The sequence below is a fragment of the Euleptes europaea genome, chromosome 1 (genome assembly GCF_029931775.1).
Source record: "Euleptes europaea isolate rEulEur1 chromosome 1, rEulEur1.hap1, whole genome shotgun sequence".
NCBI classification, from domain to species: Eukaryota; Metazoa; Chordata; class Lepidosauria; order Squamata; family Sphaerodactylidae; genus Euleptes; species Euleptes europaea.
Window position 1 is genome coordinate 70286807 of NC_079312.1, and position 576716 is coordinate 70863522.

General features: G+C 42.3%; 12 protein-coding genes and 3 non-coding genes across 24 annotated transcripts; 8 read left to right on the forward strand and 7 right to left on the reverse strand.

The window, feature by feature from the left end:
* The first annotated feature begins 3315 nt into the window (after nt 1-3315).
* LOC130475387 (inter-alpha-trypsin inhibitor heavy chain H4-like) lies at nt 3316-41306 on the forward strand. Its single transcript, XM_056847157.1, has 21 exons — nt 3316-3390; nt 6340-6500; nt 7654-7758; nt 9879-10041; nt 10143-10253; nt 10357-10485; nt 11927-12043; nt 13057-13225; nt 14569-14694; nt 16799-16980; nt 17114-17296; nt 18755-18894; nt 20604-20749; nt 23392-23418; nt 29804-29899; nt 30118-30144; nt 31594-31713; nt 35210-35381; nt 35501-35655; nt 39787-39877; nt 41231-41306. Exons 1-21 carry the CDS (start codon nt 3316-3318, stop codon nt 41304-41306), a joined length of 2571 nt encoding a protein of 856 aa, XP_056703135.1.
* Nucleotides 41307-88873: 47567 nt separating this feature from the next.
* Nucleotides 88874-113652, forward strand: NEK4 (NIMA related kinase 4). The gene is made up of 15 exons (XM_056847168.1): nt 88874-88966; nt 91686-91952; nt 93236-93433; nt 94129-94236; nt 95451-95605; nt 96342-96480; nt 97022-97438; nt 98095-98148; nt 100002-100157; nt 102723-102789; nt 103588-103694; nt 105316-105404; nt 111444-111643; nt 112723-112856; nt 113538-113652. The coding sequence occupies exons 1-15, from the start codon at nt 88874-88876 to the stop codon at nt 113628-113630; spliced, it is 2277 nt and encodes a 758-aa protein (XP_056703146.1). The 3' UTR covers nt 113631-113652.
* Nucleotides 113653-116524: 2872 nt separating this feature from the next.
* SPCS1 (signal peptidase complex subunit 1) lies at nt 116525-121330 on the reverse strand. The gene is made up of 4 exons (XM_056865159.1): nt 121260-121330; nt 117707-117766; nt 117234-117320; nt 116525-116691 (listed from the first exon to the last, which is right to left on the reverse strand). The coding sequence occupies exons 1-4, from the start codon at nt 121293-121295 to the stop codon at nt 116569-116571; spliced, it is 306 nt and encodes a 101-aa protein (XP_056721137.1). The 5' UTR covers nt 121296-121330; the 3' UTR covers nt 116525-116568.
* A 4361-nt stretch (nt 121331-125691) lies between these two features.
* Nucleotides 125692-134067, forward strand: GLT8D1 (glycosyltransferase 8 domain containing 1). The gene is made up of 9 exons (XM_056859950.1): nt 125692-125713; nt 125805-125903; nt 126997-127213; nt 127753-127870; nt 128613-128697; nt 130352-130464; nt 131016-131182; nt 132738-132850; nt 133859-134067. The coding sequence occupies exons 1-9, from the start codon at nt 125698-125700 to the stop codon at nt 134047-134049; spliced, it is 1119 nt and encodes a 372-aa protein (XP_056715928.1). The 5' UTR covers nt 125692-125697; the 3' UTR covers nt 134050-134067.
* A 1762-nt stretch (nt 134068-135829) lies between these two features.
* GNL3 (G protein nucleolar 3) lies at nt 135830-154618 on the reverse strand. Its single transcript, XM_056856663.1, has 15 exons — nt 154560-154618; nt 151240-151298; nt 149591-149728; nt 149231-149341; nt 147913-147996; nt 145247-145382; nt 143889-143992; nt 142679-142820; nt 139840-139927; nt 139028-139205; nt 138328-138470; nt 137744-137880; nt 136790-136962; nt 136031-136112; nt 135830-135938 (listed from the first exon to the last, which is right to left on the reverse strand). Exons 1-15 carry the CDS (start codon nt 154570-154572, stop codon nt 135871-135873), a joined length of 1656 nt encoding a protein of 551 aa, XP_056712641.1. The 5' UTR covers nt 154573-154618; the 3' UTR covers nt 135830-135870.
* On the reverse strand, nt 142013-142086 carry LOC130493655 (small nucleolar RNA SNORD19). The gene has a single exon (XR_008934017.1). It is a non-coding gene; the product is annotated as a small nucleolar RNA SNORD19 (small nucleolar RNA).
* LOC130493654 (small nucleolar RNA SNORD19) lies at nt 144660-144736 on the reverse strand. Its single transcript, XR_008934016.1, has one exon. It is a non-coding gene; the product is annotated as a small nucleolar RNA SNORD19 (small nucleolar RNA).
* A 269-nt stretch (nt 154619-154887) lies between the features above and the next one.
* Nucleotides 154888-217138, forward strand: PBRM1 (polybromo 1). 8 transcript variants are annotated; one of them, XM_056863282.1, is made up of 31 exons: nt 154888-154892; nt 162073-162228; nt 164576-164673; nt 165119-165266; nt 165867-166010; nt 166353-166469; nt 166681-166749; nt 171540-171638; nt 173551-173636; nt 174746-174841; nt 177191-177282; nt 178957-179173; nt 180212-180353; nt 180734-180831; nt 183641-183917; nt 186275-186380; nt 189164-189806; nt 191489-191700; nt 194330-194515; nt 195693-195850; nt 196505-196771; nt 197984-198129; nt 198309-198466; nt 199539-199722; nt 200606-200816; nt 202381-202582; nt 207311-207475; nt 211539-211685; nt 213500-213567; nt 215462-215678; nt 216493-217138. In XM_056863282.1, exons 2-31 carry the CDS (start codon nt 162088-162090, stop codon nt 216663-216665), a joined length of 5067 nt encoding a protein of 1688 aa, XP_056719260.1. In that variant the 5' UTR covers nt 154888-154892; nt 162073-162087; the 3' UTR covers nt 216666-217138. The 8 variants fall into 8 exon arrangements, with proteins under 8 accessions (XP_056719260.1, XP_056719236.1, XP_056719253.1 ...); XM_056863258.1 differs by lacking the exon at nt 154888-154892 and adding an exon at nt 158484-158600; XM_056863275.1 differs by lacking the exon at nt 154888-154892 and adding an exon at nt 158484-158600 and having other exon boundaries at nt 194333-194515.
* Nucleotides 217139-231325: 14187 nt separating this feature from the next.
* LOC130489570 (ubiquinol-cytochrome-c reductase complex assembly factor 5) lies at nt 231326-232926 on the reverse strand. Its single transcript, XM_056863328.1, has 2 exons — nt 232736-232926; nt 231326-231464 (listed from the first exon to the last, which is right to left on the reverse strand). Exons 1-2 carry the CDS (start codon nt 232884-232886, stop codon nt 231406-231408), a joined length of 210 nt encoding a protein of 69 aa, XP_056719306.1. The 5' UTR covers nt 232887-232926; the 3' UTR covers nt 231326-231405.
* A 3494-nt stretch (nt 232927-236420) lies between these two features.
* NT5DC2 (5'-nucleotidase domain containing 2) lies at nt 236421-266743 on the forward strand. 2 transcript variants are annotated; one of them, XM_056863309.1, is made up of 14 exons: nt 236421-236820; nt 241776-241960; nt 243428-243502; nt 246501-246556; nt 248059-248154; nt 250996-251128; nt 253750-253810; nt 253993-254095; nt 256881-256982; nt 259908-259989; nt 262283-262369; nt 264653-264793; nt 265674-265738; nt 266461-266743. In XM_056863309.1, the coding sequence occupies exons 1-14, from the start codon at nt 236421-236423 to the stop codon at nt 266720-266722; spliced, it is 1848 nt and encodes a 615-aa protein (XP_056719287.1). In that variant the 3' UTR covers nt 266723-266743. The 2 variants fall into 2 exon arrangements, with proteins under 2 accessions (XP_056719287.1, XP_056719295.1); XM_056863317.1 differs by having other exon boundaries at nt 236748-236820; nt 248059-248152; nt 251000-251128.
* A 1978-nt stretch (nt 266744-268721) lies between these two features.
* Nucleotides 268722-378594, reverse strand: STAB1 (stabilin 1). Its single transcript, XM_056847179.1, has 67 exons — nt 378406-378594; nt 376257-376326; nt 375102-375197; nt 373673-373789; nt 370385-370581; nt 369316-369437; nt 367878-368008; nt 366231-366325; nt 361942-362064; nt 358567-358707; nt 357803-357865; nt 356356-356469; nt 353887-353940; nt 352142-352222; nt 351644-351802; nt 348933-348995; nt 347186-347287; nt 344628-344714; nt 342329-342440; nt 340283-340466; nt 337988-338081; nt 337487-337645; nt 336681-336776; nt 334975-335070; nt 333167-333214; nt 330760-330890; nt 329863-329974; nt 329041-329118; nt 328650-328751; nt 326804-326911; nt 325492-325623; nt 324286-324414; nt 322390-322446; nt 321944-322036; nt 320004-320199; nt 318995-319090; nt 316700-316745; nt 315107-315186; nt 311172-311297; nt 310331-310404; nt 308799-308873; nt 307302-307418; nt 306528-306578; nt 306095-306178; nt 304122-304265; nt 301223-301363; nt 300261-300320; nt 297139-297315; nt 296064-296153; nt 294016-294156; nt 289689-289748; nt 288921-289131; nt 286185-286334; nt 285163-285267; nt 284069-284176; nt 282135-282328; nt 280604-280748; nt 279871-280004; nt 278850-279015; nt 278359-278465; nt 276436-276555; nt 273695-273841; nt 273374-273493; nt 272099-272245; nt 271346-271459; nt 270294-270353; nt 268722-268775 (listed from the first exon to the last, which is right to left on the reverse strand). Exons 1-67 carry the CDS (start codon nt 378592-378594, stop codon nt 268722-268724), a joined length of 7575 nt encoding a protein of 2524 aa, XP_056703157.1.
* Nucleotides 378595-393765: 15171 nt separating this feature from the next.
* On the reverse strand, nt 393766-433506 carry NISCH (nischarin). Of its 2 annotated transcripts, XM_056851667.1 has the most exons (21): nt 433419-433506; nt 425865-425948; nt 423009-423191; nt 422059-422107; nt 420831-420994; nt 419023-419118; nt 417440-417535; nt 415114-415266; nt 414738-414806; nt 413278-413463; nt 411931-412059; nt 409767-409880; nt 409026-409134; nt 404160-404278; nt 403682-403737; nt 401550-402875; nt 401000-401174; nt 398554-398707; nt 397086-397214; nt 395828-395989; nt 393766-395007 (listed from the first exon to the last, which is right to left on the reverse strand). In XM_056851667.1, the coding sequence occupies exons 1-21, from the start codon at nt 433503-433505 to the stop codon at nt 394379-394381; spliced, it is 4269 nt and encodes a 1422-aa protein (XP_056707645.1). In that variant the 5' UTR covers nt 433506; the 3' UTR covers nt 393766-394378. The 2 variants fall into 2 exon arrangements, with proteins under 2 accessions (XP_056707645.1, XP_056707653.1); XM_056851675.1 differs by lacking the exons at nt 393766-395007; nt 395828-395989; nt 397086-397214; ... (2 more) ...; nt 401550-402875; nt 403682-403737 and having other exon boundaries at nt 404165-404278; nt 409018-409134.
* A 4408-nt stretch (nt 433507-437914) lies between these two features.
* Nucleotides 437915-451172, forward strand: PPAN (peter pan homolog). The gene is made up of 12 exons (XM_056858939.1): nt 437915-437944; nt 439174-439344; nt 440702-440803; nt 442018-442068; nt 442897-443067; nt 444245-444321; nt 445733-445840; nt 446749-446872; nt 447401-447479; nt 449291-449420; nt 449544-449704; nt 450696-451172. Exons 1-12 carry the CDS (start codon nt 437927-437929, stop codon nt 451103-451105), a joined length of 1602 nt encoding a protein of 533 aa, XP_056714917.1. The 5' UTR covers nt 437915-437926; the 3' UTR covers nt 451106-451172.
* On the forward strand, nt 441792-441873 carry LOC130493659 (small nucleolar RNA U105B). Its single transcript, XR_008934021.1, has one exon. It is a non-coding gene; the product is annotated as a small nucleolar RNA U105B (small nucleolar RNA).
* Nucleotides 451173-460767: 9595 nt separating the features above from the next.
* Nucleotides 460768-474863, forward strand: TNNC1 (troponin C1, slow skeletal and cardiac type). The gene is made up of 6 exons (XM_056856035.1): nt 460768-460920; nt 466883-466913; nt 469730-469876; nt 470290-470404; nt 473128-473264; nt 474415-474863. The coding sequence occupies exons 1-6, from the start codon at nt 460897-460899 to the stop codon at nt 474444-474446; spliced, it is 486 nt and encodes a 161-aa protein (XP_056712013.1). The 5' UTR covers nt 460768-460896; the 3' UTR covers nt 474447-474863.
* The last annotated feature ends 101853 nt before the right edge of the window (nt 474864-576716 follow it).

Below are 576716 nucleotides of genomic sequence, written 5' to 3' on the forward strand. Positions count from 1 at the left end.
TGATTTATTTGGACTAGCACTGGAAGGTTGGAGTGTTGGACTACCCCTCCCCATTGATTTGCGTGGGGTCTGGGTGTAATTTTTCCTTAGCTATTTCCTGTCAGTGATTTTCATTGCTAATTTCATGGGAGATTAAATGAATTCAAACTTAAATAAAAGTAAAATTAATTTTATTCATCAAGTTTTTCTTATTTGCTAATTTTTAAAAATACTGATCAATCTCAAATTAAATTAATAATTTATATTCTGTAACCTCACAGAAATGCTTTAACTATCGAGGATTGTTTGATGCGAGATCCATCTGAGAACACTAAAGGCCTTTGAGACATTATAAATTAAGTTACTTGAGATGAACAGCCAATCTATAAATGGTCACAGTCCCATGCTGTTTGTTAATTTCCCTTCATCTAGATTTGTTTTGTTAAGGGTTCCATTGCAAATTAGTACAGACTTGCAGCGTGCACCCGAACAATAGTTTTGCTTTAGTACTAGGAATATTTTCTTGGGATTTAGATATGAACAAGTGTGGACCCACAAAACCCCAACACTTATTTTACAGCAATGGGGGGGGGGCTCCTGCGCTCCGCCACCATGGACGAGCTCTCGTGCTCCCCCGCCACCACAGATGGGCTCTGCTGCTGTCTCCCAGACTCTGCCATGGATCCCTGCAGTGCCCAGCTGTGGCAGCCGAGCTCAGCTTGGATCCCTGTGCCAGCTGCCACGGATCCCAGGCTCCTCTGACACCACAACCATCGCTGGGCTCTAAGGGGGTAAGTGTGTTGCCTGTGTCTGTACAGATGACACTTAATTTAGTTTGGGGGTGATTTAAACCACCCCATTTAGTTTTTAAACCTTTTTGGTTTTTGTGCAGACCTCAAATCTGCAGAAAAACCTTTTTGGGGCAGTGTTCCCCCCTAACTACGGATTTAAGTATCTGCAGGCAGGGGGCACACGTGGGAATTAGATATATAGATTTTATTTAAAAGACCATCATGTATTCAAAGCCTTGGACAAACTTGAGGCGAAAGTTGGGAAAGATTGAGCTGCTGTTTAAGGTCAAGCCCAAACAGTTTGTGAAACACTTCCAGGTCACTTCTTGGCAGATGCTTCTGTCATCAATGGGAAGTCCCTTCTGGCACCATGTGGCAGCTAAAGGATATCCCTCATGTTTTCTATTCTTCACTTCAGATTGACACCCGTATCTTTGAACCCCAAGGCATAAGTTTCCTAGAAACTGACAGCACCTTTCTAACTAATGAACTTGCTTCATTCCTTGCTGTAGTCTAGTGAATATGCTGTCCAGACCAAATTGTGACAGAGTAATGAACAATATTAATATTTTTGTGGCAACTTGTGTAAGTTACTACAGCAGGTGGTGCGGTTGCATATCTTAACGAGTTGTAAAGAATAATGATCTTAAAACGAGAGAGGTTTCAGGTGGGTAGCTATGTTAGCCTGTAGTAGTAGAACAAAACTCAAGTCCAGAGACATTTTCCAGGGTACAAGATTTTGTGAGTCAATTCTCATTTTGTCAGATACTATGGAAATTTTTGTTGGTCTTTAAGGTAATAGTTGATCTGAATTTTGTTCTAAAATGAGAGAAGTGCCCCTGAGAAGCTGCATCCTACAGTTTGGCCTTTGAAGTCATGGATATTCCTAAAAGAGTCGTCATATCTTAGAAGCGGCCAGTATGCTCATACCTAAATGTGCACACAGAAAACTCTTTCAAGGTTGTTTTTCACTGTCTTGGGCAAATCTTATTTGACGTGAAAAGCGCAGCTATTTGGTAACTATTGGTACCAGGATTGATTTCTTGCCAGCATACAAGAATTTCTGCTGAATGAAGATTCAGTTATAAATAGGACATAAGATAGAGACCACATATATTTCCTTTTAAAATATTTTAATGTTTAGTAATAATATTTGTGAGTGATTGCAGTAGGCTTGCCAACCTCCAGGTGGAGCCTGGAGATCTCCCGGAATTGCTACTGATCTCCAGACTACAGAGATCAGTTCCCCCTGGAAAAAAATGGCTGCTTTGGAGGGTGGACTCTGTGGCATTATATCCTGTTGAGGTCCCTCCCCTTTCCAAACCCCAGGCTCCATCCCCTAATCTCCAGGAATTTCCCAATTCAGAGCTGGCAACTTGGAGATATTACTTTAGCAGGTGCACTCAATAGCACTGTATACCAAGGTCCCTCTTCTCCCCAAACCCCACCCTCTCCAGGTTCTAACCCAAATCTCCAGGAATTTCCCAACCCAGCGTGGGCAATCCTAGACTGAAGTCATGCAGGATTTAGTGATGCTAATAATTTGCTATCATTGCAGGTGTATGGGAATTCAAAAGATTGCTTGATAACTTGCAAGGTATTGAAGGAATATTTTATATATGATTAAGAAGAACTTGCCTGATCAAATAGATGTGAGTCCAGTAGCACCTTAGAGACCAAGAAGGTTGGTCAAACCTCTTATTTCACTGAATAGGTTACCAGCTAGTACAAATAAAGGAGCTGTTAAAGAAAGTTATTCTAAACCCAAAGAAACACTCCTATTTTGGGGGTATGAGCTTTCAAGAGTCAAAGCTTCCTTTGTCAGATACTCTCAAAAGTTCATACCCCGAAAATCTTGTTAGTCTCTAAGGTGCTACTGGACTTGAATCTAACTGTCTTGTTAAAGGAAATGACAGGTGCTCTATCCATCCAGTCATCATGGTACTGAGTTCAAATATAACAAATATTTTTCTATAAAATCCAAAAAGCTTTTTGGTGGATCCTTTAAACCTGCTTGATAGCATCACTTTTGAAGAAATGGCAACCTGCAACAAAATGTTGAGGGTCATTTTTAGCTTGCTCTTTGTGTAGCCCTGAATTTCAGCCCTGTCAGGAATGTGCAATATTGGGTGTGAATTATGGATATGGTGGGGGGCAAGCGGTTTTATTTTGTTTTAATCCATGAGAGTTTGTTGTACGTTCCACGACTTAAATTCCTGTTTCTGTCCCAGGTTCCCCACCTTTCAATCATAATCCATTTTCCTTTTTCCACTTGACTTTTACTTGTGATTAGTTCTGAGGTTAACTTTTTAAAAAATGTCTCAGTGGCAACGAGTGTAGCCTTTCAGTGTTTTCAGTCTTTTTTTTGTCTGAATGAACTAAATGCTACCACCAGAAAAGCAGAACCATCTGGGTGGGGTTTGTCCTGTGAATGTCACAGGATTCTATTCTTCCACCTGAGACCAAGCCCGATGAGGAATGGTTATTTATTAACTCTTCCCAGTACATTATTACCACTTCTCTCTGTGACTGTGTCATTTCCAAAATGGAAAGGCAGATTTTTGCTGTGTGGCTGATCTTTTCTTCACAGATAGTACTAGCAGATCCTGTTGGACACCAGGTATTTGTGGCCTTTGCTGGGTGCCTAATTTTTCATGAATATGGGAGCAGTATGTATAGCAATATTTGGATGTTAAATATCTTATTTTGTGAGGTAGGATGGCTAAGAAAGTGATCCCAAGCAGGTCTATTCAGGATAAAATGGCCCTTACTCCTAGGAAAGTATGGTTAGGATGGCACTGTAAGCTATTCCATACTGATTTACAATAGGTTCAAGACATGAAGTATGTGTATTATAGGTGTCAGAATGTGTCATTTTATAAGAACTGAAAAATTTATTGAGGAGCTGCTATGTGACTGAATTCTTGAGCTACAAATCCTAAATTAGTTTTTGTAACAGTTGTGAAAAAATAATGTATGGGCAAAATCAGAGCTGGCATCAGTATCACTCTGAGGTGGGACAGCTGCCAGGGCCCAGGGTTTCTGGAAGGGCTCACCGCTACAGATCCCCCCCCAACCAAATGCTGCCAGGGAAGAACCTGCAGGTGGTATACAATGGTGGCACTTTGGGTGGGCCCAGAGGTGGTGTTCCTGTCTGCACACATCACCAAGCATCATTGGGGAAATGACATACCGTCAGTGAGAAGGGTCATGAACAGGCCAGTGAAGGAAGGACACACGGGCGGTTGGGAATGTGGTGGGTGGGAAGGAAGGCATGAGTGGGGGTCCTGGTCATTCTCTGCCCACCTCTACCTCTGCCCCAACCTGGAATTGGCCCTGGAAAATATTTATTTTCCCCTAAATAGTTTTAGTTGGCAGTGAAGCTAGGCCTGAAGCCCAAAGGTGATATCTGTAGTGGATTTGGGCAACACCAAAAATTATCTTATCTTGTGACAGAAATGAATGCATAGAGTTGCCACTAAAGAAGGGAAATTAATTATTCATTTATATAAAAGGAAACAAAAACAAATAAATGTAATCTGAAATATATTTAGGTGCAATATACTGCTGCCTCTACCTTATGTTGATCATTTTTAAAACATCTCTGTGTCAAGAACGTGTACTGTCTGTTATAATATCCTATTACTATTATTAAAGCTCATAGTTTTAACGAATTAGTTCTGATAAATATCTGTTGAGGTACTAGGAGCCTACCCCACACCCAAAGCAGCCAACACCCCCATTCCCCTAAAAGAGTGAGATTAAGCAATGGATAGTCCAGGGTCACTGTTTAGGCAAGAAGAGGACACCACCCACACAGGATGTTTGCCCTGCTATGTAGCTAGAAACTTTCTTACAACATTTGGGGCATACAAAGGGCATTCTGCATGGAGTTGCTGCTGCAGTTCTGCTTTTTAACTACACCCCCCTTAACCTCACACACTGCATTGGTTACCAGTCATTGCTGTGTTGGTGTCCAGCCAGCTTCCCCCCCCCCATTTTTTTAGGCCTCCTTTGTGTCAATGTTTCTGAAAGGAATGCATCTGAACTGTATTTGGTGGGGGGGAGTCTATACAGCTTGCTACACTTTTAAGGGTCATGCCCACGTGCAACCACTTGCCCACCTCCTTTTCCCCCTGAGCTGCTGCCATTTTCCCTGGCTGTGCCCACCATTTATTATAAAAGCCTTGCCATCATGTTGATATGCTGCTATAGCAGATGACCATAAATTGAGGAAGGGGAGGGTTCATGAGGGAGTGTGTATCTTACAATGGAATGGTATGCCAAGCTATTAAATATCATTTTTTTCTCTTTAATGGGCTGGCTGTGTAACTGTTTAGGAAAGTCACCTATTATCTGACTGCTAGTGGACACTCTAGGTTACAGGGGTATTAGTGAGTTACCAGACAGAGGGGGATGGGTTCCATGCTTGTCTCACTCTTTCACTAACACACCAACAGTTCCCAATTCTCTGGGAGACCAGGGACCCCCAGAATGGCTGGAATCAGGGGAGGAGAGTAAGATAGGATCACTGGTGGTGGCTACTGGGACACTGACTTTCAGCCCAAGGGGCTTGGGGAGAAGGGTTCCCTGTAGCCAGGCTTCAGGAGCTCAGAAGGCAAGAGAGGATGGAGAGTGCATGAGTGGAAGAGAAACATGGAGATGGGTCTGCCTCCCCCATCCTGCTATAATGGGGGTCTCAGTAAGCTTGCACAGATTTGCTTGTTTTTTTTTGGGGGGGGGTGTTTAAAATGCAGCCTCAAATCTAGAAAAGGTAGAAGAACACCACCTTACATTATCCTGCTACTAGGCTGATATATTACATATGCAAAAGGGGGGAGTGTTGCATCACCACCTCACCACTGAAGAAAGGGATCACAGGTTGGCAGGTCTCCAGCTATACTAGGAGACCTGCCACTAGCAACCCCCATCCTTTGTCACTGCTCAGTAGGACGGAGGTGAAAAAATGCAGAAAAAATTGCCATCGTGTTGTCGGTGTGATGTCATTTCTTGGGTGAACCTGGAACTGATATCATGCTATTCTAGGATTCAGCAGAAATTCTATGGTGGAATTGCTGTTGAATCCTAAAATGATGTAACATCACTTCCCGTTTCATCCCAGAAATGACATCCTGCCATTAAGTGACAGTTCCCCCCCATGTCCCCCCCTCCAGTCTCCTGCTGGTGCCAGCCACTGGCTGGCAACCCACAATAACGTTATCCTTTACTGGAGCATGTGCAGTGGAAAATCTAACACACACAATTAAAAAAAGCAGAGGAAAGCAGCCACCAGGAAGCACACTGGTGGGAGTGCTTCAGCTGAAAGCACGTCAGCAACAGAGAAAATGCTGAATTGTGTTTTCATGCAGAAATGCCCAAACATTTAAAAAAGTGAGAAGGAGAGAGATTTTACCATTTCTTCATTTCAGCTTTTAAAAGAAAAATTTGACTTTGTCGTGACACTGGGCTCTTGTATCTCAGGTACATTGTTGAAACTGATGATCAAGCCACTAGATGCACTGTAACATAACCTGAACCATGAACAGAATCTTTACCGCCCTTTCCCTAGAATGCCATTGAAATCTACAGCCTGCACGTGGACAGCAAAGTTACTTCACGATTCGCACACACAGTCATCACCAGCAGAGTTGCCAACAGAGCGAATGTATCCAAGGAGGCCCTTTTCGAAGTGGAGCTACCCAAGACGGCCTTCATTACAAACTTCAGCATGTAAACTCATCTCTTGGGCTTCTTAAAAACCTCTGAGTTTAGGCAGCAGACTTTAAGACCACCTGCTGCTACCACCGTTTCCAGCACCTACTCTGCTCCACAGCTGCCGTATCCAAACAGCAGAGCTGGTCACTGCTTCTTTCTGGCATCTGCAGTTGCTGTAGTTTCTACAGCTCCTCCACATTGCTGGGGGTGCTGATAATCAGTACAACCTCATTGATCTGTGCAGTGCAGCCTTCCGCTCACTCTTAGGGTTGCCAACCTCCAGGTGGAGGCTGGAGATCTCCCACTATTACATCTGATCTCCGGTGACAGAGATCAGTTCCCCTGGAGATAGGGTTGCCAATTGCACGGTGGTGGCAGGTAAACTACTGCCCATCCACCGGGCTGCCCGCCGGCCAGCTGAGGGCTGGCGGGCACTGCAGGCATGCATATGGGTAGTGCGGGCACGGCGAACTCGCTCGTGTGGATGCAAAAGTAAACCCAAAAGTGACGTGGACGCTCTAGCAATCTTGGCCAAAACTCTATGGAAACCATTGATTGCTAGAGCGTCCCCGTCACTTCTGGGTTAAACCGGAAGTGACGTGGGCGCATTGCGCATGGGCGCACCATGACAGGTGCATGCACACATCACACACTAAGGCCACGGCTCCGCAAAGCTCCTGCCGGTGGAGCAGCGGGGCCTGGCAAGCCTACCTGGAGAAAATGGCCACTTTGGAAGGTGGCATTGTACCTCATGGAAGACCCTCTCCTCACCAAACCCTGCCCTCCTCAGGCCCCACCCCCAAAACTCCAGGTATTTTCCAAACCAGAGCTGGCAAGCCTACTCATCCTCCTGTTTGTGCCATGGCAGCAGAAAGCTTGATGAGGAGAATAACTTGGGCCTACATAGTAGCCTAGCATCTGCCATATTAGCTGAGCTGTGTGATGTGCCCTCTCTCAACAGCTTGCTCCTCAGATCTCCTGCCTCCTTCCTCCAGAGGGGCCAGGGGCAGAACATTTTCCCTTCCCAGAGAAACAAGCAGGGAAACCAGCTTCTTTCCCTTTCTGCTAATGTCTTTAAAGCCTGATATGACCATATTTTCCTTGTCTGCCTAAAGGCAACAAGCCCCTCCCCAAGTTGTTTTCACTGTTCATGATATTTGTTTTGAAGGACCATCGATGGAAAAACTTACCCTGGAACAATAAAGGAAAAGAAAGCTGCACAAATCCAGTACAATGCTGCTGTTTCACGAGGGCAAAGTGCTGGATTGGTCCGGTAAGCTGCAAAACCTTTTCTAGCTCTTTTGGTTTACATTTATTTCCCCCATAGGTTCAGCCACACTTAATCCAGTCTTTTCATATTCCATAACTTGTTTAATAAACTGAAGCAATTATAGAATAAAAAGCCAATGAGATCGAATGAATAACACAACTATACCAAAAAGAAGTCAAAAACTTCAAAGTGCAGATCTGGTCCAAGGTTTTTGATGAAATCAGTGTTAGATCTTGACTGCATCCTCTGAACCTAGCGTTGCCAGACCCCTACCAGGGGCGGAGGATCACCCGCTTTGGGCCCCCTCTCCCTGGCACCATTCAGTCAGCCAGTGGGGATATTACCAGGCACAAAATGAGGCCTAGGCATCACTTCTGTAAATGATGTCATCACATCGCTGGCAATGTGGGAGGTGCTCTGGTATTTGGGCAAAACTGCTCAATGGCAAAAACTGCTTCTACCATAGAGTTTTTGCTCAAATACCAGAATGTCTCCCTCATTGTCGGCGACATGATGATGTCACTTCTGGAAATGACATCAACATGCTGATGATGTCAATGCCTAGGCCTCAGTTTGCGCCTGGTAAGACCCCACCCACCCCTCCTCTGCCGGTTGCCAGGGGGTACCTGGCAACTCTACCTGAACCTGGAATGGATGTAATAGCAAGGAATATAAATAAGTAAAATGGAACTATGGTGATTTTGTGTGGCTCCTCTAAAAGTGCCAGAAGTAGATTTGCAGACCCTTGAATATCTAACAGCCCATTCCTGAGCCGAAAGGATGAAAGTCCGTAGGAGGCCAGGAAGGGGCCGCGCTGGCATTTGGGCCATCGGTGCCCATGCCACTTATACTGCCTGGGGGCCCCAGACGCCATCATTAGGGCAGTGCCATGGTGGCACCGCCTAGGGATGCCAGCACAGCCTTGTGCCGGTGTCAGGATGGCACACTTATGTGAGCTGTCCTCCTGGAGGCGTTCCCGCACCAGGCCAGGGGAGGAGCCGCCTTTAGGTGGCCTTCTAAGCTCTTTGGCCAGAGAACGCCCCCTTTGCCCTTACCTGGAGATATGCTACCTTTTGAGGTGGCATATCCCCGTGCAACCCAATGGAGCAGTTGCATGGGTTTTCCAGGTAAGGGCAAGGTTTCAACTTCGGCGGGGGGCAAAACCTCCTTTGGAGGCAGCACGGCTGCACTGCCTCCAGTCACCGGCGCAGCCCTCCCCCTCAGGAATGGGCTGCCTGACAGGTGCTGTCAGAGGAAAAAATGAGGATCTAGAGTACAGGACTTTCCCACCACTGCACATGATTTCCTTCTAATGGCAGATCAAATAACCACACACAGAAACATACACATTATTTTTCATATACATTTTGTGGTACAGACAGAACCCCAAAGAAGTTATGGATTGGCCTGACTTTTTCATATTGTCCCACACTTCTGGTAAGCTGTTTTTAAAAATACAACTTTGTATTTGAAGTGACTGGAAATAGCCTAAAAAGGAGAGTTGAAAATCAGGAGTGAAGTTTTTTATGAAGAAAAAAAGAGAGTTGTGGGCTTAGCCCTTCGACTGGAAAAAATCTGGCAAGCTGCTCACCTAATTTTCTTTACTTTGGGATGCTCAGTTTCTATTCTCCTTGCAAAATTGCCATATGAATGTGAATCACTGTACAACTGCTATGCTTCTGCCTCTTGAGGGGGCATAACAAATCAGTGTGGTACATGAGGAAAAACCATACAATGATTATCTGGGTAACTAACAGGGTTGCCATCTTCAAGGGGGGTGGGCTGGAGTTTCCCAGAAGTACAAGTAACCTTCTGATTACAGAGATGAGTTCCCCTGAATGAAAAGGCAATTTCAGAGGGTAGATAGTAAGGAATCACACCTCCACTGACCACCCTCCTCTCCCAAAACCATGCTCCCTGGGCTCTTCCTTTAAATCTCCAGGAATTTCCCAAGCTGGAGTTGACAACCCTAATTTAGACTACGTCCTCAAAACCTTTAAGCAACCTTTTGGCCCAGAATAATGTACAGACTTGTGAAAATGCAAATGTTGAAGATGCATTTGAAGTTGATCTGCTAAATCATTATATAAATAAGGCCTATATGATATTTTTCTTATTTCCAGATCAACTGGAAGGAAACTAGAACAGTTTCATGTTTCGGTCAATGTTGCAGCAGGTGGGAAAGTTACCTTTGAGTTGATCTATGAGGAGTTACTGAAACGAAAGTTGGGAAAGTATGAGCTGCTGTTTAAGGTCAAGCCCAAGCAGCTTGTGAAACACTTCCAGGTCAGTTCTTGGCAGATGCTTCCGTCACCAATGGGAAGTCCCTTCTGGCACCATGTGGCAACCGAAGGATATCCCTCATGTTGTTTTTTTCTTCACTTCAGATTGACACCCACATCTTTGAACCCCAAGGCATAAGTTCCCTGGAAACTGACAGCACCTTTCTAACTAATGAACTGAGCGATGCCCTCACAAAGGTGCAGGGGGAGACCAAGGTACAAAACATGGACCAAAATTTTTGCAAACTGCCTTGAAACAGAAGTGGTGGTCTTTTGTGTAAGCTTGACTGAGGCTTTTGCTTCTCTGATTAATTTTCAGGCTCACATCTCCTTTAAACCAACATTAGCTCAACAAAGAAAAAGTCCTGAGCTGGAAGAAACTCTGCTAGATGGAGATTTTCTCATTCGTTATGATGTTCAAAGGAGTGTCACTGCAGGAGATATACAGGTAAGAACAATTCCAGAGTGATGACCATCTTTTAGCTAAGCACAGAAAGGGGGCATTTTAGACTCTTTCATGCAGTGACTTCAAATGTTCTGAGAATACTAAAAGGACTAGCCAGCTAGAGAAAACTGGCTTTTGTTTGTTTGGCAAATGATAGAGCTGCATAATTCTCTCACAGAGATTTTTTTAAATTGACAGTTCATTTGCCTAGATCTTCAGTGGGTGGGACATAGGCTGAGGAGGATTAGAATACTGAGTAAGCCCTGCAGTTTACCTGGCATACCTCAGTACCACCCATTTCATCCCATGTACTGGTAGGTCCACACAGGCAACATACACACCAGCACAATGTTAGTGGGACCCCACATAAATCCACATTACACAGGCCATGGCTCAGTGGTAGAGCATCTGCTTGGCATGCAGAAGATCCCAGGGTCAGTCTCCAGCATCTCTATTTAAAGCAGGTATGGGGAACCTCAGGCCCGGGGGGCCGTATGTGGCCCTCGATGACATTTTTTGTGGCCCTCGGGAGCTCTGGGGCCATGCCGCGGAGGCGGGGCGCAGGGCGGCCCTCCCCAAGGGTGTTCCTGGGGCCAAGGCTTATAGCTGCGCTGCGGCGCCCTTTGGACCTCCTCTCGCCGACTGTCAGCTGTTGAGCAGCGAGAGGTAGGGGGAAGAGGCTGGCAGCTCCCGGCGGCAGAGCATGCATGCAGGAGCTGATCGGGCTTCGGGGGGGGGGGGGCTTCCTTTCTCTCCCTCTCTTTCTCCCTCTTTTTCTGTTTCTTTCTTTGTCTCCCTCCTTCCTTTTTTCTTTCCCTTCATCCTTTTCTTTCTTTCTCCCTCTCTCTCCATTTCTGTCTCCCTCCCTCCCTTTTCTTCTTTCTCTGTTTTCCTTCCTCCCTTGCCGATCGACTGTGGGCTGCGCCCCCCTGGCACCTCGTTTGCTCGGGCCCACCGCTGGCTGCCCTCCCGCCTGGGAGGGGGGGAGCAGGGGCACCCTGCAGGCCTTCTCTGTGTGGCCTCCCCTGGGGTTGCCAACCTCCTGGTGGTGGCTGGAGACCTGGCAACCCTAGCCTCTCCCCCCCACCAGGAGATCTACACCTGGTATGGCCCCTGAATGATGTCATAAATGCACAAATGGCCCTTGGCAGGAAAAAGGTTCCCCACCCCTGATTTAAAAGAAGCAGGCAGTAGGTGATCTGAAACATCTCTGCCTGAGACCCTGGAGAGCGATACTGACCTTAATAGATGAACAGTCTAACTCTGTATAAGGCAGCTTCATGGATTCATATCTCAATTATGCCAGCATAGCAGTTTACCAGCAGGCTTTAAGACTGTGCCCTGAATTATATAACATAGATTATTTCATTTTAGTTATTGTATCCACCATTGTGTTGAAATATGTACCTGTGGACCATAAACAATGCCACTTTTTTTGTTTCAGATTGTTAATGGATATTTTGTGCATTATTTTGCACCCAGTGAAATACCCGTATTTCCCAAAAATATTGTTTTTGTCATAGATATTAGTGGATCTATGATTGGCAAGAAAATTCAGCAGGTAATTTTTCTAAATTTTCTGGAATTCATTCATTGTATTCTTGCCATTGCTTAGTTAAAAAGAGTTGAGTGCAGCTTAAATCCACAGAGAGCTACAGTATCTTTTTAGGGTCATTTTAATTACTATTATTGATTAAAAGGCCGTCATGGGTTATAAGGAGGAGGCAAAATCTTTGATATTATAACTCCACCTGCCCAGCCCACTTCCTTGTTTTTTGGGGCATGGCAGGATGGCCATGAAGAACCAGGATTCCATTTATTTATTATTTAAATCATTGATATCCTGCCTTTCCTTGTGGCTCAAGGTTTTCTCCACCCCTGTAACCCTGGTACTGGGAGAACCATCTGAATGCGGACAATAGACACAACAGTACACTGCCTGAATTGCTGCACTATCTCTTTGTTAAATTTGCCTGAGCAGAAATCCTCATGTTTCCACCTCTATGTGTACAGTAAATGTCACATCTTTATTCCGTTAGTCATTTGCTGGAGGTGAGAATATGCTTATCGTAGGATGGGGGTTAACATAATATGTCATTTTTTCATGGACGTCACAATGGACATTTCAAGATGGACAAAAGCTAATTATATCACAATGAAATCTGATAGTACTCAGGGTGGCACAAAAAAAATCAGTATTTTTCAGATTCAAGTATATTAGACCTGAAAATGTTTGAGATTTCCAAAAAAATATCAAATCTCCATACCAGTATGGTGTTTTTTTTGGGGGGGGGTTCTTTTGGGAATCAGCTCCATTATACTCCATGGGGAATCTTTCCGGGGCTGTGGGTCCCTGTTTTTTAAGGCAGAGGCATCAAATTTGCAGCATAGTTGTGGTGACTCTCTTTACAAGAATCCCCAAGTTTGGTAAAGATTGAGTCAGGGTGTCCAATTTTATGGGCCCCCATTTTTTTTCCATTTGGAGGCCAATAAAACTTTCTGATTGTACACCCCTAGAATGTATGCTTGGATATTATGTGCTTGAATATTTTGTAATATTCATTTCTTTTACAGACCAAAGAGGCCCTACAAAAAATTCTGGAAGACCTTAATCCTGATGACCATTTTAATTTAATAATCTTTAGTTCAATGGTCGCTCAATGGAAGCCATCTTTGTTGCCAGCTACAGAAGAGAATGTGGAGCTGGCTAAAGAATATGTTGGTGCCATTAGAGCTCAAGGAGGTAAAACTTAATGATGCTTCAAATTTCACAGCAAACCTGTTCAGCAATTGAGCATTTCCCGTTTCACACTCATGATCAGACTGTGAGTCAATCAAGCATAAGTCAGCTTGCACTGAGCAACTCATACAATTATTGAACAAGTTTGCAGGTGCATGTTGGAAAGAAGCTGAATCTCAGGGGATTAAGTTATCAGCTCTGAGCTGTGTTCTAATCTACTGCCCTCTCAGAAAAATAGCCATACACTGAAGTTGGAGATCCAAAGCAATTAGGAATTAGCTTCTGCTCTCCCATAATGTCTCTTCCTTCTCTCCTAGCTGAGGAGGCAGGGGTACAGAAGCAATGCTTTTGATCTCCCCATTCAAAAACAAAAGAGATGGCTTTGGCTGCACAGAAAAGGAGAAAAACTAACAGCTTGGGATGAGGAGAAAAGAAGCCATCTGATCTCCTCCTTTTCTTGACAGCTCATTCTGACAGCCTGGATGGTGAAAAGAAATGGGAAATCAGCTGGGCTTTTGATCACAGCCATCACCACCCCACTAAATTTGCTGCATGTCAGAAAGTTTCCAGGATGGAAGATCAGAATAACTTGAGTTCCAGGTTTCACCCTTGTGATCAGCTGGGGGTCAGCTCCAGATTCTGCTCCCCCAAACAAACCTTGCTTGGTGCAGAATAACATTTCCCCAACAGGAGATCCCCCAGCTGATCCCTCATCTAATGGGCCTTCTGCTGCTTGAGGGAAGGGGAGAGAGCACTTCAGGAACTTTTCAAATGCTAATCAGGAGGGCAGATAAAAACCGTTGCCGCTTATATTGTCAGAATGTAGTCACAGCACTGTGATGTTGCCCTGACACACACCCTTACACACAAATCTCAATTTTGTTGGTGTGAGCAATGACAGCAAAGCAATTCACTGAAAATGCAGAGGAGGGGGACACCAACAAGATGTACCTTCCCTTCCAGACACATGGAAAACACCATCCCAATAACACCAGGCTGGGAAGGATATTTTTTTTCTGATTTGATAAAAGTGGAGTTCTTAGCAGAAACCAGGCTGTTCACAATTTGTGCAGGAATGGAGGATGACATCATGTGGAAACATTCAAAAAATGTGCATGCCTGGAGTTGCTGAAATGGAGCAAAATGTCCACATGGAATCAGCCCTGGTTTACACTCTCTTTGTTTTGCTTCTATGTATGGCTGGAATGCACTACCTGCTGACAGGTTTTATGTCCACTTTCCCCCATGTATTTGAAGTCTCCTCACTTGAAAGATTCCAAAGGAATGAAACCAGTCCTGTGGTCTGTGATATCAAATTTATCATCCTATCTTTCTTTCTGTTATAGCAACAGATATCAATAGTGCTGTCCTGACTGCAATACACGCACTGGACAAGGACACCATTGCTGAGTTACTACCGCAGCAAAGCATTTCAATGATAATTTTGCTGACAGATGGTCAACCCACTACTGGTAGGTCAGCAACATCAAGGCAACACAGTGTGTGGGGGGGTATTTAAATTTGTTATGCTTTTTATCATAATTACAAGTGGGAACCCTCAAGAACTTGTGGGAGGCATCTCATTTCCCACTCCCACACGATGTCCTCTTTCCTTTTCCTGAAAGTCCCCATAGACTCTCTTCTTTTCCTGTTTCCTTCTTTCCTTAGTTGCCAGCTCCAAGTTGGCAAATTCCAGGAGATTTGGGAGTGGAGCCATGGGAGGGAAGTGTCCTCAGTGGAGTATAATGTCATAGAGTCCACCCTCCAAAGCAGGCATTGTCTCCAGAGGAACTGATCGCTTTCATCTGAAGAGTCATTGTAATTCTGAGTTATCTCCAGCCACCCATGGAGGAAATGTTTGCTTTGGAGGGTGGAGTCTATGGCATTATACCCTTCTGAGTCCATGAGGGTGGAGTCTATGGCATTATACCCTCTTCAGGGACCAGGGATCACCCCCCCTGCACAATTTCCAGATATTTCCTAATCTGGAATTTGCAACCTATCTCCTTCCCACCCAACAGCCTACCTACCTTTATCTGTCCCTTTGTCTTAAGCTCCCCACCCCACAGCAGTCTCTACCTATGAAAACTGTAGCCCTGTTGTGTGGTGCTAGCCATGTGACCAGGTCCACTTGCATAGTAGGGAACCCTCCGGGACTAGTGGGGTGGCACTTCACTTTCCCCTATATCCTGCTCCCCACACTATTTCCTCTTTCCCTCCTGGCAACCCCAATGTACTCTCCCCTTTCCCTGCTTCATTCTCTCCATCTCAGCCATTCACCAACCTATTTTTTTCTGCCTTCCACCTTCAGCTATATTTATTATTTATTTTCTTCATTTATACCCCACCTTTCTCCACAGTAGAGACCAAAGCAGTTTACATTAATCTCTTTTCCTTTTTTTCTGCACAATAACTCTGTCAGGTAGGTTAGGCTGAAAGTATGTGGCTGTTCCAAATTTGCCCAGTGAGCTTCCACAGCAAGATGGAGATTCTAACCTGGGTCCCTCAGAGCCTACTCTGAAGCTCTAACTGCTACATCACAGTGGCTTTCATAGGGTGGCTGCTGTTGAACAGTAGCAAGCAGTCAGGCCTAGTTGAATCATGCAACTCAGGTGGTATCAAATCACCCAAATGTCATTTCCAGGCCTAGTGTTTCCAACCTCTAGGTGGAACTTGGAGATCCCCTGGAATACCACTGAATTTCAGACAGCAGAGATCCGTCCCCCTGGATAAAATGCTTTTTTAAATATCTCAAATAGTTGGAATTTATCCTATCAACAGTTTTATATTTTTGGATATACTGCTAGATGTTTGGAATATATGGTACTAGTACCACTAGTTCTCTCTTCAGCTTGAAGATCATTCACAGCAGAGACACTTGAAGAAAGAAGCATGGGAAAACAAGAGAAAAATCATATTGTACTCGGGTTTATAGGAGCCCCGTGGCGCAGAGTGTTAAGCTGCAGTACTGCAGTCAAAAGCTCTGCTCACATCCTGAGTTCGATCCCGACGAAAGTCGGTTTCAGGTAGCCAGCTCAAGGTCAACTCAGCCTTCCATCCTTCCGAGGTCGGTAAAATGAGTAGCCAGCTTGCTGGGGGTAAAGGGAAGATGACTGTGGAAGGCACTGGCAAACCACCCCACAATCAAAGTCTGCCTAGAAAACGTCGGGATGTGACGTCTCCCCATGGGTCATGAATGACCTGGTGCTTGCACAGGGGACCTTTACCTTTACCTTTTTACTCGGGTTTATGAGCTAATTTGGTTTGAAAGCAATAGCAAATGAACAGCTAAATATCTTGCCACTGTGACAAGCACCATTTTGGAGGCTGAGATCAGTAGCTAGCAGACCAAAGTAATAAGGATCAATTGACCTTTTCTGACATCTAAGGAGCCCCATGGCGTAGAGTGGTAAGCTATATTACTGCAGTCAAAGCTCTGCTCATTTCAAATTTCAGCTGGTATTTGTACTATCATTAATACATGTATTATCTGTAAACTTCTCCATTCAAAAATCCAGCAAATTGAATCCAGTACTTAATGTACTCAACAACATGTCTGCCTTTTTTGTTTGACAGGTGTTACAGATGTTCGTAACATTCAAGAAAACATAAAGCATACTAATAATGAGAAGTACTTCCTCTACTGTCTTGGCTTTGGCTTTGATGTCAGCTACACATTCTTGGAGAAGATGGCCTTAGACAATGGAGGAGTTGCTCGGCGTATATATGAGGATGCAGATGCAGCTCTACAGCTCCAGGTAGGGCCGTATGTCTATCAATTCACATCTCAAGATAAACCCATCTGGGTATATTAAGGTCTGTCTGTAGTTGTCTAGCATGACTGGTAAATCAGGTTTAATGCTGTAGTAACTTCTCTCTGTTTGATTGAAGAACTTTTATCATGAGGTAGCTACTCCCATCCTTAAGGAGATTGAAATGAACTATCTTGACAAAGCAGTACAGGAACTCACTCAGAATAACTTCAAGTTGCTCTTTGATGGCTCCGAGATTGTAGTCGCTGGGAAAATTGACAATGAACTTGATGTTTTCCCTGTAGAAATTAAAGCTCAAACAGTAAGTATTTAAGAAAGTATGGCTTCTTTTGCATGAAGTGCAGCCAATCGTAGAATAATGACTATTAATTCATCTCACTTCTGATTTGGATTAGGCTTTTAAAATAACAATTGTGCTTCTGCTTTGGAAAATTTTTTAAATACTTAGGAGTGTTGAAGACAATATGCAAATATTTACTAATAAAATCTTGTGCGCTAATAAAATTTCACTGGCATGTGAACTTTGTTGCAAAGTATGTTGCAGACATATGAGGTACTGAAAACCAATTCTTCTATTAGATTGAATATTCTGTTGGAAGGAAAATTATTATAATGTGTAGTTTGCCGAAAAATCAGCTGAAGGTCAGTTGTGGTCTAAAATGTTGGAGAAGAGCAATTTCTTTCCTTAAAATTTATTTATTCATGTGTTCTTTTTCAATTTTTTACAGTTATTATTTACATGAAGAACTCATACAGCAATATGCTTTGAACCATGGTCTACTGGCATTCTAAACATTTCCCACACAAGAAATTCAGCATCCTAGCTTGTGGGGCAGATGTTTAGAATGTAAGCTTACAATGCTCGATTGCTTCCATAAATGTTGTAGTTGGGTTGTATGAAGCTTGTTTGTTTACATGTTACTTTCATATGAAAGTTTACAATCGTGGTTAATTTGTCCTAGGAAGTTCCCTCAAAAAAGGCCCAGGTATCATCAGAACAATGCTTACTAAACTCCTGTCAGAACGGCCAAGTTCAAAAAAAGCACAGAAAGGCGATCTAAAGATTTGTTGTTGGACAGAAGGTTTCTGGCCTGGAAGCCAGTGTTCCATATAACAATGGGATGGATAGGGAGAAAAAAATAATTAGACTGCAGAAAAGGATGGTTTCATAAGAAAATTCCTAGAGAAAAATGAAGGAGTCCTGCTAGAGATGAAATTTGGAGGCTCAAGTGAATCAGTGTCCTTATCAGAGGCCACACTGGAAACAGCTTGAAAGGGGCTATCTAGTTAGGACTATAAGAATATTTTAAACTTGAAATCTCATAGTTAAGGACTACTAGTGTGGCTCAAGATAACTGTCTGGGCTGAGTTCTTTACAGGGTTTTTAAAATTGCCTTAATGCTTTATTTGAAAAGGAGTTTTTGTGTTCCTCTGTGTAAAAACCTGTTGTCTCCACTTTCATCATATAGGTGAGGTTTTGTTTATTTGAATCCAGCTCAGTGCTTTGGTTACTTCACCCCTGCACTTACTTCCCCAACATCATGTGAACCATTCATAAGAGAAATAAAGATAGTTTGCTGAACTCCAGTTTTCACTGGAATGTATGATAAGCCTTTTGGTTCTATTATGAATCCAGAAAATAGATGAGTATGGCATACAGCAAATCCCTTTAAGATTTGTTTGTGTATAAAAATACATGAAAGAATATATACTCCTTTTATTCAGATTGCAAATAACTCAAACTTTCCCCTCTTCTTAGCAAACGAGCGACTTGACTCTTGAAGAACGAGTAAATGTAACAGAAAAAGGAAAAGTATTTCAGGATCAGAAATACATTTTTGGAAATTTCATCGAGAGATTATGGGCTTACTTAACTATTCAGCAACTGCTAGAAAAATCGTAAGCTTTGAAGATTTTGCTAAATTGTAACCTAATAATAAAATGCATTGAAGACTTTGTTCAATAAACAAAGAGGGACTTACAGGTGATCCCAAACATGCAAAAGGCACATAGCAAACCTCAGTTATAACAATGTTCTTTCTAAATGCTTCACGTGTCCCCATGTCTTAAGCTCCCTGCATGTGGAATATTTACTCATCTCACTGATGCACTAGCTTTCAAAGTGTAGAAAATCCGCTTTCCTTGTTTCATTATTTTTTTTCTTAATAAACATAGTTGCTGCATTCCTTTAACAACAGAGCAGGGCTGTACAATGTGTTGTGTAGTAGAAGATGGAGACATTAATGTAAAATGCTAATGTTGCGCTGGCCTTCTATGGGCTGGTTCAGAAACCTTTTCCAAGACAAGTTAGAAATTATTACTATACAAAAAAGATTTAAAACAAAGGTCTCTTCAAAATAATTTTGAAGAGGTTACATAGTTTATATATTATCTGACAACATCAGGTCAATCTCTTAGTACGTGGTTGTTCTGTAATGGAAATTAACTGTGTAGATTGACCAATCCCACAGTGTCTGTTGTCTTTGCGGTAGCAGTTATCCGTTATGTTGTTGGCTGCATTGAAAAGTATCTGAAGTATTTGAAGTTCTTTTGGAAACCTTACATAACAACCACTGAGTAATTAATGTCACATTATAATAATTATTATCCCTGCTAATCCCTCCCCCTGGTGATCAGGATTTATAATAATAATGAGTTTCATACAGTTCATTCCTGAGCCTTGTAGTGACCGGGGATAGCATAGCCGAGGCGCCTCGTGGTGCTTCCAAAGAGGTTTCCCGGCTGCTGCAAGGCTTAAAAAAGCTTTTAAAAAAGATTTTAAAAGCAAATGGGGCATTTTTCCTCATAAGAAACAGCGATGCTGTGCCAGCAACGTTATTGTTCAAGGGGGCGTTCCCAGGCTGGAGGGGCTTTGGAAGCTGACTACTGTCAGCTCCGCCCCAGGAACATATGGCATGTGGCAATATAATTCATGAACCCACACACAATATATTGTATCTGAGCGCCTTATACTTTTTAGAGATAAAAATTAACATGTTATGTAGCCCTAAAGCAGACTGAAGTATACTGTATGTGTTGGAAATTAGGCTCATGGACTAAAGACACATTGCTGTTACATCATCCTACTGCATCTGTATAAACAAACAATTTAACCCTTTACTGTCTGACAGAAATGAAACTCGCTATGTATTCCCAACAGTATGCTTCTTTAAAGAATAGTAGTTACCTTTCTTTTTAAACTGCTGTACTGTCTCATTTCATTATGTAGTTTCAGAAGAAGGTGGGCCACAACTGCAAATCTAATCAAATAATGAAACAAAAAAAATCACACAACCCTCCCGTTACTGACTTTCTTAATATGTTCTTTCAAGCCAGTACCACCTTGGTTTTCATTTTGCTTTACAATCTGTTTCATTGGTGGGGAGTAGAAACACCTATCATGTAATCCCAGGGTGTCTGTTGTGGAAGGGAAGGGGATTGTAAGCCGGCTTGAGTCTCCCTTAAGTGGTAGAGAAAGTCGGCATATAAAAACCAACTCTTCTTCTTCTTCTTCTAATCTGGAGATGCGAAGGAAAACATTCAACATGTTTTGTTTCTCTGAGCCCCTGTAGAAATAGACAGTGCTGATTTCCCCCTCCCTGCTTTAGTGTTTCAGCTGAAGGGGAACAGCAGAAAAGCCTGGAAGGCCAAGCTTTGGAACTCTCCTTGAAGTTCAGCTTTGTCACCCCCCTCACCTCCATGGTGGTTACCAAGCCTGATGCTGAAGAAGTGGCAAATAAACCTACAGAAGCAGGTAAATTAGCACACATGTTTCAATGCCAAATGTAAGCAATATATTTATTTATTTTTCATATTTGTAGTCCACCCTTCCCAGCAAGCCTGCTCAAGGCAGATAACATCATTTTTAAAAACTTTACAAACATCATTTTTAAAAACTTTACAAACATATAATAACAATAAAGCCCTGACCTGGATGGCCCAGGCTAGCCTGATCTCGTCAGATCTCAGAAGCTAAGCAGGGTCAGCCCTGGTTAGTATTTGGATGGGAGACCACCAAGGAATACCAGGGTTGCTGTGCAGAGGAAGGCACTGGCAAACCACCTCTGTTAGTCTCTTGCCATGAAAACCCCAAAAAGGGGTCGCCATAAGTCGGCTGCGACTTGACAGTACTTTACACATACACAAACAATAACATTAAAACTGTCAATAAAATCAAACCTTAAAACAATAATCAAAGAGGGTGTATAAATCCCTCTACTGCAAGAGCCCAAACAGGCAGCTGCCCCTCAACCAAACCATTTCAGTACATGAAGGGGGGAGGGTGTATTTTATATATACCCATTTTCTCTATAATTTTGTTCAATTAGTAACACTAGAATAATAGAATTATTGGAAGGCAGGGGATATAATGGTTGAAGAGAAATTGTCATTTCCCTTTGATGACTAATGGTCTGTGATGTGGATCCTCCACAAAATGTAACACTTGCATAACTAGTACACTATCTTATTATTACATGAGGGTGGAACCATGGCTCAATGGCAAGCATCTGCTTTGTCTACAAAAGGTCCCAGGTTCAGTCCCTAGCATCTTGAGTTTAACGGATTAGGCAGTAAGTGATGGGGAGGGGCCGTGGCTCAGTGGTAAAGCATCTGCGTGGCATGCAGAAGGTACCAGGTTCAATCCCCAGCATTGCCTGTTAAAGGGACTAAGCGAGCAGGTGATGTGAAAGACCTCTCTGCCTGAGACTCTGGAGAGCCACTCCCGGTCTGAGTAGACAATACTGACTTCAATGGACCGAGGGTCTGATTCAGTATAAGGCAGCTTCATGTGATGAAAAGTAACTCTCCCTGAGACTTTGGAAAACTACTGTCAGTCAGGGTTGAAGATACTGACCTGAATAGATAAGAAGAGCCCTTCTGGATTAGACCAGTGGTCCATCTTGTCCAACTTCCTGTCTCACACAGTGAGCAGCCAGTTCCTTTGGCGTCCAACAACAGGACATAGAGGCTGAGGCCTTCCCCTGATGTTTCCTCCTGGCACTGGGATTCAAAGGTTTTCTGCTTCTGTAAGTGGAAGCTCCTTTTAGGCCAAAAACGCATGGTCCCTTAATCCACTTTATTCCCCATTTCAGCCAGGATTAAATTTACCCGGTGTTATAGCAGAATTATGGGTCAAGGATTAGAATAAAGGAGACCCAAACCAGATTTCTGTTGAATCAGCTTTTACTGAAAGCAGCTGCTGTCTCATCTTGGGTTTAAAATCATCCAGAACAGCTGAGCACTTATTACAAGTGTGCCAAGAGTTTTATAGGTTCATTATAAATTCAAAAATACATCACACATACATTATACTGTTGATTGGTCATGCAAATCTTTTACAGTTAATTGGTGAATTATAAGACATTACTGATCCTAATTGGTTTTAATCATACAGACATTTGATTGGTACCGGTAAATCATAAAGCAGACATAACATGATTGGTCAAGTCATTTTTGTCTAAGGCCCATTGTTCTGCACCTGCTGTTCTTATCATAATTATACTCCCTTCTATTTCCCAGTGCCGGTTTTAGCTTTAGTAACATTTTCCTGCAGTTTCACCATGGAGAGCTGAATAACAACTTTCTTTACCTCTATTGTTGTCTGTCTTCTGTGTATTATTCTCTTCTGTCTAAATTTGTCCTCCTGGGCCTCTCTCTCTGGAATTTAATAATTATTATTTATTTTTGAGGCCTAGAGGCTGTCTCACCGGGCTGGGGGGGGGAAACTACACATTACCTTGAATGAGCAGGGACGAAACTGTGTGCAAATCGATCCATGTAAACAGAAAATCATGGCTAGTAGTCACTGATAGACCCATCCTTCATGAATCTATCCCCTTTTAAAGCTGTCTGCCTGTGGCCATCACTACATCCTCTAGCAGAGAATTCCACATTTTAATCACTCTATGTGTAAAAAGGGTATTTCCTTTTGTGCTTCTGCCCATCAGCTTCATTGGATGCCCTCAAGTTCTAGTATTTGGGGAATGGGAGAAAAAGTTCTCTTTGTCATCTCTCTACACCCAATGCATAATTTTATAAACCTCCATCATAGATTTCATTATCTCAAATTAACCATAATATAGTAATTGTAACTTTTAATTATTAGGTATTATTTATAATAATAAAAAATGGATTAGATCAATGAATAACCTTTAAACATCCCCATTTGAAATTCATTTTCGCAGTAAGCCCTCCACGCCTCCCATTCACCCATAAATTGTACATTGTCTTTTTGGTTTATCAATGCCGTAAATTTAGCCATTTCCATCAGGTTTAAACAAACATTTTGACCAAGGGTTTCAACAAAGAGAAATTTACATTTTCCCCAGTTAACGTTTGTCTAGACCACTACTTTTATGGACTGTGATGTTCATTCTGTTGTTATTCTTTGTCTAGATAATGAGAATTTCAAGAATGATAGAGGTATGTAATCAACTTGACTAATTTACTGTTACAGTTATTTATTCTTCAGCTGTAAGAAAATTAGTCTAAAAAACAGATTTTCTTACAGGAGGTGTGCTTGTTCCTGCAATTTCAGCATATGTGGATAATGACCCCTTAAGATTTTATACCATCAAAGGAGCGTTTCCTTCCATTCCTGGCATAGGTATTATTTTAATTTCTTTATCTCACAAAGGGATTACAGTATCTTGCATTTGTTTATTAGTTTTTCTTAAAAAAAAAAAGAAAATTGTCATTCAGGCCTATGCAATTTTGGGGGTCTCTGCCCTGCAGGGGGAGGGGGCAGGCCAATGGAGCTTCCTCAGCCTCAGACCAGTCCAAGGGAGAGTCTGAGCTGTCCTCTCCCTCAGATGCAGCCGGGCCTGCTGCCTTCCTTCCTAGCTGTTAGTCCTCTCTGGCCTTATGTCTCCTCCAGGCCAGAGAGGCCCCACCTTTGCTCCATCCCCATTCCTCCCTGTGGAAGTCCATAAAAGGATTGGGAGGCCTGTGCCTCTTGCCGGCACATGGACACTAGCCTGACGGCTTGCACCCGCCCCGCCTGCGCCCTCCCAACAATCAGCTGTTCAGTGGGGCAGGGCTCTTCCTCTGGCATTGTTCGAGCTAGGGCCGGGCCTGAAAGCTTTGCCCATGCCGCAGCTGCGGGAGTGCTGGCTCTTCCTCCCCGCCCCCGGAGGCTCCTGGAGGGGAAGAAGGAGTTTCAGCCGATCGGTCTTCCCCGCCTTCCCTGTCTTCATTCCCGGCTACTCTCCCTTTCTCTGGGCAGGTGAATGGTTTTGGGGCTGGAGGACCTGGGAGGTTGAGGCGAGGGCCTGTCTTGGGACATATTTGCTTTCTGTCCTAATATGTATTCATGAAGGTGAATCATAATGAAAAGCTAAGAATAACACTATCAGTGAAACAGCAATGATAGTAATTCACAGCAGTGATATTTAAAGAGAGCTCTTTAAACTGCACAATTGCACAATAAATTGTAAAATTTAAAAAATCCTAAAAAAGTAAAACACATAGGTCCTAGATGAGGGGAAGGTCAAGCACCCAAGGTTCAAATAACCAGGATGGACTTTCCCTGGTGCCTAAAAGATGACAAGAATGATGTCAAGAGAATATTTTTCAGGAAGGAGTTCGATAAACAGATCACAGCTACAGTAAAGACCCTCTCGGTGGCCTTTTGCATCTTGCCTCTCAAACAATAGTTTTGGCTCACACACACACACAACATTGTGCAATTGTATACTTTCTACTACAAGGGTTTTCCTCTGCATCACAATGCTTTTACTCAGAACTGCTTTGGTAAATCTGTAATGACCATACTCAAAATCCACATCTGAGCTGTTTTCCTTCCCTATCCCCTCATGGCTGTGATTGCCCTGCCCTACCACAGATGAGATTTTTGCAACTTTTTATAACTGGTTGCTACATCAGTATAGTGTTGAAACACTACATTGATATCAGCTACTATCTATTTTTTTAAAGGGGTAGTGGAACACAGAGGTAGTGGAACAAAATTGCAAGGGTAGTAGAACCCAGAGACCCCTGCCTTGTAGATGCTCCGTTGCCCTGAGAATGCCTCCACCCATGAGGAAGCAGTTCTAATAGATACACATCTAACTTTTCAATGCATCATTAATGATTTTCTCATCTGAGAAATAGTTTCAGAGGGTAGTCATATTGGTCTGCCATAGAACAGCTAGATTCAAGTCCAGTAGCACCTTAGAGACCAACATGATTTCAGGGTATAAGCTTTCAGGAGTCTGACAAAGGGAGCTTTGACTCTTGAAACTCATGCCCCTCCCCCAAATCTTGTTGACCTCTAAAGTACTACTGGACTTGAGTCTAGCTGTTCATCTAGGAAATTTTATTCCTTCCATACCCTTCTTCTGTTCTTTGGGAAATCTTCAGTTTGTGCTTGCATTTGTTAATAAATACCGGTTTGAATTTGAGAACTATTTTAGCTGAAAAGCAATTTATAAATAAATAAACAAGCTACATACAAAAACAGACGCTACAAGAGGTGGACCCTCAAGGAATTGTGTGTGTGTGTGGGTCTCATTTAACCCTCCCTCACTATTTCTTCTTTCCCTCTTCCTAGCAACCCGCTTTCTCTGCTCTCCTTCCCACCCACCCACCAACCTATTTTTATCTGCCCCTCAATATTCAGTTTTATTTATTACGTGCTTACTTCATTAATATCTCACTTTTCTCCACAATGGGGGCTGAAAGTAACTTATATCATTCTACTCTCCTCTGTTTTATCCTTAAAATAGCCCCGTGAGTTAGGTTGGCTGAGAGTATGTGACTGGCCCAGAGTCATCCAGTGATCTTCCACAGTAAAGTGAGGATTCAAATCTGGGTATCCCAGATATTAATCTGAAAATCTAACCACTCCAGAACATTATCTTTTGAAAGATGGGTCTTGTTGAACAGTAGTGAGCAGCTGGGCCTGGGTGAGACATCAAAACTGCAAGGCAGCAAGTTGTCCAAGCCTGGTTGCAATGAGTCCTCCCTCAAAGGTCCTGCCTAGGGCTGTCAAAAAAAAAAATTCGGTACAGTTCGGATTCGGCCGAATTTGACCCTTGTGGGTTCGGTACGTGCCGAAGTCCGAACTCCCCCGCTTCGGATCCCCGGTAATTCGGGGGGATCCGGAGTTCGGGGAAAAATTCGGCCCCCACGCGCCTTCAGAGGGATTCCCTGAAGGCGCGCGGGGGCCCTTTAAACTGATCTGAGCCTCCCAGCTGGGAGGCGCAGATCAGTTTAAAGGACAGCCCGCCCCCCTTCAGCGGGCTCCCCTGAAGGGGGGCGGGCTGTCCTTTAAACTGACCTGTGCCTCCCGGCCGGGAGGCGCAGGTCAGTTTAAAGGGCAGCCCGCACCTTTCAGCGGGCTCCACTGGAGAGGCGCGGGCTGTCCTTTAAACTGACCTGTGCCTCCCAGCCTGGAAGCGCAGATCAGTTTAAAGGACAGCCCGCCCCCCTTCAGCGGGCTCCACTGGAGAGGCGCGGGCTGTCCTTTAAACTGACCTGTGCCTCCCGGTCGGGAGGTGCAGATCAGTTTAAAGGGCAGCCCGCACCTTTCAGCGGGCTCCGCTGGAGGGGGGGCCAAATTTGCCGAATTTATTCGCGAACTCCCGAACTCACTGAATTCGGCCCCCCCGTTGCCCGCCAGTTTTGAGTTCGGATCCGTCCGAACAGAAAATCACCGAATCGGGAAATTCGGTTGATTTTCAGTTCGGACCAAACCGAATTGACAGCCCTAGTCCTGCCCCTTCCCTTTTACAGAAGTCACCTGCTTCTTAAACTACAGGTGCTGCTTCTGTCATTTTGGGTTTGTAACCCTTCCCCAGTGGTTGCTTTGTTTTTGTTTTTTTTAAGATTTCAGATTTTTCTGCAAATCTGGGACTTTTTTTAGGTTTGTTGAAGGATATATCTTGTTTGTTCATGGCTCCAGTCTCTGTATTTAAGCATCCACAGATTTGGCAATGTTAACAAGTAGATCTATTGATGATAGTTTCTTTGTGATGAGAACCAGCATTTATTTTAAAAGACATCTGCATAATATAGTGTTGCAAAATCATCTTATTAAAAGATTCTTATGGTAGACTGCCCTCATTTTAAAATGTATGATTGTACAATCATACATTTTAAAGGTTATAAAGCTCCTGTCCATTGTTAAATTGTTTCTATAATTTGTTTTTAAGCTGAAAAAGTGCTGTGGGAAGCATTATTGATGATAACACAGAAGCTCAACCAATCAGCATATCCCATTCTCCTTCAAATTAGCAGAACCTGTTCCCACTGAGTTCAGTCCTCAAGAAATTATTGCATTTGTGATATAAACAAAGATGGGATGTATACAGTTCAGAATGGAGAAACCTCTCTTTTTATATACCTCTGTAAGCAAACTTGTTCCATAAATTTTTACTGTATGAAAAATAATATAACAGTGAAGATCTCTCACAGGTATGATGCTTCCTCATCCAGATCCAGATACTTCCAACGTTTATTTTGATGAAGGAGCACTAGTGAAAATACCTCCTTTGTTTCAGTTCTCAGGTATTCTTATCATTCTTATCTTAAATAGGGATTCCAGGATCATGTTGGCATGCATAATAATTACTTTATTCCAAACCTTTCTGCTGTTCTTTGGAAAATACATTGCTATGTTTGGATTTGGTAATCAACAGATTTTAAAAGTGCCTATTTTTCTGTGAACAGTATTGTGATTGGCAGGAAAGTGCCTCACCCTGATATATTGAGGGGCTGATCTATTCCCAACAAAGTGCTCCTTCCATCTGTCACGTAGAATTAATTACATTAATGCAGGCGCACATTCCTCCACATTTTTAGATATAGCCATTGATTCCTCTTATTTTTTCTTTCTGAAGGATTTCTCTTTTGTCTCTGTTTCTCTTCTCTTCAAAGAGAAATCAGTGCACCTTATTGTAACTTTGCTGCAGCCAATTTTGGGGTTTTGAGTTTAAAAACAGCTGCGGCTATTTGGCACTTCTGGAAGTAAAACTGGAAGGGGCATCATCATAAGAGTGCCCGTGCACCCGCAGCCCCAGCCATGGAGTGGCTGGCAACCCTATGCATAAGGCAAGGGAATCAGTGGCCAGCCTACCAAAGCCCCACATGAGGAGAGGTGAGGGAGGTGGTGCCTGGTCTGCTCAAGTCCTGTGCGAGGCAAGGTGAAGGAGGTAACCCTGTGCCTACCCAAGCCCCTCATGAGCTGAGGGAGGCATCACCCAGCCCTCCCAAGATCTCCCATGAAAGGCAGGGGAGGTAGCACCCATCCTCATTAAGCCCTGCATGAGGCATGATGAGGGAAGCAGTGCCCAGCCAATTGGGGGGCAGCCTTTGGGAAGCAGGGCAGAGGCAGGCTGCCTCTTCCTCTCTCCAGCCCTCCTTTTGGAGGTGGGGCCAGGGCAGGCAGGGGGTGGGGCCCTTTGCCAGGGTAATTTTTAACTCCCATTCTGCTCCTGCCTCCTCCATCAAAAGCAAAAACAGTACTGAAAGGGTTCTGCCTCCTCCTCCTTCCCTTTTATTGACTGAAAGCAAGCCAAGTCCTAAAGGTGGCAATACTGGTCTTTTATTCAACGGAATACTCTCTTGACCCACAATTTTCTAATCCGAATTCTCAAAATCCTATACATGGTGGTTGTTTGCCCCAAAGCAATTCCTGGAGTATCAGGAGTACTGCAAAATCACCAGCAAAAATCCGGAAGCGTCCGAGGCCCTGCCCCTTGACAATGCTGTTTTGTAATTGGCTATAGTGTTTATTGTTAGAAAAACAGCATTACCACTGCCACCCCTCCAGCTCCCTTTTGCTCCCAGCGAGTGGTCATTTTACAACCCAAGTGCCACCAGAAAACAAACCATGTAGCTACTTCTCTGACTGCCCTCCACCATTTTTCTTCTTTTGATATGATGATTTATCATTAAATCTTTAAAAATATAAATAAAAATGAGGAGAGAGGCAGCCACTCTGTTCGTTTGATTGCTTGTTGGTATGCCAATAAAGGTATTGAAATTGAGAGAGGCAGCCAAGGCTAAAATCCAGTGTTCTCTCCCTCCTGCATTTGGGTGATGGGTTACCCATGGGGGCTCAGGGAGTGCTGGATCTTAGCCTCGGCTGCCTCTCTCTTAATTTCTATTTTAATTGGTTTAACAATAAATCATCGTATCGAAAGAATAAAAACCGGCGGAGGGCAGCCAGAGAAGCAAGCAGCCACATGGCTGCTTACCTCTCCGGTATTAATAGCTTCTGGGGCTTCATGGAGGAGATGGCTGAAGGCTGGTTTAAGGTGGAATGGGAGGAGGTAACACCTGAATTGGGGTATGTGGGAGCTTGGGTAGAGACCTGCACTATGGCTATGCACAGTAATGGTGACGATTTGACCTGGGTTGATCTTGGAGAAGAACTAAGAATCATGTTAAAAGACCACCGGGAAGACTTGGAGAGAGTGTGAGGTGGGAGCGAGGTCAACTTTGAGGGACAGAAAACTCATGCATAACTCCAAGGAACAACCAAGTCAGTCCGGGGGCAAATGTGAGTCAAAATACCCATGCATAAAAGACCACTGTCTTGTTGTCTAGCAACAGCATCTGAGGCATTTGTTTCTTAAAGCTACAGGTGCTGCTTCTGTTATTTGGGGGAGGGGGATGGATGGATGGATGGATGGATAGATTTCAAATTTCTTTGCAAACATGGGGCATTTTTCAGGTTAGTAGAACCTGTCTTGTTAGTAGAATCTGTCTTGTCTGTTAATAGATCCTGTCTCTCAATTAAACTAATCAAAGATTTGGCCATGTTGAGAATTAAATATATTGATATATCTGGGATATCCCATAGTACAGAACAGTCACAGGCTGGATCCACATGTTGTTGAACATCACACTGTTGTGATAATTTCTGAAGTTTACCTGTCCAGGCAGAAAAATCCAAGAGGTAAGTGATTACAAAACCATTATATACCATTACATGTGGATCCTATTATAGCCTAACACTTTCTGTAATGACTCATGCTTCGTTGGCCACAGGTTTAAACAAACATTTTGACCAAGGGTTTCAACAAAGAGAAAGTTACAATTTTCCCCAGTTAACTTTTGCCTAGACCACTACATTTATGGACTGTGATGTTCATTCTGTTGTTATTCTTTGTCTAGATAATGGGAATTTCAAGAATGATAGAGGTATGTAATAAACTTGACCAATTTACTATTATAGCTATTTATTCTTCAGCTGTAAGAATATTTAGTCTAACAATCAGATTTTCTTAAAAGTGTACTTGTTCCTGCAATTTCAGCATATGTGGATAATTACCCCATCCCTTACAGTTCATCCCTTACAGTTGTTTTGAGTTATACACCACAGGGTGGTGCTCTGGCAGCAACATAGGAAGGTTTGCAGAGAAATTGTGTGCCTCTGAGTAACAGCTGATTAAAATGCTGAAATTTTGCAGAACCTTCCCTTTCTGCCTCTCCTCTCTCCAAACATTTCTTTGATCAAAACAGAACTTATTATAATTTTTCTTCTGTGCTCTCCCAAGTTTCCAATTTTTCCCATTGGAAAACAGAAATAAACATCCTTTTGGGGGAAAATATGGCCATGGGTTTCTCAAATTTTCTTCTTTATTTTCTTGGCCTTCCCCTCTCTAGGCAAGACTAATCACAAAATGCCTGCCAGGAGAGAGCAATTGAAAAGGTTACGAGGTTTCAAGCCAAGCAACTTGCCACACTTGGGGCAGCTATTTCCCAAACCCAAAGGTGATACATTCTGATGTGAGGATGCTATGACTTTAAATAGGTGATACTTAATATACATCCTAGAGTGGAGGGGGCAGAGGAGCTGAGTCACGACCCAAGCAGCAAGTCAGTTCTGCTCCTTCTAATACTAATTTCTTTTTAAAAATTACTCAAATGGAGGAGAAGAGGATACTAATTTCTAAGTTATGTAAATAATTAATAAAGTTCACTTTGTGTTATACTGCATCCTGGATCCTGCAAGTTATTCATAAAGAATGTGACACAGTACCAGGAGTGGCTGGTAGCAAATTTCAGTACCTCATTAAAAATGTGACACCTGAGGTTCTAAAGTACTTTCTGCTCCAAAGAGGTTGAGAAAAGCCAGAAGTGGCTTTTTGCTTTGCAGAAATAGGTATTTTCAGGAAGAGGAAAATGTACTCTGGGAATCATTGGTGGGCACCATCGGCCAACATTGGGGCATACTGCTTAAAGCAATGGAATGTAACAAGGGTCGACAGGCATCGTGTTTAGCTCCTTCCACATTTATGCTCCGTTTCTGTTAAAAAAAGACTCTATATTTTATATTTCAATGAGAGGATATGGGGATAAGTATGCATGGATCCTTATGTCACATGTGGTTTGATCCTCATTGGTTGTACTTGATTTTCTCACCAGTAAAACTTGTTTCTTATTGTAATTTGTAACTGCCTTATTCTTTTAGTACAATACTTTATATCAATTGACACAATAGTCATACAAATGCAGCTGAATTCTTTAAAGTGAGTTATTAATTGTATCAGCTACAAAAATTAAGACAAGATCATTGACATTCTGGAGGAAGAGAGGAATAGCTTCTAGTCATCCTTTAAAAAAATTCTTCCTGTCCTCCTCCCCCAGATGGACAATATCCAGATTTCATACTGCAGTTTCCTGGTGAAAACAGTGTTCTTTGTTTAAATATCACTGCACATTCACAAACACCTGCTCTTCAGTACCTACTATCGGATCCAGATAAAGGTATGTCTTACAATGTAAATAGTTGTCAACTTCTTACCTTCCGTTTCAGATCCTTCTGCTGTTTCCATCAGACATTGTGTGGGTTCAGTGGCTGAAAGCCCTCTGAAAACATTTTATATGTGACATTATTCACCACAAGCTTTCATCCAGGAGCTGTCAGCAGCTGTGTCACCACTGGGCCTAAGCCAGAATTGTTGTTGTTGCGATTTATTTATTCAAAGCCTGCTTTCTCAAAAAAGTGTTTTTCCCTTCCTCCATTTCCTCACAAAGATAACATTGTTAGGCCAAGAGAATGGCCCAAAGCAGGCTTGCCAACCTCCAGGCGGGGACTGGGACCCCCTGGAATCACAACTGACTACAGAGATCAGTTCCCCTGGAGAATATGGCTGTTCTGGAGGTTGGACTGCAGGGCATTTTATCCCACTGATGTTCTTCCCCTGCCCAAACCCACCCTACACAGGGTTCTGGAGGTGGTAATGTCTAACAGCAAACTCATATAAAAAGGAATCAAAATTGTACATTTCCCAAATGCTATATCCTCAGTTTCTCTTGACTTCCATGTTATATAGTATCCCAAAATTGGTAGTAATGCCAGAGAAGTAATTATGTTAGTCGGTCGCTGCAAAAATAAATAGGAGACTTGAGACATTTTAAAAATGAATATGTTTTTATTCTGGCATAAGATTTAGGGGCTAATTACAGGAATCTTCCTTTGAAGCCATAGATCTGATTATTGGGCCATAGATACTGCAGAGAGTCATCCAATACATCAGGGACCAATTTCTATATTGTACAACTGTTTTGTAAATTCATTAATCTTTTGAAGGTATCCTACTAGGGCCAAAATTCATTGATATGCTGCAGAAATTTCCCCTGGTAAAAATGTTATTATGCTTCAGCATCAAAGCTACATTGATGCTCTCCCCACAGAATATATATTTCTGAATCTGAATTTCTGAATCTGGATATATATATCTTTCAGTGGTTTTACTATTTCAGTGTCCAAGGGTGAAACTGTGAGAAACATTGTTGCTATATTTGGTGTGCACAAACACATCCACTCTAAATTATTGAAAAATTAGTGACATGGGCCTACTTACTCAGGACAATATGATTATTATTTTCAAAAGACATTAAAATAGATTAATACTTGGTCTTGGATTAAACAACACATGAATCAAAGTTCTATGGTCTGAACTCAACATATGTTATTTGGTCTTTAAAAAGCAGCCATGAGAAAAGGGGTGGCCATATGAACTGTGGGCAAAGTGGATCCCCACTAGAATTGCCAGATTCCAGGTGGGGCCTGGAGATCTCCCAGAATTACAACTGATCTCCAGCTGACAAAGATCAGTTCCCCCAGGAAAATGGCTGCTTTGGAGGGTACAATCTATGGCATTATACCCTGCTGAGGCCCCTCGCCTCCTCAAACCCCACCCTCCCCAGGCTCCACCCCAAATCTCCAGGAATTTCTGAATCTGGAGCTGGCAACCCTAACCCCACACATGCATGCACACACATACACACACATTAAATTATAGAGGAAAGACTATAAAATGCAAGTAGTACAGTCTGTGACTTTTTCTATGTAAATTTTAAATATGCTCACCAATTATTTCTGTTGTGACTGGTCACTAGGTGCATATGTTGGTTAAGTTTGAGGTTCAAATAGAAATCTCACAGCTGGTTCCTGCATCTCATGGTCTTTTGCAAGGTAGACAGTTCTCATCTCACCATACTCACACTAGTTGGCCTTAGACAAACTCACTTATTCCCCACCCCAAAAAACCTGTGACTGGCTGCGGTGTCATGTCACTTTGAAATCTTAAGATCCAGGAAGAAATTTGGATGAGAGAAATTTTAGGAGCATTCTTACTTATGTATGTTTTTGAAAAGGTAACTGTGTCCAAATTCTAAACCTCTCAATAATGGAAACTTCTCCATGCCCCCCCTTCATTTGAGTTTGGTTCATTTGCGTTTGCTTAACTACCATTAAGATTGGATATATTATGTTAGTAAGTTTAAAAGTTTCTGATATTGTCTTCTTTTATACCAACAACTGATGTGCAATCAAATTGTCTCTGTACAGCATATTCCAATAAGACAGTTCTTGCTTTTAACACCCTATACTATAACCATGGTTTATTCTTAGATTTCTTTACTATTAAAAATCTGCAAACATTTGTTTAAAATGGTGGACAGTTGTGGCAGAACAGCCCCACTCTGATCTGTAGACCCTGCTCTGTCTGGCCCTCTGAAGAACCTGGACACCAATGGCCATCCAAGGTCTCCATCTGGCCATTCAAGGTCTCCACGTACCTAGCATTCCCAACACTCGGAGGGGCTTTTCTCTCCCTCTCTTGTTTCAACCACTGCTACCTCCTGGCATTTGTAGGAATTGCCCCCTGAGATGACCAGGGCTTCCAGCTTCCTTTTCCTGCATTGACAATATAAGGCCTTGCCTCATGCCTATGTCTCCCATCACGCAGCATCTGGTTACCATGCAGACAGCTTACTGCCTTGTGGGGGAGCAGTCACTTGCCACTGGGGGAGCAGTCACTTGCCACTGGGGGAGTAGCCACTTGCCAACTGACTGAACCTCCCCTTCTTCTTGGTGCTCCTTTTAAAATAGCTGGCTCAGAACAATGGAGGTTTGTGTAATACAAAGAACTGCTACCAGCATTATAAGTTATAAAGCATCTATTAAAAAGAAAATGTCCACACATGTCAATACTCTCAGCACAGCAATAGACTGAGCAAGGAATCCGAAAGAAAAGTGTAAAATGTAATTCCTTTGTTCTTCCCTTTATAATTGTCCTAGTGGATGTTAACCTAAAGCAGGTTCTTTAGCTTACAAGGTTACTGTGGTTCTAAAGGTTTCACATTACCTTGGAGCCTCTGCTCAGGCCTGCACATGGCAGTGACCTCCTCCAGCAGACTCCAGGTGAGAGCTCCATCTGCCTTGGTGGAATCAGCACAAAAGAAAGTCTCCTCCTTGTGCCCAGGAGTTTTATCACCTCTCTTTCTCCTCCCACTGGCCAGGTCAGGTCAAGTCAAATAAGCTTTTTCTGAGGTATCCAGGAAGTTTGTCCTGAAGTCTTGCTAGCACTTTAGGTCTTCCTGATCTCTATCCCCTGTTGGGTGTCACCTTTCTAGCTGGAGGTGTGTGTGTGTGTCACTTGACCATCTCACTGTATTTATTCAGGCCTACCATTTGGATTCCTAAAGCCTTGATAGGTGAGGCTGGTGAGCAATTGACTCCCCCCACCCTGCCTGTACTCTGCCAAGAGAGAGAGAAAAACTTTTTAAAACTCTTCTGTGAAGGTTTTGCACAGTTCTAACCTCAAAAAACAACAACAACATTTATCCACAGCAATTATTGTTCTTGTTATAATTAGGTTTCTGTTATATTTTAACATCTGTATTATACCTGGCCAGTACTTTATGAAATGCTTCCTGTTTCTAATCCTTTGTTCTTTGACTCGCATATTGTCAGGGATCCAAGTGACTGGCCAGTTAGGAGAAAAAAAACAATTCGTGCATTTTGAAGTAGCTTATCAGAAGGCTGATGTGAGGCTTAATGTATCAAAGGATCATATTGTGCTGAATGATAATGGGAATGCAACCATGCTCCCATGGACAACAACTATATCTTTCACAGTCCAGGGGTAAGTTTGTCTCCTGTGTTTCATTTCGAGATAGTAGTCTTGAGTCTTTCCCTAAATCATACCTTTTTGGATAGGGTTCAGATATACTGTTATATAAAACATTATGATTATTTTTATAGGTTGAAGGTTAACATTGAAGAAGAAAAGAGTGTTTCCATATCAGGAGCAGATAATATCACAATAAAAATATCCTATGTAAAGTTTCCTGAACATTTCCTTGGATTATACTTCATAGGCAGTGAACATTTTTCAGACCAAGTCACTGGACTTCTTGGTATGTATAAACTGAGTTTTGTAATAGATTAATAAAGTGAAGATGTTATAGTTATCTATAGTTAGTCATTATCTCCAAACAATCGTGTGGTACTATATAGGTGTATAGAGAGCATATGTGTGGTCACGGTTGATTGAAGTAATTTGTTAATAGGAAACTGCTCTGAGAATTACAGAATGGCTGCTCAGGCTGTTTTTCAAATATCTGTACACAACATGTCCTTATTATATGTGCTCAGAGTGGAACAGTGTGACCTTCTACTCTACCACCCCAATGCAACCTCTCAGACTCACAGGTGCAGGTAGGTTAGGCAGTCACAGGTTCACCACCTTCTAAAAGGCATTTTTAGAAGAGCCTTGACCCTTTTATACACTTAGCTCAGTATCAAAGTCCAGAACTGGGAAGTTGAAGAGCAGAAAAAAGACCAGCTGCTCAACTTGAGAAAGACCTGCTGTGCAACTCTTCAGGGGAGCAGATGTGAGTGATGCAGGTTGATATTGTCACCCGTGTGGGAGAAAATATGCTCTCTTCACACTCATCGAAGGACATGAGAGGAGGCTCTAGGTCACAGCAGAGAGGTCTGGCCAGGTTGTCTCTTTCATGACGCTTAGGGCTGTTTACCTTGGAAAGAAGGCGGCTAAGGGGTGACATGACAGAGGTCTATAAAATTATGCATGGTTTGGAGAGAGTGGACAGGGAGACGTTTTTCTCCCTTTCCCATAATACTAGAACGTGAGGTCATCTGTTGAAGCTGGAAGGTGACAGATTCAAAACAGATAAAAAGAAGTATTTTTTCACACAACGCATAGTTAAATTGTGGAATTCCCTGCCCCAGGATGTGGTGATGGCTGCCAACTTGGAAGACTTTAAGAGGGGAGTGGACATATTCATGGAGGAAAGGGGTATTCATGGCTATTAGTTAGTTAAAAGGGGTTTAGTTAAATGGATTAGTTAAAAGGGGAGTGGACATATTCATGGAGGAAAGGGGTATTCATGGCTATTAGTTGGAATGGATACTAGTCATGCTGCATACCTATTCTCTCTAGTATCAGAGGAGCATGCCTATTATATTAGGTGCTGTGGAACACAGGCAGGATGGTGCTGCTGCAGTAGTCTTGTTTGTGGGCTTCCTAGAGGCACCTGGTTGGCCAGTGTGTGAACAGACTGCTGGACTTGATGGGCCTTGGTCTGATCCAGTAGGGCCTTTCTTATGTTCTTATGACCCGATAGGTCAATGGATTGGTGATCTGTAACTTGTAGAGCTCAGCAAGGTACTCCCTCACTATTGCAGCCGTCATATCCTGTCCTGTGTGCCTCATACTCCCAGAGGAGCTACGTGCCCACCCGATGAATTCCATCTCCAAGTTAATCTCAGTGGTTGCTGCAGGGGAGGGGGATGCTGCTCAGCAGGGGAGGTAGGGGAGGAACAGCAATGGAGCTGCTTTCACTACTCTCTTCTTCCTCTGCTGGCAGCCATGTGCCCTTTTTGTCCTGCATGATCCCAGCCTGCCGGAAGAGCTTGCCTCTCCAGTGAATGACATGGTGGCTGACTTGGTGATGCTGCCCTTGATGCGCAGGGTCACTCAGGGTCAATGACACGTAGATCTATTGTTTGGTGAGAGGTTAAAGGTGGGACCCAATGCCTTCTTGCAGCCTCTGCACCAGCACATGCACTGCTGGAGCAAAGTCTGCATGTCTTGTATCTGGCAGCCATCTGCTCCTGAACCATTTGGATCATGGCAATGACCAGAGCCAGGGTTGCTGTGTCAGATGAGAGCAACTGGGTTTAAGGACATCAACCACTCCTCTGGGCTGAGCTGGCTCTCCCCCCGTACAACATTGATCTTTAAGATTAAGGAGGTCAGGACACTCTTCTGCTCCACCAAGGCCTTAAGCATGGAGTAGGTGGAGATACAGTGAGTGCTGACATCACCGATTGGGCAGTGCTCTGGCACTACTGTTAGCACCTGCTTCTCACATCTTCACACCGTGTGAGAAGTGACTCATGAGATGCCAACATTTCTGCAGGAGATGCCAGCAATCACAGGTCTCAGCATCCCAGAACATTGTCATGTTGCCACCAGTGCAATGTCAGCATTAGATACACATGCTGTGCCTAAGGGCAGGTCCAGATGTTGGATATGAAGTGCACAGTTTTCTCACAAGTGCAGGACAACTGTGCCTTTACATAGTTTCTGGCAGCCCTATACAAGGAGGGCACCACAGTACTGTTCAGCATTGTTCAAGCAGGGACTGTGTACCAGGGATAAGTTTCCTGGAGCAGCCTATGGAAGCTGACATCTTCAACTATGGAAAAGGGCCAGCTGCCAAGCAGCAGCATCTTGCCAATGAGGCGAGTGACACTTTTTCCTGGCTGCTGTTTCCCATCCCTTGGCACCCTAGTGCCAACCTCATTAAGCATCTCCATCAGAGGTGCTTAGCATCCCTTGCCTATAGGATTTTTATTGGCCTCCTCCCCACACCACGTGGGTCCTCTCCAGGTATGTCTGGGCAGTGTCAGACCTCCATTTTGGGACCCTGAAGCTTGAACTGTTATGGGGACCCTTCACAACCAGCAACAACAGGACAACATCTAGCAAGGTCCAAAGGGCCTTGCTGCCCTTGCAAGGACCTCAAGGCCCAAATGGCAGAGAACAGGGTGGTGGGGTGGAGTCCTTGAAAATGTGATACAGTGAGCTCCTTCCCACCAGCAACGAGATCTGGGTAACCACTGTTATCTTCTTCAGTGGGGTTGTTCTTTGGCAGTATTGGTTAATTCTCTAATAGAGAGGTAGAAAGTTATCAGAGGGGTCTCGTTAGGATAAAGAGGTGAAAATCTGGTTTTTGGTGTTAAAATGCACAAGTGAGACGATTGCAGCCTGAATTAAAAATTCAGATGTCTTTTTATCGTTCCAATTGACTCTAGCCTAAGGGCTGAGCTATAGAACTATTAAACCATGCACCAACGGAGGATTCAAGGATTCAGCTGCCAAAATGTAGGCTATGAATAGGTTCTGGTGAGCTCAGTGGGCCCATACAACTGGGGGTTCAGGCGCTGCAAGCCCCCAAGAAAATTTTGAAATATGACCAATTACAGGGACCATATGAGGCCATATGAAATGGGTATTAGAGCATATTCTAAGATCAATATTAAGTGCTTCAACTCATTGGCTTATGATTCTATCACTAAAATAGACTTATTTTAAGAACAAACACCTTTAAAAAAACTCAATCGATTTTGTTGAAAAATCCATTAATTAAAACAAAAGTTGCTTCAAGGCCCCTCCAGGATTAGGGGCCCTGAAGCTTAAGCTTCATTAGTTTCATAGTGGATCCGCCAACTGAGTCTGGTGCCTCTGTTTCTCAACAAACTATTAATCGCTAAGTCTCTTCATTCCTCCAGTCCCCTCAGTTACAAACTGTTTTATAGGCAGATTCTGATTCATGCTGTCTCACTCACAGACTCAACCCTGTTTCCCTCTCATACAGCTCTCCCTGCTATAATTGACTAAACTGTCAACTTTCCCCCAACATTGTGTCAGCTCTCTGAGGGAGGTGGAATCAGACCTTTCCTTCTCACTCAGTTACTCTGAAGCCGTAATTTGAGGAGGCAATTGGGAGCATTAAAACAAAGTACATCGTGGTTGCTCTGACCTGGATGGCCCAGGCTAGTCTGATCTCGTCAGATCTCAGAAGCTAAGCAGGGTCAGCCCTGGTTAGTATTTGGATGGGAGACCACCAAGGAAGGCCAGGGTTGCTGCGCAGAGGAAGGCACTGGCAAACCACCTCTGTGAAAACCCCAAAAGGGGTTGCCATAAGTTGGCTGCGACTTGATGGCACTTTACACACACACACACACATTGTACCTCTTTTTATAACTGGGGTCTAGTTGTAGTTCAAACTGTAGATTTCTTTTCCTGTGTCCTGCCAGGCTGCAAGAGCCGTGATGTATTTCTTACACACAGAGATCCCATAACATACAAATAAAAATGAATGTCAAGGTTATTACTTATCTTGACATTGATATTGACCTTTATTTACTGACAACAGTATCCTAAACTATGGCAACAATAACTTGATGCTGGATTGCAGCCGCTACTTTTGAGACATAATTATTTTTCTTTTCCCCAGGTCAGTTTTACTTCAATACACATTTTGAAAATCCTATTTATGGAAGGAGGAGACAAATTGATGTCCAAGGACGAAAGCATGACACCACAAGGTAAAAGACACAACAGAGAATGTTATAGTCTTTTGAGAATTCTCCAGTCGGTGATACACATAAAAAAACTGTAGCTTTGTTTTTTCTCTGGGCTAAAAGTGCTCAGATAATTCTAACTTCCTTGGCAGTGTAGCAGTAGCTATGATATCACTTATCTTTTCTTGCCGAGTTTGCCAGTTAAACAAACACTCAAGGAACCTGGTTTGTTTACAGTGTATTCCTAAAGAGAATTTATCTAGTCTAAGCCTAGTCATTTCAATGGGCTTAGACTGGAGTAACTCTCCCTAGGAATGCACTGTTGAGTTGCTTTCATCTTGGACAGTTAATTGAAACAGTTAAAGAAAAGTTAGATTAAGAGCGCATTCCTGAGGGGCGGGGGTGAATTGCATTAAAAAAGCCCACATGATTTGCCCCAACCAAATGGTTTCAACATTTACAGTCCTTGGGTACTTAGGGTTTCATTATAGAAAAGTGGTTCCCCCAAAGCAGTAGTTCCATGTGAAGGACAGTTAAATATAACTAATTAGAAGAAGAATTGGCTGTGTAGAGAAATATTGAATATGTAAAATGAGAAACCTATCAGCCTTGGATATATGCAATCATGAAACATTTTCCAGCAGAAGTGGAGAAAAAGCTGTGTGAATACTTATTTTTATTTTTGAAAATGTTTATATCCTGCCTGTTGATTTTATATTTTCGATTCAAAAGTTATGTGTTTATGTGTTATTGAATTAATAATTGCACTCACCCATTTCCGTTATGCCTGCTTTCATTCTCACTGGCTTTGAATGGGAAGCCAACTCTCCTCTCCCTTCTCATATTCCTCCCCTCATTCCGCCCAACACCAAGTGATCTTAATGTCCCCCTTTTCTGGGAATTATATTTACCAGAGTACATTAAGTCATGGTGCCTTGGACTCTACCGAAGCAGCATCTAATGCTCTAGGGGAGGCAGGGGGAAAGGGAGAGATGTGCTGACATCACTTTCTGTACACACTGAAAGTGACATCAGCACATCGGGATGCTGCTGACATCCCCCATTTTGGCACAGTTCCCCTCCCCCCACCAGCTGAATGGTGGGGAGTGTTCACTGAGGGCAGAGGATTCCCCAACCCCAGCAATGGCCTGGGAACTCCATAAGCACAGTCAATATTTGGATGGGAGACAACCAATGAAGGCTCTGCAGAGGAGGGTAATGGTAAACCACCTCTGCTTCTCACTTCCCTTGAAAGCCCCTTGCTGGGGTTGCTATAAATTGGTTGTGGCTTTGACAGCACATGTGTACGTAAGTAGTGTCAGACTGGAACATGAAGAATTTTACTTTTAGGATTAATTTTCCCCTTTTTTTTTTCAGGCAACGCAAGAAAGATTATAGGGTAGAGTCATCCAAAGATCCTCTTTCCTGTTGGGCACTAGATATAAGCCCTTGAATCACGTTTTCCAGCAAATGTTGCTATTTAACATACCTCAACATGTATATTAACTGGCGCTCTGCCAAATTTCTAAATATATATTTTTAATGTTGAAATTATGTTATTTCATGGAGAATTCAGAGCACAATGTTTAAGATGTAATCAGATGAATTAATTTGAAAATACTGGGCAATAAAAGTGATACAACCACAATATAATATGGGTGGCTTTTTTTACAAAAGTTGTTTTTATGATGTTTGTTAATTTAAATAGGACATAATCCAATTTAAATATATTGACAGCCTTCTGAAGTTCTACTGCTGTGCAGGATATAAAAGTCCTAATTAACAAACTAAACAAACAAGAGATATAGATTTTTTTAAAAAATCTACCTTGTCTTTATGCATTTGACTGTTCATATTGCCATCATTTCCCTTCCCTTTCTATTCATTTGACATAAAAGCTTGATCATCTCAGTGCTGTGCCATAGAAAGTTCTATTGACTGGATATCCATTTGAATATATTGTCCATTTGACATAAAAGCTGCGAGAATCAAGTCCAGTAGCACCTTAGAAAGCGACAAGATTTTTGGGGGGCTTGAGCTTTTGAGAGTCAAAGCTCCTTTCATTAGTTCAGATGAAGGGAACTTTGGACTCTCGAAAGCTCATGGTCGATCATCTGCTTGGCATGCAGAAGGTCCCAGGTTCAATCCCTGGCATCTCCAGTTAAAGAGACTAGGCAAGTAGGTGATGTGAAAGACCTCTACCTGAGACCCTGAAGAGCCGCTGCTGGCCTGAGTAGACAATACTGACTTTGATGGACCAAGGGTCTGGTTCAGTATAAGGCAGCTTCATGTGTTCATGTGTCCAACCTGCAGGTTTTTCTGCTCCCATTTCTTTCTTCTCCCAATGCAAATACCAGGCCTTCATATCTAATCTACTTCCCTGTTTTACGTCTGTTGTGATAAATTTCCTCCCAGTGTATAACATTTGCTATTATAAACTTTCTAAAATTATCTCAGGATGCTGCAATAGTAAAACAATTTTTTTTACTAACTGTGCAACAGCTCTTACATGGTACTTTCCATGCAGGGACAGACTTGTGTCATTTCCCTGTTGTTGCTGCTGCAGCTTCTAATACAGTGCAGTGAAAAAATAGAGCTTCCACACAGCAGGTTTTTTGACCTTAGGCAGTTCATGAGAGGGAGGGCATCTTGACCATCTTCTATTAACGGAGTAGGGGTCACTGGGTGTGTGTGGGGGGCGGGGAGGTAGTTGTGAATTTCCTGCATTGTGCAGGGGATTGGACTAGATGACCTTGGTGGTCCCTTCTACAATTCTATGGTTCCCCTGGTAGTAGTAGTAGTTGTTGTTGTTGTTTTTTAATCAGCAATTTAATAACATTGTATTAACATACCATTATACGAAAGTACACATCAGGGTCCCTAAGTCCCTAGCTTTCATTTTTTTAAAGTAAGTCTCTATCCCCTCTTGTTGCCGAAATATGCTTCCCACCCACACCCCATACATCTCTACAAGGAACGGGGCTGGAGACTTTTTAAAAATGAAAGCTGGAAATTTAGAGCAACAAGTTCTGCAGTTACTGGGGAACAATCGTTTCTCAGATGTCTCCTGTTCCTGTATACATTTCTGCTTGGCATTCCCACTGTATAAGAATGTGGTTCAGCCATTGTTTCTGTTACTGATGCAGGCACCCATCCTGCATATGTCTGCATTTGCACATTCTGCCTCTCTTGTAAGTGTGACAAAGGCATAGCCCACTTATCACAGTAGTTCTCTTGTTAATACTGGAGGTTCATTAGCTGCCTTCCCATCAGGAGTTGTGCATGCCAGGGGCATATTCACAACCTGAAATAGGAGTGTTCCTCAAACAGTAAAGCCAAATTGAGATCTGAACCATCTATCAGTTTTTTTTTTTTGTGAACATCTGTTTGATAGTTTGTACCATGTGTTTGGATGGACCATTGGACTGTTTTGTTTCTCCCCAAAGAATTAGACCCTGATTATCATGACCCCCACTGGGCAGTCCATGAACTTAGGCTCAGAATTATCAGAAAGAGAACCCGAGTAACCAGGAACATCACCTGAGAAAGAGCAAGGAGTCATAGAGCCCCCTGCACTGGAGCAGCCCCATCAGACCCTGATCAATCAGCTCCAGAGGCCAGCTGTGGAAGTGCCATCATCAGAACCTTCAGCTGTCATCCCAGATCCTGGGACAGCTATGTGTCAGCTAGTTCAATGGTGGCAGGATGCACAGAAAATAATAAAGCTGACTAGCTATATACTTAACTGGAGTCCTAATATAGCACAGTTGGTTCTTGAGGCAAATACAGGCATTCCTTGTTTTATTGCACTTTGCTTTATTATGCTTCACAGATACTGTGTTTTTTACAAATTGAAGTTTAGCGCCAACCCTGCATCAAGCAAGTTTATCAGCACCATTTTCCCAACAGCATGTGCTCGGTTCGTGCCTCTGTGTCACGTATTTAGCAGTAAAGTATTTTTAATTAAAGTATGTACATATGTAGTTTAGACATAATGCTACATCTAAAGTATGTAGTTTAGACATAATGCTATTGCACACTTAATAGACTACAGAATAGTGAAACGTAACTTTTATATGCCCCAGGAAGCCCAGGTGTTACTCGCTTTATTGCGGTGGTCTAGAACCGAACCTGCAATATCTCCAAAGGTATACTTGTAGTTTCCAGAGCTTAATGAAAGTGTCTTTCTAGCAGCAAGGAGGGGTAAGGGGAAAAGGGTCAAGGGATGTTCTTCTCATTAGCTACGCTTATGGAGAACGCTGGCCCTAACCTCCTGGTCTGTACAATCATGGAGTTAGTCCCCACCCCCGCACCCCCAACCCATAATTTGATTAGCCTGAAAATCTGTCCTTGGACAGAGGCCGTTGCAGGGGAGTGCACTCTGCAGCTGCAAAAGGCAAAAGGCTTCAGGCTGAAAAATTTCTCTAAATTCCCTGACAACTTCAGGTGGGACATTATCTGCTGTGAGCCTTCTCACAACACCTGCATATTTCAAATATCTGTCTCTGACTAGTCACCTGTTGCAGCCAGTTTATTTGAATACAACTACTGGAAGGGGTGCAAACGTACTACCCACACCTCAAACGCCACTTAGATAATTCAGAAGCAAGTAAAATTGTCAACTCAGGAGTTGTCAGAAAGCACTACAGGCCTTAATTGATGAACAGTTCTGTGTGCACTCAGATTAAAAAGATATATTAATATATAAAAATTGGGATATACTATATGGTGTTCCACTTTGTGACCAAAAAAAAAAAATGGCTTCCTCCTATGGCTTCTTCCTTCCAACTGAAACAAATAGGATGCTGGGGCAACTTTATACCTATTATTCTCTGTTGATATGAAGGTCAGGCACATCCCCACATCCCCCTGTCTTTCTATGTCCCAGATCCTCTGTTTAATTAGACTTTTAGCCTGTTCATATCCCATCTGAGACACAACCTGTGGGTCCAGCCCTATTCTGACCAGCTTCCTAAAGACTGCCTGAAGCCATGATGATTTAAAATTGTCCTTTAGAATCAGGGCGGAAAATCCCATTGGGTTGGTGATCATTAAGATAGATGCCAGACTCACTCTGGCCTCCACCCTCACCATCCCCTTCTCCAGGCGGATGTTAGCGTTTGACACAGAACTGGGGACTTGAAGGGCTGTTCTTAGAAATTTAGATTGTACCCTTTCTAGAGGTGCAAATTGTGAGGAAGGGGCACCCAGCCATGACCCATACAGGAGCTGTGCCAGGGATTTGCCCTGCTAGGAGTTTGCAACTCTAAAATATAGCTTAATCCATCCATCAATATGTCGTTCTTCAACTTGCTTGTGTGAAGACAATTGTACCCAAAAGGGCAAGTTAGTGGTTCTGCTTCACCCACTCTCTCCCACTTTCCTTCTTTCATGCTGAGAATGTCCTATCTTGTGGATCAGAGAAACACTCAGTAATGTGCTGTAGGGATCACAGTTTTCTCTGTGTATTTTAGTCAATTATGTAATAATAATAAAAAAAAAACCCTCTATAGCCACCCATGAATGGACTTGCTTTAAAAGACCCATAAATCACACAATTCTTACAAATTCAGCTCCAGCATGGTGAAATGGTTAAGAGCAGTGGTTTGGAGCAGTTGAGTCTCATCCAGAGAACCGGGTTTGATTCCCCACTCTTCCACATGAGTGGCAGAGGCTAATCTGGTGAACTGGATGTTTCCCCACTCCTGCACATGAAGCCAGCTGGGTGACCTTGGGGAAATCATGCTCTCTCAGCCTCACCTACCTCACAGGGTGTCTGTTGTGGGGAGGGGAAGGGAAGGTGATTGTAAGCCTGTTTGATTCTGCCTTAACTGGTAGAGAAAGTCGGCATATAAAAACCAACTCTTCTTCTTCTTCTTGATCTGCTTATGCCCCATTTCCCCTTACATTTTCATGAATAGCCACACATAGAGAATAAATGCATTGTTTACATTGTTGCTGTAGTTGCCAGTGACAGAGAAACCACTGCATACAGTTTTGGTTACCATAGCTCAGAAGATTTTGCAGAACTAGAAAAAGTACAACATATTTTGATTTTGAAGCTGTTGATGTATTACTGGGTTCTTTTGTTGTTGTTTGTTTGTGTAAACCACTTTGAGCTTTCAGGAAAAGTTGCACAAAACATTTTAGATAAATAAATAAGAAAGACTGCCTCTAAACACAAGCCATATCTGCCTGCAGATCTCCCATTTGCTGCTGGATCTCTGCCTCAGGAATTGGAACCTTGCCAAGCCTGCGCACATAAGTAACTCTCGCTCCTGCTTCACCCTCTTGTTCTACCTATTTGACCTCTTGCATCTCCATCAGGAATGGAGGAACTCCTGAAGTCTTTGTTCAACCCTGGGGGGCGGGGGAGATAGTATAACTCTTCTTAATGAATTCTAATTCAGCACATTTATGCTGGATTCCCCCTTGGAAGTTTTTCTGCAGGTGGATGCAACTCTTAGGTCAGCAACAAAGTGTCCTGGAAGATTAAAATGTTTCACACTGGTTTCTGAAGATTATGATATTAACGTCAGTAATGTCAGATGTGCATTTGACTGATATTCTTGTCCAATATAGACAGATGACGTGGAATATCACATTGGAGGATGAGTATGATGGATTCTGGAATAGTATTGCTAGAGGGTATATAGAAACAAAATTGGCATCTTGCAGAAACTTGTATCTTAGGTTTGTGACTCTGTTAGATGGCTCACTGCTGCTGGTTAGAAGCTGTATAAACAAGGAGATGCTTGACACCCAAGATTTATGAGAAAGAAATGTAGGATGAGATAATGATAATGCTTAGGACTGGTTTGAGTGGGAGCTCCCATGACAAACAATGGTGTTTCAGGATTCTCAAGGAACTCCAGCGTGGTGTAGTGGTTAAGAGCAGTGGTTTGGAGCAGTGGTCTCTGATCTGGGGAACCGAGTTTGATTCCACACTCCTCCACATGGTGGAGGCTAATCTGGTGAACTGGGTTGGTTTCCCCATGCCTACACATGAAGCCAGCTGGATGGCCTTGGGCTAGTCACATTCTCTCGGCCCCACCTACCTCACAGGTTGTCCTGTTGTGGGGAGGGAAAGGGAAGGTGATGGTAAGCTGGTTTGATTCTCCCTTAAGTGGTAGAGAAAGTTGGCATATAAAAACCAACTCTTCTTCTTCTTTGGGGAAAGGACTAGTATTTTGATACAGTTAAGACTACCAGACTAAGACCTTATGGCAGAGGACAATCTGACCAACCACTTCAGGAATTCTAACCAGCAGCATCAGTAACCCATCTTTGCTCATCTCCTATGATACCAATATCCCCCAAATGGTATAGTATACAAAAATTGGTACCATTCATAGTGATCAGTATGATGAAAAATTAATATTCAAAAGTTTTAAAACTTTAAAAATTAAGGTCAGATACTGATTTGACTATAAATTTGTGCGAAGGATTTGTAATCTAAAAAAGCACCATTCAGCATGCAAAAGCCATCTTTCCAATTTTATTTAAAGGTCATTTCATGTGGAGGATTCAATATCTTACAAACTTGATTTCAAAAAATCATATTAACTTGTACACTGGAAAAATATACACTGTACTCCAGTTATATTGAATGTGAAAGATTGTGACATGTGAGGAGATAGTAAGCCATAGCTTGGATCCTGCCACCTATTTTGTTATTGTAAAAGGGTAGAAGGGCCCTTTTATTTAAATGGAATTATGTCAGGGATTGTAGGATCCACAAAACGCCAAGTGGAGCAGGGATTGCAGTGAGAAGCAGAATTGTGTCAGAAGAAAAATTTATTGGATCCAACCCCATGATTCCATAGAGTAGAGGATCTACCTACTTGTAAAATGATTTGAAGTAATTTAGATCAGCCAGATTGCGCTCAAGTGGGTGTATAACAAGCTGGGCTCACAAAAAAATGACCTATGAATACACTAAAAATTAATGAAAATCAGTGGCAGTATAATTCTCATAGGCAGAAATATATCTTTAGGCTAAAACAGATTAGAGACAATATAGTCTGTGTGTGTGCCATCAATTAGACCTTCACCATTGTGGTGAATAAACCAACAAGGGACATTTCTTCCATGCCGCACGTCTTCAGTGTAATCTTTCTGCCATCCCCTGAAATGTAAAACACACAGTAATGAAATTCAAAGCCTCAGCTCCATGCAGGAAAAATATCAGCTCCCAAATAATTTATTTCATAAGCTATATGTATGTTGTTTTTTAGTTCATAGACCCTGCAGCTATAATAAACTTACAACATTTGAATTAGTTTACCTGGTTACTGTCAGCTGGTTATTTTTGACAACCATGGTGGCATCCGGTTTCTCAGGATCAGATCCAGGATGGACTTCCAGGATATCAAAATCAATTGGGTGAAAAAACTGCCCTAGAAATAAAAAATGGCCAGAAGAAGTTACCAGTGTAGCACACTAGATCTAAACGAGGCATTCGACTTGTTTCTAGGTTATAACTTTTAGAGATCCGTTTCTGATTGCAAGGGTGTGTGCATGCGCATTCCTTATAAAAACATGTAGAGAAAAATGAAGGAAAGCTGTCACCTCCTTTCAAAATCCAAAAATTGTATTGTGTGGCAGAACAATTTAGAAAACTTTTAAATAGATTGAAAGGTAAATGCCACTTTACTCAATAAAACATTTTTTTTTTTTTTGGCCAGCAAGTCACAACTGACTTATGGCGACCTCATAAGGTTTTCAAGAGACGTTCAGAGGTGGTTTGCTATTGCCTGCCTCTGCATCACACCCCTGGTATTCCTTGGAGGTCTCCCATCCAAATACTTGCCAGGGTCGAGGCTGAGAGTGTGTGACTGGCCCAAGGTCACCCAGCAAGTTGCCATGGCAGAGTGGGGATTCGAACCTGAGATTCCCAGATTCTTGTCCAACACCTTAACCACTATACCACGCTGGTTCTAGAAAGTAGTAAGAAGCAAACACTGTATCCTGTATCCCCTCCCTACCATCCCATTCCCATCCCACTTACACTACTTGCTACTCAGTTGTTACACTACTTGTGACTTGAAATTTTGCAACAAACTGCTCTATCATTTCTACCTTCTAAGATTTCATTCTAAATCTTCTTCCAGTAGACAGTTCATCTTCTATACACCAAGCACTTCTATGAATCCTTACCTAATAAGCCATGGGTATATTCAGACAATCTGTGACTGTCCTCTGTGTACAATCCTAGAAAATTCTGTCGTACTCCATTTTTCCTCCATGCTTCATGCAAAATCACCATAAATCTTGCTCCAGCTCCCAATGAGACTTCCAAACTCTTTTTCTTGATAATTTTCAGAGTCAAACTAGTATAGAAAAGAAATTACAGCATGAGCTATTTGTTTATCAGTAGGAACCAACTTCACTGTTGCTAAGGACACACTTTACTGAAAAAGTGGTTAGGTATGCTTAAGCATCTCTCTTTATATTTCTTGTATGTATCTTTCATGTCTTTTCTTTTTATTGTTTCCCTCACTCCATTTTCTTGCAGTCAGTCCCCTTACCTCCTACCCCCAGATCAGATTTGTGTATGGGCTTGAGCTTCACTCAAGAAGTTCTTACAGTTCTGCAAGGGTGGGGATATGGTTTAGTAGCAGAGCACCCAATTTGCTTGCAGAAGGTCCCAGTTTCAATCACCAGCACTTCCAGGTGAAAGGATCAGGTAGCAGGTCCTGTAAAAGACCTCTTCCTGAGAACACAGAGAGCTGCTGCCAGTCAGAATACTCAGTACTGACCTTGGTAGACCAGTGGTCTGACTCAGTATAAGGCAACTTTATGTGTTTATGTGCGTGTGTGATGGAGAAATTGAATGTCTGAATTCACCAAAAATGTTCCCTTGAGCTCCTTCAATAAAATCCACAGACCATGTTCCAGCATTTGAATCACATCTTGTTGTGTATGTTCTGAACCCGCTGCAATTTCTCACTGTTTGTATCTCTTTCTCAAAGTGAAGATATTTAAAAACATTTTGGGTGTATGCTGTGAATTTTACCCTGAATTCCGTAAGGTGACTTCATCAAGCCATGTGAATGACATTTGCTTTAAGCCATTGTGGAGGGTGATTTTCTGAGGAGTTACTTCAAGCTTTAAGTTCAGTCGCATATTTACAATTCCAAGTCTTCCAAAATAGGTAATGTTTGGCGCTGCATCGTTACTAGTCCTCTCATCTCCAATAAGCTCCCCGTTGACTGTAATACCTGCAGTAAAGAATATGGTGGGAAAGAGAATAAAAAAAGGAAAATAAACCATGGTAGATGAAAACAGAAGTTTTCCATGGCGAGATCAATATAGACAGAGATTATATAAATACAATTATGCATTTTTATAAAGATCACATCATTGCATTGGGAAATATAGCCCTCTCCCAGGTAAGTGAGAATTTAAATAGGCTACTCAGACAGTGAGAGCCCAGGCACAGGCTTGTGAGAACTAGATCCTGGTTTAAGGAATCAGAAATATTTTTGGCATCAACCATTTAACAGTATATGGAGGTGTTGAAGGAGCCACATCTATGAGCTCGTTTGGACATTATTTCCCACTCCACTTCTATATGTGGCTGGATCTCAGGACTGGATGTGTCTTACAGTTACACATTATCTTCCTTTCCTCCCATTTTGCTTTTGGAAGGAAATGCCCACTGTGTACTGGAGAAAATGCAGGATCTCCTTGACCAACGGATTCAACCATTGGGTGCAGACAGGGTGACTGAGAAAATAACACAGTCAAATAAACATAGGATTTCCTTGTTGAGGCATGACCTTCCAGGTCCCTAGAGGGGAATGGAGAAGAGGTAGCAAAGAAAGAGGTGGCAAGCCAGATATCACTGTCATTACTCATTTTATTTTTCACATAAAAGAAGCATAGAGCGATGTCATTTCCATCTGTCATTTTGAAACTCAAATGCCACCGACTGTATGGAAAAACCACAGAGAAAAATCTCTGCCAGTCCTCTGAACAGATATCCAGATAGGTTCAGTGTGCATTTTCTATTTGAAAATGAAAAACAATGAGGGTGCATTTTATTTATTTAAAACATTCATTAGCTGTCTTTCTCCCTTGAGGAACTCAAGGTGGCTTACAATACAAATAAAATGATTATAAAAACAGAATAAAATTATATAAATAAAACAACATTTATTAAAAACACACAAAACACCACAATGTAAAATCTCAACTAGGACTGCCAATAAATAAAACCTAAATTAGTCAAATGCATTCCTACATAAAACTGTTTCCAACTGCCTCCTGAAGACTGACAGTGGGGAGGTTGTTCCGTAATCATGGGGTTGCAACCAAAAAGGCCCTCTCTGGGGCACCCACCAGACGAGCCTCTTTGGTTGGTGGGGCAGCCAGGATGCATGAGCAACTACGAGAGCACTAGCTGGCAGTCACTGGATGGCAACCAAAGAGGACAGGAAGAAAGAGGGGCTGCCCTTACCAAAGCAGCAGAGAAGAAGGCTGCCCATGGCTGCATAGGACTGCAACCTACCCACTCTGTGTGAAGCAGCCTTCATTGCAAGCCAATCGTATCACTACCCGATGTGCTTTCAGGGTGTTGCTAGCCACTCACTGGCTGTGTAGCCTGTGTCATGCCTCCAAATGCAATCCTGCCCCACTTTGTGCCTCCACTGGTGCCAAACAATGCTCTCTGGTAAAGGCACAGAGGCCCTCCCAGCACTCAGTTTACTATGCAGCTGCTGCCATGTAATGCCTCAGCCACTGAACTTGCCCTGCCTCTGATGAAGCACTGCTTAGCGCCAAAGTTTAAGTTCGAAAGTACAGCCATTCCCAGTTTGCTGTTTTTATTGGTGAAAATTACTCTGCATCCCTCCCAGCTTCTGCCCCTCTGAAACAGCAGAAACAAGGAAAAATTCTCCTCAGTAATACTTTGTTGAACAAAAAATAAAATAAAATATCCAGGCTACATCTACCAAGAACGACAATCAGTTTTTCAGAAGGAAAGCTTACCTGTAACTGGGTCTCTGATTAGGTTTAACACAATGCCTGGGTCCTCGTTAATATTAAAACAAAGGGCATCTTCCTTTTGGGGCACAGCTATAATGAAGTGTGGGTCTCCATCAACTGCAAACAGAGATTTATGTTTAGATCATTCTGTGCACTGCAGTGAAATTTCCACCCTTGGTGGGGTGGGCACTGGTAGATACGCTGCTACTCCATTACCATACTGATAACAATGCTATACTCAGAGATCTTTATTTCTAGTCACTCTTTGACAAAGGGGGCTTTAACTCTTGAAAGTTTATATCCTGAAAATCTTGTTGGTCCCTAAGGTGCTACTGGACTAAATTATAATGCAATGTCATGCAATGCCATGCTAGTGTCACCCAATCCCCTGAAGGCAGGGGAAACAAGAAGCACAACTGTAGGCTGGGATGCCTACTTACCACTCCACTCTAATGTGCGCTACAGGTGACCAAAGACTTGAAGACAAATTGGGACAATGGGCTTTAGATCTTATCACTGTTAGGTGGATCTGTAATTGGTTGACAGCTCGCACCCAAAGAGTGCTTGTTAATGGTTCCTCATCCACTTGGAGAGGAGTGAATAGTGGAGTGCGTCAGGGATCAGTCCTGGGGCCTGAGTTGTTCAACATCTTTATAAATTATTTGGATGAAGGAATAAAGGGGATGCTTATTAAATTTGCAGATGATACTAAATTGGGAGGGATAGCAAATACGGTAGAAGACAGAGCCAGGATGATCTTGACAGGCTGGAGAATTGGGCTAAAACTAATAAAATGCATTTCAACAGAGATAAATGTAAGGTTCTGCATTTAGGTAGGAAAAATCAAAAGCATAATTATAGGATGGGGGAGACTTGTCTTAGCAGTAGGGTGTGCAAAAAAGATCTAGGGATCTTAGTAGACCAAACACTGAACATGAGTCAGCAGTGTGATGCGGTAGCTAAAAAGGCAAATGGGATCTTGGGCTGTATCAACAGAAATATAGTGCAGTTCACATGAAGTGATGGTATCGCTTTACTGTACTCTGGTTAGACCTCACCTAGAGTATTGTGTTCAGTTTTGGGCACCACAATTTAAGAAGGATGTAGACAAGCTGGAACGTGTCCAGAGGAGGGCAACAAAGATGGTGAGGGGTCTGGAGACCAAGTCCTATGAGGAAAGGTTGGAGGAGCTAGGTATGTTTAGCCTGTAGAGGAGACGACTGAGAGGGGATATGATAACCATCTTCAAGTATTTGAAGGGCTGTCATATAGAGGATGGTGTGGAGTTGTTTTCTGTTGCCCCAGAAGGTCGGATCAGAACCAATGGGTTGAAATTAAATCGAAAGAGTTTCTGCCAAACATTAGGAAGAACTTTCTGACAGAGCTGTTCCTCAGTGGAACAGGCTTCCTCAGAAGGTGGTGGGCTCTCCTTCCCTGGAGGGTTTTAAGCAGAGGCTAGATGGCCATCTGTCAGCAGTGCTGATTCTATGACCTTAGGCAGATCATGAGAGGGAAGGCAGGAAGGTTTGCATCAGTGTTTGGCTCTCATGGCCCTTTCTTGCATGCCCAGAGTAGTGCTAAGTGCCACTTTGGGGGCAGGAAGCAATTTTCCTCCAGGCCAGGGTTCCTGGAGGGTTTTTTTTTTTTTTTTGGCCATCTTCTGGGCGTAGATTAGGGGTCACTGGGGGTGTGGGGGGAGGTAGTTGTGAGGTTCCTGCATTGTGCAGGGGGTTGGACCAGATGACCCTGGGGATCCCTTCCAACTCTATGATTCCATGAGTCCCAGCAGAAAGAGCACACACTGGTCCATTGCAAATCTCTACAAGAGATGGATAAGTGTTGTTTCAGTGGTTACACTGTGTCCCCAAACAGGGGCAGACCACCATGTGGATGTGGATTTTGCCACAATCTAGTTTCCCCTCCCTCACCCCACCTTAACTGGCACTCAACCACTCTCCTCATTCTGGGCCTCCTAGAGCATATTCAGCCTTGTGTTTTTTGTTTGTTTGATTGATTTCAAGTTAGCATACCTAGACAGTTACCCTAGTATGTGAAAAATGCACCTTTGATTATGAGTAGTCTGGTTTGGCATCATTTGTGATTGTCACAGGCCACCCACTGTCATATTTGATATAATGATACATATGTCACCCTGCCTACTTGTAGACTACACAGCTTAAACTTTTTGGACCACAGTTTCCCCCACTTCCACAGTATGTTAACAATTCAAAATCAACTCACCACTCGTATATGTGGTTGATGGTGTGCTCTGGTATGTGTGTGCTGTGTAGAAACAGAAAAGTTGAATTAAAATAAAAAAGGGAATGCTTATACATTTTAATATAATGTTGAATTTCTATCTTAATTTTTAAAATTCCTGACTAATATAATTTAATAACTTAACCCTGTCTGCACTTAAAAAACAAATAAACCATGTGTTCCCAGGGGAGCGGCACGCCATTCGTGACGCGCAGGATGTTCCCTCTGCCCCCCCTTTGGGTTTTCAGGCATGCGCTCTAGCCACCAGCTAGTGTGGCTCCTATTCTTCCTCCCCTCTTCTCTGGCAGCAGCATCTTCAAGCTGCCACTCTTCCTGGCAGCCACCTTAAGAGAAAGCGGATGAGGCCACAAAATAATATTGCATGAAATAAATATATCACTCCTTGGATAAAACAACTAAAGACACTTTCTGAGAAGCGGATATTGCGTTGTCTGCTGTCAAACAGATCGGTCAATTGTGTGAGAGATGTGGCAACTTTTCTCTTTATAGTGTCGAGGAAAAATTAAATTTCATTTCCCCGTTTTAAAGTGTAAAGTGGTTGATGGATAGCCAGTGGCTGTTAAATGTAGGAAAAGGAGAAAGCAGAGGAGAGCAGCAGGAAGCTGCACACGTTTTTCGGCCCCCTCTGCCTACAAAATGGATAAGAAAAAAGTGGCCAGGAAGATCCTAAATTGTGCCCCAGCACAAAGTATGTGGGGGGGTGTTAGTCCAACGTTTTAACATTCCTGTCGATCAATGTTCCAGCGTTCTTTTGCTAGACCAATAGCGTTTAATTAAAAATTTTTTTTAAAGCACAGAGAAACGGATTGAAATGATTTACAAATTCAAGATTATAACTTACATTGCTGAGCACGTGTTGCTGTAAATGAAAGAATACAATCAAATCACGATGTGAATATGAAAAACCAATATCCTCATTTACCAAATTTTGTCCTTTTGCTTTTGGGCTCTCTGCCCAATTTGATCACTTTAGCCTCCAAGTGTTTATAATCCAGAATCATTTAAATGCTCCACTTCCATTTTTCAGGTGGCTCTCCTCAGCTATTCTTTCACATGTATCCCATCATATTAATTTTTTTTACTTTAACTCTTATGCACATGTTGAACTTTTACATAAAAGCTGTGGGACCAATTCAAGTACACAATTCTGCTTTTCCTGTAATTATTGTACATGTAGATAATAAGCAGATGCAAAGCAGCATTGTTTTCTATGGAAGTAAAAGTACGTAGCTTTGCATTTGCCTTCATTACTGGTCACACTTTGGCACTGATCCAAGGCCATGACATCTTGAGCACATGAAGCTGCCTTATACTGAATCAGACCCATGGTCTATCAAAGTCAGTATTGCCTACTCAGACCGGCAGCAGCTCTCCAGGGTTTCAGGCAGAGGTCTTTCACATCACCTACTTGCCTAGTGCCTTTAACTGAAGATGCCGGGGATTGAACATAATTTCCACAGTGAGCCCAAAGTGATGTTACAGCACTGAGCAACGACAATTAACATGTCTCTGACGTCCCGTCCCCCCAAGTTCCCATCAGGTCCCAGCACTGGGCTGGCAAACCTAATGCTTACAGATGGTCAGATATGGGCCTGCAGCATCAAACTCCGGAATGGTAGGAAGCATTGATGGATACCTCTCACATCCAGCCTTTCCTTCTTCACAACAATAGTAGACTCTGGTCACTTTCTCAGACTTTCCCCACTCACATATTAAGATGAAAGTAACATGAGGTTTACCATGTGATCTAGGGCTGACAACCTCCAGGTGGTGGCTGGAGATCTCTTGCTATTACAACTGATTTCCAGCTGATAGAGATCAGTTCACTTGGAGAAAATGACTGCTTTGGCAATTGGACTCTATGGCATTGAAGGCCAAACCCCTGTCCAAACCCCGCCCTCCTCAGGCTTTGCCTCCAACGTCACCAGGTATTTCCCAACCCAGAGTTGGCAACCCTAACATGATCCTGGTGAACCAGGGTACAGTGCTTCAGACCTGCAAAACTTGAGTTCAAAAGATTAAAAGATTACTAAAGAGAGGGTTGTGTAAAAATTACAGATGTGCAAATATTTGTCTTGGTTTCATTCTGTGCTTTGGTGGCAAGATTTGAAGGACTTCTTTAATAGCGGCGTAGAATTGGGGGGGGGCAGCTGTTTTTTAGCCATGAATAAACCTGCACTTGTCAAAAGTTCTTTTCAGAAAACCTTAACAGATACAGAAGCCTCTCTCTAGGTATCTGCACAATTAAGATTTTTTCTCTCTGAGTTCTAGATCTGATACTACTTAAATCTAAAACTGTGTACATTGGTTTGGCTGCTTAAATCCAATTGACTTACACGGTCCTTAAAAACGAATTAAGTAAGGGCAGATACACAGAAACGGCCATCACATGGAAGCTGCTTGAAGTTTGTTGCCAAGGAACAGATTCCTTGTGGCATGCAATGTGATTTCCTTTCCACCACTTCCACAATATTGGAAGCAATTCTGACAAGCTCCTTTCAATATACCCATCTTAATGCTAGGTAAAGCTAGAATTAAAATAAAACTTACCTTCAGCTATTTCCAGCAATGGGTAAGAAAATAAGAAGAAAAAAAGAATTAATTTTTTCAGAAACATCTATTCTGATGTACTACTTTGACAGTAGAACATACTCAATAAGAAATTATTGCATAAGCACAAGATTTCAGACAGAAGTCCTTGGACCTTTATCCCAACAGAACTAAATCAAACAAATCAATGAGGTGACTCAAAATGACCTTCACTGTGAGGTAGATGTAGGGTTGCCAGCCTCCAGGTACTGGCTGGAGATCTCCTGCTATTACAACTGATCTCCAGCCGAAAGAGATCCGTTCACCTGGAGAAAATAGCTGCTTTGGCAATTGAACTCTATGGGATTGAAGTCCCTCCCCTCCTCAAACCCCACCCTCCTCAGGCTTCGGCCCCAAATCCTCCCACCAGTGGCAAAGAGGGACCTGGCAACCATAGGTAGATGGAATGTCAATGCAATGCTCTCTTCATCCTCTATATTTTATTATTTTAAAATTTATTTTATTCAATTTATACCCCGCCCTCCCTGCAGCTACACTGGGCTCAGGGCAACTTCCATCAACATACATTACAGTATAAAATATATAATATATGAATTAAAAACATACCATTTAAAACTACAAATCCTAATTTCACTTCAACAAATGACATTCAGATTTCATACCTACTATATAATAGTAATCTCAGTGGTGAGTTGGTTTGCAGGGATGGTAAATAATGGCCAACAACCACTCAGAGCAACAAGATCCTCCAAAGGGTGGAGACAGGGAGGGAAGAGAAAGAGGGGGGGGGGAGGTAGAAAGGGAAAGGAAAGGAGACCAGCTGATCTACTTAACTGTTGCTGCCTCAACCATATGCCTGGTGGAACAACTCCGTCTTGCAGGCCCTGCAGAACTGAGTTAAATCGCACAGGGCAGGGGTCTCATTAGACAAAGAGTTCCACCAGGCAGGGGCCAGAGCCAAAAAGCCCCTGGTTGAGGACAGCCAGATGGTTCTGGGGCCAGGGACCACCTGCAAGTTATTTCCTGAAGAGTGTAAAACTCGGGGGGGGGGGGGGCGGTATACTAGGAGAGGCGGTCCTGCAGATACAAAAGTCCCAGATCATTTAGGGCTTTAAAGGACAGCACCAAAACCTTGAACTTGATCTGGTACTAAATGTGGAGCCGGTACAGGTAGCAGAGCAGAACCGCTAGATTAATCTGCTGAGGCTCTGCTTCAGGTGCCCTTCTGAGATTAGACAGGATGTGACACCAAAACGTTGGAATTCTCTCTTGCAAGAGGCTCACCTCTCCCCTTCTGTAATCATCTTCCACCAGTGGGCAACCCCACCCCCGCGTCCCTCCTGTGATCCCTCCTTTCTGCCCTATGTTTTAATTTATTGTTTTTAAGTTTTTATATGTATATTTTAGCTTGGTATTAATGATGAGTTTTTGTTTGGTTTTAATGGTTTATGAGACTTTTATTATATATTTTAAATAATCTGTTAGCTTCTTTGGTGGCCCTGATGAGGGCGGAAAGGAGTGGTATACGTTTTGCAAATTAAATAAATAATGGTAAACAATAGCATTAGCTATGAAATCTACAGATCGCTGCCATGTTTCAACATTATCTTGATTCATCTATTAAAGGTAAATTCCATGGGATCAATTCTGTAAAAAAATTTTTAAAAAATATGTACCTTCTACAGGCTTGTCAGCAATTGCCTCCTTGTCTGCATTGTCTTCTGGCTTTGTGACTACCATGGATGTCAGAGGAGTCACAAATTTATATTTCAGAGACATTTCCAGGGCTTCAGCAGTAAGATTCGACTTTTCATATCCCGTTGCTGTAGCACTAGATGAAAGAATATCAAATAAAATGATTCCCCACAAGGCGCTGTTATAGCCAATAGCACAGACAGTTAAACAGTATTAGACTTTGGACAGGAGCATAATACCAGGGATCCCAGTGGGAAGCAAGGGAAGGGTAATAGCTCTCTCGTCCCCAGAAGATCACAGGGCTCAAACTCTGATGTTTTCCCTGTTCATGAGACTATCCTTTAAAAAATGTTTATAGGGCTGTATACTCTGAGGAAGGAATGGGGAGTATACAGGCACTGGATGATAGTTGCCATACAACAGCAGTTCACACCATATATGAGCAGTCTTGTATTAAGCCATAAAGTAGAGGAGATCACAACCATGCCCTGACCGGGATGGCCCAGACTAGCCCAATCTCATAAGATCTCAGAAGCTAAGCAGGGTCAGCCCTGGTTAGTAATTGGATGGGAGACCACCAAGGAAGTCCAGGGTTGCTATGCAGAGGAAGGCAATGGCAAACCACCTCTGTTAGGTCATTTCTGCATGGTAGCTTTACCCTCCTTTATTCCCGGTTTCAGCCAGGATCAAATTTTTCAGTATGCACATTACCTCATTCCTTGGAAGCTCAACGCTGCTTCAATGCAAAACGAACCTGTTTTTTCCCATTCCTCTTCTGGCCCCAATTAAACCGTTCATCCTGGCTCATTCCAGAGTCACAGAGTGATCATACTCCATTCCTGGGTTGAGCTTCGCCCCACCCTTTTCCAAACCCCTCTTCAAGGCAGCATGCAGACAGCTAAACAGGGGAAGCACAGAAGATTGGCTTCTCTCACAGCCAATCACGAAGCAGTGTGTAAAGAGGCAGGGATTCAAGTACTTCCTGCTTCCTTGGAGCTCTTTCTGAGCTAAAAGGCTTTTTTTAAATGAGGCTTGGATCCCCCCCTTCTTTCAGATTGCTCAGTTTTTTGTTCTTAAAATGCTTTATTATGCGGAAGTTGGGTCAGGGGAGAAGGAAAGCTTCTCCCAGGGTGAGTACTGTGAAGTCAGCCAATTACAGAGCAGCATTTAAAGGGGTGGGACTTGATTTGAACTTGGGAGAGTGCTTTTCTGTATCCATGCCTCCATTAGCACACAGTTTCGTCCCTGATAATTCAAGCCAATGCATACAGTTTCCCCCAACTCGGGTTACTTTGATCCTGGCTGAAACAGGGATTAAAAGAGTTAAAATGAGCATGCATAAATGACCTTAGTCTCTTGCCTTGAAAACCCCATCAGGGGTCACCATAAGTCAGCTGCAACTTGACAGCATTTTACACACACACACATCACAAACATAAAAATGGTTTTGTTGTTTGTGGGCAGCAGGGTGAAGATGCAGAGCAATGTTGCATGACATCAGATAGTAACAGAAACAAGTGCCCTATCCTCCTTCTGAAACCTGGGCATCTATATTGTGTATGGCAAGCAAATAAGCAGTATAGGTGCTGGCTGGTGGGCGGCAGGCACAGAATTTTACCAGCAACAATATGTTGTGGTTCAAGCACAAAATAGCTGAATGTTGCAAAAAAAGGACCATGTTGAAGTTTTGGATTTCCAGTGTCAAATAAGTGTAATCTAATTGTTGACTATGATACCTCTGGAAGGCTATTAGTTACCGTTTTTCCAGAAGCTGTTGAATGGTGAGATAAGCCCAGAGCCTCTCAATATAGTCTCCAAAAATGTACTCTTGGTCTTCAAGAGCTTTAGCTGTTTCTTCAACATCTGCTTGCTCAGAAAAAGTCACATCATCAAGTGCCTGTTAGGAAGAAAATAATTTCTCTTTTTAAACAAAACACTAGCCCACCGTATCAGAACATAAGTTATGTGCAAATGTTTCAGTGCCAGGTCTACTTTAATAGCTCTGCACTATTTGAGCAACAGAGAGATCACTTTACAGAATAGAATTGCCTATGACGAATAGAACCCCAGTGTGGATTCAATAGCTATGCATAAAGGGTCTCTTCCCGTGTATTGGGGAAATACTATCAGCCCCATGCATGAGTTTTCCCTCCATTAGAGATGACCTCGCTGTCAGCCCTCACAAATCCTGGACCTTCCCATTCCTCTGTTAACCCAATTCTTCCTTCTCCCCTGAGCTCAGCCTGGGTGAAATCTCTGTGCATAAGGCAAAGTGCAGGACAAGCAAGCTTAGTTTAGCTCACAGTCAGTTACAAAGCAGCATGTCCAGAGGCGGGAATTCAAATACTTCCTGCTTCCTCGGAGCTTGTTCTGAGCAGAAGAAAGGCTTTTTAAAACCAGGGCTTGGATTTCTCCCCCCTTCTTTTCAGATTGCTCTGTTTTTTTTTTAATGTCCTTAAAATGCTTTTTAATGTGGCAATTGAGTTATGGGGGGGGAGGGAACTTTTATCTCACTACAGCCAATTACAAAGCAGCATTTCAAGGGGTGGAGATTTAAATACTTCCTGATTTGAGCTTGGAGACTGCTGGTGCATAGACTCCGAACAGGAAGTGTAGGTCCAATGAGCATCGAACCTCAGGTAAAACTCCCATGCATAAATGACTTTACTTACTTACTTATACTTTATTATTTATTTATCAGTTTTCTACCTGAGACTCCAGGTTGATTGCATGGTAGAAAACAATGTAATCGAATAGCATGAGAAATCTAATAAGCAATGCAATAGGATTAGGATAACAAAAATTAGAAAAATGCAAAAAAGTATCAGACGTGCTATGGCAAGCAATGCAGAAAATGACATTACAAAAAATGAAAACAATGCTGTAAAAGCATCATAGAACATACAACAAATAGATAATATAAAACGCACACTGTGACACAAACTACGGTTCTGCTCTGTAATAGGTTTATAAAAAAGCCCTCCCAAACACCTATTTAATAGTTTGCAGAATTAAAGAAGTGTTGGAGGTTTTCTTCCAGTTCCTGAAACCTGAACCTTTCTTTTCTCTGTAAATTTTCTGCAAGGGAAACAGAAAACTCTGTCACTCAAAACAGAGCTTTCAAACCAAGAACGCCTATCACACTCTCTTTAGCTAAGACTCTGCTGGGCATTCTTATTTTGTTTTGGGGGAAATGAGCAGAGGTGGTGATTTTCTGTACCTAGGTCTCACTTCTCTAAAAACTCTTTCCCGTCTCTGCTGCAGTTCTATGCTTGAAATTTAGCAGTTTCTGGGTTGTCGTTATGAACCTGACCATTTTCTCACAAGATTAAACTGATGCCAAGTGAGACTACCGATATGCAAGTCACATAAAAACCTTTTAAAATGATGTACAAATTGAACACAGACCTAAATCACTAGCTCAAGGCTTCTAACGGTGCCATCCAACAAGTGGGTAAGATCAACAACTGGTCAGGGGCCTCCAGTTTTAAAAGCCTGGCAAATACAAGGCTCTAAATGGGACAACCCACCTCTGCTTCCTCAGGGAGCCTGGTCCACAAAGTGGGAGCTTAGCTACCATGAAAAAGGCAAAGGCTCTGGTTGAAGCCAGGCTATCTTAAGGGGCCAGTACGTGACAGCCTGAGGACCGTACTTGCCGTGCAGGGATGTAGGGGAATAGTCAGTCTTTTAGCTATGTTAAGTCCTAGGTTGTAAAGGACTTTAAAGGTCATAACCAGCACCTTGAATTTGACTTGGATCAAACTGGAAGCCGATGTCACTTTTTAAAGATGGGTGAGATACATTCCCATCGGCTAGCTTCTGACAGTAACTAGGCTACCGCATTCTGAATTGGCAGCAGTTTCTGAGTTGTGCGGCAGCCCAACACAGAGCACATTACAGACATCCAACTGTGAAGATACAGAAACATGGATCAGCCTGGCCAGATCACCTGAGCTGGAGAAAGGGTTTATTAACCCTCTAAGGCTGCAATAATCCTGAGGGGTGTGTGTGAATCTCCTTAGGAGCCGGTAAGGGATAAAGTGGCATCCACGCCAGCGTGGGAGCAAACACACCGGTGTCTGGGAGCCATGGAGCTCTGCCAGCCCCCACCGCCAGCCTGGAAGAGAACTGCTGTGCTGGCACAGGGGAGGCATTCCAGGGGGCAGAGCTGCCTTTGGGTAGCTTCCTAACCCCTTTCGCCCTGGGAACGCCCCCTGGAGCAGCAGTGGGGTTGCGCCACCTTTTTGGTGGTGCAGTCTGGCAGTTTTCAACGGGGCATTTCCCCCTTTTTAAATTTTTTTTAACCCCCCCTTTTTTCCCTCTGCAGCAGCCAGGAAGCCTCTGAGAAGGTGGCACAGCTCAGCCACTCCTGGCCGCTGTGGATCTACTCCCTCTTTAGGAATGGGCTGCCCGTCACTTTTTTGTTAGCCAAGTAAAAAAGAAACTTAGATTATATCTCACAGGATTTAAATTTTTTTTCAGTATAGTATTCAGTCTTAGAATATTGTCAATTTGAAGCATGAAAGATTCTTAGGGTACACGTATCTAGGAATGTGATCTGAATGAATGTAAATGTTAAAGTATCTATCCTATTTGTTTTCATTATAAGTGAAGTATGAAAGAACCTCCATGAATAGGGGTTTCAAGATCAGGAATGGAATCTACCCTACATCTTCGGGATTGTCAAAAGTAGCAGGTGGATCACAAAGACACTTGAATGAGAAAATAACATTTTATGCAGTCCAACAATTCTCAGGTGACCTTTTAAAGATATATTTCTTAGATTAAAAACTTGTGTATGTGGAATTTCTTTTTACAATGCAAACTACTCCTCAGATTCTAAGATCACAAAAATACTTACCCCGTGAGCTTTCACCTCTGTAGTAATAATGTTCACGTCATTGTCTGTGATTCGTCCAGCTACGACAATTTCTGAGCCATCATAAAAGTGCATAAAATTATTTTGAGTCAAGTCAGAAATGGCATTTTCTGGGTACTCTAATGTCACAGCAGTAAGCAAGGGATTGGCCACTTCATCATAAAAACCCTAGGAAAAAACAAAAACATTTATTAAATTAACTAACAGCTCAATCCTAAGGCGGGGGCCCTCAAAAGAGCTCAGGGTGCCAACTTGTTGGGGAATAGATAGCGAGCTTCGTTATATGTCAGACAAACAAGGGTTAAATTGATTGTATTGATGCTGACCAGTTCAAGAAGGTGATGTAATCTCCAATGTGTCAATTAGCTATTGGTCAGTGAGGATAAGTTGTAAACATGTTGTTGGCGCCAAATATATCCTGCATTTTATAGACAGTGCTTCCAGATTTGCTCATGTTTATTTGTTGAAGTCTAAGACTGAAGTACCTGAGAAATTTAAAGCATATGCTGCTGCTATGGTGAGAAATAAGCATGACAAGGGGATACAAGGGCTATACACAGATAATGGCAGTGAATACGTTAATAATGAAATGAAAGAGATTCTTGAATCTGAAGGGATAGTGCATGCAACCTCAGTTGCATACACACCCAAGAACAATGGGTTGTCAGAGAGATTCAACAGAACTCTAATGCAAAGCGCAAGATGTCTTTTGCTACAGGCAGGTTTGCCATACCCTTGCTGGGGAGAATGTGTGAATACAGTGGCCTACCTTTATAACAGGTCAATTTCCAGTGCCATTAACATTACCCCATATGAAAGATGGAATGGCAGAAAGTCTAGTCAGAACCATTTAGAAGTTTTTGGATCTTGTGTATATGCATACATCCCAAGAGAGAAAAGGGGAAAACTGAGTCCCACAACTGAACTTGGAATTTTAGTGGGATATCACCCACATTCAAAGGGATATCGATTAATGAATCCAAAGAACTTTAGAGTACAAGCCTTGAATGCAGTGTACATTGATGAGAGAGATGTCATAAATGACAAGCAAATTAATAGCTTCAATAATCCAGAGGTTTGTGAAGAGGAAGCCAAAGAGATTCCATTTACAGCATGGGAATTTACACCACCTGTCCCTGTAGAATGTCAAGAGACAGCAGAGACAAAAGGGGGTGACCCTGAAGCTGATGAAACAGAGCAACCCTCTCCAACCTTAAGGAAATCTGCAAGGACCACAAAAGGCATTCCAGCAGAGAGACTGAATCTCTACGCTGAAGTGGACAGCCACTGGGAACCCTCAAGTTGGGACGAACTGCAGAAGTTGCCCGATGGTGAGAGGACGAGATGGCTGAATGCAATTCAGGATGAATTAGAATCATTGCAGAAAAACAGAACCTGGAAACTAACCAAACTCCAACCTGGGAAAAAGACAGTGGGATGCAAATGGATTTTCAAAGTAAAGCCAAACGCTGGTCGAAGTGTGGAAAAGTACAAATCAAGACTAGTTGCAAAAGGATTTACCCAGAAATTTGGAACTGACTACATGGAAACCTATGCTCCAGTCATAGGACACACAGCTGTACGTACCTTGATAAACATAGCCGCATCTAAGAATAAAATTGTCTTGCAACTGGATGTGAAAACAGCCTTTCTGAATGGCGACAGAGGAAATATACATGCAAATTCCTCCTGGACTAAAGGACTGTGATACTAAAAATCATGTTTGTAAACTTGAAAAGACTTTCTATGGACTTAAACAATCTGCTAGAGCATGGAACCACAAGCTTACTTCATTGCTGGAAGCTCAAGGCTTCAAACAAGGAAACATAGAAAAATGTTTATTCAGCAGAAATATGGATGGACAATGGGAATATGTTCTGACCTTTGTGGATGACATTTTAATTTGTTGTGACATTGAAACAACTGCAAAGCAAATTGCAGACAAGCTGAACCAATCAGTGGAAGTGAAACTACTTGGTGAAGTGAAAAATTATCTTGGAATGGAAATAGAAAGGGATCAAGACAATGGATTTTCAATCAGTCAAAGGAACAAAATGCTGAAATTTCTACAATTCATGAACATTCAGGAGTGCAAATCAAAAAGTACTCCCCTTGACCCAACATATTTGAAATTAGAAGGAGGAGAATTATTGGACAATAACCACAAATACAAAGAAGCTATTGGAAAACTACTATACCTAAGCAATGTTAGTAGACCAGGCATAAGTGCTGCAGTTGGAATTCTGAGCAGACGGACCAGCACACTTTATTGCGTTCCAATCATAGAGAATATGATTGGAATGCAATAAAGCACCTTACGGGTTACTTAAAGAAAACTATCGATTTGAAATTGAAGATAACCCCCAAATGATGAGCCAAGACTGACAGGATACATGGATGCTGATTTAGCTGGAGATATATCGGACAGCAAATCTACAAGTGGATATCTATTCTTCTTTGAAGAAAATCTAATCGCCTGGACAAGCCAAAAACAGCAAATTGTTTCAATATCTTCAACGGAAGCTGAGTGCATAGCAGCCAGTAACGCATGCGTGGAATTAGAGGAGATACTTGAATTACTACACGACTTTGGAATAGATGGACTGACACCTGTTACAATGTTTGAGGACAATCAAGCATGCATAGTGCTACTGAACAGCGAGAACGCCAAAAAGGGAAGAAAACATCTTCGACTCAGGATTGACTCAGTGAAGGACAAGCAAAGAAGGGGACTTATAAATGTGAGATGGTGGCTGACATTCTGAAGAAGCCACTGCATAGACAACAGTTTGAATATTTACGTGATGCTTTATGTTTGTATGCCTGAATACAACAGAAGCTCGAAAAAGGGTTTGTTGGGGAATAGATAGCGAGTTTCGTTATATGTCAGACAGACAAGGGTTAAATTGATTGTATTGATGGTGACCAGTTCAAGAAGGTGATGTAATCTCCAATGTGTCAATTAGCTATTGGTCAGTGAGGATAAGTTGTAAACATGTTGTTGGTCACATACCCAAAATCTGCATGTTACTGGTCTTCCTTTGTCTAAAGAAGGAGAGCAGTAGTAAGAACCATTTTGGATCCCAAACAGGGAGGATGGAGCATTTCTGTTCTTTAGAGATGCCGTGTGCTTAAGAGTAGATTCCTGCCAGCCGCAAGCTGGCAAGTTTAGGGAACTAGAGATGTAGAAAGGATTTATTGTTTTAAACTCCAGTTTTCCCTACCCTATTTTTATAGTGAGTAAAGTTTGTTTTGCTGAGACAATGGACTTTGATTATGGCTGGTGAAAGTCAATTAAAGCACACGCACACAATGAATAGACAAACGATTCATAACTTCTGATAAAAGAATTTTCCTAACACGACTGACTTTTACAATGGTGTTTATCTCAGTGATACACTGGTGTAAAGAATAGTTATGGTGGCACAGGCCCCCAGCAGCGGTCCGCTTTTACAATGGTGTTTATCTCAGTGATACACTGGTGTAAAGAATAGTTATGGTGGCACCTGCTCCCAGCAGCGATCAGCTACTCTCAGGCACTGGTGCAGCCCCACAGCAGCCACCTGTCAGCACAATCGAGGCATAGGCCCCTGCGCTGGCATGGTTGTGGGCAGTTCTGGGGGCATGGGCAGAGTCAGTCGGCTCCCTGAGCCTTTTCAGCCTGGGAACACCCTCTGTCAGAGGTAGAAAGTTATACCAACAAAAAGCACAGTGTAGCCCACAGGTGCCAACAGAACTGAAAAGTCAAGTGCCCCCAACTGCCACAGCCATGTTCATTAGGCCTAGAGGAGCTCAGGATGCCAGCTACAGGTGCAACCAACCAACCACCTCTGTCCCCAGGGGTGCTCAAGCACCCAATTGCAGCCCCTGCCCTACAAAAACCTCCTCCAGGATGCCTTACAACTCAGTAGGTAGGGTGGGTCTTCTGTCAGTAGCATTGACTCAGCTGACCACGTTTTGGGCTACTGGTGTCAGTTCTTGAAGTTACCTTTAAGAGCAACACAACATAGATTCTGTATTTCATTTGAACACCCAATGGTAGTTTTAGATCCTATGATTCACTTTATTTTACCGTACTTTCCGCTGCTCCTACTAGTAGTGGGAGAAAATAGTAAAGGTGCAAATACTCGAAATCATCAGCTAGTCATAGCAACTTAAATAACTATTTTACTTTCAGTTATCTAGAAACAAAGAAATAGTTATCCCAAATGTTAGATGATTAACATTTTACATGATTATGATTCTACCTGTAACTGTAAAGCTGAATCAGAGTCCTCATAGATGCGACGAGCTAGTCCATTGTTTTCTTTTGCCAGCTTGTCTAAAAATGCATAGTTGAGATGGTAACCAAACCCAAGATTGTATAAGGGATACTTTCCTTGGATTGCATTTTGAGCAGCGTGATAAATTCTGTCTAAAGCTGTAAAGAAGAACACAAAGTAATTAGGCTCTTCAATCAGATTTATCAGAAATGGGGAGAGGGGCTAAATCCCCCAAACCATTAATTTTGTTATATTTAAAACCCACTTTCAAAACAAACAGCACAAACAAACAAAGCATTTAAAAAGAAACTGAAAAGAGCTTTTCCAGAAGACTTTTCCAGACCATAATGGCGACAAGCTTTCTGTTAATTTCCCTAAACAGAAGCAAAAGAAGATATTTATTTATTTAAAGGGGGAAAAATCTGTCTCGCTTCTCAGCTTCTGAGAAAGGTAACTGTTAATTAAAATATCAATTGATGTAACTACAGCTCAACAAAATAAAATAATTCAAATTAATTTAGGAAAAGAAAGGAGAAGATATACAGAAAGCCCCCTCCTCAGACCACAATGCCAGGACAGCATCAACGCCAGCATGCTGGCAGGACTGGCAGTCTACGTCCTGTGGACACAGGGCTGCCAACCTCCAGGTGGTGGCTGGCGATCTCCCACTATTACATCTGATCTCCAGGCGACAGATCAGTTCACCGAAAATGGCCACTTTGGAAGGTGGGCTCTATGGTATTATACCCCACTGAAGTCTCTCCCCTCCCCAAACCCCAGCCTCCTCAGGCCCCATCCCCAAAATCTCCAGCCTGGAGGGTTTTTTTCAACCTGGAGCTGGCGACCCTATGTGGCTGTCCTGCAGTGACGAAACAACTCACAGAAACACCCCTTGATGTTAATTAATATTTTACAATGGGCGGAATCTGATTGGGCTTGCACCAATTGGCACAGTGACACCCTTCCCTTCTGTGCCCTGTAGAATTGGTGAACTATCAGCACTCTGATTTAGGATGCCAACCATCTGCAAAACACACTTCTATAAGGCACTTCCTGTTTTGGATTTTGACTTGGTGCTCTAGTTCTCAGGGAAAACAACATCTGGAAATATCCTATGGAACCACAGTAAGCTTTTGGATTTTTCTCAGTCTGACAATATTATGAAATATTTTCTACAGCACAGCAGTCTTAACATAATGTTCAGGTCATCCCCCATTCAATCACTTACATCCATCAGGATGACCATCTGTTAACAAGATAATTAAGGAAGCGCTTCTTTCAGGCACAGTGCCATTTTGGTGAGCTTTGTTCAGCATTTCAATTCCAGTCAGTAAACCGTCATGAAGATTTGTTGCTGCAATACAGAAACAATGGTTCCTTATGTACTATCAAGAATGAGAAAGGGCAGACATGTGTTTTCAACTAATTACTTTTTGACAATTTTTGCATAGTACTTACATCCACTAACTTTAATTGTCCCAATAAATTGCTTTGCTTCATTCACATTCTCAGGAGTAGCTTTGACTAAAGAATCTTTCCATGTAGAAACTCTGCTTTCAAACAGTATCAAATTAAAGTGATCATCTTTCTTTAAATCTTTAACTATTTTCATTAGTGCATCCTTTGTCTAAAATAAAGGAAACCAATTAAAAGAAATGAAATCTGGATACACTGGGTAGGGGGGAAATATAAAGAAGCAAGTTTTAAAATGATGTAATAGCACATTACTACATTTTACTGTGCATTGAAGCCATGGCATGCTGAGGAATATCCCTGACAATGGCAGAATATCTCAGAATATCTCAGAACAAGGGAAGAAATGTACCCAGAGCAGAAATAATGCTGCCTGATCTCCTGTACTGTGAACAGACAGTGGGGTCTGTGGGATCATACACTTCTTCCTTTCCTTTTGTACATGAATTTCTCTATACTTTAATATTTGGAGTTAACTATGGGTTGTGTTAACAATTGCACCTACCTTTTCACTAACCCCAAGAAACTCAAACCACACTTTTCAACCCTGGCTGCTTCCCCATGGAGGTTTTTCTCCATCTTTTCAGGGAGGTTTTTTTTTTTTTTTTTTAGTTTCCATATAATGATATCTCACCTCTGTGCTGTAATTTATATCTGGTAGAGCTGCCTATATCTGTTCAACCTAGGGTTGCCAGGTGCCCGCTGGTGGTGGGCAAACCCCCAGCAATTGCCCCCTCTGCCTGCTGACCACCTGAGGGTCGGCGGACAAACATGCACGCAGCACTTCCCATTTAGAACCGGAAGTTCTGCCTCACGAGGGGCCTTTACCTCTTAGTTTGAGTGGTAAAGGGCCGCTTTACCACTCAAACTAAGAGGTAAAGGCCCTTTGCGAGGCGGCACTTCCGGTTCTAAACAGGAAGTGTCGCGGGTGCGTTGGCGCGCACACACACACGCTTAAACGCTAAATCCTCCCGCCGGAGAAGAAGAGGGACCTGGCAACCCTAGTTCAACCCCAGCTGCCTATATCTGTCCAACCCCAGCTAAAGCTAACCCCGGTTAAAGCTAAAACTCTTCATCAAAAGTAACTCCTCCTGTATTCAGTTTCACTTCTAGATGGTACTCACTTTTACTCAGAGACAAACTAGATGCTACAGCAGCCATAGGTCTGACCTGTGTCTGACACCATTTTTGATAAGAGTTTGGTCATTTAAAAATTCCACAAGGACCATGATGCAGTGGGACCTGGAGGTTTTGTCCCTCTCCCCCGTGCACCTTTACAAGGGCCGAAACAGCTGTTTCAGCTCTTAACAAGGCATGGGGGTGGGGAACAAGGTTGCTAGGCACTGGGTCATACTGGGTCGCAGCATTTTTAAATTGCCAAATTCTTCTTTAAAAGGGCACTGGCAGTCACATGTTGGACACATGGCCAGATTAACATCTACTTCGGCCCTGAAATACATAGCTAAGTACATAAATAAAGAAAAACATATTGTCTTCCCCTGAATTGAAATTGGATGAAATCGGGTTTGATGCAGGATATAAGCCTGCCCAGTTGGAAGGCAAGCTATGTCCACTCTAGAATAAGTTCTCCTACATGCCAAGCAAAAGGTAGTCAGCTAATTCCTGAGCATCCTCCTGGCATTGTAGAACAACAGAATTCAGGGCAGGGGTATGTGTTTGGTTGGGGAGGGTACTGATGTATAGTTCAGTTAGAAGATGCAGCCTTTCTTGTTAGCATGGTAGCATTTCATCCATGGGGAATTTTTGCTCTAACAGTGAATTCCTGCAATCTATCCCCAGTTGCATCCTGAAATGTTACAGTCCCAGAAAGATTCTACTTCATACTATTTCTGAATGTGTTGATAACAGTCTTTACATAGTAGAAATACCGTGGTTCAGGTGTCTCTCTAGTCAGCTCAAGAAACAGGTTAACTCTCTAGGAACATTACTAGAACTGGTTAGTGTTCAGTTACCTGATCAAGTTTCCGTCCGTACATGGAGCCACTAGTATCTATTACGAAGGCCACATTCTTAGGCAAATGTGGAAGGTTTTTTGGTGCAAAAAAGTGTACAAAGTACCCATTGACAATCTGAAAAACAGAGATAACATTTTGTTTGTTATTTGAAACAAATTATTTGTTATTTTGTTTGTTATTTGAAACATTGATAAAGCCATTGTAGCACAAGATTGTAAGCAGCTCACAAATTAAAATATCACAAGTAAAATTTATTTATAAACATGCACAAGATCATAACAATAACCATAGCCAACACTTGCAACAAGCGATCTGTAACTTTTACAATGTAATTCTTTACAAGCAGCCAAAACCTCTATAATAACCATAATTTGAGAAGCCTCTGAAAAAGAACAGCCTGAAATTCGTCAGTTCTGCCACAGAAAAAGCACATGTTGACTTGAAGAATTAAAGCTTTCTACAACGAAAGGAGAGCCCCGTGGCACAAAGAGGTAAGCTGCAGTACTACAGTCCAAGCTTTGCTCATGACCTGAGTTCGATCCCAATGGAAGTTGGTTTCAGGTAGCCAGCTCAAGGTTGACTCAGCCTTCCATCCTTCCAAGGTTGGTAAAATGAGTACCCAGCTTGCTGGGGGTAAAGGGAAGATGACTTGGAAAGGCACTGGCAAACCACCCCACAAACAAAGTCTGCCTAGTAAATGTCCGAATGTGACGTCACCCCATGGGTCAGTAATGACCCAGTGCTTGCACAGGGGACCTTTACCTTTTTTTTTTACAACAAAAGGAACAGCTCCTTCTAGGAACTCAGCTGGTGCGCGGTCTTGTATTGGAAGAGGTGGTACAAATACCATTATTATTATTATGCTTAACCATGCTTATCAATTAGAGATTGCAAATAATTCAAATTACCTGTAAGTTACTTGGGGAATCTCTGTTCACGTCATACTTTATCACAAAGTCGCCTTGCAATAGAGAGGTTGTACAATTGTCACAGGTTCGTTGTTGATCAATGGTGGGACTGAATGAAACATGGCCCTTAAAGAATAAGAACTGATCACCTTAAATGAATACACAATGTTGACCATTTAGAAGATTTTATATTCATTTTGAAACCCAGGGGACTCCAGTTTCCTCATTCTTATTGATTTTTTTCAACACTTAAATATATTAAGTTCATTTGGTTTCTGTATGGAAAGGTTTTCAGAATATGGGCTATGTTCCCAAACTGAATGTTATGTACCAAGACCAGGAAACCAGGCAAGGAAGAGATTGGGCCGTTGCATGACAAAGGCGTAAAAGGATTAATGCCCATGCTGGATCCACTCATTTTGGGAAGGGTATCTGAAGAAATGAGTCAAACTGAGGTGACAAGACACAAAGTTGTAGGACTACTGTGAAATGAAAATGAATAAATCTTCGGGTCTGGATAGCATACACCTGAAGGTTCTAAAAGCGCTCAAATGTGAAATTGTTAATCTTCTAACAAGGATATGCATACTGGCTGGAAAGTACTAAATGCTAAACCAATTTTTTGAAAAGGCGTTCAAAGTGATGGTCTTTAGGCCTCGTATAGTTAAGAGGAACATACATGGCACCCCAGTAGATCCATGTAGCACCTTTAAATGTCTTGGGGTAATCTTTAGTGAAACTGTCTTGGAAAGCTCATTTGGTGGTCACCAAATCTATAATTTTAAGAACCATAGATGCTGCTCTGAAATACTGCAGCAACAAGGGAGGTTTCTTGATAGACCCAGCTCTGAAATGATACCAGGGTAAGGCTGTCCCACAACTAAGTGGAGTGGAGGCTTGGGGCTGGAATGATCACCTGGTCACACAATTGGAATCCACTCAAATCTCTTTCTGAAGAGAATTTCAGCCCTGCCCAGAGGCACCCTAGCAGCTCTGACAAGGGCAGAATTTGGTTTTCCTTCTATTAGGGCCCATGTACACATTGCCATGCTTAGATTCTAGAGAAACCAAAGGAACGACACTATCAGTTTACCCTGCAGGCTGTGTCGCATGATGATACAGAAAGATGCTACCTGGGTAGCTTACTACAACAATATTCTCCACTGCTACTCCATATCAGATAATACCCAGGGTATCCCTATGGTCGGCACCAATATTCAGGACTGGGGGTTCAAGTGATATGCAGTTATAGACAATCTATCATGGTAGAAAGGGGGAAATAGTGTCTTTCCTCATTGGGAAACTCCCTCAGACCAAGGATTCCCTGGACAGTACCCTGGTAACTAGCTGCCACCACTCAGGATCTCCTGAGGACATCTAGACTGACCCACTAAGGAGGTAGTCTTCCAGCGCAGTACTGGCACAAAAGGCTCGCACTGCTGTGCAGCTCCCCAGGGCTGGTTTAAGTCACCTGCACTGGCGTCCTTGCCACTTTGCATGCCACAAGTTGCAGGGATGCCAGCATAGGGGTCACGCCAGCTCCTATGCAGCTCCCCCCCTTTAGGATTGCACTTTTGGCCAATATGTGAAATCCAGAATGCTGGATTAGAGGGCACACTGGTCTTATCTGGCAGGGCACCTCTTATATTCATATGTTCATAGGCCCTGTTGACCAGATACTCCCTGGTCAATTCCATGCTTGGAGCTCAATTTCCAGGCGCAAGGAGATTCAATTCAGATTGCAACCAGGATGAGGAGAGGAGGATTAAACCAGCCCAGAGATGCAGTCCTGATCCACTTCGGGGGGCCCTTTAATGAATTTATTTTTGAAGAACTGGGATTTATTCTTTTAGAATTTTCTGCTTGCTATATAGCAGAATAATATATCAGCACCAGTAAAATAATGATTCTTGATATTATATGATGATATTGTAATATAGTGTAATGCAACAATTGCAGCAGTAAAACCCAAAATCAGCCAGGGAATGTGATTTTAAAATAATGCGGCACTTAAAAAAAAAAAAACTGTGAGGAAAAAGGGAAGACGGCAGGGGCAAAGATTCTAAGCAACTGCAAAAGCTATTAGTTTCAACTGCTTTCGAATACAAGTGCTCAGATCAGGCAAACAGATTATTACAAGACATACCCTTTTTCCTGAGAAAGACTTTTGTACCACCGGTAACAAGTCATTGTTGATGAATGTTCCTTCTACTTCAAGATCGCTGATCCCCTGAGGTTCAAATATGTGTGCATCAATCTGGAATGGGCAAAGAAATTAAGCTGAAATCACAATATAAGGTACTGTCCAAGGAACTGCTTGGACAATTAAAAAATACATCTGTAAAACAAAGCTTGCTTGGCTAATGGTTTTACAAACTCACATCAAATTTAATTCTCAGAAGCAGATCTATATTCCAATAAAACAAACAGTCCCTGAAAAATCAGAAGATTTACACAAACTGATGCAGTTTGAAGATTTACTGCTGGAAAAAGATTCGAGCAGCGCAATGCATACACAAAGCTGCATTCAAACATCATGATTATTTGATTGAGCTGCACTTACTTGTGATGTCTAGATGTAGACCTGCCCACAAACTGGTTTGTGTGGCGGCTCTAAAGCATAAAAACCTTGCTATTCCAGCAGCATGTGTCTGCCTATCTAGTACATTTTTAATCTTGCCTCTCCTTCAAGAAGCTCAGAGCAGTGCCAATTATTCTCCCTTCCTCGTTATTGCTCACTGTTCTTCAGGTCACAGCTTTGCCCTTCTCCAATACCTCTCTTAATGCCCACTGTCCTGGTAGCAATAACTTGGAAAACATAACTGTGCAGTTATGATTCTTCCAAAGGCAACTTTAAAAGGCAGCAGGAAAAAAGAATTATGTTGATAATTGCTTTTAGAAGCATATTTGGTGAAGAATATCTGGGAGAAAAATGCAGGGACACAGCCTTGAGTTCCAGATTACTAATGTGGGAGTTCGCATTGCACGCACTCAGGTTCCAAGTACACATGGAAGTGCTGCTGGCAGGAAACATACAGAGAACAACCTCCCACCACAAACCCTCAAACATATATCTCAAGCATAATTATGTACTTGTTCCCCAAATGTATTTTACGTCGGAGAGTTTAGGGAATGTAGTGATATACTGGAGAGAAGGGGTATGAATGGCTGTAAGAGATCTGTTTTATTTCAGATAATAAAGGTTTAGAGAATGCAGCGAAACAGCTAGCTGGAAAGGGGAGAAGGCTGAAGGGTGTAAATCAGGGCTCAACAAATCCCAGGCACCGGGTTGCCATGGCACTTAGTAATGTAAAAGTAGTGCCTAGTATTTTTAGCAATGATTTTATTGTAGCATCTCTAAGCAATTCCTTTTCCCATTTCCTCTTAAATTCTTCCACTTTATTCTGCATAGTAAGCAATATATGATATTCCTTTCAAAGCTTTGCTGATTAGAGTTTAAACCATTACTTTTCCAGCTCATGAAGAATATACACAGAAATGTTTCACTGCATTTGCTGCTTGTAGAAAACACTAATAGAATAACAGTCCAATCATAAGTGGAGTTACACTCTTCTAAGCCCATTGACTTATTGGACCTTACCTCAAACTTATTGACAAGTTGTTTGGGGTTTACTTTTATGAACATCTCATATTTCCCAAAGCTTCTCTTCAGCAGTTCTTCATAGGTCAACTCAAAAGTGACTTTGCTGGTTGCAGCAATGTTGACTGAAACACTGAATTTCTCTGTTTTTCTTCCAGAGGCCCTTTGCACGTTGAACAATGGAGGTAATTATAAATCTGTTAACATCTAGATCACTACTAAGGTGCTCTATAAACTTCATCTTCTGAAAAGCTTTCAAGAAATCACAAGTAAATTGTAATGGGAGTGTGAGGCCTTACGTATCAAATTTCAATAGATTTCACAGTCCACAATTAAGACATCAAATTTCACAGCATCATACATTGGTGCTCAGATCAAATAACTGGAGGTATGTGAGTGCCCATAGTTCAAAATCTATTTTGAATCTGTGATAGTTAAAGAAAAAACTAAACCTAGATTTGCTATAGTGATCATACACATATATATGTTATTTGCCCAGATTTGTTGCTGGTGTCCTGATTTGTTTCTTTTACTTCATTTTTCATATCAGTGATACAATATATCCCATTTATATGCTACTGAGGCAGAAATTAAAATGTGCCTTAATTCATTGGGGAAATTTGCTGCAAGGAAATAGAAAATGGCATGAAAATAAAGGCTCCGAAATTCAGTTCACAAAAGGGAAAAGAGAAAAGAAATCTGGATTTTGAACTGAAGCAGCGAGATTGGGAAATTGGGTAGCCACCAGTGTATCAACCCAAATAAGCAACAGCAGTCAGGATTGCCTGTTTGGGCCATTGGTTCATGTGGGAGTGAGGCCATTTTTGCAGTACATGATTTTCAGTGATGCTGCATTGAGTGGGACTGAAGCCAGAGCACACTTCTGCTTTTTGCTGTAGATAGGATGGATTTTGCAGTTTCTCGGTGAGAGTTAATAGACTCCAGTGCGAGAAAGTGGTCTTAAATTTACAACCAGGTTCTGGCTGTAAACTAGGAGAAAGGCAGGTATATAAGCATTTTGAATAGTGTGATGAAACAGGGAGATTGTGTTTCCTTTTCTTTCCTTTTTTTATAAAGGAATTTGAGGCTATCAAATGTAACAGGAGGAGGAATTGGTATTATTATTAGAATATTTGGAATAGAGGGAAATATAAAGGATGAACGTTGCCTTCAACCGTGGCATCATTTTGACCTGCATGGCCTGAAGTATTTTGCCTATTTGGGGAAGGAAAAAACCAGACTCCATCTTAAGTGTCAGACTCACAGTTTCAGCATAATCTTGGATCTGATGCTTTGACTGAGATGCCCACTGTAGCTCTTCCTACTGAGGAGAGAAATGAAACACCAAAGCTCTCTGTTGGTTTCAGACTTACTTTACGAGACCAGCAGTCTGTCCACTAGAAACTGCTTTCTGGTATTGCTGCTGGGCAACTTCTTTTTCCTTTATGATTCCAGGATAGAGGACACCATCAATCATCCTAAAGAAGGAAGGACATCAAAGTACTGAAAGGCAAATGTGTATTCTACTGGTTATTTTCTCCAGTTCATTAGATTACTATTTCCATGTAGCTTATTGGACATCACCTTCAGAGGCAGGGAAAACAATTACTATGAGGTAAGAAAACATTTTGGGAGCAATCCTAAGTAGGTCTACTTAGAAGTAAGTCCCATATAATTCAATGGGATTCACTCCCAGAAAAAAGCATGCTTGGGATTGCAGCCTTTGTGCCTTCACTGAGTGTAGCAGAGTGGAGGCTCAGAGACTTTCAGTCATCTAAAGTCTTGATCTGAGTCGCAGGAACACAGTCACTTGCACCATCGAAAGAAATGGAGATCTTATTCCTAGAAAGAAGGACTGAGCCAGCTGTCCCTGCTTTACTCAAAGGAAAGATGCACCCAACTAGTGGTTGTTGTTTTTCCTGTTAGGCAAGGCTGGTTCAGGGCATTTTGTCATTCTAATAAATGTACACCCATTTCTTCCTCCTGCGGTGCCACTGGGCAGGGCCAAGCTGGGTCCCAGCCAGTGGCACTACAGGTTCAGGAGGTGATGTCTATTGTCTCCTGGGCTCTGAGGGCTGGAAGTGTACTAAGCCCCTGCAGTGCATTCTCTCCCTTCTTACTGTGCCACCCTAAGCAGTCAAGGTATCCACTGATCTTAAAGACCTTCATGAAGCTATGCAAAAGGGCGAGAGAAGACAGTGCTTCCATGTTATTGGGATGAAATGTGACTCTGGGAGAAAATAATTACGTACTTTTCAACTTTTGGCATACCTTTGTTCCAAAGCATAAAGGGTAGGCATTTTGACCAATAAATAGAAATAAGGTTGCAATTGGGGGCCAGCAACAACACACTTCTTTCAGGAGCAGTTGCCTTAAGCTATATTCTACATACATAGTAAAATTTGTAATGAAGGCTGTTTTAGGAAGCTCCACATCAAAGAAGGCTTCCTTGGACACATTGGCTCGATTGACAGCACGACTGGTGATGACATTACGGGAAAACCGGGAAGTAACTCTGCAATCAATCTTCACCCAGTAGATTTCAATTCCTTTGGTGTGCTGGAAAGGGAAAGATTAGGAAAGAATTACTATTTGGTATATAGAAATTTTTTTATGTGGGGGGGAAGTGATATACCTCCCTAGTTTGAGTTTTAAACACTACGTTTTAGACAACATAAAATGAGACAGTCAGGATGTTGTTAGATTAATTTAATTGGCGCAAATTGAAAAAGAAAACATAATTTTGAATTTAGTGTCATTGCTATAACTGAAATTCTATCACAAAAAGATAAATTATCTATTGGTTGATTAACAAGATGTTTCTTTATGTAATAATAAACAACTGTCATGTAGACTTTTAATCAATAGTGTCCATGATTAACTTATTAGTTTATATTTCTTTTAAGGAAACAATATCCCCTTCTGTTAATCAATTGATCCAGGTACTACCATACAGATGTTGGAAGCTTGGAATTTCTGAATAGTTATTTTCTATGTGGTTGGAGAGGTGGGGCATGTGAAGCAGGCCTGTGGCAAATAAGTAAGACAACTATATGATGATGCTACCATTCTACCACTACCGTAGATAAGCATGGTAATCTTGTTGGAGTCCAGGAAGTAATCTATTCATTTAAATCACAGTGTCTTAGAACAAGCAAGGCAAAAATTGAGAAAGCTACTTACCACATCAGCAGCATTTCTCTTCTGTAAAGAAAGAGGTAAAGAAAAAATCTTCAGCATCTGGGAATAACGGTACTGCGTCACATGCTTTATGTTAGGTAACAGATATTGCTACCCATATCCATTCCATGCTTTCATGTTTACTAACACCTCTTATCAGATAAGGTAAGGTGGACTTTATGGTTGACAACACATGGCTGTTTTGTCTTGTGATTCTCCAGCGAATGTAGCGAATCTCCATTGTCATAATGCATGATTGTCTCCCACCCGCGGGTCCAACCCATTTCAGTCACAAAACTTTCTCTGGTTTTCCCATCCCACTTTTGTAGCGAAAATAAGTAAAGTTTTGCGGCAATTGCAGGTGCTTGCTGGTGCGTTTCTCAGCGTGCAGGTCGACTCCCCTGTGTCCTGACACGCCCCCAATCAACTTTCCCTCTCCCTCTCCTCCTCCCATTTCCTTCCCGGGTGACCTTGGGAAAATGTCCGCCATTTGCCGGAATGCCAGGACATCCCTCCAGTGCTCCATCATTCTTTTCTTTTTTTTAACGAAAATGTACGGACAGTGAATTTTTGTACTGCTTACATCACGTTTCTGATTATATGCCAATAAAGATCAGTTGATTGATTGATTCTTTTTTTTTTTTTTTACATTATATTGGAATGTCAATAAACCAATGAAACGAAGTGGCGGGTGGGTAGCACTTCAGCCATTGCTCACCTATGCACACACAGACACCTCTGCTGCAGCAGCAACTGCTGTGAAGGGTCACACAATGCAAGAAGGAAGGAGAGTTGGGGTCTCCCCCTCCTCCCCGCCAAGAACGAAGAAGCAGCCCTCCTCCATGGCCTGCTGGAAGCCTCCCCCCACCCGCCCTAAGAGCTCTTTTGCCACTCTGTTGCCTCACTGCACTCTAAAAAGTTCATGACGCCAGGCGGGTTGGGTTTTTTTTATTTTCTGCATGGGCAGATAAAGACAGATTTGAGAACAGGGGGGAGATGTGAAACCATGCTTGCAGAAAAAAAGAACATTCTATGTTTTATGTTGGTGTGACAGTATACCAGCATTCCGGTATAAAAAAATTATAGGGGAAAAAACACTAGGTGTAAGGTGGGGAGGGGCTGTGGCTCAGTGGTAGAGCATCTGCTTGGCATGCAGAAGGTCCCAGGTTCAATCCACGGTATCTCCAGTTAATGGGACTAGGCAAGTAGGTGATGTGAAAGATCTTTACCTGAGACCCTAGAGAGCTGCTGCCAGTCTGAGTAGGCAGTACTGACTTTGATGGACCAAGGATCTGATTCAGTATAAGGCAGCTTCATGTGTCCATGTGAGGTCAACTCATTTCCAGCCTCAGCCAATCACAAAGCGGTGATGAGAATGATGACCACTCCCCAAGTAAACTCACAGTGGTGTGCATGGGAACATCCCACCCTGATAATTTGCAGGATTGATGCAAGGCGGAGTTTACCATGTGTTCATTTTTTTGAACTTGGAGTAGTAAAGCGTGAGACAGGAGAAGGACAAACCAAGGACATCATAAAGTTAAAGGTCCCCTGTGCAAGCACCAGGTCATTCCTGACCCATAGGGTGACGTCACATCCCAACGTTTACTAGGCAGACTTTGTTTACAGGTTGGTTTGCCAGTACCTTCCACAGTCATCTTCCCTTTACCCCCAGCAAGCTGGGTACTCATTTTACCAACCTCGGAAGGATGGAAGGCTGAGTCAACCTTGAGCCGGCTACCTGAAACCAACTTCCATCGGGATCGAACTCAGTTCGTGAGCAAAGCTTTTGTCTGCAGTACTGCAACTTACCACTCTGCGCCACGGGGCTCTTTCAAGGACATCATAGCCATGCATAAATGGTCTATATCATTATACCCTGCTGAGGTTGCTTCCGTCCCCAAACCTCACCCTCCCAAGGCTCCACCACCAAACCTGTTTGGGCTGTTTGGAGCTGTTTTGGCCTTTGAGGGAGGGCTCATTGGGGCCAAGCCTGGCAGCAACCACCAGGCAACTTGATATCACCAAAATTGCTTGACTCACCCAGGCCTGGATGCTTGCTACTGTTCAACACCAGCCACCCCACAAAAGCCCGTGCAGGATAGTGGCTAGAGTTTCAGACTGGGACCTCAAATCCCATTCTGCTGTGGAAACTACCCGGGTGACCTTGGGCCAGTTACACATTCTCAGCCTAACCTACCTCACAGGGTTGTTGTGAGGCTAAAATGGAGAACAGAATGATGCAAGTTGCATTGGATTCCCATTGTGCAGGATATAAATGAAGTAAATAAATAAGATAGGGGGCAGATAAAAGGTAAATTGGTGAGTGTGAAGGAGAGAAGGAATTAGGGAAGGTTGCGGGTATGGGAGTTGCTAGGACAAGTGAAAGAGGAAATAGTGTGGGGAGGGGATGCAAAACTAAGTGAGGTGTCCCAACTAGCTCTTGCAGATTCTCCCCAGTGCAATAGGACCCAGCAGAACTGGCAATGAGCACCTGGGCCATAGTTTTCCTGGGGAGAGGTTGTCAGGGGGGAGGGAAGGAAGGAAATCTGAAGATGGGGAGCAGATAATGGTAGGTTGGCTGTTGGCTGGAAAGGAGAGAAGGAAGAAGTAAAAGGGGAGAGGCTATTAGGGCTTTCAGGAAAGCAAAAGAGGATGTTGTCAGGGAGGAGAAAATGAGATGACCCCAACAAGTCCTTGCAGGTCCTCCACTTGTACCCTTCTGAAACCACTGAAGTCAATAGATAGAATGGTCTGAGACCCTTGTGTCTTCAGGACCGCCTCTTCTGGTACATCCCCAAAGAACATTACGTTCTAAGGATAATAATTTACTGGTGGTTCCGGGCCCTAAGAATGTGTGTCTGCCCTCAGCCCTGGCTCTGGCTTGGTGGAACTCCTTCCCTAGTAACATCAGAGCCCTGTGGGACCTTAAAGAGTTCCACAGGGCTTGTAAAACAGAATTGTTCCACTAGGCCTACAACTGAGGACAGCCATGGATGTAATCTTTGCTGATCTCCCTACCTTCCCCCCATTTTACTTTAGTTAAGCTTATGATCTATGGGGGAATGTCTGGCTGCAATGCTTTTCAATCGTAACTACTTTCCTTGGCATCATCTGTTGTTTTAATATGATTATTTATGATTTATTTTATTGTTTTAATGAATATGTATTATTGTTCCTGTGGGCTGATTTTAATGTTGTTACCCACCCTGAGCCTGGCTTCGGCTGGGGAGGGCGGGATAGAAATTTAAAATAATGAATAAATAATAACACTGATAGTCTGCAGAAGAAGGAAATAATCAGCTACCTGGAGAAAATTAAATTAATTTAGTATACCCAATTCAGAATGCCAAATTGGGGGGGGGAGAGAAAAAAATCATTACTGACTTCAGTCCGATTCCTGAGTGTAAAAATAAAACTCATCTATAGGAATATGCCAAGAAAACATTCTCCTCACTAACACAAACAATTATCCCACTGTTATTACACTTGACTAGTAGTGGGTATTGTGCTTCTTCATAAAAATCCAGTGGGGTAGCCGTTGTAGATCCTACTAAAATCTATTTAGTGGAGCTTACTTTCAGTCTTGTCAGGTTTTCCTCATCCTTGGTATGCTCTTCCCAGAATCTATGCAAGCAGGGCATCATGCTGTCTCGATGGGAAGGTGCATGTTTTCAAAGCAGGGAGATTTGGGGATGGAGCCTGGGGAGGACAGGGACCTCAGTGGGGTACAGTGCCATAGAGTCCACCCTCCAAAGACACATTTTCTTCCAAGGAATTTGTACTCTGGAGATGAGATGTAATTCTGGGGCATCCCCACGTCCCACCCAGAGGCAGGCGTCCCTAACCTAGGGGTAGTATTTCTTTAAGTTCAGGAAACTCCTTTTGGTGCCAATAGCACTCCTGAAAGGCAAATTATATTAGAAAATGGTGCATGGAATTAAGCCATCCCTCTTCAAATCACCACTGCCCTCCCCAACTGCCCCAGGCTACTATTTTGACAAATACATTCTAATTAAGTACCTCTGCACTGCAACCAATTTATGGTGCACCTTCAAGGGGTTTTCAAAGCTAGAGATGAGCAGAGAGAGTATGCCATTACCTTCCTCTGCATAACAACCCTGGTCTTCCTTGGTGGTCTTCCTAGTACTAACCATAGCTGACCCTGGTTAGCTTCCAAGATCTCATGAGCTCAGGTGAGTCTGGGCTATGCAGGCTGCATAGATTAGATCACAATCTTCAATCTTTGTGCCTTACGTCTATGGGCCAAACTAGACAAGATTAGGAGCATATTTCAGTTGTAAATAGCAGTCACAGGAGTCTATGGGGGACAAGGAATTTTCCATATTTTTTCCTGACCTAAAATATGCTCTGTGACTGATTGAAAACCAAAAGATCTCAGCCCTGTGGCCACCAAATACTAGGAAAAATAACCTTTCTTAAAAACAGAAAGCTGTTTCACATATTTTAGCTACATACCTTAATATTCCTGAACTGTTCTATTAAAAAATCAGATGACACAAGGCCAGGAATCAACACCAACAAAAAGTAAAATAGCACATGGTTCCCCATGTTGAAAGAAAAATGAGAGACTCAATTCGGAGGGCTCTATACTTGTAATATTTGACAAGCTGTAAATCAATGACCAGATGGGCAACATAGAATTGAATATGGGCTAACATCAAATATTTGCCTTCTGAAGTTATCAGGCATCAGCTGAAAAATATCACTGTGCAAGCACAAACCAAGAGTCCAAGGCCAGTCTTAACCTCTAACTTGATTCCCTATATTAATAGAGTTCAAGCCCAGACTTCCTTGTCCACATATAGTGTGTCAAGGAAGTTTATACAAAGACTGCCTTCAAAAACAACGTTTACATTCAGGTGAGCAACTACATGGGCCAAATCTATCCTTCTTTGTTCCATTGCCAACCTTGAAATAGAAGTAGGGCAAAGGAGGGAGGAAGTCAGGTAAGATCAGGAAATCTTTAATCTAACATTTAAGGTTTGTACATAGCTTCTGATTTTGAAAATGAGAAATGTTTTCTGGCAGATCACATAGTATGTTTACATTAGGGAAAAATATATTTTGTGTAGTGTGTAGCAATAATTATAATCCCACCACAAAGCTGCTAGTGAATGCTGCAAATGGTCATTTCATGGAATAAGAGTAGGGTGGATGCAGAATGTCTCATTATCTGGAAGGGTCAGCTCTAGTCTGAAGGTCTATAGCTCTTTCTATCTAACTTTTCCTACCCTGTAGGGAAACTCTCACACCTTCAGCTCAGCAAACATGAGGCAGGTTTAATTCAGTAGGTACAACAGCCAGAAACCAACCTGGATGTCTGAAAATGAATTTGTTTTATACATGCAAATCAAATGGCACTAACTGGGATTGTGCCATATCTTACTAAATAAGGACATAACTACATGCTATTAGGGTTGCCAGGCTGCAGCAGGCAAGCCCTGGGAGTATTTAAGGGGTGGGGACTGGTGTACCAGCATGCTGACATCATTTCGCTCGCCAAGAGCTGGAAGTGACATCATGGGACGTCAGTTCTAGTTTTCACCAGAGGTGATGACAGTGGATTGGCATGATAATAGAGCACACCCTCCATTCCCTGACCAGTTCCTAGTGCTGACACTTCAGGTGCTTGCAGGCAACAAAATGGGGTGCTGGGTGCACTATTGTGCACTATCCCCTTCTCCACCAGCAGGAGGTTTTGGGGGTAGAACCTGAAGAGGGTGGGGTTTGGGGAGGGGAGGGGAGGGACTTCAATGCCATAGAGTCCAATTGCCAAAGTGGCCATTTTCTCCAGGTGAACTGATCTTGATCGGCTGGAGATCAGTTGTAATAGCAGGAGATCTCCAGGTAGTACCTGGAAGTTGATCAAAAATTAACACAGATCGGTAAAAATACAACTGACCGTCTATATTATGTCTCACAACTCAATTCTTATAATTGCCTAACATAAGTAATGTACAGTGCACAAAAAATGCTCTCAATGTAACATCAGAGAGTTACATGGACTCTCTGATGTTACCTTGAGAGCATTTTCGGTGCTCTGTACATCATTTATGTTAGGCAATTATCAGAACTGAGTTGTGAGACATAATATAGTCAGTTGTATTTTTACTGATCTGTGTTAATTTTTGATCAACTTCCTTACACTGAACACAGAAGTGTCAGGTTTCTCTGTCAGTATCTGGAGGTTGGCAACCCCACTGCCAACTCTAGTTATGTTCCTCAGGTCATGTCTGGGTTCACAAGGATTTTCAGAGGTGTGTGCTGTGAATTTCAAGCTTTGAACTCAATTCTCCATCAGGGCCACTGTGTGTACATGTTCGGGGCTCCTTGTGTACAGATGGGAGTTACTTCAGGAAAATGGTGAAGAAGAAAGGCTTAAGTCCATGGTCCCAATTTTACTTGGGCCCCATGCGCATGGGAATTGAATTCTCACCGTGGAACACACAGCACATGTCTGAAAGTCCTCATGACGGACCTGAGGGTCTCCATCTCTGAACAAACACAATTTGCCTGAATTTTTGCTTCTCTCTTATTTCTTAGCACATCATAATTTTAATCCACTGACATATAAAAAACAGCTTTTTCTCAACCAATTTTCCTTAGAGGGCGTGCCTGTCCACCACAAATATTTATATGCTATAAGTGAGCTAGGCGCCACTCTTTAGTTTCTCCTGGTTATTTTATAACAATCCATGGTTATTTTACAAAAATACAAAAAAACAATAAATGTGGATTTTGCATCCTACATCACAACAAGTGTGGGGGACAGACTGAGGAAGGGTCGAAAAGAGGAAAACTTATTCAGGAGGCTGAAGTTGGTTCCTTATTCCCAGTTCGTTCCCTATTCCCAGTTCCTTATTCACATTTCCTAGTTCCTGAATGATTTTGAGGACATTTCAAAAGCTCTGCACCCCAAGATATGGATTGGACCACCACATATCATACACCCCCACATTCAGGGGACTGTGCCCTTCCAGATGGCATATACTGGGTCCTGGTCCAAAGTCCGGTTCTTGTGCCAGCGGCTCCCAAGTGGGGTGACCCAGGACAGATGCCCATATAGACACTGCACCCCAAAATAATCTTTGGACCACCCCAAATGACACATCCCCACACTCCAGAGACTGTCCCCTCGAAGAAGACATACAGCGGTGCCCGGTCCAAACACCAGTTCTGGTGCCATTGGCTTCTTTTTGGGTTCCCTCCCCCCCGAAACCTGTATTGCAAAGAGGTTTTGAATAAGGAACTGGAGCTCTGCACCCCAAAATATGGATTGGACCACCACATATCATACACCCCCACATTCAGGGGACCGTGCCCTTCGAGATGGCACATGCTGGGTCCTGGTCCAAAGTCCGGTTCTTGTGCCAGTGGCTCCCAAGTGGGGTGACCCCAAAACAGATGCCCATACAGGCACTGCACCCCAAAATAATCTTTGGGCCACCTCAAAGGACACATACCCACACTCCAGAGACTGTCCCCTCCAAGAAGACATACAGCAGTGCCCGGTCCAAACACCGGTTCTGGTGCCATTGACTTCTTTTTGGGTCCACCTCCCCCCAGAAACCTGTATTGCAAAGAGGTTTTGAATAAAGAACTGGAGCTCTGCACCCCAAAATATGGATTGGACCACCACATATCATACACCCCCACATTCAGGGGACGGTGCCCTTCGAGATGACATATGCTGGGTCCTGGTCCAAAGTCCGGTTCTTGTGCCAGCGGCTCCCAATTGAGGTGCCCCCAGGACCAAGGCACATGCAGACCCTGCACCCCAAAATAATCTTTGGACCACCCCAAATGACACATCCCCACACTCCAGAGACTGTCCCCTCCAAGAAGACATACAGCAGTGCCCGGTCCAAACACCGGTTCTGGTGCCATTGGCTTCTTTTTTGGCTTCCCCCCCCCCAGAAACCTGTATTGCAAAGAGGTTTTGAATAAGGAACTGGAGCTCTGCACCCCAAAATATGGATTGGACCACCACATATCATACACCCCCACATTCAGGGGACTGTGCCCTTAGAGTTGACACATGTTGGGTCCTGGTCCAAAGTCCGGTTCTTGTGCCAGCGGCCCCCAAGTGGGGTGACCCAGGACAGATGCCCATACAGACCCTGCACCCCAAAATAATCTTTGGACCACCCCAAATGACACATCCCCACACTCCAGAGACTGTCCCCTCCAAGAAGACATACAGCGGTGCCCGATACAAACACCGGTTCTGGTGCCATTGGCTTCTTTTTGGGTCCACCCCCCCAGAAACCTGTATTGCAAAGAGGTTTTGAATAAGGAACTGGAGCTCTGCACCCCAAAATATGGATTGGACCACCTCATATCATACACCCCCACATTCACGGGATCGTGCCCTTCGAGATGGCGCATGCTGGGTCCTGGTCCAAAGTCCGGTTCTTGTGCCAGCGGCTCCCACGTGAAGTGCCTCCAGGACCAAGGAACATGCAGACACTGGGGCTCTGCTGCACCCCAAAATAATATTTGGACCACCCCAAAGGACACATCCCCACACTCCAGAGACTGTCCCCTCCAAGAAGACATACAGCGGTGCCCGGTCCAAACCCCGAATCTTGTGCCATTGGCTTCTTTTTGGGTCCACCCCCCCAGAAACCTGTATTGCAAAGAGGTTTTGAATAAGGAACTGGAGCTCTGCACCCCAAAATATGTATGGGCATCTGTCCTGGGGGCACCCCACCTGGGAGCCACTGGCACAAGAACTGGACTTTGGACCAGGACCCAGCGTGCTCCATCTCAAAGGGCACGGTCCCCTGAATGTGGGGGTGTATGATATGTGGTGGTCCAATCCATATTTTGGGGTGCACAGCTCCAGTTCCTTATTCAAAACCCAGGTTTCTGGGGGGGGGGGACCCAAAAAGAAGCCAATGGCACCAGAACCGGTGTTTGGACCGGGCACCGCTGTATGTCTTCTTCGAGGGGACAGTCTCTGGAGTGTGGGGATGTGTCATTTGGGGTGGTCCAAAGATTGTTTTGGGGTGCAGGGTCTTCATGTGCCTTGGTCCTGGGGGCACCTCACTTGGGAGCCGCTGGCACAAGAACCAGACTTTGGACCAGGACCCAGTATATGCCATCTGGAAGGGCACAGTCCCCTGAATGTGGGGGTGTATGATATGTGGTGGTCCAATCCATATCTTGGGGTGCAGAGCTTTTGAAATGTCCTCAAAATCATTCAGGAACTAGGAAATGTGAATAAGGAACTGGGAATAGGGAACGAACTGGGAATAAGGAACCAACTTCAGCCTCCTAAACTATTCTAGATTGGCACAGGATTATTCAAGCCTATTACAATAATATGATATATTTATGTCATTCGATAACTTAAAATCCTATTTTGATATTCGATGTCTTTATGCTCGGCACTGTCGTTTGTGCTTTTTATTTATTAAACGTTTGTATCTCTTTTTGCTCCGAATCAGCGGGATTCCGAGGAACAAATTCTTTTACAATAGACTGGCAACCCTACCCTACCCATATTTATTTAAAAGTAAATCGGTCAAGTAACGTTGACTCCCAAATAGCTTCTCATGGGCTGTCTGCAGCCCTGCCGCGACGTCCATCCCGCTAAACCTAAAGGGACTTTGAATAAATATGCACGTGCTGCCCTTGAAAACACGGGAACCTTCCTAAAATAAAAGCCACGCCCAGTTCAATGCCTTTTAGCAAGATCGGTGTCGCTTTCGAGTCGGCTGCGGGATGCAAGGCCCAGGTCGAGAGCGGCCTGCAGGTTCAAGAGAGCAGAGGAATGGCCAACGAGGAGGGTGCCCACAACTCAAATGGCTGACAACAGGACACAGTCAACGCTGGCCTCTGAAGAAGCGAGCTGTGACTCACAACAGCTCACATCCCCGACCAGAGATTTTGTTAAGTCTTTAAGGTGCTACTGGACTCTTGCTCTTTTCGACAGCAAAAGCTCCCCTCAAGATGGGCGTCTGGGTTGTCGGGGCCGCTTGCCAGCACCCAACATGGCTGACGCGGCGACGACGAATGCCACCCTAGACACGCCTTTTCGGGATCCGCGCGCCCCGGAGGGGGCGATCTCTATGGTAGCTGGCGGGTCGGCCGATCTCTATGGCATCGGCTGGAGCGTCGTCGCGGTTGGGCGGCGGGGGCTGTGGTGGCCCCCCCAGGTGTTGGCGGGCGGTTTGAGCGCGGGCCCGCGGGGAGGATGCCCCTGGGCGAGTACGCCTTCGTGCGGGCCGCGGGCAAAGGCAGCTACGGGGAAGTGAGCCTGGTGCGGCACCAGCGCGACCATAAGCAGGTAGCGAGGGGGCCGCGGGAAGGGGTGTGTGGGGGGGGGGGGCGGGGGAGGGCGTCCTGGCACGGAACGTTCCGGGCGGAGAGGCGCGGGCCGCTTGTGCAGGGGAGGTTTGCCCTTGGATCGGCTGCTTTCCACGTGCGCCTTTCCCCCATCTGAACTCTCAGAACTTTCCGGACTGGATAAATAAAACGTTGGAACTAGCCGAAAGGCATTAGTAAATCAGTAAACTTAGTAAATTAGTAAACTTAGTAATTAGTAAATTAGTAAACTTACGGCATTAGTAAATCAAAAGGAGCATACAGGATTGGTGGGAGAATGGGAGGCGTATTGTCAAAATGGATTTAAATTGGGAAGTATTGCAGGTTGTGTTTTGCCCCAATTCAGTTGGTTAAGGTAGCTGTTAAGAGAAACGATTTAGATTTTAAGGATTGTTCCGATCTGTATATGAAGTATTGTGTTGAATTAGAAATTAAATGCAAAGGTGACAGTAAAGTTTATCAGAAAGAGAGGAGGAGAGAGGGGAAGTCAACGTAAATATATGAATTGATTAGTTATATAGAACAGAGAAATATTGTTTATATCATATAATCATCTCAATGAATGATGGAAACTACTGTAATATAAAAAAACAATAAAAATTTTATAAAAAAATGAATTCTCAGAACTTTGCACGGGGGGCTTATTTTTGAGTTTTAAGAATTGGGATGGGGAAAATGTGCATCTAAAAGAGTGGCAAATCCAAGGCCAAACCTCCAGGGCATAAAGGGCCATGTAGTACCCGAAGCCCCGAAGCGAATGCAGTAGTAGCAAGCCTGAGCCTTCACCCACATAATGAGACATAAATTCAGAGGGATCTTAAGGAGTTCTGACCTCCAATAGCTCACGCTGAAGTAAATGTTAGTCTTAAAGGGGCTTCTAGACTCCTGTTTGATTTTGTTGCAACAGACGAATGCAGCTGCTTTTCACACAGGAGTTTCGGTGTGTGAAAAGAACACGTTTATCCACGCATGCATGTAGGAAGTTAGAGGAAAGGGGGCTGGGATTTGCTTGCCCCTTGCATTTCACTTTCCTTGGTTTGAATGAGAGTGGCAGAGAAAGAGCTGTCAGGGTAGAACTCAGGAACGACAAGCAGAGTGATCTGAAACGTGTCTGGCCGAGACAACTGTGATGCTTTGGAAAGTAATTGATTTTCAAGCCTTATGTGATTGAAAGTTTCAGAAACCTAGATATCTTTCAATAATTTGAAGCCTGCCTTGCTGCAATATACTGTGCTGTTTCTATGTTCCTGTATTTTCTCACCTTTATGAAGATGGATTTGGCTATAGGGGATGAATTGATTTTACTTTTCAACTTTGTTCGCCTGTTTAATAAACAATAAAATGTGGTTCTTGTAAGAAAAAAAATAAGGGCGGCAACAGTTAATGAAGAAAGCTGTGGTCTTACATAGCATAGAGTGAAGCACTGTATAATATCTGAAATTAATTTATTTGGGAATCATACATCTAGAAATCTGAATGTCAGGGTTTGTCTGTTAGGTTCCTCGTTCACAACTTTTGAGTGTTAGTGTGCTTTGGTATAATTTACCAGTTCTTGTCTTGTGATTGTGTATTAAATGTAAAATTAATTGGTAAGAGCAAATATTCTTTATCTGGCAAGAACAAGCATATAAATACATAAAAAATATTTCCATCACCTTCATAGATGGTTGATGCTGTAAGTATTGCTGTACTAATGTGATGTCCCTGTTAAGTCAAGTGATCTTCCAAGAGAAAGCAAGACTAGTCTTCTGAAATTCTTGTCCCCAAATAGTACTTGTGTTCTGAATATGTAGTGTGGTTAGTATTTGGATGGGAGACCACCAAAGAAGTCCAGGGTTGCTATACAGAGGAAGGCACTGGCAAATCACCTCTATTAGTCTCTTGCCTTGAAAACCCTATAAGGGGTCGCCATAAGTTGGCTGCGACTTGACGGCACTTTCCACACACACACAAGCTCATTTACTCCAATGGAAGTAGAATGCTTATACTGTTTAGTAGGGCACTGTTAGACTTTTGTGTTCTGGTAGGCTCTCAAGCAAGTGAAGATATTGCCTTGTTATTCTAACATAGTATTTTGCCATTGATCATGTGTTGTCAACAGCAGAGTTGACAAAATGATTTATTTTTTAAAAAATTGTACTGTAGTATTCATATTTATGCAAAAGTTAGTAAATTTCTGACTTTACCTCATTGCAACTGCCTACATACTGAAAAAGAGGTCTTCTGCTAAAGCTACAATGAACAGTTGTATACTTCCCATGTGTTGCTGTGTGTGTGTTTTATTTAACCAGCAAACCCCCACTGAGTTAAGTACTGCACTTGCAAAATAAATACATAAGCAGAGTAGAGCAAAAAATGGTTCAACTGCATTGCTACCAATGTATGCTATTGTAACTGATCCTAAAAAACGGTGATGCTCCACAACCTTAAAAAAAGCTGTGCATGAAATTCTGCAGAAATGAATGAGACAAATTGTTCACAATGAGTTTAAGTCTTATTAATTGTAACAGGGCACTTGCATTGAGACCTGACTAAGGATAAAACTTCCAGTGAAATTAATTGAACAATTTCTACAATAGTAGGCTTTGGATCAGATGCAGGGCTTTTAGAACTCAACATTCTTCTGCATACTGTTTGCAGTTTAGGAAAAAAAAATTAACCCTGTATTTCTTCCTCTGCAGTATGTTATTAAAAAGTTGAACCTTAAACATGCATCCAGCCGTGAGAGAAAAGCAGCAGAGCAAGAAGCCCAGCTGCTGTCTCAACTGAAACATCCCAATATAGTCACCTACAGGGAGTCGTGGGAAGGGGACGATGGCTTCCTCTATATTGTTATGGGCTTCTGTGAAGGAGGGGACCTCTATCATAAGCTGAAAGAACAGAAAGGAAAACTTTTGCCAGAGAATCAGGTGGTGGAGTGGTTCGTTCAAATTGCTATGGCATTGCAGGTAATGGACTTTAAATTCTACGCCTCTCTAAATTAAAAAAAAACTTTCTTAGGATTTCAGCCACTGACCATATTTTAATTATGGCAGGTTTGGTTCTTAAAAGTGTGATAAACTAGCAGAGATGTGTAGTACAGTTTCCTAATGAATAAGAGCTCCCAAATGGATACAATTTAATCTCTTGATGAACATCTTCTTATTTTGTTAGTGACATCTGTGTAAGAAAAATCCCTGGTGATTAGTTTCTGTCCAGTATTTAAAGTGTTTTGATTATAACTATAAATAAATACCTGTCAGTGATGTTGTTACTGGTAGGGTCAGTAGTTGTTAGCAATTTGTAATTGAGGATACTCAAACACTTGCCAGTTTGGCTTACATTCAGTTTGCCTATGGTGATCAGGCAATTAATTGACAGATTGTTTATATGTTTGTATCTGTTTACAGGAACAGGCCATGAGAAGCCAACTCCCATCTGTTGAGAGATCAGCTGGGAGTTAGTTTCTTCTGATCGCCCATCCTGAAAGCTGGTTGAGTAGGTTCATCCTGGAGTTGCTTAGACACACCAAATTGGGCAGGGATGGGTGATCAGAAGTCCATATGATTCTCCATCTCTTCTCTGCACCCAAAATTGTTTGCTTAGGATGTCAAAGGGAAGGGGTGGATAGCTTGGGATGCAGAGAAAAGGAGAGAAACGTTCGATTTCTTCTCTCTCCTTTGCAGATTGCTTCTGCTTCCCCTCCCTCCCCAGCTTGGAGGGGAGGGAAGAGAAACAATCTCTCCCTTTTGTAATGATCGCCTTTGGTCTGGAACACAAATGTAGCTCTTTTTCAGGGGGTGGGGTTAATCAGAAACCCATTCCCTACTGATACCCATCAGCTATGAGATGGCTTCTGATTCCTCCCCCAAAATGTTCTCTGTCCTAGCACAACAAGGCTAAGATATAGGGGAGTGCTGGGAGATCAGAACTTGATTCCCAGGTGATCAGGCGGGTCAGCTTCTAACAGGCAGTTGCAACCTTGCTTGGAGCTGGTTGAGTTTCTCGATGTACGCTGTATGTATCTTTGATAGATTCACAAATATTGTGTTTGGCTGTGATACAAGTTTTGTGTTTAGGCAGCCTTATTGCGTATTTTTGTTATTATTTAATTTAAATATTTAGATCCAGCTTTTTAAAAAATGCTCACGATAGCTAAGATAATGTAAGTGATAGGCAGTATGTGCTTCTTGTCAAATGTCAAACATTTCTTAGCAGAACACCTTGTGAGTGCCAATGTTATATTTTTCAGTATTTGCATGAAAAACACATTCTACACAGAGATCTCAAAACTCAAAATGTTTTCCTGACACGTTCAAATATCATCAAAGTGGGAGATCTGGGAATAGCTAGAGTGCTGGAAAATCAGTATGATATGGCGAGTACTCTCATAGGCACACCGTACTATATGAGTCCTGAGCTGTTCTCAAACAAGCCTTACAATTACAAGGTAAAGTATATTTGTTATCACCAGTATGCTTGCTGGCTAGTATCTGTTATATTGCTGATTTTCTTTAAGCAGCATTTATAGGATAGTGTCCTACTAGCTTTTCCACTGATGAAAGGAATGACAGTCCCAGATCCTGTAAGAAATTATGCTGTGGGAATGTCTTACTGACCCAGCTCTTTTATGTTGGTAGTTATTTAGCACTGGTATGCATTGGAATTATGAGAAAATTGCTGTTCCAGGGCAGATCACAGCACAAGATTCAAACCCTTATTAAAAATTACAAAGTTAAAATGTTTTGTTTCCTTGAGATGTAATGTTTCCTTAACCAGTGACATGGAGAGTTGCTAGGGAAATTTCATACCTCTTTTGAATTAGGACAATTTAAAATCATTTTTTAAATTTGGATTTTCTGTTTAGGCTAGCTTTCTTCATATGTTTATTTATTATTATTAGTAGTAGTAACCTTTAATATCCAGTGATATGTATACCATGAAGAATTTTCTGTACTGGACATACATACAGAGATATTACAGTTTATATTTTATTATAATGCCCCTGCTTCAGCCTTAACTGGTAAATGCTGCTGGTGTGATTCTTCTACAAAAAGTTTTCAGAACATGTTTTTTTTTTGCCGGGAAAGGGTGGGGTATAAATCAAATAAAAATAAATATTTTTCTCTCTTTTTCCTTCTACAGTCTGATGTTTGGGCTTTGGGTTGCTGCGTCTATGAAATGGCGACATTGAAGCATGCTTTCAATGCGAAAGACATGAATTCCTTAGCTTATCGAATTATTGAAGGAAAGGTAATCTTCTGTATAATTTTTGCTGTGGTAAACATGGATCACTCGTTTTCTTTTGTATCATGAAGTGTTCAGGATGAGCCGTTGACAAATCCCTGTGATGCTAAACTGGGCTGCTAAAACAGAAATGTAGTATCCTTTCCAATATAAAATCTCAGGTATATCCTTGTAAGATGCCACTATCATGATGCGGTACATGGGTTAATAGATTCATTTCAAGGTTTTGGGATTTAAATCTGCAGTTGTTGACTAGTCCTCAGAAATTTAGATAATATCCTCTCTTTCCCATGGATGCATATGATTGTGTCTATATATGATTAAAACAGACACACAGGAAGTGATTGTTGGTTAAGGTATTTTTCCCCAGGTAAAAATGAACGCAGAATTTACCAGGATGCTGTTTTCCTAGATTAATGTTAGATCTATGACTTTTTCAGTATTAATGTTAACAAAACTTCACAACATTTCAGAAATCAACAGAATAATCTGTCTGTAATTAACTTGTAGAATAATCAGTAGGCCTAAACCAGGGGTGTCAAACATAAGGCCTGAGGATTGGATCTGGCCCCTTGAGAGCTTTTATGTGGCCCGCGAGCCAACAGAGACAGTCACTCACCCCCCCCCCCAAAATCTGGGCTGGCGAGGCATGGCCCCACCCGACCAAGTGACATTTATGTCATATCAGGCCCTCGTAACAGTTGATTTCGACACCCCTGCCCTAAATAGATGTTCTGATTACATAATGATGGGATCATGATTGGGGTCATGATTGGGCTAGTTGGTCTGTTCGCTTAGTGTAGCAGCTGATGTATTTGAATACGATTCTAGTGCACATAACAGAAAATAACACAATCTATATCCTTCAGTTCATGGGAACACTTTGCACAGTTGTTTCCTATGCGTGTAGGACACTAGGAGTATTCTACCCATCATGTGAACAGGTGCCTGATCATTGAGTTAGTCCACTGGCTGTACACATCTGTGATGTGTAAATATCTGGGGGCTGGAAAGCCCATTCTTACCCTGCTTTAGAGACTCCTGTATGAATATGAACTGCATTTTGGAATAGAACGTTACTTTAAAAATACATGCCCAGGCTCGCTCATATATATTAAAATGTGATGGCGCTATTGCATGCTTAAAAGTCTGCAAAAGCGCTTTATGGTTTTTTAGAAGCCTAATAATTTACATTGTGTCACATTTTATTTTTTTAACAGCTGCCACCAATGCCAAAAGATTACAGTACTCAGCTGAAAGAACTAGTAAGAACTATGCTTAGTAAAAAGCCAGAAGAAAGACCTAGTGTGAGAAGCATACTGAGGCAACCGTATATCAAGCACCAAATTGCTCTATTTTTGGAGGCCACAAAAGCGTAAGATGTATTTAAATTCCTCACCCTGCTTTATAGATTCTTTCCCCCCTTGAAACCTAGGAATTGAGCTCGAAGAAGCATCTACCCTCCCCATGGGTGGCCTGTCTTTGCAGATTTTTTAATCCACATGGAGAGGGGAACATACTTGGGAATAATCCAAATCATCCTCTGCTTTTATTCTGCTGTGTTCGTTGGATAAACATTTATATCTGTGCAGGTATCTGAAAAACTGAAGAATGTTTTCAGATCTCATAATTTTACATAGTACTGTCTTAAATATATTTAACATATGGAAATCACTATCACTTATGATAGCTGTTAATTTAGATCACTTTACAAAATAGAGGTGTATCACTGGATATTAGCTGTGAATTACAATGAATTTTCTATTTGTATTCGAGTGAGCAAAGCTCTAATTGCTGGATAGTGGGAACAAGCAGGGCATGGTTATGGTATGTGGTTACCCTTTGTTGGAGATAGAATGCTGGAGTAGATGGACCATTGGCCCAACTAGGCAGTTCTTAAGAATAGTCATTCTAGGCCTCGTGTGCTTATCTATAGGCGTGACAAACAAGCAGTGAGATGGCAAAGATGCATTCCTTGTATGTATTATGCTTTGTAAATCTGTTCATTGGGCATTGACTTGACGGTAAGATGGGGCAAACAAAATATTATATCAAAATAATTTAATCTTGTCAATATCTAATATATGTATCTACTTGCTTTTGCCTCAAAGAAAAACATCAAAAAATCACAAGAAAATATCTGATTTCAAGCCCCAAAGTTCCTCCGTAGCCTCAGGGAATGCTGAACTGAAAAATGGACATAAAGTATCTCAGAAACTTCCTGGCGAGCACTCGTGGAAATCTAAAGGAGTAAGTTATCTTTCAACTCAATGCTTAGAATACTTGTGGTAGTTCAGTGGCTGTTGCCAATTTGGATAACATAAATTGATGTAGATTTCTATTTAACTCAACATTGTCAGGATATCTTGTATGCAACCATAGTCGTATCTCATGATTCTCTATATGAAGGCTTTTGGCATGAATTTCTTTAACAGCTTGGCATTGAAACAAAACATGCTAGGTGAGAGCCAAAGGAGCGTGAGTGGATGAAAAGTAGTTGCCAGCACTATGTTGTAAGCAATAGCAGATGGGTTAGTGCTGTGATATAACAGGAGGGTTCTATAGTAATTTTCATGCTTGTGTTGGCACAAACCCCATGCAAACAGAACAATTTTAGATCTAGTTTCACATTTTTGTAAAGCTCTGGTGTAAGATATAAAGCATTCCTTTTACGAGCAGCAGATATCTTCTGTTCGTGATAACCATAACCCTGTTGAGTTCTTGCATTGCTTTTGAAAATAACATTGTTCATAAAATCAATGAATTAATTCTTGATTTTTTTAACTTCCAGAATGAAGAGAAATGTTTAATTAACAATAAAACCTATGAAGTTTCTCCCTCAGAAAAACTGGCTACTGAGCCTGAAAAAAGTATAAACAAGAATGGTTTGAACAGCACAGACGTATCTATAGCAACGATGAGTAAAGTGGACATAGTTATTGTTCCGCTGGAAAATAGGAACTCAAAAAATGAATACTCAGTAGAGGATAACAAAAACAAGGGTTCACATATTCCCAGTGAGTCCGAGTCTGGAACAGTGATGAATGGCCCACCATTTAAGGAAGACAGATTGCAGAAAATCACAAAGCTGTATTCCAAGACAGAACATGTAGATTTTAAGAAGACTGTTGTTGATGAAATGGATGATAGCAGTGACACCATGAAACTTCTTCAGCCTACTTCAGAGGCCCAAAACACAAACGATCATGTAATTATTTTTTATCACATAAAAATTCTTTGATAGTAGAATACGTTAGAAATTGCAAAGCTCAACAAGTTGGAAGCCTGTAAGAAATTGCAGGGGAGGTATAAATCATTGAATAATTTCTCCCTGATCCAGATGTCTTCCTCTAAAATACTGTAAGAACTTGAGCAAGTGAGCAAACAATTGTCCCAACCCTTTTTGCTTTCCTACTCTGCCTTTTACTGTCAGCTGTTTGGGGTGGGATGGGCTGGACAACTGCACAATAACTGCACAAGGCATGGATAATCTTTGATCACAGGCACCGTTCGTATGTTTAAAAAATCATGGAGCGTGTTTAAGTGAGGGCTGCATGTGAGGCTTTGAGTAAGCAGCCCTTTAGACTATATCACAAAGCACTATGATTTTTTTAAACTGGTTTGCCGTATACTGTAGGAGGCTGGTATTTGAAAAATGCAAGCTCAGAGCTTGCTTGCATAACCAACACGGGTTGCCTCCTTTGGATCCTAGCCACTGTTTGCAGTATACAATCTCACTTTCTTTAAATTTTAATTTTGCTGTAATGTACTCTTAAATATTTTTCTGTCACTTAGCTAATGCTTGTGTACACTTGACTTAATAGTTTGATCGGTGACTGTTACTGTATTGCTCTTTCCCCCCAGAATCTGGATTCTACTGAGAAACTGCTGGCACCATGTATTCCTGTAGTAATTCTTGTAAGTATTCGAAGTTCCTATTTCTGCAAGGCATGTGATATTCAAGCTAGTGACCACCTATAGGGAAGAGTTTTGTAGGGCGATCTCAAGTGCTTGAGTCTCCTACAATACCCATAACACAAGCATGGTAGCCAATGTAATAGTACACATTTTCGGAAACATGGAGGTTTGAGCTTTTAAAATAACTACCCCAGCCCGTTTCAGAGTAGACTGGGGAGTTCATTTAATGAATGAAACTAGGAACAATTAATGTGGTGGTGAGCTTGTGTTTCATAGATTGTAGACACAACCCAAAGAAGTGAAAATAGTTTGGGGTCAACTTCAACTTTCCAACATAACAGTTTCATTGCATTCATTGAAAAGAGCAAATGTTATGGCAAAAATGTGTATAATAACTGGAACTATGTTCCACTCTAAAGATATGCAAGGGCATCATTAATAAGAGTTTTGATATTTTGCTGCTTGTTCTATTATGGTACTATACTTACTGTGAGAAGCAAAATTTAAAAATGCAAGCCAGGTAATACCCTTAAGACCAAAATACGACAAAACAACGGAAAACCTTTCCAGTTCTCTGGAACTCTTAGAAAACAAAAGAACAGAAAAGTATAGTGGAGGGGAAAATATGTTTTAGGATGTGATCTTAAACATCCTATGAACAATGTTGAGCAAGTTTGCAAAGATAAAATGCCACGTGAGTCAGTTTGTACCTTTGGTTTTCTGGGAAGATGCAGCACACAATGGAAGCATCCAACGGAGAATAAAAGCACCATCCAAAGAGACACCTCAGGCTAACCCAACAGCAGACTGCCCCTCCATCATATCACAAGCTGCTTTTGGAACTAAAAGGGAATTATAAAAGGGTTTGGTGTTGAATAGAACTGAGATGAATATAGTATAGTAACCCAGACATTGAGCAGTGAAGCAGAAAGTTTGTAAACTTTTCAGGTTGCCTCTTGGTTGGGCCCAGCCCCCTGTCTGAAATAATAGCCTAATTTTTAGACTTACTGTAAGGATTACAAGTGAATGTTGTAATGGGCAATCCCATTTCTATGGGGTTTTTTTAAAACACCAATTTTGAGTGGGGATCTTAGCTGCCACCAGTCTCTGGACACGGAGAAGTCACATTCGTAGCCAGGATTTCACCCAGAGGACTGAAGTAGCACATTGAGTATCACTCAGTGTGGGGAAATATTAATATTATGTAATATCCTGGTGATGCAGGAACTACTGAAGTCCTGCTTGATCTTAGGTCAATGAAGGCACCTTAAAATCCCTTTAATTATGCAGTCCCCACAGTCAGTACAGCTGCCTTTACATGTGAAAATAAGGCATTTGGGAATGTAAAGGCAAAGTATAATAGGTTGGATTGAAAGTGTCATGAGCTCCACTGTACTTACAGAATGGAATTATTCTACTGTCCCATACAGCCAACCCTGCCCCTCAAAAAACCCACAGGGGCATGGGGACCTCCAGGGAGAGTGTGAGGGTTTGCAGAGAAAGGGAACAATTGGTAAAAATATTACTCCTCCTGCACCAGTGGACAATGAGCTTCATATCCAAGCCACTCCATGTAGCACAAGGCACGTTTTCCCCCAAGAAGTACCAGCCCAGAGTCTCCCTTAGCATTGGGCCTAGTTGAATGGATTTTTGGAATCTGGCCTTTTGTATTTTACATTTTGAAAAGGTTTAAGGTAATGCAGAATTTTCTTATAGAAGGTTGACCGCATAAATGAATGTAATTTTGGTAACAATAATAATAGAAAAGTGGTATTTATGAATTCAGGATGGTCTTTTCAAGCATGTATGTATACTTGAGTCTGGAAAGCATATATGGTATTTTGTTTTCTTAGGATGAAGCCATCTGTGGAAACCCAGCAGAAAATAAAGGTAAAATTCAGTATGAAAGCACTTATTGCTTTCAGCCCCAAGGATCTGATCATGAGCCTTTCCTGTCACGACAGCGGCGACATAAGAAGAAAGAACAATTAGAGGCCTTTTCAGAAAAGGTACCAATAACTAGAAAAACTTGATTCTTGTTTTCCCTACCTGAATAAATCGGGTACTTTACTAATCTGAAATGGGGTCAAACAGACCTCGAAGTAAGTTTTAGAAGCAGACCTCATGGATTACGTTGAACTATCTGTTCGCAAAGAAACAAACCAGTCTTTTATTAAGTATTTCCCTTTGTCGGTACAAAGTATATATGTCACTGTATATATTCAGCTGGGGTAGAAAAGATCCCAACGTCATCATTATATCTAATGTTGAGCATGGCCCTAGAAAGCAGATAAAATACGTATCAAATAGGACCATATACAGAGAAGGATGATCTTTTTAAAACACATCTGGGGAAACCCTTAGGCTTGCAGAAGAATTTAAAAACTACCCAAAAAAGGCACACAAACACTTTTTTTAAAATTCCGCAACATAGAATTGTAAGATTTCAGCTGCCATTATGGGTGGCGCCTAAGAATCCTGGTAAACAATGATACAGCTTGAAGGCAGCCGCCCAAGAGAAGGCTGCAGCAGGAAAAGAGAGGATATGCAGATGGAGGGACTGTGCTGGCAAGCGACCGGGGGTGTGTGTGCAGGTGGGGAAGAGACCATGCTGGCAAGTGATAAGGGGCTGTGTCCAGCAATAGAGAAAGGGACATGTGGGAGAGGAAGAGAGAGACTGTGCTGGCATGCAAGAAGGGGCAGCGTGAGAAGGGAAGAGAGAGACACAGAGACAGAGAAAGACCGTGCTGGCCAGGGATAAGGGGCAAATGAGGGAGACTTCACGGATCTAAGGAGGACATGGTGGGTGAAGTGGGAGGGAAAAGCCCTCCTCCCGCACCCTGTTGCAGCTTTCCCTCTCTCTTCCTCTCCCTGGTCTCCAAGACTCTTGCTCCACTACCTAGCTGAGCTGTGTCTGGGTCTGAGGTGCTTTGTCCTCAACCTATCCCCGTCAGCTTGGAGCACAGAACATGCAAGCACACTTTTCACTACATGTCCTGCATGTGTTCTTTTTTTCTGCCTCTGGCTGGTGAAAAAGCTCCAGCAAGGGGGAGTACAAAGAGCAAGCGCAGCAATGGGGGGATGGGGCTAACAAGGGAGGGGAGGGGGTAAGATGATCCCTCCCCTATGAGTTCTTGCACATCCCCCTCATCAGCATGTAAACTACAATTTACTAGAAAGTACTGGTGAGGGAGCATGGAACAGCACTACAAGGCAATTGTCCTCGTTAAGGCTGAGGAATACATGGACTATGGAAACCATCGAGAAAACCATGTGTTATCAGTCTTGTCCCACTTCTCTGGGTCAGTTTAGCTCTGCATCTAAGGTGGGGGGCTAACTAGTAACTGTGTATTTGTAATTAATGTGTCTAGTTCAAACTACTATTTATTTATTTACTTCATTTATACCCCACCATTCTCCCCAATGGGGAGTTTTCTTCTATTTTCACAACAGCCCTGTGAAGTAGGTTAGGCTGAGTGTGACCGGCCTCAGGTCAACCAGCAAGCTTCCAAGGAAGAGTGAGGATTAAAACCTGAGTCTTCCAGATCCTAATATGACACTGTAACCATTACATCATGCTGGCTTGGGCAGCGTATAGAAGTTGAGGTTTCTACATGGCGTTCAATGTAAACCAAAGTTCTTGAATTGGTTCTTTTAGATGTGTGAATTCTTATAGAGGTGTTGATTTAAAAACTGAATAACAGCATGGCTATACTGATATATATTTTGCCCTTTTGATAATATTATTGTATTTGCTGTGATGTATGGAATTAATATCTCTGTGAAAGACGGGATTGAATGTCTTACTTGATAATGCTTATGACCTTTAGATTTGGGCGCTAATTGGAAAATAAGGCCTGAATAAATCTAGAACTGGATGATTCTTCTTTGCAGAAGAAAGTATCTTTTTATACAGGTTAGATTTTGCCTTTTAGGCCACAGCATGTGTTCCTCAACCGCTACCTTCTCTTCCTGAAGTGAATACAAAGACAAGAGAAGACCGCACAGGCAAGCAGAATGCTGCAACTGCAAATATAAGCAGATCAAGCAGCATTGAGGTGGCATCTTCTAAGGTTTGTTACAGGCCTTTATGTATATTTTATTAGTTTTTGTCAGTTGCATTGAACTTTGCTGCTTAACATACAGATGAAAGAGAGACTGTAATCCACCACTCACCAAATTCTTTGGATCAGCTCATTATGAGGCTGTCAAACATTTTACGGTATATTGGTAATTCTATCAATGTTTGGCTTTATTAACCTTATAGAATTAAGGTGTTATAGAAATGGGTAATGAGTTGTTAACCAGGAAATGATTGTTTTCAGTTATGATAATAGTGCGTATCTTGCCTTAGGCTGAAGGATGATCCTTTCCCTAAGGAGCCGTGTTCCAATTTAAGTGGCTTGTCTGTTGGAGGAAGAACCCCTTAAGTTGCAGGAAGGCTTGAAACTTTGCTTAGTGCAGTAGTAGGATACATCCCAGTTTTTCTGTGAAAACATTGCCTTCTGATCAATACAAGAGAACACAAAAGGTTTTTTGTTTGTTACTGATATTACCTTTACTTGTTCTATTAGGATCGGCCACTGTCAGCACGGGAGAGGAGGAGACTAAAGCAATCTCAGGAAGTCATGCTTCCTTCTGGTAATGGTCATCTTCCTCCCTCTTAAAAAAAACCTTAACAACCCTACGTACACACTTTCAACAAGCTCCCAGAGAAAATATCCTGCATTGTTTTCAGATGTGTACAATGGACACATAACCCTTCTCTGAATGATCAGTTTTCAAACGCGACTGTAGCTTGTAACTGACTTGCAGCACGTTACTGTAGGAGCTGCACTTTGCAGCTCGACAATTTTTCACGTGTTCAGTATTGGTTAGATTATGCTTGAAGTCAAAGTGTTTTTGCATGGAAATTTGGAATCAGAATTTGAAATCAAAAGACCAAATGTACATCTGGTTCCTAGTGTAGGTGACAGAGGGGTAACCCTATTAGCCTGTTGTAGCAAAAACAAGAAGAGTTTTGTGGCACTTTAAAATAATACAAATATACGATACAATCCTAAGAATACTTTTTGGGGACTAAGCTCCACTGAGTTCAGTAGGATGCTGAGTAGACCTGCTTAGGATTGTTCTGTAATTGTGGCAGACTTTCATAGACTAGCGCCACAATCAAATGCATAAGAAAATGAGTACTGTGGTTTCATTTTTAATTCAGTATCAAAAGGCAACAACTTTTTGAAAACCTCAACTGGGCTGTGTTGAATGTTACCAACATGATACCTAGATAAAATGTCATGAATGGACCCACATAGTGCCAGAAGAAATACACATTTGTATTTTGTCAAGCTTTCTCAAGTACATTGATTTTGCTTTCATGATCGGTGCACGCTATCAAAATAAAGGTAAATTACAAGTGCTGTCAATTTGTCCTCCTTTCAGAGCCTGCTGCAAGACGAGCATCTCATAGTTTAGTAACAGAAACAAAATTGATGGAGAACAGTGATATTCAAATCGCTCATTCTTCTTCAGAGCCTAGCATTTTCAAGGTAAGCAGAAATTATGTTGTCATGGACTCTGAGTTTTTCAACCCACCTGGGTGATTCAGTCCCCCTGTTCTGAACCTGGATCCTTGGGATTAATCTCCTTTAGGTAGCTCGACCGATATTGGGTATGACTTTCGCAAAACGTAGCAGACCACACCAATAAAAGCATTAGGTTTTATTGAAAGGAATACAAACAAGTTCAGGTACAGACATAAGGCAAGCGAGTAGGTGCAGCAAAATAAAAATGTCTAACTCCTAAGATACACTTACATATATGAAGATAGATCACGATGGTATCTGAAGAAGTGAGCTGTGGCTCACGAAAGCTCATACCCTGTCCGAAATTTTGTTAGTTTTTAAGGTGCTACTGGACTCTTGCTCTTTTCTGATACATGAAGATAGGCAGATGGGCATAAGTGAAGCATCAGGGCGGTGCTGGCAATGTGGTTCTGATCCTTTGCTGTGCATGATGACTCTAAGGATCCAGCATGATTGTTTCTTCTGTGTGTTTTTCTCTTTTTGTTCATACTATTTTATAAGAGCTAGCTTTCTTTCTCTTCCCCGCCCCCACCCCCTGTCCATTTGACATAGCTGTAAGCAGCTCAGGCCAGATTGCTTTGAAATGCAGAAAGCGGTAGCAGGCTTTTCATCTATGCTTCCCTTTGATATGGAATCCCCTATGTGACTTTTTACAGACACCTGAGATAGCAAGGAGCAGGATACTGCATAAAGTTTTATGATTTGATCAACTGCTGATGATTAACTGCTTGACATGTCAGGTTGATTTATATAAAGGGTGACCAAAAAAATCTTATTAAATAAAACGGGGATTAAAAAAACAACAACTTCAACTCCACTAGCCAGCTGGCTGTACAAGGGTGTCTTGAGCTTATCTAGCATACAAATTGCAGTGCTCAAATTTGGTATATAGAAACTGCAGGAGGGGTAGTTGGTACCAAACTAGGCCTCTCCATCACAGGCGTTATTGCTACCTTCTTCCCCATGTTAAACTATACATCTGATGGCTGGCTCAAATCACATAATTGATTTTAATGCCATTTTTATTATCTGCTTTCCAGTCTGAAAACTCTGCTTTCCACTCTTGCTGGGTTTTTAATGCTGCGTTTTAATTAAATTAATTATGTGTGATGCTTTATGTTTGATTTTGTAAGCCATCCTGGGCGGGTTGCAGCATAAATATGCACTCAAATAAAAATTATATAGCTGCATAAATATAACTTTAAAGAAATCAAGTCAAACTATGTAGCCTGTCTACTAATTTTAGGACATTGGATCCAATCACTACGCATTTAGTTTCATTAGGTTTGTACTGTACTTGAGCCTGGTTGTGTGTACGTCAGCTTCCTAAATATTTCAGAGCTTGTCTCTTTTGTTGTATTTCTGAATCTGTTGCTCCTTTCTATTTGAAATACTTCAGCTCTGCAAACAATATAGCCTTTCTGCATCATTATTTTCTGATTAGCAACTGAAATTGTGCCGTTCTCTTCAGTTTTTCTTACACACGAGATGGTAGGATGCACAAGGACATTCATTTCATTGGGGTACGCAAAGCAGATGTGTGTTGCACAGATCTTCCTGTGTTAAACAGCTGTTTCCTTGACAGAGAAAGAGCACAAGTGGTTGTTTTTGTGAGGACGAGCTGAACACTTCTTCCAGTTCCACTGAAAAATCAGATAGTGACTACAAAGAAGGGTGAGTGATGCCTGTTCTGTAGTCATTCCGCATGTTATAGCATCTGCATAACATATTCACGTTTGGGCAGTGGTATCAACATGACTCTATAAAGGAAGCCACAAGCCCTCAGTTTGCAAGATCTGGGCAAGGTTGTTAAGGATAGGATGTTTTGGAGGACATTGATTCATAGGGCCGCCATGTCGGAAGTGACTTTTTTTATTATTAATTTTATTAACATATATAAATACAATTACAATTCACAAACATGTAAACAAACAATATAAGACTGTCAGACAGTCAAGACAAAAACAAAAAACAACAACAACAAACGAAAGCTATCTTTGCCGCACTTATGGTCTGTGGCTTAGTATTCTTGTAAACAAATAGATAAATATACAAGTATAAGAGGAGTACAATTACGAATTAGATGGTTAATACTATTAAATAAATAAATTATTATTATAATAAAAAGGTAGAGGAAGGGTTGTTATAACTTTAATTCATTTCCCATAATCTTGGAAATGGTTTGGATATATGTTGAATTTCTTTCTGGTTTGTATATGAGATGAAGTCATGCCATGTTTCATGAAAATTCAGTATGTTGGCCTTACCTTTGATAACTCTAAGTTGGTGTGTTAATTTTTCTGCCATGGCTATTTGCCACAGTTCAGAATACCAAGAGCGTAATGTTAAGAGTTCTGCTGTTTTCCAATTTCTTGCTATAACCTTTCGAGCAGCCATTAACATGAACACTATTAATCCTTTAGATTTTGCTCTTTGGTTATGCTCCCCCCATATTGATAGTAAGGCCAATGCAGGTGTAACACATTATGTTTTGACGTGTGATTTTTGAAATTTCTACAAAGGTTTCCCTCCAAAACTGAGATACTAACGGGCATGTCCACCACATATGTATATAATCGCCAGGTTGTTGACACCTTCTCCAGCATTTGATTGTGAACATTTCTTATTCTTGCTAGACGTGTTGGAGTGATATACCATCTGTGCAGTAATTTCAGGGAATTCTCTTTAAGAGCCACTGATATGGTTTCCCTAGTTTGTGTCTTCCATAATTTCCCCCATATATTCTGTTCTATTTTTATCCCTACATCTTTTTCCCAGGTTGTTTTTAATCCATTAGATGTATCGGTTTTATTGAGGTGTTGATATATTTTAGAAGTTAGCCCTTTAGGTTTGTTCATATGCTCCATTAGGGTTTGTTCGAATTCTCCCAATTTCCTAGTCATACTATGTTTTGTTGAAGTATTCGAGATTAAATAGTATAGTTGATGAAATTGCATCCAAGTTGTTGAGCCTCCTAGTTTTTCTTTTAATTCTGCTACCGTATAAGGGGTTTTATTGTTATAAAAATCTCTCATTCTATATATCCCTTTTTCTTTCCATATTTGATATTTCTCTGGTTTGTCGATATATGAAAAGTTAGGGTGTAGTCTAAATGGAATTAATGGAGATATTTCTGGGATTAATTTATTTTTCCATTTGTTCCAAATTTTTAACGTGATGTGTAAAAAGGGATTGTCAACCCATTTTATGTCTCTCACATTCCTTCCACCATATAGAAGCCTTTCAATTGTATCTATTTGTTTCTCTGTTACTTCCAAGCCTATCCATGTTTTTTCTGATGAGCCTCCTAAATATGATATTATGGTTCTCAGTTGACTTGCCTCGTAGTATTTACTTATATTTGGTTCTCCCCATCCAAACTCGTTTGTCTTAATGTATACATGAGTCGTGGCTTCTTACCTTGATGTATAAAATTTGTAAATATTTTTTGCCACTTTGCTAGTTCCCTTGGTTCGATTCCTATGGGTAGAGTATGGAAAAGATAGTTCAGTTTAGGAAGTGTTATCATTTTTATGGCGCTGGTTCTTCCCATGATCGTCAATTGTGTCTTGGTCCATTTTTTAACATCTTTCTTTATTTGTCGAATCACTGGGTGAAAATTTGTTGATCTGCTTGCTTGTCAGCTTTTAAAATTACCATAATTCTTGCCTCTTCCCAGGGATTAGGTGATTGTTTATCTTTCAGTATTTGGTTGAATAATATTGTCATAGTGGGTACTAGTAAGTCCTTAAAATGCTTATAAAACTCTGGTCCATATCCATCCATCCCTGGGGATTTTCCATTTTTTAACTTTTGAATCGCATTCTCTATTTCCTTGCTCTCTATTGGTTTATTTAAGCTTTCTCTGTGTTCATTCTTCAGTTCGGTAATATTCAATTTTTGAAGATACTCATCTATTTTATCACTAGATGGATTATTTGAGGAGTATAATTTTTCAAAAAATTCAGCAAACTGTTCAGCTATTTGTTTTGTGTTATGTATTTTTTTACTACTACAATTTAGCATTGCTATTTTGTTTCTACTTTTATGCTTTCTTAGTGTTAGCTAATAATTTGGAGCTTTTATTGCCAAATTCATAATAGCTCTGTCTTGTGTATAGCTAAGTTTTAGCAATAGAGTCTACTTCTATAATGTCTAATTCCCTCCTCTTACTTTCCAGCTCATTGAGTTTTTTTTTTTATCCTGATTTTTTGTGCTTCATTTCTAGTTTTTATTTCTGTTTGCAATCTTTTTTTCACACAGCTGGACTTTCTTTAATCTGGATATTTCTTGAGTACATATCCCTCTTATTACCGATTTTAGAGCGTCCCATACTATATGCATTGGCATTCCTTCTGTTATATTTTCTTTGAGATAGTTTTGCAATCCTTCTTGTAATCTTTTCTTGGATTCTAATTTAGTTAATAATATAGTATTAAATTTCCATGAATATGTGGTTGATTGTTGTCCTAGAATATTAAAATCGGCCCATACCGGTGCATGGTCTGATAATTTCTTAATCCCAGTTTCTGCTCTCACAATACTTTGCATTAGATTTGTTGATGTTAGAATTAAATCTATTCTGGAATATGTATTGTGCCTGTATGAATAATATGTGAAGTCCCTCTCCTGTGGATTGTCTATTCTCCATGCATCAGAGGTCATATTCCTGTAATATTTTTGTCGATTTATTTTCCCCATTTTTCTTTTTTGTTTTTCTCCCTCCTTTTTTATCTATACTGTCCATGTGGGTCCAATTTAGATCTCCCCCTATTATAAGTTCTCCTTGTTTAATTCTTTCTAATTTTTTAAATGTATTCCTTAAGAATTTGATTTGTTTTGTATTTGGTGCATAAATAGAGGCAAATGTAAGTGTTTTATTGGCTTATTGTCCCCTCACAAAAATGTAACGCCCTTGTGGGGCCCTAGCTAGTTTCTCTTTTTGGAATGGGAAAGATGCAGAGAAAATGATTGCCACTCCTCTTGATTTCTTATTTCCTGGTGCCGAATAACGTTGTCCAAAGTATTTGTTTCAACAGTCTGTCTTCCTTTCTGTTATGGTGTGTCTCCTGGAGCATTATAACTTCTGGGTATGATTCTCTAATATAGCCTGCTAGTCTTCTTCGTTTAATAGGATCTCCCATTCCTCTTACGTTAAGTGTAAAAAAGTTTACATCACCTTTCATTGTCATAACCAACAAATATTTTAGTGTTTTTTTTGTTTATTCTGTACTCCGTTTGTCTTCCAATCCCCCTCCCATAATTTTAAATTAATCTGTGTAGATGCCATATGCAATGCCCCAGTGGGACAGTCCAGGTCCTTCATGGCCAGACCGTGCAGAGGCACCTTTAAGGGATTCATTCTCTCCCACCTTCCTCCCCCCCCCCCCGCACCCATACCTGGATATTATTAGCCTCTCTTGTGCTCAACTTATTTGTAATATATACTTGATAGCAAAACAAAATAACTTACAGCATATAGTCAGTTATAATCAAAACTTAATATACTTCCATTGCTGAAGTTTTGACTTTATGCTAGTCACTTGCCTATACCTCATAACAATTTGTCCCATCCACTGCTCTATGTCTTTTAAGTTTAACTTTTTGCTTTTACTTTCCTTGGAAGCTGATGACGTTCAGGAATTCCTGGCACTTGCCTTCGCCTCGATTTCTTTTCTTTCCCTTGGGCTTTTTTCCCTCCTTGTGTGTGCCACTCAGAACTTGCTTTTTCCTCTTCTTCTTCAGATTCGTTCTCCAAGTTGTCATTCATTTCACTTGGAAGTTCCAGTTGCAAATCTTCCAGCATTTTCAGTGATTCCTTTAATGAGGTAGCAATACATGTTTTATTGCTCTTTGGACAATTAACTTGAAAGGGAATCCCCAGTGGTATTTTATATCAGCCTCTTGCAGCTTTTTAGTGACTGGTCGTAAAATGCGTCTTTGCCTGAGCGTTTCAGGGCTGAGGTCTTGGAAGAAGAGAACTGTATTCCTTTTGTACTTTGGAGATGGGAGTTTCCAAATTTGTTTAAGGAAGTGGTCTTCAACTGCATATCTGGCAAAACGAACAAGAATGTCTCTTTGTATACAAGTACCTATAGTTAAGTGTCCAACTCGATGAGCTCTTTCAATATCTGACTTGGTTAAAGGAGACCCAGGCACCAGGGTGTTAAATCAGTTAATGAGGAAGTCTATCATGTCCTCTCCTTCCTCTGCCTCTTGCAAGTTGCGTATACGAATGTTTAAACGCCGCTCTCTATCTTCCAAGTCTGCTAGTTTCATTTTCATTGTTCTGTTTTGATTTTCCAACTTTTTAATTTGCTTTTTGTGCTCTTTCTGCTACACCTTTTATATTGTCAGTTAGCTGCTTTAGCTCATTATTAATAGGTGTTAAAGTTTCCACATCTCCGTTAGTTCCTGTTTTAAGTCCTGTCTTAGCTGTAGTAATTGTTTTTCCATAGCCTTTAAAATACTTTCTCCAGCTATGGGTTCCTCAGCTTCGGCAGCCGTGTTAACAACTCAATGTTGCAGTCAGGGATGAATTAGTCTCGTTATCTTTTTAACTGCGCAGGGAAGAATTACTTGCCTTAGATGTTTGAAGTCACTGGAATCTCTCCCTTCTGTTTTAGTTGAAATATCCCCCCCCCCTTTGCCACCAAGTCTGTGATAAGAGGCTTTTCCAGGCGTTTTGGTGCGGAGCTCTCGGATTAGACGTCCGCCATCTTCCGGCTCAACCACACACACACCCGAGTCGGAAGTGACTTGATGGCATTTAACACACACATCAACATGCCCTATAATAAAATCCAGCTTCAGAGAACAGCATACATATAAAGATGTGTTTGTTTTTGCTGGAATTTCATAGACATCTCTTTAGTTGGACAGCACGAATTGTGGAGGCCTTCCTAAGGCTGCTATTTCTATGGATTTACATATAACTCCTGCTTTAGTGTTTTATGGTTATGAGCCTGCCCTTACTAGTGCCAAATGACCAATCCACTGGAAAAATACACCTCAGCTACTGCTAAGAGCAGCAAGATGTAACTTGTAAATCAAATAGATAGCCACTTTAAAAAAGATTTTGTTGTTGAATTTTTGGGTTTTGTTTGTAGAAGTGGACATTATTAAAATACCAATTTACTTTAACTGCCATTACTGAAATGGCTAACCAAATATTACCAAAAATGATAGCAGTCTACTAGCTGCTATTCTTGTAGACTTAGTTAAACTTCCTCCTTCAATTCATAACAGACATTATAATGTTGACTTTTATTTAGATGTTTGTAACCACGTCTGAGATCATTTATGTGAAGTGCTTTGAACATTCAAAATCTATAAATGTTGTTGGCCCAGTCAGAATGCTGATTATTCTTCAAGATGACACACATGTGCTATCCTTATGTTAAATATGCAGTGCTTTTGTAATATAGTACTTAACTAAAATTTAAATAGATTGATAGAAGAAAACAAACTACTTTTATTATTTAGCCATTAAGCATATTTCCTTGTGACGTCACAGCAAGAAGCAGCCAATCTGTTCCCTCCATAATGGATGGTGCCATATTCTGGGCTTTGGGTCAAACCGTATCCCTACCTCCCAGATATTTTACATATGCTGCGGATACCTGGAAACAGCTCACTGTTTCATTTACTCATTTGTAACCCATGAACTAAAAGTTAGGATTTAATTACGCTGGTGTTTTATTCCTTTGGCAGAAAAACAAATGAGATGAATGATTTGGTACAGTTGATGACCCGAACACTGAACATGGACAATAAAGAAAATTGTGAGCGGTCTGCAGTACCAGTTCCTGAATCACAGTTCAAGCTTAATAGAAAATACAGAGACACCCTTATCTTACACGGGAAAGCACCAGAAGAACCAGATGCATTCCAGATGCAGGAGGTTTCTTCAGGTCTGTAGCACGCTTGAAACCGTAGCTTGAGGCTAGCTTTCCTGTTGCACCACTGAAGTGCAGAAACATTCATGAAGGTGTTAATGTGGTTTTTAAAAAGAAGTTGCGCTCTATCTCTACAGCAGGGGTGCTCATTTCTCATTTTTAAAAACACCCCCCAGCATGATTAGACCCCAGACTCATGCCTGCTGGATTAAGATAAACAATTAGTTTTTATTTATTAAAACATTTATATCCTGCCTTTCCTTGTGATTCAAGGTGACTTCCCATAATAGTTAACATTCAGTTCAAAACCAAAAATAAAACGAGAAACCCCAAATCTCCCCCCCTCCTTCTCCCCCAAAGCCCTGGTAAACAGGCAAGAATTGCAGCACCTCCTGAAGACCTCCAAGGAGGGTCCCCCTCACCTCTTCAGGAAGTTTATTTCACAGAGCTGGAGCCATGATGGAAAAGGCCTGAGCTCTACTGAATGCCAGAGGGGAAGGAGACAGTCCTTCAAATATGTGTGTCTCAGGCTGTGAAGGCCTTTAAAGGTTGTAACCAGCACCTTGAATTGAACTCAGAAACCGACTAGCAGCCAATGCACCAGTTTCAGAATGGGCAATGTATGATTCTGACAGTAGTTGGGCTGCTGCATTCTGGACCAGTTGTAGTTTCTGGGTTGTCTTCGAGGGCAGCCTCATGCAGATGTGCTGCAGTAATCCAACCATGAGGTTACAGAAGTATTGATCAGCACGGTAATGAGTTGGCAAATCAAATGCAGCTGGATAGAAGGCGCTCCTCGTTAGCATACAGACCTGCTTTTCAAAAAACAAGGCAGGATCCATGAGCACCCCCAAGTTCTTAACCTGCTCTGAAAAAGCCAATGTCACTCCATCTAGGACAAGTGGATTCCGCCCCTCTAGAATGCTAGCCTTCCTAACCAGACCAAGCCTATGATTAGTAGTCTGGGAAGATTGATGTGAACTAGTAAAGAGTTGAATCTGAAAGGCATTATTCCTCAATCATGATTTAGCTTCTGCTCATCTGCCAGAATGCAAACTAGAACTGAAAACAGTGATTTGTGTTTACCATTTTAGATACTCTGTCTGGTCCTGAAAAAATTAGGAGACTGGTTGAAATCTTAAGGGTAAATGTAGTTCAGGGACTTGGAATGAAACTTCTGGAAAAGGTGTATAATGTTATGGAGGAGGATGATGAACAGAAGAGAGAGGTGAGTTGTTGTTCCTCAGACTTGAACACTTTCACTTCATTTCCAGTTGTCAGAAAGAAAAGCAATTTTATGTTTGGTATTGTGATTGGTTAGCTTTCAAAGCAGCTAGATGTGGAAATTAGCTTTAATTTTTTTAGAAAATAACTTTACATACTGTGAAAGTAGGTATGGGTGAGGATTTTTTGAATGTGCTGTTCTAGTTTTTAAAAAAGCAGATTGCACTGAAATTAATAGGATGTTAGCTGAAAATAAGTTTAGTCCCATTAAGTGCGGCTAGCCTTCCTTGAATGAGGAAGTGGTGGCATAGATGAATTAATTCTGCATTGTTTTGTACCTTTAACAAGTGTTTGTGTTCCAAATCAGATAAACTGGCTACAATCCAACAGTTAAATGTGTTTAAGCCCCTTAAAATAAACAGGTTTAAATTTAACTCTGCTGGATTGTTGCCAATTATTTGTGTCAAGCATTCACTGACTACTGTCCCTTTTAAATTAATTCAACTTTTCACAAAGTTAACAGTGTTGTGCTGTACCCAGCTGAATTCAATACCTAAGCCTGCCTAAACTCTGAAATCAGTGAGCGTAGGTTTGCCTTACTCTGCATAAATTGTATCCTAGATATTTCATTGGTAGTATTCATGTTTAGAATTAAAGTTGCTTTTAAAAAACATTTTCTGAACAGCTGTATTTGCGGAAGCTGATGGGAGAAAAGTACACCTCTTACAGCATGAAGGCCCGTCACTTGAAGTTCTTAGAAGACAATGTAAAGCTTTGACAGATACCTCCATTGAACCACTTCTCCCTGAAGGAAACAACACTTTATTGAACAGTTCTTTGAGGTTCATCAATTTTCATTTTTCTGTATAGACTAAAGCTGTCTGATTTTCTTTACCAGCTGTAGAACCAAGGTCTGCCTGATTTCACTTATTATAAGTAATAACATTTGTTTAAAGCCTAGTGCAAGAAATGTTTGGCACACTTAAAAGTCTCAATTTTTTGTCATCACACATGGCACTTGCATGTAAGAGTACAGGATTGTAACCAGAGCACAAGGCTGCCTCCAAAATACTCTGTCTTCTGTATAAAGGTAATGTGATGAGGAAAATGGGAGAAGGGTGAGAAATAATTCAGCATCTGAATCCTGTTCTGCTGCATTCTAGATTACAAACAACTAATCTACAGGTAGGGAAAAGCTAGTTAATAGTTTTAAAACTCATTTGGTAACAACTACGTAACTTTTATGGTTGCAAGGCGTTCTCTGCAGTGAAAGTATACGGATTGTAATGAAGGATGGCCTCTTCCCAAGACGTCTAACAGTTCTAGTGCTCAGCTTGCATATTTTTGGGCCAAAAACCTGACTAAGAAAGAAAATATAAAACACTACAATGTGTATGAACATTGTTTGCTACTCCATCTCTCATTTTATACAGGTTTATTATACGAGGTCTTTAAATTTTATAGAACTTACAGACTGAACCATCATAGGGTAACTTTAAGCTGATGGAACCATTTCTGAAAGTTTGTAGTTTGATTCAGGGTCTTGTCAGTGAGAAGCTTGCATATTCAACATAAATTGGTTTAAAATAATATAAATTACATAACCTAATCTGTGGGACCATCTCCCCTACCTTGGAATGTATTACTCCCAGGTGCTTTGAATATATTATTGCTTGTCTTAATGCTTGTTTTTTTTAAGTAATGAAGTTAACTTTTTGTAAATAAATTCCTTGAGTCTTCAGATATTTGTTTTTAAACTAATAAAGTCCAGCACAGATTACTTGATGTTTTTCATCCACTATAATCTTTTGTTCTAAAACATTCAGGCTTCAGCTAACTTGCATTTGCTGATAAGGACATACTAATATTTTCCTTTAATTATACTGAAAACATTTTTTTCACTGTCAAGGTGAAGAACTTCTACCAGTCACCTCTCAAATTGCACCTTTCCCTCACGTTGCCCCCAGTGCTATGCCTGTGGGTCTCCTGACTGTTAGGGGTAACGGTGGGCAAAAGGAAAGTTGTTTCTCTGAGTCCTACTTTGGATTTAAGCCACTAACTAGGACTGCAGTGTAAGTAAGAGCACATTCTGGCATGAAAATGGCATAAAGGACACTTCTTTTTTGGTTTGGTTTGAAAATACTAAGTGATCTTTGTTGGCTACCATGATCTGAAGGTTAAGAACTACTGAAACTTTTACATTCTAATAATTTATGCTACTTGATTTTCTCAAGTCAATGAAAACCACACACAAATCCACCCTGTTAGCAAGTTTCCAATGGATCCAATTTGTAGGACAGTGGCACAAGAGCCCCCTGCGGATCTTTTGAGCACTGTTCTCCAATGTAGCCCCTGCTCCATGTTTCAGGAATGTGGGCAAAGCTGTGGGGATTGTGGTTGACAGGTGATTTCCACCTTGAAACTGCTGAAGAGTGGATTAGCTGTAAGCCTCCTTGAAGTGCAGGCATCATGCCAGGTAATGATTAATTTTGATTAATGGGAATTCTAAGTGTCGTTCTTTGTGAGCCATAGAAGCTTGCTGTAACTAGAGTACAGGTCATCCTGTGGAGATGAAAGATTCTAAGGACAACTGGTTTACATTTAGAAGGATGAAGCACAACAAGACTTTTACAGAATCTAGACATTTTAAGATTTGGTTTCTCTTACATCTAATTCTCAGTGGCACAAGTGCTGCAAGACCGAAGAAAAATTCAAGATTACTTTCGAATAAGTTCATGGATATTCAAAACAAAAATTACATTTCCATACAATTTCGGAATTCACTGCTCCAAGATGTTATAATAGCCTCAAATATTTTTCTTGCCTCTTTTCATAACTTTAAAATTGGCTGTAGAATATTCATGTTGAAAAGCAGCACACAAGCATGCAGGAGTAACAGCTGGGGACCGCCACTGCCACCATGCCTGCTTGTAATATTTTCCAGGACATCAGGCTGGCTACAACTAAATAAAAAGGTGTGCTACAGGAACATATGGTGTGATGCAGACCAAGCGACATATGTATTATTCCCAGATGATTCAAATGTGTTATAGTTCTCATGTTTTTAATCTGTCCTTAATGTTGTTTTCAATTTTGAAAATCTTCAAAATATCTTCTCGTAGGAAAACCCATTTCAAAAATGACAGAATAAAAGCCCATTGCACTGATTGCTTTGTTACCACACATCCAGACTGTGAAGAATAAATGAAGCTTCAAGTGTAGTAGCTTTTCGTTAGTAACTCTCACCAGAGATACGACAGAAGCAGAAAACAAATCTTTGGGGGAACTCATGACATGTTTTGTACCTGGCATAGACAGACTGTTATGTCAGAAAATATAAACAACTACGTGTGGCTATATTTCATTCTTACAAGGTAAGTGAAAGCCTAAAACTGCTCCTGGGTCTTGATTAGGATGAAAACGTTGAATAAAGCCCTCCAAACGTGTTATCTAACATGATAATTTTACAGTTCTTCATATGCAGACAGCTTCCCATGTGAAAATAGGCACATTAAAACTTCTCAAATAAATGTCTGAGCCTAGTAAATTGTTACTTTCCCAGCTACTTAGCACAGCACTGATTAAGTCTCACTCTTAAACCATGCATGCACAGCCAAATTTGAAATGCTGTCAAATATTTAAATAAATCACATAGGAGTGCAAAGCAAATAATCAACTTCAAAACAAATTTAATGGCCAAACACTACAGGATAGTTTCAGTTTTTAGAGTGCCTTTTTACTTTTCTGTCTGCCGGCTTCTTATCATCTGTTGCAGGTTCCTGGACAGGTAACCACTTCAGAGGATTGCGACGGTATATGGGCCATGGAGGGAGTGTTAGCTGCAGAAGACATTTTAAAGAAAATCCAGTTCAGAACTCCCGTTATCAAGTTTTATGAAAACATTGCTTTTATTAAATTTCAGAAATGTATGGGGAAAGTTAAATAGGAAGCCAATCTTCCTTTCAGAGCAGTTCTTTCATATTTCAAAGTGAGAATTAAGAGCACAACTCAAAAGTGGGTCAAAACTCTCTTGCAGGTAGATTGTGAAGCAAAGATGAGGAGGCTCATTGGTAAATTTGTCTTTATGACTCAGCCTAATGTGCAAAATGGCCAAGAAATACAGTCACTGATATAAGATTCCTGTCGTTTGCTGGGCAGGTAGTGTGGAATTACTTTGGAAGCTAGTACTGAAAAGTACATTGTTTAAAACTGGATGCCACTTCAAAGAGTTTCAGAATCACTGATGCACTACATTACCTTATGTTCACCTTGCATGGTGCATATGTATGTTGCAACTGTGGCTTACTGCAGCATTCTCTGGACTTCAGTAACTCAGGTACATTTTATAATTTTCCCTGCCATAATAAAGTTATGTTCTTACCAGGCATGACAAAGCAAATCCAGCCATTACTATGTAAACTGTCCAGCCAAACTGTTCAGTGATGTATCCATAAATGAAACCAATTACCTACAAGAAATAATTAGTAAAAAGAAATCTCAACATTACTGAGCGGGTGTATAAAATGAGCAGCAAAATAGTCATCAAAGTCTATAATATTTGTTTTGGGAAAAGACAGGAAAGTTATACAGTTGGTCTTTTATCCGTAAGAGTTAACTACATATTGTATATAAAAATCTATGAAGCAGCTAGCTAGAAATCCATGAAGAAATCAAAAAGGACAAAATGTAATTGAGCTACAGATATATCACCTATCAACAGAACACAATATAAATAAACATACTTTGGGTTTACTATTGACATCTAGGAATTCTTATTTGACCTGATAACATGCCGGATTTTTCTTTTAACTGTACATAAAAAGACAGCATTTTTGAGTTTTTTTTAATACTTACAGCAGACACAAGGATGATTCCCTGGAAAATCTGTTCTGCTAATTTTTGGCCTTTGTAGTCCTGTGGAAAGAGAAAGATTTGATTCTCCCAATTGTTGTGGCTTTTGGAGTGCTGGCATTTCAACAAAAACAGACACAGAAGAGATCAGAAATACCTTAATCACAGACTTGACTAACTTTCCTTTCAAAACTGGAGAACTCTTAAAAGAGATTTTGATAGGTAGGGTATGAGATCGCAGTTGCAAGGAGGAAGGAAGAGGGCTGAGACTGAAGGTGACTCCCTGATCCTACACCGAGATCCCCAACTTTTTTGAGCCTGTGGACACATCTTGAATTTTGAGTGCAGCCACAAAATGGCTGCCACAGAAGGGACAGCCAGCTGCAAAATGGTTGCCACAACTTAACTTCAGTTAACAGTGCAAATCCTTGTGTAGTGGCAGCTGCTGCCAAAGCAACATTTTCAAAAATGCACAGCCAATCAGAGAAGCCTTGCTGAGCAAAAGCCCTACCTGAGCCCTTCCTAAAAAAAAACCTTGGTGGGCACCAGAAAATGTGTCAGTGCATGCCATGGCACCCATGGGCACTACACTGGGGGCTCCTGTCCTACCCCATGCTGCTGAAGCTCAGATTCTAGTGCGAGTGCTTGGACCTACCCGCAGCCATGTCACACAATGTCTTTTCATAGCTACTGAGGACAGAGATACAATAAGGATGCATGACTTTCATGGCATTTAAGCTCAACCAGTTCTAGATGCAAACCTTCTGACAGTAAATTTGCCAAGTGCTTTTATCTAGGAAGAAACCGCTAGATAGTTCTATACTGCATAGACGAAAGCAGACCAGGCTTTAGCTTGTTGTGCTCTAAGAATCACAGAATTGATTGCCTCTTTCCAAGTTAGAGAACCTCAATTGCATTAACATGCTCCAGAGAGTTTTTTCCCCACCCAAAGAGCCCTTTTATATACTTTGGAAGTCACATGCAAACCATCAAGAAATATTTTCCCCCTTGGCAGTGTTATCACATTGTATGCATGCAGCAGTATTGGAAGAATGCCTTCTCCCTCTCCAATTCAAAATATTCCAGCACCTTTGGAATCTATAGGAAGCTCCATCCTTGCCTGTTTGCCTTCCAAAATCAAATGGCTGTATTTTTAAAGATACACATAAGGGGCTTGATCTAATTGAAGAAACCGACTGACTAGCTTCTAAGACCCCAGATAGATATGTCAAATTGGTGTCTTGGAATATTTCTGGCTGGAATAGTAAAAAACAAGATTCTGATTTTATTAATTATATTAGGTACTACGGTTGCATCTGTTTACAGGAAACATGGATGACTGAAAATTTTAATGTTAATGGATTTTACTCTTTATCTCTGCCAGCATATAAAGAAAATGCAAAGGGTCGGTGTAAAGCTGGCTTGGCCATTTTAATTAAGCAAAATGTCTTTCCTAGGATTGACTTACTAGGTACTTGTAATTGCATTGCCTAAGCAGTTTTACTTTCTGATTCCTCTCCTTGTTTCATTTTAATTAATATCTATCTTCCTTCTACTGAAAATGACAAATCTTTAGAATCAAATTGGTTAAATCTTACAAACTTTGTTTCAAAAATTATTCAAAAATTTCCAATGATTCCAATTATCCTTTTAGGGGATTTTAATGCACGAATAGGTTACGATACTCAGAATTGGGCCCTTTCTGTGGATTTAGATGACACCGAGCCTTTACCACCGCAGTTGGGTTTTCCTCGCCAATCTCAAGACTCCAATAAAGCTGGCCGTAAATTTATAGAATTCTGTATAGAACATGATATGATAACCTTAAACGGCCTGCTCCAATTTCCAGCATCTCAGCATTTTACATTTAACTCGGGGCAAGGGAGAAGTGTGATTGACTATGGAATTTGTTCCCCTAGATTTTTACCCTTAGTCAAAGCTGTTAATATTGATTTTCGCACTGAAAGTGATCACCTTCCAGTTTTAATCTCCTGGCTCTGTCTGACTGAAAATTCTTCCTCACATGAATTTGTAGCTGTACAACAGACAAATATGAGCTTGAAAAGAATTAAGTGGTCTGACTCTCTGGAGAATACCTTTTCCACTCTTCTTCAATTTAAGAAAATACTTGATCAGAAATCAATGATTTTGAACTCTGACTTGCATTTGAGATATTATCTGCTCTTTCTCAGATCGAAACACACTGTTTTTCATTGGCCGAGTCTGTTTCATGGTTCGACAAGGAATGCCTAGCATATAAAAGACATCTAAGAACCCTTTTTAGGAAAGCTAGCATGAATGGTTCCCATGATAGGTATGGCGACTACTTTACATCTAAAAAGCTGTACATAAATCTAATCACGGAGAAGAAGAAAATTTATTTTCAACATAGATGGTCCAAGCTGCTCTCGTCCCTTAAGTCTCAAGATGGCATAATTATCAGAATTCTGCTATCATGCTTTGGTTAACATTAATCAAATTATCGGACTCGCTATGAAGACTACTCTCCAAATGGTCTTATGTCACTAATAACATCTATTGTTTTCTACTAAACAGATACTTACATGATGGTAAGCAAGGTGGGAAAGCGCCATTCACAAACTTGCTATCTCAAAACACTCAGTAATCTCTACCACATTTAAACTGGTTTAAGCCTAGCGGAATCAAAAGGGGAAAGGGCCGTTTAAAACAACAATCCAACACACAAACTAATACGCTAAATTTAGCAGTGCTAACCTTTCAGTAAATAAGCACAGACTGAAACTTAGACGTCGCCTACAGATTTCAGCTCAAGACCGCAATCCTCGCCATACCTCAACCTACTTAAATCAAGGGGGCTTACGTCTGAGCAAACGTTCACTTTAAAAACTGGCAAGAGTCCAGTAGCACCTTAAAGACTAACAAAAATATTTTCTGGCAGGGTAGGAGCTTTCGTGAGTCACAGCTCAGTGAGCTGTGGCTCACGAAAGCTCCTACCCTGCCAGAAAATATTTTCGTTAGTCTTTAAGGTGCTACTGGACTCTTGCTCTTTTCTACTACTGCAGATCTGAAGAAGCGAGCTGTGGCTCACGAAAGCTCCTACCCTGCCAGAAAATATTTTCGTTAGTCTTTAAGGTGCTCCTGGACTCTTGCCCTTTTCTACTACTGCAGACAGACTAACACGGCGACCCACTGCGATTTAAAAATCTGAAACATCTGCTCTAAAAGTAGGCCATAGAGTTTTACGCCAATTCTCATGAGGACGGTACTACCGCAACCCTTTCCCATGTCGATCTCGAAAGGCTCTTGTCGCCGCCGAAATGTGAACACCAAACAACTCCCCCCCCCCTTCCGTCCGCTTAGGACACGTCCGCTTAAGCAGTTCGCGAGCCCTTTTCTAGCCTTGCCGCTTCCCGCCCATCCCGAGAGCGCGGACCTCTGCTCTAAACGGGGCTGTGAAGGGGGAAGAGAAATGGGGCGGAGGGGGGGGGAGGCTTGCAATCCCTACACACACACACACACACACACACACACACACCCGGGAGGGCCCTCTAACCCACCCACCCCTCTCCCTCACCATCTGCGTGGGGAAGGATCGGAATAGGTTGAACATTTCGACCACTTCCACAGCCAAGCCTCGAACACACTGGTCGCCGCCGACGCTGTCCTGGTTGGGGGGACCACGAGGAGGAGCCGGCGTCGGCTCCTGGGCTTCGCTGGCCTCGGGCCCCAAAGCGGAGTCGGAGTCGGGTTCGTGGGCCCGGCCGCAGGGGGGCTTGCTCGCGGGCCGCGGAGCCTGGAAAGCGTCGTCCTGAGAACTGGGGCCCGCAGCAGCAACACCAACCCGGGAAGTCCCCGCGGGCTCTTCCGGCTGCCTAGTGGCGGATCGGGTCCGCAAGGCGGGCACTACCGCCCTCGCCGGAATCGACGTCTTCTTGCCCCGCCTCATCGTTCATGGACTTCCGGGACGGGGAGGTCAGAGGATTTCTTCGGCTCGAGCGCGTTTCGCATTATCCCGCACGTTTGTTCCGCCGTTTCCCGCTCGGCCACTCCCGCCCGAGGAACCCGCGGCCTCGTCTAACGTTTCCCCGAGCGTGCGGCTCCGTCTCCATGGCGACGGGCACGCAAGCAGCGCAAGGACCCTCCGGGTAGAGAGGTCCTCCCTCGCACCGAGGGGACTAACTCGGTGCCCGCCCATGTTTTCATTTGGTCCGCCTTCGCTCAGCGTTTGTACGCAGCCGTGGGCCGGGGCTTTCGACTCTGCTGTGCGACCCGTCTTACTTTTTTTACCCGTAGTTGTGTTCTGCTCAGGCACTGCCTAGGGCAGCCTGTTAAACTCCCGCAGCTGAAAACTTGCTGCTGTTGAGTTGGCATTTCGTTCGTGGCTGCTGGACCGTGTGAAGGGAGGGCAGAAATGTAAGGATCTCCGTTTTCTGGGCAAGCAAGCGAGACTGCTAGGACTAGAAGAGGCTTGTCGGCCTTCCCTTGCCCCCTTTTACCCTGCTTGCTACAAGTACGTCCATGTGCATGAATTTTCTCTTAATTTTCTCATACTTCGTGCTTTGGAATGGCTTGTTCTCTGGCTTTTTGCTTATGGAACAGATCCAGTCCGTGGGCGAGCCTTTTCCAGACTGACTGGGAGGGGCCCGAGTCCTGCTACTCCCTTTTGGAGGATGCGGGCTTAGAACTTTGCATCCCATTGAAAGGTCGTCAGTTCACCTACTGCTGGTTTGTTATTTATTTGATTCCTGTCATGCCTTGCAAGTCAGAGGGATGCTCACGGCAGCTTACCAAGATGATGAAATACCATTCAGTTGTGGCTCCTTCCATCCTCTCTGGCACAAAGTGTTGTCAGGACTGTGCTTTTGACTGTAGGAGAGGAGAGCTTTTAGGCGGACGTTGAGATAGGTGAAGTAAACGTTTTGATTTAATTCAGACAAAATCAAATATGGCTCCTGTTTCAAGCTAGGGCCTGGAGGTGGAGAAGCGGGAATCAATTTTACAGTATTCGTAAACTGCAGAGCACTATAATGGGTTTAATTGCATGTTGTAAACATTTATTGTTCTGCCTGTGATGGTTGGGTGGTAACTGACTGAATGTGAAGTTGTATTAAAATGTGGATAGTAAAGATTGATAGAGTGTGTAAACTGAGTAGAGATGGCAATGTAATTTGGACACACTTTGTCTCCTCAATGATAATTTGTCAAGAATTATGTGAATAAAATCAATGGTTAATGTCCTCTGAAGTAGTTTCACTAAAATCAACGTAACAGAATGTAAGCTGTGACATATGAGGCTAATTCATTAACCATGTATGTTTAAACTTAATCCTAATTGTGGAGTGTCTCTTTTTCGGTACATTTTTATAGTTCTACTGTTCATAGCCTTCCTAAATGCTATGTATGTCATTGACTGTTGGAACTGTGAAATAGCATATTGGCAGCACATTGAAAAGAATGCTGACAGCTGTCCTCTCCTACATCTTCATGAACTCATATCTCCCTGATTGAAGAGTAGTTAAGGTGGAAAAATATGTCACCTGAATGCATGGGGTGCTAAACTCACATGCAAAGTAGATTTCACTGCATAGTGAAAGTAGTGAAGAAACCTTTTTGTGTATGCAAAGTATAATGCAGTGGAAATATTTTACAAGGTGAATTTGTCTGGTAAATGTGGGCTGTTTGTTTTAGTAATCTCTCCCTATTGAGATTGTGCTTTAGAAACAGCTTGATATAAGTGGTCAGTGGTTACTAATCCTCCCTCCAGTGGGCAGAACATACAGTCTCCCCAGCATTCTAATCTTCAGCATCACAGGTGAGACCCAGTTGGAATGTGATGCTGGTGGACATGAGAAGCTACCCATGCAATGCTGAATGTGCCCAACATCTTGTTTCAATGAACAACTGTATATTCAAAGTGCCTACAATTCTAATGTTAACATGTCAGCTCAATATCTGTCCAGGCTACAGTCCTGTTGCATGTTAACACTGCAGATGTAGTGGCTAGGATTCAGTTTAAACGAGATGCTGGGTATGTGAAAAATAGCATGAGTAAGTGCTGTTCTGCTGGTATTGTGTTTACCATCAAGTGGTTGCTGTGGCAAAGATGACTTGAATCTCACAGGGGCACAAGATTTGTCTTGTGGATTCCACAGGGTTCAGTCCTTTCACCTGTGCTGTTTAATTTATACACGAGACCTTTGAGATTGTTCAAATCTTGGGAATTTGGCATCATCAGTATGCTAGTGATACTTGGCTCTGTGTTTCTTTGAATAAGCCACTAGAGGTAGCAGTTTCTGTGCTTGGCCAGTGCCTGGTGGCTGTGGACAACATGGAGTTTATGCTGGCGGGTAAAGCAGAGACTCTGGAAAAGATTTCCCTGCCTACACTGGATAGCATTGGATTGAAGTTTGACTGCCTTGGGTATTGTTGGGTCTAACATTTGTTTTAGATCAGGTGAATGCAGTGATGATGAATGCATCTTAACAGTTGCATTTGGTGCAGAAACTGTTGCCCTTCCTGAATTTCTCAGATCATGTTAAACTAATCCATTCTTCTGTGACTTAGAGGTAAAATTAATGCAATGTGCATGAAGGCAATCCATAAGCTTCAGTTGGTGCAAAATGAGCAGTTCACGTTGGAGCATCGAAATAGTAGTACAGTATTACTGCCATCTTGTAACATCTACATTGATCACTAGTATATTTCCAGGTTCAGTTGAAGCCTTATACTATTTAAGACCAGCTTATTTGAGAGACAGTCTCTTTTGGTTATGGATGTGTTTATCACCTTAGATCAGGAGTGGGGAATGTCAGGCCCGGGGGCCATTTAAGGCCCTCGAAATCATTTGGTCTGGCCCTTTGTGGGTCCTGGCAGATCTCTAGCTCAGAAGGATCTAAGACTGGTGATCCGCCCCCTCCTGCGGACAGGAATAGTCTATTCAAGGAGGATGTGAGTTTGTTTTGCTGAGAAAAGGAACCTTCCCCCCCCCCTTGCAGAAGAGTCATTAGCTATAGAGCTGCTAGGACTGCCCAAGAAACTGTTAACCCTTTCTCACCCGGGCCATGGAGAAAAGTATTCCCTCTGAACTACAAGAGGGCTGGGGGCAGAAGTGGCGACAATGGAGGGGTTAAAGGGGCAGGGCCAGAATGCGTGGGGGTGGGGGCGAGTTCTTAGCTAGTGTGTCCTCATTTCATCCCTGCAGGCAGAGGTAGAAAGAGCCGGCTGTAGAATCTGGCTCCGACCATGCGGAGCAGGAGCTACTCTGGCGTGTGGCTGGACGGCTACGCCCGGCTGGTGCCACAGACTATCCTGTGCCACCAGGTGGGTGAGTGCACCACCGGTTGGATGCCTGCCTGCTTGCCCGTGCCGGGGGGGTCATCTGGGGCAGCTGCCTGCTTGGGGCTTGGTCAGCTAATTTTTAAGCTTATAATTTTGTATGGCCCACAAATGATGTTATAAATATCCAAATGGCCCTTGGTGGAAAAAAAGGTTCCCCACCCCTGTCTTAGATCCTCATAAAGCCTCCTTCTACTGGAACCCTCCCTCTTTAAGTAATCTAATTGGCCAGAGAACAGGCCTGTTTTTTCTCTGTGGCAACTAAAGTATTGTGCAACACTTTCCCTGAGGACATGTGGTACTTAAGGCTCCAGTGCTATTTTGTTGTTGTAAAAAATGTCATATCGTCCCTTTCAGGCAGGCTTTCTTGTGCTCCATCCATGGAAAGTAATATTTTCTCTTTTAATGCTGAATTGTTTTTTGCCTGCAGGCCAGGTTTTTCTACCATGGTGTGTGTGTGTAGGTACAAATGCCTTCATAAATTATTGCGCACATGGTTGTATCCTAGGTAGATTTCTACCTAAAACCTTATTAGAGGACATATGATAAAGCTGTTTAATATTAGAATGTGAACCTTCAGTAATGGTTTACATATTTTTGCATGCTTGTAAAGTGGTTGTTTCCTTTTTGCAGATTTTTAAAGAAGCTCTACTTTTCTTCCAAAACAAAAGGAGGAAATGACACTCAGAAAAGGTTCTTTTTTTCTTATCAAATAGTTAAATGGTTTTGTTAAAATATGCAAGAGTTGTCTGACTTGTTCTGACTTTATTTTCTTCCATTTCAGTAAACATTTTCATCCTGGTACTTGCTGTTGTTATATTTCTGTTAGTGCTGCATCACAACATACTAGGTCTCAGTGACCTCTTGAAAAGGGAATTGTCAGGTATAGTTACCTTTTGTTTTATATATACAGATATATATTTCAGAAACAATGGATGATAGGAAAGGTGCCATTATATTAAACTATTTTTACAAACAGAAGGTTTTTTTCCTTCCATTATCAAATTTGTTTTATCCAGACATTTTTGTTTGATTGGTGGAGACAGTGAGAGAGAATGGGCCATCTGAATTCTTTCCCTGTATGTTCTGGTTTATGTACCCAGTAGGCCTTCTTGCCAGATGTGGTGAAAAGACCATACCTTTAAAAGGAAGGGTTGTGACTCAAGTAGTAGAGTACCTGCTTTGCATGCAAAAGGTCGAAGGTTCAGTCCTGAGCACTTGCAGTTAAAGGGAATCTCAGGTAGCAGGTGTTGGAAAATATGCTTCTGCATAAGACCTCGACCTGGGAGAGCCACTCCAGTCAGAGGCCATTGTTCTAGGCAGGCTGATCGTCTGACATGGTATAACGACATTTCATGTGTCTATATGTACCAATTGTGCTCATATATATCACTGAAAATACTTTATTTCTTTAGCAATGGGTCCTGGTGATTGTTTCCTCCTTTTTCTTATGTTAAATGACATGGCACCAGGCATTGCTGATAATGGAACAGTCCTCTTTACAGATGGCTTTATGGCTTTGCTGAGCCATGAGTTTCCATTCTAGCTGCTTCACAGAAGTATTACAGCATTTGAAGTACAGGGTGTTTTTTAAAAAAAAATTAAGTTTGGTTCTAATCAATCCATAGTTCTTAAGGGCCATCTAGGCTGTAAGAAATTCTTATATGGTTATCCCATTAGGCTCTGACATTAAGAAGTCTGTCATTAAGAATCATTGCTTGATTTTTCAACTCTGTAGTCTCTTCTATCCTGATGGAAGTAACTGAAGATATTAAGAAACTGTGTAAAATGTTAGGTAGAGCATCGTTCTGCCAAAGAACAACAATTGGAAGCGTTACCAATTTAAATAGCAAAGAGTTGAACATATGCTTAACTTTCTTGTTGAAATCAACAGGACTTTAAAATACTTGATGTTGACTGGATCCTACCAGTAATGTTTCATGTCGAACTGTTACTTTCCATGCTGTGTCCTGCAGATTCAAGCCCTGTGGGACTCCAGCCAGTAGATTTTATTCCTGAGGCTCCTCAAAGGTTGACGGATGATCAAAATGACAAAGAAATACCTGTGGTCATTACAGCCTCTGATGACAGGCTTGGGGGTGTAATTGCAGCTGTGAACAGCATTCACCAAAACACCAAGTCCAATGTGGCGTTCCATATTGTCACTCTAAATGATACAGTGGACCATTTGAGGTAAAGAGCGCTCACAAAATGTTGCTAGACTTGGCTACTTTAAGCTAGTAAAATTCCAGGTTCAGTAGAGTATAATTTAGGAAAACGTATTCCTTAATCTGTCTCTCAATCCTGCAGTCTCGTCAAGAAGTAATTTTCTATATTACACAAGCAGTTGCTCCTCTGAGATTTAAAAACCAGTCTTTTCTTCCCAAGACTGTTTATAATACTTGGTATGAATAGACATGTAGCAAAGATGAAAGAGGAGTTATTAAAAAGAGAATTACTATTCATCTCCTCATTGTTAACATGTTATAGAGTTTGTTTTTCAAGGCACTGAAAATGAAGGGCTTCTCATGTATGAGTCTTATTCATTTGATTAGGTTTGTGCAGGATAGCTTTACAGATGGGGTGTTGAGAGGTGTATGATCGTCAGGCAGAGCAGGCACATCAAAGTCTGACATTCCGTTCACTAGATGTCTGGCACAAATTGAAGAAAATTATCCCAATTTGTTTTTGAAACTGCACGTGATGTTCTGTTGCTCTTTTTCCTTGTGCAGATCATGGCTTAGTAAAACTAGTCTGAAAAATGTGAAATACCAAATTTTGGATTTTGATCCCCATTTGCTGGATGGGAAAGTGAGGATTGACTCAGCAATGCTAGACTCCATAAAACCTGTAAGTACTAATTCAATAATATTAATCTAAAAAAACCCCAGAAAGTATGATATGCTGGATGGCTGTTAATACTTCATGAGTGTATACAGATATGAGGGGGGGAAATCTGATTTGTAATTACCAGTGTAATTAGAGCTGTTGATAAAACACTGTTCATCTGTTTAGTATGGGATAACTCTGATAGGAGCATTAGAAAGTTCCAGAAATAACCCAGGTTCAATCACCCTTAGTGATGGGTAGAAAATGCTGTCAAGAAACATTAGGGAACTAATGTGTGACACTCCAGACAGTGCTAACTAGTGGGATGTTTTCTGACTTCCTACAAACAGCACATTCTCATGATGTATTATGGAATTGCCCTGACCTGGATGGCCCAGGCTAGCCTGATCTCGTCAGATCTCAGAAGCTAAGCAGGGCCAGCCCTGGTTAGTACTTGGATGGGAGACCACCAAGGAATACCAGGGTTGCTGTGCAGAGGAAGGCACTGGCAAACCACCTCTGTTAGTCTCTTGCCACGAAAACCCCAAAAGGGGTCGCCATAAGTTGGCTATGACTTGACGGCACTTTACACACACACACACACACACACACAGACAGACAGAGGAATTAATTTGATCCTGGCCTATTCTTAATTTAGTAGCACTTATTTGAATGGGAATAACATCCTACTGAACTTCTGAGCATTGGAAAACATAGTGCAAAAAATGTTTGTTAAAGGAACATTTCTTTTGTTTCCCTCTAGCTAACCTTTGCAAGATTCTATCTGCCTAATTTGGTCCCTAATGCAGAAAAGGCTATTTATTTGGATGATGATGTGATTGTGCAAGGTATGGGAAATTTTCTTCTTACATGTAACTTAAGTCAAAGGCATTATCTTTCTTGAAACAATTTCATCAGGGAAGAAGAAGAGTTAGTTTTTATATGCCAACTTTCTTCCACTTAAGGGAACATCAAACTGGCTTACAATCACCTTTCCTTCCCCTCCCCACAACAGACACCCTGTAAGGTAGGTGAGGCTGAGAGAATGTGACTTGCCCAAGGTCACCCAGCTGGCTTTGTGTGGAGGAGTGGGGAAACAAATCTAGTTCACCAGATTAGCCTCTGCCGCTCATGTGTAAAAAAAATTAAAAAATTCTTATACCCCCAAAAGGTATGATGCCGCCTGTAATTGTTACTACTCTCCTTTACTAGTCCCGATACGTAATACCATCTGAATAGAGATGCCAACCTCCAGGTGGGACTTGGGGATCCCCCGGAGTTACAGCTCATTTCCAGACTACAGAGATCAGTTCCCCTGGAGAACATGCATGCTTTAGATAGTGGACTGTATGGAATTTTACCCCACTAAGGCCCCTGTTCTCCCCAGGCTCCATCCCCAAATCTCAGGTCTTGTTCAAGATCCCAACCTGGATCTGGCAACCCTGCCCCCGCAACCCCTACTGCTGGCCAGGGGGGACCTGGCAACCCTACATCTGATTAGTGTACAATTGCAGCAAAACTACCACCAACATATAAAATGAAGCTAGGTATTCGGCATGAGATGTTTAGGTTTTGAGAACTGCTTTAAAATATATAAATTAATAAACATCTTTCCCGATGATGTGTTGAAAGATTTCAAAAAACTAATATTTCTTTTTGTAAAATAAAGGAGTGGGACAAAATCCACTTTCCATATTACGTTGTATATTATTAATAGCTTCCAGTCTATAGTATTAGTCTTGCACACAAGTGTCGAAGACACACAAGTGGTAGAGACCCAGCCTCCTTTAGAGCATGCTAGAATTAATTTGACAGACACAATAATGCATTATTTTCTAATTTAAATGAACAGTTTGTACTAGGAAGACTGTACTCAAATATATAGATCTATCCATGTCTCATTTTAAATTAAGGAGCTAATGGTTCTCCTGTCCTGCATTTTATTATCTCAACAACCCTATGAAGCGCATTAGGCAGAAAAAGAGGCTTTGAGGTCAAGCCATGAGCTTTCACGGCTGCCTGGAGATCTGAATCTGGTCCCTCTTTGACATTCTAACCACTAAATACTTCCACTCACTGATCTTTAGTATAGCATTTATATAAGGACACCACTTTAGGTTAAATTATCAGAGGCAATTTGACTGGGATACAAACTGCTGCTTTAGGTATATTTAGAGTTTGTGCCAGCTTACTGAGGTTTTGATTTTTTTTTTTTTTTTTTAGAACAGCAAATTCCCATGCTGTATCTGGAACCGCTTTGAAAATTGTTTTGCCATGTGGCAAGGAAAGGTCTTGTTCAAGAACCACACATTCAGGGACACCTCGTGTCCATGGAACTACTTCGACCCTGGACTGCGTATTTAACTTAGCAGCATTGCTTTGAATGGGATTAACTTCCTACTGAACATCGGAAAGCATACCACTTTGCTAAATGAATATTTAGCAGAATGCGTAGAGTCTGCTTCTGCTATTCATTTTTATTGACTTGGATTTCTTTTCCAGATGATATCCTTGAACTTTATAACACTAAACTGCAACCTGGCCATGCAGCTGCATTCTCAGATGATTGTGACTCTACCACAAACAAGTTCGCAGTCCGGGGAGCAGGAAACCAGGTGTGCATGGCTTTAGAAGAAATTGTGTGTGATGCAGGCCCAGTGTCTTTCTTAGAAGTTGTTTCTACTTATGTGGTTATATTGGTTTCTTCATACTTTTACTGGGGCATTTCTTGGCTTGGGTTTTAAAAAACATTGAATGAAGATAGGCACCCATCTGTTTGGGATTCCGATGAGACTGGAGTCTTAGCTGCCTTTTGGCATACTTTAAAGGCCCAGTGCATAGCAATCAGGAGCCTAAATAATGATCTTGAGATAGCAAGAATGATCTGGAGACATAAAATGTATGCCAAGGTCACAGCATGTGCAATATCATAACGAAAGATATCACGGAGTTGTTAATGGTAAAGGGTTAAAGTTGTAGCTAATCGCCTTTGTATATTGGAGATATATGCAAAGTAACTTTTAACACATGGTGATTGTAGGCCTAAAAGTATGGATTGTTTTTCACTTAATGACAAAACTGGGAAATGAAACCTCCTGGCTGTCTACAGTGAAAGAAGACACATGGAACTAACTGAAACTGAGGTTCAATTTTTGTTTATTTCCAGTATAATTACATTGGATTTCTTGATTATAAAAAAGAAGCCATTCGGAAGCTGGCCATGAAAGCAAGTACATGCTCTTTCAATCCAGGTGTCTTTGTTGCTAACCTAACAGAATGGAAGTTACAGAATATCACTAAGCAACTGGAGAAATGGATGACACTTAATGTGGCGTGAGTATACCCAGACTTGAATTTCACATCCTGTTGCATGAGGGTTACTGTATTGTGGGAGTCTGAAATTATTGCTCTCGTCTTTGATAACTGTTAAAATCACTCTTGCCTGTGTTGCTGCTCCTGGATCTCTTTGTCTTTAAGCCATTTTCTACATCATACTTCCCATCATGAATGTAAAGGATTTAATTTACTGGTTCTATCTCTTTGTTGTACCTTAGAGCCTTCTGTCTTATTCCTGATTAAAGAAAGAGCTGGTATAGCAGTGGTTGAGAGCTTTAGCTATGAATTGGGAAGGTTAAGATCCCACCTGTGCCATGAATTCACTGTGGCTTTAGGCAAGCCACTCTTTTTGCCTTAGCCTCCCATCTGTAATATAACAATAGCGATGAATTACAGTATCTTGTGAAGATTCTTTATGTGAAGCACTTTGATCACCTGTTTTGTCCTACATATGATGCTGAACTGGTGCATGCAGATGAACAGACCTAGAAAACTGGGCCAAGTTCAAACAGAGGGGTGTTCTTGGCAGACCTGAAAGCCTCCCCAGGTCAGCAGAAAAATATTTAGAAAATCCCTCAAAACAGAAGAATTTTGTCTGCTCAGGCACAGACAATGCAAACTCACTGGGGGAAGGGATGCTAGAGAAAGCTGCCAGGCCCACTGCTGCCTTTCCTTTGGAGGACAGGAGCCTGTTCCCCCTGCCTTTACCACAGAGGTAGCAGCACTGCAGGTGGGCAATGAATAGTGGGAGGTGCCACTGCTTATCCCCCCTTTCCATCTCTGACATCTCTCATCTGTACGCAGGAGAGGAGGAATGGGAGCTGCACTGCTGTTTTGAATGAGCCTCCCCCCCCCATCTATATTTGCCCAATCCAAAAAGATCTGCCTGAGGCCTGGACAAATTTTCCTGTTTAAAATCAAGTAGGGGGCAGAGTCTACTGCTCTAGTGACTCAGCCACCCCAAGGTGTCTTGCATCCCATTTTTTCACCTAACACATCCACTTCCCCTTAAATATGCATCTTTCTGCACCCAAGCCTCTTTCCCCAACTTTGTGGTTTGTTTTATTTCCCAGACCTTCATCCTGTGCTTGGATCCAACTTCATACATAGTTGGGTTTCAGTTCTGGATTTCTTCTTCTACTCTGGCAGTCTTGAGCCCAGGCCAATGGGAGGGGAAAAGAGATGGGGTTCTCATGGGGAGACCACTTATATATTTATATGCTCTATTATTACTTCAGCTTCTCTTCCTAGGTGATTCTGCATTAGCTTTTGGAGCAGGAAATTGTTGAGTTGTTGAAGAGGTTCACATGTGCTGTTAGTAATTCTTATAAACGTGTCAGAACAAGGCTGTGTTGTTAGCCCCATATTTGAGGGACTGGGGCTGAATGAGTATGGTTTATCTAAGGCCATTGCAAGACTTGGTCACAGTTTAGTCCCTTAGCCGTTATACTAGTTTTCAACAATTTGGCCAAAGGGTAGTTGAGGAAGTAACTTCCACTTCTTCTCTGGAGCCATATTTTCAGCTAGGTTTACTTTCTTTACTTTTGCCTAGAGAGGAGATATACAGTAGGACTCTTGCAGGCAGCATCACTACACCCCCTCTGCTCATCGTATTTTACAAGCGGCATTCAAACATTGATCCTATGTGGAATGTACGCCATCTGGGTAAGTACAGGAGAAAAGCATTTGACACTGAAATAGTTGAAACTATACCCCTTCTTTCTATGCCAATGTTTAAAAAATCTTGCAATGAAACTCTGGGGTTGCGTCCTGCCATGCAATAGTCTAAGAGGTTTTACTGAACATAGTTACATTTGTGCAAAAGCTGTTGCAAGACCAAGCACAGATTTTTCCTTTCCGATCAGTGTTGTGTACAAAATCCAAAGGGTATTTGATGGTTACTACAGTTTGAAAATACAACATGATTTGATCAAAGGTTATTAGTGTGGTGCTATTTCTTGCACTATGTCTTGCACGAGCAGAAACACAATGGGGTTATACCGTTGAGTTGACAACCCAAGGACTACTTGCAATGCTATTGTTTCTGCTCATGCAAGCAGAAGTGTTGCATGGGATTCAAATCATGGTCTTACTTCCTGGGAGTATGCATTAAAAAGCCAGATCTTTTCAAAAGACTTGTGTACTTGAAGCTCTAATGTTGTACTTGCGTATGCAGCTTTTTACATCAGCTAGCAGAAGGCAAAAGAAAAAAAAACCTAGGTATACTTCAGTGGAGGTGACACAAGATCCCATGCTTTGTCCTCTGATCAACTGTGTTCTGAAGTTTGGCTTCTGTCTTGATTCATGTGCAGAGACAATATATATGACAACCAGATGTGAGGGACAAATAATTGATTTTTTTCTATCATACCTCCTTGTTGGCTTCCCTGAAGCTGAATGCTTGTGGTCTGATTCAGCAAGACATCTCTTGTAAAATTTTTGTATGCCCGTCCATTCCACCCAGCCATTTTGAAGAGAGGAGTAAGCATAATCGTATTGATAAATCAAACTGATCAGCTTGGCAAACTATTTTGGAAAAAGTCAGCATATCAAAAATACAGATTCACCCATAACTTTTAAAAATCCCTGTTACTTGCTACTCTTACTATCCATACAGAGTCACTGAGATAGGCAGAAATGTAAGTTAACTGATTATTATCATTTAATCCAAAGGTTCTAGTGCTGGTAAAAGATATTCGTCACAGTTTGTGAAAGCTGCCAAACTACTCCACTGGAATGGACATTTCAAACCCTGGGGAAGGACAGCATCCTACGCAGAAGTCTGGGAAAAATGGTACATTCCTGACCCTACCAACAAATTCAACCTAATCCGGAGGCACACGGATGTCTATGAAACAAAATAAATGGATTTGATACACTTGAATTCTCAGGAAATTTACCAGCCCAATGAGTGAGATCAGCAATACTACACCCACCATTTTGTATTCCAATGGAGAAACCCTTAACTACTTGAAACTGCATGCTTCAGGGAGTTGGCTTTCTGTAAATAATGCTGTTCCAGAGAAGACAAGTACCTTCATGAACTGGCATTTTGCAGCTTAATGAACTGTTCCTGAATAACCTTCCAGGGCTAAAAGGCATTGGACAAAACAAACTGTTCCCAGTAATGGCCCACTGCTACTACTGGACAGTGGCCCACACATCTTGCACAGCAACCTCATGTCCTGGAAAGCTGTCACCACTCTTTTTTTTTTTTTTACTTTAACCTGTGAATATAAGCTTTGTTCTAAACCCATTCTACTAGTGGAAGATCAATTATCTCTAAATCCCATTTAAACTGAATGGTGAAAACTTAATCTGGATTTCCCTGAATTAGGTATCTTGTAATTAATATAAAGTACTTGATTGCTATGAATAGTTCACCCATCAAAACTAAAGAGAGGGCTTTTTTAAAATTGTGGAACCAACTGCTCAAAAACTTACTATGAATTTCTTATGTGGAAATATTTTGTTCTGTGAATAGCAATTTGTCTTTCGCAGTATATTTGCACATCCGTTAACTCACGCCGTCTTCATGCATTTTTTTTATAACTACGTATGCTACCCTAGTGTAATAATAACTATGCTGACTAAAAATGTAAGAGATACAGCATTTGGCACAACTAAACTCATGTAGTTCCTCAAGTTGGGAACGCTAAAACCATCAGAGATTGAAGGAAGAGTGCTCCCCTGTGAAGATTTTAAGTAACATGAAACAATCTCTTAGGGGCAGGAAGAGCCCTATGTCCCCTTGTTCTACTCCTCAAATGAACTGGAAGGTGAGTTCTGCCAGAGAGATTGCCATAACCAATGGAGGCAGCAGAGGGAATCACTTCATTAGTACAGCAGGGAGGATGGATGCCAAGTATAGGGAAAGTGCGTCCCTTTCTTCTAGGATGGAAGTTCTGCATTCATGAACCTTTACTGCTAAAGCTAAAAACTATAGAAACATACTTGGTAAGTTACCCTGAAGACCCAAACGGTCTTTGGGCATAAATGTGAATGACCTAGCTGTTTTGGCAACAAGCAGAGCTAATTAGTGAGCAACAAGCTACATCCAATTTAATTCCCCCCTTTCCCCAAAATATGCAATTCGGAGAAAGCAAAAATTAAGTTCACCGTCAGTCCCAATTAAAATATTTATTCCATTATATATATTTATTCATCGTAGTATGTGTGAAAAAGATGAAGAGCTTAAAGCACAACAAACCTATACACAAAATCTTCCACACTTAGGGGTCTGCTTAGTACAGGCTGAAAAGATTATTTCATCCTGATGGTCCTGCAACACTTTTGTCTACTGATTTCCCTGCTAGCTAGCTATTTACTCCAAAGGAGTAAACCTTGCATAGTCTATTTCAGTACTGAATTTCTTTAGCTGTATGATTCAAACTTGGAAAATACCAACTTTTCTCTTGAGAGACTGAGCTAATGAATCTTTGGGCATATTAAATGGCACAACATGCCTCACTGCTGGAGGAAACATAGCAAGCATTATCAGAGTTTTAAGTTTAGGCTGATAGATCAGCAATGTATGAACAACACAGTGTTCTCTAAATAATAATATATTATAAAATATGCACACAGAACCAGCATCGCTTTTGCAAACACAGTCCTTAGGAATACCTATAGACTCCTAAATGCTGATTCCAGAAAATTGGAGTAATCAAAAACCCTTGGTCTTCTTATATGTAATCTGTATTAAAGTCATAGGCATCATCCAGGTCACTAGCCTTTGTGTTGAGCTGTTTACCTTTAGAAGATAAAAGAGAGAAAGACTGAAATTAATAGTATGTTCTGAGTAGCAATGCGGAATTAGTTTTTGAGCTCCATTTTAACATGCACCTGTAGGCAACTTTCCCCATTCTGCATTCTTTGCTGCCAGCTCTTCAGAGACAGTTTTGCTGTTTGCCATTGTGTTGCTTTCCTGAAATACAGTGATAAAGGATGCAATTTAGTGCTGAAAAGACAAGGGGAAAGATGTCACTTAAGATTATTCTTTCAAACAAGATCCTGCAGTTACTTATTATAACCTTCAGATGGAAGTATGACCTGGGGGAAGGGCTGTGGCTCAGTGGTACAGCATCTGATTGGCATGCAGAAGGTCCCAGGTTCAATCCCCAGCATTGCCAGTTAAAGAGACTAGGCAAGTAGGTGATGTAAAAGACCTGTACCTGAGACCCTGGAGAGCTGCTGCCAGTCAGAGTAGACAATACTGACTTTGATGGACCAAGGGGTCTGATTCAGTTTAAGGCAGGTTCATGTGGTTGCCCTGTTCACGTTACAATGAATATATGTACAATCTGTGTATAGTATACACTGTGTACAGAACACACTGAGTAAATCTCTTGTTACTCTCAACAATGAAGTTTAGCTTAACGTGATACATTCATCCAGGTATTGGTCCCTCATTTCAATTGCAAAGTGAATGCATATTGGCTTTTCTTACGAACAGATGTATGCATGTACATGCAGGACACACATGAGTTCACTATGACATGAACAGGGCTTCTATGTATCCAGGACCAAAATGCCATTCCTTCGTTAAGAATACTCAACATATTTGCTAAAGAGTACTGTGGTTAGAACTAGATCTACTTTTACCTCTTCACTTTCCACTTCATCCTCCTCATCAGATAATTCCTCTGCATCTTCACTCACTTCCATGCTCTTTTTTTCCAGTACCTCCTCTGGTAGTTCAGTATCATCTATAATACCATCAGTGAAGCCAGGAGATTGAAACGCAATGCTACTTGTCTGATTTGGGTATTTGCTAGCTGTAGAAGAAGTATCAGTTAACCATATTAGCACATTGGCAGAATCTTCTACATGCTGTTCTAAAAAAAAAATCCTACCCAGTTTCAGGACAAGGAGAACAGATAGTCCCAGTATTTCGGGTCAGGATTACTGTGCTTCCTCTCAGCCATATCCAAGATGGCAGCAGGTTGATTTTTCCCCACAGAACATGGCAGCTGTGGAGAATTAAACCTGCCTCTATCAGCATAGCCCCACCTAAATTCAGTTGTCTAGCATCCTAGAGCATGAGCAACACAACCATTTCCCCCCCTTTGATAATCAAAGTGCTGCTGCAAAATAACTGGTATAACTGGGGGGGGGGGGTGCAGCAAGTCCAGCATCCCAGGCTGGCAGCTGCTGCAGATCTCTGGCAGCCCTGCAGGGATGCAGGACAGGGCAGGCCCTCCAAAAGTTCATCAACAACCTGGGTTAACCTAGGGACCAGGAAGAGAGAGGGGGAACTTGCTGGTACGGCTCAGCTCCCAGGTAAGTGGATGCACACCCTGGAAGTCTTGCTACTGGGTGGGGTCACTGACAATTGCAAGGCTTGTGCTGCTTATGTGGAGGTATTAAGCCTACGATGACTTGCCTTGGCTCCTCAGCTACAAGGAAGAAGGTGTACACTGAAATCCCTCCCCTCTCACCCCAGAGGCTAGCAGGAGCCAGAGAGCAAGACTTCAGGCAGCAGGCAATTATCTAGAGGATAACTGGTATGACCTTTCTGAAAAACATGCCCCACACAAAAGGGTTGTGTGGCTTTACCTTTCAATGTGCTTTTGTTATCTTCTTCCAGATCCTCAAAATTAAAAGCTTGTTTCACTGCTGCCAAAGCTTCAGTGGAAAGATGTGATGATGGGATCCATGATGCAGGAGGTCGTGAATAATAACTCACTTTGGCACTGAGAAAAAGTATTGTTGCAGAAGCATGAAACGTCACACACTCAAAACAGCAACAATTCAGACACCTGTCTTTGGATTTAATAACTATATGCTTCTGGTGGGAGAGGGCAGAAAAAACACACTGTTGTTTGAATGTATTGACAATGCTTCTTCATCACACCTTCTACTGTTATCAAAGGCCATTTTAGGCACAAACTGCAACTGCAATGTCTTTAAGTTTAGTGCATGGGACAGAGAAAGAACCTAGGTTATACTTGCCAAATGACACACAGCATTTCATTTCACATGTGTAAAATAATATGCTTTCCCCTTGCCAACCTTTTTTTAATACAGTGGCTGCCAAGTGCAGTTAATCTGGGTGGGTCTCAAGTTTTTCCAAGCATCGCACTCCTTTTGGGCATCAGTGCGACAGCTTATTTCATCCAGGCAATTTACTAAATACTTACCCTGTCCAGTCACTCAGCAATACTTTAGCTGCACCTTCAGTGTTCAGAACACCTCCTTTTTTCAGCATTACTCTCTTCTGAGCTAGCAGTGTAAAAAACTCCAAAGGATTTCTGTAATCTGAAATATTGTAACGCATCATGATCTGAAATAAAAAGAAAACCCCATCAAGTGTATCATTCTTGATTTCCGCTGAATAAATCAGTTCTTGCTCAGTCTCTGCGGTAAATGCACAAATTTGGAAGTGCTACTTGAAAGCTAGTACCAAACATTAGTGTCTTTGATTTTTCTATTATTCCTTGTCACCAGGCTGTTCACAGCAACAGCTTCTTGCTCCAGATCAAGTATCTAGGCTATTACCACTCTGGCACATCAGGAAGCAGAACTGTACTGGAACTCCTTGGGAAGCACCATTAGGCAACAGCAGGATCAGAGTTGGATCTGATGTCTTCACTTGCATAATAAGATACAACAGATATCCTCATTTCCCACACTGCCAACATGGTGTTAAATACAACTCAATTCAGTTAAACAAGTACGCTCTGGGACAGCAGAAGACATAATCCCAGATAGTGGCTACACTGACTACTCTTAATTGGCCAGAAAGAAAAGGACCTCCCTCTTTCATTTACATAATATAATATGCAAGTTCTAAAACACCACAGGCTAAGAAAGGATCAGAAAACTACACAATGGCGTTACCTGCTGCTTGCTGCAGGGTTTCAGAATTGCAGCTGCTGAATCAAGTACGTTTCCAGAATCAACATCTGTTGTTGTACTTCTCAGTGCCAGTGTAAGAGGAGAGCTGGAAGGTGCTACAATAATACTAGGACTATCCAACATCTTGATCTGTTTATCAATGTGAACTATCTGCATGCACCTGTGAGAATATACGCAGTAAAAATAAGTACAAACTAAAAAGCATTTGATAAAGTTTGATAAGCAAACTAAGAAGCTTTTGATAAAGAAACTGTATACAGAAACAAAATGTAAAATTTGAGCAAATGGAACCACCCCGGACAGTCAACAGCACTATTTCACAGACGCACAAATCTACAACCACTTGAGGATAGCATTACTGAAACTTTGTCATTGAGTCACACTTTGTTCAAGACCCTCAAGCCCTTATCCAAGTAAGAGGACAATGTAGTTTATTGGTCCAGGTTTTGCAATTAGCAATATGCCTTCCTTGAACAAATTCAATTAAAACTTTTTAGCATTCTTTTACACATAAGGTAACATTCAACACCTTGCAATAGTGATGAAAAAGGGAGAAAAAGGCAGCTTAAATCTTCCATTATGACAATAAATATTAGTTTAAAGTTCATTGCCTTAATAGAATTCATTCCAGTTACCACTAACATATCTCCATTTTCTGTACCTAGGAAGAGAGCAGCCCAGTTATGGCTTCTGTGCACAGGTGCAGAGAATGAACAAATAAAGGCCAAACCACAGGAAAGATCATACGCAGATGACAGGCTCAAAATGAACTGCTTCACAAAAACCAAACTAACCTTGTAAGGCCTCTCACCGGTCCCACGTGGCAGGCACGCATCTCTTTCATACTATTGACAACGCTGCTTTTCCCCACATTGGGAAAACCTGAAGATAAAGACAAACAATATAAATGTATTAACTACACCTTATGTGGCATACCAGATATACAAATGTACAGAAGGGAATATTTTGCACAGGAGGGAAAAGATCGCAAGTTTTGCCACGTGAACGGCCTGCTCTACCTTTGGAGGCAGGTCTCCTTTCCCCCCAGTTCCCTCCTTTAAACCCACCATATCTGTGCTTCAAGCCCAGAATCATTCCTAGTTTTAATGAAGCCTAAGTGTGCCTAACTGCACAGGCTCTCATTTATCCTTTGACAGTACCCTAAGTCTATTTACACTCCAATGACTTATGAACACACAACATATGCTATTTGAACGGAAGCTGTATGACCTTATACGTACAGGACTATTAGCATCATTACTTGTCCTAGAGCCTTGAGGAAACAATGCCTTAAATTATTGTCGAAGGCTTTCACGGTCAGAGTTCATTGGTTCTTGTAGGTTATCCGGGCTGTGTGACCGTGGTCTTGGTATTTTCTTTCCTGACATTTCGCCAGCAGCTGTGGCAGGCATCTTCAGAGGAGTAACACTGAAGGACAGTGTCTCTCAGTGTCAAGTGTGTAGGAAGAGTAATATATAGTCAGAAAGGGGTTGGGTTTGAGCTGAATCATTGTCCTGCAAAAAGTATCAAAGGTAATGTGCTAATCATTGTCCCATAAGTATCAAGATAATGTGCTAATGAGGGTGTGGTATGTTAGTATGGAACCATTGTATCCTGAAGTGATCTGTTAATGTGTGAAATGCAAAGCTAATCCGCATGGCTATTGTGGACTGTAGTCTTTGTTAGTCTGGAGGTTTTCAGGACAGGAAGCCAAGCCTTATTCATTCTTAAACTGTCTTCTTTTCTGTTAAAGTTGTGCTGATGTTTATGAATTTCAATGGCTTCTCTGTGCAATCTGACAAAATAGTTGGTAGAATTGTCCAGTCTTTCAGTGTCTTGGAATAAGACCCTGTGTCCTGTTTGTGTCAGTCCATGTTCAGCCACTGCTGATTTGTCAGGTTGGCCAAGTCTGCAGTATCTTTCATGTTCTTTTATCCTTGTTTGTATGCTGCGTTTTGTGGTCCCAATGTAAACTTGTCCACAAGTGCAAGGTATACGATATACTCCTGCAGAGGAGAGGGGGTCTCTTTTGTCTTTTGCTGATCGTAGCATCAGAAAAGAGGAATAATCAAAACATTAATGGACCATGCAAGACGGATCTGTGAGCCACAGTTTCTAAAGGAAGAAATTAATAATCTAAATCACGCACTGCTAGCAAACGGCTATTCCAGAAATGAAATCAGAAGGGCCATTAAACCAAACAAAAATCAGAAAACTCAGGAAAAACAGTCTCCCATAGGAAAGGTATTCTTGCCATTTATTAAAGGAGTCACTGATAGGATGGAGAAACTTTTGAAAAAACATAACCTGCAAACAGTGTTTAAACCCACCAAGAAAATACAACAGATGCTACGATCAGCAAAAGACAAAAGAGACCCCCTCACCTCTGATTGTTATTTTGTATCAACCCTATGAACATTTGTGAATAGATTATTTCAGTAATGTCTGTTTTTAATTTGAATTTTATCCTGAATATTTGTGCTTTACCATATATTTTGTAATATTGTGTTTTATTTGATGGTCCATGACCGTAATAAATATGATTGATTGACTTATAAACACCTTGGGGGAAAGCAATCTACCTTTTAAAAATGCTGTAAAACAGTGGCACAAACAAGAAAGGAGACTGTCTTTCTCCCCCCACCCCCAAAAATAAAATAAAAGGAGAGCTACAGACAGTCAAGCATGGTCTCATTTTTTTAGAAAGCCTACCTGATGGGAGTGAAATCCATCAATATTCCCCCCCATGTGTGTGTGTCTGTGTGTAATGGTGTCCCAAGTAGGAATGGCATCTTTGTAAAACTGAATTCATATCACAATCTCCTTTTATTTTCCTCATCTTTTCAGCACCACAGAGGCAAGGAATTTTTTGGAGATGCATTGCCATTTTTCCGGGTTTTTTTTTTTTTTTGCAGAATTTTATTTTCAGTAAAATATTTTCATATCGAACTACCTTTTAAAAACTGCCTGTAGAGCAAGATCAGAGTTGGATCTGAAGTCTTCACTGTAACAGTAAGACATAGGGTATGTCCTCATTTCTCACTCAGTAATACAACAGAACAGGCAAGCCAAAAAAAGGTATCCTTCTTAAGTGCCCATCATGTACACCACTGAGAAGGAGATATCGAAAAATGAAAAGGGGTGTATCAGATGCTAAAGAGTGATCTAGGATCCAAAACCTCTGGTGTTCCATTTGCCCCTGGAGCTATTCAAGCACCTCTATTAATAAATCAGCCTCTTGTCGATACTGAAAATCTGCACTTGTCTGTCAGGTAGCCTACTGAGTTGCATTCAACATGAGCAATGTGATACAGCTGGAAGAGCAAACCTAGGTGCCCAAGAGCATGCACGGGGCTTCTTAGATCCTGGCCAATGCCAGTCAACTTCAATCTTCAGTAGCTCAATAAAGCTGAATCACAAGCACCAAACTATGATTTCCAGCATTTTACAATAACCACAATTACCGCTCAAGACAATGCCTCTATTGCCAGTCTTCGGTCTGCTGTAAGAGCAACAAAGAAGACAGCAAGCTTTCGGATGTTGCATAGCAGTTGAAACCACAAATGCTACCATGTTTAAATACGTATTACAGTTCCTACAACCTTCAGAAGGAATGAATAAAAATGTACTTACCTACTACACCAACCTGTATAACTTTTTCTTTCACCACACTATACTCCTGAAGAAGTTTTAGCAGACAGTCACCCCCAAAGCACAGGCTGGCTCTTGACAGATCAACATATGCAGCACCTCTTTTACTGACCTTTTTTACCTGCTGTAAATTTAAATTAAGAATATGAAAAGTCAGTACCAAGGAATATAAAGTGCACTATCCTTTGGTGTGTGTTTTTTTAGGGGGAAGGGAAGGAACTCCAGTGACATGCTGACCCATGCCATAAACAAACAAGCACTTTCATAACCAACCAATTGTATACATCTAAAATGAGTGGCAGGAGAAGATGATTTCAGACCTAAGTTGTGATTATTTAAAGAAACAAGGAAGACAGCAGAATTGTTCTGTTCAATCACTAGATACACCTGCCACGTGATCCTTGGCCAAACCTATTTAGAACTGTGAAGACCCAGTTTTGGGTAGCAATTTTGCTTGTTTACCGAAGAATATGTGACTGCCTTTTGAAATAACAACCAATACTAAAAAGAGACCAATTACTGGCACTTCACCTCTGCAAACGTAACAAAAAAAAGGCAAAGCAACATTTACTGTTTACTTATATACAATTATATCCAATGTTTACAAACAAAGAAGTTTAATACATCCGAGTATTCTAAACATAGGTAGATTTCACAGAAGATTCTTAGATTGCCCCAGCTTGTAATGAAATGCTCTCCAGTGTTTTCTAGAGACACAAAATTTTGAAAGCTAATTTGGTGTGAGTCTCAAGATCTTCCTCCGTTCCTCTACTAATTGCAGCAGAAGCCTTTTGTCGCTTTTCTGTCTCTTTGTGCTGCTCCCCTGTGAACAGGATGGGTGCTACAATTTCACCAACACTGGAGAAACAGTGGAAGTAATGAACAGCTAGATTGTGTGAGAGACTGACCATCAGGGCTCCTCCTGGGTTAACATTATTAGCCTAACCCATTGCCTAACTATTAGCCTAACCCATTGCCTCTTCGCCACCATTCTTAATTAATAGAGACAAGGTGGATGATGTTAAGTGGTGGACTACTTCTAACATGCAATACAGGCAAATCAGATGGGGGGAAAACAAGCTTGCAAATTATGACATTCACCCCTTATCAATAATTATTTGAGTGAATGTTATGAAAACAATCAGTCACCGCCTCTTTCAGCACTGTACAGCTGAGGATGTGTTGCTCTTACCACACTTTTGTCTTTTATCTGCATTGCAGATTTAAACGCAATAGTTGGAAGTTCTTGATTTAAATAATGCAACCATTTCTCTAAGTTCTCCTTTGGTATCAGATCTGAAAAAACGAACAGAAACCCAGTGGTACAAAAATAAGACTGCACAGTGTGTTCTATCTAATGGTAAGATATTTCTTTCTCAGTATTCAGATGATTATGAACAAATTATAGTTTGTGACAAGAACCAGGAAGCCCCCGCCCCCAATCTTGGTTTGTAACGAACCAGTTGGTTGAGAGATCCGAATCGGGCGGTTTTAATGAACTGCAGCCTGTTTCTTGCTTACAAACGAGGATTAAACTATGATTAACTATTAAGATTTGTAAACAAGTTGCAATTTCCATTTCATCCAAATGAGACATTACAACAAACTTTGTATCAAACCAGGAAATGTTCACTCTATAAACAAAGCAGAAGGGGAAGAGAGGGAGCACATAACCCTGTGGATTTCTGAAGATCACACCTGGACAAAGCAGACAAAGCTTTTTTTGTAACTGCCCTTTTTTGAAATTTACAAGTAAGCGATAAATACTGGAAAAGGTAGTTCCCTCTGCCCCCCCCCCCCGACCTAGCTTGGCCCTATAACTTCACAAGCAACTTGCTATCTGGAATACAGCAGGTGAAGATTTTCACAGTATGGAGATAAGCATTTTTATCTGCTGATGTCTCCACATCAAGCTACATTAAAGGGACAGTAGTGGCTAAAAACTTGGCAACCTTACTCCTGCAAAAATAGTGAGCTCAGAGTTGGATCTGACAGTCTTCAGAGATATGTCAGTACATTTTTGTATCTTCCTCACTGCTCACATCCCAATGGAAAATCACTTACCTGATTAATAAGGTGGTGTAAAGCCCTGTTAAGCTTTAGAGCTTCTACTTAAATGACTCCAGTACTACTGTATTTATTTAATCAATTGAACGCCAATGCGGACCCAAAGCAGCTGACATCATTCTGCTCGCCTCCATTTTATCCTCACAACAACCCCGTGAGGTAGGTTAGGATAAGAGTGTGTGACAGGCTAATTGATGTCAGAAGAAAAAGATCTCAAACCCAAACATATTTACCCAGAACTAAGTGCCACTGGTGGCAATGGAATTTATTTCTAAGCAAGGATTACACCTAAAGCTTAAAATCCTATTTATGCTTATCTGGGAGTAAGAAACACTGAGAAGAGTGGAACTTACATCCAAGTAAACATGTATAGTATTGGACTACATGTCATCGGGCTATGACATTATGAAGAAGCCTCCAAGCATTTTACTTAACTGGGCTGTGAACAGAGTTGTTTGGTAGGCTCTAAGATATTACACTTACCAATTTTGTTTAAAACCAGCAGCAATGGTTTGCCTCCATCTGACTGACAAACAAATTGTTCCACCTGTGGGCACCGACAGCCTAGAGGATCTCTTGCATCTAAAACTTCCAGCACTACATCAGAAGCCTCAATCACCTAAAGAGAAATAGGGTAATGATGCATATTCCCAGCTTCAAAGTTAATTTTTTCAAAAAGAAAAAGACAACCAGATTCTTAAATCAAGGTGCCTGCACTGCTATTTTGAAGCCATGCACATGTTAAGTAGCAGTTGTTTATTTAAGAAGTATTTGTTAAAAGAGCACCATCTCCAATGCAGCTGAATTTAATACTGCTTTGGAAAGGCCCCCCCTTTAATTGTCTTCAGATCACAAGACATAGATCTTTGGTATAGTCTAGAACAGGGGTCCTCAAACTTTTTAAACAGGGGGCCAGTTCACTGTCCCTCAAACACTGTTGGGGGCCGGACTGTTTCGGGGGAGGAGGCGGCGGCGCGAGGGGGCTCTCCGGAAAAGCATCCTCCTTACAAGCCCGGTCATTCCCCCTGTAGTGGTTAAGAGTGGTGGTTGGGAGCGGGGACTCTAGAGAACCGTGTTTGATTCCCCACTCCTCCACTTGAGAAGCGGAGGCTAATCTGGTGAACCTGGTTGGTTTCCCCACCCCTACACACGAAGCCAGCTGGCTGACCTTGGGCAAGTTACAGCTCTGTTAGCGCTCTCTCAGCCCCACCTGCCTCACAGGGAGTCTGTTGTGGGAGGGTATGGGAAGGGGATTGTAAGGCAATTTGAGTCTCCCTTTAGTGGTAGAGAAAGTTGGCATGTAAAAACCAAGGCCATTTATTCATGGAAGGGTTTGCCTTGGATTTGCCGCTCTCCAGATGCACATTTTCCCCATCCGAATTCTCCAAACTCTCCCCTGGGGTGGGGGGTGGGGAAATTTACTTTTGAGTTCTGAGAATTCGGATGGGGAAAATGTGCATCTGGAGAGCGGCAAATCCAAGGCAAAACCTCCTGTGAATAAATGGCCACAAGTCTTTTTCTTCTCCCTGGAGATATGCCCAGCCCCCCCAAGGGGCCCCTACAATTACCTCCAGGCCACAAGGATACCCCCAGGAGGAGAGAGAGCCCCGAGCCGTGAGAACGCTGCCAACTGTGGCCAAAACAGGAACGCCAGGACAGGAAGGGGGCGACTGGGCGGCGTGCGAGGCAGCAAGACGCCTCGCGCACCCAGGAAAGGAGGTTTTGGGCCTGGGAGGGAGAGGGGGAAGGGGGCGACCGGGCGGCACGCGAAGCAGCAAGATGCCTTCTGTGCCCAGGAAAGGGGTTTGGGGCTGGAGAGGGAGCAGGGAAGGGGGCGACTGGGGCGGGAGGGAGGCTTCCAGTTGTGCGTACACAGCCAGGAAGCCCAGAAAAGCTCTGGGGAGGGGGGCAAGGGGGGACTGGCTTCCTTGGTCCCCGGGCAGGACAAAAGCCCTCCGGGGGCCTTAGTTTGAGGACCCCTGGTCTAGAATCTACATAAAACAAATGTCAACATTTTCAACACAAACTATCCATTAAAATAGCAGAATGTTGCCATAAACAACTGGCTGTAATTACAAAAAGAAGAGAAGTATAGAACTGAGTAAAGTCAAATTCCATCCAGTGCGTCCATTAATAAAGAAATTATTAATCTCAGCATTGAATAAAATAAAAATGAGTATCTTATTCCCTTCTTTTAGTCTCATCCTCATCTAGATACTAATAGCCAAGTCAGCCAAATCTAAGGATACTTAAATCCAGAGATTGGAACTATGAATGGAGAAGACATCTCTGTGCAAACCTGGAAAACATCCCAGGTTTCCAGAAAAATCTGAAACCTTAAAAAAAATACACTGGGGGGGTTAAAACCCCTTAAATGATAAAAGGAACACCTGTAGCTTTATAAAAAAAAGGAAGCCCTCAGTGGCAATTGCTTGGCAACTGCAGCATTCTAGGCTTGATTTCTGTCAGTAAAAGTCAGGGGAGGGGGGAGGGGGGAGGGGGGAGGGGGGAGGGGGGAGGGGGGAGGGGGGAGGGGGGAGGGGGCAGGGCCCTTTCCAGGGCTGTTTCGGCCTTTGAGGGAGAACTCATTGGGCCAGGTCAGGCAGCAACCACTGGATGATGATACCACCCAAGTGAATGACTCACCTAGGCCTGTCTGCTTGCTACAGTTTTTCTAGACAGACACTCCTGGGGGGGAGGAGGAATTAAGACAAAGGAACAGGTAAAGGTAGGTTGGCTGTTGGGTGGGAAGGCGAGAAAGCAGGAAAAGAGAGCCTATGGGCATTTTTAGGGAAGGGAAATAGAAAATAGTGGAGGAGGGGAAAATGAGATGCCCCCCACAAGTCTTTTGGGGTTCCTGCTTTTAGTTTTATAATCTTATGTAACTATTTGGATTTTTCTGGTTCTCAGTAAAGGATCCAACTAAAATATGATTAATGGTTTTATATAGGAAAGAAGCAACAATTATTATTACTACTATTAAAATGTAGTTTCATTCACATGGTTAATTTATAATGAAAAATGCAGCAAATCAGTATCACACTTTTGTCTGAAAATGTATCAAGGGGACCATAAACAGATTAATATTAGCTTAAATAAGGCAAATGGAAAACTTCCAACTCTAATGCCAAAATCAGAAGAAACCTTACCTTTTTAAGTTCCTTGCAAATGAATTTCTTTGAATTTTTATCTATCTGCTGTTCTGAATTTGCTTTGGGCTTAGTGGTTGATGCCTACAGTAAAATATTTGGGAATACAAAAAGAGCATTTAGAAATCAGGACTCTCTATCACATGTATCACATGATAAATTAAGACTGAAAACTTCTTAGCTTCACCTGCACTGTATCTGGCAGATTTCTGTCAAGAGAAACACACATAACTACAATTTGAAATAAAAATACCCAAAAAAATTAAAATCCAGAATTTATAACATGAATCACTGATTCAAACTTTAAGATGTACTGGCAGTAATTCAAAGAACTCATTGTGTTTAGGTGAGTCGTATGTCGGACCACAGTGATGTTCTCAACTTCTCACTGTCAAAGCAGCAAGCTTTTTTAAAGCTGAATAATTGCTTGTCTCTTTAAGCACTGATAGTTGTTGCAGTGGAAAATTCAAAGCAAGCTCTGGCTGTGCGTACAACTCCTTTACCAGTCTATAAGTAACCTTTCTAGTTGGTTGCCAACACAAATTAGTTTAAACAAAACATGCATTTCTAACCCAAGCACTAGCCCTTTCTAACCCAAGCACTAGCCCTGACCTGGATAACCCCAGGCTAGCTTCATCTCGTCAGATCTCTGAAGCTAAACAGGGTCGACCCTGGCTAGTATTTGGATGGGAGACCTCCAAGGAATATCAGGGTTGTGACGCAGAGGCAGGCAATGACAAACCACCTCTGAATGTCTCTTGCCTCGAAAACCCTACAAAGTTGCCGTAAGTCAGCTGCAACTTAACGGCAAAACAACAACAACCAAACAACCCCAAGCACTAAAACTTAATGTCACACACACTTCTTATAGACTAATCCAACTGCCTTCAGGAGAACCAATGGAAACATTACTCACTTGGTGCAGGCAAATAAGACTTAGGACAGTGCCTGCCGACTCATTTTGTCAGTACAAATGCACAACTGCAGTAGGATTAAGCCAGTTCCCTGACTCTGGCATCCTCTTGCTTCTCTTCGTACTATCCAATCACACCATGGGGTGTGAAAGGAGCAGAAAGGTGTGGACAGCCTTGCCAACTGATCATTGTTAGGCAAAATTGTCCACAGCCTGCTCACCGATGGAAAAAAACAGGAGTTAGCTAGGCAACTAAGGCGCAGAGCCAACACTGCAGGCAGGCAGGGATGCAGTTTCTAGATAACATTTCCCAAAGGTAATAAATAGGTTTTGCAAGTGAACAAATGTTTTCTTGGTGCAATCCCGTCATGCTAAACTTTTAAGTCCTTTCCCAAGAACATATACCTTTTCACATGGTTTTTCTTTACGGGCATCCTTCTTATTAGCTTCTTGTCTGCGTTTCTTTTCTTGCTCCTTCTGTCGATCAAGCTTTTGCTGTTGTTTCAGTTCTTCACGCTGTTCACATACACACAAATGACACAAATTACAAGGAGAAATGGTCTCCTTCCCTGTTCAGAGAGACCAGTATGTTCAACTTCAGACCAATGAACTGAACTACAATATCTTAACTATAAAACTCATTGGGTTGCTTAATTTAAACTTAAGAAATTTACACAGGTCATGCTTTCTGGTTTAACTACTATCCCTGACAGCAAACAATCTATTCTATTCCATCATGATGTACCATAACATCAGTTATTTTACCCTTTGTTTCCTTTGTTCGGCTTCCCGAAGAATATCCTCCTTAAAAGGTGCTGCATTAGGAATTCCTATATCTTTCTTGGGTTTTTTGTGTCCCCGTTTCTTTGCTTGCTTCCGGAGTTTTTTATTGTGCTCTCGTACCTGTAAAAAATTAATTGTTGTACTTTGTTATCAAATATTTTCACAGCTGTCACAAAGATTCTCATCCAGTTCTCTTCGTCATGGTTGCACAAATATTGCAGTATTATCTGCTGTATACTCTGGGTTCCAAAATGTCTTGTTGCATTATTATTTTGTTGCATTATTATTTTTTTGTATACAAGAAAATACATTATATTGCAGTATATTACTTGTTTACAACAATGAAAAAACAAGAGGCATTCAGTGTCTAAATAAACGGGGATGTTAGAGTGGAACAGGTACAGAATGCTGCTGTAGGAGACAACTGGGTACAAGTGCAGCGGGTGCTCTCTCTCATGAGAGAGTCTGTTATCTGACAAATTCTTTCCGCTTGTCCACAGAAACAATTTAAAATACTTATCCAGTGGCTCTCAAAATTGTGAAGTCCTTCTCAACTTCATTCTACTTTCTAGGCCCCACACACATACAATTTCAAGAATTATCAGTTTATTACCCACTAATAATAGCATGAATCAGACCACTCTACTCAGCAAAGTCTGAAGCCTTCCTCTAGCCTACGGAGCCTTTCTCTAACAGAAAGCATCAAGTTGTGCTACACAGCGTGGCACAATACATGTCAATGACTTCACTTATTATTTAAAACCATAAAGAAAAAGAAATGCAAATCTCTAGCCACTGAGAAGCCATGGCTCCTAAAATGTCTTCCCCCTTTCTTTGAACACAATGCATTTCTCTCTCCAGAACGCCATTTCTTGTTTTATCATTATCACACTTTCAGCTTTAAAAAGAGTTTCCTTCGTCAAGTTCCCTTATTTTAACCCTAATTACCACAAAAGGTCCACTTCCCTTATTCCTTCTTTCCACCTCCCTTGTCGGACTCCCACCTCATCAGTTATGGTCAAAAATAAAAATGAAGGGGGTAATGCAGGCCCTCAAATGGAGGGTGGGGCAGTGGTGAGGGAAGAGGCAGCAGTTAAGAAGAGTTGTTTTTTATATGCCGACTTTCTCTACCACTTAAGGAAGAATCAACCCGGCTTACAATCACCTTCCCTTCCCCACAACAGACACCCTGTGAGGGAGGTGAGGCTGAGAGAGTTCAGAGAGAACTGTGACTAGCCCAAGATCACCCAGCTGGCTTCGTGTGTAGGAGTGGGGAAACCATTCCAGTTCACTAGATTAGCATCCACCACTCATGCGGAGTGGGGAATCAAACCCGGTTCTCCAGATTAGTCCACTGCTCCAAAGCACCACTCTTAACCGCTATGCTACACTACACCTAGGCAGGGCTCTGCCCCAACTGCTTTGAAGAATAATAACTACTACCATTGCCTTTCTGCACCAGGTTCTCAAACACTAAGGTGCATTTCTATCTTAGAGCAGTGGCTGCAGCAGCGACACTGAATGGCTTTTCCCCATTTCAGGCCCTAAGAACACACTGTAGGGGACTGCAGGCACTTCCAAGGCACAAAAATCCTAAGCACTTTTCTCCAGTTACAAAACTAGATACTCACCTTTTTCTGGATTTTAAAGCGTTTATGGCAGGTCATGCGCTTACTAGCTTTCTTCAGTTCTGAAAAAGGAAACAGCAATGATTAAATTGCAAACAGCATCAGAACCAAGAGTACAAAGTTAAACGACACAATCTATCCTTCAGTACATATAAATCGTTACAACAGCACTGCAGAAAGATCCTTTCCCTTATTTCCACCTTGCCCCTGGAAAATCCCCCATGGCCCCTATTCAGTTTTCCAAGGAAGGGCTTTCTGAACAACGAATTCATAGAATAAAGCTGCTACAGAAAGTGGGGTAAGGAGTGATTGCATGAAAATATGAACGGGGCTGTAGGAGTATGTAAGCCATCACACATATGTTTAGAACTGTAACCATGTTTATTTAAAAGTGTGTTCCACTAAATCCACTGGGCTTTACTTCCCAAGTAAGAATGCACAGAAGTGCTGCACTAGCTGTGCATTGAAGCAAGAGTGAAGAAAGGTCTTGGTGGATATCTGCCTGAGATTTTAAAATCCTGGCCTAGTAACACCTTCCCCTCTACTGTTCTGCTCCTCACCTCCAACAACAGTGGGGAGTTAGCTACCACCTCACCCCATCAGATATTAAGAAAGACAAGTTATTCTCCAGGAGGCACCAGCTCTATCATGACTCCAGGAAACAAGACTAACTGTATCATTCAACAGTGATCCAGCTGTTGAGCTCTAAATAGTACAACCAGCACTGTTGTATTAGGGAGACATCCACAAGAGATCTGGGGATAATCCCTCCCCTTTAGTTCCCAAGCTTTTCTATAGGTCCCCAACCTTCTTGGTATGGCGACCCTCTTGAAAAACAAAACGGCATTCACAAATCATTAAAACTGCAAAAGCCTTGGGCCCACTTTCACAGGCCCCACAACCCACTTTTGGGGCCAGGAGGACACAGGCTGAGCAACACTGTTCTATACAAGGAAACATTGATGACTGTTACTACAGCTTGACTCACAAAAGTAAGAAGTAAGGTCGAGATAGCACAATACTGAAATGCCAGAACTGATCACACACTTCAGTCTTGCCATAAAAACCACTATGGAATTATTATTTTTTAAAACTAGCAGAGCAGGGAGAAAGGTTCGACCTTCCTTTGCCTACAAGCTGGCTATTTGCGGGGAGTTTTTAACATGAGACTATTCCAAAATGTGATCATCGGTCAGCTCTGCAAACCAGCACGAAACCCAAGAAAGCCGAGTGTGGGCAGTACGAGAGATACCATTAAAGAGAAAGGCGTGGAGAGGATGTAAGACGTTTAAGGATGACAGGAAAAGGGCTGGCTAATACGCAAGATGCCCTGACCCGGACAGCCCAGGCTAGCCCGATCTCGTCAGATTTCGGAAGTTCAGCCGGGTCGTACCTGCGGTCAGTACTTGGATGTGAGATCACCAAGGAATGCCCGGGTCGCGATACAGTGGGAGTCAATGGCAACCCACCTCTGAAGGTCTTTTCCCCTTGAAAACCCCAGGGAGTTCACCATAAGTCTGCTGTGACTTGAGACACAGAGAGAGAGAGAACGTGGCACTGAGAGGCAAAACAGCAGAGGAGCACGGAATCGTCTTTTAGGTTGTTGTTGTTTAAGATTTCTACAACATGTGGACACTAAACAGAACACACATGCAGCAGGAGCCTGGCCCACAGAGCTCACAATCCCGCACTCCCAACAAGCAGAGCGATAGTAGCTAAGTATCGGGAGGCGCAGGTTCAAGTGACTCTCCACGTGGCCACGAAGCTCGCTAGGTGACCTTAGGCCAGCCACGGTGCTTTCACGCATCCTGAACGATGCCCTTTCAGTCCACTTTGCAGCTGGATTTTACTCTGTGAAGTGGCAAAATCCACTTGCAAACGATCGCGAAAGGGCGCTGAAAGTGCATTCTTTGGCATGTGGGAAAGCGCCCTTAGCTAAGCCTCCCGTCCGTCTGCAGTAGTAGAGAAGGGCAAGAGTCCAGTCGCACCTGAAAGACTCACAAAAATATTTTCTGGCAGGGTAGGAGCTTAAAGACTCACAAAAATATTTTCTGGCAGGGTAGGAGCTTAAAGACTCACAAAAATATTTTCTGGCAGGGTAGGAGCTTAAAGACTCACAAAAATATTTTCTGGCAGGGTAGGAGCTTAAAGACTCACAAAAATATTTTCTGGCAGGGTAGGAGCTTAAAGACTCACAAAAATATTTTCTGGCAGGGTAGGAGCTTAAAGACTCACAAAAATATTTTCTGGCAGGGTAGGAGCTTAAAGACTCACAAAAATATTTTCTGGCAGGGTAGGAGCTTAAAGACTCACAAAAATATTTTCTGGCAGGGTAGGAGCTTAAAGACTCACAAAAATATTTTCTGGCAGGGTAGGAGCTTAAAGACTCACAAAAATATTTTCTGGCAGGGTAGGAGCTTAAAGACTCACAAAAATATTTTCTGGCAGGGTAGGAGCTTAAAGACTCACAAAAATATTTTCTGGCAGGGTAGGAGCTTAAAGACTCACAAAAATATTTTCTGGCAGGGTAGGAGCTTAAAGACTCACAAAAATATTTTCTGGCAGGGTAGGAGCTTAAAGACTCACAAAAATATTTTCTGGCAGGGTAGGAGCTTAAAGACTCACAAAAATATTTTCTGGCAGGGTAGGAGCTTAAAGACTCACAAAAATATTTTCTGGCAGGGTAGGAGCTTAAAGACTCACAAAAATATTTTCTGGCAGGGTAGGAGCTTAAAGACTCACAAAAATATTTTCTGGCAGGGTAGGAGCTTAAAGACTCACAAAAATATTTTCTGGCAGGGTAGGAGCTTAAAGACTCACAAAAATATTTTCTGGCAGGGTAGGAGCTTAAAGACTCACAAAAATATTTTCTGGCAGGGTAGGAGCTTAAAGACTCACAAAAATATTTTCTGGCAGGGTAGGAGCTTAAAGACTCACAAAAATATTTTCTGGCAGGGTAGGAGCTTTCGTGAGCCTGCGGCTCACGAAAGCTCCTACCCTACCAGAAAATATTTTTGTGAGTCTTTAAGCTCCTACCCTGCCAGAAAATATTTTTGTGAGTCTTTAAGCTCCTACCCTGCCAGAAAATATTTTTGTGAGTCTTTCAGGTGCGACTGGACTCTTGCCCTTCTCTACTACTCCAAAGAGGAGATCAGGCCGCTCGGATTCCCGCAGCCCTCCACAGAGCCAACCCGTCGCTAAAGGCGCATTTGAGGGCCATGGGCAGTCGAGAGGCTGCGGGACGCCCCGAACCGCTCCTACCCACGTACTGTGCCCCACAACCCCCGAGCCAGGCGCCCCCAGCCCCCCCAAACGGGACTTACTCGGTCGCTTCATGGCGGCCGCGGAGGAGGCTCCTACCCGGCACGTGGAAGAGAGACGCCTCGGCCGGAACAGAGGCGCGGCCGTAAAGCGCTCCCCGCCTCGCTCCCCTCCCCTCCCCTCCGCCCGGGCTGTCGCGCGCCGGGCCTCGCTTGGCGGCCGGGGCCAGCTTTGCGACAGCGGCGGGCTCGCCTGTGAGTGAGCAGGCGAGGCGAGCGGCAACAGTGGCGGCCAAGGCGAGCGCGCGGGGGGCCGTGGCGGCGGCGGCGGGGGTTGAGCGCGGCCGCGGCTGCAGGAGGCGGAGGATCAGCAGCAGCGGCGGCGGGGCTGGCTGGGTAAGGCGAGGGGCCGGGCTGGGCTCGGCGGGGGAAGCGGCGCTCCAGGGGAAGGCAGGAGGCCGAGGCGGGTTCCCTTTGTGTGGCCGCGGAGCCACGGGCGGGGGTCCCTTCCCCAAAGAGCCTCTCCTACCGGGGAAGGGGGGGGGCTGCGCTGCCCCCCCCTCTTTCACCGGGCTCCTCCTCTTCCACCCCGATGGGTTGGCCGTCCGAGACCCTGAACTGCTTCGGACCTACTGAACCCTCTTTCTCCACGAGTTACACTTTTACAAACCTCCGATTTCTTTATGTACTGTTGAGTTCCCCCCTTCCCCGCTTCTCTCTTGTGGTTGGCCCATCTTTATTTTTATTTTTATTTTTGTGTAGCCTTTTTATCCCTTTTCTTTAAAGCGGTTTTGAAAAAAACCAACATTTCAAAACCATTGAACAGCCTGCACCATAAACCTCCTCGTGGTGGGATGTTTTTCACAGTAGTTCAGAACGGGGCAACTGCACTTGTCAAAACCAAAGAGTGATTTTCTTCTTCCTTCCTTCCTTCCTCTCTTGAGTTAGGCTTAAAAACAAAGACTCCTTAGCTTAGTAATAATGGTAATATTTACAGTGACATTTCTTCCCCCCCCCCTTAAGGTCATATCTTAATTTTTAATTAACCAAAGTGACAGAAAGACTGTGCTTGTAGTTATATACCTTGTGTTTTGAAAGAGCGACGAACAAGATGAAATGAGGCAGGAGTTCGACTCATGATATTTTAGCAAATAAATTTATAGCAGCATAAAGTCTTTTGTGTTAGTGTCTCACAGTTTCTTTATTAAAATGTGGAAAACCTGTAAAATGTTTAGGGAAAATAATTCAGTGATGGTGTTAGGAGTATTTTAAATGAATCTTATAATATATGTGAAAACTGTTACCCTTCATTACAAGGGCTTTTGAGATTTAACCATTAAACCAACTGTAATGGCTGAAAAGCTGTATTAGATTATACGTTCTACATATAGATGAGGTCTAGATTTTGTTTAGACAAAATTGGGCTTTCTTTCAAATTGCGTAGTATTCTTCTTTGGAAAGGGTAAATCTTGTTCCTACAACTAAATAAATAGTCAGGACTAGAACTGGTGACTGCCTTTCTTCATAATAATGTACATATTTGGTGTAGAAAAATGAAAAGTGATAGCAACAATTTTCTGTAGTGGAGAATTGTCTCTGTTGTTCCCAAATGAAGACAGAAATACAAGTTACTCTTTGAGAGATTAAAGTAAAGTCAGTATTTGTAGTAAAAACTTAACCAAAGAGCAATTTCATTTGAAAAAAACCTTGTTACCATTTTGTTTGTAGGAGAGTACTAGGATAGTTATTTTTCAGTTAATAGAAAATGAATAGTGGTCAACAGCAACTGATTTGTGGAGATTGTACAGATTTACTGTACTTCATTGGGGGGTGTTTAATACCTCTCATGTCCTCTCCATGGTACCAAGGACTACGTATAAAAATATGAATGAGATGATGTCTGTTTTTTGCTGTTGATATGAATTTTGACTCCTGGTTTTCAGTTCTGAACGCATACATACAGATGTACTTATGTTAAGAATATTTCCTGTGATGCCAAGGAGTCCATTCCTATGTTATTTATCTAGAAATACATTAACTGGTTTACTGATTAAAATATCCAAAGTGATGTACAATAAAAACATTAAAAACCCAAAGCGATAAAACAGCACCTTTATTGAAATACAATCAGTTTCACAGCCAGTCATCATCCTAGAAAGCTTATTGGGTCCAAAGCTTATGGCATGGAAATCGTTCAAAGAGATTAGTTGCTATCTTATTCTTCACCAGCTTAAGATCTTATCTCTTTAAATGAAAGTAAACGAAACAAGTCTTGGTCTGAGGGAGCTGAGCAGGCCCAGAATGTTTAGTAATCTAAAGGTAAAGCCCAGTTCCTTAAGTTGACCCTGGAATCACATAGGAAGCTGGTCCAGTTGGGCTAGGACTTGGGTATTTTTGTTCATGCCAGTTCTAGTTAATAAACAGGCTGCCAAGTTCTAGACAAATCCAAGGCACATGTGTAGAGCAATCCAATCAACTTTAATGGTATGAATGGGTGCCAACAGGAAAAGGTTGCAGTTGTCTCACTCAGGATTGATGCTAAAAAATATTCTTAGCTGCTGCTGCCACCATTGGTGAATTCAGGAGCAAGGTCCTGGAGCATCTTCATACTGCACATAGCACTCCAAGGGACCGTGTGGCCCAGTTTAGGACAAGAAAATTCACCATCCTCAGATCATTTGAACCTTTAACCATCAGCACCTCTGTTTTTGTTTAGATTCACGCTCAAATTTACTTGTCCTTTATCCCATTTACAGCAGCATGGGATAGGTTTTTTTTTTTAGGGACTCCTTCCATTCCTGGCTCAGATGTAAAAGAAAAGTAGGGGTGGTGTTAGCAAATTGTCTCATTATTTCATGACTTCAGATGGTCTTCCTCTCAAGGTCTGCTTAGTAGTAGGTATGTATACATATATGAGAAGACAAGACTCACTGGAAAAGGTAATAATGCTAGGAAACGTTGGAGGCAATAGGAAAAGAAGAAGACCCAACATGAGGTGAATTGACTCAATAAAGGAAGCCATGGCCTTCAGTTTGCAAGACCTGAACAAGGCTGTTAATGATAGGATGTTTTGGAGGTCATTCATTCATAGGGTCGCCATAAGCTGAAGGTGACTTGACGGCACATACCACACATGTATGTTTGTTTAGTTAACTTGCAGGGTTTTCTTTTTAACAAATACAGTTATTTACCTTGTAACTTGTATTTTAAACACCATAAATCTGTGTTTCTTGATGATGTGGACAATTACTAGATTTTGCTGTTCTTTAGAACTGTGAGAGCCCCGTGGAGCAGAGTGGTAAGCTGCAGTACTGCAGTCCAAGCTCTGCTCACGACCTGAGTTCGATCCCAGTGGAAGTTGGTTTCAGGTAGCTGGCTCAAGGTTGACTCAGCCTTCCATCCTTCCGAGGTCGGTCAAATGAGTACCCAGCTTGCTGGGGGTAAAGGGAAGATGACTGGGGAAGGCACTGGCAAACCACCCCGTAAACAAAGTCTGCCTAGTAAACGTCGGGATGTGACGTCACCCCATGGGTCAGCAATGACCCAGTGCTTGCACAGGGGACCTTTACCTTTGCCTTTTTAGAACTCTGAACTCTTTACTGCTATACTTTGCACACCCATCAGTAGTATCTTTGTAATTACATGTTCGAGCTATTCTCTGTGCTTGTGCTAAACAGCCAGTGAATTTTGTAGTATTATGTCCTTGGAATGATGTGAATGTTATGGCTGCAGCCTGCCATTAAAATTAATAGGAGTTTTGCCATTTACTTCAGTAGAGGGGAGGATTTGCACCCTTTGTTTAGACATTCTGAGAATGCCAATATTGTTCCGAGTCTGATATGCTGATAGCCTAAATACACATGTTCTTGCTTTCCCTGTGATTTATGGTAAGATCTTTCCTAAACCATTCTTCTTGATTTAGCTTTGCTTCTCTTTGTTTCCTATTCTTTATTTTTCTTTCATTTGTTGTTTTCTCTTTCAGTTTTGGCTGCACTAATACTACTGCTGAATTGGTGCGTTAAGGATTTGCCTTTTCCCAATTTCTTTACTTGCCTAACAGACATTATGAGGAGACTGGCTTTTCGTGGTGCTGGTTGTACTCTGGTAAATCTGGTAATTTACTGATAACGTGTGTACTGTTTTGTCCCTCTCTTCCATGCATTTCAGCCTTTTTTTTTGCATGACAAATCATTCTTGTTCATCTACTTCACTCTTGACTTTGTAGTTGATCCTGTTTGCTCAATATGAAATACAAACTTTCTAACCCAGTTTTGTCAGACTAAGGATAACTTTTAAAACATCAGTGTGAACAAGTTAATTGGAATTACACTGAAGGTTTGGGTGTATAGTTTGGTTAGTGATTGAACGTGCCTCATTGGAATCCAGTTAAATTGACACATAGTGAATAGAGTTTGAATGACATCACTGAATGTTTTGTCAGTCATTTAAGGCAGAGTGAGTCATTGAGGAATCTAAAACTTCAATGCTGGTTAAAAATGGACATATTTTTCCAGACCTGGTTTTGAGGGCTTATTGAAGATAAGATTGGCCCTGTATATGTTTCAGAGGTAGAGATGGTAGTTTAAATTCATATCACACCAAATTCATTTCTTTTAGTATGCACTTGTGCTGAATGTCTGCCATGTTCTCTTCAGGCTTAGTGAACAGCTCCAGTCAGTTAGTTATTTATGCATCATGGCCCTTAGCATCCTCCAGTTATACCAAAAAAATAATTAAATAGCCAATACTGCTTTGTTTATTCTTGGAGGTGGTTCCTTCCATCTCATAAACAATTTTTTCATATCTACTATGAATAGTTTGTCTCTAGCTAATAGATTTATTTCCCACCAACTTAATTGTCATTGAGAGCTAGCTTCCTCATATGTTGCTTGCAGCATAAAAAAATGCAATGTTTCAGTTTTTAAATTGTTGTACAGTATATCCTTTGAAAGTTCCTATCTGCTACGCTTTCATGTGGCAAGTTCCCATATGGAACAATGAATTATTCCCTGATAGAGAGTTATACTTACATTCTGTTGCATTCAAGTTACTGTTAATCATAATTAATTTAAGCGCCATTGATTTCCCAAGCTACTGTACAGTTTACTTGAGTCTAATATAGGATGTAGATTTAGAGACAGGTTATATATTATGTGACCATGGGGTTTTATTATCAAAAGCGGCATCTCCATGGCCAGTTCTTTCTCTTCCTTCTATAATACCTAGGAATTCTTACCATGTAACAGCAACAATAAATAAAGTAATATGTAGTGAATGTCTCCATTCCCAGTTCACATAATTGGTTGTCACTGAAGGGGTGCAGAAAGATGACAGTGCTAAATTGCGTGGTCAGTGCCATTAGTAGACATTACTGAAGAGATGGAATATAGCCTTGGAAACATCATTTTAGTTGGTCTGATGTGTAATCCATTTGTCTTTCTCCTGACTGGGGTAACCAAAATCTCAAACATTTCTTACCTCTTCTGCTCAAAGTATTAGATAAGAAATCAGATGGTTTCCAAAATATATTTTTGAACATTTTAAGATTTCTGGTTTCTGAACCTGTAAGACACTTTTATAGCAGCCCTGTGCAACTAGTGACCCTCCAAGCTGTGCAGCTCACAAGTCATGTATTCTGTGGCCTAAGAGGGGCTTGAAAAATCAGCTATTTTTGCTGCCTGCCTGCCAAGTTATGGAATGGAAATGTTTCTGTGTTTTCTTATAACTTGGAACATTTTCCATTTCTAAAGGTCTTAAAATTAACAAAAAATTTTGGATGCCATTGCCAATGAAATATTAGGCAAGGTTGTCCATTTCAGAGCTGCAATTAATATTTTTCAGGTGATTATCCCTAGGAATTGTGTGAGAGTGCATATGTATACTTTATTGATTTGTTGGGGGGTGTCAAACATAAAATTTAGTTATGATTGGCTGTACGGATCAAATCGAAACCAAAGGTAAAATTCTTGTCTATATGTTTCCTCTTGCATGGTGGTGAAGATTCCACCCGTTCCTGAGAGCTGCAGCGTCTGGGGACGCTGTGGTGGTTCCGTGGTGCCCCTAAGAGGTTTTGCCACTTCTGGGGGGAGGGGTATTTGTAAATAAAAATTAGGATAAGGAGAAAAAAAGCCCGATTGAAAACAGCAATGCTATGCCAACAAATAGGTGGTGCAGCACCACAGTTGCTTAAGGGGGCGGTTCCTGGGCTGAAAGGGGTTAGGAAGCTGTTCTCTATAGGCTTTTTTGGGGGGGGGGTCTTTTGGCGGCCGTGAAAAGGCTTTGGAGGCTTTAGCCACACCGCCTCTGGCCGCCGAAAGCTCAAGTGATGAAGTGCCACAGTTACTTTCATGGACAGTAATTAAATTATTTTGCTATTGATATGTGGACACCATGTCCACGGCATATTATGCACCGTTCTTTGGGTTATGGTAAAATTAGTGAATCAATAGTTTTCATTGCCTTTTTTATTTTTCTTAACGCAAGGGAAGTACATGATATATTGTGATTAAATTTTTATAAGTATTGTTCCAATAAAAGTCATTTCCACATAAAGTTTTGAACTTATTTGAATTTAACATTTCAAGGATTGTTTTTCCCTGAGCATATATTTTGGTTCAACAAGTTGTTGCTAAAGGTATTGGGACATAAAATTAACATGGATGTATTAAAAATTTGTTTACTAAATATTAGTCAAAACCGACATTGTAAATCAGATCATACTTTAGGAAAACTTTCCAATTTAAATGCTTTGGAAAACCCTCAGTGCTGCTTGCTTAGGAAAATAGATGGGTTGTCAAATACCTGACAGACTGAAGCACATAGCTGGTAGGTAGACTATAAATAAAACAAATTGTCTGCACCTGCTTTACTGTTAGATTTACTGCAGATAATCCTCTATTAAAATGGCCTGCTCAGAAGTAGCTGATAAATAGCTCATGCCTTATGCAGCTATTCTTTAGAAACATTCCCACTAATATTTGAGATGATAAAGGTTGGTCAACTTTTAAAAAACACATTTTATTTTTAATTGGATGGTTGCCACTCCATCAGAATTAATGATAATGGCGTTCGGTCACTGATCAAGAAAAAAGAAGCTTTCTTTTTCCCATGAGCCATTAGTACCAAGCTCAATCTTACTTGTTTGAGACCACTGCAAAAACTGTCATGGACTTTGCGGCTTGTTTGATCTAGGACCAGACGTTTATATACGTTATCCTTTTTTTCGCCATTTCCTGTGGTGCTACGTAACCATACTAGTTGTATGAATGTTAGAATTTGTGATACAGAAAGGAGCACCACAAACAAGATCTGAGCTCTCGCTTTTGTTGTGGTCACAATGCTCGTACCATCATCTTTTTGTTGCTGCTTCATGTGCTTAGATAACACAGTGGTAAATTGGCATTAAAAATCTGATCAACGTGCAAATTGATAGGGAAAATTTTAGTCATGTGCTATTATAATATTGCCATGAAGTATTCCAGCCATGTAGGGTCTAAAAGAGCTGTAGGTTTAATAGCTTGTCATCCTTTCAGATCTTTGGTAGCCTCAAGTGTAAGAGCGCTTTTCTTTATTATAGAAGAAGTTGGATTCCATGGGTTCCAAGAGGCGAAGGGCTACCTCTCCTTCCAGCAGTGTCAGTGGAGGAGATTTTGATGATGGCCACCACTCCACAAACACACCAGGCCCTAGTAGAAAGAGGCGGCGGCTTTCCAACCTCCCAACTGTTGATCCTGTAAGTATTTGATACTTATTAAATAAATTTGCATAATATACTAGCCTTTTGAGTAATTTGACTTGCAACAACTTGCAGAGACTACACAATATTTTGTAAAGTTTTTTCTTTAGCAAAGAAATTGTGTTTATGTGTAAACTGGAATAATTAAGTTTGAGAATTAACATATCCAGAACTGACTTCCGGTTGAGACGAAAACGGTTGGGCATGTGTGCCTCGGCTCTGAGGTGAAATAGAGCTTTACATATGTTGCGAGAATTCTATGGGCTAAATTGGAAGGGACAACCTTAGACAAGCATCTCCTTATTTTGATTAAAGCTTTATACCAAAACACTGGTATTAGGGTCCGATGTAGCCCACAAGGTCATCTCATGAACCTGATTAAGACCGAAAAGAATTATATGGGCTAAATTGGAAGCGACAACCTTAGACAAGCATCTCCTTATTTTGATTAAAGCTTTAAACCAAAACACTGGTATTAGGGTCCGATGCAGCCCACAAGGTCATCTCACGAACCTGATTAAGACCGAAAAGGGTGTTAAGCAGGGATGCATACTTGCGCCTTTATTATTTAATTATTACATAAATGATATCAATAGGCATCTCAAAGATACTTATTTTCACCCTCCAAAAGTTGGTAATTGGCAAATCTCATTTCTGCTCTATGCTGATGATCTAGTTCTATTATCCAGAACTCCGGTTGGCTTGAGAAAAGCTTTGCAGGCGTTAAACCTGTATTGCCATGAAAATCAGCTAGTGATTAATGTGGATAAGGCCAAAATTATGGTCTGTGCTAGGAACCCAAAGCAATATAGATGGAGAATCAATCAAAAGGAGATTGAGCAGGTTCAGCAGTATAAATAGCTAGGGGTTGTGTTTCGAGCCACACAAGCTAGGACCTTGCATATGAACTATGCTGCCCTAAATGCCCAGAAATCCTCTGGCCTAATACAAATATTTTACTGGCACAAAGGAGGGTGGCACATTCCTGCCACAATAAAGATCTTTAAGGCTAAATCCCTTGCTCAAATTAAATACGGAGCCCCAATGAGCATTACTGGCAACACAACCTTAGAAAAGGTGAAGGCTAAATTTCTAAGGAAAATCTTCCAGGCGCTGAATATTATCTCAAACGCGGTACTAAGAATTGAATCTGGGATGATCACAGTTCAGGCCAGACTTTGGATTATCACATTCATGTTTTGCCTATGAGAAGGCAAAGGAGCTTCTTAAGAGCAGGATAGCTGAGGTAGAGAGGCAACTTGATCTAAATAAGCAGATCCTTTTAAAGAAAATCTTATCAGGAATAGGGCCATGTTATATCTGTCCAATATTACAAATCCTGAATATCGCAGATCCTTTATGGTTCTTCAGCATAACGCCCTGCCTTCCAAGTTCATAATGGGATATATAAAAGCCTGTAGATGCATATGCAAACAGGATGCTCTTGAAACCACCTAACGTGTTATTTGAGTGTAAATTATACGATAATATCCGCACAGGTTCATTGATTCCATTAGTAGACTTCCCCCGATCTCTGAGAAAACAACGTCTAGGATACAATAGTTATCTACTAGCATGGCCAGATTTGCTTGGTTAGCAATGAAAATAAGGCAAAGATCGTTTAAGTCTATACAACAGCCGAGGAAATAGAGAATGTGTATTGTGCATACTGTATGTATCTATATAATCAATGTATGTTTTTTCTGATAGATTTATTCTACCATGCTTTTGCTATTAAGCATTCCAATTTTAATAATATACAGCTTTCGTTCTACTTGATATTAATTAAGCTATGTACCTCTGCATTTTTTTCCATTTTTAAGCATTTACATTTTAATTGTATTTTGTACTTGTTTTACTCTGTATTATTCAGTTATGTAAATTCTGTTTGTTTGATTGTCTGTGACTGCAAATAAAATGATGATGATGTATGATATTGCAGTTTCTATTTCAGACTATCATCAGCTTAAACTGTGTTAGTATGTTGCATGAATAATGGTGGAAGCCAAACTTTTAAGCAGGCCATAGGAATTATTACTTGTTTCATGAGAGAATGGTTGTGTTATAACTCTACCTGCTTTTGCTTTTCAAGGCTTTGCTGCCAAAAGCTAGTATGCTGAAATGGTTAAGATTATGGGCTATGAGCCAGGTTCAGTAGGTGGCCTTAAACCAACCCATTGTCCCTCATCCTCAGATCCTAATTTGTAATGTGAGGAATGTAATTCTGTTTCCTGGAATAAACGCAGTATCCCAGGAATGTATTTGAAATGCTTTGAATGCTTAGTATCTACAATAATACTTTTTCCTGAATTACCATTGTGTATATGCTTATTTTGCATTTTAGATTGCAGTGTGTCATGAATTATACAATACAGTCAGAGATTACAAAGATGAACAAGGCAGGCTTCTATGTGAGCTTTTCATTAGAGCACCCAAACGAAGGTAAGTGTATATCGTATTATGTTTTTTTTTTAATTTATGGTAAGTTACTATGGGAATGCTGTGAGGTGTCAGGGAATAATTTTTTTTAACAAAAGTCATTTATTGATAACAGGGACTGGAATTACCATGCTTCCAAATTATCAGCCTTTAAAGTACTGAAACTATTTAATAGAATATGCATTTCATTGTGTCATCTTTCAACGCTTTGTGCTGTATGTTTCAAAATTTTCCCACATGAAACTTTAGGCATTTGGATTTTTCTCATAAACAGAAGGTTCTTATGGTTGTGTTCTCTTGATATAAAATCATTAATGCAGCGTTGTTATAATGAACGTGTGGCAAAATGTTAATTTCACTTTACAGTATAGTTTTACATTTTCTCGTTGTTGGATACTGTAAATTTTGCTTAAAATAATTGCACATAATGCCTTTGTTACTACAATAGAAATCAGCCAGATTACTATGAAGTGGTTTCTCAGCCTATTGATTTAATGAAAATCCAACAAAAGCTAAAAATGGAGGAATATGATGATGTGAACCTGCTAACTGCTGACATCCAGCTGCTATTTAATAATGCGAAATCCTACTATAAGGTGACAAAATATTCTTATTTAATAGTAATTATGTGCATATTCTGTCAGTAAATTGTGCTTGAATTGTTCAGTACAAGAAGGGGGGTTGGAAGAGAGGGTTCGTTCGTTGATTTAATTACAGCTGATCTTCTAATGTTTATGCATAGTATATACTGTATTTTTACAGATAAAAATAACATACACATTGCTTTTTTACTATGCATAGTGTAACTTTTATGCATGGGATATCCCTATCATCTGTAGATGGATTTTCTTTTCTGTCACTTGAGAAGGAGCTGTGGCTCAGTGGTAGAACCACATGCTGTACATTCAGAAGTTATTAGCTTCATTCGCTGTCATCTCCAGTTAGAGGATCTCAAGGAGCAGGTGCTGGCAAAGACTTCTTTCTGCCTGGGACCCTGGAGAGTTGTTGCTGAGCAGAGGAGACAGGACTGCTCTAGATGTACTGAGTCAGGTCATTGGTCTAAGGAAGACTTGTACATAGAGTACTTTGGCAACCATTAAATTCTGGGGAGATTTATACATCAATCAGTTCTAAGTTTGAATACCCGGATTTTAAAATTGATTAACAAACAGAGATCTGTTGCTCCTTTCACACAGCCAGATTCTCCTGAACATAAGGCTGCCTGCAAACTGTGGGATTTATATCTACGCACAAAAAATGAATTTGTTCGAAAGGGAGATGCTGAGGAGGAGGAGGAAGAGGAGGATGGCCATGACAATCAAGGGACAATTTCTGAAATAGTAAGTGTGAGCTCTCTTAACCATCTGTAAACATTTCAAATATCAGAAAGTCTAGTGTTAGTCAGTGCATTCTAACACAGAACATTATTTTCATTTGCCTATTATAAAGTCATTCACAAAACTCTCTGTGTGTATGCACATATTTTAAAAGTGCACTAGATCCACACAGCATAGAAGTATTTCTCTTTTATAAATATCTTTATTGATGAATTCTTACAGCACACATCTGAAATACTGTTTATTCTGAAACATACACTCCATCAGAGTGGTCAGCAATGGGCTGGTTTAACAGCTGGTATAAAAATGCAATTGTAATGTTTCCACTGTTGTTTGTTGTGCCAGTCTTCTCCAGGTCATTTAAAAGAGATTCTTGAACAGCTTCTTGATGCGGTAGTTGTATCCACAAATCCATCAGGCCGCCTCATTAGTGAGCTTTTTCAGAAGCTTCCCTCTAAAGTGGTGAGTAATGATTCACATTTTTTAATTTAAGATACAAATTTTGAATATAACCCCCCTTTGAAATTAACAGAAGTTGGATGGCAGCAGTAAGATTATATAGCTGTTCTGTGTTTGAGAATAGCCGCCTTATTTGGCAAAATTGTGTTGTAGTTGGCAATAGGATAGATATTTCAAATGGAATAACTTGGATGCATAATCTTTGTTTTTTCAGCAATATCCTGACTATTATGCAATAATTAAGGAGCCCATAGATTTGAAGACTATTGCCCAGCGGATACAGGTGAAGTAATGTTTTAGGATAACAGTTTAAATACAGTATGGAAAGGGGATGTAGAAATGTTTAAATATGTATGGTAATAGGTTTTATAGTAATGTGATGGTTATCCAGGGGCAAATGTCTGCTTAAGTTAGTGAGTGCAGCATGACCCTTGAAACTTATATTTTGAGGTACTGATTGATTTGCATCTTCAGTGATGACAGTCAGTGACCCAATATGGTAGATGATCCAATATGTCGCAAAACAATCTGGATTACTTATAGATCTGGCATTTTGAGAATTATTAGTGAAGAGTGCAGCATGTCGTGGAGCAGTGTCTATGTTCTCTTACTTTATCAGCAATTAGCCATTCGTTGTGACGTTCTACAAGGCTAGGGGCTTTTCAGATACTAACACAGTTTTGTATAGGAAAACTGTGAATGTATGTGTCTGTTTTGCTTCATGTATATGCCTAATTGGCCTCAGCTCCCCAATCATGCAGTGAAATAAATGTGTCCTTGTTGCATGTGATGCCTTATGTGTGGTTTTCCTACACAGAAGTAAATCTGCATCAGAGATCAGCAATAGTTAAGCTGCCCTAATCATGCAGTGAAATAAATGTGTCCTTGTTGCATGTGATGCCTTATGTGTGGTTTTCCTACACAGAAATAAATCTGCATCAGAGATCAGCAATAGTTAAGCTGCCCTAAGATCAGGCAACATCAAGGTGTTTTTTCAAAAGCACTGTATTAATAAGGCATTAAATACCAATGTTATTCCTGTGTTCGAAGAGATGGCTGAATCAGGACTGATAGCCCAGATTCGCATAAAATAATGACTTACAGCCCATTCTTGAGCTGGGAGGGCAAAAGTCCTCAGTAGGGGCGCAAGGGCCCACGCCGGTATCCAGGCCACTTGCACCAGCAGCTGTGCCACTTGCACTGCTGCGAGTGGCATGGATGCCGGCGTTGGAGCGCTCATGCCTGCCTCTCTGCACTGCTGTGGGAGTATGGCCCTGGGACGCCAGCTTGGCCTCCTGCCGGTGTCCTGCCAGCGCACCTTCGTGCGCCATCATCCCAGGGAGCGTTCCCAGGGCATTCTGGGGGCAGAGCTGTCTTTAGGCGGCTTCCTAACCCTCCTTCAGGCCAGGAGCACCCCCTTTTTAGGTGGCGTAGCCCCATGGAACACTATGGAGCAGTTCCACGGGGCTCGCAGGTAAGGGCAAAGTGCCAGCTTCAGTAGAGGGCCCCCCGAATCCTCCTTTGGAGGCGGCACGGCTGCGCCGTCTCCAGCCACCGGCTCAGCCCTCCCCCTTTTAGGAATGGGCTGTTATTCTGATACTGAAGTGGAAAGGAGAAACCAAGGGCTTTTCCACCTGGTTTTTTTTCGTTGGTTCTGGCCCCATACTACTTCGGTTTATCCCGATTTCTGCAGGCATTTTTATGTCTAGTTTTCATTTCGGGTTTTTCGGGCCCTCTCCAGTTTTTTTCTGGTTCTTTTGAGACAACTTTTCCCCTGATGTTTTTTCTGGAAGCCAATTTTTAGTTTGCTTTTTCATAGGGTTTCTGTTGGTTCTCTTTGTCCCACCCACTCCCACCCACTCCCAGCCCACTGTTTGTTGATTGGACTGTTGTAGTTAAACCACTCCCTCCCCCTCATCCTGAAGATGAGTGATTTTTTCCCTTTTTATAACAACATGAAAATATCAATATATTACTGGAACATTGTAACAATAGGCTTAGCAGGTTTTCTGAATTCCCAGCTATCATTTAAAAAAGTCTCTTGTCTCTTCCTTCGCAGAGATATAAGGAAAAAGCATATATCCACGAAGGCAGAAGCTAGAGACTTACTTAAAAAAAAAAAGCTGGGAATTCAGAGAACTTGTTAAATGTATTGTTACAGTTATATATTGATATTTTAGTGCCTTTTTTAAAAAAGGGGGGTACTCTGAGTCCACCAGTGACAACCGCACCCTTCCTTGAAAATCCTGACTATTGAAGACACGTGTGGAAGAATATGAACTCACTCCACGACTATGAAAATGCAGAGGGAGGGTAGACATGTGGGAACACTGTGCCCAAGGCAATTCCAGTGCTTGTGGATCGACTGCCAAGAAAATCAGGAGTAAGTCTATGCAGAAAAGCCCCAATCCTTGAATTAGCAGGCATTGTAATTTATAGTTATTAATCTAATTACATTTTTACTTTAGTTTCTCCTTGCATCGATTATTTGCTTTATTTCACTAAAACCTTTCTGGAGCACCAAATCAACAATTATCTTATTTGATATTTGTAGCCTCTGTTTCTAAATAATTGGAAAGGCAAATCTTTGCTTCCTGTGCAGTAAAGCTGCTGTGTTCATTAGCATTGAAAAAGAGAATTACTGTCATTAGGCGAGTGTGAGGAATTTGGTCCACAATAACCTTAGGGGGCATTTTTCACAGTAGATTTTGCTTCTGTTTTGCCACGGCCCAAAAAAAAACACACGATTTAAATGTTTTTTTCATGGCCACGATTTATCCCTGTCAATCTCGATGTAGTTTTGGTTTTTCATGGGAACAAAGCACACTGTATTTGACAACGGTTTGGTCTGTCCCTTTTGCAGGAGGCCTCCCCTTCCAACAGGCTCATTGCTTATGCCTGCCCCAGCTCCGCCCCAACTCCGCCCAGCAGATTACCTCGTGTGGTTCACCAGCCCCAGCGCAAAAAACAAGCACCAGTCCCTCTGGTCTCCTCCATTTTTCTTCACCCTCGCTCTGTTCTGCTTTTGGAACAGTCAGATTCCAAATTGGGGGGGGGGGCAAGGCAGCGCTTTCCTCAAAGCTTCCCTCTATTTTCTATAGATGTGGAACCCATTGCCCTTTAATGATAGACAGGATGAGGGGGGGGGCAGGAATTGCATCCATGTGCCCAGAGAAGTGTTTAGCTGAAAGTGGGCCCGATCCAGCCAGTGTGCATGGTGGGGCGGGGGAGAGGAAAGAAGGCCCCTGGCTTGCGCGCCGGCCATGATCCGGCCACAGTGCATCGAGAGAGAGGAGGGAGACCCAGAGCAGGCTGGCCGCCCCTCTTCAAAAGAGTGATGGGAGGGAGTTTTGCCTTGGGTTTTCTGCTCTCAGGATTCACATTTTTCCCATCCGATTTCTCAAAAATCCCCCCTCCCCGCTGGGGTAGAGGGGCCAACAGCCCCTTCCCTTGAACATCCCCCCCACGGGTCCAGCTGCCCTAGACCGAGCTGCCACCACCACTACCCCCAGCGCACTACCCTCAGCACATGGCGTGGCCCCGCCGGTCTCCCCCTAGAGCCGTCCGTCCAACGTCCACCTGGGCTTGGAGGTGTGGGCCCAGCTCCAAGGCCCATCCCGGGCGAGGGGCGGGGAAGGCGTGCCGCCTGCCCACCCACCAGCCTCTGGGACGGAGGGAGAGAAGTGCCAGGACTCTAGGCAGGCAGGGAGGCAGTAAAAGGGGCGGTATTCTTGTCCGAGCGCGAAACTCCCCCAGCCAATCACCGTTCTTGGGGGAGGAGAAAGGAGACGTCACGGGGAGGGACAGCGGAACCGAAGCAAACATTTTTTCATGGGCATCCGAGCAACAAAACGTGCTTCTACTGGAAAGTACGGCTCAGAAGTGGTTTGGTTTGCCGCTGACATAATGTGGCTTTTATACCTCTATCAGGGAAAAGCCGGATCTGCAGTAAATAACCAAAATTTGATTCCGATGCAAATCAGCGTTGAAACAGCAGCAAATCTCCGTGAAAAATTCCCCTATGTCTTTAACCCAGTTCTCCTCTGCAAAGTACTGTTGGGAGGAAGCAGTATGCCAGTTAGAGCTTGCAAGCAAGAAGAGGGATGCATTACCCTCCACCTTCAGTTCTTGCAATTTCCCCTTTTCAGCCAGTTTGTCCCCAGCCTACATTTGCAATAGATATCCATGTCTGGATCGTTGACTGAGAAATCTAGCTTTAGTGGGGTAAATTTGAGCCAGGGAAGGATTAAACATCCCTCTGCCTGCTGGTACTTCCCTGTGTAAAAAAACACACAACAACAGTGGTTTTGCGGAGGAGAAATGGCAGCAGCTGGGGGGCTAAAAACAGGAAGTGGCAGTAGAATCTGACTTCGTTGAATAACTTCTTAGTTCTTAACTTTCTAGTTCGTATACATTTAATTTGGAGTTAACTTGCAAGGTTTTGAATTCTGACTGGCTTAGACCGGAAGACCCATACTCACACATACCCTATTCTGAATGTGGAAGTGGGAGAGGAACTGCAGGCAATGTAGGCTGCCCATGTGGTGGTTTTATGGCGGCTTTTCCTATAGCTGTTGTGAGGGGTGAAGTCTTGGCCAAAAAGCTCCTTTGTCTTTTTACTAGAAAGGAGTAGATGAGCAACTGATGTTCCCAGCTATGAGCCAAATTCAGATTCAGCGTACGGGCCAACTACCACTGATTTATGGTGTGCTCATAAAGAAAATACCTGGGATCCTTTAGTGGTTTTTTTTTTTTTTCCTAATCCTTTTGCCAAACACTTAGTAAATTTCTTTGTTGTATAATAATTTTCTGCGCTAACTCATTTTGATTCATGGCCCCAATTTATATAAAAACATTTATTTTCATACATTCAAATTCATCATTAAACTCATCCACAGTGACTTTCAGATTACAGAAAGTATTAGTTTCTCCTAATTGATGGCAACAAAGTACTTGACTGAACTGCAAAGAGGTTAATATAATTTTTTACAATTATGTTATATACATTCTTAACACCTACATATTAGAAAAACAAGCTGTAGATTTCTTTTGTTTTATTTATATTAATTATAGAATGGAAGTTATAAAAGCATTCATGCAATGGCCAAGGACATAGATCTGCTAGTTAAGAATGCCAAAACCTACAATGAGCCTGGGTCTCAAGTATTCAAGGTTAGTTTTAACATGTTTTTAATATTAGAGTTCAGTTCCTTGTGTCACTGTACTACATATTGGACTTTAAAAATTTTAATTGGATTTTTTTTGGGGGAGTGTGATTTTGACTCTTATAAAATAACTGGGTCCAAAATGGTATCTGTTTCGGTTTTAAAAAGAACTAGGAGAAGATGCTGCTTTTAACAAATAAAAATGATATATTTATGTAGTAGTTACTGTCCTATTAATGTTTAGTTTGTGCCAGCCATTCAGCATGGACATTTACTAGTCATGTCATGGAGCAATACTTTTCTGTACAACCATCCCTTGTTTCTCAAACGTTTGGACACTTAGTCCTCCAGTAAGTCATCTTGCTAGGTGTTTATATAGAGCCTGACAGGAATACTTGATGTCACCATTACTATATTTTGCAGACACAGGGCTGGATTCTACTGTCCATGGATGAGAGAACTGTAGATTTTTCCCACACCTTCTTCCCTTCAGCAGTCCTTTCTGATCCCAGGAAAATTTATTCCCAAGTTTGTATGGTTTAATAGTCACTCAGGTCAGGAGACTGTGCTGATGGAGGAAGAGGCAATTGTGTCCATTTCCTCCTTCCCACTGTGGCTATTAGACCAAGCAGGTCCCTCAGATCTGGAATTAAATTTTCCTGGTGTCAGAAATGGCTGTAGCGAGGAGAGTAATGTGGGAAAGATCTGTGACCATCAGCATCATCCGTTGATAGATCATAGGACTCAACCCATAAATTCTGTAGAGCAAAATATTTCTGAATTGTGTTAAATATTATGCTGAATAGCGTGGCTCTATTTAGAAGCAACCAACAATATTTTAATTTTTTAAAGGAACTAATCAGAACACATTCTTGTTTAGGAACTGTGTGAATGAGAAAATATGAAACAGTGTATATTAGTGAACAGATGGAGATAGCCTCAAGATTATTTAGATCCTTCTCCAGCAGAATGTATCGGCCTCTTCTGTTTTAAGTTTTATTATGAACTGTGCAGACCAGTTCCATTATTAACTGGAAAAACCCTTTTGAATTCGAACAACTAAGAGATTTATACCATTTTATTAGCCGTATGCTTTGGTTTACTTGGGTAGATATTATAAAAAATAATAATAATTGTACAAAAGCAACATTTTCCAATTCAAATGTTGAGCCAGAGCCATTCCCCATATATCTCTTGTTGCTATGATGAACAAATGTGCAGGAAAGATGGATAAGTAATATGTCTGTATGAAGCAGCAATGGATTAATGTTTTTGAATGAGCCTAAGTAATCATTAAGATGAGTTTATGTCCAGTATGTGTGCCACTGTTTCAGATCAGATGCTCAAGTTTGGCACTGGTTTAGAACTGTTCTCCTCTGAGAGATCAATTAAGTTTGAGGTTCTTTTCAGGAAGACTTACTAAAGGATTTGTAGGTAATATCTGTCACTCTTCCTTTCATCAAAGTGGTTTTCTAGAATGTTATGCTATAAAATATTTTATGTAAAAATGGGTAGAAGGAATAATCATACCTCCCAATCCTAAATGCATTTACCAGTTGGGATGCCAGCCATACTGCCAATAGAATAGGAGGCAGTTCTTGACCTTCGTGGGGGAGAACTGGGTAAACCATAGGTTTGTTTGGAGCTTCTGTTGTCGGTGTTCACATTACAGTGTGGTAGTCAAATTGAAAGTGTGGCTAGTTTCTGTAGCTGCTCAAGAATATGCAATCACACTTTCTGATGGGATTGGCTGTATATACGTATAGCTTTTTAAAAACATTCTGTCTGATAGAGCTGTCCAAAACGATCCTGTCTGAAAGGGGTAAACTTTGAAGTGGTGTGTTTAAAAATAAAATATTGATTACTTCACCTGTTTGGCTTATTTTTAATACAGGATTTTTTTTGGTTTTCTTTAAAAGGATGCAAATGCAATTAAAAAAATATTTAATATGAAAAAGGCGGAAATTGAGCATTCGGAATTGACCAAATCAAGTCTTCGAGTCAGGTACTATAAATGGGGGAAAAGTAGATAAAATTAGTGATTTTTTCTCTTTAGGAAAAAAAATCTCTTAAATAATAGTTCATGTCAATGCTTTAGTGTTACAGACATATCTTTAGATAGAATTAGCATGCTCTACATATGCTGTTTACCTTGGAGCCCACACCAGCTATCCCTTTGATAAGTGAGCTTGCCAGTCTCCCACGTGGGACTTCTCAGAGACTATGATGGTGAAAATAGGGTTGCACTTACCTGTAATTGATGTTCATCTAGTGCAGTGGTTCCCACATTTTTCAGGCCACCGCCCCCTTGGTTCCACAAACTCAACCCCAGCACACCCTACCCAACAACACAGTTGAAGGGGCCCACCTCTAGCACCCCCTGCTTCCCCCTTGCCTCTTAGTTCCCCTTACAGATAATCCCACTGCCCCCCAGGGGTGGTACTGCCCACTTTGGGAACCACTGATCTAGTGGCTATCACATTTCTCCATCCTGTATGTCTGGGGGCAGGACCCCAGCCCTCCCACTTACCAAGGCTTCTCGGGGGGGGGGGGTTGAAACAGATGTCGCCAGCTTCCCTGCAGCCAGCAGGAACAGCAGAGCTTGTTAGGAGGTGGAGGAGGCAGTGGACCGCTCAAACATCCCATTCTGATAGCAAGAGGTGCAGAGCCACTCTATGCTACAGCAGGCAGCCTTGCCGCTGAGTTTGGACAGGAGGCAGGGCTGTGGGGGTTTGCTTGCCCAAGTCTTGAGGAGACAGGCCGTAATGACCTGTGGGAGGCTGAGGGGTCCCAAGGGAGGAGGCTCAGTTTTTCATCTTCATGCTTCTGAGAAGTGTGAAATCAATAGAATTTATCTCTGAGCATATCTATGTAGTCTTTTAGCATTGAACATTGATTTTCTGTCATACTTAAAATGAATTACTCGACATAAAATTTAGTAACATTTACTGTACCACTTTTTAATAAAATGCAGTGGCTGAGCATCTTTAACTTTCCTTTCAAAACTTATTCTGTAATTATAATATTTTAAAAACAACATCCTAACTATATCATTTTGGTTCTCTGGTGGATTTCTTTTTCGCACTTTCTATGTCTTGTCCGTCTTTCATAAAGGACTGCAAATTTGGCTGCTTCCAAGCTGACAGGTCCTTCCTCACAGGGTAAAGGCCATGTGGTCGATGAGAGAAATTCTGCTAATAAATATTACCGGTGAGTCCTAATAATTTCTAAATGTCATTCAGTTATTTATCCACTTTTATAATGTTTCCTTTGCTCCATACCCCATGTGTCCAAATCTGCTTTTCGTTGCATATGCAACAGTTTAAAAGTACAGTTTAAAAGAATGAGCTGGGTTTGTTCATTTACTAGAAATATTATAGTTTTGTATAATTACCTAATGTGGTTGTTTAAATGGAATGAAAGTTTTTAGGTTGCTAAAATGCACCTCCATAAGTTTAGCCGTATCAGATTTCAGATAGATACCATCTGACATTCGATATAGGCTATCTATTTATTGGTTTTGGGGGCAGATTTTAATTATGTTTTAATTTATTTTAGTGTGTTTTTAATGGTGTAATTTTGCATTGTATAAGCCTCCCTGAGCCCAGTTTTCGCTAGGGATGGCAGGATGTAAGTTTAATAAAATAAATAAATATCAGCAAGATAGTACTAAGGGCTTCTTCATCTTATCTTATCTTATCTTGCAGTTGTTAGGCAGAAGTTGCCGTGGGTGGCAGTCATGATGTGTGTGCCCTCAGAGCCCAAATGCCTGTGCTCTCTTAGAATAGTCTGCTTTCTGATACCTTTGGGAGAAGCAACAGAAAACAGCCTATTCCTGCCTTTAAAAAGAAAAAAAGTATACTTCTCACCAAGAGACTTTAAGAAAAAGATTGGTTTTTATATGCCGACTTTCTGTACCACTTAAGGAAGATTCAAACCGGCTTACAGTCACCTTCCCTCCCCCTCCCCACAACAGACACCCTGTGAGGTAGGTGGGGCTAAGAGAGCTCTAAGAGAGCTGTGATTAGCCCAAGGTCACTCAGCTGGCTTCATGTGGAGGAGTGGGGAAATCAACCCGGTTCACCAGATTAGTGTCCACCGCTCATGTAAAGGAGTGGGGAATCAAACCCAGTTCTCCAGATTAGAGTCCACTACTACAAACCAAAGCACTTAACCACTACATCTGTTTATGAGATGGTATAAAGTATTCTTCCTATATTGGTAACGCCATTCCAACCTTAATACATGAAACAAAGCTGAATGCATCCACTTATGATGTAGAGTCTCTTCCTTGCTGTGGAACTCCCTAAGAAAATAATGTTGGCAGGTGCCATACTGTATGTCTGTCCCCGGTCACGTATGCAAAGTCTTTGTTTTCTGTTGAAGTGTTTTTGGAATTAATAGCTTGAATAGACGGGACCTTTCACATTTTCACAGGTTATCACCCACTGCCCCATACACACAACAGTAGGACATCTTCACTGAGAAGAAATGAGGGCATCAGTGTTTAGTCAAGTCAGTCAGACCAACCCTTTAATCAACCAAAAATATTCTTCTAATTAGTAATCAACACATTTTATTTTTATAAGTTCTGAAACTGCAGGTGGTAGCCATTGCCTTAGAAGAGGTTTCCCTTCTCTCATGCATAGTAAGGAATGCCTCTTCAAGAGTGCTGGCTGCTGTGACATGAACATGTTTTTTACTTCATAACAATTTTATTTTTTTGCTCACGTTTATGTGAGCACAAATAAAATCATTACGAAGGAAAAAGCATGTGCATGTCACAGCAGCCAGCATCTTATGAGTTAAAATTTATGCCGTTATGCAAGTCAGTTTTCTTTGAATGAATGACAGAAAATATTGAAGAACCTCACCATCTCTGTAGAATTCCACAGTTTTCTTCTCAGGTGCCGATCTAAGGCTTACAAACATGCGCAATGACAATGTTAGACTGGGAAATACTTTAGTTCTCGTAATACTTATTTGTCCTTATCAATTACTTTAAGCCATTGGATATAGTTTCTTTACGCTGGATTTTTTTTCTTTTTTGGAGTTTCATGTACCATCGATAGCATCATGTAAAATATCAACATATATCAATATCAAGCAGCGCTTTCATGAATATTTCTACCTTTTAAATGATTTGTCTGTCTTAGTTAATTGAGTGTATGATATTTAAATGCCTGTTAAAATATTACCTGGAAAATAGCTGGTCAGTTGAAAGCAAGACAGTTTTGCGTGCACAAAACCCACATTTCTGTCTGCCATTTGCTGTTGGTCCTACAGACAATCTGAGTTGCTCAGTTTCATTAGTATTGTTAATTCAGATTTATTTCAGTTAGTTTTCAGAAGAACCCATGAAATGTCAAATAGAAACATTAGCTACTTTTAGAAGAAAAGCTAAGCGTACGTTTAAGTTAATAATTGGCTAAAACTATACAAGGTAAAATATGCATGCAAAGTAGTCTGTTTTACTCTGTACAAGTTAATCTTTTAAATATGTGTTTGTTTTTTTCTACAATTTTTTTTTATTCAACTGCTGTTTTTTAACATTTACAGTAACAAAAGAGCTGTCCAAGGAGATCGTTTATCAGCAATAACTATGGCACTGCAATATGGATCTGAAAGTGATGAAGATGCTGTTCTGGCTGGTAGGAATTGCAGAAATATTGTGAGATCTGCAAAGCAGATTTATTGAATTCTGAATATACCTCTTAGATTCCAGATGGGTGGCAACCCTTTTAAAATACCAGAATATTTTCAAATGCAAAAATAAATAAATAAAAATCTTTGTTTATTTACTTCATTTACACCCCATCTTTCTCCCTGGTACAGCTCCACAACAGTTCACATTGTTCTCCTCTCCTCCATTTTATTCTCACAACAACCCTATGAGGTAGGATAGGCTGGGAGTATGTGACTGGTTCAAGGTCACCTAGCTAGCATCCATGGCCAAGAGGGGATTTGAACCTGGGTCTCCCAGATCCTAGTCTGACACTCTAACCACTACATCACGCCACCTTGTCTATTTGTTGAGCAATTTGATATTTACTAAAGTAAAATCTTACATTGTTTGAGGAAATAACTAGCTTTTTATCATGGGGAACACGTCACTCAGTTTAGCCTATCTCTGGTAAAATAATGTTTTCTGTGCCCCTTCCCATTGCTATGATGGTCTGCCTGCATTCTTTAAAAGCAAAGATAGAGGATTCTCTTTGCTTTGAAGACCAAGTTTGATACAGGGAACTGCCCATTCAAGAGGCCCCATGATAAGAAAGTGTTTAGGGTATAATTCATGGTTAGCTGAAGTTTTGTATCTACATTGTGACATAACATTACCTGATAAGTTTCATCTGTGAAAAACAAATCTGTATTACACTGACAGGCAATTTTGCTGACTCATTGAGGCTCACACCTTTTGCAGGTATGTCCTCCAGTTTGGTTACATCATCATCATATTTAATTAATGTGGTGATTAAATATTAATCTAGGTCTACATGCCATATCAAGGACATTGGTATGGCACATGGTTCACATGCTAAAAAATCTTGTACATGGTGCAGTCCCATCAATTCCTCAGTGTCTGTGTTGTGTGTATTATCCTCCAGGAAACAGCACCTGTAACTATGGATGTGGTGGGACAGATGCTGTTTTATTTGCACCTATGAGTGCAGACTCATGCTCTGTGACTCCAGTTTTTCAACATTTGAACCAGTCTGGAGAATTAGAAGACTCAGCATGGAGGGTTTTTCAATTCTTACATTAAAAAACAAATAAGAACTTTGCATAGGTTTTTTAAAAATGTCGTATAGACTAATATTGACCTTGTATTGGAGCTCAACAACTGTTGTGCTTTTTATGGTACTAGCCTTTACTTCCAAGTGGACTTGATTTTGTATGCAGTTCCAAGTAGCCTTGGGGTCAATACAACCAAAGTGGGGAGGAAGGCAGCTTCTTTAAGCTTTTGCATAGTGGCTTCTAGCTCGCTGCACACTTGTATGCCACAGTGAATAGATTTAAAATTTATTCCACATGTCCTGACCACATCTGGATTGACCCTTTGCCTTCTACAGATTGGACTGCACTTGAAGTCTATGGCTGTATCTGATCCTTCTAGCTAAAAGCAAGTAGGAAATCTTATTGCTACTTTTTAAAAAGACGAGCAACATCTAGTAAGGGAGCTGCCTATTTGAGAGCTATGAAACCAGTCACGCGAGAGAAAGTAGTTAAATTCTTTTTTTGAGAGGATCCAGTATAATTACTTTTTCTATTTCAATCAGAAAAAAAATCACATTGATATTGTATAATTGTATCACCACCTCTAGCTGCTGCTCGTTATGAAGAAGGGGAATCTGAAGCCGAGAGCATTACATCTTTTATGGATACTTCCAGTCCTCTTTATCAGCTTTATGATACAGTTAGAAACTGCCGGAACAACCAGGGTCAGCTCATATCGGAACCTTTTTTCCATTTGCCCTCCAAGAAAAAATATCCTGATTATTATCAGCAAATCAAAATGCCTATTTCATTGCAGCAAATCAGGTAAAACTGACGTGACCGTCTCCAATCCTGAATGGCTGCAAGAGCTGCTTCTTTTGGGGGGGAGGGAATATTAAGTCATGAATCAACTATTTTTAATAACTGTATTTACAGACTTAAAGTTTTATTTATAGCTGTTTGTGTATAAAAGCTTTCGGACTCCTTGTTTTTAAAGATGGACCTGGATAGCCCAGGCTAGCCCGATCTTGTCAGATCTCAGGAGCTAAACAGGATCGGCGCTGGTTAGTATTTGGATGGGAGACCAACAGGGAAGTCCAGGGTCATTACACAGAGGCAGGCAGTGGCAAACCACCGCTGAATGTTTCTTGCCTTGAAAACCCTACAGGGTCATTGTAAGTCAGCTGTGACTTGATGGCAAAAAAAAGGCAAGAAGAATCCATGTATGATGTTAAATCATTACTTGAAATGCCAGCACAGTGGTGCAGTTTTTATTGGGATAATACAGTGAGAAAGTCAATTCATTCTTGTAGGTCAGGTTGTGAAGTTTATTACATCATTACTCATCTTCCTTGTGTTGTCATCAGTTTGTAAAATATTGAGACAACATTTCATCATCAAAAAGCTGGTAGGAGAATAGACAGCAGTCGCTTCTTTTTCTAATGGGCTTATGTCATGTTTGGTGATAGTTATTTTCAAGTGAAGAAGTGCCATGCAACCACCTAACAATTGAAATAATCTATTCCTTTCTTAATACCTCCATTTAGAACATTTCTCAAAACTACTATATAGTATGAGTGGCGTTTCTGTTTCTTGATGTCTTTTTGCACTTGGGAAGAGTTGAGAATTAAGCTGTGGGAAGCTGCTGTTTCTCTCTTGCAACTGACCAAGTCTCTGCATCCCTCCTTTTCTGTCTACTGAAGCACTACTCTTTGGAGGATGTTGGGGGGAAGACGTTCTCTGAAGGGAACAGGGATGGATGGTTCAGTGACCTAGTTCAGAGTTTCTTGAACAGTTAAATTCTGTTTTAGAAAAAGTGATTGTTTTGCAGCACTGAAACAAGATTGATTGTCTCTTCTGCAGAACAAAACTGAAGAACCATGAATATGAAACACTTGACCATTTGGAATGTGATCTCAACTTGATGTTTGAAAATGCCAAACGTTACAATGTTCCAAATTCGGCTATTTATAAAAGAGTGTTGAAAATGCAGCAGGTTATGCAGGTAAAGTTTCACACTGGCTGAATCGTTGTGTTTCTTGGCTCATTTTTTTTGTAGCAGTTAGTATTGGTGCATTGATATCTGCATTGGCACACTGCTCTCTTGTGATATTAAAGCTGCTCAGAAAATGCAACATTGCTGTTTCTTGGTTTTAACTCAAAGTATTATCGTAAATGTGAGAGCTTTCAACAGCCCTAAATTGGGAATACAGGTTAATAGGCTACATATGGGATGAATTATACTAAACTAATTATGTTTCCCTGACTGTGAATACTGAAGACACCCTTCAGGGGGAGAAATTGTACATCTGCCCTTGAAGATGTGTAAATATGTGTGGAGATTCAGCAGAGAGAATCTGAGTCCAGGGATTTGTGCTCTTTCAGGCAAAGAAGAAGGAGCTAGCTAGAAGAGATGAAATTGAGGACGGGGACAGTATGATCTCTTCTGCCACGTCTGATGCTGGAAGTTCAAAAAGAAAAAGGTGTGTACTTGCATACTGCCATGTCTGACTTGCTGCTAATAATAATAATGAGTAACTATTTCATTTTATTTTTCAGTTATTCTAAGCCAGTTATAACTCTGATATGTTCAAGTTAGCAAAAATGTTCATTGTCTGGTCCTCATACTGTAAAATTTGACATAGTGTGCTAGACATTATATATGTTTTTCTCGGTTTAAAAGGTACTGTCTACTTTCTCATTCGAGTGACTATGAGTTTGTTTATACATGCGGGGGGGGGGGGTACACAGTGGGAAGGGGAAATTGGCAGAAATAGTCCCCCCAACCACGTGCAAGCAGAAGAACTCGCAGAAGGGGGAGTTTGGATATAACGCATTATTTGAAACACTAACACGAGATGAAACTGTCACAATGGAGAGGAGTAGCCAAAAGATATTGTGTTCTCTGAAAATGGCCAGTTGGGTGGTGACCAACACTTCCATGGATTTCTGGCTTGGCAACTTCAGATTTTTGTGCGAGAAGGTACTCCTCTAGTAACACTTATGTGCCTACCTTTACATTAAAATCAGTTCTCTGACATGTAGGTCATGTGGCCAGGAGGAAGCTGAGGGTGAGCTGAGGAGGCTCAGTAGTAAATTTGAGTTTGCCTCTGCATGAAGTGTGAAAGGGCCTAGAAATGTCACCTGTTGCTCAGCAAAGTTACATATTGATAAATTCTAAAGCTAAAAATAAAATATAAAGGGCTGATTGGTTCTTGTAGGTTACCCAGGCTGTGGTCTTGGTATTAACCGTGGTCTTGGTATTTTCTTTCCTGACGTTTCGCCAGCAGCTGTGGCAGGCATTTTCAGAGGAGTAACACTGAACGACAGTGTCTCTCAGTGTCAAGTGTGTAGGAAGAGTAATATATAGTCAGAAGGGGGTTGGGTTTGAGCTGAGTCATTGTCCTGCAAAGTATTAAAGGTAATGTGCAAATCATTGTCCTGTAAGTATCAAGATAATGTGCTAATGAGGGTGTGGTATGTTAATGTGGAATCATTGTATCCTGAAGTGATCTGTTAACATGTGGAATCCAAGGCTAATCCGCATGGCTATTGTGGACTGTAGTCTTCCACAATAGCCATGCGGATTATCCTTGGATTCCACATGTTAACAGATCACTTATACAATGGTTCCACATTAACATACCACATCCTCATTAGCACATTATCTTGATACTTACAGGACAATGATTAGCACATTACCTTTAATACTTTGCAGGACAATGACTCAGCTCAAACCCAACCCCCTTCTGAATATATATTACTCTTCCTACACACTTGACACTGAGTGACACTGTCCTTCAGTGTTACTCCCCTGAAGATGCCTGCCACAGCTGCTGGCGAAATGTCAGGAAAGAAAATACCAAGACCACGATTACACAGCCTGGATAACCTACAAGAACCAATGAACTCTGACAGTGAAAGCCTTCGACAATATTTTATAAAGGACTGATATTTTATATCGGTTAACACTGAACAAGTTTATATTTGGGAAAGGAAAGTAGCAAGGGGTAAATTTTAGAAGTGGGTTCCACACACACACACACAAAAAGTTTGAGAACTGCTTGCCTGATCAGTTTGCAGAATTCTGGATGTAATAGTGAAGACTTTCCAACTTTTCTTTTTTTCAATCAGAAGCAAAGTGTGTGGGGGGAGAACCCCACAGCATTAAACCCCATATGTTTTTTCTCTGAAATTATGAGAAATATTTATACCTTGCTTCATAGATAGGCTTTCAAATGTAGACAGTATGCCAGAGATCCCTCCAAGGTTCAACTCTAATACATGTCAAATAATAATAATAGAGAATTCAACAAGCAAACATAGCTATTTCCTACATATCGGGGAATAAGGGAAAGAGATTATAGAGAAAATGGATATGACTTCTTGAGCCACCACACCTGCTGTCTATATGACAGCAAGATACCATCTGTTGTAAATTTTAAAAAATGGTTGTGCGGGTGTATCTTTCAAAGGATAATAGAGCTGAGAAATTCTTTGCTTGTTTGAAAAAGTTTTACATTTCAGGACCCTCTGCCATAAAAAGTAGGAAAGACTTCTTAATGAAATGTACTTTTACTACCATTGCTATGACCTCTGGCCTTTAGTTTATTAGCTTATCTGTTTTTTACACTAGGCCAGGGGAGTCAAACATGAGGCCTGCAGGCCGTATCCGGCCCCTTGAGAGCTCTTATCTGCCCTGCGAGCCAGCCAAGGCAGCCCCCTCCACTCCACTCTCGATCGGGGCTGGCGAGGCATGGCCCGGCCCAAGTGACATTTATGTCATATCTGGCCCTTGTAACAATCCAGTTCGACATTCCTGCACTAGGCATTATAATGGAGAAGAGGGAATACAGTATCAAACCCATCTGAATAGTATTGTCTTTTAAAAGTGTTACATTTATACATCTTCACAGTGGTGCTTTCTGTTTGTAGGCACCAGACGTATCAACACCAAAAGAAATATTAATTGTTCCTCAGTAACTTTGGAGCAAGATAATATTTGCCTAGAATCAAGGAAGAACATACCTCAGAAATTGCAATTTGGTGTCAACTAATCAGATCAGTGGGCTCTGTTGAAACGTACAGCCTAACCCTGCCTTCTTATAGTGTTGACCTTCCATACAGGATTTTTATATTAATGTGAAATTTATAAATACAGCTCTATATGATGATGATGGCAGCATCCAGCTTATCTGCCTTTGTATGATAGTGAAGAGATGATCAGTCACGTTTACTACAAAGAAAAGTATGTTTGTTGAACTGCTGTTTTTCATTCTTTAATCTTAACAGCAAAAAAAACATAAAGAAGCAGCGAATGAAAATTTTATACAACGTTGTTATTGACGCACGCGAGCCAGGCACTGGCCGAAGGCTGTGTGAGCTGTTTATGGTTAAACCTTCCAAAAAAGACTATCCAGATTACTACAAAATCATCTTGGAACCAATGGATTTAAAGATTATAGAGCATAACATCCGTAGTGACAAGTACTCAGGGGAAGAGGGAATGATAGAAGATATGAGACTAATGTTCCGAAATGCAAGGCATTATAATGAAGAAGGCTCACAGGTACATCTTCTAGAAAGACTGAGCTAAAATTCTATAGCCATCACTCATGCTTTCCTTTGTTTATGCATTAGATGAACTTCACAGCATGTATCTAAAGAGGGAGCCTGTGCCATTCATGTATGGCCGTTGGTGTATATTCTACATGTTTACATTTTCATTGTGTGCATCCACATTAGTAGAAAAGCACCCCATCCTCATGGAACAATCACCTGGATGAATTTATTTGTTTACTATTTTTTAGTCTGCCTCTCACACTATTACAAAATTTAGCAGTGCAATAGGAACAGTTTAAGACATTGGAGAAAGACTGGATTACAAATAGGGTTGCTCACTCCAGGTTGGGAAATACCTAGAGATTTTGGGGGTGGAATCTGAGGAAGGCAGGGTTTGTAGAGGGGAGGGACTTCAATGCCATAGAGTCCAATTGCCAAAGCAGCCATTTTCTCCAGGTGAACTGATCTCTGTCGGCTGGAGATCAGTTGTAATAGCGGGAGCTCTCCAGCCACCACCTGGAGGCTAGCAACCCTAATTACAAAGTTATAAAACAGTGCAACATGAACAGTATAAGACGTGACATACATGCAAAAACTGGATGACAGACATTAGAAAACAATGCAGTAAAACCAGAAACACATATAATAAACAGTGCCATAAGCTATAGCCCTCATCTTTTTATTAAAGCATCTTCCTGAACAATGCCAGCTTTACTACAGTCCTATTCTCGATACAAGTTACAAATTTGATTTAAAAAATTATTTAAAATGCCGTCTTCATCTTATCTAGTGGGTTGGGGACTTTTTTGTGGCTAGCTTGACAGGTCGCTGTTGCAAGAATGCAGCACACAGGCACTAATAAATCAACATTTTATGGTGGGGACGACCGGTATTAGGCTCTTAGTCTCACTTCAAAGGAAGGTTATCACATTTCAGCATGCCACAAATAGCTACTCCCTTGCACTGAAGCTCTACAGTTGTTTCCTGGAGATATCCTTGCCTTCACTGCAATGAACTCCTAAGATACCTAACAGTTTGCAGAGTCATTTTTTCAGCTACAGGGAAGAATATTTTGGAATTCCTGCATTAGTGTATTATTGGTTTCGTGCCTAATGGATGTACTTGCGGGGAAGTCTGCATTGCCGGAAAACTGATTTGTACCTATTTTGCAGATGATACCTAGGGAATAACATTTCAAGATATGCACTTGACATTTTTTTCCTAGCTGTGTTTTGGATAGTCCACAATTAAGGATACAGATATGAAGAGCTCCATCAGTAAAATGTCAAAATATTGGCTAGATGGTAAACAGTGGGGAGAAGTCCAGTGAGGCTGATGTATAAAAAGAGAACATTATTTCTGGCTCATGGCCAGGTTCCAGTAGACCGTGAAATTGGGATTCTGGGTGTGCAACAAGGCTTTTCGGCTTCCCCCACCTTTTTTATATATTTTGTGATGCCCAAAAAAGCTTCTCCACAAGGTTGGAGGACCCTTTGGAGCAGGATTCAGTACAGGGTAAGGGAATATAGCGGGAGTGAAAATTATCAGTTCCCCCTTGGTCACATGAAAGCACTTTCTTTCCACATTCACCTGGGTGGGCATGTTGCTGTTCCTCCTAAAGCCATTTCAAAAATGTACAAAGGGAAGAGTGGAGTGTCTTCTATTTCGGGAGCCAGACTGTACCTTTATGCTGCCAGTTGCTTCGCTGTAATATGAATAATGGTTCCTAGATTTCGGAATCCTGATCCAAAGGTTCATACAGGAGCTCTTGTGTACCTGTGGCACCCCTTTCTGTGCAAGGGCAGTCTGTTCTTCTTCCTCACTGCTGCTGTGGAAGTATAGAGGTTCCCCAGCCATTAACGTAAAGGAACCACGCTGGATCATGCCAAAGGCCATTAAGTCCAGCATTTTGTTCACACAGTGGCTGACCGGCTGCCTCTAGGAAGCCCACAAGCAGGATGACTGCAAAAGCGTCCTCTCACCTGTGCTCCCCAACAACTGAGGCTTTTGGTACTTCAGGGGAGGAGATATTGATCATGACTAGTAGCCGTCGATAGCCCCATCTTCCATGAATTCGTCCACTCTCCTTTTAAAGCATTCCAAGTTGGAGGCCATCATCACATCCTGTGGCAACTATTTCCACAATTTTACTATGTGCGGTGTGTAGCAGTACTTCCTTTTGTCTGTCCTGAATCTCCCACCCTTGGGGTTCAGTGGATGACCCCGGGTTCTAGCATTATGAGAAAGGGAGTAAAGCTTCTCTCCTCACCGTGCATAATTTTATAGACTTTTATCATGTCTCCCCTTACTGTTTTTCAACGCAAAACAACGCTAAGCATTTCTAAACATTTTGACAATTAATAGGTATACAATGATGCTCATATCCTGGAGAAGATTCTTAAAGAAAAAAGAAAAGAGCTGGGACCCCTGATTGAAGATGAGGAGGTTGCTTCCCCAAAAGTGAAATTAAGTAAGGAACTCTTGTGAAATTCCACGCTTCATATATGCTGATTTGAAATATAAAATGGTAAATAAATGGCAGTCTTATTGAGAAGTTAGCAACATTTCAGCCACACTTGAAATTTATTTATCAAAATAGTCATAAACTTTGTGTGTGTGCTTTGAGGGAAGGTCCTGAACAAAGAACGTGCGTATAATTCAGTATTTCTAATGAATGCTAAAAGGAATCTTCCTCAATATCACAAGTGATATTGAGTAGGTAGAAGTGAAACCAATGAACTAGGCTTCTGGAACATGAAAAATGGTAGTAGCCTAAAGTGTTGACAGGTTAAGGAAATAGAGCACGAGAAGCAAAAATAAATTTTCTGTATTGACTTCCTTCATAAATCTCTTTTAACTTAATGGCCTTCTTTGTCTCCTTCCCATTTTCCAGATTGGAACAGAGTTGGAGATGAGGATCACAAGGTTTCTTACACTTAAGCAGAAAGCGTTGAAGAAATACCCTGCTTTTTAAATGACCCAAAGAGTAGCTAAGCAGTGGCTCTTAGTATGGGTTGGATCTTGCCATCAGTTAGTGGAAGGCACCAGTGGAAATCTTTCTCTTGTTCTCCTTTCCCTAGCAGTCATTATACCTGTGGAAAAGTTAATTTCCAGAGTTGTGGAACTGCATGGACTAATTGTCCCAGAGATCAGGGGCAGTCTACACTGGGGGGCGGGGAATTGCTCTTTCATCTTTATTCCATTAGGATACCTCAGCAGAAGTAGGAGGAGGGTGACTTTGCCTCTTTCTCAGTTCAACCCTGACCCCCTGCAGCCTGGGAGTCAACTTTTCTGGAATTGGAAATGACTGCTGGCAGTGGGAGGAAAACAAAGGAAAGATCCATAATTGTTGCACCCATGGCTTAGTGTTCTCCAGAGTTATGCTATGTATTGATTGCATCTAGGAAGCTGTGCTTGCACAATGCCATCCACAGATCCTTGTGCTGATTGTTCCCGTAGTGCAGTTGTTTATTCTTTGTAAAAGTCTTGCTTCTGTATCTTTTCAGCATGTTGGCTTAAATGGGGAGATTTTCAAAGAGAAAAGAACGGAAAATGTTTGACATTTTCTAAGGAGAGTTACTCCACTCTAAGCCCATTTAAATGAATGGGTGTAGACTGGAGTAACTCTCCTCAGGAATGCACTGTTTGTGTTTTGCTGAGCAAAACATTGTTAACAACTGGTTCTTGTAGGTTATCCGGGCTGTGTGACCGTGGTCTTGGTATTTTCTTTCCTGACATTTCGCCAGCAGCTGTGGCAGGCATCTTCAGAGGAGTAACACTGAAGGACAGTGTCTCTCAGTGTCAAGTGTGTAGGAAGAGTAATATATAGTCAGAAAGGGGGGCGGGTTGAGCTGAATTGTTGTCCTGAAAAAAGTATCAAAGGTAATGTGCTAATCATTTTCCTGTAAGTATCAAGATAATGTGCTAATGAGGGTGTGGTATGTTAATATGGAACCACTGTATCCTGAAGTGATCTGTTAATGTGTGAAATCCAAAGCTAATCTGCATGGCTATTGTGGACTGTAGTCTTTGTTAGTCTGGAGGTTTTCAGGACAGGAAGCCAAGCCTTATTCATTCTTAAACTCTCTTCTTTTCTGTTAAAGTTGTGCTGATGTTTATGAATTTCAATGGCTTCTCTGTGTAATCTGACAAAATAGTTGGTAGAATTGTCCAGTCTTTCAGTGTCTTGGAATTAGACCCTGTGTCCTGTTTGTGTTAGTCCATGTTCAGCCACTGCTGATTTCTCAGGTTGGCCAAGTCTGCAGTATCTTTCATGTTCTTTTATCCTTGTTTGTGTGCTGCGTTTTGTGGTCCCAATGTAAACTTGTCCACAAGTGCAAGGTATACGATATACTCCTACAGAGGTGAGGGGGTCTCTTTTGTCTTTTGCTGATCGTAGCATCTGTTGTATTTGTACAACAGATTGTAAAGCCTTCGACAATATATTGTTAACAACAGTGGCTTGCATCCAAAGGTGCTGTTGTCAAAGTGGTGGTAATCCTTCGCTTGCACTAATATCCCCCTTCAGCCCCTTGTACCACGTCCTACCTTGTCCTGAGGAACTTTACAGGGGGGAAGGGTTGCAGCAGGAAGGAAACCCCCTCTCATGGCATTCAGAAATCAAGCCAATAAATAGGGAAAGCCCCAGACGGGAAACGTTACGCAGTACACGAATTATAAACCAGTACTGGCATGAGTTGTTAGGCTTGGTAGCCCTATTTTGGATCTACTAATTTTATCCACTGAGATCGGAAAAGGGACTTAACGTAGCAATAGGAGTGAAGATTGTTAATGTTTGGTTTGTCTTCATTATAACTCTTGACCATGATCTTGTGGCTCCAGAGTGTCTACAGACCTGTGCATGCAGGGGCTTCTTTTCTCTGGACTGTGCCATGTACTGTATGTATGCTTAGTAGAGAATGTGCAGATGTAAAAGGAATAATTCCCTTTGTTAAACCCCTGTGCATGTGACGTTTTTAGGGAGTGTGTGAGTTTTGATTCTGACATGAGGATTCTTTCTTTTTAAATTCAATAGACATTGTGGTTGACTCTTACAATGAGTTTGTCCCATTCCGTTAGGTAACAGGTAATGTAACACACTGAGAAGGACGTAGAAATATGATGAGGGGGTGTGGTATAAACATCATGTTGCCTCATATACTCAAATTAGTACCTGAGTAAATGAAGTCACAATGAGTTTACAGTTTGCAGAAAGCTGACCACTGAAATTGATCACTTTTTTCCTCCATTTAGGTAGAAAAACTGGTATATCCCCTAAAAAATCAAAATACATGACTCCAATGCAACAGAAACTTAATGAGGTGTATGAAGCAGTGAAGAACTACACAGATAAGAGAGGTAGAAGGCTGAGTGCTATTTTTCTAAGACTTCCATCTCGGTCAGAGCTTCCTGACTACTACCTGACCATTAAAAAACCAGTTGATATGGAGAAGATCAGAAGTCACATGATGGCCAGCAAGTACCAGGACATTGATGCCATGGTCGAGGATTTTGTAATGATGTTCAATAACGCCTGCACTTACAATGAACCAGAATCTTTGATTTACAAAGATGCCCTGGTTCTGCATAAAGTTTTGCTTGAGACCAGAAGGGACATAGAAGGTGATGAAGATTCTCATGTCCCCAATGTGACACTGCTGATCCAGGAACTTATACATAATCTTTTTGTCTCTGTCATGAGTCATCAGGATGATGAGGGCAGGTGCTATAGTGACTCCTTAGCTGAAATTCCTGCTGTTGACCCCAGTTTCCCAAACAAAGCACCCCTGACTTTTGATATAATACGGAAAAATGTAGAAAGTAACCGGTACAGAAGATTGGACTTGTTCCAAGAGCATATGTTTGAAGTGCTTGAGCGAGCAAGGAGGATGAATCGGTAGGTGAAACCTTACCTTTCTCAACCTTTTGTCATTTGCCTTGCAAAAGCTGAGCCAATGTTGCTTCGTAATGATGTGATTTGGGACTGAAAAGATCAGTTCAGGGCCACCAGCTTTCAGAAATTAAACATTTAAAAAAAGAAACAGTGTTCTGAAAAGCTTCATTTGGAATTCTTAGTGACATGCCATAATGCAGACCTCATAGGTTAACTGGCTGCCTCCAATCTATAGTAAACTTTAAAATTTAGATTTTTGTTTTTCTGAGTTTTTACCTGTAGCTTTCCTTCTGATATTACAGGTACCAAGGGCAGCACTTAGTGCCTGTATTTAATTCTGGATCTTAAACTTACTTGTTTTTTTAAACCATCTGAAGTGTTGTTATTAGGAATATTTCATTATTCTGAAACCTGATGAGGAGTAATATGTTTTAGGTCTTAACTTAACGAGATCTGGAAGAGTTGTGAAAGGATCTCCAGCATTTTCCTTCTTGGTAAATAGCAGCCACCGGGAGGACCTGGTTTGATTCAGGATTGTGGTACAAGAGGGAAGTGGGGAGTTAACTCTTTCCTTCTGACTGGTTTCCTGATCTGGAGCTGCGATTTGCCCCATTTGGCCAGCGGGGATGGGGGAAGACACATATCAGATGTTTTAGTTGAGAATTTGCAGTATATAAATAAGTTTTAATCAGAGAAAAACTACATAGTCATGACCATATTAATTGGGTCTTAAACCCAAAATGATTATGCTGAAAAGTGAAACTTAATTGGATTAGATTAAATTTGCTGGTTTTGAGATTGTAATGGCAGTACTTGTTACAGTGCAACTGTACGTTTCCAGACTCTTCAGACGCAGGTGACTGAAGAATTCACTTGAAGATTTTTTTACATTTTTCTTTAAAATACACAAAAATCCTGCTTGCCTGTAATCTTTTCATCTTCTGCTGCTCAAGTTTATAGGGAAAACAGTTCTTCAGCTTTTACAGGACATTGAGGAAATCTGAGTTCCATATGGCAGTTCCAGTGGTGCAAATGGGACCAGTGGCTTCCTTTTAAGAGCCCATGACAGGTTCAGTAATCACAGTTAAGGAGGACAGAGTTGAAGCACTAGACCCTCTCTGAACCTGGGAATCACTTGAAGGTCTGGACCGCTTACCTGTCAGTTCCGCAGACATAGTAATTTAAATCCAGTGTCCCTGCTGGAAAGCACATCTCTGCTCTCCTCCAGTCGCTTGTTCAGATAACTAGGAGCAGAGGTCCCAGCCATTCTCCTCCTAGTTCTGGATATGAAAAAAACAAAACACTTCCTTATTAAGGTATTGTCTTCCTGTGCCAACCCAGTAAGTGCTGATCCAGGCCTAAGACTTGCTAAACTTGCAACTCAGTCTTTTGAATGGTATGGAGAACTCAGTGCACACAGGTAGAACCGGGTTGTTAAGAGTCAAGGTTAGAGTGTGCTTATCCTTTGATACTTGGGAAAATAACTTGTGACCAAAAAGAAGAGTTCATTTTCTAATTTTAGATCACTCTGTAAGTAATGTCACTCCTGGCCCCTCCTTTGGCTGCAGTAATTCATGATAAAACTGGTTACAAACAGCGACGTTTCAGATTTTCAGAGCAAGTGGATGAACTCGTGCTTAGTCTGCTGTTAACGTCCTTTCACTGAGGAGTCGTTTTCCTTTAAGGACTGATTCAGAGATTTACGAGGACGCAGTGGAACTACAGCAGTTCTTCATCAAAATCCGTGATGAACTCTGCAAGAATGGAGAGATCCTGTTATCACCAGCTCTCAGCTACACCACCAAACATCTTCATAATGATGTAGAAAAAGAAAAGAAGGAAAAACTCCCAAAGGAAATGGAGGAGGACAAACTGAAAAGAGAAGAGGAGAAGAGAGGTAACATGGTGATTAAAACAGCTATCCATTATCATTATGCATTGGCATATATTTTCTGAATATTTACTGAAACAAGGTACGTTTACCTTTGTCTAGCATTACTAGTATTACTTAAGAAGATGGCCATTGTTTTCTGTGGCACCAGTGTGAATAAATGATGTGTATAGTTGTGCGATATAGAAAAGTGTGTCTAAAAGATTTCCTTTGCTCTCTTGTGTGCTTCACAATCTCTGGCAGCAAGCCAAAATGTAAAGTAATAATAGGTTTTAAGTGTGGGAGTGGCAGTTACATAGTACAGTACCTACTAAAATCCTTTTTTCAAATTAAGTGGGCTCTCCTCTTGAAATTAACCGGGTCTTACTCCTACAAGCCATGAATAGAAGGCTGTTATAGAAAAAATCTCTCCCCCCTATAACATCACTCCCCGCAGCTGCTTCGGAAAGTTAAGAGGTCCTTGGAAGCAGCGTGGAATGCAGCAAGCGGAGGAAGCAGCAAAAATCACTTCCCTCTTGTACAAGAACGGTGAGATATGAGTGCAGTAGCACCTCAGAGGCCAAGAAGAGTTTCAGGGATATAAGCTTTCAAGAGTCAAGGCTCCCTTCGTCAGACACAGTACTTCATCAGACTACTGTGTCTGACAAAGGGAGCTTTGACTTTCAAAAGCTTACATTTTGGAACTCTTGTTGGTCTCTGAGGTGATTCTGGACTCAAATCTCACTGTTGTACTACAGACTAACATGGCTGCCCTTCTCAAACTCTCTTATACAAGCTCTTTCATCACTGGAATAAGAGCTTGCAAAAGAGGATGAACAATTTCTGCTGATTCCTCCACATCCTACTTTGTTTCCAAGACATCCCTGACCTTCTGAAGTAGCTTGGTAGGGGTGGGGAGAAGCCATTCACCATTTGTAGGATCCAGCCATTGCTAATGAAAATAGGAGTAATTCATTACACTTTCCCAGCAGTGATGATCGGATACAGTATAGTAATTAGCCAAGGAATTAACTTTCATACCCATTATTAAAGGTCATCCTTTATTCTTTAGTAGGGTGCCTCATATGTCCAGTTCCCCTCTTTGCATTATTGATCAAAATATTATTAAGTCCTTCAGCCATGATTTTCGTTAATAGTCTCCCCCACACTAATCCAAAATATGAGTGATTACATATGCAAAAGGATGAAATACAAAGATCAGAAGATAAATTGACCTTGTGCTAGAGACAAGACAAATTCACTAAGCTAGTTGTTTTTGGGACTGTCAGTGTTTGGCAGGTTTTTGAAGTGCTGATCCGAAGTGCTGGGGCATCAGTTTTCATGGACAGCAAATGCATGTTAACAATCAGGTGTCTTTAATACTGACTTTGAATCTGAAAGACTAAAGTCTGGTTCAGATGTGTGGTGGGGCCATAAGACATCATTCATCACTTATGGAATCTTCAGTGTGAATTGAGGTATTAAAGGTATATGGAAGCAGATTGCATGGGTAAGGCCTATCTCCTTTGAGCAGCAAGTGGGCCCATATCCCAGTGGACTTAGAAGAGAGACTGTGTGTGTTTTCTGTGTGTCAGTGGAGAGCCTGTTGCATATAAACCGTGCATACTGAGTAATGCTTCAGAATTCATGTTGGGAATTGTTTACTTAAGAGAGAGCCAGCATGCTGTAGTAGTTAAGGTGTTGGACTAGAATCTGGGAAATCCAGGTTTGAATCCCCACTCTGCCATGGAAGCTTGCTGGGTGACCTTGGGCCAGTCAAACTCTATCAGCCTCGACCTTGACAAGTATTTAGAGACCTTCAAGGAATAACAGGGGCGTGATGCGGAGGCAGGCAATAGCAGACCACCTTTGAACATCTCTTGCCTTGAAAACCCTACTGGGTCGCCGTAAGTCAGCTATGACTTGACGGCAATATATATATATACCTTTTGGTCTATGGTGATATGAGAGTGCTTTCAAATAATATTCCACACATGCATTTTGGGGTGGTAACTAGACTGTAGCTGTTGAAGTGGGAATAAAATTAGATCAATAATCCATTCTCAAAAGAATATATTATAACAGAAATCTTGCAGAGAACTTCAATAAGCTTTCCAGAAAACATAGTTTACCAGTGAGGACTTCATAACCATCACTGTACCACTCAGATAACCTCACCCCTGCATTATACTTGGGTGTGAAGGAATTGCTGTTTACTAGTACTCAAACAGCTAACCCAAGTTACTGGTTAACAGCAGTTTTTGTCCACAGCAAATTTGCTAGTGTCAGTGGATTACAGTGGGTTTACAGCAAGTGCATATCTTGCAGTTCTGTCTGCATTCCTCCATGTCATTTTAAATACATGGCCAATTTTAAAAAGGTTCACCCTGATTTTTCCCCCCTTCGGAAGCTGACATTCAGCCCCTTCAGTGCTCACTGCAAACTTGCTACAAACTATGCTTTCCTGCTGTCTGGTACAACTAACCATGGGTTGGGGGATATCTCTTCATGTGATTAGAGCTAGGAAAGCTCAAAGAGGAAACTCCATTATTCTCCGTGGGAAAAGTCCTTAATGTGTACAAAGTAAGGCATGGAATATTGGATCTTTAAACTAACTTTTAGTCATTCCAAATGTTTCCTTGCATGTTGGAATAAGAAGCTGAAAAGAGTGAAGATTCTTCTGGAGGATCAACACTGTCTAGTTTACACAGGACATACAGCCAAGATTGCAGCTTTAAGAACAGCATGTATCATGTTGGAGATTATGTATATGTTGAACCTGCAGAAGCCAATTTGCAACCTCATATAGTCTGTATTGAACGACTGTGGGAAGATTCAGCTGGTAAGGAAAACAAACTTTTAAGAACAACTTCTACAAAAAAAAAAGTATGTTATTTGGTTTTAGGGAAACACCCAAGTTCATTGGATCCTGGGAAGTCTAGGCAGCAGTCTGCTTGGGCAGTGCAGCCCAGCTGCCTCCTTCCTGCTGCAGCCCCTCATCCCTGAGCTAAGCAGCTCCTTGTTGTGGGACTTTGGAGTTCGGCTTGGGGGCGTGCTGTGGGAGCTGCCGTTGGGGTGAGGAATCATAAATGTGGGATTTCTTCCCCTTGTGCAAGCAGAAAGCACTTCTGTTCACACAAGAGCCGTTTAGATCCCAGCCAGCAGCCGAGTAGTTGACCTGTTATGGCTGACTGCCCTACACTCTGATCCCAGTTACTGATAGTGTAAGAGAGAGCTCTGTATGATGATACAAACACTACCACAAAGTTTCTCTGATAGATTGGTGCCTTTCTGTAACCATTCAGTTGAGATTCTTCTGGGAAAATGTCTAAATAGGCTATCTACCAATAAGAATGTATGAAAATATAATCAAAGAATTATTTTAGGGCATAATAAAGCAAAAATACTGAGAATTTCTGACATATTTATGGCTGACAAGAACACCAAATGTGCAGTTGTTTCCTGTTGGTTAAATACAGTCCATAGTGCTTTCACAGAGCTGCAAATCTGTTGCACAGTATTTTTCATGTGGGTTCATGCTATTTCCCCCTCCCTCCAGCACCACCGTTGCTCTTGTGATTCTTGGGCATCGGTTCCTTGAAATTCCACAAATGTTAACTGTTTGGTTGCTCAGACCACCCTACTCCATCCCAGCAAGGTCTTAGCTGCTTCATTGTGCTAATGTCTATTGCTTAAGTTAATGTGAATGTCATTTTTTTTGGGAGGTTACATGTCCCTGCTGTGTAATATCACAGCTTCTGCAGTCATCTTGCCCTTTAAAAATAGTTGCAGCAAGACAACAAGCTTTTGAGTCCAGTAGCACCGTAATATGCAGCCAGGCCGTCTTCCTGTACCACACTCTTGTGCATTTGGGCTTTTCAAACGTACAAATATTCTTCTGACGTTATGTACTTTCCTACAAACTTTTGAACACGGCCCAACATAACTTCATGTGCACCAGGGGAAGATCCTAAAATCAATTTTATATTTAGTTATAATTTCTTTCCTTATTTTTTTAGGAGAAAAATGGTTGTATGGCTGCTGGTTTTACCGACCAAATGAAACATTCCATCTTGCTACCCGGAAGTTTTTGGAGAAGGAAGTTTTCAAGAGTGACTATTACAACAAAATTCCTGTGAATAAAATTCTAGGCAAATGTGTGGTCATGTTTGTTAAGGTAAGATGAAACTATGTGTACTGTTAAATAGAAAACTGTATGCATTTGTACATTTTCCAGGTATGGCTGGGTGAAAAGAATCATACTGCCAGTATTTATTGTAGTCGAGTTAATATTTATATTTTTAAAAAATATTTTCTTATTCTCTCAATTATAATGCAGAAAAACAGCAATGGTTCATTAGTCATATCTTTAAAAAGTCACTATCTATTGATACATTTTCTGCTTCCTTTACTGTTAGTAGTTCCACGCCTTGGACCTTATCATTTGCAGAGTGGGGAGAGTGCTGAAAAGTCCCCAGTTATTTCTACCCTTTGGAACCTGGGCATTGTGACCTTCATATAATAACTGTTATGAAATGATTCTACTGTTCTATGAGCACCCCTTTCCCCCTCGTGTCAGTTTTGGCAGGAAGGCACTGGCTGAATGCTTGTCATGGATTCTTTAGGCTGATCCTGCATTGAGCAGGATATTGGACTAGATGGCCTATATGACCCTTTCCAGCTCCATGGTTTTATGAAATCCTAAACATAACTAAAGGACTGTAATCATTGTGTTTAAATGCTGTTTCATCAGACATCAAAAACAATGATGGTTTATGAGCTTATGCTCTTTAATTTGTCATCCGGTTAATTCTTTCTTTCCATTCAACAGGAGTATTTTAAACTGTGTCCAGAAAATTTTAGGGATGAAGATGTCTATGTTTGTGAATCACGCTATTCTGCAAAGACAAAATCTTTTAAGAAAATAAAATTGTGGACTATGCCAATTAGCTCTGTGCGGTTTGTCCCTCGAGATATGCCCTTGCCTGTGGTCCGGGTTGCGTCAGTCTTTGCTAATACAGACAAAGTTGAAGAAGAAAAACATACTGAAACATTAGAGGAAAACAAAGTGGGAGACAATGTCCTTAGCCTTGAAAAGGTAAAAAGGTTAAAATGAAACTGTCCGATGAAAATGCTTTGTTCTTATCTTTAGATAGGTGGGTTTTTAAAAGTGTTAATCAGATTACCTATAAAGCTGCCTTATCAGTCAGAAGGTTAATATATCAAGGTTAGTAATGTCTGTTGGTAGCAGCTGTCCCAAGGGTCTTAAGTAGAGTTCTTTAATTACAGCTAGTACTTGATCCTTTTAACTGGAGACGCTGAGGGTTGGACCTGGGACCTTCCACATGCAAAGCAGATGCTCTTTCACTGTTCCACAGCCTTTTACTACATTTAGAAAATTGACTGTCGAAGCTGCTTTCTGTTTCAAAAAGATATAGCTGTACTTTAGATATGGATATCTGAGATTTTTCAGTCATTTTAGAGATGGGGTGCCCCTCTGCCTGCAGAGGAATATGACTGTTGCGTTGTCTTCACCCCACTCATCCAGTGGCTACCAGGCAAAGCATATTTTCTGTGGTGGTTTCTCATTTATGGAATGGACCTCCCTTTGGTTACCTGCCTGTTTCCTGATCTTTTCTGTTTCAGGGGCCCACTTAATTCATTCTTATTTACCCAGGCATTTAATTGGTTGTGTTGTGAGTTTTTTCTTCCCTCACCATCTCTCTTCTCCTTGGGTAATGGACTTCTAAATTTTATTTTCATTGGTTATTATGGTTGTTGGTCTGTCATACTGCCATGTTTGGTATTTTGTTGTTGGATGGTTGAGGGGTGGCAAATCGATTTCTAAAATAAATGAGGAAAGCTTTGTGCACAGTGGAATTCCCATACAATGGCATTCCCAACTCTCATAAGAAGAAGAGTTTGTTTTTATACCCCGATTTTCTCTACCTTTAAGGAGCCTCAAAGCTGTTTACGATCACCTTCCCTTCTTCTCCTCACAACAGGCACCTTGTGAGGTAGGTGGGGCTGAGAGAGTTCAGAGAGAACTGTGACTGGCACAAGGTCACCCAGCAGCTTCATGTGGAAGAGTGGGAAAACCAACCCGGTTCACCAGATTAGAGTCCGGCGCTCATCTGGAGGAGTGGGGAATCAAACCTGGTTCTCCAGATTAGAGTCCACCGCTCTTAACCACTACACCATGCTGACTCTCCATTTCTTTGGATATGACTATTTTATGTACTCAAGTACCATATTCTTCTCTGTTAGTTGCATAGCTTTTCCCAGCTCTTAAATCTATATTTCTGTACAGGATAAAGAAGATGTTCCAGTAGAAATGGCTAATGGAGAACCTGGCTGTCACTACTATGAACAACTTTGTTACAATGATATGTGGCTGAAAGTTGGGGATTGTGTGTTCATAAAATCACATGGCTTAGTCCGACCAAGAGTTGGCAGGTATGCATGTCTTTTTGTATAATTGCTAACAGGAAAATTATATAACTTAGGTTCAGGATACATGTACAAAAGCAAAAAAAAAAATGGATATAACTATCATAGAACCAAACATTTGTTAAAATTTGCTGTCAGAGCTTGTCATGGTACTTTAAAGGAATTATTTGTCTGTGTTTTTTCAGAATAGAAAAAATGTGGGTAAGAGATGGAGCTGCATATTTCTTTGGGCCAATCTTTATACATCCGGAAGAAACTGAACATGAGCCAACTAAAATGTTTTATAAGAAGGAAGTTTTTTTGAGTAACCTGGAAGAGACTTGTCCCATGACTTGCATTTTGGGTAACTGAAGACTTTAGCTCACATATGTGTTTTAAAATGTACAGTTAAAATATCTGGTCTATTAAATTCTTATGCTCTGTTATGGGAAGGAGATGTTTGATCTTGTGTTCGTGATTGTTAAAATGAAGTGTCTGCTGCGAAGTTCAGTCTGTTATGATCTTTTGAAAATAAAAACGTTAAAGTTTTTTTAAGCAGTAACTTTTATTCTTCTGGTAGGAAAAAGCAGTGTATTCTAAAATACAATAGATTCCTCATGTAGAGTTACTTATCTTGTAGTACTTTTTGACATGCAAGATATAACATTTAATTTAACTTGAATATTACTGTGATACAGAATTGATGTAGCTGGGTCAGCTTTAATGGCTGCTGCTGTCAGGCAAGGTGTAAATTTTAATTTAGTTTTGAATAAGGAGACTTGCCCTTGGATGGTTTTGAATCATTTTAAATGAATTTCTAACTTTATTTGAAATATAATAAATTACAACAGCAGAGCAAGGCCCTGTATTCTGATACAGCAGTGGAATTCCTGGGTGCAGCAAATGAGGAATTTCTTTATTAAAATTTGTATCCTTTCCCTCCATTCAAGAATGCTTAAAGAGACTTATAAGACAGCCTGTGCTAAAACAGGCACAGGACAAGGGTACTGAGGGGAAAAAGCAATATAATAGAAACCAGACAGATCATAGTTTTCAGTACAGGTTAAGTATCCCTTATCCTGAATGCTTGGGACCAGAAGTGTTCTATATTTCAGATCTATCTGTATTTGGGAATATTTGCATAGAGATAATGAGATATCTTGGGGATAGGACTCAAGTCTAAACATCATGACACTCATCCGCTGCCCATTTAATCTGATGGATGTGCATGGGGATGCTTCTTTCCAATGGGTGGGTGAGTGGAGGTCTTAATTATATGCATGTGCTAGACTGAAGTTGCTTGTCTTGATGTAGGCTACGTATGGCGAGTCAGGATTAAACGTTCTGATGGTTGAAAATGCTGCAGGCCTTTTAGAAAATGTTATGATAGAGCTGTTAACTAACGGATGTGCTGTTTCTTTTTCATCTCTCTGTAGGAAAGTGTGCCGTGTTGTCTTTCAAAGACTTCCTGTCCTGCAGGCCAACCGAGATTAATGAAAATGATGTTCTCCTCTGTGAAAGCCGCTATAATGAAAGCGACAAACAGATGAAGAAATTTAAGGGATTGAAAAGGTTTTCTCTCTCTGCAAAAGTAGTAGATGATGAAATTTACTACTTCAGGTAAAATGAGCTTTAAAAAAATAATTTAACAAATCACAGATCTAGGGATTTTGCTTTGATCTGATGCTTTAAAACACTCTCAGAACATGCCACTGTTGTAAAATTTGAAGTAGTAAATTGTTGTTGAAAATCTTGTAAATTTTTGATCTCCATTTTGAACGTACACTTAATAAAGGGAACCTTAGGCTCAAAGAGAGTCCTCCTGATCTTGCAGAAGAAGCAGCGTTATTTGTTTATTTACTTTATAGATACCCTAGCTTTCTCTCCAATGGGGTCCCAAAGTAGCTTGCCTTGTTCTGCTCTCCTCCTTTTAAATTAGGTTAGGCTGAGAGTATATGACTGGTCCCAGGGCACCCAGCAAGCTCCATGATAGAATGGGGACTAGTTACCACTACACCACACTGGCTCTGTGCATTGGTGTTAGGACAGCTGTTAGGATTATTGTTTAGATACAATTATTTTAGCATTAGTGGACAGTTCAGAACTGTCAAAACGACTGTCTTCTTCATGCTCTGCAACTAAAGTATAGAAGACTCCTAAATATCTGTTCTGGGTTGGATCCTACAAGCATTTTTCTGGTGCGAGATGGAGGAAGGGTTCCTTTTGACGCCCTGAACGAGAAGCCAAGTAGGATGAGGCTGCAGTAAGGAGCGGAATTGGTTTAGATTGCCCTTTTTCCTGCTTGCGCCAGCAGAAAAGCTGATCGGATTCAACTCAGTGTTATGGTACTGAGTCGACACGGTAGTTTACACATTCTTTTTTTTAATCAGCTGATTTCTAATATGTTCCCACTCTTTCTTGAAGCCACCATTTATTACTAAGTAGAGTTTAGGATGAATAGATTGTCAGAGAGGGGATTTATTCCAACAGTGTTCTGTTTCAGGAAGCCCATCGTTCCTCAGAAGGAGCCGTCTCCACTGCTTGAAAAGAAGATTCAGCAGCTAGAAGCAAAATTTGCTGAACTGGAAGGAGGTGATGAGGACATTGAAGAGACTGGCGAAGAGGAAGGTGAAGTTGCAGAAGCTCCAGCTATTCCTCAGCTTCAGACTCCATTGTCTAATGAACTAGATATAATGCCATACACACCACCACAGGTAGTATTATTTAGAAACTCTCTAGATTAAACTTTTCTTTTTATTCTCCTCCTTCTCTGTGCTCTTTGAGCTGCAGTAGGTCCACAGACTGACTTTTTGAGATTATTTGGTCGAGTTGCACCCAAAGTTAGTGTAGCAAGGTGGCAGAAATTATTTTTCCATTAGCTTTCTCCTGTTTCAGTAGACGTCTCTGCACCCCAAAATGCCACGACTTCTGCTGCCACCTTTTTGTGCACATAAGTTCTGTTACCGTGGCGGCAGACCAGTCACAGAAAGTAGAAGGAAAGTTCGTTCCAGACCTCCTTCCTCACTGGAGGCTTCCGGGCTGCCTGTCACCCTACTCTGAGAGGGGGTAGGAGGCTGCTCGGGGCAGAGGAAGCAGATTAAAAATCACTTCTGTGAACTACGTTGATGCCCCTTTAGATCTAGCCCACGGTTTATATAAATTTCAAAGGATTTGCTATATTAATCATCTGCAGCCAAGACTAAAAAGGGGTCTTAATAGAATGGTAAATTTATTGTGGCATAAGCGTTTTGTGAGCCAGGGTCTACTTCGTCTGATGTGGGAAGTCTTATCATCAGCCAGTTGCTAGGTTGTTAGTGTACATGTCATAGCTGCCATTGTAATGGGTGGCCCTGTGGCGCCAGGACATTCCTGAGGGCCTAGCCAGAAGTAAACATGGTTGGGCCACAAATGAAATGGGGACACTGATGGGAGTGTGGGGCCAGTCCTGCCCTTCTGGGCCTTCAAAAGGCGGCAGCAGGCTGGCAGGAAAGCAGGGGGGGGGAGGAGAGGCTCATTTTCATCACAGGATACACATGAATGAAAGTTCTTGGCTGTATATGTGGTTTCACTGGATTGTTTGCTGTATCTAGAAAGTCCAAAATGTTAGTTCGAAATAATATAAACTAGCCCTGGGTGCAAAATATTTGAAATGTTTGTTATTTAAAACATTTTAGAGCGAAAAGTTTTGAAAAAATTGTTAATTGAAACATTTCTATCCCACCTCTCACTGCAAGCAGATCAAGTTCCCAAGTGTCCATATCCATTTTCAGGATATGGCATAGTCTAGCCCTGGTGGTGGAAAGTGCAACTTATATGGTGACCTCATAGGCCTTTCAAGGCAAGAGATGTTCAGAGGTGGTTTGCCATTGCCTGCCTCTGTGTCACGACCCTGGTATTCCTTGGAGGTCTCCCATCCAAATACTAGCCAGGGTTGACCCTGCTTAGCTTCTGAGATCTGACGAGATCAGGCTTGCCTGGGCTATGCAGGTCAGGGCATTCTACCCCTATGAGGTGCATTTTTGTAAATCGTAAGAGGCCAGTGACAAATTCCAAGGTGCATGGCAACCAGGCAGCTGAGGGTTTTTTTTTCCAGCTCTGGTGTTTATTGCTTTCTCACTGAAAATATGCAAGATCTATATATTTTTCAGCTTAAACTCATACCTGTGAAGAGGAAAACCTAAGAAATCAGGGACGGTATTCTCTAGTCATTGCTTATTAGTTCTTTATCTTGAGAAGTTTCTGTTATGCATTTGTGACCGTAACTCTCTTTTCCCATAGTCCACTCCCAAGTCTGCCAAGGGTAGTGTAAAGAAGGAGGGATCAAAAAGGAAGATCAACATGAGCGGTTACATCCTATTTAGTAGTGAAATGAGAGCAGTTATCAAAGCTCAACACCCAGACTATTCTTTTGGAGAACTCAGTCGTCTTGTTGGAACGGAGTGGCGAAACTTGGAAGCATCCAAGAAAGCAGAATATGAAGGTAAGTTATAAACTGTAGGGGTGAAAAGCCTGTCTGTCCCTTCCTTGTAGAAGAGATGTAGTGTCTTTTGGGAGCACATAAGTGTAAAAGAAGGCAATATTATTAGTTCTGTATTTAAGGAATCTGTATTGTAACACACTAAGTGAATTTGTGCTTCAGGCGAACCCTTTGGCAGTTAATTGCTGAGCTAACCTAATGCGACACTGGTGGGGCAGGACAGGAAGAAAGCATAGAAAATAGGAAGAGGTTGGGCCCAAGAAAGGAGGAGACAGGAGTGGGAGAAGCAAGTTGGCTTATGGCTAGGAGTGGTCCAGAAGAAATAGGTGAAAAAGAGAAGGTCATAAGGGGGAGTTTAAAATAAGACGGAAAACTGGAAAAGAGAAGTAGGTAAGGAGGAAGTTCAGAAGTAATGAAAAGTGGCCTGATAACGAAATAATACATCAAACCTTTCAGTGCTGTCCTCTGGCAGTTGTAGAGTAGAGGAAGTAAACTAGCATTACATTGTCCTGAGGAGGGTTAGAAACATTTTGGAAAAGAAAAATGATGGTTTTATTACAAAAAACGATGGATTTTAACATGACGAATTTCAAACAGTTGTTAACAGCTGATTATTTGAAATGCTCTTTGACTAGTGTTAGATTTATCTAACCAACCTAGAACACTCTCCTTTTATTTCTTTATGTTACAATTGCTGTTGCTGTTCGAACAAAATAAGAGCATGATTTCTTTTTAGCAAGTGATCTTCTTTTGAACGTAGATAAATTCTTATTCAGATTTATTTCTGCTGTTGGAAGCATATCTCTAAAGACATGTTTAAAACTGTATGCTAGAATATATTTCATTCAGCGTTAGAAAATAAAATTGCCAGGGAATTATGTTGATGTGAGAACAGATATTGAGGAACAACAGCACAAAGGGGCAATCCAAACCCAAAAACTGAATTGGAAACCTAGGAGATTAAGGGTAACACTATAAAAAGGAATTAAACGAAATATATCTTTAATCCAGCAGTGTGCTTAAAAACATATTAAAAACAGACCACTAAACACCTCTTGCAGTTCCTTAAAGAATCACAGATGAATCCAATGAAACAATATTCATGGATAAAGGATTTATCCTTCGTCTAGTGTGTATGTAGTAGTAGATTGTGACCACTGAGGAAGAACTTCTTGGCCGAAATGCGTCTGGTCCATGTATATTGTTTCACTGGATTAATCTTGATAGTTTAAGGAACTGCAAGAGGTGTTTAGTGGCTGCAAAGTTTATGACTTGTGAGACCGAGAAGCCTGTTCTGTTCATTGTCATGTTCTCTCAATGAACAACAGTTACAGGTAAGGGCAACACTGTTTTTTCAATGTGGTTTTAAGTGCACTGCTGGATTAAAGATATATTCTGTTTCTAGAGTTACCCTTAACTTCCAGAACAGATATTGAGTTCTGAAGGTTTTCCTTAATAATTTATAGTAAGTTTAATGTTCTGACTAAAATCGGCATATCATCTGATTTTGTTTTAACATGGTCTTGCTATTTGCCTTTTTTCATTACTAGAATAATAGAAAATTCAGTATAGTTTCCTTTTTCAAAAATGCTTTTGATTCATGCAATGTATATTTAACATATTTCAAAGCAACATTGTTGGTCTTCCCTGAGATTCCTACTTTTTTGAAGCCCGTTCATATTCTGTGTAAAACGTGGCCCTTTACATTGTCCTTTGGAAATACACTGTGGTACTGGTCTTAGGCCTGGGAATTATGGTTATTTAAGTATTTCTACTTTGGTCCTGTTTTATTTGGTTATGACTTTCTACGCTGTGTTCTGAGGCTGCCCTTTTTTCAGCCTTTTTTGTTGAAGATGGATTTTTACTTCATTTTGTTTTTAAATGAGTATATCAATGGTTGAAAAAGTTGTTCAGTTTGCCTTGTGCTTTTTATGAACAGATTTGTGGACAAAAGGACATGTGAAAGTTCGATTGAAGAGTTTTTTCTTTACTAAAAGTTTTTTTTATTATTAAAAAGGTCAACTGATAGAAATCCTTGGGGATTTATGCATAAATAAGTGTCATTCAGAAAACCATGAAAACGAACTTTGGTATTATTTTGAGTTTTAAGCCAGTGAAAACTCATTACTGTGTGAACATGCAGTGAAAGATGTACAAGTGCTCTTCATCCAGACACAATGTACATCTCTTTATTAGGAAGCTGAATGGACACAGGCAAGAGCTGGTGAAAAGGGACATTCAGGTTCAAAATAAGAACACATTTCACTGTATCCCATGGGTTTGCAAGCTGTAGTTGTAGGATTTGGGATTGAGTTCTCTGAATTTGATAGTGAAACTCCAGTGTAGAGCTCCTGTATTTACTAACTGCTGTTGCATTGCTCTATCAAAAGTTAATTTCGTTTGTTTTCCTGTCTACTTAACATCTGTTAAGAACCCTTTAGAACAAACCCATTGCTGAAATGTTGGCTGTTGTTTTGCTTGTCTCTGTCCTGATTCAACTCTCCAGAATTAACGAAATACAATATTAATATATATAATATAATATTTATTGCGTGAGAATGTATTGAGCTGTTTCAGTACAATATTCACTTTTAAAAAACAGTCTAAACAATTAAGATTCAGTTGCAAAGTTACTCTTTTTTCATAGTATTGGTAGAGGTTCTTGGCATAGGCCTCTTTGTAAAGGGTTTCCAACATAGTAAACCATTATGATGTTTTATATTATTCCTTATTTTGTGCACTGTTGGTCTTTTGCAAGTGCTCAGCTATGTATTATTTTGTGATATCCTAGTCATAATTTTGATTCATGGCCCTTGAAATATGAGAGGGGATGGGTTATCTCATCCATTCTTGGAAGTGTGTATTAAAAATGAAAGGACTACCAATAATTTCTTGTTTGTATAGCAGTCTTTTTATAGCAGATATTTGGAACACTTGTGCTTCTGTTTAGCAAAGTAGGTGTCTAATAAGATACATTGAAAAAATACTCCTGAGTTTCTTTTAATATCTAGCTATTCCTGTTCCTTCTAATAAAATTTTAATCTTTTAATACTGCAACACAACATTCAGTAGTAGAAACAATGGATGCTATATTTGCTCAGTAGTGTCCCGTCCCCCCCAGGAGTTTAGGATAAGACTTGCCTTCATATATCAGCAGTATGCAAGCATCACATTAATCATGAATAGGCATTTAGAACATGTCCTTTGCTTATGTAAAAATTGCTATCTGATCAGAGTTTGCGCAATGTAATATAAATATTAACTCTCATGATAGTAGGAAGAAGTTTGTTTTGAACCTTGTAATAATGATTGGGTGTATGGTATTTAGGATACCAAACAGCTGATTTGTCAGATGAATCTATCACTCTGTCTAAACTGGCAATCCCTTGTGCAGATAAGTAAGACTGCACAAATTTTCTGCTCAAGGCTATGGGTGTATGAGAAGTACTAGACAGACAGACAGACTGCACAAATGGACCACCTACAGACAGATAGGAGTCTCTGCCTGCTTGGGGGACACTCCGTGCAGAAAAATATGACTTGGTGCATTAACCAAAGGGGTAGGGGAATAGCTTGATGATAACTAACAGTGCATTCCTAAGGAGAGTTACTCCAGTCTAAGCCAGTTGGAATGAATGGGCTTAGACTGGAGTAACTCTCCTTAGGAATGCACTGTCAGTATCTTCCAGAAGAAACCAGGGGGGGTCACAAAATGGTAGGGGTTACTACATAATTGAGGGACTTCTTGACTACGTAGGAAAATATATGAATGTGTCAAATTTGTGATAGGTAAACCGTGTGTGTGGAGGGGTTGATGATAAAACAGCCCCCAACCTTTTTCTTACTATATAGCAAAGGGTAAGAAAGAGAGTATTTACAGCTTCATCACTTCTGTTTCATTCTGACTGGAGGCTTCAACAACAAGCACTTCTATTAGGGGCAGGGGAACACCATGCAGCATTTTATTGTTGTGTCAGAAGAGTAACAACTGCTAATGGATAAAGAAGAATGGAAAGTTGATTTTTCCACCCAATTGCTAGTTTTGATATTAAACCAAGACAATCTGGTTGCTTAAGGAGAAAGTTGCAAAGATTCTCCATGTGGCAGCAGTAACCGTTTTAGAGTGGACAAATGCTAGAATTCCATTGTAGCGGTCACTTGTCATCTTGGGCCCCCAAACTGGATGCATGTATTGGGTCCGAGCAAGTCTAACTGACATGGGCTGTACTCTACAGCCTGCTTACTCTGCAAAAGGCACGTTGGCTTATGTAGAATGACTAGGCTGCGGATTGCAGCTCTGATAATTCATATACCCCTGGAGTGTCTTGCGTTGCTGCTTTAAATTGATTAAAATAATTTAAAAATTAAATCTAATAGGCGAAAAGGCCAAGTTGTCCTGGTGCACGCATCTCTTAGTGCTGACATGTTGCCAACACTGGGGGCTTGATGACATTTTGGTCTTTGATGTGAGTAAATAAACTGTAAACTCCATATTTCTTTGAATCTTTCATGGAACTTTATTATAAATTTTCTATATTATCTTTCAGTTGGAAGACAAATGAAATCAAAATCACATACTGTTATTAAAAATGAACTGGGCTTTTTTTTCCACATTAGCCGAAACTTGGGACCAATGTTTGACAAGTCCTTTTTTCAAGGAAAAAGGAAGATTTTTTTTTTTTTAATTCTGGGTTCCAAAACAGAACTGAAAATCTAAAAATACTTTTGCAGAGCGGGCAGCTAAGGTTGCTGAGCAGCAGGAGAGAGAGAGAGCAGCACAGCAACAGCAGCAGAATTCTTCCCCCCGGGCAGGGACTCCTGTGGGGGCTCTTATGGGGGTGGTGCCGCCACCAACACCAATGGGGATGCTCAATCCGCAGTTGACACCTGTTGCAGGTAAAAAACAAAAACAGGAGCTCCGACAATTTTTCCTTCATTCACGTTTAACTCATCATAACTTTGAATATTATTCTCAAATCTCTTTACTGAAGATGTTTAACATGTCTATTAAACCTTTTTAAAAAAACTTATTCTCAAAACATTTTGGTCACTGATTTTGCCCTCGCCTGCAGAGATAACCACTTAATAATAAGCATGCAATCTTAGCCTGACCAAGCTGAAGCATCTTCTTTCCCAAGCAGCAAGCCTGCTGCTGGTTTGTATTGTATCATATATATGGGGAAGGGCAGTTGTTGAATGTTAGAGCATCTATTTTGCACGCTGAAGGTCTCCAATTCAATCCCTGGCCATTAAAAGGATTAGGTAGCAGGCAATGTGAAAGACCTCTATCTGAGTCTCTGGAGAGCAACTGCAAGTAAGAGTAGACATGTTCATCTTGTTAGGCCAATGGTATGACTCTTATAGTACGGATAAATCTGACATAACTCTTTGTAAATTTGAACAGCTAGCAACTAGAAATAATTGTTGTCTATTCACCTGGTTAGAGACTTAAGAGGCACTGCACAAGATCTAGGAAATATTGCAACTAGCTCAGTAGCCCCAGGCTTTTAAGGCTGGTATTTCTTGAATACCAGCCCATGTGTGCCCCATTGTAAACCACTTTTGAAGCTGTGGAGTCTTGGAAGCAATTACAAAGTCATTTTAATATAACAGCAATATGCACATTTAAATTTGTCAAAATTCTACAATTAAGTATTTATATTCAGGGTCCTGAAGCACTGTAATAGGGCAGGTAGTAGAAAGAAGAATAGGAATAAGTTTTTCCACTGCTGGTACATATTAATTTAGCTTCATCTAGGTGAATCTATTTTACGAATCAGTTCAGAAATTTAACCAAGATCTGATTAAGTGTTTTGTGAGAAATACAGTTGGCTTTAATTTTACATGTTAGTACATTTCAGTAATTAATTGATTCTTTTTCTGTAATGGCATTTTGATTGCTTTAGGCTTAATAGGGCCAGTTGGCACAAGGAGACTTCCTTTGATGCAGGGGGCTGCTATGCCTTGCATCAGGGGAAGGCTACCTGCCCTTGAGAAAAGTGCCACTCTTTGTGAAATGGAACCAAGGGATGGGATCTGTTTCCTTATATCTGTCTACATAAACGTCTTTTTCAGTTAGTATCTTAAAGAAATCCAGTATTGCATTTCATTTCTGTTCAGCTACATTCACAGCAATAGTTGTTAGTGTTAACTTTTCATTTTCTCATCCAAATACATGTAGAGTAACATTCTTTCTGAAACACTTGTCTAACCCAAAGAACATCTTCTTTCAAGTATGAAAAAAGGAACTGTGTTTGAGTGAATTAATTTATTTTATGTTTACTGTTGATGTTGATGTTGATGTTTCTGTTAACTTGATTTTTAATGTCATGATCTATATACAGTAAAGCTTTTCCAAATGTGGGTTGAAAAAATATATAGGAACTGTATGAAATACTTGTATTTTTGAGTTAGGGGACACTTATTAATAGAAAAGACTTCCTAAAATGCATTGTCAAATCTTGTCCTTCAAAATAATTTCAGTGGTTTTCCATTAAGCTAGCATGTATTTTTTATTATTGCATGGTATAGAAGGCTCCCAAACTAATACACTGACTTCTGTTTAGAAATGTCTAAATGTTTATTTGCAATATTTTTTATTTCACAGTCAGCAACCAATGTAATTCTACAGAACTACTCATAATAATTTATTTACGCATTTGGGGGAAAACCCAATTTGTATCCTGTTCTTCTTTACATTCAGAGTGGCTTACATTTTAAAAAATCAAGTAAAAACAACTAAAAAACCCCAAAAGGATCATTAAACAGCCCATACAAATCATCGCCGCCCAGCAGACAAAACTGTAAAAATAGGCAACATTAGTCAAGGTCTGAGCAAGGCTGTTAATGATAGGACATTTGATTCATAGGGGCGCCATGAGTCGGAAGCTACTTGACTGTACTTAACACACACACACATACACACACAATCAAGTAGAAACGTTTCTTGTCTTACTTTTGATGGAAACTGATTTTGCTGACTTTCATAATGTGATGAATTGTTTGCTATGCATGTTTCACTTGAGTATTTATTTCCATGAGTAAATTTGATCAACTGAATGTTGAGAGCTGGAGTTCCAAATTAGCTAAGAATGTGAGCCATGAAGTTCCCTAGTTCAAGTCTCCTATCAGCGGCAAACTTAATAGAACTTATTCCTCCCATCTGAAATATGGGAATGACAGTATTAATGTACATTAGTGGTCTGCTGTAAGAATTAACTGTGATGTTTGTTTGGAATTCTTAGTTTATGATATTAACATAATATAAATATTTTAAATGCATGAATAACAGAGCAATCCTAATGAGGGAGCGAAAGGCGTTTGGAGCCAGCGTGACCCCTGTGCCGGCGTTCGTACCACTTATGCCAGCTAAAGTGGCACTTATGCCAGCGCGGGACCACATGTGGCGTTTCCCTGCCCTAAGGACTTGCGCTGGCACCAAAGGGGTTTTTCCTGGGGGCAGAGGCTGACTTTAGTTAGCTCCCTGAGCCTTCTCGCCCCAGGAATGCCATCTTTTGCTGGTGTGAACTTGCGCCAGCATAAAGGGTGGCATAGCCCCATGAAACTGTTAATTAATTAATATTAATTACTGAATATGAGCGGTTTCTGATAGCTAAATATGAAAAATGACAAGTAGAATATTTGGAGTTGCATCAGTTTTTAAACAATCTGGTTAGTATTCACACATAATTTGGTGTGCTAGGTGCAGTCTGTTGAGTATAAATTAGTCCAAGAAATGTTTCATTTTATAATAGCTTTGTTTGTGAGGATTTCCATCTAGTTCAGTTTTTTTTACTGTAGAATTAAAACTTTATATAGGACATTTGTGTTCCTATAGGGATATTCAGCTTTTCAGAAATCATATTGTTCTTTTATAGCTTGCTTAGAACACCAATTTACTATCACGCTTTAGTGCGGTTCTATCATTACAGCAGAGGGATAGCTGACCCTCCTAGTGCTGGCCCTGGCCTCAGTACCAAGGTGGCAGCAACCATCAAATTTGTAGTTTTTGTAGCAGGTATCAGTGCTTATTGCCACAGCATCTGGAGCAGAAAGCAAGCCTGCATGTTCATATAGTTGTATTTTAATAACTCGTAAACTGAGTTTAGGGGGCCAGCTTAAAATATTAGGCAAAAAATGGTTCTGCTACTTGCCTTTCTTCAGTAGATCTAAATTCATAGAAATAATTGCCTACAGTGATCTGTTCAGGTTAACAAGTGAGAGCTGTGATTATCGTGTAACAATTCCACAGACTTCTTGTGAGCGATCTGTAAAAATTAACATACATTTAAAGCAGAGTTTTGGCAGAATGAAATACAGCTTAGTAGCTGACTTAAAACTTTTCACATAGTTTTTCAGTATTGTTTGTTGGCAACAGACTAAATTACAGTACTGGAGGTAATAATTTTAAAGCTCTATGAAAAGATTATGTGGTAAATATTCCAAGACGGGAACTTCCATGACATTTTCCCTGTGTTATAAGGCACAAAGCAAGAAAGGTCTGTTTTTCTGGCTGAATGAGGTTAAGTGACATGTGAGGAAAAACAGTACAGTCAGTGTAGTGCTGTTATATTAAATTCCCTTTCATTTTAGTAGTTAGATTATAATTGAAATTGCCTTTCCCCCTTTCATTTAGTCCACAGTGTTGTTCAACAACTCTGAAGTTGCAGATAATGTTCATGTGACTGATAGAACGTATTGCATTTGCTCGCAGTGATCACCCTTTAATGGTGCCAGATGTTCTGTGTCTCCTGGGAGGAATATGCCATTAGGCCAAATACTAACGTTCCCTTAATACAGCATTAGGCTCTGTAACATTGTTCATTTTGCAAGGTACTAATTTGTAATATTGTACAGCAATATTGAAGGTGCTTATGTGCGGATAGTGCATGTCATTACTTTTTGGGGGATCATTTTGCATGTCATTGATGCATGTTTGAAATTTGTTGTGTCCTTCAAGGCATGATAGGTGGCTATCCACCAGTGCTGCCACCTTTACAAGGCCCAGTTGATGGCATTGTTAGCATGGGCAGCATGCAGCCACTTCACCCTGGGGTGCCTCCACCCCTCCAACTTCCACCAGGCATGCCAGGCATCCCACTTCCGGGTAAGAATGACCTCCTCATTCCCTCATTATCTCACTTTTCTGTTCTCACCATTTAACCAGTTACGTCAGGACAGATACAGTATGTGCATTTGTAGCCTTTACCTGCTTAACTGCTGTGGACTACTCTAGGTATGCATTAACACTCATGGTGCATTGCTGAAATAGCCAAAGTCTGTATCCTGAATGTGCTGCTATGTTGGCAGAGAGCAGCACGCATAGTCGACCCAACAGCAAACGAGTTCACCAGTGAAATATAAGAACTCTTCCTTTTGAAGAAAAAAAAAAGAATATCAAGTGGGCTTGACTTTACCAGAGGTTCAGAAGAGAGCAGGCCCACGCTGTCAGCTCCTTCTGCATCTGTAGAAAGTTGTAATATTCATTAAAATGGAGTGAATCTAAAAAGCAGCTTCTTCCCAGAGCCAGATGTGAATCATCCCACGAGTATTTTCTGACTTTATATATGTACCACCAGTTCAGATAAATATCGTAATTCCAAATGGTTTTAATAGCAGGTCATTTTAAAGTTTGACCATTAAATACATAATAGAAAATAGCATCAGTACAGGTTTTTTAAACAAATTAAATTGAACCTTCAGTCAAGAGAACAGTGCCTTGAATGGGAGAAATATGGGTTGATAGTGTGTTCTTTCATTCAAAGATGTAGTTTTCAGTTACCTCCCAAGCTTGAAACAAGAGTTCTTTTGGAGACATTCAATCCATCACAGTGTAAAACATTAAACATGGACAATCACTTCTTTCAGTTTCCTATTCTATTAATGTTTTACAACAGTGTTTGTGCATGTGTAAACTTGTGCAGATTATTATATTTGGAGGTGATGGTGAACATGATTTGTCTCCATGGATAGGAAATGTAAGCTAGTGGTTACGCAAACCTAAGCTACTGCCCTGGTTTAGCCTCTTTGCTGCTACTTGTTTTTATTTCACTTCCCCATAGGATACTCCTTTGTTGCATGCTTAGGATATGTTCAGAAATTCAGCCGTTAATCTATGGGCAAAAACCAATGTAGCTTGCCTCGTTTTATTTCACATTTGTAACAAAGGATGTTTCCCTAAAAATTTACTGTTAATGTGAAATATGACATCTATGGTCGTCTTTAAGGGGAAAATATAGCCTGTCAGGTATATCCCTGAAGAGCAGACACAAATGTGATACAAGTATTTACAATGAGGGACTAATTTTTAAACCCATCATTCTTTGATGGCACATTGTTCCCTTGAATCAGAATATCCATAAGTTTCTCATGACTGCTCCAGTGTCTGCCCTAGGTGTGCTTAGAAGAGATTCAGTATTTATCTCCTCACACAGTGATACTTTATTGGCTAGAATTGTTTGGGAGCATGATCTTAGAAAAGGAAGCCTTTAGACAATATCCTTAATATCCTCAGGAAGGCACCTGCATGAGTGCTGAATGAAAAAAAAACACAGGCAAACATGACTGATGCACAGCCTACATTGGTTTCCACAGAGTTGTGCAGAGGCCACCTCTCTGTTGCAGAATGAAAACTCATCTGTTGTGGTTGCCCAGCAGTAGGGTCTGGTGGACTATTTCCACAGCCTGTAGCTGAGATGTGGGTCATTGCTGAATGAAATAATATCAGATGAGCCAAACAAGAAAGCATCTTGGTCACCTTTAAAAAGACTGTTTAGGAAACTGTATGTTATTTTGACAGAAAGTGGTCTTTTTAAATTACACAGTTATATATTAGTTTCTTATTAGGTGTATCAAAAGCAAAGCTTTTTGTTGCTGACCTGAAATAAGGCTCTAATTTTGTTTTCATTTTGAAATATACAGGTGTTATAGGCCAAAATGTTTCTTCCATGGTAGGAGCCCAAGCCCCAGGAAGCCCATTTGGACAGCAGGTAAGTAATTTAGAGGTGTGCACAAAAATCTTATCAGTAATATTCCAGGGCTATGCTGTTTGAAGAAGCTGTCTGCCTGTGTCGTAGAAACTATTTTGTTTTTCTAACTTGCCAACGTTTCTCCCTTATCACATTTTGTCTAGTATTTATTTATTTCAAATACTCATACCCCATCTTTCAGACATGTGAGGTTGGATCCAGTGCAGAAGTTCTGCAAGCAGAAATGCAAGAAAAAGGCCACGGTAGCCACGTGCTAAGTTAAATTTATTGTATCCCCATATGCATTTCCTCTTATGCAAGATGTTGTGCAACCAATTTCTGGGCACTGTAATGTATAGATAGGGAGGGGCTAGGTGTTGCACAAGAGGAACTGCACTAAATCCGCTTATGTTTCCGCTTGTGTCTTGCTGGATCCAAGCCATGGCCTCAAGTCAGTGTACAACCTTTTTATTAAAAAGCACAGCAAAGTCACGTAAAACCAAAAGGTTGGTTTCAAGGGCTGCTGTAGCAGTTAGAGGTTATAAACTATACTGTCAATTATGCCCTGGAAACAAAAGGTGTCAGAAGGGTTAAGTAGGACTACAAGGTTTTGATATGTTTTTGAAAGGACAGGTGGATTTCAATATTATGAATAGCTCTTTGTTAGTTCTTCATTATTGGGTCGGACCAGTGCTTGGAAACAACAGCTGCTTTTTCCCATTAAAGATCTAAATCTTGAATTAAGAATCTGCTTTTAAAAACTGTGATATGTGTTAACTGGTTTTGCTGTGTATAAATCACATAAATCATACAACTGTAGGTTGGATCCAACCACTCTCCTTGTGTGAATGGAAGACACTTCTGTTTCTGTGAATGGCTTCTTCCAGCTTCAGCACCCCCCCCCCCCATATCATTCTTGAGGATTCCTCAGTCCTCAGGAACAACTGTTCCTTTAAGGTGTTCCTACTCATAAAAACATAAAAAAGGCCCTGCTGGATCAGACCAAGGCCCATCAAGTCCAGCAGTCTGTTCACACACTGGCCAACCAGGTTCCTCTAGGAAGCCACTAACAAGACAACAGCAGCACCATCCTACCTGTGTTCCACTGCACCCAAAATAATAGGCATGCTCCTCTGATACTAGAGAGAATAGGTATGCAGCATGACTAGTATCCATTCTAACTAATAGCCATGAATACCCCTCTCCTCCATGAACATGTCCACTCCCCTCTTAAAGCCCTCCAAGCTGGCAGTCATCACCACATCCTGGGGCAGGGAGTTCCACAATTTAACTATGCAATGTGTGAATAAATACTTCCTTTTATCTGTTTTGAATCTCTCACCCTCCAGCTTTAGCAGATGACCCCATGTTCTAGTATTATGGGAGAGGGAGAAAAACTTCTCCCTGTCCACTCTCTCCAAACCATGCATAATTTTTGGGTCCCATCTCTACTTTGTTTGTTGACCATCCTTCTCTCCCGATCCATGAGGTATAGCATTACGTTGAATAGTGGCTGTCGTAGTAACAGATCTCCCTGCAGGGAACTAAATTGGCGCCATTTATTAAGAGTGAATCTTCGAATTCAACATTGCCTAAAATGTTTTTATTTATTGTATGGTGGAATGTATTTTAATGTGTATTTAATTTGATGTTAGCCACCCTGAGCCTGGTGTTGCCAGGGGAGGGTGGGATATAAATAAAAGTTCATTGTTAATGTTATCGTTATTATTACCTGGCTCCTGTATCCTTGTGGTGTCATTCATTGTCCTATTGTTCATCCTGTTCCATGAGCCACATTTTGAAACAGAGCATATTCACTAGAGTATATTCTGTCTACCTTTGTACATTGTGATTCACATGATTTGCTACTTTACTTTTAAAATGCCTTCTTGCTTGTTATCCTTTACTATTCTAGATGGGTATCCTTGGCCCTCCAGGCCAACAGGCACCACCACCCTACCCTGGTCAAAATCCCACAACTCAGCAGGTTGTTCAGCAGCCTACAACTCCTATGTTTGTCTCCCCTCCGCCAAAGACACAGAGGCTTCTTCACTCTGAGGCTTATCTAAAATACATTGAAGGTCTAAGTGCTGATTCAAGTAGCATTAGTAAGTGGGACCAGACCCTTTCAGGTAAGTGCAGGGTACACTTTGATGTTTGAGGGGTTTTTAAAGACATATTTTAAAACATTGTCACCTGTCCCAAACCCATAGAGCTGGGACAAGTTAATTTAATAAATACCAATAATTGCATATTGTACAGGTTGACCCTTATCTGAAATGCTTGGGACCAGAAGTGTTTCAGATTTTTGATCATTTTGGATTTTGGAATATTTGCATGTACATAGTGAGATATCTTGGAGATGGGACCCAACGTGAAATTCATTTATGTCTTATGTACGCCTTATACACATAGCCTAAAGGTAATTTTATACAATATTTTTAATAATGTTGCACATGTGGGGCATCATGGGGAACCTGCAGTTGGCGCGACTGGCCTGCACACATGCCATTTTATTACCCTTTGCAGGCGCTCAAAAAGTTTTGGATGTTGGATATTGGATTTTCAGGTAAGGGATATTCAACCTGTACCTTTTATCTGCTGCTCCCACTGCTGCTCACATTTAAGCTATGTGGGAAGGATCACTGGAATGAGAAACAGGAGTGGCTTTGGGACATGATGAATTACACAACGTGGATTAATACCCGTGGTGTTACTAGACATATTTATAAGTTATTTTGAATTCTTTACTGCCCGGATTGCGATGGCACGAAGGTGTATGGGAGAACTAAAAGTTCGTCTTCGGTCTTCTGTGCAGTCCCACATTGGGGACTGCGCACGCGCAGGCCAGCCATCGGAAGATTCTCATAGCTTCTTAGGTCAACGATAGGGGGCGCATTAAAAAGTTAAGGCACTTTTTAACTGCCGGCCCTTTCACCATTTCAGCACGAAGGCGTGATGTCCATCTCTCAAAAGAACAAGAGAGCCGTCTTCCTACGCACTGGTTGAAGAGCAAAGGGGCCCATACGACAATGGCAGATGCACTGTGGCGCCTCCGAGACTTGATGTTGAGAGATACTCTTAATATCCGTCAAGCGTACAACATAGAAAATGTTTAACTTTTTGATACCAACATATAAAGAGTTCGTGGAACAATAGCAGTTTTAGTTATTGGTGGGGGTGGGCAAACTGTTTTTATTGCATCTTACTGTACATTGCAAGATTTTTTTTTATATAAGGACACTTTTAATAAGTATATTTCACTTTTTGTTATATTATGTTGACTTTTCTTAAATATACAGACTTGTGCATATGGTTCTTTGACTTGGAAGATGATCTCATATTTGGTTATAAATGCAAAACAAGGTTTCATCCTTTTCTTTACCCTGAGATTTCTGATGCCATTGATTTTTTAAAAAACAAAAGAGTGTTTACAGTTTCGCGCAGAAAAATGTGAAATCGCTCCTGGTTAACATCTTAGCAGAATGAGCATCCCTGTACTTGTGTGGGTAGTTACTTCTGGCAGATACATCACATGAACTAAACTACTTGCTCTAAATAAAACTGTTAGGCTGTGGAGGGTATGGGAATCAACTTGGTAAATGCAAACCCTTAATTGTGTGGCTGTTCTGAGGGTCCCAGAGCTTGATATAAAAGGACAGAAAAAATTGGCAAAGCAGGAACTTTGGATAGACTATCTTCTGTTGGTACTGCAAGTTCCAGTTGATTTGTTGCAGAACTGTTTATAGTGGGAGTAGATTCATCAACACAAATAAGAAAGCTTGTGTGCAGTGCTGGCAGACATTGGTGTAGGGAGAGAACAGATGTCTACTGCACTTCTCCAGTAGGAGATGCCCACTCATCACCAAAGCAGCTCCCTTGGGGAGGATAACCGAGGAAACATGCAGATGTTTCTATCTGGCTGTCTTAAGATGGGTCAGATTTTGATAGGAGATGTCATGCCTTTTCATCTCCAAATCAGTAACAGAACATGTATATATTAAAAATACAATTTTTAAAGGTACAAAGTTTTATCAGCCGATACCTTATTTAGGATTTTTTGACATTCCTATCGCCAGAAGCAGAACAGGACATTTCATTCTTCATACAGTTTTAAGTCAATATTGCAAGTCTGAAACAGATTTTTAACTCTGAATGTGAAAGGTAAGTAACAAGATGTTTGGAAAGGATACTTGCATTTTAAAACATTTGTTCTGTTAATGATTTGGTATTTTGTGAGCTAAAAGTTCTTTACACTGGCAAAAAAGCCTTGTCGTCCAGTTGTCGAGAATTTTAACATGCATAATTACGACAACTGTACTGCAGTGCTTATGACGACAACACAGTGTATAATAAGGTTTATAGACAGATGAATCTATCTATATATAGAATCAAATGCTTACATTTTTAAATAAAACTTCCAAGTTAATTCCTTGGGAACACAGTCTTAGGGCATTTGTATTATAGTATTTGTCTTCTTTAATGCTGGTTTGCAATCTGGAGACTACTTATAGGCATGTCTGAAGTCCTGGGTAAGGCCAGTTGGACCTTTGACCTTTTTAATTTTCTTCTGTTAACAAATGCCACCCCACTGCTTGGAAGTTAGCTGTACAAGTTGTCTGGCTAGTTACCTCGGTACACAATGGGATTTCCTAGTTTCATGGCCTTCAGCTGCTCAGGATGTATTTGGTAGTTTACAGAAATAATCTTTGAGTTTATATAGTTAGTACAGCATGAAGTTGTGACAAATATTGGAAAGGCTCATCGGTACAGTTCAGTTTATAAAAGGCACAGATTTGAAGAAGTTTCTACTAACCGAGATAAACCTGGAATAATGAGATTCACATAGTATTATGGTGGTGTGATCCTTATTTTGATTACAAGGTAATTTGAGAAATATTTGTTACCGTATTGGTTTTAGAGAATGAATGGTTTGCCAGGAAAGATAACCTTCATTGGACCAACTGTTAGTGTAGTTAATGAAAGTTATATTTCCTTACCTATTTTAATGCAAACCTAGAAAAAGTAAATTACGTGTAACATTAATTGATAGTTTAGGGCCTGTTTCAGTGGTACTGAATAATGATGTGTAATGATAACAGGAAGTAGCTCGTTTAGCATGCAAGCCCCAAAAGATTCAGTACTTCAAATGAGGTACTAATGTAAAGTACAAACTGATTAACGTTATAGAGAGGAAATGTTTTCTGTCTGTAAATTCTACAGCTGAACAGTCTGTGTAAGCATACCCTTGGTTTGTAGCCCCTTGACAATATTTTAGAACATCATAGGTACCCAGAAGTGCTGCTATACCAAGGTCTGTGCAGGCATCCAGAGGTTTTCCTTAGCTTTGTACTATCTCCTAGCACCAAACCAGTTCATTTTGCTGGGAGATGCTTAAGTGAGTGCATGGGTGCTTTTCTGGATCGTGGCCAGTATATTTGACATTACCTCAGACATTGCAGTTTTCAACAACTATAAAAAAGGAAGCAAGTTTTAGTTCTTTTTAGTACTTAGAACCATCGTACCTTTACTAATACAATCATTTTTTAGGCATTGCAAAAATTACACCAAAGAACCTGAAATTTATTTATTTATTATTTATTTTTTAAGAGTATACTTCTTTTAAGAACAGGAAGACACCTTTTGGAAGCTGTACATGTCAGAAGGATCAGTGTTGAATAATCTGCAGCTTTGTCTTTCCCAGGCTTTCAAGCTAAGGGCAGCTTTACCACTCCTAGTGGACCGGGAGTAAACAGTTAGAACTGTAAATGAGGCATTAGCCTTTTCTTTATGGCAGTGCAGAGCACTGCCCGTAGACTGTTGGGCTGGCCCTAATTATTTTAATTTATTCCAAAATCATGTCTCTGTGTATTGGAAGCATGTCAGTAACACATAGGGTTTAAGATTTGGTGGCTACAATCCAGTATTGCACAACCAGCTAATGGAACGCTATTCTAATTATAAATTGTTCAAGAAAGCAAATTATGTCTTATTTGTGGCCATTTGAACCCATTTGTTGTTTTCCACAGCCACGCACTGTATTAGAATAAAAGGTCTTTGACTATGGAAATAAAAGTATGGGAAGTGGTTGGTTTGCGTGAGTGGAAAATATATATTTCATTAAACCAATTGGAAGTGCTCATCTCCTACTCCTTATTCCCTGCTCTTTCCTTGAAGAGCAACTTGTTCATGTAATAATTGAAGTTGATGTTTATAACTTTTCAGCATATGTGCTTTTGGACCTGGTTAATCCATGCCTCATTTTTACTCCTGGTTGTATACTCCATCGAGTAAAATGATAACTAGTCAATGTGCATGTACTATCAGTTTGTTTTTCTGAGGCTTTTAATTTAAATAAAAATAGTTTGCAGTTTGGATTAACCAGGTTTGATTGTTCCATTGAGATGTTGTATTAATTTTAGTTTTCCTGCACTTGCCCTGTAAAGAAAGCACAGTAAAAAGTAGGTTGTATACACTGTTTGTTATAGTATTAGATGACCAGATTTGAGGAAAAGGGAGAGATGTGTGGTATTAGCAGAACTGAACACCATTCCCCCAAAGAAACAAACTTTGGTATGAATGAAAGAAGTCTCTAATTTGCTCTGCTGCATGGCTGATGAATTATCACCCAAATCCAGTGGATCTAAGGAGCATAAGTATGATGATGTCATACATCTCTAGGGATTATTTCATAGCTGAATATTAAATCAAAATGGATTGAAATCTGTACACTAGTTTGCAGCCTGGGTGGATTAAGTTTTTTGTAAATGTAAATTTTTTATCGAAAATATAACAAAACTTCTCTTCTGAACACACGTGAAGACTGTATTTTCTGTCATAGTCCCAGTACATTTGATTCTACTTATGTGAAGCAAAACCTTAGACCCCATTCTACATTTATATAGTTCTTAAAATAGGCAGATTTTCAAATTATTATGGTCTTGTGGATTCACTTGTCTTGAGTTCCTATATGTAGTTTATGGAATATGTGATTCACAGAGGTTTTAAACATAATTTCATAAGACCTAGGGCTGTATCCACACATTAGATATTGAGCTGCCATTACACTTTAGCTATCATATGCAACTGGATTGTGAAAATCCTATTGAAAATGGCTATGGTGTAACATAATTACAATGTCCTATAATGTGTCAATGCAGTCCAAATAGGAAACTCTTATACTGAATTAGATCGTTGGTCCATCTAGCTCAGCATTCTGTTGGGAGGTAGCTCTCCAGTGTCTTTCCCAACATTTGCTATTTGAGATCTCTTCATCTAGAGACCAGAGCCTGGGCCTTTCTGCATGCAAAGCAAATACCGTACAGTTGGCCCATGCCTAACCAAGTTTATAATGTAGGTGACACAGAGAACTCTGGATCTGAGTAGGCTTTAAAAAAGTTTTCAGATTTTATTTTTGTAAGATTCTGGAAGCATTGGTTTCCTCTCAGGAGAACGAGCCTTGATTACTTACCGTGAAGGCTCCTTCTGCTCTGAGATACGAAGGGCATCTATGATTGGGTGTTTCGGCTTCGCTTGCTTCGGGAGGCAGGACCTTAAAAACTTTCACTCCCACTTCCTGTCTCCTGGGAAACGCCCCCCTTCTTCTCCAGTTCAAAACTTTCCGAGAAGCTAATGGGCTCAAATATAAGTCCCCCAGGAAGGTAGTACTTAGAAAAAACAGGTTATGAACAACAAGCAATAACAAGGAGAAAGAACATCTGCAGATATAAGTCATGGTATAACATAATAACGGAAGACAGAGAGGTAAGTAACAGGACTAACAAAGTACTGTCTAACGTTAAACTAATCTTACTAGGAACCAACTGATGCAGGACGTCTGGGCGGGGAGATGCCCTTCGTATCTCAGAGCAGAAGGAGCCTTCACGGTAAGTAATCAAGGCTCGTTCTCGCTCTGAGAGAGAAGGGCATCTATGATTGGGACATACCAGAGCTGTCCCCTAAAGGGTGGGCTTAGATGTCCTGTAGTACGCTCTGAAGGACGCGCCTACCGAAGGTGGCATCCGCTGAAGCATACAGATTTAACTTATAGTGCCTAACAAACGTGGATATGGAGGACCACGTTGCAGCCTTGCATATTTCTTCTAAGGGGGCCCTGCGGTCAAAGGCCATAAAAGTGGCCGCGCTCCTGACTGAATGGGCCGTGATTCTCGAAGGGACCGTTAGGTTACTGTGTGTGTAAGCCTGAGAAATACACTTCGTGATGGCTCTGCTAATAGCTGCCCGTGACATGGCTTTCCCCTTGTTGGGAGGGGAAAGATTGATAAAAAGAGCATCAGAAGTCCTACAGGGGCCTGTGCGTCTAATGTAGATTCGCAAGGCACGTCTCAGATCTAGGGAATGCCATTCTTTTTCTTTTAATGTTTTTGGATGGGGACAAAAGGAAGGCAAAACTATTTCCTGTTCCCTATGGAACCTAGAATTAATTTGGGGGCAGAAGGACGGGTCAGGCCTAAGGACTACCTTATCCGCGTGAAAGGTACACAGGCCTGGTCTGACCGACAGGGCACTAAGCTCTGAAACCCGTCGGGCTGATGTCACTGCCGTTAGGAATAGTGTCTTCATGCGGAGCCAAGTGAGGTCCACTTGGCGCAGAGGTTCAAAAGGGGCTTTGGTTAAGGCCGTTAGGACCGTGTGCAAACTCCATGTCGGAAACCTATGGACGACAGGCGGAGAAATTAACACTACACCTCTCAAAAAGGCCTGGATGTGAGGATGTCTGGCAATTGGAAAACCTGAGATCTTGGGAACTATGGTGGCAATGGCGGCCAGCTGCCGGCGTAGTGTGGAAACCTTCAACCCCTGCTTACGCCCATCCTGCAGAAAGGCTAGAACATCTGACACACGTGGTTTTAGCGGGTTGACATGTTTACGACGGCTCCATCTGGCAAAGGCTTTCCAGGAAGAATTATATATCCTGATTGTCGAAGGTCTCCGAGATGCTAAGAGGGTGTCCGTAATCTCTGGAGAGTAGCCTAAGCCTAGGAACCTGTCCCTTTCAATGCCCAGGCGGTCAGCCTGTACCATCCTGGATTGGGGTGAAGGATCGGACCTTGATGCAGAAGATCTTCCCTGTCCGGTAGTCTCCAAGGCTCCTGGGTGGACAATTCTCTCAGGACTGGAAACCAAGGTTGACATGGCCAATAAGGAGCAACAAGGATCACCGACGCCCTTAGACCTCGTATACGGCGTAACACTCGTGGAATTAAGGGTAGCGGGGGAAAGGCATAGAGGAGCTCTCTCGGCCACAGGGACACCAGTGCGTCGGTCTGTTCCACTCCGCTCTGCTTGTATCTGGAGTAGAACCTGGGAAGTTGATGGTTTCCGCGTGCTGCGAACAGATCTACACTTGGATGACCGAATCGTAGGGAGATCTGGAGGAATACTTCTTGGTGGAGAGACCACTCTGCTTCGCTCAGGGTTTCCCTGCTGAGCCAGTCTGCTTGCACGTACAAGTTCCCTTGAATGTGTTCTGCTGCGATGGAGGATAGGTTGGTTTCGGCCCAGAGCATCAACCGTCTGGCTTCCCTGCTGAGAATCACCGAGCGGGACCCCCCCTGTTTGTTGATGTGAGCCTTGGTGGCCACATTGTCCTTACCAGGAGGTCCACGCCCCGGATCTGTGTCTGAAAGAATTTCAAGGCCTTTAGAACGGCTCTGGTCTCTAGGGCATTGATATGAAGTTTTCTTTCTCTGGAGTTCCATACCCCCTGGGCTGGCTGACCCAGGAGAGTGGCTCCCCATCCCGAGAGACAGGCATCTGTAAAAATCTCCGTCGGTGTGGGCCTGATGAAGGGGAGTCCCCTGGATAGGTTGGTGGACTCCGACCACCAGATCAAACTGGACTTGACTTGTTCTGGAACGACTAGGAGTTTGTCCCGTTTTCGAGTGATGTCCGATTGGTAAGACTTGAGGAAATCCTGAAGAGGTCTTGCATGCAGCCTGGCCCACCGCACAGATTGGATGCATGCAATCATCATGCCTTGGAGTTTGGCTAGAAGCATCAGCCGAGATGATTTGGCAGTGATCGTCTTCTTGGATAAGTCGCATATTCTGGAGATCTTGTCCTCTGGCAAGATGAGAAGGTTGGCGGAGGTATTGATATAAACTCCCAGATGACGAATGTGCTGTGATGGAATCAACTGACTCTTCTCGAAGTTTGTCAGGAAGCCATGCTCTGCCAGCATCTGCAGGACTATAGTTGTGTGTTCTTGGCTCTGGCGTTCTGAAGAAGCACAAATCAGGAGATCATCCAGATAGGGATGAAGCCTTATGCCTCTCTCGGGAGCCAGGGCCACCAAGGTTATCATCACCTTGGAGAACACTCGCGGGGCCGATGTGAGACCAAACGTGAGGGCTGTGAACTGGTAGTGTAGATTTTGGAACTGTAAACACAAATATCTGCGGTGTGAAGGATGAATTGGGATGTGAAGATACGCTTCCCTGAGGTCCACTGAGGAAGTCCCCTGGTCTGAGGGCCTCTGAAATCGACTTCAGAGTCTCCATGCGGAACTTTTTTCGATAGATGAATTTGTTTAGAAACTTTAAATCGAGAACGGCTCGCCAGCTGCCGCCCTTTTTGGCACTGTAAAGAAGATAGAGTAGACTCCGGATCTTCTCTCCAGCGAAGGGACTTCTTCTATGGCACAGATGTCCAGAAGGTGACGAATGGCCGCCGATGTTCTGAGCCGTTTCTCTTTGTTCATGGGACGTGGGGAAGGCACCACACGGTCTGGAGGATTCCTGAAAAATTCTATTTGATAGCCCTGTGTCACTATTTTTAGAACCCAGGGGTCTGGAAGGGAGGAGGACCAATGGTCCTGGAAAAACTTGAGCCTGCCCCCCACAGGCTGCAGAAGAGCGTCATTGTTTGGGCTGACGTGGGGCTTTGTCCCCTCTATCCGACTGATTATTGGAGAAGCGGGAGGACCTGGAGAAGCGACCTCCCCTACGAAAGGACCCACGCTGTGAATTCCACTGGCCTCTTCTATTGTCAGGTCTGTAACGTGATAGGGTATGGGAGGACCGAAAGGGAGTCTGGCTGTGATATTTGTAATCCTTGCTTAGGACCTTGGGGAGGGCCTTCTTTTTATCTTTGGTTTCAACTAAGATAGATTCTAAGGATTCCCCAAACAACTTGCCACCTTGATACGGGTAGCACATCAGAACGATTTTGGAGCGGTGTCCAACTTGCCAAGGGCGGATCCACATGGCCCTCCTAGCCGCCACTGAAGTGGCCAAGGCTCTTGCAGAAAAGACCGTGGAATCCAATGAGGAATCAGCCAGGAAGGAAACCGCTTTAAGTATCCTTGACACCCCCTCAAGAGCGTTCCTATCGTCTTCGGGTATAAGCTGGGCTAACTTCCTGACCCAAACAATAGCTGCCCTAGAGACTAAGGCTGAAGTGATGGACACACTGGTAGCTAGCGCTGAGGCTTCATGTGAACGTTTGCAGGCTAGCTCAACCTTGCGATCCACAGGATCTCTAATCATTACATGGCCCTCTTCCGTAGCCAAGTCTGCAGAGTGCAGGGCTGAAACGGGATTCAACTGTGGGAACCCGAAGTAGTTCAGCTGAAGCAGTTGCCAAGTTGTAAAACGTTTTGGTGAATTGAGGGGCCCTTTCCCCCCCCAGAGGCTTAGTCCATTCGGCCTTAACTAGCCCAGTGAAATAATCTGGAACAGGGATGAATTTGGAAGGTGAGTCATTCATATGAAAAAATTCCCTTGAGCCTTTCCCTTTTCCAGTAGGGGGAGCTGCGGCCTCCTCTGATAGATCTAAGGCTGCCAGGGTTTTAGTCAGAAGAGAGGGAAAATCCTCAGCATTAAAAATTCTGTTCTGCTTATTTTCTGCCCCCTCTTCCTCTTCACTAGAAGAGAATTCGCCTTCCTCTCTCTCCCTTCCTTCGTCATCTGAGGAAAAGGGAGAGGTATCGGGTTCCTTCTGCTGTGAAAAGGACATGGATTGAGCCTTCAGATCAGCCTTTGTAAGGCGATGCTTGCTCGTTTTACTTTTGGCGCGTGAATCCGCCCCCATTTGGTGGAGAGTCGGGGGAGGGTCCCGCGAAGTAAAAGGGCCGCGGGAAGGGGCTGGGGAAGACAAGCTGACCATTCTCAGGCCTTCGGCAAAAGAATCCCTCACTAGGGCAGATAACTCTGCTCTTAAGAATTCTAGTCCCCCCACCAGTCCCTCCGCCCCCATGGGAACCGACTGCGTAGGTACATTACCAAAGGAGACTTCTGCGACTGGCCCCTGCAAGGTTGAAGCGGCGCCATCACGAGGAGACGGAGCGGTTGCCACCACTGTGTGCTCCGCGCCGCGGGCTAGAGACGGAGCGGACATAGCCGCTGTGTGCTCATTTCGGGGGTCTGGGAACGGAGCGGTCAGCGCTGCTGTGTGTCCCTGAGCGCTTTGGAGGTGAGGAGGAGACGCGCTCATTTTTGGTACCTTCGGGGCTCTGTGACCACGGGCGGCGTTGAGGAGGCGCTTGGCCGCTTTCCCGTGCGCCGACCCGATTTTCTTTTTTCTAGGCGCGGCTTTTTTCTTGCCTTTAGCGCCTGCAGAATAGCTGCAAGAGGGCTGGTCTCCTCCTGCGGCTGGTCTCAGCAGAGAGGGGTCCAAATCGCCCTGGGCGATGTATTGGTCGGGGCGATCGTCCGCCATTTTGTTTTGGCGGGAACTCGCTACTCGACCGTTGCCCTCTATTAAAAGCCTAAACAGAGGGAAAACAGTGAAGGAAGAGAAGATTAAGATAGAATAGATTTAAATAGATTAGATTTGGATAAGAAGAATCAGATAAGAAAAAGGAACTTTCCTAAAGCTGCAGAGAGTTGGGAAAAAAAACACGCTCTCCCGATAGCGAGGCAGGAAAGAACTGGAGAAGAAGGGGGGCCGTTTCCCAGGAGACAGGAAGTGGGAGTGAAAGTTTTTAAGGTCCTGCCTCCCGAAGCAAGCGAAGCCGAAACACCCAATCATAGATGCCCTTCTCTCTCAGAGCGAGAATGACCTGCGTCTGGGGGTCTGGTTTCAAATTAAAATGTGAAATTTCTAACAAGCAGATATGAATAGCCAAAAGACTACCTAATGCAGTTCCTGTTCTTTATGGAGATATGAAAGTAGAACTGTTTAGAGCAACTGGAGTATTGGAAGAAATGTACTGCAAGGCAATTCAGTTGTAAAAAATATTGTCGAAGGCTTTCACGGTCAGAGTTCATCGGTTCTTGTAGGCCAGTGGTTCCCAACCTTTTTTTGACCAGGGACCACTAGGACTTTTTTGTTCGGTGCAGGGACCCCAAGGTTCAAAATAAAAATTCTGAGAATTTGAAAATAAACTTTAATCATAACTGTTAAACATTAAACTTAGAATAATATTTGAATATATATTTTTATAATAGAGAACTTTTAATTGAAAATATTTATTATGGGTTTATAACTGTTTTGCGGACCTTAATTTAGTTCTCGTGGACCCCTGGGGGTCCATGGACCCCTGGTTGGGAACCAGTGTTGTAGGCTATCTGGGCTGTGTGACCGTGGTCTTGGTATTTTCTTTCCTGACTTTTCGCCAGCAGCTGTGGCAGGCATATTCAGAGGAGTAACACTGAAGGACAGTGTCTCTCCTTCAGTGTTACTCCTCTGAAGATGCCTGCCACAGCTGCTGGCGAAACGTCAGGAAAGAAAATACCAAGACCACGGTCACACAGCCCGGATAGAACCAGCAATTCAGTTGATTTGTAATTTATCTATGTCAAACATGAAAATGGAAGTGAATTAGCTGGTGCAACACCAATATTTTTATCCTAGTGTGGAATCCAATACTATATAGTACCGCCTTTGAAATCCATTGCTAACCTGAATGACAAAAGGACAGTGCTCATCCAAGATGCTGAAGATACGGTAGAGGCAATCTTAACTTCACATTTTATTGTGTCATTGTGCTACAATCTCAGAGGTGCAAGGTAGGTGCTGACTGGTTTTGAAAGTATAAGCTGTTCCATGTTGCCCTGAGATGTTTCCACATCTGGTGAAAAGTACGGTACATAGATGAAAAGCTTAACCACCTTGCTGTACCCAGGGTTCTTCAGCACCTCACAGAAGGGAGATGTGGATGAAAGCGTGCAGGTTGCCATGCCTTAAGAGGGACGATGGTTTTCCATTATTCCAGTAGCCCCCAAAATGGGGCTACTGGAAGTTCTTCGTGAATAAAATATGATCAGGGGCTGCGAGAAGCTGAGTGCCTTGCTTCAACTCAGATGGCGTAGAGAAACTGCTGGATCATACTGCTAAGCTTTAATGAGCTCTTTTACAGCATCTTTGAAAACTGCGCTACTCTCTGGTTGGAAAAGTTAACATCAATTTCTATAACCACCTGGAAAGATCCCCCCCCCCGAAATGGGCTAGGGTTAGTATTTGCATAGCCTTTAAGTCTAGTTAGCACTGTTAAATGGAAAGCAGTTTCAACCTCACTCTGTTGTATCATCTGCACAGCAGGAGATACTGTTGTTTCTGTGGCGTACAGATCCTATCCTTAAAACTTCAGTACCGTCCTCAGGCACTGACAGTTGTATCCTTCAACTTCAGCTGTACAGGATAGTGCTCCAGTGCTGGTATAGAATCAGAGTTGGAAGGGGCCACTAGGGTCACCTAGTCCAACCCCCTGCACAATGCAGGAATTTCACAACTACCCCCAGTGACCCCTACTCCATGCCCAGAAGACGGCCAAGATGCCCTCCCTCTCATGAACTGCCTAAGGTCATAGAATCAACATTGCTGACACATGGCCATCTAGCCTCTGCTTAAAAACCTCCAGGGAAGGAGCATTACCACCTCCCAAGGAAGCCTGTTCCACTGAGGAACCACTCTTAACTGTTAGAAAAATCTTCCTAATGTCTAGATGGAAACTCTTTTGATTTAATTTCAACCCATTGGTTCTGGTCCGACCTTCTGGGGCAACAGAAAACAACTCAGCACCCTCCTCTATATGACAGCCCTTCAAGTACTTGAAGATGGTTATCATATCCCCTCTCAGTCTTCTCTTCAGGCTAAACATACCCAGCTCCTTCAACCTTTCCTCATAGGACTCGGTCTCCAGTATGTTTCCCAGTTTGATGAAATAGCCACTCTCTACTAAATTAAATTCCAAGATGCCACTAAGAACATTACCATATATTTAAGTGAGACTTAAGGAGGCAGCAGAAAATGATAACTTATTTCTTAATACAATATAGTGGTTCTTGAAACTTTTATACATTATTTTCTTCTGAGATCCACAGTAAGACCTTTAGCATGATCCATGTTTTAAGGGCTACCTCCATGTATGATACGAGGATACAATCAATCATACCACAAATCTTATACAACATTTGTCACAAACATTACTATCTTGTATTGTCGAAGGCTTTCACGGTCAGAGTTCATTGGTTCTTGTAGGTTATCCGGGCTGTGTAACCGTGGTCTTGGAATTTTCTTTCCTGACGTTTCGCCAGCAACTGTGGCAGGCATCTTCAGAGTAGTAACACTGAAGGACAGTGTCTCTCAGTGTCAAGGGTGTAGGAAGAGTAATATATAGTCAGAAAGGGGTTGGGTTTGAGCTGAGTATTGTCCTGCAAAAGTATTGTCCTGTAAGTATCAAGATAATGTGCTAATGAGGGTATGGTATGTTAATATGGAACCATTGTATCCTGAAGTGATCTGTTAATGTGTGTAATCCAAAGCTAATCTGTATGGCTATTGTTGAATGTTGTCTTTGTCTGGAGGTTTTTCAGGGCAGGAAGCCAAGCCTTATTCATTCTTAAACTCTCCTCTTTTCTGTTAAAGTTGTGCTGATGTTTATGAATTTCAATGGCTTCTCTGTGCAATCTGACAAAATAGTTGGTAGAATTGTCCAGTCTTTCAGTGTCTTGGAATAAGACCCTGTGTCCTGTTTGTGTCAGTCCATGTTCAGCCACTGCTGATTTCTCAGGTTGGCCAAGTCTGCAGTATCTTTCATGTTCTTTTATCCTTGTTTGTATGCTGCGTTTTGTGGTCCCGATGTAAACTTCTCCACAGCTGCAAGGTATACGATATACTCCTGCAGAGGTGAGGGGGTCTCTTTTGTCTTTTGCTGATCGTAGCATTTGTTGTATTTTCTTGGTGGGTTTAAACACTGTTTGTAGGTTATGTTTTTTCAAAAGTTTCTCCATCCTATCAGTGACTCCTTTAATAAATGGCAAGAATACCTTTCCTATGGGAGACTGTTTTTCTTGAGTCTCCCATAGGAAAGGTATTCTTGCCATTTATTAAAGGAGTCACTGATAGGATGGAGAAACTTTTGAAAAAACATAACCTACAAACAGTGTTTAAACCCACCAAGAAAATACAACAAATGCTACGATCAGCAAAAGACAAAAGAGACCCCCTCACCTCTGCAGGAGTATATCGTATACCTTGCAGCTGTGGAGAAGTTTACATCGGGACCACAAAACGCAGCATACAAACAAGGATAAAAGAACATGAAAGATACTGCAGACTTGGCCAACCTGAGAAATCAGCAGTGGCTGAACATGGACTGACACAAACAGGACACAGGGTCTTATTCCAAGACACTGAAAGACTGGACAATTCTACCAACTATTTTGTCAGATTGCACAGAGAAGCCATTGAAATTCATAAACATCAGCACAACTTTAACAGAAAAGAGGAGAGTTTAAGAATGAATAAGGCTTGGCTTCCTGCCCTGAAAAACCTCCAGACAAAGACAACATTCAACAATAGCCATACAGATTAGCTTTGGATTACACACATTAACAGATCACTTCAGGATACAATGGTTCCATATTAACATACCATACCCTCATTAGCACATTATCTTGATACTTACAGGACAATACTTTTGCAGGACAATACTCAGCTCAAACCCAACCCCTTTCTGACTATATATTACTCTTCCTACACCCTTGACACTGAGAGACACTGTCCTTCAGTGTTACTACTCTGAAGATGCCTGCCACAGTTGCTGGCGAAACGTCAGGAAAGAAAATTCCAAGACCACGGTTACACAGCCCGGATAACCTACAAGAACCAATTACTATCTTGTATTAGATTGTGAAACAGTCTTTTAAGATACAATCATTTCCCAAAGATACTGCCATGCCAGTCATTCCTAAATGAGTAAGATTCAGTACACCCCGTTTGCATTAGTCAGTTTATGTACACATATAAGCTCATGATGAAACAGTCTCAAGCAGGATAAATCATCACTTCTAAAATGCCAATATAATATGCCTTCATCTTACATAGTTCCTGGATACCAGAATACTGTATAGCTCAGGATAAATGAATACCATCTTCTACATCCAGAATGGTAAATCCATCTTCAGCGGGAGAAGAAAAAGAACAGCTAAATGAGAGGGATGACAAGACTTGTCAGTTCAATGAGGATACCTCCCTTATCCTGGGGGACAGGATGATGGTCCTGTGAGAAACCTGGGGCAGACTAACAGGGACTCTGCTCCCCTTACTCTGTTGGAGTTCAGTGTAGTCAATTTGCAACTCCAGCTGGCTCCCATTCTTCTGGTCCGCATCTGAGCAAACAACGTTGCTTCCTTACAAAAATTCAAGATCATCTGCTTGTAGAGCTTCATTGCTTTGGTTGCTGCTCATGGCAGATTGCCTTATCGCTGGATACTGATGTGTGATATGATAAGGAACCAGCGAGCGTCCTACCTGGGTATGAAAACCATGTCCCATGGGACCAGCTACTGTCAGTGTTAGATTTGAAAACTTACACATTTCTTTTAACAGTAAATATCTCTTATTTATTGAATTTAGGTTTCAGAATTCATATGAGCTACTCAATGCGAAAAATCATCTTTGTTCCAAACTTTCATGCTGTCTTTCAGACCGCTTTCTACGGTAAACATCATCTGTAAAATAAACAAAAAAGATTGTAAAAAAGTGGTTTTTAAATATGTCTTTCATGTATTTTTTCTTAGCTAGTCTCAACAGTAAGTGATTAAAGTTTAAAGGGAAATAAATACAAAAGCAGACCAGATGTAGCACAGACCATCCTTAGGAGGAAAAAAACCTAGCAATGGGAAGATATGGGGGAGCCACTTCCCAAAAGACAGGGTATCTTTTTCCTACTGCGGTTAATTTGTCACAAGCTCATTCTGCTCAATGCAGCTTTAAAAACTTTATTTGGACTTGTTTCAGACTTTTAGCTGTCAGTGCAGAGGATGTACTCAGCGCCATGAGGATGAGCGCCAGCAAGATGCACCAGTAATCATTCTTGCTGCTGAAAGCTAGTCAAGAAAAGTTTGTTTCCTTGCTGCCTGGAACTGGTGGTTCAGTTTTGAAGAACAGATACCAGAATAATCTTAAATCTGGGTTAGTTCACCCATTCTCAAAAAACTAGTTTGGATGTGAATACCTCAGCCAACTACTACCCATCTCTAACCTTCCCCTTGAGGAGGAAGGTCACTGAACATGCAGCTGCAAAGAAGCCTGTACACCTATATACTATCAGCTTTTTTAATTATTAATTTTTTTATTATAAAAACATCACATTAAACACCAAACAATACAAACATCGTATTTTTGTAACTAAATGCATGCAGGCCAATGATATCAAAAGGATTAAAATAGCAGTCCGTTACATAAAGCTATTTTTTTGTTAAAGCTGAAAGTAATGGCAAACACTAGCAAGTCAAATCTTCCAATGTGATTATTTATACAGTCATTCCCTATAAATACTTAATGAAGTTGATGATCAAGTGTATATCAGCAAAACTGGTTCACCCACAGAAAAGGTAGTGGTTTTTGCAAAGTCGAAGGGCTCTCACATATGCATACAAATTATTTGTAAATTAAAAAACCAAAAATGGCCTGATGAAGATTACGTATGCTCACTGTCTTCTGGGAGGCATGGAATGGAGTGCAATTAAGTGCCGGGGTGGGGGAGAGATCAACATCCATCCTATAGTGTCATGGAAGGGAAGATGGGAATCATAAGGAAACTTTTCAGTTGTCCCTCCCCGTGATTTCTCACAGCCTCTTGGCTTGTTTTTAAACTTATTTTAAAAGCAAAAATGAGTTATACAAACTGGGCATGATAAGCAAGTCTAGCATTTAACAATTACAATGTAAAAATATCTGCTATGTGATGTTAGATAGTTCATCTTAAAACAATACGTACAAAAAGTCTCTTTTCCGATTCGGACGTTGATCATGAACCACTCCATAGCACCTCCAAGGATAAAGAAGAAAGGAAGAAATCTATACACACCAAAACGCTTCTTTCCTGGCACCATGAGCAATAACCGTCTTATTTTATGCTTAACCAGCATTTTACAAGGACTTTTAGAACCTCTGCAAGGGTGTTGGGCTAATCCTGGAAGACACAGCAACAATATGAAAGTAACCAGCAAAACTGCATTAAGTATAGGTAGAAAAACACCAACTGAGTTTCACCTACATATCTCATACTGGTCATTATACCTTGTGCCTTTGCTCAAATGAAGAGCTGTGCAGTCTGATCTCAGGGATGTTTATAAGCACATAAGGAACAGCTTGGTTCAAGGCCAGCCCGATCCTCTCACTTGTTCCTAAAGATCACTGATTTACACATACACTATACACACACAAACCTAAGAACTTTGTTCCTAGTATTATATTAAGCTTTTACTTAGCACCAAATGTGAGCCAAGTAAGCATTACCAGTATGAAATGCAAATAATTCCACCATTTGGTCTGCAGTAATCACCTGAATAATTTTAATGTGTGGAATTCAAAGCCTGCTAGATTATTTTGTGTTTAGAATATAGCCTAGTTAGTCATTTGAGTACAGATACTATTCCCAAAGTCAGCATGCATAAGATTGCAGCATACAATTTTATGAGTTCTATCATTTCCTTTTGTTTAGGGTCCCAATTCATGATACTTGGGGGTCGCAAGGCAATCCTACGAAACAGAACAGGTGCGATTGGCAGACTCCCGCCACTTGGCTACAGCATCTCGCTTTTAAAAATATATATTTAAAGTGTAATCAGTGACTTTAACAGATTTAGAACGGCGTAGTTCGGTTTAGGACTACGCATCCTTTTTGAGTATACAATACTGCATACTGAATAGCACAGCGAGCTTGTATGGCGAAGGAGAGGTCTGAAGCTGGGCCTGGGAGACCCCTGTCCGATGCCAACCACGACACGGACAGGGGTTCTCAGAGGCCCTTCAGTCTTTAATGCGTTTTTGAGGCGCCACGAGGCTCTTTTTTTTCTTCTTCTTCTTGTTCCCACACACCGTTTCCAGCAGCTCTTTCCCACTCCGGGTCACAACGACAACACCCCGATACCCCCCACCCCCCGAGTCGCACAACCGACGCTCCCGCCCGCCCCTCACCTTGGGCGCGAACTGAAGGGCAGAGCACGCAAGACGTCGGAGGAAGCGCGTCACGTGACCCAACGCGTTCGCGGAAAAGGGCCTGATTGGCTTGGGGAGCTGCCGACGCTCATCTGGGCGGAGCTTCTGAGATGAACGGGGAGATCCCTGAGGGCTGTGAGTAGGACGTTCTGGCGGCATCCCCGGCCCGGGGAGCATGCGCACACGCTCACCAGCTCAGGCCTGGGCCTGTTTGCCCCAAAACAGGTCCCCTTAAGTGTCACGGGCCACCCTCCAGCGCGTTTGTAAAGAGCAGGCGAAAGGCTGCGATCGAATCGCCGTTGTTGTCCAATGATCAAAGACTATCTGAAGAAGTGTCAGTCTTTAAAGCTCACTCACCCTGCCAGAAATCGTGTCAGTCTTTAAGGCGCTACTGGACTCTTGCTCTTTTCTACTGCTACAGACAGACAGCCTAACACGGCTACCTATCGTGGTCTATCAAAGACTAGTAGAAAAGAGCAAGAGTCCAGTAGCACCTTAAAGACTAACAATATTTTCTGGTAGGGTATGAGCTTTCGGGAGCCACAGCTCACTTCTTCAGGTAAGAGTCCAGTAGCACCTTAAAGACACACAAAAATATTTTCTGGTAGGGTATGAGCTTTCGGGAGCCACAGCTCACATCTTCAGGTAAGAGTCCAGTAGCACCTTAAAGACTAACACAAATACTTTCTGGTAGGGTATGAGCTTTCGGGAGCCACAGCTCACGTCTTCAGGTAAGAGTCCAGTAGCACCTTAAAGACTAACAATATTTTCTGGTAGGGTATGAGCTTTCGGGAGCCACAGCTTACGTCTTCAGGTAAGAGTCCAGTAGCACCTTAAAGACTAACACAAATACTTTCTGGCAGGGTATGAGCTTTCGGGAGCCACAGCTCACTTCTTCAGGTAAGAGTCCAGTAGCACCTTAAAGACTAACACAAATACTTTCTGGTAGGGTATGAGCTTTCGGGAGCCACAGCTCACGTCTTTAGGTAAGAGTCCAGTAGCACCTTAAAGACTAACAATATTTTCTGGTAGGGTATGAGCTTTTGGGAGCCACAGCTCACTTCTTCAGGTAAGAGTCCAGTAGCACCTTAAAGACACACAAAAATATTTTCTGGTAGGGTATGAGCTTTCGGGAGCCACAGATCACATCTTCAGGTAAGAGTCCAGTAGCACCTTAAAGACTAACACAAATACTTTCTGGTAGGGTATGAGCTTTCGGGAGCCACAGCTCACTTCTTCAGGTAAGAGTCCAGTAGCACCTTAAACGACACACAAAAATATTTTCTGGTAGGGTATGAGCTTTCGGGAGCCACAGCTCACTTCTTCAGGTAAGAGTCCAGTAGCACCTTAAAGACTAACACAAATACTTTCTGGCAGGGTATGAGCTTTCGGGAGCCACAGCTCACTTCTTCAGGAAAGAGTCCAGTAGCACCTTAAAGACACAAAAATATTTTCTGGTAGGGTATGGGCTTTCGGGAGCCACAGCTCACTTCTTCAGATACAGCTGTATGAGCTTTCGTGAGCCACAGCTCACTGAAGAAGTGATCTGAGGCTCACGAAAGCTCATACCCTGCCAGAAAATATTCTTGTGAGTCTTTAAGGTGCTACTGGACTCTTGCCCTTTTCTACTACTGCAGACAGACTAACTGGGAATTATCAAAGACTAACGTGGTAAATCGAACCGTAATTATACATCATTGCAGAAGGATAATGAGTAGGATGACAGACGGGAACAACAGACTGTCCTAGAAAAGAGAAGGGCAAGAGTCGAGTAGCACCTTAAAGACTCACAAAAATATTTTCTGGTAGGGTATGAGCTTTCGTGAGCTACAGCTCACTTCTTCAGGTCTGTGGCTCACGAAAGCTCATACCCAACCAGAAAATATTCTTGTTAGTCTTTAAGGTGCTCCTGGACTCTTGCCCTTTTCTACTACTGCAGACAGACTAACACGGCGACCCACTGGGAATTGTCCTAGAAAAGAGAGGGAGGGGCTGTCAGAAGCGGTAGTGTCCTTCCATACCAAATTTTGCATGAGAGGTATTCACTCCAGGGCGCAAAACTGACTGGACTGGTAGAGAAGATCAGAAAACATTTTAAATACCCTCCAGCCAGGCGGGCGAAAGGATTCTTGGGAGTGGTAGTTTTTGGCAGGGAACGGTCGGGCGTCAGTCCTCGGCAGCGCGTTCGGCGGGACTACAAACCCCAGGGGGCGTCACGGATTGGCCGCGAAGGCACGCGGGCCGGGAGACCCGCACGGTGCCCCAAAGAGGGTCCCTCCCGGCCTCGCGATTGGTTAACCCGGCTGGTCTTCCATGGGTTGGCTGGGCCGCGGGGGACGGCCCTGCAGTGTTGGGCGGGCGTCGTTAAAAGTGGTCGCTTTGGGGCTGGGGGGTCTGAGCGGTCCTCTCCGGGCGGCCGTCTGGTGAGTCTCCTGGCAAGGGGCCGGTTGTCCGGCCAGGCTATGGCCGCCGCCGCCCTCAAGGCTGCCAGCAGCAGCAGCAGCAGCAGCAGCAGGAGGGTCTGGAAGGGCAGCGGGGCCAGCCTGCAGCTGGTGGCCGCTGCTTCCAGCCACCGCGGTTGTGCTCAAGCCAGTCGTTGCGGTGGAGGCGGCGGCCCCGCGGAGGGGGGCGGCCGGCACGCGGGCTGTGGCCAGCCGCAGGGCCCCCAGCAGCGGTCTGCGGGGCAGCCCCAGCCCCCTGGGGTCAGCAGCCAAGCCAGGAGGTCGGCGGGACCCGGCCACGCCGCCACCGCCACCACCACGGCGGCTGCTTTCTCGGGCGGCCAACCCAGCCCGCTGGAGGGGATCGACACCAAGTCCTACCTGTGGAACAGGTACCACGAAATGAAAAAGCTGGTTCACGGTGAGAGCTGCCTGCGGCAGGGGCTCTGCTCCTGGCCCGTCTCGGGTGCTTTTTTTTTGTGTGTGGCTAGGAACAGAATCCAAACGTGACCTCAAGCAAGCATAGAAAAGGGCAAGAGCCCAGTAGCACCTTAAAGTCGAAAGAGCCCAGTAGCACCTTAAAGTCGAAAGAGCCCAGTAGCACCTTAAAGACAAACAAAAATATTTTCTGGCAGGGTAGGAGCTTTTGTGAGCCACAGCAGACAGACTAACACAGCGACCCACTGGGAATGATCAAGCAAGCGTGTCGTTCAAGCGTCCCACCGCAAAACCGGGTCCCAGTTTGCAACCCATGTGTGTTTATTGTCGGGGGCAGAGGGTCAAGCCCCCCGAAGCCTTTCAGGCAGCCCAACTGGCATTAGGGAGACGCATGCAGCAGCTGTGGTCTAAGTTCACTTGGGAGCCCTGTGGCCAGAATCCCATCTGATAGCCTTTTGCTCATTGTGTTGTACAGGTACTCCTTTGCTACTGTGGACAGAATGGGTTCTGCCTATAGCTTTTCGGCTTTTACAAGATCTGCTGTTTCAGAATCGTCTTCTGTACAGGGGAGAACGCTTTAAACCTATAGTAACGCGAATGTTGACGTTTGTGATGTTTATCAGGGATGCAGTTTAATGCCTTCTGGATATTGTGTATCTGGTCTTCTGTATTCCTGAAACAATATTTTGAAAAGGCTAACAAAACAAAAGTACTATAGTTCCTTAAAGATTAGCAGACGTATTGTGCTATCAGTTTTCTGGGCTCAGACCCACTACTCTGTGAAAGCTCATGCTGCAATATATCTGTGAATCTTTCAGGCATCATGCAGTTCTATGCTGCACCCTTCAGTGACTTCTAAAAAATGATTATTATGTACCCATTTAGGGACCTTTTGTATCCTAAGTAATGGCCTGTTAAATTGTATAAACAAGATTACTTTTTATTGGGTGCTCTGCAAACCCAGCATCGTAATCATCACCAGTGAGTGAGCCGTTGCCAGCACTGATAAAAGATGTTGCAACTTATATTCTGTAGCACTGAAGAATCTGCTTGCCATAGTCAACATCTTACTTCATGCTTGAGTTTTTAAACATTGTTTTGTTTACGAAATTGTGAATTGTTTAAAAAAAGGTTGCCACTAACTTTGATCATAGGCATTAGTGGTACTTGTGAAGAACTAGTAAAATGTCTTTAGCACATTTAGGTACTGTTAAAATTTTTGTATTGATAAAATTGATTTTTATTTTTGTTGGCACAAGATTCAGCACTGTATGCATTTGTAAAAATTAAACTATTCCAGATCTTGAGCTCCCTATTCTAGATCTTGAGCTCCCACTCCTCCACATGAAGCCAGCTGGGTGACCTTGGGCTAGTCACACACTCTCAGCCCCACCTACCTCACAGGGTGTCTGTTGTGGGGAAGGGAAGGTGATTGTAAGTCAGTTTGAGTCTCCCTTAAGTGGTAGAGAAAGTCGGCATATAATAAATCAACTCTTCTTCTTCTTGATGGATCACACATTAAGAAGCCCTGCTATAGTGGCTGTGGCTGCTGTTTCAGTGGGAAACCCTGTCATTTGAATGAAGGCAACCAATATCAAGCCCTACCATACAATGGCCCCACCCACTTTCTTAAAAGCTCGGGGGCTACCAGGGGAAGTACCCACTAGCGCCATGGTACCCATAGGTAGTACTACACTGGGGAACCCTGGTCATAGTTTTCCACAACTAAAATTGCAAATGTACCAGGAAAGAGAGAGAGCTGCAGACTGCTGCACTCTGCTACTTTCGCATACGAACATTTTTGCCATTTTAGATGTTGTAGGGGAGGGGGAAAGAGTTGCAAAAAGAAAACACCAGTTTTTCAGTTAACAAAAGGAAGTGGATTATTTGACAGAAGCAGGACATGTCATTCAGAAGAGAAAGTATTTCTTATGAGTTCTGATTTTTTTTCTGACCCCCACCCCCGGGCCTGCACAATTCTAGGCAAGTTGGGCAGGGTGTTCTCAGCTGCCAAACTGTGAAAATTCCTCTTTCGGCTTTGGGAAGGCCTTTGAATTGTGTGTGACTTCAATAAGAAGCTGTTCAAGCTCAGTGCCCACAAGGAAGCTCTTTACTTCAGTACCGTCAGTGGGGTTAGAAGGGTGGAAGTCTGCTTAGGATGGCTCTGTTAGTCTGTCATACTTTAATGATCCTGCCTCTAATAGAATTATGGGAAATCATTATTCTGTTGTTAGACTGTACAGCAGTAACAGCTCTGATAATGTGCTTATGCAGAGGTCTCTAGATATAATTTTCCAGCTGAATGCCTTTTGAATGACAGTTTTCTTTTCAACCCTTTTCCGTGCCAGGGGGCCGGGGGTTAAAACTTTTTCAAAGTTTTGAAGTTCCAAAACCTTGCAGCAATATTCTGACTCTTGTGAGGATTCATTACAATTTTATTTATTTAGATAGTTATAACCCATTTTCCTCCACAGTGGGGACTCAGTGGCTTATGATACCATTATATCCCTCCCTCTGATTTAGCCTCACAACAACAACCCTGAGAGGTAGGTTTAAGCTGAGAGTGACTGGCCCAAGGTCATTCAGCAAGCTTCCATGGCAGAGTGGGGGTTTGAACCTGGGTCTCCCAGATCCTAGTCCAACTCTAACCACTACACTATGCTGGCTATTATAATTACCGGTATCAGCTTTGTTTTATTTTAATGCAAAAACATTAGGGCTTCAACAGCTATTATAAAGCTGGCTTGATCCATGTTGGCTTTCTCAGTGAGAGAATGTTAATGGCTCCTGTGACCTTTATTTGTTTTTATGCCTTTTTATTTATATCCTGTCTTCTACTGAAGGACTACTTAAATATTTAACTTTTTTGTCGTTGTTGCTGTTAGCTGTCTGATGCAGATTTCATTTGCTTCTAATGGTAGCAACAAAAGTTTACCCTATTTTCCAGGGGCAGTTGCTTGATTGACAAAAGATCAGTCTTAGGCAATGAAGCAGGGGGGTTTTGTTCTTTGAAAAACCACTTGAGAACCTGGAGAATGCAGCATTCTGAACGTGACACTTCAGCATCAATGTACCATGTAGTCCAGTCTTTCTGCAGAAGCCATTTTTGCTTTCATGATTTTACTTTCTGTCCTTTGGAACCAAACCCTGCTTTAATGTTTTGCTTTGAGCACTATCTAATTGTCATCTGGCAAAATGTATTTCTTTGCCGGGCTATGGCCTTGCCAGTTTCATGGGAAACTGAAGATGAACAGTATCTTTCACAATTTTCCTCTCTCACCTCAACCTAATCTCTTGTTCATCCAGGAGGGAAGTATCCAGAATAGAAAAAGAGACAAAATGTACCTTAATGGAAGGAATAGCTAGGAGAACACTAAAGTGTTCACAGAATAATTAAGGATCTAAAGAAGGGTTTTTTGCAATAGTTGTTCCAGTTCCAGCTAACACTAAATCTGGAATTACCCAAACAAACTCTTTAAGTAGTGCATATGTGTAAACACTGTGACAAATTCAGGATCTCTTTACTTCAGATACCGATGGGTATTCCTTGTTTCTGAATATATGAAAGAAGTAAACTTCTCAAGACAGCTAAGAAATAACCTTCCAGTTCCTTAAACCTAATACATCAGTAGCCTGTCTGTTACAGCAATCTCAAAGACCATTCATTACCCATTCTGTAACTGAAGGAGTAAAGTACATTGCACAGTTGTGGTGTGACAGTTTTTTTCGGCCATCAAATAGTTTTGTAGAAATAGTATCATACCACTTATCTTCAAAACTGATTTTTAAGTATGTTAAGATATGCTTAATTTCCATCATCCAATAAATGTCTTCAGTTGCTTGAAACTAATATGCTTGTACCAAAGGACAAGTCCACTAAATTTTAGTAGGATTCTTCCACTCAAGGTTGATTCAGAAGTTTGGAAATCTCTTTGTAAAAAACCACTGCGGTCTTGGGAATGCAGCCACATAGAGGAAGCAATTTCTGTTCTGGTGACTCCTTGATTACAGCCGCTGCCTTCCGATGGTGATTCACATAACATTTTTCATCTGTGGCATTCTTGCTAGTTTCTGCTGGAAAACAGCAGTTACAATGTGAATGTCCTGGGTGAGATATGTTGCTTCCTTATCAGGGCTGTGCCCCTTATTCGTGTCATTCACCATGGAAGCCAGCTTGGTATAGTGGTTAAGAGCAGTGGTTTGGAGCGGTGGAGTCTGATCTGGAGAACCAGGTTTGATTCCCCACTCCTACACATGAGTGGCAGAGGCTAATTTGGTGAACTGGATTTGTTTCCCCACTCCGACACACGAAGCCAGCTTTGTGACCTTGGGCTAGTCACAGCTCTCTCAGCCTCACCCATCTGACAGGGTGTCTTTTGTGGGGAGAAGAAGGGAAGGTGATTGTAAGCCGGTTTGATCCTGCCTTAAGTGGTAGAGAAAGTCGGCATATAAAAACTAACTCTTCTTCTTCATACTCACATTTCTTAACTGCTGACTGTTGATCAATATCAGATGTCCAATGGCTCCCAGGGAAGATGCTGGGTAGGAGTTTGTCTCTTTAGTGAAATATGCTTTCAACGTTGAAAACCACAAGGCTGCTAGATATCACCTGAAACAAATCTCTAGAATTTGCCTAACTTGCCAGGTTAAACTATACCATGATTGCCAACTGCAATTCAGGCATGATCGGCTTTGCTAAAGATTACAACCTGTTATATATGTTTAAAAAATACTGAGCTGAGATAAATAAGAACTTGTGGGAGCATTTTTTTTTTACAAAGGGCAGTGAAAATAACTTCTAAAGTTCAAGACAGAACATGTTTTTGATCAGAGTAGAAGTTATTGCCCCTTGTTACTGAACACTGTGTTCGCAAATTAACCGTGTCCCCATTCCATGTGGTCCCAGATCAAAAAGCCATTTTTATTCCCTTGTTCCAGAACTTCTCCCACCAGGTGTCTGCAATCTTCTAAACCCAGCATCTGTCTATGCAAATAATGAGATCAGCCTGGGAGATGTGGAGATCTATGGCTTTGATTATGACTACACGTTAGCCCAGTATTCTAATCTGTTGCATTCAGTGATATTCAACACTGCCAGAGACATCCTGATTGATCAGTGTAAGGTAATGTACCTTCATTTTACTGTGTTTATTCTCTTAATTGAAACAGTCCTTCTGTTTCCTGTGCTACTCAACTTGTAGCAGGCCAGGACAGCACATCGTGGTGGTGATCGTGATCCTGAGGCGAGGACCTGTGCAAATGTGCTTGATGGTTATAGAACATCCCACAAGAAAGGAGCGCAATATATTGTGACTTCTAGTGTTTTTTTTTTTTATAAATTTTATTGGGTTTTATATTACAAATTTTCCATTGCAATAAACAACATCTATAACAATATAAAATTTCAATTCTGACTTAGTGTTGTTATAATTCCATACGATATATACAGAAAAAAAAGAAAATTTAGGAAAATTTATGACTTCCCCTTCACCTCTATCTACCTCTTAATAAAAAGTTCATCCCGTCGTAGTTGATCTAATCTTAATAATCTATTAATACCATTTAAAATTTTTTTTAAAACATAGTCTGTTAGTAAATATAATTATGCTTATTCATTATAAAAAAAAAAAAAAAAAAAATCCTCTGGATCAGATTAGAAAATATTCTTCCATTCTTCCCAATTTTTGTGACTTCTAGTGTTAACCTGAAGTCCAATGTGGGTAATACAGTCCTCCCACAACACTGGTGTGCTTACATGTTAGCTTTCTCATTGGTAACAATATATACACATGGCGTTCTGGTTGCCTAGATGACTGGTAGTGCTGTGCTTTGGAGAAATTTTGGTGCAAATTTCATTTTTAAGACATGCAACCTGTGCCTTTCGTACCTGTAGAGGACAATTTGAGCAAGCAGTGGCAATATGTCCTGAATACTCCAAAATAATGAGTAATGACTTGAACTTCAGCTTATTTCTGTAGGACTTTGAACATGCTTAATTTCTTGTTTTTGTCCTGCCCTTCTTCAAAGGAGTTCAGGGAGGCTTATATGAACCCACACACCTTTATCCTCTCAACATCCCTGCGAATTAGATTAGGCTGAGAAATAGTGGCTGGCCCAAAGTCACCCGGTAAGCTACAGGGCAAAGTGACGATTCGAACTAATCTCAGTCCAACATGCTTACTATATTATGCAGGCTCTTAGTATCAGTTACTTGTCCACCCAAGAATTGCTGATAGAATTGCTGTAATTGGTTGCTAGGATTTTATTTATTTATTACACTTTTATTCTAATCATCCCAGAAGTGTTTCATGGTGGTGTACATGGTCTCTCCCCCCACCCCCAGTTTATCTCTGCAACAACATGTAAGGTAGATTAGGTTGAGAGATAGCAACTGACCCAAGTTCAGGGAGCTTCATTACAGAGCATGTTCCAAGCATTACTCTGTCCATGACGTGTGCCACACTGTTCTTTAGTAGTTTGTGCTAGTCTTCCAGAATTCTGTTTGAGGAAATTAGAATATGTTCACATAAAATTATATACTCCCTTGTGTGACACCATGTACTAATAACTTTTTGTGGAATATTTTGCAGTACCCAGAAGGACTCAGGAAATACGAATATATTCCTGGATTTGCCATAAGAGGGCTTCACTATGATGTGCATAAGGTACACTTGAAATATTTATTTTATATAAAACTGCTCTGGATTTTCCAGCAACTGGCCTGCTGATGTACACCATCATTGTGTTAATTTTATTATTACTGTTTTGATACTTTTAAAATTTTAACTATGAGATTGATCTTTTATCTCTTAATGTAATAATTGTAACCTGCCCTGAGCTTGGCCTTGGTGGGGGATTGAGAGCGGGCTAAAAATTGAATAAATAAATAAAATAAATAAATGACACAGACAATAATTTTTCATACATTATGGCTGCTCTTGGAAGAATAAATGTAAGTAAGGGTGGGGACTTCATGTGAAAGGAGTGGAAAACTTATTTGGCTTAAGAAAAGTCATGTACCTTAATAGTATTCATAGCATTGTTTTCAACGTTGGGAGCCTGTTGTTTTCAAGCTATATTTTAAAAAGCAATACAGAAAGAATATGGCCTGCTGCACCTTTCTGCCCATGGTGTGAGACTCTTAACCTCTCCCCTCCTGCTGTAGTGGAGTTGGCTCCCATAGCATTACAAGAGAATTGTGGCCAGACTTTGTATTCCTATAGGATTCTTATGCCTGTCAGCCTCATGACAGAGTAACAGGGACCGATATCCCCTCATTGCATTCTGTGCCGGGAAATACTGTGCATTTTTATCTGTCATGCTCTCCAGAACATCATGGGTGCCCTGCACAAACCTGCAAGTAGTTCATAGAGGAACAGTTGGCTTCCCAGTATTGCTTGAGTTTTGGGGGCTTGTAAGCAGCAGAGGCCATTCTTCCTGCACATTGCATAATAACATTGTGCCCTTTTTATGGGGTACGCTACTTCAGACAGGTGCGTAAGAGAAGTTTGGTTTAGCAATAGACCATTTCTGCAAAGTGCAGTCAGTAGGAGATGCTGTGTGGATGTGGATGTTTGAGTGTTGTGTGTACCTTAGGGTTTCACCAGGAGGAATGGAGGAAGTGCGTGAATCCTGCTTTGAGGCTTGATCTCCCACTTCCCTGATTGCCTGTGTAGGTTGCTTTCTCCTTGCCAGCAGCAGACAGAACGTTTCTGCTGTGGATTTGTGTCCGGAGTACTGAGGCAAGCTACCTGTAAGGATTCTGAGAAGAAAAGTACTGTTCTTCTGCACTTTTATTCTCCCTGATCAGTGAGTTCTTGTGAAAAGCACATTCTTTGTGTTAAGATTCCCTCATCAGGTTAACAGTTTGTATGCTCTTAGATCTTTAGGAACTGGGGCACAGTGATGTGGACCTGTTCTGCACATTTTGTTAAATATGAGTTGTATTCCATGGCTGATGTGCTGTGAGATGGTGGAATGCCCCCTTCACCCTGGCCAGGTGCACCCCCCAGGGATGCACCATGCAGTATCCATGTGGTCAAAGATGAGTCACCACTCAAAAGAAGCCAGAGTTGCCTATTTTATTAATTAGCTCAGTCCCATTCATCAGTTCCAAGGCTAACAGTCACCCTACAGCCTGGCTGGTTGGTCTCATTACCTCCACCGGCTTTCACTGAAGTTCTTAGGCAGGCTTCCCCTGCTTGAGGACCTTAACCTGGTCTTGGTAGTTCTTGGTAGCTCTGGCCATCTAACCTTTTGGTAGGGTTAATACTGCCAGTAGTTAGGCCACCTAGACCTGGCCAGTGGTAGCTGTAGCCTTTGGGCCAGGAATGCCACTTTCCCTGTCCTGTGTCTTTACCCATGGTAAAGAACTCAGGCCTGGCTGACTACTCTCCTTCCCAGTTCCTAGGAAGTCCCAGCTAAGTACTCTCCTCCTACCTCCTTCAGCTGGGCCCTTTTTATCCTCTCTCTCCTGGACCTACCCAGTGTCTTGAGTAGGTATTTTCTCCCAAGGAGACCTTTGGCCTCAAGTAGGTCTTTTCTGCCTCGGAAACTGTCCCAGGTTGTCCTTCCTCTTATCTGCTGTTGGCTCGCCCTCATCAACCCCCGGGTGCCTCCTCCTGCCCCGTTACAGTGCTGCTGTCATGCATAGGGCAGTGCCCACTTTTCGCCCCTTCTCCCTGAGGGCTGGGGTGCCCTGGGATGTGGCAGTTGGGATGCCCTGGGGTGCCCTGGGATGTGGCAATTCAATAAATTGGAAATGTGTCTTCTATTACTGGAGTTGGGGAGATGTAGGGAGCAGTCATCTAGCCGCTCCATCAACTCCAGTGTGACCGACTTTACTCATACCACATCCTGACTACTACTCCTATCCATTTTTTCTCCTTGTGCCTGCAGTATTCTCTTGCTGATGCAAAGGTATTGCTAGGCTTGTGTGTGTGTATAATGTATGTGTATATATATACTTGGTATTGACATAATGTTGGGTTCCTCTGCTAAAGAGGATTTAGTAGCAATCCTGCCCCACCCAACAGGTGTAACTCATGGATAGACTTGCTCTGTAATTAACATGTGGTATTTTCTTTGGACTTTTGTATGTTGGGTTGTTCATTCTGAGTAAATGTGGAACATAAGGGTGCCAGCTCCAGGTTGGAAGATTCCTGGAGATTTTGGGGGTGGAGCCTGGGGAAGAAAGGGTTTGGGGAGGGGAGAGACCTCAGTGGGGTATAATGCCATAGAGTACTCCCTGACCTGGATAGCTCCAGGCTAGCCTGATCTCGTCAGATCTCAGAAGCTAAGCAGGGTCAGCCCTGGTTAGTATTTGGATGGGAGACCACCAGGGAATACCAGGGTTGCTGTGCAGAGGGAGGCACTGGCAAACCACCTCTGCTAGTCTCTTGCCATGAAAACCCAAAAAATGGGTCGCCATAAGTCGGCTGCGACTTGACGGCACTTTATACACACACACACACACACACACACACACACACACACACACACACACACTCCAAATTAGCCCTTTTCACCAGGTGAACTGTTATCAGTTGCCCGGAGATCAGTTGTAATCACAGGAGATGTCCAGGCCCCACATGGAGGTTGGCAACCCTAGTGGAATGTTTCCATATTTATTTTTTCCATAAAGATAATCTGTTTATCTTTCAGAGCCTTCTGATGAAGATTGATGCTTTCCACTACGTTCAGCTGGGTACTGCATATCAGTGAGTTAAATCTCAGTCTCTTAAAAAATGGTTTGTGTGTACGTGAGAATATATGTTGAATTAATTCTCAGTCTGTGAAATATATATAACCATTTAAAAGCATGAGGCAAAAGAAAAGCAGTAGCAGAGAAGGGGTAAGTACTGCTTCCTGATTGGAACTGCAGCGGCTCCCGATTGGCCCAATGGCTGTTCACTCATTAAGGGGAGTCTGGATGCATGAGGGATGCTGAACAGGCACAAGGGCAATGTAGCTTTTGAGAGACAAGCAATGAGACATGTTCAGGCTCTCTTCCCATCTGGGAAGGAAGGCGTGCAATGAGTCTCAGTGACAGCCCCCACACTATGAGATTGATGTTGTGTAGCACCGGGTCTAAGATCTCCGTACTGTTTGATCTTCTGGGAGAAGATAGGGCTAACCTAGCGGAATAATCTTGATAACGTTATTCTGTTTTGATGAGAGATCCATTCTTGGGAACTTCCCAAGTCCTTTGAGAGAAGCAGCCCTTTGTCTAGTGCCCTTTAAACGGTAAAACTTTAGTTTCAGGTGATCATGGAATGGCAATTGAAGGGGAGGTAGGTCTGGCCGTGCAGTCCTTGAACTGCTGTGTAGTAGAAAATGGTTGCTGGAGAAATAACTTCTGATAACACATCCTCATTCCCCAGATATTCCCCAGATGTCTTCTCTAGCCATTTTTTTGGCTCAAGCATAGTCTGCCAGCTACCTACCTGGCCGATCTAGTTGTGTACTTTGTTAGGGTGCATTACAAAGAACACTGGCTCTACTGAAGGGAGTTTTATTTTCCCTTTTTGTTTATTATCTCATCTTTGGAGGCACTTCAAAGCTTTGTGAAGCCTTTTTCATTCATAACCTTGGAGTGTGCAGTTTCTCTGGCTTCCCAAGGTTGGCAGTTAGCCAGTTCAGATGCCCTATACTTATCAATGGCAGTTTGGATAATATGTAATCAGTTTCCATTGGAAAATTGTTAAGGAACATGGAGCTCTTGTAATATTTTTTGTTTAATGCAAAAACTCTTTAGAGAAGTATCACTGTAAAATGAGAGTTCAGCCAATGCAGAATACGAAAAATAAAATTGTTGCTGATCTTTATGAGCAGTGTGGTGGAATTAGTAGAAGTCATATTATATCTATTCACTTGCATGAACTGTCCTAAGATACAATAATACATACCCGTTATGTAACTTTGTTCCGTTCACAGAATATCCAATCAGAATTGTTCTCAGCGAAGCTAACATGGTAGACTGCCTGCCAATATAGAAGTGTCCTGTGAAAATTTTAATCTCAGCTTTCTTTAAACTCTGTTTTCTTAAAACAGCTTGCGGTTCAAATGGAAGATCTCATTGTATGAGAAACTGACTTGATACAAAGGTCAATTTCTTAACTTCAGCTGTATTAAAGGTTGCTTCTCCATTCTTTCCTTTTCTGGCTTTTATCTGTGAGACTGGCATTTGTTGAAATGGTTTTTTTTGTAACTTGCTTTGTAGGGGGCTGAAACCAGTGCCAGATGAAGAGGTTATTGAGATGTATGGTGGAACCCAGCACATCCCATTATACCAGATGAGTGATTTCTATGGCAAGGTACAGACAACATTAACCAGTTATTAAAATTAGGAGCTTATTCTTTCTGCCATCCAGGAAATTTAATGCAGAGGGATTAAGTGACAGTATCAATAGCTTCCTACCACTGGGGGGTGGGGAAAGGAGCAGCACATGCCAGTTTGAACAAACTCTTTCTGTAAAAAATTAAGAAAAGCTTATCAAGGAGCCAGAGAGTCTGGAAAACATCTGTAAAATAGATTTTAGTTGTTTGGGTGGCTCTGGGGCTGACATCTTAGAAAGCAGATTAAATGGAATATTTCACTAGTAAATGTTTACTACTCATTCCATTATATGTGTTTGGAAAATGTAATCATATAACCTTAAAAATATACAATCAACAATACAAATGGCACAACAGAAATAAAATAAAATACAGCATCTTACAATAATAAAATTAGATACAGCATCCTACAATAAACCCAAAAGCCCATTGTCCCTTAAGTGAAGTGAAAGAGGTGAATCTTACGTACCTCCTCAAAGCAAACAATGAGGAACCAAGAATATGTCGGGGCAATTCATTCCACAGCCTCAGAGCTATTACTGTGAAGGCCCTATTACACACACAAAATAAAAAATGATCCACTCCCAATCTCACTACTCAGATTCACTTATTTTGATTATGTTATTTATAGTCCTCTGTTCTCACTGGGACTCAAGGTAGATTACATAGAGTGAGTCAGTACAGACAACAGGATGAGACATTCAATAAATACATCCTATTTGATATGGGATATAAGAACGCACATTGTAGAGGGCAAATAGTACATGGGTGTAATTCATCCACACATTACACTTTAGAAGACACCACAAAGAAAAGCAGTCCAATAACTGTACAATGTAAAATTTGGGCTCCCTACGGTGGCTGCATCCATTTTAACTTCTAGTGGATTTGAAGCCCACATCAGAACATCTCTTATACTTGTATGTTATCATTCTGTATCTTTTGTGGTGTATTATGTTTTCTCTTCTGTATTTTCTATATCTTTGTTCTGTTTCTATTATTAAATAATAATAATAAATAAAAATAACATATCTTTAAACCAGGGATGCACAACTCAACTACATGGGCCAGAATCTGTTTTGACTGAAACTAAGCAGGCCATATTATGCCCTGCCCCCATTAAATTCAGGGTTTGGGATGCTGGGAATTTAGCTCTCTGGTTTTCCCTTATGAGGTCGTCTTATTTGTTCTCATAACAGTGCTGTGAAATAGGAAAGTTGAAGAGAATTATTTGCCCAAGGACATGCCCAATTTGAACTTGTGTCTGCCACATCCAAAGAAAACACAAGGTCTCCCACACCATGCTGGTACCATTAATATTGTCCAAGAAACATAACGACTGAAAATATTCAGAACTTTAACCCTTTAGATTTTTATTTAATGCTTGATGTAAATGCATTGCTAAAATGTTATGCTTTTTTTTTTTAAGCACCTCTTCGGTACACATTTTTGTTTTTTGCTTGATAAAAATGTCACCTAACCAATACATCCTCTCTGCCTAAAAAGATTATTACCTGGGTACTTTTCATTACTGTAAATGGAACAGAATTGGGTATGATAAATCCTCCCTTTTAATGTCAGTGTTGGCCATATTGCCAAAGAGCCAATCTAAGGATCAAATGACAAGATTTGTTTTAATGAAAAGCAGTGTTAGAAGGCTGTAGTTTTGGGCAGAAGGTGGTAGCAAGAGTTTCCTTAACCTTTCCCTCCTGACCTTTTATTTAAATTTATTTTATTTAGAACATTTATTAGCTCCCTTTCTCCCTTGCAGAACTCAATGAAGCTTACAATATAAATAAAACATGATTAAAATATTTTTTAATAAAACACAACAAAAACAATTATAAAAACCCAACAGAAGGTTAACAATTTAAAAACTCCAATTAGAATTGCCAATAAAAAACTAAATAAAATGCAGTCCTCCATAAAACCATCTTCAACTGCATACTGAAGATTGACAATGAAGACACCCGGGGCACCCTCCCTCAGGAGGTTGTTCCATAATTATGGGGCTGCCACTGAAAAGGCCCTCTCTCATATGCCCACCAGGCGGGCTTCTTTGATTTGCGGGACAGTTAGGAGGGCATCTCCCTGTGATCTTAATTCCCGGACAGGAACATGTGGGAGAATATGGTCCCTCACATATCCAGGTCCCAAACCACAAAGGCTTTTTCATTCCTCAAAGTTGTGTCTCCCCCCACCCCCACCCCCACTGCTTTTTCTTGGAAAAGCTAATTGAAGGTAGGACGGGGATTTAACCCTTAGGGTAGAGCTAAATAAAAATAGAAAATAAACCACTCCTTATTTTTATTGTGGTAAGTGTATGCATGAATCCTTACATTTTTATTTGTGGTAAGTGTATGCATGAATCCTTACGTTAAACACAGCAGCCATTGACTTCAGGATTGATTGCCTTTGGGCAAGATATATTGTGTTGAACCAGAATGTGGAATACTGGATCAAGTATCTTACTGCATTTAAAATGCAATATTTTTTAACAGCAGTAACCTTTCCCACCTATCATTTATTCCAAAAATTCTGCAAATGCTGGGGTTAGGGTTGCCCGCTTCCTCTTTGCCACCGGGGAGAGGTTTTTGGGGCGGAGCCTGAAGAGGGTGGGGTTTGGGGAGGGGAGGGACTTCAACGTCATAGAGTCCAATTGCTAAAGCGGTCATTTTCTCCAGGTGAACTGATTTCTATCGGCTGGAGATCAGTTGTAATAGCAGGAGAGCTCCAGCTAGTACCTGGAGGTTGGCAGCCCTAGCTGGAGTGTTGTTTTTGTTTGCTGGGGGGTAATATCTAATACATTTCTTTCTTCCCAACAGGGTCCATCAATTAAACAATTCATGGACGTCTTCTCCCTTCCTGAAATGACTCTTCTTTCATCAGTGACTGATTATTTCATGTCTCAGAATATTGAGTATGACCAAGTTCATCTTTACAAGGATATAAGTGTGAGTATAACTGTTTTCACTTAATCTCTTTTTATAATATCATTGGAACTAGTGTGAGTGAGCTTAGTGTTGTTTAAACATAAAGAGAGGTAGGAAATGCAGCAATACAATTTTGTTTTTTTTTAATTAACGTGAAGTATGCAGAGTCACATCGAAATAGCGTTTATCATGTTCAGCGATGCTCTTAAAATGCTGTTCTTGACATTTACTTTGTGAGTGTTCCTGAGGGAACCGCATTTGAGTTGAGGACTGATTTAATAAACAATCAACGTTGTGAACCCCTGAAGCACTTTCAGTTTGTCTTGATGAGGCAACAATATTCATTCTGTTAGTGTGAGAATTTCTCATCTGTATAATTAATGGCTTTAAGGGTCCATGTTATGTCCTTCATGGCTTGACTTTATACATAATACGCTAACCTGCTCTAAAAAGGGGTAGCTTAAATACTGCTGTAGTGATTGAATGGTGCTAAACAAGAGTGTGGTGGTTGATAACCTGTACAGGCAATCTTCTGGTCTTGTGCAAACCAGTTTAACCTCTCAGAAGTAGGAATTACGGTATGATATAGTTACTAGTGTATCAAGATCTGGAGAAATAGAAAACCTAGTTTGATGCTCGTTGCAAGGGGATGCCTCGTTATCATACCAGCACTTAATGAGAGAGAGAGACAGACAGACAGAGAGACACGTGCGCGCACAATCCCAACCGCAGTTCCATAGCCTCCCGCCGGAGAAGAGAGAGGACCTGGCAGCCCTATTCTGAAGGCTTGACTTTTTTATTTTCCAAGAACAGCTCTTTACCCTTGGCATCTCAATAAAATACCTCATTATGGAAACAAAGATGTATAATTCAGATAATGACATGGGTCACTCAGGAATCCCCGGCCAAAGCCACTGGAAGAATATATGTTGTGTACCAGAACACATGATGCCTTTGCTGAAGGTGCTTTCTGGGCTGAGGAAGCAAGACTTGTGGGTGTTCTTACGTCCTTACGCTGCCAGTAATCCCTGTGGTTTGCATACCTTGTTCTTTCAAGCAGCTAAGAAAGCAAAGCAGGGAAAATATTCCTTGGAATGCTTCAATAGTTCAATGTTCCTTTCCAATCCACTCCACACACATGAAAATGCCTGTAATTATCCAATACCGTGGACAACACGTGCATGATATTACTAGAAAGCAGTCTTCAAATTTGAAGACCCTGCGTGGAACTAATACGAGTCTCACCTTGGTATGGCTGAGTCTCATTTTAGCATTGCTGTTTCATCACTTACATTGTCAGTGGCCAGATAGCAGTAATTAGAATATTCTCAGTGATCCAGCCCAAGGAGTTTCTTAAACTGCTCAAAACCTTTCAGTGTGAAGGAGAACACTGCACATGCTGTGTACTTCTCAAAAGGTCAAATTTGACTTTGGGGATTTGGGGCATGTGAACAAGCTACTTCCCGGACTCATTTTGATTAGCTGTTTGGTGCCAAGGTACAAGCTGTATCCTACTTGTTAGTCTTCCAGCCTTGAGAGAGTGTTTTTTGAAATGCTTCAAAACACTGCTTTCCTGGGGTTTCAAAGCTGGCTGAAGTTAACGTGGATTGTGTTTAGTTATTAGGGGATTACTATCTAGTAATATAATGATCCTATTTTCTCATTGATTCTTATATATGTCTCTGCAAGGCTGGGATAATTTATGCTACAGCAGCTGGACTGCAAGAATATGCTAGTAAACTATGGAAACATTATTTTTTGTTTGGGCTGGCCCAAACTTATTTAAAAACTCCCTTGTATCACGGTGTTTAGTAGCTATCTGATAACAAAGTTCATTATTTGCTGTTTCTCTCTTTCCCCAAAAATCCTCAAAATATGAGGGAATAGTGAATTCACTTTGAGTAACTGCCTTTTTTGTTCTTGCTTGTTGGTATAAAGAAGGATAATGTGCTCTTTTAATTTTCTTCCTTGTAATTGCTGTGTCAGTGCAATATCTTAATTTATCCCTCATTAACCGCAGCCAATTAGGATCGCCTTCCCCCATTATTAAAATTGTTAGCTGCTAGGGGTAGAGACATTTGTGGGGAGAAGGTTGCTCTGTAAACTGTCATTTGCATTGCTGCTAGGGTTGCCAGGTGGTGGCGGGCAAACCCCCACCAATCCACCTGGCTGCCCGCTGGCCAGCTGAGGGTCGGTGGGCAATGCGTGCATGCGCGCCTATCTGCCGCACCACGTCACTTCCAGTTTACACCTGGAAGCGCCCCAACGCAACAGCCTTTTACCACTCAAACTCCCAGTGGGTGTAAACGCATCGCAAGGGGGCTTTTACCACTCAAACTGGGAGTTTGAGTGGTAAATGGCCCCTTGTGATGCATTGACACTTGAAAGTGCCACATCACAACGGGCCTTTTACCCTTCAAATTCCCAGTTTGAGTGGTAAAAGGCCCCTTGCGATGTGGCACTTCCGGGTGCAAACCAGAAGTGATGTGACCGCATTGGCGTGGTCGTGCTCGTGCAATCTTTCCCTCACCTCAGCCCCAAAAAACCTCCTGCCGGAGGAGAGGGGGAACCTGGCAACCCTAATTGCTGCTCTGTGAACGTATGATTCAAAATTTATGTACAACTCTTCTTTCCCATTTTAGGATGCCATTAAAGATGTCCATGTGAAAGGAACGATGTACAATTGGATCGAAAAGGACATGGGTCAGTTAAATTACAAATTTTAATGGAGCATGTTAAATGGCAGCGCACTCTAATATGGCATCTTATGGCTTGTAGATCAGTAATTTCACATTGGCAAGCTACAGTTTACCTAAGTATTGTCCCTTTCCCATTGTAGTAGTAGACTATGTGCTCTACAGTATGCATATGCTTTTTGTTTACAGAAAAATATATTCTTCATGGAAATGACACCTATACTGTCCTAAACCGTCTGGTTAGCCACAATAAAAAACTTTTCCTTATCACGAACAGTCCCTTCAGTTTTGTGTGAGTAATAAATAGTGACTCGTTTACAAATGTTTGTAAATATGAGGATATTACATGTTTGTTGCATTTTTTTAATTGTTAGGTTTGGGTACAGAATTGTATAGTGGAGAGCCTTCCCTGTTGAAGATTTGTTTTCATGGCTGCAAAAGCCATTTTGGAATTATTTTAAATTATGGTATGCTAAATTTTAAAAGTAACAGCAGTCCTGTCCAAGGACATAATCCTTCCCCATAATAGGACAGTGCCTTCACAGAAGGATCTTCATAAGGTGGATGCCTTAGCGGTAGATCAGCTGCTTTGCATGCAAAAGGACCCAGGTTCAGTCTTTTGCATCTCCAGGTGAAGGATCTCTGTTCACAGACACACTGGAGAGCTACCAAACTAAATGGGCCAATAGTCTGTCTTGGTTAGGGTTGCCAGGTCCCTCTTTGCCACTGGCGGGAGGTTTTTGGGGTGGAGCCTGAGGAGGGCGAGTTTGGGGAGGGACTTCAATGCCATAGAGTCCAATTGCCAAAACAGCCAATTTCTCCAAATGAACTGATCTCTATTGGCTGGAGATCAGTTGTAATAGCAGGAGATCTCCAGCTAGAACCTGGAGGCTGGCAACCCTAGTCTCGGTACTAGGCAGTTTCTTCTTGTCATATGTTCTTTCCTCCTTGATATACTCAGAAGCAGTATGGCAGGACATTGCTGTGCATGCCTGCCATATCCTCATCCAACCATACCTCTCTTTGCACAGTAAATGCTTTTGAGAGCCAGCATGGTGTAGTGGTTAAGAGCAGTGGTTTGGAGCAGTAGACTCTATTCTGGAGAACCGGGTTTGATTCCCCACTCCTACCCATGAGTGGCAGAGGCTACTCTGGTGAACTGGATTTGTTTCCCCACTCCTACACACGAAGCCAGCTGGGTGACCTTGGGCTAGTCACACTCAGCCCCACCTCCCTCACAGGGTGTCTGTTGTGGGGAGAGGAAGAGAAGGTGATTGTAAGCCAGTTTGATTCTCCCTTAAGTGGTAGAGAAAGTTGGCATATAAAAACCAACTCTTTTTCTTCTTTAAAATCCAAATCTTTAGTTAGTTGAATGATTGGGGAAGAAAAGCAGGTGGGAATATAGGGGGCATTCACAAACCTCTAATTTCTTATAGTGTCCATACATATTTATTCTACATACACCAGTGAGAGAGAGAAAGAACGTGGCTGCCTCCAGACACTGTGTTTTTGAACTGGGAAGGATTGGCCCAAAGAATGTTGCAGGATATAAAGTGAGCCAAATTTGTGATACTTATATTAATTTTAGATACCTGACAAAGGGAGCTTTGACTCTCAAAAGTTTATATCCCAAAAATCGTGTTGGTCTCTAAGGTCCTACTGGACTTGAATCTAGTGGTAGAACAGGTTATCCATCCCTATACAAGAGAAAAAGATCCTATTATGTTGCTGTTTGTCTAGGCTAGAGAATATGCACACTCCATTCCAGGAGTCCTTTGTCCCACAACCTGGCTACCAGATTGCCCTATCTCTGTGCAAAACTGGAGGGAAAGACAAGAGTGGTAGCTAGGGTTGCCAGGTTGCTGGGATTGGTGAACAATTGCCCGCCAATCCACTTGGGTTCCTCTGAGTGGCTATCACATGTGCGTGTGGCCACAGGCAACGCAATTACGTCACTTGCTAGAAACGCCGCGTTGCACCGGGACGCTTCAGAACTCAAACCCACAAAACACTAGTGTGGGTTTAAGTGCTAAAGCATCCAATCCGATGCGGCACTTCCGGGAGTAAACCTAGAAGTCATGTAATTGCATTGTGTGTAGCCACACACGTGGATTGCTGTCCCAGCCCCGCCCCAAAAACCTCCTGCAGGTGGAGAGGGGGGATCTGGTAACCCTAGTGGCAGCAAACACAAACTTTAGGTCTGTCCTGCCTTAGCATAGCTCTTATAGTGTTCTTTCTGTGGGGCTTAAAGGTCCATCGTCATTAAGATGTGTTAAATATCCGGGGGGGGGGGGCATTTAACTTTCTGGGAAACGTCCTGGTGAGCCGCTGCCCTAGAGGACCACTGTTGGGCAAGAGCAAGCATACCCAAGCTCTAACAGTTCTTCCAGAGCCTCAGGGGGCACTTGACTCAGACCCTTCATTGGCAGTGGTAATTGGTGTCAGTTCACCAACTGGTTTTTCCTGCTTTGCTGCCAGTTTTTAGGAGGAAGCAACGGGTAAGCTAATACCCATTATGTGCACACTTCTGAGGTGAGTGGCCCCTGCAGCGCTGGCCTGTAGCACCACAGGGGCACCCCCTTGGCTTGTTCCCGGGTCATATTCACTTCTCAGGCCACTCTTTTTTAACCCTTAGTAGGGTTGCCAACTGTCAGGTGATGGCTGGAGATCTCCTGCTATTACAACTGATCTCCAGGCGACTGAGATCAGTTCTCCTGGAGAAAATGTCCACTTTGGAAGGTGGACTCTATGGCATTTTACCCCATTGATGTCCCACCCCTCCCTCCACATTCTCCACCCCCAAAAATCTCCAGGTATTTCCCAACCTGGAGCTGGCAACCCTAACCCTCAGCGAGTCTGCAATTTAAAATAAAGGAAAGACAAATGGTTTGGAAGCATCTCCTCTGAGTTTGATACAGAATAACATCGAGCATTAATAAATGGTTTCACTCCATTTGTTATGTTCAAAAAAAGGATGGAAGTTGTACAAAATGCCTTCAGAAAGGTTCTGAAACTCAAAATCTCTGGAGTATCAAGGAACTGGATTTCATGAATCAACTTTCCTGCTTTGCCTACAGTGATAAGGGAATGAACTACATGGTTGGCAAGGACTGGAGAGACCTCTTTGATATGGTCATCGTGCAAGCAGATAAGCCCAGCTTCTTCACTGATAAACGCAAGTATGTTTCTTTGCTGTATTATATTGTTTAGACCAAATCGGTGCATTACCTTCAATAAGCAGCTGATGCCAGAAATGGAAGCCTCACAGTTTTGTGCTCATCCATGTTACATAATTGGTTGCTAGAAGAAGAGCCTGTGAGAAGGTAGAAAGAACATCATGGTCTCATGACTCTGATAAATTTTCCTAAGTATGAAAGGAGGAATTAAACACGGAATTGTCATTTTTTAGACAGCAGCTGTACATTTAGTATAATATGCAGCTCCTAAAGAAACTCACATAATAGCTCCATTTAAAACCATTGGGTTTGTGGAAACATGTTAGAGAAACTATATTGCTGTATGCTTGGAATTCATCTAACACTCTGTGCAGTGCCTGCCAATGACAATAAGTCCCAGGCAAGAGAAATGCTTATTTTTCCCCCTCCACGGTTCTTCTTAAAACTTTCTGTCCTAGCTCACCCTATTTTTATTTGATCTGCTGTGGCAGTTACCTTGGGGTCCTTGCCATCTAAGAAATGGAAAGTAATTCAGTGCCCAGTTTTTCCCCCCTTTGCATTATGTAACTCGCAACAAATTATTTGGCCAATTTCTTTCTTTCTGCTGCTCTCATCAACAAGCTCTCAAACAATCCTCATTCTTAAATATGAAATATTTCCTCTGTGACTCTTCTAACTTTTTGTTTTAGTAGGTCTGTGTCGAGATGAAATGCTTCTCATACATGGCTTTAATCCCTCCAAAAATTCTAAAGGGTCATTTAGGAGTTGGGCGGGGGGAGCTTTAAGTCCTTGAGTGTACTTTTCCCTCAAGTTATTTGTGAAGTGTTTTTTTGGGGGTGGGGGGTTTGTTTTGTAGTGGCTCTATAAATGTAGTGGAAAGTGCCATCAAGACATAGCTGATTTATGATGACCCCGTAGGGTTTTCAAGGCAAAAGATGTTCGGAGGTGGTTTGCCATTGCTTCCTCTGCGTGGGCTGAAAGAGTTCTGAGAGAACTGTGACTGGCCCAAGGTCACCCAGCAGGCTTCATGTGGAGGAATGACGAATCGAACCTGGTTCTCCAGATTAGAGTCTCCCCTCTTAACCACTACACTATGCTAGCTCTCTCTGTAAACTAATACCCCGCCTTTTTGTACCAAGATGATGGCCAAGCCATAACCTCATTAGTGGTGGACATTGGTGGAAATGTTCCATACCTACTTCATCTCCCACCACTGCTTAGTAAGACAGGGATATAGAACAAGTCCCTGTTTTGTATAGCTAAATAGGTGGCAAGCCTGGTGTCCACTAGAGTTCTGGTGGTGGTGGACTGTGTCGTCAACCTGCAGCCAACTTATGGTGACCCCGTAGGGTTTTCAAGGCAAGAGAAGTTCACAGGTGGGTGATAAGATTGGCAGCCTCCAGGTACTAGCTGGAGATCTCCTGAGATTACTGGGATTACAACTGATCTCCAGCCGATAGAGATCAGTTCACCTGTAGAAAATGGCTGCTTTGGAAGGTGGTTTTTCCCAACTCAGAGCTGGCAACCCTATGGTTTGCCATTGCCTGCCTCTGCCTTCCGTTATATTGATGGCATTGCCAGTGCATGCACAGCAGTGAGACTGTGTGCCATTTAAGCATTACGAATTGACTTTTGCCAAAGGTCAAAGTGCTCCCTCTATGTTTTTTAAATAGGAACCTCTAAATTGTGCTAAATTTTGTCATAATGGTACATATAATTTAAAAAATAATGTGGATACGAGCCCAACAAATGCTTTTCCTTGAAGAGCAGCAGCATAGCCTCAGAATACTCCTCCAGGAGTGGGCTATGAGATAATGGCGTTCCCCAAACCACCAGTGAATTCCATAACTGAGCAAGGATTGGACCTTGCCTTTCCCACATCTAAATTCAACATTCTGGCAACCACATCAGATTTTTTTAAACATTTTCCAAGCTTGTAGGGAGCTAGATATTGTACTTATCTAGATTAAAGAAGAGCTATATATATAAAGAAGAAAAATTCCTATTTGAGATAAATGAGTGATTCTTAATCAGTCCTAATAAGCCCTCCAAAATTAATGTATTTGAGAAATACTTGCATCTCTTCTATCAGTTGCTGAATGTGTAAGTCTTAATTTTCTAGAGTTACATATCTTCCATTGTATTAAACCTCAGGCATATATACCTTAAGCCCGTGCTTGAATTATGGGAGGAGGATTAGGGGCCCTTAACAATATCCACAAGTCCCACCCCAGTCCCATTTCAGATCCTCTTTGTTAGTCACACACCCCAGTTCTGTTCTGTTCATACAGGTTGCTGTACAAAATGTTCACAACATTCTAGGGACACTGGGGCCCAGATTTATGAGAGTGTGTACATAACAGTCAGGATAGTGTTGGGAATGCTCTTCAATTCAGACTACAAACTACTAAGACCCACTGCCTCTTATTTCTGCTGGATACTGCACTACTAATGTTTCACCTCCTGTTGGAATACAGAAATTCAGAAAGAGAACGATTACAATAGAGCTATATCAAGTGACACGGATTTCCTAAATCTATGTTCTAATGAGGATTATTCCTGGTCTTTCTCCCTCCCCCAGACATCCCAAGCCTGTAATAATAAACGTTTCTGATTGTTCTTACTGTGCTTGTGACAGGTGGGGCCCAGAAAAGGCAACACTGCCAGCACTGGGCCCTCCAAGGAGAGTAGAGTGGACGGCAGTGATAGATAGGTTATTCCTTTCCAAATCATGCCCTTCTCCTGGGCCTTCTACTACTGCTAAATGGAGCCCATTGCAAGGGGGAGGGGGAGCACACTTGTAATTTGAGCACCGCATTCCTACACTGTTGGGCTTAATTCTTTGCTCAGCTCATGGATAGGTAACTGGGCAACTGTGTCTGGACATGGCCTGTAATATTATTATTTTATTTTATTTTTGGGGGGCAGACCTTTCAGAAAAATGGATGAAAAAGGTTCACTTCAGTGGGACAAAATAAACAAATTGGAAAAAGGGAAGATCTACAAACAGGTAAGACGATTTAGTAGTAATTCATCACTTAATATTTAAGGAGGCCTGGATTTTCTGAGGTTGTCTTGAAACATGGAAACAAGCATGGCGTTTGGTTGTGACTTCTTTGGGGGGAGGGAATAGCAGCTATTTTCCACTTCACTCTGTAGGGGTTAGGGTTGCCAGCTCCGAGTTGGGAAATACCTGGTGATTTCTGGGGTGGAGCCTGAGGAGAGTGGAGTTTGGGGAGGGGAGGGACTTCAATGTCATAGAGTCCAATTGCAAAAGCGGCCATTTTCTCCAGGTGAACTGATCTTGATCGGCTAGAGATCAGTTGAAATAGCAGGAGATCTCCAGCTATTACCTGGAGGTTTGCAATCCTAGCAGGGGTCATTCTTCTCAGTTATTAGTAGTCAACTGAAATTGCTTCTGGTTTTTAAACCCTATGGTGCATATATATTTGCTGCTAAAAGATAAAGGCTAGGTGTGATTATGCTCTACTGAGGCAGATAGTAATCTTCCCAAATTCTATTCATCCCAAATGCTATTCATAGTTTTTTTTTAAAAATTTTTTTTGAGCACTTGGTTTCTGAAGGAAAATAGCCTGGTTACATTATGGCATGCTCCTCTGGGTTGACATGGTAAGGCAAATAGATTATGTCTTTCATGTCTTTTAGGCCAGGGGTTAGCAGGGTCTAGAGAAGCTACTAGCTTGGGAGGCTGATCACTGGAGGATGGTTACGGTAGTGGTGTTAGCCCACTTCTCATGGTCTGTAGTTGAACTCTCCAGAACTGCAAACTGCTTCTGAGATGGATTCTCGTTGAAATGAAGCCCTAAGAATAGTAAGCTCAGAGTATGTTGCTGTATTTAATTGCTGAGTCAAAGGACAGAATTTTGGGTGAAGTTTTAATGTCATCCAAATAAAATATGAATAAGTGCATCTGGGGTTAGTGATGGAATGTTATGGGAACGAGGCAGCAAAGGAGGGAAGAGGCTTTGTGGGTTCAGCGTACCACATGATCTGGTACACATGCAGCATCTGCAGAACATTCCCAGTTGGATAATTATCTTGGATACCAGCTCTCTATTTATGTTGCTCCCAATTAATTGCAGGAGCTTAACAAATTAGAATCTTCCCATTTCAGCATAAGAATTGTATTGTTGGCAGGGTTACGACTATGAGAATGACTAACTGCCTTTAATAATAAAACTTTCCCTTCAAATTGGCACATTTCTCTATTCCCCCCAAGTATTTACTAAAAACATTTCTACCATATAACCAAGATCCAAGGTAGCAGTGAAATTGGTACAACATAATTCTAAAAGACAGTAGAACAGTTAAAGTCAGAAGGACTTCCCCGTCTTTCCAGGCATCCTCAAGGACCTGAAGTCTCTTCTAAAGAGTTCTCTTTTACAAGCCCTCCAAAACTGCAAGACAGTTGTTGTTTATTTATTTATTTCTTGGACTTTTGACACGCCCTCCCCATCAGAACTTGGCTCAGGGCGAGTTACAACTATTATGTTCTAGTCGTACCTTGAATGCTGTTGATAGAAGCTCTTCTGCGCACACCAAGTGTGCTAAGCCTTCTCATTCAAGCAGCAGGCCTTGCTCTCCACCAGCTGTTCTACCCCAAAATACAGGAGAACCTCAGAAGAAAACTCTGCTGCAGCATTTAGGGTTTGATTTTTATCAAGAATCTCTGCCCGTGCACAAGCCATGTTTATGGCTGAAGTTATCATGCACCCTCTTGAGAAGTTGGAGGGCAGCATACTGTGATCTAGAATACCTGCTTTAAAATTAGACAAAATCATTGCATGGCAAATCAATACATTTGCTGCAATATCTCAAGGTGAAATAGGAATAGCAACGGCATAGCAATGGTATATTTTGTGGGGTTGTAGTCCAAATGGATGAGTTAAGCATATTGCCCGTTGTGAGACTTCCGGATAAATTGGTCTGTAAACCTAAAAGTGGTTGGTAATGTGTATTCCCAAGCAGTGTCAAATGTGAATTTGTATAAATGATGTGATTGTTTGTCAAATTTGAAAAAAAGAGCGTCTTTGAAAAACCAAAGTTCCCATGAGAACATTCTTAGCCTCTAGCCACAGCATTTTTAATAAGCTGCTTATTCTGAACAAATATTTCCCTTTGTTGGTTTTGTTTTGTAAAAAAAAAAAAAATCAAAGTACTTACTTCTTTTGACCTTTTGAAGAAAGCCGTGCAAAGGTTTTTCCCCCCTTCTCTTTCCCCTTGCAGAAAGGAATGAGGTATTTGGTTTATCCTCACACTCTTTTATATATCCTGTTTTTCAGGGTAATCTGTTTGACTTTCTGCGGTTAACAGGCTGGCGTGGATCCAAGGTCCTTTATTTTGGTGACCATTTGTACAGTGACCTTGCAGTAAGTACTGCCCTCCCCCATGGAAATTCCTGTTTCTGTTCTATCGGTACTGCTTGGTGTTCTTTGCCTACTGGCAAAATCTAAGGAGATGCTCCTTTATTTTTTCCATTGAATCTTTATGATATGCTTGTGGGAAACATCCTAGTCTTGTGGCTTTCATTCTTTCTTCAGTGTGATCACATTCCATTGAGTAGCTGGTTCACTTTTCACCCTGTCCTGATGTAAATCCAGACTAGTGGACCCCCAGTTCCATCAGGGCTGCCTTGCACTCCAAGACTGCTGGCAAACCCTCACGTCAGTAGCCCACTTGCCAGTGGTGGGCATGAGGTGGAAAAAGGGGTGGTCGAGCAGTCTTCCTCTGACATCTCATTCAGATGGAGATGCTTTTGTGTGAGCTCATTTTTGGTCATCTGCCACTCCCATTCTCTGCCTAGCCACTTCTGGACATAAAGTTTGAACACAGATGCAACACAGTGCTCAAACCATACTTTGTTTTTCTCGTAAAAATGAAATAAACAGCTCTGCAGAAACCTACCAGCTCAATCTCCCTGTGGATGTTCACTGGATTTTGGAAGATAGGCTCATACCTGTACCATGAGACCACCGTTTGGTAAAAGGAATGGCAGGGGCTGGTTGGTGGTACATTTTAAGTGAGGTGCAGTGAAAATGTAAGCTGAATTCTTCTTATCCCCAGTGAAGGGGGGATCTTGGAATTCACCTTTCCCAGCTGCCAAACCCATGGATACATGAGGCTGCCTTATATTAAGTTAGACAATTGGTCAGTATTATCAACTGTGGCTAGCAGTTAGATCGGTTCTTCAGTGGAACAGGCTTTTTCGGGAGGTGGTAAGCTCTCCTTCCCTGGAGGTTTTTAAGCAGAGGCTAGATGGCCATCTGTCAGCAATGCTGATTCTATGACCTTAGGCAGATCATGAGAGGGAGGGCATCTTGGCCATCTTTTGGGCATGGGTCACTGGGGGTGCGGGGGGGAATTAGTTGTGAATTTCCTGCATCGTGCATGGGGTTGGACTAGATGATCCTGATGGTTGCTTCCAACTCTATGATTCTGTGATTCTCCAGAGTCACAGGTGGAGGTCTTCCACATCACTTCCTACTTGATCCTTTTAACTGGAGATTCTGGGCATTGAACCCAGGACTTTCTGCATGCAAAGCAGATCTTCTGCTGCTGTGTGAGAGCCCCTCCCCACCTGTCCAACCTGCCCCTTGGCACTGCAAGATGGTACCCTTAGTCTCAAGCAGATGGCTTGTACATAATCTCTCATGCACTTCGCTGAGTTTATGGAAGTGACCGAGACTGCTGCTCCGAAATCTGACACTACAGGTTTTAGCCTTGTGTTAGAATATATTGTCTTGTGTTTTTAGCTTAAATTGCCTTTAGTCTTCAATATAATTTTAGTATACATATTTAATTAAAGAAAAATAACAGCTACATGGCCCCTATGTCATTAGCCACTTGAAACAGATGAAGGCTTGATCTGCTTATGAGTAACCTCCACAGCCTACCATTGCAAACAATATATGATCGGAGGCATTTTCCTCACAACATCTGTCCAGAAACTGCACAGAACATTGTGGGGGTTGGAAATACCTCTTTCAAGAAGGGCTAACCTGTGCAGTGAAACCTGAAAGTAGAGCCCTTGTCAAGCCTGCCTCCTGGAGTCAAGTACAGGCAAATCTTGGGCAACAGTCCTCCACAACCAAGCTTCATGGTCACAGGATGCTGCTGTGTTCGTAACCTTGGCAGTGCCTGCATCCTTCCACAGCCAAAACATCCCACAAGATTATCATTCAGATTTAAAGAAGTGATTTTTTTTAAGGTGATCACAGCTAGTGTTTGTCAGCATCCCATTCTCATAAATGCCAAGTTAGGGACGTTATTGTAAGCTGAATGCGAATGGCCTCTCTTTGAACACATGAACATGTAAAGCTGCCTTATCCTGAATCAGACCCTTGGTCCATCAGAGTCAGTATTGTCTACTCAGACCAGCAGCAGCTCTCTAGGGTCTCAGGCTGAGGTCTTTCACATCACCTACTTGCCTAGACCTTTAACTGGAGATGCCAGGAATTGATCCTGGGACCTTTTGCGTGCCAAGCAGAGGCTCTACCACTGAGCCACAGCCCCTCTCCTTTTGTTCATTCAGTTGACATGCCTCAATTTCAAGGGTGGGTGGGACTAATAAAACATTCTTAGTAATTTATTTGCAAGGCTGCATCATAGGGCCTTATAGTATTAAACCACTCTGCTGCCTTCTTCTCTGTTAGGATCTTATGCTGCTCCATGGTTGGAGAACAGGAGCCATTGTTCCAGAACTGGAAACTGAAATCCGTATCATTAATACAGAGCAATACATGCACTCTTTGACTTGGCAACAGGCGCTTACAGGACTTCTGGAGAGGATGCAGGTAAAAAAGACCCTTGGTGGTAGTAAAGTAACACATGCATGGTGGTAGTAAAGTAACACATGCATCATTTAGTGAGGTTATGATTAGACCCTCCTCAGTTCTTTCATTTAAAAGTAACCTGGCTGCAGTGATATCATAGTCAGAAGGCCTGTTCAGAGCCTTCTGGTTCAGTTGCCGACAGCTGCTAGCTGTGGGCCATACTCTGATAAGACAGTGTGGCCTTATTCCTGCTGCTGCCATCTCAATAGCTGCCTAAAAGCTCATAGTCCTAGGCAGAGGAGAAGTAAGTTGGTACAGGGGGAAAAGAGTGAGTATAAACCTCCTTGTTACTTCTATAAGATGGCAAGGGGGCAAGCAAGGCCTTCCAATACCTGGAATTATGCAAATAGTGCAAAAAATCTCCAACAATCTTACCTGCCAGAGGAGATTCCCTCATCTCTAGCTGTGATTACCACTGGAGGATTCTGGTGATGCATGCCTTTTACTGTGACTCTGACACTGATGTTATTTATGGAGGGTGAAGAGAAGAATGGTGACAAACTTCACTGTCACCTCAATTTTACCTTTCATTAAAGCTTTGTTTACTATCTAATATGTATCTCAGTTAATTTGTGGTTCGGGATTTAAAAACAAAGGTACGAACTTTATAATCTATACTTATTATATACAATCTACAAAAAAAATGGAGATTCATAGTTGTAAGACAACTGAATCCACCCCAAAATGTGAATTAATTTGACATCCACAACATTTTAAAAACAGGTATTTATGTGCTTGTTATGTGCTGTCAAGATGCTTCCACTTATAGAAAGGTATTTTCTGTAACAGAGAACTGATCTTTAGAATAGGCATGTTCAAAATAAATTTTTTTAAATTTCAGATGTATCGAGATGCTGAATCAAAGCAAGTGCTGCTAGAGTGGGTGAAAGAACGACAGGAAATTAGGTAACTCTTGCTATAACTTATCCTTATGTTCTTCAAAAAAATTCTGTTTCAGTGTCAGTACGACATTAAAAATTCAATGTTATATAATCATTCGTAGTTGTTTAGTTAAGCAGGAAACCATCTGGTTAGTTACAGAATATACATAATGTTTATTTTTAAAATGCACTTACATTTTCGCCTGGATAGTAATTATAAACGAAAGCTACAATGCATTCTGCTAGATTAATCTTTTGAGATATGTATATGCAGTATTTTTCTTCGTCATCATCAGAAGGATTCTTACCCACCCCCTTTTTTTGCCTTCTGTACCTATACCAAATAAAATAAATACATTATAAAAAAAATAATTTTGCTTCACCATACTCCACAAATGGCAACATCATGTTGGTGTCTCTGTTAAACATCGCACTCATATGAACAATTATGGAAACAGTTGCGGCTAGCAAAACATTTTCATGTTGTGGAAATCCTTCCCCTTTGATGGAAAGATTTGTTGAATCCCTGCCTTTGATATTGAATTTTAAACCTAATAGCATTTGTGTTTTCTGGTTGGATAGCGTTGTGTTCCTTGAAGTCTCCCACACCTTCAAAGAATTCCCAAGAACTAACATGTTCAAAGGAGGATAATGGTGGCACCTTCTGGGGAAACGTAGCATAGCAGTTATGGATAAAATCCAAATTGTCGCTGATGTTGCTGATAATATCTAACTCTTTCCTTTCAGATCACTTGCGAAAAACCTGTTTAATCCCCAGTTTGGAAGCATTTTTCGAACCTTCCACAACCCGACCTACTTTTCTCGGAGACTGATTCGTTTTTCTGACATCTACATGGCGTCTATCAGCAGCCTGCTTAACTATGACGTGAACTTCACCTTCTACCCTCGGCGAACCCCTCTGCAGCATGAAGCTCCTCTCTGGATGGATCAGCTCTGTACTGGTTGCATGAAGACACCATTCTTAGAGGAAATGCTGCACATCCGGTGAAAGAAGGCAGGATGGGCAGGTTAAAAAACACCAGTGGCAAGAGATGCTGCTTATGAGGGGCGTTGACTGCTCCACCACACATTGCTACCCAGTTACTGGCCATTGATACACCTCCCGGCACTTTGTAAGAGAAGATACCTGGGAGGGATTGAATAAGAGTAGGAAAATTGTCTTATGAAAATGCTTTACTGATGACCAAGAGACTGAGATTGGAGAAGGAAGGTTTCCTGAAAAGTCAAATTTTGTTTCTTCGCCAAGGAAATTTGCCCAAGATGTTCTAGTCAGGGCCTTGGGTTTGAATGTTAAATACAGGTGATTGGTATTTTCAACATCTATATATGCTACACAGCTCTATTTGGACTTGTCTACATAGAAGTGTTATGTTTAGAAGTACCTTAGCTGTGATAATACTGCCAGAATGGAATGTTTGTACATCCTCTAGTAGGAACACCTCCAGTGCTAAGACCTGGGCCCTGACCTGTTGTCTAGTAACCTGTATCACTTTTGCCTTATCGCCAATACACAGTGCATTAGAATTGTGAAGATAGCTAAAATAATTATCTTTTATTTAAAAGATTTGATGTGAACACTTTAGATAAATTTGAAGGTGCTAACATGTATTTAAAAGAACCAGTTGAGCATGGTGCACGAAACAAAGAGCAAAGACAAGAATGGACACAGATCTGCTAAATGGCTCTTATTCTCAGCTTGCTTGGCCCATCTGTATGAATCTGGGTAGTTGTGTGGCTGCTGTTCAGAAATTAATAAAAATTGAAACAGTGAGAATTCTCACTAGTAGGGCAGCTTGTATTTCTGCTAGACTGAGGAGCCATTTCTATATGCTTACAGATTACTGTACTCATTCTGCATGTCGTTACTTGCAGCAGAATGTTGAAGTAACGTCACAGGACAACATTGCAGTCAAGTGTCAGTGTTTTGTAAGGCTTCATTTGCAACTGCAAGTCATTAGACGCTGTCATCAAGTACGTTGTAGGGCACTGATCCCCCCACACACACACCATTCAACTGTGTGATCTGAGCTGGGCACTGGAACTGTGGAGTCAACCCAGTATGCGGCTGCTGTGAAAAAGGCCAATTCCACGCGAGCCATAATTAGAACAGGAATAGAAAATAAAACTGCTGCTATCATACTGCCCTTGAGCAAATCTTTGATGAAGACCACACTTCAGGGAGGCAGCAGACCAGCATCGAAGTGATGCAGGACCACATATATACAAGGATTAATCTGCCGATGAAGTTATCCGTCCTTTTACTACATGCCTCCTCCGTGTTTAATGGGCAATGAAGTATGCTTTAAGTTAGGTTGACAAAAACAACCCATTATAAACATGTGCACAATATGTAAACAATTCTCCAATTACAGTTGACAGGTAATGTTTTTATTTCAAATTGTGTAACATAGAAGAGCATCTTCAACAGAGGGGCCAACAATGCAGTTTCAGAGAAAAATGATCAACACTGTCCACCTCGGAAGATTTTTAGTAACCCGCTGCAAGTTCTCTGCAGTATCCTGAACAAAAACATTCATTCATTATAATATTACATATGGCTAAAGTTTACTTTATGGGCAGATAACTGCCCATAAATGATCCTGAGCATGCATCAGGACTTTTCAAGGATCCCTTCTTTCCTCCAGCTCCTCACTTCACCCCTAAACAATTCCACAATACTGAAAGACCCTTCAAAGCAGCATCTAGCACAGCACAAGGTGCTGCATTCAGAAGAGAACATTGATGATGTCTCCACGCATGTGGCTCTTTAGATCTCAATTCCCAGTCCAAGTCTTTAAGAAGAGGAATGGAACAGCCGTATGTCTAAGCTGATGAGTCTTCACAGTTTACCTAAAGGTCACTTGTCAGTTTGCTCCCACTGGATGCATAAAGACACCACAGCAGACCATGATAACCAAGACCACACTCTGTTCCTTCTGAATGGCAACGCTCCTGGGAAACACTTTTTTCCTGCAGTACAGATAAACTTACTGATCTGCAAAAATTCCATGTGTATCTGAAAAGTCTTCTCCGGCAGAATCCTGAAACCACAATACAGCACACATAAGGCGAGTCTGACAAACTCCTCCATTTATCAAGCTTGAGTTTTATCATCCTCTCACCAGTCCAGCTAAGATAATACTTACCATGTATTAAATGCTAATAAACATATTAATTGTATAAAGTGTACACAGCTGCTAGCTGGTACATATTACGGTGATGTGTAGATGTCCTTACATACTGGATGGTTGTCAGGAGTCAGAGCGTTTTAAAAGCTATGCCCACCATGTGGAGTGGCAGCTCAAACCAGCCCTTTTCATGGGTCTCAACCTGCAGATGACCATGTTTAGATCAGACCTTTTAGAGAAGAACATTGAACTCCCTGCCATTTCTAGTTTTCCATTATCCTTACAGAAGATCTGTGCCATTATTTGTTAGATTGCCCATTATATCTTATGCCAAGGCAAAAAGTCTAGAGGCAATCCTGGCCAGTTTGGTCCAACGTACTGTGACGGAGAAGATCTTATTTCTCCTTGCAGATACAGAGACAGTAGTCTCCCATAAAGTTTCCCTTTTTTACATTGGCAGCAAAGAAAATCCGGCTCAGGCTGGTCCAACATAGTAAAACTGAACATAACTGAGTCATAAACTCGTTTTTTGATGGGAAGTGGGATTTACTAATTATAACTGAACATTATTTGGGCAGCCCTTCAAAGTTTGGGCTTGAGACCTAACTATTAGGGTTTATTCTCATTCATATGAAGTTTGGAGTGGTATTGCTGTTTATTTAATGCTGTGGTATTCCCAAATAACTTCAAACGTTACATTTTTAAAGAACATTATGTGTCGTTCTCCAGTATTTTGATAAATTCTGGTGGGTTTGAGAGATATACTTATTTTTATTCTGATGCAAAAATGTAACTTTTATTAATGATTGTTATAGGGACTTTTATCAGTTCTTGTAACTTTCTTTGGCCAAATGCAATAAACGTGAACCTAACCTAACCTACAAAAGATAAATTAAAGAAAAATGAAAGTATTTAGCTATGCTAGTTTCAGTTAAGAAGCAAAAGTTTTAGCTTTGTGTTAATAATTTGTTGTGTTCAAAGGGAATGCCTGCAATTCTTATTGATGTTTGCTTTCCCCCCTTAAATTCTTGAAGTTATTTTTATGTTACTTAAACTAATGTTCAATTAAAAGGAAGCAATTAACTATACTCCAGTCAGATGAATTCAGCCAGTGTGGTATAGCAATTAGTGTTGGACTAGGATCTGGGAGACCCAGGTTCAAATCTCCACTCTGTCGTGGAAGTTTGCTGGGTAACCTTGAACTAGTCAGATACACTCACAGGGCTGCTGTGAGAACAAAACAGAGAGGAGAAAAAGGTAGGTTGCTTTGGAGTCCCCACAGGGGAGAATGGCAGAATATAAATGAAGCAAATAAATAAAGTGCAGTTGTAATTTGGGGTTGCTTGAACACAATACTTCATCCCACTGCCTGAAAGTTGACAAGGCTAATAAAGTAATTGAATTCAAATAAGAAAATGTTATGGAAAATACCTTCATTCCACTTGTACAGTTGTCAAAGATACCAACAGCCAAAAATCCCTGCTTTCCCAACTTAATGAGAGTCAGCAAAAATAAGTCAATAAACGCTGAAGACTGGGGTCATTTATAAAGGCTGTCTTTGCCACTCGCTCATTGCAGAGTTAAATAACCCAAATGTAAAAATGCCTATTCATGGCTGCACATTGAAAAAAGAAAGTGCAAGGCTGTGCTTATTCATTCAAAGGCAGCCCTCAGTATTCCGCCCCAAAGGGAGTGGAATGCCGTCATTGTCGCCCTCCCCCTGTACCCTCCCATTGGCCAGCTGGCCAGCGCTGTAATTGGTCCTCAGAGAAGAAAAAAAATGGTGCTATTTTGTGTGCCGAAGGCAGGCATAAGATTTGCCCCTCCACCATATTCTCACCCCAATTACAATTTCCCTAGCGCTTTTATCCCCCCCCCCATTTTCCGTGAAACAATAGCGATATTGGCACTAGAGGAGAGAGGGCAGGAGGGCGTACTTAACTTTTTCTTTGCCAGTAGCTTCCTCACTCCCCCCTTTTTTTAATTCCCTAAATCAAACAGCGGTGGGGTAACAATAGTTGACGAGAATGGGGGGGGTGTCTCGCTGGCAATGAGACACACATGCTAGGCTCCTTGAACTCAGTAGGGCTCCCTTTGGCACGTGCTGCTGAACGTGCTTAGCCCCTTGCTAATTCCCATGTCTACAGCAGTAGAAAAGAAAGTGTCCTCCATCGGAGGAAAGTTGCCTCTGTAGGAAGAGGTAGGGAGGGGAGAGAACAATGGGCAGGAGAAGGGCGTGCTCTTTGAGCCCCGAGCTGTGATTCTTCATGAACTCCCAAGTGGCTGCTTCTCACCGGGTCCAGAGCAAAACAAAAAAGTCACATTTAAAGGGGTCCCTGGAAAGGCGAAGCAACTGTGCACCAGTGTCGAAGTGACTTCTGAAGTGGGCTGTAATCATGAAGAACCCGGGGGGGGGGGGAGTGGGCCACTTCAGCCTGGAACATGCAGCTAATACCAAAGCATAAATAACCTGGCTCTCTTACCTCAAATGGCTCATCATAGAGAGAACTATGTGCTCCATAGATGGGATTTGGGATGGACACCAAGGCTGGGTTCCTTTCCTCCCAGGGCAACGGCTCTTCATCTTCCAGCTCAGCCTATAAGCAAAGTACAAACAGATTAAGCATTTCTTTGCCTTACAAATGGCAGTACTGATGAATTGATCGGAAAAGGGCAGAGCCAACGCCTGTTCTATGTACAACATTGAGACTTTGGAAAGTGAAAATTATCTCAGTAACCATTACAGCAATCCTATAAACAAAGCCAGTGTTAATTATCCCCTTGTTACAGACAGAAGGTTGATCCTGAGGCTTGCCAAAGGCCATTCCTTGCAGTTCTGAAATTTGAACTGCAGACTTTAGCTCTACAACAAAGCTAAATTTGCTTCCCTCATCCTGGTTAGCATTTTCCTTGATTGATTTCAGTTAACTGCACAGTAGTGAAAATGCAAGGTTCTCAACTATCAGAATTACACAGGATTTATTCTCCTAGGTTTTTGAGATCATTAGTGTCAGCCAAACAAGACTGCAATACAATTTCCTCTTCTTAAATGTAACCACAGATGCAGTGTTGTTGGGATTAAAGGAATATCAGCAATCTTTTGTGACCACAAATAAGATTACAACCAAGTGGCAGAAGTAACAGCAATGGAAAAAAGTCTGTAGGGGGCTAATTACAGAAACAGAAGTACATACACAGAGTACAGTCCTTTCCTATTAAACAAATCATGTAAATACCTTCAGGTAGCGAAACTGGAATCCCTGATTCTTTCTTCTGAGGTAGTAGTAGGATACTCCAGCAATAGCTACACATAGCAGCACTACAGCAACAGTACTCACACTGACGGTTACAGCCAAAGCAGATGCTTTTACAGCACCCGAAACCTGAAAAAAGCAAAGATGCTTTGTTCATGCTTGAAAATGTTAGCCCACAGGGCAACTTCAGCACATTTTAACCTCCTCATTGCTTTTCATCAAGGGTACTTTTGCCAAAGTACTGTATTTTTATGCAGCAACCAATATCAGAACGGGAAGTGAGAAACTGTGCTCTTTTCAGAGAGACTAAAAATGGACAGTAGCCAACATCAATGGAAGGGGGGGGGTCCTTAACCTACTTTGGCAGACCCCGTCACCTTGTATTTCCTTTTCTGTCTCTGCTGTTGTTCCAGCAGCATCATTTTGCACCTTAAACATTCCCTACTGAACAAAGAGTGTGTTTGGGGGTGGTGATGGTATATCAATGAGAGAATATCAATTAGAGATTTGCTATATGATTATTTGCTTTCACCATCACTGTGTTTACTGGTCTAGATTGACAACAGCCATTTCCACATGGCAGTTTTTCCTCCACCTTCGCTTCTAAACTGATCCAGAGCACTTTTTTAAAAAAGAGTGTCCACATAATATTGTCCTCTATCCAGGTTTTCCCCATCCTCAGTATGCTCTCTTTCAAACCCGCTTCACTCTAACCTCTTAGGAAATAACATGATCAAAGCACATTCTCAAGCCATCCGGATGTGAAGGCTGTAGTTCAAAGGTGCCTTTCATACCAGCACCACCTTCCTGCTATCAGCCCCTTGTGGCCATCATTTCTCCTGCCACTATAGAAATTACTGATATTTTTTTAAAGCGCTCTAATGCTGTGGTAGGGAAAACGACAGCTGGAAAGTGCACAGAGAACTCCTAAGTGGAAGCACTGCTGCCATGGCAAATGCCTCTACATTTGCAGTGGCAATGAAAGTAACACAAGCGAAGCCATACCTTGTGGAAGCAGCCAATGTTTACTGGAAATAATAACATATGTTTAGTTACTTAAAATATTAATTCCCAAGGAAGTATCAGGAAGGAATAAGTGTAAAAACTGAAACAGAAGGTAGATTTCACAACCAAATCCTTTGATCTGCTTGGGCAAGCAGGGGATGTAAGGGCCTTTTCACAATTGTAACAATGAGATTTTGGTTTCACACTAGAGCAAACCCACCACAAAATGTCATAAATAAACCAGCAACCAACCTGAACAACATGCCCATATTGAAGTGGTACCATTAACGGTGTTTCAATAGCATGAATTATCCCATTGGAAGCCAGAATATCCCATTCAACAACCACTGTATCATTAACCACCTTAGAACCCTGGTACAATAAAAGTGAAGAAACCAATATTAATAAATCATTCATTTAAAATAAATTGTATTTAAAGAGATCTTAGAATTGTGAAGCAAATTAGATATCAAGACAGTGTTTTGTTCAAAGTTAATTCAAAGGGTTTTTTAAATCATCAATGCAATATGTAAAGAGAAAACTGATTCTGCCCAGTTATCTACAGGTACTCACCGGAGGGTGGGTGCTGTTCATGGAGTCTGCAATGGAAAGGTTGTATCCTGCTTGGGAAGATATAATTGCACCAGCTGTGAGATTGATGCTCAGCAGGGGCTCATCACTCACTGATACATGAAGCTTCAGGTCATTCAATGTTAAAGACTGGTAAAAAACAACAACAGAAGTTTCAGTTTCATTTAGTTAATTTATTGATAAACAGACACTTTGATTGTTGAACTCCTAAAGGGGAGAGCAAAATCATAGCAAACTGCATGCTGCCTTCAGTTCAGTACTGATTTCTTTCATATACATACATGCTCGCCTGGGGCACAGCAAATGGCTGTCAATTGAACAGACCTGGGGTTAGGCCTGTAACATAAAACCAGTTTATTTCATTGGTAGGTCAGGAATCATAGCATCTTTGAGTAGTAGACAATTAGGTTGCAGGCAAGGTTGAAGAAGAAAAAATTGTCACCTTTCCTACACGAAAACAGTGGTTACCTCATTCATTTAAATGAATGCAAATTTAAATTTGGTGCAAACTGGTTACCAGTGAGGTAAATTTTATAAATAAAAGAAAACAAATATGGTAAAAGCACAAAATGGAAGCCAGCATGAAATGCCACAAAATCCTCCACGAGCTGGCTTGTTGGCTTATACTCAAATGAAGCTGGTCTCGAGGCATGACAAAGTCTCCTCGCTGCACTTAGCAACACCAGTGGCAAGGCTAGGCTTTACTTGTGCTGGTGATGCCACCGACGTTCATAATTCCTTGGTTCAGAATACAAATGGCAGCATCTTGTAATATTTAAATTCAGGATAAGGTGAGCACTGCAGTCCCACGAGTTGTTTCCCAGCTTGGATTTTTAACCTGGTCTGGAAAAGAACCACTAACTCACTCCCCCTCCCCCTACTTCTCTGCTGTGATGAGTGCTGTAATGGTAGGGTTGCCAGGTCCCTCTTAGCCACCGGCGGGAGGTTTTTTGGGCAGAGCCTGAGTAGGGCAGAGTTTGGGGAGAAGAGGGACTTCAATGCCGTAGAATCCAATTGCCAAAGCAGCCATTTTCTCCAGGTGAACTGATCTCTATTAGCTGGAGATCAGTTGTAATAGCTGGAGATCTCCAGCTAGTACCTGGAGGTTGTCAAACAAGGAGCCACAGGTGCTAAACAGGAGTATGGAATTAAAAAAAAATAGCACAAGAAAAGTACAACCTAACAATAAGGCGATAAGAACACTAGTATTGCTATTAAGAAAATGTATTGAGGAACAGCCTCACAAGAACAACCGCAGTTGTAGAGCAAATCAGACAACAGGTCTGGTGTAAGCAAAATACAAAACCGCATAAGCGTTATCAAGGTCAAGACACAACACAAGGCGTTCACAATGTAAAAGTCCATATATAAAGATTAATACAAATAGGCAATGAAGAATAGACATGCGCAATGGGCTTCCGGTAAAAATCCCATTTCATGAAGAATTTTTTCAAGCGTTCAATCCTTCCGTGTGCCTGGAAATTCATTCACGGATTAAAGGAGTGTGCCTTCATAGTATAGACGGACGGCTGGATATATTATGAAGGCACACTCCTTTAATCCGTGAATGAATTTTCAGGCACACAGAAGGACTGAACGCTTGAAAAAATTCTTCGTGAAATGGGATTTTTACCGGAAGCCCATTGCGCATGTCTATTCTTCGTTGCCTATTTGTATTAATCTTTATATATGGACTTTTACATTGTGAACGCCTTGTGTTGTGTCTTGACCTTGATAACGCTTATGCGGTTTTGTATTTTGCTTACACCAGACCTGTTGTCTGATTTGCTCTACAACTGCGGTTGTTCTTGTGAGGCTGTTCCTCAATACATTTTCTTAATAGCAATACTAGTGTTCTTATCGCCTTATTGTTAGGTTGTACTTTTCTTGTGCTATTTTATTGAATTCCAGTACCTGGAGGTTGGCAACCCTATGTAATGGCGGCAGCAAGGATGCAACTTGCTGACTCTTCCACCACACATGTAATTAGACTGGTGCTAAGGCAGCGTCCCAGATTACAGGCACCTTGGGCCATGTAGTTTTCGCAGGGCATTTGATGTCAGGCACCCAGAGAAAACTACATTTCCCAGGGTGTTCCTGTAAATATTTTATGTTTGGTCAAAGGACCATAATAAACAATTTACATTTCTCAGGGTGCCTGGGAATCTGGTACAGCAATATTCATTCTAGATATCAAGGAGGAAATAGACCTACAGACCTCTCTTCCCTTACAGAAACAGCCGTGACTGTTGGAACAACAGCGGCCATTGCAACGGCTGCAACAACAGCGGCCATTGCAACTGCTGCAACAGTTGCTAGTAAGGCAGCTTTGGGAGCATGGGGAGGCAGCAGCTATAACCCAAGTTAAAACTCTTCAGGGGTGGGGTGGGGAATAAGCATTCTCTGGCATTGCTAGAGCAAGGCCCATGGCAAATCAAGCTACAGGGAGTTATCTCATCTTTGTAATGGCACTGTTTACAGAATAATCACTGAAAGTTCAACCAAGCATACTTCTGACTATAAACTATTCTCTTCCATAGCCATTCTCTTCCAAAGCCATCCCTGACATTTTGTGAAGGTGTTAAGAAATCTCTACTGCTGATCCTAGTTCCCTACAGTACCAGAATTCTCAGAATTCCTTGGGAGAAGGAAATAAACATTAAACCAATTTCAGTTTGCAGTGCAGATATTCTTCAGTTTTGAGTTCATTCTGTACTTCTTACTGTATTATCTCTAAAGCCAGAGTTCAGGGGTACAAAAAGGGTTTTATAAGTGGTCTCATCAGAAAGGAGATTCAGAAATTCCAGTCCTTCTTGGGTGGTATTGGCGTAATCCAATAACATCTGAAACAGAGAAAGGAACCTGGCTCTTAACCTGAAGGTGTGGCTTTGCCTAGCTGAAACCAAATCCAAAGAAACAATCTCCAAGAAGTTCCTACACGTAAAAGTAAACCAAATGTTCTTTCTGCTAGTTGAAAACCTTTGTAGCAGTTGTCTTACACAGCAGCCATCAGTCATTTGCACATGTTAATACATTTAAATATAAGTATTTTAAAATGACCTGGCACTGAATTTAAACTAACCAAATCAACCACAGCAATCAAAGAAAGCCTCAATATAATAGAATCTAAAACATGCAAAGGTAACCATTATGGAATGCAAATTGTTTCCCCTAATGTTTTTAGGACTAAGTTACATGCAGAAGAGAATGAGGGGAGAGGGAAGGTAGCATGGTGTAGCCTGGACTCAGAAGCTAAGCAAGGTTGGTACTTGGATGGGAGACCGCCGAGGAAGACTGTGCAGAAGAAGACAATGATAAACCATTCTGCTTCTCACTTGCCTTGAAAGTCCCTTGGTGGGATCATTAGGGTTGCCAGGTCCCTCTTCTCAACTGGTGGGAGGTTTCTGGGGCGGAGCCTGAAGAGGGCAGGGTTTGGGGAGGGGAGGGACTTCAATGCCATAGAGTCCAGTGGTCAAAGCAGCCATTTTTCTCCAGGTGATCTGCTCTCTATCGGCTGGAGAGTAGTTGAATTAGCAGGAGATCTCCTGCTACTACCTGGCAGTTAGCAACCCTAGGGATCATGATAAATCAGTTGTAACTTGCCAGCACTTACTTATGGGACAGAATGAGGTACCAAAATGCTGAAATTGTTAGAATCAAATCAAATTTATTAATACGGTCAACTGACCAATCACATGCCAACACATGAAGTTGGCAGAATAGACTGCACCACTTCAGATTACAGGTGATGGATCACATTTTGGAAAGTACCCCTATGGTAAAAACTCCCTGCAAATAAAAAACCAGCACAGTAGGTAAAGAGAGGGGGTATAAGCTTTCTCCCCGCTGTGCTAGTTTTCTAATTGCATAAAGGCTGGGTTTGTTATTGTTGTTGTTTTGAATGCAAAGGAGCATTTAAAATTGGAATCCATCACTTTCAGTCTGAAATTGGTGTGGTCTCCTGTACCACCTCAGCATTTTACCACTTCATTCTTCTGCATTTAAAAACCAGGCCTTAGTCAGGGGCCCTGAAAACTCCCTAGAGGCCTTCTCTTCCTTTTATATTTCGATAATGTTGTTTTTTGGAAGTAGTATGGTGATGCAAATGCACGACACCTCCAGACAAATGCCACCTGGTGGTTTAACTTAGGAGTCTAATGTCACTGGACACAGCTCCAGAGAATGCAAAATGATGGCGAGCCCCTGACAGCAGAAGAAACACATGTTACCAGTTGGCATGGAGAAACTATGTTGTGGAGATTGAGTCAAAGTAAATTTACTGGGAGATTATGGGTTGTAAACATACAGACAGCTAGGAGAAAGTATAAAGATCTTAACAGTGCTTTTACTTTGTTACTGCATACTAATTAAAAAAAACCCACAGCTTTGAAAACAATGTTGTGGAAATAAGTTGGGGTAGATACAAATTTTAGTTATTTTGATGCCTTCCGCCTAGTGGCCAGAAAGGGGGACGTCATCAGCGCTGCGTGGCATCAACCGCCTAAGTGATTATGCTGTGAAAAAGACCATTTCTCCCTCCTGTCATCCACTGCAATACACACAGCAAGACTACTGCAGACAGTCACTTTCCAAGCCTGCCTGCTTCTAGCAGACTATGGAAGCACAAATGTGGCACCAGCACTTACAAAATAGTAGACCGAAAAGTTTGCATGCTGTGCCAGCACTGTCAGAAGATTCCCAATGCAGGTATAGCCATCACCAATATACCCATCCCTGCAGTCACATCGTACATCTGAAAAGGAGGAACAAGAGTGAGACTTACCAGCCTTTCGATGTGAGACAAACTTCACTAATCCAAGGGGTTTTACACACCTGGAAGGCTAATGGAATTCAGGGAAGAGAGAGCAAAGATTGATCTGGAAGTACCTCAATTAGACTTTTGGAACAGTCTCTGCTTCAGCTCAGTCAGAGTGAGACTTCATATTAAGCCCCGCTTAGCCTTGAAAGTCACTGACCAGCTATCTCTCTCAGTCTAACCTACCTCAGAGTTGCTGGGAGGGACTCCATATCTGCCACCCTGATCTCTGGGAGGGGGCAGCGGTAAAAATGTGATAGATGGATAACTATTCTCAAGTGGCAGGAAAGCTTACAGAACATCTTTGCAAGGCCCTCTTACCTTTAGCTCTGTAACAGTAAGCATCCCACTTCTCACTGAAGTCACTTCGAAATCCATAATTCACAATCCCAACATGGTTAGTGCCGCATTTTGCACTTGGGTACACCGTTGGGTAACCTGCTGACCTGTTAAATAACCATCCAACTATGCACAGGTGGAAACCCATCTGAGAAAAGAAAGACAAAACAGGATCCTCTTAGCTGCCTATATTTTAGGCTGTCAGTAACTTGAACAAGGTTCTTCCATTGTATTTCACCAGGCCTTTATACACTGTGTACTCATGTCCCTCAAATTACTGAGTCTGGTTTGGCCTAGAGAGAGGTAGTGTTCTCATTCTGACAGGCATCTGGATGAGCCTTGTTAGCCAACCAGTGCAGTCAGCATCTCACAAGGAAGTAACATCACCATTGCTCTCACATGCTGGTTTGTTCATCGTTTACAAGCGGATCTCAGAAAGAACAGATCAACATCCAATTCAGTCTGGCTTCCCCATCCTGATCTAGCTTCCAATCCTGATCACTGTCCTGACGGATGATTGTCACCAGGAGAGAAGCAAGGGGAATAAGACCATTGATAACCTTGGATTTCTTAGAGACTTCCAGTACCATAAACCATGGTACCCTTCTGACCCAGCTGACTGAGATGGAATCAAGGGAATTGCATTTCCATGTTTTCGATCTAATTGACCAGTATCTAAAATGATACTGGGACACAGCTGCTTGGACCTTTGGCACATGGGCTATGACATTCTGCAAGGTTGCAACATCTCGAAGAGATCATTTGGAGATGGTGTCCTCAGTATGCTGACAATGCTCAGCTCCTTTTCAGCTGAGTATGGCAAGACTGATGTACTCTGATCCAGAGTCTAGAAGTGACAGTGGGCTGGAAGTGGGCCAAGAAACTTGGTGTGTTGAGACAACGATACGTTTCTACAGACGATTTATTTTGTTAGTGCATTAACCCTTTCACTAGGAGGCAAAATAAACCTGTGACATGACCAAGGTACTGCCTGCAACATTACCTGCTGTGCAGCAGACAGCTGCTGAAGGGTGGCCAAGGTAGCTTCCTCAGCTGCACAACTGGCTTCAGCCTCCTGATAAGTAAAGTTGTACTTTCCATAGGGGGACTGGAGGTGGAAGACACCAACTGTTTTGTCTGGAGAGATATAATACAATATTCTGGCAGTTTTAATACCATTTCAGTCAAATTTGGAGGAGTGCCATTTGACATGTCCAGTCTAAACCATCTGTCTCCAACCGTCACCAAATCCAACTTCAGCAAGCAAACTAGACACAATTGCAAATGTTTAATTTATCTGCAAGATTTCTTCTGATGGTAATGGAAAAGGAAGCAGATGGAAGGGGAGGACAACAGGTATATGATTGAGGGGGCAGGGATCACAGCCTCGAGCTAATACTTTCTGGTCTGATGGATAAAGATGTGCCCAAATCACAGTGGTTAGGGAAAGTATCAGCAGCCAAAGAAAGCTGTCAGCAAATTTTGGAACTCCAAGGAAGGAAGCCTATCAAGGAGTCTTGTTGGTACAGCAAATAAGGGAAATTGTGACTGGAGTTTGATGGGTAGACTTTATTTTCATACAGGCAATATCTCGAATTATACCAGTTTAATTTATGGATTTCTCATATCCAGGAGCAGGAAGGCCCCGCTCCCCATCCCCAGCCTTGTATTATGGAGAAGATGGTGCTGTAATAAAACAAAATCTCTTTTAAAAGTTGCAAAACATGAATTTGTACCATGGAAATGCAGGTCAGTACAGATAGCATCAAAGTGGCAATGCCCATTCTCGTCTAAGCAACGGTCTGTGGGTGGGATAGCTTCCTCCAAGCACTGGACTCCATTTCCGACATAACCAGCTTTGCACTCACAGCGCCGAGTATTCTGCAAGGCAAAACCTTTTGTAAGACTGTTTCCAAAATGTTGTAATCTGCCTTGAGTCTCAGCAAGAAAGACAGACTATACAGTGAATAAATAGTAAAAAGGACCCGTGCTGTACCACAATAAAAAGAACCACCACTTGTTGCAAGCTGATAGAAAGTCATTAAATATAATCTAATATGGGCATCATGGGTAGGGTTGCTACCGGTAGGAGGTTTTTGGGGCGGAGCCTGAGGAGGGTGGGGTTTGAGGAGGGAGTTCCATGTCATAGAGTCCAATTGCCAAAGCGGCCATTTTTTCTAGGTGAATTGATCTCTATCAGCTGGAGATCATTTGTAATGGCAGGAGATCAACAACTAGTAGCTGGAAGTTGGCAACCCTAATAACGGGTTTAATTCCTGGGTTACACCATAAACTTGACTGCCCTTCCAAATATATTTATAGCATAATGGAGAAATCATAAAATATACAGAGATCACAGATGTATGTATTTTGTGGAAACTATGGTAGCCTATTCATTGTTTTTTCAGAAGAGTCTCTAAACTGGAAACCTGCTGTTGGTTGACATGATTCAGCCAGACAGTGCCCTTCCTAGGCCATTTATGCACGGCTGTTTCCTCATGGTCATGCCCCCCAGACTACTTCAGGACTTTGCCTTAATTATGCATGCATTTTCCAACTGTCAGAGGTCGCCTCGCTCTCCCCACGCGTTTCCATGCATTTTGCCTGGGTTTTCTGGTAGCTGGCTAAACGCAAATCCAGAAAACGCAGACATAGTGCCCGGAAATGTGAGGGGAAAGTGAGGCGACCTCTGATGATCAGAAAATGCATGCATAATCAAGCCAAAGCCCCAAAGTAGTTGGCCAGATTACCGCAAGGAAATAGCCATGCATAAATGGCCCTAGTTGCTGAGGTGCCATGGGGAGTTCTTTCCAGTATAAAGCATAAGGAGGACTGAAACAGACAAACTAAACTCTGCTTTCCCCACTGCAAGCTGCAGTTGCCCAGCACAGGAAAAGACCCAGTTTCTATCTCCCAGTCCAAGATGGCTGAGTTTCGAGTTCCTTTATTAAAGCTTAGAGTGAGAGACCTGAGTGTGTTCACTTTTTCTGTTGTCATAACAAACTGGAAAAACCTCTGCTTCCTATATGCAGTTACAGACATATAGGATGCTGCCAAAGGGGGGGGGGGGGAGAAAATCTATTTCAGAGCTGAAATATATGTAGAATACCATATCTGGTTATGTATTAACCCTACTTCCTACCCCCACAGAAAGCTACTCATACAAAAAGTCACCAAGCAGATACTTCTCAAGTAGCTGCTCACAGCAGGTCCCCTACCCCCACCCCATGTAGAAGGGCTCTTTTCCCAAAGCAGGGCTGTACTTACAGGGCCTGTGCTGATGCACGTGGCGTGTTCACTGCAGTCCCCGTTGCTGCCGTCTGCGCACCGGTCGATGGGGCTGCAGAAGTAACCATCACCCTGATAATTGGGCAAGCAGGTACAGGAGATGGCAGTTCCAGTTTGTGTGCAGTTTGCATATTCGCTGCAGCCTCCATTATCATTGCCACAATAGTCAATCACTGCAGCAGAAAAAACAACCCAGGAAAGTGTCTCTGATTGTGATCCTGCATCCATGAGGTGCAAGGCCCACCTGGTACGGCTTAGGCCGCCTCAGAAGGTACTTCTGATATTGGTTAAGTTTTAATTGCTCTCCTAAGTCTTTTTAAAAAGTCTCATGTCTAACATAAATAAGACTCAGTTTCAGAAGATGAACGGTTAAAAAAACAGAAGCTGAGAGTGAAAGTTTTGAATTTCAGAAAAAGCCCTTATGCCAGACGAGAAAGATTTAGAAACATTACCAGAGTTATGTCATATATTAAAAAAAAAAAAAACTAGAGAGAAGTTGGGCACAGACCTTTTAGGTCTAGCTTTAGTGCTCATCTCAGAAGTCATTTGCCATACTGGTTCTCTCTATGAAGTACTCTATGCAAGGAGGAGATTATACAGCCACATCTTCTACAAAGTAATTAGTTAAATTTCATATTTACTACCCCTAAACAGATTTGAGAGAATGCTTTTAATTCTGTGGTGGTGACAGGGGCAGATCGGCCATGAAGTCCACCAGGAAGAGTCCTGATGGGCTGACAGCCTAGGGTAGGACTACCCAAACCCAGAAGGCACTCCCCCACCTAAAGAGAGGGGTGAGTGCAAGCCAAAGGCATAGGTAAAGAGGGCCTGCCAGGGCAAGGGATGTGCCCCTCCCAGCCCAACCTCACCACAGCAAGGTATGGGACGTGCCGCCCTGGCCTCACCACAGTGAGGGACAGGATGGGTCTGCCTAGCTTCACTTTGCCCAAGCAAAGGACAAGCCCACCCAGCCCACAAGCCCATCCAGACTCACCTTGCCTGGCCACTAGCGTTGCCAGGTTCCTCTTCACCACCGGCGGGAGGTTTTTTGGGTGGAACCTGAGGAGGGCGGGGTTTGGGGTGGGGAGGGACTTCAATGCCATAGAGCCCAATTGCAAAAGTGGCCATTTTCTCCATCGGAACTGATCTCTGTCGGCTGGAGATCAGTTGTAATAGAAGATCTCCAGCCACCATCTGGAGGTGGCAACCCTACTGGCCACCCAGTTTAGCCAAGCATCTCCTGCTCAGGTCTGGCCAGGCAGGCATTCCCTTCCTCCTTGGAGAAGGTGGGCTAGGGATGGGGCCAAGGCATGCTGTGGTGGGCCATTTTCCAGGGCCATTTCTCCCCCCTAATCTGACGTGGCTGGCAGCCCTTAGAACTATAATTCCTACCATTCCTGGGAAGAAGTTGTGATCTTTGTAAGCCAGTTGTGATCTTTGTAAGCCAGTTGTGATCTTTGTAAGCCACTTTCCATTTGTCATGACTCACTGAATCTTGCATGATAAATTGCAATGCAAAACCAAAAATGATGGCATTCTATAGGCATAGGCCATCTTCGGCATGTCTGACACAAGTGGATACCTTGGGCCCAAGCCAAACCAGGCTCTGGTGCACTTGGGAATTTCAGTTTCCTGAAGCCACATTTGGCTGTGCAAAGATCACAATCTGGATGGGGGAACCATGAACTGACTCATGCCAGACGTAATGTCTACTTTGATCCAAAGCTGTGATACGTGCTATTATGCTGGAATAAATTGTTTTAGGCTGCCTCTCAACCTAGAAAAAATCTGTTTTTGTTAGGGACACCATCTTAACAATGGATGGTTTTCTAAATCACTCCAACACATCAAAAGTCCTCACGAATATGGCACACTCCAGATAGTAGGATTATCACATGCTGTTTCAGTCATACCCGTACATATCCTTCCATCGCCTTCATAATGCAAGTTGCATTCACAGGTATTATTCAATCGACAGACAGCATTTTGATGGCAGGCTGGAGAACACTTGGGTGTCACAGCTAGACATAAAATAAATCAGGAAAATCAGCCAAATTCACTTCCATGTTCAGTTCCAGAAATTATGCTATCCATTACTACACATGACTTTTTAACTAAAATTGGTTTTCCAAGTCCTAATCAAAAAACACCATCATGAAGATGACAAAAATAGCCTTTTCTCTAGCTTTTCTTGTTTTATAAATTATAATGCATACATTCTTCCCTACACTTTTAATTGCTCAACTTGATGGATTAAAAATGATTTTTCTTTTAAGAAAATGCACTTCTCTCTTTTCCAAACAATGTCGTCAGTATGTAGTGTCAGATTAGACAAAACCTACCTCTTCTCTTGCCTAGCTGATGTAGATCACGGCTCATTTACATTGACACAACTCACTTACTCTAGAACCTTGTGTTGGGTTTGGGTGTGTGAGACTGAGGCTCAGTATTTCACTCAGACACAAAGCTTCCTGAATAGCCTTAGGCTAGTAACTTGCCTCTGAGTCTCATCTACTGAAGTGATTTTTTAAATCTGCCTACCACATTTTTATCCTGCTTTTTCTTCAAGGATCTTTTCTTAACCAGCTTTGAGATGGGATTCTTTCCTAGAGATGCTTACTGAGATAGAATCATAGAGCTGGAAGGGATCACCAGGGTCATCTAGTCCAACCCCCTGCACAATGCAGGAAATTCAAAACTACCTCTCCCCCACACCCCCAGTGGCCCCCTACTCCATGCCCAGAAGATGACCAAGATGCCCTCCCTCTCATCATCTGCTTAAGGTCATAGAATCAGCATTGCTGACAGATGGCCATCTAACCTCTTCTTAAAAACCCCCAGGGAAGAAGAGTTTACCACCTCCTGAGGAAGCCTGTTCCACTGAGGAACCGCTCTAACTGTTAGAAAATTCTTCCTGATGTCTAGATGGAAACTCTTTTGATGGTGCCAGGAATGGTACCAGGAATGGTACATTGGGAAGACAAGTAATCTGTTTTACCACATTTACCTAGTGGGATTTCACAGCGCTCTCCCGACCACCCTGAAGTGCAGAAGCAGAAGCCATCTCCATGCAGTCCTTCATTGCATATCCCATTCTCTGTACAACTACACTCTGCAAAGGAAAGAAAGTAACCATCACAGTCTCAGACTAGCTAAGAGGCAGCAGACTGAGAAGAATGTTTGGCACGTTATGATGATGATGTGTAGATTGTGTATAAAGCAGTACTGTCATCAGATTTTGATTAGGTATCTTGCTTTTTACCTTGAAGTACTTATTTGTCTATTACTGTAAATATTACAAATCCCATTGTGAGGCTATTTAATGAAAATAAGAATAGTTTTCAACAAGATAAATCAGAAGGCTGCATCCAGGTGGCAGCTTCCCAAAATGTTCCAGGTACAAATATAGGTACCCAAAGCTGGGTGGGATAAATAAAATAAATTGACAGTGAAAATATAATTTATTTAAGGCGCTATGTCAAGATAAAAATTATTTTAAAAAATAGTTAAAACAGCACAATGGCATTTCCTAAGATTGATATATTGTAACCACATGCCAGATGTATTTTGGCCTATTTGGCCTTCCTCAGTGGTCAATTGAAACCCATGTAAAACAGACACACATATTTACAGATATACATGTTTTACATGTGTATGTTTTATATATCTTGACATAGAGCCTTAAATAAATTATATTTTCACTATCCATTTATTTTATCCCACCTAACCTTGGGTACCCAGCTTCTGTTTTTTAGGTTGGGTTTCATTCCCCTCTTCTTTTTTCTCCAGGTACAAAAATAAACATCCACATGTGTGATTTTCAAATAAGCGAATGCATGCGGGTGTTCATACTTTTTTTTTTTTTTGCTGTACTCACATACATCTGTGAACAAAAGGTATTAACCAGCTATTAGAGTCTGTCTGTGGCTGTCCTACTCATGGAAAATTAACTGCGAATCAATGGTGGTCAGTTCAGAGCACGAATATCAAAGTGGGTTTTTTTTGCTGTTGTTGAAAACATGGCCATACCTTTGCAGTCTGGCCCATATCGGTCTAGCATGCACTGCTCACAAGCTGTACCAGTGAATGTCTCGTTGCAGATGCATCGTCCTGAACTATGAAACCCATCATCACAGCTACCACGATTACTGCATGGTGCCTCAAGCCCCCCAGGACAAACTGAAAAGACAGAACAGCAGGATGTTATCCAAAAAACTGTGTTTAAAAGCATCTTTATTGTCCGGTCTCCCTTGAACAGAAGCCTTGTTGCTGCCAATTTAAGAACAAAACAAAACAGTAAAAATTCCTAGAAATACACTTCACAGGGAGCTTATTCCTTCCAAAGAAGCTCGGTTAATTTTGTGCAGAAAGAGTAATTTGCCTTGCCTCTATGACCATGAACCACAGGGCAATGGAAAAAACCACTAGAAATTGTTGGCTGATTATAAGTCATTCCCAAACATGCTTTGGCTAAGTAGAGTACTGCAATTATTAGGACATCTTTACTAACTGAATAAGACATGCTAAGAAACTATCTTACAGTTGTGTGTGAATTAGTATAATTAGCACACACAAAAGACATCTTCAGATATTGGGTCTCTTGACAGATGATGAACAGCCTCCCTCAGTTTTCTGTTTAATAATATTGGAAGAATTATGTGGCCTGTAACATGGAATTCAATGGAACACCTTCCCAGCCCAGCTAATTGATAACTTTATTGGGTAATTTCCCTGCTGAGGAACAAGCTAGTAGTTTGCAGACACAGGGGCAAGAGAGGGAGTGGAGCAGGGGAGGAAATAACACACCACACACAACCAAAGGGGGGAAAGTAGGCCACAGTTTTAATGAACACAAATGCAGGAGCACTGGTGCAGCATGGGGACGGATTCAGTATCAGGTGACCTGCCTGCTGCACAATAAACCCATCCCCCCAGGCCACTTGTTGAGAGGGAAACCATGGAGCAGCTCCCACCAAAGCTCCTACCACTGCAGCCCACAAAGCAACACCATGACAGACTCTGTGGAGCCAAATATCCACACCCCACTATAAGAGGTGAAATGTCATCAGCCCTGAAGAGAACGGATGAAATGTCCAAATGCTGTATCAGGAGACCACGTCCGCAAGTCAGCTGCCATTGAGATAGCAAAGTCCACCAATCTTCCAGGAGATTGTTATTGCCCGGTTGGATGATTATGGAAATCCCAGGTGAAAATCATGGAATGAAATAGTAGTTAGGAATGAATTCCAGCATAACCCTCTCTGACCCAGCATATCCCTTTCCAATCAAACCAGGCGATTGCCGGAAGATGCTGTGTAGGTCCCAGCCCAGAAAGCGATACTGTGTCCACTGACCCAGTTAGACTTATGATGGTCTGCATAAAGATCCTGATGGAACACCTCATGCAGCCTAGCTAAGTAAGGGAGGGGTGAGGTAGCTAGCTGCCAGCTGGGCTGTGAGGCCTCCGCCTCTTCTAGGGCACATGCTGTCAGTGCAGAGCTGGCAAGATCAGCCTCCCTCTGGCTGCTCCTGGCCCCAGGCCCCCAAACATGGTCTCAGCCGAATCTGGGACCATTGCTTCATAAACTTTATAGTGATTGGTAGAACACCACCTTAAGCTGGTAGCTTGAGAGACAGCTGCAGAGTGTGATGTAATAGAGAACTGCTACAGCAGCAAGCACCTGAGTCAAATTACTGAGGCTGACATATATACACCAAACTGCAGTGCCGCAAGAAAAAGCAGGCACAGCCCCGCTCTTCTTGCCACTGGCATACCTGGGGCAAAAGGGGACAGGTGGCTGCCTAACGGCAGCTCCTCCCCCTGGCCCACCCCAGGAATGCCTGCCAGGATGCCAGAACACCCCCTGGAATGCTGGCGCGGGCCTTTATGCAGTTGGGATGCCGGCAGAAGGCCCCGTCGGCATCCTGGGGCGGCGCTGCCATGGCAGTGCCCAGAGACTGGTGTCCGGGCCTCCCTGCTGGTGTTGGGGCCACTAACACTGGTATAAGCAGCTCAGACGCCAGTGCGGGGGGGGGGGGGCTAACACCGGCACAGCGCTTTCCTGGCCTCCTAAGTGCTTTCGCCCTTAAAGCTCAGGAATGCACTGTAAGTTTCCACTACTTGCAGAACAGATCAAATTTTGAAGATATCCAGCAGGCATATTTCTTGTGTATTTTCAGGCATGCAAATACCCTTTGAGCATTTTTTTTTTAAAAAAGATATACTTGGTCTGTGTTTGCAACATGGGCATGTACCTTTTTAGATTATCTGCACAGGGCCAAACCAATGCTTGCAGTAACCCACCAATTTCAACTCGGGATGGACACCAGTCTCAAGGCCAATTGTCCAAGGCTTTGCTAAAAATCTTTACTGATGGCTTGCCTAACACAAGGCAAAGGCACATGTGACAAAAGACAGCGTTCACCCATGTAGCAATTTGACATTTTCATCTCCATATTGGGTTTCTTCATGAGAACTATGTCAATGCATGCAAGCAGGACACTGGGAGGACAGCTAGCACACCACAGAAAGAGGCAACGAACACCTGAACCAACTCTCATTTGCAATCATAAGGGGCTTGTGTCTTTAATATGGAAATTGAAGAGTTCATCATGTCACTGTGTCGCAAATGAAAAGAAAACTATCACAAACACCTTCTCTTATTGGGTAAAATGACCACTATGACCAAAGGAAAACAACCTGTTTTGATAAGAGCAAGGCCCAGTACTTTGTTCTGATAGGGCAGCATGATAAAGTTTCCTCACCCTGACAATTTATTCCATAGTGGTTTTCGCAGCACTTGGACGTCCACCTGGGGGTAATGCATGTTCTCTTGCACCCCTTTAAATTTGAAAAAAGATGCCATCGGTTTCTCCTGCGGGAGGACTGTGTGAAGTAAGACCTCCTTTTAATGCCAAATGGGACTGGTTTGCTTAAAAGTGCATCTCCAAAATACAAGCAACTCACGCTTGGTCCCTATACCAGAGGGAGAAAAAAGGTTTTATTTAAAAAGTCTAGTTTTTTACATTATATTTGAAGTTTATTCCTTATGACAGAGCTGCATTTTTTCCTCTGGAACACAATTTAGGAGACCCTTCCACTGAAAAACACCATCAGGATAGTAGACAAAAAGCAGGCAGACAATTCCTCCCCCCCAACTTCCTCCCTACCTCCCCCACAGCTGCTTTACCCCTAGTCAGTTATTTTAGGCCTGTGTTTGTAATGGAAATACTTGTATCACGTGTGTAAACAAGACATAAAATCTCAAAACCAGCCTTGTCATCTTACTGTGACTTTTGCAATGTATTCTGCCAGCATATCTGGAAAAAACAGTGAATTTATTCTAGCCTTGACTTGTGAAACTATTATCCAAATGCACTTGTAAATCGGTGTATGCATAATATGGCTCAGAAAACGCCAATTAGCTCATTAGATCTTCACATTTTGTTAAGGTTCCACCAAGATACCTAAAGTAACATATCATATGAGTGATGCTCAGCATTGTTTATATGAAGCCTTCATGCAAAACTTACTTGTTCAACTGATCCAAAAGGACATGGAGGCTGATAATGACAGGAGCCACATTCAGAGTTCTAGGTACAGGATATGTGGAAGGAGAAAAAACACACGCAGGATATAACTGACATTTACCATTAAATCCCATCCAGTACAAGCCACAGCTGCATTAGCCAGAATATTCACACAATACGAATTCCTTGCGGCTGCTATGAGGATTTTGGAGCATAAGATATATAGCAATCCCATACAAATATTTAATTTTTTTTAAAAAATGCCATTCTTTTTATAGTAAAACCTTTGGCAAGCAAGCATGGTCAGGGAAATTAAATTCCATGGTAACAAGTCCCTTCAGTTATATGGTGGTTAAAATGATGGCACCATCAATTGGCTAACATTCAGGTGCAGACAAAACACAAGTTGGTTACATTTGATCACTCATATCTCATTACTCAAGCTCTTATAAATATGACACCAGATGCAATCACATAGTAACGAAGGATAAGGCAGACACAAGGGTTGTGTAACATGTAATAAGGATCTAGCAAAACCCTGCTGGCCTATGGTAACACTTTAGTACATGCAGTTCCCTTGACAAGGAAACTTAACCAAAGATCTTTAATTCACACACTGTTATTATATGAACTTTTCTCTCTCCTCAAATCCTAACTCCTGGCTCTCAGTGTCTCCATCAAATCTTAACTCTTTCCCACTACTTAGTTCCTATCGGCTGGTTCATAGCACTGTTCTGATTGGCTCCAGTGTTTTTGGGGTACATTTCTGTGCTCTAATTGTCACAGAAGAGCCCCGTGGCGCAGAGTGGTAAGCTGCAGTACTGAAGTCAAAAGCTCTGTTCATTACCTGGGCTCGATTGCAAAGGAAGTTGGTTTCAGGTGGCCCACTCAAGGTTGACTCAGCCTTCTATCCTTCCGAAGTCGGTCAAATGAGTACCCAGCTTGCTGGGGGTAAAGGGAAGATAACTGGGGAAGGCAATGGCAAACCACCCCATAAACAAAGTCTGCCTTGGAAACGTCGGGATGTGACGTCACCCCATGGGTGCTTGCACAGGGGACCTTCACCTTTACGTTTTAATTGTCACAGATGGCTACACATAAGTTCCTCAGTGGAGCACACAGAGGTTCTCTTCAGTCATCACAAGTCTGAAAAGGGGTGCAGGGGGGAGCTGGAGTCCCTGCTCTATGCACACTTAATTCCAAATCTGAAATGGACCCATTTGTGCTTAGGAAGTGAACAAATCTCAGCACACATCTGATCCAAAGTCCTCATGGCAGCCACAAAGCCCTCATGGCCATTACACATTGTTTCAGATATCATAACAACAACCTGACTTGGAAGGAGTGTAAAACTACAGTTAATTTTGGGGGTTTGAAATCTCAAGAACCTATATATGTTGAAGGAGTGAGAATACTGGGGCAGGAAGCAGAAGAGCCATTTGCATGGGGAAACTGGCAGGCTGGAGCAAGGAGTGTTTAACCTATCCCACACCTGCTACTTTTCTCTGGCCCTCTTACAACCCCTCCCCCCTGCCTAGCTGGGCTTCTAGTTTCAGAGCTCTGTAGAAAGTTGGGCAGGGGAGAACTAGCAGGTACTAGAAGGGTTAAATACCCCCCCACATACATACTAATTCCAACAGCAAACTCTTTCTCCCTTCTCATTCACACAAGAAAAATACTGGATTGGAAACACTATCTTTGCCTTGTACTTGCATTTTCATCCTGAAACACTGGGTTGTAGAGATGGAATTTCATAGCAATAAAGCCACCTTTTACTTGAAGCCTTTGACATGAACCCCTCTTCCTACTAAAACTAAGCCTAAGTACATGTAACTTAAATGCATGTATATTCTTTCACTGCTTATCCCCATCTCCATCTCCTTGCCTCCCCGAATCAAATGCAGATTGCAAGCTCCTCAAGTTGTGCCCTGTCATCTTGAACCCCAAAAGCACCACGTACAACGAGAATGTAACAACAACAGCACCATAATTTTCCACTGTGCTAAACTAGAGGGGGCGGCGGTGGTGGTCAAATCTATAGACAAGGCTTCTTTTTTTTATTTAATAATTTTTTTATTATTTTTTCTAAATTATTAATCACATAGTTTAACAATGCCATAAACAGTAAAAAGTAAAAACAAATAGGTAACTTTGTTAAAAAAATTATATATAATAAAAAAAATTGTTCACTTCCCCTACACCTCCCTTCATTTTGTGATTAATTAGTAATCTCTTTTGCACAAAATTCTAATCCTAATACTATTGTTAATATTTATTGATCTCTTTGACATTTATATTTTTCAAGGAAAAAAAAGATTAATAGTTAATAATATCATATAAAGGTAAGAAAAAATAAAAGAAAGAAGAGAAATAGTAAATCTATGAATAATAAATGGATTAGTATAATAAAAAGCATTTGATTATTTCCAGTAAAAATTATTTTGTAAATCCTCCATTTCTCCCTAATTTAATACATATTGTTTTTCTAGTAAACCATATATGGTTCTATTTCCATTATAACCAATCCTTTTAACCAGTTCCTTTTCGATATTAGCCAGAAGAGACACTAGATTCTTTTAAATTAATCCCTTTATCCGGAATTTCCAGCATTTCTTTCTTTCCCACATTAGCAGTAATCGTCGAAGGGCATCCTTGGAGATTGGTGATAAAGTCTCTTCTGCAGATAGGTAATTTCCATAGTAAATCCATGTTGCAATATCTTCCATCCCAAATTCAAAGAAAAAGATCCTGACAGCCCCAGTTTTTCTGCTCATTAAGTCCTCCAAGCAGGTGTTGAAAAGTTCATCAAGCAGATTAAGGGGACAGAAGTCAAAATCACTCACATTCAAATCCATTGTTGTCAAATGAGCTATTGTAGATTGTTTATTGAAATCCCTCATTTCCTTTGCAGGGTTCTTCAATTCTTCATCTCTCTTGTCAGCTAGAGGGCCCTCCAGTATCTCCTCTGATCTCATTGTGATAATTTGGGTTTTTATGTCTTTAAGGTCATCTAAGATGATGTCCAGTTTTTGATTAATAAATTGAAATGAAGTGCTCATCAAAGCAGAGAGTTGTTGCATCTTTGTAATCAGATGTTCCATGGTTACTAATTCTGAAAATTTCTATTGAAACTCAATTAATAAGAAGGAGGTGCTGCAGGAATCAAAGTCATAGACCTTTCGTCTTCTTTGTGGTCAGGAACTTGGGAAATATTTGCCAGTTACACACTAATACCACACTTCCAATTCCAAGTTCTCTGACTCTCTCGCGATGATAGATTGTTTCCGGGAAGGACGTGGCAGGAAGGCTTGTTTAGTTAGAAAGACTACTCTTTGAGGTGGGTTTTTTTTCCCAATCCTCCCTCCCCTTTATACGTAGTAATTCCTGATTGGCAACTGAAGCGTCTTTCAAAAATCTTAGTTGTTATGTATTCCCACTGATCAAATTGAGAAGACCCCTGCCGGGTTATCAGATCTTTTCTTGTTTTTAAAGAGTCATTTAAACATTGAGTGGGGAGATACAGATTCGACTGATGTATTTAGCAGTCTCCTGGGACTTCCAGATCCAGGTAAAACAAAAGAGTTCTTTTAAACTTACTCAGATTTTAGGAGAATAGGTATTCTTGCTTTCGTATAGTTGCTAGATGGTAATAGATAGGGGAGAGCAAAGCCTAAATTCCAAAGAGACGTCTGCGGCGATTTATTGCTCCTCAAGCTGGTGGTGACTGCTACTGAGTCTCCGAAGTCGTAAAACTCAGAGAGTTCAGGAGTCAAACCGCTCTTCATCGGCTGCAGGAGATTTCCTGATACCTGTTCCACTATTTAGGAATCGGGAGGGGCGCGTTGACACCCCTATTTGAGACGTTTCTTGGTTCTCCTCCGGGAGCCCCCGGGGAGACGAGTGCTTTGCTCAGCTGCCCTAGCGGAAGCCTATAGACAAGGCTTCTGTCTGCCTGATGCTCTGCTTCCTGTGCTCACTTCCAATTACTTTAATTGCCTAGCTGCTTATGATTCGAAAAACTTCTGTTTTATGATAGCGACTAACTTGCACTTAATAGGCATTCTTTTCCACCTCTGCAATGATTTCCTTACAAGTAGGTTGTGCACCCACCATGTCTAACTAACTGCCAGTTCTACTGTACCAGAATGCTTATTGAGAGAGTTATTATCGCTTTCTCAAGGGACACCATTAACTTCATTTAGGTTTGGTTAATTTCACTCTGCATGGAAATGTGACCCAGTTCTTCCAGACTAACGTTTTGGAAGGGAGCTGTTAAGTGACAGGTGCTCACACTGACAAGTGTGCATGTTTTAACACTCTGAGCACTCACCAAAATCACAGCAGGATGAAACTCATCACAGCGGGATCCCCGGTCTGGAGGTTCCAACAGCTGATCAATGCCATAAGCAATACCCACATCAAATTCCATATAGCTGTGTACAATCCTTGTCTTGTCTGCCTGAATGTACCCCTGCAAGGCAACAAAGGAGGAGAGGAATAGCAGAAGATTGTGTTCAAGTCGGTTTGTGAAGTTCAGCCCCACCACTTATTGCCTCTTGACCACTGTTGCCCAGGAAGGCTTGCCTGATCGCAATGCTGAAGTGACATTAAAGGCAGCGATCAGCAAAAATCTCCTTATACAGAAGAACACAAATAAAGTGATGCTCAAAATCTTACCACAAAAACTGTTACCATATATGGAATGACAAACGTCCCATGTTCAAGCTGGATTCAGAAAAGGAAAAGGCACTAGAGATCATATTGCAAATTTACGTTGCTTACTGGAGCATACCAGAGAATTTCAAAAGAAAATCAGCTTGTGTTTCACTGATTACAGAAAAGCTTTTGACTGTGTGGGTCATGAAAAGCTACCGCTGGTTTTAAGAGAAATGGGTGTGCCACAACATCTGATTGTTTTGATGCACAATTTATACTAAGGACAGGTGGCTGCTGTTAGGATGGAATATGGAGAAATTGAATGGTTTCCTATTGGCAAAGGTGTCAGACAAGGATGTATTTTATCTCCCTGTCTCTTCAATCTGTATGCAGAACATATCATAAGGAAAGCTGGATTAGATTTAGATGAAGGTGGAGTGAAAAGTGGAGTGAAAATTGGTGGAACATTAACAATTTGAGATAGGCAGATGACACCACATTACGGCAGAAAATAATGAAGACTTGAAATGACTACTGATGAAGGTTAAAGCAGAAAGTGGTAAAGCAAGATTACAGCTGAACATCAAGAAGACAAAAGTAAAGACTAGTGAAGAATTACTCAACTTTAAGGTTGACAATGAAGAAACTGAAATTGTTAAACATTTTCTATTCCTTGGTTCCATCATCAAGCAAAAGGGAGACTGTAACCAAGGAATCAGAAAGAGATTGAAATTGGGAAAGGCAGCCATGAAGGAGGTAGAATGTAAGGATGTTTGCTGGTGACCAAGATCAAGATAATTCATACCATAGTATTCTTCAGTACTATGTATGGGTGTGAAAGTTGGCAATGAAGAAAGCTGACAGAAAGAAAGTTGATTAATTTGAAATGTGGTGCTGGAGGAGAGTTTATGGATACTGTGGACTGCCAAAAAGGAGGTAGAAAATAATACATTTGCATAGTTGTGAACCACAGGCTATATAGATAAGTGGGTTCTAGATGAAATTAAGCCTGAACACTCCCTAGAAGCTAAAATTACCAAACTGATAGACACTGTCCTTCAGTGTTACTCCTCTGAAGATGCCTGCCACAGCTGCTGGTGAAACATCAGGAAAGAAAATACCAAGACCACGGTCACACAGCCCGGATAACCTACAAGAACCGATGAACTCTGACCGTGAAAGCCTTTGACAATATTTTGAGGCTATTGTAATTTGGTCGCATTATGAGAAGACAAGAGTCACTGCTAGGAAATTATGCTAGGAAAAGTTGAAGGCAGAAGGAAAAGAAGAAGACCCAACATCAGATGGAGTGACTCAATAAAGGAAGCCACAGCCCTCAGTTTGGAAGACCAGAGCAAGGCTGTTAACAGTAGGATGCTTTGGAGGTAATTAATGCATAGGGTCACCATAAGTCAGAAGCGACTTGATGGCACTTAGTACACACAAACAGAAGAACTATTACAAATTACACATTTGGTTTAAAGAGGTTCTGGATAGTCACGCTGGTACAAGGAAAAATTGAAAAACAAAAACAACATAATATATTGTATAGGCCAATGAAAATGATACAAAATGTTGAGCAGGTGTTTGAGTTCTCCAGAACTGGTTTCAAAGTTTAAAGGGGGGGAGATTTCAGGCTATGATCTCATAGGCTTTTGTCTGCATCCTGTTTAGAAAGCCTTGTAGACTACATCAGTTTGGTATTTAAAGGCTCATACTTACAGGACTCTTTCTGCTGCAGCCAAATGATATGGTAGATCCATGCATACTTGTTAAAAACAATCCAGGTTGTGTCAGAATGTAAGGAAAGACCTAGAAACATGCAAAAGCAAGTAGCAATCAGTGTACAAATTTACACTTACACCTTACAAGTTAACTTTTAAGAAATGGCCAGATGAGAAAAGACACACAAGCTACTTTTGCTTATTTCCCCATGATGAATGGACTGGTGCCAAGTTTCCTATGCATACCTATTATCTCCAAGATCAGTGGAGCATGCCTATTATCTTAGGTGCTGTGGAACATAGGCAGGATGGTGCTGCTGCAGTCGTCTTGTTTGTGGGCTTCCTAGAGGTACCTGGTTGGCCACTGTGTGAATAGACTGCTGGACTTGATGGGCCTTGGTCTGATCCAGCAGGGCTTTTCTTATGTTCTTATGTTCCCTCCTAACATTTTTGTCCAAGTAGTTTGAAATCAGTTTAAGCCTATTAATCCATGAAAGCATTTTTAATCTAATTAATTATCTAAGACTGCATATTATCCACACTTCAGTACAGATGGGTTTCTGAGATACAGAAGTATAAAATAACTATAATTTGATAAGCAAAAGCTTATTCATTCTTCATGGTTAGGGAAACTATACCTAATACTTTCTGATTCTCTAATTACAGCAGAAAGCTGAAGCTTCAAAAATAAAAAGGATAGAATGTCCTCACTATGCTGCACTAGTGATTAACATTCCCCTCCACCAGTTACTCAACTAAAGCATTAGTTGCTCGAGGGAGTAATCCTAAGCTAGCAGCCTACGTGTTTTATTCAATCAAATACAGCTTGTAACCAGACATGGGATCCAGATTTTTTTTTGCAAGTTCAGTTTGTGTCAACAGCACAACGCTCATCCACCTCCACGAACAGCATCACCATTAGAAGCTGCTTTGGGTCCCCATTGGGAAAGAGAGGTGGGATATAAATAAAGTAAATCAGTCAGTCAATCAATTGGGCATGCTTTCTCTTGGATGGACCACTGAAAGAGTACTTGAGAAAGGTGGCTCATATTTTGTTCCATTGCTCAGTTTACCCGCATGTTTCTGATCATGAGTTCTTTGAGATAAGAAGCCAGTTTGCTTCGGTGTTCTTTATGATACAGCCACGTCTGCCTATCCTCGGGAAGCGAGTTAAATGCCGCATCAGTAGGCCACAACATGGTGAAGGGCTGATGAATGGTTTCGTTAATCAAAGGAAGAAGTCCTGCCTCCTGCACAGAAACACAGAACAATGTGAATGTAACATGCCATAATCGCACATGTGCCATTAAATCACCTGTGTACAACCAGCATCTCAAACAAGAAAACAAACAAAAAGCCCTTCAAGGAACTTAGTCATACATTATCTGTCCCCTCAAATTGTCCTTTTTTTTTTTAAAGGTCAATCAAGTAAAAGAAATCAGATCTCACACAGGTCTTTTAAAAGGAGATTTAGCTGGGATGGAGAGAATTTCTGATTAATAAATTCGTAACTGCCCTTTTCGCTGAGTGTATTTACACTGTAGATTTGTTGGGTCAATTGCTGCTGTCTGTGTTGTGATTTTATGGGAAATTGATTTTTGTTTTATTGTACATGGCATGCAATGGCTGTAGAAATTTGGTAACACTTAAATAATAAATAAACCTGTGATCCTACAAATACTCACATGTGATGACGTGTGAAGAAAATTCTATAGATACTGCAAACATCTTATACCCTTCTACACAGTTATTCTGTTTGAAGCTGGAAGCAAGAGTTTATTGTGCAACGCAATGCAACATAAGAGGAATGTGCAGCAGCATTCATAAACACCAGCTCTGCATCTAGCAAACCGTGTATTGTAATTCATGATGATAGCTCCTGGTTATACTGTTGGGTATTAGATAGCGAGCTTTGTTACATGTCAGACAGTTAAGGGGTTAATATTGTAACCGACCAAATGGTCAGTTTTGGTGGCCATTGCAGCCGTGCCTAAGGGTCACGTATACAACTATTTGCATGTTTAACTGCTTTCGATTCCTTTGTTAGAAGTGAAAGCAGTTACCCTACTTCTTCTCCAGATGCCAGCCTGGAAGGATGAGAGGCTTTCTTGCTCTCAAGAATGCCTACTCATGAGGAAGCTTAGTGCCTGCCAGAGATGCTTCTGGCAAGTCTAGGAAATATAGAATGTAGACAGAATTCTTTGTTTTACTCCCAGTGATTTTTACCCTCTACCCTGAGTTAGAGTAAAGTCTGCTTTTACTTCAAAGACAAACGTCTTGTGTCTTTTGTGCGTGTGTGTGATCAAGCTTATTCTCAATAGATCAGAGGAACGATCCTATCCCTCTGAATGGTAGAAGAAAGTTAAGTACTGGGGTTTCACTGAAATAGCCCCACCGCCTAACATATACCAATATTGCATATTAGTGACAAGCTATTGATGGCTGAAATTGGCGGCTACTTGTCAGTGGTGTTCTTTTGATATCCATAAGTGTAGTTTGCACAGAGCCAGTTCAATGCCCAAGTGAGCCAAGTGGACACTCAAAATGGCATCAGGTGCAGCACTACTTCCCACCAGACCTGTGCCATGGCTGCCAGGAGACAGTCAAGGCAGCACAGGAGGAAACACTCCCGTCATGCACACTCCTGCCACCCCTGGGCTCTAAGCCAGGCAACAGAGCACCTCTGCATCCTGCCTTGGAACACGCACAGGCAGCACAGGAGAAAGTATTCATGTCCCCACTTGCTCCTGGCTGAGCTCCAAAACTGGAAGCCCAGTGGGGGTGGGGGTGAAGGCACTTGAGACAGAAAATATGGTGAACTGTCCTCTCCCAAAGCAAAGTACAAACATGAAATACTCACTGACCTGCCAACAAGTACCACAAATTTTAGACTATCAATACTTTGGTTTCAATGTTGTCAGTACTTATTCAGGACAGATTTCCTAGGTGTTTGTATATCCCCCTGTATAAGGGTGGGGTTTTTTTTTTGGCACCTTCTGGTGGTGGTGGAAAGTGCTGTCAAGTTGCAGCCAATTCATGGTGACCCTGTAGGGTTTTCAAGGCAACAGACATTCACAGATGGTCTGCCATTGACTGCCTCTGCGTTAATGACCCTGGACTTCCTTTGCAGTCTTCCATCCAAATACTAACCAAGGCCAACCTTGATTAGCTTCCGAGATCTGATGAGATCAGGTTTTCCTGGGCCATCTAGGTCAGGGCTAGCACTGTACCATAAGTAAGGCAACCAAGGCTCCTCCTGGGCCACAGAGTGCGGTGGTGGCTGATGACACTGTGCTTCATAAAATAAGAACCATAGATGGAGGCATAGCCTCACCATCTTCCATCAGGACGGGGCCAGGGCACATAACCTCCCACCCAAACATAGCCAATCTCTCCAGTTTCTTCAGTTAAGAAAGTGAAGAAGAAAGGTAGGGGCACTAGCTTAATCTTTAGCCAAGATTACCAACCTCCAGGTGGAGCCTTGATTTCTCCCAGAATTACAATTGATTAAGAGATCAGTTTCCCTGCAGGAAATGATAGCTTCAGAGGGTAGATGCTATGAGCTCCCTTCCCTACCCTAATGCCATCCTTCCCAAGCAACACCCCCAAATCTTCAGGAATTTCCCAAGATGGAATCGGCAACCCTATCTACCAGTTTTAATGCAGTTCTGATCTGTGGGATGGGTTAGCAATCTGTAAAGATTCCTGGAGTGGCAAGGGCAGCTATGAAACCTCTACAAAGCCACTGAACTTCTCCCAGTTTTCCAGAATGTCTTATTTTTAAAAAAAATCCTGCTAGAGACAATGCCTTGGACTCCAAGCTATAGGAGTATGCTAATCTGTGTTTGTAGAATCCAGAACTGAATTCCCAATCCCACTCAAACCCCACCTCTGAAACGTTTGGTATTCTGAACTGCATCTGAAAGTTATATTATTTTGGGGAAGGGCCATGGCTCAGTGGTAGAGCATCTGCTTGGCATGCAGAAGGTCCCACGCCCAATCCCCGGCATCTCCAGTTAAAGGGATGAGGCAAGTAGGTGATGTGAAAGACCTCAGTTTGAGACCCTGAAGAGCTGCTGCCAGTCTGAGTAGACAATACTGACTTTGATGGACTAAGGGTCTGATTCAGTATAAGGCAGCTTCATGTGTTCATGTGTACTATAACTGATGTTTCATTATAAGCAATGCAGCTTACTTCTAAAAGTCTGCTATAGATTTTGTATCCATAAGCCTCTGCAACTTTTGTGATGGATTTCTGGAAAACATAAATAATGCCATTAGAAGATAAATTTCTGTTTTGCTAAGCAGATGTCCAAAACTGGTACATAATCATGTAGCTTCCCCATGCTGGTTTTGGTTACATCCCCTACATTTACAAGGTCACAACAATCACTACAATCATAATAGCGATTACCCAACTGTAGAACGTTATATATTCTTTGGTTCCTGACCGTGAAAGCCGACAATATTTTGTTATATATTCTGCTAATCATCAGTTATCACAAAGACACTTTACCTATTTGGTCACACAAGCCCTTTTCAGGCAATATGTTTGACTGCACATACAGGGAGAGCATGCTACACATGATCCTCCTGGTACATTTTATCCAAAAGGGGTACTGTATAGATTTCCAGCCTCAGTATGCATGTACCTGAACCATGGAAAATCAGGGTTCTGTTGCTAGAATATATAAGTGTTGCCCCCTTCAGAAAAAAAAATGGTGACTGTCTGTCCCGGGAGGATCACACCTGAGACTTTTTCAGGTCAGAAGGCTATTATTTTTAGGGCCCATCGAGTACTTTAGAAGTATTAAGTAGTACTGAATATCTTAGATTGGTCTAGAACCAGCAAACGGCTGACAGAATTTTAGTAGCCATGTCTTGGTGTCAGTCTTTTTTGCCTTCCGTGTTGAAAAGATCAAGCTGAGATGGCTAAACGTACTGACCAAATTCAACAAATCAATGACAAAAAAACAGCTCACTAAGCTGCTGGCATTTTGTTAACATTATGAAAATATGTTAAAATATGGATATTGATTCATTTGGGGCATATACAATTGTATCCATGTCGATAACTGTGTTTTTTGAACTGAAAGAGTTCCACTTAATTTTTTTTAATTAATGCATCACTTAAAATTTTTATTATTATAGACATACCTCTGATAAACTGGATGAAATGCCATGATTTTGCATATCATTTGGCATTAAAATCTTATCAGTGAAATGTATAACAGCAGCATTTGGTCCAACAAAGTCACTGTCAATTACTTTTGCCTCCTCATTTAAATATACACTGTTCTGAGAAAGAAAGGACATAAAGCACATTCCCAATGAGAGACATCTTCCAAAAAGTACATTATGTTATAATGGTCATGTATGTGCAAAATACTTTTGTGACTCCTTTTAATCCAAAGTGAACACCACTAAAAAAGCTCCCCAAGAAATCACAGGAGTGAAAGAGTGCACTGTGATTTGTCTTGGTGGGTATTTTTTTGACTGTATACAGGCAATTCTTAATGTGAGAAATCAAGGCACTGCTTAGACTTCTTTGCTTACAACATTACAGACATCTTCCCTCCAGGTTATACCTCAGCTGCTGTTTCCACATTACTTCATCTGTACATAGGCAATAATTTTTCAGAGACTTGAAGAAGATATTGCAGATTTGTCACTGCCCGTGATATACAAAAAAAAACCCAACCCTGCATTTTTCCCCAAGCCCATCATGTTGAATGCAAACAAAGTTTTACAGGGGTTCCTTGTGCATTTAGTAGTACCTGGAAAAAGCCAGAACTACCTTATAGGTGACCAGCATGGTTAGAATAGGCATGCATGTGGTTGTCACAAGCACCAATCGGCTATTGCTCACAAAGTACTAGTGATGGGTAACTTACTGCATACGTACTCCAATGCCTGCAGTTGGGGACTCTAACATCTACACATTACAAAGTTTTCACGTTGGTTGGGAACAACGCTTGTATCACAAGCGTGCTGGGAATTTTGTGAAAAGAGCACATCAGCTCTTTTCAGTATGCAACCAAAGCACAGGGGGAGAAGTGGCTTTAGTCTCCCTCACCATGCCATTTTCACATCTCCATAACACCCCATGGAGCCAGGATTTTCTCCATTGAGAAACTTATGTGCAGTCATGTAAGTAACATAATTTTTACAATGGAAGCAACAGCAACTGCATGTGGAAGTTTGAGGATACAGAAACAGCATGGGGGGGGTTACCGCTTCTCCCTGTGAGCTGCGGTTTCAAGCAGAAGAGAGCCAGTGAGCATCTGGGAGGCACAAAATTCCTATTGCATGTGTGATGCAAAGTCCTTGCACTGTTCCTCAACAAACATGAAGACATTGTAACATGTCGATGGAGCCTCAGGGGCAGAATAAGGGTGAATCAGGGTTCTTCAGCAGGAGAGTGGAAATCAGCAAAATCTCCCTCCTCTGTTAGTGGAAAATTGAGTCAGGATCCAATCCAATGTTACCTGGGTGTCCTTAAAGGTACAAACAAGTTGTTTTTTTCCTAGGGGTGTGCATTTGGGTATTCCGAACTGAAAAAAGAGGCACCATTTTAAGGGAGCCAAAAAGGCAAAGCTGTAAAAAGCAAAAATTTTCAGATTTTTTTCAGGTTTTTTATCTTTGTTAGGCTCTGGGGGAGTAGTTTTTTTGAGGGAGAACCACCAAATTTGCAGCATAGCTGCAGTTGACTCTCCTTACAAGAACCCCTGTGTTTGGCAGAGATTGGGTCAGGGGTCCAATTTTATGGGCCCCCAAAGAGGGTGCCCCATCCATCCTCCATTGGAAAGAATGGAGGAAAATTTGGAGGCCTATAAAATTGGACCCCCTGACTCAATTTTCACCAAACTTGGGGGTTCGTGTAAGGAAAAGGCACCAGCGGCTATGCTGCAAATTTGGTTTCTCTACCTTAAAAACAGCCCCCCTAGATCCTCCCAAAATGTTCCCATTAATTAGCATAGGAGCCGTTCCCTTTAACTTTTAAAGGGAACGGCTCCATGTTACCCTATGGCAAATCTTTCAGGGGCTTGGGGCGGGGGGGTGGTGTGTGTGCTCAAGGTAGAGCCACCAAATTTTCAGTGGAGCGGCAGGTGCCTCTACTTCCAAGAATCCCCATGCTTGGTGAAGATTGAGTAAGGGGGTCCAATTTTATGGACCCCCAAATGGAGGAAAACCGGGTGCCTATACGATTGGACCCTGACCCAAACTCATAGGCTCTCGAAAGGAGAGGCACCTGCAGATATGCTGAAAATGTGGTGCCTCTACCTCAAAAAACATCCTCAGAGCCCTGCAAAGACTCCCCAAAGAATGCAATGTTGCTGAAAACGTTTTCCCACCACTGCAAGAATGGTGGGAAAATTTGTCTCCGCTTGATTCTCTAGTCCATAGTTTCCAATGAAAGATGGATGGGGTCACCCTCTTTGGAGGCCCATAAAATTGCCCCCCCGACCTAATCTTCACCAAACATGGGGGTTCATGTAAGGAGAATCATCTGCAGCTATGCTGCAAATTTGGTGGTTCTACCTTAAATCCCCCGAGCCCCTCAAATATTTCCTATAGGGTTTAATAGACCCAAAAAGTTTCCAAAAAATCCAGAAAAAAACCATATTGGTATGGGTAAACTTTTTTTGGATTTTCCAAAAATATTCAGGTCTATTAATCTCAATTCTGAAAAATACTGGAAAAAATTGGTGCACATCCCTAGTTTTTCCCTGTGGCAAACTTTCTCCTTTCTTCTTCACTGCATTGGTACAATTATCGAGAGATTGAAGCAGGAGTGGGTAGTGCTACTATTCCCATAAGGCGAAAAATGCTCTCCTTGTTCTTGAGGTGTAATCACATCTACAGAGCTTTAGTTTGTTCTGCTGCTTACCATCATGTTAATCTATTTGGATAGAGGCTACTATAGGGCTTTGAGTGTAGTCATCACTGGCAAATCTAGTGTGTGAGTGGAACAATGAAGATGCAGAATGGGACACTTATGCAAAAGCATGCCCTCAGTAACATGGAAATGGAAACTAGTAACAGTGGCACATACCTCTTTCACAGTAACCTGAATTTTGCGTCCAGATAGAGTTGTGATGGAATCAAGCAACTCCAAATCCTTTGACAGTAAGCGCTGACAGATGACTACATGATAGAGAAGGAAATCCTTGATGCTGCCCTCTTTCCATTCTGAAAGCTATAGAAAACAGGCCAGTTTGGCATCTTCCCAAAGTTCTTACCAAAAGTCAAGACCATGTGATAACATTAACTGAACTGAAATTTCAGCCACTGAAAATTTAATCCTCCTTCAAGGAATGGATCAACTACACACCACATTTCACCTGCCTTTATCTACAGTGATGAATACCAGCAAGAATTAAATAAATTACAGGAACAGCTCTACATGGACACACCCAAGGAACCTTGGCCAGGAATCTTCCACCTACTACCCGAAAAACACAGACCTGGCAGCCTGGGGCACCCCATTATTCCAGGCACTGGGACAATCATGGTAGAGTTATCTAGCTGTATGGACTCCATCCTCAGGCCATCAGCACCCACAGTTATTTGCAAGACACTGCTGACTCCCAGAAGAAACTACTTGTAACCAAGTTTTGCCACTGATTTCACCTAGAATTACTTCCGATTTGGTGACAATTGTACATTATGTAAGTATCTGATTTAGAGCACGGTTTCTTCAGCTCCTACCCACTAACATCCCTCCTGTTCTTTTATCAATGATGTTTTCCACATCTGGACTCATGGAAAGGAAACTCTCAAGAGGTTCAGCAACTATCACTCCACCATCAACTGAAGCATGGACCAATTCATAGACCAGATCCATTTTCTGGACCCCACTGTGTGTGTGTGTGTGTGTGTGTGTGTGTGTTAAGTGCCGTCAAGTCGCTTCCGACTCATGGCGACCCTATGAATGAAAGTCCTCCAAAATGTCCTATCTTTGACAGCCTTGCTCAGATCTTGCAAATTGAAGGCTGTGGCTTCCTTTATTGAGTCAATCCATCTCTTGTTGGGTCTTCCTCTTTTCCTGCTGCCCTCAACTTTTCCTATCATGACGGTCTTTTCCAGTGACTCTTGTCGTCTCATGACGTGACCAAAATACAACAGCCTCAGTTTAGTCATTTTAGCTTCTAGGGTCAGTTCAGGCCTGGACCCCACTGTACAAACCCAAAATATCAACAAGCTTTCAGGTACCACTCTAAGTATATGACACAATACAACCCAATGTCTGCAGTCAAGCACTATATTAAAATTACTTTTGCTCTAATGCCTTCGATAGAGACTTAAACCTGAAGGATTTACACTGCGAATTCTTGGCATTATAGTACCCACCCAATTAAATGAAGAAACAGACCAAGAAGGCTAGATTAGTACCCAGAAGTAGCTTACTACGTATGCCTATAGGTAGGGGACCCATTTTTCCTTTATTGACCAGGCTGTTTGCCAGCCTTCAGCTGGTCGGCAGGTGGAAGCAGGCCAGCTGAAGGGGGGAGTGATCTGTGCGCCGGGGACAGTCTAGCACTCTTTCCAAAAAACTCTATGGAAATCATAGAGTTTTTGGAGGAGAGGGTTAGAGTGGTCCAGTGCAATGCTGGCACTTCTGGGTAAACCCGGAAGTAATATCATCGTGTTGTGGATAGCCGCCCCCACCCCCACGAAGCTCCCACCAGTTGCCAGGCAACCCTACCTATACCCCCCCCCAAAAGATAGCAACAGAACACCACTGATTATCACTTACAGCTCCCAATTCAAACTTGTTCAATATGTCATCAATGATCTACAGCCCATCCTAGCTGACATTTATACTCAAAAGCTGCATTAGGTGAGTTCATGTTTATCTGAAGTGAGGCACTGTTTGGGTATTTGTTCTCATTTGGTCATCCCCATAACATTTTTTCCCCATTTTTGTTACACAATTCAAAGAAAAAGTCCCAATCAGAGAACAGAATTGTACTGAGTGAGTGACTGGCAGGTATCTGATTAATGGAATCTCAGGGTATTGCTTACTGTGGTGTTATTCCACTGGAAATCGACAAGCGGCACGAAAAAAGTGTAAGGTCCACCTTTTGATAGGTTGATGATGTTATAAACCTAGACAAGGGAGATAAACCCACAGATTAAACCAAACACAACAAAACAAAACAAGATTTATGCTTTTAAAATAAAATACTGTCTGTTTTATCTGTGTGTGTGTAAAGTGCCATCAAGTCGCAGCCAACTTATGGTGACCCCTTTGTTGGGGTTTTCATGGCAAGAGACAAACAGAGGTGGTTTGCCAGTGCCTTCCTCTGCACAGCAACCCTGGTATTCCTTGCTGGTCTCCCATCCAAATACTAACCAGGGCTGACCCTGCTTAGCTTCTGAGATCTGACGAGATCAGGCTAGCCTGGGCCATCCAGGTCAGAGTGTCTGTTTTATAGTAGTAATTATTTAAACCTACCTTTGCATACTGAAAGAACCGGGATACAGCTTCTCTTGCAGCAAGCTCCTCCTAAAATAAGAACTCAAAACAAAATAATGGTGAGTCTCTGCTTAAAATCCCTTACGGCCAGGCTCTCAGTGAAGAAAGAACATCCAGACCTATCCATCTAGCTGGATTCATTATCCCTTCCACAACTGTGGCTGTCCAGCAGTATGAAGCTCTACTTTAGACGGCCTCCTCAGCGAGGCTCTCTTGAGTGTAGTGTATATCTGACCTATGACATTTGCTCCTGCACCATACATAAGCACACTGCAGCCAAGGATGGAGGTGTGGTGACAGGGCTGCAGAGCAGTGACATGAAGGTATTCCAAACAACACTGTGAACAATCCGATCTATCATTTCTAATGCTTCACTGGAGACAGAACTACAAGCATGTTTCTCAGCATGTTATTCAGATCTGCTTAGGAAAAAGAATACTATCAGCTACTCTAGCATCAATGATTTTATTCTCACTTAAAGGCAGTGGCTAACAGTGTCATCCTAAGCAGAGTTAAGCCCTCCTAACCCACCTGGCTTAGAAGAGTGTGATTCTGTTTAAGATGGCACAATAAGAGACTCAGCTTTGAACCGTTTATCCAGATTCCTCACTCCTTCTGAGAAATCTTCTTACTGCTTGTATGATGTTAATGGGGGATTAATAAGTATCAGCTTTTAAACTGTTGTCAGCACTGGGCCTTTGGGATGGGTTGGGTCAAAAGAAATTCTGACAATCCCGGTACAATGTTCTTTACCTTCCATGCTGTTCGTGTGCATGAAGATGCACCACCAGTACCCATCACACAGACGCAAATTTCATTCTCAATACTGTTCTTATAACAGAAACCCTGTTGACTGCAGCCTTCTTTGCTCTAGCAGGAAAAATCAAGAAAGGGTGAGTTAGCTGGTAGGGTAAACCTCTGTTTAGATTTTTAAAAAATGCTTGAAAAATGTGAAATTTACTATTTCCTGACCAAAGGCTTAAATTCAAGGTAGCCACCTTTTAAAAGATTTCCCCGCCCAGCTGTTGAAGTGATGATGGTCATCTCAGTGTATCTGGATTTCTAGGTTGTGATAAACACTTTTTTCATTTCTAGAAAATGGTTGGTTTATTGCTATTATATAGTATTTTATTTGCATGCTGCTCCAAATGCTTGTGGTGCCAGAGAAAGCAACTTATAAAATGAGCAAACAACAAATGATGCAATGTGAGCTGGTTAGATTCTGCTTCTCCCAAGCCTAGTTACTTCAGCATTCCTTTCATACAAAGCCAAGGCCATTGTAAAACATGTACATTAAAATACCCAGTCTGCTGACATCACAGGATCAATAACACCTACTTACTAGTTTTTTAATTCCTCATCTTCCTGTTTTGTTGCCAAAGGTGCTGATCCTGGTTTGAAGCAACAACGTGTAGTGTCGGGTTGACATTTATACTTTTAGAATCATAGAGTTGTAAGGGACCACCAGGGTCATCTAGTCCAACCCCCTGCACAATGCAGGAAATTCAAAACTATCTCCCATTCACACTCCCAGTGACCCCTACTCCATGCCCAGAAGATGGCAACAAAAACAACTGTAACAACTGTCTTCAGAGCATCTGGTTGCCCTGTTGAAGGCTTGCAGTCCTCCACAGGGCACATACAGCCCCCCAACAGGGCAAGCAGCAGCCCCCTGTGCGTTTTGCCAGCGTTTTCCAGATTCTTGCTAAAACAGCATCCAGAAAACACGGGCAAAACATGCGTAAAGACGTGGGGAGACCTAGGCAATCTTTGATGGTCAGGAAAGGCATGCATAATCAAAACGAAGCACCGGAGCAGTCGGTGGGGTGACCAAGAGGGAAACACCCTGCATAAATTGCCTGTGAGAAATACTGTGTGGAAAGGATTCCCTAAAGACAGAAAAGCTGAAAATCAGTGTTTTAAGGGATTCCTCTCTTTATGTTCATTTCATATTTCCTTTTTTGCAGTGAAGGGTTATTTCCATTTTGTATAAGAACTGATACCAGGAATCCAACTACATCTTGAAAGACATAAAATGAAAGCTATCCAGGAAGTGTAATCTGTGATCTAAAAGCCCACAAATGGTTGCTGCAAATCCTTTAACACAATTTCACATCAGCTGACTGACAAGAAAATAAATATGCTAATTTCAAATTGTTAGGGACAATCCTGTATCACTTTGGCAATAATATGGATAAGGATAATATTAATGTGTTAGCCCTTTGACTAGTATTCTAGCTTAGTACAAACCTTATAGCAAGGATCAATGAATTTGCATTCTTTAACACCATCCCCACTGTATTTGGGAAGACAGTTGCAAGCAACCTGGAGAAAACAGGAGAGAAATCAGCTAGCAATTCACATTCAAAACTGCAAACACAGGGACAGACTGGAGAAGTAGTACATTACCCTTCTTGAAATTAAAAGCTGCGCCACCTTGTCTTGAGGACCTTCCTCAAGACACCTGCTGTCCTCCTGCTCTGCTTACTGCTGCTGTGTGTAAGCTTTATCCTCTGCAAGGTTTGTATGGGGGGCAGAGTAGGGTTGCCAGGACCCCCCCTCTTGATCAGTGGGAGGTTTTAGGGGGCGGGGCTGGGGGTTTCAGTGCTAAAACAGCCATGGCAGTGAGGAGCTTCCAGAAGTAAAACTGGAAGTGATGTCATTGTGCGCATGCAGCCGTGCGTGCCCACGATCACCGCTCCGGAGTGGCTGGGTAGACTGGCGGGCACCTGGCAACCCTAGAGCAGAGTGTGAATGAGCACAGCTCCCTCACACTGTGCTACTATGTTCATCCAGTAAGGAAATAACTATTCTAAAAGAATTGTAACTGAATTCAGGCCTATTCACATTTTACAAAATTGGTGTTTTCAGGGAATTTAATGCATGGAACTCAATTGCCCAGGTGCTCATGGGCTCAGTTTGGATCAGGAACACAGCAGGCAGGGAGAGGAGGCTTAAGTATTCTTCACTGTACCTTTTTCCGTATCCAAAAGAGTCCTGAGGAAGTGCTATTTGCCCTGCTGGGGAAACGTACTGGTGAACTCTTTAGTGCACATGTAGCCTCCAATGAGGCAAAACAGACGTTCCACTGGGCCATTTCAGGTTGGGGAAATGGCATGGGGGGAGAAGGTCATGTGTTTATAACTACAAACTAAGAACAAGGCCCAAATAGAGACTAAGCTGTAAAAGTGAAAGCCCCAAGTAATATTTCCCCTTGACAAACATTACTGTTGTCGACTAAACATTTGCTGCAATGTGATGGTAATACTGGCTATACTCCAAACTGCTCCTATTACCTTCCTTCTCCTGAAGACTTCTCAAGTTTTCAGAAACAAAAGGAAAAATGCAAATTCAGGCAGCCTTGAAAAGCAAGTCTGCACATACTACGACTTCACACAATGCACAATTAACTGTGGAATTCCTTGTCCTCAAACATAGTAATGACCACTAGCTCAGATGCAAGAACCAAAGTCAGGATTACAAATTCATGTTCCCTCAGATTTCTCCCTCATAATGTTCATTATTACATATCACTCCTTCCCCAAAGTTAATTTCCAACCAAGATCTTCTCCTCTTCATTTCTTATCTAATTGTCCTCTCAATATTCATTTCCCCGTTAGACCCAAAAATAAAATACACACTGCCTCTTTCCCTCACCACACACAAGTATGTCAGCTCAGCTCCAGTCTTGAGCACAAGGCTGGGAATGAGCTTTCCAGGAGAGGGAAATGGAGTCCCTAGAGATGGTGAACCCAGTACTCTGAGAAGGAGAGAATACTTACCCGACCTGGACCTGTTTTAACACATTCTGCATAGCGATGGCAGCCACCTTGGTTTTCTAGGCACAGATCAATTTCTGTGTGTAGAAGAGATGCATGTTATCAACATGGAGCATGCAAAAATTATTTTGGGTCGTTTCCAATTATTACCATAATAAACAACCCAGCATGCATGAAGACTTTACTTTCTGTCAGAATTAAATGCTCTGTGAAGTGATCACCCTCAAAGAAGAGAAGCTTAGTGAAGGAATAGGATAAAATAGGGCAAGGGGAAGGACTGTGACTCAGTGGCAGAGCATCTGCTTGACATGCAGAAGGTCCCAAGTTCAATCCCTGGCATCTCCAGTTAAAAGGACTAGACAACAGGAGGATGTGAAAGGCCTCTGCCTGAGACCATGGACAGCCGCTGCCAGTCTGAGTAGACACTACTGACTGTGATGAACCAATGGTCTGATTCAATTTAAGGCAGCTTCATGTGTTAATGTGCTCTATTTTCTAGATGAGCCCTCTTTCATTAGTGTCATATCAGGTTTTATCAGAAACTAAACAGTTACACAATATTTAAATGTGTCATAGCTACCTATAGCGAAAAACAAACAAACACAACCTAGACATCTGATGAAAATGCTAGTCCTGTAAGACGTTCTAATATTTGGTTGATTAGCACCCTATCAGTGCATAAACACTGCAGTTACATTGCTTTGCAACATCTCTCTAATCTGCACATGAACTAGACAGCCATTTGCCCAGAAGAGACAGTAGCTGTGGCAAGAGATGAGGATGCCAAGTATTATGCCACAAGTCTCCTTGTTTCAATGCTCCCATGATGATAGATCCTGCTCACCCCTACATAGGGTCCCATCTCCAGCATAGCCTTCTTTACAAGTGCAGATCCTTTGACCAGCTGCAACTTTAGTACAGTTGGCATATATGGAGCAGCCACCATTCCCCGATGCACAGAGATCAATTTCTGCATTGCAAAAGAAACAGTTAGGTTTCAACATAAAGGCATGCAGAAATGGCACATACATTCCATGAGCGACTGAACATATGGCAAAGGTGATGTTTTCTTATACAGCAGAACATTATCCAGTAAAAATTGCAATTGGGCCTATTTATTTATAGACAAGAGTGCTTTTAATGCATATTTCTATTCATATTGTAGGAACCTACATGGAGGCATGTAGTAGATCTCGATAACAAAGAGTACCATAAGATCAGCACTCAAAGAAAGGAGGCTGATCAATTAGCCCAGTATCAGAGGAAGCTACTATGTCTTCTAAAAAATATGAAAAAGTGAAAAATTATTCTCAATGGTTAGGTCTGTTAATTTTTTCCAGGAGGAAAAAGTCAGGTGAAAACCAAAAGCTGCTTACAGGAGATGTGAATATCATCATTATTGTTAAGACATTCCAGTTGAATCTTTAAGACTGATTAATGTTTTATTTAAAGACTATTTCTAGGCTATGTACTACTTCATCCAATGTTAGTGAGACTTCTTACTTAACTGAAACCTACATAAATTAAACAGTGGAATGTTCATCCAAGAACTCTTAAAGAGACATTCAGTAGTAAGGACACATGGAGAAGTCAGTGGAACAAAACCTATTTTACTCTCAGCCCTTTCAGTGTGAGAAGAAACAGCAATCTTTGTTTAGGCTTAATGGACACTGTCAAATTTCTGAAAACAATCCTGTTCTGCCACCTCATATTCCATACATCAACCAATTTGCGGCCCCAGCCCTACGGGGGGGGGTGTAGAACGTGGGGAGAAAGGGGGTCACGGCCACCCCAGGGGCTACCCATACCCTGGTACAGAAAGGCGTGATCTTACCAAGAATGACTAGTATGCGATAGCTGGAGTAAACAGGCCACAACTTTATTGATTACAACGATAGGCATTGGCAAGCATGAGGGGCGGGATCCAGGGATCAGCTGACCCGACTGTCAGCTGATCACACCCTGCACCCAACCCGCCTGCTGGGTGCAGCCTGAGATGGCAGTATGCTGGGACTCACGTGGGCGGCAGCCAACTGTGTGGTCCACTGCCACTTGGGAGGAGGCCAAACCGCAGCCCCCGAGACAGGCTTAACCATTCCTGGCCTCTCCCCAAAACCCCTTATTAGGGTCCCCAGAATGGGAAGCGGGGCACGCAGGCCATCTTTCCCCAAAACTGGATCCGGCCCCATGCCCAAACCGCCAACCTTTAGTTGTGACAATAACCCAACCAAACCCTATAACCAAGGGGAGGGTGGGCGGGGACAAGTGGCGTGGAGGGGACAGAATGGCCGCGGCCACGGGCGGGGCCGCATTTATGATCCCCCCGGCATGCTGGCCGGTGGGGACCCCATTGGCCAGGGAGGGTCCCGTGACCACCGACAGGGCCCGCCAAAACCGTGCGGGGGCGGCCGCGGGGATGGACGGGAGCTTGGCAGCCGCCACTGTCCCTCCCGGCTGCTGCACGTCGGACCCGTGCCCGCCCCCCACCTCCGTAGGCTGGTCGCCCCCCCCCCGGGCCGCCGCCTGGAATGGCACAGCCGCTCGGATCGGCTGCTGCCGCCGGTGAGGGGAACCAGCCCCCTGTTCCCTCCGTTCCCCCCCCTGCGGGCCCGCAAATCTGGATCCCCTGAGTGGGATCTGCTGCATGCAGAGGTTTGAGAATGGCTGCCCTGAAATCGCTGATGAAATGATCAGAGAGGTTAAAATAGGGGTGTCTAACTCATTCGTTATGAAGGCCAGATATGACATAAATGTCCCTTGGTCAGGCCGGGCCATATATACCATAAAATTTAATGCCAGGTACCGGAGATACAAACTTTATAGAAGACACAGGAAAAGCCAACTAATGATATTATTTTTACTTTATTTTTAATTAAAATAAATCATGCTTAAAACAATAACACTCTACTCTTACAATATTTTCTTTTATTTAGCAGTCTTTGATAATTAACACCCCAGGAGCAGGGCTGCCCTGGCCGGTTCAAGGGCCAGATAAGAGCTCTCAGGGGGCCCCAGGGTTAAAATGTTTTCTTTTTTTCTTAAAGGAATTTTTGTTCTTTCTGTCAGATTCATTTTCATTTAAACATGGCAAGATACTGCATGCAGAATACTAACAGAATAGCATATGTAAGCACCCTGGAGGCAGTGGACAACGGCAACCCGGATGTTGATTAATAGGTACAGCTGGCCATGCTTAAATCCTTGTTGTTTCTATTGGTTTAAAAGAGCAAGAGTCCAGTAGCACCTTAAAGACTAACAAATTTTTTTGGCAGGGTATGAACTTTCATGAGTCACAGCTCATACCCTGCCAGAAATTTTGTTAGTCTTTAAGGTGCTACTGGACTCTTGCTCTTTTCTACAGAATAACATAACTACCCATTGTGATCTATAGGTTTAAGTGTGTGTAAAACTGAGTGCAAAATTATGGTTTGGACATCTCAAAATGAGCATTATTACAGAAAGCCGGTTTTAGGCTTCACAGCTTTGTTTGGCCCTGGCTTCATTAATCTGACCAACGAGTTTGTCCTTACACTGTTAACATTGTTTTATTTAAAACATGAAACCCTATTTAATGTATGCTTTAAAAAAAAGAATTTACTTCTTCCTGTTGGTTTCAAATACCTGGCTCATAATCAGCTGCACATTATTGCCCGAAAAATAAGTATGCCTGATTAAAATAGAGCTATTTTGTTTACTTAGATCATTGTTGAGGATTCTGAAGAGGCTGATAACTAGAGCTATTTAAGAGGTGTACCTCAAGCTGGCATCATAATTTGATTAGCTTGGCACCACTGGCTCAAAGAACCTGCTGTTTGCATAATTGCAATCATCCCTAGAAATGAACCAAGGCTGGGAGGTGATGGAGAGCAGCAAAGCAATTTTGCGCTGAGTTTATTTTGGTCTCTTTTAGTTATTTTACGCTTTGTGAATTTGTCTCCGAATTTTGTTATCTGCAATATTTTGGTTTCAGTGTAAAAATGTATTTGCTGGAGAGTATCGGTAATAAATGAATGGTTGTTGCAAAGATTTTTGTAAGAATATATCAAATGGTCCTTTGAAAACATATCTCCCATATATTTCTGAAGGCACAGAAAAAAGAACATTCTGTATAATACCCACATCCAAACTCTGTGACCGAATCAACCCATCCCCTAAACTGGTACACTTTCATTTTAAGCCAATCTATAAGTCTCTAGTTCAGGAACACATCCTTTTAGTGCTCTGCAGCCTTCAAATCAATCTAATTTTCACCTTGGGATTTGATCCATTGCAAGACCATGACTTGAATCCTATCTTCTGAGAGATTTGGCAAATTTGGCCGATTCCCCCTCTTGCTGCAGCCCCCCAGTCTGACTCCCATGATGTTCTTGGAGGCCAACTAACCCACAGAGGCACAATTGGTGGGGGAGGCAAAGACTACAGTGGGAGGGGGAAATTGCTGTTTATGCAGTATGGCCTATTCATGCTGCTTAGGATCCTAGCCTATGGGCTATTTCACACTTGATTGCTATACATGGTGAATTGCCACTGAAACCACTGCAAAGTACTGTGTTTGAGATGATACACTGTGACATAAAAGTTCCATTGAGAGTGTTATAACTATGATGGCTCATTTACATACGCAAGTCACTACTTGCTATAGTAGTCATCAAATGAGCAACATGTATGTCCAAAGAAAAATTATGATGTTTAATTAATGGGAGCAAGAAAATATAACAGCGCTTCTCTGTACATACTATGCTCCTATTTTACAATGCATTCATGAAAAAATATATATACCTGTACAATAGGTTCCATTCCCTGTGTATCCTGCAGAACAAATGCAAGAGGGCCGTGAAATGGTAGATCCATTGATGCAGCTGAAGTAGACAAGGAAAGGAGTGACAAGGCATGCATGAGCCGAAGCACAGGCATAACTGTTGATAGTAGGTTTCAAGCAACACAACCTGTGTAGTTATTCAGTATTACAAGATCTTCAACCTGTTAACCACAGAGATCTGGAATCTCTATGGTGCATCAACCTCAGTCTAGCAAACTGACATCTTGTCCCTGGTTTCCTCACCTGAGTATGTGTGCAGTTACTATAATAAGAAGGGCTTCAGATGCCACATAATGCAGGGGAGCAAGAAGTGACTTGTGCTTGCTATTCTTCTTAGTAATGTCTGATACTGTCACATATGTTACTTGTACTCTACAAATGAATTCTTCCTTGCAATGTGCCTCCCCCCGCCCCATGGGTGAGTTCATTTGGTGACTGCCAGGATCTGGAGCATTGTCAGTTGTGGGTCCAGAACTTTGGAATGGCTTGCCAGAATGGGTGAGGGGGGCATCTTTGGTCTCTGCTTTTCAGAAAGCATCTATATCAGAAAGCTTTCTGTAGAGGGTGAAGTCATTGCTGAGAAAGTATTGGTGGGAGGGCTTGGCTACATTTTTTGCCTATGTATGCTGCTATAACTCTGTTAAGTTGTTGTTTTAGATTGCTGTTGCAACTTGTGGTTGCCTGTGTGAGACTCCTTTAAACTTACAAGAAAGGTAGGATTTACATCAGCATCAGATGAACATCAGCATCTCTGCCACAGGGGAATGTCCCTCCCCCTCCACATAACAGACACCCTGTGAGGTAGGTGGGGCTGAGAGAGCTCTAACAGAGCTGTAACTTGTCCAAGGTCACCCAGCTGTGTAGGAGTGGGGAAACAAATCCAGTTCACCCGATTAGCCTCCGCCGCTCATGTGGAGGAGTGGGGAATCAAACCTGGTTATCCAGATCAGAGTCCACCGCTCCAAACCACCAATCTTAACCACTACATCATCTTCTGAGCCACTGGCACTTTGTGCCCATGGGCAGAATTAGATCTGGGCTTCAAGGGCAATATCTAGAATACAGTGCCGGCACTGCCAGGTTGCATATACAACCAGTCAGCAATGCCTGGCACCAAAGTATGTCCATACCTGGTTTCAACTAAACCTCTGCTTCTGGAGGTCTGGATCCTCAATGCTGTTTTAAATTCAACTCCTGCCTAATTTTCCCTATGTTGGCCTCTAGCCCCAGAACCCAGCCACCTGAAGCCAAACACATTTTCACAGTGCATTTTCAGAAAGGGAAGATGCATTTTTAATAGAGAAATTAGAATTTGAAACTGAACAAGTCCTTATCCACGAAAGGCCTTCTCTCACAGATAAATTAATTCTGAAGTAGGCAGAATCTACTTATTAAGCTGCAAGGTGATTTTAAATGATGGAGCAATTAAAAGTGCAGATGCAAAGGCTTTCAGGCTGCTAGGTCAGGCCTCCCTTTCTGAAACACTCATTATGCAGGTCCATGGATATAGAGTTAGAAGCATATTTTATACTTTGTTCCGGAACTGTACTTACTTGGCATTCACATCACAAGTGCCATTGCAAAGGTCAATTTCAATTTCTGCAAAATAATATTTTGTTAGAATATTCATTTGTTATCAAGGAATATAATTTGGTCTCAAGCCGTTTCTAACCTACTTAAACCCTGACATTATTATGACATTAGAATGTAAACGGTTTATTAGCACTTCTATGGGTATACTGGCTGAATACGAATCTTTGTATTCATGTGCAGCCTGAAAATCTCCAGAAAGCAGGAGGGCAAAGTTAATGTTTTGACATTTTCATTCCTTGCTTTTTAATTAAAATTTAAGAGCCTGACCTTAATCCAGAGATCAAGATCTATGTGTGTGCAGCAAGACTTTTTATATGCTTCCAAAGCAGTTTCCCTGTGCTACATCAGAAAGTGAATGAAATTTGGGGATCATGTGCCAGAAGAAGCAGGACCGCTGCTGAGAAAGCAAGGGACAAAGTCTTAACACTCACACTTATGGTGCAATCCTAAGAAGAGTTACATCCCTTCTAAGTACACTGGAGTCAATGGCAGAAGAAGGATGCAACTCTGCTTCAAACTGCACTGACAGTGTCGTGGATATGTTTACACGTGGAGATTTTCCTCCACTTTGAGGTCCATAACGGAGTGCCTTTTTTAAAGCAGCCACATATCATTGTGACATAAGGGGCTTGTCAGACCAGGTCTGAGTTCTCTTTCCCAGTATACATCAGCAATGGTGAATGCTGAAATACAAATCCGATTATAGGGTTAAATGATAAAAGCATTGAACTATGAAGGACATAATTTCTGACTCATTCACAATCCATTGTTCTATATATCTGAAAGGGGCACTAGATCAATATGAGTCTCCATTGTTTTGTTCCATAGTATTCTCAAACATCCAAATTTTATTCTTAGGAGAAAAATACAGCTAAATTCTCTTCTAAAACTTCTAATACATCTTTCAGTTGAAACTGCACTCAGCTACAGATACTGATGACAAAACTAGCAATTCCTTGTTTTGGAATATGCCTCGCTTGTAATACACATATAATTTTCAAGTCAAAGCAATATCCTTGAAAAGTTTTAAGTAAGAAGCTTCTGCTCTTGTTGCTGTCTGTTTACATTCATTTTTTTCTCCAAATCAGGGACGTTATTTTCTGCTTCAGCGGTGCAGAAGATGGGTTTTTAAGGCTTCGCAATATAACAGACAATCATACATTTAATCTAGAGCCTTAAGAATGAAGAAGTTGGTGTACCCCCTAAAATTCTATGACCAGCCTCTAGCAAGGTTCTCAAACCCCACTGCCAATAGTCATACACAAGCAGGGCACCCCTCCCACACTATTTCCTCTTTCCCTTCCCCGAAAAGCCTCATAGCTTCTCCCCTTTCCCTACTTTCTTCTCACCCGCCTGCCAATCTACCTTTATCTGCCCCTCTGTCTTTAACTTTCTCTCCTTCCTTCCCACTGGCAGCCTCTACCTGGAAAACTATGGCCCAGCTGCACAGCAGAGAACCTGCAAGGTCTTGTGAGGGGCACCTTATTTTCCCTTTTATCCCCTCCCCATACTATTTTCTCTTTCCCTCCTTCTGGCATCCCCCATATCCTCACCTTTCCCTTTTCCTGGTGGATGTAATGGCCAATCCGTCCCTCTCACCCAGTGATTGCTGGTGGGCCTTGCCCTCAATAAGTCCTCCTTCAAGGGCCAGAAGAGCCCTGGAAAGGGTTTTGCCCCTCCCCCTGTCTTTTACTGACAGAAAGCAAGGCTTGAAGGCTGGAAATACAATGGCCAGTGAGAGGGCATTAATTTCTTAAAGCTACAGTGCTGCTTGCATTATTTTGGGAGGGTTTAACCCTCCAAGGTTTAATTAAAAAAAAAAAAGATTTCAGTTTTTTCTGACAACCTGGGACTCGTTTCAGGTTTATAGGAAGATTTGCCTTGTCTGTTCGTGGCTCCAATCTCTGGATTGAAGTATCCACAGATTTGGTCATGTTGCAAATTGGCTATTCTGATACACACATTATTATTTCCTTACATTTCCCCCCTGTAGCATTTGACCTTCTAAATTTACACTGAACCACTTTCTCATTCAACTTTATATGCCTAATTAAGCAAACTACTGGCTAAGAATTTCATCAATAACTAGTGAATCACTGAGGTGTCACAGGACTTTATGTCTTTCTATATCTCTTCTAGAATTTGTCTCACAAATTTTGAAACGTCATTCTATTTGTTTCTATTGTTGGCAACATCATGACTTCCTCTCTACAAAAACAGTATGCACTGTACTCATATCTCCTTTCTGCACTTACTTTTGTCACAGTTGATCCCCTTCCAGCCTGTGTTACATATACAGCTTCCATCACCCAGAAGCCCTTCATTGCATGTACCATTCTTGCAACTGCACTCTGTGGAGAAAACATCAAGTCTCTGTCAAGGAATATGTATATATTTGATTTTGTGATATTTGATTTTCATGTTTGATTTTGTACAGCCTCCTCAACACTTATCATAACGCACATGTCTTTCCTTGAGCATAATGGCTAATAATGTCCACTTCTACACAGTAAGGATTCTTTGAGTTGCTTCCATCACCACTGCAAATACATCAGTATCTGAGCTGGCAACAGAGCTTCCATACTTGGGAGTTTTTCTGCACAATTCCCTTCATCCTTTTTTCAACTTTTCCCTCCCACACCTACTCAGCAGAAACTTTGCATTGGCTGTCAGAGGCATAGTCATCACAACCATAGAGCCTATTTTCTACCCTATTCTTTGTTGTTCCTTTCTTTATGTGTGTGGTACAGTATTGTAATGATTCTATTAAAAGTTGAAAAAGATAAAAATTAGATTGTAATAACAGTATGACACTGTCGAACTTACAGGTTTTTTTTTAAGAACCCTCAAAAATCTTCCCAGTGTCGCAGGAGAAAAAAACAAGTTGAGAAAATGGCCCCTGCCAAGGCCTGACTGAAGGAAAATGATAGAGATGTGGATGGGACATTTCCTTCCCAGATGGCATGCTAAGATTCATGTACTGCATTTTTGCCTTAAGATTGAAGTTAAGCAGGTTTGGTAGACAGTATGGAAGAAGGATGGGGGGAAATTTTAAAGAGGATGACTTCATGATCTCATCTGGAAACCCCAAAGAAATATGTGGTCTAGTCTGGAGGTCAAGGCAGAATACAGAAGCAGCCCAACAGTATCAGATGCTGGAAGCTAGGAATGCTCCAAAGCCACAGAGCTGGTTGAACATTCAAAATAAACAGTCCCCCCCACCCTAAAGTATCACAGAAATTCAAGACTTCAGAAATGAGTCACCTGCTTTACAGCTTGCTCCATATCTCCCTGGCTGACACGTTTCACAAGCTGTACCATAGAAACCTTCATGGCACTGGCATTGTCCACTGCCAGATATGCCATCTTGGCATATCCCATTTCCAGAACACCAATTGCCGAGTTTTCCTGGACACATTTCACACATATGGCCATAGTAGCCTTTACAACAGACGGAGACCTTTGGAAATGAACAACAGGTCAGAGTAAAACTCTTGATGCTAGAAAATATTTTACACAGATTTATAAAAGACTGAAGCTTTTTATTTGCATTTCACATGTTTGTAATGCCTGCCATATTCATTCAGTGCTCGAGATGACACCATAAAAGCATTACTTTGCTTGATGTGTCTAATACGGCATCAGCAGCTCTAAGAGTGTCTTGCTTACTACCTGTGATGTCACACAGGCACTAGTCTGTAGGTGCCCTGACAACCGTGCAACTTTATTCCATGTATTATTCCAATATTCAGTAGTCAACCACCATGTGACAGTGGAACAAATTAGCAACATCATTATTTGAGTGCTGGAAAATATTCTTTGCCTGCAACAAAACATTGCCATTGGAAGACAGACATCTTCATTCTCTAACAAAGCAGTAGAGACCAATACAGAGCTTCTTTCCCTTAGAGGACCTTCTGAATATGGAGCAAGATTCACAGACACAGCCTGGCAGTTAGTGGTAGGAGTGAAACCAAGTGCCTTATACATTCTATACATCCATCATTTAATTTTACTTTTAATAATACATGGTTTGTTTGCCCCTTCAGGATCAAATTGAAATGAAAAAGAAACCGATCCCATCAACTAGAAGTGCTTGGAAAAACAGAAGTCTGCCTGTGTCATCTCTGTGCCTGGAAGTTCCTGAGGTGACTTATAATTAAAACTCAGATACATTCCCCAATGAACAATGAACAAAATAAAAAGCAGTACAGTATAATCACCAAATAGCAATAGCACAAATACGCTGCACAATTTCCCCCCACCCCCCGGATAAAATAACAGCACAGGCTAAAAAGTGAGTGGGGCCCCAATTCTAAGAACACTTTCCTAGCAGTAAGTCCCATTAAATAAAATGGAACTTACTTCTGAGTTGACCTGCTTAGGATTGCCCTCTAACAGTCCCATCCTAAGCAGAGTTACATCCTTCTAAGTCCACTGAAGTAATCTCTGCTTAGCACGGCAATATAATGCAACAATACAAGGCAATCATAGCACACCTGAAAACCACATAATGTAACAGCATAAATAAGACAGTAGCATAATGATTGTGGGACCAATACACACAGAAAACAGGTTTTGATGCTCAAGTCTCCCCATATGTGATTTTCAGCCTAGGCAACATCACTTCTGAACAATGTCACAGTGGGTTCTGGGACACCCTTTCACTTGATGCTATTATCTTAGGTGCTGTGGAACACAGGCAGGACAATGCTGCTGCAGTCGTCTTTCTTTGTGGGCTTCCTAAAGGCACCTGGTTGGCCACTGTGTGAACAGACTGCTGGACTTGATGGACTTGGTCTGATCCAGCAGGGCTTTTCTTATGTTGGTGAAGGGCAACTGTCTGATCCCTCTGGACCCCCATTAACCCTCTTCAAGGGAAAGATGCCATATTTTGAAAGTGGGCTCCAGCTCTATGCAGCTTGACTAGAGAGGCACTCCCCAATGGCCAGAAGCTGGCTGTCACTCCTTTTTAAACATGGCAGTAAGTATTTTTGTACAAGTCATAATGAAATTAGTAGGACTGAAAAGAGAATGGCTTTATATGCCACTGGTACTTACTTATTTGATTTAATGACATAAATATACTACCTTCCTGCACCAAGGAACAATGCAGAATGCTTCAAATATATAAACACAACAATAAAAAGCCACCTTAGACAAGAGAAATATATTTATATAGCTAAACGGTAAGCCTTACTTACTAAGGAAACTTTAAGGCAGGTGAAATGACAGCCAACTAATCTATCCTTTCCAGCCTTATATTCACAATGAGGAAGATTCTCTGGCGCCGATTCCTGTTGATCAAAACAAAATTCTGCCCATTCAAATCATAAGCAAATTATCTATTCTAAGAATGCACAAGTTTGTTAAAGAAACGTTGGGTTAGATCCAAAGACTCCCTTCTGCTAAGTGAGAATGTTACAGAGGAAGCCTCTCACTTCACGGAAGGGACACTATGGACGCAATCCAACGTTTTTCTTTTTTAAGCGTTAAACAGTGACTCAAAATAATATAATTTTGGCCAAAAAAAACTTTGGCTTGTTAAATCAAGCTTTGGACAAATATTGGACAAATGAAGCAACCTATTCCCACCGCCACTATCTTGTGAAAACAAATTATTAACTTTTTGAAGCAAATCAAGACTTACAGCAAGCACTGATCCCCGTGGGCACTTGAACTTTTTGTTACATTTAGCACATCTTGACTGTGGGAGAACAGTGGAGAGAAATCAATGCATGTGTCACAACATGTTAAACATATCAGAATGGTAGCACTGCAGTACGGTCAGCAGATACATCATAAGAAGCAATTACACAGGTTATACTAGTAAAGGAATCCTCTGTCTTTTTGTGGTGTAGCCTTTAAGCAACCTATGAAGCTTTATTAAACCAGTAAGGTCATGAGTCCTTTTGTAACTGGGTCACAGCTTTTTCTTTTATAGCTTACCAAGAGAATTCCTTGTTACCGAACCTGAAATACAATTTATGAAGATTTTTTTCCTGTTGTGCAAATCAGAGGGGATATGGACTAGGGTAAGTGTTTGCATATAATCATTATTGCTGAGAAATAAAACTGTCTCCAGTCTTAAGGCTATCTAGATTAGACAACTCAAAACCACAGGAGGAGGAGGAGGAGAAGAAGAAGAAGAAAAAAAAGAAGAGTTGGTTTTCATATGCCGACTTTCTCTACCACTTAAGGAAGAATCAAACCAGCTTACAATCACCTTCCCTTCCCCACAACAGACACCCTGTGAGGTAGGTGGGGCGGAGAGAGCTGTGACTAGCCCAAGGTCACCCAGCTGGCTTCATGTGGAGGAGTGGGGAAACAAATCCAGTTCACCAGATTAGCCTCTGCCGCTCATGTGGAGGAGTGGGGAAACCAACCCGGTTCTCCAGATCAGAGTCCACTGCTCCAAACCACCACTCTTAACCACTACACCACGCTGGTGTACTACAGCATGTGTTAAGATTCTTGATATACCACTGGGCCTTTTGCTTGACGGCTCACTCATTTCTGCAACAAACTGCTTCCAAAAGCAAGAGCTCTTCCACTGACCTCAAGCATCAACAAGCCATACAAAGTGTAGGGAGCATAATATCCTCTGGGGTCCAGTGAGCAGGAGTAAGCTTACTATCTGGATAGTCAGTGCACAGGAGACTGGCAGCCTCAACAACAGGCTTCTTTATTGCTTCCAACAGGGAAGACACTTACAATGGCAACTACAACCAATACATACTGAACTAGAACTGAGGCCCCTCCCATTCAGGCCTTAAGGGGGGAAACCGAAAGTAGTCTGTGAGGGCTCATTTAAAGGCATGCACGCATATGTACATCACAGACAGCACAAACTGGGAAGGAGTGACATGGTCTTCTGATTCTACAAAGGTATGTCCAATAAGAGGAACCCGTAAAGAGCTTTTTGACTCCCAAATCAACCTTCTGTGACTCCTCAAGGAAACCGTACATGTTGAGAATGTGTAAATTAACATGTCATTCATCAGCCAACTATTAACATAGTATAAATGGGACCATAACAGCTCACTATATCATACCTATAAATGCAAGCATAAGTATATTCAGTTTTGAAGGCTGCCAGATGACAGAAGCAGACAATGAATGGCTCAAACAAGTACCTTCAGGAGTTCAAACTGAGATTAAAAAGGTAAAGGTCCCCTGTGCAAGCACCGGGTCATTCCTGACCCATGGGGTGACGTCACATCCCAACGTTTACTAGGCAGACTTTGTTTACGGGGTGGTTTGCCATTGCCTTCCCCAGTCATCTTCCATTTACCCCCAGCAAGCTGGGTACTCATTTGACCGACCTCGGAAGGATGGAAGGCTGAGTCGACCTTGAGCCGGCTACCTGAAACCGACTTCTGTCAGGATCGAACTCAGGTCGTGAGCAGAGCTTGGGACTGCAGTACTGCAGCTTACCACTCTGCGCCACGGGGCTCATTCAAACTGAGATTACCCACCCACTATTAACTTAATAGCAATGACCAAATGTCTGAAGCATAAAGATGACAGATCACCAATGCTTTACCTTTTGCACTGTTGTGGTATTGGTAGTACACCGATTTTTCTGCACTGGGAGAACTTCAGAAACCCCAATCAACATTCCATTTCTTGTTTCAAAAAACTGGCCATCCAAGAGGATTTTGTTGACAAATGCCTGCAATAAAAAGAGATGAGAAAAGGTCTAGGTAAGTACAAGAAACAGATTGGTTCTACTCATTAATTCTTACAAGCATTAAACAGTTCAGATATAGGAAAGAGGGGCATTATTATCCTGCCACGATTACAAAACCTTAGTTCTAGAAGGTTGTTCTTTCTTGTTATACAGCTATTCAGCATGCATTCAACCTCAATGGAGGATGTCAGCTGGCAACCTTACATCTGTATGAAAATATAGTTCAGTACTGTCTATTCTGACCAGCAGCGGCTCTCCAGGGCCTCCAAGCAGACAAAGGTCTTTCCCAACACCTGCTATCTGAGGGCCTAACTACAAGTTACACAGTCCTTGCATTTCATCTGGGTCTGCCACAAGGGTCTGATGTTCCATCAAGTATGCATTGTGAGTTCCCCACTGGGATTTCAATTTTCAAGTATGTGGGGGCCCAGTTTGGATTGGGACTGGGGAGAAAGGACTTGTCTCCTCCCCAACATTTTCCTGACCTGAAATGGCCCAGGGGAGGCTCTATTTACCGCACTGGAGAGTACACCCATAGGGCAAATAATGGCTCCCTGGGGCCATTTCAGACTTCAAGTACCCCTCTTCTTGTGTACTGTAGTTCTGATCTGATTCAGACCCACAAATACATGGGAATTAAGTGGGGAGTTTGCAGTGCGCATCTGACAGAAACAAGGATCAGCAACAATGTAAGGACTGTGTCATGTATAGGTATGCCCTGTCTTTTGCCTGGAGGTGACACAGATTGAACTTGCAATCTTTTATGTGCAAAGCATGCCCTCTACTACTGAACCACACCCTTTCCCAGTACGATGCTCTACTTTATTTCCCACAGATTACTAAAATATTTTTAGCTGTGGTAGTCCACTTGATTGTTCATGAGCGAAACATCTTCGGAGATGCATCCATCATCTGACATCTCCTTGAATACATCAGATATTATTTACTTCCCATAATCCCCACAGTTTGTAAAATGAAGTGTATCATGTTACCTCTTTAGCCATTCCCTATTTAATTACTGATTGTAGTATGGAAGTGAAATTTGTCACTTAATCCCACCTGAGTAGTGTTCTTGTAAAACATCAGCCAATAGGAGAGTCCTAACATTGTGCTCTTGTGAATGCCATTTTTCAGATCATTGGATAAAAGTTTCTCTCCAAGTATGACATGGTACTTCACAGTGTCTTCATCCTAGAAACCAAGGCCCATAACATATAAAGCTTAGTCATTTTAAAAATTGTAATGAACATAAATGAGACAGCAACTGGAACTACGCAAATATAAGCAATATATGCCATAATGGCAAGCTGCTTTGGGTCCCTATTGTGGAGAAAGGTGGAGTATAAATGAAGTAAATAGATAATAAGTATAGCTGAAGATGGGGGGCAGATAAAACTAGGTTGTTTGGTGGGTGGGAAGGAGAGAAGGAATCAGGAAAAGGTGAGGATATGGGGGTGCTAGGAGATGGGAAAGAGGAAATAGTGTGGGGAGGCAGACACAGGGGTAACTGGGGTGCCCCCTGCAAGCACCACGCAACTGGGCCCAGACCAGTAATTTGCACTTTGCAATTCATCCAGAATTTTTCCAGGGAGAGACTGTTTGGGAGAGAAGGAGGTAAAAGCTGAAGAGAGGGTGGCAGATAAAGATAGGTTTGGCCAGTGGGTGGGAAGGTGAGAAGAAAGCAAGAAAAGGGGAAAGGCTTTTGGAGACTTTCAGACAAGAAAAAAGGGGAAATAGTGGGGTGGGGGAAATTATATACTGCTTGTATCTTCTGCATGTATAAGAAGATTTGTAGTCTGCTTCTCCCACATTGTGGGCTCACTCAGGAGTGTGGCTGCTTGCTGATGCATGAGACCAGAAACTCCTTACTGGGCTACAAACAGCTGGCCAGGGAGGAGGAGATGTGAAGCACTTAGCCACTATCTGCACCTCAAGCCATGGATAGCAAAAGAAAAGGCAGATCTTGAGTGGTGGTGGCTACTGATGAAAAACAAGAGAGGGGGAGACTAGTGGGGCAAGCCCTCTCTCACACACAAAAACAGATCTCCACCACCTTTTGGGAGGTAGAGGATCAGGTTATTACATCACTACAATACTAATGGCCAATTCACACAATCCTTATGGCCACCAACAAGGACTTTGTATCAGAAATGTGATGGGAGTTCATGCCTTCAGGGTATGGATTTTGTAATGATTGAAGCAGACCTTACTAATGAGTTGACAATTTGGCTTCAGAAATCTGAATCTACAATCTGATTGAATGACTTGGCAACCTGCCAACACCACTCCTCCCAAAATGACGTGCAATAAACACACCTGATATAGCAAACACACACACACACACATACGCACAAAAACATAAAGCTCTTACCAATTGTGTAATATTAAATTCTTGGCAATATTTATCAACTGAACTATTTCCAGGGACAAAAATGGTATATTTTTCAGAAGACTCAATTTCTCCAATCAACTGATATTGCTGAAAGTTTCATAAGAACAAAATTAGCAACCAAACATAGTTAGTAAAGAATACAAAGTGAGGAACAAAAAAATCATGGAAGAAATGAAAACATCTGACTGGAACATAGATCCAGAAATGTTCAGAGCAATGTTCCTCAAACATCAATATCTTGGAAGCCCTTGATTTTGAATTTTAAAAAACCCCTTCTACGAACCACTTTATGGGTGCCTGCCATACACCAGACAGCCCCTTTCAAAGTGCACAGCAAGCTGCACATGCCCCATGGAGGCCTCCATCCTCTACTGTCCTCAAAACATTACAATAAGAATCACAACAGTTACTACTTTAAAAACAAGTTGACTTTTAAAACAAGTCAAATTGTATATGGCCCACAGGGTTAAATCTCAGAGGGTAACTGATTCCATGGGGTCCCAATTCAACAAGCCCCGACCCAAGTTCTAATCAATCTAACCCCTTGATTGGAAAGGATACCACAATGGATACAACAAGAAGCTTTCTTATTGGTTAAAGACTTCAAGTCAGAGGCTGGCTGAAAAGGGGCAGGAAAAGGGGCCTGGCAAACTCTTAGAACTGCTCATGGAAATAGAAAAATACAAAACTTGAACATTCAATTTTCAATTGAAAATCACCATTGGACATTATTATCTATGGATGCTAAGTGGTATATAGCTTGTTAAATGTTCTGGAAAATAGGGTAATGAATCAGTTCGATTTTATACCTGAAGTATGATGATCAAATTAGGACAGTTCCACCTCTCAGTCAATTAAACTCCCCAGGGCTGAGCTGTCAATCAGTATGTTTTCTGGTTATGGCTTTGAAATAATCTGGAAGCTAGGAAGCTGCAGCTGGTGTTGGCCCTACAAGCTCCAAAACAGGGGGAAGCCAATCCCATCCCCTACCCCTGAGGTGGGGTCCCTACCCTCTTTCCTGGAAAACTGAGTGCAGTACAATTTAGCATGGTTAAGATAGGCCAGAGGGAGGCTTACTCTTGGTCCTTACAAAGGCCTGGTTGACCCCTGCAAAACCCTCACAGACACCCATCTCCTCCCAACACCCCTGTGATTCACAGACTCTGTTTTCAGAAAAACCGATTGACAGACTTGTAAAGAAATTGATTTAAGACTCCTGTATTAATTTTTTTGCTATAGTCCTGCAGTTCACAATTAGTCACTGTGAGGCACAGAGCTGAGGGAAGGAACACCTGGAGCAGTGGGGTGTGCCGCGCATGCTGGAGCAAGGTGCTGGTGGCCCCAGGGGTGGAAACACACAGGGCGGGGCGTGTGGCGGCCACCCACCGCAGAAAGAAAAAGAGGGAGGGCAGCAGCTCATGCCATGGTGGCACTCCTTCTCCCCATGCCTGCATTGGTGCCCTCCCTCTTCTTGCGCCCAGGGCAAGTGCCCCTGCCACAACCCCCCAAGATCCGGCCCTGCTCACAGTTCCCTTGCTTAACATGTTATAAATATTCCAGTTTTGTAGATAATTAACAAAATCCTTCCCCTAAGCCTAAATGAGATGTCCTTGGTAGAGAGAGATTTTGGAAATAAGAGTGACCAATTATCACTTTGTACAGTCTGAACAACCATCTTCATTTCCTTTTGATTTTCTCTTTAAAGAGACCTTGTGTGTCCCTTATTGTATTGATCGTGCACTATAAATACCCCTGCAAAAGAAGTTTCCTAGTATAGCAGTTAATGGGTTCAACTTATTAGATACTATCAGTAGTGGGTGCATACCTCAAGCAGCTTTTGGAACCTACTGAAGGAGAGTGTCATGTTAAGTTGCTGCTGCAGACCTGGATGCTGTGGGGGGATATCGCCAAATGGTGGCAACAAAACCTGATTTCAGATAAAAGGAAAAAAATGTAATTGGAAAAGGATCACTGACTAGGTGAATCCCACCCATATGCTTTTAGTTAGCATGGGGCTGTCCCTAAGGAAATACTAAAAATCAAGAAATGAACTTTTCACCTAGCTTTAATGTCAGTGTAAGTGTCTGCTTAACAAAAGATCTCTGGAAGTGCTCAATATTAAGATACCTTTCAGATTGATATATTTAGACTTTATAAATCCCTTAAATTGGAACAAAAGACATAAGCATAAATCCAGTACACTTTTACCAACTTACCTGATCAACAATATGAATAGTACTGTTAATGGCAGGGATGTCACCTGCTACAATCCTTGCATTCTGAATGGCCAAAGTCTGGAAAGCAAGCAGAATCGAACAAAATTTTGTATTAGGCTGAAATTAAAATATAATGCTTAGAGACAGACTCTCATTCCTCCACCTAGACACAACAGAAATAAATGTACACCTTGGAGCTGTATCCTGTTTCTCAGTGTCCATTCCCCACCACAACCTTTGGGCTTTTTTGCAACCATCATATTTTCTGGTTCTGCACTGGTTATTTGGGCTTGTTGGTTCTGTTTACATTGGGAGGCTTTTTGCCAGTGGTTGCATTGCCTGCTCTTGTGTGTTTAGTTATTGTTTTTCCTGGAGAAAGCATGGAAATTCCCCCCATAGGAAACAATGAAGGATGGCTGGGGGCACCTTGATCAGGGGCCCATAGAATTGGACCTCTTGGAACCTAGGGGTTATTTAGTGGACAGGCACCACCAGCACCACCTCATGTTTTGTGCCATTTGCTTAAAAAGAATCCCTTCCAGTCCCCCTCCCCCTGGAAAGATTCCTCATGGGAAATAATAATAATCTGAATAATATCGGAATCTCCCAGAAAACCTGGATCCAAATACCAGTTGGACCCAAATAACCAGTAATGTCAATCTTTGTTGACCCCCTGGTATCTGGATCCAAAAAAACCTACCATTTTTTTTCATGTTGCACATCCCTAGCTTTATAAGTTTTGTATGTTTTATGTAAAACCCTCCGAAGGTTATTTGGCAGTGGTTTACTCTGCAAGAATACTATTATTTTAAAAACACTTACCCCATTGTGGTTGTTTATCTTCCACCTGATCTGCGGATTGAGGGTAGGTAGTTCCTGACCCACAATTTTTTTGAGTTGTCCAGTCATGAAAGAACCTTGGAGGAAGTGAGCCCTGTTATTAGATGACAAAAGACAATTAACAATATTATTGACTACAGAGTTAATGGCCAGGAAAAACGTTTTCACAATAGGTTTTCTATTATTTTTATAGATATAGAGATCAGAACTTCAGCACAGTGGTGCCATTTTCCAGCCATAGGGGAACACATTTTGACCCATTGTGAAAAAATGTGTGAATATGGTGTCAGTTCCAGTGCCTTTTCACAACGGGCAAATGTGGTGGTGGAAAGTGCCGTCAAGTCACAGCTAACATATGGTGACCCCTGTAGGCTTTCCAAGGCAAGAGACGTCCAGAGGTGGTTTGCCATTGACTGCCTCCGCATGGGCTGAGAGAGTTCTGAGAGAACTGTGACTGGCCCAAGGTCACACAAGTCTTTGTGTGAAGGAGCAGGGAATCGAACCCGGTTCTCCAGAATAGAGTCCACCGCTCTTAACCACTACACCATACTGGTTCTAATGGGCACATAGGGTTCCCCTAAGACTTTTTGTGATGAGGAAAAAATGGTGTCGGGGAAGGCTTAAAAGCTCCCTCTCCTCACACTATGGTCCCAATCTAAACCAGACCCTGTATACCTGGGAAAGGTGTTTTTAAAAAATAAAACACTGGGAACCCTGTACATGGAACTCCCAACATAGGCCCTCTGTTAGCAAGTACTGAGGCCCTAAGGAGCTGCTGCCAGTCAAGGCAGACAAGTCTGAGTTAGAGAGACCACCAGTTTGACCAAGAATGTTCATACAGATTGTAAGGTAAGGGGGAACAGATACAGCTCACCATACCTGACTACAAATGGTAACATGTCAAGCTTTAACCATATATCCTTTTCAGTGTCGTTTAGCTTTTTAATGACTGTATTAACTGGCACCAGAACGGTCACATTGGCTCCTTTTGGAATGCTGAAGAGAGATTCCTGTTGTACAAAGCAAAACAAGCATTATTGTTTGTTGGAAACATTTGGCACTATGAACAACAAGATAGGGAGTAAACACAATCATGACTATGATGCAATGATTCATTACAGCAGAGGTTGGTATATTCGGAAGCCCACCACTGTTGAGGACCCAGAGATAGGGGTTCTTTGGAGTGCATCGAAGCATCCCAAAGACCATGGCAAAAGTTTATTTGCACAAGAAGGAGGACAATAAAATACATCCAAGGCTCAGGGAATACAGGAGCTAGGTTTCTCTTCCAAGGTAACCCATTTGGATTAATTGCCAAGTGGGGAGAGGGGAGGATAGATGATGGTTGTAAAGCCTGATCTGAGGAAGGGAGAATGTAGTAAGTGCCAGGTAACCTGACTGGGGGAAGAGTTTGGGGTATCTTCCATGAGAACAGAAGCCCCATCTCTGGACCGGGGGAGGCTACCATCAAAAGGTTTTAAAAGGTGGAATCTTCTTTTGTTCAAATACTTTGACCAGAAGCTAAGAACATATGCTGGGACCCCAGCTCCTCTGCAAAGGGGGCAGTAGGGAGTTTGGGGATGTGTTTGTTCCACCAAAGGTAACTATCTTGTATTGTAACTTACCTAGACCTATGTTTTATATTTCTTTTCCTAAGATCCATCTTACTAGGCATGACAGCTAATGTCCACGTATGTGCTCTAGTTTAATCCATAGTAATAAAGTTGTTTTCCTCTTTAAGAAAGCAAACTGTGATATTCAAATCCTACTCACACTCCTAGACTGCTTCTACATACTAAGAACATGCATGCACGGGGTAAAGTAATTGGAAAGTTCTTCCCTTTGTACTTGCTCAGAGGCAGCCTTACCAGGGTTCTCTAGGACACTGGTCACATGAGAGGCTGGGTTTTATAACTTGGGGTGGTGGCATGAAGAGATGCACACTTTTACATGCAAGCAATCACACAACACACATATGAGAACACACAGACCCAGGGCAGGTTTGTGACAACCACCACTGCTCTTTTTACTGTCAAAGGATGCAGTTTACCTTGCCTGTGCAAATGCTAATAACAGTAGCATTCACAAGGTCCATATGGACAAAAAGAAGTGTGACCAAGTTGGCTGAGGAAGACGCCCTCGGTGAAATCATTCCCACGATGCTCTTGGGCTAACAGAGCTTCTAGTGCCAAAGGAGGCAGTTCTTCAGCTCCCCTCTTCACAGCAGCAACCCTCTGGGCCACATGGCTTTTTATCCATGTGTGCTCTGTGATTTACAAATCAGCTTTTTCAAGGTCACAAGAGGATGCTGGGGTACCAGAGAGAGTCCAGCAACCTGACCTTTCCCCCTTCCCAGATGAACTGTGGTTAAGGTACACCACACCTCAGCTGGGAACAGAAAAAAAGCCCTGCAGGGGTAGGGCACCCAGAGCTTCATTCTACCATTTTAAATGTGGTGCTTAGAACCATTCCCCTTTCAACTGGCTGTGGGTGGAAATTCCTCATGGGCAGTCCACCCACTGCCACACTCCATTTCCTCCTTTGAATGTCTTTCATCTGATTTAAAGTAGAAATGAGCACTTTGTTGAGTAGAAGTTCCAAACAATGGGGGGGATTCCATGCGGGGGGGGGGGAACCATGTGGAAGCAGTCTTTATGGCCCAAAGTAGAGCTATAGCACAATGGTTCAAGGCAGAACATATTCACAAGTTGTCCCACTCATACCTTCACTCATGGTCCATTGATCTGGCAGAAAAAAACACTAAGTAATTATAAATAGCTTCCATATCTATGCAGATGATTGGGTTGAGAGCTGTGGTGGTGGAAAATTCCATTAAGTCACAGCTGACTTATTTCAACACAAGAGATTAACAGAGGTGGTTTGCCATTGCCTGTCTCCATATAGTCAATCAAATTTTTATTTCGATACAATATCAGCTCTGAATAAAAATCAAAGTTAGGTTAAAATGTCTCCATATAGTAACCCTGGACTTGCTTGGTGGTCTCCCATCCAAATCCTAACCAAGGCTTACCCTGCTTAGCTTCTGAAAGCTGATGAGATTGGGTTAGTCTGGGCCTATAAGGTCAGGGCAGACTGAGAGCTATACCTTTAAATAATGAAAATGTTTAGAATCCACAAACATCAATCCTAACCAAATATACACACCATTCCCTTTCTTTAGTATATTAATTCTTTATGTATTTAACATTAAAAAAAATTCCCCAGTTGTTTGGGCTTTTCTCCTTCAGCAAAAACCAAACATTTTGCTTTAAGCCAAATCTCTCACCTTGATCCACTCAAAGAAGACAGAAAAGTGGTAGTTTCGTGCTAACTCCTTCAAAAAGAGAAAACACTTTTAAAAAAACAACAACACACAGCAGAACTATGGAAAAGTACATAAAGAACAAGAGGATAGTACAGTGAGTTTCCAGATCTTGATTACATGACAGTCTAAAATAGTACAGCAAAATTTTGCCTGTAAGAACACAGAGACTTGCTCAAGCTAGTTTAGATCAAAGCGTTATCTAGTCCAGCATCTGTTTCACATAGTGGTCAACTAAGCGCTTATGGGAAGTTTACAAGAATGCATGAAGGCAACAGTCCTCTTTCCTGCTCAGGATTTGATATTTTGAGTCATGTTGTCTCTGAACACTGAGTTTCCATTTAACTTTACTGGCTAATAACGATTGATAGACCTAGCTCCATGAATCTACCTAATATAAAAGCTATCTGTGCTAATGTCCACCACTATACCTTGTGGCACTGAATTCCATAAGTGAAACAATGTAACTACAGGGAACATTTCAAAATCAGTACAGTTCATCTGAAAGGTTTTTTAAAAAAAATCCAATGCTACTTAAATAATTTAAATCGAATGTTTTGCCCAGCAATGGAACCCGCCCTAGACTTTCAGGGGCAACTCACCACAGCTGAGACATACCCAACACAACTGCAGCTAGGCTGGGAGGCACCCAGGGCGGGGTGACAGACTCCAGTTGTTAGGGTTGGTTAGGGTTGCCAACCTCCAGGTGGCACCTGGAGATCTCCTGCTATTATAGTTGATCTCCCGATGACCCAGATTAGTTCCCCTGAAGAAAATGGCTGCTTTGGAAGGTGGAGTCTACGGTATTATATCCTGATTTGCTCCATGTGGGGCTGCCCTGAAGACTGTGCAGAAGCTTCAATTTAGTACAAAACCAGGGGCCAGGTTGCTGTCAGGAAGGGGACATAGGGATCATATACCCCTATGGAGGAAGACCTACAAAGTTTGCCTCTCTGTTTCTGGGCACAATTCAAAGTGCTAGTGCTTACTTTTAAAGCACTTAAGTGGCTCAGGGCCAGAGTACACGAAAGACCACCTCCTCTCATACTGTACTCCTTTCACTGTTAAGATCCTTGTCTCAAGCTTTGCTGTCTGTGCCCCTGCTTGTGGAAGCAGGACTGCTCCGAGTGCCACCATGGGCCTTTAGAGAAAGATTTTGTCTTTGATTTTCTGCCTTTCCCTGTCTCTTCATTGCCTTCTGTGACCATTGTGGAAAGTCAACTCTTGGCTGAAGCGTAGGATAAAAACACAGGATTGGGTTCAAATTAAAGCAAGCAGAGCAAAATTTGCAGAATAAGGCTTTGCCACCTTCCCTCTCCCACTTCCGCCCCATTAAATTCTGCTCCTGGGGATCAGGGGGCCAGCGTAAACAGCACATAGGGGCAAAATATGGGTTTGAATGCTTTTGTGGGGGGGGGGGTTGACAAAAATTGGTACTGCCTCTGCTAACAGAAATTCCACACCATTATGCCAACCTTTGGAGCCAAGCCATAACAAATATTCTATTGAAAGGAATTTATTAGCAAAATGATGGTTTTCCCTTCAAAAATACCACACAGTAATTTTCTTTGCCTATTGTTGTTCTAATTTATTGGAATACAACACAATATTGTCTAAAAGAATTTACGTCAGGACATGAGCAACATTTCAAGATAATTTAACCAGAGCAGAATGCTTCAGCGTTCAGCTCTTACCATTTGCCAGCTACACCATGTGAGTGAATTCAGTTTATAATTCCTTACAGAATAAAAATTATACTTTTGCCTTCTTACCGTCATAATATCTGCATAACATATATCTCCATCTCCCATGTATCCTTCAGAGCAACTGCATTCAACTTCCCCAGCTCCAAGGGACTTACACACGGCCTGTTGGATTAAAAAGAAAGTGACGGCAATAATGGCGTAATGAAACAGACAACGCATCAGTGCTCAGTGTCGCCTAACAGGGCCAGGGCTCTAAGTAGCCGTTTCTATTGTTAGGGGTCCTGTGCAGAAGGAGTGTTTTTTGTCTCTGCACAAGCCAAATGGCTCCAGTTTGCTTCATAAGTTCATGAACCAAAAACCTTATATTGAGCTTCTGTTCCACCAGATTCCACATGCACAGCACAACCCGTTAAACATACCAAAAGGCAACAGGGGAAACAGCAACCTCAGGCATTAAGGATTAGGGTTGCCATCTGTACGTTGGAAAATACTTGGGAGATTTTTTTGGGGGGGTGAAGCCTGAGGAGGGCAGGGTTTGGGGAAGGGAAGGACTTCAATGGGGTATAATGCCATAAAGTCCACCTCCAAAGCAGCCGTTTTTTCCAGGTGAACTGATCTCTGTCGCTTGGAGATCAGTTGTAATAGTGGGAGATCTCCAGTCACCCCCTGGAGGTTGGCAACCCTATGAAGGATATACCTGAAACAGTTTCATGGCTTTCCCTAGCATTGTGCCATTGAAAACTGAAGGCAAATAATTCAATGTCATCATTGTTCAAAACGTTATGATACACTGGTCCAGAACCAGGTAACCTTTCTACAGATACAAACACTCTCATTTACAGATGACTTTTGTTGTTTACGCATGGAAGTTTTACCTGAGGTTTGTTGCTCGCTGGACCCACACCTTCCTGTTGGGAATCTATGCACCAGCAGTCTCCAAACTCAAATCAAGTCCCCAGCCCTTTAAATGCTACGTTGTAATTGGCTTACTTTGTAGTACTTACTGTGAGAGAAAATCCCCCCCAAACCTAATTGCCAAATAAAAAAGCATTTTAAGAAGAAGAAAACAAAAAAATGGAGCAATCTGAAAGGGGGAGGGAGAAATCCAAACCATGTTTTTAAAAAGACTTTCTTCTGCTCAGAAAGAGCTCTCAGGAAGCAGGAAGCATTTGAATCCCCGCTTTTTACACACTGCTTTGTAATTGGCTGCATTCTTTCTGTGATAGAAACCAAGCTTGGGTGTCCTGCGCTTTGAATTATGCATGGGGATTTCACCCAGGCTGAGCTCAGGGGAGAGGGAAGAATAAGGTTAACAGAGGAGGGAAAGGTCCGGGATTTATGAGGGCTGGCAGCAAGGTCATCCCTAATGGACAGAAAATTAATGCATAACTCCAAGGAACAACCGAGACAGACCGGGGGTGAATGGAGTGAAAGTACCCATGCATAAATGACCTATAACTTCACATGCTCTCCACCAACAAGATGAGCACAATTGATAAAAGCCAGTGGGTTAATGTCTGTGTGTGTGCAGAGAGTTGAAGGTAGTTTGAGTGACTGCTGCTTGAAGTCCGTATGGTCATCCCACTTCCCCATCTTCTAACCGTTTGTACCGTTTAAAATTCTGCAAAAATCTGGTTGAAAAGATACAACTGTGGGACAAAAGAAATGTGCCTCACTCAAACTACTCTCAGCTCTCTGTCTTCATCCTCTGGAAATATAGTAGACAATTAGTTTTTACAGGCATCATTCCCTAGGCAATTCCATTTTCTTACAAAGTCATGGCAGCCACCATTGTCCACCAAGCAAGGATCAATAGGGTTGCAGTTATAACCATCGCCATTATAACCTCTCTTGCAGACACAGCTGCTCTGAAAGTGGAAACAGAAAACATCATCATTACTGTTGGGCATCAAATGCTGCTTCCAAATGCATCATGCTCTATTGTTTAGAATATTTCCCCCTTCAATTAGTATCTTCAATGGCTTCTTAAAAGTCAGAAATGGACTGTTACTAGAAACATTTGCTCTTGTACCATGAACTTACTGAAATAAACTTGCACTGGCGTAGTAAAGAACATTTAAGTTTGGAGTTATTCAATCTTGCACAATCAGATACTAAGAAAAATACAAAAATAAATAGGAATCTTGTGCCACCTTAAAGACTAGCAAATTTTTATTCCAGCATAAGCTTTCATGGGCTAGATCCCACTTCATTAGGTGTAATAAGTGGACCCCAGGATCCATTCATTGCATCTGAAGAAATGGGTTCTGGTCCACAGAAACAAATAAGGTTAAGGGCTGAAATTCCCACGTTAACAATAGCCACAGAAACACCAACAGTGCAGAAACAGCCACTCTGCAGTATCCTTCAAGCTGCAGAAAGCATTCTGACGACAGTTTATTATGTGGGTAATATGTACTGATTTTAGTCACGGTAGCAAATGCCTCTTTGGTGGAGGAGTGTATGTTTCTACTGTGGTGGTTACAATAAAGCTGGACTACATTGGCACTTTTCATACTCCAGTGTAGCAGATATCCAGTGATAATTTTCATTAATTAACCGAGTATTCTGGCTATACCTGTCCAGGCCCAATATAGTGGCAGTCAGCATAGGTGTGGCAGCCTCCTCTGTTCTCCATTACACATTTGTCTATGGCAACGCAGGCCTTTCCATCTCCAGTCCAACCATTGTTACATTGGCATGTAGCTGTGCCAGGACCTGTGCTGGTACATATGGCCTGGTAAGAAATGGGAGAAGAACAAATTAAGCAAGAATTATGATAACAGGTCAAGGGAAGGAAATTATGGCAATCTTATAGTAGTGGGTATAAACAACATAGCTGGAAGTAGTGCTTGGTGGGGGAGTAGTCTGATAGGACAGGAAACAGGAAGTACAAGGGAAGAGATTTGGCCTAGGCCTGGTTTGTCTTACTGGGTGATGCAGTAGTTGTTATGCCTGTTTATGATGTCCAAAAACTTAAATTGAGCTCAGTTGCTTTACACAACAAAAAGGTTTTCAGCAAGTTAAAAATAAAACAAAATTAATCTGGCAGTAGCCAAACCATCTTTTACCCACATACATTTTCTGAACAGCTGCCCTGTTCTGGTTTTCTGCAGACATCTATAGGATCGCAGGAAAACCCATCCCCTTCATATCCATCGAGGCAGATGCACCTTGGAGATAAGCACAGGTAACAGTTAATACACAAAGTTGGGAACTAGAGTTACCAACCTCTAGGTAGGGCCTCGAGTTCTCCCAGGATCACAACTGATCTCCAGACTACTGAAATCAGTTCCCCGGGAGGAAATGGTAGCTTTGGATGGTGGACTGTATGGTATCATATCTCTGCTATCTCCCTCTTCTTCCCAGACTCCACCCTCCCCAGGCATCGTACCCAAATCTTCAGCTATGTTCCCAAGCAGGGTTCCCATACTCCTAGCAGGGGCAGGGGATCCCTGCTGTGATGTCCCTGCCCTGGCACTGTTCAACCAGCCAGCGGGGGGACTTAAAAGGTAAAGGTAAAGGTCCCCTGTGCAAGGACCGGGTCATTCCTGACCCACTGGGTGATGTCATATCCCGACGTTTCCTAGGCAGACTTTGTTTATGGGGTGGTTTGCCAGTGCCTTCCCCAGTCATCTTCCCTTTACCCCCAGCAAGCTGGGTTCTCATTTCACCGACCTCGGAAGGATGGAAGGCTGAGTCAACCTTGAGCCGGCTACGTGAAACCAACGTCCGTCGGGATCGAACTCAAGTCATGAGCAGAGCTTGGATTGCAGTACTGCAGCTTTCCACGCTGCGCCACGGGGCTCCTCTAAGCGGGGGACTTACCAGCAGCAAACTGAAGAGCCTAGGTCTCTGTTGCTGGTGATATCACTTCCAGTGCACACCGGAAGTGACATCATCATGTCGGCGGCATCCAGTGTGGGCGCTCTAATATTTGGGCTAAACTCTTTTGTAAAAATAGCTTCTACCATAAAGTTTTGCCCCAAATACCAGAGCGGCCCCATGTCACCAGCAACATGATGACATCACTTCCAGCGCACACCAGAAGTGGCATCATCATGTCGCAAGCGCCCCCCATGGATGCTCAAGTATTTGGGCAAAACATTATGGTAAAAACAGCTTGTACCATAAAGCTTTTGCTAAAAATACCAGAGCATCCCCACAGTGCCAGTGACACAATGACGTCACTTCCAGTGCACACCATAAGTAATGTTGCTGCATTGCTGACAGAGGCCTAGGCCTCAGTTTGCTGCCAGTAAGCTCACACACACACACCGGTTGTCAGGGAGTACCTGGCAACCCTATTCCCAAGCTAGAGTTGGAAAACCTGTTTAGAAGTGTAGTGATCTGGTGTTTGCAGTTGCTTTGTCATTCAGTTTCACCACACAACATGCAGATGAATGGTAGGAAACTTCCATTCTGACCACAATCTTTTTAGTATTTCCTTTTATTCACTTGGAATTATTTAGAGACAAAAATGTATGTTCTGTACAAACAACCTTGGGAATAGATTGCTGAAAGGCATGGTAAAATGCCTTAAAATACACAGCAAGCAAAACTATGTCCCCGTCGACCTCAGGGCCTCCTTTGCCTGCTCTCCCTGACTCCAAAGACATTCACACACCTGTGTGTCTTTCTTATGCATGCACGGAAAAGAAGAATACAAAATATGCAGTGTATGTGCTGCTCTGACACTGCTCGTTTTCCTGCCCTTGCAAAACTGGGAGGGGAGCACAGAAGGACAGAATTTTCTCCACCCCTATCTAGTAAGTGTCCCCAACATAGGGGTCCCATTCTCCTGGTGGGGGCAAGGAATCCTCTGCCTCCTGCGCTCTTTGCCTGCTGCCACTTAGGGCAGTGTGAGAATTTTTTTTAAAACTCCTCAGTGCTAGCTACATTGTTACATCACTTCTGGTTAAAAAAAGAAGTGACATAGGGTAGCTCTAGGAACCACCAGAAGCTCTACGGTTTTACTATAGTTAGCTCTAAAAATTGCCAGAAACTCTATGGTAAAACTGTAGAGCTTCTGGTAGTTCCTAGAGCTACCCTATGTGGCTTCTGTTGTTGTTGTTTTCAATCAGAAGTGACACAGTGCCTCAGCTGAAATGGTGCCACCCCCATATCCTCACCCACAACACTTCCACCAGTTGCCAGCCAGTGCCTGGCAACCATCTCCCAACTACATACATATTCCTTTTAAGTAAGGGAAGAGGAATGCATGACCATGCAGCATGAAAGTTTCCACATGGTAGAAGTGTGTATACACACACACCCATATATATATATTGCAGCTCAAAAACTGGGTTAGGGCTGTAATTCCCGTGTTAGCAAAGTCCACAGAAACACCAAACAACAATGCAGAAACAGCCACCTTGCGGTGTCGTTCAGGCTGCAGACAGCATTCTGGTGGCAGTTTAGAGAGGCACCAGCAGGCCCACAGTTGCCAGAACTCCTGTTACAGAATTCCCCAACGTATCCATCTTTGCATGACCCTTGCTGGCACACTCCTCTGCTTCCTGGTCTATTGTCACAGATTCCATGGACACAACCACAATCTATCAAATGGACAGAGAAGAAACGTTTAGCTCAGCCATCACAATAGCAATAGCTATACTTCCATATTTCCATTTCAAACCCTTAAGAAAAAAAATTATCCTCACAAAAGAACTCTGTGAGCATAGATCAAGGAGTGAAAGACAGGCTCAAAGTCATCCAGCGAGTTGCCTGACAGACTGGGGATCCGAACCACATTTCCCAAGTCTTAGTCCCAACACTATACCACACTGGCTCATTGTTCTTCTTTCTATTTAGGGACAAAGTTGATCACTTCAGCCTCTCCCCACCATGTGCAGTTTTCACAATCTGAAATGGCCCTGGGTAACTGCTATTTGTTCTAGAGGAAAACTGGAGTAACTTGGCTACCCACAATACTCCCTACAGTATTCTGGTGTAAGGACATGGGGACACCATCTGTCTATGGTGTTATGTCACATCCAGGGAAAACCTGGGAAGGGGGCAAGGAGGGCAGCTGCTGCCCCTGTGGAATGCAGAGACGATGGCAGAACTACCCAGCACAGAAGCGCCCGCTCCTCCTGTAGAAGAGGCAGTTCTGCCACCCTCTCTGCATGCCACAGAGGGGTCAGCTGCCCTCCTTGCCTCCCCCCAACCCAGTTACGGGCCTGAGTTTCCTGCAATTCCTACAGCTGCCTGACATCACTTCCAGGTTTTCACCAAAAGTGATTTCCCCACCCCTCCTGCCAGCAACCAGAGTGCCAACTGGCAACAGGAGCTGGAAGCAGGAGATCTGCCACCCTCAGCAGGCAAATGGCTAGCCTAATTGCTCAACAGAGCAAATAGCAGCTCTCTTCCAGGCTATAGACTCAAATAAATTCCCCCTAGTTTTGTTGCACTAATTGTGATCTCCCCTCCCACCAAAAAAGTGAAAAAAGTGGGGAAAGGAAATGTTTATTGACATACTGCCATATATCATAATTGTTTTTTGTTGAACAGCACCTCCAAAAAAGATACACACAGAGAAGGACAACATCCCCCCCCACATCAATCTGAGTTCAAACAATGTATCATTGACCAACTGAGTGCTGCATTCAGTAAATCAACCTTGCCTTTTTGCCACTTACTCCCCTGCAACTTTATGGTGATTATCATTTCCAAAGTCGCCTTCCTCCTCTTGGAGATCCAATACAAAGATCAGGCATGATCTTTGGACGTTTTGCTAATCTAAACTAAAAGATGTCTGAGAGCACTACTTGCAATTGAAAAACAGGGGTGTTTGTCCAGCCAAATGGAAACAAGTTCTCAATGGTGGGAAAAGAAGGAGCCAATCAATAACAAGACATATACACCAGGGGGGGAAAGGTAGCTGTAGGCATATGTTATAATCCTGGCATCCCACTATATTGCTACAACACACACACACACAAAGGTGCCATGTGTAAGGAAAGTTGCAAACAGACATGGGAGCAGTGCAGAGTTAAATTTGCTGTGTCGATCCCGTTGCCAATAAAGTAATATGAAACCTGTAATTTGAATTTTGGTGGAAGGAGGTGACTTCACAGGAAGGGGAGAACTTGGAAAAGTTGGTCTTTTACCTGGATATGACATCACAGGACATGGCATTATAGGATGTGATATTGTATCCTCTCTGAGCTCCCCCTCCCAAACCTCTGCCCTCTCCGGCCACCGCCCTCAAATCTCCAGGAATTTTCCAAGCTGGAGTTGGTAACCCTGCTTGAAAGCTCTCACATTTCTTTAAAAAAAAGTATTTACAACAGCCTATTGTTATTCTTAAGAAACATTTCCTGGAAATCATCTTCAGTTTCCCCTTCCTGGATTCACCCTGCCTTCAGTTTCCTGTCACACATTAGAGCTGCTTTTCTGCACATTCCAAGTCACAGACCTTTATCACAATTCTCCCCATGCTTCTTTGGGTTTGAGCAGATGTGGCAGGCAATTCCTTTGAAATTGTCAAAGCAACGGCACTGGCCATTCCCTCGGATCCCATCACTGCACTGAGGAGGAAAAACAAAATCCAGAATAATAAAAGGGAAACAAAGTTCCGAAACAAAAAGTTTTAGCAGAAGGACAATTTGGAAAAAATTGAGCTGTGGGGCAGCACTTGATGCCCCTAAAAAAATTATGGAATTTGATTCATATGACTATTTTTTCTTCTACAAGGTGATTTTTGTAGCTATCTAACTCCATTCAGAACTTTGCTAAATTCACCCACAAGACATGGGCCATGTATTCATGGCTGTTTCCTCACGGTCACCCCACTGACTATTTCGGGGCTTTGCCTTGATTATGCATGCATTTTCTGACTATCAGAGGTCACCTTGCTCTCCCTGCATGTTTTTTTGCGCATTTTGCCTGCGTTTTCTGGATTTGTGTTTAGCCAGCATCCAGAAAACCCGGGCAAAACATGTGGAAACGTGTGGGGACTGTAAGGTGACTTCCGACAGCCAGTAAAGGCATGCATAATCAAGGCAAAGCCCCGCATAAATAGCCATGCATAAATGGCCATGGAAGCCTTCATCAGTCAACATATCCAAGGAGAAGCCAACGTGTGTAGCCAGGGAGCAGGATTTAACATTCCCTCAATCAACTAAATGTTCTGGCTCTGCTATGAATGATCTTTGGAGATCAGCATGTTCCTACACATTTAAGTTCCATTCCTGCATCTGGGAACATTAAAAAAACAGTGCATCCATTCACAGTCCCCTTCAATAGACATTTGTCAGGTCCATACATGCAGAAGTGGTAGCAGAGGTAGTAGAAGGGATTGCACCACTGCTTCACAGGGCATGTAGGGAATTACGTTTTCAAAATCCCTCTAGTTTTATACTTCTCTGTAAATGGAAAATTAGCACAGCATGTTCTGGGATATTCTAGAACCTTTCTCTGCAGGCAGTTGTTATATGCAGAACACTAAGAAACTTGATGCATCTGGAAGGTAGTATTTGAGGAGAGTTTTATGAATACTGTGACTGCTAAAATGACACAAAAGTGGATTTTAGATCAAATCAAGCCTGAATTCTCTCTAGAAGCGAAAATGACCAAACAAAGGCTACAGGGCCATAATTGGGGTGGGGTGAAGAGGGCAGCCACCACCTCTGTGGCATGCAGAGAGGGCAGCAGAACTGCCTCTCCTACCCGGCCCACTCCTCCTGTAGGAGAGGCAGTTCTGCTGCCCTCTCTGCATGTCACAGGGGTGGCGGCTGCCCTCCTTGCCCATCTCTCCCGCTACAGCCTTGAAAGACTATCATAATTTGGACACATCATGAGAAGACAAGACAGTGAAAAAAACAATAATGCTAGGAAAAGTTAAAGGCAGTAGGAAAAGAAGAAGACCCAACATGAGACAGATTGACTCCATAAAGGAAGCCACAGCCCTCAGTTTGCAAGATCTGACCAAGGCTGTTAATGATAGGACATTTTGTATGTCATTCATTCATAGGGTTGTTGGAAGCGACTTGATGGCACATAGCACATACACAAACATGTGATCCATCCCACATGCATTCCAAAGTGGTACAGACCATTCAACTCTCCTTCTGTCATAGACCAGCCACTGATTTCTCCTTAGATATGTTCTCTGAAGAGTGCTTCAGCTACAAACGAAGGAATGCTGGACACACTCATGGCAAATGTGCATCTACACTGCATCATGAAGTGAATAAGATTAGCATAAGAACCCTACTGGATCAGACCAAAAGGCTTATCTAGTCCAACTTTCTGTTTGTCATAGTGCTCAACCAGATACCTCTAGGAAGCCCACAAGCAGGGAACAAATGCAAAAAGTAGGGGTCCATTCAGAGTCGGGATTCACTGATCTAGTAGGGCTGCTCCTATGGTTATATAATTCATGTACTTCTGAAGATGTTTATGCAACATTTTCCTTTCTGTATTCATGATGCAACCATATATGTTCAAGTCTAAACATGTCTAAGCAATGAAGCTGTATGTTTATTTCAAATCTAGGCATGAATTTTATGTTTCATTAGCCTTTGCAAAGTTCAGCATCATTTTTTTGTCGCAATCCCTGACACTGCTCGTTAACACAACGGTACAACTTCATCAAGACGTGATTTAAGCACAAGCCACTTTGAAATTAGTAAAGTGTCCTGTCAATGTAATACTCAATGTAATGCCTTCAAAAAGTCTTCCCAACTGTACAGGAAATGTTTCCTCCTACTTACATTCCCTTTTCCATAGCATGGATTGGTAAATCCACCAGGACAAGCAGCACAATCTGGACCAAAGAATCCTTTGCAGCATCCAGGAACCTACAAATACATTAATTACATCTCTCAAATAAACTATTAGTAGTCCTTATGCTGAAACAAACTATGTGTTTTTCATATGGGCTCTCTCTCTTAACAGCTTATTTATGTTAAAGTCAAGGAATGAGTCTGATTTGCTGGATCAATGCTTATGCTTGCAGTTCTTTTACTTCCAAAAGCAATAGCGATTATGAAAATGAATCTGTGAGCTACACCTCATTTCATGACTTTGCAGGGTATGGCTTCACTGTGTGTGTGTATAAATCTAGTTCTTATCCTGCAACTCTTTTAATGGTAAAAATAAATATTTTGTTTGTTTGTTTGTTTACCAAACACACTTCCTTGTCAGTACAGAGGTTCATTTGTATCACTCCAGTTTAACACTGAATGCAGTTTAACACTGGAGAACAAAGAGTAAAAAAAGGCATCCTCAGATCAACCAGTCATATACTCTTTGGTGAAATAAATAAATTAAATTGCCTTCTATACGCAGATGATACTGCAATTCTATCTTTTACCAAAGTTGGTCTTCAGCGTTATTTGATGGCCTTTGAGAAATACTGCAGCCTAAATGATCTCAAAATTAACTATTCCAAGTCCAATGTTATGGTTTTTAATAGAAAGTGGGTCCCCTATAGATGGCATATCGGTAAGAACAAGATCCAACAAGTTAAATGTTATAAATATTTGGGTATTACATTTAATTTTAACCTTCAGTGGGCAACTCATAGGAGAAGGTCTATCAATCTGGGGAAATTGTCTTCCAATCAATTAAAAGCCTTCTTTTTTTCCAAAGGAAATCAATTTGTTCCTGCCGCTGTTAAAGTTTTTAATTCTAAAGTTTTACCTCAGGTTCTTTATGGGGTTCCTATATGGTTTAATGCTTTTAATCATGAAGTGGAGGCGATTCAAGCATCCTTTTTTAGACAGATTATGGGCTTCCCAAACTGTGTTTCTTATTATGCATTGTGTTCTGAATTAGGATTAAATTTAATTGAAACTAAGGCATGGATGTTAACTCTTCGATATTGGCTTAAACTGTATTTTAATACTGATGATGGTTCGCTTCTGTTTTTTTTATTAAAGGAAATTTATAATACCTCTTGGGATCATAAAATTCGATCTAAAATAAGATCTATTGGCATTTCCCTGGAGGAGTTAACTTTCTCCTCGGAAGTTTATATTTTTAAGACGATTAAACAGAGGCTTTTAGATATTGAACTTCAAAAAATACAGCCGTCTCAACCCCCTGTCTGTTCATCAGCTATATTAAATCTTAAGAATGTTGTGGGATGTATCCCCGATTATCTATACAATCTTGATAGTCCTAGCCATCGCAGAGTTTTTTCTCTTGCGCGAGTAAATGCCTTCCCATCAAAGTTGTTATATGGAAGGTTTCAAAATATTCCTAAACATGAACGGATATGTGAATGTGGCTCCAACTCTTTGGACTCAATCGAGCACATATTGTTAGATTGCTCACTATATGCATCCGCTAGGAAGAAATGGTTACATTTGGATACATGGACACATTCTAAATATTATCTTCCTAATGAAATAAAATGTCAAATTTTACTGAATGATACAACAGCAGAGATCACTGTGGCAGTGGCCAATTTCTTAGTCGATGTGTTAACAATGAAAAATTTGGGAAACTCTGTGTTATGATTTTATGTTTGTTTTAGCTTTTTTAGCTGATAGTTGTATTTATACTGTTTTTTCCCCTCTTTGTAATAATGGATATGCCATTAAAGGTTTATTGATGATACTCTTTGGTGGACTCTTGTGGAATTATTACATTTCTGGCAAAATACAAGGTAGGTTTTCTAACAGTTTCATAGAGATCTTTCTGTAATGTGAAGTTACGCAACACAATAACTGTTTAACAGTCAAACTGTGATAGTTGCCTTCATCTAAACAGGTTCATCTTTTACCATTAAGAATTATCTGAACATAATGGATATGCATTTCACACCCAGGTTCACTGCATAACTTTCACCCCTCTCCTAAATCAAAACCAGTTGGCCAAAATCAAAGAGAGGAGCTGAAGATTTTCTTCAGAATTAGGCTCCATGTTACTTTTGCCATGGGAATTGGTATTTCTATGGCTAATTTACCATATGCTCATTTATAGTCCCATCAATGGTGGTTGAAAGGTGGTGCAGGGGAACTGACAATGGTTGCTGGAGTTCTAACAGGAGATAGGCCTGAAGATGGGTGAGTGGGAAATTTGTCCCAGGCATGCTGGGCCCCATATCAAATGCAATAAAAAAAATCTTACATATTTAATGCAAACATGGTAGAGACTCACTAGGAAGAGGCTTGTTAAACTGCTAAACCAACAGCATGTCTCATAAGGGGGTAGCAGGAGAAAGGTTAGGGGGGTTGGGGATGGGTCTGATTAATATATGTAATGCAAAATTGAAATTTCATAATAAATATTTTGGAGACTTTATTTAATAGTTTGTATTTACCATAACAGTTTGGTTGCAGTATCTGCTACAACCTTTCTTCAGAACGTTCAAGCCCAAAGGATCGTGGATATAAACACATTCTCCTGGGAAGAGCCCATGTTCCTTCGGAAATAAAGTGAATTATGAGTATTTCCATGTATTTCTATAATATCCTGCCAGCTAGAGGAAGTTCACTGAAGATTCAAGGCGAACTAAGCTACTCTGCATAACAGTTTCTAACAGCCATTATCGACCATGCTCTTCAACATAGTCTGTAGGTTCATCTCATGATAAGGCAGAACAATGGGAAAAGAAGAATAGAAACTGTGCTACAAACACATCTCTTTGGTAAGGATCCAGCGCACAACAAAGTACTTATGCTTTTCACCAATAGAAATGGAGGAAGTAAAGATGATACTGAATCAGCTCTAATGAGTCTTGGGGAATGCATCATTATGAAAAAATACCTAGAATAACCTAGTGCAGTGAGACTTCTATGGCGGTATGCAAAAAAAATCAGGAAAATGCAGATTTAAGTATATTGGACCTCAATTTTTTTGGGATTCCCAAATATTTCCAAATGTCCATACATTTCCCAAATGTTTTCAAGCTGGAAAAAAGCTGGAAAATACCAGTGTGTTCCTAGGATGCTATGCTTGGCCTGGCAACCAGGAGAAGACTGGGGAGGGGGGCAGACGTTGGCAATGGCATGACGTCACTTTCTGAAAAACCCCAGAAGTGACACCATGCCTATTTAGGAATCACTGGAACTCTATGGTAAAACCATCAGCCAATGCTGAAACAATTGTTCAGAAAAAAAGGTATCTTTGCTACTGCCACTGCTGCAGCACAGTCTCTTAAAAACACTGTAAAAGGTCATCTTTGGCACCTGCACTCTGGTAATTTACTCTTCCATTTCCCCCTTCTCATCTTCCCCAATTACAAGGAGGAGCTGCAGTTTTAAGGCAGAGGAGAGGACCTTTGGAAACTACCGGGTCAATCACTTTAGCCAAACTGCAGTTCTACCAGTTACGGTAATATAGAAACTGATGGAGAAGCAAGAAAGATTAAAATGGGGAGAATGCATTAGAGAGTTCTGAAATGCAAAAACTGCTGGAAAGCAAGATCCATATCAATTTCAGCAAAGCTATGTTGAAGCTTGAAGATCAAATCATAGAGGGCCTTTTTATGGCGCTGCCTCAGTTATGGAAGTTCCTTCCCAGCCAGATTTCCCAGTGCCAATTTTACCTTTAAAACACCAGACGAAATCCATCCTGTTTATCCATGCTTTTAATGATATCTAATTGGAAGGTGAATACTTTTTCAAACTTTGTTTTTATTGCTTCAGTTTTGGTATTGTTTTTACTTTTTAAAGGTGTAAAGAGAAATAAAATAAACATGCAGCAAGGTTTACAGTGCATAGAAACCTTCTGAACCCAAACTGCCAAATTCCGGTGAGTTCCTGGTTTGGTGCTATTAATGAATTCCAGTTATCATAGGAATCTTAGACCACAACGTTTTTGCCACAGGGATGCACACTTGCATTCCTGGAACACTATTAGCCCATTCTGCTTCCTCCCTTCTTTGCTAACACAAGGGACATGTGTCACTGGCAGCGCAATTCTACGCAGTTGCTCCAGTCTAAGCCTGGAGTAACTATGTATAGGATTGCACTGCAAATGTACAGTATTTTCAGAGAAGCGTGAACCTTGTTGAGAGTCTCTTTGCATCACCACCATTACCATAAGCAAAAATAAGAACTATTTACCATAGGTGTGCTTTGTGGTGGGCAAACACTTGCATTAAGGGCATCACAGTCAACACAAGATCCCTGTAATAAAAACCAAGATTAGGAAGCTTTTCTTTATTGACTGTGTTATGGAAAACACACAAGTTCATATCTGGCTTCACAGATAACTGGCTAAAGCACAGATGATATGTGCACCATCAAAAACCACTGCTCATACTCTTATACGCTACCCATAAATATAAAGCAGGCAGATATAAGTCAGTGACACTTGGCCTGTTCAACACACTAGTGAGTGCTGGGAGGTTAAGCATTTGTGCAGCAAACAGGCATATGCAAATCCAGGCAGGATAGGGGAACTGACACTAGGAGATCAGGATTAAGCACAATCTCCTACTTGCCACTTTCATACTGTAAATCCTCCAGCACCCCTGCCACTTTGCGGCAGACAAGTAGCAGCTGGGATCCCAGACCTTAAGTTGGCCTTTGGAAATGTCTGCTATATGGTTTCAGCTTCACAGTGATCTTCAGAGTCTCAGAATTGTTTTTATTCAGATCCTATGCTCTCAGTCAGCATTTTCCACTCAGTGGGTTCACAAAGCCTGTGAAAGTGGCCCCCTGGCTTTTGCAGCTTTATGGATTTGTACATTTGACTTGCAAGTCACCTTGACAAAAAGCTTGGGAACCACTGCTCTGGGGAGTTCCTTTTCCTAAATTCACTCAGGGGTTCGCTTGCATGAGGTATACTTCAAGGACAGTGCTCAGTAACATGGGGTTGGCACAGTAATCGAATACTGTCAAATGTTCCATGAAGTAAACAATGCAATTGACTAACTGGTATTTTATTCTTGTGTATTTATTTCAATCTGTTGCCATTGTTTAGGCAGGGCAGATTGCCCCGACAATCTGCAGCCATCAATGGTAAACACAGCAGCATAGTAGAAGTTTCTCCTATTGGTAGGGTTTCCAGCTCCGGGTTGGGAAATACCTGGAGATTTTTGGGGCGGAGCCTGAGGAGGGTGGGGTTTGGGGAGGGGAGGGACTTCAATGCCATAGAGTCCAATTGCCAAAGCGGTCATTTTCTCCAGGTGATTGGCTGGAGATCAGTTGCAATAGCAGGAGATCTCCAGGTAGTACCTGGAGGTTGGCAACCTACCTATTGGCCACCAGCGGTTGTAACCACATCTCTAAACAGGAACACACAAGCAGTTATTAGTGCTAGAGTTCACTAAGAGGGGAAGACTGGGAATTAAAATGGCCCTAAAGCCTGCGTTGGATGAGCTGTTCACATAATTTTACCAGCCCATCTCAAATGACCAGCCCCCTTTTGGCCTGGCTTGGTAATCCCACCAGGTTGATGGTGGTGGCTGAACCAAGGGGTGGGAACTAAAGTGGCTACTGCTGTTGCCCTGCTTCATAGCAGCTACCTCGTGCTTGTGAAGAGAGCAGTCCAGGCTCAAGCAGAGCAGGCACCTCTGACTCTGCCCCTCCTCCTTACAAAGGTGCAAGAAGACAGCGGCCATCAAATCTTTTTGGCCAGTCAAATTATCACCTCTATAACAAAGCAATTGTTACTTCCAAATATTATGTTGATCACATTCTATAAGAGATATAAAGCCTCCGGTCTCTTTAAGGGCTTAGTGAAAACAGACAAATGACTAGATCAGTTTTTCCGAGGATGTATAAATATGCCTTTTCATCATTATTTCTTAATTATACCATTGGGAGCCTTTTACATTTTGGGTTTGTTTGTCTCCTTTAACCCTTTTTAATGTTGTATGCCTCTAATACAAAACAGACTAAAAAATAACATGTTAATTTCACTGGGGGAAACTTGCCATGAAGGAACAGAAAAAGGGCACAAAAGGGAAGTGAAATCAAAACAAGGATTTTCAAATCAAGATGGTGGGGGAGGGCTGTAAAATCTGGCACACAATCCTCATGTTTCTTCCATCACAGGACTAAGGTTAGGGGGAAAGGTACACTTGCTGAATATTCTCAAGAGTTCTCACAGGAGGGGAAGCAGCCCAGACTCTATCAAGCATTCATCCCATGCTACTTCGCTATCCCTGATCTGTGTTCCTTCATGTCATAAATAGTAGCAAATGCCTTTGAATGTCTGTTCCCCTGCAGAGACCAGCAACAATGTCAAAAGAGAACACATCCAACAGACTTCCCATTTTCAAATAAATAAAAAGATGCCATTTTAAGCCCCTACTGAAATATCTGCTTGTGCAGCTGTTAGGACTATGGCTGTGACCATGCAGCTTCTGTGCTTAGAAGCCCTTTCTGATTCTCCAACAGGAAGCAGATGTTTCTAAACCAGGTGATGAAATATAATCAGATCAGTTGGCAGGAACTGTGTCAGCAAGAAGGGCTGACTCACATAAAAATCACCACTTGATGTCCTCTGAGAAACTGAACTGCTATATAAATCATGGACGTCATGGGTATAATGTGGAACAACATACACATATGCACAAAACCAAAAATTCTACTCTTAGTCGCAGGTCAAAAGAGTGGATTTCTCTGAGGGAAACAGCTGACTTCCTATGCATGAAGAAAGACTTGTTGGAATTATGCAGGTCAGCAACAAACCACTATCTAGCACAAGGGGATGAGTGAGAGCCAGCCCAGTTCATGTGGTGAGGACAGGGTCAGCACAGACTTTTCCTGAATACGTGAGAAAAAGATACTAGGAGGTGGAGAAAGACAGCATATGCTGGACTTACTGCTACAGCTTTGTACTGCTGTTCATTGCATCTGTGAGGCAGAATGGGGATTATTGATGGAGGAATGAAGATGCCATCCAAAGTATGAATGATACCATTTGATGCTAAAATATTCCTTTTGTTTAAGGCAACACCAGAGTCACCCAACAGAATTCTTCCCTGTGGTAAAAGAAACTCTATTTCAGGATCTGGCTCATTCTTACCAGAAGTAAACGGTGAAGAAAACATATACGTGCATGCCCCCACACACAAACACACACAGATCGAGCTATCTCTTCAACATAAAAGTTTAAAACATCCACTCATGACTGAACAAATTCATAGTTATGAAGATTAATTTAAATCTGCTTAAACATCTTGGATCTGGCAAGAGCAGGCTAGCCTGGGCCATCCAAGTCAGGGTGAAATCAAGCACTGGTTCAGTCAAAGCCACAAAGACTTATCTACATTTCTTGTAGCGAATTTCTATTGGTTGGATGGGCAGGTTCAAGAACTTACATCCTTAGTGATATTGATGGTCAATATCTGATTTGCCATGGTCATAATATGTGGCATCACTGTTAGCCTCTCCACTGTCACCTGGAAAATATAAAGTATATTTTACTTATATAGTCAGGACCCTGAAGCTTGACCCAGTGTTCTCTGATGGCTGGCTATTTTCATTTAGGCCACCACAATGCTTGTCTTTCTGCAGTGAGGTAGCCCTTCTGCTCCTCTCATACATTGTGTCTCAGGGTAAAAACAAAATAGGAACAAGCGGTTGAGAGGACATATCAAGTTGTGTTGGTATTGTTTCCCATCTGCATCCCACAATTCTAGACTCTGCTACATTTTATCTCAGGAACATTATTCACATTCACTTCATTCCCTTTGAACAGACCTGTTGGGTTTTGATTAGGCTTCACATTATACTACCCCAAATCTAAAAATTTGGTAGACACATAGTTCAAGTCTCCTTGACTACTGAAAGCCCTCTGAATATGGAGCACTTGTAAATCTCTCTATCATAGGGTGGAAGGGAAGAAAAGGGATAATAGTCACAGTACCTGCAGAACACAATCAAGCTGAATTGGTATACTTGTGTACAGCCCAAGAGATCATCATTACAAGAAAATTCTTAAAACAGATAGACAGACAGATGGCACATAGACACTTTTAAAAGAGAAAGGGCTGACAGACATAATGTTTCCATCATTTCTGGGACTGCCTACCGAGCACTGTGAGGTTGCGGAGAATCGCAGGCGATTTCAGCGAGAGTGATTTTGGTAGCAAGCCGGACTGCCTACCAGCCTTTGTCGCCAATGTTAAGTCCGCGTGGGGAGGACACATGAGGTCGAGACGGAGTTCCAACAAAAACGCGTTTATTGAAGAATAGAACAGAACTGGAGAACTCAGGGCAAACGGCCCTGCTTATATGCTCCCTAGTCCGGCCCGCGCCACTTCCCCCCTGATCCATGATAGGGGGGAAACAACCCCGGGTAACCAATGGCACGTGCCGGCTTAGGGCCAATGGCGCTAGCCGGTTTGGACCAATGGCGCATGCAGGACTTAGGATCCTTCGTCCAGGACTCAAGCTCCTAAGTTTCCCCCTGCATATTGCCTAACTATTTACATACATTACAATTTCAACACCACTATGCAGGAACTTCCTGTTACAATACTACCTCTATCAATATGGGACCCCATTGGGCTTTAGAATTGATAGCTATAGTATCTCTCTTACACACAGTTCTTCTCCTGTTCTCCTTCATCCCATCTGCTCTGTCTGCGTGGGTGTTCTGTGGTTGGTAATGGATAGGTACTGGGCAAGGATTGAGAGGCAATGGAAACGAGAACGTTTCCTTCGACTGAGCTATGCTATGTAGGCATAGGGTCTGATTGGAGAAAGGAGCACATTCACCCATGTCTAGCATACATATGTGTTCTGGCTACAAAGTAATATTCTTCTTTATGCTGTGTTTTAAAATGACTTTAATTCTTTATGGAACATATTGTCGAAGGCTTTATGGAACGTTTGCAGGTTATGCATACAACTGAAAGACAGCTCTAGCTTTTCAAGGCACAGCAAATGAAATGCAAGCAGCTTTAAATTACTCCGTGTTGCCCAGTTGTCATATTTTGGTGTTAGCCCTCTACAGGAAGCCTAAGAACTGAAGGAATATTATCAAGAAAGCCATTTGCTCCATTCATTAATTAAAATGTGGCCAAACAAATCCCATAAACTCGAAACAGAGAAGACTTACCGCTGCTGCTGTGTAGATATGGTATTTCACAAGTTCCTGAAGCTTGTTTATTCCCTAAAGCAAGAAACAGTAATTGTATAGACATTTTGCAAAACTACAATAAAGGGTACTGACGACGACTGAAAACACAAATGCTTGTGCATACAAATTATTCTTCAGATTGTGCATTTGGAAAAAGAATTTACCGTATATGTCAAATACCAAAGGGTGGAAAATAGTCTGCATAGATAAGCCAAGAACAACTTTGCATCCTAACCATTTCCAAGCTCTGCCTACCAGGAAACCAACATTTGCATATCAGGCAGCTTTTTTAAATAAATGCTCCCAACAGGCATTCTTTTCATTCCATGCCTGTGTTTTTGCAAGTCAGAATATCCAGGAGGACCAGGGTAACAAAGGGTAAAGAAGGAAGGCACAGGACAGGGAGGGTAAAAGAAAGGTATGATGACAGGCTAGAAAGGTAAAGAAAATATACTAGACACAGGAGAGTCACTCCTTGACTGCTGAAGACCCTTTTTGTATACTTACAAACATTTCTGCACAACCACGTGAGCCAAAATTTACCCTTTTCTCCAAATATTGGGTTGTGTTGCTTTGTTTTGTCCAGAAGGTTGTGTTTGAAGCCAGGTGCTGGACAGCACAAAGGCAGAAGTGTGGTACAAGAAGAGTATAGTTCTCTATGGCTGATTCAGACATAATGACAAACCATGGGCTGTGATTACAAATAGCAGAGCTTGGAAATCCTCAGGCTGACTTAAATTCTTCCTGCCTTCTTTTCCTCCCTTCCTCTCCTTACACAGAGCTAAAAAAATCAAGACCTTCCTGGTTTCCAACAACATAGTTCATCATTAAGTCCAAACCATAAACTATGGCTTGGTTCTTACCAGGAGCAGCCCATAGTAGGGGTGTGTATTCACATATTCCCAAACCAAAGATATACATAAAATTAGCTGTTTCAAGCAGACTCAGGAGTAAGAAACGTTTAACACCTGGGATTTTGGGAGCATTTTGGGGAGGCCAGGAGCACAGGATTGCCAGCCTCCAGGTACTGGGACAAACAAGGCTCAGTGCTGCAATGGTAATGGAAAAGATTACAACTATAATAATAAAGTAAGGATTTTTATAAAGTGAAAAAGGTGCAAAAAAGTGAATATATATACATGAATACAATAGGGTACAATAAGATACAAATTATCAAAAGAGTCCAGCACAGATGGAAATTCAATTGAACGATATAAGCATCCTGTAAGGCGGGTAAATTTTTGATCAACCTCCAGGTACTAGCTGGAGATCTCCCGCTATTACAACTGATCTCCAGCCGACAGAGATCAGTTCACCTGGAAAAAATGGCCGCCTTTGGCAATTGGTCTCTATGGCATTGAAGTCCCTCCCCTCTCTGAACCCCGCCCTCCCCAAGCTCCACCCCAAAAACCTCCCGCCAGTGGCAAAGAGGAACCTGGCAACCCTACAGGAGTAGGAAGGAAATCGAGGAAGCAGGCCTCAGGAAACTGCAAGGATTCCAGAGTTCAAGAGACCAGGTCTACTCCCATAGAAAATAATATACTTTTATAATGTAAACGGACTGGGCACTGACAAACAGCTAATTCGATTAACTGCCAATAGTTGGGTAGACCTGGCCTCCAGAGGCCATCAACCCCCATCCCCACCATGTCCCTCTGAAGTTTAAAAGGAACAGAAGGATCAAACAAGCCCCATATTTATTTGGCCGTCATCAGGCCTGCAGGCAGTTCTGGGCCATGATGCAGGACTTCCTCCTGGTTAGATTCCTTGCCACTGGCATTAGAGGTGGCATAGCCTGCCCCAATAGCCAGAAAATGGTGGGCGGACTCCTGTAAGGGCTGCTATCACAAGCAAACAGCTGATTGCTGGTACAGCTTTCTCTCTTCTTCCCTCTCCACTCCTGCTGCCTGGGGGGTGGGGGTGGGGGTGGGGGTGGGATGTACCCAAAAAATATTTTAATTTTGGGTGTTTAAGGAATTTTTTGGGGTGCCGAAAATTCCAGAACCTAAAAACTGTACCCTAAAATAATTACAAAAATGAAAACAACCCCCTAAAATATTGACATAACAAAAATCATGCCCTTAAAATCAAACAAAATAAAATTAAAATGATTTTTTTTAACTACACTTCCCTAAACCACAGTGCTCAAACTTTGTTTTCATATCATGGTATGCTGCTATGTCTGAAGTCAGGCAATGTGTCTCTAACCTAATGGCCAGTTCACACATCACAAAATTCCTTAACAGAACAGAGGATATGATTGCCTGCAGCATTCATGCAACCATGACACTCATAACCATCTACCAATGAAGTAGTGCTGTGGAGTTGCCCGCTAAATCTACTAGAGAAGTTCCTTGTCTCTTATCCAAGCAAGTTAGACAGTATGGCAACAAATATCTTTTTGAAAGCGAAAACATTTTTCAGTATACTTAGTGAAGATGGCCTCACCTCAGTGAAGAGATAAATTAACCTTCCATCTCTTAATTTATCCACTGCCTCATTACTTGGTACAAACACAGTGAAAGGGCCAGGACCATCCAGAAATGAAGGCAGACCACAGTTCTGTAAACATGAAGCACAGATCACTCTTGTCTAAAATAATGATGGATTAGCAAAATAAAAGACTTTGAATGTACATTATGATGTACTTAGAGACACAGACTTTACTCATTTTTTTACCATCATCCACTGTATACAGAACGTTCAGGGCTTCTGTGTTGAATTATGGCCTCATCACTGCCTTGGATAATTTTTTTTTTATAAATCACTTTTTTAAAACCTTTTTGGTTTTTAAAGGCAGCAAGTGGCCATTCTCAACAATGCAGAATCCGATGGTGACTTTCAAGTTTTGCCCTCAAAATTCAAACTAATTGGTATCATGTCTGCCTCTTTTACAGACCAGCACTCTCTAGAGGGTTCTTCCAAAATCTCATCATTATTATTTTTTGCATTAAAATGATCTTATTTAAACATGATCTTATTTTAGAAAAACCTTGTGGAAAAACCATTCATTTTGAAAGGTCATTTTAGAAAACATGTTCCAAAGGTTCATGCACTCTGTGAGGAAAAGTGATTGAATCCCATTGCCTTAAAGGTGTTATCAGAAAACTTTCTACAACTCTCCTTCAAGAGACTTAGTAAGTCTAACTTAGTTTACTGCCCCCTCGTTCAGAGTAAGCCTCTGAAACCTAGTGCCAGGAAGCAACATCATGGGAAGGCTTCAGCCTCTGTGCCCTCTTTTTTGACCTCCAGAGGAACTGGTTGGCCTCTGTACAACACAGGTTGCTGGACTACATGAACCACAGGTCTGATCCAGCTCTTATGTTCTTCTGAGTAACTGCATGAGGCTTGCCTAGGGTTTCCAACCTCCAAGTACTAGCTGGAGATCTCCTGCTATTACAACTGATCTGCAGCTGATAGAAATCAGTTCACCTGGAGAAAATGGCTGCTTTTGCAATTGGCCTCTATGGCCTTGAAGTCCCTCTCCTCCCCAAACCCCACCCTTTGAAGCTCTGCCTCAAAAACCTCCCGCCGGTGATGAAGAGAGACCTGGCAACCTTAGGCTTGCCTCATTTCTTGTAGTCTCCATTGATGTTGCATTCTTGCTGAATGACTAGCAGATTCCCCTGAGGAAGCTTTGTGTGAACAGAGAACTTTTCACTTGTACAATAAAATATCCTTCTTCATTTGCACCACTGGCTCTTTTGCCTATTTTTTCTCTTGTTTCTAGTACAGCTTTTGTTTTGTTTTTCATAGGTAACTTCATTTGTTTTGAATAGTTAATGTTAAAAAAGCAAAAGCAGTATATAATGACCACCACCAACGTTCCTTATATAGAATGCCATGGTACTAACTCAGCAGTCATCTACCAAGACCAGGGAGGAAACATTCTTACTTCTAAGATTGTTTCAAATCGGCTGGCAATTTCCAGGGAAGAAAGAATCTCTCCAATCGTTTTCTGCAAAAGAGACGAAGTGGAATGAGAAATCAATAATCTGCAGGTAGAAGCCAATTTCAATGCTAGCAATACATCATTAAAATGTGTTTTTGGGTGTATGTTAATGAGCATGTACAATTGACCATTAGTCAATGTGGTGTAGTAGTTTTGGACTAGAATCTAGGAGACTAGATCTAAATCCCCACAAATTCCTGGTTACTCCTGATTTTCTTGGGAGTTGATCCACACACATTGGAATTGGTTTGGGTAGGGTTCTTCCACACGTCTGCTTCCTGTGCGTCTTTCCAGTTTGTTTTCTTCCACATGTGAGTTCAATAACAAGGTTTAAATGGGAGGGTACTGTCATCATCAGTGTTGTTGTTATTGGTGGCATCAGAGCACACACACCCTTTTTTAAAATAAACTGCCCTAAAATAGCAATAGCATTTCAGTGATAGTCTAAGCAGGTTTCATTTTTTAAAAATGTCCGTTTCTAGTGCCTTCCCTTGCAGAGATATAAAGAAAAAGGCATATCTCCACGAGGGAAGAGGATAGAGACCACCTCAGAGATGGTAGAGACCTCTGGTGAGGAAGCAGCCTTGGAACTATACTGGGGCAGAAGTCTGAATATGGCTCTTAGCTAAAAGATATTTAACAAAAAGCATTTGCTATCAAATCCTGCCCTCCTTTTTCTAAAAGGTAAATGAACATACTCAACATACCTGAGAGTTTCCAAGGTTCTCCATTGAAGGTGTTTTCCTTAGAGCACTGACAATATGTATAATGCCATTCGAAGCTGGCAAGTTTGGATCTATGATGGTATATGGTACACTTGGGCTATCTGAATAACTGTAGCGCTTAAACTGAATATAAGAAAGGAATAGAATATTATTACACAGTGAAAGCTTTAGTATAGTAGAAGAAGAGTTGGTTTTTATATGCTGACTTTCTCTACCACTTAAGGAAGAATCAAACCGGCTTACAATCACCTTCCCTTCCCCTCCCCACAACAGACACCTGTGAGAGAGTATGAGTAGCCCAAGGTCACCCAGCTGGCTTCATGTGTAGGAGTGGGGAAACCAACCCAGTTCACCAGATTAGCCTTCACCACTCATATGGAAGCCTTGCTTAACTGACAGATTGGGACACTTGGTCTCTTTAGTACAGTATTATTTATATTATTTATAGTACACCTTTTTCTCTGGGATCCAAGGCAAATTACACAGATGAGACATCCAATAAATAATGCAATAGGATTACAAATTAGAAATTAAGTAGTGTGACTAATTTATTGAAACCTTTTTATAACTATTTGGCTTGCCAGGAAACCAGGCTCCAGAAACAGGCTTAACATTAAGTTCCACTATGGGCCTGGTTAGGTCAGTGGGATTTTTGGAACAAATAAATGCTGCAGGCAGCATGGTTGAACCAAATAGCTTTGATCCTTGTTTTGCTATTTTCTTTGCCATGAAAGAGAACAACTGGAGGGGAGAGACTTGGAGAATAGGGCTCCCAGAGGCTGTATTGCCAGGGAGCTGGGGAAAGTGCTGCTGTGGGATGTCTGTTCATACATCCTTGTGGGTTAGGGTTGCCAATGCCAACCTCCAGGTAGTAGCTGGAGATCTCCCGCTATTACAACTGATCTCCAGCGGATAGAGATCAGTTCACCCAGAGAAAATGACTGCGTTGGCAATTGAACTCTATGGCATTGAAGTCCTTCCCCTCCCCAAACCCTGCCCTCCTCAGGCTCCACCCAAAAATCTCCAGGTATTTCCCAACCAGAACTGGCAACCCTATTGTGCATATTGTCTGAATGTTAGGAAGCCCAGTGGGAATCTTTGTCTGGGGGTGCTCTTGGAAGCCGTGCAGGAGCCACCATTTCAACCAGAACCTCAGACTGGGCCTCATGTGGCCTCACATATGTCTGCTACTGCATGTAAATGTGCTGAAAAGACACAACCAGTCCTTCCTTCTTGACACATAGACCTGTGTGATATATGGGCAGCCCTTTCCTGAGGGAAGGGGCTGCGCTGGTGGCTGGAGGCAGCACTCCCCCATGAAGCCAAAATCCTGTCTTTGCCTTTGAGCCCAGAGGAACTGCTCCATTGGGTTCCACAAGGATACATCACCCAAAAAGGATACACCATCCAAAAATCGATTAAATGGGTTTTATTCCCCTGTAAGCAACTCTGTCTTGGCTGGGGAGAGTGGTGTATTAAATTGAAACAATAAATAAATAAATAAATAAATAAATAAATAAAGCTTCACTGTTACAGACAAACACAACTACCCACCAAGAGTTTCTAACCAGGATTTTCTGCGTGAGAAAGGAGCAGGGAGAAGGAAGGCATGAGGAGTGAGCACAGCAAACAGCTGGGTATGTGTCTATCCCAGCCTAACCTCAGTATATTGTGATGTCTGAATAGAGCATAATTAGAAATGACCGATTTAATCACACACATAGAGTTCTTGAATAGCTCTTGGTTCTTGAGTAATAGGGCAGCTGGAACTGAGGCACAACTAGACAGTGAAGGACAGACATTTCCAGGTTAAAAGGTTTGCAAATAAAAAAGGAAAACTGTCCTTGAAAAGTGCAGCACTTGGCTCCAAATAGTGCTTTGGCTGTAGAATTCCCGGTACATATCAAAAGTCCTGAGTGTAAAGTCGATGCCAGGAAATCCCAAGAGGAAACATTCATGTCCTGTGGTCAGTTATGCAAAGTTATGTGGCAGAGGCACAGAATACAAAGAGGACAAAAGTAGTATGAAATCTAGTCATTAAAATCAAAACCCATATTTACTGTTAACTATTTTGACTCCATTACACACACACACACCATTGTAGTTTTAAATGCTATGAATTTGGTTAGAGATCTCTGGAACCGTCACAGAATTCCAAGTCCCAGGATTCCCTGCAGAACAGAAACAACTATTAAACTGCAAAAATTCTCTACATTATTGCTGTACACAGAGAATATTCTCTAATCCATATGTTAGAGATGTGTGATTGGCTTTAGAAGATAAAGTAATTCTTATCTTACAAGAAAAACAACAGAATTTTTTCCCAAAAATGGTGAGGGAGCAGTTTCTTATGTTCAGTGTTTTCAACTATTAATCAAAAATGGTGGTGCCAGCATGGAACCAGAGTCCATGATTAACAGCAGAGCAAGGGCCCCAAAGAACCTGTGTGTGTAAAGTGCCTTCAAGTTGCAGCCAACTTATGGCGACCCCAAAAACCTAGTGGTTTTTAAAATCAGTGTAAAGTTTGAACAAACTGTTGTTAGCAGCTATTTTTAAAAGTTTGTTCAGAAATTTTGGGACAGAGCTAAAGGGAAATCATAATACAGTGCATAGAGGTAAGGGTGCGAAAATCTGCTAAACAAATTTACTGAGAGAATAACAGATGCCTTAAGTCTGATTGCTACATACTCACACAAACACACACATACATTTATGATATACCGTAAGTACACATTTATTCATATTTGATGGTATGTAAATGTATGAACTGACTCAGTTGAAAATACATGGTGGTTTCCACACAGGGATGGGCTTGTGTGGTTATTCCTACTCGCTTGTGAGGCTGCTGATTCAGCGCAGTGGAAACAGCGCTTCCAAATGGCAGGTTTACCTGCAGTTTCCCTGCCCAGTCCACCAGCAGCCGCCATCCTCCCTCCTGTGGATCACTGGGCTTTCCCCATTTTTTGGAAATCATCAACTGAATATAGTTATATACATAATATAGCAAGATGACAGAAAAGGAACAGGATGGAATGGCTGATTTATAAGGAAAGATTACAGGTGAACATGTATTGCAAAATATTGTAATATTGTACATAAACAAAAGGCAAAGGGAACAGTGAAACTCTTCGGACGGAATCCTTAAGAAGCAGCAGATAAATTGAACAAAGTATCAAGCTGTGCTTGAGGAAACAGTGAGTGTTTCATGGTCAAGGTCCTGAAAAAAATACCTAGGACTTTAGAATAGATGGAAAGAAGGCAAAAGAACAAGAGATTCACAACAATATAAGAACGAATGTACAGCCCCATTGCCAGAAGTTCAATCTAGTACCTAAAATAACAATCAAGTTATTTTACCTGATCACTGAAGATCACCTGATGTCCAGACAATGTCCACAGGACCTTTGTTGCGATCATATCCTCTAGCAAATGCTGTCCAGGAATTATGTGCATTCTGCATAAATGGCGTGCAGATGTAACCTTTGTGGAGATAAATTAAATAGTAAAAACCAGAAGTGTTCACATTAATTCACAGACTCTTTTACAACAGCACTTGTAATTCCACAATACAAACAATTTCTTGGAAATCCTATTAGATAATGTGTCAACGAGGCATTAGGTTGGATCCAAAGGTTCTGTTTGATGCCTCTTCCATCAGAATAAGGCTTTTTATGACTGCATGCAGCCACACATGGGGCACTGAGCAGGCCCAGGCTGGCCATGGAGAAGATTCCCAGAGCATTCTAGAAGACTGGGAGCATCCTGCCTCCTCGGTGACTTCCTGCCAAAATTGACACATGGGCAGGGGGAGAGGTGCTCATCCCTCAATTCTCCTCATCCCTCAGTTCTCTCCATGCTGCTGCCAGAGACCTTGATAAACTAGGACCCAGAGAGCTCACAGCAGGGCAGGAGGGAGGAGTGCATGACTGCACAGAAGGCCGCTTTATGAACAATAATTACAGTTAAGTGCAACCCTGTTTTCATCACTGTGGCTTCTGTGCACTCACATTCAAAGACTAGCAGACTGACTTACTGAGTATGTGGATGGGAAGCTCTCAGATGAAGTGACCATAGTGCCTTCTCAACAGCTGCTTCACATCTCATACTGACATCCACCAAGAAATGCCCATGAAGAAGTAGATGGTGGAGCATGTGGCTGCCCTGGAGAAATGCAGCAGGGAAGGGTGGACCCTGGTTAGGGTTGCAAGGGTGCTTGGATTGGCAGGCAATCCATTGGCCAGCTCAGGAGCAGGGATTGCAAGCAGCCACATGTGACTCGATTACGTCTCTTCCAGTTTACATCCGGAAACACTGCATCACAATGGGCTGCTTTATCACTCAAACCCCTGCGTTTTGGGAGCTTGACTGGTAAAGAAGCCAGTTGTGATGCAGCTCTTCCAGGTGTAAACTGGAAGAGACATAATCTCTTCCCTTAGGAGTACCGTCTCACCAGGGACTAAAGGTGTCATCCATTCTGGATGGGACTACACTCTCTTTGAAGGAACAGATTTGGGGGTGCCCAGGCCTGCTGGATAACCAGGTAGCAGCTGTAGCCAGGAGTGCCTTTTATCAGCTTTGACTGCTTTGCCAACAGTGGATTTTCCTGGGCAGAAAAAATCTACTGTGGTGCATGCCCTGGTTACTTCTAGATTAGATTACTGCAATGCTCTCTATGTGGTCCTGCCCTTGAAGACTGTCCAGAACCTACAGATTGTACAGAATGCTGCGGCCAGAGTGTTCTCTGGAATGGATAGCAGGTAGGGTTGCCAACCTCCAGGTACTAGCTAGAGATCTCCTGCTATTACAACTGATCTCCAGCCCATAGAGATCAGTTCACCTGGAGAAAATAGCTGCTTTGGCAATTAGACTCTATGGCACTGAATTCCCTCCCCTCCCCAAACCCCACCCTCATCAGGCTGTGCCCCAAAAACCTCCCGCCGGTAGCAAAGAGTGACCTGGCAACCCTAATTGTAGGGACCAAATCACTCCAGTCTTGACCTGTCTATATTTGCTTCCATTCTGTTTCTGGGCACAAAATCTCCACCCACAATCTCCAATAGAGAGGAAGACTGTCAGTGAAGGACAAGGAAATAGACTATAGATTTTTTACTCTTTGGAGAACAGTACAGTCATTTCCACATGGGCTACCTGCCTAGGTTCAATGGTGTTGGGAAGCAGATATTTTTTCCTGTGGCTGCCATGTGGGTGAGAAAGTTCAGATTTCCCCACCCAAACAGCAGCCATTTTCCCTGACACTGTCTCAACAGTGGCCATTTTCTCTTTCCCCACCCCCACCGCCACCAGGGGCTCTTTTAAATATCGTTAGATCAACATAATATTACAACAATATGTGTAACAGGATCCCTGAATTCCTAGCTTTTCTTTTTTAAGTCAGTCTCTAGACTTTTCAGTTGTAGAGATTTAAGGGGAAGGCGTATCTCTAGAATGGAACGGGCTAAACACTCACTAAAAAAATAAAATAAAGCCAAGAATTCAGAAAACCTGTTACACATATTGTTATAACATCACATCAATATAACAGTAGTTAAGGATAGATGAAGGGAGCTCAAGGTCTTTCCAAAGATCTGCTACCTGACCCTTTTATTTGGAGATGCCAGAGACTGAAACTGGCATCTGCATAAAAAACACATGCTCTACCCATGAGCACTACCTCTCCTAAGGAAAGAGTATAGCAGTCAAACATTTGGATACTGGTAAATTATCTGGTATTGTCCTCAGATCCTAGCCCTTACAAAGGCGGGCGGCGGGGGGGGGGGGAGAGGTGGCTCCCATAGACTTGACAGTCAGCCTTTCTTCCTAATTTTTCTTAGGGCATTGTTAATTTGTATTGGATAATTCATAGTCCCCAAGTGGTAAATCTAGCACTCTGTCTCCAAGTATCATAGCCAAGACAGATGATCTATGAAGATGATCTATGAAGATCTATGAAGATGAAGCTATGGATCAGCTAGAATAGTCAGAGAGTGTGATTCTCAGAGATAATTTGCCATCGGAGGCCTCAGTTTATAACTTTTTGGCTGATAACTTTTATCTTCCAGGACTTCTAAAGAGGTGTATCATGCCTTGCTCAGATAAAAAGCTGGCAATGATTCACGAAGACCTGGAAATTAGCAACTTAAAGGGAAATAGCTGAAGAGAAATAAGCTTCTTGCCCAGGGCATTTAGGGTACAGTCCTCATGATCCACAGGAGCTGAATCAGTTGTGGAGTGCTATTTATTCTGCTTTGTATCACCAATGGAGATGGTAAAGTGGTGTGTGTGTACAAAGGAAGAAACAATTCTCCTGTTACAATATACATGTTCTAAGGGATTCTAATAGTAGTTCTGACAGAAGCCTGGCTTCATTGTCCAAGGACTTCCTCCTGTGGAGCACCTTTCTGAGCAGAGACACTCTTTAAAGAGATGGGTGTGGACTTGTTAATGGGTAGAATGATGAGTCCATGGGCAGGCTGAACCCAATTTTTGCTACAAGGACTGATGATTAAAAATATATATATATTCTAAGAGGGGGGAAAAGTTCAGCCTCAAGAATGAGGTGAGGGAAAACTGAAAACAGCAACAGAGGTCCTCTCTGTGGCAGGGACGAGCATTTCCCCCCTCATATTAGTTTTGGCAGGAAAATGGTGAGGGGTAGAGGGACACCTCGTTTTCTAGAAAACTCTGGAAGTCTTTTCCATGGCCAGCCTGAGCCTGCATATATGAGACTGTGCAGAAGCCATGACAATGAACACAAAATAATCCCCTCATGTAAATGTTTGTTGATTTATTTAAACATTTCCCCTTGGATTCTTATACATTAACAGCAGCCCATGGAAATACATAATACTATAAATCGTACAGATTTTTCAGTAAGGCATAATTAGAATATGCACTGATTATGTTAATAACATTAATTATTATAATTCTTCATGCAAAGCAATTAGTATTACAGTACTATAAAATACTTGCTTGTTTCATTTTGATATCTCAAAGGAACTATCCTTTTGTGTTTTACAAACGTACAGTTATATGTACATAAAATAATTTACTTTCAAAATAATGCTTTTCCTCAGGTGCCGCTTAAAGGCTATAAGCAGAGAATTCCACTACAGATTTTCTTAAGGGGTGCGTCAAAAGGTCTGCCTCACTGTTTGAAGACTAAATTGACTGTTACTGAAGCATTTAAAGAGTATAAGCTATGGTTCATGTTTTACAATTCATAGTAAACATAGGTCTTGCCCTCAGTTGGCAAGACCTGAGCAAGGCTGTTAAAGACAGGACGTTTTGGAGGACATTGATTCATAGGGTCGCCATGAGTCGGAAGTGACTTGACGGCACTTAACACACACACACACACACACACAATAAAACTAGGGATATCGGACAGTGAACATTTAAATTATTATTTTTTGGGAAGGTGACTTGCACCTTTGCTCTGTATATGTAGTACAAAAGGTCCATTTAATTGTTTGTAACAAACCTCACAGTGTAGGGAACCTGTGAACAGACCAAAGATAGCAACGGTCCTAAGAAACAATCACTGGTGGCCTCCCCCACCCCCACTCCGCCTTAAAATGCAAATCAAATGTCAGGATCAGGGCCATGACATTCCTGCCTGAAAATGACCAAGAGGCATGGGCACTTACATCGAAGAGCTGAGACCTATCAGGATATTGAGAAGAGGCTGGCACAAGAACTGTGAAAGGCCCATATTTTCCCAGCAATAATGCACAACCTAAATCTGTTAAAAGACAAACAAAGGGTATTTTAAAGCACAGAGAATAGTCCTGTTCAGATATTACAATTAATGTGTGTGGGGGGAGGAGGTGGGAGGGTGTGATCAGATGTACCGTTCCAGCTCCCAACTGACACTAGGGTTGCCAACCTCCAGGTGGTGGCTGGAGATCTCCCACTATTACAACTGATCTACAGGTGACAGAAATCAGTTCCGCTAGAAAAAAATGGCTGCTTTGGCAATTGGACTCTATGGCATTGAAGTCCCTCTCCTCTCCAAACCCCACCCTCTTCAGATTCCACCCCCAATATCTCCAGGTATTTTCCAACCCAGAGCTGGCAACCCTAACTGACACTTAATGCCTGCATAACAGCCTACACATGCACACACAAAGACCAGCATTCAACAGACCACATGGATGTTGGGGATGGGGGCAGTGCTTGTGATCCCTCCTCCCCTTCCAAATACTCCTAACATCTGCACAGGGTTGCTCGTGGGTTTATTACTTTCCCAGGACTGTTTCTCCAAGTCACGTTACCCAAGAGACTGTTGGAGTGGCACACAAGGAGGGCACTGAGGAGCCTCAGGGGCTCAGCTCACTCCAAGCAATCAACAGTGTGGGAGTGATGGGCATTTACTCTTGGCTTGGACCCAGCTGGTAGTGGAGTAGGCCAAGGAGGAGATGGATATACTTTGCTTAGGGCTACAAAATGCCACTTTTCTTTACAATAAAAAGGTTTGTTCTATCCACTATGTTTCTAGAAAGGGTTAAATAGCAAGATTTTTTGCAGTTTCACTAGGGTTGCCAACCTCCAGGTACTAGCTGGAGATCTCCTGTTATTACAACTCATCTCCAGTCGATAGAGATCAGTTTCCCTGGAGAAAATGGCCACATTGGCAACTGGACTCTATGGCATTGAAGTCCTTCCCCTCTCCAAACCCTGCCCTCCTCAGGCTCCACCCCCAAAATCTCCTGGCATTTCCCAATCCGGAGCTGGCAACCCTAGGTTTCACCCATATGCCTTTTCTCAGTGCTTTTTTTTTTTTTAAGGGCCAATACTCTGGCCCCTGTTCGGCAGATCTCCACCAATTCCCTCCTCCCTCTGCAAATTCCCACCAGGCTGTTCCTGAAGGTCCACTATTTCTTCCTCTGGCTGAGTGGGACCAGCTTGAACTCAGTGATCAAGACTTGGGAAACCACCCCCAAAGGTGCCAATACTCAGTGCTGATACCATCACACACACAAAAAAAGGACCAGCTTTTCCTTTTCCCAGAGCTGCCATGTTTGCAGCAAACTGAGGAAGGGGTGAATGGGTTGGACAATTACATTCAGTCCACACAGCTGCCACAGGGGCTGAACACAGGCCACTCTGACAGAGATTTGCCATAAAGTAGCCCTGCTTCCTAACTATCATTCACATAGTAGTTCAAATGCCTTTTATTACTCACATTATAAATCTTGTGAAGCAAACCTGGGGCAAATTTAAATTTTAATTACTCTCTGGCATAGCACTCTGAGTTCTAGATGCTTACTCAAATAAATTCTAAAGGGAGTTACCAAACATTGACTTTGCGCTGTTCAGTCTCCTAAGCATTCTTCCCCGAATATTCAGCTCAGAAATCTCATGAATGAGAGCTTTGTAGCAGGTCCTGCCATCTCCAATCTCTCCAATCTCTCTGCAGATGCAGCTGACCAATGAGAGAACAAGATAATTTCTGAAAATTATTTGTTTTACTTACCAATTGTGATAACAACCAAGTCACAAAGATCTGATAGCAACTTTCATCTCTGGCAGTGCCCAGTATACCCAGGGTGTGGCATAAGGTGGATAATAGAAAACTGAGTTAACTGGATTTATACTTCCTAGTACATTATGTCCCATAAATATGCAGGAGGGGTGGGAAGGATAGGCATCAACCCCACCCAGCCTCCCAGCCTCTACCATCATGGTCCACTTGTATCCACCAGCCTCAGGAGAGAGGAGGGGATAGACAAGCACCCTGGTCTTCCTCTTCTTTCCTGGCCATGTTCCACAGCTCAATAGAGAAGTTCCAGCGTGTCCTCGTAGGCCTGCTCTCTCCCACTTTTAAAGGCAGCCTTGTAGGCTGACTCCAGGATATGTTTGGATTGCATCAAGCAACTCTGATATGGACATGTTCGAATTGTATCAGGCAAGTTTGCAGAAGCTGACTTACAGTTGATGGGGGGGGGGTCAGCTGAGAGTCAGGTTCTGATCCACCCACCCTCTCAGAAAAATTGCTACATGGTGAAGTTGCTAAAGAGAGAGTAGGAACTCATTTTTCTTCCTTCCCCTCCAAACTAGGTACAAATAGATTCAATGCTTTTAATATCTGCGCTGTGAAAGGGAGAGGAGAAAGAGCTTGTTCCTCTCCTTTTTTCTGCATTTCAAGCCAACAGCTTGAGGTGGGTAGAAAAGAAGGGAAATAAACTGGGCGTCTCCCCTCCCCCTATTTATTGCATCTCAGCAAGTGTGGGAGGCATCAAACATTCCACTATGGGAGGTCAGAAGAACCTGACTTCCAGCTGATCAGCTGGGCATTGGCTCCTGATTCCCCTTCTCTTCGAAAACTTTGCTGGGAATGGAGAAAAATTTCCTTAGCAGGAGATCAGAAATTGCACCCCAATCTACGCACTCAACGATTGGGTGTCAGCTTCTGAAGACTGCAAGAAGCCTTTTCCTGCAAGTACACACTAACAGGTTGCAAACAACTAAACAGCGTGTTGATTAATTAGCTGAATAATCACCACTGGCAGATGAAAAGTGAGCCAAACTGGCAGCTATTGGAAAATCCCTGATCCTGAGTTTAAACATGCTGCTATTATTAACACACTGTGTGGGAAAGGAAAGGTGCTAGTTTTTACAAACAGATGACTGGTTTTGTAAGCAATTCGCAATTCCAGTATTATGAGCAGCCAATTCACTACAGAATAGATTTCCCCCCTGCATTTGGTTCATGTTGCCTACACGGCTTACCTGATAGTCCCATCAGGACCTACTTCACACCTCGAATTCCTATCACAGTAGTAGGGCCGACATTCACTGACAGATCTGCTGCAGCCTACGCCAGTCGATCCCAGTTTACACACGCACATTGACTAAAGAAAGGAAAAGCAGGTTACCTATGTTGTGTCTTTCAGATAGTTTTGAGAGAGCATTTAACATGGTCCAGCACCTCTCATTCTTATGCAGTTAATACAGTTGCAGCACTCTAGCACGTGGTGCTCTAACTCCAGATGAGGCAATTAGTTGGGCAGTTAAAGGCTGGGTTTATCCCCTCAGGCACTCCTGAAAAGTGGGTACGATCAAATACATTATTCATCAGAAAGTTGAAGACATTGAGTGCCAAACAGACCTTTCCAGACTCCCAAATTTTAAATGCCAGCCGAGCATAAAATACATGATCTCTCCGGCAGCCTATCTAACTAAAATAGAATCTAACAACAGTAGAAGAGCATTTACTCTGGCAAGATGTGAGGCACTTAATTCTGCTGTGTTGGTAGGGAGATTTAAAAAGATTCCATACTCAGAAAGATTATGTTCATACACGAAGGGGGAGGTGGAAACAACCGAGCATATTATTCTGAGATGCCCACATCACAAGGAGGCCAGATTAAAATATCTTCAGCCTGAGCTAGATGGCTTTCTGGGCGAATCCGATGAAATTAAATTGGAAAATTTATCGTCCATTAAAAATTACTGGATATCCAGAGAAGTTGCCAAATTTTGCTGGTCTCTAATTTTAATCCTACCTTATGTTAGACATTATCTGTGTCCCACCTCCCACACCAGGACACTGCTAAACTTTTCAACTTTCAGATTTCAGCAACAGAAGCTTTATTTTTCTAGGAAAAACTCTTTCCAGATAATTTTAAAGCGGTTAACTGTTTAAATAAATCCATAGGAGTAGTGCTATAAAATATGGAGTGCCTGAAAAATAGTTTACAATGTATCTTATAGTCAGTTTTAACGGTATAGAAAACTCAACTGTCTGCTTTAAAACAGGAATTACAGTGCAATCGACATATGATATCCATCATCTTACCTCTCCTGGGCTTAAGAACCTACAATTGGTTATATTTTCAGGGCAGTCGCCATTATTATTGACACAGGGATTTATGGGTTGGCATATCCTACCATCTCCTTGGTACCCATATTGGCAGGTACATTCATACTTTGTTGGCCCAAGAGTCTTGCAAACAGCAAATGAAGAGCATGGAGAGGACCTGCAAGGATCTTGAGCTGGAAATAATGGAGAATGAGAAAGCTAGTGATCTCTAACCAAATCAAAAGTTTCCCACCAGAACTCAGAAGTTTTTCAGTAGAAATGGAGTCAACCAATGGAAGAAGCCGAATTGATTGCAGTAAATTTGGATGAACTTCAGCATCCAGAATCCAAGGCTAGTTATTAAACAGAAGTTCCTCAGCAATTATGGCACTATACAGAAAATGTGTGTGAGGGAAAGTTCCCCAGCCAATCCAGTATCAGCAAGTGCCCAGCCTTGGAACTACAGCCACTGGTCTTGCCCATACCATTTGTACCACTCCAAGTAGTCCTCATGCGACTTCTGTGCTTGACACTGATTGTTTACATCTGATATTTTCAGAATGCTTGATCTAGAAACATTCTATGTTTGTGTACTTTATTGGTTGATACTGGGGAGCATCGAAATAGTTGAACTGCCCTGGGTACCCTTACAAGACACTTTTGTTCTTGAAGATCTCTATACTACAAGCATTACTTTTACTTGGAGTTCACTCAGTCCTCAGATGGTGAATGCGTTCCCTTTGTAGAACAGACAAATAAAAATGAAATGTTCCTAGTCATCTGGACTAAATCTTGTGGACTTTCATCTGGTTTAGTTTACCTTTTTCACATATGCTTGTCTTGACTTTGGCCTGCTTATTAGTACTCACTTCTGTCTAAGAAAGGGGGTTTAATGAAAGTTTCATGCATTGGGCCCATATATATGTTGAAGAACAAACAAGCATGGCCCCATGGTGCATGCGGCTCATGAAAGTCAGTTTTTAGTTCTCTAGACTCAACTACAACATAGGAACAGTGGTGGTAGGGAATCATGGAACTCAGGATTAAGGTTGTTTTTATGTTACATTCAAATGGTTTGCCATTTTGCAGTTCCTGTGTTAATAATAAGAACACAAATGCCAAGGATTTCTGGGATGCTACCTATCTGGATCCTTAACAGAAGAAGAAGAGTTGGTTTTTATACGCCGACTTTCTCTACCACTTAAGGGAGGATCAAACTGGCTTACAATCACCTTCCCTTCCCCTCCCCACAACAGACACCCTGTGAGGTAGGTGGGGCTGAGAGAGCTCGAAGAGAGCTGTGACTAGCCCAAGGTCACCCAGCTGGCTTCATGGGTAGGAGTGGGGAAACCAACCCAGTTCACCAGATTAGCATCTGCTGCTCTTGTGGAGCAGTCTGGTTTTGGATCATGATCGATTTTGATTGCCCTGGTGAAACATCTGTGCCTGAGTTTTACTTATGTAAGGAAAAGCCTTTTTCCTTAAGATTTGTTATACACTTGAAGCTGCCTTACAGTGAGTGAGATCATTGGTTTATCAAGATCAGTACTGTGTACTCTCACTGGCAGCAGCTGTCCAGGGTCTTAGGCAGAGTTGTTTCATATCACCTAGTACCTGATCATTTTAGCTGGAGATGCTGGAGGTTGAACTTAGAACCTTCTGCATGCAAAGCCAACCAGCTGAGCCATGGCACCTCTCCAAGATACTCCCTGCCATCACCTACATACTAAACAAATTTGATCTAAGCTCCTTCTTTGCCTAAAAATGGATTGGGGAGAACAAGGTGCAGAATTTTTTTCAGTGATAATGCTCTCACTTGCAGTCAAATTTCACCATTGCCTTCCAGGAAGCAAATATACAGTTTTTATTTCAGCACATCTTCCAAGGATAAGGCAGTTTTATGTTCTTAATTGATCTGTATTATCATTTTACCCCCCTATGTACAGGTTAATGGGATTTATACAGTATTAACTTATTCTGTGGAAATGTTAATGCTGGCTTTATTATTTGTTTGTAAGTTGCTCTGAGAACCATTTTGGGTTACAAAGTATATTTGAATAAGTAATGATAATATAAAACCTGCAATGGCTTAAAATGTACCTTTGGTTGACAAATGGCTCTTTCCCACTTTTATCCCTTATCCATAACATTCACCAATGTGAATAGACAAGGTAACAGTTGTTCATATACACTCTTTGTACTGTGAGGCAATTGAGAGCCAATGAGAGAATCCTAAACAGGTTTTAGAGTCCTTCTGAAGATTATTTAATAGGGCTTACTTCCAGGAAGTGAGCCAGCATGGTGTAGTGGTTAGAGTGGGCAACTCTATTCTGGAGAACTGAGTTTGATTCCCCACTCCTCCACATGAAACCTGCTGGGTGACCTTGGGCCAGTCACAGTTCTCTAGAAACTCTCTCAGCCCACGTGGAGGCAGGCAATGGCAAACCACCTCTGAACATCTCTTGCCTTGAAAACTCTACGGAGTCACCATAAATCAGCTGTGACTTGACGGCACACACACACATACATATACTTCCAGGAAAGTGTTCTTAGGGTGGTGCTGAGGAAGACCCTTGTTCAAATCTCACCACTATCATATTCTCAGTAGTCTTAGGGCCAAAATACACATTGCATGTGACACGAGTTGGATCATGGGTGACTGACTCTCAGTCACACAATCACACAGGGACTAACCTTTAAATACTGCTCAGTTGAGGTGTGTGGTTCCAAACACTGCAAGGGGGAAGGAGGAGCATCAGGCTTCCCTCCCCCATTGTTTTCACCATCAGAAACCCCCACAGGGACCTATTTACCCCTTCCTCAGGCTCTGTGTTTTCTGTACCCCTATGGCTGTTTCCACTGGCAAAAATGATACAGGAGCGATGCCTGAAGCCCCTCCTTCCCCCTCATGTGTTTGGAGCCATGTGGAGTGACAGAGAAGTTTTTAAAGGTTACTCCCCATGTGAACATAGGACTGAAATTTGAGTCAGGTACCCATGACTCAATTTGGTCACACATACCTCAGAGAATACACTTTGTAGACCTACCTCACAGGCACAGCCTGGGGGGGGGGGACTTAGCCATCCTGGAGGCCCACAGAACCAGATGTCATATGATTGGCTTTCATGCAGTGTTTGGGTTGGAATGGGGAAATCTTTGTCCATGGATCCATGGTGGCCCTCAGAAGCCCTACTTATAGGGTTGTAGTAAGGCTTACAAAAAAGTGCATGTGAAGCTTTTTGAGGATTCTAAAGTTTTATACAAAGGCTATGTATTTCCTCTCACCTTGACAGTCCATCCCAATTTTCTGATAGCCTGGTAGGCATTGACACCTTGCCTGCCCGTCCTTCACCACACAATGGGATTTGTCATCACAGACTACACTTCCACAGAGGGGAAGTTCTGAAATTATAAAACAGAGATTTTTAAAAATGTTACATGGAACTCCCAAGTGAGTATAAAAATTATTTCAAGACTTATTCTGTGCATGCGGATTTGTATGTAAGACCCAATAAGGTCAGTGGGACTTAATTACTGGTAAGTGTTCATAGGGTTCCAGTCTTTATAAGCATCTAAAGGACTGACTAGAAGTCATCAGAGCTCCCCATTTAATTTATATTTTTGGGGAGGTGTGCTTCATTATCTCATTGCAGCTCCTTCCTTATAGGTTTGGGATTAAAAAAAAGCTAAATAGGCACACAAACCTATTTATATATACAATAACATACAATACATTTGATGCAATGTGAAAACTGGGTGGTTGTGCTTTGAGACATCTTTATTGTATTTGTGGCTCACAGGAAAACTTCTATGATTGTGCAGATGCTGAGCTCTGCAAGGTCAAAAAAAAAAAAAACCACCTCACCCTCCAAAAGGAAATTCAAGGAGGAAATTAATGGTGTTATCTATGATGACTGGAAGAACACATGCAAAATCAGCATGAAAATGTTTTTTAAACAGGAAACTATTAATAATGGTAGAAGAGGTAGACTAATGGCTGGAATATGTGATATAACTAACTTTTGCTTCAAAGATAACACCATAAAAAAGTTAATAGTTTAATTATGTACCAACTTTCACAGGCCAAACATGAGGAGACATAATCTAACTATATGGTATCTCCAAGAACAAATTACTCAAAAAGTGACTGTGTTAGACACAGGCTAAGACTGGGTCAACTGTTGCTTATTTCTTTTTCACAGTCCTCCTAAGCAAACAGCAGCATGAAATTGCTAAAAAAATTACTAGTGAGTAAACACACAAGCTCCCCAAAGTGTGCTTAGTTTTGAATAGCTATAGGTAGGCACCCCAGCTTTCAGTTTCAAGCAACAAGCTGTGTATGGCACCAATTCTACAGCAGTTCTTGCAAAACAGGCATACCAGCCAATGATTTCCAGAGAATCTGGGATGCAAACCAAGTCATTGTACTCTCTCAAGCAACCACATTGTTGTTCTGTAGAGTGGCAGGCTTTCAGAGGCCAATATTGCTTATAAAGCTATCCAGGATTATAAGAAATGCTAGAGAACAAGTGATTACCTCATCATTTCATTTAACAAAACACTTAATTTCCATCAAGAGAGCTAGACCTGAAACACTGAACAGGGACATTGCCCCAGTAGTGACATAAAACACATCAGCTATCACAGATGTGTAACCTGAAAACAAACACTTGTCTGGGAAATCTAACAGATGGAAAATACAAACAACATTTACCTTGATCACATTTGGGGCCAGTATATCCACCATAGCAGGTACACGTTCCATCACCAGAGATCCCATGGTTGCAAATTCCATGCTGACACTCACATACTGTCAGAGATAAGGCAAACAAAAGTTATACATACCGTGCAAAACTGGAGCTGCTGTACCCCTGGGCCCAATATACCAAGATACCACAGTCACTATGAACTTACCTATATGCTTCCCCATAAGAACAATGTGAACTAACTAGGAATGGGTAGGAAAAGTCCAACTGTTTGACCAACTTGCATAGCAACAAGATTGGTCTGTAAATGATGCTTTCATTAAGCAGAAGTGGGTGGTTTACAATATCCTGTGAGACAACAGCAATCTGCTAGTATCTGAGGGTCATTTCTGACATTTAATATATTACATTGTTTAAATAACCACTCCAAATATTTTAAACCATTTTAAGGGTAGAACACAGACGAATCTCTAAACAGATGTGAAAAGGGGCCACAGGAAACCATGCATAATAACTACACAAGGGCACAATTCATAAAAGTGCTGTTTATATCAATATCCAAATATACAACTTAGAAAAAATATCTGCTTCTGTGCAACCTTTTAAGTTACTCAAAAATTTCATACAAAATGGGAAAGTCAGCAATTCTAACTAGAAAACTGGCCTCTAACTGCTTTTCATTTCAGGTCAGTAGAGGCTAATCTCAAAAGACACAACATATTAAAAGTTTATTTTCATATATTGCAAGTAGTTTATCTACTTTACCAAATCTGCCTGTTGCCTTTCCATTCTATGAATATTTATGAGAGTAGTTTAAAGAATACTTATGTCCCACAAAGGAAATGACCAGGCAACCCAAGCAGTGGGGGGAAAGACTTTTCACACCCACTCATTACATAAGAACAATAGAACAGCTCTACTGGATCAGACTAAAAGTTCATTAGGTTCAGCATCTTGTTTCCTACAATGGCCAACCGGATTTCTCTAGGAAACTTCAGAGAAGGGCATAAATCCAATACCCCCCTCCCCCTGCTGTTGCTCCATCCAGTTGGGAAAGATGCTCCTAGAAAAGGATATTGCAATCAACATCTGCCCACTTTCATATCCTCATCCTTCCCCAGTTGAGAACTTCTCACTATAGCTGAACAAGATCTGTTATTTACCAGACTGGCAATCAGGGCCAAAATGAGTGTCATCCCGGCAGTCTTGGCAAGCATAGCCTCCATAGTTGCCCTAAATAAATCAACATAGACAGTTTTTAACATTGTCACTGCCATAGCCCTTAAAATACAATCAGCTGTGCCATGTAAGCATGATGTTTTACTGTCATCCTGGGTTTATTATACAACATTAAAAATTATCCACACACAGCCGCTTGGGTGGTGCCTACTTGTAGCATACAGAAATATGGTTTGTTCATCTGGTGCTATTGTTAGTAGGCTACTCTTGTGTCAATGTTTGTTGATGCATGGGAGTTTTACCTGAGGTTCGTTGCTCTCTGGGCCCACACTTTCCTGTTGCACCAGCAGTCTCCAAGCTCAAATCAAGAAGCATTGGTCCCCCCACCTCTTGAAATGATGCTTTGTAATTGGATGTATGAGAGAAAAGTCCCCCTCCCGGCCAGAAAACCCAATGCCACATAAAAAAGCATTTTTAAAAACTGAGCTCTCTAAAAGGAACTGGGGACAGAAGGAACCAAGCCTCATTTCTAAAACCCTTTCTTTTGCTCAGAAAGAATTCCAAGGAAGCAGGAAGCATTTGAATCCCCGCCCCTTGACACGCTGCTTTGTAATTGGCTGTAGTGCTTTCTGTGAGAGAAATGTCACTCCCCCAAGCTTCTGTGTCCCATGCTTTGCCTTATGCATGGGGATTTCCCCCAGGCTGAGCTCAGGGGAGATGGAAGAATCGTGGGGGCGGGGGGGGGACAGTTGGGAATTAGATATATAGGTCCTTTATGCATGGTCGCTTTAACCTCCTTTATTCCCCATTTCAGCCAGGATCAAAGTAACCCGGGTTGGGGGAAACTGTATGCATTGGCTGGAATGATCAGGGACAAAACTGTGTGCTAAGTCTCCCACGTTCTAATCAAGTCCCACTCCTTTAAATGCTGCTCTGTAATTGGCTGACTTCGTAGTACTCACCCTGAGAGAAGATTTCCTTCCCCACAAACCCAACTGCAGCATAAAAAGCATTTTAAGAACAACAAAAAAAAAATGGAGCGATCTGAAAGAAGGGGGGAGGAATCCAAGCCTTATTTTAAAAAATCCTTTATTTTGCTCAGAAAGAGCTCCAAGGTAGCAGGAAGCAGGAAGCATTTGAATCCCCGCCCCTTGACACGCTGCTTTGTAATTGGCTGTAGTGCTTTCTGTGAGAGAAATGTCACTCCCCCAAGCTTCTGTGTCCCATGCTTTGCCTTATGCATGGGGATTTCCCCCAGGCTGAGCTCAGGGGAGATGGAAGAATCGTGGGGGCGGGGGGGGGGGACAGTTGGGAATTAGATATATAGGTCCTTTATGCATGGTCGCTTTAACCTCCTTTATTCCCCATTTCAGCCAGGATCAAAGTAACCCGGGTTGGGGGAAACTGTATGCATTGGCTGGAATGATCAGGGACAAAACTGTGTGCTAAGTCTCCCACGTTCTAATCAAGTCCCACTCCTTTAAATGCTGCTCTGTAATTGGCTGACTTCGTAGTACTCACCCTGAGAGAAGATTTCCTTCCCCACAAACCCAACTGCAGCATAAAAAGCATTTTAAGAACAACAAAAAAAAAATGGAGCGATCTGAAAGAAGGGGGGAGGAATCCAAGCCTTATTTTAAAAAATCCTTTATTTTGCTCAGAAAGAGCTCCAAGGTAGCAGGAAGCAGGAAGCACTTGAATCCCTGCCTCTTTACACACTGCTTTGTGATTGACTGTGAGAGAAGCCAGTCTTCTGTGCTTCCTGTTTGGCTATCAGCATGCTGCCTTGAAGAGGGGTTTGGAAAAGGGTGGGGCAAGGCTCAGCCCGAGAATGGAGTATGCTTGCTCTGTGACTCCGTAATGAGCCAGGATGAACGGTTTAATTCAGGCCAGAAGAGGAATGGGAAAAGCTGGGTTTGTTTTGTGTTGAAACAGTGTTGAGCTTCCAAAGAATGAAGTAACATGCATACTGAAAAATTTGATCCTGGCTGAAACAGGGAATAAAAGAGGGTAAAGTGACCATGCATAAATGACCATAGATAGTGTTTCCGGGGATGGTTTACAGCCATATAAGCCATATAAACAAAAAAAATAAATAAGCATTGATACTAATTGTAAGTCCTCCCAACTGACCTCGCAGATGCAAGTTCCATTCCGAGCTATGCCATCCAAACAGGTCCCATGGCCAGTGCACGGTTTTCCAGATCTAGACGGGCATTCTGGCAAACAGACAGCCAAATCACAGGTCTTTAGAATAAAATTAATACTAGCTCTCTTCTGTTGTTTCCTTTCCTTTGATATATTTGCTATGGCACTTTCCATTGCCACTAAGGCAAATGGATCTTTGACTGGTGACAGTTTATTTGTTAATCCATGTGAACAAGTTTTTTTAAAAAGCAAAGTTAATAGCAGTTGTTCTGATGTTTCCACTTTTGCTATGTCCAGTCGTTTGTGATTCAGGACCACTTAGCAGATCTACCTAAAGTGGACCTGAAGGCTGCAGAGCAGCCAAAGCAGAGAGAAGATGGAGTCCGAAGTGGAGTAGGCAAGGGCAAAAGTCCAGGCTTGGCCATGTGGGGCCAATCCAGAATCTTCATGCTGTCTGCCAGTTGTAAGGGCCAATGCTGAGCATCCTTGTGTGCCTGGTGAGACCTGCAAGGTTGAGTGCATGCAGTCCCTGGTCTCCCCTTGTCAGGTCCCATCCCCATACCACAAGGTTCCTATTTCATGACCCAGAACCCTTGACTGGATGAAATCTGATGCACTGAACTGAGAGCCTTACCATAGCATTCAGATCCCCAGTATCCTGGGCAGCAGAGGTCCTCTTCAATTTCCTTTTTGCAAGTTTGAGTACAGCCTGATAGTGAAAGTATATTCTCTTCCAGCTTTACTGTATAACTGAAATAAATAAATAAATAAATAACAACAACAACAACTCCTGACCAGTGATCATGAGCAGCAATGTCCTATTTAAAATGTTTACTTCATAGGAAGGCTGAAATTTAAACTAGAACTTATTCCCACCATCAGGAAGAATGGCAGATGTACTGCTTAATTACCGTCTTCTCAAACAATGGGTGATTTGCATCAAGTTAAAGCGATCAACGTTAGTCTGCCCAAATCTAAGCTTGATCACAAAGAATAAGGCTGCTAAACACCATCCACACCAACTGCATTTGAGAATACTGTATGGCATTTTTGCAAGGACAAATCGCTTTTGTTAATGTGCCTTGGGTCTCATGGGAAAGAGGGGCCCACAAGAAAAAAATGGAAATAAAATAAAACTCTTGGCCTCAGGCATAGTACTTTATGCCCACGTGTATATATTGCATAACAGTAGAGCAGATGCCACAGATCTTTCTATTGCCCTTTGCTGAATGATAAAGGGCCTACTGCCTCATTCTATTTCCAGTAATGGAGACACCGAAAGGTTGACAAAGGACCCATTAAGGTATAGAGATGCTGTACTCCTAAAGTACAAAAAGAAGCTATGGTAAAGCTTCCATTTCATGTATCTGCCAATAGTTGTCGGGGGAACATATCAAGCACTTGAAGCAATGCGGTAATCAGAAGAGCACCAGCACTGAAACCCAAGAGGTGATAGCAAAGCAGCAAACAAGGGTAATCTGAACTCCCAAAATATTCAAGGTCAGCTTAAGTCTGAGAATATAGATATCCTTGTTAAGTACTCTCTTGTAGCCACAGAGGAATAATACATGGCTGCTGCTGAGAGGGTGTGAAGAGGGCTACCGGGGCAGCAGCTGCTGGCAGTTGATTCAAGTCCCCGAATATTTAAATAACAAATCTAAGGCTGCCTTGAGTGCTTTGGCTCTCTAATGCACAGGCAGAACCATAACTTTTGTTCTAGCCTCAGAAGTGTTTAAACAGTGACCAGATATTAAATACAATGAAGTTGGCCATGGCTGTACTTAAGGATGACTGGGAGACAAAGTTGCTGTCTTTCAGCCTCACTTTGTTCAATGACTTCAAAGCAAAATAGTGACATCATCAATATGAGGCTTGTTGACACATGCCATAACTTGGTGCCTCTCTGAAAAGGAATGACGGAAATACAAAACCCAGCCTTGGCTGTAAGATGTGTTCTTCATTTTCACTTGCCTGTATATAATATTCACTCTAGGAATTTTGTGATTGCTTGTTTTTCTATTTTAAATTAACAATTAAAATTCTGGGGGAAATATGATGTTGTTCAGCGAACACTCTCAAATGAACTCAGATTATGATGAAAAGTTCCAAGCTATGCTTGGAAGGCACATGGTTAGGGTTGTCAACCTCTAGGTGGTGGCTGAAGATCTCCCGCTATTATATCTGATCTCCAGGTGACAGAGATCAGTTCACCTGGAGAAAATGGCCACTTTGGAAGGTGGATTCTATGGCATTATAGCCCATGGAAGTCCCTCCCCTCCCCAAATCCCACCCTCCTCAGGCTGCACCACAAAAATCTCCAGGTATTTCCCAACCCAGAGCTGGCAACCCTACAATGATCTAGCAGCCTTAATGAAGCGAAACAGATCTGGTCAGTGACGGGAAATCTGTTGGTATACCAGCTTAAGTTCCATGATGGAGGCAAGGTGGAAATATGGAAGAGACTTGGAGGGAGCAGGAAAAATGGAGGAAAAAATGGAATAAAGTAGCTAATAAACAAATGAGACAAGTGGGAAAGATTATTTTACTGGCAAAACAGTAATCATACAGAGGTACACTTGTATACTGCAAGATAATACGGGAGATGCAAGGCATTTCAGTGCATGCTGCACATAGAAACATCCTGTACATGCACACGTGCTTCAAGCCCCTGTCAACTAGCAACAGGCCACCCAGTTATGGTAAAGGGCACGTTTTCTCCTTTCCTCAACAGTGTGCCCAAGCGCAGATGTTTACTTTTCCCTGCAGTAGTAACACTTATATGCAAGCTGGCTCCTAGCTTTGGAGGATCCTAGGGAAGGTGCTATGTGTGCCATTCCGTCATGCAGAGAAAGTCAGCATATAAAAACCAACTCCTTCCTTCCTCTCCCAGCATGAAATCATCAATTCCCCCAGAGGCCCCTGTGACTTTACAGAGGTCTCTAGGGTGAGCTCCCATTCCTAGAGGGCAGGGGCAAGCTGGGAGGCAAAAAACAGCCCTCGAAAGGGGCCCACCCCTCAACCAAAGGGGAAAGGGGCACGAGTGGACTCACTGTGGTGGCTGCTTGCGGGTGACTTGAGCAGCCAATGTGACTGTTCACCAGCATGGCTCAGGCAGCCAGCTCACACGCTGTGACAGCTGTTCGCCAGTGCAGCCTGGGAAGCCAGCTCACTCACCATGGTGGGGGCTGGAGAGCAGCTTGCGCAGCCATATTGCTCACCATGGCAACAGCTCAACTGGGGAGCCATTTCTCTAGTTGAAATGGCTGCTCATCCACCCTACACAGGGCAAGGGCTGATGGCGCCCTTGCTGCAATGGCTGCTTGCCCTCTGCTCAGGGAGATGGACGATGGCTCACTGTGGTGGCAACTGCGAAGGCCACCCCAAATGGGGCGAGTGTAGTCACTTGCTTGGGGCCAAGGTGGCCCCAGCAGGCTGTCAGTCCACCAGTACTTTCCCCAGTGGCTTTAATGGCCAATTTGCCCCTGCTAATGTAGGGTTTAGGGGCAGAGCCTGAGGAGGGTGGGGTTTGGAGAGGGGAGGGACTTCAATGCCATAGAGTCCAATTGCCAACACGGCCATTTTCTCCAGGTGAACTGATCTATATCGGCTGGAGATCAGTTGTAATAGCATGAGGTCTCCAACTACCACCTGGAGGTTGGCAACCCTATGCTAATGGGAAGAAGTGGGTCAAGATCTCAGGCAGCAGTGGGTAGGGTTGCCAACTCTGGTTTAGGAAATTCCTGGAGATTTGAGGGTCATGCCTGTGGAGGGCAGATTTTGGGAGGTCAGCATGGATATGATGCTATAGAGTCCCCCCTCCAAAAGGTGTAATTCCAGGAGAACTCCAAAACCCACCTCTGCAAGTTGGCAAGACTAGCAGTGGTCCCTCTGCTAGGTCATAAGCCATGGAACAAGCCTGACTCTGCTATCCCTTGATGCCAGTCCGGCTACATGGGAGGAAGCAGAGGGACAAACTCAGGACACTACTGGGGTGGGAGCTAAATCTATTATCTGTTCTTGGTGAGTGCATCCATTAAGAATCAAGCCTTTTTCTATCTGTGTAGCCCCACCCTGAGTTGTAATTCTTGGTCACACTATAATATGACCAACATGTTGTGAACTGGCTCTTATGTCGATAGCACAAAAGCTTCAGGAGAACAAGAAGAGAGCTTCAGGAGAACAAGAACACTTCCACCTGAAAGGAAAAGAAGGAAGTCTTACCTGCAGCCCTTTTCTAAAAGCCCTAAGCTCACTTTTCTCCACTCTTTTGGGCACTGCAGTTTGCTAGCTATAGCACAGGAAGTACAAGGCGTGTTCTGTGTAAAGGTCAGCTTCTTGTTGCATCGCATAGACTTTAACTGAAAAGCAGTAAGAAAACCATGTGTTAGGTAAAGACACAACTTTTTGTTAAAAAGAAAAATGTAACAGTAAATTGGTGTTGCCCTCCATGTCAATAGAAAGTAAAATGTGAAACATATGAAATCTATGCTGAGGAACCATATATACTAAGGCATTTGTCTGTCCCACAGGCGAAACTCTCCATTTTGCATTCATACATACACACATGTATAGATGCGGGAAACCGTGTCTTCCTAAAGGACACAGGACCATTTTGTTTCCTGTATTGTGTACTCTAGGAGGCTGGTACTCATTTGTCAATGTAATCCAGCAATGATCACCATATCTTGAAATCTTTAAGAGTTCACAGCAAGCACAGTCATTCAGGTAATTGCATTACTGTCTGGATGTCCAACCACATGTCACATGCAGTAATGATTCACAAATCTGGGGCACATTTTTTAAAAATAAATGCAGTGTGCATATGTGTTGAGGTGGGATTTGGAACTGGGAAGTAGTGAAGAGGCGTTTAACTCTTTTCCCTGACCCCAGTGACTATGATCACATCTAAATGACATTGTCCAGCAGGATTCAAAACCAGATTCTGTCTCATGAACAGAGGTTTTGAGGAGGGGTGAATGAGGAACCGGGGCAAATAGTGGTAACAAGACAGGAAGATTTTGAAGGTCTAGACAAACTGCAAACTAACAAGTCACAGGGACCAGACGGTATTCATCCTAGAGTTCTTCAAGAACTCAAATGGAAACTTGCTAAACTTCTAACAATGATATGTAACATTTCCCTTAGATCAGCCTCTGTACCAGAGGACTGGAGAATGGCCAATGTAACACCCATTTATTTAAAAAGGTTCCAGGGGGAACCCAGGAAATTACATGCCAGTTAGCTTAATGTCTGTTCCAGGTAAATTGATGGAAAGCATTATTAAAGATAAAATTGTCAAGCATGTAGAAGGGCAAGCCCTGCTGAGCAAAACCCAACATGGCTTCTGTAAAAGTAGGTCCTGTCTCATTAACCTTTTAGAATTTTTTGAAAGTGTCAATAAGCATGTGGAAAGGAATGAGCCTGTGGACACTGTGTATTTGGATTTCCAAAAGACTTTTGACAAAGTCCCCCACCAAAGACTGCTAAGCAAACTTCATAGTCATGGGATAAGAGGACAAGTCCTCTTATGGATTGAGAGCTGGCTGAAAAATAGGAAGTAGAGAGTAGGAATCAATGGTCAGTTCTCACAATGGAGTGCGGTCCCTCAGGGATATGTGTTGGGACTGGTGCTTTTCAACCTGTTCATCAATAACCTGGAGTTGGGGGTGAACAACGAAGTGGCCAAGTTTGCAGATGACACCAAATTATTTAGGGTGGTTAAAACAAAAATGGACTGTGAAGAGCTCCAAAAGAATCTCTTCAAACTGGAGGAATGGGCATTAAAATGGCAAATGAGATTCAATGTGAGCAAGTGTAAAGTGATGCATATTGGGACAAAAAAATCCCAAGTTCACATATACACTGATGGGATCTGCACTGGCAGCGACAAACCAAGAAAGGGATCTTGGGGTGGTAGTGGATAGCTCAATGAAGATGTCAACCCAGTGTGTGGCTGCTGTGAAAAAGGCAAATTCCATGCTGGCCATAATTAGACGAGGAATAGAGAATAAAACTGCTGCTATCATAATGCCCTTGTACAAATGTATGGTGAGACGATACTTGGAATACTGTGTACAGTTCTCGTCACCGCACCTAAGAATGGATATTGCAAAGCTTGAGAAGGTGCAGGAAAGAGCAACCAAAATAATCAGGAGACTAGAGCAACTGCCCTATGAGTAGGGTTGCCAACCTCCAGGTACTAGCTGGAGATTTCCTGCTATTACAACTGATCTCCAGCCAATAGAGATCAGTTCACCTGGAGAAAATGGCTGCTTTGGCAATTGGACTCTATGACATTGAAGTCCCTCCCCTCCCCTCCCCAAACCCCGCCTCCTCAGGCTCTGCCCCAAAAACCTCCCACTGGTGGCGCAGAGGGACCTGGCAACCCTACCTATGAGGAGAGGTTAAATTGCTTAGGGCTGTTTATCTTGGAAAGAAGGCGGTTAAGGGGAGATATGATGGAGGTCTATTAAATTATGCTTGGTATGGAGAAAACGGACAGGGAGAAAAGCCTCTCTCATAATACTAGAACGCTGACGGGGACATCTGCTGCAGCTGGAGGATGACAGACTCAGAACAGATAAAATGAAGTATTTCTTCACACAATGCAGTGTTAAGTTGTGGAACTCCCTGCCCCAGGCTGTGGTGATGGCTGACAACTTGGAAGGCTTTAAGAGGGGACATGTTCATGGGGGAGAGGGGTATTCATGGCTACTAGAAAAATGGATACACTATTAGGGTTGCCAGGCCCTATCTGGCCTCTAGCGGAAGCCTCATGCATGCGACCGTGATGGGTTTACCCCGAAAGTGCCGCGTGCATGGGACGCTTTATCAGTTCCCCGCCAAAAACTCCATGGAAACCATAGAGTTTTGGGGAGATTGCTTGAGTGTCACCGGCACTTCCGGGGTGACCCGGAAGTGCTGGTGGTGCAGTGCACCCACATGGCACGTGCGAATCACCCCCCTATCCAGCTGACCTGCTTTTGCCTGCCAACCAGCAGAGGGCGGCGGGCAGCCCAGTGAGTTGGCAGGCAATTGCCCGCCAACACCAGGCAACTGGGAACCTTACCCACTATGCTGTTTCAGAATTCCAAAGGTGCCCACAGGCTTAAAAACTTTGGGACCCCTGATCTAGAAGGTTACCAACAGTGCACAAAGTTGATTACTATCCCCTGCTCTTTGCCCTCAGTTACTGCCATTCAGAGGTTTTCTGCTTCGGAGGTTGATGGATGTTCTGTGGAAAGTATCATGGCTAAAAGCCATAGACAAACCTATCCTCATGAATTATCTTATCTTTATAAAACTCACCTTTTAAAAATCTAGCAACTACAATCACATTTGTTGTGGATTTTGCAGTGGAAGGGCATATAAAGAAGTACTTTTATTTTACGTCCCTCCTGAACCAACCGCCAGTCAACTTGATTAGATGTCCCCTTCCAACCTGAGCTCTACTTTTATGAGAAAGGGAAAAAGTCTGCTCTTTTCATGCGCCATTTACAATGAGTTTAGGAAAGAGAAAGATTCAATTTATAATTCTGTTATTTATGATCTTCCCACTCCATCCAAAAATTCACAACCAAAGTTTTTGTCAGTGTGATAATATGCCCCTAGAATTTCTAGACATAATCAGTGAAGACACTAGTACAAACCTTGAAACATACATGCACAAACAAAGGGCAAAAACGCATGGTCGCTTTAGCCTCCTTTATTCCCTGTTTCAGCCAGGATTTAGCCAGGTTTCAGCAAAACGCATGCATTCGATCCTGGCTGAATCCTGGCTGAAACAGAGAATAAAGGAGGCTAAAGCAACCATGTGTTTTCGCCCTTTGATACTAAGTTGTTCTGCCCTGTCGTCGAAGGCTTTCACGGTCAGAGTTCATTGGTTCTTGTGGGTTATCCAGGCTGTGTAATCGTGCGAAAGCCTGCCAGTTACACTTTACCACGGTTACACAGCCCGGATAACCCACAAAAACCAATTGTTCTGCCCTGTTTTGTTATGGGGAGTTCATCACTGCCCATCTGCAACCTGAAGTGATAATTTGCCCATATGAAACATCCATCATGATCAACCACCACAAGCGGGGCTTCCATATTACCTCATATTCCATTACTACAAAATGCAGCAATGCTCAACAATGGCAGTTCTTGTGTTTTGCTGCGTTTGAATGTGAATCTGCCCTATGAACAACCCTCCACATCTACACTACCCTGAATTCCCTGAGGGTATATATAGATGGAAAAGGTGCATTTTGAATTACACTCGAACAGATGACAGATGCTGTTTTTCTGTTCTAGGTAACGTTTTTTTCTCATCATGGAATGATGTGAGCTGGGGGCCTGCAAAGAATTGTGGGAGGAGGGGGAGCAGGGTAGATAAATTATTGGGAAACCTCCAGGATACTATCAGTTCTGAAGTGCTTGAGCAGGCCAATTTCCATATCTCCCTCTCTTCATGCTCAGTGTTCATCAGGTTGCTTTGGTGGGAGGTTCTTTTTTAAAATTTGCATTATTCTGAAAGCCAAGTATGCCGAAACCCAACTTTTTAACCACATCTGAACCATGTATCATCCATACCACATGTTCCCCAAGTGTAGCCGTGGCAATATATCGCTACACACAGTGCCCCTTGGTTGTGTTGCACATCAACTGGGATAGACAGAAGGGGAAGTGTGAGGGGAAAGAGCAATCAGCACCCTTGGCAAAGTTCATCCAGTTAAGATGAAGGAGCAGTAAAATGCAGCAACTAATGAAACAACCCAGTATACAAAATGGGAAAGCTTTTAATAACGCACGGGCCTTTGCTGGTACCAGCACAGGAAATTAAATAGCAGCCAAGTGCATCAACCATTTGTGAGATCAACCCTCATCATCTTTGTTCAGTAACGAGACTTCAATATGGCATTCAAGCACACATAGAGCTACTTATGCTTGGCAAAAAAAGTGGCTTCTGTCCTGGTGGCAACTTTGCATATGTTCTATTTCAAATTCTACTTTTTTTCAAGTTTGAACTCCAGGCAAATCTTCAGAGTAGTGTAGTGGTTAAAAGTGTTGGACTACTATCTGGGAGACCCAGGTTCGAATCCCCACTCGTGCCATGGAAGTTCACTGGGTGACCTTGGGCCGGTCACACTCTCTCAGCTTAACCTACCTCACAAACTAGTTGTGAGGATAAAATGAAGGACAGGAGAACAATGTAAGCTGCTTTGGGTTGCCAATGGGAAGAAAGTTGGGGGGTACAAATTAATTAAATAAATACATCCATTAAAAGGAATGTGCAAGCATGTGATCTCATTTAATCAGGAGAACTATGCACGCATACAACTGCTAGTACTTGTTCTGACCTGGTGCTCATCCAACCTAGTTTCCTAACTCTGACAATGATCAGATGTATGTGTTGTGGTGGGTAAAATGTCAGAAGAAATTTTTAGAATGGTGCCTGCGGTCTAACTTTTTGCAAGTTTTGATATTAAAATAGGTCACCAGATTAAGCCAGGGCACCTTTGAACTCAAAAGAATAACAATATTTTTCTGATTAATAATTAAATGTTGCATATGTGCATATGAGCACATGAGTACATATACATATATGCGCACAAATACATCCTGGGAAAATATAGTCCGACTATAAAATCCAATGGAAGAAGTGATATTAATGGCAATGCTGAAATAAAGGTTTTACAACAACATAAGACATTTGAAACATACCTATTTAACATACAGGCAGACCGTAGGACCATTTATTCAGAAGGAAATAAACTTCTTCAGGGAGCTCAGTGGGGTTTACTCCCAAGTGGACAGCCTCAAACAATCAAAGAATTGCAAACTTACCTGCTGCCTTGGTTCTTGTAGGCTATCCAGGCTGTGTGGCCGTGGTCTTGGTATTATCTTTCCTGACGTTTCGCCCGCAGCTGTGGCAGGCATCTTCAGAGGAGTAACACTGAAGGACAGTGTCTGCTGCCCTTTGGTTGTGTAAATTAAGCATATTGCTGGAAAGAAAAAGAATAAGAAAGGAAGTTTCATCTTCACTCCTCTACTGAAAAGAGCCCTGTGCTTTAGCAGGGGATGTGGAAGATGCAGTTTCTGGAAGAAAACTCCGCCTACTAAAAGTCAGATCCAAGAAAACCCAGAAGTTAAAAGTAAACAGAGGGGAAAAAATATTTTGCGTGCTCTGAATCTCTCATTCCAAAGGATACAACAGCAGCATTATTTTTTATGCCTAAGCACAAATCAACAGAATTTCTTCTAAAGAAAAGAGCTCAGAGGTAAAAAGATAACCCTGAGCAAGAAAAAGTTTACTCAAAACAGGAATGTCTACGGATTTCCTCTCACATCTATCAGTTCAAAACAGATGGAAGGAAATCCTTTGTTTTCCTCTGAAAACAAAGTATGTAACCGTGAGATAAAACTGATAGTGTGAACTAGATTTGTTATTGATCCAAAGGTTACATCAATGTGGAATGATTTTTTAAAATCTTATTTCTAACGGTAAAGTACAAATGTTTGATAAAGCTGACACCGATAAATGGGTAGTGTGTTGTTTTAACGTGCATGAGATGATCTTCATAAAAATATTAATGCAGCAATATCTTGAGCTATTTTTAAGTCTTGCTAATGCAGCTAGATTAACACTTAGTGTTGTTTTCAGCAACATCAGAGTAATAAAGTACTCATAGGCTAACTTCATAGCTGAGTTTCTGTTGCCAAAGTCCACCATGCCAAAATGTCCCCATCCCAAAAAAACCTTTGTATGGCTTGATAGTTGATGTCTCTATATGATTTACATCTTGTTCCACTAAACAGCTTATTGTACATTTAAGTTAAAGAGCAATTATTAAGCAAAATATTACAGCCATGAAGCTATGCAGTTGGCATAAGTACACATCACAATAGGGGTAAAAATAACCTTGTATGAAGTACCAGTAAGAAAGTGGTGGAACTACTGTCTCCTGTTTTCTGCTCTGAGACCCCCCAATCCACACCTTAAGACAAATAATACCAGATAAAAAATTATTTTCACACGCATCACAAACAGAGTGGCCAGGATCCAAAGACGCACACAGCCAGTTCTACATTCCCAGGGGAATGTAGGAGCATTTTTCTTGAGCAGCAACTCTTTCCATGTAGTACAGCAGATGACTTTTGAGATCACAAGGTTTTTCTTTTTTCAAAATCATTAACTTTTTACTGCTGATAGAGATAGAGATGTTATTGGAACTAATACACAGTTTATTTAGAGAGGTAGGCTGTCATAGGCTTGACAATTACTAGCACTAAGTTGGCACCTTAAGGCAAATTTCTTGGACAGGCTCCAATTCACTCTGCTTTGTCTGATTAGCATAGACGTCAAAAAACCCAGTGGGTATGTCCACGTCCTCATGATTGTTTATACTCCTGTGACAACTTAGTGCTTGCTTTTAGTCCTTTTTAAGTTACCTTACAAGGAGCCCCATGGTGCAGAGTGGTAAACTGCAGTACTGCAGTCAAAAGCTCTGTTCATGACCTGAGTTCGATCCTGATGGAAGTCGGTTTCAGGTAGCTGGATCAAGGTTGACTCAGCCTTCCATCCTTCTGAGGTCAGTAAAATGAGTACCAGCTTGCGGGGGGTAAAGTGTAGACAACTGGGGAAGGCAATGGCAAACCATCCCGTAAACATAGTCTGCACAGGAAACATCAAAATGTGATGTTACCCCATGGGTAATGATCTGGTGCTTGTACAGGGGAATATCTTTACCTTTAAGTTATCATGGGAGTATCCCTGAAAAGATGAGATATACAATTCTAAAATAAACTGTTACAGCCCTTTTCTAATGATCCCTATATATACACAAAGAGAAAAGGTTAATGCCACCTAGGTTGCTTATACTATGTTGTATCCTACCACTTTGCTTAGCTAAGCATAGAGTTCTCCTGTGGAAGTATTCCCTCTTCTATTGAAGAAAAGCTCCTTGGAGTGGAGGAAGGCTTCACACATAGCTGAGCAAAGTGATAGAATGTAACTCACTATGTTCACCCATAAGCATGTGTCCAAAGAGTTACAAAACTTGATGGGAGAAAGAGTATGAAACTACTGGACATATGTACTAATGGTAGACTCTTCCATTGATTTGTGACAATATAATCTGATAGTGGGAGTACATCTTTTGCAATAACAGGATGTGTGTGTTTAGGTAAACATTATCAGCTACGGACTGTACAATACCCAAAGAACAAATGTTTTTCTTGCAGCTCACCCTAATGCCCTACTGAGACCCTTTAGTATATTTGTAAAGTAGGAAATGGCAATGAAAATGGCAAACCACGTTATATGGCAGTTATCACAGAGAAACATGAATATGAAAGGTAGGCAACCCTTATGGCCCAAGTGGCAAAAAAAAAAAAAATCTAAAACAACCCAGATATAGTAATAGTAGTAGAAGAAAAAGGAGGAGTACGAGTTGATTTTTATATGCTGACTTTCTCTACCTTTTTAAGGAGAATCAAACCAATTTACAATCTCCTTCCCTTCCTCTTCCCACAACAGACACCTTGTGAGGTAGGTGGAGCTGAGAAAGTTCTGAGAGAACTGTGACTAGTCCCAGGTCACCCAGCTGTCTTCATGTGTAGGAGTGGGGAAACCAACCCAGTTCATCAGATTAGAGTCTGCCGCTCAGGTGGAGGTGTGGGGAATCAAACCCGGTTCTCCAGATTAGAGTCCACCACTCCTAACCACTACACCACGCTGGCTCTCTACCTCTGGCTTTCTACCTGTGAAGATGTTGCTGTGTTGGCAAACAAAAAAGATGGGGGATGATACACTGAAGTTAGTGAAGCCCCCGTTTCACTACTGGCTGCTCAGGGGCTTGCCTTTGTTGGCTGGAAAGCAAACTGGCTCTGTGCGCCAAAAATTATTGTCAGGTGTGCTGATGTTTGACAACCATGGCAGGGTTACATACCCATGAACTAAACATAGTTGTGTGTACACACACACACACATACAAACTCCATATAGAATATAAAGTTAGTTGTTATGGTTCATGTCAAGTGATACAGGCTTTACATAAAATACTGAGAATTTGAGAGCTGTACTGACAGAGTCTTTTAAGTCTTGTACAACTCTATTATGTCATTTGTAACATAAAGTGGTAGTAGCTCATACTTCACTATCCCATACAGCAGGAGTTTAAACGGAAGGGCTTGAGAGAGACCTGTAGGAAACACTGTGGTAGAATTAAAATTACTCAAGTACATAAACTCTAGCCATATTGGACCAGACCAACACTCCATCTAGTCCTGTATGCAGTTTCCAACACTTGTCTCATAAGGCAAGTGGTTCACCCTCCGGATTGTTTTGATTGCTCTTTTCCGCACTTCTTCCAAGTTTTCAGTATTCCTTTTGAGATGTGGCAACAGAAACTAAAGATTTCCATACAGCCCGAACCTTGCTTATTCAGAATATTTACAAGGCCCCCTTTCCACACATATGGTTCATCACATTTCTTGCCATTGTTATCCTTCCACCACCACCAAAAAGATTGTTTAGCTCTAAATGAAGCTTGTCTCTTGAGTAGTGGGAACTACTACAGCAGAAATGTAAGCCCTATTCTGCCTGAATGAATTGCCTCCATTCCACATGTGTACATATAAGTTATTTGGTTCTTGGTGCTCCCCCCACCCTCAACCAAAAAAAAAAAAAAATAAAACCAGAAAATACTTGGAGAAAGTACTGGGCAACAAGACCATTATTTTGTGAAATATTTACAGCCTTCATTTAGATTCAGGCAGTTTCCTGCAATTGAAATCTTGTGTTTGTGTTTATGTATTCTTGACAAAAATTAAAGACTGCCAAGACTTATGGTATACCATAAAATATGCATTACATTGTGTGGGTTTTCTGTGTTCTACAAATTCCTTAGAACCGTTCAGAAAGATTTAAAAACCCATCATTTAAAATCTTAAGAAAAACCATTTCTGTTTGGTTCACAATAGGCTGATTGCTTAAGTTATCTGAAGCTGAGGATGAAAAAGGGTATAATGAAGAAGGATGAGCTAACCAAATTATAGCTCCTTTATTATTGCCAAACAAAGCATTCTGAGGCAAAATTGGCTGTTGTATTTGATTGCGTGAATGTGTGCATGCAACTGTCTCAGGTAGTGAACTAGGAAAGGATCAATACACATCTATGACATGCTTTGGAGAACAACTCCTGTTACCCTAAGGAATTACCCTAGGCTACCTAGTATGCCCCTGAGAGGTACGGTATATAGGACTGGAGTTAATGCACAAGAAACAGGGCACTGATGTGATGCCAGAGACAAAATGGACGTTTTCTGGCATCCATTTTGTGACAACTCCAGAGCCAACATAGCAAGTACAAACTTGTCTGCCATATCACCCCTCCCTGGGTGCAGGGTATGTGAAACCTCAAGAACAATGAGAAGGAAACAGCCTCCTTAGCATATGTGTTAACGCTGTCCTTGCAGGCCACCTGGAAGCTGATAGCAAAACCTCTTAATTTCCTCAGTAATTGTGTGTGTTAAGTTCCATCAAGTTGCTTCCAACTCATGTAACTCCTTCCAGAACAGGAGACATCCCAATTCCTGGACCAAACCTTCCTCCCACCAGTAGCAATAATGTTTGATGTAGCTGGTATATTGCCATGCGATACAAGAGAAAGATGGACACTGGAGGAATCACAGACCCAAAGTTTTTGATTTTCAAAGAATGCAAATAGTCAGCACCCAAGCATTTGGCATAACAATAAGTATCTTAGTTAGAACACCAGATGGGCAACATATAGCCATATGGGACTAGGCTTTTATGTAAGTTGCTGGTCAGCTCAGTTTTAATTTAAGAAAGGGGCTATATTTCAAGCCTAAGCACAAAATATTTCAGCAATCTGCAGCCCAACAATCTACAAGTGTGGTTGACTAAAATAACCCTCCACATGAGGGTATATCATCTAGTTTGCTCTTTTTCCTCAAAAGTATTGCTTTTATGGTAAAATGAACCCTTCATGGTATATACTTGTATCAAATCCTCTTATTTTTTCCTTGAAGTTTTCTTTCACAGACCACTGGCCTATTAAGAAGGTAACTGTATTGCTGACCTGCAATAGGATCAAAGTACATGGAAATGACGGCACGGTAAAAACACATCTAAAAAGAAGCCAAGTGAGAAGAGCAATTGTGTCAAATTCCGCTTTATTTGTATTGAGAAAATTGGCAACAGAAACAGTGTTCCAGAATACAAATGCACCATTCTCTGCTAGCAACAAGGGTACTCTTGTCAGTCCTGTCCAATCCTCAGGTCTGTGACGATAAAATGAAATTGGTTAACTTTCCAAAAGAGTCTGTCAGATGCAAAAGCAGCATTCGATTAAAGGGTGAATTTTGCCATCACACTCATGGATAACAAACAAAATTCAATTTGACACCTCATAAAAAAACAAATGTACAAATTATCTGAAGAATCATTAAATAGTTGTTAGCAGCGTAGACAATAAAATACATCTTGTACAAAGAACGTTGCACTTTGACATAGCACAAGCATCTTTTGTTACCATTATTTACATATTTTATGTATAGAATAGCAAGACTGAAATATATATATATTTACAAAAACACAGTGGAAACATAACAGGCCTAAATGAAAGTTTGGTTATATTGACTCCTTTTTGTCCATACAGTTGCCTGGGATGCTTAATTAGAATCCTGAATATACACTGTTACATAAAAATAGAGTTTACAAAATTCCAGTTTAACTCATTAGCAGATTATGCTATAATATTAAAAACTCTTCACTGCACAAGGAACTATAATGATGATACACAGGCAAGCTTCAATGCCACATTATTTTGCTGTGAAGAGAATGTCAATCCCTGCTTAATTCAATACTGTGCTTTAATTCATAATCTTCCAACCAATCCTTTAGCTGTGCAATAACCAAAATATATATCTTAAAATTATATTTAAAACAAAGCTATCCGGTGAGCTCCAGAGGCAGCTCTCGGCCGCATAAGATCTCCCACTGCCTAGCGAGAAGTGAGATTAGTTTCTCACGACTTTCTGCGCTTGGGATAAAGACACACCACAGGATCTCTCGATTGCTGCTGACCTCCTGTGTGGCCTGCCCTTTGGGAAAACTGAGAACGTTGCCAAAGTGATCAAGGGTCAGGTTCTGCATAAGATCCAGATTCTGAACATCATCGAAAACAAACGTGAGAGCCTGAGGGTATGTCTGATAGCCCATGAGGACTCTATCTAAATCACGAATCCTTCTTCCATCCGCAAGCTGATACTTATCTTTCTTTGGTGGCTCCTTGGCAAATTCAGGCAGCGGGTAGCTGATGTAATCCTCGTCGAAGAGAAACAAATCTGAACTGGTTAAGATCAGTGTTTTAGGCTGCAGTGAGCTGTTGCACTGAACAGGTCCTTCTGCAGCGTTCACTTGAAATGCCAACACATAGAGGAGTATGTTCAGAGACTGAAGGTTAACCACGCTGTTCATCTTCTCAGCTACCAAAAAGGCAAGGTCCCCAATTTCTTCTTCATTAGGATATATAAATTTCACCCTGCTCGAGTGGATCAGTTCATAGTTTTCCATTTTTCCTGCAAGCAAAAGTTACAGAAGACTTGTACTTTGCATTTATTAGTCTTTGAAAGGACTGTTGAAAGACCCGTGGAGGCCCTCAGAACACCAGGAAATGATAGGCAAATACAAAGTATGATGATAAATAGTGATATGCTGGAAATTGCCTGATTTTCTAAAAGAAAAAGTAGTGACAATCAAAAGTTTCAACAGGCTCGATTTTTAACCAATAAATGAATACATGCAAAGGAAACAACTAATAAACCAGTATCCAATAAAAAACATCTCTTTACTTTCCCTGCTGATTTCTGCTTCACTGACCCCAGTGAATATTATTCTCAGCTGATTGCAGAATCTTTTTAATAAGGTAGGGGGAATATACTTGGCAACATCTGTGGTGACAGATCACACATTCTTCTCGAGATGGGGAAATCTGCAAAAGGAAAACCTGACAACTCCCTGCTTCGCAAACTTCTCTCAGGCTATCTATAAAGAGATTCTCTTTTGCTTCTGAAAGAAAAGCAGAAGGAAATCTCCTTAATGCTTGCTGAACCTCAGAGAAGCAACACGTGAAGCAGATTCCCACTCTGGTGCTGAGCACAAGATCTGGGAGATTTCCTGAACCTCTTCCTATGGAAAACTGCAGAGACATCCTGTTCTTTTTCAGTCTTCCCAAAGCCCTGAACAGGAGCACCCCTGGTCTGCCAGGGATGGCGATACACTAAATGTCTTGCAATTACCAAGACAGAATCTTGAAAGAAAAATATTCCACGCGCACATGAAGATTCTCCTAAAGGTATCAATTGCTCCTATTATAAACCATATTTGGAACCATTTTACCTGTATTCTTTTTCCCAAATTCAGAGTAGAAGTCCTTATCCACCGGCTCTGGAGATGGCGTCCTTGCCAGTAATGAGAGAACTGCCATAAGGTGCTGGATAAAGGCATGAGTACTGTAGCTGTCTCTGGTTAGGCAAGTTAATATATGTTCTGCTGAATGTCCTGAAGAGGAGACAGAGCCAAAAAAAAGTTGACATTCTCTATTACACCTTCATTGAGATTTTTCCCCCCAGTAAATGCCCATTTCATACTATTATTTTGGAAATTTCAGGTGCACTGTTCACTTGCTTCTATCATCTGCACCTTCCTGTATCACACGTCCTTTTTTTTCAGCTGACAGTCTCTAAGTGTGTCACATCATCCATGGAGCCAAGTCTTTTATTAGTGGAGTTCGCTTGCTTGTTCTCCTAAATACACTACTAAACCACCTAAACTGTGTTGCACAACACGGCTGGGGGCAAAACATTTCCAGCAGTCTAGCATAATGAAACTAGACACTTTCCAAAATACGCCAAAGTCAGGCTTATGTGTAATACTTTCTATATTTACACAGCAGCATGCTGGAGATAGGGGACAATAATTCCATGTTTGTCAATCATATATTTTTAGTGACTGCAAAGAAAATGTCCAGGGATTCATGGTGTTGTCTTCAAGCCTGTTCGTGGGGTATTCCCTCCACTTTTCTATTATTTACTGCAAATAAAGGTCAGAGAAATACCCTTTAAAAGTGTTGTGAAAAACACTGTGAAGTCTTTATCTCACTTGCAACTCTGAAAACAACAGTCATGAAGCTGGACTTAATGGACTCCACAGTTCCTGTTCCATGACTTCCATCATACATCATATTACAACTGGAGAAAGCTGAAGGAGGGAATTTGTAATTAACTAACGAAAATGTTCTTTTATTTTGTTTTTATTCTTTTCCACTCTGGAACTCAAAGCTTGACATGAGCTGAAAGAAATCATGAAAGACCTTCCCAGTAAGAGCACAAGAACTTCAAAACATGTTAAAAAACAAACACCGTTTTAGCTATGTTTAATAAATAATAAAGCATAAAATGTAGTTAGACTGGAGAGTATCAGTACTGAGGCTGAACTGTGACAGCAGCATAAGCATTATTTATTGTTTATACAAAGGTATCAGTGTACACAATAAAGTTTACAGTTTATGGAAAAGAGAAAGAAGCATTCAGTTTAAATTCTGATGGGGGAGAGAACAAGGGGAATGGAAAAGGAAGGATAACATATATTTACTTACCAGTAAGTCGAAAATACTGATCAAAAAGTCCAATGTTTACAGAGTTCAGATCATTCAATTTTATAACTAAGCAACAAGAAAGATGGAAACAGCTGAATTTATGATCGAATCGACCCTTGTTCCAAAAATCTATTGAACAGAGAACGTACAGTGATTAGTAATTTTATGTAAACATATATATTTAAGGTTTCATGAGAATCACTAGTACATTCCAAAACTTTACTTCAGATGTGCCCCTTGTAAGAACACTATTATGTTTGCTTAGAGGCAAGCTATGTGGACGGATCTCCTAACGTTCTTTTAAAAGCCGCTGGGAGAGATTTGGATCAGCACCATGATGTCAGAAAAATAGGTTTAACTCCTCCCTGCACTGCTTCCCTGAGATAAATCACTCCTCTACCTGCAAGAGCTGCTATTAGCCTCCAAAGTGAAAAAGACTGGCCTGACAGGGTTATCTGTCTTTTTCCTTATTAGTGCTTATAGCAGCTCTCAAGTTTGGAAGGGAATTTCTCTCAGGGAAATGGCATGTGGCATATATGTCTTAAACTCCCACCATGATTACAACACCCCCAATGGCTGCTTTTTAATGGTTAAGAAAAGATCCAATCACGTAACCGGTAGTTTGATTCTAAAACCACATTTACATACATGCGAATAAGGGGGGGGGGGAGGAGAGAAGAGCATTTGCAGGAAAAATTGGTGTACAGCTAGGGTACTTTTCCTACCTACTGATTCACTATTGTTTCATTTTTTCACCCACTTTTGAAGCCATCCTTACCCTTACTCTCCTTTAGTCTTGGAGCCTGGCAGAAAAAAATGTGTGAAAAAACACTGAAGGGATTGCAGTGGAGAATTGGTGAGGGAAGGGTTAAGAATCCCGCTTCTGCTTCCCCCACCTTTGCATTAGTATTGTGAGGAAAACATTTGGGAACCCTGTGATTTGATTGTAGTGCGTAGTTCTAACCCAAGTTTTGAACTCTGAAAAGGGTCAGTCCCCATTCCTTCTTTTGTCTAATCTGGCTCCTGCCCTCAGCACTATTTTCTAAACTGTTTCTGTGGTTCTGCACAATCACAGCTTACACAAACTCTCAAATGTGATTCTTCCTGCCAAAAGATACCATCAGATCCACCCGGTCTTACAATGAGGGCAGGAACTGCTGATTCTAAAGCTGGGAAAGCTGACCACCCGGCCGTTTTTATCAATACTTCTTACAGACGATGGGGGTTACCGCACTTTGTATTCCCAGCGTTGTATTAAGAGTTTGAAAATGTTGTAAAAAACATCGCTTTAAAAGGGTTTTTGGATACCACGGCTTATAAATGGTTGGAAGACGTCTTCACAGCTAAAAGGGCCAAACAAAGTGCAAACGGTATTTTTTATAACTTTTTCAAACTCTTAATACATCGCTGGGAATACAAGTGCGGTAACCCGCATAGTTAGAAACCAGGAATTGTTTCGTTTTCTTACCCAAAGGATGCTCACTGGAATGAATCACATTATCATCCAACAGAAAGTAAATAGCTTTAGTTGAGAGTAGAACACAAGCTGTAACTTCCATGTCAGGAACTTTGTAAAGCAAAACAGACGACCACATGAGATGCCTCAGCTCTTCATTCTCCACCTATAATATTGGCAATACAATCAATAGACTATTCAAATACAGCCTCACATGCAGATTTGTTTAAATGTGTCTACAGAGGTAAGCCCTGACCTGGATGGCCCAGGCTAGCCTGATTTCGTCAGATCTCAGAAGCTAAGCAGGGTCAGCCCTGGTTAGTATTTGGATGGGAGACCACCAAGGAATACCAGGGTTGCTGTGCAGAGGAAGGCACTGGCAAACCACCTGTTAGTAGTCTCTTGCCATGAAAACCCCATAAGGGGTCGCCATAAGTCGGCTGCGACTTGACGGCACTTTACACACACACACACACACACACACACACACACAGATAAGGCCAAACACCTGCCTTCCTTATGCCAGTGGCCTGGATTGTGTTGGTGATGATTACAAGGTAGTCAAATTCAAATTCAAAAACCTTTATTGGCATAACAAATCGTACAAGGTATTCCAGAATTTGGCAAATGATAAAACATCAATATCGCAATCTGTAGCAATAGATATGAATAAAATGAGGTATGCCGGAGTACAGTGGATATAAGGTATATATAGAAAACTAGTTTCTACAAGTAACCGGAATAGCAGCTATTATATTTTTTGTTTGATTTTTATCATTAGAGCTTGCTTCAAAAACATGGCTACTATTTCTGTAGTTTCTGGATCATACCCGTTCAGTAAAAGTCTGATCAAAGAGTGGGGGGGAGAGTTCCTATCCAAAATTGATGGCATTAAAAATTTAGTACGTAGGTCCGCTAGCATTTCACATTCCAATAAAATATGATAAATGGAGTCTATCTGGTTTAAGCCACAGCCACAAATTCTCTTTTCCAAAGGGGTACCATTAAATCTCCCGAATAAAACTGCCGATGGAAAGGCGTTTAGTCTAGCTAGCATAAAGGCCCTGCGGAGGGAACGATCACTTAGAAAGTAGAAGTAATCCTGGAGGAGTCCAAAATTGGCAGAAAGACCCAATTTGGATGAAGAACAAGATAAAGGAGTTGCAGGCAGGATTGTTTGTCTTTCATGGTCAAGTAGTCTTTGCTTAATAACTCGGAAGATGGTTTGGCTGTCCAGCATCAATAAGTTGTCTATATCTAATCCCAAGGTTTTCAGTTTGTGTGGGATCAGAGTGAACCACTCTGTATCTGCAGCTTCTTTTAATAAAAAGGGAGTAAGATGATTTTCATTTGGAGAAAAATGAATCTTAATCCAGTATTTAAAAGTTGAGAGCCAAGCTTTGGTCTCTAAAGTCATCATTCCAGTTTCACTAAGGATAGATTGGAATGGGACGCAACTAGGAAGTCCTAGTATTTGGCGGAGGAAGGAAGTCTGTGCAGCTTCCAAATTTTTATTCAGTGCTTCTATCCAGACAGGTATTCCATACAGTAGTTGCGCCAAAATCTTAACTGTAAAAACATGAATAGCTGCAGGTACATATTGGTCCCCTTTTAAGTAAAAAAATCGTTTAATCTGTGATGCTGAATATTTAGCTAAGTTGATGACATTATTTCTGTGATTTGTCCAAGTTAAACTGTAGTTAAAAGTGAGACCCAAATATTTAAAAGTCTTGACCTGCTCTATTGGTACATTGTCGATGGACCATTTTGAAAGATGCCAGCTTTTGGTGAAAACTAGAATTTTGGTTTTGGCATAATTAATTTGCAATTTGTTATGTTTGAAATAATCAGCGAACAGTTGTAGGTGTCTTAATAAGCCGACCCTTGTAAAAGATAAAATAGCGGCGTCATCGGAGTAAAGTAACAGTGGAATTTTCAGGTTTCCAATCTTAGGGGAATGACCATCAATTGAGTTAAAAATCTTTGGAAGATCAGCTAAAAATAGATTAAAAAGATGTGGGGCTAAAACGCAACCTACAAGGTAGTCTCCTCATAACAGTTCTATTTTAAAAGCCCCATTTTCAGTCTTTTCAAATAACCAGGGCATTTTGCACCATAAGCATATGAATTATGATGACTCTATCAATCGATCAGGCGTAAGCGCATTTATTATAAGAATTAATCGGTAGCAATTATAGCAATCGGTAGCAATTATAGTTGCTTCCAAATACAACCTGTGAAAATGAAATAAGTGGTGATATCTAACAGTAATGTTTTTGCTGTTGTATTTAATTTCAAGCCAATAAAAAGACAATCGGCAAACAAAAACCTGCAAATTTCAGCACTTCATGCTACAACAAATGTTGCCAAAGGAGTTTTGATGTGGTTTGTTCAACAGATTAACAGAGTTACTATTCTGGAATCTCAGCCACCAGGAATTTTTCTTGGTGTACAATACCTCAGCAATGCTGCAGTGGAAAAATTCCATAATGGCTTTTCCCTTTAGCCCAGCCACATACTGAAGACACGAAGAGACTGTAAGGTGCACAGGAATCTGGTTTTCTTCAGTAATTTTGTACATCAGAAATTCAGATGGATAGAGAGATGAAAATGGCAAATGAGGCTTGGAAAAGCTAAAAAACAGAAGAGATTAAAAAAAAAAGATTGTCAGAATGAAAACCAAATGGATGCCACAAAAGTAGCATTTAATGTTTACACATCGTTCAGCCTTTGCAGCAGAGCCTAACAATACATCCTTCCCTATATGAATTAGGCAGTTTTAATATCCTCAGAATCTTACTTCGCTTGCAAGAACTTTTGGTTAGAATTTTAATGATAATTTATATCATGTTGTAAACCACAGCAGTCAAAGCGATCACACTGACAGTTTACACAAAATAGGCTACTTGTGAAAAGGCTTCATCATCACTTCATCATCATCACAAGTCACTTTCAAGCACACATCCACTTCCCCACTTTATAACATATACTTTAAATGTGGTAATCACCTTGAGGTTTGGCCAAGCCTCTTGGAGTCAGAGAGGGGTCTTCTTACTGATTCCACATTGCTGGAAGCTTTGAATATCATTATAGTTTTGATATCTTGCAGAAGGGTCCTCAGAAGACTATAGACTCTTAGAAAGTGGAATTTCTCATGAGGTAGGACAAATACCGTTGTGACAAATTTGTAGCCAATGAGTAATTCCAGCACATGCCCACCTGAAAATGAACCTTCTTGCTGAACAGAATGACCGGCTGGATGCAAAAGGACAGAAGCCAGTGGAATCCTGCTCAGGGTGAATACACTCCGGGCATCCTTAGTCTCTCTGTATTCTCCTGACAATGCGCTAAAGTCAACTTGCACTATATGCAGGTGCTGGGGTGTTAGAAATATCCAACAGGGATGGAACATACAGAGGCTCTCTTCAGCAGATTTAGGAAGCACTGAATAAAGTGCAGAACCATCAATATATTTAGGACAAGCTTTGTCACCGCTGGCTGTTTCTGGTTGACATGGAGCTTTTTGACCATTGGCTTTATCATGACAGAAAAGATACACAGGGAAACAGCCTTTTATTTCTGTGTTTTCCGATGAAATGTGATAAAATCCCATCAGTTGGTAGACAAATTCTTGCAAACTTGCTTTGCCACAGTACAGTACAGAACTTGCTAGTGTAGGCAGGCAGCACTGAGAACACCACCTATGTAAACAGGAATAGAAATCTTGCAGATTCTGAGAATCCGAAACAACAAATAAGCAGGTGTCACTGTTCTTTAACTTAAGCATCAGACATATTTCTGGTATTAAAAAGCCAAATTCTGTAAGGTCAGAATATGGAAAACACAGTGCTAGTTTCAAGGCAGAAAAAAGATGTTGGCAGTTTCTTCTGGACTCTTGAGGAATCTCGAATACAGCTACCACACCGTGGGTCAAAACCAAGCAGGAAGCAAACTGCCTGAGTTCTTTATGAACCTGAATAGAAAAACTCCAGAAGACTTTGAGTATGTGATCCTGTTCTGCTTTTGTGCTGTCAGAAGCTGTTGCAACAATATCTGAAGAAGTGGTGGACTCTAATACGTGGTCTCCTTCATGGAGTCCCATTTCAAAGTACCCATCTTCAGAATCTGTAATTCTGGAATCGTTCAAAAGGCTCCCTGTATTTTGAATTTCCACCAAGAAAGGGTCGGCGCTTTCCACAGCCTCTGCTATCAAGGCCGAGAGGTGCTGCACAAAATCCTGATTTGTGGCAGTGTACGACATACAAGTAAAAGGTAGGACAACAGGATTAAAAGGGTCAGGCAAGGCATCAGGTTCTTCCTCGGACTGATCCAAGCTTTAAACAAAATGAAATAAAGAAAGGAATAAGCCATATTAGTCCAATTAGAAAATAGGGTGACCGGTTTTTAAGTCTCATACTGGTGCCACATTGCTTATCTAATATTACAAATATACAGCCTATTTAAGAACGTGACAGCCAATGCAACAGAAGCAAACATATTAGTAGATCCACAAATTCAGCACATTTGCGGAGCCTATGCCCACCCCTCTATGTCTCTGCTCAGGGCCAGTTCCAAGTTTGGGGGGGGGGATGATCCTGGGCAGGGAGTGCCCATGGGACCCCATTTGCTCACCACCAGAGCCGCCTCATTCCTTCCTTTCCACCCCGCCATCTGCATGCCCACCATCTGCCTTTGCATCCTTCTCCCACCTGCAAGCCCGCACCACCTGTACACCCTTTCTCGGACAGCACTGGCCAGTGTATGCAGCCGGGAGTGCTTCTGCCATTGCCTCCATGGTGCACCAACAACATGCCCTTTTTTAATAATGCTGGACAGTTGGGAGCATGGATGCAGGCTGGTGGCAGGGGAGGGGTAAGGGTGAGGGTCAGCAGCAGTGGGCTAGAAGTCCTGGGCCCTGGCAGCTGCCCTCCTCAGGGTATGATGACTCTGGCCCTGTCTCTGCTTTCCCTGTCTCTTTTTTCAAGAAGCAATTCTAACTCATCCTGTTATGCTTTTACAGGTATCACTACGGAACTTTGACAGTTTGCTTTTCCTCTTCTTTCAAAAAAGTCTCCGGCTGTTACAAATACATGTTACAGTTCAATAAGTAAACTGGGTATCAAAATGAAACCTCTCTCACCGCATGTGATGGGCATTCTCATTTTCTTTAGAAATGTCCAATTCTGAAGCAGGTACCTTAGACAAAACAGATCACAGACCAAAAATCAATCATATTTACCCCACACTGGAAAAGGGGATCTTACTTTCTATGGAATTACTATGATCATTAATACATATGAACTTAATCACAGAGCAATGTTAATTTCTTAATACATTTTAGCTTGTTGTAGAGCCTGTCTGCTATACGTAGATCTTAAATGTCCTTATCTGCCAGAATCAGAATTCACAGTAAGCATCACAAAACCAACCACAACCTATACTGCAATCCTAAACAGTTATACCCTTCTAAGTCCATTTAAGTTAATGGGCTTAGAAGGTGTAACTCTATTTAGGATTACACGAATAGCGTACAAGTGAATTGATGATGCAAATGTTGAGAAATCCCATTCATAGAAAAAGGGTCACAACTCCATTCATTTGAGGAAAAATAACATTACCTGACTTCTGCTTCCTGCTTCTAGTGTTTCAGAGCATCTTTGGGTAACTGTATGGCTTTTAGGAGTCAAACTACTTGATGAAAAACTGCTGGCTAGGGCTGCTTTTCTGCAAGTTATTCCTACAAGAGATAGACAGAGCTCTTCAATAACATAGGTGTGAAACAAAGCAAAACTGACTTCAAAACATGCTACACATTCCAACAATTATATCAATATTTTATGTATACATTTACATCTTACCTTACCCTACGCTTGAGACAGTTCATGCCTAGTCTACCTACACATGAGGTGGGAGAACAGGATCTGCCACTTCAGACTGCAGATTAAGGAGTCATATTTTGAATGCTCTCTGCAAATAAAACGTTAGCATATTCGGGAGAATGGTTCTAGCCAACCCTTCTTTTGAATGTTGTACTGGTTTTCAACTTACAATTTATTAATGTGTGGGCAACTTTGAAAAAATGCAATTCCTCACCTGCTGATTTCATTCTACCACCTCAGCTCCCTACCACCTCACTATAATCTCACTTAGCTGTAGGCCCCAGATCTCAAGGATACTTATATGCAGCAAATCTTATAGGAGTAATAATGAACGTTATCCGTTTGACATATTAACACACTGTTTACTTAGGGGCCCCAGAAATCTGGTGTCCACCCCACCCAGGCTGCCCCATATTCTGTGGAAGCAAATGGTTTGCATGCACCACTGAAACACATGAATCAGCCCATGCTTGTAAGAGTTCTCTCTGCACACTGAAATGTAAGAAATATGTGGACTGGGATGATGAAAATTTTTCCAGACAGCATTCTTAATCAGCTGAGGAATTCTGTGATATCCAGGACACTGCCTAGGAAAAACAAACCAGTGTACCGTTTGCCACATGCTGTACATGACATTCTGCACACAGAGTTTCCTACCACCAGCCTGCTCCTTTCTAGGCAGCCCTCCAGCAAATGAGAAGCTGCAAGTTCAGGAGTGAGCCACGTGCCCAGTGACACACCAGTAGGACCAGTAGGACTGGCTTCCTAATCTTTCTAAAAAGGCATGTCTTTTTAGTTTGCAGTTTTCTTACCTGCTGATTCCATTCTATAACCTCGGCTCTCTACCATCTCACCATCATCTCACTAGGTAAAGGTCCCCTGTGCAAGCCCCGGGTCATTTCTGACCCACGGGGTGACGTCACATCCCGACGTTTACTAGGCAGACTTTGTTTATGGGGTGGTTTGCCAGTGCCAGTGTCAACCTTGAGCCAGCTGCCTGAAACCGACTTCAGTCAGGATCAAACTCAGGTCATGAGCAGAGCTTTTGACTGCAGTACTGCAGCTTACTACTCTGCGCCACAGGGCTCTTATCATCTCACTGTGTGTGTGTTAGTGCCGTCAAGTTGCTTCCGACTCATGGGGACCCTATGAATCAATGTCCTCCAAAATGTCTTATCTTTGACAGCCTTGCTCAGGTCTTGCAAATTGAGGGCTGTGGCTTCCTTTAGTCAATCCATCTCTTGTTGGGTCTTCCTCTTTTCCTGCTCTTTTCATCTCACAACAACCCCCCCCCAAAAAAAACTAATCCCTTCCCTAAATTCTGACTTTTTCAAACATAAATAAAAACCAGGCATCTAAGCATTTAAGCTACCAAACCATACAATTAAAGTAAATAGTTGTATGATTGTATGAAGTAATCCTTGATAACAGTACTGAGTAAAATCAATTAACAGTTCAATTCTAATACTCAGAAGTCAGCCTAACAGATTTCAATGGCACTTGGTACTTTAGATCACAGCATAAAAGAATCATGCATCATTGCAAATACAATTCTGCTTCACAGTTTCTTTAGCAGGGAATACTAACACATGCCAAATTACATTTAATTGTTCTGAAGTGTTCTAAAGAGTACTGCAACACCACACTCTGGTCATTTAACAGAAAAGAGAATCAACCCACTGAATTCTGGCAGTAGCAGAAGGTAAAAGCTGAGGAAGCTGAAGCATTACTTGTACTTTTCCGTTTCCTGTAAAAATATTTAAATCTGGCCTTTCCCGTAAAAACAACTTTACCACTGACATGTGACATGGTTAATAATTAATGGAAACAGATGCTATTATTACAAACACCTTCAGCTGTCATCTCTTGTGAAAATAAATTGCCAAAATGTACATTAATTCTTGGATGTTTCTAGGAAACTAGTAAAAAGATGCAAGTCCAACCAGGCTTTACAAAAATCAGGTAAGATGCTAAAATTACTAATATAACAATCACATTTATTCTGATAATTTTTAAAATTACAATTTTCTCATGTTCATTGTTACGCACACACACAACCTACACAACTGTTCCTATAAAGCAACCTTGACTATTATCAAAATACATATTTGCACAATCAGCTATAATCTGATATGATAAACCATACATCTCCCTGAGATTCTTCTTTTCAAAAACGAGGCTCATTCACATATACCATTTGTGATTAACATCTTTCAGGGCAAAGTGATACCGCAACTTGTTGTGTGGTGCACAGATCTGTTTCTATAAAAACGTCCGGTTTGCTGGAAGGAATTTAGTATAAATTTCTCAGATCTATATTTGGTGTCCTGCACTGTGCTTCTAATGCCCTCCTCAGAATAGAGTTGAGGATGGTGTCATTACAAGGGTGCAAATGGCATCAACTGGGGCACTTTTGGCTTAAGTTAACCCTGAACCCTCTTGGATTAACTCCTGGAATTCTTAGATAATTTTCATTTGGATTAGGCAGAAGCAGTTGAGAAATTACAATCTTATGGGCTTACTCCTTCAGCTCTATACCATCTTGGGCATTAAAGAAACAATCAAAGAATCTAGGATATAGCCCTTCAAGTTGACAGAGTCCGTGTCAACTCTTATCTGGCGGTAGGGAATCATGGCCAAAATTCCAGTGAATAGCTTTAGAACTTCCTAAACAACACAGAGCATTTATTTTGTCCTCTTTCAACTTTCTACCCTCAGCTCTGCTGCAAGGCAAGTATTTAGTTATCCCTTATTCCCACTGTTTGTGTTTCTGCCAACTGAACACAGCTGAAACAGTTGAACACTTGTTGCTTCACTGTTCATTTTATAAGGATATTCCTTCTCTGTATATTACTCCTATTTTATCCAAGTAGGTCTGATAAATATTATACACCCATTCTTCTTGTAAATGGCCTAATGAAAGCACTCTTAAGGTGGCTAATTTTGTGCTTTGGCTCAGTCAATAAGGAAGCAGATGCTTGAATCTTGTTATTAGCCATCTTGTATCACTGAAATTAGTATTTAACAAAGTTAAGAATTGTGTTGTCTGTATATATTTTATATGTGTTTAGCTTGTGCTCTTATGTTGGTGTTGGCTATCTTGGATCATAATCAATGAAATGAATGAATTTCAATTAAATAAATATACACTTTGGAAAAGTCATGTTGATGCTTGGAAAGAAATTTACAAAAAGCTAACACCATTAAAAAGCAACAGCAGGTAATTTGGAATAAATTCTCATTTTTACTGGTAGATGACAGAAAACACTGAGAGTGAGAAGTAGCAACTTCACAATCAGCATCTTTTTTTCCTAAGCTAGTCTTGCACAAATAATCAATAATGTCCTATTACAACAGTCCTGGTTTTCTTTCTAAGACAAAATATTGTTCAAACAGTCTTGAGAATTAGCACAGTAAACTTGTACATTCCCAAATAAAGAGCACAGTCACTGGAAAAGTTGAAGGCAGCAGGAAAAGAGGAAGATCCAACATGAGATGGATTGACTATTTAAAGGAAGCCATGGCCCTCAGTTTGCAAGATCATAGCAAGGCTGTCAAAGATGGGACATTTTGGAGGACACCGATTCACAGGGTCTCCATGAGTCAGAAGTGACTTGACAGCATTTGACATGCACACATTCTGAAAATGTCCATCTTCCTACTACAGTCGTTTCAACATTCAAAGAAAAGTAGTCCAGTGGTTAAATATTTTAACTTGAACTATTTTTATCTGCTTGCAGTACCCTGTTTCACAATTAAACAGTCCACAGAGTGCTCATTTTATTGATGCCACACAGGCAAGTTTGTTGTACCATCCTGTTTTTAAAAACTGACATCAGTAAAAGAATGCTACCAGTTAAGAACCTGTAATACTGTGCTGCATTATTTTAACTGTCAGCTCTTTTGCTCACTTAAGAATTTTCCTTCAACTACTAAGGCAGTAGTTCTAGTTTTAAGTTGAAAAGCCCAGAACATTCAGTTTAGATGAAACACTTTTTAGCAGGAATGTAGTGCACCTTAGCATTCCTACAAATGATTTTCTCATAATAAAGGACAGGCTTTCACTCCAGCATCATTATTGTACTGGGACCATTTATAGCCCTAACAGGTATGAACATATGATATTCTCTGATTATCAGGGGAGGAGCTGTAGCTCAGAGGTAGAGCATCTGCTTGTCATGTCGAAGGTCTTGGTTAAATTCCCAGCATGTCCTGTTGAAAGGATCCGGTAAAAGGTGATGTGTAAGACCTATCTGAGACCTGAGAGAGCTGCTGTCAGTCTGAGTAGTCAATACTAACCTTGATGGACTAATGGTCAAGTTCAGTGTAAGGCAGCTTGATGTGTTCATGTGATTTATAAAGGTGGAAATGAACATAGCAGCTGAACTCTTTCATTTACTGTCTTGTACAGGTACTACCAGATATATGAACAGATATTACCAAAGAGCTGTGGGTGATACAGAAAGCCTTTGATCAACTGCATTAATGCTTCCACTGATGGTGTCAAACCCCTTTCCTATGCACAGAAAGTCATGTATATCGATGCAGCCTAGAAAGGCAGAACCAAGGAGGCCCAGCCCAACAGCATGATACATACATGATTACCTTGGCTGGAGCTGACAGGATGAGGCAGAGAAGGAGAGGAAGAATGTACAGTGAGAGAAGAACAGTTTGATTTTGAACTGGCAGCAGAAAGCTTGGAATCCTCAGTGATCTAAGAAAGAACAAAAAGGAAGGGCTAGAAATAAAGGTTACAAACATCCATTAATCAGAACAAAAACGGACAAGCAAAAGAAATGCTTTTGTGCATTCTTCTGTCAGGTTTTTCTGACACTATCTAGGGCCTTATTCCATAGTTTATTTTACAAGATATTTGATCTCAGTAACACTGAATTCTCAGCATTTTAGATAAAGACACACTTTTAAGAAGTAAAACATAAGAATACAAGCAGATCATCTACGGCATCTTTCAGCAGACAACTCAGCTTCAGTAACAAACAACATCGAGATAACTGGAATACAGAGACATTTCCCAAAATGACACAAAATAATATTTTCATTGTGTTAATCAATGCACAGCCATTTCTTCATATATTCCTAAGTTCGAGCTCTCTTGGGAAAGCACTTGACAATATACAGCATCAACAGAAATAAATCACCTTCAAATGGCCCACATCCATTGGGTATATTAATTTGCTTACAGGCTGAATAATATTCACAAAAAACATCCTACTGAATTGCTTCTTAAGCATCAGTTTTTTAAATTTATGTAAGCCACTCTGAACCCTAATGGTCAGGAGAAAAGCAGGTTACAGATGTTTTTAATAAAATAAATATTAAACTCACCTTTTTATCGGAGTTATTCATTTTGTACTTAACATCTTTTGCTTTCTGGATTGCCTTCAGTACTTCTACAGTGTCAAGCTCCTTTTCAGTGGTCACAATATTATCCAAACAGACCTAAAGAATGTCAAGAAATCAGTCATAACAGTTCCTCATCTGATAATGTGGGTCTGAAGAATAAACTGACCCAACCACCAGCTGCCTCGGAGTTTTTAAACAGAGTAGAGGTCAGAATTATTTCAAATAAATTAAACTAAATCAACAAACCAAAATCAGTGCAGAAGTTAAAGCAACACTAAAACAAAGATTAAACAAGTCTTCAGAAGTACTCCATACAGAAACAGAATCTGTTAAAAAAAATCAACGTTGGGCTACATGCCACTTTTCTGATAACTTTAGAATGCCCAATTTGCTTACTAAAATGTGCAGAATTAATGCAGAAAAACTGGGTGCCAACTGGTTTTTAATTTTTTTGCATGTAGTATCAATGCAGTTCTAATCAAATTTGGTTATTGATCTTCTTCTAGAATCTATTTCCTTAGACTACAACCATGTACACTGTCAAGCACACTTCCTCTATTTTCCAGATCTTATCATCCTGTTTATCCCTGTATCAGTACCAAATACTCATAAGACTGGAAGCATGATATTATTATTTCTATAGAAGGTGGTGCAAGAAAACAGAGTTGCACTTACCTGTAACTGCTGTTCATCGAGTGTGCAGGGGCAGATTGGCCATTAAGGCTACTGGGGAAAGACCTGGTAGGCCAATAGCCTGCAGGGCCACCTGCATAGGCCAGGGCCACCCTGACCCCAAGCAAGCAACAGCTTTCTAGCTAGGGTGGTGAGTGGGCTGGCTTTTGCTCCTTCCCCTCTTCACTGGGGGGGGGGGAGGGGCAGGTCCTTTCCAGGGCCATTTCTGCTTCCCAGTCAGACCTGAGCTTGCTTTCTCTCTCTTTGAATTGTAGTTTTCTTCTATCCTCAAGTAAACCAATCAAACACTTTCTGAGTTTTAACTAGCCAATAATTTGAAAGCAATAATGAAACAGCCATTAGAAGGAACAAAACCTTTGACAATGTTTTCATTTTTAAGATTGCTGACCAGCATTAGCTAGGATAAATTCAGCTTAGCACATCTTTTAAAATCAGACTCTGCCTTCTGCACTACTGGTGTTATATTATTTACTGCCAAATTTCCCATGTTTTCTGAAAAATTAATCCCTAAGTAACTAATATTCTGGGGTTTCCAGTCAAATCCTGTGATTTTAGTTATGTCTGAACTGACTTTATATATCCTGAGATTTGGCTAAACTGCAGCAACACTCTATGGGTTTTTATAATGAAAGGCATCATTAGCATAGAGCATGCATTTTGTTTGTATGCCTTGGTGACTAATCCCTATATTCATTTTGTAGAACTCTCCTGGCAAGAACCTCAATGCATAAGGGCCCTTATCTATGGTAAGAAAATCTTATCTAAGGTAAGATTCAAAATTCAGCAGCTAGGTTACTGGATGAGACCTCTAGAATCAACCATCTCTCACACTGGTATTCACATATCTTCATTGGTTCCCAGTTGGTTTCCAGTATAATTCAAAGTGCCAGGCCTGGCCTCTAAAATACTTAAATGGCCTGGTATCAGAGCAAGCGAGGGACTGCTTGCATCTGTATCTGCTTATATATCTCCTGCTGAAGCCCTGCTCCAGGTCATCCCAGATCCCACCTCTCAAGGTGAGGTAGGTATAACTGCCTGGAACAGGCCCTGTTCGGTGGTGGCACCCCAGTCATGGAATTCACGCACATTCAGCAGAGGTGCACTCCTTCAGATATCAGTTGAAGGCATTTACCCAAGCTTTTGGATGCACTTGATTTGGAGATGTTAATTATTTGTTGTTTTACTGCTGTTTGATTTTTCTGTACTGTTAACAATTCTGACTGCCTTAAGTAACTTGGAAGCTTCCCCTTGGGGTCCAACTTGGTCAAAAGCATGATATAAATACTCCTAACAAATAATGTATTAAAAGGAAGCAGGCTATGGCCCTTTCTCCTCTATTTATGAACTGTCATACTGTATTGCTGCTCAGTAAAGCTGACCATTTTCACTTTGTATATTGCGTGAAAGTGAAACATTCAGATAAGCCGTTAAATACAAGTCTGTGGAGAATTACCTCTGAGGCTCTGTCACCAAACTGAGCTAGTACTTTGGTCCTGTAATCGGGAATAATACTCAGAGGATTGTTGGATAAGACCACTTTTTCTAAGCACGGGAGGCCTCCTAGATTCTTTATTTCATCAATCTGAAAAACATAGGTATACACAAATTCAAAACCTTAAAATATCAGACATCTTATCAAATTACCACTGTAAGTTATATAACTGAATAATGCTCCAGCTAAAATATATTACACCCTGTACAATATAGACAAAATGTGGGCTGGATCTTATGACCCTCTTCTGCTAAGTTGGATCCCTTCCACCAAGTCTTCCTCAAATAGACAAAGACTTCTTTCAACATCACTTTCTCTACCAGTAAAAAAGTCTCTCTATTGGAAAAGGTTTTTCTCCCTTGAAAGAAGACTTAGCAAAAGAGTCATATGATTCAACTTAGTGGAAAGAATAATACGACCCTATATATTTAATTACACACACAGAGGTCCAAAAGGAGGAGGACTGGAGGCAGAGTTATTGCAAAAGGCATCTAGAATGCACAGTATTCCAAAGCACAGACACATTACATTACACTGCAAAACATACATAAAACCACATCCCATCCTATCAAAAGAGTAAAGAATCTCATCAGAATGGATGTGGACTACTTACAACTACTGGTGCAAACCAACAATTATTTTACACTACTTAATCACTACTTTCTTTAAAGCGATTGGCTGTAGATGATGGTCGTAGAGTTCTGTATTAGACCCCTATTTTACAGGCAAAAAACAAATATTGTGTCGAGAACAGAATTATTAGAAATGCGCTAATTTTGCATGTTTTATGCACTGAATATGGATTTATTGTTGTCAACAGCTAGATGAAATAGTGCTATTGAGGGGAAAGTTGCATTAAAACCTCTTTTGAGACCAGCTGACCAGCATGGTGTACTAGTTAAGTGGTGGACTCTAATATGGAGAACCAGGTTGGATTCCCCGCTCTTCCACATGAAGCCTGTTGGGTGACCTTGGGCTAGTCACAGTTCCCTCAGAACTATCTCAGCCCCACCTACCTCACAAGGTGTCTGATGTGGGAAGGGGAAGGGAAGGTGATTGTAAGCCACTCTGAGACTCCTTAAAAATAAGAAAATTGGGGTATAAAAACCAAATCTTCTTCAAATCTTTTTGCCACTCCACAATGGTTAGAACGTTGCTCATTTAAAAAGAGAGGCTAAAACAGCCAGGATTCTTAGGGAATCAAGAACCAGATTATATGATTTGTATCACAAGATAATGTAGGTCTGTAGATTCCTGGCCTAAGCATATTGACTAAACGTGGATTTTTACTAATCAGCACTAAAATACCTGTTCTATTTTGTTGTTGCTAAGATCCAGGTTGACTAATGAGTACAGTTTGTTAAGGCCACAAAGCCTTTCTAGAAGATTCCCAGCTAAATTCAAAGTTTTGATGTTCCCAAGTTTTGTATGAATGCCTTCTAATGTCACAAGTTTGTTGTATGACAGATCCAGATGAACGAGGTTGTAGAGATGCTAGAAAATACAAAAAAAGTTTACACACTAATTAAATAGAATTCATACTGTGTCTTACTAACACACCAAGATTTAGAGATGTCACACTTACCCATTAATTCTCTTGAACACTAGCATAAAGTATCAAATGTGATTCTAGAAGGCAACTGAAGAGAGACTGGCTTCATGTCCCTATAACAATCTAATCTACCAATTGGCTCACCTTCTATTGTCAAATACTATTTGATTCACTGAAGCCTACATTAGAATCTTTAGCCATGCAAGCCCTTTAAGGATAACTAATCTTCCTTACTATTAAGTGCCAACAGCAGCTGAGAGGAGATAAAAATACTGGAAGCTACCATATGTACTGACACGTCCTTGTCAGTGTAACTTAACTTAACTTCCCCTTATATATGTACATTTTAAAGATTTTGTTTTCCAATATATCTGTTAATTTCTGTGTCAGGAAAAAGTACTGTGTTCAGTTTTTTGTTGTAAGCCACCTCCTGTAATTAGGCAAAGTGCCTTCGTTAAGTTTTGTCTCTGACACCACAAAACTCAAAATGCTAGACATCCAAATACTAATTTACTGGCATAAGACGTCACAGAGCTGTGTTATAACATTCCTGACAGTACAGGCCTTAGCAATCAAGTTGTTGTATTCTTACCAAATGTATATTTAAGAGTGCTAATCTCAAGTACTATCTACTGAAATCATGCTGTAAGACAGACAAGATTCTACTGTGCAGTAGCAGCACTTTTAGAAAGACAAGACATTTAATCTTCCCCTTCTGCTACATGGATATAAATGGAAAATGCTTAGCTTTACAGGCCAATATTGCTCAGTGAATCTTGGCAAGGAAAGTAAATTATAATGAATTAGATTCAGGCCTCATGTTTTACAAGCACAGTGGTATTTCCACCAGCACAAAAGCTGATTTTCAGCAATGCCCCTCTCCATCATGCCCCAATGCCATTCCCAAAGGTCCCCTGTTCTGGAAGGGTAAGCAGAAAAGTTCTATTTGCTGTTGGTACTTTGGACCCAGCCCAGAATCTACATGTCTTAAGTACAGACCAGCAGTCTTAGATGAGCTCACAGGGAAAGGAGAAGAAACAGAGAATGCAACCAATGAAAAGATTCTACAATATATTACATGCAGTGGACATTACTACAATTAATCTTTATTGTTACAGCTTTGGTAATCTTGGCAGTTATACCATTTTCCAACAAAAAGTAACATTCATCTCAAAATAAAGAGAATGGTAAAAATCCCCATAAATATAAAACCAACCTGCAAGTTCTCCACTAGCGGTACGTCATTGTGGCTCAAATCCAAGAACTCTATCTTCGGCATTAGTTTCTAGAACAAAGAAAAGAGTGCCTTTATACCAACTGGCCTTGATACAAATAGCCATATGACTGGTACTTAATATGGGTTTCGCAGACAGCAAACCCCTTCTAAAATTGCAGGAAGTTTCCAAAGCAGTTTGTCATAGGGGCAATCCATTAAGCACCCCCAAGCCCTTTGGCAGGGACCAAACAAGCTATTTGAAGCAAGCCAATGTTCAAAACCCTTGATCCCTTCAAAGTGAAAGTATCTTTAAGCAACACTCATACTTTCCCCTTTATTACCCTAACCTTTCAAGACATTTATAATGAAGTCTTACCACAGAATCATCAATTTGAGATATGCTATTGTGACTCATATCTAAAGTTGTTAATGTTTTCCACATTGGAATAACTGCTGTAACAGGACAACTTGAAGGTGCGCCCTCTGGCTCCCACTGGTCAAATTCAAAGGCCTCAGGCACCAGGACCTCCTGTGCAGGACACACATAGGAAAATGTTTAACACAACTTTGTTCTTTACAACATTTCATGATTTTTTAAAAATTTCTTTCTACTTAAAGTTTTAGCTCAGAAAATAATTACTAATTATTACAAGCAGAAACAGGCATGAAAGATTAAGGGTGCAATCCTATACAGATGTACTTGGAAATAAACTTCACTGAGTTCAGCAGGAGACACTTGTGAAGGAAAGTGCTTGCAACTGAGCTGCAAAACTCTATGACATCTCCCTAAAACATGCTTACAGGACACCATTACTTTTGGATAAATGGCTGAACAATGTTAAAAGCTACATATAATCAAATTAGGATACGTAATGGACTGTGACCAATAACTAGACCAAAGTGTTTCTGATGCTGGTATACAAAATAACTATTTCACTTCAGTATTGTACTTCCTATTAAAATAATAACCTGGATTTTGATGATCAATTTAAATAATTTATGCATTTGCTTGCGTTCTATTGTTTAAAGAAAAAATCTAATGAAAGAAAAACTGGACCACAGGATGTGCACTATTTTTAATGAAATTTTATAAATACATGATTCTATTTATAAAAAATTTCAGGCTTGGGTTTTTAACATACACATTTTATCATATACCTCATAACAAGTATTACCTATTATATTTCTGACCCCTATCTCCTTCCCCCAAAGTCTCAGGCTTAATTTTTTTCTCTTTATTTCCTTAAAAAAACAGGGGGGGAAACAAAGAAAAAAACTTAAGAATATACATAAAGGCAAAAATATAACAACAGTGGTGGTGGATCCAGAAATAAGTTTCTATAAATGATTTCCAAACATCTAAAAATAAGTCCATGCACAATTGCCGTTTATATGCTGCACATTCAAATACTGAAAGAGCTGTAAGGCCCTCAATCCACTGATTTACCAGAGGTGGGCTTTTATCTTTCCAGTGTTGTAATAGAAGTCATTTTCACTGACCATCCGTTAGCCTCCATGAGACAGGCAAATAGTTTAAAAGGACACAGACATCCTCAAAAATTAATTAACATTCTAATACAAAATTGATATGAGTAGTAACTTCCCAGAAAAACCAAATGACTAGACATGCTCAAAACATATGTTTAAGAGATGTGTCTGCTGAGTTACAATGCCAACAATTATTCACTTTACTCATTCCTTTTCTAAAGAGTCGTTGTGTCCAGTATATCTTGAACATAATTTTTTGCTGAATAAGTCTCAGCTTAAGATCCATGGAGAGAGCAGGTATAAGCTTTAAGGCCATATCCCATTGCTTTCGCAAAATAGGGCGCTCTAGCTCCTTATTCTATTCATTCCTGTCCCAGGCTTAATTATAACATTTTCTCAATTCCTCCTCTCCTCCCCACAATTCCTAGACCAATTAGTTCACATCACTCCCTTCACATACATGCTACGTCACACCTCCTGCCTGCCTTTAATATATTGACCGGGATCCAAAAATCTGTGAAACTAGTCCCATAAGCCCAAGAAAGGGCTTTAGACTTGAGCCATGCCCCTTCCTGCATAGCAAACTGTTCTTGAAGCTGATGGGTTTGGAAAGGAATTAATGATACTGTAGGGGCAGGGGATACATATTGCTGTTTAAAAGTGAAAAATTCCACTGGGCCAACCCAAGCTCCTACTATGGTCTTAAGTATCTCTTTGGATTCTGGCCATGGCTTTCAAAAAGAGGAAATTCAGGAAGTTGCTTTACACACACACACACATATATATATATTATTAGGGCAAAACTGTATACAGAATACATAATGGGTTACAACCCATGACCTACAAACATAAGGACTGCACAATCTTCCCTGCCTCCCCCCTACCAAAGGCGTTTCTGACCCTGGGAAAGGTTGTTCCTAGGGTCAGTTGACCTGCATGGATTAATAGTCAGGCACCTGCAGTGGGAGAGTGCAAAATTGCTCCACTCCTCCTCTTTTGTGAGTGGAGCTACACTCATTCAAGAGGCAAAATGGGCTCTCTTCTTCCCTTCCTCTCCCCACTACAGCTTCCTGACCCACATTACTATTAGTCCCTCAACTCCTAGAATAAACTCCGGGGGGGGGGAGATCCTGGACCCTCAGTGCCTTCCACTGGGAGTTTTCAGAATCCAACCCATATGGTTAACATGCATTTGGTTAAAATTTCAGTCTTACCATCATTGAAGTTGCTGAAAACTGAACACTCAACGTCGCTAAAGTATGCTTTGAAGTTGTCAGCCCTTTAACAAGCTTTGCTCCACAGTGATTTATCTGTTGGTTTTTTTATTTTAAAAAACAACATGGAAGAAAGATAAAACAGCAGTATTTGTAAGCAAAACTCCGATCTGATACAGTATGATGTGACAGTGACAGGTGACAGTGACAGGTAGGACTCTGTTACATGAACAGTGAATAATATCTTAGCAATACTGCCTAAAATCAACTTTCCATAAATATTAGAAAGAGAATGACCAAGCAACTGACTTTATACAGTCACCAAGATTTGTTTATGTGAATTGGGGGTGGTGGGGGGAAGGACACTTGAACACCATGTAATTCCTGGGGAAGAAAGAGAAAAGAATAAAAGCACAAACATATATGTGGATTACTGAAAGATGGCACTTCCCCACTGGGAACTTAATTCACAGGTGTCCATAGGCCCAACGTAGACTGGTAGTGCAACATGCAGGAAAAAGGAGCTTAATCCTTCTGTCCCCACCCTGAACCATATCCCCAACCTGAAACAGCCCCAAGGAGTCACCATTTGCTTGTTGGGGAAACTAACATATACCAATGACTACATGTAATTTTCCCCAATAGGGCCAACAGCAGCTTTCACGGGGCCATTTCAAGTTGGAAAAAAGTGTGTGTATGTGTGAGGAGCTGAGACCTTCTCTCCCTTTGTGCAACTGACCTGTTTCAAATTGGGTGTACTTATGTCTGGGAATTAAGTTCCCAGCACACATATGACAAAAAGTCCTCACCATAACTAAGAGGACTTGTAACATCTGAATCAGCCCTGAGGCTTTGAAAGCTGATACATGTAAGAACAGGCATACTGACATGCTGGGAGGGGCTGTGGCTCAGTGGTAGAGCATCTGCTTGGCATACAGAAGGTCCCAGGTTCAATCCCTGTCATCTCCAGTTAAAGGGACTAGGCAGGTAGGTGATGTGAAAGACCTCTGCCTGAGACCCTGGAGAGCTGCCGCCGGTCTGAGTAGACAGTACTGACTTTGATGGACCAAGGGTCTGATTCAGTATAAGGCAGCTTCATGTGTTCATGTGACATAGATAGACCAATGACCTGATTCAGTAGACAGCAGCTTTATCTATTTACATAATGAGGATAAAAATAGCACAACATACAGTAATCACAAAGAATGACATCTGGAAAGCCTGCATTTGAATATGTTTTAGAAAAGTATATAAAGGTAAAGGTCCCCTGTGCAAGCACCGGGTCATTCCTGACCCATGGGGAGACGTCACATCCCGACGTTTTCTAGGCAGACTTTGTTTGCGGGGTGGTTTGCCAGTGCCTTCCCCAGTCATCTTCCCTTTACCCCCAGCAAGCTGGGTACTCATTTGACCGACCTCGGAAGGATGGAAGGCTGAGTCGACCTTGAGCCGGCTACCTGAAACCGACTTCTGTCGGGATCGAACTCAGGTCGTGAGCAGAGCTTTTGACTGCAGTACTGTAGCTTAACACTCTGCGCCACGGGGCTCCTAAAAGTATATACCAAGCTCTTTTTCAACCATACCTGTATCTGATGAAGAGATTTAAATATTGATAGGTCAAAAGGCAGAAGATGTTCCTGAATGTTACTAGTTCCAAAAGGTCCACCTGCACCATTTATCTAACAACAGAAATTAAGGTATTAAATGCACAGAAATATGCATGTTTACCAAACTGAGCGTCCGTGAAATTATGACCCACAAATGTTTACAGCCACCCTTCTGCCAAGTGTTCTAAGTAGAATCTACTAGTTACTACATTTGTACACAATGTACTACTGAGAACTTATCAGCACATTTCTAAAGATGTAACAAACATCTAAACTAAGGCTGCCACTTGTGCTTGCATATGTTCCTATACAGTGCTGAAAGGACACTTTCCTTTTTACAAAGAAAGCAGACAGTTATTCTTAAGATTTTAAAAATAAAATCCTAGATCTGAACTGTTCTGGAACATACAGTTTGCAGTGAAGTATTATTCTATCAAAATTACTGTCCTGAATAAGGAACTGTGATTCAGGTTTTAGTCTGTAAGGGGTATAAAAATCTAGGAACTTGAAAGGCCAATTCATACATATGAAAGTCCTCACTAAGAGAATGAACCACTCCAAACACAAGCCACTTCTGTGATGAGACATCTCCTTTTATGAACATCGTAAACATCTTAAATGGGAAATGTGAATTGGCTCTTACATGTATGCTTAACTCCCCTGAAGGATATGGGTTTACTTGCAATATTGAAATTAAGTGTGCGCATCACAGCCATATGAGTATCAGACGAAGATTTTGTACATATTGTCCCTCTTCCCTACTGCTGGACAAACATAAACTAGAACAGGTTACCACAGTCACTCCAATGAGCAGGAAAAAAGAGACATATGTATTAGGGATGCACATTTGGATATTTCTGGTCTGAATATATATCAAAAAATATCATATCAATAATTCGGAAGGTATTTGGGATTTTTTGGGATATTGGTAAATTAGTCCCCAAAAAATCAAAGAAATATTCAGGAATATTTTGGGCCAGCATTTTAAGGCTCCAGGACTGTATTTCTTCCATTTCACTGTGTGCCTGCATCAATGACTTGTTGCCAGGTCTTGCTAGGTTAGTTTGGCTTGGATTTTCCAGTTTGACATTCGTTCTATTGGGCTTTGCCACATTGGCCTGTAGTTCTCCTGGGATTCTCTAGTTTAACATTGGTTCTGTTCAGTTTATTGGTTCTGTTTGCATTTGGAGGCTTTTGGCCAACAGTTGCTTGCTTTTATCTGTTTGGCTATTGACTTCTTTACCTTGGAGAAAGCATGGAATTTTCCCCCCATAGTAAACAATGGAGACAAGCAGGATGGCTGGAGGCACTTTGTTGAGGGGCCCGTAGACCTGGATTCCTTGATCCAATCCACGGCTTGGACTAGGTTCCCAGTAATTCTGGTATAATTAGTTTGATAAACAGCCACTGCAGCCCCCTGGGGAAAATTCTCCATAGGGAATTATAGACCCCAAAATTTCAGAATTGTGAAAGAAAATCTGAATATCTAAAAGGTATTGGGGGACCCAAATAACCCAGAATACTGGTATTTATGGCCGTTCCAAAACCCAAAATATACCAATTTTTTTCAAGTGCACATCCTTAAACTGTATACTATATTAAAAAGGCATGAAAAAATAGTCATGGTATATTTATTTTAGAAAGGCATGAAAAAATAGTCATGGTATATTTACTTTAACCTCAGATGTTAAGACAGCTTTTTAAAATCTAAGAGTTGTGTCAGTTTATTCTGATGTGGCGAAAGCTAAGAACAAGTGAGATACTCAAAAATAGAGTACTTTTACCTTTAAATATTTGAGTCTACATGTGAAATCCAGAATGTGACCTAAATCAGTTTTGGCATCTCCATTTGCACACGTAGGTTTTCCCTGACGCAGCTGTTGAGTTACAGCATATAACTGCAAAGGTCTAATGGTAAAGACTTCTCCAGCCATAAGCAACTGCTCCCCTGAAAAGCAGAAGTACAGATTTAGCAAGCATTCACCTACACTACTAACAACAAGAGCTTGGACATAGCAACTCATCAGCAGAAGTGGACGTGGATTTTCTGATTCCCCTCCCCACAGCTGTCTCTTCTAACCTCAGAAAGCTGACTGTTCGAGTTATGAGACGTGCACAGAAAAACAGCCACAGGGTTTGGAAGGGGACTCCAGTGAAGAGGAGGCAAAATCATACATCTACCACAAGGGCAGTTCTGCTGATAAAAGAGGGAGGATGGACAATTTTAGCCCCTTCCCCCTCCTCAGTCAGCCACCCAATGCTCCTCAGTGGCTGCTCTTCCATGCAGGTTCTGCACTACCAGGAACCATCTTTGTGGGTGTTGAAAGGGATTGCTGGAATGAAGTGATGGCAGAAACTCACATACCTTCTTTTGATGGATTTTTGGAACCAAACCAATAAAATGGAAATTATATGCCTGACTGAGCAGTTTATAAAGCAAAAAATACTTTGGGCATTTTCTCACCAGTATCTCCATGTTTATTGTTATTACTAAATTTTCCATAAGCTCAGGATGGCATATATGGGTCTCTACTCCTATTTTGTCCTCACATCCCTGTGAAGTATGATAGGCCAAATAAATGCTCCAACATCACAAACAAAGTGGGGATTTAAATTTCAGTCTTCCTAGCTGTCATCCGAAACAACCATTAAACACTGGCTCACAGAGCATGTCTGATACCAGAGTGACAATTCACTGCATATGTAACAACAAAGTCAAAAGGAAATACAATGACATTTTGGACAAAGACTTCACAAGCATCTCCCTGAAATGGAATCTGAGTCTTAACATCCCTCCTTTCTAGCAAGAGTTCCACCACCTCACAATATACTTGCACCTAGCCATCTTATACCAACTAATATCATTTATAGTGATAACACCACAGCAGTATAAGTATTTTCCAATACATTAAAGTAAAAGCATGCTTTGATTGTTCAGCACCATCTCTAAAGTGACTATAAACTTAGTGAAAAATGGCTACAGACAGTAATAAATTTAGAAGCCTAAAATACCTTTGTGGAAGAGTTCTTCAGCCAGCGCAGCTGTGATCCCAATGATTTCCTGCAAAGAACAAGACATTGAGATAAAGAAGGCCAGTGATTAAGCATCTGCCAGTAGTTAATATGACAATACCTTCAGGGACATAAAGGATTTAGCACATCTTAAACATGAATTCAACAGTAATCTGTTACACACAATTATGATTAAAAGGATCTAAAACAGGATAAACAACCATTCTGGTGAAGTGCCAAAAAAGCAACCCATACCTGTGAAGATGTTGGTCTGCTAGCAAAAAAAAGGGAGAAGGAAATAAAGGTCGTACTTGCCTAGACGCACTGGGAGCAAGCTGATGCCTAGCAGTGCAGCCAGCATCTCAGGGACTAGCCTCCACCTGGGCTGGTGGCTGTGTAGGTACAGGAAGTAGTGATGAGCATTAAGTCATGTTCATCACCAGTTCCCGTACTGCCAACCCCAGCAGCATTGCTGCTTCCTCAGCATCTCACCTCAGCTGCTTGGGTGGAGAACCAACCAGACCTGTGTGCCTAGTAAAATGGACTGACCTACTAAGTGGACTAACCTAAAATATTATTGAAAAGTACTGCTGTGGAATAAGAGAAGATTAAGCCACAAGACAAAGGGAATCTAAATGGGGAACAGGAAACCTACAGACTGGGGTTTTTATTTCTAACCAAAATGGGGGGTGGGCTTAGTTTACCATGTTTCAAAGGTTGCCTTTATCTCACTAGGCTAGATTCCTAGGCACTGGAATATGTGTGTGCGTGTATGTGTGCACACACGTGCAGTGGCCGTGGGCTATTTTTTACTTTTGGTGTGCATCCATGCTCACAAGGCAACAAGGGAAACATGGCTTCCATTTGCAGGTTGCCCAGGATGCAACTTGTCAGAATAAAAGTAGATTGAATCATGCGAACTACATTAAAACCTGTAAGATGCAACTTACATATAAATGAAAGTGTAAGAAGTGAGACAATACTTTGGGTGCAGCTAAGGGAAATCTGACAAGGAGAGTCTGTAGATAGACTTCCAGTTCCTTCTGTCTTTTTTCCACCAAGCTTTTGGAATTTTTGCCAATAATCTTCTTAGGAGGCAGGAGATTCTTATCTATCTTCTTCTCTGAAACAAGCTGGAAAAAATGCCATATTTAATTCTTTAGTTTCAAGCAGAACTTTGAGAAATATATTGTTAAAATGTTTACACTAAAACACTAAGAAAGAACTAAATAGAAATAGGACTAAATTAAAACACAATCTTTTATTTTGGCAAGAAGGGGAAATCTTAGTATTATGGAAGATGAATTTGTAACAAACTAGATCAAATGCCATTTCAGCTGTCAAAAGTAGCTGTTTATAATATGGTTCATGGGCTGCACAAGGACCTCTATTTTATTAGGGGTGGAATTTACTCAAGCTGGCCCAGATCCCAAGTTACTACACTTTAATGGGGAGTTCAAATCTTCAGCCTTATTTCTCCCTCCCCAACAAGGACATAAGCATCTTTAACTTCTACCACCAACCGGAAAATGGAAATGTTTAATCTTCCTACCACCCAAAAATTTCATTAATTTAGTAATCACAGGCAGTTCATTAATTTAGTAATCACAGGCAGTTCCCTGGCCACCTAGTCCAATATGCGCTGACCATAGTGAAAAGTCTTAGGAATCCAGCTTGTTTTAGTAACTGCCCCACATTCTACTTGCATCTTTGTAATCATATATCCATCTTAGGCTTTTTCTATGGGGGAGTTTGGGATGCCAATTTCACAAAAAGAAAAAAAGTGTGATTTTTACTTGTAACTAAAGACATTAAAGAAAAAAAAACATAGGGCTGGATCCAGCACAAGGTTCGTGGATCTTCCTTGCCTCCCCTCCCCCCAGGAACCACTGCTGACCCTGGGAAAGTTTATTCCTGGAATTCAGGGACATGAGCGGAGTAAAAGCTATGTGTGTCAGGAGGATGCAGTGGGGATGGAGAAGGAGGTAAAGATCACCCTTCCTGTCTCTTCCATCAGCACAGCGGATGCTTCTTTATGCAGGGATAAATGTTGTTAGCCTTTTGTATGGTGCTATTGAGCTCCTTTTTAATTTTGTTTTATGGGAAGCTCTAAGCATTATCAGAGTACATTAACCGTTTCTCTTCCAAAACTACTGAATGCCCCACATGTAACTTGTGTGTCATTTTTACTATATGGTTCAACCATTTTTAATCTTTGACAAGCAAGAGATCCAGTATCCAGCAACTGTAAATGACTTCAAATGAAACTTCCAGATTTTATAGATAATGAAGTTTTATTACCTCTGTGAGCCTGGAACACATAGTTAAGTATCAGAAGATACCAGGCCAGGGGTGCCCAACATGGTGCCTGAAGGCACCATGGAGCCTGCTAACACCTTTCCCAGCATCCACCAAGTGTCTTTACAAAGTGGGCAGGGCAAGGTGGGGCTTTTGCCCTGCAGGGTCTCAGTTTTTTAAAAATTGCTTCAGCAACAGCTGCCTCCAAGCACAAGGATCTTCACTATTTTTGTGTGCATTCATTTTAAAAAGTATCCAGAACTTTTGACTGAAATATTGAAGAGTTACTATTACAGTTATACATAACCTCACTTCCTAACATTTTGTGGCTGGTTCCACCTCCTATGGCAGCCATTTTGTAATTTCACCCACCACCCTGTGTTGAATTCTGCAGGCTTGAAAGGGTTGGGAACCCCTGTACTAGACAATGCTTACTCTCACCACACAAATCATATCTAGCTCAGAGGTTCCCAACCTTTCTGAGCCTCCAGGGACACTTGGAATTCTGACACGGCATGGTGGGTGCAGCAACAAAATGGCTGCCACAGGAGGCAGAGCCAGCCACAAAATGATTGTCACAGCTTAGGTTCAGTAATACAACACACATTTTTGTGCTTAGGTGGCAGATACTGCTAAAGCAACATTTTAAAAAATCTGGAGAGCCAATCAAATATGCAGAAGTCAGTCAGAAGCCTTTCTGGGCAAAAGCCCTACCTGGCTCACCCACTTCCTAAAAACACTTGGTGGATACAAGAAAAGGTGTTGTTGGGCACAAGAAAAAGTGTTGGTGGGTGGATGACATGTTGGGGACCTCGGATCTAGCTTTTTATAAGCACACCAGCTTTCCTATCATGGAGAACATCATCAAAAATAAAACAAAAACTTGAGTGAATGGTTTTGCCCAGTCATATACTCTCAGCCCAATTTATCTCACAGGGTGGTTGTGAGGCTAAAATGGAGGAGAGGAGAATGAGGTAAACTGCTTTGAGTTCCCACTGGGGAGAAAGATGGGATATAAATGAAGCAAATAATTAATAACTAATAATTAAGTGAGAGGAGTCCCGTGGCACAGAGTGTTAAGCTGCAGTACTGCAGTCAAAAGCTCTGCTCACGACCTGAGTTCGATCCCAACGGAAGTTGGTTTCAGGTAGCCGGCTCAAGGTTGACTCAGCCTTCCATCCTTCCGAGGTCAGTCAAATGAGTACCCAGCTTGCTGGGGGTAAAGGGAAGATGACTGGGGAAGGCACTGGCAAACCACCCTGCAAAAAAAGTCTGCCTTGGAAACGTCAGGATGGGACGTCACCCCATGGGTCAGGAATGACCCGGTGCTTGCACAGGGGACCTTTACCTTTTTTTAAAGTGAGAGTATTCTTTATTTATTCAGTTCACATTCCTTATTATACAGGTATATGAAGCATGCCAGAACATCGTGATACAGAAGGACATTCATTGCAACACAACTGGCCGAGTGCCTAGACCAGTTAACATTTTAAGAATAGAATATTTACCTTTTCATGTAGGTCGTGGAAGTCGCTGTATCGATGTTTGACTAGCCACTGATGGCTCCCAACGCTCACTTGAATGATATATACCTAAATGAAACACAGACCTCTAACTGATATAGAAAACCAAGAGTTCTAGTGTATGCATATTCATAAGATCCCTCCCATATGTGCATGATGTTATTCATCTCTAAATAAGTTAAACCAAGTCTAGTATGCAAAATTCATGCATGGGATATGCACTTTAAGGACATACAAGCAGTGTAACCAAGCTCAGATGCCCAGAGCAGCCTATTTCCAAATATTCAGCTATTGTTTCTTGGGATCATTTTAAGATAAACCAACTACGGCCTTGGCAAAGTTAGGAGAGTCTCCACAGAACATTCTATGGAACAGAACACAGTATGAAGCCCCAAAGTCAATCCCACTTTAATGCACCAATGTGAAAACTAGTGTACAAACAGTTATGAGTTTGTGTATTTACTTAACAGTCTTAAAATGACATTCTAAGCTCAGGACAGCACTATAAGAAAAATGTAATCCTAAAGTTGTTGTCCTGAGAGGAAGGTCTGATGAATAAAATGACCATTACTTATGAACAGACCTGTTCAGGATTACTCCCCCCAAAATCTAAACCAAATAAATAGTAAAAACAAGAAAATGAGTTAAACAAAGAAGCAATAGTTTTCCCCATAATGAGTATACTACAGCAGCTGCACTGTGTGTTGTGGATCATCATTGTTTACTTGTAACACAACAAGAATTCTTGGCAGCGATGCCACAAACTTTTCAATAGGGTTTTGGTGAGAAATATGACTCCATGACACAAAACCTCTTGCACGGAACAGCAGACCTATCCCCACTGAACCACTTTGAGCCTTCTTTCCTATCTAGCCCAATGAAGATTTGACAGTGCCTCGCAGCAGAGAATTGTTCAAGACCTTCTATTCCTTGGTTCCACCATCAACCAAAAGGGAGACTGCAGCCAAGAAATCAGGAGATTGAGACTGGGAAGGGCAGCCATGAAGGAGCTAGAAAAGATTTTGAAGTGTAAGGATGTGTCACTGGCCACCAAGACTAGATTAATTCATGCCATCGTATTCCCTATTACTATGCATGGGTGTGAAATCTGGACAGTGAAGAAAGCTGATAGGAAGAAAATAGATTCCTTTGAAATGTGGTGTTGGAGGAGAGTGTTACGGATTCCGTGGACAGCCAAAAAAACAAATCAGTGGGTTATAGATCAAATCAAGCCTGAATTGACCCTAGAAGCTAAAATGACTAAACTGAGGCTATCATATTTTGGTCATGTCATGAGACGACAAGAGACACTGGAAAAGACAGTCATGCTAGGAAAGGTTGAGGGCAGCAGGAAAAGAGGAAGACCCAACAAGAGATGGATTGACTCAATAAAGGAAGCCACAGCCTTCAATTTGCAAGATCTGAGCAAGACTGTCAAAGATAGAACATTTTGGGAGGACTTTCATTCATAGGGTCACCATGAGTCGGAAGCGACTTGATGGCACTTAACACACACAGAGAGCAGAGGAGGCTCAGTGGAAGACTCACAAAACCTCAAGTTGGTCAAAGTTCAGTGCAGTACACCCTAACCTTCTGGCTTCGATCCACCAGTGATTTCTGCCCATGAAGAATCTTACTTCCACCTCCCACTGCAGCCTGAAATCCATCCTTAAATGCTGCCTCTGGAGGAGAGGACCACCAGGAACAGCATGGGGGAGAATCAGTGAGAATTACCTTCCCTTCCATTCACAGAAATCTTCCGCTGGGTTAATGAGAGCCAGCATGGTGTAGTGCAGGGGTGTCAAACATAAGGCCCAGGGGGCGGATCCAGCCCCTTGAGAGCTCTTATTCAGCCAGCTAGCCAGCTGAGGCAGATCCCACTCTCGATCTGGGCTGGTGAGCCCGCTGAGAGATTTACTTACTAGTTATCTTTAAACACTATGCCAAATTTAGCTATTGAGAACAGTCAAAATCAGTTCTCACACAGGATTTCAAGGGGGACATAATGATACTGGATAACAGTGCTGAGTATAAAAAGATGCTGTAAGAAATCCATCAACTAAGTAATTTAACTCATACAAGTTAAGCATTGAAAAATTGCTAGCATGTTTGGCATTTGAATACTGCACAAGATCCAACAGTGCCTTGGATAGATTGAAGTCATTCAATAATGGGGAAACTGCAGAAACACCTTGAACATACAGCCCAATATGGTAATATAGCTTGGGTTGGATCCAACCAGCTTTTCTACTGATGAAGAAAGGAAAGATACTCTTCAACACACACACCCAGGCTGTACTAAGGATCATTTGACAACAGACAAAAGTAACATGGGTTGGAGATTGTATTAAGGAGGGGGACTGGGTGAGATGGAGTGAAATAGCTAGCTGGATTCAAGCCTGTTTCCAACCACACTTGTGCTGCAGTAAAGTAAAATATTTCTCAAGCACCCCACAGAACAGAAAACACTGAGCAACTGAGACAAGGTTTAATTTGAAATGGCTAATGCTCAGAATGCTAGAGGAAAGCTTTTGAATCATAAAAAGACTCTTCCTCACAATAGCTCAAAAATGTTGCATCAAAACATTTATTCCAGTACATTAAACACTACTTCAAGGTCTTGTATTTCACTAAAGTTAGACAAAAGAATGGATTATAAAGAAAGAAGTAGTATGCCTGAACACTACTACAACTAAAGGCAGTATAGCTGTATGGAACAATGTATGTGCACTATGAAGCATGCAAGCCACAGAAGCAGGAAATATATATATGATTAATGCAACATAAAAATGTATGGCATTTGAAGATCCCTTGGTCTGTATGTAGCCCATACACTTCAATTACAGCATGTGAATATAACAGTCCTACATTATTAAGACGTGGGCTGTGAGTCATTCATTCTTAAAGCACTAAGAGATCCATGCCTGGCATTCCTTTCACATTAGTGTTCACAATTCTGAGACAGTGATTTAAAAAAACAAAAACACCACCAAAACCAATTCACTCCTATCATGGCTTTAGAAACACCATGCATGATTTAGCATCTTTCTGACTTTACCACATTTATGGGAAAGGACTGTTTATTTTACTATTTTTTTCTGAATATCTCAATGGAATAGGTTAATACAAGTGGGGACCTGCGATACTCGTAAGGGGATCCCCCTACTGTCACTGCCAGGAGCCCCTTGCATCCCTGGCTTTAAATTTAAGGAATTCCCCCCCACACACACACACACGTATTGTGGCACCTGCCCTCCCATGGTTACAGCCACCATCGGCGAGCCTTCTGCGGTCCCCGGCTTCTGCCCCCCACCCCCTACCAACATTGATGCTGGTGAGCCCAGTGTTTCCACCCTCCCTCCATGTTGCCAAGACACCATGGTCACTGCCTCCACTGCCAGGCCCACCATGCTCTGCCCCCCCCCCACTACCTCCTACCAACACTAAGGCTGGCAAGGCCAGCAGGTCTCCCCAAACCCCCAACCCTTGCATCTGGTGCTGGCAAGCCCAGAACAGCTCCTGCCCTCCCAGCATCGATGCCAATGAACCCAGCATGTCTCCTGGCCTCTGCCACCAGGCCTACTGTAGCTCCCAAACCCCATCCACCCATGTGGCTGCAGCCACGAGGTCTGCACAGCTCCCAGCCTCCCTTCCCCGCTGTGGCTCCCGCCACCAAGTCACCATCCAGTCTACGGCAACAGAGGTGGGTGAACTGTCTGTACATGCACAGACAATCCTTTTGTTTGGGGGGGGGGGAATTGAAGCCTCCAATGTAATTTTGTAAATAATTTCAGATTTTCTGCAAACCTTGGGGGGGGGGTCTCAAGATTTAAACCCCCTTTGTTCATTTCAGATTTTTCTGTAGACTCAGGGGACCCTCTGGGACTGCAGAAAAGTTTGCTAGACAACCAATGCATTCCAGGCTTGGTTCTCCTCAGTAAAAGGCAGAGGGAGGAGGCAGGGCCCTTTTGCAGGGTTGTTTTGGCCTTTGACAGAGAACTCATTGGGGCCAGGCGTGACTAGGGTGGCCAGCTCCACGTTGGGAAATTCCTGGAGATTTTGTGGTGAAGTCGGAGGAGGGCAGGGTTTGGGGAGGGGAGAGGCCTCAGCTGAATATAATGTCATAGAGTCCACCCTCCAAAGCAGCCATTTTCTTCAGACCTCTGTTGTCTGAAGTTTAGCTGTAATTCCAGATCTCACCTGGAGGCTGGTATCTCTATGCCTACTAGCAACCTCCAGGTGACTTGATACCACCCAGCTTACATGACTCAACTAGGCCCGGCTGCTTGCTACTTTTCAACAGTAGCCACCTTATGGAAGCCAGTTTTGTAAAGTGGTTAGAGCTTCAGAGTAGGATCTAGGACCAAAGTTCAAATCCTCATCTTGCTGTGGCAGTCTACTGGGTGATTTTGGACCAGTCACTTTCAGTCTAATCTTCCTCACAATGTTGTTGTGAGGATAAAGAGGAGAATAATGTGAGCTACTTCCACTTTGGAGAAAGGTGGGGCATAAATGCAGTAAATAAATTAGAAATTCAGCTGAATATGAAAGGCTGATAAAAGGTTGGTGAATGGCTGAAAAGGAGAGTATTAAGCAGTGTCAGGGGAGAGGATATGAGGGCTGCCAGAAGGAGGGAAAAAGAGGATGTCAGTTTGCTGTAGGGTGAGAAGCAAAAGAAGGGGAAAGAGTATGAGGGCTTTCAGGGAACAGAAAGAGGAAATAGTGGAGGGGAGGGAAATGAGATGTCTCCCATATCACTTGTAGTATCTATATTTGTTGTAGAAATTTTTCTTTTTGTCTTGTTAAGTGTAGTAGACTTTGTCCCCTTTTGTGAAGTTGGTTGGTTGGCAAGCTTGCAAATACATCCAAAACGCCTGTTTAAAAAATTCTTACACAATAGCATACACTTGTTTCTTAATCAGGAGAAAACCGTGCTATTCCTTTATGTAGTTCCCTAGGAAAAGGCACTGGGGGAGAACCCCAGATGAAAGACTGGAGGTTCCCTTCTATTACAGTTTTCTGGCAGAACCTCTCCCACATGCGCCAGAGACACAGTTCAGAAAATAGAAGGCATACAGATTAGCAGAAATGTGGGACATTATATGCATCACTGATTATCTTCCAAGATAATTACTGGGATGTCAAACATACAATTGCCAACACTCATTTTATTATTAACTCATAAATGATGTTTTGCTTCTTATTCACATGAGCCTGCTGTAGCAGCTTTATCATGGGGACACTTTCATCAGACAATAGGTATGGTGTAAGGGTAGGGCTAGGTAGACCGCGTCCCCACTTGGCCATTATGCTCACTGGATCACCTTCACTCGATTGCTCCCCCTTAGCCCAACCTACTTCACAAAGCTATTAGAGGATGAGATTTATTTATTTTATTTATTTAAAACATTTTATTAGCTGCCTTTCTAACCGCATGGAACTCAAAGGCAGCTCACAATGTAAATACAATGATAAAAAACACATAAAGGACCACAATTTAAAATCTCAAGTAGTACTGCCAATAAAAACTAAATTAATCTAATGCTGTCCTAAATAAAAATGTCTTCAACTATCTCCTGAAGATTGAAAATGAAGGGGCCAGCCACACCTCCCTGGGGAGTTTGTTCCATAATCGTGGGGCTGCCACCAAAAAGGCCCTCTCTTATGTGCCCACTAGATGAGCTTCTTTGATTGGTGGGACAGTCAGGAGGGTCCTATGATCTTAGTTCCCAGGCAGGAATGAAAATGGAAGGGCAACACATGGTTGCCATTCTGAGCTCATTATTGGAAATGTAGGATAAACTACTTGGTAACAAGCCAAGGACATATCTGAGCCAACGAACAAATACTTTAGACACTACTGATTTCAATAGAACAGATCTTAAGCATGTGCTTAACTATTTCACTGAATGCCAACAGGGCAATCCCATGCAGTTACTCCAATCTAAACCCATTTAAGTACCAGTTCAGACTGGAATAACTCTGCATAGGATTGCAGTTAAGGAATTGTGTGTGTGTAAAGTGCCGTCAAGTCGCAGCCGACTTATGGCGACCTCTTCTGGGGTTTCCATGGGAAGAGACTAGCAGAGGGGGTTTGCCAGTGCATTCCTCTGCACAGCAACCCTGGTATTCCTTGGTGGTCTCCCATCCAAATACTAACCAGGACTGACCCTGCTTAGCTTCTGAGATCTGACAAGATCAAGAATGCCCAAATCTAGCTGGATCAATGGCTTATAGTTTCATTATGTACTATGAACACAGAACCTTCAAAATCTGTTGCATTCAGAGAATCCCCCTCCCACTCTAGCTAGTTCACACAACAGAAAAAGTCACCTCAAAATCCTCACAATGCATATGAACCTCTCCAAGAATTCCATCTACAACTAAGTTTGAACATTATGTAAAAAAATTACAGAAAAAAATTGATTCAGTGAGGCTTGTTTGTATACAGTCTTAAGGAATTAATAAGCAATACTTTTAAATTAATGTAGCACCATTTTTTGTCATTTCATACTGCAAGAAGTCCAAGTAGGAGCAGGATTAGAAATGGTCATTCTTTCCCCAAAATTCATTAGAAGGCAGTGGTTGGTGCAACCATTTTCAGTTACGTAACAATTGCTGGAGACACAGTATTCAAATAGGAAGAGTCTGGTTACCGGTAGGCTTGCTTCCAGCATGTTACCATTAAGTACAGCATATAGTTCCACACATAAAACAGGGCAAGGTAGCAACAACAGAAGCACTGCTACAAACCTTGCTAAGCAAACCAAAACCTTGTTTTCCTCCACACCACCAGTGTAAAAGGCGCTAAGCATTTGAGGGTTTTCAACAGATGTGCAAGTCACCTATATTTTAATCTGAGACCGTCAGGGGGTCTACCGACTCACATACAAGAACAAAGCAGAAGCCAAAACACTTCGAATACGTGTGTATTTTCGGTCCAATCCCAAGGGCTGTATTGCAAAGGAAGCGGTTTATCAGGGAGGAGGAATAAAAAAAAGATATTGGTCATTTATGCACGGGAGGTTTTGCCTTGGATTTGCCACTCTCTCGAGATGCACTTTCCCCCCCCCCCCATCCAAATTCTCAAAACTCTACATGGGAGCTTATTTTTGAGTTTTGAGAATTTGGGTGGAGAAGACGTCCATCTAGAGAGCGGCACATCCAAGGCAAAACCTCCTGCGCGTCAATGGTGATTGTTTAAGTCAGCAGCAGCAACGGACCCCCTCGTTTTCGGGCTGTGGGAGGCCCAGTTCCCAGGAGAGTATTCCCCCCACCCCGTGCTCCCCCCTCTGGAACATCTCTCGCCGCCCCTTTGGGGGTTGCCGGCACTTCGCCCTGAACGTGCCGCCCGAGAAAAAGCTCCGCGCAACTCGCCGGCGCGAAGCCTTCCTAGAAACCCCCGCGGGAGGCAGCGTCTGATCTGGTGGTGGACAGGGGGCGGCTACCGGCCCTCCAAGCACTTAAGGCGACAGCCCGCCCGTCCCCCCCCCCCGAAATCCCCAGAACAGCGCGTCAAGGCGAGCCAAAACCTCTCACCGTGTAGTTCTCCACCAGCTCCGAACCCAGAATCCGGAGCTCTTTGGGAGGCTCCTCGCCCTCCTCCCCGGCCCCCACCGCCTCCATCTCGGCCACTCTGCGGGACGAAGCCTGGGCTAAGGAGGGAGGGGGGGGAGGAGACGCGGCCGGGCGCGCCGCGCCGCTCACTGGGACGCGGGCCTCGGGCCGGCGACGACGGCGGCGGCTGTTGTTGCTGCTGCTGCGCCGCCTCGCTCGGCGTCGGCCGCTGCGAGCGCAACAACCGCCGCCGCCGCCACCGCCGCCATGTTCGCTTTCCACATCAGCCAGCCTCCTGTCAGCTGGCTAGAGAGGACCGGCCGGGAAGAGGGAGGACCCGCCCAACCGCCGCTTCCATTCGCAGCCTCCGGCGCGAGGCGAAGGGGCGGGGCCACAGCCCGAGGGGCGGGGCTAAGCCTCAGAGCAGGCGGACGTCCCTGGCGGCAGGAGGGAGCCGTGCGGGTTTGGTAGGGGCCGTTGGGCGCGAGAGGGAGGAGCGGGCTTATAGCCCGGATGTTGCTCAGCCCCCAAGAGTCAATAGCGCCGACCGCAAGAGGGCCATTGAGGCTAGGGGGCGGGGCTAGAGCGTGTTTGCTACGGGGGCTGAGGGACCTCGCCCGGTCCTAGGATCTTTGCTGTGCAATAGGAGGAGGTGCCCGTTTGTCTCGTGAGAAAGCGCCACCGGTTCCGCTTATTGTTTACAGCCGTACTGGTTAATAAATAAATAAATAAAAAACCACACCACAATCTCTGGGCATTCTCAGTGCCTACAGGACAGTTCGAATCGAGCCCCCCTAGCACCTTCAGTGGCCAAAAAGATTTTTGGGGTAAAAGCTTTCGAGAGTCAAAGCTCCTTTTGTGCCCATCGTTATTCAGAAAAGCCAGTGGACAGATACAAGAAACGATGGCGAATCAACGTCATTCAATGGAACTGGGGGGAAGGTGACATAGATAAGAAAAAAGCCCCCGCCCTCCAAATCTGAGACTTATGGGCACATTCACGCATGCTGAGTAATGCACTTTCAATCCACTTTAATGATTGTTTGCAAGTGGATTTTGCCATTGCAAAGAGCATTGAAAGCGGATTGAAAGTGCATTATTCGGCATGTGCCCCCAAAAAAGGTAGTGTCGAGAGTGGCTGTTCGGACATGATGCTTATTAGATATTACTTAATACGTATTAGAATAGCAGTCCAGTTGCAGCCCATTCCTAGTTTTGTTTATTCAGAAGTGCTTCGTGTTGTTCAAAGTACCTAGCGTGGACACGATTGCAGCCTCGATCTGTAGCTGCAAAAACAAGTTTCATTTTGCTGTCAACGTGTACTTAGCCACATGGGAGGGGGGCAGAGGAGAACCAGTGTATTTATCTAGTATGCCTATCCCTAACTGCAGTTTCCTTACTCCTATGTCTTATAGGTTAGTAAAGATGCATCACAGTTTTGATGCATTAGCTGGAAAGGATGCAATATTTGAAACAGACACTGTCATGGAGGATCCACACATTGGTGGGATATTGAGCCATTATATTCTTTCACTTGCCCTGTCTTCTCCCCAGTCCTCTCACTTCAGCTGCTGGCTTGTAGAGGTTCTGCAGCATCTTTTAATACTGCTTCTGATATCCTTCTGGATCGCCTTTCAGGACTGGGAGGCACTATTCTGTGGTGTTTCTGGTCCTCAAGCATAGGTTTTAGAGTGTAGTGCTGGGGGACTCCTGCTCTGTTCTTTGCCTTTGGCCTACATCCAGGGTTCTGCAAGGTTCCTATCTTATCTCCCATGCTTTTCAGTAAAGCTCTTGGGAGAGGTTCTCTGGAGATTTGGGCTGAATTGCCACCAATATACAGATGATACTCAACTATGTTAGGTTTGCACTCCCCTAAAGGAGCAGGTTTGTAGCTTGGGGGTGCTCCTGCACCCAGAAATCCTGTTGGGTTAACTGGTGGCAGTAGTGGCCAGAGATGCCTTTCAGCAGTTTTGGCTGGTGAGTCAGCTGTGGCCCTTCCTGGCCAAAAAAGATCTTACCACTGTGGTGCACTTACGGGGGGTGGGGGTGCCCTTGAGGACTGTCAGGAAGCTATAGTTGGTACAGAATGCTGCAGTCAGAGTGTTGCTTGACAACCCAAGAAAGGGCCTTCTCGGTTGTGGCACCAAAACTGAGATTGGCCTGTCTCTATCAGTGTATTTCGCCAGTAGGTGAAAACTTTTTTGTTTTGTCTGACATACCCCCAATAACAGTTACTGCCCCTTCTTCTAGTGTTGTTTATGTAGCTTTAATGTAATTATTTTGTAATTTTAACTATATTTTAATTGCTTAAATGTTTTAATCTTTTAAAATCTTTTAATCTTCCTCATGCACGACTGTGTAGGCATAACTGTGCTTTCTCTAGCTGATGCACCAGCCTTGTAGACCCTGATCCAGTGGAAAGACGGCATGAAAATGTTTTAAGTAAATATATGTGTGTGTGTGTATGCACTACTTTGTGAACAAAACTAGAAAGCAAGATGATAAGTTTTGTAAATCAATAAACCTTTATTTAACAGTGGCAATTTATTTATTTATTTATTATGTTTTTATCCCACTTTTCAGCTAAAATTAGCTCCTAATGTGGCTCCACTATTTCTGCGAAATTTTCTGTTATTTCACAGGAATATAAATCCCAATATAAACATATTTAAATTCCATATAAATATTCCTTAGGGAGGGGACTCTCAGCTGGAGCTGGATCCAGGCATGATGGAGGGACACTTGGCTTCCTCTTGGCATGTCCCCTGATTCTCTTAGCATATAGGGACATCCTTTGCTTAGGGATTGCGTAGTGTAGGATGAACATTGCTGATTCCCAGGGCCACCAATTCATAATTTATTTTGTACAGTTTTTCAGTGCAACAAGGGGTTCCTGTTCTAGGGTATGATTGGTGTTTATGTTGCTACTCTACTGTTCAGTGCTTCCTATGCCCCTTTTCTGCCTACTTCTGACCTCATGCACGATTGTGCAGGCATAACTGTGCTTTCTCTAGCTGCTGCAGCAGTTCATTGTTTGGGCTAGTGACACTGCACCAGCATATGGGAACTAGCTTAACCCTGACCAGCTTGTCTTCGTTTTGCAAAAAGGGCAGAACTAGGCACTTAGAGTAAAAAGCAGAAACATACTTTCAAAATGGTTTGACCTATATATATATATATATATATATATATGAAAGAACAGAAAGAAAACACACCAAAGGAAAGCAATAGTGGGTCTCATTGGAACATATGAGGAATAAAATGGATTCCAGTTTTTCTATTTTAAAAAAAGTGGGAAAACAAGCATAATTTACAATGCCGATTGTTACTAGAATTTCATTTGCTTTCAGATGATGATGCAAAGTGGTTCAAGGTTGCCCAAAGCAAAACACACCCATTCCCTCGTGAGCCTATGCCTCTGATGACCAGGTCCAAGACAAACTGTTCTCTTGACTTGGCTTGAACCAGGCTGGCAGTGACACAGGCCCAGGAGGCGATGTTGGTCAGCTCCCACGATGTTGATGGCTAAGAGAGAGCCAAGCATCAACACCCTCCTCATTGTGCCACTCTGAACTGCCTCTCGGGTGGGTTGGCCAGAGGGTGAGCCGACCCTTGAGAACTCTAAGCTTGATGGAAAGGGGACATAAGCATGCTTTAAATAAATACATCTCGTGGCAGTGGTTATAGCTGGCTCTATATAAAGCTGTCCTAACAACATCATCATCATTATTACTACTGCACTACCTTTCACATCACGGTTGCTGCTTTTTTAAAAGGGCACTTGTACCTGCAAGGCTTGTGAAGCACTCCCGGGGATAGATGGGAACCCCCCTGCCTGTTAAATGATGTTGTCATCCTCCAGGAATTATATCAGTTCTCCTGGGGAAAACGGCTGTTTTGGAGGATGGACTCTATGCTGTTATACCAAACGACTTCCCTCCCCTCACCAAAACCCGCCCTCCCAAGGCTCCGTCCCCAGATATCCAGGCATTTCCCAACCCAGACCTGGCAACCCTAAGAAAACCAGTGCATGATACGAGGAAACCTTTGGATTAGAGTCTGATCTTTGACGGTCTGATGTTAAGCATGCTTACTTGGAAGAAGTCCCAGAGCAGTGTGCATAAGCCTTACATGAGCGTAGGCATGTTTACTCACAAGTAAGTACAAAACAGGCATTTACAGAATTTCAGCACTTTGGCCGGCCAGACAAAAAGTCAGTTCTGCGTAGGACGAGTGGGCTGTGTTCGTTAGAAGGTGGGTGGTTAGAAGTGGGTGGAGAAATCTGGGCTGCTGCTTTTGTTTTGTTTTTTTTTAAGCTCTGTTTTTCACAAAAGAGCCAGCCGAACGGTTAATCGAGGAGCACACAGCCGGAACTCTTTGGCGGGGGGAGCGAGGGGGACCCGGAAGGCCGAAAGCGGTGCACACGTGACCGAATCTCGTCGGGCGCCGCATGGCCGCGGCGAGAGGAGCGGAAGGCACGTGTGACCGCCATGGGGAGGCCGAGCAAAGTGAGTGCTTTTGTGTTTGTGTGTGAGAGAGAAGGGTGGAAACCTAGGATGGAGGTCCTAGAACAGATTGGCATTAAAAAAGCGGCTACTAGTGGTAGCTGTGTGTGGCGGGAATATAGAGGATGGAGGGAAATGGACTAGGCTTACTGTTGCATTCTTATCCCGTCCTCCTTCCAAGGAGCTCAGAATAACGCACCTAATTCTCCCCTTTTCTATTTTCCTCTCCTGGTGAGGTACGGTAGGCTGCGAGAGAGAGGCTGGTGGGCCGCCCAAGGCAGTCACTCACTGAGCTTTGGACAGGAGGGGATTAAAGCGTGGGTCTACTGGCCTGGTACTAGGACCACCTTACAACACTGCCTTTCCTGATAATGGATTGAGTATACGAGGGCTGGAGTTCCATGGGTTTGAGTAGAAGGGATTTTCAAGCGCTGGATAAGATCATGATTGGGGGGGAAAGGGCAATTTTGAGGCTTTCTGGTTTAGTGTAGGTTTTATAAAGAGTTTTTAAAAATCCTGTATGGATTCCAAAAGAACTGCTGTATTAACCGGTAGCAGCAGAAATAAAAGGTGACATCATAAAAATTAAGATTTTATTCCAGCACAAACTGTTACAGAGTAGAGCCGACTTTGTCGTTGGTGGTGGTGGGAAGCGCTGTCAAGGCACAGCCAACTTACGGCAACGTCATAGGATTTTCAAGGCAAAAGATATTCAGAGGTGGTTTGCTATTGACCGCCTCTGGGTTGATGATCCTGGACTTCCTTGGTGGTTTCCTGTCCAAGTATGAACCAGGGCCGATCCTACATAGCTTCCAAGAACTGATGAGATTGGGCTAGCCTGCGCCATCCAGGTCAGGTCTGCTTTGTCATTACAAGTATTACTGTAGCCATATTAGAGAAATGGCATCACTATCATTTTGAATAGTCTCTGTATTTTTTCTTGGTTGCATCTTAATTTTACCCTTGGAAGTGGTAATAGGCACATCAGTAGATTGTTGGACCGGACTGCCTGCCCCTCCAGAAAAAAAAATCCCAAGAGAGAATATTCTTAGTTTACTGGTACATCTGTCGCATCCAGCTTCCTAGCTTATAAAGACCGACTCTTCTTCTTTGAAAAGGATTATTAGGTGGAGGGGGATGGGGAGGGAGAAATTTGGAGAGGGATGGTGAGTCCTGGGGAGTACCCCAACTCCATGCCATTCTTAACGTGGTTCCCCCCTGCTCCCCTGCAGACTAAGAATCAGAAGAAAGAGCGTGCAGCTGCCCAGCATCAGGCTCAGGAGGAATATAGTTCTGTGCCTCACTCGTTTGTCTTTCACCGGGGTCATGTTGGCAAAAATCTGCAGCAGCTTATCTTGGATGTACGGCGTGTGATGGAGCCCTACACAGCCACTAATCTCAAGGTAGTTATTTATAGATGGTCTGCACTGAGGAAAGTTAAAAAATGTTTAAGAATAAAGCTGTTCTTAGTGTTTCATGCACGGTGGCAGTGTACAGTGGTTCAAGGTTATTCAAAGAAAACCTTACCAAAAAATAATAAGGTCTTAGTGTATCAGATTGCTGTGTTGATCCATACTGTTTCTGTTGGGGTATTTGACAGAATCTATGAGGTAGGTAAATGCATAAATACTTAATATATTGACTGTTGATTTCTTCTGTTTAGATGCAGAATCATTTACCTGAAATGTATGCATGGGAAAATAGAACTTGGAAGATCATGAATGAATTGACTGCATGTAAACATTTTTGGAAGGGAGAAATGAATGCAGATGCTATGCTTTGGAAAAGATGGCAACTGTTTATAGATTACTGCAATAGCATAAAAAATGTTATGATGAAGGTTCATTGATATAACAGTGATCATCTGCTTTGTGAAAGAGTATAAATGTTAATTCTGTTTAGGAATACAAGATTGTTATGTGGCCCCTTTCCATGTGAGATTGCTGGGTGCTAACTTTATGAAAAATGTTTTAAAAGAATATAAATGAGGCATGGAAGAAAACCAGGCCTACTGAGTGAAATGTCATCTAGTGGGGTAGAATGAAAGAAAGGAAATCAGGGCTCCTTAATTGGAATCCTGGTTCTGAAGGGAATGGAATCTAATGGTTATTTGTGAAGATAAATAATTCTGTTTCCCCCCTCCTAGTCATTAAATGGGATCCTAATGGTCAGATGGAAGCTACAGGGTGAAGAGAATGGGCTTTAGTCATTTCTGTTCAGGGCCACTGCCAAGTGATTGTATTCAGTAATGTTTCCTGAACCCTTCGCTCTTTACCATCGATGGGCAAAAAATTAGCTCTACTTATAGTTCTTCATTATCAAAAGTCCAGACTCTTGGCCAAGAAAACTTTGAAGACAAACGTTGAAATATTTATACATGTCAATGTTTACGCAACTTGAACCATGTTATCCAAATACCGGTCTGTATGCCTTCTTTTAAAAAAGCAGTGTGTTAGCAATGACAATATTTTACCTTATTTGTGAAAGACTGCTCTGTTGGCAGATGTGCAGTTTCTGCTGAAAGAGCAGGCAGGGGAAACAAGATTGAGGCTGTGATCAACAGGTGTGAAGCCGCACAGGGTATTTTCCTGAACCCTAGAGCATTTCAGAGATACTGCGCTGAGATTATAAAGCTGATGTTTCTCTCTGAAATGTTCCAGGGTTCAGGAAAATACTCAGCGCAGCTTCATGCTTGTCGAGGAGTCCTTATCCTAGATGTTATCCGTGTGGAGTCTCATGGCATGGGTCTGTCTCTTTCAGGTGCGAAAGAAGAACACTGTGAAGGATTTTGTGGCATTGGCTGGACCCTTGGGCGTGACTCATTTCTTGGTGTTCACGAAAACCCCCACCACTATCAACCTTGTAAGTGACAAAGTGAAGTGTTGCTCAGTACAGGCAACAAGCAGCCTCAGGATTGGGGTCTCTGGCAAGTCTGGAATTTAAGCATTTTTGGATTGGTCCTGCTTCCTTGTACAGTTTGTTTCTGGTTCCATGTGCAGCTTGATTCCTTCTCTGCAGATGTGTGGAATTTTCAAACTTTCTGCGTTCACAAATCCTTTTCATATCAAAATATTGTCAAAGGCTTTCACGGTCAGAGTTCATCTGTTCTTGTAGGTTATCCAGGCTGTGTGATGTGGTCTTGGTATTTTCTTTCCTGATGTTTCGCCAGGATGCCTGATGCCTGCCACAGCTGCTGGTGAAACGTCAGGAAAGAAAATACCAAGATGTCAGGCTTCGTGCCCCTCGCTGACACAAGATCACGGTCACACAGCCCAGATAACCTACAAGAACCTTTTCATATCAATTTGCCTATTGAGGATGACTTTGCTTTGCTGCATAAAATTCCCATTCTGCTTACCTTCCTCTGCACTATAGGGGATTCTGATACATGTACTAGGGTGCACATTTACTTCACGTGCAACACTGGCCAAGCCTACTGAGCCTTATTTATGATTTATTATTTTATTACATTTCTTCCCCGCTCTCCCCAACCCAAAGGTCAGGCTCAGAGCGGCTTACACAATCTAAAATACAATGCCCCCATATTTACAATTGGAACACACCTGGTACCTCGGTTTGCCACACTGCGTGATGGCTGTGCCCAGAAGGGGATGATCAGCACTGGCGGACAAGCTCATTTCCAGGAAGGCTTGCCTGCCATTGAACACCTAATTGAAGAAGCTCCAACAAACATCCAAGGAATCTCAGTGTTCCAGAGTACAAAGTTTGAAAACTGCTGCTCTAGATTAGCGCTAGCTCCCAATGCTCCCCGACTGCTTTCCTCGCTGTGTACATACCTGGTGTTCATTGGCATGCCAGGCCGAATTATCCCCTTAGCATTCCTTGCTGACCGGATGCAAATGATGACAGTGTATTTTGCTGAGAGAAATCTATGATTCTCACTTCAAAGTAAACGCACTGATGCATCAGGAGCAAGCCTGCACACAGCACTGTAGGTGTTGTGTTGGTGATGATGCTCTTCCTGTAACTGGCTGCTGCATACTGTTGAGTTATACGGCAGTGGGTATCCTGGCCTTCATGTTTTCTACTGCTGACTAATTTTTGTTCTTCCTCAGAAACTTTTCCGTCTTCCTGGTGGACCATCCCTCACCTTCAGAGTTATTCAGGTACCACAGGGGGTGGTGATGTCTTTGGTAGAGGAGGCTAGATGGGGCTGGAGTTGTCTCTGAAAACGCTGTTAGTTAGAGGGTCTGTCTATGGCTTGCATGCCCCACCCCCCTATGTGTGTTATGCAGGCAAGTAAAGCCTAAGTGTTTGTATTCTTTATCAAAGTGCAAATTTTTGTTAACACAGTCTGAAAGTGCTAAGAAAAACTGAATTCTTCAGTCGTAAAAACTATACAAATTGAGCAGCTGTGTGCAATTTCTCTTATTTGGCATACATTATTCTAGCTTTTCCAGGGATCACTGGAAATCCTATTCAGCCAGCCGATTCACCTGGCTTCTAAGATAGCAGCAGATGCCCCCCCCCCCAAATTGGCATAAGGTTACATATGAACACATGAAGCTGCCTTACACTGAATTAGACCATTGGTCCATCAAAGTCAGTATTGTCTACTCAGACTGGCAGCGGCTCTGCAGGGTCTCAGGCAGAGGTCTTTCACATCACCTACCTGCCCAGTCTCTTTAACTGGAGATGCCGGGGATTGAACCTGGGACCTTTGGCATGCCAACTGGATGCTCTACCACTGAGCCACGGTCCCCTCCCCAGAAATGTGTACTTTTAAAAAAATATGCAAGCTGAGCTGCTCAGGAAGCTGAACCCTGCCCAGTATGACATCCTGAGCTCCTTCAAAATAATGACTTCTCTGCAGCCCTGGCTGTGTCTCTTCTGAAAAGGGACTTCGGGGTTCTCGGGCCTGTGGTGTATGTTTCTCAGCAGACCTCCTTTCCCCTGCTGCTGTCTGACTCTTCCACTCTGCTCCTTCTCTTCAGTATTCGCTCATCAAGGATGTTGTGTCATCCCTGAAGCGGCACCGTATGCATGAGCAGCAGTTCACCCACCACCCACTCCTGATACTGAACAACTTTGGCCTTCAAGGCATGCACATCAAGGTCATGGCTACTATGTTCCAGAACATGTTCCCCTCCATCAATGTCCACAGGGTGAGTGTGGCCTAGCCTGGAGATTGTAGACTGCCACACTGTTGGTTGTGGTCTGCCACTCGGGTTTCTCTGGGCTTTGAATTCTGTGTTGTATGCTCCCCAACAGTGCCTTGTTACATCGAGAAAATGTACGTTTACCATAGTTGCATCTGGCCCTTCCCTGAAGGAGCCAAAGATTATTCCATGTTGTCTTTGAAACAGACCTGTTGAGGTGGATGAGGCTGAGAGAGTGTGGCTTAGTTCTTACTGAGGTGGTAGAACTGTGCTCTGGGCTATACAGCTTCAATCTGCTGTGCCTCATGTGGCCAAAAACAAAACATATATATAGAAAAGATGTGTGCTGGTGAGGAGGCTAGGTTTGAACATGCTATCTTTTTATGCGGAAGATATCCTTTTTGTCTGAAGAATGCAGCCTGAAACGGTACAGTCAAGATGCAGATTCTCTGCTCAGTAAGAACTAGACCAGCCATTAACCCAAGGTCACTTTGAGAGCTGTGTGACTGAGCAGGGATTTAAACCCTGGTCTCTTCACCGCACTGAAGCACAGCCCTATAGGAGCACAGCCCTTTTTTCCTTGGCTGAGCAGCTTTGCCCATGGTGTATAAAATATAGCCAGAGGGGTATGTGTGTGTGAAAGATTTTTAGATCCTGTCTGGCTGCTGGCACCACATTTGTTTTGAAAGCAAGCCTACTGTTAACAATGTTCCCTATTCTGCTTTATTGGTTTGGATTAGAATATCCCTGTTAAGTATTTGAAGGGCTGTCACTTAGAGGAGGACAAGGAGTTGTTCCCGTTAGCAGCAGAGGATAGGACTCGCAATAATGGGTTTAAACTGAGGGCGGAAAAGTACCGGCTGGATATTAGGGGAAAAATCTTTTATAGTACAAGTTGTTTGACAGTGGAATCAGCTACCTAGGGAAGTGGTGAGCTCCCTCTCACTGGCAGTCGTTAAACAGAGGCTGGACAAGCACTTTTCAGGGGTGCCCTAGGCTGATTAAGCAGGGGGTTGGACTAGATGTCCTGTATGGCTCCTTCCAACTCTATGATTCTATGTTACTCTAAGCAGGAGTGGTAGGAGGAGACCTCTCCTCAGACAGACTACCTAAAATTCTAGTTAAGAATCTGCTCCCCATTATGTATCTTTGGCTGTCAAGGTGTGTGCTGCTTCTCCCCCAGGTTAACCTGAATGCCATCAAGCGCTGTGTACTGATCAGCTATGACCCAGACAGCCAGACTCTTGAATTCCGTCACTAGTAAGTTTTTGCTAAATTCTGCTGATGGGTTGAAACTAGGTGTATGTCTGGGAGGGCGGATCAGACAAAATGTGAAGCCACTTATTTAAGAGATGCCTAAACTGGTTTGTGGGCCAGCAATTCATTGCGGGAACACCACCTGTCTTATCACATTTTTATCTCCCCCTTACTCCAAGGAGCTCAGATGCTGTATATGGTGGCTCCCGCCTCCATTTTATCCTCTCAAAAACCCCATGAGTTAGGCTTGGATGAGGAAAAGGCCCACACACACGCCACTGGTCCAAGTTCACTCAGTGATCTTGCTGGTCTCTCAAATTCCACTCTTGTCATTGAACCATTATAGCACAGCAACACACCTATGTTATGCGTGGTTTACATGCGTGCTTTCATACTTGTAGAAATGCCCAGCATATTGCCTTGTTGGGAGGATAGTTGTCCATCTTCAGGGTAGAGCAGATTATTCCATTCATTCTCACAGCAGATCTGCGAGGTAGTTTAGACTCTGGTCACGGCAGGGATGGAGTGGTGACTCGAACCTTGGTTCAAGTTCCAAACTCTGTCCGTTACATACACTACTTTGGCACTACTGCATATAAAAGACTGCTGCTGCGCACAGGAACGTTCCCATGCTTAGTGATGAGCTGGGTGCAAATGATGAGAGTATAGTCTTCTGATGTCTCTGATTTTATTCTGAAGTAAACGCTCTGATGTACCCAAGCAATTGGAAATGGGAGGCAGTGCTGTCTAGGAGGTTCCAGACTTTTATTTGTTGTTTTTGCTTTCAAGTTTCTTGAAATACGATAAGTTCCTCAATCCAACTTCTCTTTCTAGCACATCACACCACCTGCCTAGTCAGGGTCTACAGGCAGTGATAATACTGCCAGCTTTTGGTGTGTTTTAATTGGGTGCAGCTAAGATCAAAGATGCTCTTCTACACCCCATTCCAGTTTAGCCGCACAAATCCTTAGATTGTTCCCTACCATCAGCAGGAGGCTGGAGACCAACTTTATTTTAAGGAGATGTAGTATGAAAGTCATTTCTGCTACCATAGGATTAAGGGGATATCACCTAGAAGGGGGGCAAGGAGCTAAAAACATCTCCTCCACCTCATGGTCATCTTATCTTTCTCAAGGCTGCTTTCCTATAAAGCTGCCATGCACTGAGTTTGGCCACTAGTCCACCTGGTCAGGTACAGAATAACAAGAATTGCCTCATCACAGGCAGTAGCTGTTGAAGGTCTGTCGCTCTGTTACCTGAGATCCTGGAGGGTGATGTTGAGTTTGGGACCCCAGGCAGGCAAAGCATCTCTTCTAGTCTGGAGCTCCCTCCCTCCCTCCCTCCTCCAGCAGCATCGACATTCCTGTCTTCCTGAATCCTCACAAACACCCCTCCCACTTCTGGTGTTTTGCAGCAGTTTGAAAGTGGTGCCTGTAGGGATGAGCAAAGGGTTAAAGAAGTTCCTGCAGGAGAAGTTTCCCAACCTGAGTCGCCTCCAGGACATCAGTGAGCTGCTGGTCAAGTAAGAGATTTGCTCTGGGTTAAAGACAGGTTCCTCCCGGGTACTTGAGTGAAGATGGGCCATTCTCAGTGGGGCCATGTGACACAGACCCACCCTGGGTTTGTGTGTTCTCGCATGGGTGTTGCATGATTGCCTCTTCATGCCACCACTCCAGGTTATAAAACACAGCTTATCATGTAATTGTGGTAAGGCTGCCTCTGAGCAAGTACAAAGGGCAGAGTTTCCAATGCCCCCCACCCCGCCAGGCATGCCTGACCTTAGCGTCTAGGAACAGTCGAGGGATGAGGGTGGGATTTGAATCACAGTCTGCTTAAACAGGAAAGAAACTTTATTACTACAGATTAAGCTAGAGGACATACATGGAATTAGCTGTAGAAAAGAGCAAGAGTCTAGTAGCACCTTAAAGACTAACAAAATTTCTGGCAGGGTATGAGCTTGGGTCCCAGCATGTGGGCTGTCTCGGAGCAGAAACCTGTCTCCTCTGAACCTTGGTCATTTCTGTATCGCTGTCCTTCATGTGCAAATAAACTGTTGCTGAGGTCTCAGGGATTCTTTTGATGCTCCCTGGAGTGTCCTGTCTCTGAATCCACAACAGTGACTTCCTATGGGGAGGGAAGGAGAGGCTGGAGCATATGTGCTTCCTACCCTGTTCCATAAGCCTGTTACTCCTCTCTCCTGTTCTTTACATTGACTCTCTTTTTCTGTTTATGCTGAAACGTCTGTTGTCTTGCTTCCTATTGCTTCTTCTCTCTCTGCCCATTCTTGCTTTCTCTACCACTCCTCTGCCTTTCTCTTTTAAACATGAGGTAAGGCCTGTGTCTGTTGTTCTGTGTTATATACAATGCCTCATTCATATAAAAGGCACTCTGAAAAGAGCAATAATATTTTGCTTCCTTCCCACTGCATAGAGATGTTGTCCTCTCCGAGAGTGAAGCTGAGCAGGACGGCAGTCACAACATCACAGAACTGCCTCAGGCTTACGCAGGCCGTGGGAATATGAAATCCGAACAGAGTGCGGTGCGGCTTACTGAGGTCAGTCACAGGCCCCTGTGCTGGCTGATGAGGGGGTGGGTGTAGTGAGTACAGCACACAGCTAGAATGGAATGGAAAACTGATATCTTGCTGGTGCTGCCATCTCGGACATTGTGATCTATCTATCTGGAAGTGGATCGGCCATAAGATTTCCCAGATTTCTGCAGGCTGCTTTGTTTTGTGCCTGAGGGTATATCTGAGGCCTTTAATGCATGGCTGTTTCCCTCATGGTCTTCCCTCCTTGACTACTTAGGGGCTTTGTTTCGAATATGCATGCATTTTCCAACCTTCAGAGGTCAACTCTTCTCCCCCCCCCACCCGTGCGTTTTCCCTGCATTTTCTGGAGGCTCCAGCATCCGGGAAAACACGGGAAAGTGAGGTGACCTCTGAATGTCGGGAAATGCATGCATAATCAAAACAAAGTCCCAAAGTAGTTGGGGGGGTTTGTGACTGTGAAGGAAACAACCATGCATAAAAGGCCTATGTTTCTGTTCCCTGATTGGCTTGTTGTCTCTTCCCCCTATTCAGATTGGCCCACGAATGAGGCTGCAGCTCATCAAGGTGGAAGAAGGCTTAGGCCAGGGCAATGTGCTGTATCACCACTTCAGTGAGTATCTTGGGCCTTTCTTCCACATAGATCCCTTTCACTGAGGAGGAGGAAGAGGAGGAGAGAAGGCCGTGATTGTTTGTAGAGCCCTCATACCTTTGTGGACAGCAATGCTATGAAAGCCTACCCAGCCCTTATGGGAGAGGAATCTAATTTATCTTGGCTGTAGGAAGAGGTGGGGGAAAGGCAACACAGGTCTGTCTTGGAGGAGCTTCCATGCATTTCATGGGCCTGTTCACATCAGTTTGGGATAATGAGTTTCATAGGTTTTCAAGAGCAGGAAGTTGGAAAAGAATAGAAAGAGCCAACGCCCCTTGGCTAGGGGCACTTGACTTGTCTCTTGTGTTCCAGGCCCAAATTGGCCTTATGAACAAGGATTACACAACTCATGGCCCTCTAGGTCACTTGTGACCTGCTGGTAGCTCCATGAGCTTGGTTTTGCTTCAATCTCAAGCTGGCAAACAGAGCAGGTTGTCAGATAACTAGCCAGACTCCACTATATGGCTGGCAGGTCACAGGTTGCATAAGCAGGTCTAGTGTAAACCTGAGGTCGCATCAGTGACACAGAATTTTTAATTAAAAAAAAGGCTGAAAAAAGTGTGCTTTAAAAGGGGAGAGAGTAAGAGAAAGGTGGATATGAAAATGTCAACCCACTGTGTGGCTGCTGTGAAAAAGCCAGATTCCATACTAGCCATAATTAGAAGAGGAATACAAAATAAAACTGCCAGTATCATACCAGCCTTCTACAAATCTATGATAAGACCACAAATCTACTGACTCCAGTACTGGAGGCGGTATGCGTCTTTGTATCAGTTGCTGAGGAGCCAGGCAGGATGATGCTGTTGCAGTCTTCCTATTTGTGGGCTTCCTAGAGGCAGCTGTTTGGCCAATGTGTGGACGATTTGATGGGCCTTTGGTCAGATCCAGCATAGATGTTCTTATGATATGATGCATATTAATGTTCTTATGATATGATGCAGACTTGAAAAATGGGCCTGATGTTACAGGCTGTAAAATAAGGATGGATCCCAAGTTTGAGAAAGCCATTGGTACAAACCGTAGCACCAACCTTTTTGTTGGTGGAGCTCCCAGTGGAATTGAGCGTCACAGTGACTTGAGAAAGTTGGTTGGGCAGGGGGATTCAGCTTGAAGCTCACTGGCATTTTTGCTTTGAATAAATGAGTTACCCTAAGAAATCTTTCTCTAAATCCACCCCATAGTTTTGGAATGTTCATCCCTGCCAGGTCTTTGCATGTAGGGTTTTAATTCTAGCCACTGCTTAGAGCAGGATGTCAAACATCCGGCCCGGGGGCCAGATCCAGCCCCTTGAGAGCTCTTATCCGGCCCACGAGTCAGCCAAGGCAGCCCCCCCCCAGTCTCGGTTTGGGTTGGGCTGGCAAGCCTTCTGTGAGCTGAGGCAGCCACCCCCCACACACACACTCCCAACCTGGACAGACAAGGCATGGCCTGGCCCGACCACATGACGTTTATGTCCTATCCAGTCCTCATAACAAATAAGTTGAACGCCCCTGTCTTCGAGGGTTCCCCAGGGAAGCAACTGTTAATGTGAAATGGTTCCATTTCCTGCCTTGGAAAGATGGTTCTGTGGCAGTCGTTCAAAGGGATCAAAACCAGACTTCAGGGAACCCCAGAGGTTGGTGACTTGATCTTCAAAGCAGGCTGTACCCACTTGCATTGTGCTTCACAGAGGGCTCAGACGGGTGACCAAGGAGGAGGGGTTGAATTGTGTGTATTTCTTGCCTTGTGTGACTTCACACCCACCCCAATCAAGTCTGACTCCTTATCTGCAGTTCACAAGACTGAGCAAGAGATCCAGGAGGCTTTGGCGAGGAAAGAAAAGAAGTTACAGCTGAAGGCTGAGCGCCGGCGCAAACAGGAGGCAGATGTGGAACGTAAGCAGGAGCAGAGAGAAGCTCACAGGTGAGGGGTGGGGATTGAATGTTGGCGCAGTCTGTGCCTCAACATACTTAAAGTCAAGAGCCCTGTTTTGGGTGTGTGGGAAGGGTAGTCCTGTGTGTTCGATCATGTAACTGGCCCTTGTAGGAAGAAGAGCCTGGAGGGGATAAAGAAAAAGAAGAAGCAAGCAGAGGGAAGTGACAGTGATGCAGAGGATCCTGGGATGCAGGAGGACCAGAACGTGGATGAGCCATCAGATGATGATACAGAATATTACCGACAGGAAGTGGGAGAAGAGCCCGACGAAGGTTGGTGTTGAATGCTTATTTTTGATGGGCGGGGTGGCACATTCTGTTGGATTCAGCTGATTGAAACAGTTGCGCTGATCATGAAATGACCCTGCCCCCCAATAAATGTTCTGATGCACGCAATTTGGAGAAGGGGTGTGCAGTGTGTGTGCATTCATTTTCCCAGTCATTTGTGTGAGATTCTCTGCTTGCAGTTTTTGGTGAACTCTCAGTATAGCATTCCAAAACTGTTGGTTCTGGCCTGGTCTTCACATATAACAGAATGAAGCAGAAACAAGATGTTGGTTGCTTGTGATGGCTTTTGCCTTTAGTGTTTAACATAGTGGCATTGTATAGTTTTTTTAATTTGTGTAAGCTGCCTGGAAGCAGCCTTCAGCCTCTTCAGGGTCAGTACCCACTTTTACCCCTAACCCTGGACACACTTCTAATTTCATAGTTCTATTTGTATTCTTTTGGTCTCCATGGAGATGCAGAAGAAAACCTGGGAGGGCTTCAGAGTGGTGTAGAAGAGGGAGGGTGAGTAGGAGCAGTTTTTCTCCATCCTTGCAACGCTGTGATTTGACAGGCTGCCTCTGCTGAAATGCCTTCTTCTGCCCATTATTGAAAGGGACAGCTTCTCCGTTCTCCATTTTGCATCTGACCCCATCTGTCTTCCTCCTTCTCTTCAAAACACACTAGTGATGATGTTGGGGGGGCAACCCACTTGGTGGATCCCAACTCGCTGTTGATGCAGTTGTGCCTGCCCTTGCCACCTCAGTGGTAGAGCATCTGCTTGGCATGCAGAGGGTCCCAGGTTCAATCCCCGGCATCTCCAGTGAAAGGGACTAGGCAAGTAGGTGATGTGAAAGACCTCTGCCTGAGACCCTGAAGATCTGCTGCCGGTCTGAGTAGACTATACTGACTTTGATGGACCAAGGGTCTGATTCAGTATAAGGCAGCTTAATGTGCTCATCCTCCTTGCTTAATGCTCTCCTTGTCGAACTCATTCCAGATCTATTCCCAAAAAGCACCAAGAGGAAACGAGGGCTTGGCCAATCCATCAAGCCAAGGAAAAGACCGAAACACTCCCACCCTACAGATGATCAGAACTCAGCCCCTGTAGGCACAGTCTCCAAGATGAAGCACAGGAAGACTCCATGGCCCAGGCAGGGCCGGCAGCCAAGAGACTCACCTGGTCTGAGAGAGCGGCGGCAGCAGGACACCAGGCAGCAAGGAAGATCACCAAGTGCCAAGCGGAAGCAAGCCCAACGTCCAGGGCAGCTCCGTCCTAAACAGCGGCGTAGCTCAAGGCCTCAGGGGCCCTGGAGGCAGGGCAGGCCTGGACTGCAGAGGAAACAGATGCCAAAGGGGAAAGGAGGCTTCAGAAAGCAGAGACGTTCAGGGAAGAAAGGGCCAGCGTAGTGCTCTGGGTCTGTGCTTCACTTGGTGCTTCGTTTTTGTAATATACAGGCTATCCAAGCTGCTTGCGTGTGTGTGTCTACATTAGACTTGTGTCATTGCTGTGCAGAGCAAAAACAAGTCTTGACTCTGAGTGGGATGGGTTGTAGGTAGGTTCTGGCTAGGAATGGCAGCTGACTGGGTTCATACAACAGTTCTCTCAAAGCAGAGCAGGGTTTTTGGGAGCATTTGGAGCTGCCACTCACAGTTGGCAATGCAGTTATGTTCTGAGCTGAGAGGCATTGTGACCTGTGCTAGCTGCAGTGCAGCCCAACCTGAACTTCACCAAAGCGGCAATTCTATGCACTGCATATTTATTATTTAATGTATTTAGAATATACTTGCTTGGATGGAAGTCTCAGTTCAGTGGGGCTTTATGTCAAACCTCCATAGATTTTAAAACGTCTGAGCTTCAGAATGATCTTCTGTCTCACTCCCACCCAGAAGGAATCTTGATTGTGGAGAGTTGGCTCCTTTTACAGATTTTTAGGAAGGATGTGGTCACGGGCACAGCCAACTTCCCTCTTCTCTTTCTAGAGTGGTATCTGATTCCTTTGGCTTCTTGCTTGTTCAGGTCCTAGTTAAATGTGACAAGGGCATCCACAAAGAAAGTGGGGAGGTGGAGGCCTATTTTTATTAAATGGGGAAAGGGAACATGTGGGCAAGATGAGCTAAAGCTTGTCCCCCTCCTCATCTTTTCTTACTGTTGTCTAAAACATTTTGTCCCAGTCTGATGCCTGTTGGAAGAAAACCAAGCAGAAGACAGTGCTTCAAGAAGTGCTGTGAGGTGGTTTAACCCCCTTCACTTAACATGCTTCGCTTTCAGTTTTTAAACCCCATTTTACTCATAAATGGGTAGAATGAACATGAATTAAATACTTGGGCAGGCCCTTGTCATGCACAATCTATCCCTCAGTCTGCTGTGGAATTCCCTTATTTGCACATACATAATCATCCATAGTGCGCAGTACTGCTTTTGCACCACCAAATTTACAGCAGGTATTGGCTCCCCCCCTTTTTCTATTGGGATCAGGGCTGAGACCATCAGATCAGCCAGAGATCAATGGATGTCCACATCAAGCAAGAAAGCACAGGAGGTGTGCAATTCTAGTATTTCTATATTCTCATTCCTATGCTGTATATCCAAGCCTCCACCCTGGACCTGCTAGGGGGCGCAAAGGAACAAATCCAGTCTGTTGTGTTACAATATAAGTTGCAGATCAACCAAGCTATTCCTCAGTAGGTACTGGTCACAGGGTAGAGTTTAACAGGCAAGTCTGGATGTCCCACAACTTGTTTTAGTACCCGCGTACCAAGTGTAAAGTCCTGTGTGAGACATGAAGAAGTTGGAATTTGCAAAACAGCTCTTCCTTGGTCCTGAAGATTTAAAAGCAAAAATATGAGCAACTAATGAAGACTTTAATAAAGCATAATCTATTAGCAATGAGTATTACATATGCAATGTATATCTTTAATAACACATCTTTAATGAAGAGCAGAGGTGAAATGGCTGCCTCAGCACTATCTGAAGGAGAGAGTTCCAACCCCCCCACCCCCCATATCTATGCTGCTGTAAAGGAATCTTGGGTGGCCTTTTCTCTGAAAGAGCCAGCGGACAGGAGCTGGGAGACAGGTTTGATTCTTTGCTTTTCCATAAAGTTTGCTAGAATTGATAAGTTTGGGCCAGTCACGCTCAGCCTGAACTACTTCACATGTTTGGTAGGATAAAATGGGGAAGGGAAAATTATGTACATTATCCTGAGTTCCTTGGACAAACCGGGAGATTAAAATGAACTAAACAGTCTGTTGCTTCCAATGCACCTCTCTGTCTCTGTGGCCTGTGTCAGATTTTAACTGTAGCCCACCTGACACTGCCCTCTGTTGCAAAAAAATGCAAAGATTGTGTCAGCTTTGTTCTTGGACCATCTGTGATGTTTGTGAACATTCTGTGCCACCAGTTCAATCATGCGGTAGTAGTGTCTTCACACCGTGAGAGGGATCACATGTCTCAGTGGCCTGAGAAAAAGGATATTTACATTCCCAGTCCTAATTCAGGTTGCATGGTTGCAAGGTTGAGATCTTAGTTTTCAACTTTGTGTTTGTAAGGAAGGCTATCTAGAAATTGTATGCAAATGCCCATAATAGAGACCCAATGACCAGAAATAAACAGGGAATCTGTTGTAATGAGAACTCAGGAAGCTCCCTCCAGATTCCACAAAGAATGGATTCCATCCTTTTGTGAAGGAACTGAAAAGGTTTGTACATATATACAACTTGGTCCTAAAGCCCATAACTGCAACAATTCCAGCTGCCGTTTTCACAACCACCACACTGCTGCTTTTTCCCAAACACCACTAGGAGGCATAAGAACATACAAAGAGCCCAGCTGGGTCAGACCCGTGGTCAATCTAGTCCAGCATCCTGTCTCACACAATGGCCAACCAGTAACTGGAGGGCCAACAACGGTATAGAGGCTGAGGCCTTCCCCTGGTGTTGCCTCCTGGCACTGGAATTCCAAGGTGGACTGCCTCAGTGGCTAGTAGCCACTGATAGATCTATCCTCCATTAATCTATCCTTGTTTAAATCTGTTTGGTGTGGCCATCACTACATCCTCTAGCAGCGAAGTCCACATTTTAATCATTCTCTGTGTTAAAAAGTATTTCCTTTTGCCTGTCATTAATCTACTGCCCATCAGCTTCACTGGATGCCCTTGAGTTCTAGTCTATTGGGAAAGGGAGAAGAAGTTAGTTTAGTCCATTCTTTCCACCTTTGTATGGCTTTATAAACCTCTATCATATCTCCCCTTAGTGGAAAAGAGCAAGAGTCCAGTAGCACCTTAAACACTAACAAAAATATTTTCTGGCAGGGTATGAGCTTTCGTGAGCCACAGCTCACTTCTTCAGATACAGCTAGAATGTGAATCCATCTGCCTTTAAGTAGAGGAGAGTGAATTCAGACAAGCATTAGTATGTAAATGTTAACAGTATGTAAATGTGAATAGCAGGCGTGATGGGATTAGGTGTGGTATGCAGAAGAGTCTGAGATGTCCAGGGGAGAGATGGGTGTGGAGAAATCAGCATTGGTAATGAGCCATGAATGCAAGGTCTTTATTCAACCCAGGTAAATGCATTGTCTTTAGTTTGAATATCAACTGTAATTCAGCAGTTTCTCTTTCCAAGCTCCCTTTGAAATTTCTTTGTAAGAGAACTGCTACTCTTAAATCTGCAACAGAATGTCCTGGAAGGTTGAAATGTTCTCCCACTGGTTTTTGAATATTGTGGTTTCTGATGTCAGACTTATGTCCATTTAATCTTTGTCTAAGAGACTGACCTGTTTGTCCAATGTAGATTGTGGAAGGGCATTGGTGGCATAAATCACATTAGAAGATGAGCAGGAGTATGAACCTGAGATACTATGGCTGACATTGGTGGGTCCAGAGATTATGTTCCTAGAATCTATATGAAGGCAAAGTTGGCACCTTGGTTTGTTGCAGGCCTTGGTGCCAGAGTCCATGTTCCTGTTAAGTAGTTTATCATCATGGGTGAGAAATTGTTTTAGGTTAGCAGGCTGTCTGTAAGCAAGAAAGGGACGCCCCCCCACCCAGTGCTTCATCAAGGGAAGTGTCACAATTCAGCATTGGTTGTAGGTCCTTAATAATACGTTGGACTGGTTTTAGTTGGGAGCTATAAGTGACAACCAGAGGTGTTCTGTTGTCATTCTCTCTGGGCTTATCTTGTAAGTTGTGCCTGGGTATCATTCTGGCCTTCTCAATCATCTTTCTCACCATATCAGCAGGATATTGTAGTTGCAAAAAAAAAAAAAAAATTCTAGCTGTATCTGAAGAAGCGAGCTGTGGCTCACGAAAGCTCATAACCCTGCCAGAAATATTTTTGTTAGTCTTTAAGGGGCTACTGGACTCTGCTCTTTTCTACTACTGCAGACAGACTAACACGGCTACCCACTGTGAAATATCTCCCCTTAGTCATCTCTTTTCTAAACTCCCAGACTCTTCAGCCTTTCTTCATAGGAAAGATGTTCCAACTTTCTAATCATCTTGGTAGCCCTCTTCTGTACTTTCTTTAACTCTGCAATGTCCTTTTTGAGATATGGTGACCAGTACTGTACACAGTATTTCAAATGAGGCCATACCATAGATCTAAACAAGGGTGTTACAATATCGGCCATTTTATTTTCCTAATAATCCCTAACATAGAGTTAGCCTTTTTCACTGCGGCAGCACACGGTTGACATTTTGATTGAGCTATCTACTACAATCCCAAAATCTTTTTCCCCTCTCAGTCTCAGCAAGTTCAGACACCATTAGCCTACACTTGAAGTTGGGATTTTTTTGTTCCGGTGTGCATCACCTTACACTTACCAACACTGAACTTCATTTGCCACACTGTTGCCCACTCACCCAATTTGTGGAGATCCTTCTGGAGCACAGTCATTCTTGGTTTTCACCATCCTGAATAATTTTTTGTCATCTGCAAACTTGGCCACTGTGCTACTCACCCCAAAATCCAGATCATTTATGAACAAATTAAATAGTACTGGCCCCAATACTGATCCTTTTGGGACCCCACTTCTTACTTCTCTCCATTGTGAGTACTGCCCATTTATTCCTAGAAGAAGAGTTGGTTTTTATATGCTGACTTTCTCTACCACTTAAGGAAGAATCAAAGCGGCTTACAATCTCCTTCCCCTCCCCACAACACACCCTGTGAGGTAGGTGAGGCTGAGAGAGTGAGACTAGCCCAAGGCCACCCAGCTGGTTTCATGTGTAGGAGTGGGGAAACAAATCCAGTCACCGGATTAGTGTCCATCATTCATGTGGAGGAGTGGGGAATCAAACCCAGTTCTCCAGCTCAGACTCCACCGCTTTTAACCACTACACTATGCTGGCTCTCTACTCTGCTTCCTGCCATTTAACCAATTTTAATCCATAAGATAATCCTTGCTCTTATCCCATGACTTCTAAGTTTACTCAGGAGTCTTTGGTGAAGTACTTTTGAAAGTCTAAGTATGTAACAGTGATGGCGAACCTTTTAGAGACCGAGTGCCCAAACTGCAACCCAAAACCCACTTATTCATCGTAAAGTGCCAGCACGGCAATTTAACCTGAATACTGAGGTTTTAGTTTAGAAAAAACAACTCATACGTTAACATCTTATGCTCACAAGCATAAAACAAAGTAAGGAAAGCAATCCCAAGTGCTTTCATTGATTTAAAATTATTTGGCAGAGAATTCCACTCTTTAAGGATTTCATTTTCAGAACTAACTGTACTATCCTTTGTCATCCATAAAATTAAATCATGGCAATGACTGACAAACACCATTTTCCCCATCTGCATTCTCAAAACTCTGCAGGGGGGCTTATTGTTGAGTTGTGCATCTGAGTGGCAAGTCCAAGGCAAAACCTCCCATTCACAAATGGACAACAACCCCCCCCATGCAGTTTTGAGAATCTGGATGGGGTAAATGTGCATCTCAGTGGCAAGTCCAAGGCAAAACTTCTCTTTCACAAATAGACAACAACCCCCCCCCATGCAGTTTTGAGAATCTGGATGGGGTAAATGTGCATCTCAGTGACAAGTCCAAGCGAAAGAGCCGCCCGCCGCCAGCCTCCTGCAAGCCTCCCGCCGCCCCGCTCCGCCTCAGCAGCAGCGCCGCCGCCCCACCCAGGAGCCGCTCTGGACCCGCCGCCGCCACCGGCCGCTCATGCTCGGCCCCGAGGGCTGCCCTGCCGGCCGCACCGCTACGCCCGCCGAGTCGCCCCGCCCCTCGACAAAGTTGGCTGCGGCGCGGCGGAAATGTGCGCCGAGGCCGCGAGGAGGGGCGGAGGAGGGGGACGGGCAGCCAAGGGGCGGAGGGGGGGGCGGGGGCAACTCGGTGGGTGTAGCGGTGCGGCCGGCAGGGCAGCCCTCGGGGCCGAGCATGAGCGGGCGGCGGCGGATCTGGAGGGGCGCCTGGGTGGGGCGGCGGCGCTGCTGCTAAGGCGGAGCGGGGCAACGGAGGCAGATGGCGTCGAGGCCGCAAGGAGGGGGCGGGGGACGGGCGGGGGACCGGCGGGGGGGCCTGGCGGCTCCACGCGTGCCCATAGAAAGGGCTCGACGTGCCGCTTGTGACACGCGTGCCATAGGTTCGCCAACACGGGTATATAATGTCTACCGGGTCACTGTTGTCTACATGCTTGTTCACTTTAGCCAAGAACTCCAAAAGGTTTGTAGAATCTATCCTGAGTTTCCCTCAGCAGGTTTCAAATAGCAAATTGAATGGAGGCTGAATGATGAACCTCCTTTCCTTTTCTTGTGCAGTGCCAAGACAAATTGAGGCTGCACTTCAAATTGTATGGACAGACTTTGTTTCAGTTATTTCTAGCCTTTAGATTCTAACAAATGGGGGCCCTGTGGGAGAGGGTGGAGGAAAGGCACCTTCCCACCGCCACCGTTTGCTCACTTTCTCTCAACCGCAGTCCGAGGCAGTATGCCTCTTCCCACCCACTGCCGCTTGCCTGCCTTTCTTGCCTGCCCCTCTTCAAGCATAGGAGAGCAGGAGAAAGAATCAACCACGACAACAGCAGCAGCACCACAGCCGCCGCCTCTCCTCGCGCCGCTTGTCTGCCTTCTCTCTCAAGGCAGAGGCAGAGCTGAGTGGCAATGTCTTGGAGGATGATGTAAAGTGGCACTGCTACTGGCTGACGTTTGCCCACCTGGCTTCTATGGTTGGCAGTGGCTTCTGCTGCCTTCGACCTTTTCCTTCCAACCCTAGGCAGTTGGCACTCCCTGCCTACCCACCCACCTGCTCTTCACGCTGGCCCAATGTGTTTGGTACCAGTGGCTGCATTCACCACTGCCCTTGAAATGTTTACTGGAGTTGCTATGCATCCTCCCAAGATGGCAGCCAAGTGTTGTGGGTTTGTTTTCATTTACATAGTCTGCACTTGGATAGACAATGCTTCTCTACTTTTTTTTTTTTTTGGTAACACCCCCAATACTTTTTTTTATGTTTGGGATTTTTCTGCAAACCTGGGCATCCCCCCTGGATTTGCAGAAAAAAAATCCCTCGCCTCTACATGACCCTATCTAAGACCATGTTCAAAATTAGATATAACCAGTGGAAGGACCATAATGACTTGTGGGGGATATCCCATTTTTCTCTCCCCCACTGTTTCCTCTTTTCCTTCCCTGAAAGCCCCCAAAGCTGCTCCTCTTTTCTTGCTTTCTCTTCCTCTTCCCCTTCTCATCCACTCACCAACCTACCTACCTTCCCTCCCATCTCCAGCTTTATTTATTTACTACATTTAAACCCCACATTTCTCCACAGTGGAGAGCTAAAGCCGTTTACATAATTTCCCCCTCTTCCATTTTATCCTCACAACAGCCTTGTTAGGTGGTTAGGCTGAACGTCTGTGACTGATCCAAGGTCATGCAGTGAGCTTCCACAACAGAGTGGTGATTTGAACCTGGGTCTTCAAATATAGTCTGAAACTCTAACCACTATACCACACTGGCTTTCGTGGAGTGGCTACTGTTAAACTGGAGAGGCTGGGGTGAGTCATGCAAGTTGCACGGTATCAAATGGGCCCAGTGGTTGCCACTGGGTCTTGCCCCAATGAGTCCTCCCCCAAAACAGCCCTGGAAATGGTCCTGCCCCCTCCCTCTGCCTTTTACCGAGAGATGCCAAGGCTTGAAGGCTGTAATCAAGATTACAGTTGTAGGCTTATTTTTAAAAATATATAAACAATTTAAGAAATACCAAAGAACTGATATTGAGAAAATACTCTGTCAACAAGAAGCACGTTTTGTGCATCTTTTTAATTGTGTAACACCCAATGGGTTAAATATGACTAACCACCTCACACCCTTTCTGTAACACCCATTTTGCACCTGGGATCAAAATGATGTATTTAAGGGTAGAGTTAACTGGAGATAGAATGACTGTGAACAAGAACGAATCTCTGTCGCGTCAAAAACCTCACAAGTTACTGTGCCAAGTTGTTGTATAACAAGATTAAGTGAGTATGAGATTTGTTAAAAAATTGTTAAAAATGTGTTAAAAATATGTGACTTTATGCAGTTTGTTTATAATGGATGTCAAGCTAACTGTAATATTGGCATTAAATTTAATAGCTATAGCTCTGAGGTAAAAACCCAGATGCTGAAGGCTTCTGTGATTAATTGGGGTGGCTGAAGAAGGACCGAAACAGGCATTGACCGGTATCCTGTACCACTACCAAAACGGACAACAGCCTAACTTTATTCAAAAGAAAGAACTTAAGAAGAACATTAGAACATTATTTTGTGCCTCTTTGCAGTTGTATATAGCTTTATTCATTGGTGGTGTATTATGTACATGGTGAAGAATACAACCATGATGCATCTATGTTAACATTATGAAATTAATAATGTGATTACAGCATACATCTCATACTGAATATTCATTTGTAAAGATATATTGATTTATTTTGTATCCTATAAGTTGTTTATATTTTTTTTAAATAAGCCTACAACTGTAATCTTGATTACTACCATTATATACACAGTTGAAATTACTTGTTTGAAGGCTTGAAGGCTGGCAATAGTGTTGTGGCTACCTAGCAACAGTTACTGACAGCAATTGTTTCTTAAAGCTATAGGTGCTACTGCTATTATTTGAGAAGGGATTAATCCCCTATGTTTTTTATTTATGATTTCAGAATTTTTTTGCAAATCTGGGACGTTTTTCAGGTTTGCAGAAAGATTTGTCTTGTCTGTACATGGCCCCCGTCTCCAGATTGAAGTGTCCACAGATTTGGCCATGTTGAGAATTACTTATTTTGATGATGATATTTTGAAAAGATTGCATGGAAAGTTGTTTGAATTCAAAATTCTTTCCCTGACTGCTTCCCCAGGCCGGCCACGGTTCCTGTGTGCAAGTAAATGAACGCCATCTGAATTTTAAACTAGAGATTATTGTTTTTAACTGAGATAAATTGTATGCTTTTAGTGTGTTTTATGTTGTTTTATCTTTGATACTAGCTGCCCTGAGCACAGCTTCGGCCAGGAGAAAGGGTGGGATATAAGTTTAATTTAAAAAAAAAAAATCAGGGAGTGTATGTAAAAACTTTGTCTGTTTTTTTTTAATCCCTGGAAGCATTATTACAGTTAAAGGTGTTGGACTGTGAGAGCTGTGCTTTTATGAACCTTAAGGATTTGGCTGACAGAGCAACTTGTTTTGCAAAACATTTAGCATGAATAAGTATTGAACCAAGTGACACAGGTGCTATCATGGGAAATTTACTTTAAAAAAAGATTTAATGGGCAGTACCTATCTCACACTAATCTTGTGTCATCTGCCTTTAAGGATGTTGGGATCCAACATTTTGTATTGGTGGGCATAACATGATTACACAAATAAATTTAAGTGAGGCAAGAGTCAGATTATACTTCAGTTCTGAGCCTATTGAAGTAAAAGGCAAAGCATCAGTGGAATCAGCATCAGACTTTAGGAATGTCATCTGAAACAAACTCTGCATACTTCCTCTTGTGATGGGGAGAAGAATCTTACTTGAAAGGGGATAGCATAGCCTTTTCCCGGGTGTATATGTGCTGGGCTGTGTGGGGATGACTGTGTAGTCCATGACTGACACATTTCGTGTTGTCAGCCTACTATATAAGCAAAGCGTCAAGGAACAGAGAGTGGCAGAGATCTGAAGGTTGTCTCTGTACAGTTTGTCATCTCAGCCCAGCTACTGACCAACGATAACCAAACATGGATGATATTTACAAGGCGGCAGTAAGTAAAATTTCCATGTAGCATGGTATAATTCAGAGTCTAGATTAATAACAGTGAAAATATATTGGTTGGTTTTCTTAGAACACAGTTTCTTGGAGATGCTGTGTCTGCGCAGGGATGGGGTGCTCTGGGTTATGTACTAAGTCTTAGAAGAACTTTCCTGGGAGTAAGTCCCCCTGAGTAATATGGGGCTTACTGAGCATACTTGCTTATGATTGCTCCCTTTGTGTCTTAGCATGAGAATTCTTCATGAGAAGCATTAGTATTCTTTCTGATGCTAGCGATAATGATGATGTTAACATAACTGATAATAAATCTTAAATCTGATAAATGTAGAACCTTCTATAGACAGTTTTTATTAGATGAAGGAGTTCTGTTAAACAGCTAATGTTCCTCTTCTAAGTAATTTCTTCTAGAAATGTAGTATTGGGTTGCTTTGGTAAAATCTTTTCTGGTTGTATTCTGTGTAAAAATCCAGGCTTGTATATGTAGACTTATCCTATGATGAGTCTGACATGCTTAAACACATTGTGTTTAATGGGGTGATATGAGTAACAGTAGGGTGTACCTGCATTCAAGTGATTTTTACTTTTAAACCTATTTTGCATTTTTATGACTAACCGATGAAATCTATAGGAAACTGGAACCTTCAACTATTTATTTTGTATATATTAAAATATTAATTTTCTGGAGTAACCTTTTCCAGGTAAATGTGTGTACAGATATATAATTTTATTGTGAAGGATTATAATTTGAAATTAGTCACCAAATATTTTTCCCCATCCCTAATTATCAACAATGAGGGTGCTCCAAAAATTGCACTGTTCTATTTTTGCTTTTGATTGCCGGTCTGTAAAAGAACCAATAAAATAAAATGTTATATTTAATTAGGAGAGGAAGGAACCACGGTCCTAATCGAATTAGGCCAATTCTGATTTTAGCTCACAAAGTAAATAAGAGGAGTAACCAAATTAACAAACAATAATAAAAATACTCTAATGAATGCAGTTTTAATTACAGTAGGAAAGAAAGTTGAAGTACAATTCTTGCTGTGCTGGAAACTAGTTGGGTTATCTGATCTTCTGTGGTGAAAAGTGTTATTATAAATCCCTAATTGGAGGGGGATGAATATGTCCTAGTGAGTGGTAAGCTTCCCAAAGGAGGTTTAAACGGCTGTTCTGTGCTGTAAATAATCCACAAAATGTTTGGGTTGTGGACACATTATTACCTAAAATGTGGAAGTATTTTTTTAATCAAAATAATATCCAAGAGACTCTGGTGCATTTGGTTTCACATGCTTTGCATTGTATGCTGAGAAAAATATACAACCACCCACAAATTGCAGCAACCCAGCTGGCCATTAGTGGAATGCAGGGCAAGCTTAGAAGGAATTCATGCAATGAATAGGAACATAAATCCAGTGAGGGAAATTTGTATTGTCATTTTTTAAAGCATTTTTATATTGCTTTTACTATAGTCACATCCTTTTATTTTCTCTTATCTTAATCATCCTTCCTGCAATTGGGAGATAAGACTGTTACTAGTACCATTGTGAATCATTACTCTATGCTTGATTTTGCATAGAAATCACACAGGCTGATTGTACTTTTTGTATTTCATTACCCTTCACCCCATGGTTTACATTATCTCTTGCTTTCTATGCACAGCATGTATATCTGCCAACAAAGACACTCTTCAAGCATCTGATGGGGCAGTGATTAGAGGGCCAGACTGGGCCTCTCTGGATGACCTTGGGCCAGTCATTCTGTCTTAATCTACCTCACAAGGTTGTGAGGATAAAATGGAGAAGAAAGGAATAATGTAAACCACACTGAGTTCCATGGGAAAGAACTGCAGGGTATAGATATCTAAAATAAATTAAATATGCTACAATAAATTCTTTGAAGTGTCACAAGACTCTCTTGTTTTACTGTAACAGACTCACAAGGCTACTGTCCTGGTAGTACAGGGGAATCTCCTGTCACAGTAGGGATGCCAGGTTCTTGGCGTAGAGCCTGAGGAGGGTGAGGTTTGGGAAGGGGAGGGACTTCAATGCCATAGAGTCCAATTGCCAAAGTGGCCATTTTCTCCAGGTGAATGGATCTCTATCAGATGGAGATCAGTTGTAATAGCAGGAGAGCGCCAGCCGCCCTGGAGGTTGGCAACCCTATGTCGGGGGGAAGGATTGAAGCTTCTCAGTGAATTCTTCATCAGTGATGCTTAATAAAGTCCTGGCCTTGGTGACATCAGAAGTATTGATTCTTGCATTTGTTCTTTTGGGGTTTCTGGGAGACAAGGTGATGCTTTAGGTGTTTTCTTGGGAGAAGACATAGCTTAGCAGCTAAGAGAATGTTATCAAGGAGGTCCCTGGTTGAAATTTCACCCTTGTAACAACTCATTAGGTGACTTGAGGCCAAGCTCCCCTTTCCCCCTGTCTTATGGGGCTGTTGTAAGGACAGTGTATGAAAAGTGCATTGAACACTAAAAGTGCTAACATACATTGCAGATATTATTATTATTATTTAATTGCTGTAGCCTAAGGTGACTTACACATATTTACTTTATAGCATTTTATATAGCATTATTTTATAGCAAGAAATTCAAAGGAGTTATTTTTTTATCCTCTCAACAATCCTGTAAGGTAAATTAGGCTGACCAATGTGACATTAATGGCCTCCCTAGCGAGCTTCATGGCTGAGTAAAGATTTGAATCCAAGTCTCCAGTCTAGCCCTTTCATGACTACAAAAACAACAAAAATAGTATCCAGTGAGTCTAGCTGGAGATGAAAGAACTAAAGATCTAATTTACTGCAAAATGACAGGCAAATTTAATTGTGTACTGAATGAATCCATCCAATACTTTTAAAAGACAGCTGTTCAAGTGTACTAAAGGAACTTAGTGGATTTATCACCTTGCCCACTCACATCTCTTTTATGCAGGGCTAATTTTGGTACGGTTTCCAGACGCCAGTGAGTTGCACAAAGAACACTGCCAGGGACATGTGTCAAGATAAAAGGCTCCATAGATAAATACCCATGCCAATCAGCCTCTGCGAACAATCGGTATTCTTACCAGAAGCACCTCAGTCAGTGGGGCATAAAAATAGCCTGCATGCCAAAATAGTCAAGTTATGTGAGCTGCGTAAAAGTGACAAGAGACATTTGTTTGCTGTCTCCAGCGACCCTTTATTTTATTTTCTGCCATCACAATGAAAAAGCAGATCCCAGCTGCTCCCCTTCTATCACAGAGGGCTTAGATAAAGGGATTTAGATTTCACTATGAAATTCTGCACAGAATTCTTGCTACTATTGTTGTCTGTAATCATCTAGTACAGATAGTCCTTGTCATCTCTGGGGCTTTCCTGTTTTTTTTTTTTTTTTTTTTTTAACGGTGTAGTAGCTTAGTAGGAGAGAGGCATTACTTTTATAGAACAGTACTTCTATGGGTCAGTTCTGGCTTCACAGCCAACTTCATTGTTTAATTTTAATGGTCCCCTCCCCCTAATTGAGCTAGGAGTATCAGTTTATGCTGAAGAAATGCTCCGAAGCAAAAGAATAAGGAACAATAGGATGAGAGGAATGAGGAACAATAGGATGATGACATTCTTTTGAAATGCAGAACAAGCACAGAAAATTGATGATGGTGTTACTAGCATTTCTTGTCAGCTGTATGCTAGGGGTTTTGTATGGGCAAATGATACTTTCCCAGCTGGAGAACCAATGATTGTGAGAACTTGGGAAGCAACAAGGAGCGCTCAGGACGGCATAGGGAAAAGTCAGCGCATAAACTGAGTCTAGGATTGTTCAGGAAAATCTTTGCAAAGAAGTGCATCTTGAACAGAAGGGGCATGGGAACTAGGGCCAAAATGAGAATTCAAGGTACTTGACAATAGGTGTTGACAAACAGTAAGATTTCAACAAGAGTAATGTAAACAATATTTGGATATATTTTAAATAATAAAACTATCAGCTCCATGTTTGATTATTACATGCACCTTTCAAGGTAAAAAACCTATCCTGAATGAAGTCTTCAGGCATCTGAAATCCTACTGGTAGTAGAAGTTTCTTTTTTTTTAAATTACTCAATCACTAACATTTTTCAAAAACTCCAGAATAAAATGTAAATCGTATGATCACAAGTATCTTGCTTGGCAAGGTTCCCAAGTGAATGGCTTTGTCCTTTGCAATCCTAAAATTGGAAAACAGTAAGTGAATGTCACAGAATCTGTGTATCATTGCCGATATCATTTTGAAGTCAACTTTAACTAAACTATTTCTTTCTTTACATCATTTATAATCCATCATTATCACTTGGACTCAAGATGGAGTACACAGACTGAGTCAATATACCGGTAACTGACAGGATGGGGTATTCAATAAACAATACAGTAGGATTAGGGTTGTAGAACCAATCAAATCTAAAAACAGAACTGAAGCATAGCAGAAGTCTTGACACCTTAAACAATACAAAAAACTACACACTAGGATCCTAGTTTTCAGTAAGCTAAAGACAGTAGTATAGACCACAGCCCCTAATAATATATCTAAGTAACTTTGTGAATCATTTAGTACAGTGCAACTCTATTGCATGTGTAGAAAGGCTCTCTTGAATAATTCAGTTTTACGTAGTTTGCTGAAAGCCAGGAGAGTGGGAGACTTCCTGACCTCCTCAGGCAGGCCATTCTACAAGTTGGGGGCCATAATAGAGGGGGGCATAATAGAGAAGGCATGTGTATGGTCAGTTGTTGATTTTGCCCATTTGAAGGTTGGTACTTGCAGAAGATAGAGTTGCCATTGGCGGGAGGTTTTAGAGGCGGAGCCTGAAGAGGGAGGGGTTTGGGGAGGGGCTTCACTGCCATGGAGTTCAATTGCCAAAGTGACCATTTTCTCCAGGTGAACTGATCTCTATTGGCTGGAGATCCGTTGTAATAGCAGGAGATCTCCAGCTAGTACCTGGAGATTGGCAACCCTAGCAGAAGACCTCACTCAGATGAGCAAAGCTGTTGTGGCCGTGCATAAGGGAACGAGGCAGTCTTGCAGATATGAGGGTTCAAAGCCATGAAGGGCTTTGTACATGGAAAAAAATATAGGGCAAAGCAATCCTAAAATTGGAAAACAGTAAGTGAATGTCACAGAATCAATATTTATTTGTTGATTTCAGGAGTTGTTTTGTGAGTGATTTTCAGTGGAACCCTAAGATTTCCCTAGAGTAAACATAATTGAATAGACCTTAGTAAGATTCTGAATAAACCTGCTCAAGATTGCTCTCTTTAGTTTGTTTAATATGGTCTTATGAATTATTTGACACCATGTGGTTTTTCTGTACCCTGAAGAGTGAATTGAACTTTGACATGGGAAGCCGTATTCTGAAGATATTTGGAAACTTCACAAGATTGGTCAAAATTACAAAATCTATTGAGAAAGTTAACATGTATTGCCTTCAACACACACAAAGCAATTGTGTAAATACCTATTTAGCACCACTAAATGAGGTGCCAGGTAAAAAAAACAACCACCGATAAATGAAGATATTATGCTTCTTATTAAATGTAGTACTAAGAACCAATGAATTCAGAGGTAGAAATAATTTATTTCTTAATGCAGTATCTCACTGTGTTCTGTCTGCAAATATGGTCTATCACTATGAGATTTGCAGTGCCATCCTAAGCAGGACTATGCTCCAAGTCCATTGACATCAACGGGCTTAGAAGGGTACAACTTTGCATTTGATGACACTGAACTTGACTGAAGTAACAAGATGCTAGTATAAATATAGAGTATATTGGGATTGTATTAATTATTATTGCATTTCACTAATGGCAGAACCTTCCTCCAATGGAAAGAACCATTTGCATGTGGAACACAAGACTCCTTGCATTGGCAGAAGGTTCCTTGTGTAGGAAAGTTGCATATTATTGAACCCTTATTGCAATTTTTTAACTTATTTTTTTAATGTTAAAAGGTTGAACAGCTGACAGAAGAACAAAAAAATGGTGAGTGTATGCCACTTAATCTTACTATGAATGTAGCCCCATTGTCAGTCTATAATTGGAATGAAAGTCTTCAGACTCACCAGTTAACCACTACCAATGAAAATCAGCTAGTATCCAAAGAGACTAATTGCTGCCTTAAAGAGTTGTGGTTGGTGGGTGTGTTTATACAGTAATCTTTTGGCAGAATTGTTTGGTCTCCATATTTCCTCTTTAGGGCTGAAATACTGTTTTGGTTATTTATCTATTTTATAAAAACAGATTGTCCTGAACGACCAATGTTTTCTCCATATAGGGGTATTCAAAAGTGGAGGCAGAGAACTGAACCCTTCAGGGCTAATATCCCACTGTAAAATCCCATCAATCTCTCCTCCAGATCCATTCAGTATCCTTGGGAACATGATTTATTTTCTTTCAGGGCTGAGTAGAAGAATTCAGGTCATTTCAAATTGTTTTTTTGGAAAAACTCTAAAGAAACTGCTAGCATTCTAGTCAGGCCCAAAACTCTGGTTTATTGGAGCTGGACTCATATCTACCTGGGCTTTATCTAAGAATGCAGCATGGAGATTTTTATTTATTGCTTGAGAAGCAAGAGTATAACCTTGTTCAAAAGGTGTCCAGTTCTAGGCCCATAGAGGGGAGCCCAATCGTGCCTGTTGGCCCCACCCCTGATGCCCATGTCTATAGCCCTACATGTATACAAATGGCTTTGTACGAATGACTGAGAACCTTGTTTTTACAGGATTCCTAAATGTGCCTACAAAGCCTGTCAGTGTGTATACTGGAACGTACACGGGACTTAATCTCACTTCCTAAGATCCTGCTTTGCAGAGATGAGATGTCACAACACAGAAAAATTTTAGTTGTTAGTTAATGCTGCATTTCAGCTGTACACACACATATGATGGAAGTGAACTACTTGCATAATAAGGAAACAAGAGAAAGCTCTGCTGAGCACCTCCTGACCATCATGGGGATTCAGCTCCCAACCCTTGATGGGGTTCAACTTATACCAGCTTCCTCCATCAAGAGTTTGTGTGTGATTCTGGATACCTCCCTTTCCTTGGAGGCCCAGGTCACAAATACAGCCAGGACAGCGTTTTTTCATCTTTGCCAAACCAGGCAATTGATACCTTACCTGTCACGTCCTGATCTAGCCATAGTGATCCATGCAACGGTCATCTCCAAACTAGACTATTGTAATTTGCTCTATGCAGGGCTACCCTTTAGGTTGCTCTGGAAACTACAACTGGTCTAGAATGCGGCAGTGTGGGTCCTTACGGGGACCTCATGGAGAGCACATATACAACCAGTGCTCCACCAGCTGCACTAGCTCCAGATTGAGTACTGGCTCAAGTACTGGCTCAAGCTACTGACCTTTAAAGCCCTAAAAGATCTGGGACCGTTATATCACAGGACCGCCTCTCCTGGTATACCCCCAAAGAGCGCTGCACTCAACTGGAAACAACTTCCTAGTGGTCCTTGGCCTAAGAAATATCAGGCTGTCCTCGACCAGAGCCAAGGTTGTTTTGGCCGTGGCCTGGTGGAACTCTCTGTCAAATGAGGCCAGGGCCTCATGGGACTTGGCCCAGTTCCTCTGGACCTGTAAGACAGAGATGTTCCGCCAGGCCTGTGGTTGAGGGCAGCAATGGTTTTTACATCAATTGGTTTCCCCTGCTGGGCCCTACCAATGCATTATGACCCCTGCTGTTGGTACGAGTTGTTAAACAACAATGACAACAACAAAATATTTTTTTTTACCCATAGGAGGATGTTTCCCCTTGGATGGGTGATAATAGTATAAGGGGAATTTTATTGTTAGGGTGCCATCTTCAGGTAGTTAGGCTTTTAAATGTTTTCTACTGATATATATATAGGTTGTATAATTATGTCTGTACAATTTGTATGAATGTATTGTTGGTAGCTGCCCTGAATCTAACTTTGTTGGGAAAGGGCAGGATATAAATCAAACAAACAAATAAATGGCTGAGAATGCCGCAATCCGTTTGACTTTGTGAAGTGTTCTATTGTTTAAAATCAACATAATAACAAGTAGGGGTGTACACCATGTTTTTGGACATTTTTCAGGTTCGGGTTTGACAAACCCGAAAAATACCAAAAAAATTGATCTGAAAGCAATCCAGCCTGCACCCCTTCTCTGGAGTCCGGAGAAGTGGTGCAGGCTGGATTTCTGTCCGATCCACCCATGGGAATCTCCAGGGTCTGGAGAAGCCCGGGGGGTGGGGGCGGATCTGACACCAATTCAGCATGCATGGCTTCTCTGGACTCTGGAGAAGCAGCATGGACTTGATTACTGTCAGAGTAGGGCTGCCAGGTCCCTTCTCTCCTCTGGCGGGAGGCTTTTTTCTGTAAGCGTGCGCTTGTGCGGCGGCCTTTACCTCTTAGTTTAAGTGGTAAAGGGCAGCTTTACCACTCAAACTAAGAGGTATAAGGCCCTCGAGAGGCCCTCGAGACGTGCACATTTGCCCGCCGATCCTCAGGTGATCGGCGGACAGAGGGGTAAATGGCCGGGGGTTTGCCCGCCACCAGCGGGCACCTGGCAACCCTATGTCAGAGGCAGGTGACTAAGGGGGGAGAGAAGACTGGGGGAAGGAGGGGGAAATGACACAGGGCCAAAGTGGCCTGAATAATGCTAACAACAACAACAACAACAACAACGGCATTATCTGAGATCCACTTTTTTTGGCTCCCCCCCACCCGAAAAATACCAAAAATTGTATTTTTTTGAGTTTTTTAGATTTTGGGATACCAATATGCATACACCTAATAACAAGCACTGATTTAATTTCTTTCTACAGAATTCAAGGCAGCTTTTGACATCTTTGTCCTTGGTGCGGAGGATGGGTGCATCAGCACAAAGGAGCTGGGAAAAGTGATGAGAATGCTGGGACAGAATCCTACCCCTGAGGAGCTACAGGAGATGATTGATGAAGTTGATGAAGATGGTGAGCTGCTTTTTCCAGAGTTGTAGATTGTTAAACATTGAGGAAAGATGCTCTAAATATAGTGAACTGTTTTTGATGGAGGGATAATAGGAGGAGAAATAAGAAAAATAGAGTGACCTTTGACAAACTTTCTGCTTTGGAGTTCTTTGGATTCAAGTGGTGAAGGAAGAAGGAAGAAGTTAGGTGAGAGCTTTTTAACCCACCTCCATACAAGTTTTCTAATGTCAGATCTGAGGAGTAGTAATAATGTACACAATTGTCCATTAAAGCAAAAGCTAACCTCGACCAAGTATTTATAATATTTTAATTTGATCTTATTTCATCATGTTTTAAATCTAAAGCACTATTTATATAGAATTTGTTCAAGTTGAGAGATGGTTTACTCTGTTTTTTTATCCTCGTGTTGTTGACAGGCAGCGGCACTGTAGATTTTGATGAGTTCCTAGTTATGATGGTCAGGTGTATGAAAGATGACAGCAAAGGAAAATCAGAAGAGGAGCTTTCAGATCTCTTCAGAATGTTTGATAAGTAAGTGCCTTAACTAGTTTACATCATGTACTGATCATGTTAAGCTGACATAGATATTTCTGTTTAATAATATATAGAGGGGAACTCTCATCACCCCAGCTAGTCCCCACTTTCTTTCCTCTTGCTCTGTCCCACCAACCCTCAGAATTGTGTATTTACCTTCCCCTGTCACATCCTTCTCAACACTTCCTCCCCCCGCCTAACTCTCCCTCCTCTCCAGTTTTCCATTTATGCATTTTCTCCCTCTGCTTGGTCACTCCCTATCTTTTTAAAAGCTGTGTGTGTGTGTGTGTGTGTTTTGCAATGCCTGGACATATGCAGACATCACAAGTTACTTGTGGGGGGGCTTTTAACACCCCACACTAATTTATATAATTTTATCATTTTTATATAATATTGTTCAGATTTTTCTGTAAACCTGGGGGTTTACCTATGTTGAAATGTATTAAACAAAACTGATGAAGTGGATTTCCCTTCTATGTCTAGATTGGCCCTAAATCCTGCAACATGCTGTTCATGGAAACATTCTAAATACAACTGATCACATTTTTTGATAGCAAACCTTCTTATTTTGTGGGAGCTAAATCTTCAGATTTAAAGTCACGTTAGAGTTCTATGTGGGGAGGCAGCCAATTGTAAACATTCTTTTGAAGTATCTCAGCTAAAAATGGGATTAATCTGTATGCAGATTATAGCTACGGGTGAGGAAATCTGATTATTGAAATCAATTCTATTCTCCAGAAAAGGTTTGCACAGCTAACGGGCAGGATAAAATAGCATGATCAAAGGGAAATGGTACGACAGACGTGGTTTGAATCACTCTCAGGACTCTATAACTTTATTTTTTAGTTTAAAAGGTAGGCTTCATTCCTGAGTGGACGCAAGGTGGCATTGGTACCCCAAGAAAAGCAGGCAGAGTTGCAAACATGAATGTTTGGTGGAAAATAAATACTGGAATAATAATGCTTGATGGAAATCACTTTAAGTGTTTGTGCCTCATACACAGACAAACTGACTATTAATGTGGATGCACTCAGTCATATGAGTGACACACACACACAAGGGCTCAGTATTTGCATGCATTGCAATCAGCTACAGCAGCACACTAGGCAATGGGTTGGATCATTTGTGGAACTCCATTTGTGGAACCACAAAGAAGAAGAAGAAGAAGAGTTGGTTTTTATATGCCGACTTTCTCTACCACTTAAGGAAGAATCAAACCGGCTTCCAATCACCTTCCCTTCCCCACCCCACAACAGACACCCTGTGAGGTAGGTGAGGCTGAGAGAGCTCTAAGAGAGCTGTGACTAGCCCAAGGTCACCCAGCTGGCTTCATGGGTAGGAGTGGGGAAATAAATCCAGTTCACCAGATTAGCGTCCGCCACTCATGTGGAGGAATGGAGAATCAAACCTGGTTCTCCAGATCAGAGTCCACCACTCCAAACCACTACACCGCGCTGGCAAGTGATTTCAAAGAAGTGATTGTTCCCACTGTAGCCCTCTGTGCCCTGAGAATATCTGAGGATCAGGAACCCTTAGGAATGATATATAGCATGGAAGATTCATGGGCAATTTCTGCTAGTTCTCCCTTCTGGCTGCAAACCCCACCCCCCACATCCCACACCATTCTGAAAAATCCTCCAACCCCCAGGAGTATATGGGAGACACTGGGGGCTGAAGCAGGAAGGGGGAAATGAAAAAAATCCAATTTTTCAAACTTAACCCATTTGCGATTCTTTAGGATTCAACACATAATATATTAAATAGAACTCACAGTATATAAAAATATCTTAATATAAGACCCTGACATGACAATAATGATGGCTACTACTATTTAACTATTTAGCTCAAAGTTAAAACCTTAAATACACTTCCTGCTTTGGTGAATTGGATGGAGTTTCATGACTGTTGAGAAGATTCCCAGAATGACATTCTGTGCTTATACACTGTGCACAGATACAGAGAGAAACTTGCTGTTTATGGAGGCTGCACAGAGAATTCCTGTTAATTATTTTAGAGATTTCTGTGAGACACAAGAGAAGGGAACTGCTGAGTTGGACACTGGTTGCAATTTTTCAGTTGTTCAGCAGCCTCAAGTTTATAAAGGTATAAATAATAGACATAGGGTTGCCAGCTGTAGATTGGGAAATACCTGGAGATTTTGAGGGTGGGCCTGGGAAGGGTGGGGTTTGTGGAGGGGAGGGACCTCAGCAGGGTACAAGAACATAGAGTCTACCCTCCAAAGCATCCATTTTCTCCAGGGGGACAGATCTAGATAGCACATCTGAATTTGAAAGAAGGCCCATAAGCTCCTCAACAAATTGGACCATTGAAAATGGCCACCATTAGCACTGGAGCTTTGAGGTTTCAGTCACAAGACTGCTATTGGTTTTCTGTCATATTTTAAGAACAAAAATTCTGTTTCTATATTCATACAGATGTGAATCTTTGAATATGTATTTGTCCCACTAATTTTAACACATTTGCTTTCAACCTTTTTCCTTTGTAAATTGCAAGACACACAAAAACCCATACAATCATATCCTTTGATATAATGTGCAAGTGATGTCTCCTCACTTGTTTTTCGCAATGCATTATGGGGAGGTACTGTTTGAAGAGACACGTAGTTTATGTAATACAATCCCTGGTGAAAATTACTCAGCCCTGAATAAATATTTGTAGATAGACTCCTTCCTTTACTGAGTGCTTGAATTATTTCACAGAAACGCAGATGGATACATAGACCTGGATGAGCTAAAGCTCATGTTACAGGCTACAGGAGAAACCATCACTGAAGATGACATTGAAGAACTGATGAAGGATGGAGACAAAAATAATGATGGCAAGATTGACTATGATGGTGAGTATCTTTTTGTGTGCTATTTTGCCTGAGAATCACTGCAAGAACTGCTGTTTCTCAGATTGTAAGTCTTGTAAAAAGAAACAGGACATATACTTGAGTTTGCCCAGAATTTCAAAATCCAGAACCACATTTTAAGAACGAAATGTATTTCCTTCTGTTAAAAGAAAGGGAAGTCTCAATTTGCATTGCGGCACACAGAAGAATCTGAACTGAAATAACTTTCTGCTTTGCATCACCTTGTTGTTGTCAGTTCTCAATAGTTCGGTGAGTCTGTGGTTTAGTTTTCCTTATACTGAATTAGCTGTTGATGACAATTCCAGAAAAAAAATAAAAAAATAAAAGAAAGGGTAGCAGGGTGAGTTTGGCCAAAAAAAGCATTAAGTAATATGGCCCAGGCTAGCCTGATCTCCTCAGACCTCAGAAGCTAAGCAGGGTCGGTCCTGGTTAGTATTTGGATGGGAGACCACCAAGGAATACCAGGGTTGCTGTGCAGAGGAAGGCACTGGCAAACCACCTCTGTTAGTCTCTAACCTTGAAAACCCCCCAAAAAGGGGTCGCCATAAGTCAGCTGTGACTTGATGGCACTTTACACACACAATATAGGAACCCTGTGGCGCAGAGTGGTAAGCTGCAGTACTGCATTCCAAGATCTGCTCACGACCTGAGTTCGATCTCAGCAGAAGTTGGTTTCAGGTAGCCGGCTCAAGGTTGACTCAGCCTTCCATCCTTCCGAGGTCGGTAAAATGGGTACCCAGCTTGCTGGGGGTAAAGGGAAGATAACTGGGGAAGGCACTGGCAAACCACCCCGCAAACAAAGTCTGCCCAGTAAACGTCAGGATGTGACATCACCCCATGGGTCAGGAATGACCCGGTGCTTGCACAGGGGACCTTTACCTTTTAATATAGGTTCAGTCCATGACTCAGCCCATGCCCTGTGTACAGCAATAAATGTGCCCATGCATGAGCACAGGTCTCTGAACCCAGAGAAAAGATCTATAAGGACAGGAGATCAGTGGCGGGGAATTCCAAACATGCTGCAGTACTGGTGGGGGAAGGAATGAAGGAAACAGGATGGCACTGGATCATCCCCTAACTCTCCAAATGTGAAATAATTATTCTCGTATCTTTTATTTCCTTTCTTTGGCAGAGTTCCTGGAGTTCATGAAAGGTGTCGAGTAAACCTCAGCTACAAGCGGGAACAGCCCCCACTATTGAACACCTCCAGTTTTGTCTTGGGCCATTTCATCAGTTCTGGTTTTCTTGCTAATTGCATGAAGGCATGTGCCAAACTTGGTGAGCTTGAACATTGTCGAAAACATGAGCCGTTTCACCTTAAGTGCCTCAAATCATCACCCCGTGGATATTTATTGAGTCAGAGCATTGTAATCCATTTATTGCTGTTGGTTTCCATGACTATAATTTGGTCCTTAATGCATGAATGAGTTATGCTGGCCCTAATGAAAAACGTGCTATATCGCAACAATTAAGGCATGAACAATTGTTGTGATTCTTTAACAGTGGAATTTGCCATCTCTTCCCTCTTGTACCTCATCTCCATCTGATTTCATGTGATATGTAAAAATACTGAGTGTACAATTTTTTTAAAAAAATTCTTTTTGAAATGCTAATAAAATAATTTAAAGACTGTGTTGGCTGTTTGGCTATAGGAAAACCCCTACTTAATGGATGCAGTACACAGTTATCAAAAGAAGCTCCGTTCCTGTTGCAGTTTATATTACATTTGGGAGAAACCTCCACCTGACATTGTGTACTAACTAAAAGCTTGCCTTATCTTAAAACAAGCAAACTTGACACCTCCTTCTGTACTGTCCAGTACACCTGCTAGAATCCTCTTCCCCAAGTCCTGCTCTTTGTGTCTCGCTGCAGAGGTAAGGCATGCGATGACTGAAGTCAGGACATTTTCAGTGGTAGGTCCTTGTCTTTGGAATGTCCTTCCCCTCAGAGCTCACCAGGCATCTTTTTAATTGTCTTTTAGGCAGCAGGTTAAACATTTCTATTTAACCGGGCTTTTAACTGAAAGATTCTTGTTAATTGTTGTTTTTACGGCCAGCATCCAGCCTATTTATGAATAGTGTTTTAGGCTGATGAGTATTGTTATTCATGCTATTTTTATGTTCCTAGAGGGGTCTGGCTAGCCTGATCTCATTGGATCTCAGAAGCTAAGCAGGGTTGGCCCTGGTTAGTACTTGGATGGGAGACCACCAAGGAATACCAATGTCACTACGCAGAGGAAGGCAATGGCAAACCACCTCTGTTAATCTCTTGCCTTGAAAACTCTACTGGGTTGCCATAAGATGGCTGTGACTTGACAACACTTTACACACATACACACTCAGAGGGGTCCTGCTTGTTTCATTGCTGAGTTGAATATCAATCATTTTTATACTTGTTATTTTAATGAATTTATTGTATTGTTTTTACACTTTGGGCTGCCTCAAGTAGAGTGCTGGGGAGGTAGCATAGATTTTTTAAAAAAAATCCAAAATAGAAGCACTATTGCTTCTGTTGACTTCTGGATAAGTCTTTTTTTGTTAGCTCTAGAAAGCAAATCCAAAATGAATGATTCTAAAGATTAGATTCACATTCATGCTACACTGCCAGAGAAGTGTGAGGTACAAAGACAAATCTGACACAACAGTAACAGCAAATATGCCTTTTTTGTAGTTCAGCCTGAGGCTTTTACTCTTATTACACATCCCTCCCCAAGGCATCAAATGGAGATGCAAAAGAAAGGGATAATGTCTTATTGTATCTATTACAAAGTGGCTTTTGAAAAAGGCATAATAGGAGAATTAGGAGAGATCATTATGCCTTGCATTCAAAACTCATCTCATACAAATAAAATAGAAATATGAAGTATTCTCTGTTTTCTTCCAACACATCAACAGCCCTATGTATCAATTCAAATGTAACTCCATTAACTGCTTGGACATAAGTCAGAAAAAAGATATATAAATTGCGACTTGGGTTGCTAATGGTTTTCAATGTGTTGCTAAGTCTCTGATTTAACAGTTCTGTCACTAACAGCACTAACTGTCACAATGTACTAACAATCAGGAACACATTTCTCAGGGGTCCTCTAAATTGTGCTGTGGTGAACGTCTCAGTTGTGGACATCTTCAGCATTGTCATTGGACTCTGTCTCACCACAGATGCAAGGAAACAGCTTACATAGGAAATTGTTCTGTGTCTTCCAGGGCTTTTGTGTCACTCTGTTTGGTAATCGCTTGCCCCTCACCTGACTACCTACCTATAAGACATTATTAATTCAAGTTCTGATATGTGGATTCTATGTGAAACATTAGTACTCATGGCCAAGCAGTCTTTCCATGCATCTGTTTACATATGCACCCCCCTCCCCAATTACACGTACAGATATAAATCTACATGTAGGATAATCTGGCCCCACTTATAGTGAAAAAATACAGTCTATTCGTTGCTTGTTTTCCCAATGCAAACAGTTGAATAGCCGCAATATGTTTCAATATCTTTAATAAAAAGTAGAAAAACCCACTTAAATAACACCTTGTAATTCAGAAATGCAAATGCATTATCTCTCCGAAGAAAAGAAAGGAAGAAAAGAAGCTCCTTATAATTAAATTGTGCCATTGTTCACTACGTGATCTCTGTGAGCTCGGGCTGAAATAAAAAAGGAACATCTCGTGTAGTTCTGTGATTATTTTTTTTCATGACAACCTTTTCTTTAGCAGAATGCAGTCAGGAACTGGAATTAAAGAGAAAGAATGGAGGGGGTGGGGAGGAAGGCCTATTTACTTTTATCCCCTTATGCTGTTTTCCTGCTGAAAATTTGCTGGGGTAAAGCTGCTTTGGGATGATGACTTTTGGTGGGAAAAGAGCTCAAAGTAAAATAATTATGTCCTCCCCAATCTCCCTCCTTAAATCAAAGCTCTTTTGGCTGCATACCGTTAAATAATTGTTGAGAAAAATAATCACAGAACACTAAGTGGAGAGGGGAAAACAGGTAGCAAATGGAAAGAGTGAGAGCAAGGGGATTTGCATATTGACTTGACAAGCCTCCAGATGAGATATTAGTTGCAAAGGCTGTTGCTTTCGGGCAGTACACCAAGTACTCCAGAAAGGTGTCCCATGAGCCATTCCACACATATAAGGTGTCCCTTCATATTAGGGTAGCCTGGCATCTGGCAGGAGAGTTAGGGGTGGAGACATAGTGGGGGGCATTGAGACAGGCATGATGACATCAATTTCAGGGAAAATTCAGAAATGTCATAACGGTGTACACAACACTGCTGGTTTAAAAAAAAATGTTTTCCTCTGCTACCCATTGGAGCACTGGCAGGGAGTACCCTGCCCTGGCCAGGAAAAATATTAAGCCACCTTCATATAGAATACCTAAAACAACTAGTTTATCAGGAGTTATTCCTACTCTGAGTTTATAATTTTCAAAAATCCACATTTTGCTATTGTAATGTGGGGGATTTACTGAGGCCATAATATGTGTTTACATTTATTTAAAATTTACCTATGCTTCGTATCATGTAAATACTGGGATATGTGGTTAATATAACAGAGTTTTGCCCAGTCATAGAAGCGTGATTTTGAGTGCAGCAAATAAATCTCTCACAAAGTATAATGTAAAAAATACAACTTAAATTAATTCAAGTACATTTTGTTCACATTCAGGTTGCAGTCGAAAGGAGAGAGAAAAGCCTAATCTAAAGAGTACTTTCCTTATCACAAGTAGCCAGCTGATCTGGCATGATGTGTATGGAAGTATGAAGCATTGTTTCTACAGGAGAGACCTGTAGATACGTATGACTCCATGAAGAGCCATGTGGAGAGTGGGAAGAACAATGGGCGCACAGAGAGAGGAGAGATCAGAGGGCAGCTACCAGGTTAAGAAAAAGAGAGGGACATCCCATGCTAGAAGGTAACACATACACACTTAGAATGATTTATTGCTCACTAATGTCCAGGCATATCGAATTGCTCAGTTCAATAGTAATAGGGAGAGATCTCAACTGGAAACCCACTTCTGAATCACACTATTGAAACTTCAGAGCTTTTCATATCACTACGGCAGTTCCTAGTTCCCTTTCCGGGTTTCCAAGTGTGGGTTGGGAAATTCCTGGAGATTTGAGGGTGTCGTTTAGGAAGGGTGTGATTTGCGGAGGGGAGGGGCCTCAGTGGGGCATAATGCCATAGAGTCTACCCTCCAAAACAGCCATTTTCTCCAGGGGAACTGATTTCTGTAGTCTGGAGATCAGTAGCCTAATTCATGGTGATGGGTAGTTCCAGGAAACTGCTGTTATTAAGTGTTACAAATATTGGGGGGGGGGGGCTCAATAGCAAAGAAAACTGGCCTAAAATCTACTGTGGCTTACTTTCCCCCCCTGCTAATAGGAGATCTGGGATTTGACACCAGGCCTGAGCTTTGACTTAGTCTCATGAGCAAAAGGCAGTTACGTTAGGGTTGCCAACCTCCAGGGCCTTCACAGGGCCTGAAGCCAGACTGAAAATGGTTGATAGCAGATGAGTTATCCAAGAAGACTTGAAATTGGTCTGCTACTGCTCTCTCAATCTCGTTGCCCAGAAAGGGTAGACTAGAAACGGGGTGATAATTGGCCACATCTTTATTCTGTAGGGATTTCTTTTTAAGTAGCAGATGGATAACGGCCTCCTTGAGTGGCCAAGGGAAGGTGCCCTCAGTCAGTGACTTATTTACAATAGAAACTAAGGGTTTGTTGATGTGGTCCTTACATGGTGTTAGCAGCCAGGATGGGCAAGGATCCAGGGTACAAGTAATGGCCTTCACAGATACCAGGATCTCGTCAACATCCGTCATGGAAACTGGGTCAAAATGATCCAGAAATAGGCCTGGTGTACCTGTGTTACAACTGTCATCCAGATCAGAGTGAATTCTCGACACTTTATCATCAAATATCTTGGCAAAAGTATCACAGCTAATTGTCTGTTCCTGGAACAGTAAAGGCTCAGATTTAGGCATCAGCAGATGCTGAGCTGGCTTTAACAATTATGCTCTGGCCTGGCACAGAGAAGACTGGAAGAGCCACAGTTACCACTTGTGGCTCTTCATTCGCTGCTTCCTGGTTCCTTTGACTCTTATTCTCTTGTCCTACAACAAACACATTTATACATTGAGAGAAATAAGTCAAATAAGTTACCTACTCTGCTTTCATAATAGATTATATTTCTCTTAAGGGCTCCAAAAGGATTATTGTGCTTATTTTATGGTTGGACAAATTGAGCCCTAAGAAAGAACAAGGGGGTAGTGATAGAGTGTTGAATTACTGGGGAGACCATAGTTCAAATCCCTACTCAGTCATGAAATTCATTGGGAAACATTAAAGGGTTGTTGTGAATAATTCTATGCTTTTATTCCATGGCTTTCATATGTACTTGGCAATAGTTGAAATTCCAAGGAACAGATTTTTGTCTCCTCCCCATACTCAGTAGCCCACATTGTCTCATCCGTGCCAAGAACAAAACCTTTTAAACAAGACGGAATGTAGACACATTCCACAGCGCTTATGCTCTATTTAAAATAGTCTCCAAGATGCTACCTGACTGAGATTTCCAGTCAGTCCCGTAAAGATATACTTAAAGCAAAGAATATTAAGGGCCTTACATTGACATGGATATCTCAAGCAGTAATTCATTGTTAAGAATGAACTTTTTTTTTCTTTTTGGCACAATTGCTCGTGCAGACTTCCTTTTAGCTGTTTGTCCATAATGGTGGTAGAAAGTCCCATCAGGACAGGTTGCACCTGACTTATCACGGCCCAGCAGGGTTTTCAAGGCAAAAGATGTTCAGAGGTGCCTTTGTGTAGTGACCCTGGGTTTCCTTGATGGTCTCTCATCCAAATACTAACCAGGGCTAACTGTGCTTAGCTTCCAAGATCTAATGAGATTGGACCATCCAGGTCAGGGCAAAATGTCTACAATACCACCTGTCTTATGGGCCACACTGAGGAATAGTTGCTCAAAGGTAAAAGATGTAGGCTTCTCTTGTAACAGCAAATCCTGACAAGTCCTCTAGACTAATTACAGAGGAAAACTCTACTTTTACAAAGTGTTGCATTGAACTCAACCAGGCCTATTTCCTAATACACATTTCTATTACACACTGTCCATCTAAGGTGGGCTAATAGTATCCCCCCCCCCATTTGGAAAGCAGTTGCCACACACTGGTGATTTCTTGCACGTCCAGAAGCTAAGATGTTGTCCACACAGCTCCCCTGCGTTCAAGTGCTCTTCATGTTCAGTACATGCAAAGGCTGATATGTTTGGAGCTGAAGCTTCCCTTGAAGCATGTAGAGAAGAAGCCTCCATGCCAAAAAAGTCCTCTTGGCGTTCAGATCAGAGGCAATATTTAAAGACAGCATCTGACTTGAGCAACCCAACCAAACGTTCATCACTTTCCACCTGATGTTTAACTTAAGAAGGAAGGAGAGAGATTGGGGGAGGGAAGAGTCCAGGCAGCTCTGGAGGCTGCTCATGCTTAGCCAGGCCCCAGAAACAACTGCCTGACCTTAATTAAAACGTACAAGTTAGGTATGTCCTCTATGCTATTATGGCTTGCCGTTATTTATAGGCACATTATTTCAGGGCATGCTGGGAATCTTTGAGGCAGGCACTGTTCGGCAGCTGTCACATCCTTTCATCCATCTATTGTTACCCTGAGAGTCCCTCCCTTTTGGCTTGTTCACATCCACAGATCACTGCCCTGCTTTTAGTCAAAGCATTTGAGAGAGGTGAGGGAAGTTCATGGGATTAGAACTGCCACAAAAGGCAAGCGATGAGCAAACTATTTAGAGAGCCCACTGTCTTGGAAGACAAAGAATAAAAGTATTTCCCAGAAACAGAAAATATACTGCGTTTCTAAATACGTTTGTGTAATTCCTTATGTTATTTGCCTTTATTTGTTTCTTGGAAAATTATGGGATTGACCTAAAGTGACTGAAACCTGTATGTCAGGGTCAAACTACATGTGGTGGCAGTATTTGAACCTGTGTCTTCAAATCTGTATCAGTCCTATTCATATGGAAAGTGGGAGCTGGAGGGTTAATTTAAAGGCTAGAAAGGATAAGTAGGCAAGGGATGCTGATTCTTCCCCTTCCACACTTTGCTTTTGCTCTTGGCTGGGGATCTCCACCCCTTAAGGACCTTTGCCTTAAGGAGCCAGCGTGGTGTAGTGGTTAAGAACGGTGGTTTGGAGCGGTGGACTCTGATCTGGAGAACTGGGTTTGTTTCCTCATTCCTCCACATGAGCGGCGGAGGCTAATCTGGTGAACTGGATTTGTTTCCCCACTCCCACGCACAAAGCCAGCTGGGTGACCTTGGGCTAGTCACAAGTTTGGGCTAGTTTCGAGCTCTCTCAGCCCCACCTTCCTCACAGGGTGTCTGTTGTGGGGAGAGGAAGGGAAGGTAATTGTAAGCCGGTTTGGTTCTCCCTTAACTGTTAGAGAAAGTGGGCATATAAAAACCAACTCTTCTTTTTCTTCAGCAGGGCTCTAATACTGCAAATTATGCCATCTGGGTTCTTCACCACCCTATGTTCATCGGGACCTTTTCCCATCTTGAGATATGAATGGGGCAAATGTAGCTCAGAGTCCCTCCGTAGGTCCATCTAGTCTAGGACTGGCAGAAGCTCCCTATTATCTTCTTGAGCTTCCTGAAATGTTTTTTAATTGAAGCAGCCGAGGACTGAACCTTGGGTTTTCTGAATACAAAGCAACTGCTCTGTCACCCTTCTCAAGCAGGTTGGCTTTCAAATACCAGTGAAAAGGACATGTAAATTAACAAGCCTCCTTCCCACTGACTTCAGAAGGCTGTCACTTAGGATTCCAAGTGAGTGTTGAAATTAGGAGAACCAAGAAACACGAAAAGAATATCTTACATACTCTTACAGACTCTCATTTCTCCAAAGCAATTCAACTCAGCAATCTGAGTCTCAGGTGTCAAAGACTGTCTTATTTATTTAGAGCATCTCTGTGTTGTCTTTCCATCCAACTTAGGGTCCCCAAGGTGACAAACAATAGAAACCATTAAACTAGCTTTTTAAAAAATCCATATTATAAAAGCAATTGAAAACAAAAATTAAAACACATATACACAGTGAATGTACACAGCTGGTACACAGATGGTGGAAGCAGGGCCAATGGGGTTGCCCTGCTCTCCTGGCATAGCGGTGATTCTTCTTAGCTGGATGCCTTATGCAGCCTTTGCTCTGACCAAAGTGGCAAAGCCAGAAGTCATCCTGGGCTCCCAAGTCCAGACCCTCCCCACATACATGGCCCAGACAGGCAGTACACACAGCCCAGTGGTTTGTATATGTTTGAACAAGCAGATAAATCCCTCACAGGCTTCCTTTCTATGTTGCATTCTTCGGTAGTACGCTTTTGGCATGGAGGTCTTGCCGTTTATCCAGGAAGGAAGAAATGCAGCCTAGATGTACTCGGATTAATGGTTAAGTGTCCTAAGCTTCAAATTATAAATGAGATTCTTTCCATTTTACCATCTCAGCTCAGTAGAATGATTCCCTACATACTGTAGTGTCTGATTGTGGAAGAGAGAAAAGATAACTACACATCTTTGTACAGGATAAAGACGATGGTTGAAGTTTTGAAACAAATGAACCAGAATTCTGATGCCCAGGCACCTAAACACTGGAGAAGTCTTTTAAGGCATTTTTCTTTTCCGTGGAGATGGAGTAGCATTGCTCTAAACTAAACTTTTCCTAACATTCTTAGACTCTGGGCTGGCTTTAAGAATGTTTACACTAGCCGTCTTCAGTTGCTGCCAGAATGTGCATAGAAGGGAGCAGGATCGTGTCCTCTGCCCAAGGCATTCATGTATTCGGCTTAATATATGCAATGAGCCCCTGCACATGTACCCCAGTCTATATACATACATTTGTACATACATAGGTTCTCTCATATGATTGGGACTTATGCTTTGGTTAATCAAGCTAAGCACATCACAAAAGAATAAAGAAGGAACAAGATCACCATCTAGTCATCTTTCAACCTTCCTTAAAAATACATAAAAAATAAGAGAAAAAGAAAAGAAAAAAATACATCCCAAAAAAGTAATCATCGCTATGTCTGATATTGTAAATATTTATATTAGACATTTTGTAAGATTTTGGGAAATTTAAAAAAACTAAGCGTTAAAAACACTTTTTACCCTCATGCATGGGGAGCATTGAGATTATGCATATCAGGAGCGTGAACTACCTGTAATGCTCCTGATACATGTGGTTGCCATGTTGTCTGAACAGGGGGAAGAAGGGATTCACACATTTTACATGCACTATCTTCATTATGTGTCACTGGCCACCAAGACTAGATTAATTCATGCCATTGTATTCCCTATTACTATGTATGGGTGTGAAAGCTGGACAGTGAAGAAAGCTGATAGGAATAGATTCCTTTGAAATGTGGTGTTGGAGGAGAGTGTTACGGATTCCGTGGACTGCCAAAAAAACAAATCAGTGGGTTATAGACCAAATCAAGCCTGAACTGACCCTAGAAGCTAAAATGACTAAACTGAGGCTGTTGTATTTTGATCACGTCATGAGACAAGAGTCACTGGAAAAGACAGTCATGCTAGGAAAAGTTGAGGGCAGCAGGAAAAGAGGAAGACCCAACAAGAGATGGATTGACTCAATAAAGGAAGCCACAGCCTTCAATTTGGAAGATCTGAGCAAGGCTATCAAAGATAGGACATTTTGGAGGACTTTCATTCATAGGGTCGCCATGAGTTGGAAGCGACTTGACGGCACTTCACACACACACACACCTACCTGACGGCACTTCACACACACACACACACACACCCAAACCAGAACCATGGAAACTCCAGTGGCTGGTTCATTCATGCCAAAGCTGTACATGTATGCAAAATATGTGCTTCTGCCCTGATCAAACACCATAGTGACCACTTGCATTGGGAGTGTGTCCATGTGGTTGCTAGGCTTCTGGTATGTATGGAGATAATGTCTGAAAAGGCTCTAGTCAAACAAATAAGTTAGCAATAGACCACACTGGAGTTTGCTTCCCGCTGCTGAGAGGTGGCATGGCTACCTTTGGGATGATCTGCTGATGGCACATTGCTTAGCTTGGTAGGATGTGCAGATTGTAATTCATGGCCCCAAATCACCACCACTATACCTTGAACGTGAGTACCCAGGATGCTACTTGTTTCTTTTGCTTCCCTTTCAGTATTGAGAAAAAGTTGCCACTTCCTTCCCATGCTTTCAGAAGTGTTTAATCAAGTCTAGCAAGCATAGGGGAACAAATGCTCTTACTACAGTAAACCCCATAGCTGCAATATGAACAGGATAGACCCTAAAATGACTATCAGAAAGAACCTGCTCTTACCAAACATGATGAACTACTGTGAAGAGTTGGTTTCTATATGCCAACTTTCTCTACCACGTAAGGAAGAAGCAAACCAGCTTATAATCACCTTCCCTTCCCACAACAGATACCCTGTGAGGTTAGGTGGGGCTGAGAGCTCTAAGAGAGCTGTGACTAGCCCAATGTCACCCAGCTGACTTCATGTGTAGGAGTGGGGAAACCACCCTGGTTGACCAGATTAGTGTCTGCCTCATGTGGAGGAGTGGGGAATCAAACCCAGTTCTCCATATCAGAGTCCACGGCTCCAAACCACCGTTCTTAACCACTGCACCATGCTGGATTCTGTCTTTCAGTAGTTCACATGGTACTGCTTGTTCTCCAGATAGTATGACTGGCTGCACTAAACCACTGGCTGGTTGCCCAGTGCGGAATGACATGATGGGAAACATGTTTCCACATATGAAAAGTAGCACAGTAAAGTTTTTTGTGCCCATCCACTAGAGCACTGGTTCCCAACAGGGGGTCCATGGACCCCCAGGGGTCCATGAGAACTAAATTAAGGTCCGCGAAACAAAGTTATAAACCCATAATAAATTAATATTTTCAATTAAAAGTTCTCTATTATAAAAATATATATTCAAATATTATTCTAAGTTTAATGTTTAACTAACAGTTATGATTAAAGTTTATTTTCAAATTCTCAGAATTTTTATTTTGAACCTTGGGGTCCCTGCACCGAACAAAAAAGTCCTAGTGGTCCCTGGTCAAAAAAAGGTTGGGAACCACTGCACTAGAGTAACAAGCATGACACCTTTGCCCCCAAGGGATTTTAGGATGTTGTTCTTATGCCAAGGCTATTCTTTGAGACAGCCATGTCCAAATGGCAAGTGGGTGGAAACAAACCTGATACCTTCCTGCTGTCAAGGTTCCCCAGCCTCTGCACACAATGAGGCTCTGGCTTCTGAGTGCATTATTCTGTGCTCCATTTTGTCACATGCAGCTATTTTGGGCTGGAAGCAGAGACTACCATATTTGGGAAACTCTGGCGTGGCAGGGTAGTGCTGAAGGTCAGTGGTGACAAAAAGCTTCCAAGAAAGACAGAGTTCCCCCAATCACAAGTGGAAAAGGACCACATGCTTTTTGGTCCAAATGTTAGAAAACCAATTCTCTCTCTCGTTATCATTTTAGGACCTTATCTGCTAGGTCATGACTATGCCTGGCAGAATGAGATTGTTCTGATTTACCCTACAAGTGTATTGCGGAAAATGTTCATAGAAGTTGCCAAAGAGAAGAGGATCAACCCCCTGTGCATATCTAACTCAAGGCTATCCCAGGATTCTGCACTAGGAGCCCATTCAACTGAATTCTATTTAACCCCTAGGAGCCCATTCAACTGAATTCTATTTAACCCCTTTCTCCTATCTTTTAATCATATTTGCAAGGGATACGCATAGGAATTTGTTTCTTTAAAAAAACACACAACTTGATTCAGATTCTTTATGATCATTTTTCAAGTTATAAATTTTAAAATTATCAAAGGGTGAAAGCACTGGGGAGGGGCCAAGCATCTGCTTAACATGCAGGTCCTAGGTTCAATCTTTGGCATCTCCAGCGAAAGGGACTAGGCAAGTAGGTGATGTGAAAGACCTCTGCCTGAGACCCTGGAGAGCCGCTGCTGGTCTGAGTAGACAACACTGACTTCAATGGACCAAGGGTCTGATTCAGTATAAGGCAGCTTCATGTGTTCACCTTCACTGTGAGAAAAGGCTACATACAGCATATGGGGATTTGTCTGAAGTTCAGGTAGGGCAGACACTTCCACAAGTGACGATCGCTAGGTTTTAGAAGCGGATCCGACAAAGTCATGTAGGATTGGGCTATCAATGTTAGCTATTAAATATTACCTCCGTATAGACCTCCAGATTCCAAATGCCTGTCATACCCTGCTTGATATCTTTAGAGAGAGAAGTTGGGACTAGATGGACAGCTGGCCTGATTTTAAAGTGCTCTTCTTATGTATTTATATTGATTACTTAGTGGCAATTGACAGCCAGTGACACTTCCTTCAGATACAATGAACAAATAACTTAGTTATGACCTTTCAACAGTTCTCACCTTTAAAATTAGAAGTTCTCAGCTCCACATTTTTAGTTTAATAGCCAGTGTGCCTTGAAAATAGGCCCCACCTAGTGGACAAGTCGCTTTATGGCAATGGACACTGATCATAGCTGTTGGAAGATTTTACTGAGCTACAATTCCTGTAAAAACATTTTCAAAATTTCGCATGATTTTGCAGGTTGCATGATAGCAAAGGAATATGAAACCAGAGATGAATGCTGCATCCTCAGTCAGTAATAATTACAGAGATTGTGAGAGACCTGAAGCCAAAGTTTTGGGTGATCACCTTAGAACACTGGTTCCCAACCGGGGGTCCACGGACCCCCAGGGGTCCGCGAGAACTAAATTAAGGTCCACGAAACAAAGTTATAAACCCATAATAAATTAATCTTTTCAATTAAAAGTTCTCTATTATAAAAAAAACATATTCAAATATTATTCTAAGTTTAATGTTGAACTAACAGTTATGATTAAAGTTTATTTTCAAATTCTCGGAATTTTTATTTTGAACCTTGGGGTCCCTGCACCGAACAAAAAAATCCTAGTGGTCCCTGGTCAAAAAAAGGTTGGGAACCACTGCCTTAGAATAATCAACAGTTGAAATTCAGCTCCCCATCCATGTGCAAAATTCAACCCACCTCCACAGCCTCCTGGCAGAACACAGCCTAGTGCAGGTTTTATGCCTGCCTTATCCATCACCTCGACTACCCTGCTTTCCACATCTCCTGTCTCCACAATGCACCCCTCTCTTGATTTAGCATGCAGCAACTGGATCAGCTCCCCTATGTAAATGAACACAGGAAGAGAGAACAGGACACCAAATACTGGAACAGAGTTGGCAAGATTCAAGTCTATTGCCCCCAATCCCAATGCTAAGGGACAAAACTGCACTCCCGTAATATCAAAACAGAGAGCACAATATTTGCACCTGTATATTACACCCAATTTTATTTATACAAAATGCCTTGAGTGAAAAACTGCTGGTCAGATTCCAAGCAAGTCAGTCCCTTCACCATCCAAAGGCAAGATGGTTACTTGGCATTGTTTGCCCGCATTTTTTTCAGCCCTTTTTTGTTGTGCTTCTTTGCAAAGCGCATGTTCCTCAGGAACTTGGGATCAACCTTAAGAGAAAAAGAAACAAGAAATATCATTTGCCTGGCAACTTGCAAAGAATGTAAACGTGCAGAGTTGTGCGTAAGTAGCTGCAAATCCTCCTATTTTTATCTCACTAGTATATAGATGGCTGAATGAGGTCTCCTAATGCTGCTGTAGTAGAAGGGCAGCAGGTCACCAACTCCTCCAATACATATAAAAATGATGGGTGAAGAATTAATACCCTCCGTATTCTTTACACAATTCAGTAAACTTTGCTGAGACTGCTAAAACCTTGCCAAAAAGTAACAAAATACAGACATACATTTATTTATTTACTGAAAATATCTGTACCCTGCCTTAGCTTCTTAGACTCAAGCAAGACTTACTTCCAAAGCAGCACATTAGAAATGCACTTACCCCCTTCAGAGATTCATATCTATTTGACCTGGGCTTCTTAATGCCATTTCTGTGCCATTTGCGAGCTGTTGAGATGACACAATTATCACATTTAGAATAAAGTTAGATGGTAATCTACGTTTATATTCTTGTATAAGCTTTATCTGCCTCCATTAACAACAAGTAAACATGTTACCGTATCACATTTGCATGGTTTTGATGCAACAAGTGACCTAAGTAGCACAGTGGCCAAAGACTGGACTAGAAACAGCACATTTTTGCTTCAACTGATCATGGTTTTACCAGATGGCCGTAGGCAAGCCACATTCTCTGCCTCTCTTCCCACCCCCAAGGTAGCGTCATGCGAAGCACTTTGTTTCCCTCAGTAACAGTAATAAATGTTCAAATACATCTTCTCTGAGTATTAGGCATGAAATTACGTATAAGATCGCTAGCATGTTGCCAACTTCTGTTGCCAACCCTACCTATCTGATCTGGATAGGGGTCAAATTGGAACAATTCATGGAGACCCCACAAAGTCCCACCATACGGGGTTTTCAAGGCATGAGATGAGCAGAGGTGGTTTGCAATTGCCTTCCTCTGCATAGCAACTCCAGCCTTCCTTGGTGATCTCCCATCCAAGTTACTAACGGTAGCTGGCCCTGTTTAGCTTCCGAGCTCGGATGAAATCAAGCTAGGCTGGGCTGTAAGGGCTGCTACCATCTCGATAGCAGACCCAAAGGTCAGGGGTACATACCTGCCTCTATTTATATTAAAATCCTATTTAAATTAATGCACAGCACACCCAAAACAGTATGGTAAGGATTGCACTTTAAATCTACTTAGGAATATTCACCATGAATAATAGTAACAACTACTTCAGCTTGCACCATGGGTACTGTATTGAGGACAATACTATTACAATGAGCCTGCTTGTTGACTGCTTGAAAGCCAGAGTTAACTCACACAGCTTGTTTTCTCCAATCAAGTGATCTCTTTTGTCATGCTTGGTGATCTACACAGAACTTATGCCCGCCATAGGGTACAGTGCATATTCTGCATCCTTAAAAGCCAGGCTTGCTGAACAGGTGCAAGATCAACAACTGCATGTACTCGTGCACTCTCTGCTGGGGACCTTATGAAACCGTCTGCCTGATGAGGTCAGAAAGGCTCCCACTCACCTGGCATTCAGTATATTATGCAAGACTGAAGTATTCAGGAGGGTATTTTTACACAGGTAATGATGATGTACTACAATGTAATGGTTCAAAAAGATTCTTTAATAACAGGAAAGGGACTGTGGACTATACTACTGTACACAGTACCTACTGCCTATTGCAGTATGTATTATCCCACTATGTAATTTTTGCATTGTTTAATATGTCATGTTAATACTTATGCTGTTTCCACTTTCTGCAGTCCTAATCCTATTACATCACTGGATGTCCCATCCTGCTGACTGCATTGACTTACTGTGTAATCCACTTTGAGTCTCAGTGAGAAAAGGTGATGTATAAATAATGTTAATAAATAAATATTTCAAGTTAACTACCAACAGTATCTTCTCAACGGGGGGAAATGTTTGTCCGCCACTACTAGAGAAGATCACTACATCCATGACAGCTTTCAAATGAGGGTTGTCTAGAGATCTTGGAAAAGCTATAGTCGCAGTTGACATACTATGCTTTTGATCATGACAATAATACTGAAAATGTCACTGATCATGACAATAATACTGAAAATGTCAACCTCAGTGAGAATTCAGTCTAAACAAAGTTTTGTAGAATTTTTCAAACCTCCATTTTAGAATACAGTGCAATCCTGAACAGTTATACCCTTCTAAGTCCACTAACTTTAATGGGGCTTAGAAGGGTGTTATTATGGTTTTTTTGGGGGCTGGGATTGTTAGTAAGCATTTCCAAAAGTGGTATCCTCCCATTTACAATCACTAACTACAGTTTTATCAACTTATCTGTTGGTTTATATCTAATCACAACTGCCATTACTTAGAAATCAAGCACTCTTTCATATTCAAGTCAAATTATGATTAACAGCAGTTGTGCCACTATTATGTCCCCTACAACCATAATGCCTCTAATCACCCATACAAACTTACATTGGTTGTGAGTGGTGTGGTTCTTGGACTTGGCCATAGCTTAAACCTGTTGAGAGAATAAAAATCAGAAACATTCCTATTATACATACAAAACAATCATAGCTGCCCCTTTCTGAATTCTGAAAATAGAAATCCTTCATCCTTCTAAAGGCTCAGCTGCACATTCAAGTATAAATTCATGATCAGATCTTTCTTAACTTATTTTTAAATGTTAAAAAAGAAGAGTTGGTTTTTATATGCTGACTTTCTCTACCACTTAAGGAAGAATCAAACCTGATTACAATCACCTTCTGTTCCCCACAACAGACACCCTGTGAGGTAGGTGGGGATGAGTGTGTGACTAGCCCAAGGTCACCCAGCTGGCTTCATGTGTAGGAAGGAGTGGGAAAACAAATCCAGTTCACCAGATTAGCCTCTGCCACTCATGTGGAGGAGCGGGGAATCAAACCCTGTTCTTCGGATCAGAGTCTGCGGTCTGTGGGCCCTGTTTGCAAATCACACTGGCTCTGTTGCAGCAGGGGTTGGATCAAGGCTGAGGAGCAGGTTTAAACCTTCCCCCTACCCTTTTCCTCACAGCAACTGGGAAGCAGGGAGAATGCATCTTAACTCAAGTAAATAAACAAAGCAAGCCAGGCAGTCAAATGGTATTTGTGTTTTTTACCTATTGTTGCTAAGAACAGCTAAAGGAGTAAGATTTTAATCAGAAAAGCTTCATGGAAGGAGTAAAAACCCTGTACCCAATTTAAAGGGGAGGTTCTGCAGGCTGCTTAAAAAAAACATTAACAGCTTCAACATCTCAAACTCCCTTTTAAGAACATACATAAAGTGCTGCTGAATCAGCCCAAAAGATCCATCTAGACCAGCATTCTGTATTCATTATTAAATCCTCAGATATTCTGGGAGGGCATTAGAGGAGCAGTCATCCTATGGCCTGTCCCCAGCACAGCTGATGGAACACAGAAGTGGAACATCTATTTATCACAGTGAGCAGCTACTGACAGACTTATGCTCCAGGAAGTCCTGTCACTGTAAACCATTTATGCTAGTGGTAGCCACCACCATTTCCCAGCAGAATTCATCAGCACCCGCTGCAAGGCTAATGACTTCCTAAAGCAGATCAGGCAAAGCCGTGACAAAAGGATCTACTCAATGGGCTTTAGCCATGATTGTTAGACGACACCTCCCCGTCTCGTGGAGTTGGATCTTTTGAATGTCAGCTACCGGAGGGGGGGGGGGAGAGAAACAAAAGGGGAAGGCTGTGGTCTGCGGGCCCTGTTTGCAAATAAAGCAAGCCAGGCCCCTTCCCGGGGAAGAGCGATGCTGGACTAGATGCACTTTTGGTCTAATCCCTCTGGGCTGCGTTTATGGCGTTAACGCCCAAGCGGCCCTTTCCAAGAACAGAGTGTTGCCATTAAGTCTCCAGGACCCGTCTTCCCATCATCCCCTCTGCCGTCCCATCCCATCCCCCCCTCTCTCTTCCCACCCTCGTCAGAGACCCCAAGCTAATTCCTCTCCCGTCCACCTCTCCCTCGGGGAACGAGGAACTGCACCTGGGGTCAGCTTGCCGCACCAGGGCAGCCCTTGAGGAGGATGGCGTCGGATGACGAAAGGAAACCCTCACCTCCACCGCCAGCACCGCTCGGGCCACGACCGGAAGAGAAGGGCCCCCCCGTGAAGCACTCTGGGAAGTAAGAAGCCCTCGCCATAGAGCGCACCGGCGACGGAATGAACGGCCAGGAAGCGCCGCTCGTATTTCGTATCCGGCTGGAAACACGAACCGTCGTTGAGGTCGTTCCGGTGAAAGGAAGAAACGAAAAACACTTGTGTTTTAGGATGAGAGAAAATTCACAGTGGGTATCTGAAGAAGTGAGCTGTGGCTCACGAAAGCTCCTACCCTGCCAGAAAATATTTTTGTGAGTCTTTAAGGTGCTGCTGGACTCTTGCCCTTTTCTACTAGGATGAGAGAAAGGATAGTTTAGGCTAGATCTACGTTGTTTTGTGTCCAATCGAAACCTTGCTCTTCTAAACAAACCTATTCTGCCCGCTCATTGGAGTCTTGCATTTTGTTTTTTTTTTAAAGTACGTTTTATGTATCTGAATATGGCCTGTTCTGAGATCACAGGACGTTCCCTCTTCTATAATAGAGTCACCCAGAGAGACTCTTGCTGGCTCCTCTCAGGTTTATTTTCTATTCTTATTGCAGCATCTCCTACTCCAGTATTATTAGCAAGGGTAGTACAGAAAGGACTTGTCTGTATAGCCGAAATGCAACCACATCCCTTTCCCAATGCTCCCTGACATGAAAAAAGCTGCTTCTTTTGCCCACACTCAAAGTGTCACCAAAGCTATACGGAGTAATTATGTTTTACAGCCGTGCCAAAAATGCCTGACAGGTAGAGGCCTCCCTTTCTGTGGATTCTTCCACAAGTCTGGGGGCAGCCACCAAAAAGTCCTGAGGCCAGTCAGCAGAAAGGAAACACAGACCATGCTGGGTGGGGTGAAGCTGCTGCATGGGGACATGCAGGAATGGTGCCTCACTCCATATTTATGGACAGCCTCTCCCAGTGGTTTCATGTAGATGTTAAATAGCATGGGGGGTAAGATGGAACTTTCTGGGACATCCCCTCCCCCCGTTAATAAAAGGCATGGGATAGAACAGATGTCCCAGCACCACCTTTTAGAATCTCCCCACTAAACAGGAGCAGAACCAATGGAAAATGATGCCCCCAACAGACTGATGACCCTGAAAGCTACCATAATTAATAGTAATGACAATTGCGGATTTGACAGTAGGGTTGCCGGGTCCCTCTTCGCCACTGGCAAGAGGTTTTTGGGGCGGAGCCTGAGGAGGGCGGGGTTTGGGGAGGGGAGGGACTTCAATGCCATAGATTCCAAATGCCAAAGCAGCCCTTTTCTCCAGGTGACCTGATCTCTATTGGCTGGAGATCAGTTGTAATAGCGGGAGCTCTCCCGCCACCATCTGGAGGTTGACAACCCTATTTGACAGGAGACTAAGTTCCTCTGGCAGTGGTATAGATAACCCACCAAGATGACCAAAGCTGTTTCAGTTCCAGCACTAGACCAGAAGCTAGATGGAAATAGAGCAAGGAAATCAGTATCATCCTGGAATTTTGCTGGATTTAGACAGTTATGAGAATGTACCTGCTGATTTTGATGGGACACTCCCACACAGCGTATTTTTAATTAAAATATTTAAATCCTGCTAGTCCATTTAAATGTTCAGAGTGGATTGATGTGCAAGTCTTATTGACTTCAACAAAATGCAACAACGTATAATCAATTTAAAATCAGTCACACTGGAGTTGTCTTCTTGAAGTGAAAGTAATGTCCAAAGAAAGTGACTGATGATAACTGCCTAAATTAATAATAGTCAGCTAGTTCTTATGAAGTACTTTTCAGGCAAGACCCCCACCATGCTTTTCAGGCATAAGAGACACCATCAATTTAAACATAGAATTTCCAAAGTGGATTTAAGTACTACATCAGCTGTGTCCCTGTTTGATGCTTTTAAAAAACATACATTCCTTGGTCTTTAGCTCTCCTTTGTTGTTTGGTGAGGAATGCACAAAAAAGAACCTGAGCGATTTGACTCACTATCTGTACAGGGGGTAGTGAACATGTCAGTCAGAATCAGGCTGCTAAAGGCACAGACTCAACACCTTGAATTGCAGAAACACATTTCTCCCCTAATCTTTCTCAATTATCCTAATCGTAGGTGTTATTTGTAACTGTAGGAGGCAGGAGCTTTCTGGAGGGTAATTTTTCTCTTGATGTTTTCTCTTTGAAGCCGGTATCCACTCCAGACAGGATCTAAAGTTTTTTTTCACAAGTTACTTTTTAAAAACTTTTTTCTCACATCTGTTATTTGAATGTAAGACCTACAATATTCAGTGGATGTGGAACTTTGGATGCAGAACATCCTAAATTCAATCCCCAGCATCTAGTGATATGAAAGACCTGAGACCTCTACCTGAGACTCCGCCAGTCAGCGTAGACAGTACTGACCTTTTTTTTTTTTTTTTTTTTAAATAGATTTTATTGGATTTTATACTAAAAATTTTCCATTGCATTAAACAACATCTATGACAATATAAAATTTCAATTCTAACCTAAAGTTGTTATAGTTCCATAACATATAATAAAGAAAAAAAAGAAAAAAAATGAAACATTTTGACTTCCCCTTCACCTCTATCTTCCTCTTAATAAAAAGTTCATCTCGTCGTAGTTAATCTAATCTTAATAAACTGTCAATATCCTGTATAAAAAAAACCATAATCTGTTAGTAAATATAATTATGCTTATTCATTATAAAAAAAACCAAAAATAATCCTCTGGATCAGATTAGAAAATATTCTTCCATTCTTCCCTATTTTAACTCATATTCACAATAATGCATCCACGCCTCCCATTCCCCCAGAAACCGAACGTCATTTTCTTCATTTAGAATAGCTATGAGTTTTGCCATTTCTGCCACTTCAAACATTTTAACAATCCAGTCTTTTTTCTCAAGAATTTCTAGCCCTTTATTCCCAAAATGATGTCTTAATCTTAATTCCACTACATCATTAATAGCCATGCCACCCGTCCACACTATCAAAGCCTTTGGATCCAGCAATCATGTTTAAATCAATCCTTTAACCATGGTCTAATACTTCCTTCTGTAACTGAAATAGACCAGTCAGGTATGGGAACAGGATTTCTTTGTTCTCTCTCATTTCCTCAGACAGGATACGTATCCAAAAATAACTCTTTCTGGGCTTCATCTCCATCGTGGCTTCAATCTGTATTCCTTGACCTGCTCTCTTCTTCCTTATATCCACACGTCGTTCCATGACTTTTTTAAATGAAAAGTCTATTTCTTGTATGTCTGATCTCTTTATCGCCGGCTGGTTGCTTTCTTGAACATCTGTCTTCTTCTTTGTATCCTTGTATTCTTCCATGACTTTTTGGGCAGAAGAGTCCATTGCTTGTATGTCTGTATTTGTGGTCATCGTTTGAATTTTCAAGACTTTTATGTCTTCTATAACCAGATCCAACTTCTGATTGCCTACCTGTGATGATTGGTCAAGAGTCGTCATCATTGAAATCAGTTGAGCCATCTGTGTTGAAATCTGTTTTAATTGTTTAATTGTCGCCTCAGAATGTTTAGCAAGCATGTCCTGTATTTTTTTTCCCATGTTTGAATTCTGTAAAATTCCCTTTGATTTCATAGGAACAGGGCTATGTATTAAGCCAAAAGAAGCTGGTAAAATACATGTCCACAGACAGGGCCTTTAAAGTACTAATTAAAAGATAATAGTTCAAACATCAGCCTTATAATTTTTTCGGGTTGAAAAGAGTCGAAATTGGCTTTAGAATTGCATTTTAAAGTTTTGAAATACCAGTGAGTTTTTTCGGTCGCTCTAGGTCGGGTTAATCAGGAAGTATACCGGAAGTTGCTAGTGTTGCGGACCTTCTACCGCCTCTTCTCGATGGTTATTCCTTCAGGAATGATTTCAAAGTAACTCGAGTGCGACGCGTATTCAGTCCCACGGCTACTTCCTGTTGTTTTAGTTCCAATGATAGAGAGGGTGTTATAGAGAGTCTTCCGTTCCAGGCACTCCCTTACTACAGACGTGGCAGGAAATTCTTTTCGCCGGAAAATCAGGAAGAAAGATCACCCTCCCCTTTCCTCGGACCTTCTCATTGGTGATAATTCTTGTCAATCTAAAAGGTATCCTTCCGACTCTTTGTTATGGTTTAGGCTGATCGATTTGATAAGGCTCCTGTCGTTAATCCCGATGATTAACTCAAGTCAAACTTTTTCAGTTCGAATTAAGGGGGAGTGGGGGTCCCAGAAATATTCTTATCAGCCCCCCGTCTGTTCAAGTTTCCAGTAAGTAGACGCAGAGTTCTTTTGTACTCACTTGGGTGTCAAGAGGTGAGGTTCTTTTCTTTATGTAGTCCTTATGTTGGTATTAAGGTGGTGGAGGGTAGAGCTTGAGGCCAAAGTTGCGTTTTGGCGATGTCCTTCCCTAGTGCCCTCGCAGGACCGGCGTCCAGGACTCCGAGGGGCTTAAAAAAGCCCCCTCAGAGTACCTAGGAGGTCAAACCACGTTTGCGGGCTGCAGGGAGTTCCTGCTTTCCAACCCACTTGCAAGGGTCGGATTGGGGTATCTATGTACCCCAGAAATAACGCAAACTTGGATTTCTCCCAGGACAGCCTGGGGAAATGGAGTGCTCTCTCCAGCGGCACCACCGGAAGTCCCTGCGTAGACAGTACTGACCTTGACAGACCAATGGTCTGACTCAGTATAAGTCAGCATCATTCGTACATTCAATTAGAATTGCCTCTCTTCTGTAGTCCCACACATTAACAATGTCCACAATGTTCCCATTCCAAATGAAGAGGCATTTCTACATCAAAACTCCTTCAGTTTACTTAATTCAAGGCAAGTCCCATTCACTGCACTAGAACTTTCATCCTGGTAAGTATGTTTAAAATTGCAGCTCTTAAAGCCTCCCGCCCCAACATATTGGTCTGCTCATAAGAAAATGTGACGCAGCAATGAATGGAATGCTGGAATATCATAGGTCACACTCAAGTATCATTGATGAATATGACAAATATCCTTTCTACGCTGAGGAATACCACTTCAGCAATTTTGAAAAGCTGCTTATACTGAGTCAGACCATTGTTCACCTAGTCCAGTATTGTCTCTTTTAAAAGGAAGTAGCTCTCCAAGACCTCACACAGAGATTCCCCATCCCTCATTCTTCTACATGTTCCTTTAACTATACATTAAATCTAGGACCTAGGAATGACTACCTGATGTAGGCCAATACACAAATTAAAGCTAAATAGAAAGTTAATCTTGGGTGTCTTTCACACAGGGATGGGATTTTGTGGTTTCCCCACTGCTAATGTGGCTGCAGATAAAGTGCCTCAGGAACGGGGCTTGTACATGCCCAGTTTCCCTGCCCTAATTCCCCAGTAGTTGCCACGCCCTCCAATGGGCCACCAGGATTTTGTGCAGTTTTTTTAAATTGGTACTAGAACATTATTACATTGATATACTGATGTAACTATAGGTGTAGCAGGTTCTCTGAATTCCCAGCTTTCATTAAAAAATAAGTCAGTCTATAGGGTTGCCAGGTCCCTCCTCACCACTGGCGGGAGGTTTTTGGGGTGGAGGGACTTCATTGTCATAGAGTCCAATTGCCAAAACGGCCATTTTCTCCAGGTGAACTGATCTCTTTCGGCTGGAGATCAGTTGTAATAGCAGGAGATCACCAGTTAGTACCTGGAGGTTGATCAAAAATTAACACGGAACAGCAAAAATACAACTGACCATCAATATTGTGTCTCACAAATCAATTCTTATAGTTGCCTAACATAAATGATGCACAGCGCCCAAAAAATACTCTCAGTGCAACATCAGAGAGTCCATAAGTGATCCTCATAGGTATCCCAAAAGTCCATAAGTAATCCTCAAAGGTATTACACCAAAATCCTCTTCTTTGAGGATATGGAACACCTTCTCTCAAAAAACAACGGTAGCAAAAGCTCCATGTGGAAGCAACCAGAGGGGCTACTGTCCACAGGGAAGGAGGAAGAACCAAGAATTACAACATGCTGGACAGATCTTTTTCCCTGGATATTTCAGGCAATAATTCTGTTGTTAAAAACTGCTGGACAAGTGATCCATGGAGGGTTGTAGGAATAGTTTGGATTAGAATCTGGTTACTTCCACATGTATGTTTTGCTCCAGTTTGATGTTTCACTAGTGCTAGAGCTTTCACTCAGGTGGTTAATAGAACATCCACATAATATTTACTCCCACTTTATCTTTCGAATCCATCTTTCTGCCCTTTTCTTAGTGGCAAGGAAGAACAAGTGTTCTATGTCTCTTCTGCAGTTTTTGTACATTTGTAGTAGGGTTGCCAGGTCCCTCTTCACAACCGGTGGGAGGTTTTTGGGGTGGAGCCTGAGGAGGGCGGGGTTTGGGGAGGGATGGGACTTCAATGCCATAGAGTCAAGTTGCCAAAGTGGCCATTTTCTCCAGGGGAACTGATCTCTATGTGCTGGAGATCTCCAGCTAGTACCTGGAGGTTGGCAACCCTAATTTGTAGATTTGAAGGTTATAAGCCCCACTTGATTCTTTTTCTCCCCCCCCATGCACTGAACTCAGTACTTCTTTTCAGACTTGAGCAAGAGGATAGCAATAAAGAATACATTATGCATAGTTCTGTGGTTCTGAAATGCTTCTTTTTCTTTTCAAATGCAGCTGCTGGGGCTGCTTTTTCGAAGGGGAGAACAGTTTTGGGGGAAAGTGTTCTTTAGCCCTTCGTCCTGCCATTTTTCTGCTGGAAAATGCCAGAAATGTCAGTATTTTTTTCTAGCAGGAGTAAAATTGGCTAGGGGTGGTATTGATGTGTGTCAAATTCAGATGGACACCCCAAATTGCACAGTATTTACATCACTGTGTCCCCCCCCCCCATTCTGCCTTGAAATAATTTGTGGTGGGATGTGGAAAGGCGGCAATGATGGATGGGTGAGTGGTGGGAGAAATGTGCACTAGGTATGAGTGCTTGCAGCCTGGTGAACAGGCTCAAGCTGCTCATGAGCAGCACAGACTGCCTGCCAAATGATTGGATCTAGTGTTGCTAGGTCCCTCTTCGCCACCGGCAAGAGGTTTTTGAGGCAGAGCCTGAGGAGGGCGGGGTTTGGGGAAGGGAGGAACTTCAATGCCATAGAGTCCAAATGCCAAAGCGGTCATTTTCTCCAGGTGAACTGATCTCTATCGGCTGGAGATCAGTTGTAATAGCAGGAGATCTCCAGCTAGTACCTGGAGGATGGAAACCCTAATTGGATCCCTTATCGAAATGGGCAAGGCAGTTGGGACCTGAATTTGTGGGTGCTTGAGCATCTCTAGTACAAACTAACCATTCTCCTCCTGAGGCTGCTAATGACTAATGGCTGGAATGGCTCAGGCAGAGAACGGCCCTATTTCCTCGTGCCAATGAGTGATCAAAGTGATTGGTAGGGTTGCCAACTGCCAGGTAGTTTGGTAAATTTCCTTACGGAAAATATATATCAACACGCAGCCACTTTATAAGTGTTGATATATATTTCCCGTAAGGAAATTTACCAAATTATCTGTTCAACTGCCAGGTAGTAGCAGGAGATCTCCTGCTAATTCAACTGATCTCCAGCCGATAGAGATCAGATCGCCTGGAAAAAAATGGCCACTTTGGCAATTGAACTCTATGGCATTGAAGTCCCTCCCCACCCCAAACCCCTCCCTCCTCACGCTCCGCCCCAAAAATCTCCTGCCGGTGGCGAAGAGGAACCTGGCAACCCTAATTACAACTGATCTCCAGTCGATAGAGATCAGTTCCCCTGGAGAAAATGGCCACGTTGGCAATTGGACTCTATGGCATTGAAGTCCCTCCCCTCCCTCAACCCCACCCACCCCCAAAACCTCCTGCCGGTGGCAAAGAGGGACCTGGAAACCCTAGTGATTGGGGAAACACTGCACACAAAACTGGTGTGCGTTGCAAGTGTGGACCAAGTGTTCCAGTTGGAAAACATGCTCATCAGGCACACATCTCCTGCATCATTATCTCTTCCCTTATCTACCCATCACTATCTGGGGAAATGAAACTTTAAAACATCATAAGGAAAGAAAAACTAAAAGCAAAGTACAGCCGCAGACACTGGCAGAAAAATGGTTTGATCTGACTTAGTCAATTTCAAAATTTGAAAATTCAAATTTGAAAATTCGAATTCGAAATTGAAAAATTATAGGTAGTTTCATTCAGATTAACTGTCCTTCCAAGAGTAATCGACTCGTGTGTTGGTTCAGATCTTGATTAGTTCCTTTCAGAACACATTCCCTTAATGCATAATCTTGAGGAGCTGCTTTGGCTTCACGAGAACAGAGTTTTGCACAATTGACACCAAAGCAACATCCTGCACATGGCTAGTGAGATTGCTCATGCAGCTCTTTTTTTTTGCCGGGCTTTTGAAGGGTGGGCTGATTTGCTTGCTAGGTTAAATATGATCACAGCCTAGTACCTTTGGGTTTCTTGATTTCACAGTCATCTTCCTTGTTCTATACTTCTGGGTTTTGTTTGTTTTTACACTCCACTAGCCTTTTCTTAGATGTGTACAATCAAGTTTGTAATCATGTGTGGTTCTGCTACATCTTGATTATGGCGATTTACAGAAGTCATGATTATACAAAACCTCATCCTATTTAAAATTTAAAAAGTCTGCCACTGCATCACATTGCCTTTCAATCTCTCTTTAACTTGCATAGTCTCCTTTGAAAGTATATGCTTGGAGAGTTTACACTGAGTAAAAATTACATGAGGCCAAACTGCTGACTGGAATTGTCCTAGGCTACATTTTACAAGTGAGATCCATAAATAGCTTCTTGCAAAGTATTTCCTAATGCAGAATTGTAGGGTTCCCTGGAAAGGGAAATGACACATTGGATTCTTTTCTTAATATGCTGGACACACACAGATAGTTGAAACTCCCTGTCTCTCTTGTTTACAGACTGATTTTACGATATTTCAAATGTGCAGCACTATGCATAATATGCTTTCGCCATAAACAGCCTGTGAGACAGATCACAGGGTATTCATATAGCTGGCAAACTAATTGATAGCCCAAACTACAGACTTTGCAGGAATGGTTCCTATAAGGGTCTTGCAGACTGTTAGCCTGCAAGAGGCAACACAATTCTCTCGTCATGTCACCTGCTACCTGGATTTTGACAAACCCAGGGTTAGCCTTGGTTACTGGCATACACAGCAAGTGAATTCTGGATTTGGGGAGACTATCGATGCAATCCCAAACAGAGTTACACCCTTCCAAGCCCACTTACTTCAGCGGACTTAGATGTGTGTAATTCTGCTAAGAGTAGCACTATAAGATCTTTGACCTGGGATACTTATTTAGTCATTGTTGTGCTATGCTACACATGGTCACACCGAAATACTGAGTGCTCCTTACACTTGGATTTTCTCCAAACCTTGTCATCATGGCTCAATGTTCAGAATTAAAGTAATATTTTGGACACATGGTACATGCCATTTTTAACTACATAGTAGCAGCCTAATGTAAGTGTATTCTGGACAATCTTCCCAGTGCCCCATAGCTGCATTTAATGAAACATGCTTACTTTTTAAAACAAGGGAATGGTGGACTCATAGAAATATCAGATTGTCCAGAGTTTTCTAGAATTTTCATTTTGAGATTGAAGTATTGAAATAGTACTTGAAGGGCTGTCATATAGATAATGGTGCTGAGTTGTTTTCTGTTGCTCCAGAAGGTCGGACTAGAACCAATGGGTCGAAATTAAATCAAAAGAGTTTCTGTCTAGACTTTAGGAAGAATTTTCTAATAGTTAGAGTGGTTCCTCAGTAGAACAGGCTTCCTGGGGAGGTGGTAGGCTCTCCTTCCCTGGAGGTTTTTAAGCAGAGGCTAGATGGCCATCTGTCAGCAATGCTGATTCTATGACTTTAGGCAGTTCATGAGAGGGAGGGCACAGTGGCCATCTTCTGGGCATGGAGTATGGGTCACTGGGGGTGGGGGTGGGGAAGGTAGTTTGGAATTTCCTGCATGGTGCAGGGGGTTAGACTAGATGACCCTGGTGGTCCCTTTCAACTCTATGATTCTATATATATATTTCCAGTTGGAGATGCTGTTCTGAAGGGGCTTTATCCAGAATGTATTGCCACAGCACAAAAGCACACACAGGTTGTAGCTGCACGAGCTGTTCATTGCCAAGAGCACTGCTGGCCCTGTTGTTACTTGGTCCTCTGCGCTTCTGCAAGTAGACAGAAACTAGGTAGCTATTATGGACCCAAAGATGCCCTCAAAGCGGTACAGGACTGCTATGTGGGTGATTCTTCAAAACCACATTTGGTTCAGTACAAAGCACAAAGCAGTTGTTTACAGCATAAAATGTTTACATACAAAATATTTACAGCACAAAGCAGTTGTTTACAGCACAAAATGTTGCCTTTGCCGATGAACATTGGGAAGAGTGTGAGACAACTCCAGAAATTAGGCTGGAGTTACTTTGGTGTTGCCTAATGGATTGCAAACATCACTAACAAAACAGGTTCCTTGAGAGCCTAGAAAAAGTAAAAATTTAACAGATGGAGGTATGTGAAGGAGTACAATTGCCACTAGACGGAGCTCTTGCACAGAGGATAAGAAAATGTTGAGCAGTTTCGTTTCAAAGGGGATCACTAAAATATATATTTCTTCCTTAGCATTAGAGAACAGGATAGATAACCAGCTGCTTCAAAGGCATTGCTGATGAGACACAACTTTTGAAATTAATGTATAGTTTATAGTTCATTAATTCATATTCTGCTGTACCACAGGTAGGCAAATTGCAAGCCCAGTTTTCAGATATGAGAGTGACATTCAGGTGCCACCTTGTCTTCAAATGACTATATGAAATGCATTCTTTTGTGCAGCATGCCAGCATACAAACACACACATTCACCTGGATTCAACTAGGAAGATCATCTGATGCAGAAACCTGGCCTTTATAAATAAGAAGTGCAATGTTGCATGTAGCTATTGAAAGTCCTTAACACAGAGCTGTTAAAAGAACAAGGTGCTCATGGCACAGTGGAGAGCACCTACAAAGAAGAATTACGGGCAGGAACTCCGGCTACTGCTCTTTTCAAGGCAGCTCCTGCAGAGTCAAAAAAATCAGGAAATGGAAAAAGTAAAGCCAAATCCTCAGCAGGCATAAATCAAAGAGATTCTGTGGAGATAACTTGAGCTCTGCTGATTTAACCCATCTGAGCAGTTCTGGAATTACCATTGAAGACCCTGAGGGGTGCTGAAGAAACTGAACAAGAAAGGAAACATTTCTTTCCAGTTTGAGCCTTTCGCTGCTTATGCGTTTTGCAGATTCTTTAATAAGAAGATATTAAGATCAGCCAGTTACATTACTTTGAATCAAATGCGTTGATGGACAACTCACTGCCCTTCTGTGGGCTTTCAAGACTCCTGTTTGAAGCCATTGAAGTTTCTCTTCCAACTAATCAAAGGGTATACTTCTAGCCCCTACTCAACTTCTCCCTGTTCATCTGGGTGTCTATTTATTGTTAGGAAGAGAGAAGATCTGTTTGCTCCTGGAAAGTAAAGTAAATGGAACTTCTTTATAATAGAAAGAGGCTCCATTTGGCTCCATTCCCAGACTTTTAGATACAGGGGTGGCTGGGAAGGTAAAATAGTCTTGGAAGAGGCACTCATGGTGGCCTCTCCCCCACCCCCTCACATGAACACACATGAAATCGCCTCATACTGAATTAGACCATTGGTCAATCAAAGTCAGTATTGTCTCCTCAGACTGGCAACAGCTCTCCAGAGGCTCAGTTGGAGGTTTTTCACATCACCTATAAACCAATCCCCCCCCCAAACTGGAGATGCTGGGGATTTAAGCTGGGAATTTGTGCATGCCAAGCAGATGCTTAACCCCTGAGCCATGGCTCCTCTTTCCAAACTCTCTCCCTACCATTCCTTGCGCCCCCCCCAACTGATCCATCTAGATCCACATGTTAGTAATCTACAGGCAGTGAATGTTTTCTGTGTCCATTTTGCATGAACAAGCAATAAACAATCATTTGCATGGGTATCTCACCAAGAAACTGTAGAAAGCACCTTTGAAATGCACCTGTTATCCTTTTTGTTCTCTAGCATCTTGCAATGTCCACCTTGACCTCTGACCTCCCTGCTTTTGTCACTTTAAAAAAGTGACATTGGATTATCTGCTCAGATGTCACAGTGGACCTGAACAGGCAGAAGAGTCATGGTCACTCTGGTTGTTAGCATAGTCTCATCATGGCAAGCTAAGGCATACCTGGCATTCCAGGCTCAAGTCTGCAACCAAGAAAATGAAATCTTTTGCTTTAAATAAAGGAAACCTGAGTCTTGCATTCTGTCATAACCCACATTAAAATGGCCCAAACAATGTGATTTATGACAGAATGCAAAACTCAGATTTCCTTTTTTAAAACCATGTGCTTTGGACTTTGGGGCCTAGAGAACTCCTGGAATCACAACTGATCTCAATACAACAAAAATCCATCCCCCTGGAGAAAATGGCTGCGTTGGAGGCGTGCATAGCATTATACCCCACTGAGGTCCCTCCCCTCCCCATACCCCACCCTCCCAGGCTCCACCTGCAAAATCTCCCGAAATTGTTGCCTATTTCTGTGCCAGCGCTGGGAGAGCTAGCATGGTGTAGTGATTAAGAGCAGCAGGCTCTAATCTGGAGAACCGGGTTCGATTCCCCCACTCCTCCACATGAAGCCTGCTGGGTGACCTGGGGCCAGTCACAGTTCTCCCAGAACTCTCACAGCCCCACTGACCTCACAAGGTGCCTGTTGCGGGGGAAGGAAGGGAATGTGATTGTAAGTTGCTTTGAGATTCCTTAAGATTGAAAAAAACGAGATATAAAAACCAACTCTTCTTCTGCTGGGGTTACACTGGCCCAATAGCAGCATAGCACTGGTGTGTCTTGCCATCGGTGTATCTATACATCACTGCAGAGTTTAGTGCCATCCCAAACCATTCAGAGGCAGGGTTTAGGATGGTATTGTAATTCTCATAATATCATACATTTCAGCAGAATTACAGTCCATCCCCAATTAATCTTCATATTCTGCTTAGTGCTACTGCTGTAGTTTGTTTTCCTTTCATTGCCTTTCTATCTCTTATCTTATTCAGTACCTCGGGAGAAAACAAGGATGAATGACTGGTGAGCTGAGGCCTGTGGGTGCCGACTAAACTGCTAAAACTAGTAATCTAGGTTTTTCTGTTGCCTTCTTTCTGAACATTTTCTGCTGTGGTATTGGTTTGCCTCTGGAATCTCTTCCTCAGCTGTTTGAGGGGTCAATGAAGGCACGGAAAGGGACTAATTAAGTAATTGTTCTTAGAAGTCTTGGCAAACAAAGATCCAGTCTGCGAATGAATACCCTTTGATGCTGTTGAATTCTTTTGCAATGAATTTCTTCCAGATTTCTCTGAGATCAACACACCACAATTTGTCTGGGGCCTCAAAAGGGGGCCTTCAGTTAGGGAGCATTTGCCTGTAAAAAAGGCAGAAAGAATAGCCTTGTGGATTATAGCAGAGATTTGGAATCAGGTCTCTGCATTTCCATCACCTATACTGTTTGTGACCCTAGCTAAACGACTGGCAGTGTAATCACAGGCACACTTTATAGTGAAGCTGCAAAGTTAGAAAATAATGGGATCGTAACAACACTCTTTTTATTTTGAGTCAAGCCACTGTGCCCTGAAATTATGACTCGGTTTGTAATTAAAAAATAGATGTATGTACTACTGCTATGCTTCTTCTTCATCATCATTCCTTTACTGGCATAAATATTTCTATGCTTGAACAGTTGGCAGTTTATCACTAGGGTTACCAGCTCCGGGTTGGGAAATACCTGGAGGTTTTGGGGGTCGAGCCTGAGGAGGGCGGGGTTTGGAGAGGGGAGGGACTTCAATGCCAAAGAGTCCAATGGCCAAAGCGGCCATTTTCTCAAGGGAAACTGATCTCTGCCGCCTGGAGATCAGTTGTAATAGCAGGAGATCTCCAGCCACCACCTGGAGGTTGGCAACCCTATTTATCATTGAGATACAATTCATCTGATGAGGAGACCAAAGTCAATACATGCTGAGAAGTTGACTACTTTAAACCCTTACTTGGTCTTAGTGATAGTGCCTTCATTGCTGACACTGATTTGAGGTTGTGGGTTTTTTGTTTTTTAGTAAATGTAACTGCTGGAATGACCTTCGTCTGTTCCTCTTTCTCCACAAGAGGATCCATAGTGGGGCAAGACGTTATGGTGATGCACTACATACTTGGAAAGAGAGGGAACATTTTATTGTTGCCTAGCTAATGCACTGCCTTCCTGCATACCCACACTACAGTTCCCAAGCATCTGTGCAAGAACATGAATACACAAAAAATGTGATAACTCTCGGTGTAAAGGGATCATTTCTGAAGTGTTCACAGATGCCACTCCTAATTCACAACCCAGTTACAAATCACACTTTGGGGAGTTCATTCAGTGCTATTTATTTATGCATACATTTGTGTGAGCAAATGCAAATCTGCATCGTACACGATGAATAAAGCACAAATGGCTACTTGGGATACTGTGCCTTACCAAATACACTCCATTGGCTACCATGCCCCTACCCGCAGGACTACTTTTTCTGCTGTGGCAGCTGTGCTTGGTTGAGCCTTTTGAAGGTGCCACCCTGCAAAGGGGTAAAATTGGCAACTGTCTATGCACATTCTCTATGGTGGCTCTCACATTATGGAACGGCCTGCCTGAGGTTATCAGGATGGCCCGCACGCTTCTATCATTCCACAGAACTGGCACAACAGAAATGTTTAGGAGGGCATTTTTATAAAGGGATCTGAACTATAGTATAAGGATGCTATTGTAGTCTATTGCAATGTTTATTGTATGTATCACCCCTTCTTACTGCAAGGTAATGCCTTCTACCTTTGAATCCTTCCTACATTATGGTATATCAAACCTTAGACAGCGTTGTTGCCTTGGACTGTTTCTTGCTTGCATTCTTTCCAACTATGTAATCCTAGCTCCATTGCATTGTTTTGGATCTTTTCTATTTGATTGAATAGTTTTTATTTTGTAATCTGCCTTGAGTCTTATTGAGAAAGGTGTGGTGATGATGATGATGATAATTCTGAACCTATGCCCTGAATTCAAAGCTCCGTTATTATATCTGGCATTGTGATTTTGAAGGGTTTCGTTCAGATATACATGAATAAATGCTTTTTATCTTTTGATGTAGTAACGACTATTAAGTGGATTCAATTAAACTGCGCTTAAGACTGGCCCTTCTTTCAACAGCTCTGTGAGGTTCCACACTATCATTCCCTAGGTATCGATAGCAAACTAAGGGGGTTACCGCATTATGTATTCCCAGGGATGTATTAAGAGTTTGAAAACATTATAAAAAATACTGTTCGCACTTTCTATGTATTCCCACTGATGTATTAAGGGTTTGAAAATGTTATAAAAAATACTGTTCGCACTTTGGCCCCTTTAGCTGTGAAGACGTCTTCCAACCATTTTTTAGCTGTGGTATCCAAAAACCCTTGTAAAGCGATGTTTTTTATAACATTTTCAAAATCTTAATACATCGCTGGGAATACATAATGCGGTAACCCCCTAAGGCTAAGGTAATTTGCACAAGTCTGTTCTTTGAGTCCACAGTCAATTAGGCATTGAATTAATTCAGCTCTTCCGGGTTTACATTCACCATTCTATGAAAATCTTCATTATCACTCTTTTTATATCACCTCAGAGCTCACCAGCCCATAAGGGAGAAAAAGGGAGTGGAGTTCTTGGGAATGTCTCCTCCAGCAAATAAGATCTGCATTGAGCATCATGTCTGCAAGTATTTAGCCACGAGACAACAGCCAAAGGGATTTAGATCTCTGGCTGTTTGCCCACAGTTCACAGCCTGTGGCTCTATGTGAGCTGGCCTGGTTCTGTGAATCCTGGATGTGAGGGCGATCTGGCTGCGACATCTGTCACCCCATTGATCGCCAGGGTTGATTTGACTGATCTGGTTGGCTAGGTGGGTGTCCCCTACGTTACTCACTGCTCCATGTGTGTCCCTACTGAAGCTGCACGCTCGGTGGAAGAGGACGACCATCCCAGATAGAAGGAGTGTACCGTTCTTCAGTCAAGGGTGTACGATAGATGCGCTCCCCTGCTAGAACCTCCAAGCAAGCTCAAGGTCCATTTGTAGGAGAACGTAGGGTTCTGTGAATCCAGCCTCAGCCCAGGATGTAATCTATTGTAATGTGTAGTATTTGTTATCTTTGTTGTACTTTTTATTTCAGTCTATTGTACTGTGTTTGTCTTCAGTTTATTTGTCTAAATTGCATTTTTGTAAGCTGTGTTGTGTGCCCTTTGAAAAGAAGGGCGGGGGGAAGAAGCACAGAAACAAGCAAGCAAACCAACCAACAGGCGGTTAAATATAGGTGCCCCTGAAAGTGAGAAATTGTATTCTAGGGATGTTTTCTTCTTTGGCAATTAAGAAATTTGTTAGAACTTCAGAAGAGATATCCTAGGACATTTTAATGATGTCATATATCTGGCAAGGCAAGCCTGTAACTTCAGAATGTTGGCAGTCTGAAGATGGAAACTATTTCCCCAGTATTTGCATTTGGATCAGGCGTCTCTGTGGTGTCTAAATCTGGCACATACAGTATGTTCTATTAGCAAAAAACAAGGCTGATTATCAGCCATTTCATTTACAGTAAGAAACTTTGCTAAGGAGAGCTTCTTCATTTCACCTTTGATAGTGGTGGAAAGTGTCATCAAGTCACAGCTGACTTTATGGCGATCCCGTAGGGTTTTCAAGGCAAGAGACGTTGGGAGGTGGTTTGCCATTGCCTGCCTCTGCATGGGCTGAGAGAGTGCTGAGAGAACTGTGACTGGCCCAAGGTCACCCATCAGGCTTCATGTGGAGGAGTGGGGAATCAAACCCAGTTCTCCAGATTAGAGTCCGCTACTCTTAACCACTACACTATGTTGGTTCTATTTCATCTTTAAGGATGATGCTGTCTTGCCTTTTGACTGTGTGTTTGTGAACACATTTGCTTCTGCTTTCTGGTGATGGGATCCTATTTTACATGGCAGAATTTCATTTCTCCCATCATTTTCTGCTTTTGCACAGGTACAAAATACAGATTCAAACTTGGTGGCACAGGTTTTGCAAGGATAAACCTTGTGTCTGTCTGAGCTTCCAGACAGGCTCTTTTGGCTCTCTGCAGTTCTGTGGCTAGGAAAAACAAAAATAAAACACAGTCCTTATGTATGATGCTGTTTTTTGAGAATGAATGTATGCATCCTCACCCAAGTTTTGATCACATTTCATGTTTGACACATGTTTAACCAATATGCATGTTTCAGGTAGCTCATTCCAGTATTAGCATATATGACTGGATGAGATTTCAGCATTGTTGGGTTCACCTATTAAAATTCCTGTGTCTGACTATTGACTCTTCCAGTGACCACAGGTACTTGCCCTGTGTTTATCTTCCAAATGTGCTGAGTTGTATTCATGAACTCATCAGGGAGTTTATAATATGCCATTGTTCTCTTCTTGCCAAATTTCTGTAGGCCTTATATCCTTCCAAGCTCCCTTCAGTTTTGCATCACCAAAAGACACTTATGGACAAAATCTACTGAATCTACAGAGCAATTTCATGATAAGTGGATGTCATTCTACACCTATATGAATTCTAGTTAATTGAATGTAACATGACGGTTATGTAATATTCAATTTGTTATACACAATAGTAATGTAATCTTAGACTCTTATACAATAGAATACTAATACAAGTAATAACAGAATGACACTATGTAACAGTTTTTTTAGTATAGAGAATGTCTCTTAATATACAATCGAGCTTATTTTTTATTATTGTATTGTTTTTATACTTATAATATTCAATCCCTTCCTTTTTTTTCCCTGTACCCCTTCAATTATATAAATAAAATTATTAAAAAAAAAAAGACACTAATGGAGATGGAAGTTTGAGACTACATACAGGAAGTTCTTGTTGGAAGTGAAGGACTTTGCACAGTCTCTTAACCACAAACTTCAGAGAGGGACTAACTGAGAGTTAGAGAGACAGATAGGTCAAGACCTCATGTATTCCTGCTCTCTACTGCTCTGACACTATCCCTTTGATGTGTAGATTGCTAATGTCAGGGAAAACTTCATTTCTTTGTTTGCATTGCAAGAGCCTAGTACTATTTATTTCCTCAGCTTAGCATTTGGTACTTGTGCCTATTTCTCCAGTTTAGTACCTGGAGGTTGGCAACCCTAGGTAATAACCAGCACTTTGAATCGATCCCAGAAGCAAATAGGTAACCAGTGAAATTGATGCAGCACTGGAGTTACATGTTCCAAGCAGCTGATCGCAGACAGGAGCCTTGCCGCCACATTTTGGACCAATTAAAGCTTCCGAGATGTCTTCAAAGGCAGTCTTACACAGAGTGCGTTGCATCTGGATGTTACAGTTGTGATGATCAAAGTGGCTAGGTCACCAGAGCCTAAATGAGGGGCCAGTTTATGAGCTGGATGTAATTGAGAAAAGGTGCTCCTAGTAACAGCACCGATCTGTTTATCCATCAGGAAGGCTGACAATTTTTGAATTGTGTCTACAAAATACGAACACTATGGGGGTGGAGAAGAGGGATCTCAGAAATATTTGTGAAATTTATCATATAATTTAACAGTATATTTTACAGTTAAAATATTATTTAATTTGGTGCTTTATCATTTTTCTAAATCATTTACCTTATTACACACACAATATTTTCTTTTCTCTTTTTCTTATACCATATATTTCACCTGTGAAACAATTTTGGAGAAGGACTCTGTTTTCTCCTGTTGCTTTCTCTCTGTTTCTCATAGAATACTTAGCACATTGCTTTGATATGATGATCCTTGTGCTTTTATGCAGCACAATTTATCATGAGATCTTCAAAGAGAAACAAACTACTTTTCAGTCTGACATTAAGAGATGCATAGAAATCAGCAGAGGCACACATTTGCAACAGATCTGAATCTAGCCAGAGGCTGCCTGGTAGAAATAACGTGTTTTTCTTTCCCACTGCTAAAATGCGTGTGTGTCACTGTTAGATGCTAAGACGTACCTCTGACCTGCTCCACCATGGGTTGATTTTTTATGTTCTAAAAGTTTGCTATACTGAAGCACTAAGTGTTACAAAGGCAAACTTGAATGCCACAGAATAGTATAGAGTCTGCTGCCACGGGAGTCTTCACAGTTGCTCTTTGTTCTAGCTGATTTTGCCAAAGGCTTGTCTTCCATTTGAGAAGGTTGTGCTTTGTTGGAAACTGACTTCTGCTCACTTAATTATCATTACCTATTTACTTTTGTTCCTTCCTTATACACTTGCTGCACTCTGCCATTGCGGTCTTCCACAGTGATGGGGACATTTAGGAACCACAGACAGGGTGGCCAAGCATTAAAAATAAAAATCAGGCCTGGACTACATACAGGATGTTCTTGTTGGAAGTGAAGGACTTTGCACAGTCTCTTAACCACAAACTTCAGAGAGGGACTAACTGAGAGTTAGAGAGACAGATAGGTCAAGACCTCATGTATTCCTGCTCTCTACTGCTCTGACACTATCCCTTTGATGTGTAGATTGCTAATGTCAGGGAAAACTTCATTTCTTCTGCTTTCACACCTTCTCTCCCCTCACTCTCTCTCATCTCCATCTTGGCACCCTGAGAGGAGGACATGGATCCTGCATCTCTATCCATCCTAGGTAGTTGACTAGATTAGGAACCTACCTGTCCTATCTATAATGGCATTCCTTACAATAAAGGACTCATATTAGTTTGCAAAGATAAAAGAGGGTCCGTGTGTACGCTTGCCTTTATTAATTTATTAGATTTTTAACCCGCCCTTTCCCAACCAAGGTGGGGCTCAGAGTGGTTTACACCAGTTAAAATACAGCGTCTCATCATAAATAAATATCATTAAAATCAATAATATATCTTAATAATTAAACATCTAAACCAAAGAGTCCAATGGTGCCTTTAAAACTGGTACTGGCGGTCTCTTAGCCAGGGGGAAAAGCGGAGATTGACTAAGGCAAAGAATACAGAAGATAGGCATCTGGCTCAATGGGTGCAGGGAGGCCGGTCATGGTGGAACCGTTGCTGCCCTCAACCATGGGCCTGGTGGAACATCTCTGTCGTACAGGCCCTGCAGAACTGAGTTAAGTCCTGCAATACTGCAGCGAGAGGGGGCATTCCTGGGGCGAAAGGGGTTAGGAAGCTGCCTAAAGGAAGCTCCATCCCCAGGAATGCCCAGGAATCCCTGCCACGCTGGCGCAGGCTTTCCCTTCCGGGAATTCCCTGCCAGGTGGCTGCGCAGATGGTGGGGGCTGGCACAGCTCTGTGGTCCCTGACACCAGCTTGCTTGCCCCCTGGATGGTATAAGTGCCCCTTATCCCAGGTTAAAGGGGCACTTACGCTGATGCAGGGTCACGCTGGCTCCTAAGAAGCTTTGCCACCCCCCTTTAGGAGTGCAGCCTTGGACTAGGATTTGGGAGAGACAGGTTTGAATCTCCAGTTTGCCATGGAAGCTAGGGTTGCCAGCTCTGGGTTGGGAAATACCTGGAGATTTTGGGGGTGCAACCTGAGGAGGGCAGGGTTTGGGGAGGGGAGTGACTTCAATGCCATAGAGTCCAACTGCCAAAGCGGCCATTGTCTCCAGGGGAACTATCTCTATCGGCTGGAGAGCAGTTGTAATAGCAGGAGATCTCCAGCTAGTACCTGGAGGTTGGCAACCCTAATGGAAGTTCACTGGGTGACCTTGAGCCAGTCACACACTCTGAGTGTAACCTACCTCACAGAGATATTGTGAGGATAAAATGGAGGAGTGGAAACTGATGTAAGCCAATGTGGGGAGACAGGTTGGGTATAAATTAAGTAAATAAAATAAAAAAAAAATGCTCGAAACATCTCTTGCAGCTGCACCTTATTATGATAGGGGAGAAGTAGCCACATCTGAGTTATGTAAATGTTTTAAATTAAGGTTAAACACAGGTGGCCTGCTCAGTTCAAGAAGTAATATGACCCTGGCCCTTTCTGTTATGGTAGGTGTCAGCTGCGGATTTAGAGGGGAAGTAGAAGGCCTTTGTTCACATACAGTCGGAAGAGAAATCTGGCACCAATTAAGTTTTAGAAGTATGCACCTGGCATACAGAGCTTGAGTTGTGTAGCAAAACATCTCTTTGCTGGCACATAGTCTCATGATATAGCCATGAAGATGTAGTTTTGATTTTAAGTACGTGTATGATCGGTACCAGACTTTTGCCTTGCCTGACTGTGTAAAAGATGGCGGCAGTGAACTGTTTAAAAATTTATGTCCTTAATAGAGGATTGTTTGTGGAATTTCCTATAGCTGGGAGCCAGGATATTAACCAGGCTTCCAAGAGAGACAGCCTTAATTTGCAGTCAGTCTTTCAGTATTTATGAGGCATACAGAGATGTAGTCGCATTAGTGGTTTTGACAAGGGTATGATCTTTTAATTAACATGACCTTCTGAAAAGTTTCTGGTAGAAGAACTGCGTTAAAATCAGGCAGCAGACATTGTACTGTTTTTGTAAATTGAGGGAAATAAATGGGATGGAGTGCAATGTCCTTTTATCAAATGTTTTGGCACAGAAGCGATAGGGTTGCCTAATGACGGAGGATTTAGCCAACAAGAGAGGTTAGTAGAATTTCGCAGTTTCCTGTCAAAGAACTTTCTAGTCAGTCAGAGGATGAATAAAACAACAGGTTGAGTGCTGACATGGCCCAAAAGAGAAGCCATTATTTTTACTGGTAGGGTACAGTGTCACAGGAGCTGAAGAAATAAGCAGAATACAAACTAGGCTAACAAAAACAAAACCTTTCCAAAATGACCAGGAGTTGCTTTGGAACATAGGAAGGAGAAACACCACTGCAGAGAGATGACGGAAACCAATCATATGGCCTTTCATATGTGCAGGCATGCAAACTCTCTCCCCAGTTCATTGCCATAACTGAGCCATGCTTGAAGGTCTTAGATCACCACAGGTTGCTGTTTCCACCCGTTCTTGCCCTGAGTCTTGCTTCATCCTAGCCTGGCTAATGGAGGAGGCTCAATCATACCCGACTTTCCTCTAACTCAGTGGGTGGAGTGTTTAAGTGAAATGGCTTTGTCACCTTCAGTGGTAGAACTATGTGAGGGGCTTCTGCCCCTGAGCTCAAAGAACCGTCTCACAAAGTATTAATTCTATATGTAGTGTAAAAGGAAATGAAGTATCCTGTAGAGGAAAAACGAATAAATATGATTATTTGTATGTTATAATTAGTGCATTAAGAGCCTGCAGCATATGAGTGTTGTTAAACATTCCTCTCCTTGTCCTCTCTGACTTCTTCACTTTTGCATCTTGTACACATTACTGTGTGCTAGGGATGCCAGCTTCCAGGTGGGACCTGGGGATCTCCTGGAACTACAGCTCATCTCCAGACTACAGAGATCAGTTTCCCTGGAAAAAAAATGGATGCTTATGAGGGTGGACTCTGTGGCATTGTACCCCACTATTCTTCCCAGGCTCCATCCCCAAATCTCCAGGAGTTTCCCAACATGGATCTGGCAATCCCCCACTGGTGGCCAGGGGAGACCTTGCAACCCTACTGTGTGCCCAGGTTGAGTCTGGAGTCCCCTCCTAGTGTCTAGTATAACAGTCAGATGTGAGTTACGGGTCTGTCTTAATTCCCATGTGCATGGTGCCCAATTCGTGACTGTAGCATGCATGAAGAAGGGGCTTCAGCCTCCCCTTGTACCATGTTCCTAACCTGAAACAGTCCCACAGGAGCACTATTTGGCCTGTTGGGAAACGGATTTTTACAACCAACCATGTTTTCCCAACCAGTCAAATAATGCCCACCAGGACCTTTGCAGGTAAGGAGCGCAGAGAAGACTGAAGCTCCTTCTCTGCATCTGCTGCATTCACAGTGTGAATCAGATATGCCCGTGGCTATTGAGAACCTGCAATTAACATCTGTCTGTTACATAAGACACATGGTGTGGGCCCCAGACCCAACTGTGCTTTGTTAAGCTTAAAAAGGCCCCCATTCCTGAAAATTGACCTCTCTACCTGCCCTACCACTTCTCTTGATGTCTTTGGCTGATCTGTTCTATAGGGCAAGCAAAGGCATCCCAGCTCCTCAGAGCTGCTGCTAGTTTAACTGCTCTGATGACAGAGACTCTTGGCTGGTGAGGCTGCTGAAATGCAAACCTGGGGAGATCTTAGTATTTGAATTGCAATTTCAATGAATGTTTGTTAAATGAAGGTTTGTAAACATCGCCTACATACCACTGGCTTTCTAATGGCACACTGTGAGTGCAAATTGTGACCAATTTTGGAGTTTTTAAAATGAAAATTCAGAGGCAGACAACACTTGCTATTGGATAAAAGACAGATATCACAGAGGGGAACTGGCATTAGCTAAGCCCAGACAATCCTACAAAGATCCAACATGGTTGCTTTGGCATAGCAAAACTGCAATAATTCCATGTTTTCCCACTGCTCCACGTGTTACTGACTGATTTCACCCACAGTCCTGGCATCTTAAAATCCACAACTGCTATACAGAAGTAGCAGATTGCTTTGTTTACAGCCGGAGTTGATTACAGCCGGAGTTGAATTGGGTGCCTGTATGTGCATATTGTAATGAATCATAGAACTCGTGCAGACATTACTGCCGCCGGCTAACCAACCACCATAAATCACTGCTCACATGAATGGTCTACTCATATGAACAGAATAGTGTTGGGAGATCAAATGCGTGCAAGACGGACGCTCTACTCTCATTGCAACTTGCAATTCTCTCATTCACAGAAGATTACAGTGATCTCACAAGTTGAGTCTTCTGCCTCTGTAGTGCTAGTCTGAGTAGACCACTTGTACAACCAGCTGAACTTTATTTACAGTGTAGGAAGCTATCGGCAATTGGCCTCTTGATTATGTCACATAACCTCAGAGAAGAGCAGAGCACAAATGTCATGGCAACAAGATACCTATTTACATGCCTGTCTCAGAAATATTTACCGAAGAGACATTAAGCATGGTTTCTTCCACCCAGATATAAAATTCAGCCTGCCATATTAAAAGGGAAAATCAGTCACAGCCAAACTAAACAACTGAGTGCATTGCAAAGGCAGCATTGAAAGAGAGCCCATTCCGCAAGCAGGACCTCCCTTTGCTGCATGAGATCTGGCCCTGATTCCAGACCTGAAAGTTCAAACCAGTACAAAGGCTGTGCATGCCAGCCTGTCTTCAATTTCTGTGGTGAGCAGAATTAGACCAAGTTTTTGCCTAAGCAGGATTGTATTTCTGTTCCATACTTAACTGGAAGCTGAGTGACATCATATATCATTATTTTAAAGGAATTATCTATAGTTTAAATGCACGGTGTAATTAAAGAGGCCTTCCCAATGGCACTCTTGCTTCCAATACTGAATTTGCATTTGAGAGGCAATCTCAAATACTACTTTTTGATCTTTTACAGTTCCCACTTTTGCTAAATAGAACAGGATATCATTTCTGTTCACCATCTGTCTGCCTGATCAAGCCCTTTAGACAGTGCTTGCTTAGTTTCTCTTTGCTAATAAACATGGGTGAAGAAGCAAATTAAATAGAATCCCGATATATTGAAAACCAGAATCCTAAATTTATTTTCCCCCAGACAGTTATATTGTCTATCAATGGGTCTTCCTAAAGTCAAAATGTTCCAGGTGAAAGGAAAATATTGCAATATTGTTCGTAAATGTTGCTGCAATATAGTCCCCCAAATTGTGGCAGAAGCCACACTCATTGATAAAGTACACATTTGTGTGCAATATGTTCCAGATATAATTCCCACCACTCGTTGGTCCAATAGTCTGACTTGGTATGAAGCGCTTCTTCTGAATATGGTGGCTCCATAAACATATATAGTCTGAAAAATAACAGTGCAGTCCTAAACAGAGTTACATGTTTCTACGCCCATTGACTTCAATAGGACTTAGAAGAAGAAGAGTTGGTTTTTATACCTTGGTTTTCTCTACCTTTAATGAATCTCAGACCAGCTTACAATCCCCTTCCCTTCCTCTCCCCACGACAGGCACCTTGTGAGGCAGGTGGTGGCGATCTCACCGCACCTCCACTCCAAAAACCTCCCGCCGGAGGAGAGGGGGGACCTGGTAAGCCTATTTCCTCCGGCAAACCCAGGCTTAGCACAAAGACACTGAGGAAACCTTTCATCACTGAGCATCTCTACAGGCTTAAAGCGGCTTGCTATGGTCAGATAGCAGGGGTTTGTCAAGCCACGTTGATTCCTACCTTTTCCGCTCCGCCCAGCTCAGATGATATTTAAAGCTGCTGACAGCTCACACACCGGCCCTGGTGGGTGAACAAGCACAGAGACTCCAACCCGACCTAGTGCTCCTGCCAATACCCGTGGGGGCGATTACGACAGGCAAAGAGAAGGCTGAAGAGCTTTGTACCCTTTGAAGTCTGCCCCATTCAAGGATGCTGTGAATGAAATCGTATTGACTGGGACCTGAAGGCCTGTTCATTCCTCCCCAGAGTTCAGATCCGTGGCCACAGATATCTGCTGTAGGTTTATGGAGAGTATGTGATACTTTTGCTTTCTGGAGCATAGGCCGCTGTCAGTGTTGTGAGGAGGAAGGGAAAGAATAGGAAAGAGGAAGACAGGGAAAGAAGGTGAGGGGGGAAAAAAGGCAGCATAGTCCTGTACAAATGCTGCCTTACATAAATCTATATACTTCCTTGTTATATATCTGGGTCCTTTTGTGAGTCTCCTTGTGAAGGTTGTCATAGCAACAGATGTGAGTGGTCGTGACCCTCACATTTTTCTGACTACAGGCAAGCATGAGCTTGTTAGCACAGACATCACAAACATTCAGGGATTTCAGAGAGGAGAATGTCCTGACCAAAGAATGAATCGCTGCAGTCGTATGGATCCCTAAGGCTTTGCACCCTGGCCTCTACAACACCTCCTCTGTGACAACCTTTCCGCCAAGCAATTTCTCTGCCTGACCCCAAGTTCTCTAGTGAAATGGATTGGGTTGTTCAGGTTAGAAAAAAGTTGGGTTGCCAGCTCTGGACTGGGAATTACCTGGAGATTTTGGGAGTGGAGCTTCGGGTGGGCAGGGTTAGGGGAGGGGAGGGCCCTCAGCAGGATATAATGCCATAGAGTTCCCCCTCCAAAGCAGCCATTTTTCTCCAGGGGAACCGATCTCTGTCATCTGGAGATCAGTTGTAATACCAGGAGATCTCCAGGCCCCACCTGCAGGGTGACTGCATTTAAAAATTAGAAAATAGCACACCAGCTGTGTTTAAAAATAAGAAAACAGCACACCATCAATATAAAACATACAATAAAATAGTAAGAAACACAAAGCAATGCTGCAGCATTGGATTAAAAAATTAGAGAAACAGCAAAACAAAATAATATATACAATGAGTAAAGCCCCGTGGCACAGAGTGGTAAGCTGCAGTACTGCAGTCCAAGCTCTGCTCATGACCTGAGTTTGATCCCGATGCAAGTCGGTTTCAGGCAGCCGGCTCAAGGTTGACTCAGCCTTCCATCCTTCCGAGGTCGGTCAAATGAGTACCCAGCTTGCTGGGGGTAAAGGGAAGATGACTGGGGAAGGCACTGGCAAACCACCCTGCAAACAAAGTCTGCCTAGTAAACGTCGGGATGTGACGTCACCCCATGGGTCAGGAATGACCCAGTGCTTGCACAGGGGACCTGTACCTTTTTTTTAAAGCAATGAAATCTGGCTAACTAAATTTTTACAGACATTAACTGACCCCAATTCCCTTTATAAAAATGCCCTCGTGAACACTCATTTCACACATTCAATGGAATGATATGAGTGTGGGGGCCTTCCTCAGGTGGTCCATTCCACCAACGATTGTTCTTATTCCTTTGCAAGGAGGCACCTTCTGGAAATGTTGCTCAGATGAAGCTTCTGTAATGGAACATATCAGAAGAGGCAGTACTGCTGAACTTTAGGCCCTAGGCCATGAAGGACTTTATAGGTAGAGAACTTTGAACTGGACCCAGTAACTAATTGGTAACCAAGGCAGCAACTACAATATAGGAGCAACAGGCAGGGGTTCTGTGAGACTTGTGGGGGCATCCTTTTAGTTTCCCCTTCTCTCACACTGGGCTGGCCACCCACTGAGCTTCTGTCAACAACTGCTTGGCTGGCTCACTTGGCATGTTTTTTTTTGGTTTGCAAGTGAAAGACTACCGATGGAACGATGAATGTCACAAATGACTGTGTGAGTATTTTTATGTTCTTATGACCCCTGCATTGAGTTATGCAGAAACAAATTGGTCGGGGGTGGGTTTGTCCAGACCCTTCTCTGCTTTGGCTGTAAAATGGCCACTCAGTTCAGATCAAATGAAAGAATCCTACTGCAGGACTGGCGGGGGCTGGTGAAGTTTTAAAATAAAAATAAAAATACACCACAGCCAATTACAAAGCAGTGTGGTTCAGAAGCACCACATTTTCTCTGGGGATGCATTATTGATCACAAGGTAGTCCTGGAATTAATTTGGGGCAAAAAGCCCCTGTGCATAGTGTTTTCAGAATTCAACTGCAAATACTATGCAGTTAGAGAGCAGCAGATCCAGCAGAAACTGACCATGCCGTAATTTACAGGCCGTAATTTACCTCTCTGCTATGCAAGGTGTCAGCTGCCCATTTCTGCATATTAAACTTCTATTAAAGGGACAGGACATTTCTATCCAGGCCAGCTGACAACCTTAATAGCATAGTAGCAGTCCATTGGGTAGGAGTGGGAGTCAGGGTAAACTCATGAGTTTGTGTACCATAGGTTGTCCATGTTGGACCCTGCTCTACTACCTTCTCAGCCACCCATTCAATGCTAAATGTCCCCCTGCACCCCTACTTTATTTTCAAAGTAATTCTGCCAGTTTACCAGACCATAGACTTACATGGGGGGGGGGGAGGAATCTGCCATTGTTATTCTGTGACTTACAATTGCCTTGATATGAAAATTTCCTCTTGACAAAGTTCCCAACCCCACTGCAAATATCCAAGAGATTTAAGATGCATTCCCCAGCTTACTGTGATATTTATAGACAAAATTGCTTTAATAAAAGGAGTTTGCACAAAAAGGGACAGGGATGTGAGAGTGCTTACAGCTAAGTGCTAGGTATTCACTCTGGAGCAAGACTTGTTTTGATATTTGGGAACTCTGTATCATCTCTTACTGCACTTACTTCTTACAAGTGAAACTTCTTATACTGACAAACCTGCCTCAAACTACTGTAAGCGTAGTTCTTATCTGAATCATTGGTTGTTCAAAGCTACAAAGGTTCTAGTTTAGAATAAACTAGATCTTCCATGCAAGATCTACACTGCACTCTTCTTGGAGAGGCTTCAGGACTGGCTTGACGAAGAGGCTTATCTCTACCCCGAGCAGTGTGGCTTTCGACGAGGTTCTTCCACCACAGACCATTGTCTCCTCCAGCTGGCCTCCAAATATTCTAGTCGCCCTAGGGGATGCTTATATGCGGCCTTTATGGACCTAAGGGCTGCATTCTATTCCATCTCCCGACGTAGACTTTGGAGGAAATTGATGAACACCAGTATAGACCGCAGACTCTTGGCTTTGATTATGGCCCTCTACTCTAGAACAACTGCCTCAGTGCGGGTCGACCCTAGCGGAACACTGACGGACCCATTCCCAGTTCAAAAGGGGGTAAGACAGGGATGCCTGCTTGCTCCCTCCCTGTTTAACATCTTTATCAATGATTTGGTGCCTCGCCTCAAGGAGCTAAACACCCCCCCCTATCTGGCTGGCCATTCCATACCACTTTTACTATATTCGGATGATGCGGTTTTGTTGGCAACATCAGAAGTGGGATTGAGGTCTACTGTTAATCTCTTCTTGGAATATTGTGACCAAGAAGAACTTACTGTGAAGGTTCTTCGCTTTTCTGCCACCAGGAGAAGAGGTTCTCAGTTTTTCAAGGTTAAAAACGGACAGCTCGAATGGGTTTCCACCTTCCGCTACTTGGGCATTGTCTTCAGTTATAATCTATCTTGGTCTGCCCACCTGGATCATGTGAAGAAGACATCAAGATCCACTACTGCAATGGTGGAGAAGTTTTTTCGAACCAAGGGGGCCAAGCACATTCCGTCCGCCATTGAAGTTTTTAATGCGAAGGTGGTCTCCCAAATTCTGTACAGAGCAGACTGATAGCATACGGGCCTGCCTAAATCTCCAGGACTGGACCTGGCAACCCGGTATGCAAGCACACTGACTGCTTTCCAGCCGCGCGCCTGCCCCAAACGCTACTGGGCAGTCGCGGCGCGGCTCTTTTGAAACTGACACAGCCGCTCTCGCCAGCCCGGGCAACCAGCCACTAGGAACCAGATGCAAAGGGCTGTCTCTTGTGAGCCTGAGAGGAGCCATGTTCCTGTAAAACCTCTGTTCTAGCAGCAGCCATTTCGCAGAGAGCTGACAGCCACGTACTCAATGCGAGCTGCTCCCCCTCCCAACTTCCTCCGTTGCTCAATGGGTCGTTAGCAGTAATCCTGATATCCAGATGAGTCATCTCTCCTGTCCAGCTGCAGAGACCCCAGGACATTTGCACAGATCGCACCTATTGTTCCTGAATGTAAATCACATCAGCAGAGAGATTCCTGACCATCTCAGGTTGCGAAAGCCATTGGAATTATAATAGATTTCCAAATTCTCACTACCCTGCCCCGGTAGACACAGCTTAATCCTTCTGTCACCTTTTGTCACCTGGGAACCTGGGAGGGGTAAAATCCCTCTTCCCGCCCCCAGAAAATAGTATAACTGGGATGCCCCTGGCCCATTCAAGACACCTTAGGTCTTTCCTGGCACCTTTGCCGTTACTCTGTTGGTTTGGTTTTGCGGACCTAACCACGCTCCCTCCCGCCTTGCTGGTCAAGTCTACGGGAACCCCTACCCCCATCTCGGTCTTCCTTTTCAATCTGTTAATAGTCTGCGTGAGATTGGACAACACCTCTTCTAGATACGGTAAATATTGGGTCAACGCTCTCCTGCCACGTTGGCAAACGTCCCTGTGCTACTCTCTGATATTTCTTAGCCTCTTGTATGTCTGTACTGCACCATTTGAATGCTTGAATACATAAACACTGTTTAATTTGGAACTCCTAGTCTCTGTCTTTATTCAAACGTCTCATTAAACAGATTCTGGTATAGTTGAGTGCGAGATCGCTATAAAAATACATAGTTACCGATTGCTCAGCTAATTTCCCCATATAAAGGAGCATTTCGGCTAACAAGACATTTGGATTTCCAGTGTTGATGAGAAATTAGATTCCCACTTGAACAACTTTCTCAAGAGAATTACTGGAACTCCCAGGTGTGTTGCTGGGACAGCCCTCCGCATGGAATTGGCCCAACCCTCGCTTGAGGCACGTGCGTGGAGAGGAGCAATTAAGCTTAGGTTCAAGTTGTCTGATGCTAACCTTCCGTCCCAGGCGGGGTTTCTCCATCTTATTCTCAAGGATCCGGCCCCCAACCCTTGGCTGACTCTTCTAGTACAAAAATTAAAAGTATTGGGACTTCCAATGTCTACTCCCTCTGATAATCTTGTGCCATCTCAATCAGTGGCAATTTTGAAGAGGCTGAAGGAGTTAGATTGGGCCAGCACGGTTGCGAGGGCCAGACGTTCTTGTTCCGGTTTGGTGTTGGGGCTCCCTCCACCAGAGAAGCTTCCAGTTTTTTCTTACTATGGTTCCAATTTCTTCACATCATCGGGCTTTTCTTTTAGCTCATCTAAATGCCTTTCCATTTATGGTCATGTTGTGCAGATTTAGTGGGATACCTTACCCAGATCGTCTCTGCTTATGCAATACGGGTGAAATTGAAACTTTGGACCACTTGATGCTCCGTTGTCCTTGCTGGTCTCAGGACAGAGAGGTTGTTATTGCTCCGATTCTTACTAGCTTGAACCTCCCTTCACACTCCTGGGTGTTGCCATTTTTGTTTGGTGATTTAAACAATGGTTTGGTAACATCGAATGTGGCTCGTTTTTTTGGCCAGAGTGGTTGCACTTAAGAAGAAAGAACTTTCAATGACTATCTCTGGCAACTTTTAGTCAGTTCGCTCCCCCCCTAGTTTATTTTAGCTAGGAATTTTATCTATTGGGCTGACGCCTGGTTTTTAGCACTGTTAATTTAATATTGTCTTATGTTTACTATGTTTACTACGTTTTATGTCTCCTAGTCTTCTTTTGTGTTCCCCTCCCTCCCTCTTTCCTTGGTCCAAGACTGCAGTCATAGACCTAATAAGTAATAATAATAATAATAATTATTATTATTATTATTATTGTTCTCCCAATTAATCCTAATTTTCAGTACTTTCACAATACTACAAATCCCAGGGTCCTCATTAGGTAAAGCCATTTTAGCTGCTTTCAAACAGTTTGTAGTGCAAATGTACTATTATGAAGTTCTTAACTATTCTCGACTTAATAGGCAATAGAGAAGAGAATGACAGGTTTGGCTCTTTAGTTATGTCCAACCTGAAGTCATCCCTCTGAAATATGTCTCGTATCTCTTGGAAACGTCTTGTGTAGGTTAGGGTACACTCTGCTACTGATCCACCAGTGCTGTTTATAGGAAGTTCCATTTGAAAGCATGGAATTAGAAAGACCACAAGGAAGTGAGATATTATTTACTGGAGATTAAAGGACTGAGAAAAACCACAAGATAAATCAGTCGGGTTGAAGGAACAGTAGCTGTTATTTTTGATTTGCAGCTGCTGGGACTTTCACCAGTTGTGTTGCAACAGGAAAAGAATTTGACATGAATTCTGTTCCCTGGTATTTTGCTACCAAATCCGGTGTTGCTCCAACAAGTTCTCATAGGGGAAATTGTTGCCTTCCAATTTTCAGATGGCAAAATCAGAAATAAGGAATGTAATACACTTAAAGAAGTACACTACCATTAATGGAGCAATTTGTTCTGTCTCCTGTTTTAGTTCACTGTGGAAGTTTCTAATTAACTTGTCTCTCCAAAATTCTCGAGGTGGCTTATAAAATACATGAACCAAAACCATTAATCAAATAGCACCATAATTGTTTAGTAATATGTTGCAACCTTCTTTTACCCATCAAGTGCAATTTTGTTATAATGGCTAATAGTATTGCACCAGAAACACTACATTGACATGTTAAGGAGGACGTAGCCCTCTTTTAAGGAGGTTACTTGTTAACGGTCAGGGATTTAGTTGATATTTCTTCTGAGCTAATAGACAGAAGTGTTGGAGTGAGTGACTCAGTCATTTGGATCTTTCTACACCAAAAGGTTTACTTTCTACCTATGTGGCTCTTAGCAGTCTCTGTCCCTTTTGGTTGTGACATTCCAGCAGGGTGTACAGTAGAACACCATTGTTCTGCTTTGGGCAGACTCATTAGCATAAACTAGAGCTTGAATGCTCTCTGCTAGGAACTTGATGGCTTCTGTCTTCAATCCCATTCATTCCACCAGCTACTACTCTGCAGCTGAGCTCCTGTACATGAACAGAGAGCAGTCACAAAAATTGAAATACTGGGATAAATTCTTGGTGGAGAACAATTCTCCACATCCAACCTAAGACAAGTTACAACCTTCTGATTCACTGTTATGCCGTGATCCTAAACATGCTTTCTAGAGAGTATTTCCCACTGAGATTAGTAGAATTTACTATGAGTAAATATTTCTAAAATTGTACTGTGGGTCTCCTCTCAGGGCCAAATAATGATGGAAGAGGTCCATGATTAAGATCTCCAGTGGTTGTTTTAAAGCTAGCTACTGGTCCCTTGCAGCTGCTTTGAAGAGTAAGGAAAGGTTGGTGGGGAAAGAAGTATAAATATTTAATTCTTTCCTCCAGGTCTCTTCAACAATTTAAATTGCCCTGTAAAAGTTACATTTAGCTAAGAGAGATGGGAGCAACTGCTGTATTTTCCCTACTGAGCTAATGGGGGTGGTGGCAGCAGGGTGGATTTAATCCTAGAATTGCAATTGGCACAACATAGTTTGTATCGCTTTTATATTTCGTCTAGGTTTGTTTTTGTTTTTTACTTTTTTATAACCAGCAAAGGATATAATTTTATTTTATGAATGCCATGGAAACTCAACTTCTCCAGAGGCTGGCCATATTTACAGAGAAAAAAGCTGTGGAAAGGGTGAGCTGATAGATCATAAAGAGGAATAGGAAAAGAATTTTTCTTTGTTTTGGGAGATATTTAGCTAGCCGGATTTTCCCTCCCCCCCAGTTTTTCTTTGCAATGTGTAATAAAGTATTCCTTTTTTAAAATCTGAACGTCTAATAGGATAGGTTTGTGATGAGGGAGTTATTAGCGCCTTCTCCATTCACTTATTTTGAAAAAGGGGAGGGAGAGATTCTACAGGGAAAAGATTGCCTGGCCTGAATTACATTCATTATTTCATTGATTCCTACATAATGAATGGGGGAGATCATATGACTCCCTGAAGCAAGGAAGCCCTTGGAGCTATTCATAACCTCATTATAGTAGCAAGCAAGACTTGCTTTGTGACAGCAAGGTTGTTTGGCTGCAGATATAGTGGTTTAACAGAAACTGGTTCAAACCAGCCCAGTCTTGCAGGGTTTTAAAAATTCATTTAAATTACAATTTTGAGGCTTGATCGGAAGAGAAAGATTTTTTACCAAGTTCAAATATTAATAGAATAATATCAAAGTTATTCCTTTCTTAATCCTTTCTGTAAGGCCCCTGTCCTTTCCTCAGTTGAGACACCTCAGTTTGATCCCCATTTTCCTCTTAGTTGTTTTGAAGGGCACCCCCTTGAAAGCCTAAAGTGCAATGGAATTTCTTGGCATAAGTTTCAGAGAGCGCATCTGTCCAGCCATATCCAGAGAACATTCCAGCATGGAGGCAGGATGAAGCATTTACATACCCCCCAGCCCCAAGGCATACACAATACAACCATATCCCCTGCTTTAAGGGATGTTTTCATCAGAATGGGCCATTTCCAGCTGATGGGAAAAATTAAATATTAGCAGCAGGGATCTAACTGAAGGAGGTCAGAGGAGGCAAGCTTCTCAAATAGGAAGGTAGGGGAAAAATTAAATATTAGCAGCAGGGATCTAACTGAAGGAGGTCAGAGGAGGCAAGCTTCTCAAATAGGAAGGTAATGCTCCCCCACCTTCATATCTGTGTTGAATTTTTTCGGCATTTTTTTGGGTTCAAGTTTATTAACCTGAAAATATTTGGAAAATTCGGGTTTTCTGGATTTTTTGAAACTTTTCAGGGTTAATAAACCTGAACCTGAAAAATACCGGGGGGGAAATCAGTGCACACTCCTAGTGGATGTCCAGCATGAAGACGTGTCTCATAACAATTGGATGATTGATTGATCACATAGAATCACACACACTTCTCCTGTCTTACTACTCCCCACCTTTGGACAGCTTGGGCCCGGACTCACTCATGCAAGGAAGGCCAGGAGAGGGAGAGGGAGAGGGAGATGGCAGGGATTCAGGCAGATAGCCAAGGGGAATGGGCAGAAGGCAAGGCTGAGCTTGGACTTGGGGAAGGCCAAAATGGGGGACACCAAGAGGCAGTCCTGAGCAGTAAGGGGAAGGAGCAGCGCAGGGAGACAGGCAGCAAGGGTAAGAGGTAGTAAAGCCTTCCTTTTCCTTTTACAGCCTCCCAGATGGAGCAGGTTGATGGGGAGACTGGAGACAGGTCAGGTGTGGCTGGGGCCAAGGAACCCTATAAAAGAGAAGGCACCTCACCAGGCCACAGTAAACATTCTCCCCCACCCAAATCCAAAATTGTAATGTTTTCTCCTCAGATCATACTTATAGCAGTAAATGTGGGTGCTTTTTGTTCCTGAGTAAATGTTTGACACCTCTAGTTACTTTGCAGACTAACATAACTTTATTCAACAAACTGCACAATTATTTATACTATTTGCAACTCTCTGTTCCTTCCTGATCTCATCCAGGCTCACAATATGGCCAGTGCCTGGTTGGCAGATCTCCTAGGAACCTTATCGATCTAAATCCACTCCATAGGACTTGGCTGTACTGCAGGGCTACTGGGATGTGAATGAGAATTTTAATTCTGCCTTTGGCCTTCTAATTCTGACAGCCTTCTGGTGTAGAAAAGGGTACTATTTCTACTAACTGTGATGGCCTGGTTCCTTTTAACCCACCTTTTCTCTTCACCACCTTCAGAGGCTGTAGCCAGTTTTTATTCCCAGTTGAGAGGGCTGTTCAGGTACTGTAGACCTGGAGTCTGGACATATTAAGGGGGCTGATAGGATAACCCAACAGTAGATACCACACCACACAATCAGCCTTACAAAAATTTCCCCTCAATTTATAGGGTTGTCAGCTGTGGGTTGGGAAATACCTGGAGAATTTGGGGGGTGGGGGCTAGATCCTGGGGAGGGCAGCAGTTAGGGAGGGCCCTCAGCAGGATATAATATCATAGAATCCACCCTCCAAAGCAGCCGTTTCCACCAGGGAAACTGATCTTGGTTGTCTGGAGATCAATTGTAGTAGCAGAAATCTCCAGGTGCTATGTGGAGAGTGGCAACCCTACCAATAACAGAATCCCAAATCCCCACTGATTAGGGTTGTCAAGTCCCTCTTTGCTACTGGCAGGAGGCTTTGGGGGCGGAGCCTGAGGAGGGCATGGTTTGGGGAGGGGAGGGATGGAATTTAGGGGGAGGACTGATACATGTGTAAGCAATCTGTCAGATATTATTATTATTTACAAAATTTGCCCCCATTATTCTGCCCAAGGCAGCTAACAATTAAAACATAACACAATAAAATCACATTTTAAATCCTAAACCAGCCTAAATCTCCAGATATTCTCACCCAGCGGTTTTATGGAGATGTTCAAGCACGTAAGGGACAAGATGGAACCTTGTGGGACTCCATAGGCCAAAGGACAAGGGGCTGAGCAGCAGTCCCTCCGCACCACCTTCTGAAACCTACCCTCCATGTTGGACTAGAACCACCACAGAACACTGCCTCCCAATCCGAGTCCAGATAGGCAGTCCAGAAGGATACTGTGATCGATGGTATCGAAAGCCTCTGAAAGAATCAACAGAGTTGCTCTCTCTCTGTCCATCTCCCAGCGCAAGTCATCCACCAGGGCAGTCAAAGGCTGTTTTAGTCCCATAACCAGAGTGTATTCCATGCAAGAACTGGAGTTTGGTATCTAAGTACTTTATATTTTTAACCATTAAGATTTTAAATATATACTTGAAAGTGCATGTGTAATGCCTGAGGAAATATGTAATGCCTGTGGAAATCACAGAAACCAGAGAGATGCTGAGTGGGATGTCCCATGTTGAGGGTTGTGGAATATCACATTAAACTGCCTTATACTGAATCAGACCCTTGGTCCATCAAAGTTAGTATTGTCTTCTCAGACCAGCAGCAGCTCTCCAGGGACTCAGGCAGAGCTCTTTCACATCATCTCCTTGCCTAGTCCCTTTAACTGGAGAAGCCGGGGATTGAACCTGGGACCTTCTGCATGCCAAGCAGATGCTCTATCAGTGAGCCACAGCCCCTCCCCCAGATTCTTATATAACCATTTACTCCACCCAGAACATGCAGTAACAGAACAAATGACTATTGTGCTCCAGATTGTAGAATCCAGCTGTTTTTGGTGCAGAGCTTTGGGGGTTTAGCACATCAAATGCATAGCCTAATTTAAGGGGTCAGATGAAGGTACTTTCCACACTATAGTTCAATCTCCAGAAGTGACGAGTGCCAGATGTTATAGAGGAAATGTGCACAATCCCATAAGAAAAGTGATGCACACCATTTTCAGTGTCAGGGAATCATATATACATATTGGGCTTGGTCTGTGTTTGGGCAAATAATATCTGGCTGTAGAAGAAGCTACACAGCTATTTTCCAGTTCAATTAGTATATTGCCCTTTCCCTCCTTTTAGTGCTGCTCTTTCCTCTGCCATTTAATGAATAGCCTTCCAGCAAGTCTGAATGCAGTTTACAGAGGCTGACTATATACCGTAGAATATTATGGCCTTTAGTGGGTCCCTGACATTTACACCAGCCGGGTGCTAACTGGATTTATTCATTGGCTTTCCATCGAGTCCTCTGACATTTTTCATCCTTTGCCTGCTTGGTAAATGGTATACAGAACTGCAATGGCTGACGAAAACCCATTCTAGATGAGCTGGTGCCCATAAAACAAAGACAGGATTTGTGAAGATGCCCCCAAGCTATCATTCTCATTGTAAAGTTTGCAACTGATGAGTAAGATGGGCCAAGAGGATGAGAAAAAAATAGTATTCAAGCAGTGCAGAAACAATTGTACTATGAAGTTTAACAGTTGGCCACCTTAATGGATATTGTTCAGAAATCCCGAGAATGAATAAAATAATCAGGAACTAGAATGGGGACATGGAACAGAATCACTTACAGTTCATTCCTGAGCTGCTGGCAGCCGGGGACGGCAGGGAGGAGGCGCCACCAGCAGCTCAAAAAAAGCCTCTGTAGTATGGAGATGAGCTGTAATTCTCAGGGAATCCCCAGGTTTCACCTGGATGCTGGCATCCCTATTCATAGCTTAAACTTACACTACAAGCTTCACATATAAAGGTCTAAGGACCAATCCTTGGTATTCCTTGTTAAAGGAACTCAGAAGTGGGAAAGACCCCTGTCCTGGTAGATGGACTAGATGTCACTGGATTCCATTATAACGTGCTGGAGGCATTATTTCTGGAACAAGAAATGATACCTCATTCTAATAACTCAGACCACAAATCACTATAGAATAATTCAAATGCAGACACCTGCCTTCTACAGCCAGTTAACAGAAGAGGCCCTGGATCCTAGCTCTATGGCAAAGCACATGCTTTGCCTGCAGAAACAAAGACCTGTTCAATAACCATTTCTTTCATGTGGATTATTTAGCAACTGCTTAAGGGCCATATGGACCAGACTTATGGAACAGCTTACAGAACAGACAAAACATAATGATTTTATACGATCTGAAGAGAAACCCAATGATTTTGCATACTTATACCCACAGTAAAATTTGCCGTTACTGACAATAGTTGGTTTATGTAATTACTACCTTGAGTTGTAAGAACGCCAGAAATACGTTAGAAGTGGCATAATTTGGACTGATTTCTTGAGAACACGTGATAGTATTAGACCCACAATTTAGCTTGTGTCTTATGCTACTTAAACTTTCTGTGTTGTGGGAAATAAAAAAAGCATAAACTCTCCCTAATCTCCAATTTAATAAACGGTGGGAAAAATGTGCTTCTTGCTGACTTAGTGGAAGCTTTACAATGTCACACATTGGTACTTATATCAGCAGGTGACCCTAAAATGTGAGTTTTTTCTAAAACGTTTCCACTTGAATGGCCTAGCCACAATCCAGCACAGATTTTCGTGCCCTTACACCCATTGGAATCAATGGACTTCACTCTGCATTAGATTGTGGCCTTCTTATATAACATTACCCACATTTTTTTATTCTGGAGATTTGTGACAAACAAGTCATAATTTACAGAATTTCTTGCTAGAAATAATTAGCCTTTTGTTTGGGAGTAAATGAGCTGTTCCAAATTATTTCAATTAATTTTGACTTTCTGTGTTGGCCTGCCACTAATACTTCCTGGATGAACTCTTGAGCTCTTCTCAGTAAAAATGTCAGCAGTGTGACTGAATTCACCATATCCTACCTACGTGATAAGGAGATGCTTTAGGCTGTAATTGTTTGGCACAATCTGTACCGAGTCACATGTTGATGGTGCCCAATTTGACATTGGACTGCAATAGCAGCTAAATCCACTCCATAGGACTTGGCTGCTGAAATAATTTTTAAATCTTCGTCCTCTTGTAAGACACATTGATAGATATTAGAAATGTGACAGCTAGAACAGTTGAATTTTAATAACTGAAAGTAACAGTAGCAAAACTATATGGGTTAGGGTTGCCAGGTTGCCCCTGACCACTGGCGGGGGATGGGGGGTGGGGTTGCCAGATCCAGGTTGGGAAACTCCTGGGGATTTGGAATGAAGCCTGACAGGGACCTCAGTGAGGTACAATGTCATAGGGTATACCCTCCAAAGCATCTATTTTCTCCAGGTGAACTGATCTCTTTCGTCTGGAGATGAGCTGTAATTTTGGGGGATCCTCAGGTCCCACCTGGGCGCTGGCATTAGGTTTGCCAGGCCCCGCTGCTCCACCGGCGGGAGCTTTGTGGAGCCATGGCCTTAGTGCGCGATGCGCGTGCATGCCTGTCATGATGCACACGCGCACGCCATTTGCAGCACACCTGTGAGCCATGTGCTACGTCACTTCTGGTTTAACCCGGAAGTGACTGGGATGCTCTAGCAATCCCTGCCAAAAACTCTATGGTTTCCATAGAGTTTGGCCAGGATTGCTAGAGCATCCGCGTCACTTCCGGGTTTGCCCAAAAGTGGGCAGCCCGGTGGATGGGCGGTAGTTTACCCACCACCACCGGGCAATTGGCAACCCTAGCTGGCATCTAGGGCTGTTGAAAAAAAATTCAGTAAAATTCGGCTTCGGCAAAATTCGGCCCATTTTGATTCGGGAAATGCCAAAGTCCAAACTCCCCCGATTCGGATCCGTGGAATTCGGCGCCAAGTTCCGAGTTCGGCAATTTTTTTGGCCAAATAAAGCCATTAAAAACACATTCGCTCCTTTCCGCGGCTCCGGGGGGGCATGTTTGGAGGTAGAGGTCCCAAAATTTCAGTGTAGCTTGAGGAGACCCTTCTTGCAAGAACCCCCAAGTTTTGTAAAGATTGGGTCAGGGGGTCCTGAGATATGGGGCCCGGAAGGGGTCCCCCCCAAATCGCCCACAGGAATAAAGGCATTAAAAACACATTCGCGCCTTTCTGCGGCTCTCGGGGGCATGTTTGGAGGTAGAGGTCCCAAAATCTCAGCATACCTTGAGGAGACCCTTCTTGCAAGAACCCCCAAGTTTTGTGAAGATTGGGTCAGGGTCCCCTGAGTTATGGGGCCCGGAAGGGGTCCCCCCATCTGCCCATTGGAATAAAGCCATTAAAAGGGATGTACTAAAACGAATACCAAGTCAGCCCATTGGAAGCAATGGGAGAGGCTGCCCAGCCCATTGAAGATAATGGGAGAGAGGAATGTCGGTTGACTTGCATTGATTCCACTGAAATACATTACAGGGAATGTACTAAAACGAATGACAGGCTAGCCCATTCGAAACAACAGGAGCGGCTGCACAGCCCATTGGAAACAATAGGAACCAGCCGAGAGAGACTCACTGACCCACAGTTAACTCCACACGAAGTTGGCAACCAGTGAAAACAGTAGAAAGCACAGTCCCACACAGAGGCAATCAAGCCCACCCCCCAGCAGAACAGGTAAACCCACCCCCTTTGGCTTCCCCCCCTCTCTCACACACAGAGAATCTCCCCCCACATACACACACACAGGAAAAAAATTATAGATAATTATAGAGAAAAGCCCCCAAATGGGTCTTACTGTGGATGTCTTCTTCTCTTCTATCAGGAGCAGGGACTGGGAGGACTCAGGAGTAATCCTATCCAATACGATTCTAGCAGACTCACACACACATACTCTCTGGCATGGGAGGTTTTGCCTTGGATTTGCCACTCTCTAGATGCACATTAAGGATTGCCTGCTCCCATTCATTCCAATGGGTGGATTGGGGGGGGGAACCCCATAACTCGGGATTAATTGCCTTTTAGTCAGACCCCCGGGCCGGGGTAATGGTACAGCCCAACTGCCGAGGCAACCACCAGACCAGACCCCCAGGCCGGGGTAATGGTACGGGCCAACTCGAATGTGTTTTTAAAGGCTGTAATGGGCAGATGGGTGGGAGGACCCCTTCCGGGCCCCATAACTCGGAACCCCCTGCCCCAATCTTGGGGGGTTTTGCAAGAAGGGTCACCTCAAGCTACGCTGAAAGTTTGGGGCCTCTACCTCCAAACATGCCCCCCCAGAGCCGTGGAAAGGCGCGAATGTGTTTTTAATGCCTTTATGGTTATGCTGCTGATTAGGAGCCCCCAAATTTGCCGAATTTATTCAGCGATTGCTCCAAACTTGCCAAATTCAGCTCATTGTTTTCCCGCCTTTTTTGAATTGGTTTCCATCCGAACTAGAAACCGCCGAATCGGGGAAAATTCGGCTGTTTTTCGGTTTGGGACGAACCGAATCGACAGCCCTACTGGCATCCCTAATATAGGTTCAGCCAAAAAGGGTTGTCCATTTATATGACTAGCCCTCATAGAGTTAATTTTAAACCTGTATTGCATCAAACACACTGGGAACCTCTGAAGAATCACAGGGAGGGCAATTTAGAAACCCTATTTTTCCCTCCAAAATCTCCCCCCTCCAAGATTTATAAACTCTCAGGGGCTGGAGCAGCGTGGTCCTCCCCCTCCCCCTTAACTGATTCTCAACAGAGTCCTCAACAGAGTCCTTATCATGCCTTTGTGAGGGTCTTTTTTTAATTAATTTACAAAAGGCCTGTTTTTCTGCATACCTGGAGATCTCCCCAGCATTTTGATATTCTTAACTTGTTTGTGGGTGGCCCATTGGGTAGCTTTCATCTTCCACACAGGGGCAAGCCAATTTACTATTAGACATGGAGATGATGATCACTTCTAGCCCACTTGGGATAATTTGGTGGGGAAAGTAAAACAAATATTTCAGTCAACTCTGCTTTTTTCTGTCTCAAACTTTCTGCTGTTTCTTCACACACACTTCCATCTGCCCCCTCCCCATCAGCCCAGAAGGGTCATATTCTCAAAGCTCTTACAGCAGAGCCATCAGGCTTCCACCTCCTAACAGCTAGTACCCCTTGAGGAAACATCAGCTGACTATTCTGGGTCATCAACCAACAAAGGAACGGCCAGCTAATATGTGCTGCACATCTGGTAGTGCTTTGTACAAACTGATTTTGACATACAAGCCTCCAGTGAGTTTGCAAGAAAGCTAGCTGGTGTTTGGAGTCCTCCCCTTTAGCCATAAAGCGAAAGTCATGGAAAATAGAGGCAAAATTATCTACTGGGCATTAATACATAAAACAAAAAATGGTGCCTCCATCTCCTCAAATAGTTTATGTTAACGTAACAGCTTAGCAAATATTGATTAAGGTGATAGAGAAGAGCACTGTTTATGTGACCAAAGCAATGGGGAGATGGTGAAATTGGGCACCAGCTGAAGTGACTTTTAAGTTCTGTTGAAATAAATAGGGCTTTAATATTCAAATATTTAAAATAATAAAAAAGGAAATCACTGAGGCTAGAGTAAAGTACAAGGAAGATGTACATATTAAAAAGGTAAAGGTCCCCTGTGCAAGCACCGGGTCATTCCTGACCCATGGGGTGATGTCACATCCCGACGTTTTCTAGGCAGACTTTGTTTATGGGATGGTTTTCCAGTGCCTTCCCCAGTCATCTTCTCTTTACCCCCAGCAAGCTGGGTACTCATTTTACCGACCTCAGAAGGATGGAAGGCTGAGTTAACCTTGAGCCGGCTACCTGAAACCGACTTCTGTCGGGATCGAACTCAGGTCTTGAGCAGAGCCTGGACTGCAGTACTGCAGCTTACCACACTGCGCCACGGGGCTCTTATGTACATATTGTGTGTGTGTAAAGTGCCAACAAGTCGCAGCCGACTTATGGACTTGATTTCAAAATATAAATCAGCAATGAGCAAGCCAACAGGATTTACAGCAAATCAAAGCCGTATATTAATAACATAAATCTCCTTCCCAAAAAACTCTGTTAATGTCAAGCTCAAATGTGGGTAAGTTTCATTAGACTGTGCCTATTATTTGGCTCTTGTTAAATAGGTATTTAATTCCCTGCTTAGCTCAGTCTTGTAAGCAATGTCAAACAAGTCAACCTGTCACTTTGCTTAATGATTCCCCCCCCCCACTTTCTGACCTTTTTTCTAGTCCATTGAGAGTTCAAAGATCCACAGTGGTGTTTTCCTTTTTTTATACAGAAGCACTTGGGGGCACTCAGTAGGTTTGGTTCTATGATGGCCCATCTACTAACAGAAGACTGGAGCAGAGAAGGACATTTCCCTAACATTATCCTGCTCCTCACTGAAAAGGTATGTCAAACCCAGCCCTCAGTTGCATCTCTCTACTGCTGCCCTTTTTTTTAAATTCAGAAGATGACTGGATCCAATCTTTGCTGCCTCACTGTCTCACAGGGATATCAGCCGCCCACTCTTAATTAACTTGACGGGCAAGTCAGCAGCATGGCTCACCTCCATTTACCTTGGCCACAGGCCCCACAGCCTCCTTCCACAACACAGCATCACGGCAGGAATGATCAAACCTATAATTTCCTAGAGCTGAGAACCCATCCGCGTAAGCTAGTGAAAGCAGCCACTCAGAGATAATAATCGAGCAAGAAGAAACAATGGGAGAGCACAGTCTGTAATAGGCTTGGAATATATTCAGCTGTCCCCATTAGGAAAGGTAGGCTGGCTTTGCTGCTTGTGTTTTGATAAATTCTAGGACTGAAAATGGATTACAGGCTTCCATTGATTAATCATCTGGCTTTTAATTGGTTCACTTTAAAATATTTCCATATCATCAAAACCTTACCATGAAAGGCAGCATTTCCCCAGAGATAACCAGCTATCTAACGAAAGCCACTCATCCTTAATGTTTCCATATTCATCACTGTGAGAAGCGGTAAAAAACTGGAGCCAAAGTTTCCTTAAAAAGTGAACATATTTAGCATTTATGTAGGACTTTCACATGTTCAGTGTATTTCATACACATTATTTCCATATCGCTTAAAACAATTGTGTAAGGAAAATCAATATTATTATTTTTATACGGCTGGTGGTGGTGGGGAGGTTGACTAAGGCACAGTGGTTTGCTTTACTGAATCTGCAGCAAAGGTAAGCTTTGGCCATGATCTTCTTTGACCCTTAACTGTGTGTGTGTAAAGTGCCGTCAAGTCGCAGCCGACTTATGGCGACCCCTTTTTGGGGTTTTCATGGCAAGAGACTATCAGAGGTGGTTTGCCAGTGCCTTCCTCTGCACAGCAACTCTGGTCTTCCTTGGTGGTCTCCCATCCAAATACTAACCAGGGCTGACCCTGCTTAGCTTCTGAGATCTGACGAGATCAGGCTAGCCTGGGCCATCCAGGTCAGAGCGACCCTTAACTACCAGTCAAAATTAATGTCCTCTTTTAGGGACACACAGCAGGATTTGGGTAAATATATCCATGTGCCATAACTTTGCTGGGCATGGAGTGCATTAATTTCGCGACTCAAATTTTCTGTATGGTTCTTTATGACAGCTGTTGTATCTCCAAAACAGCGGTGGTCTAGACTAGGAGAATTCAGCAGAAATGATCATGAAATAGAAAACTAATAATTGCTCATTAAGCTACAGAGAAAATATGAATGGAAAGGACTGTGAATGAATGGAGGAAGAAAGCAATGAATGAAAGAATAAATCAGTGAGTAGCACCACAGTTCAGTAGAAATCTCAAGTACCTGAAGCAGATGAAGGGGAAGTGCCAAATAGATATACATTGTCAGGCACGTACTATATTGAAAAATTGTCTAGTTTGCTCCCTCTTTGTAGAGGGCAGAGATTTTATAGCAGGATCCCAGCTTAAAACAGAACATCCCTGCAAAGATCTCATTAATCAAACCTTTATTACATTTGGGTCTTATTGCTGTGCCTGCTACCTGGTAATTTCCATGGCAACTACATCTCCCATCCATCACTAGACTTTGCTTAACCTCTGCTACTTAACCTGCCTCATCAATTCATCATTCCGGAGCCACATAGTGGGATCCCTGGAGGTTCCTTTTGGGGTTAAATGCTTACCAACTGCAAGTCCTTTTTATAATCATGGGGCTTGATCTAAAGCATCCCTCTGAATTCAGGGGGAGTCTTTCCTGATGTTGGGCGTGGAGAATAACAATGGCAAAACAGGACTGAATGTTCCTTTAATAGCCACCTATGGTAGGAGCATGAGCTGCAAACATTTTTCTTTTAGGTCACACCCACACAACTCTAATTTAGGGCCTTGGATGTGCTGTTTATGTGCATCTGATCCACGGAGCCTGCTTCAGCTTGTTCTGGTTGTTTACCTCACATGGGTCTAGCTGAATGTAGCCTACTAGTTACAAATCATGCTTGCCATGTGTTTGATGCTCCCCCCCCCTCATTTTTGCAGTTTGAGGCAGGCAGCAAAAATATGTTCATCAGGCTGTTGATGAAATGCCATATAAGGCGTAAAAACATAAGAAGAGCCCTGCTGGATCAGACCAGTGGTACATCGAGTCCAGCAGCCTGTTTCACGCAGCAGCCAACCAGCTGCCCTGGAGGGATAAACAAACAGGGCATCCCAGTTCTATTGCACTCTTTATTAGACATCTAACATGCTATTTGATTGAATAATTTTTACTGTGCCTTGAGACTCAGTGAGAAAGGTGGGCTATAAAGACAGTAAATAAAGAAGCAGGAGACCCACAAGGAATTTCAGTGGACATCTCATTTCCCCCTGTATCTCCCCTCCATTATTGTCTCTTTCCCTCCCCTAACAGTCCCAATAGGCTCTCTTTTTTCCTGCTTTCCTGCCTATCTACCACCTGGCTTACTTTTACTGCCCCCTATTTTTCCTCCATCCCTCCCCCGGTAGCATCGCCCTGGAAAAAGCCTGGCCAAGTTGTGTGGTAGCTAACCATGCTGGCCCAGGGCCAGTTGCGTGGTAGCCACTCCCATCAAGACAGCTGGGACAAGTTGCTCAGTGGCCACCGGGTTTGCCTGGAGGGAGTCGCATGGTGATTGCTGTGTGTGTGTGTGTGTGTGTGTGTGTGTGTGTGTGTGTGTGTGTGTGTGTGTGTGTGTGTGTGAGGGAGCAGCGGGGAGCTGGGGCATCAGAGTCCAAGGGCCAAGCTACATGTTTGTTTACGAGTTGTCTCCGAGTTCACTGCATTGATCATATTCACATGTAATCTCCACGAACATTTCTTTAAAAGCCATAGAAGCTGATTTTTCTGATGATGTTTGGTACAGGTAGAGGAAGGGGCTCTCCCTCCCCCCAGCCTTTTTCCTGATCTTAAAGAACTCTCAGTGGGGAGTTATTCACATACATTTGGAGCTGCACATGGAGTAGCCCAAGCACTCACACTCGACACAGACATCTCTATGGAAATTCCTTCTCTGGAGCTTCTCTCCAAAGGTGATTGGCTTGAAGCAAGCCGCTGCCTGGGCAATCAGGAGACTCAAAGAAAAACAAGACGCCTGCTTCTGCTGATGATAAGCACCTGAACATGAAAAACAGTATGGATTTTTTTGGCCCTGTGTTTTTCATAATGTCTAGGAATCCCATATTTGTGTTACTGTTTCAGAAAATCATGGCAACAACCCGAAATAGTGATTTTTGTGTGTATTTTGGGGCTTGAGAATTTCAGAGTGCACACTCTTATGAAATCTGCTGTAAACACCCAGAAGTGGTACAGTCCCTGCTTAACCTGGCTTGCCCGTTGAGACTAAGAAGTCTTCCATACTTGCAACCTGTCCCCACCATTCCCCTTTAATTCTTCTTTCCATTCCACACATTTTGAAACTGATATGCGAAAATGAAGTGAAGCAGCAATTTCTGGGCAGAAGCTCAGAAAAGCATCACTTCATGAATGACAGACAAATTACATGGGGTTCACATATGGATTTATTATCTTGCCTTAAAGGCTCACTGTGGGGCAAGGGGGTAGAAAGAAATCTTAACTGTCCACACTTTCTACACTTAGCAGTACTTGATCGATGGAAGTTCTGTGGCAGCAGCCAGCCTGGCACTTGCTTTTCAAGGAAAGTAGGGGGACAAGACAAACTCTACCTCATCTTTGCTCCTTTGCCTTTTTCAAGGGATTATAATAGGGAGCTTTTCGGCATGAGGCTCAGGTAGGAGGCTTCCTATGCACTTCTCCACAGATGTTGTGTTGTCTGAACTTCCCATTCACAATTACTCATGCGGCGCTAGCCCTCTCCCTGCTCTGTGGTTTTGCCTTTTTGGAACTCAGGCCTCAGCTTCCAGCAGCCCACACAGATGCTATTTGAAAAGGCAATGCACAATTCAGCATCCACAGCAATTTATTTCCTCCTGACCCCAGCAATGTTTCCCTCCTTCGCTGCCATTATATTCCTCCTCCTAATCAGCCAAGAAGGGTTGGGAGGGGAGCATCTCCCAGACATGAAGCAGCAAGGCATTTAATTACTGTCATTTGGTGATGTTCTGGCAGGTTCGCCTCCGGCACTTGCCTTTTCGTGATGCTTGTGAGGCAGTCCGCTGGGAGCAAACACCCCCGGCTTGTCATTTGTTAGACTTCTCCTTTGCCTTGAGAGGTTTTCTTGCTGACTATTAATAGGTATCCATGCTTAAAACTCTGTTTATAAATATAACACTCTAGAGGAAAGCTACCTTTGAGAATGGTTGTTCCTTCTCTTTTCCACCCGCTGATGTTGCCAAGGATTTTTGTCGATCTGCTTCTGTTCTGAGGCTTAGCCCATCTATAAATTCCCGCAGAAGTAAAAAGCTTCGGATAAAATAATGAGGTAGAATTTGTATCCAAGTGTGGTGATTATGGGCAATATCATGTATGGTCTTAGACTGAAAAGGGGCAAGACCACTGAGGATCTTTCCTCATGGATGGCATTTATTGCATTATCATCAGGCTTCCTAGAAGTTCAAATGACAAACAAGGACCATCAGAATCTATGTTGCTGGTACAGTCCCAGTTAGTACTTATTATGTATGAACGTCTAAAATTCTTTTTGGTAGCAGAAGAGACTTATCCATTCTGTTCCTCCCCTCTCAAATCCTGTGGCCTGCTCCCTCATGGTACAATAGACAGGACTCCAATAGCAGTACAGAGCACAGACTGTGCCCAGTGTAGAGGTGCCCAATATCGAGCATTCAGGCTCCTTTGGAATTACAAGAATGTGGGTTTTGGTTAGCTTCCATAGGGGTGTTTGGTTTGCAAAACCAACCCATACATTTGCTTCCCTCTCTTCTTGATCTACCCCTTTTTTCTTTCTTCCCAGTTGGGGCCAAAAACCAACACTGTAGAGAATGAGTCCCATTACAGTTCTCTATGTTTTGTGAAACCAGGTTGTTCAGTAGTTTCAATTGCCCCCAAATAAGTCTTTTCTTCCTCTCCCAGCAGCAAATATGGGTAAAAAACAGCAACCTAGCAATGCTCTATATATTTCATTTGGACTTTCCCAGAGTGGGAAGGGTGAAGAAGAAATCTTTCAAGGGGACCCTGGGCGAAAACGCACGGTCGCTTTAGCCTCCTTTATTCCCTGTTTCAGCCAGGATTTAGCCAGGATCGAACGATCCTGGCTGAATCCTGGCTGAAACAGGGAATAAAGGAGGCTAAAGCGACCATGTGTTTTCACCCCCTGAATAAATATGGGGGGTAGAAGTAGTTGTGACTGCTTCTTCTACATCAGAGAATTTAAAGCTGTACACGTATTGTCTAGGTTGTGGCTTGGCGTCGTATAAAATACCTTTTCTGCCATTTCTGGTTTCATGTTATGCTAATAAACTAGCTGCAGGAAAGCTGCATGACCTCTGCACAAGCCAGGACAAGGTAACTTTGTTATAAATGGTCAAAGCATCATATGCTATGATTCCTCAGAAGTCTCAAGGAAGCCTGAGAAGCTGAGTTGAACTTGCTTGAAAGCTATGACTAAGAACATGATTCCCCTTGAACTTTACTATGGGATCGCTGATTTTGTACTTACTTGGAGTTCTGATTCTGTACTTTATCCCCTTATGATCCCACATATCTCAAGCACTGTGTCTTCCCATTTGAGAAATGGAGCATTGACTCTTGAAAGCTTATACCCCGAAAATCTTGTTGGTCTCTAAGGTGCTACTGGAAGAAGAAGAAGAAGACTTGGTTTTTATACCCCACTTTTTCTCTAACTTTAAGGAGGCTCAAAGTGGCTTACAATCGCCTTCCCTTCCCCTCCCCACAACAGAAACATTGTGAGGTAAGTGGGGCTGAGAGAGTTATGAGAGAATTGTGACTGGGTCAAGGTCACCCAGCGGGCTGCATGTGGAGGAGGAGGAAACAAACCCACCAGAGTAGAGTCCGTTGTTCATGTGGAGGAGTGGGGAATCAAACACGGTTCTCCAGATTAGAGTCCGCTGCTCTTTACCGCTATACCACGCTGGCTCTCGAGTCTAGCAGTTCTGCTGCAGACTAATTCAGCTACCCTCTGAAACTCTCTCTTTGCATTTGTCTTTGTGGTAAGGTTGCCAATAGGTCTGGAGAAAAGCACCCTGTCCCTTTAAAAGAGGCATCTTTCTTCTCCAGGCAGTTAGCATAGTTGTCATCCTCAGGTTGCCATTTGCTAGCTGTCAAGGACATAAGAAGAGCCCTGCTGGATCACAAAATCACACAAAGTTGGAAGAGACCACAAGGGCCATGCAGTCCAACCCCCTGCCATACAGGATCCCACAATCAAAACACTCCCGACAGATGGCCATCCAGCCTCTGCTTAAAGACCTCCAAAGATGGGGACTCCACCCCCCCCCCAGGCAGCGCATTCCACCGTCGAACCACTCTCACCGTCAGAAAGTTCTTCCTAATGTTTAGGTGGAATCGCTTTTCTCTTAGTTTAAATCCATTACTCCATGTCCTAGTCTCTGAAGCAACCGAGAACAAGCTAGTTCCCTCATTAACATGGCATCCCTTCAAATATTTAAACAGACCAATGCTCCATCTAGTCCAGCATCCTGTCTCACACAGTGGCCAACCAGTTACTCCGGAGGGTCAATAACAGAGCATAGAGGCTGAGGCCTTCACTTGATGTGTGCCTCCTGGCACTGATATTCAGAGGTTTACTCCCTCTGAATGTGGAGGATCCCTTTAGTCACCACGGCTGACAGACCACTGGTAGACCTTCCCTCCATGAATCTGTCTAATCCCCCTTTAAAGCTGTCTATGCTTGTGGCCATCACCACATCTTCTTCCATCATTGTTTCCATCTTATGGAATCAGCTGGGGGCACCATCTATAGAGGTGCACAGGAGCAGCTGTTTGCTAGAGCTTTTAGTGGGGTGTAGGGTGTAGCCGTTTTTTAGGGAGAGGGGGTTATATGGGGTTTTATTGTATTCTCAACCATCCACACAAATTTGAATTTGTAAGCTGTCTTGAGCTATGAGAAGGGCAGAGTATAAATATTTTAATAAATCAGTTAAAACTAAAAATGACACATTGCCCTCAGGTGAAATCATAGTCTAAACTCTACCTATTTCTGAGTATTCAGGCACCTTTTCTTCTTCCTCTTTCCCGCCCATTATACCAACACTTTCCCCAAATTAAAACCATTAGGATTGCCAACATCCAGGTGGTGACTGGAGATCTCCCACGATTACAACTGATCTCCAGACGACAGAGATCAGTTCCCCTGGAGAATACGGCCGCTTTGACAATTGGACTCTATGGCATTGAAGTCCCTCCCCTCTCCAAACCCTGCCCTCCTCAGGTTTCCATCCCCAACATCTCCAGGTATTTCCAACTCAGAGCTGGCAAACCTAAAAACCAATAATGTGGTACTACTAACTGACACTACTAAAAGGAGGCATAAGAAACAGATATCAGCAGCAGCAAGAACTTGCTCATCTGATCACTAACTGGCATTGGCATGAGCTGGTCCTCAATTTAAACAATGGTGGGGATCATCAACATCACAATGTGACCTAAGGTGAGAAAGGAGGTGTGATTAAGGGATCTGCAGGAATATTTTAGTCACACAAGAAAAGATGAAGGGTGCAGAAAGAGAGAACAAGAAGACATGCTATGAACTCACTTGCATTATTATACAATGGCCTCAAAAGGACAAAGCTAATGACTGATTAGAAATACAAACTAAAGTCTGTCTCAAAGGCTCTGGTGATTAGTAATAAGATTAACATGAGCTTTTATAAGCTCCCTGCTTCCTCTTTCCCACCTATGATGCCAATGCTTTTAAAAACTAAAACCAAAGTACAGTCATTGAAAGCGGCTCAAAAATTTAGCACAGGCAACAACTTGCCCGTTCAATGCACTCCTTCAGTTCCAAGGTGCTAGTCATCAACTTCAGAACTGTGCTGGTTCAGGCACTTCCCTGTCTGTGGATAAAGGAAAAACTACTCAGCAATAGGGAGGCCTGGAAAGAGCAATGAGGGCATAAGAAGCTTGTGAGGCACTTCTCTCTTGATATCATTAGGTAAGCCAGCATGGTGTAGTGGTTGAGAGCGGCAGGCTCTAATCTGAAGAACAGGGTTTGATTCCCCATTTCTCCACATGAAGCCTGTTGGGTAGGGTTGCCAAACTCCAGGTGGTAGCTGGAGATCTCCTGCTATTACAACTGATCTCCGGCCAATAGAAATCAGTTCACTTGGAGAAAAGAGAGAGAAGACGATTATATGCTGCTTTGAGACTCCTTATGGTAGAGAAAAGCAGGGTATAAAAACCATCTCTTCTTTGTTTTTGCTGTGGCCATTTGCTTCCTTGCATTTTCAAAAGGCACAGTATAGTAATTCTCATGAATGGCAATGCCTAGCCCCTCTTCTAGTGGTATATCAATATTTGGTTACAGCACATATACAACAAAAAGGGGGGTTGGCTCTGTGATGCTACTGATAACAGCAGCCTCACTCAAAAATCCTGATTTTTAAAGCCCTGACTGTAATGAATTAAACTGATACAGTAACTGGAAAAATGCAGAGGAAGGGAAGATGTGTGGGATCCCCGTGCTCAACATGATTCTGGTGTTAGTGGATCAACTGCTAAGAAAAGCAGGAATAAGTTGCGCACTCAAATGACTCTGTAGTGCATATCTGAATATTACAGCTACATGAGTGGGGCCAGTCTTGGGCGTTAACTGGTACCCCCACAAGGTACTGATCAGGTACAAAAGACCCCATCAAATTGGCCACACCCACATAGTTGCAGCATTCACACACTTACTGCAGTTATGTAGAATAATAATGCCATGGAAAAATGGCTCCTTAGAGAGGGATCAGCATTTGAAAGAGGTGTAATCCTAAACAGGCCCTGACCTGGATGGCCCAGGCTAGCCTGATCTCGTCAGATCTCAGAAGCTAAGAAGGGTCAGCCAAGGAATACTAGAGTTGCTGTGCAGAGGAAGGCACTGGCAGACCACCTCTGTTAGTCTCTTGCCATGAAAACCCCAAAAGGGGTCGCCATAAGTCGGTTCGACTTGAAGGCACTTTACACACACACAATCCTAAACAGAGGTAAATCCCTTTAATTACACTGAAGTCAATGGACTTGGAAGGATGCAGCTATTCATAGGATTACACTGTAAGCCTTACAGAAAATACTGGGAGTTTATTTAGTTTGATTAAGGTTGAGCCCCTAAGTATGCTTACAAGGAACCAGGCTGTGTTGGTCTGAGTCGGGCTTACATTTGACGAAACATGTATAAAGTCAGATAAGACTGCCTGACCTCATCCATACTAACTCATAAGCAAGCTGCTTAACTATTAGATCAGTGTGCAAAGGAAGGTAGCCTGAAGGGATCTGAACTAGGGTTGCCAGCTCCAGGATGGAAAATACCTGGAGATTTTTTTTGGGGGGGGGTGGAGCCTGAGGAAGGCAGAGTTGGGAGAGGGGAGGGACTTCAATGCCACGGAGTCCAATTGCCAAAGTGGCCATTTTCTCCGGAGGAACTGATTTATGTCGCCTGGAGATCAGTCATAACAGCGGGAGATCTCCAGCCACCACCTGGAGATTGGCAACCCTAACTTGAACTTTATTTTTCTATATTCAGATCCACCACTGCATCCATTGCATTCCACAGGCTCCCTAAGCCATATTCGCGCTCAACAAAACACAATTTAACAATGCCACCCTAAATAGAGTCACACCCTTCTAAGTCCATCCAAGTCAATTTATTAATTTATTTAGCATATTTCTTCGCTGCCTTCTAAGAGCCCTGCTTGAGGTGACTTACAGTTAAAACAGCATAGCAAGCCATTAAAAGAAGCCATTGGACAGCATTAAACTATCCATGAAACAGAAACAGACCATTAAAAAGCTGATAAGATAAACCCCCTAATTAAAAGCCTGGGTAAAAAGATGCTTTTTGGCTTGGCGCTTTCTCGGCCCCGGCTCTGGCCTGGTGGAATGCTCTGCCTAGTAACATCAGGGCCCTGCGGGACCTTAAAGAGTTCCGCAGGGGCTGTAAAACAAAGCTATTCCACCAGGCTTACGGTTGAGGACAGCAGCAGGTGATATCAGTGCTGGCCTCCCTACTCCTTCCCCCCCTTATTGATAGGGTTGCCAACTTCCAGGTACTAGCTGGAGATAGGGTTGCCAAGTGCCTGGTGGTGGTGGGTCAAAGCGCCCGGTGGTGGTGGGTAAAACCTGAAAGTGACACGGACGCTCTGGGAATCTCGGAGAAAACTCTATGGAAACCATAGAGTTTTGCCAGAGATCGTTAGAGCGTCCACATCTTTTCCGGGTAAACGATAGAGATCCGTTCCCCTGGAGAAAATGGCTGCTTGGGCAATTGGACTCTATGGTGTTGAAGTCCCTCTCCTCTCCAAACCCCGCCCTTCTTAGGCTCTGTCCCAAAAACCTCTCGCCGGTGGCAAAAAGAGACCTGGCAACCCTAGCAAGACAGCATTTTAATTCTCTCTCTCTCTCTCTCTCTCTCTCTCTCTCTCTCTCTCTCTCTCTCTCTCTCTCTCTCTCTCTCTCTCTCTATCTATCTATCTATCTATCTATCTATCTATCTATCTATCTATCTATCTATCTATCTATCTATGTACAATCCAGAACCTTAATCCAAATCAAATGTAATTGTATTTCTGAATGAAACTAATGGGAAGTGATAAATAGTGCAATGACAAGACAAAGAGAATTACAATTTTTTTAAAGAAGAGAAAAAAACAAAAAATTGCACAGCTGTAATAAACATGGAGATTTTGCTCATGTCCAGTTCCTCTGAAGAAAAAGAGCTCAATGGGCTATTTTAGAGAATATTATGGTTTTTCATAGTGATAAAAAAACAAATAATTCAACTCTTCTTGGCTGGTAAACTACACAGAGCCTACCAATGCATGTGGATTAGAGTAACACCCTCTGGCAGCCATTCTTTAGCCCACTGGTTCCCAACCAGGGGTCCATGGACCCCCAGGGGTCCAAGAGAACTAAACCAGGGGTCCACAAAACAAAGTTATAAACACATAATAAATTAATATTTACGCGGGATGCGTTTGAATCAGTTTCTCTTGAAGAGTTCTGGTGTAAAAAAGCAATTTCATATCCTACAGTTCGGGGATTCGCCTTGCGATATCTTATGCTCTTCTCCACAACTTATTTATGCGAACAAGGGTTTTCTACTTTGCTTATAATTGAGAACAAGACCAGAAATCGATTGGAAGCAAGTGATGATATTCGTGTAGCTCTGAGCAACAGTATTAGCCCCAGAATTGCCCAGCTTGTAAAAAGGATGCAAGCTCAAAAATCACATTGATTTACAATTAAAAGTTCTCTATTATAAAAAATATATTCAAATATTATTCTAAGTTTAATGTTTAACTGACAGTTATGATTAAAGTTTCTTTTCAAATCCTCAGAATTTTTATTTTGAACCTTGGGGTCCCTGCACCGAACCAAAAAGTCCTAGTGGTCCCTGGTCAAAAAAGGGTTGGGAACCACTGCTTCAGCCTAATAATTTAATCTAAGGAAAAACTCACTATCACTGTTATATAGTATTGGCAAGAAAAAAACAGTGCAGGCAAACTATATCAAATACATATATTCAGGATTCAACAAACAGTGCAAAAACACACAACAGTGCTAACACTAACAAAGTATCTATCTAAGGTATACACAATATGTACAAAGGCTGTTCTATATTGACAGCAAAATGCAATAAGGCACAATGGCTCTCTCCAGCAAGACAAAAGGAGTTCAATATATAAAAATCCAAAGCTAACAGCTTGATATATCGTCGTCTGCAGGAACCAAGGCTGCTTCACGTTTGAAGGTGAGTGAAAGTAACAGAGGGAGGAAACGCTATCCCGGATATTGTAGCGCTTTCACCATAAGCTTGGCTTCATCAGCCTGAAAATATTAAACATGCAAAACATTTTCATGTAATATGCTATGTCATTCTTCAGAAAAATAAAGACTACTGAATAAAAGACTGTGCAAGTCAATTCTTACCTCAGCGGTAGAGGACAAAGCCCACAATATGTACTTTCAAGGAGGTTCTTTTGGAGGAATCAAAGGATTTCCAACTGTATTTTTTATTTGTTTGATTTTTGAATTTTAATTTTATAGCTGCCAAAGAAGTGGGCTGCTAGTGATTACTGTTAGAAACTCGGCGTTAAACAAATATACTTACTAGGGTCGATCACGTGATACAAGGAGCTAACTGATCGCGATTTCTTAAAGGGGACAGGTTCTATTTCAGGCGCAAGCATATTTTCAATTCTTACAAAAAGCAGGATAAATCAATTTCGTTGTTTAATCCATTTGGAATCATGGAATCAAAGAGATGGATAAATTTCATTTCGTGTTGGAGAAGAATTTTGTGCATGTCAATAATATCATGGGAGTGGTCTTTATATTTCCATAGCACAAAGAATCTCAGGTCATTTTCGGAATGTTTTTGTTCTAAAAAATGCCTAGTAAGGGGGGCCTCTAAATTCCCCGCGCGTATTCTTGTTCTCCTATGCAGAGTCGTATTTGGCGGGTCGTGCTGCCAGTATAAAGTTTTGAGTATTTGCATGTAAACCACGCGGCTTGTGGCACAATTCGAAAAGTGTTGCAGCTTAAATGTAAATTTGGAGGTTGCTGAGCTAAATTCCTTTACAGGTAAGCTTAAGGGACAAACTGAACACCGGCCACATTTAAAATGGCTGACTGCTGATGAGTGTTGTGTAGGTTTACTCAGATCTGAAAGGACCAGGCGTTCACGTAGGGAACTAGTTCTGCGCATTCCAAAAATTGGTGGAGACTCACAGCCAGGAATGCCTTGAATCACATGCCAGTGTCTTCTAATGACTCGCTGTATTTCATAGGAATGCTTACTATAAGTTAAAGAACAAAAAATCTTTCTGTCCCTGTTAGCATTAGGTCTATTCAGAAATAAACTAGAACGGTCCCTGTTTCTGGCTTTCTGGTGAGCATCTGATATGACCTCTATAGGATAGTTGCGTTTAAGTAAAGAGGCAGTCATTCTGTTGGAGGCTGCTTCAAAATCCTCATTAAGGGTGGAGTTTCTTTTTAATCTAAGAAAATGGCTGAAAGGCAGGTTATTTTCAGCGAGACAGGGTGATTTGAAGAGTAATGCAAACCCGAGTCTCTTGCCATACTTTTCTGATAGGGTTTAACAGCCAGTTTACCTGTTTGCTGGACGTAGATTTTTAAGTCAAGGAAAGTTATGCTTCTGGGATCACAATTCCCAGAGAACGTTAGATGTTCGTTACGGGAGTTTAGCCAAATTATAAATTCATGAAAGGTTTGAGCCGAATCAAAAATAAAAAATAAATCATCAATGTAACGTTTAAATAGAAGCATATGTTCACTGAAAGGATTATTATGTAGAATGTTGCTCAATTCAAATTGAATCATGAATAAATTGGCTATTGCCGGGGCGCAAGCAGCACCCATGGCCACACCTTTAGTTTGTAAAAAGAAATCAAATTCAAACCTAAAAAATATTCTCGAACAGCAGATCAACCAGTTGTAACAAGGTGGGAGGAAGCTCTACTCTGGAGTCTAATTTTCCGGCTATAATGTTTCTCGCCTCATCGAGTGGCACGTTGGTATAAAGGGCACTAATGTCCAGTTTAGCCAACACTGCGTTAGTGGGTAACACCAAGTTCTTTATGAGGAATTTAGCTCAGCAACCTCCAAATTTACATTTAAGCTGCAACACTTTTCGAATTGTGCCACAAGCCGCGTGGTTTACGCGGTTACATGCAAATGCTCAAAACTTTATATTGGCAGCACGACTCGCCAAATACGACTCCGCATAGGAGAACACAGATCAAGAATACGCGCGGGGAATTTAGAGGCCCCCCTTACTAGGCATTTTTTAGAACAAAAACATTCCGAAAATGACCTGAGATTCTTTGTGCTATGGAAATATAAAGACCACTCCCATGATATTAATGACATGCACAAAATTCTTCTCCAACACGAAATAAAATTTATCCATCTCTTTGATTCCATGATTCCAAATGGATTAAACAACGAAATTGATTTATCCTGCTTTTTGAAAGAATTGAAATGATGCTTGCGCCTGAAATAGAACCTGTCCCCTTTAAGAAATCATGATCAGTTAGCTCCTTGTATCACGTGATCGACCCTAGTAAGTATATTTGTTTAACGCCGAGTTTCTAACAGTAATCACTAGCAGCCCACTTCTTTGGCAGCTATAAAATTAAAATTCAAAAATCAAACAAATAAAAAATACAGTTGGAAATCCTTTGATTCCTCCAAAAGAACCTCCTTGAAAGTACATATTGTGGGCTTTGTCCTCTACCACTGAGGTAAGAATTGACTTGCGCAGTCTTTTATTCAGTAGTCTTTATTTTTCTGAAGAATGACATAGCATATTACATGAAAATGTTTTGCATGTTTAATATTTTCAGGCTGATGAAGCCAAGCTTATGGTGAAAACGCTACAATATTCGGGATAGCGTTTCCTCCCTCTGTTACTTTCACTCACCTTCAAACGTGAAGCAGCCTTGGTCCCTGCAGACGACGATACATCAAGCTATTAGCTTTGGACTTTTATACATTGAACTCCTTTTGTCTTGCTGGAGAGAGCCATTGTGCCTTATTGCATTTTGCTGTCAATTCAGAACAGCCTTTGTACATATTGTGTATACCTTAGATAGATACTTTGTTAGTGTTAGCACTGTTGTGTGTTTTTGCACTGTTTGTTGGATCCTGAATATATGTATTTGATATAGTTTGCCTGCACTGTTTTTTTCTTGCTAATAATTTAATCTGGCCACATTTGCTTTTCCTATTATTAAATTACTTATTGCATTTACAACAAATACATATTCTGTTAAATAGGATGCACCACCCCCCACTCACCATCTCATTTCAGTTAGGTTAGTTTCAGGAAGCACCTCCCCCATCCAACCCAGCTAATCCCAAATTGATACAGATGGGGGGGGGGCATTTCCGGTCAATCCTTACTTGGTACAAATTGAAGGCTGACTATTTCCGAGTGTCACTTGGATATATCTAACTTTTTATAATTTTTTAACAGTGTCCCTAAAAGAAGTTTAAACTGATGGAAGTAATGTCCAGAAGGAGGCACATTCTTAAATATGCTGTGGTGTTTAAAAGGTACAATGGCAAGGCTACTATAGAGTTGGAGCACTGGGTTGTTTTCCTTTATAACTGCAGTGTTTTTTAACATGAAAGTGAATCAATGTCATCTCTGTGTTCAGGGGAAATTGGGACTTGTGAAATTTTGGTTTCCTTCCTCTGGCAACCTATCCAATCCCTTCCAAAATATTTAAATATGATTGGTTTCAGGGTAAGGGGAGGAGTGGGGTTTGTTACAGAATCGCAGTGTAGACCCGCTGAAAGAAACATTTTATAATTGTTGGCCAGTGGCTTCACTGGGTAGCCACGCATGAGCTAACCAGCAGGCCTCTCCCCTTCGTTAATAGACACTTGTAGCAGAACGTGAATTCATTTTATGTTTCTCTGAGTATAGTTTTGTGACTTGGCTTGAAGTGCCTGGTTGTCTTATAGAGTCCAATGATAGTCAACAAGGAGGAGGTTAAGTTAAAAGCAACAGTTCTTTATTTAGCTAAACACAGACCTGGGGTGAAATAACCACAGATAAGATGCAGGGTTACTCACCAGAGAACAAAGGAAACAGTATCATTTATGCATTCCAATGGGGCAGGCCCATAGCTGCTGACAAGCAGATTGATACACAAAAGCACCAATACACATTAGGTGTCTACTCCACGTTAGTTAGCATAGCCTATAGATATTGCCCGAAGGCGTCACTGAGTGAGTGCTTGATCTTGTGAGCTAGTAACCAGAAACCACATTCCTAAGGTTAGAGGTAATTCAAAGACAGCTTTCTCTCTACTGGTGAGAGGCAGTACCAAGCACAGTGTATGATTTCTTGGCTCCAAGGCTTCTGGATGCCAACTTCCCCAAAGCTTTCATGTGTGTGCATATGAGTACATAGTATTTTATACCAGCCCTTATATCTGGGCATTACAGGCTCATCCCATTTCCTCTCAGACTTTAACTGCTTTAACAATCTCCTCTGTCTTATCCCTTCTGTCTTGTGTGTTCAGATCTAGGGAATCAGAGTTGGAAACCATACTCGTATGATTCCTAGCGTGCATATTCAGAGATCACACATTAGGCTGCAAGCCTATGTTCGCTTATTTGTGAGTAAAACAATCTGAACTCAGTGGGACTTACTTCTGAATGAATGTGCATAGGATTGGACTGTTTCATGTATAATCAGGCTATGGTTAAAAACTGATAAAAAGGAAACTGCTCTCTCAGTATCAGGGTTGCCAACCTCCAGGTGAGGCCTGGAGTTCTCCTGGAATGACAACTGATCTCCAGACAACAGAGACCAGTTCCTCTTGAGGCAATGGAAGCTTTGGAGGGTGGAGAATATGGCATTGTACCCTTCTGAGGTCCCTCTAGGGTTGCCAGGTCCCTCTTTGCCACCGGTGGGAGGTTTTTGGGGCGGAGCCCAAGGAGGGTGGGGTTTGGGAGGGGAGGGACTTCAATGCCATAGAGTCCAATGGCCAAAGTGGCCATTTTCTCCAGGGGAACTGATCTCTGTCGGCTGGAGATCAGTTGTAATAGCAGGAGATCTCCAGTTAGTACCCAGAGGTTGGCAACCCTAGGTATCTCCCCTCCTCAAACCCCACCCTTCCCAGGTGCCACGCAAAAATCTCTAGGATTTTCCCAAAACAGAATTGGCCACCTTACTCAGTACACACTTTCAGATGAAGAGGTACAATATTTTAGGGAACAAGTAAGGTAGTTTTATTTAGCCTTAGATCATGATGGGTAGCCATGTTAGTCTGTCACTAGCAGTAGAAAAGATCAAGAGTCCAGTAGCACCTTAAAGACTAACAAAATTTCTGGTAGGGTATGAGCTTTCATGAGCCACAGCTTCAGATACTGGCTCACGAAAGCTCATACCCTGCCAGAAATTTTGTTAGTTATTTAGATTTGTACTCCATCCTTTTCCAAAGGTTACAATGGCTATCGCAGAGAATGAATACAGCTTTAAACGTATCCACTTGATATGTAGGGTATCAAGATTAATTCTTTTTTCTAACCTCCTATATAAGCATCTATATGTAAAGTTCAAACTACTCCTCCCTGGATTAATGGGAAAAAATCGCATTGACCTAAAACTGGAACCTTTAGGACTACCTGAACTGTGCATATTCATTGTACAGCAGTCTGGCCCAATAAGATAGGTAAAGGATTATTTCCGATAATTACTTGGAGATCCATCTGACATTAAAGGTATAGCTAGAAGAACCAGTTTAAAAGCTGGCCACTGTAATTACTTTGGTTGGGAAATTGTTACAGACAATTTTTCTAGAGGGCACTCAGGCAGCTCTAAATGTCATTTGCTGTAGGGTTCCCAGAAAGTGCATGCACAACTACCTTTGGAGAACAAGGTCTAGATTCAGTTCTTAATCCAGCTCTGAGTCCAACAAGGTTTTCATTCTTCTGCCATTCGTCAATGATTTTGTTCTTTCCCTCTCATTAACTAAGTGATGTTTTTCTCTCTTTTTTCAGGAAATCCTGATTACACCTTCTTTAAAAGCCCAGGAGAGTCTGACGAAGTGAGCGCCATGCTAAGTAAACAAGGGTTAGTAGGTGGAAACTCCCCCCTCCAAAAGGACGCAGTGTCCCAGGCCTCTGCTCAGTTGGATAATATACAAATCCCCGTGTCTTTTGCAACATTGCACTAAGGACAAAGCAGCCATTGGTATCCTGATGGATATTTATTGAAAATAACTGTGGGAAAGGGATAAACCAATTAATTGCTGATCCAGCAACAGAGCTCCCGCCTTATCACATTGCCAATAAACGTGTTACCTTAGCAGATTTGAGTAGCTGCAAAGATTTCCTATTAGAGCTAACAAGATAATCAGTCAGAAGCTATGCCCTTGTGGAAGTGGAAAGCTTTTAAGAGTCATTAACACTTTAATTCACACTTCCTTATCCTCCTCCATCCAAGCTCTGATTAATTACTCAATCCACCTTGAGCCTCCTGGGAAATGGCATTTCAGTGGAGTTAGGCCTTGTTCAGTGTTTGTCAGAACAGTTGCTTTAGGAAAGTGGCTAGGATATAGACCTGAACTTCCAAACACAACCCACCAGTGAATCGTGACCTTCCTGAGATTGCAAATATGGGGTCATTCAGAACCTGGTCATTTATTTCCTAAGCACTGAAGATGCAAAGACAGAAAGGGTTCCTATATCTTTAATAGTTATGAGAGAGGGAAACTGTCAGATACAGCTTTTGCTAACCCTGCATGACAAGCTGCACATGCCAAAACCTGTATTTCTACACTATTATTATTATTGGTTCTTGTAGGTTATCTGGGCTGTGTAACCGTGGTCTTGGAATTTTCTTTCCTGACGTTTCGCCAGCAACTGTGGCAGGCATCTTCAGAGTAGTAACACTGAAGGACAGTGTCTCTCAGTGTCAAGGGTGTAGGAAGAGTAATATATAGTCAGAAAGGGGTTGGGTTTGAGCTGAGTATTGTCCTGCAAAAGTAATGTGCTAATCATTGTCCTGTAAGTATCAAGATAATGTGCTAATGAGGGTATGGTATGTTAATATGGAACCATTGTATCCTGAAGTGATCTGTTAATGTGTATAATCCAAAGCTAATCTGCATGGCTATTGTTGAATGTTATCTTTGTTAGTCTGGAGGTTTTCAGAACAGGAAGCCAAGCCTTATTCATTCTTAAACTCTCCTGTTTTCTGTTAAAGTTGTGCTGATGTTTATGAATTTCAATGGCTTCTCTGTGCAATCTGACAAAATAGTTGGTAGAATTGTCCAGTCTTTCAGTGTCTTGGAATAAGACCTGTGTCCTGTTTGTGTCAGTCCATGTTCAGCCACTGCTGATTTCTCAGGTGTGCCAAGTCTGCAGTATCTTTCATGTTCTTTTATCCTTGTTTGTATGCTGCGTTTTGTGGTCCCGATGTAAACTTGTCCACAGCTGCAAGGTATACGATATACTCCTGCAGAGGTGAGGGGGTCTCTTTTGTCTTTTGCTGATTGTAGCATTTGTTGTATTTTCTTGGTGGGTTTAAACACTGTTTGTAGGTTATGTTTTTTCAAAAGTTTCTCCATCCTATCAGTGACTCCTTTAATAAATGGCAAGAATACCTTTCCTATGGGAGACTGTTTTTCCTGAGTTTTCTGATTTTTGTTTGGTTTAATGGCCCTTCTGATTTCATTCTTGGAATAGCCGTTTGCTAGCAGTGCGTGATTTAAATGATTAGTTTCTTCCTTGAGAAACTGTGGTTCACAGATCCGTCTTGCACGGTCCATTAATGTTTTGATTATTCCTCTTTTCTGTCGGGGGTGGTGGTTGGAGTTTTTGTGTAAGTAGCGATCTGTGTGAGTTGGTTTCTGGTAGACCTTGTGACCTAACTGAAAGTTTGTTTTACGGATGACAAGGGTATCAAGAAATGGGAGTTTACCCTTCTGTGGAGAAGTTTACATCGGGACCACAAAACGCAGCATACAAACAAGGATAAAAGAACATGAAAGATACTGCAGACTTGGCCAACCTGAGAAATCAGCAGTGGCTGAACATGGACTGACACAAACAGGACACAGGGTCTTATTCCAAGACACTGAAAGACTGGACAATTCTACCAACTATTTTGTCAGATTGCACAGAGAAGCCATTGAAATTCATAAACATCAGCACAACTTTAACAGAAAAGAGGAGAGTTTAAGAATGAATAAGGCTTGGCTTCCTGTTCTGAAAACCTCCAGACTAACAAAGATAACATTCAACAATAGCCATGCAGATTAGCTTTGGATTACACACATTAACAGATCACTTCAGGATACAATGGTTCCATATTAACATACCATACCCTCATTAGCACATTATCTTGATACTTACAGGACAATGATTAGCACATTACTTTTGCAGGACAATACTCAGCTCAAACCCAACCCCTTTCTGACTATATATTACTCTTCCTACACCCTTGACACTGAGAGACACTGTCCTTCAGTGTTACTACTCTGAAGATGCCTGCCACAGTTGCTGGCGAAACGTCAGGAAAGAAAATTCCAAGACCACGGTTACACAGCCCGGATAACCTACAAGAACCAATGAACTCTGACCGTGAAAGCCTTCGACAATATTATTATTATTATTATTATTATTATTATTATTATTATTATTATCATCATTATTATTATCATTATCATTATCATTATTATCTTTTGCATCTGGCAACCTTGGTCCGTATTTAGACATTATGATAAAGCATAATTTGATCACACATAGGATAGTTGTATTGTCTGAATGCAGATAGTCCAAAAACTAGATTTCAAGCTAGGGTTTGTAGATAGGGTTGCCAACCTTCATGTACTAGCTGGTGATCGCCTGCTATTACAACTGATCTCCAGCCGATAGAGATCAGTTTACTTGGAGAAAATGGCCGCTTTGGCAATTGGACTCTATGGCATTGAAGTCCCTTCCCTCCTCAAACCCCATCCTCCTCAGGCTCTGCCCCAAAAATCTCCAGGTGTTCCCAATCTGGAGCTGCCAACCCTATTTGTAGATGATTTGCTAACAAACTGCAATTGGTACAAATTGTGGTTATGTGAATTCACAAACTTGTTGTTTGTTGAGTAGCTGCTTGGCCATAGAGATGGCAGAGTAGGTAACTGAGGCCCTTTTCAAACTGCCCTTATAATCAGTTTGAGCAGCAGGTGGCTAATGGATTTTTTGTGTCATTTCAGACATAACCGTTTTGGCTCCAGGCTGCTAACGGATTTTTTAAAACCTTTTCAGACAAAGCTGCTTGAATCCTGTTGGCATCCTGGGACTCAGCCATTTTGAATGAAAACTGCTCTCTCCCATTTTCAGTTCTTCCTTACACTTCTGAATCACTCCAGTGTGCTGTTTGAACTGTCTGGAGCTCTTCCGAAAGGACCACTTTTTCCTCTCTGCCTTTTTCTGTGCAGCATTCTTTTTCAGCTTTTTTTAAAACATTCTAAGATTTGCCCTATAGTGCTATAGCAGCACCATTGACATGCCTGTCGCTGTAACTGAAAAAGAACACAGCATGGAAAAAGGCAGGAAAAAATAGTGGCACTGATTGAAACCGCTAGAGCACTTTAGAGACGGCTCATAGACTGATTGAAATTAGCTGTATGAAACGCCTGTCCCTGTATCACTTTACTTGGATTTGGGCCAACAATGGATGACATCCGGCTTAAAACGGTAGTCTGAAAGGGGTCAGAGGGAACATCCTCTCTGGTGGAAGGTGGGAAAGGAAGCAAGAAGCAGTGAAACCAGGGCTTATGTGCAAACCAGGGCTTATGTGCAAAAAAGGTGGGAAAGGAAGCAAGAAGCAGTGAAACCAGGGCTTATGTGCAAACATTGGGGGACACAGTTTCAAGAAGCCATGGTTTATTAAAACATCTGATTTGCACTTAGGATTTCCAACCTCCAGGTAAGGCTCGGAGATCTTCTGGAATTACAACTGATCTCCAGACTACAGAGATCAGTTCCCCTAGAAAAAATGGCAGCTTCGAAGGGTGAACTCTATAGCATTTTAGGCTGCTGAGGTTACTCCCCAAACCTTGCCCTCCTCAAGTTGCACCACCGCAAGCTGCACGGCAAGCTGTTCACTGCTTCCTGTAGCTGCTCAACAAAGGGACCTGTACTAGTTTTTCTCTGATAAATGCATGCCTTTTCTTGTGGCCATGTTTTACTAAGTGAGCAAGCTACAGGAGGTGAGCTGCCGGGCTGGTGGTGCGGTGAGGGGGAAGGTTAGGCGAGCTAAAAGAGCTAAATGCCTTCAGAGTTCACCCTGATTATCCCCCCCGCCACACACACACTTTCACTCTATTTTCACTGAATGTTCTTTCCTTCCCTTTCGCCAGGCTTCATAACCCATTAGGCTGAGTGTGCTTTAGTGCAGGGGGCTCAGCCGCGCAGTGTTGCTCTTGTGTGAAGCACTGTTCTTTTGACAGAGGCTTCAGACGTGCAGTCGCATTTTGACCAGGGTTAATTATTTGCTGGAAGGACTCCTGTGCAGGTAATTGTTGTGTGACATACAGAAAATTAATAGATGAAGCTTTCCCCATGCACCCCAATTCTGGACAAAGAGTTTCACTTGTTGAATTATTCCTGCCTGCCATGCTGCTGTTAACACTTAACTAGTGGTCAGGGGCAAACTGGGAGGGCAATGTGGCCCTGGAAAATGGCTATATCCCCTCCTGCAGCCATGCCCCCTTGCCTCATGGAAGGCCTAAAAGCCAACTGGGGAGAAAGGTGGCACCACCGGGCTCCTCTCTGTTGGCTGCCCCCTGCCCAAACCAGCAGGGCAACTGTGGGCACTGCTACTTCTCCTCTCTGGACACACTATGCCTCGTAAGCCAGCTGCTGCTGTGCCAGTACCCCTCCTTGCTATTCATGGCACTGTGAGGTTGGAGAAGAGGAGTATGGGTAATTCCGTGCTGCTCCTCATTGGCTGCACACACCTGTACCAGCAGGGTGAAGCCAGGCACTGGTGTCCCCATGTTCCTGCTCACCAGCTGCACTGCAACAGTGCAGGATGATGCTGGGCACAGCTGGGCCCATGCTCCTCTTTGCTGACTTAGGTGGGGCAGGTAGGGTTGCCAACCTCCAGGTGGTATATCAAAACAATTGACAGTGCGATGCTAATAGGCTATGCAAAAACAATCCACACAAGGCTCAGTTCTATACATATATTCAAAAGGAGATAGTCAGTACAAAACATGGTGCAAGCAATATCTACTATCTACCATTCTACTATAAGTGCCAGCTTGGTCTCAGTTTGAAACACCTGCAGCACATAGCCAGTGGATATAAAAGTCTGATTCCCCACTTGGACTCTTGGAAAATCTGTAGGAATTCTTTCTACTTTCTGGACCAGCTCTTACAAAGACTGAAATTATACTGGAAAGTCTTTGGGTGAAAACGCATGATCACTTTATCCTCCTTTAATCCCTGTTTCAGCCAGGATTCAGCCAGGATCGAACGCATGCGTTTCGCCTAACGTGCATTCGATCCTGGCTAAAACAGGGATTAAAGGAGGATAAAGCGACCATGCGTTTTTGCCCTACAAGACTCAAAGAGAAACATTAGACATAGATTTGTTGTATATATAGTTCTTTGACTTGTCTTTTGATATTTTTGTATAATGTTCTCTTGTTTGACTGTCGCTCACCTATAGATAGTGCTTGCACCACGTTTTGTATTGACTATCTCCTTTTGAATAAATATACAGAACTGAACCTTGTGTGGATTGTTTTTGCATAACCTCCAGGTGGTGGCTGGAGATCTGCTATTACAACTGATGCAAGTTTCACAGCAAGTACCACTGCCCTAGATAAACAGCCACTGATCTTAACAGTTGCAGAAAGGAGACTTGCTGAGCGAACAACAAAGAGTGTACTGGTAGCAGCTTTGTATCACAGAGTAAACAATTGATTTCCTTCAGAGGATGACTGTGTAGCATTACCTATTGGAAAAGGGGCAAGGGAAGAAATATGACTTCCTGCTGGGATACTTCCTCAGGGGAACTTCATCCAAAGAGCAACTTCTTATTCTGTCATAGCAATTTAAACCAATGCTGGGTAGGAATCCTGCTGTGGTAGAAGCTTTAGCGCATATGCGCCTAGGTACATTTTGTTAAAGATCTGTAAACGGAAGTTAGGAAAGAATATTGTCTCTTCCCCTAAAAAGAAGGAAGCTGCAGCTCAGTGGTCTTCCAGAACTCATGGCAGCGTATTTCCAGAGTACCTTGAATCTGAGGATTAAACTCATTTATGAAGAGCCAGCACAGTACAGCTTAAAATTATTTTTATCAGGAGGAGGATGGTCATAAGAATTTGCTACAATGATTAATTGTTCTCTTTCATGCATGCTCAATCCCAGAAAGTCATGTGCACATTAAGTAGAGGGGGGAATACAGTGCACAAGTATTTCCTGGCACTGCTGAGAAAATGATGTAGTCATTCTTTGCAGAACTGAGCCAGGGAATGTTGATGGAGATACAACTTTGGTAGCTTTTGAAGGATGCCTAACTGTTATGCTTGCCATTGCCAAACCTAGGGAAGGAGAATTGGCAGGAATGAGGGTAGCACAGCAAGATATATATATATATATATGCTGAAATGAACAAATGGAAAACTGAAGGCATTTGCCAGTGTATTTAATGAACACTTGTTGTTTGGACATATGATCTATTTTGGTGGAATTATGTGCTGCAGAGAACAAGGGACATGTACTCAGGGATTCACAGAAAGTAGAGCAATTAGTTAAGAGTTGTATTGGAAAGGGAATTTTGGCAAGTGGAACTCATAAAAAGTTTGGGCCTGCACTTCTCTGGGTGGACCAGTATATTGGCTTTTTATTTTTGTTCAGTGTTTTTGCATTTCAGACTCTACTGAGGTTCTTTTTAAAAAATAACTAATGCTTATAGGATAAAAATTGTTCACAGGTTACAGTGCACTTGAACTTTCTTTATATATTCATTGAATAATTCTTATGTTACATTCAATAAATGTACAGCTGAACACGTGATTGAAATTACAGATTTATCTAGGTACTGGTCCCAGGTTTCATTTGTAAAGTGAAAGCACATTAGCTTTTTTTTGTTTTTTACAAACGGGTATCTGTACTCCAATTCCCTCCTCATCTTCATCACACCCTCTGCTTTGAGTACAGACAGTGTAGCATCATAAGGGTTTATTAAATGGAATTAACTGTGGGAACATAGTCATAGTGTCTGATTATCTAGTGTCTCTCAGTTTTGCTTAAATGATGTTTAGAAGGTTGGTTTTATTTGATCGACTGCTTGATGGTATACTAATAAAGGTATTGAAATTGAAATAGTGCCTCTCAGTGTTGCCTGGAATATCTATGGGTCATTTATGCATGGGTACTTTGACTCACATTCACTCCTAGACTGATTCGGTTCTTTCTCGGAGTTATGCATGATTTTTTTATCCCTCAGAGTTCATATCGCTTTCACCCCACGCTTTTCTCAGGTTTTCCCGATGCTGTTTTGCCACAGATTTAAAGTCTGCTCAGAGATCAAATTGTAGCCATTTGTGTATATAAGGCATTCTGGGTTTTCCGCTCCTCCTCCAGCCAGCGCAGCAGACAGGAACAGCGGGGTCAGGAGGAAAGGGACAGGGAGAAAACAAGTGTTTACATTTCCAAAGAACTCCCCACCCCCAGCAGAGGGCAGCTAGAGAGGTAAGCAGCCACATGGCTGCTTATTTCTCCAGTCCCTGATAAGACTTGAAGTGGTGTACTTGTTAGTAAGCTCCATGATATTCAGGAAATCGCAGGGGATGGGCAGCTGAGCCCCAGGCTGCAGCGCTGTTCCCCCCCTTTTGTGGAGGTATTTTAGAGTTCCCACTCACTGGGAGCTGGGGTGGTGGCGGTGGTGACATTTTTCTAACAATAAACGCTACAGCCAATTACAAAGCAGCATTTTCAAGGGGCAGGGACTCAGACACACCGGATTTTTGCTGGTGATTCTGCAGTACAAAAACTTCTCCAGGACTTTCTTCAGGGCAAACAACCACCATGCATAGGATTTTGAGAATTTGGATCAGAAAAGTGTGGGTCAAGAGAGCGCTGAACCCAAAGTAAGATTCCCATGCATAAAAGACCTATGTATAGTTCTTTGACTTGAGTTGCTCTGTTACAATCTGTATAATGACCAAAATGTCAGGCCAGCCTTGCTAGAAACTACACAGGCTTAAGCATCTTGTTGAATCAGGGCCTTAGTTACCAGAATGATTAGTTATTTAGTTATTATATGTTCCTGCACATGTTCACTCATAAAATTCTAAAGTGTCATTCAGAGGCAATATTAGCAAGTGATATATCATGCGAAGCAATGTTGCATGTTGTATATTAATTCCATTCAGGTCAAAGTAGGGCTGTTGAAAAAGAAATTCGGTAAAATTCAGATTCGGAAAAATTCGGCCTGTTTTAATTTGGGAAATGCCGAAGTCTGAACTCCCCCGATTCGGATCCGTGGAATTCGGCACCAAGTTCCGAGTTCGGAGAAAAATTTGGTCGAATAAAGCCATTAAAAACGTATTTGAGCCTTTCCGCGGCTCCGGGGGGGACATTTTGGGGGGTAGAGGTCCCAAACTTTCAGGGTAGCTTGAGGGGACGCTTCTTGCAAGAACCCCCACGTTTTGTAAAGATTGGGTCGGGGGGTCCCAAGATATGGGGCCCAGAAGGGGTCGCCCCCCAAAAAAATCGCCCACAGGAATAAAGCCACTTAAAGCACATTGGCGCTTTTCCGCGGCTCCGGGGGGGCATTTTTGGGATTAGAGGTCTCAAACTTTCAGGGTAGCGAGGGGACACTTCTTGCAAGAACCCTCAAGTTTTGTAAAGATTGGGTCAGGGGGTCCCGAGATATGGGCTCTGAAAGGGGTCCCACCTAATGTGCATTTTTATTCCAGTTACAGCACACATTTGAGCCATTCCGTGGCTGCAGGGGGCGCATTTTTTTGGGGGTACAAACTTTCAGCATAGCTTCAGAGGAGTCTTCTTGTAAGAACCCCCAAGTTTTGTAAAGATGGGATCGGGGGGGCGAAATATGGGGTCCCCCCTTTTCCCTATTGGGATGAATGGGATCAGGCAATCCTATGGATCTAGAGAGCGGCAAATCCAAGGCAAACCTCCCGTGCTAATCATTGCAATGCAAAGCAACATGCGAGCAAATGTATTGTGAGAGTCAGATTTTGCAAAAACATTTTTGAGCGAGTGTCAGGCTGCTATCTCGGTTTCGTTATTGCCTCTGTCTCTGCGCTGTATTGTCTGGCCCCCAAGGTCGCATACCTAGGCCTGGGAACTCAGCTCCTGGGAAACTGTATTCAGCCTATGCTTGTAATCTCCCGCCTTTTCTGCCTTATATTATCTCCCAGCTAGTGAGTCTCTCATAGCTGTCATTTTATTCGTTTGCACTGTATGCCTATTTGACCAGTAAAAGCCATCTGTTTGGACTCTATACGACTTTGTGGTGATTTCTGGTTCTGTGGGCCAAGGGCTGACATTATGACAGCTATCTCTTCACCATTCTACTAGCCAGGCTGGAGCCCAGGGGGGTTCGCCTGCCACTTGGATGGGAGCTGTGCAGCTCTCCAGGTGATCTACTACCCTGGAGCCCTTCTCTGAGGATCCTACTCTGTTACAAGACTTAATCGCTGAACTTTTCCGGACTACCCGAGAGGTTTGCCGCTTGAGGGGACTGGTACAGGAACAGTGGCAATCTCTTAAAGGAACTCTCTGGATGTTGACGTCGGAGGATACTGATACTCGTTTAGATCTTCAAGACTTGGATCAATTACTGGACGATGCCCGGTTGGCAACTGAGGATTTACAAATATTAACTGGACTTTTGGATAATCTTATTTCTCGAGAAACTCTTTCTACCATGGCGGGAGCCCCGCCGGAGGGTTTTTCCCTGATCCCGGATGCAGCCAGCTGTCAGGCTGAGGCCAAGCGAGTCGCTATTAGCACCGCTCTTCTCCTTGTGGAATGTACAAAGGACACCCCGGTAGCCACCTTGGCTCAAGTTTTGACCTCGACTTTTGGAGCCGAGGCACCCGCACTGGCGGTTCGAGTACAACCTCTGCTGGGCGGGGAACCCGACCCCATACTCTCACTCCTGGAGACAGAACTTTTGCCGCGCATTACGGCAGAGACTGCCCTAAGGCTTGAGAACGCCAAAGTTCTTGCGGATCAGCAAGCCGCCGAAGCGGCTAAGGTCGCAAGAGAGAGGGAAGCTGCGGAAGCAGCCAGGGCTGCAGCAAGGATTAGGGATCGGGCGAACGTGGACACGCGCCCCAAGGACAATGTACAAGGGCTATCAGGTCTGTCTTTTTCCCCGGCGTTTGTCCCGTCGCGCGCGACCCAACGCGCACGCCGTTTGGCTGACCGACGTCGAGACTCAGGAGAGTCTGAAGACGAGGATCTATATGGGGATAGCTCTCAATGGGCCACAAGCTTCCGGACCAGTAAACCTCATCTTACTGGTGGCCCAAGTGAGGAGGTTCATCTCTTACGAGCCCAGAATCGGGAGCTCTCCGACCGTGTTGATCAACTCCAGGAACTAATGGAACGTATGCTTCAGGAGAACAGGCAATTACAACAAACCCTGATAGCTCAGAGACAGCCTGTTCCGATACCGGGTCAGGGGGTACCCGTACAGCCACCCGCTAATGTGCCTGCTCCACCCTTGCCTCCTGGAGCTCCTGTTATTCCTCCGCCCGGACCACCCGTGCAACCACCCGCTAATGTGCCTGCTCCACCCTTGCCTCCTGGAGCTCCTGTTGTTCCTCCGCCCGGACCACCCGTGCAACCGGGCCAACCTGCACCCGGCCCTTGGAAGCAACTCAAATTGAGGACTACGTATGACGGATCTCTCGAGACTTTGCCTTGTTTCTTGCATCAAGTGGACAGTTATATGCGAGAACAAGGACAACTTTTCCCCACGGAAGATAGCCGGGTGCGTTACGTAGCTTCCCTTCTGACAGGTAAAGCGGCTGACTGGATGGTCCTCCAGTTTGACACCCGCTCTCGTGCTATTCGTTCCCTCAACAACTTCATGACCGCCCTGAGAAGGAGGTTTGAGGACCCCTTCCTGGGGGAAAGAGCCAAAACGGAACTCTTACAATTAAAACAAGGCTCTGCTACAGTTCGAGAATTTGCCGATGAATTTCAACGACTGGCAAGTAAAATTGTAGGTTGGCCCGAGACCACCCTGATCCATCATTTCAGGGAAGCCTTGCATCCTGACATTCTGAACTGGTCTTACATGCGGGGCGATCCCGATACCCTCGAAGACTGGATCCTATTAGCCGAGGAAGTGGAAAGCCGCCGACGCTTTATTTCTCTCGTTCGTCAAAAGCACAAGGAAAAAGGCACCCAAAAGCCTCAACCCAAGGCACCACTGCTCATCCCACGAAATCCCCCACGTCCGCCCCAGGAACGTGAAGCCCGATTTCAGAGGGGTGCCTGTCTTACCTGCGGAGGAATGGGCCACTTTGCAGCCGTTTGCCCGCGCCGCCAGGAATTATTTCGTCCCAGCACGACAACCCGCGCCCGAGGTCGTCCACCACGCAGAGGCACCGCGGCCACCCGCAGCGCAGCTCCGGGAAGACCCACACCCTCTGCACTCCATGCCGGGGACCCAGCCTCCCTGCCTACTACCAACGACCCCGCCGGGTCTCGGATTACAAGTGCCCCATTGGGGGACAACTTTCCCTCTTCGGATGAGGAAAATCCTTGGATTTCTCCAGCCTTAAACCTGGAATCTCCCCTCGACTTGTCAAAAAACGGCTCCGGTCTGTGGTGAATGGAGCGTCTCCACAGACCTCTCAGGATCTTCCTATCAAACCGAATGCTCCTACCAAAATCAAAGAAGTGGACTCCACCGTCTACGTGGATGCAGTTTTACAACACCTTAACGGTGGTCCACAACTCCCCGTCAAAGCACTAATTGACTCCGGTTGCTGTCGCACTCTCATAAGCGAAGCCACTTTTGCTGCACTCAGAGCCGACTCTGAGACTTTACCCGCCCCCGTCCAATTTGCCCAAATGGACGGAAGCCATTTCCAGGGGGGTCCAGTTGATCACCGCACCATAGGGGTGGCAATGGGAATTGGTTCCCACTGGGAACAAATAGACTTCACTATAGCCCCTATCCGATTTGAAGTGGTCTTGGGAATTAACTGGATTAAAGGACATAGTCCCAGTATTGATTGGGAAACAAACACTATCTCCTTCGCTAGTCCCACCTGCGACCAGCATCGGCAGAACTTTGCTCTGCTATATCCGCCCGTTCCAGCATTAACCTCTACTGCCCCAGCACCACCGGTTCTACCTGCTGTATACCGGGACTTTGAAGATGTCTTCGACCTTAGGGAATGTGATGCCTTACCCCCCCACCGGGCCTCAGACTGTGCGATTGAAGTGGTAAAGGACTGCACATTAACCAAGAGTAAGATTTACCCTATGAGCGCTTCCGAGCGCACTGTCCTCCGGGACTTTTTGGACAAAAACCTCGCCAGAGGGTTCATTCGCCCTTCGAATGCCCCAAACTCGGCCCCCGCGTTTTTCGTCCGGAAAAAAGAGGGCGACCTTCGCCTGTGCATTGACTTCAGAAAGCTCAATGCGGTTACCCAGACCAACGCCTATCCTATCCCATTAATATCGGATATTTTGGGACAATTACAGGAAGGCCGTGTGTTCTCTAAATTAGACTTGGTGGAAGCTTACTACCGAGTCCGTATCCGCGAAGGGGATGAGCACCTCACTGCCTTCTCTAGCTGTTTCGGAATGTATGAATTCCTAGTGATGCCGTTCGGATTAAAAGGGGCCCCGGGGGTCTTCATGCAACTCATCAATGAAATCCTACATGACCTTCTATATCGTGGGGTGGTGGTCTATTTAGATGACATTCTCATTTATTCGAAAACTATGAACGAGCATGTGGCTCTGGTCCGGGAAGTTCTGCAACGCCTGCGTGACCATCAACTTTTCGCAAAACTAGCTAAGTGCGAATTTCATCAAAGCAAACTCACGTTTTTAGGATACATCATCTCCCACCAAGGTCTTCGCATGGACCCCGCCAAAGTCCAAGCCGTCCTCGATTGGACTCCCCCCACCAACCATAAGCAAGTACAACAATTTCTGGGATTTGCAAACTTCTATCGGGGATTCATCCCTAACTTCGCCCAGGTGGCTCTACCCATTACGGACCTACTGAAAACTAAGGGAAAAGTAAGCTCGGCTGCCTTGCCCTCCGCAAAAATCCTATGGACTGAGCAATGCCAAGCCGCTTTTCTGGCCCTCAAACGCCTCTTCACTTCGGAGCCGGTGCTACGGCACCCAGACCCAAATCAAATGTTCATTGTGCAAGTCGATGCTTCTGATGTAGCCATGGGAGGGGCTCTCCTCCAGCAAGGACCGGATGGTCTTCTTCACCCTTGCGCTTACTTTTCAAAAAAATTTGCGCACGCTCAATTAAACTGGCCCATCTGGGAGAAAGAGGCCTCAGCAGTTCATCATGCACTGACTCTATGGCGACAATTCTTGGAAGGGTCTAAAGTCCCCTTTGAGGTTTGGACCGATCACAAAAATCTAGCTGCCCTCACGGGGTCCCATAAGCTATCGGCGAAACAACAACGGTGGGCGGAGTTCTTTGCTCAGTTCCGTTTCACCCTGAAGCACGTCCCTGGGAAGCAGAACGTTCTCGCGGATGCCCTCTCCCGTTTACCACAATATCCGGTAAAACTCGAGAGACCCACCAACTCTCTGTTCACCCCTATGCAACGTGGGGCCCTACCTATGCTGGCTGTGCAAACTCGATCCCAGCATCAGCACGCCTTACCCAACTTACAGGCTCCGCCAGCCCGACCGGCTGCCCAGCCGCCACCGCAACAGACCGGCGTTCCCGCCCTTCCTACCCCTCCGGCCGCCCAGCCGCCTGCAGTCTGCGCGCCGCCGCACGTAAGCACTAGCCCCATAACTGTTTCTAAGATCTCCATGGCCGACGGGGGGGCCCCCTCCAAAATCCCCATCTCCGAGTCCTTTTTAAATGTCCTTCGGGACCAGTGCCTTTTAGAACGCTCCGCTCATACCCTACCTCCTGGTGTTTTGGAACAGGGAGGATCCTGGTACAAGGACTCGAAATTGTATGTACCCAAAGCTCTCCGGAAGGACGTTTTACATTTAGCTCATGGAGCCAAAACAGCTGGGCACTTTGGGTTTCTGAAAACCCTTCACTTATTGCGCAGACAGTTCTGGTGGGGGGGAATGCGTTCCGACATTGACTCCTTCATCCGCAGCTGTCCCGTTTGTGCCGCTGCGAAACGATCGCAGGGCAAACCCCCGGGACTGCTACAACCTCTTGAAACGCCCAGCAAACCTTGGGAAGTGATTGCTATGGACTTTATGACTGACCTCCCTCTCAGTGGGGGTAAAACTGTGTTGTGGGTTGTTACTGATTTGTTTTCTAAACAAATACATTTGATTCCATGCGCAGGGATCCCCTCTGCTCAGAAACTGGCCCGCCTCTTCGTGACGCATATCTTTCGTTTACATTCGTTTCCGCGTAAGATAATCTGTGACCGCGGAAGTGGTTTCGTTTCTAAGTTTTGGAAAGCTTTCCTCAAGTTGGTGGGAGTGGAACAAGGGTTGTCTAGTGCATACCATCCTCAAACTGATGGTCAAACTGAACGTGTCAATGCTGTACTTGAATGTTATTTACGCTGTTATGTTAACTACCACCAGGATGACTGGGTGGAACTGTTACCTTTAGCAGAATATGCCTACAATAATGCCATGCATCAATCCACAGGTTTTAGCCCATTTTTTGCTATATATGGACAAGATTTCAGTCCTATTGCTCCTGCAGATGATGTAGAGGGGGAGGGGAACCCCGACATTGCCTCCTGGGCACACGCCCTCCGTACCACTTGGCCCTGGCTCGTTAGCAACCTCGACCGGGCCAAGCGTAAATACAAAGCGCAAGCTGACAAACATCGCTCCCCCGGGGGTGATCTGCAAGTGGGTGCTTTGGTTTACCTTTCCACCAAAAATCTCCGTTCCACCCGTCCGTGCCATAAACTCAGTGCTAAATTCATTGGCCCTTTCCCCATCACCCGGGTCATAAACCCTGTCACGGTGGAACTGGCTCTCCCCAAATCCTTGAGGCGTGTGCATCCTGTTTTCCACATTAGCCTCCTCAAACCCCATGTTGCTTCTCCACAGTGGCATCCGGATCCACCTCCTGCGCAACCCATCATGGTGGGGGGGGAGGAGCACTTCGAAGTCTCCAAGATCCTTGACTCCCGTGTTCACCATGGCAACCTGCAGTATTTAGTCCGTTGGAAACATTTCCCCCCTGCCTATGACGAATGGGTGCGCGCACGGGATGTCTCCGCCCCCGACCTCGTCAACGCCTTTCACATTGCTTACCCGGATAAACCAGCCCCCCTTGCGAACTGGGAGGGGGCCTTGAGGGGAGCAGAATGTCAGGCTGCTATCTCGGTTTCGTTATTGCCTCTGTCTCTGCGCTGTATTGTCTGGCCCCCAAGGTCGCATACCTAGGCCTGGGAACTCAGCTCCTGGGAAACTGTATTCAGCCTATGCTTGTAATCTCCCGCCTTTTCTGCCTTATATTATCTCCCAGCTAGTGAGTCTCTCATAGCTGTCATTTTATTCGTTTGCACTGTATGCCTATTTGACCAGTAAAAGCCATCTGTTTGGACTCTATACGACTTTGTGGTGATTTCTGGTTCTGTGGGCCAAGGGCTGACAGCGAGCAGCAAAACAGACCGTGCAACCCCCACCCAGAGTTTGTATTTTCTGCCCTGCTCCTTCTTCTCATGGTAAAGGGATGTCCCCCCTTATGCAAACGACCCCACCAAACTCAAGCAAGTCTCACCAGCACCACCCCCACCTCTCCAACCAATACGGCGCCGCGGTGCACCTCCCAAACGGGGAAAAAATCCAAGATGCAGGGGATCTCACGCAAGCTGCCCCATTGCACTCAACCCCAGGCTAGGGGCAAAAACAGGGAAAAACACCAAGGAGGAGGCGCAGCCCGGGTGCTGAGCAGAGAGAGACTTGCTAGCTGCCGCTCAGACTCAACTTTAAACTTTAAAACTTTAAAAGCAGTACCCACACTCCCGCAGAAGTGAGCGGTCACACTCCCCTCGGCAGAACGGGCGAAAGCCTCCTTTGGCTCCCCCCCCACAGAAACTGCCCCCCAGACTCTGCTTCCACCCCCACATACATACGGAAAAAAATAATAGATTAAAGCCCCAAAAGGGGTATTACTGTGGATGTCTTATGTTCCATCAGGAGGGACTGGGAGGAGTGGGTAATCCAATACGATTCCATTTAAGCACGGGAGGTTTTGCCTTGGATTTGCCACTCTCGAGATGCACACAGGATCGGCTGATCCCATTCATCCCAATAGGGAAAAGGGGGGACCCCATATTTCGCCACCCCTGATCCCATCTTTACAAAACTTGGGGGTTCTTGCAAGAAAGCTCCTCTGAAGCTACGCTGAAAGTTTGGGGGCTGTACCCCCCAAAATGCACCCCCTGCAGCCACGGAATGGCTCGAATGTGTGCTGTAAATGGAATAAAAATGCACATTAAGGGGGGGACCCCTTTCGGGGCCCATATCTCGGGATCCCCTGACCCAATCTTTACAAAACTTGAGGGTTCTTGCAAGAAGCGTCCCCTCAAGCTACCCTGAAAGTTTGAGACCTCTAACCCCAAAAATGCGCCCCCTGCAGCCACAGAAAGGAGCGAATGTGCACATGCACCCCCCCCCACAGGGATTTCTCTCTCACACAAACAGATACTCTCTCTTTCTCTTTCCGGGCCACGCAGCAGCTGGGCTCACGTGCTCAATCGCGACTGATTGGCCAGAAGAAGACCCTGCTTGGCCACCGATTGGCTGCGGGAGAATGCTGCTTACTAATTGACGGTTATGCTGCTGCGCAGAACCCCAAATTTGCTGAATTTATTCACCGAACACCCCGAACTCGCTGAATTCGGCTCCCCATTTTCCCGCCTTTTTTGTGTTCAGTTCCATCCGAACTAAAAACCACCGAATCAGGGGAAATTCGGCTGTTTTTCGGTTCAGGACGAACCGAATCGACAGCCCTAGGTCAAAGAGCTTTATCTTAGAGATGCTGATGAAGATCGTAAGCACTCTTAAATGTACCATGCTCTTATCTCCTGAGCTGAATGCAGTGAGATGTTTTCCTGTCCCCTCCCAAGCTGCCTTAATCTCTGGTGTGTGTGTGTGTGTGTGTGTGTGTGTGAGCGAGAGAGAGAGAGAGTGAGAGAGAATGAGAATGAATTAAGCTTCTTTGTAACTGAGGTAATACAGAGTGAAAGGAAAGAGGAAGATGCTAACACACTCTCTCTGAATAACCAGTGTTCTTCAACTATTAGCTTCAGACTACAAGGTAACATGGATTGTCAGGAGCATAATAGTTTAATAAAGAATATTAAATAAATGGAGCTATGAGGATAACATGCTAGGCATGGAGGTAGATTGCGAAGAGCTGCTGCAGACAATGGCTGTAAGTCTAGTGTACATTAAATGGATATAGTAAACTGCTACCGTAATTCAATAAAGAATATTAGTTAACAGCAGAGAACAAAATTATCTCACAATGACAAAAAGTGCTCTCTGGGCCTCTGCCTAGGATTTAACTGTCTGACAATCTGTACCCCTTCCCACCATTTTCAGGGGTTTAGGGCCCGTTCATGAAATACCTTTTCTGTGCCAAAGCAATCTGAACATAATTTGAGCATGCACACATGTGTAGTTTCCTAGATGAGGTGATGATAGTAATTGCTGTAGGCTGTAATAGTCTGTTTTAGACATTACCTTATTTACTGCACTGCATGCCCTGGGACAGTTTGGACAGCCTCTGTCTATGGAAAATGTATTGTGAAGACAGTTCCTAAGACATTCTCATTCCAAGAGAGAGTTTTCTGCTTATTTGCAGAAAGATAGCATATTTGTATTCCAATTAATAAAGGTACTATGAAAACAAATCAGTGTATGCAAGCGTAATTGTTGTTTTTGTAGGGCCTCCTATGATTTAATAGTGGAGAGGGCAGAATTAGGGTTGCCAACCTCCAGGTACTGGCCGGAGATCTCCCGCTATTACAACTGATCTCCAGGTGACATAGATCAGTTCGCCGGGAGAAAATGGCTGCTTAGAAAGGTGGATTCTAAGGTATTTTTCCTCATTGAAGACCCTCCTCTCCCCAAACCCAGCCTTCCTCAGGCTCCACCCCCAAAATCTCCAGGTATTTCCCAATCTGGAGCTGGCAACCCTAGGCAAAATGGATATAAAATAACACACAGTTTTCTTTATACATTCTTATGTATATTCAGCTGACCCTTGCTGATTCAGTTGAGAGACTTAGGGTTTTACTGGACCCAACATTATTACTGGAAAAGCAAGCTAACGTAGTAGCAAAAAAGACTTCCTTCCAACTTAGCCTAGTCCAAAAGATAGCCTCTTATCTTGATATGGCTGATCTGGCCACTTGGACCCATGCCAATAGTTGCCAACTGCTAATTCAACTGATCTCCAGCCGATAGAGATCAGATCACCTGGAGAAAAATGGCCACTTTGGCCAACCTGCAAATGGGCAAAATCAACAACTGCTGATACACAAGCTTTTTCAGTTGTGGTCTGCACCTTATGGAATGGGCTGCCTGAAGAGGTCAGGAAGGTTCTCACTCTCCTTTCTGCAAACAATGAAAAACTGAATTTGTGTTGCCAACTGAGGAAATTTTGCAAATCAAATTTGACATTCCAGTAAGAAAAAAGGTAAAGGCTTGTACATTTGCGGCTCTTCACATGGTGCAGAAACAAACACAAGACCAGGATGTTGCTGTAAAAGCTGACTTGGACATCTTACATTGCTTAACCATGGCCTATGAAGTTAGAAGGGTAGTAGAAAATATATTGCAACATGATCTGTGGCCACTGGCCAGTGTCAGTTGGACTGGCAGAACTGAATGGAAATCTCAGAGCAGGAAACAAATTGGTCCCTTCAGATATATTGGCAAGCAATATTCTTTGTCATTCCCATATGACACTTGACAGTACTTCATATCTTGTGATTGATAGCCAAATGTGTGGCAGCACTAGGGAAACATCTGGCTGTAGCAGTTTTGTTGACCTGGATGACAATTTTGTGAAATCTGTTTTTCACAGTGAAAACCATTTTGACCGGATTGACATTGCACTTGACAGGTAGAGGTCAGAATCTATCAAAGAAGGGACAAGAGACAAACAAGTGAAAGAACACTAGCCAATTCAGAGATGCGTTGCACATCCAAGAATTTACCAAATTTCTTGACTGCCCTAGACAATAATGCTGATCTTGCTTATTTCCTTTTTGAACAATTCATACCCCAAGTACCTGCAAACAAGACCATAATTATTTCTGGAGGATTCAAGGTAGGTGATAGAACAAAGTCTTCCAATCCCATTGTGGATTCAAGTGTATTGATAGCCAATCACGAGGAGCCGGATATAAGAATTGTACTGCTTTGTATAGATGCTCATGTTAACACTGTTGTGTTAGCATATGACATTGATGTTTTTGTATGGCGTTATGGCTCATTTCAGTAGAAAGGTTTGTGAAAGGTTGTGGATGAAGTCAGGCACACTAGTGAAGTCTAAGTATACACCTGCATGTACCATCTGTGACAAGTTGTCCGATTCACTAGGAGATCTGACTGTCATAATTCCATTTCACGCAATCACAGATGGCAACATCATCTTGTACTTTTCTGAGCATAGAAGGAAAACAGCCGGGAAAGCTTTTTGCTCAGTTCCTGGTTTGAAAAATGTTGGGGAAGGTGATCTTCATAAAGAAATCTATGGAGACATTTGGTTGCATGATGTACCACCTTCCTAATGAAGTCTCCTGTGATAAGGCTACAGCTGGAGGTGGAAGTGGCCCACAGAGTCTGTGGATAGTTGGGTTTACACCTTTTGAGTCTTTATTTTCTTTAATGCTTGTGGTTACAAATAGGCTTTCACTGCCTACTCACCAGATTAGAGCCAGCATGGTGTAGTGGTTAAGAGTGGTGGACTATAATGTGGAGAACCAAGTTTGATTCCCCACTCCTCCACATGAGCTGCAGACTCTGGTGAACTCGGTTGATTTCCCCACTCCTACACATGAAACCAGCTGGGTGACCTTAGGCAAGTCACAGCTCTCTTAGAGCTCTCTCAGCCTCACCTACCTCAAAAGGGGTCTGTTGTGGGGAGGGGAAGGGCAGGTGATTGTAAGCCAGTTTGAGTCTCCTTAAAAGGTAGAGAAAGTCAGCAAACCAACTCTTCTCCTTCTTCTTCATTTTACAGCCACACACAGGATTCCTCCCCATACCAACACACCCTTGCCTAAGAGTCAGACTAAACAGTACCAGGTCTTCTCATCTCCAGAGACAGGCCTCACAACTAGGTTCTCTGTCCTCTCCCAGAGATCAACCACTCTGCCACACTACCAAGCAGAGGTACCCTTTCATCTGTCTGCACTCATGCTGAGGCAGACCCAAACTGACTGCTGCTGTGCCTGAAAGATGATTGGATGCTGGAACAGCACTCCCATAGGGTCAGGTGTGAAACAGCTGGTTGGCTGATTTACCTTTTGGGGTAGGAGTGTCTCCTGTCCATCATAAGGACCATTCAAACATGCAGCCTACCAGTCTGTGTTGTCTTCAGACTGGAAACCATCCCAACAACCCCACAAAATATTGCCAGACTATACAAGAATTGAACAGAGAAATAAGCAAATTTATCTCAAAGTAAAGCTGCAAATGAAATGGGTTTTATGCATTAAAGCAAAGGGCTCCCAACTGAATTACTGAAAAAAGTATATGTATAAGAGGGGCATATATGACCTGAGCAAGGTTATTAATCATAGTATGATTTGGAGGTCATTAATTCTTAGGGTTACCATAAATCTGAAGTGGTGTGATGGCACATAACACAAACACATAAGGGGATCTACACATAAAGGGTTTGACATATAAAAATATTATAGGATCATATCTTTGCAATTATTATTCTAAATTAAGTTTGAAAAATCAACTCACACACAACTCATAGTTCACTCAACAGCCACTAGAATAATAGAATAGTTGAGTTGGAAGAGGCCATACAGGCCATCTATTCCACGCCCCCCCACCGCTTATGCAGGATCTCTGACAAGTGTTTGTCCAGTCACTGCTTGAAGACTGCCAGTGAGGGGGAGCTCACCATTCCCCCAAGAAGCCGATTCCACTGCTGAACTACTCTCACTGTAAAAATTATTTCCCTAATATCCAGATGGTACCATTCTGACCATAATTTAAACCCATTATTGCATGTTGTATCCTCTGCTGCCAACAGGAAGAGCTCCCTGCTGTCCTCTAAATGACAGCTTCAAATACTTAAAGAGAGCAATCATGCCCCCCTCAACTTTCTCTTCTCCAGACCGAACATTCCCAAGTACCTTTTCCTCATAGGGCTTGGTCTCCAGGCCCTGATCATCCTTCTCTCTCTCCTCTGTATCGGCTCCATTCTGTCCACTTCCTTTTTGAAGTGAGGCTTCTAGAGCTGCACACAATACTCCAGGTGTGGCCTGACCAATGTGGTGTACAGTGGGACTATGACATCTTGTAATTTGGATGTTATGCTTATGATGATACGCTTCAAGACTACATTAGCCTTTTTTGCTGCTGCATCACAATAGCTGCTCACATTTGGCTTACAGTCCACCTGTACTCCAAGATCTTGTTCACACACACAGTTACCCTGAAGTGTATCCCCCATCCAGTACGCGTGTCCACTCTGTACTTATCCTTGTTGAATTGCATCTTGTTCACATGTGCCCACCTTTCCAGTGTGTTCAGATCTTGTTGAATTCTGTCTCTATCTTCTGGTGTGTTTGCTGCTTCTTTCAATTTGGTATCATCTGCAACTTCAATGAGTAGTCCCTCCACCCCTTCATCAAGATCATTTATAAAAATATTGAAAAGTAGCAGACCCAGAACCGAGCCCTGTGGTACCCTACTGGTAACCTCCCTCCATTCAGATGAAATGCCATTGTCAACTACTGTTTGAGTGCAGTTCTCCAACCAGTTCCCTGTCCACCTAACTATCCTAGAGTCCAGGCCACAGTCCTCCAGTTTACCCATCAGAAAATCATGGGATACCCTGTCTAAAGCTTTACTGAAATCCAAGTAAACAACTGGACACAAAGTACTTCTCTCCTCCCTACATTCATTGACTCTGCTTGGCTTCAATAAGAGATTAACTTTGCTCTGGGCATATGCTGGTGAGGCAGAGAAGCCCTGAAGTGAGGATTTTTCCTAGAGTTGCCAACCTCCATGTGGGGCCTGGAGTTATGCCGTAATTACAACTGATCTCCAGATGACGGAGATCAGTTCACCTGGAGAAAATGGCAGCTTTGGAAGGTGGATTCTATGGCATTAGACCCCACTGATGTGCCTCCCCTCCCCAAACCCCACTGTCCTGAGGATCCACCCCCAGATCTCCAGGAATTTCCCAATCTGATATTGGCAACCCTAATGTTTCCTCTAAATCATTGGGTGCCAGATACCACAGGAAGTTTCTTAGCTACGGCTGAGCACTGTGCCACTGGGTCCTAGAGAGAGAAACTGGCCCTCTTCTCGGACAATACTGCAGATGGCCGGTCTGAGTAGACAATACTGACTTTGATGGACCAAGGGTCTGATTCAGTAAAAGGCAGCTTCATGTGTTCATGGCAACCTGAGAGCAGTGCCCCCTAGTGGCCCTTCTTGCAAAAGCCCCTGCAAAGGAGGGTGAGATTTATTTGCCAGATATTTTAGGAACTGAAATGAAAGGGAAAGCACATTGCAATCAATGTCCTGTTTCTTATTATTAGCTTTACTTTGATGGTTGTTGTGACCAACCTGCTAATTAGCAGAGCATCAGTGAAGCTATTGGAATTCCCTGGTAATGAATAGTATCTTTCAATTTTTTAAAGATAAAAGCTTATTACTTCAAAGGATATATATTTTTTTTAAAAAATTGCCAGTATTACTCTGAAGCCATCCAATGTACCATTTCCCTCTCTCTTTTGCCTGTCTTAGGCTGCCTGCTGTGGTGTACCTGCTGGGATGATCTGCTGGGATTTTTCCATTAATTATTCTATTGGTTTCAAGATAGTCTCCAAAATTAGGCAGGAAAGTGGCTGAGGGCCAAACTGGCATTAGTGTTCTGTGACTGCAATTCCATATCTTTGTATGGCTCTGTAATTTGCCTTTAAAAGACACATCTATGTTGACACTGAGTATTGCTAGAGCCTGCGTGGTGTAGTGTTTAAGAACAATGGTTAGGAGTGGTGGACTCTAATCTGGAGGACTCTAATCTGGAGAACCGGATTTGAGTCCCCATTCCTCCATGTGAGTGGCAGATGCTAATCTGGTGAACCGGGTTGATTTCCCCACTCCTACACAGGAAGCCAACTGGGTGACCTTGGGCTAGTCACAGCTCTCAGAGCTCTCTCAGCCCCACCTACCTCACAGGGTGTCTGTTGTGGGGAGGGGAAGGGAAGGTATTGTAAGCCAGTTTGATTCTTCCTTAAGTGGTAGAGAAATTTGGCGTATAAAAACCAACTCTTCTACTACTATAAAAATGGTACTTAACTTCCTTATCAGAAGACCTATGAAGGTTTTGGAAAAGTAGATCATCGTGTACGGAAGCAGGTATA

Excerpts from the sequence above, each read along its gene's own strand:
- PBRM1 (XM_056863242.1), top strand. The coding sequence starts at position 158,562 with ATGAGGAGACTGGCTTTTCGTGGTGCTGGTTGTACTCTGGTAAATCTG. Across the intron at positions 180,832-183,640 it reads GGAAGTTCAAAAAGAAAAAG|CAAAAAAAACATAAAGAAGC; the intron begins GTGTGTACTTGC and ends TAATCTTAACAG. Across the intron at positions 202,583-207,310 it reads CAAGAAAGCAGAATATGAAG|AGCGGGCAGCTAAGGTTGCT; the intron begins GTAAGTTATAAA and ends ATACTTTTGCAG.
- LOC130475387 (XM_056847157.1), top strand. The coding sequence starts at position 3,316 with ATGGAAAGGCAGATTTTTGCTGTGTGGCTGATCTTTTCTTCACAGATA. Across the intron at positions 10,254-10,356 it reads AGGTGCAGGGGGAGACCAAG|GCTCACATCTCCTTTAAACC; the intron begins GTACAAAACATG and ends ATTAATTTTCAG. Across the intron at positions 31,714-35,209 it reads ACTATCGGATCCAGATAAAG|GGATCCAAGTGACTGGCCAG; the intron begins GTATGTCTTACA and ends GCATATTGTCAG.
- NISCH (XM_056851667.1), bottom strand. The coding sequence starts at position 433,505 with ATGGAGGCGGTGGGGGCCGGGGAGGAGGGCGAGGAGCCTCCCAAAGAG. Across the intron at positions 404,279-409,025 it reads TCCTGTCAGCTCCAGCCAAG|GAATAACTTGCAGAAAAGCA; the intron begins GTAATCATGTAT and ends TATCTCTTGTAG. Across the intron at positions 397,215-398,553 it reads TTCCAGTGAGCATCCTTTGG|ATTTTTGGAACAAGGGTCGA; the intron begins GTAAGAAAACGA and ends TCTGTTCAATAG.
- PPAN (XM_056858939.1), top strand. Across the intron at positions 444,322-445,732 it reads ACTCTTGAATTCCGTCACTA|CAGTTTGAAAGTGGTGCCTG; the intron begins GTAAGTTTTTGC and ends GGTGTTTTGCAG. Across the intron at positions 445,841-446,748 it reads ATCAGTGAGCTGCTGGTCAA|AGATGTTGTCCTCTCCGAGA; the intron begins GTAAGAGATTTG and ends CCCACTGCATAG.
- NT5DC2 (XM_056863309.1), top strand. The coding sequence starts at position 236,421 with ATGGCCGCCGCCGCCCTCAAGGCTGCCAGCAGCAGCAGCAGCAGCAGC. Across the intron at positions 248,155-250,995 it reads AGTGATTTCTATGGCAAGGT|ACAGGGTCCATCAATTAAAC; the intron begins ACAGACAACATT and ends TCTTTCTTCCCA. Across the intron at positions 262,370-264,652 it reads ATTTGTACAGTGACCTTGCA|GATCTTATGCTGCTCCATGG; the intron begins GTAAGTACTGCC and ends CTTCTCTGTTAG.
- GNL3 (XM_056856663.1), bottom strand. Across the intron at positions 145,383-147,912 it reads TTTGCAAGGAACTTAAAAAG|GTGATTGAGGCTTCTGATGT; the intron begins GTAAGGTTTCTT and ends ATTTCTCTTTAG. Across the intron at positions 135,939-136,030 it reads ATGGGGAAAGTTGCCTACAG|GTAAACAGCTCAACACAAAG; the intron begins GTGCATGTTAAA and ends TATCTTCTAAAG.
- SPCS1 (XM_056865159.1), bottom strand. The coding sequence starts at position 121,295 with ATGTTCAACCTATTCCGATCCTTCCCCACGCAGATG. Across the intron at positions 117,321-117,706 it reads GAATCATCCTTGTGTCTGCT|GTAATTGGTTTCATTTATGG; the intron begins GTAAGTATTAAA and ends TATTTCTTGTAG. Across the intron at positions 116,692-117,233 it reads GATTTGCTTTGTCATGCCTG|CTAACACTCCCTCCATGGCC; the intron begins GTAAGAACATAA and ends TGTCTTCTGCAG.
- NEK4 (XM_056847168.1), top strand. The coding sequence starts at position 88,874 with ATGCCCCTGGGCGAGTACGCCTTCGTGCGGGCCGCGGGCAAAGGCAGC. Across the intron at positions 98,149-100,001 it reads GTATTCCTGTAGTAATTCTT|GATGAAGCCATCTGTGGAAA; the intron begins GTAAGTATTCGA and ends TTGTTTTCTTAG. Across the intron at positions 102,790-103,587 it reads GGAAGTCATGCTTCCTTCTG|AGCCTGCTGCAAGACGAGCA; the intron begins GTAATGGTCATC and ends TCCTCCTTTCAG.
- TNNC1 (XM_056856035.1), top strand. The coding sequence starts at position 460,897 with ATGGATGATATTTACAAGGCGGCA. Across the intron at positions 460,921-466,882 it reads ATGATATTTACAAGGCGGCA|GTTGAACAGCTGACAGAAGA; the intron begins GTAAGTAAAATT and ends TAATGTTAAAAG. Across the intron at positions 466,914-469,729 it reads GACAGAAGAACAAAAAAATG|AATTCAAGGCAGCTTTTGAC; the intron begins GTGAGTGTATGC and ends TTCTTTCTACAG.
- GLT8D1 (XM_056859950.1), top strand. Across the intron at positions 125,904-126,996 it reads CTTGAAAAGGGAATTGTCAG|ATTCAAGCCCTGTGGGACTC; the intron begins GTATAGTTACCT and ends TGTGTCCTGCAG. Across the intron at positions 127,871-128,612 it reads TGCTAGACTCCATAAAACCT|CTAACCTTTGCAAGATTCTA; the intron begins GTAAGTACTAAT and ends GTTTCCCTCTAG.
- LOC130489570 (XM_056863328.1), bottom strand. The coding sequence starts at position 232,886 with ATGCTGGTTAAGCATAAAATAAGACGGTTATTGCTCATGGTGCCAGGA. Across the intron at positions 231,465-232,735 it reads AATCGGAAAAGAGACTTTTT|ATGATGTTTACCGTAGAAAG; the intron begins GTACGTATTGTT and ends TTTATTTTACAG.
- STAB1 (XM_056847179.1), bottom strand. The coding sequence starts at position 378,594 with ATGGAAAGTGCCATAGCAAATATATCAAAGGAAAGGAAACAACAGAAG. Across the intron at positions 296,154-297,138 it reads TCATGATCAGAAACATGCGG|GTCTTTCCTTACATTCTGAC; the intron begins GTAAACTGAGCA and ends GCATGTTTCTAG. Across the intron at positions 276,556-278,358 it reads ACTTTTCGGTCTACTATTTT|ATGTTATTGGATTACGCCAA; the intron begins GTAAGTGCTGGT and ends TCTCTGTTTCAG.